The sequence below is a fragment of the Pimephales promelas genome, chromosome 5, assembly GCF_988280905.1.
Source record: "Pimephales promelas chromosome 5, fPimPro1.hap1.1, whole genome shotgun sequence".
In the NCBI taxonomy this organism is placed as follows: domain Eukaryota; kingdom Metazoa; phylum Chordata; class Actinopteri; order Cypriniformes; family Leuciscidae; genus Pimephales; species Pimephales promelas.
Window position 1 is genome coordinate 9,220,286 of NC_142773.1, and position 576,716 is coordinate 9,797,001.

The 576,716-nt window shown below is 40.5% G+C and overlaps 6 protein-coding genes, 2 long non-coding RNA genes and 5 pseudogenes across 10 annotated transcripts in view; 7 read left to right on the plus strand and 6 right to left on the minus strand.

Annotated features, from left to right (window-relative positions):
• Positions 1 to 2,692, minus strand: part of LOC148981362 (uncharacterized) — a 2,724-nt gene extending 32 nt beyond the window's left edge. The window contains exon 1 of the mRNA XM_089131675.1: positions 1 to 2,692. This exon is cut by the window's left edge and continues 32 nt beyond it. Coding sequence (XP_088987801.1) covers positions 1 to 2,692 — 2,692 coding nt within the window.
• A 4,445-nt stretch (positions 2,693 to 7,137) lies between these two features.
• LOC148981363 (uncharacterized) lies at positions 7,138 to 9,330 on the plus strand. The gene is made up of 4 exons (XM_089130951.1): positions 7,138 to 7,277; positions 7,382 to 7,529; positions 7,677 to 7,797; positions 8,817 to 9,330. The coding sequence occupies exons 2-4, from the start codon at positions 7,392 to 7,394 to the stop codon at positions 9,104 to 9,106; spliced, it is 549 nt and encodes a 182-aa protein (XP_088987077.1). The 5' UTR covers positions 7,138 to 7,277; positions 7,382 to 7,391; the 3' UTR covers positions 9,107 to 9,330.
• A 21-nt stretch (positions 9,331 to 9,351) lies between these two features.
• LOC148981364 (uncharacterized) lies at positions 9,352 to 17,231 on the minus strand (annotated as a pseudogene).
• A 48,026-nt stretch (positions 17,232 to 65,257) lies between these two features.
• Positions 65,258 to 414,486, minus strand: LOC120492842 (uncharacterized). 2 transcript variants are annotated; one of them, XM_089130946.1, is made up of 7 exons: positions 414,133 to 414,486; positions 354,548 to 354,721; positions 90,659 to 90,832; positions 89,609 to 89,782; positions 76,815 to 76,988; positions 76,417 to 76,578; positions 65,258 to 66,151 (listed from the first exon to the last, which is right to left on the minus strand). In XM_089130946.1, exons 2-7 carry the CDS (start codon positions 354,703 to 354,705, stop codon positions 66,145 to 66,147), a joined length of 849 nt encoding a protein of 282 aa, XP_088987072.1. In that variant the 5' UTR covers positions 354,706 to 354,721; positions 414,133 to 414,486; the 3' UTR covers positions 65,258 to 66,144. The 2 variants fall into 2 exon arrangements, with proteins under 2 accessions (XP_088987072.1, XP_088987073.1); XM_089130947.1 differs by lacking the exons at positions 354,548 to 354,721; positions 414,133 to 414,486 and adding an exon at positions 108,435 to 108,627.
• On the plus strand, positions 111,388 to 112,611 carry LOC148981365 (uncharacterized; annotated as a pseudogene). Its single transcript, XR_016168478.1, has 5 exons — positions 111,388 to 111,469; positions 111,559 to 111,782; positions 111,899 to 112,078; positions 112,260 to 112,390; positions 112,477 to 112,611. The product of XR_016168478.1 is annotated as an uncharacterized LOC148981365 (transcript).
• On the plus strand, positions 235,094 to 238,865 carry LOC148981366 (uncharacterized). Its single transcript, XR_016168479.1, has 5 exons — positions 235,094 to 235,332; positions 235,433 to 235,489; positions 236,547 to 236,620; positions 237,953 to 238,028; positions 238,505 to 238,865. It is a non-coding gene; the product is annotated as an uncharacterized LOC148981366 (long non-coding RNA).
• On the minus strand, positions 314,035 to 327,764 carry LOC148981367 (uncharacterized; annotated as a pseudogene).
• On the minus strand, positions 328,276 to 349,956 carry LOC148981368 (uncharacterized; annotated as a pseudogene).
• LOC148981369 (E3 SUMO-protein ligase ZBED1-like) lies at positions 375,368 to 376,202 on the plus strand. The gene has a single exon (XM_089130948.1). The coding sequence runs from the start codon at positions 375,459 to 375,461 to the stop codon at positions 376,176 to 376,178; it is 720 nt and encodes a 239-aa protein (XP_088987074.1). The 5' UTR covers positions 375,368 to 375,458; the 3' UTR covers positions 376,179 to 376,202.
• On the plus strand, positions 388,953 to 390,822 carry LOC120490728 (E3 SUMO-protein ligase ZBED1-like). Its single transcript, XM_089130945.1, has one exon. The coding sequence runs from the start codon at positions 389,132 to 389,134 to the stop codon at positions 390,212 to 390,214; it is 1,083 nt and encodes a 360-aa protein (XP_088987071.1). The 5' UTR covers positions 388,953 to 389,131; the 3' UTR covers positions 390,215 to 390,822.
• LOC148981370 (uncharacterized) lies at positions 394,206 to 413,898 on the plus strand (annotated as a pseudogene).
• A 48,520-nt stretch (positions 414,487 to 463,006) lies between the features above and the next one.
• LOC120464267 (uncharacterized) lies at positions 463,007 to 464,992 on the plus strand. Its single transcript, XR_005618658.2, has 4 exons — positions 463,007 to 463,078; positions 463,234 to 463,329; positions 463,627 to 463,695; positions 464,867 to 464,992. It is a non-coding gene; the product is annotated as an uncharacterized LOC120464267 (long non-coding RNA).
• A 13,531-nt stretch (positions 464,993 to 478,523) lies between these two features.
• LOC120461134 (NLR family CARD domain-containing protein 3) lies at positions 478,524 to 512,280 on the minus strand. The gene is made up of 8 exons (XM_039649274.2): positions 512,183 to 512,280; positions 511,633 to 511,740; positions 487,535 to 487,639; positions 487,274 to 487,358; positions 486,821 to 487,016; positions 484,896 to 486,726; positions 480,862 to 481,032; positions 478,524 to 478,701 (listed from the first exon to the last, which is right to left on the minus strand). Exons 1-8 carry the CDS (start codon positions 512,239 to 512,241, stop codon positions 478,524 to 478,526), a joined length of 2,733 nt encoding a protein of 910 aa, XP_039505208.2. The 5' UTR covers positions 512,242 to 512,280.
• Between the last annotated feature and the right edge of the window lie 64,436 nt (positions 512,281 to 576,716).

The window sequence follows — 576,716 nt, forward strand, 5'->3', positions numbered from 1 at the left end:
AAGATTCTTGAAAGAGTTCCTGGAGTCTTTGTTTACCATATAACTCTAAATCAGCAGCGGTGGGATAGCATGGTTTCAAGTTACAGACGTGAGTAACTCGAACATCTTCGCCTGTAGATTCCAAAACTATCTGATAATTAAGGGGACCCATTTGCTGGAGTACACGATATGGACCTTTCCACTTGGGTGCCAATTTAGCACTGAAACTGTGTTGAGCACTGGATTGGGGAAAGTTCCTTAACCAGACACGATCCTGTTCCTTGAACAGAACTTCTCGTCTGTTTTTATTGTAGTTTCGAAGTTGGCGTTTCTTCGCTCGTATGCAATTCTCTTTAGCTCTTTCCTTCAGCTGAGTTATGTGGGTTACAACATCGTAAGATGGATCAGATGGTGAGAGGTTGTTTCTTTGACACTGAAGCAGTTTGTCCATCGGACCTTGTAGCTTCCGGCCCATTTGTAATTCAGCTGGTGACATTCCAATACTCTCTTGGACGGCAGAGTTGACAGCGAACCGAAACTCAGGTATGTATTGGTCCCATTTCCTGTGGTTTTCCTCCAGGTAAGAAGCAATCATACATTTTAGGGTGCGGTTCACTCTCTCAGTCATGTTGGTCTGTGGATGGTACGCTGTTGTCAACTTCTGTGCAATGTTCCACTCTGAACACAGTTCCCTGAACAGTGATGAGATGAACTGGGCTCCTCGATCAGATACGATGAAGTCTGGCACTCCCCAACGGGTAAGAATTTCTTTCCGGAGAATCAGAGCAATGGTTTGTGCATTGGCTTTACGCATTGGGAACATTTCCACCCATCTAGAGAAATAGTCTACACAGACTAGAAGATATTCATGCCGATGTGGCCTGCTGCTGGGCAATGGTCCCATAATGTCCACTCCCAACATCTCCATGGGTCGTGTGACAGTGATAGGTTGTAACTTGCCTGCCGGTTTTCGATTATCATATTTGTAGGTTTGACACTTCTTACAACTTTTAACAAAGTTCTTGACATCGGTCCACATTTTTGGCCAGAAAACAACATCCTGTAGACGTTTGTAAGTTTTGAAGATACCCCCATGTCCACTCAAAGGATATGAATGGTAATGCTGGAGAATTTCAGGAATAAGGCTTTTAGGTAAGTACATTCGATACTGGACTTGTCCTTTACCCAGTTGAGTCTTGAGATACAACTTGTCTTCCACAATCTCAAATTGTTCAGGTGTATCGTGCTTGTTCTCTGCTATGCTTTTGAAAATCTTTTGAATTTCAAGATCCTTATGTTGTTCTTCCCATAGGTCCATTGCAGTAAGTGGGAAGTCAACTTCCTTCTGTAGGCTGGTGAACACATTGCATGCAGCTAAGTTGGCGATTCGGGATAGGGCATCAGGCGCTGCATTTAATTTTCCTTTTCTGTATTCTATGACAAAGTCAAATTTCTGTAACCTCAGGGCCCATCGAATGAGACGACCTGTGGTTTTCGTTGAGGACATTACCCACTGAAGGGCAGAGTGATCAGTCACTACTGTGAACATCCTGTACTCAAGGTAATGTTGCCACTTCTCTAACGCCCAGATGACTGCCAGACACTCTTTCTCTGTGACTGAGTAGTTCGTTTCTGCTGGGTTTAAACTCCTGCTTGCGTAAGCAATGACTTCTTCCAATCCTTGTTCTTTTCTTTGAGTTAACACAGCTCCTAAGCCTGTGTCACTAGCGTCTGTGTACACAGTGAAAGGATGCTGCAGATTAGGATGACTCAGGATGGGAGGTGAGGACAAACATATCTTGAGCTGTTCGAATGCCTGTTGACATTGATCGGACCAATGAAATTTCTTACCCTTTTTTTTAAGAGCATTAATGGGTTCTGCAATTTGTGAGAAATTTGCCACAAATCGATGGTACCATCCGGCTAATCCAAGAAACCGTTGTACCTCTTTGAGGTTGGTAGGTACTGGATAAGACCGTATGGCCTCAACTTTGCTTGGGTCCGCCGTAATCCCTTGCGTACTCACAACATGGCCGAGGAACGAAATTTCTTGGAGGCAAAATTTACTCTTTTTTAGGTTGACAGTCAATCCCGCTTCGTGTAGCCTGTGAAAGACAGTCTGTAGGTCTTGTAGATGCTGAGTTAGGTTGGATGAATAAATGATTATATCGTCTATGTAGACAAAACACAGTTTTCCTCGCAAATTTCCCAACACCGTCTCCATCAACCTTTGGAAGGTCGCTGGGGCATTTCTAAGGCCAAAAGGCATAACGTTAAATTGGAAGAGTCCTAATGGAGTGATGAAAGCAGTTTTGTGCTTACTTGAGGGGTCCATAGCCACTTGCCAGTAGCCACTATTGAGGTCTACTGTGGAAAAAATGGCTGCCCCTGAAAGTGATTCAAGGATCTCTGCAATGTTTGGCATAGGGTAAGCATCTTTTTCGGTTATGGCATTTAGCTTCCTGTAATCAACACAGAATCTCATGCTTCCGTCCTTCTTGGGAACAAGAACGACCGGAGAGGCCCACCCTGAGTGTGAAGGTTCTACAATACCAGTCTTGAGCATTTCTTCCAGTTGTTCCTTTACCAAAGCTTGTTTGGCAGGAGACATGCGGTAAGGTTTCTGTTTAACGGGTACTTGTTGACTGGTGTAGATGAAATGTTGCAGAACATTAGTTCGACCAAGTTGAAGTGTGCATACTGAAGTGTTCATCTCTAGGAGTTCCTGTAACTGGCGTTTACCATTTGGAGGTAGATGAGCACTATTCACAGCATTTCCAATCAGACTTAAGTCAGTGTTCTCCAACGATGGCAACACCAGTGTGGGTTGAGGAGGTATGGCACTTAATAAGAACAAACTCCGCAGCCTTATGTTTTTTTGTCATGGTGAGCCATTTGAAGGAACATTGGCATTTCCAGGTTGAAATGAATATCGTTCTCCTGGATTTGATTTGAAAAAGTACTGTCGGTCAATGACGTTGATTTGCATGCCACTGAAAAATATGAAGTCCAAACCCAAAACTAAGGAATAAGCGAGGGCTTTGGAAGGCAAAACAGCAATGGGTAAAGTGAAAGAAAAATCATGTAGATCAATTTGATGATGTATCCATCCTAAAGGTACTTCGGCTTCACCATTTGCCAGATACAGAGGTCCTAAAGTCCAAGGTTGCAATTTCTCATGTGAGGTAAATTCTCTACATACATTTTCATGCACCATAGTATAACTTGCTCCTGTGTCTACAATAGCTTTTCCTGCCCAACCACCAATGCAGACAGGTACTACTAACTGTGGTGGAATGATTGGTGGAGGTGGGGAAGGTAAGTTTGTGGTTGCTTGCTTCTTAGGTAAGTTTGTAGCAGTTACAGCATTACTGGTTGGTTGATTTCCATGTTTGTGGGATTGAAATGTCCTTTTATTTCCCGGTAGGTGCTGTGGATTCTCAGAAGGGGATGAATAATGAGGACAGTTTCCCGGGGCGTGATATCCTTTACACCTCCAACATCGTACAGATGATTTATCAGTAGTTCTGTTGGTGGATTTTTGTGTCACATCTGGAAAGGATGGTTTACTCACATGAGTTCCATATTGCTGTTGTTGCTCGTAGTCCTTCTCCAGTTGATGACCCAACTTTACAAGTTCTTCCACTGTAGTAACACGGCTACGTAACTGGCTGGCCAGGTGAGGTTTTATGTTTTTGAGAATCAGTTTAACCACCTCGGATTCTGTTAAGGTTGGTTTCCACCGTTTACACAGGGCTCGATATGTGAATGCAAAATCTCGAATTGTCTCTTTTTCTCCTTGTGTTCGAGTACGAACACGTTCCGCTAATTCATCCTCATAATCTTCTGATAAAAAAGCAGAAAGAAATGCAGTTTCAAATTCCTCCCAAGTGGTTATAGAAGATCTGGCAACCTCCCACCAGTCTCGTGCTGTGCCATGTAGAACTGTGCGAAAAGTTGCTAAAATGTCAATGGTGGCAAGAGGGTGCAATGCAAGGAAGTCTTGACATCGTGCTAGGTATAGTAGTGGGTCTGTGTCATCAGATGATCTACCAAAAGTAGGAAAGGTCAGTCTTAAATGGTCACTTTTAATGGCAGGAGTAAGTAAAGGTGCAGGACTTGTTGGTTGAGCAGGTATGGTAGGTGGATTGATTGTAGAGGAGGACTCCCCTTGGCTTCCTCCATCTTCCTTAATTGTTTTCAAATGTTTCATTTCAAGTTGAAGTTCAGTGACCTTCTTGTCCAGTTCATTCAATTTGACATTACCTCTGGTAACTTCTGCAGAGAGTTGCTCGTGATTTTTTTGAAAAAGTCGCTGGGTAGCTTTGATGTCCTGCTGTAACTCCTTTTGTAGTTGTTCCATCATAAAGCGGAATTCAGTACTCATGGTAGCTTCAGTTTTTTGTAGTTTCTCTGTAAGTAGGACTTGCATGGCTTTAATTAATTTATCAGTCTCAGTTTCTTCTTGTTGTTTTTGTGCAGTTAAAGTGGTGAAGAGTTGTTGATGGTTGGAATCCATTTTTGAAGTCAACACATCCAGTTGCCCACCAGTGTGAGAAAACAATTGTTTCAGTTCATGGGTAAGTTCACTCACAGTCTTTTCTTGTTTTCTTTGGCCTTCAATTAGACAATCCCAATTCCCTTGTAGTTGGGTGGTGAGATGATGCATTTCTCTCCCAGGTGTGGGAAAGAAACCAGGTAGGGAACCAGGTAAGCCATGTTGTATTTCTGGAGAAGAGGTTTCAGATGGGGTGCACATTTGCATAGGATTGTGTTCCTGCTCCCAGGATTGCCCTTGCACCCGAAGGTTGTCAGCAGGTGGTGTATAAGCAAAACGAACATTCCCTCCCTGTGGAGTTTTGTGAGGCAATGTAGGTGTGGAGAAGAACATGGAAGTGCTTGGCGGTCGAGGTTGACTGAAACGTTGCACATTTTGCTGTCCCCCTAATGGTCCACTTGGAGTAGGGATATCCAGAGGAGGATCAATATCCACCATAATGGATGGAGAGGGTGATTTTGTGGCCATATGCATAATATATTTATCAGTCAATGTATTAAAAGTTGAATAAAGTTACGGTCTTTCAATGTGTGTGATGTATATGCAGGTCACACAAAATACACAGTTATCATGTGAAAAAAAAAATTCACTATTCAATTTTCAATGTACCACACAGCAATTACATAGGCCTAGAAAGCCTTTACATTGTCAAGCATGTGGGGGAAAAAATATATATATATAAAAAGATAAGACCAAAACAAAAATAAATCAGTTGGGAAGAAGAAAAAAAAAATGTTTCTCACTAACTAATTACAGTAAGTCATTACCCCATCTTCCACAGAATAGTGTCACACAATTTCTCACAAAAAAAAAATATTCAAGTTCACATGCAGAAAAGTCAATTAATATACCCTCCAAATCTAAAGATATTGGAGTCAAACTATCAAAAAAACTGTCCCTGTTTGGGCGCCACTTATGTAACGGTGGCCCACCCTTGCCAAAGGAGTTTTTAACTTTGAAATTAATTAGTTCGGGCGCCAGGTAGGTTTAAGCCTACCACATTTAATGATTTAGCCAGATAGCTCAAAAACCACCAATTACACACAAAACCCCAAGGTAATAATCAATCCTAAAAAAAACATTCCACCAAAGCGATTCAAAGTAAATGTTTATATTTATCTTTTACCAAAACAACCAGAAAAATAAACATTTCACACACATTTCACAATGGATGACAGCTGTTTGGGGTAACGCACTCGCGTTTAAACCGCGATTTCAAGTCCACAAATGCAAATTAGTATCGCACGACCACACTCATTTACATTTAAATGCAGATCGTGATATAATCACGTAACAAAATAACAACAAAACAAAAGCGCTCACTCTGAGCGTGGATTGAATGGTCTCGTATATATGTGGGTGTGTGTGCGTAGTCCTGTGCAAGTGTATGGGTGTGTGAGTTAAGTTCGTCGGTCACTGTCAGGAAAGCACAACACCTCAGTAATGTATTGCAGGCTTAGTTTGATGCGAGTACCTGAGACGATAGGCTTTGGGGACGATCACCGAGTTGCAGTTGGTATCCGAAAGTTTCCAAAGATGCACGGCACGAAACCCACTTTGCTTGTTCACTCTCTCATCCAACGTGGAAACGACGCCGCTGCAGACGCTCCATGCTCCGAGTCTAACACACCCGTGCAGTTCACTTCCACACGATTCCTTAATATCCAGAGTCAAGTGTGAACGAAGAGAACTGGAACCTGTGACTGCTGACTGTTCCACTGCTGCTTTCTCGTTTACCGACCTTCCTCCATTCCTTTTCCGCTTCCTTTTTATACTCACTGCGTCATCCTCGCCCTGTCTCCTGATTGGTTAATCATATTTCATTCATAAAAAAGTGCGGGTTCGCCCCGAAATCGTCACAAAGTAGCTACATATAAATGCACTGAATTAAATATTTTTACTTCACATAAACAGTATTATATTTTCACAGTTGCTTTTTTTCCTAGTTCAGAGTCCCTTCAAACAAGGAGCCCTGATATAATGAAGCCACAAAATGAAGAGATGTCATGGTACTTTCATTTAAAAAAGTAACATTAATATTGTTAAGTAAAAATGTATAACTTCTGTATCATGCGGTCTAAACCATTCCATGCTGAATATTTAAAAGATTTAACAGTTAAATATAAAAACAATTTACAGTGAGGAGGATGTCCTACTATGGCTAGCTGCTCAAGTTGACGCCTCCAAGGAATTCAGCATCTGTGTGTCCAGAATGAACCTTGTGGAACGAGCTCTGTTACTTTGGAGGCGACAAAAGATCAGCTCTCCAGTCAATACTTTAAAGATTACTTTCTTAGGAGAGGCTGGAGTTGACACAGGTGCTCTAAGAAAAGAATTCCTGACAGGTCAGAATTTTTATATTTTTTTACTTGGTAACATATCTTAAGCGCTACACCAAAAAACATTTGATTTCTTGTTGATTTGTTATGGTTAGATATCTATTTTTTATATATATAGAACTGATTGTTGGCATAGAGACCAGACTCTTTGAAGGAGAGGAGGGCAAAGGCAAAATGCGTTTACGATGCTGAGTTTTCACGACTGATTAAAATAGTATCTGAAAAACAAATTGTCTTAGGTTATTTCTATTGCCACGTAATTTTTTTTTGAAGTGTAACACTTAGATTTTCCTTTACTTAAAGATCGAGGAGGCCTCAGACTTGTCATCTTACTGTGAACAGATTGTCAACTGTGGCTACACGGGGCCTATAAATGAGGACAACAAGGAGAATATAACAAGGTTTAACTCTGCAATATTTTTAAATGTGTTTATTTTATGTATCTTCCACAGAAAATACAATGGTTAAACATTAACACTGAAATTTTTGTTTTATTTCTTTGAAGAGCTATTGTAATGCATGCTGCTGCTCGGAGAACACTCATGCTTCAGCAGCTCCGTGAAGGTTTACAGCTTTACCGTTTAATTGACACTATGGAGAAGAACAGGGAAGTGTGCCGCAGCCTCTTTGTTATGCAAGGTGGTAATGATAAGGTAAAGTGATAGGATTTTCAAAACATTCTAGTTCTATTTTGCATAACTGGTTTAAGAGATGTTACAGCAGTAATCCTTAAATAATTTTTTCTTTGTATATTGTATGATGTTGTTTATATAATGATTGTCATTTTTGTTGTGTTTCAGGTGGACTCTCATTACATTGTATCCCATCTTGTTCCACAAATGAGTGAAAGTGGCACTCTAAAACATACCAAAGAGGTTCAAATACTGAATCACTTCCAGGATTTTCTGATGGAGCTTGAAGGTAAGTTTGTTCATTTCAGGTGTTTCACATGCAGATATGTATTATATTTCTACAATGGTGAAACATTATTAGTAAAAATATGGCTGATAACTAATTGATCAGATCGTTACTTGTCTTCAGTGTCACATGACCCTTTAGAAATCATTCTAATATGCAGATTTGATGCTTAAAAAAATTTCAGATTATTGTTAGAAAAAGTTAACTGTCACGATGCAGGAGGAGGCAGACAAGGGGTTGGATCCAAATGCAGTGATTTATTAATAACAGTGAAAACTAAAAGGACAAAATACAAACAAAGGAAATACCCACGATGGGGAAACAAACCGCAAACACGGAAAACATCAACGGTAGCACAGGCAGGATAAACATGAGGAAGAGCACGGAAACAGGCGTCCACAAACATCAACGATCGACAAGGGAATGGAGAACAAACAGGGTTTAAATACACTGGAGACATGATGATGACAAACTACAATCAGGTGAGCACAATGACACAGGGCTGGCAGTGATGAGTGCTGGGGATCATGGGAAATGTAGTTTTAACACGAAGACAGTGAAACACGGGGCGGACAACAAGGGATCATTACATTAACATTAACATAGCTTAACATTATTGTGGAAGTAGTTATGTTTTTCATGATTCTTTGAAGAATAGAACGTTAATTTATTTATGCATTTATTACATAGGACTCTTTTGTAACATTATAAATGTTTTCTTAATTCAATTTATTGAATCCTTAATGAATACAATTATTCATTTGTCTTTTTATAATCTTACCAAAAATGTTTTAATGGTATCATTGTTTCCACACAAATGCTGCAAAAACTGATTTCAACATTGATACGTTTTTGAGCATCATATTAGAGTGATTTCTGAAGGATCATATGACACCGAAGACTGAAGTAATGATGCTGAACATTCCGCTTTGATCACATAAATAAATTACAAATGGTACAATTTATAAATGTTGTGATGATATAAATGGTTATTTAAAACATTGTATATTTTACTGCCCTAGATGGAGATGCTCAGGATGAGGCAGCACTCTCTGTCCCACAGGTGATGCAGTGGCTGACTGGTCAAGCGCATAGGCACCTGCTTCTGTCAGAGAGAGAGGCCTTTAAAATTACTGTTCAGTTTGACCACACTTGTATGCAACGACTGCCAAGCCACACACTTTGCTATCCAATCATCAGTGCATGCACCCAAACCATTAGATTTCCCACTGCACATCTGTCAAATTGTGATGAATTTAAAGAAATAATGAAAACAGCTGTGCAACATGGAGGTTGCTTTTTTAGGGTGTAGAAAATTAACTGAAATGTCCACATAGAATTTCTCTCAATAGGTTTAATTTCATCTTTAAAATTCAGACAATGAGAGACAATGTTCAACGTGTTAATAACTTTACATGCTTCTGAATGGTTAAATGTTTTACAGCATTGTATAAAATTAATTAAATGTTTTAATGGCAATTAACTGATTTTTTTTTAAAGTTAAAATTCTGACAGAACTGCATCTGTACTTGAGTGTTTTACTTAAACATTTAAATGTTAAATAGAGCACAATCTTTGGATGATAGCAAGTGTCTGGATATAAAGCTCCCTGTCATTCAATGGTGATGTCAAGGGATTAATCAATCCATGCAGAACAGCAAGTTTTTGGTCAGAAAAAGGGCAATGGATCTCTGGCACCACCACACCATCCTCTAAGTCAGTATCAGGAGTTTCCTCTCGAAAAAGTTGCTCCACCACCTGGAAAAACAAACCATTGTTATGTAAAAATTATTTTGTTTGATAAACTGGTTAATTATCTTATCCCAAAGAAGCTATATCGAAGTAAATTAATAGTTCACCCAGGAGGAAAATCCTGACATTTATTTGCCTAAATGTATTTTAGGCCTTATTTATACCAGGCATTGAAATGAGTCACGATTGCAGGGGTTCTCGACTCTGGTCCTCGAGATCCACTTTTGTGCAGAGTTTAGCTCTAAACTTAATCAAATACACAAGGTTGTGGCTAAACTTTCGGAAAGTAGATCTCGAGGGCCAGAGTTGAGAGCCCTCTGGCTATGTCAAGATAATAGTGCCAAAATGGAAAAGCATTAATTATTCAGCTATCTGAAAAAATAAAAACATTTACATTACATTTCATGTAATTACATTTCATGTCAAGTCGCTTCATTAAATTAAGGTTAAACCACTGGAGTCACATGTAAGGACATGATTTCCGGGGCTTGAAAGTGGTAGTTACATGTAGAGTATCAATGGAGGGACAGTCATTAAAGGGTTATTCACCCAAAAATGAAAATTCTATCATCGTTTACTCACCCTCAAGTTGTTCCAAACCTCTATGTGTGTTTGGAACAACTTGAGGGTGAGTAAACGATGATAGAATTTTCATTTTTGGGTGAACTAACCCTTTAAAAAGATAATTTCTGTTCTAAAGATGGATGAAAGTTACGGGTTTGAAAGCGACATGAACATTTACATTTTCAATTGAAATACCTTTTAAGGTTGAGCAAATGAAAACAGAATTAGCATTTTTGGATGTGTAATCTTTTTAACTTTGCATAGATGCTTAAAGGAACACTCCGACTTTTTGGGACTTTAGCCTATTCACCTTACCCCCCAGAGTTAGATAAGTCCATACATACCTTTTTCATCTCCGTGCGTGCTATAAGTCTGTTTGACGCACCCACCGCTAGCCTAGCTTAGCACAAAGACTGGATGTGAATGGTTGCAGCTTTCATACTAATCCAAATGAGTGACAAAATAACGCAAACGTTTTCCTATTTACATGTTGTGGTTTGTATAGTCACAGAGTGTGCAAATATCAAGGCCATATGAGACACAGACATCTTTTGACCGTATAAATACTATATTTTCTGAAGGGGAAGCACTGCTACTTGGGCAGAGTGATAACAATCACCTGAGACGCACCGTGACAAGGAGCAGAGAGTTCGCTTCGCTCAGCGTTGGAATAAAGAGTCAGCAATTACTAACGTTAGATAGAAAAGCATAGTTTATCATGGGTGTTTGCTTTATGAGCTGTGACAATAAACAGGGGAGACCAGGTAATACAGTACCATGTTTCATTGATTTCCAACCAAAAACGCACCCAGATTTATAAATATCACATGAATAAATAATTATTATTACAGGAATCAATATATTTTAAATGCAATTTATTAGCTGAACCAAATGTATTCAACAGAAGACTATATAATATACAGTATTGCATTACCATAGGATAGAATAAGGGGAAAGTAATAGCACAAATTGTTTTTGCACAATGAACTCACAGCCTATCGTACCCTTTTGCACGCTCAAGTTCGTTATTTCCATGGTTATTTCAAATTTAGGCTACTAGGCGCGCCGCGCGCAGGGTGCAAGTTCAACGCGGTGAACGCGCTCGTTTTTTTTTCCCAAGCGCGTCCGCACCGCATCAAGATAAAAACATATTCATACCCTAATCATATAATAGTGTCACTAACGTTACATTAGCTCTGGCTAAAGGCACTGTTACAGTAGGTCATCTAAAAACATAACGGAACACAGCCGCAGGTGATCCACTTGTCCTGTAACGTTACGTGCTATCGATGGGATGGCCGTATCATTCAGCACATTATGGTCCGTGTGGCAAATTCCATTTTTTCAAAATAGTCGTCCTCATTGAAATGTACCGAGCAAACATAATGTCCCTTGATAATCTTAGGTGTGTTTGGATAAATATCCAGAGTAAGTTAGCCATTTCTTCATCCAGTCAGCGTTTTTAGTTGGAATTCTGTGAAACATGGTATTACCTCCCCTGTTTACAGTCGCAGCTATTTACAATAGAGCGAAAACCCATGACTCTAAACTACGCTTTTACTATTTATAAATTGCTGACTCTATTACCCAAACACCGAGCGAACTCTCCGCTCCTCACCACGGCGTGTCTCCGGTGATGCGGTATGTACGCCGTCAAAGTAGCAGTGCTTCGCCTTCAGAGAATAGTTCCCAGGTTTTATACGGTTAAAAGATGTCTGTGTCTCATTTGACTTTGTTATTTGTACATTCTGTGACTATACAAATCACAACATGTAAATAGGAAAACGTTTGCGTTATTTTGCCACTCATTTGGATCAGTATGAAAGCTGCAACCAGTCACATCGAGTCTTTGTGCTAAGCTAGGCTAGCGGTGGGTGCGTCAAACAGACTTATAGCACGCACGGAGATGAAAAAGGTATGTATGGACTTATCTAACTCTGGGGGGTAAGGTGAATAGGCTAAAGTCCCAAAAAGTCGGAGTGTTCCTTTAAAGCATACCTCTATATCTGGCTCATCCACTGGTGTCTGTAACATTCCGATGTACCAAAGCTGTTCTGGTGAAAGATTTCCCTCTGTTCTGATCGGATGGTTGTTCCAGCTCCTCGTGAAGCCCTTTAGGTCCGATTTCAACCGTGGAAGAATTGCATAGTGCACACAAAAGAGGTGCAGCTCATCGGATAGATCAAGCACTCTCTCTTCTTCCATTGTATGCAGGACTTCATAATATTTACAAGAGATGGCTGACCAAACATCACACCACAGACGCTCAATTCTAAAATAAAAAGACACATAAGTATGCACAAATCATAGCTTACAAAAAAGTAAAGAAAATGCAAATATTTATCATATTGCTGCATTACAAAGTTCAGGTTTCAAAGATACGTCATGGTGTGACCTCTAAACTGAATTGAAAGAACACCAATTTTAAAGCTGCACATGCAGCAATTTGAGAAAATTCTTTCCATGTGATTACATTTTCAGTCTCCCACAACTGAATGTATATAAATAGAAGTCAATATAACAAACAGTGTACCACCCCTTTAATCAGGGGAGATTTAAAAAATAAATTTGCTCATTGTTAGTAAGTTTCAAAATTAGACTCGAGTGGTTTCTGCTGAGATTAAATTAGAGATGTTTGTTTGTGGCATCATGTGTAAGGCAAGTGACTGTGCCCCACAAGAAATAAAGAGCATGTGATACAACTCTTAATGATTTGATTTGTACCTTTGATTGTGCACGCTTTTTCCAGAAATGAAACTGCCTCGGCCCGTTCCTCGTACTGAAACATGCAACGAGCGATGTCCACATTTTCAACTCCCTGGTCACCACGTACTCTGCAAAAGATTTAGACAACATACATGCATGCATGCATGCATGCATGGTGTTATTGATTTACAATTTTTTTTTACAAGTTCCTGTAATTGTATACTTATTGTCAAACACATAGATGATTTTAGCCCAGATTATCACTTTCAGTTTTGTGGAGACTGCTGACAAAAGCCTGAAATCTGAAGCAGATCAGGGCCCGCTCATGTGAGCGACAATCACTAAGTGCCAATTATCAAAGAGGCGATCTGACAAAAGATTTGAAGAGGTCTCATTCATAAGTTCAAACACTGATAAATCATCATGACTAACATGTCATGTAGTAAAGATAATTTTTACCTCGGCGGCCACCCATGTTTGTGGACACCCTCCAAAAAAATGAGAAAGCAGTCGATGCTTTGTTGTTTGCAGCAGCATCAAGATACAGGATCTAAAATAAAAACGATTTTAATATTTTATAATAGAACATTTACTTTTGAGACCAATTTGTCGTGACAACTCTGGCAACTATTATAACCTTTTGAGTTTAAAAACAGACCATATACAAAGTTTGTCAAACAGTACCTTCCTTGAGAATCCATCAATCCCACCAAATATCACAATGTTGAAACTAAACACAAATACAGACACAACTATGCTGTTTATTGTAAGTCATTTGTTTTGTGTACATATGGTACATGCATCACTGTGTGAAGACAGCAATATTTTTTGTAGGTGTGTGCATGCAAGTGAAATTTACAGTTCAAATACTCACGTGATTAGTTTATGGTTGGTATCCACATGAACTAGGGACAATGGAGCAGGAACAGAATAACTTCTACAAGCTACAAAACCAAGCTGGAGCATTCTGGCCAAAATTCCAGCTCCATCGACCCGTCGCATACTGGCCTTCAACCTGTGCCATTGTATGCGGTGCCCTCTAGCCAAAAGCTCCCCTTTTACTAGCCTGTAACCAGCATGGGGCATTCTTCTTTTTATTTCTCTCACCACACGATCAAGTTCATTATCCAATATGCTCGAATAACAGCCTCTGACAGAGAGGGACTGCTCCTTCAGTATTCTATTCATTGTTTTTCTTGAAACACCACAGAGCTGTGCAAGAGTTTCTACAGGAAGAGCAGTAGTGAGAAGTTCTTTAAGGTCATCCCTGCTGATTTCCAAACGTGGGCGTCCCACGTTTGCCCAGGTGTAAGTTACAATTTCTGACGGATTTCCTGAAGGGTCTTCCGAATTCAGAGATATATTAACTACGTTGATTAACTCCTGTAGACCACTAATTAAATTATCTGGGATGTTAACGTGAGTTGATGCATTAATAGCCAAAGCAAGTTCTTGCTAAGCAACATCCAGGAGGTATTCCAAATCTATAGCTTCATTCCGACAAATCAAGTTAAACTTGGTTAGCATACGCTGTAAGATATCTTCTTGCACTTGTTCCTGCAGGTATAAACAATGCCTGGTTAGCTTACTTATCAAAGTAACTAACGTTACATAATTCCATGCCGATCTTGGCAAGTTTAGCAGGGTAACGCTGTATTAAAAAACTTAACTTACCCAAGTTCGTTATTTTATGCATTCGAATAACATGAATGTATGCCTACCTGGAGAAGTGACATTTCTCTTTGGCCCTAAAAAATAATATCAAAAGAAAATAAGATTCTATTTTTTTATGGACAATAACAAAGATAGAATAATTTACTTAACGGTTAACAACACTGTTATTAAATACAAAAGAAGATGATTTAGATGATTCGAGAAAAACATATTTTAAGAAGTAACATTACCAGGGCTGCGTTTCACAAAAGCACGGTAAACATAACTTACAACCAGCCATCAATCAATGTGTTTTACGATTGTTACCTCGCAATGATTAAGAAACGCAGCCCAGTTCATTAATGAACGATCTAAACAAAGACATAACTTGGATTGAGCAGAAAAAACTTCTAGATTTGTCTATGGATTTGATATTAAACTTAACGTTACCTCGGGCTGCCTCGAATGCCCTGCAGTTGAGGATGTTGATGACGCTCCGTGCCGCTCCTGGTTATTACTCATCTCGGTTTTATTAATATTGATCGATGATGTGCTTCAGACGTTAGGCAGTTTTTCAAGTAATCCCTCGAAGCTTGACAACTGTTGTCCCAGGTGAATGGAGTTTCCTTTCTTGTGAGTTTAAAAAGTGACTCAGCTTTTTGAGCATAATTTGGAATGAACCGTCTGTAACAGCTTGTGAGGCCGAGAAATCCTCTCACTCGTTTCACGTCTGTCGGCGTTCTGAACTCTGTGACCGCCTCCACTTTCCTCAGATCAGGAGAAATACCATCCTGAGTGACCTTGTATCCTAGGAAGATGAGCTAACTCAAGCAGAACTGACACTTATTTAGCTTGAGAGTAAGACCAGCTGACTCAAGTCTAGAAAGGACTTCCCGGAGGTCTTGCAAGTGTTGTTCAAAGGTTGGGGACACGACGACAATATCATCTAAATACACTGCACAGCACTTGTATACCAATCCAGCAAGGACATTGTTCATTACTCTCTGAAAAGTGGCTGGTGCGTTACTAAGCCCAAAAGGAAGGACTTTGAATTGAAAAAGGCCACAGTGTGATGCAAATGCTGTCTTTGGCCTTGACTGTTTCTCTACCGACACCTGCCAGTACCCTCGAGCCAAATCAAGTGTAGTAAGAAATTTTCCACGAGCCAGGAAATCCAATGATTCGTCGACTCTGGGCAGGGGGTGCGAATCCTTCCGTGTTAGTTGATTAAGGCCTCTGTAGTCTACGCAAAACCTGTGGTCTCCACATGGCTTCTTGACAATTACCACAGGCGCAGCCCATGGACTGGAAGATGGTTCAATGATGTCTTCTTCCAGCATCATCTGAATCTGATCTTCAATGATTTGATATTTAGCTGGTGAGCTCCGGTACGGTGGGAGGTGAACTGGTTTTGCGCCACCCGTGTTGATTTCGTGCTCCCCCAATGAAGTGTGCCCCAAGTATAACTATAACTATCTGTTGCACGTCCTCCCATCCACATCGTTACTTAACAAGCAAAGTAAAAATAATATAAAAGTCGGCATCAAACAGAAATTACACACATGGGGTGTTCGAGGCACACAGCATATATCACATAGAATACCAATAATGCCGACTCTCTAACAGGAGCGCGCAGCTCTTCAAGAGGCCACACCCTATTTCCACCCGTCACAGATTTTTAAAGGGGTCACACCATATTTCTACTCGTTACAATCTCTTCAAATAATTTATCTCCATCCTCTTTATATTTTTCACAATACATGATAACATGCTCTACTGTTTCTTCCTCTCCACACCATTCACAAAGTCCTGTTGGATGCTTGGATATTAATTTCCGTGTTTTATTAAGTCCTATTCTAAGTCTTGATATTATGTTTTCCTCCCTTCTACTTCCACCCGAGAACCTCTTTTTCCCCACTTTTGGTTGAATTTCATACATACTTCTTCCCTTAATTCCTGTTTCCCACATTCGTTGCCATCTTTGTTTTATTTGATATTTAATTATTGCTTTAATTTCATCTCTACTATATGCTATATCCATTTCTATTCTGTCCTCTTGCAATGCTTGTTTAGCCATTTTATCTGCTGCCTCATTCCCTTTTACCCCAACATGAGCGGGTGCCCACATGAACTTTACTCTCACTCTTTTCCGCTGTAACATATATAATTCTTGTGCTATCTCTACTACCACATCCTGTCTTGTATTTGACTGTTGTGCTTCAATGCACATAAGAGCAGAACTAGAGTCTGAACATACAACCACATCCTTCAATCCTGCCTCATTTATCCATCTCAATGCCATCATTATTGCAACTAATTCCCCTGTGAAAACTGATAGACTATTTGATATTCTTATTTTCCTGGATATCTGTAGTTTTGGAACAACAAAACATGCTCATTGTCTGGATTTTTTGATGCATCCGTAAATACCTGTACTTTATGTCCATAAGTTAACCATAAGGAGTCCCTTACCTGGATTGCCTCTCTTTCACTCTGACCTTCTTTCTGCCTGATTTCTAATATTTTTAAATCAACTTCTGGCTGTGGCATTATCCACAAAGGGACAGCTGGTATCACCACTCTTGGAGTAATTTTTAGCTCTTTAATACCCAACTCTTTTACTAAATCACCAATCTAGTGATGGGAAGTCCGGTTCTTTTCCGCGAACCGGTTCTTTCGGACAGTTCGTTTTAATGAACCGGTTCAAAAAACCGGTTCACCAGTTCTTTTACGTCATCACGTAATGACGTCAATTCTATCATCCCGGCGGATAAAAATACTTCAAATTAAAGGCATTTGTAATCACAACTTCAGTTAAATAATAGTACTCATCGCCATAATCATATTGGATAAGTTTCTTACATTTACATTTTGAAAACGAACCCTGCTGCAGCCTAGGCGATGTGCTAACGTGGATGTTTTACATGTTTTAAATATATAAAATGCATAAATGGTCTTCATCATTTTATTTGTTATTAAATAAACTTATATTTAGCCGATTCGCCCTCTCATTTAAGTCCTGGGTTCACCCGTACTACTGCGTGCTCATGTATCAGCACAGGATCAGCCGGCCGAAAGAAAGTTCTGTTCAGAGACGGTGCTATCACGCATGCGCAGTATCTCCAGCTCATCGGTTCACCGTATCGAACGTGTCCGAAAGAAACAGTTCTCGGTTCTGTACTAGTGATTCAAGAACTGCAACAACCAGTTCTCGACTCGAGAACCATAGCATAGCTCTGTGCTGAGCTGAAACCTGAATATACAGTCGACAAAACTAAAAAATAGATGCATGTCTGTCTCCAATATAGACTTCTGTAGCCTATACAGTATATATACATCATGTGTATAATGTGTTAACATAACGTATTAAACATATATGTTTAATTCGTTATGTTAACACATAAACATTTACTAAGCAGTGCACCAAACCTTGGCAAGAGTTTACATCAATGATTTATATTGTTACTTAGAAATTAAATGAGCTGTTCCTGAAAATATTATTTTAGTATAATAATAAATGTTTAGTAGTTTGACAGTTTTAGAATCCAATCATTGTTTCCAATCGTTAAAATAAAACAGTGATACAGTAATGTGATAAACATGTTTCCAAAATGTTTTATTTTGTTACACTTACTGATGTTCAACTAAAGACATGGAAACGTACATTTCGTCCCTCAGAAAAAAATGCACGCATGCTCAGCTCATCAACTCATCAGTTCTCAGTATGTCGAACGTGTCCGAAAGAAACAGTTCTCGGTTCTGTACTGGTGGTTTTTCGACCGCTGTACCTGTATGTTCGGCAGTACACGCATGCGCAGTATCAGCTGCTCGTGCTCATCACTTCTCTCAGCACCAGCATATGTCTCCGTTCAGTGAACTTTTTGAGTTACTGAATAAAATGTACTAATGGATATTGGTTTATTTCGATTCGGAGGGACTGTCAGGCATGTCTGAAAGTGAGTAACCTTAGTAACTTGTGGTTTAGCGCTGACGCAAGACGCGAACTGTTTCGAACGATTCAGTCCGATTTAGTGTACTGGTTCGACCGGTTCACTAAAAAGAACCGGTTCAAAAGAACGATTCGTTCACGAACCGGCCATCACTACACCAATCACCCATCCAAAACTATCACACTTCTTTTTCCCATACTCCCAGCACTGCTCTAGTACCCTTAAAGTAGGATGAGATTCATCCTGTCCCATAAGATTTGCCCAGTATACTGCATTTAACTGTTGTCTTCTTAACTTGAGAGGCATATCTCCTACAGTACCTCCACCTGCAGCGCTGAAACAGGAGAAGATGGGTACGCTCCATAACAAATCCTTAATGCTTTTGCTTGAATTCCCTCTAATTTGTCCAAGTGAGTTTTTGCTGCTGATCCATATACTACGCTTCCATAATCACTTACTGATCTAATTAACGTTACATAAATGGTTTTCAGTGCCAGCCTATCTGCCAGACACACATCTCATTATATTCAACACTCTTTTACACTTTTGCTCTATCTTCTCAATATGCTCTTTCCATGTGAGTCTACTGTCGAACCAGATTCCAAGAAATCTTATTTTGGATACCAGTTCTAGACTGATGTTGTACAATTTTAATTTTATTTCATCGTCAATCCTTTTATTCGTGAAAAACATAACCTGAGTTTTTTCCACTGAAGATTTAAATCCCCACTTTAGTGACCATTCCTCCACTTCTTTTAATGCATTTAGCATTTTCCTCACAACATAGTTTATATTCCCCCCTCTGAACCATAGAGCTCCATCATCTGCAAACAAAGATCTGCAAATATTTTTATCCACCCTCTTAAATACATCATTTATCATGATTATAAAAAGCAATGGACTAATGACACTCCCCTGAGGAGTACCATTCTCTAAAATACGGTGATATGCACTCTCCCACTCTTACTTTAATTGATCGATCTTCCAGAAATTCTTTGATCCAATTAGATCCTTCCTCTTTTCCAGTTTCAGTAACAACCCTTCTCTCCAAACCATGTCATTCGCCTTTTCAATATCAAAAACACAGCTATCACAATCTCTTTATTACTCAATGCCTTTCTTATATCTGTCTCTAAGCAAACTACTGCATGGGTCCATTGTCCCACTGGGTCATCACAAGTGAATACTTGTATAAAGCAATACTTAATTAAAGAAGCTGCACAATGTCATTCACACAAACATTAAGCACCATCATGGTAACACACATGAAATTAAAAAAATGCAATAAACATTAATTTAACAACATTAAATGTAACATATAACCCTAAGGTACATAACTGATTAGAAAAAAAAAACAATAAAACTATGAGGAACCATAGTTATTTCAACAAAAATACATAAAATGTCACAGGGAATTGTGGGAATGTCAATTTATGGTTTTTCACTGTAAATTATACAATGATTTGTTCTTTTTCACTTTCAAAAACTGTAAATTTAACGGTATTTTACTGTAAAATTATATCACCGTTATTTACCGTATAAAGTACGGAAACTTTCTGTTTACCAATTAACAGTTTTGCACTGTAGCATTTTTACAGTATTTTACCGTTAAAATCACGGTTATTTTTTACAGTGTTCCCTTCTGTCTTTCACTGTCGGATTTCTTTTTTGAACATCTCTTCTCTAACTTTCTTTCTCTCTTCACACAGGTTAAGAGTTAACCTTAATAAACTCATCTCGAAACATTTTTGCCTTCTCTTAACCTGTTAACTGTCACCCCCCCTTTTTTGAATAGACATGAAAATGCACATTTCGAACTTAAATGGTTGTAATTCAAGAATGCTTTGGAATATAGACATATGATTGGTCTTGTTTTAAAGAAGACATTTGGCAGATTTTTGTAGAAGTGAAATAAATTAAGAAAGTGAAACAGAAAAAAAGTTATAGAGGTTTGAGTTTATGGAAATGTACAATGCAAAAATATTAATTATTCATATTTTACATAAAATATATATTTTCGAAACCTGGGCTACTCTAAAATGGCAGAAAAATCAAAGCCAAAAATCTGAACAAGTTGTGTTTCAAATTTTAGGTTGATATCTCAAAAAATGAGCTTTCAGTAAGATTTTGTTTGAGCGCAGTACCAAACTTTTTCACTAGGGCACAATCAGACTCCATTACTGCCCATATAAGGGCGCCTGCATTTCCATTCGTGTTTTGAGTGATATGAACCATTATTTTCACAATTTTCATACAATTTCTGAAGTAGAGATCCTATTCAGAAGTAGCATGGGAAGTTTGGCAGATTTTGATATGAATTGAACCTCTAAGAAACACATACAAAGAACACGCATGTAAGTCATAGATAGCTGCCACGTCACAAATGGTGAATTTATTATTTTATTCTTGATATTTCAAACTTTTCAGACCTTTTTTTTCCCAAAATAATTGAATGGATTCTATCTTTTGAACTTTTGGCATGAAAACAAACTGAGGTATCTACAATTTTTTCATGATTTTTCATGTTTAATGTTATTTTAAAATAAAGGTCTGAACACGCCTTATGAGTATGAAAATATTCTTGTTTTATATTTATAAATTATGGCTCCTCTGTAATATATTTTGAAAATCAGTCACCAAATATGGAAACTAGAGATTGTAAGCTTTCAAATGATATATAGTTTGTCAATATTATTTAAGGTATTTACTAAGATATTATTGTTTTAAAAATATAGTGGCAAACGTCCCACCTGTGGGACGGTGACAGTTAAGTGGTTAATCTGTTACTGCCACCTCCTCTACCATTTTGAGTACTGGTAATTCAAATTCCTTACTTATTCCTCTCATTTTCTTCAATCATATTCCATATCTCTTCTACTGGAGTACTTCGCCCTATTTCATTACAAAATGATCTCCAATACTCCCTTTTTGTCTTTCTTACCATTCTCCTTACTACTGCTTGAGTCACTTTATACTTAACTACATTTTGGAAATTATGTGTTCTTTTCAATTTCCTAAATGCTTTCCTTTTATTTCTTATAGCTTCATTACATTCTTCATTCCACCAAGGAACTATTTTCGATTTCCTAAATCCTTTATCCTTTGGAATACATTTCTCTGCCGCCCCTTTAATTATTGCAATTATCCTATTATTTAATGCATCAATGCTTTGTCCTTCTGTTCTATTCTTACTTTAGTTTTGCTGTTCTTCGTGTGTTTTCCAGGAGGGTTTGGAACAGCTGAACAGTGTCACAGCAACACCTACTGCACTGGAGCGGGATATTACCACACATATCTTTAAATCCTGTTTAAAACCTGTTTCTGGACTATTATCTAAGATGCTGGATATTGTAAATGACTGACATCTTGAGGTTTGTATTTATTATACATTTAATCCTTTTGTTTTATATTAGGACACAAATTATTCATGATTCAACAATAGAGCTGGAGATATGGCCAAAAATATCATCATAATTTGTTTGTTCACAATTAAACTTCACAGAGTAAGCTACCTTTTAATTTAGGGCCCAACATTGTTTTATTTTTTCCATAAAGTGTGTGTGTGTGTGTGTGTGTGTGTGTGTGTGTGTGTGTGTGTGTGTGTGTGTGTGTGTGTGTGTGTGTGTGTGTGTGTGTGTGTGTGTGTGTGAGAGAGAGAGAGAGAGAGAGAGAGAGAGAGAGTGAGTGTGTGTGTGTGTGTGAGTGCAAAATTGAGTTTTGTGTTTCTACCCCTCCCTTTCTCTTGCAATTCTTAAATGAAATATAACAAAGGAAAATATTAACCATAAATGCTGTTTATATTGCTTTTAATTGTGATAAAATAAACTGTTGAGTAGGTCCACAGACCCACAAACACTGGCTGATTAACAAAAATAACCAACAAAGCACTACACACACTTTTTTTGTCTACTAAAATATAACATCTGATGCATTGTGTAGCCTATTTGCTGTGGCAGATATAAATGATTTGAATGACTGTGTTAGGTCATCCTTGCATAAACCTACCAAAAAAAAAAAAATTCAAAAAACACCATTTAGTAGGCTTATGTTTGTAAGCTATTTGCTTTATGAGGACACTAATGTCCTCATAAACCATGTTTACATTATAATACCCATGTCATTATACAGATTTGTTTCCTCATAAACCATAAGGGTGGGGGCTGGGGGGTGTTGAAACGTGTTCTATTTTTCACAGAAAATTAGCCAAGGCCAATTAGTCTGAGGTTGAAAAATAATTAACCTTATCGTTGTTCTTTTGATAAAAAAAAAATGGTAAAAGTACAATTTTTTTAAGTGTCACGAAAGTGGCAACATGTTTTTACGTGTGGGCAACGTAGCTGCGAGAGGTCGCTGATTGACAAGTGGGTTGCCCTATCACAGAGGCACAGAGATCAGCAGATTGACAACTGAGGGTGTCCGCTCTATTCGACCGCCACCATCATACTGTACACCCTCAAAGGTAGGTAATGAATACTGATATTAACATGCTTACGGAACCTGAATAATAAAGTTCGTTAGCGCTGTCTAAACCATCTTTCGTTAATTATTATATGTATCACCATTAATTTATAGGAATGCGTTTAATGACATAGGGGTTTACCCAGCTTCAAGCCACCGCATTTAAGGTTAGCTGCAGTTGGCGGCAATGTGCTAACCGAGGTCAGAATTATAAATTGAAAAGTGTATTTACTCCAATTAAATCAGAAATCAACTATGGAGTATGGGTTATTGTTGCATAGACTATGTAGTAGTTCTGTGCGATATGGACTAAAAGTCACATATCGATATTTTTTTTCCGTGATCGTATAATTTCATACGTCTATCATTAATGGCCCGCGGTAAATCGCACTCCCATCACTTACTCATACTTCAAATCCCACAATGCACTGCAACAGCTGACACACAGCATAGACACACAGCCCCACATAGCAACATTATTTCGGCCCAGATCCGGCCCACATCTGGCACTTGTGGCATGCAGATCTGGCCCACATGCAGCAAAGAATGACGGCCCTTGGGTGGCCCACACCTGTTTGCCAGATCTGGGCCACAAGCAGGCCATAGCAATGCCACATGTCAGCCAAGAGCAAAGAAATAAAACAGAACTGGACTTTATCTGAGCCACAAAATCTGTGTAGCTATATTAAACATGGAGTCACCTCAACCTTAATAAGCCTGTTAACAAGCAGAATCACTGAAGGAAAGAAGATAATGGAAAAAGAGACAAGCAGAGCAACTACAACTGACTTTAGACACAGTCTTAGATAAAATAACCTGAAAAGAAAAGAAGACATTAAATCTGTGAAGATCTCAGCAGAGGAGGGTTGAACAACTCCACAAACAGCATTACCAGCTTCACTTATTACTAACCAGACTGACTTTATTTCTGTCATTCTTCTACAGAAGATTTTATTGAGAATTAACAGAGGTTTAACTCCTTCATTTGAAGTCACCATAACATCAGAATCTCTTGTAAAATGGGCCACGAAATCGATGCAAATTGCGGAATTCGATTGGTGGTGAAGGTTTCAAGCGTGTTCCGTCTTTCCCATGGCAAAGTGATGTTAATTAAATGCAATACATTTAATCTTATGTATTAAGTCGTTTCATCGGACTCCATAAAATGAAAAGGGTTTATCAATGATATCTGTGCATCATTAAATACGCGTTAATGTTTGACTATTCCTTCTAACTCAGCCCATGATGTTGTGTCTTCTTCTCAGCTCATGTAGCTATATGTTGGGTAAAGTTCTTTGTTCTTTGAAAAATGTAATGGTTTGCAGTGATTATCTTGTGGAATTGTAATAATACATTTACCATTTGACATAATAAATTGTTATATTTGGCTATTCTAACAGACTTTGACTTTATTTTCATTAGAGTTAAAAGGAATAGTCAAAGCATTAACATATTAAATGATGCACAGATATCATTGATAAACCTTTTTATTTTATGGAGTCAGATGAAACGAGTTAATACATATGATTAAATATGTTGCATTTAATTAAACATTACTTTGCCATGGAAAAGACGGAACACGCATGAAACCTTCACCACGAATCGAATTCCGCTATTTGGGTCGATTTCGTGGCCCTTTTTACACTCTGAAGGAGAAAATCGTAATTGGTTACCATTATGGAGATCAGTGTTTGCTTTAGTTGGGCTCTTCTATTAAATCCAAATGACCAAATCAATTACAAAAAACATTTAAAAATATTTGAGATAGGCACATGCAGACATCAAGAATTAGCGTATGAATCTCAACAATGGTGACAAAAAGATTAACTCTGAACATGAGCTCATTATTTATTCATACAGCAATGCATGATGGGAGCCATGAATGAGGTTTGATTGGTGGCGTTCAGATTTAGGGCTGGGCGATATATCACACGATATTGTTATGCGTGTTTAATCAGTAAAGCCGGTTCCTTGATTAGTAGAAAATCACCTTCTGCTTTCAGATGGAGCGGCATTCACTACAAAGAGCCGTAACTTACTGACAAGCTGAGCCAAATCGCGTTAATATCGAGGACATATCGCCAACAATAATTAATGTGATATGGCTCAGCTTGTCAGTGAACTACGGCTCTTCGTTACACAACAAAATCTCCCGTGTTAAACACACCTGGGAGTGTATATGAGTCCACACTCAAGAGTGTTAAAGTTAATGAAATAATTAAGTGATTAAATGAGTGATGATTGAGCGTTATTGAAGACACCTAAAGCAGAATCACAAGAAAAAAATCTAAAATTTTAAGCCACCATTATGGAGATGAGTGTTTGCTTTAGTTGGGCTCTTGACCCTTATAATACAAATTTTATATTTTAATTTACTGTTGCATCTGAGTTATATCTATTAGATGAACAAAAATAAACAATGTTGAACAAAAAAATAATGTTGGTCATAAAATGAACATCATCATTTGAAATTTATGTCTATAATTTATTCTGTTGGTTAGTGTATGACTTAGATTCTGCAAAAATGATCAGAATGTTAAACATAATAGACAGATTTTTCAAAAGTTCTTAAAAAAAACCTTTCCTTTAGGCACACACAGACCTCAAGATTCGGTCAATGCTTCTCAACAACGGTGACGAGTAGAATATTCAAGTAGGAAAAGTAAATTACATAGACAATTCGATCGTAATTTATTCAAACTGCAATGCATGATGGGAGACATTAATGAGTTGTGATTGGTGGCAACATGTCACCACGATTGAGATAGACGGGCTGATTATTGATATCTGTGTTTCTAAATAAAGATGATAGTGATTAATCAGAATAATTTTAATTAAACATCTTTTGTTATAAGAAAAATACAGATATGCAATTAAATCACAAAACTGTAGCTAACAAGTGAAAGCAAATCATCTGATTAGATTTCATTTTTCAGATAAAGCATGATGTCAAAACATAACCAATACTGTTAGATCACAGAGCTATTTGTTCATTTGACTGCTATTAATCAATAACGTCAGACAAACAAAATTTAGAGTGGACGTAAAAGTGTCAAGAGCCCAACTAAAGCAAACACTGATCTCCATAACGGTGACTTACAATTTGTGATTTTGTCCTTCAGCAATTCTGCTTGTGATCATCAGGTGTCTTCAATAATGCTCAATCATCACTAAATTAATCACTTAATTATCTCATTAACTTTAACACTCTTGAGTCTTAATTTAACACTCATATCTGCATCATATCTTCCATCTGAAAGCAGGTGAAGGTGATTTACTACTAATCAAGGAACCGGCTTTACTGATTAGATGCGCATAACAATATCGTGCGATATATTACCCAGCCCTGTCCAGAATACATTGCAAAATGCTTCTTAAATTTAAGTTTTAAGAAATTATTAGGATTACATTGTAAAAGTTAAGAATATTATGATTTTCAAGGAGAGTATTGTAACTAAAACACAATAAAGTAAAGTTAACTCAGAAATCTGGCTCTGAACAGGTCAATTAAATTATCATAAAATAGTGACAATGTTAAACAGCAAACACCATCAAATCACCTTTTCACTTTGTTCATTTGGCTGTTATAACAGAAGTACAATAGATGAACAAATACTAAAATTAATGAATTAAGGCTCAAGAGCCCAACAAAGCAAACACTAATCTCCATAATGGTAACTGTGAGCAGACAATGTAGCCCGACTACGCCACCCAATTGAAGAGCTGGGACTAGGGTTGGGCGATATATCGCACGATATTGTTATGCGCATCTAATCAGTAAAGCCGGTTCCTTGATTAGCAGTAAATCACCTTCACATGCTTTCAAATGGACGATAGGAGTGTTAAAGTTAATGAGATAATTAAGTGATTAATTTAGTGATGATTGAGCATTATTGAAGACACCTGATGATCACAAGCAGAATCGCTGAAGGACAAAATCACAAATTGTAAGCCACCGTTATGGAGATCAGTGTTTGCTTTAGGTGGGCTCTTGACACTTATACTTTCACTTTAAATTTTGTGTGTCTGCTTTATTATTGATTAATAGCAGTCAAATAAGACATCGTTGATCTTATAGTGTTGGTTATGTTTTGACATAATCATGCTGTGATCTGTAAAATGAAACTTTTCAGATGATTTGGCTTAACTTGTTAGCAAGATTTTAGTGATTGTACAGCATATCTGTATTTTTTTTCTTTTAATATAAATTTATTAATAAATATTATTCTGCTTATTATACTTTCATGCTTATTTAGAAACACAGAGATCAATAATCAGTCTGTCTATCTCAACTGTGGTGGCGAAATTAATCCTTGTTGCCACCAATCACAACTCATTAATGGCTCCCATCATGCATTGCGGTTTGAATATATTATGATCTGAATTGTCTATGTAATTTACTTTTCCTACTTGAATATTCTACTCGTCACCGTTGTTGAGAAGCATTGACTGAATCTTGAGGTCTGTGTGTGCCTAAAGGAAAGGTTTTTTTCTTTTAAGCAACTTTTGAGAAAACTGTCTATTATATTTAACATTCTGGACATTTATTCAGAATCTAAGTCATACACTAAGCAACAGAATAAATTATATGTTATACATTTTATAAATAAACTTTACTATAAATGTTGTGTATATATATATATATATATTATATTTATATATATAATTACATAAATTTCAAATGACAAACGTCATTATATGACCAAAATCATTTTATTATTGTTTATTTTTGTTCATCTGATAGATATAACTCAGATGCAACAGCAAATTAAAGTATAAAGTTAATAATCTAAGGGTCAAGAGCCCAACTAAAGCAAACACTCATCTCCATAACGGTGGCTTAAAATTTGAGATTTTTTCCATGTGATTCTGCTTTAGGTGTTTTCAATAATGCTCAATCATCACTCATTTAATCACTTAATTATCTCATTAACTTTAACACTCTTGAGTGTGGACTCATATACACTCCCAGGTGTGTTAGTTTAACACGGGAGGTTTTGTCGTGACGAAGAGCCGTAGTTCACTGACCAGCTGAGCCATATCGCATTAAATATCGATATCGATATGTCCTCGATATTAACGCGATTTGGCTCAGCTTGTCAGTGATCTACGGCTCTTTGTAGTGAATGCCGCTCCATCTGAAAGCAGGTGAAGGTGATTTACTGCTAATCAAGGAACCGGCTTTACTGATTAGATGCGCATAACAATATCGTGCGATATATCGCCCAACCCTAGCTGGGACTCTATTAATTTAAACACCCTGGCTTTCAAGTTCTTTTAGTTTGGTGGGAGCAACACAACAGGATTACCCGGACAGCAGTTTGAATAGAAATGTTTTTATTACAACCTTGTTTCAATAATAAAAAGAAAAGGCACACCGTGCACTCTCAATTGACTTTAAAAAGCTGGACAACGCAACGGGAAGATACAGTTCGCTGGAAGTCCATAAGCACACAGTCCGCGAGCGTCCCTCTAACCAAGTCCGTCTGGCACCATACAGCAGCCCACCTGTCACAGCAGCCCACCTGTCACTCACTCACGCGCATCAGCACATCACTCACACAACAGAAAAAAAAGAGCCGCCAGTATATCCACAGTAAGGAAACACAGCATAAACACCACAGACACCACGATAGGAATAATATTAATCGTGCACACTCAATTAAATCACTACAATTCGTGAATACGCATTAAACAATAGTGGTAAAACTACAGCAATACTGGAACACTTTAGTTTAGTTGCGGCGTGGATATTAATTCCGGACGAGGCAAGGCATATAATTTAACAGGACGTCACTCACCAATAAACTGGGAGTAGACGCATCTAGCTCCCAGTCTTGTTGGACAATGCTCAATTCAGCGCGACCAACAGCGACCCCAGCAGAGAGAGACAGCAGTCCAGAACGGCCGAGAGCAGAGGAAATCCAGCACAGCAGAGGCAGACGAACTCCAGCACGGCAGGGAAGAGCCAAATCCAGCAAGCGAAGACAGAGGAAATCCAGTCCAGCAAAGAACGGACGAATCCAGCGCAGCAGAGAATAGAGGAGATCCAGCACAGTAGAGACAGACGGAATCAACAGCCGGACCGTCACTTCAACGCGGGCAGACAATGGTTCATACTACAGTCAGGAGAATAAAACAAATAAAAGCAATCGCGACTACGTCTGGTCATAAAAGAATGTGGCGAACAGGGCTGCACAACAGAGTTCACGGGTCACAGGCTCACTGTTTGTCAGTTTCTTCGCCTTTTTAAAGCGTCTGTAATTCGACATGGCAATTACCAACAGCTGTCCATCTAATCAGCTGTGATCTAGGCTTCCAAGAACTACGGGGGCGTTACCCCACACCCTAAATAATGATCAAGTATCACAAAAAGAAAACATGCATAATAAAACAAAGATCACAAAAGAAAATCAAATCAAAAAAAGAAAACAAACATGCCAAATACACAAACAAAATAAAATAGACCATAGTCTCTCCATATGACATAACCAATTATGATTTTCTCCTTCAGAGATTCTGATGTTATGCTGACTTCAAATGAAGGAGTTAAACCTCTGTTAATTCTCAATAAAATCTTCTGTAGAAGTCTGAAAAAAAAATAAGGTCAGTCTGGTTAGTAATAAGTGAAGCTGGCAATGCTGTTCGTGGAGTTGTTCAACCCTCCTCTGCTGAGATCTTCAGATTTAATGTCTTCTTTTCTCTTCAGGTGATTTCATCTAAGACTGTGTCTAAAGTCAGTTGTAGTTGCTCTGCTTGTCTCTTTTTCCATTATCTTCTTTCCTTCAGTGATTCTGCTTGTTAACAGGCTTATTAAGGTTGAGGTGACTCCATGTTTAATATACACAGATTTTGTGGCTCAGATAAAGTCCAGTTCTGGTTTATTTCTTTGCTCTTGGCTGACATGTGGCATTGCTATGGCCTGCTTGTGGCCCAGATCTAGCAAACAGGTGTGGGCCACCCAAGGGCCGTCATTCTTTGCTGCATGTGGGCCAGATCCGCATGCCACAAGTGCCGACATCTAGGCCGAAACAATGTTGCTATGTGGGCCTAGGCCATAAAAACCGAATGGGCAGGAAGTGAGGAAATATCATCGTTAAGCAGGACGGATATGGTTATGGTTATGGTTGATGCAGCAATGCAAAGTCCAGTTCACAGTTATTTTAAACATGAGATATTGTTTACTGTCCATTGGAAGGAGGGGGGTGGGTGGGGGGTTGTAGGGAGATAGAGGGAAGGACATTCATTAAGCAGCCTTACTGCGTAAGGATACAGGCTGTTAGCCAGTCTGGATTTTCTGGCACCAATAGACCTGTACCTTCTTCCTGACGGCAGCAGATGGAACAGGTGATGGGCCGGGTGATCCTGGTCCCGCAGGATTCTCTTCACTCTCTTCAAACAACGGCTATCATAGATGTTACTGATATTCGGGAGAGTGGTCCCAATGATTTTCCCAGCTATATTTACCACTCGTTGGAGTGCCTGCTGATGGGCCTTAGTGCAGCTGGAATACCACACTAAGAATCCATATGTCAAAACACTGCTGATGGCACAGTTGTAGAAGTTGACCATAAGCTGTTTAGGGATCCTGGCATTCCTCAGTTGCCTCAGATAGTAAAGGCGTTGCTGAGCCTTTCCTATCACGGAGGTGATGTTGGTTCCCCAGGACAGGTCCTCAGTCACGTTACTCCCAGAAATTTGAAAAATGGCACCCTCTCCACCACTTCATTCCCAATAAAGAGAGGAGAGTGATTGGGTCTACATTTGCGGTAATCCACGATGATCTCCTTAGTCTTTTTAATGTTCAAAGACAGGTTATTCTTGACACACCATGACGCTAGATGTTGCACTTCAGTCCGATAATCCGCCTCATTGTTGTTGTTAATGAGTCCCAGCACTGTTGTATCATCTGCAAATTTAACAATGAGGTTGGAGCAGAGAGAAGCAGAGCAGTCATGTGTGAAAAGAGTATAGAGCGAGGGCTAAGCACACACCCTTGGGGGGCCCCGGTGTTGATTGATAGGGTGGGGGACAAGTGCTTGCCTACTCTAACCCTCTGTGTTCGATCTGTCAGAAAGTCCACAATCCAATTGCACAGCGAGTTGTCGAAGCCAAGGTGGTGCAGTTTGGCTCGGAGTTTAAACGGCCGGATTGTATTAAAGGCAGAGCTAAAGTCGACAAATAGGAGTCTTGCGTAGGTGTTCTTGTGCTCAAGATGTTCCAGTAACATGTGGAGCACAATGGCAATGGCATCCTCAGTCGACCGATTCCGCCTATATGCAAATTGGTGTGGATCAAGTGATGATGGTATTGCACTTTTAATGTGAGTAATGACCAGCCTCTCAAGACACTTAGCAGGAATGGAAGTGAGTGCTACCGGTCTATAGTCATTTAAAAGACTGGCATTTGACTGCTTGGGTACTGGGAGTATTGTGGCTGCTTTAAAGCAGGCAGGAACCCATGAAGTGGACAGCGAAGTGTTATAAATTTCAGTGAAGACGTCAGTTAACTCCGCAGCACAGTCTCTCAGCACACGGCCCAGCACACCGTCTGGTCCGGCTGCCTTCCTGATGTTAATGTTGCAGAGAGCCCGTCTTACTTCATGGTTGCTCAGGACTGGTGCACGGTCAGTAGACGGGAGGGGGGGCAGCACTGGGTCAGTGTTTTCCCTGTCATAATGGGCATAAAAGAGATTAAAATCCTCAGCTGAGATATGATCAGCAGAGGGAGATGTTGATTTACTCTTATAATCCGTGATGGCTCTAATGCCCTCCCAAACCTGCCTGGGATTTGCAGAGTTATCAAAACAGGCTTCAATACGCCTCCGGTGTTGTTGTTTGGCAGTGTTGATTCCTTTCCTTAATGCAGCCCTGGCTTTGCTGTATGAGTCATAAACTTTAGAACCCAGCGCTCTATTTCTAGCCCGGATCAGTTGTTCAACTTCGTGTGTGATCCAAGGTTTCCTGTTGAGATACACACGGAAATGTTTCCAAGATGTAACATTGTCCACACAGAAGTTAATGTAACAAAGGACAGTGGAGGTGTATTCATCCAGTGACTCACGAGTGTCCATACCCTGCCCCTTGAAAACATCCCAATCTGTGTGGTGGAAACAGTCCTGTAACATAGGAATAGCGTCCTCTGAGAACATTCTCACTGTCTTGGTTGTGATCCCAGTGCTCTTGATCTTGGGTGTGTACCGTGAGTGTAGCAGCAGAGAGAGATGGTCTGACAGACCCAGGTGGGGGTAGGCCTGGGCCCTGTATGCTTCTGCTACATTAGTATACACCTGGTACAGCGTTTTATCTCCTCTCGTAGCACATTTCACATTGCGATGGAATTTGTGAAGAACAGTTTTTAAGTCAGCATGATTAAAATCCCCAGCGGCGACAAAAACACTGTCCGGGTATGCTACCAAGCTTTTATTAATGCTGTTGGAAACCTAGCTTTGCATTAGCATCCGGTGGAATGTAAACAGCACAGATATAAACAGCAGTAAATTTCCTCGGAAGATAAAACGGTCTGCACTTCAGCAGCATAAATTCCACCTCCGGACTGCATAGTCTGTTCATAACGGTGACATTTGTGCACCAGGAATTGTTAATATAGATACACAGTCCCCCGCCGACCTTCTTACCAGAGTCTGCGGTCCTGTCGGCTCGGTAGGTGGTGCGCCCCGCTAGCTCGATAGCAGTATCCGGAGTGGTGCTGTTCAGCCAAGTTTCAGTAAAAATCATGCAACAACAGTTATAAATAGTCCTCTTTGCTGCTATATGCAACCGGATCTCATCCATCTTGTTACATATCGACCGGGCGTTTGAGAGGAAGATTGTAGGAAGTGGTGGTTTAAACGGATTAGCCTTCAGCCTAGTCCATACGCCCGCTCGCTTACCCCTCTTCTGTTGCCGCTCACAGCGCCTCCTTCGTCGGCCTGCTCCTGCGGGGAGCCCGGTAGATGGTCTGGTGATCTCGAGGGGAATGAAGTGCTCGGTAAACAGGTGTTGTTCTCCAGTATTCAGGTTCAGAAGTTCAGTGCGGCTGTACTGAAATGCCGCTATACTTAAAATTTGCGACGTAATACACAGTAACACCAAGATTTGCGTTGGTTTTATGCACAGCTGCACTACTTCCTGAACTTAAGCCAGCTCCTTGTTTCCTGTCTGACATTATTGTCCTCCTTCTCAATGGTGCTGTACATTGTCTCCCTCTTCGAGAGCTTTCGACTAATGTACAGCACCGGCCGTTCCTCACCCTCCGTCTCCTGGGTCAAGACGGCGCCCAGCCCCCTGTCCGATGCGTCGGTCTGCAGGGAAAAGGGGAGAGAAAAGTTAGGAGCCTGTAACAGCGGGCCACCACACAGGGCTGCCTTTATCTGGGTAAAAGCCTGCTGACACTGCTCCGTCCACTGAACGGTATGGCGCCTCCTTTTTAGTTAAATCAGTCAGCGGGCTAGCAAGGTCCGAATAATTATGTACAAACCTTCTGTAATATCCTGCTAGCCCCAGGAACTGTCTAACCTCCTTTTTGGTCTTAGGTCTCGGACAGGTCGCAATTGCTGCCGTCTTGTCAATTTGGGGACGCACCTGTCCATGACCCAAGTGAAAGCCAAGATACCTAACTTCCACGCGCCCAATTGCACACTTCTTTGGGTTGGCCGTGAGCCCAGCCGCTCGCAGCGTTCTGAGGACAGCTCGCAGGTGCTGCATATGCCGCTGCCAGTCGTTACTATAGATGATAATATCATCCAAGTATGCCGCGGCATATGCAGCATGCGGCCGGAGGATTCTGTCCATCAGACGCTGAAAGGTAGCCGGTGCCCCGAACAAACAGAAAGGAAGGGTAACAAATTGGTGTAATCCGAACGGCGTCGTGAAAGCAGTTTTTTCTTTAGACATTGGAGATAAGGGGATCTGCCAATAGCCCTTCGTTAAATCCAGTGTCGAATAAAAACGAGCAGTGCCGAGCCGATCCAGCAATTCGTCCACCCGCGGCATTGGATATGCATCGAATTTCGATACAGCATTCACCTTGCGATAATCCACACAGAACCGTACAGAGCCGTCCGTTTTAGGCACTAAAACTATCGGGCTCGCCCAGTCACTGTTGGATTCTTCTATTACTCCCATATCCAGCATAGCTTCCAATTCATCCTGTACCACTTTCTTTTTATGTTCAGTTCATCTATACGGCCGGCTGCGCACTACCACACCCGGGTCGGTCTCAACATGGTGCTGTATGAGGTTCGTCCGACCAGGAAGGGGCGAGAACACATCAGCAAACTCTGTTTGCAAATTTTGAATGTCAGCGATCTGGGACGGTGAGAGGTGATCCCCGCAAATGGCCAGAGTAGCGGATCGAGGCTTTATATTCGCCTCTGGCCCGAGATCCTCCTCCCCACTCACTACCGTCGCCAGCATCGCCGACTCCGCCTCACTCCACTTCTTTAGGAGGTTGAGGTGATAAATCTGATGTGTCCCGTCCCTGTCTGATCGAAGAACCTCATAGTTGAGATCCCCAATTCGCCGTGTGACCACAAAGGGCCCTTGCCACTTGGCGAGTAATTTAGAGCTGGATGTGGGAAGCAATACAAGCACTCTATCTCCCGGTGCAAATTTGCGTAGTTTAGCCCCCCTGTTGTACAGCCGACTTTCCTTGTCCTGAGCCTGTAACAAATTCTCCATAGAGAGCCGCCCCAACGTGTGGAGTTTTGTTCTCAGGTCCAGGACATACTGAATTTCGTTCTTGCTATTCGAAGGTCCGTCCTCCCAAGCCTCTCTAAGGACATCCAGTACCCCGCGGGGCTGGCGCCCATAGAGCAACTCAAAAGGGGAAAACCCCGTGGAGGCTTGGGGGACCTCCCGTACAGCGAACAAGAGGGGTTCTAGCCACCTATCCCAATTTTTGCCGTCTTCCTGCACGAATTTACGAATCATGGATTTCAATGTGCGATTAAACCGTTCCACCAAGCCATCTGTTTGTGGGTGATAGAAGCTGGTACGAATCGATTTAATGCCCAATAATTCGTATAATTCGCGGATAGTGCGTGACATAAACGCCGTGCCCTGATCGGTGAGAATCTCTTTCGAGGATCCCTACCCAGGAGATTAATTGAAACAGTGCACTCGCGACGCTTTTAGCGGAAATGTTGCGGAGCGGCACTGCTTCGGGGTATCGCGTTGCATAATCCACCAGGACTAATGCAAAGCGATGCCCCCGTGCAGATCGTTCTAATGGCCCGATGAGGTCCATGCCAATTCTCTCGAAGGGGACCTCTATTAAAGGAAGGGGGCACAATGGTGCTTTTCGGTTGGCCGGGGGATTTACCAACTGACATTCGCGACAAGAGGCGCACCACCTGCGCACGTTCTCGTTAATGCCTGGCCAAAAAAATCGGGTCATTATACGATTTAGTGTAGCTGCTTGCCCCAAATGCCCAGCCATTGGATTAGAGTGAGCCGCCTGGAAAAGCATTTCCCGGCGGCTCTTTGGAACTAACAACTGAGTTGTATCTTGCTTTGAATGTGGGTCCTGGGTCACCCGATACAACCTATCCTTGATCACAGCAAAATATGGATAGGAGAGCGGCTGGTTTGGGTGGACAGCCTGCCCGTCGATCATTTGGACCTGATCAAACGCATTTTGTAGCGTGTCATCCCGGGACTGCTCTAGAGGAAAATCATCGCGCTCTGAAAAAATTAATTCTTCAGACGCGCTCCGTTCCTCCGGAGCAGGACCCGAGGTCCCCGGGACAGCCTCCCCAGCCTGCACCGACGCTCCCCCCTCCTGCTTCTTATACTCCCCCGGAGCACCCGTGCACAAAAACGTCAATAAGGATTTAAACCCCGGCCAATTAGTCCCCAAAATCAACGAGTGCTGGAGGTGCTGGTTAACTGCCACCTCAACTCTATGCTTTTGGCCCCGAAATTGAATTGTGACTGGCACCAAGGGATAACCCACTATTTCCCCGTGCACACACCGCACCCTAACCATGCGGCTCTTATCCAATGCCGACGCATGGATCAGGCTTTGGTGAATGGAGGTCTGGTTACAACCTGAATTCACCAAAGCCTGATAATTACCCCCCTTTACACTTACTGGAATCTGGTATAACCCAGCTTGATCGAGGGCGGCCCGCGGCTCGTCGGGGACCCTGATCAGCGTCCCGATCTCCATCATTGGACACCGATCAATGAAATGCCCGGGGTCCCCACACCGCCAGCAGGCCGGCCCAGGCTTTCCCACCACCCCGGTGGTGGGAAGCGGGTCAGGTAACGGGCGTGAGGAGAGTGCGGGCCCGGGGCCCAGGGCCCTCTGCGGCGCTGGAGGAGGGAGAGGTTTCCCGAGGCAGCGTACGCGTCCTCCAGCTCTGGTCCTGGCCCGGTCCAGTTCTCCATCTTGGAGCAGGTCTCGGTGGGATTCCGCCTCGGGACCTGGGAACAGGAACAGGACGAGAGAGAGGGAGAGGGGGAGAGAGAGAGAGAGAGAGAAGAGGGTTCGCCGACCCCCAGGCACGCCACCATCTGGTCCTCTGCCAACTGGATGGCCTTGTCCAGCGACGTCGGGCGGTGGCACTGGACCAATTGGGCAGTCTTCTTCGGGAGTCGAGTCACGAACTGCTCCAGCACCACCTGCTCCACGACTCCCTCGACGTCGCGGCCCTCGGTCACCAGCCATTTGCGGCACGCGTCCCGGAGCTGTTGCGCGAAGGCGAAGGGTCGGCCGGACTCGCCGAGCTCCAGTGACCGGAACCGGCGCCAACTTTGTTCCGGGGTCCGGCCGACCCGCTGGAGAATGGCACGCTTCAGGTCTTCAAAGACCAGGAGGTTCTGGACTGGCAGCTGTTGAGCGGCGATCTGGGCTTTTCCCTGATAACAGCGGGATCAACCGCATGGGCCAGTCCCCTGATGGCCATTTTCCGGCCTTGGCCTTCCTCTCAAAGAGGTCCAGGAACGCCTCCGGGTCATCCTGGGGACCCATCTTGTGGAGAGGCATGACTGCGGCCGCGGTAGGGTCTCGAACCTCCCGGTCCAACCAGCTCCGGAACTGCTCGCGGTCCTCCTTCTGGCCCTGGAGGAGCGCCTCGAACCGGCGCTGTTGCTGCTCCTCCATCTTGAGCAATGCCTTCTGATGTTGTTGGTGGAGGCCCGCGAGCGCGTGGATGACCTCCGCAAATGGGGTTGGCATGGACTGTCTGGCGGCGGCTTCCCCTTCCATCCCGGGTTTCGGCACCAGTGTGATAATGCTCAGGTTCTGGGTGAAGTGTGGGTGATGGAAGGAGACACAGGGCCGGCGATATCTGGGGCTCGTGCACTTTTATTTTTACTCTCCCCACAGCGCACTCGGCGCTCACAATAACATAACTCAGGAACAAACCATCAACAGAAAGTAGATAGGCACATAAAACTCTTCCCACAGCCACAGCTTCGCTTTTGGCTCCGTCTCAGTAAATGGGCGATTTGTGTCGCGTCTTGTCGGTCCGTGCACGAGCTCCCAGTCTCTCTCAATCGTGCTGTCTGCCCGGGCTGCTTATATGCGGTGATTGCGGTCTCCTCACGCCAATTACTGCAATCACAGACAGGTGTTCGTCATTTGAACTTGACCCGCTTACTCACCGCCTGGCTCCGCCCCCGCTCTCCCGCTGCAGATCTCGCCAAACCACGCACCCCTCGCCATAAATAGTAAGTGTGTTCGATTATTTAAAATCTTACTTCAGTCAACATAAAAATAAATGTGGCACAGACACACCAATTGCAGTTGGGAATTGTCTTGGTAGCGCTGCCACAGGGCAAACCACAGTGGACCAAAACTAGCTATTCACCTGTTCATCAAATTTGGTCTTTGCTTTATCCAATAGGTTTTTCTGTAACACTTTATAATAATAGTCTGTCAGTCATTAATAAGTAACTATGCAGGAAGTAATGCAGGACTAATGAATATTACTACATTAACACTTTCTACTACTGTTAACTAATATAGAAACAAGCTTAACTAATCAGTAAGTAATATCAAATTTAGGAGAGAGTTCATTATTAAGTAATCAATAATTACTCAATGAGATAGCCTTAGCCTCATAATTAACTGTTAACTAACTGACTAATTATAAAGAACATTATCGTGTGCCTGAGACATGATCAGTCATATGTTTTACTCTGAATGTACTCATAAAATGCATCACTAATTACTCAAGTGTTACCTAGTCACTATGCAGGAACTACTAGTGATCTGGACCATTATTTTAAAGTGAAAAACATATTTTTTCTAGTTTAAAATAATGGTCCAGATCAATAGTAGTCCTTGAAGAGCGACTAGGTAACACTTGAGTAATTAGTGATGCATTTTATGACCATGTTGAGAGTAAAAAAAGACAATTTCTAACGTATCAGACACGTTAATGTTGTGATTATTGATTTAATTAGTTATTTATAATTTGTCATAATTACCTATTAGTTCTTAATTATCTCATTAAGTAATTATAGATTACCTAATAATGAACTCTCTCCTAAATTTGATATTACTTACTGATAAGTTAAGATTGTCTCTATATTAGTTAATAGTAGCTGAAGTGTTAATGTAGTAATACTCATTAGTCCTGCATTACTTCCTGCATAGTTACTTATTATTGATGGATCATTATTATAAAGTGTTACTGATTTTTCTTTTAGAGCTGCAACAATTATTTAATATTTGAGATTGTTTTACAATTAATCGCCAACAATTTTGATAATTGTTTAATAAAAAATGCTCTGCTTTCAGAGTCTTACATTAGAATATGTGTGTGTGTGTGTGTGTGTATATATATATATATATATTCATACATCATCTTTTAGATTATGAAAATAACTGTTGTTTGCAGACTTAGTTTCTTAGTTTGAGCCACATAGGTCACTGATTGTCTGCCATACATAGCAAAAGAGTCAACAGCAAGATGCATTGCTCAATTCAATTTCGATGCATTGCTCAATTCAACTTCAAAAAACTATGAACACATATCTCCACTTCACATAGGGTAATGAGATCCTACAATTTGCATCAGAGTACAAAATCAGCCTTGCCTCAGTTTGATAGAGAGCATAGAGTCCATAGGGCAGCATGTATAGACAGAAGAATACAAAAGACAAATATCGAATCCACTGTGAGACACCAATATGTCCTTGAGCAAGACACTTAACCCTTAGTTTCTCCAGAGGTGTGTGACCTCTGACATATATAGCAATTGTAAGTCACTTTGGATAAAAAGCATCAGCTAAATGAATAAATGATCAATTCACTCCTCTTTTTTCATCTACTATTCTTCTCTCTTGTTCAGTCCACCCCTGTCCTCTTTACTCTACTCTCCTCATTCTACTCTTCCCTTCTGTTCAATCCTCCACTCCTTTTTACAGTCCTTTCCAATCATCTGCTGACTTCTCTTCTCGTTACCTTTTCCTCCACAGCAAACCCAATAAGATCAGAACCAAATCTGCCAATGGAAAATATTGTGCATTCGGGTGCAAGAAATCTAGATGTTTGACACTACTAGGTAACTAGATTTTGACAAATCACTCACTCTATACTGTACAGTATTATATACAAAAAACAAACTATGCATACTATATAGTATGTTTACATTTTACTGAACATTTGTATTGTTCAGTATTGTGTACAATCTGATATCCAATATAGCTATATATTGTTTTTTTGTGTCCGTGTGGCCATTCGTGCACAAGCTAACTAGCTAAACTTTCTAAATCTGAATGTAACAACTAGCCATGTAGCTAATTGCTAATGGCAGCTAACGTTTAATGTAGCCTTTAGTTATCCTTACTAGCCTACTATCTGTCTGACATGAAAAACACTTCAAGGACCACACCAGGCTTCATACAAGTTTATTTCCAATGATTCCTCGCTCCAAACGTATCCCTGTAGCAGCATTTATTCTCATATCTATTTCTTTACCTAACAAGTCCAGTTGAAATTTTGGCAATTTCTCAACTTCCGGTTAAAGCTTATTGAACATATAGTACACATACCTCTATAAGAGAATAATATCCTAAGCATTTAAAAAAAAGTAAGTCTCTACTCTCTATACCTGTGAGGAGTAATGCCGTTTAAAGAAACCACCGACATTAGCTAAAACGGCTAAAGCTAGCTAAGTAAACTAGTAGAGAATGAATGCTGCTGCTACAGGGATATGTTTGGGATGAGGAATCATCAGAAATATTATTGTTTGAAGACTGGTGTGGTCCTTTCAGTTAATTACAATTACAGTATCCATATTACCATTCTTTTCCCAAAACTCTGGGGCAGACCTACCGGTATATTAGTCACTATCACTTACCACAGACAATGATGAGCAGCTTCGAAGTCTGTTGGTAACCGTTGGTAACCATTGGTTGGTTGTTCCAAACTCATAAAAATTACTAAGATCATGTGTGTGTGTGTGTGTGTGTGTGTGTGTGTGTGTGTGTGTGTGTGTGTGTGTTTGTAAGTGAGCCATGATGCTAAATATCCAGCATGTTTTTAAGAATTTTGAGAGTAGTCTAAAATTCTATTGAAATTCTGAGCCTGTTGATCGCCAACTAGTAGTGAAATCATCACAGATCCATTGATTTTGTTTGGATTTTTATAATTTTTTCTGTGTAATGAGTATAGTGTTTGGTGAAAAGAATGGCATATTGCCTGATGTCATAACTTAAGGGAATAGTTGATTGCCAATGAAGTAAAGATGAAAATAGTGGAAAATAAGTGAAAAAACGCCTGTTTTTTTGCATTAAATTGATGCGAAATCATGTAGAAATGTGTTTTAAGAATTATTTTTTCAGTGGATGTTGTCTGCACATGTGTTCTGTGTATCTGGAATGCATTTATTGAGAACCTACCCAACCCACTAAGAATTTGATGAAAAAAATAATTTTTCACATTTTTCTGATAAAAAATAAAGGGTGCTTACACTAAAATGCCCACAATTTTTTTTCGCGATATTTCCGGCAGAGCAGACCCTCCAATTATTTGTTCTTAGGGTCAAAGTTAACAGAAAAAACACAAATAAAAAGTATTGCAGACCATGTCAGGTTCAACCCATTTTTGAGACTTTGGCTCCCTGACTAAAATGTACTGGATGTTTCCTTATGGAGCACAGTCACTGCTTGAAAAAGGGGACATTTGTTCTTATTACAGGAGGTAAATAATTTCCTCTTTTTGTACCATTTGTACAGGTTGTACTAACCAGTTGTCCACCACCAGTCCTCCCATCCAGCCCACCACCAGTCCTCCCATCCAGTCCACCACCAGTCCTCCCATCCAGCCCACCACCAGACCTCCCATCCGGCCCACCACCAGTCCTCCCATCCGGCTCACCACCAGTCCTCCCATCCAGCCCACCACCAGTGCTCCCATCCAGCCCACCACCAGTGCTCCCATCCAGCCCACCACCAGTTCTCCCATCCAGCTCACCACCAGTGCTCCCATCCAGCCCACCACCAGTCCTCCCATCCAGCCCACCACCAGTCCTCCCATCCAGCCCACCACCAGTCCTCCCATCCAGCTCACCACCAGTGCTCCCATCCAGCCCACCACCAGTCCTCCCATCCAGCCCACCACCAGTCCTCCCATCCAGCTCACCACCAGTGCTCCCATCCAGCCCACCACCAGTGCTCCCATCCAGCTCACCACCAGTGCTCCCATCCAGCCCACCACCAGTCCTCCCATCCAGCCCACCACCAGTGCTCCCATCCAGCTCACCACCAGTGCTCCCATCCAGCCCACCACCAGTGCTCCCATCCAGCCCACCACCAGTGCTCCCATCCAGCTCACCACCAGTGCTCCCATCCAGCCCACCACCAGTGCTCCCATCCAGCTCACCACCAGTGCTCCCATCCAGCTCACCATCAGTCCTCCCATCCAGCTCACCACCAGTGATCCCATCCAGCTCACCACCAGTCCTCCCATCCAGCTCACCATCAGTCCTCCCATCCAGCCCACCACCAGTGCTCCCATCCAGCTCACCACCAGTCCTCCCATCCAGCTCACCATCAGTCCTCCCATCCAGCCCACCACCAGTGCTCCCATCCAGCCCACCACCAGTGCTCCCATCCAGCTCACCACCAGTCCTCCCATCCAGCCCACCACCAGTCCTCCCATCCAGCCCACCACCAGTGCTCCCATCCAGCTCACCACCAGTCCTCCCATCTAGCTCACCATCAGTCCTCCCATCCAGCCCACCACCAGTCCTCCCATCCGGCTCACCACCAGTCCTCCCATCCAGCCCACCACCAGTCCTCCCATCCAGCTCACCACCAGTGCTCCCATCCAGCCCACCACCAGTGCTCCCATCCAGCCCACCACCAGTGCTCCCATCCAGCCCACCACCAGTGCTCCCATCCAGCCCACCACCAGTCCTCCCATCCAGCTCACCACCAGTGCTCCCATCCAGCCCACCACAGAACCACCTCAGCAGAAACGCAGTAAGTTCTGCTGATATTTTCACGATATTTCCGGCAGAGCAGACCCTCCAATTATTTGTTCTTAGGGTCAAAGTTAACAGAAAAAACACAAATAAAAAGTATTGCAGAGCATGTCAGGTTCAACCCATTTTTGAGACTTTGGCTCCCTGACTAAAATGTACTGGATGTTTCCTTATGGAGCACAGTCACTGCTTGAAAAAGGGGACATTTGTTCTTATTACAGGAGGTAAATAATTTCCTCTTTTTGTACCATTTGTACAGGTTGTACTAACCAGTTGTCCACCACCAGTCCTCCCATCCAGCCCACCACCAGTCCTCCCATCCAGTCCACCACCAGTCCTCCCATCCAGCCCACCACCAGACCTCCCATCCGGCCCACCACCAGTCCTCCCATCCGGCTCACCACCAGTCCTCCCATCCAGCCCACCACCAGTGCTCCCATCCAGCCCACCACCAGTGCTCCCATCCAGCCCACCACCAGTTCTCCCATCCAGCTCACCACCAGTGCTCCCATCCAGCCCACCACCAGCCCTCCCATCCAGCCCACCACCAGTCCTCCCATCCAGCCCACCACCAGTCCTCCCATCCAGCTCACCACCAGTGCTCCCATCCAGCCCACCACCAGTCCTCCCATCCAGCCCACCACCAGTCCTCCCATCCAGCTCACCACCAGTGCTCCCATCCAGCCCACCACCAGTGCTCCCATCCAGCTCACCACCAGTGCTCCCATCCAGCCCACCACCAGTCCTCCCATCCAGCCCACCACCAGTGCTCCCATCCAGCTCACCACCAGTGCTCCCATCCAGCCCACCACCAGTGCTCCCATCCAGCCCACCACCAGTGCTCCCATCCAGCTCACCACCAGTGCTCCCATCCAGCCCACCACCAGTGCTCCCATCCAGCTCACCACCAGTCCTCCCATCTAGCTCACCATCAGTCCTCCCATCCAGCCCACCACCAGTCCTCCCATCCGGCTCACCACCAGTCCTCCCATCCAGCCCACCACCAGTCCTCCCATCCAGCTCACCACCAGTCCTCCCATCCAGCCCACCACCAGTGCTCCCATCCAGCCCACCACCAGTGCTCCCATCCAGCCCACCACCAGTGCTCCCATCCAGCCCACCACCAGTCCTCCCATCCAGCTCACCACCAGTGCTCCCATCCAGCCCACCACAGAACCACCTCAGCAGAAACGCAGTAAGTTCCCATTCAGGGAACTTCGAGCTGCGTGTAAACGCCGTGGGAACGCCTCTGCGTGACGAGTCATGAAGCACGTATGAAATCTGTCCAATGGCGAGACGGAACGTCATAGGCGGGGTGACGTATCGACCAGGAAACTATAAAGCATCCCCGAAACACAAGCGCAACAGCTTCTGAGTCTTCACAAGCGCTCTATGTATGAATTTTGTCTGTCTGTCTAATATTGTATATTTATATATATTGATATGGCGAGCAAACAACAGCAGAAAGTGTGTTCATCCCTGCCCTCGCTTCATCACGGGTGGGGATACACACGATCTGTGTGTTGTTTGTTTGGGAGTGCAGCATGCTCAGTCGGCTCTCGAGGGGGCCGGCTGTGAGCACTGCGAGTGTCTGCCCATGAAGACACTTCGCTCCCGCCGGGCACTCTTCGAGGAGAGTGGTTCGGTGCGCGCTCCCCGCGGCTCGGGTCCCGCTGCTGCCGAGGCACAGCGAAGGCTTGCGTCGTGGGGATCGCAGATGGATCTATCAGCGGGGATTGAGACGGGCCCCGCCCTTTCTCTGCCCTTACCTGGTAGATCCAGTGCCTCAGTTCTCGCTGCGGGGGTCCGCGTTGCGGTTTTTCCTGCCCGGGCTGAGGCGCCATCACTTCAATTATCCAGTTCTGAGGAGCTGGATGTTGAAAGTGTGGATGCAGAGTCTATGGACTCAGTGGAGAGCGAGGGAAGCTCGTTTGCCATCCCAGTCTCCCGCGAATGTAGTAAAAAAAAAAAAATAAATAAAAAAAAAAAAAAAAAAAAATGGAGGTTTTTGACTCGGGCTGTGGAAAAATTAACCTTTGAATGGCCAGTTGAGAAACAAGAGTCGAGAGAGTAAAATGGATGAGAGATTTTTAATATCACACTCACTACCTCCATGCCGGTGTTTGCCACTTCTTCCCCGATCTACACACCGAGGTGTGTAGATCGTGGAACAAACCAGTGTCAGCTAGAATTTTGACACACCAGACCTCTATGTATGCTAATATTGCTGGGTCTAGGAGATATGAGTGAGGGGGAGGTCGTCGGCACTGACGTGATTAATGAGATACTGCGTCAGGCGGCAGATATTTCTCTCCGTGCCACCAAGGAGACGGCCAGATCAGTTGGCCGCTCTATGGCAGCCCTGGTGGCCACGGAGAGGCATCTGTGGCTAAATCTGGCTAATATGAAGGAGAAAGATAAAGCGTTTCTCCTGGATGCGCCGCTGTCGACCGAAAAAAACAGGCAGCGGCGCTCCAGAAATGTCTCCCCCTCCGTACTCATCCTTCGGGGGCTGCTGGGCGAGAGCAGCCCCGCCCGTCGAGAGAGCGTCGCGTCTCGGGCTCCTCCCCAGCAAAACTGGGCTGAGACGCGGCGTTCTCAGGCGAGGTCTTCCCGGGATAGAACCGATCTGAGGACGGTTATTGTCGCCAGGAAGGCTTCGTCGAAGAAGTCCTGACGCCACTGGTGTCAGGCTACTGAGGGTGGTCCCCACCGTGAGACAGAGGTGTTCGCCGCTGAATCCGGCGCCCGCTCTCTCTCGGTGCCCTCAGGGGGTCGTTCTGCCAACCCTGCCTGTAATGGGGGGTGCAGACGGTCCCAGCGAGCGATTTCCCGAGGGACGCTCGTTTGCTCCGAGGAGCGATACAGAACGGTCGTTAAACCCTGCCTGTGCACGGTCACAGGGCGCTGTTTCTGTTTTTAAAAACTACTCCAGAGGCCAGTCTCGAGAGACTGGTACCCTTAGTAGAATTTCTGGTAGAATGGGGAAGTCTTCCAAATATATCTCGTTGGGTCCTGCAGACTATCGAACGCGGGTACACGATCCAGTTCAGGTCGCGTCCACCTCGTTTCCGGGGGGTTTTGCCCACAGTGGTGACCCCCGAGCAGGCTCTGGTTATGGAACAAGAAGTGAAAGCTCTGCTACTGAAGGGGGCGATAGAACGAGTTCTTCCTCCCGACAGAGAGCTGGGGTATTACAGCCGGTACTTCATTGTTCCAAAGAAGGATGGGCGGCTGCGTCCGATTTTAGACCTGCGCCTCTTAAATCGGTCAGTAGGGAAGCTCAAGTTCTAAATGCTGACTCTCAAGCAGATCGTGTCACAGATCAGGTCCGAGGACTGGTTTGTCACGATAGACCTAAAAAAAGACGCGTACTTCCATATCTCCATCCTTCCGCAACATCGGAAGTTCCTGAGGTTCGCTTTTTGGGGCGAAGCGTACCAATATCGGGTCCTTCCATTCGGCCTAGCGTTATCTCCTCGAACCTTCACGAAATGCATGGACGCGGCCTTGGCCCGCTGCGTCTCCAGGGCATTCGCATTTTAAATTACATCGACGATTGGTTGATTCTGGCTCAATCGGAGCATCAGGCGATTCGGCATCGAGATGCCGTCCTCGCCCACATCAGAAGGTTGGGGTTGAGACTCAACGCTAAGAAGAGTGTGCTTTCGCCAGTTCAGCGGACCACTTTTCTAGGCGTGGTATGGGATTCGACGACGATGAAGGCACGTCTGTCGCCGGCTTGTATAGCCTCGATTATCTCGACTGTCAAGCAAGTGAAGCTAGGCCAGTCACTCACTGTAAAGGAATTCCAGAGAATTCTGGGTCTGATGGCAGCAGCATCCAACGTGTTACCGTGCGGCCTGCTGTACATGAGACCACTACAGTGGTGGCTCAGGACCAAGGGGTTCTCCCCGAGGGGAAAGCCGCTCCGCAAGATCAAGGTCACGCGACGTGGTCTCCGTGCCCTGGCTATGTGGAAAGAACCTTGGTTCCTGTCCCTGGGACCTGCGCTGGGAGCCCCGTGTCGCCGGGTAACGGTGACGGCGGATGCCTCTCTCACGGGCTGGGGAGCGATCATGAGTGGTCGCTCGGCCCGCGGGTTGTGGCAAGACCATCATCTCCGATGGCATATAAATTGTCTAGAGATGATGGCGGTGTTTCAGGCTCTGAAACACTTTCTCCCAGACCTCAGAGATCATCATGTTCTTGTCCGGTCAGACAACATGTCTGTGGTCTCTTACATAAACCACCAGGGGGGTCTGCAGGGACCCGTTCTGCTGAACCTGCCTGTGAGGGTGGGCGCAGACGGTCCTAGCGAGTGGTTTCCCGAGGGAAGCTCGTTTGCTCCGAGGAGCGATACAGAACAGTCGTTAAACCCTGCCTGTGCGCGGTCACAGGGCACTGTTTCTGTCTCTATAATTACTCCAGAGGCCAGTCTCGAGAGACTGGTACCCTTAGTGGAATTTCTGGCAGAATGGGAAAGTCTTCCAAATATATCTCGATGGGTCCTGCAGACTATCGAACGCGGGTACGCGATCCAGTTCAGGTCACGTCCGCCTCGTTTTCCGGGGATTTTGCCTACAGTGGTATCCCCCGAGCAGGCTCTGGTCATGGAACAAGAGGTGAAAGCTCTGTTACTGAAGGGGGCGATAGAACGAGTTCTTCCCCCCGACAGAGAGTTGGGGTATTACAGCCGTTACTTCATTGTTCCAAAGAAGCTAACGATATACGCCTCCCTCACGGGCTGGGGGCGATCATGAGTGGTCGCTCAGCCCGGGGTCTGTGGACTTTCTCCCAGACCTGAGGGGTCACCATGTTCTTGTCCGGTCAGACAGCACATCGGGGGTCTTTTTATAGACCATCAAGGGGGTCTGCGCTCATGTCCATTATTCAGGCTAGCGCCAGATCCTTCTGTGGGCCCAGGGGAAGCTTCTTCTTTGGCGATTATATATCCCAGGATATTTAAATCGGGGAGCAGACATCCTGTCGAGGCAGGGGCCGAGGCCCGGGGAGTGGAGACTCCACCCCGAGGTGGTGGAGCTCCTATGGAGTCATTTCGGTCATACCGAGGTAGGCCTATTTGAATCCAGGGACTGAGACACTGCATGCTGTGGTTTCTCTGTATCCACCAGCCCCTCTGGGGTTGGATGCGATGGTACAGGAGTGGCCGAGGTCACCCCTGTACGCATTTCCCCCGATTGCTCTGCTCCCAGAAGTTCTGGAGAGGGTTCACCGAGTCGGGGTCTTTCTACTGTTAGTAGCCCCGCGTTGGCCGGCCCGAGTATGCCGCCCAGATCTATGGAGGTTGTGGCTTGGCCTCTGAGGGGGCCCAGCTCATGGAATCGGGTCTCTCGACTGAGGTCGTGGAGACCATCCTCCAATCCAGAGCTCCGTCCACGAGGAGATTATATGCCTTGAGGTGGCAATGTTTCACCTCTTGGTGGGGAGAACACCAGTTGGACCCAGTTAACTGCCTGGTGTGGCGGTGCTGGAATTCCTTTGGAGCATTTCTCCACAGGGTTATCCCACTCCACACTAAAGGTGTATGTGGTGGCCTATCTGCTTACCACGTCCCTTTGAGTGGAGCTTTTCACGGGAGATACCCATTGGTAATTCTTTTTCTTCGTGGTATTGTGAGGTCAGACCAAGAGAAACTAATCTGCTCTGCCCTCTGAGGGCTCTAGATGCTTATGTCCACAGAGCTGCCCTGTGGAGAAAGCCTGAACAGTTATCTGTTTGTTTTGGACCTCCGAAGAAAGGTTGTCCCGCATCTGAGCAGAGGTTGAGTAAGTGAGTGGTCGAGGCCATCTCATTTGCATATGAGTCCGCTGGTCAGCCTTCTCCTTTGGCTGTCTGGGCTCACTCAACCAGGGGTATGGTAGCTCCGCTCCAGGGGCGCAGGTGCTTTCGTCTAAATATGTGCCTGATTTCATACAACGGACACCTGCTCGCATGGCGGCGTTGGTATTAGCGTTCCCACGGCGTTTACACGCAGCTCGAAGTTCCCTGAATGGGAACGTCTCTGGTTACGTATGTAACCCTAGTTCCCTGAAGGAAACGAGACGCTGCGTGTCTATGCCATACTCCCAGCATGCCCGTGAGCGCTTGCTTCAGTCCTATCAGAAGCTGTTGCGCTTGTGTTTCGGGGATGCTTTATAGTTTCCTGGTCGATACGTCACCCCGCCTATGACGTTCCGTCTCGCCATTGGACAGATTTCATACGTGCTTCATGACTCGTCACGCAGAGGCGTTCCCACGGCGTTTACACGCAGCGTCTCGTTCCCTTCAGGGAACTAGGGTTACATACGTAACCAGAGACGTTCTGCTGATATTTTCAAATAGCATATAAATCATGATTCAATTGCTAGTCGTGTATAAGAATAAATATATTATTTTTCATATATTTAATCAGGATATATGTGATAACCATGTTAAACAATTAATATGTCTCTCCTTCTTAAACTGAAATAATACTGTAAATGAAGAAATGTATTTAAATGTGGAAAAAAAATACAAGTGACTGATTAGTGTGAGGTGACTTCTGAGGTGTTATACAAGTAACTACTGTAATATATAGGTCTGGATAACTTGCCTTTCAAATATTACTAAAGGGAAATATAACGTTTAAAAATTCTAACAGGATGATTGACAGATTTTGAAGCAAAAGCTTTTAGCAAGTGAATTTCTAAGGTGGTATCGGCCACAATGTGCAACCAGAACAGTTTCAATCTATGCAGGAACTGATGATGATGGAGAGCACTGTTGCACATCCAAAGTCTACTGCAGGTGTTTGGTGCCTCATTCTTAGCTGTATAGAATTCACTTCAGTCTAAATTTGGCCCCTGAGGATCATACAAACCCCTATTCCAGTGAAGTTCCTATATTCAATGAATATACAACGAAGACAAGATGTTTAATGTTCAAACTGAAAAGCTTTATTGTTTGTTTGCAAAGATACACTCATTTTGAATGTCATGGTGCATGGGTATGCCATGGACACTAACACACCCCCATGGCTTTTGAACTTAGCACTGAAAACAATCTGGGAGGTCCTTTTCCTTTTTATCCGAGGAACACGACGTCGATGATTTCCATAAACTATTTTAAATGTGTACAGCACTCATAGTACTTAGCGACAAACTGTGTTAACTGACAATTGTTTTCCAAGGTGTTCCTGAGCTCATGTTACAGTAATATCCTTTATAGTTGTGATTCCCAGCATCACATAGCATCCCCAGAAGACTCAGTCATTCACAACCAAGGATGACTTGCTTGTGAATGAATCCTGGGATGCCCCTTTAATGCCCAATCATGACACTCACATGTTTTTAATGAACCTGTTCACCTGTGGAATGTTCCAAACATTCCCAGTCTAGATCCTGTCCCTGTTCTGGTAATATAGGTTGAAAATGATTTGAAAATCGTTGTATTATGTTTTTATTTTTGTTTTACAGTTGACCCAGCTTAATTGGATTTGGGTTTGTAAAACCTATTGAATCAGATTGACAGAATCTTCATACTTAGTAAATCATTTTGTGAGACCCTGTGCCATGTGAATTGAAGCATTATCAGTCTTGAAGACACATCTTCCATCAATATTAAAATTACAGGACAAAGGTGATATGTGTAGGAGGAACTACATTCGTTGTTTTTCCCCTCATCTTCCAGACTTTTCCTTGAATTGATCACCTGTTTGTACATCTTTCTATAACCCTTAGTAGAGTGAATAAGTGACCATACAGCATATGGTTGAACAGTGTCCATGTATTTCAATGAGTACCCTGGCCTGCAAATATCTTTCCAATTGTAATGTGACATTATATATTTGTTATTGGAATAAAGGTATTTAGACCAGTATTCATTGTAATAACAGCTCTTCACAGATAAATTTCCTTAATCTCAACAGATGTCTGCAAACAACAGAAAGAAGCAGAAGAATTCTGCAGCCTCAGACATGTCTAAAAGGAAGAAACTGAGGGGGATACAATCAGCCAAAGGTTATTAAGCTTTAGTAGTTTTACATCTCACCATTTCAAATCAGACTTCAAATACAGTGATTCTTTTGCCTTAGCCAGATATACTTCACTTCCAGCCAGGTCATAAATATATCATGTGTAGCCTGTCAAATTTTTTTTATATATATTGATGATGTATGAGGTCAAACTCATTTACTTTTTTTCCCCAGGTCCTTTTTTTTTTAGATTGTATCCATGGAATCCTAGAAAAGGAGCCTTACTACCCAGTGAAGAGGGTGATCCCCATCCTTCTTGAAGTCACGTGATTCAACCAAAACGTTTCAGTTTCACATTATTCTGGCAAGATCTAACATCTAAGCAACAACGAGCAAGTGAGTGATTATGTACATTCACTGAGTGGATATTATAAAAATAAAATATATATTTCTTGCTAGAAATGTAATCAAAACTTATTTTTATGCAGAAACTAACTAAAAATATGGCGATAGCAGCGTCCATGGCAACTAAAATCTTTCAGTTTCACATTATTCTGTCGAGATCTGAAAAATATTCGCAACAACGAGCAAGCCAGTGATTATGTACATTGACTGAGTGAATATTATGAAAATAAAATATATATTTCTCGCTAGAAATGTAATCAAACCTTATTTTTATGCAGAAACTAAGTCAAAATATGCAGAAAGCAGCCTGTTATAGCAACCAAAACGTTTCAGTTTCACATTATTCTGGCGAGATCTGAAAGATATTCGCATTAACGAGCAAGGTGATTATGTACACTCACTGAGTGGATATTATGAAAATAAAATATATATTTCTCGCTAGAAATGTAATCAAAACTTATTTTTATGCAGAAACTAAGTCAAAATATGCAGATAGCAGTGTCCATGTTGAAGCAACCAAAACGTTTCAGTTTCACATTATTCTGGCGAGATCTGAAAAATATTTGCAATAACGAGCAAACAGGTGATTATGTACATTAACTGAGTGAATATTATGAAAATAAAATATATATTTCTCGCTAGAAATGTAATCAAAACTTATTTTTATGCAGAAACTAAGTCAAAATATGCAGATAGCAGCGTCCATGTTATAGCAACCAAAACGTTTCAGTTCTCTTACGAGAGGTTCTCTCGTATTGCGTAAGCTAGCTTACGCTACGGGAAAGATTCATCTTTGCTGAGAAGTTGAAGCCAAAAAATGATTCCATAATTTTGTAATCATTGTCAACGCAGTCTCTTCTGAGGCAGACCATGAGCGGGCTAACTAGCGGCTCATTGGTTCGCTCAGAGAGAATGCACGAACCTATGGGAGAGCAGCGCTGAGTCCGCGGCCAATGAGCGGACGGCGCTCGCTCACTACGTCACAGCCCGCCAAAAGGGGCGTGGCTACAGTGTATAAAGGTAGCTCTCCCAGGCTAGTTCGTCGATTCTTTTTCATTCAGCGAGCTACACGCATCCGCTGTCCTGGGAAGAAGCCGCCGTCGTCGAGAAGGCACCTTCTAGCGAGCTCCGGAGTCTGAGGAAGCCGGCCGTCTGCCACCTTCAGCCGCCCAGCAAGCTAGCGCCATCCAACGCGTATCCTTTTATTCCATTTCACTAAAAGAGCCGAGCGTCTTTTTAAAGATGCCTCGAATTTCCTGCGGCTCATGCCGCTCTTCACTCGAGGAAGGAGACCGCCACCCCATCTGCGTTCTCTGTCTCGGAGTGGATCACACAGAGCTCGCCCTCGCCAACGGAGGATGCGACCACTGCGAGGACCTGCCTCTGTCCTCCCTGCGGGCACGACTGCAGGCGGTCAAAACCGCTCCCGCGCCGCCTCTCACTTCGCCGCGGAAGAAGAAACGCCGCTCCCAGAGGCCGCCGGAGCCCCCTGCGGATCCATGCGGGCCGCTGCCGCCGCCCACCGACCGCTCTCCCTCTCCGCCCCAGCCGGACATACAGTTGCCGCCGAGTGGCCGCTCTGTCGCCTCCGACGACACCGCAGATGAGAAGGACTCCTGTTCGCTGCACGCTTCTGACAGCGAGGATTGGTCGTCGATCGGCTCATCGACGAGAGAGTCTGCGGGGACCCGCGCCGGCATCGAGGAGGAACTAACGCGCCTCCTTTCACAGGCCGTCAACCGCCTGGGTCTCGAGTGGTCTCCTCCCCCCCAGCAACCACCGAACCGCATGGATGGGAAGTTCCTGCACCGGCGCCCGGCCCCCGCCTGCAGCCGGGCTGCACCATTCCTGCCTGAGCTACACAACGAGCTCACGAAATCCTGGAATGCCCCTCTTTCGGCTCGTAACCGCTCCGATGTGTTCGCTTTGCTGCGCTCAGTGGACGGAGCCGCCGAGAAGGGTTATACTGCCATGCTGCCCGTCGAGGACTCGGTCGCCGCTCATCTTTGCCCGCCCTCTGCTAGATGGCGCTCTTCCCCTACGCTTCCTTCTAAAGCGTGCAGAGCGACCTCTAACTTTCATGCCCGCGCCTATGCTGCCGCCGGACAGGCCGCTTCAGCGCTGCATTCCATGTCAGTCCTCCAAGTGCTCCAGAGCGACATCTTGTGCGAGATGGCGAACAGCGGTAGGAACCCGCCCATCCTCTCGGATCTGAGAAGCGCTACGGATCTTTCCCTTCGCGCCACTCAAGCCGCCGCACAAGCCCTGGGAAAAAGCATGGCCGCCCTCTGTGTCGCTGAGAGACACTTGTGGCTTACGCTTACCGACATGGGAGATTCAGAACGCGCCGTGTTCCTCAACGCGCCTTTCTCTCCGACCGGTCTCTTCGGATCTGCCGTCACGGGCATCGTTGACCGCTTCTCCGAGGTACAGAAAGCGACTCAGGCCATGAACTTGTTCCTGCCCCGCCGTGCTAGCTCTTCGGCAGGCCGCTCTCACGAGCCACCTGCCAAAACCCCACATCAGCGCCCGCCTCAGCAAGCTCAGCAGCCCCAGCGTAGACAGGGCGGACGCCCTCGCTCTCGCTCTGACAGCCACCGCAGACAGCCTCCTCCCCAGGGGCCTCGACCCAAGATCGCGCTGAAGCCCGATCAACAGAAGTCTGCCTAGCACAGCTGAGAAAAAGGCGGCTCTCTCCCGCTGCGGCCGGACCGCCGTCAAAGCTTCGCCCACTGTTAGTCCCCGTCTCATCGCCGACTACAGTAGAGTTCACCGCCACAATCAAGCAGGTTTCCCTGCCCGCTTGCGAGCGACTAAAAGCCGTTTTCACGGCTACCCAGAGAGTTCACAAAAAGAGCATAAAAGCTTCAAGTGTAAAAAATGTGCCCACAAGCATGTGCTCACGTATACACACAAGCACCCTATGCCCCGGGTCTCACACAGAGCCCATTCTCACGGAGCGAGCACTATCCGCTCCAGTAGCAGAGAACATAAACACGCCCACGAGCCCGTGCGCGTGTCCCCCTTCTGCCAGCTCTGTCACACGGCCCATAAACTCCTCTCTGATTGTAAGTCCCGTTGCCAACCACATTATAAGCGCGCCCATACCCAGTGTCCAGCCCGCTATGTGCAGCAATCAGGGCGAAATCGCCATTCAACCGCTAGCCGCATGCTGCGAAGCGTGGGAAGCCATCCCCGGCATCTCCCCGTGGGTTTTAAGCATAATAAAGAATGGCTATCGATTACAGTTTCGTCGCCGCCCGCCACGCTCGCGCGTGCGGCTCGAATCCACTGTCAGCCCGGCTGCTATGAACACGCTTCGCTCAGAAATAGCCAAGCTACTGCAGAAGGGCGCTATAGAGAGAGTCCCGCCATCTATGACCGAGTCGGGGTTTAACGGCCGTTATTTTCTGGTTCCCAAGAAAGACGGCGGCCTCAGGCCGATCTTAGATCTCAGGGCTTTGAACAAAGCGCTCATGAAGAGACCGTTCAAAATGCTCACAGTCAAGAAACTCCTCGCGCACCTCCGCCAGGGGGACTGGTTCATCTCTCTAGACCTGAAAGACGCCTATTTTCAGATCCAGATAAACCCTCATCACAGGCCATTCCTACGTTTCGCCTTCGAGGGTCTAGTTTACCAGTATGCCGTTCTCCCGTTCGGCCTATCCTTAGCACCCCGTACGTTCACGAAGTGCATGGATACAGCGCTCGCTCCCCTGCGAAGTCAGGGGCTGCGCATTCTAAATTATCTGGACGACTGGCTGATTCTAGCAGATTCCCAGACGGAGCTTCTGTCGCACCGCACAGTTCTCCTCAACCATCTGGAAGCGCTGGGACTCTCTGTCAACTGGACAAAGAGCTCTCTCCAGCCCAGTCAAACTATTTCATTCCTTGGAATAGATTTGAACTCTATCACAATGACGGCTCGCTTATCCACACAGCGCGCGCGCCGTGTTCAGCGCCTAGCCGCCTCCTTTCAGATGGGTACCCACACATCCCTGAAATCTTTTCAGAGGATGCTGGGTTATATGGCCTCAGCCTCCGCTGTGCTACAGCTGGGTCTTCTGCACATGCGCCCCCTTCAACTCTGGTTAAAGAGCCGCGTATCCCACCGCGAGTGGACTACGGGGCGCCAGATGATCAAGATTACTCAGACATGTATCACTGCACTGCAGCCATGGTCAGTAATCGAGTGGTTTCAGAGGGGCGTTACCATGGGTACTTTTTCTCGCCGGAAAGTCATCTCGACAGACGCATCCAACTCGGGTTGGGGTGCGGTTTGCGAGGGCTCACCGGCCGCCGGCCAGTGGTCGAGCCACGAGAGTTCCCTACACATAAACTGTCTGGAAATGATCGCGGTCGAGAACGCGCTGCTGTTTTTCCTGTTTTTCATACATGGTCACCACGTCCTGATTCGCTCAGACAATATGGCCGTGGTATCATACATCAACCGTCAGGGCGGCGTCAGATCCAAGAATCTCTTTCATCTGACACGCCGCATCCTGTTGTGGTCCCAGAGTCACCTGCTCTCGCTCAGAGCGACGCACGTACCGGGCCATCTGAACGACGGTCCAGACATGCTGTCCAGGAACCTAGTCTCCCCCGGAGAATGGTCCCTGCACACTCAAACAGTCCAAACGCTGTGGCGCCTATTCGGCAGAGCGGAGATAGATCTTTTCGCGTCAGAAGAGAACGCTCACTGCCCAATATTCTTTTCAAAGAGCGAGGATGCGTTAGCCCAGGATTGGCCCCGCCGCCCGCTCTATGCTTTTCCCCCGATTTCTCTGCTACCGCAGGTCATTCAGAGAATCAGGGACTCACGCCACTCGGTGCTCCTCATAGCCCCGCGCTGGGAGAATCAGATTTGGTTCCCGGAGCTTACGCGGCTGTCACAGACAGCCCCGTGGCCCATTCCAATCAGAGCAGATCTCCTCACTCAAGACTCAAGCCCGCGGCTCGATCTGGCATCCCCATCCACAGCGCTGGGCGCTTCATGCATGGGTGACCAACGACTACGCGTCGAATTGCCAGAAGGGGTTCTGAACACGGTCAAACACGCCAGAGCGGATTCTACCAGAAAGCTTTATGCTGCTAAATGGTCTGTGTTCTCCAAATGGTGCACCGACAAAAATTTGGACCCACGGACGTGCGAGGTTTCGTCTTTGCTCGTGTTCCTTCAGGAGATGCTGGATAAGGGCAGGTCCCCATCCACTCTTAAGGTTTATGTGGCAGCCGTCGCGGCGTTCGTTGAACCCCGGCGCGCCCAGTCTCTGGGCAAAGACGAGCTAATCATCCGTTTCCTCGGGGGAGCCAGAAGGATGAACCCCCCTCGCCCCCCTACGGTGCCGGTCTGGGATCTTTCTATAGTTCTAGAAGCTCTGAAAGCCCCGCCGTTTGAACCACTCGAGTCCGTGGAGCTAAAATACCTCTCGCTAAAAACCGTTATTCTGACGGCACTCGCCTCAGTAAAACGAGTGGGGGACATTAACGCGCTGTCTTCGAGCGCCGCGTGCCTGGAGTTTGGACCGAATGACTCCATAGTCATTCTGAAACCTAGACACGGTTATGTTCCAAAAAGGAGTTGGTACCCCTTTCAGGGCGCAAGTGATCTCTCTATCGGCGCTGCCTGCATCCGATAGCGAACGTGACGCTGATCGCCTCTGCCCGGTTCGGGCTCTCAGAGTGTACACTACACGCGTTGCCGCGTTCAGACGCTCAGAGCAGCTGTTTGTGTCGTTCGGTGGCCGCACCAAGGGATTAGCCGCCTCGAAACAGACTCTATCCAGGTGGATAGTAGACGCGATTGCCTCTGCTTATGCCGCTAAAGACCTGCCTTGCCCTCTGGGCATCAGGGCTCATTCCACCAGAGGCATGGCCTCATCGTGGGCATGGTCCTGCGGAATTTCCATTCGTGACATTTGTGTGGCTGCGGGATGGGCCTCCCCCTCCACTTTTGTCAGATTTTATAACTTGGAAGTTCCAGCCTTACAGGCTAAAATTCTGGCGGTCTAGTACTCACAGCTCTCCTATAGAAAGCCGCACTATCGGGAGTTCCATCACAACCGGCTCACCCCTTGTGTTCCCCTATGTGCTTATGCATTATACGTCACGGCCCGCTCCGCCGGCCGCCTTAGGGCGTTTTGCACTAGATGATAACGGCCGCTATGCTGGCCGCCTTATTATCTTCATCCACTTAAAGATTCCCCCGGTGTTTCCCCCCTGGGATGCTTAGTGGTTACTTAGCGCGCACGGCGTTGACCAGGTGTTCCCGTAGCGTAAGCTAGCTTACGCAATACGAGAGAACCTCTCGTAAGAGAACGAATCGGTTACCTAACGTAACCTCGGTTCTCTCTAGATGAGGGAACGAGTATTGCGTTCCCGGCCGTGCTTGCGCCACCAGCGTTTCGCTTCATGCTGACAGAATCGACGAACTAGCCTGGGAGAGCTACCTTTATACACTGTAGCCACGCCCCTTTTGGCGGGCTGTGACGCAGTGAACGAGCGCCGTCCGCTCATTGGCCGCGGACTCAGCGCCGCTCTCCCGTTCGTGCATTCTCTCTGAGCGAACCAATGAGCCGCTAGCTAGCCCGCTCATGGTCTGCCTCAGAAGAGACTGCGTTGACAATGATTACAAAATTATGGAATAATTTTTTGGATTCAACTTCTCAGCAAAGATGAATCTTTCCCGTAGCGTAAGCTAGCTTACGCAATACTCGTTCCCTCATCTAGAGAGAACCGAGGTTACGTTAGGTAACCGATTCGTTTCACATTATTCTGGCGAGATCTGAAAAATATTTGCAGTAACGAGCAAACAGGTGATTATGTACACTCACTGAGTGGATATTATGAAAATAAAATATATTTCTCGCTAGAAATGTAATCAAAACTTGTTTTTTATGCAGAAACCAACTGAAAATATAGTTTTTTTCACTAAACATGAAATAAATGTCCGCCATGTTTTTCGTTCTCACAGCCGTAATCTTGAAAGTCACGTGACTCTGACGGAAAACAATAGGAGATAAGCAAAAAAAATGTAACAGTCATACAATTTAAGGGCCATTATTGTAACCCCTCTACGTTTTGCACTTTGGACCAACGTAGTCAGGGTACATTTTTATATGAGACTGGGTTGCTTTACTACCAGCTCAGATTGGGTGTCTGCTCCTTCTTCAACGTTAGGTAAGCTGTCTCGTGCTAAGTAATGTGTTATGATGGCGTGCGGTATAGTGTCGCTAAGTTATTAATGTGTTGCTTCCTGTACCCCAGCCGGTTGCCGGGATTGATGGTTGCGGTAAACAGCAGCCTATGGGAATTGTTTATGAAGTATTGTCCTCCTGTGGTAAGTGTTATGAAAGCCGGAAAATTGTAGTGAGAAGAACACTAGTAACGTCTCGCTTCCCTTTAGGGTGTTTGTAAAGTGCGGGGTCTCCTCTTTCGTCCTCCGGACGGGTTTCCGTCACGATCTCTCTCCATGTCCGCAGGGTTTTGTTGGAATCTGAGCCCCGCTCGATGAACTGCAGTGTTCGTGCTGCTTTCTCTATTGCTGTGACTCGGCGTGGGTCAACCTGCCCGTTGTCGGGATTCTACCGTCTACTTTCTGTTTACTTTTAGAGGGACTGAGAAAATCACAATTTGAGTGATAGTTGGACGCGCACTAGTGTGCGCGGGTGTGTATGTGTGTAACAGCCTCAACTTCTGTTATTTTTTCTATAGGCTCACCGTGTGTGTCTGTGATTTATTTAGTTTCATTCTTGTATGTGGTTGTGTGCGTGTGTGTGTGTATGTGTGTGAGATAGAGTTACGTTTGTTTGGTGTAATTCTCTTTTCGTTTAATTACGTGTGTTTTTTTGTTTTATTGAAGATCAGCTGGTCTTTTGTGACCTTGATCATGAATGTTTGATCAAACATGTTGTATGTTTTGTTAATGCTTATTTTTAGGGTTGTGTTAAACCCAGCTGTTTGTTTTGTTTTTCCCCAGGGACTGAGGTGCTTTGGCGGAAGGACCTCCTCTGCAAGGTGGTGCTGCTGTGGGGTGACACTTTTGAAGTGCCAGTGTGTGATTTACATGCACGGTGACGTGTGGTGTGTGTATGAGATCGTGCTTTTGGAAAAGCCTATAGTGGTACTTCCGCCTGTAGCCCCAGCTTGGGTGGGTTGTTTCTTTCTTTTCTTGGGTTTGCCTTGGGTAAGAAACAGTTTTCTTGAAGTCCTTCCCCCCTTGTGGGTGGGGGATTGGGTTGTAGGAGCCATCATTGATGCACCCTGAGATCTATTCTTTTTCAATGATATCATGTTTGCCTGTGCTGAGTGCCTTTGCTTTTACAACAATGAAGCGATGTTTTTTTTTTTTAAATTTTGTACACCAATAAAATATTTCTTTTGTAATTTGATTGTTCTTGCGTCTCTGACCTTCCTGACACCCACGAACCTGTGTGGCTTAGTGCAATATTGGGTATATTCCCTGTTTGAGTCAGGGTGGCTTAGTCGACTGTCACAATTCTCTATTCTTCTAAATTATTTATTAGAATCCCAGAAGCTGATAGGATTGCCACAGTTAGTCTTTCTTGTTTTCTTGTTGTGCAGTTTGGACAAAACCAAGGTGAAATTCCAGCTACATCCTAAAAGGAGTAGTTCACTTTTAAAAAAAACGTTTGCTGTTAAAGGTTCTCAAAGCGATCCTGGGTGTTGTTGACGTTCGAATATTTTCAAACAAATCGGAGGCTAGCTAGACCCTCCCTCCTCCGCATCTCATCTCCTCCCCCTCCCTTCCGTGCTTCCTGAAATAATTGTGAACGTGCATAGTTCTAGCTAATTATATCCTTGTGTGGGTTTGGCGAACATAAGCGTCAATTTAGAAGAAAAAAAAACAATTTAACGTTACCCACCTGTCAAGCAAAAACAGAGCAACCTGAATGTCGGGCTGGAAGCCCTTCTGCCGCCGGAGTTCTCGCCATCGTTCAAAAGCTTTGCTACCGATGTAAATTCGGAACTTCGCACGTTCTTTATCCGACTCCTTCTTCTTTTTAATTTGTTCTTCAGAACGACGTCTCTTTGGTCGTGTGTCGGCCATTTTTCAAACTTCCCTCTCCTTGCTTCGCTCTCCTTCACACACACACACACACACCCTTCATGTGCACGCGCACTAACCCCCCAGACCCCACTCAAATACTTCTTGCCAGTGATTGGCTGGAACACTGTTTGTTAGGTTTCGTGGTCTGGGTGAGACATGATTGTTTTTGTTGATGTTTGTGGAGCCTGTGGTGTCTACAGAGACTGCGTTTTTTTACAGTGTGTTTAGGGGTCAGGCAGCTAGCCGATAGTGAGGAGACGTTTATGTGACAAAAAATGTTTTGGCCCCACATCGCTCAGAGAACCTTTAATTTACTCACCCCCATGTCATCCAAGATGTCCATGTCTTTCTTTCTTCATTCGAAAAGAAATTAAGGTTTTTGATGAAAACATTCCAGGATTTTTCTCCATATAATGGACTTTACTGGTAACCAAACGGTTCAAGGTCCAAAAGACATTTCTTCAAGAGTTTCATTGCAAACTCTTCAAAGGGCTTTAAACGACACCAGACGACGAATAGTCTTATCAAGCGAAAAGATCAGTCAATTAAAATAAATAACCAAGTTTAAGTTTTATAAGCTCAAACGCTCGTCTTGCTCTGTTCTGTGATGCACGTTCACAAGTCTCCTGTTCAAACTCGTTCATCAAAATGAACAAATCTTTTTCCGAATCAATTCGTTCATTACGTTCGTTGAATGAACCAAATGACTCGGACAAAGATTCATTCGCCCCTTTAGGTTCACACATAGGCACCCCCCCATCCCCCCCAGATTTCATCATGAGTCATTCTGTACACACCACTGTTTTTTTTTTTAAAGCTCAAGCTCAATTTATCCGTTCTGCTGCTGCGCTGGCTACACGCTTCTCTTTTCATAACACTTGAACAACTGTAATCGTTTGGTGATCGTTGTTTTGGTAAACCACGTAAAGCTTTTTCACGTTAGGACTTAAAGCCCATGAGAAACGTGGGAAGTCAACAGCCGCTCCGCTGCCCTGCTGAAACGCTTACCCTCTGATGGTCTTCGGGGTCTGTTAGACCCCAAATAAATTTTGCTTGAATTAAAAAAAATGTTCTCTTTTTCCAAATGGTATGAAACTTGCTACGGCTCTCAACACTGTCAAGATCTACAAAAAAAATTTAAAATGGAATTCTATCTGTTTTTATGTAGGCGTGACAAAAATAGTCACACTCGTGGTCTTCGGGGTCCATTGGACCCCAAAAAATACCATTTAATTTTGTAACAGAACAATAGGTTTTTTTGTATACAAATATTATTTTACTGTTTATTAATGTTTTTACTCAACATTTGTGCAGTTTTTGGAGGATTTATGATATCTTTTAAATATCTATAAATTAATAAATAAATATTTATTTATCATTGGACTCAAAATAGACACAATTCATTATCAAAATCAGAAATAACGCAGAACACAGACAGAAATGACAGAAATTAAGTGGCACACTTCCAACAATGCAAAAAACATCCACAATCCAAAATTATCATGCTCACACACATGCACACACACACAAACACACACATATAGAGGAATACAATATACAGGAATACATACAGACTATAAAAACTATTCGCTTATCATTTGTAAAATAAAATACTCTAAAATGCAGAACCACCGGAAAAATAAATTGGTAACACTAAGACACATTGAAAATGTGCACACACACACACAGGAATACATTTGTAAGGCTATAAAAAAAATAAAAGAGATGAGACCATCTGTTCTATTGTTCCAAACTATTGTTCCTAGTTATTCGATTTTCTACCCAATTTACTTTTTTTTTTTCAAATATTTTATTTTTACTGCTTTATTTGCTAATTTGTTATTGCTTTTCAGTTGAAATAAATGATCAAATCTTAAGACTCCAACATTTCTCTTTGTAACATGTTCAGGTTTGATTCTAATCATAATGTAACATTATTGAAAAACTGTTGTTTTTTCAGTACAAAAACAAATGCTAAACTTTGACAAAAAGTATTTTATTTTTGTTAAAAGTGTGATTTTACAATATTTAGATATGAATCCAACTGAATCCAACTTTAGAAACTATATCTTTCAGTAATTCAAATAGTTAATAGGCCTAGTGGAGCTCTATAGCCCAGTCATTCCCAAAGTCGGGGTCCCGACCCACACGTGGGTCGCGGGAGATTTTGTCTGGGTCGCCAAGTCGAGCACTATTTTTCAGTGTGTTGTAGGCTACTCTCTAGATATGGGCTATTCAATTGGCGGCCCGCGGGCCAAGTGCAGCCCGCCAATCATCTCCATACGGCCGAGGGCACCCCAACCTCCCTCTCCTCCTATTTTCTGGTGGTGCCGCGCGGCTAAATTTGGTTAGATATGCGCGTGGACGCAGTGGTGCGTGCAGCTGGATGACTATACACACGCACTGTGTGTGTACCATGAGCACTCCGACTGACCTGAGAGAAAAGTTTACAGTCCGAATATTTCAGCAGTTTTTATGTGTGTCCCGTATTTCTGTCGACTGAACCAGCGATAATAATCATTCGTTGGTTTGATTATTTCCTTTCCATGAATTGGCCATTGGCCAAACACGCGTGCATAACGGTCTGAAACGATTCGGATTTTTTTCACCTGAAGCGGTTTCTCGGTAAGTAACAACAAATAGAGAACAAAATAGCGCTGGTTTCAGTCGTTTCACTAGTTTACTTTGAACTAGGCAGCACGGCCCAGTGGACAACGGAACGCAAAGCTTAAAGGAGTTGCGTTTACTCCCGGTCCCGGACACTATTATTAAACAACGTTGCGCGACATCCTTGCGTCGGACACGTACTCCTCTCTCTTACAAACCACACATCACTCAATGATTTTAACTAGTTTTAAATCGGATGAAACAGTCTTAACATTCCCAACACTATACTGATGAGAAAAATAGAAGAAACATGAATAAAGTTAGAAGACTAAATGCCCTAATCACCCCCCTTACAAACATTTACCATGTAATAGCCTGAATGTAATAATTTACCATGGTTTGGGCATAAATGTGGAATATTTATATTGAATGCTATGTTATAGTCATTTATATTGCCTTAGATTTATTAGGGGGGTAGAGGAATATGTATTTAATCGTGTGTGTAGTTTTTTTTTTTTGTGCCTGTTTAGGCATTTTTATGCAGTGGTAGTGAGCCATGCATGGTTACAAAGTCTCAGTGTCAGAATATTTTAATTTAAGCCTATAATAATTATTATAGTAAATTATGTACACTGTAACTATGAGAATATGAAAACAATGAGATGCCCTGTCAACTTTTCCTTTCTCATTTCACCTCTGCATATTGTCAACAACAGGTTAAACAAAAAAAGTGCTTTGTCAAATATCTGTATCTCTTTTAAATAGTTAACTGGAAGCTTAAAAAATGACCTTAAAAAAATGGTCATACATATTTTGTTAATGCATAAATTCTCTTCGTGATATATGAACTATATGGGCCTAATGTTTTTTGGGTCACAAGGATTTATCGACTTTAAAATGTGGGTCGCCAGAAAAAAAGTTTGGGAAACACTGCATAGCCATCTAGTGGAGCTCTATAGCCATCTAGTGGATAAAGTGACTTATTACAAATTTTAACCTGTTTTTTCCAAAAATTAGGCAAAAATCTTACATTCAACCTTGTAAAATTATCCATGGTATCCCCAGGAATGAAAGTTAGAAATCTGGGTCTTTTATAAAGTTTATTTAACATAAAATGCTGTTTTTTTGTAAAAATCCTATTTAAATAAATATTTATTTATTTATTTATAGAAATAAATAAAAAAATCATAAATCCTCCAAAAACTACACAAATGTTGAGTAAAAACATTAATAAACAGAGTAAAATTATATTTGTTAAAAAAAAAATACTATTCTGTTACAAAATTAAATATTATTGTCTGGGGTCCAATAGACCCCGAAGACCAGAATTGTTACTTTTTTTGAAGACCATCAGAGAAGGGTACATATCATGCTTTTAAATCATTCATTTTTACATATAAATCATACCGTTGTGGTCTATATAAAACATAACTGCAAAGCTTGGGTCTGAATTCCTCATTATTATAGCTCCACAGGCCCCTTTTCTACCCCTTTTCTGATGTGCATCTTTGAGCGACCCGTTTCAATGCGGCCCCTTTAAATAAAAAGGAGATGCGTCATACCCCGCCCGCTCTCCAGGTCGATGAGTTCACGGTCGGTTCAACTCCCCACGTTCGGCCATTATTGTAGTTTGATTAGAGATATACGATTATATACGATACCTTCAAAGAACATTTTTATTCACACTTTAATAAAATGTCAACAACAGAAGACTTGTCCATCAAGCCTTACATCGAGCCAGAGCGAGCGAGTTGATAAAGACTACGAGGAACCTGCAGAACAATATGAGTTAACTGTTTTGTGTTATTAGTGAAAGTCGACTATTTTTCTTGTTAAAACAAGCACACTGACAAGATAAATGACTACGGTCTAATCTTACCACAAAAAAAATCTGTATTGATAATATGATGCGTTTAGAAAAGCATCAGAAAAGCAGCTAAATGACCATTGATGAAACTCAAGAACAATAATACTGCAGACGTGTAACGTTACTTCAAAACAGAAACAAAGAAAGACAAAGGTACTGCTAAACCATGACCACCGTGTGTTTTAAGAAAGTAAAGTACTTTATTTTTATTAACGATATTTACAGCTTATCGAAATGCTCTGTTCGTCGTCTCCAAAGATAGAAGGAATTTACCTCTCATTCAGAGGAAGTCGATCCGCAAACCCTTCTGTATAACGTTACTGGCGGAGGTTGTTGAAGTGGGAATCCTTGAAGTGCTTCAGGTCACTAACGTACATCCAACAACCGAACATTTTGACTTGCCCTCTCGTAACTTCTGCATCATTGAGCTCGGACTACAAAATCGGAGCGAGAAATAATAATGGCGGATTGCTCGAAGTGTTGGGCCGGTAGTCAATGTCTTTATTTGGCAGTTCCGCTGCAAATACGGTGACGCACTTGCTCAAAAAACGTCATAGACAACAGAAAAATCTGAACAGGTTAAAAAATATGAACAAAACAGAATATAAAGATATAAACGAAGCACCTCAAGAGAATAATTTCATCTTTTCTGTACTTATAAACACTCCAAATATACAACAAAATGCATTTAAGGGCTAAAAAAGTGGATTTTGCATGATATGTCCCCTTTAATGTCAGATAACGTCCATAATAATTGGACTTTGTGTTCGATTTTTTTGTCTGTTTTCAGTTTGATTTATTCACCGTTTTCAGTGGTTATGAGGAGCATGAGAGAGAAATTTGGTAATCATTGTTTAGGTACATTAAACCACAACATGTTATATTGTTAACATGGTAGGCTACTTAGCAGAATAGTGGGTCATATATGTCTAATGCTTTTTAAAAACCTAAGGCTTATTTCTTCATAAAACGAGTCAGACATCATCACATTTTTGTATATATTTTTATTTATTTACATTAGTAATCTACAAAACATCATCTTTCAAAACATGACCTGCATGCGTGAAAGAGACAAAAAAATAAAATAAAATAAATGAATGTGTCTCTGTCCCAGCACATTTCAGACCACACTGACGCCCATGGGTTCACATTCAGATTCACAGTGATTACTGACCCTCATCTTTGACAAAACTGGCCCTGATTTGTTTTAAGATAACTGGGCCACATTTGCTGCAACATTTGTGGGTCATATTTGGTTTACACCCAGATTAGTCATTGTCGATTGTGCCACATTTTTGCCATAGGTGGCCCACATTTGGTTTGTGATATTTGGGCCATATTCATTATTTATCATATGAGCCACTTTAGGCCCACATTCAGATTACACATTGCCATGAGTGCCGCATCTTTGCCTAAAAAGGTCCATATGTGATTAAAAAAAATATATAAATCAATAACAATAAACATATTCTGTGTATAAAATGTTAGAGAGAGAGAGATACTGTAAATGTTTAAAAGTTACATGTAATCTCTATATCTTTTGAAACATTTATGTCTTCACTTTGATAGTGAAGATTTCTGCTGACACTCATCTGAGCTTCTTCCTCTGTTCCACCTTTAATTACAACTAAACCATCATTTGGCTGAATAATAAACCAACCTTAATCATTCAATATCACATGTTTCTAATACATATGCTAACACACACGCTGCTTTATTTAATAGCTTTATTTAACCTGTATGAAACACTGCTTTATTTAACCTGTATGAAACACATTTACACATGTATTTCTCCTCATAGACAGCAGTGAGACTCTTCTGTGGATCACCTGATGGTTTCTGCTCCTCTCATCTCTGTCTCACAGATTTAAACCTTGATGGAAATCCACTGACAATTTGGTGACTGATTTTCATCTACATTCAAATACTGCAAAGTGGAACAGAAGAGAAAACAATCAGTGGAAAAAAGTGCTTTTTTTTCTTTAGTAAAAGTAAGTTAAATTGAATTCCTTTAATCAAATGAATTACTGACTTTACATGATCTTGGATAGATATTTGTGTTTTTAAATATAATAGATGAAAAGCCTGAATCATGTTCATATGTGTGTCTGTGTGACTCCTATTGAGTCTCTGTAAAAGATAAACTAATGAGTGTACGGCGTATGGAATAAACCACAGCGAGCAAATACTAATGTTATTTTGAGTTAAACACAAACCTTTAGTTAAAGCCGTTTGTCCTCTAGTTTAAACATGTTTGTAGGCTCTTAGTAAATAACTGAGAGTAAAGTAAGTGTAGAGTAGTGTGACGTGTTGCTTGTCACAGTAAAAACACACTAGAGACAGAGGCATTGCTCATGTGAGCTGGACGCTGTGAGCTGAAGCTGGAACTGCACTGATTTTAGCAGGAGTGCAGCGTTTCCTACAATCTGACCAAGTCTGTTTCACACTCAAATGATTCACTTCTACTGACACAGTTCATAAAGCAGGTGTTGATGTATAAAGCTGTGACAGTGAGCTTTTCTTCTCTTTCAACATTTCAATAACTTCACATTTTGTTCTTACACCCTTTATTGCAACAAATCTTAAAGTCCCTGTAAAGTCAATTCTACAAAAAAGTTCTAAACACATTATAAATGTTGCATATGTATTGCTAAAACATATTACAAAGACTGTGAAAGTACTGAAATGTGCAGTTAGACGGATTTTACGGATTGTTTGGGCGGGGCTAAAACAGGGCTTGATGACGCACTGGAGCCCATGAGCTCCTGGACACCCCCCTATTTGATGACGCACAGAGTCTGATATCTCCCCTAACACACAATAACACTCCATGAGCACATTCGCATTCACCGCTCAATCGCGAGTGACTGTCAGTACTATTAGTTACTACATCTAAGCCTACAGTTCCCTTTCGTAGTCACTTCGAGTTACGTCAGAAGTGACGGAGATTGGGGGTTTCGCATAGAAAGCCAATCCTCTTCGAGTATTTAACAACGAGCCAATGGCATGAAATGCCTTGGGGCTGCGGAATTTGCATAGCGTATCTCCGCCCCACGCAGTGGGTATAAAAGGAGGAAGTGAACGCAACCGCAGTATGTTTTCGCTTCGGAGCCAAGAGATTTCTTCACTCCTTAAGCCATTCTCACTGATTCAAGACTCTTCGAGACGAGCGTCCTCTTCAGTGTTGGTGTGACGGCGGTACCCAGCGAGACTCTGCATTGCCTGCGATCTGAGCAGTGGTCTGCCAGACTTTGCGCTTCTCCCTGGTCGCCTCAGCGCTGAAAGAGTGAATTTCCTCCTCTCTAAGTGAAAGAGCTGCACGCGGCACGTCTTTTTAAAGACGACTCGCCCGTGTTCTTCTGGGTGCGATCGTTTCATGTCATTTTCTGATGGTCGCGATCGCTGCTCTGTGTGCCTGGGCTTTCAGCATGCAGTAGCAGCGTTCGTGGATGACTCATGTTCCTTCTGAATGGGAACATGAGCATCTCTACACTGTGATCTAGACTCAATGATCTGAAAGTGAGAGTCCCTGTGTCCGTTACTCGTTCTGCTTCTTAAAATAGAAGCTCTTCGACTCGCGGACAGGGTGATATGACGGTGAATGTGTGACACACCCCCGACGCTAGTTCCTCGGGTCACACCCACCGCTCCAGTGTTAGAGCCAGTGAGCGCTGTATCGCTTCAGACGTCTGCCTCTTTGCAGATACCGTCTGTTTCGTTCAGCGCTCCAGAGAATGATGCGATGACGATCGCAGCATCACAAGGCCGGCTTGACTCCTCGGGAAGTGAGGATGCGGCCGCCTTGCCTCCTTCGGGAGCGTCAACGTCGCCGTGTCTGATCCCGCGATGACGGCCATGCTATCTCGGGCCTCCGTGAGCATCGGGTGGGGGTGGAACTCCGCCCTATCCCGATCTCTCGCGGCTGGATAATTGGTTTTTGGGTAACGCTGCCGCCTTACGGCCACGGCCAACCCCGAGTTGCATGCGGAACTGACACGCACTGACAAGAAAAGAGCGTGCTTCAGTTTCCCGCCTTTTCTCCCCTTGGCGACGCGGTTGCCTGTGGGTACGCTGGGACCCCCCCGGTGGAACGTTCTGTTGCGATGCAGCTGCGTCCGCAGGGCGCGTCCACCCGCGGTGCTCTCAGATGCCCGTCCAAAGCCTATGGGTTCTCGTCGTCTATGGCGGTGCGATCCTGTAGAGCGGCGGGACAGGCAGCCTCCGCCCTGCATATGATGAGCACCTGCTAGCTGCTCAGGAATGTGCACGAGGAGGGGACGGACCAAGCGAGCTGCGAGCCTGCCGCCTACCTTGCTCTCAAAAGGGTCACGGAAGCAGGGGGTCTCGCCCCCTTGGTCAGGTGATGCCCACCGCTGTGGTCCAGGAGTATCATCTAAATGTTTCGGCGGTGCGGTCCAGGACTTTGCCCAGCACTTCTCGACGGCCTAGGAGCGGACGGAGGCGGGTTTACACTTCTGCCCCGACGGCCAGCTGCTCCCTCCACCCAGCAGTCGGCTCAGACGCCTCCGCCCGCTCGCCGCCGAGGACGCCCCCCTGCGGCTCCCTTCCCTCCCACGCGGCCCCAGCAGCAGCCTTCAGCCGGTTCGCGTCGTGGAGGAGGCCACAGGTAAGCGTCTCAGCCCCCTCAGGCCGCGTGCCCTGCTAACGCCAGGCGAAGCGATTTCCCTGAGACGGGCTGCTCAGTGATAGTGTCATGGTTTTTCTCAGGAGGCGGTAGCAGGGCCCCTCCTTCCCCCAGTGGAGGGCCGGTGGAGAATATTTTGTTCTAGCTAGCTCCTCGCGGCTCACCCAAGAGTGAGCAGCGCCTTGAGCTGGTTGAAGAAAAAACCGACACTATCATTGAGCACACAGACTGGAATGAGCGCGCACGACGTCCAGTGCGTCGCCCCGCTCATTCCTCTCTGTCTCTGAGGGTGCGGATGGGAGCTTGTGTCGTCCCTCGACTACACCACTCCCCTCCCCCTCTATCGCCAGACCCCCGGCAGAACAGACCCCCGTGGAACGCTGGTCCTTCCCTGGTCTCTTCTGTCGGGGAACGGGGCTCGACTGTGCATCCGCACAGGGTAACTCCTGTGTGCATGCCGGTCTCCCTGTACCGCTGCCCCTTCGGGGGGACGTCTGTGGTTCACATGACTCCGCTGGTTCAGTCTTGGGAGCCTGGCTAGAGCTCCTCGACCTGTCCCGCTGCGTCATCAGAATGATCAGATTCGGCTACGCGACTCAGTTCGCGAGGTCTCCTCCCCGTTTCAGGGGAGTTCGCTCCACGGTGGTCGGTGGCTATGCCCCGGTCATGAGAGCGAAGATTGCGACCCTGCTGGCGAAGGGTGCAATCGAGACAGTCCCTCCAGCCGAGGTGAGGTCCGGGTTTACAGCCCATACTTCACTGTCCCCAAGAAGACCGGTGGGTTACGACCGATCCTGGATCTGCGCATTTTGAGCCACCGTTCAAAATGCTCACAGCCCAACGCATTTTCGAATGCGTTTGGCTTCAGGATTGGTTTGCAGCGATCGACCTGAAGGACGCGTACTTTCATGTCTCCATTTTGCCTCGACACAGACCGTTCTTGGTTTGCCTCGAGGCCAGGCATCAGTACACGGGTCTCCCTTTCGGGTTAGCTCTGTCGCCTTGCGTCTTCATGAAGATTGTCGAGGCAGCCCTTGTTCCCCTTTGCGAACACGGGGTTCGCATCCTGAAATATCTCGACGACTGGCTGATACTGGCACACTCTCGAGAACAGGGTTGCGAACACAGAGACCTGGTGCTCCGGCACCTAGCCCGTCTGGGCCTTCGGGTCAACCGGGAAAAGAGCAAACTTTGCCCCGTGCAGAAGATCTCTTTTCTCGGCGTGGAGATTGACTCGGTCGCCATGTCCGCGCAGCTCACGAGCGAGCGCGCGCACTCACTGCTGAATTGTCTTCGACAGTTCGAGGGCAAGAGTGCGGTTCCACTGAACTGTTTCAGAGGCTCCTGGGGAATATGGCATCCGCGGCCGCGGCAACGCCGCTCGGTTTGCTTCATATGAGACCGCTTCAGCTGTGGCTTCGCGATCGAGTCCCGAGGTGGGCATGGCATCGCGGCTCGCTCCGAGTTCCAGTGACTCCAGCGTGCCGCCGAACCTTCTTCCCGTGGTCGAACCTCAGCTTTTTACGGACCGGTGTCCCTCTTCAGCGAGTTTCCAGGCATCTCGTTGTCTCCACGGATGCATCTACCATGGGTTGGGGTGCCATGTGCAATGGGCATGCAGCCGCGGGCACATCAATTGCCTCGAGCTGCTGGCAGTACGCCTGGCCCTGCACCGCTTTCAAGCGTTGCTCAGGGGTCAACATGTACTTGTCCGTTCAGACAACACCACTGCAGTAGCGTACATCAACCACCAGGGGGGTCTACGCTCACGCCGGTTGTCGCAGCTCGCCCGCCACCTCTTGTTATGGAGTCAGAAGCACCTGAGGTCCCTTCGTGCAGTATACATTCCAGGAGACCGGAACCTGGCAGCCTACGAGCTGTCACGGGTCCGCCCTATCTCCAGCGAATGGCGACTCCATCCCCAGACGGTCCAGCTGATTTGGGACCAGTTCGGGGAGGCACAGATAGATCTGTTCGCCTCCCGGGACTCATCCCACTGCACCCAGTTTTATTCCCTGTCCGAGGGTACGCTCGGCACAGATGCACTGGCGCCAGGGTATGTGAGCGGAGTGGAGCGGCAACAATTTCCCCTCCACGCTCCAAGCATTATATAATCACTCCGCTCCAGCTCCGCTCCGGGTTCACCATTTACCACTCCCGCTCCACTCCTCGCTCACTGATATCAGAAACACCGCTCCGTGTTCGCTCCCCAAGGAAATTCCGAATAAAGTATTTAAGTATGCTTTAAAATCTCACAAAATGTCTCCTCATCATAATAGATACATAGGCATAGTAAATAAATAAAAAACAACGTTAGGAGAATAGTTGCAATGTTGTTTATTGGATTTGGATAGTGTGCAAACTTTTCCTATGACATGCTATGCTTATTACAGGTTATCAGCATTATAAATTAAATATCATTGCTGCTTTTTGCAGAGCACATTTTGTTTGGAAAGAAGAAAATAACTACGTTTTCATCAGTTATTTATCTACGGGTCGCTACATTTCTCACAGATTCATGCTCATTTAAAATCAAATACTGACAGATAGCCGACTGTATGATTACATTTGTTTGAATGCCATGCATTAGTGAGAAAGCGATTGCGTTGGTGAATAAGTGTTACCTGTTTAAAATGTGCTTTCACCCCGCCCGATCCAGCGCCCCATCTCATGAAAGTCCGTAGGCTATCTATATTTTATTTCTCGTGGGCATAGCCTACGATACGCACTTAATGGCAAGAACGCACTTCACACCCATCCTAACCAAGGGGTTTAGTGTGCGTCATTTGCACGCACAAACAATTTTTTGGCATATAATAATAGGCACGAGAAATAAAATGTGTGCTATAGATTCGCACTTTCATGAGATCGTGGTGCCCGCTCATATTCAGTACAGGCTTGATAACTATAACCTCCCCGCAGCCACTCATGTCCATCGGCGTCATCATGACCCTCACATTTTTTTCTGATTTGAGTGATCCATCTGTATCATGCTAGCGTAATGTGTTTAACACGTGAATCCTTACTAAAAATGCAGTTCTATAATGAGCCGTTGGCATGAATTGTCCTCGTGATAGAGCGGTAGTGGAGCGCGCTCGGAGCGAGTGAAAACCACGACGCTCCGACTTTTAAAAAATCCGCTCCGCGCTCCATTCAAAATCATGCCGCTCCACTCCTCGCTCCGCTCCCACTCCACTCCGCTCACATACTCTGACTGGCGCACAGCTGGCCGCGGGGCCCACGCAAGTATGTGTTTCCCCAGTGAGCCTTCTTGCACGGGTGTTGTGCAAGATCAAGGAGGACGAGGAGCAGGTCTTGCTGGTAGCCCCCTATTGGCCCACCAAGACATGGTTCTCCGAACTCATGCTCCTCGCGACAGCACCTCCTTGGCCTATTCCTCTGAGACAAGATCTACTCACTCAGAGACGGGGCACTCTGTGGCACCCTCGTCTCGATCTCTGGAGGCTGCACGTGTGGCTCCTGGACGGGACGAGGCAGGTTTGAGTTCGCTGCCACCTGCGGTGGCGGCAACCATCACTTCCGCTAGAGCGTCGTCCACGAGACACCTTACGCGTTGAAGTGGAACCTTTTCGTCAGCTGCTGCTCTTCTCGCGGAGAAGACCCCCGGAGGTGTTCGATCAGTGTCGTGCTTTCCTTCCTGCAGGAAGGGTTGGAGCGCAGGCTGTCGCCCTCCACCCTTAAGGTTTACGTTGCGGCCATTGCCGCCTCTCATGACGCAGAAGAAGGTAAGTCCATCGGAAAGCACGACCTGGTCATCAGGTTCCTGAGGGGAGCGAGGAGGCTTAATCCGCCTCCCTCCCCTCATGCCCTCTGGGGTACTCTCAGTAGTTCTAAGTGCTCTGCAGAGGTCTCCCCTGGAGCCTTTTCAATCGGTAGAGTTTTGGTCCTGTCCTATGTTGACAGCACTCCTGGTTGGATTGGCCTCCATCAAGAGGGTGGGGGACCTGCACGCATTCTCCGTTGACGAAGCGTGCCTGGAGTTCGGGCCGGCTTACTCTCACGTGATCCTGAGACCCCGGCCTGGATACGTGCCCAAGGTTCCCACCACTCCCTTCCGGGACCAGGTGGTGAACCTGCCAGCGCTGCCCCTGGAGGAGGCAGACCCAGCCTTGGCACTGCTCTGTCCGGTACGTGCTCTCAGCACCTACGTCGACAGAACGCGGTGTTTCAGGACCTCAGACCAGCTCTTTGTCTGTCATGGGGAGAGCCAGAAGGGAAGGGCTCTCTCAAAGCAACGGCTGTCTCACTGGATTGTGGACGCCATTGCTTTGTCTTGCCAGCAGCAAGGCCGTCCGTGCCCCCTTGGTGTGACGGGCCATTCCACTCGGAGTGTGGCCTCCTCTTGGGCTCTAGCGCACGGCGCCTCGCTAACAGACATTGCAGAGCTGCAGGCTGGGCGACACCCACCACCTTCGCCAGATTCTATAATCTGCGAATTGAGCCGGTGTCCTCTCACGTACTCGCTTCCGCCAGTACTGGACCCGCTTAGGTGTCTTCGCTTGCTCGTCATTCCACTCCTCGGACTGGATAAGTGCGATATCTCCTCAGTGTCTTCCATTGAAGCCTTGAGTCCTCCAGCACCGACGATGCGGGCACCACTGCTGTTGCTCTGGATGCTGGCTAGGTGCCTCCATGTGCACGGTTCCCTATGGTAACTGTCTCATGTGTATTATCCACTGTAAGCCTCTCTGAGCATGTGTCTTCCCTTGGCAAGCCATCTGCCACCCCTGGAGTTAAATTCTAGTAGCCACCTGCGGTTGGTGCTCCAGTGACCTCCATATGTAGTCCCTATGAGGCCATATGTGTATTGTAAGTCCTCCTTCGGTAGGCATCTGGTAGCATGTCCCTCCCGGGATATGTTTCCCAGTGTACCTTGGTATTCCTGTGTCAAAGTAGGATCCCTGGTTAAGCTATGTCAGGGGTCCAGACTTCCGCAGGGCACTGGAAGACAGCTTAAAGATGGCGTGATGGCACAGACCCCCAATCTCCGTCACTTCTGACGTAACTCGAAGTGACTACGAAAGGGAACGTCTCGGTTACGGATGTAACCCTCGTTCCCTGAGTAGGGAACGGAGACGTTACGTCTCCCTGCCACTTCTGCTGTACCGCTGGGTAGATGCCGGAGTTCAGCCTTGGCTCCTCAGCGAAGACATACTGCGGTTGCGTTCACTTCCTCCTTTTATACCCATACGCTATGCAAATTCCGCAGCCCCAAGGCATTTCATGCCATTGGCTCGTTGTTAAATACTCGAAGAGGATTGGCTTTCTATGCGAAACCCCCAATCTCCGTCACTTCTGACGTAACGTCTCCGTTCCCTACTCAGGGAACGAGGGTTGCATCCGTAACCGAGACGTTTTTTAGCTAGCTATGCCTTCAACACAGAAATGCATTGGCTACTACCTGAATGCGATCATGTACAAAACAGATCGGTATCTTCATTGAAATTCCCTAAAAACTATCACATCAAGAAGAGGTTTTTAGAGAGTCAAACTTTAGGAAGAGCTGAGGATGACTGCCAACACCCGCCTCTGTAGTGATCATTTTACACGGGATCGTTTTATAAACTTTCCTCAGAGACAACTGGGATTCACTGATAATACGCTGTTAATAGTGAACGGGGCCCAAACGATTTCAGCGCGATCTCTCTCCCGCCTCACCGTTCATTCTCCCGTCCCGAAAGCAGTGGTGGAAAGAGTACTGACAAATTGTACTTAAGTAAAAGTATTGCTACTTAAGTAAAAATGTACTTGAGTACAAGTAGAAGTAGTGAAATATAATATGACTCATGTAAGAGTAAATAAGTAGTTTGCTTAAAAACGAAAATGGGGAGATGATAGCGAAATGGAGCGCTAAACACTCTCATGTCATCTGTTTCATTCATACTGAAGGCCCAGTACTGATGCATAGAAGTATTAAACTTACACATTTCAGGAAATGCCTTATATGCATATAGTAACTTGCAAATAGTGATGTTTTGACTGATGAAACATGAAGACAAACACATTATAGCTATAATATATCTGAGTTTATCAAACTGTCAGGTATTTTCAAAAGAATGATGTATGACTTTAAAGGGATAGTTCACCCGAAAATTAAAATTAGCCCACGATTTACTCTCCCTCAAGTCATCGTAGAAGATATGACTTTCTGCTTTCAGTCGAATACAATCAGTTATATTAAAAAATGGTCTAGCTCTTCCAAACTTTATAATGGCAGTGAATGACCGGAGAAAATTTGAAGCCCAAAAAAAGTGCATCCATCCATGATAAAAGTGCTCCACATATAGACGACTAGCTTCCTCTGTTGTCAAGAGCAATTTTTTATGACTAATTTTGAAAAATAAGTGTAGGTAAGATCATTTGAATGTTTTGATTTGAATCATTCATAATTGAAAGCAAAGAAGGTTAATTGAGGTCTGATAAAAAAAGGTATGAAAAACAATAAAACAGTATGAATAAAAAATTCCCAGTAAAAAAAATAAATAAAAATAAGTGGGGTATGGTTAACATGTTAAATTAAATTATCTTTTTTTCGCTGTAGCCCCTATGGTTGTAGCCTACCGAAAATGTGCTGGGAGCCCACTGTTGCTAATAGGAACAAACTACACTTTTACATGCATCTGATTGACAGATTAATCATGCGATCTTATTTCACTGTTTTTTTTCAGCTTTGTACAAAGTTTGCTTCGTATATTTAGTTTAAATGTATTGTTAAACAGGGAGAGCTTTACCATTAATCGAACTGTGTGCGCATGTATTTTAGACACTTACATTATTCTTGCTCCGTCCATTGCAAACCGCGTCCATGTTATGAGCCGAGCTTTGGACTGGAGGTTTTGATTGGTTTTGCACCCGAGTCAGACCTGTCTGTTATTGGCTGAAGGGCTTCAGATCTGTCTGTTATTGGCTGAAGCGCAGGGCTCCACCGCAGTAGTTTGAAAATTGTCTGTCAAATGTCAGCTTGCCCTGTTGCTCCGTCGGCACCTTTGTCAAAGTACTTTGTACTTTTTATGAAATATAAATGTAGAAAAAGTTGAATACTTTATTTTTATTTTACTCAAGTAAGAGTAAAAGTACCACAATTTAATTATACCCAAGAAAGTAGAAAAAATGAAAAAAATCTACTCAAGTACTGTAACGAAAGTATTTGAAAGTATAATTAGTTACTTTCCACCACTGCCCGAAAGGAGTATCAGATATCACCGTCGACAGCTTTCCCGCGAGTGGGCGTGGTTTCCATGCAGCCAGCAGACATGCCCCCAGCGTTTGAGAACAGAGATAACTGCTCATTTTTTCAAGATTTTGATAGCTTATTTTATGTACTTGCCGGCTTTTTTTATCATTCAAATTTGGCTGGGTTATATTCAAATAATATCACATTTTTCTGTGGTGTGACAAACTCAGAACACATAATTAATTTTGACAGGGACTTTAATGATAATTTCCTTTCACGAATGTTTGAAAGTATTGTTCACATATCAGAGGTAAATGAAGATCTCTTTAAAATCTCAGTGATGTTTCCTTACCTCAGGACACAGTTTGAGTCTCGTAGCTCGTCTCTGAGCCGCTGCTTTGAGTCTCCGATCTCATTGACACTCAGATCAAGCTCTTTTAAAAACTGCAGTGCTTTTGAGTTCGTCAAAGACTGAGTTAAAGAAGAAACATCTGTGATGCCAGAGTACTGTAGACTAGAGAGACACAAACAGAGGAAGAGAGATTATCTTACAAACAAATCATGAATGTGAAGAATTTTACACAGATATAATGTGAACTCAGACTCACTGTCAGATATTGAGAATAAAGTGTTTTAGTTTAATAAACCCAGAAAGTGCACTGCTATAACCACTGAAACATAAGCCCTGCTGTCTTTAAATAAATAAACTTCAGTCACACTGTAATTGCTGTACAGTATAATGACACTAACTGTAGTTTCTCCAGCTTGAATTGTGGGTTCATCAGTAGATCACTGAGGTTCTTCACTCCAGAGTCTCCTAGTTTATTCACGCTCAGGACCAGATCTCTCAGGTGTGATGGGTTTGATTTCAGAGCTGAAGTCAGGATGAGACTCTGTGTCTCTGTAATACTGCAATCACTCAGACTGAAGACAGAGAAATAACAATAGTTCACTTCTATGATGATCATCTTATTGAAAAGCTACAGCAGCATTTAGTTTCCAATAGATGCTTCCATCAGACGCGTTGCCATGGTGATGAGCTGGCCCAAAGTTAACTTCCGTTCTGTTCGTTTATTAATGTTTACTGGATAATATGGCATTGACTACAAATGCAGTGAAAGTTAAGGTGATGAGCAGGTTGTTGAGCTGTGGGGTGCAACCTGACCTAGGGAGCAAACGCAATTTTTAAAAATAAAAATGTCAAGGTTTCCTATGAGGAAGACGGCGGTATTAAAATAGTCTAGCTATGTTTATCTGAGTGATAACCGGTACAGTGTTTCCCATACATTTATTAGTGGCAGCCCACCACATTATCAGCGCTGACCGCCACATATTGATTTCCGTGTTTTTAACAATTTAAGATGGGAAAAGTTGTAATTGACTGCAGGGTTGCATGCAGCGTATATTCGCACGCTCTCTCTCTCTCTCTCTCTCTCTATCTCTATCTTGCGTAGAAACGGGTGTATATTTTGGTGTAAGATTATGCTTACACTCCTCTCACCGCCTGATTTATGAAGATGTGCGTACCTTTGAAATCCAGGTGTATACAATGCCTGCCCTTGATAAATCCCGCGTCCGAAAACGATCGTCATTAGAATAACACACCCCTAAATATTCAAGTCTCCGCTCCCCCCACGCCCTTATTTTACGCCATGGACACACGGAAGACGGCAAAGAAGAGAAACTTCTCCGACGTGGAGCCGAAATGACCTATCACAATGCATTATTTTACAGCACGTCTTTTGAAATTAGCATTCAATTTCGAATCACGTCACATGTATAATAGTGATGATGATGATGTGATGTGAAGTACCATTCATTCACATTAATAATTGCATGACAATTTGTAATAGTATTCTTCTTATTATTATGATTTGCATTAATGATGCTTATTGTTATTTAGAAGAAGGATGTTGTTATTATTATTTCTATTATTATTATCATTTAAAAGAAGAAGAATGTATTTTTTATTATTTTGTCAGTCTGAATTATTTTTTGGTCATTGAAAGCTTTTCATTAGGCTACTGAACCCAGTCCGTGCGCACCTGCCGGGGATAATCCTGAAACGTCAGGGTAAAGCGGGCTCGCAACTGAAGGAATACATGCTTACAAATCAATGCTTTGGTAAGTCACACAAATTAAACATTGAAGTCCACGTTACACAAAAATAAATACTGAAGTTTATAATTTCTATGCTGTTTTTTTGTTTGTTTGTTTGTTTTACAGTGGGTAATAATATATCATATCTTTTAGTTTGTCAGTGCGTTTTGTGGTGTTAGGAATTTTTCTGCACATTTCCTCACTAACTCAAAACGTGCGTACACCACCTCCTGAGTGGGTGTAGGATTCGAGCGTGCCGTACGCCCACATCCATATTGATAAATCTCAAACTCTCCGTGGTTTTGAGTGTACGCAAGGTGTACGCTGGAAATGTGGTGTACGCACTTTTGATAAATGAGGGCCATTGACAGCGGACCAGTCTGTGTATTGAATAGTTAGTATCATAAACAGCGCTGCACAGATCCATCCAACATGCTGTCAATGTGGAGACCCACCTTAAAAAAAGGTTAGCAAGCATGTAAGAAGCCTAGCTAATAAGGAGAGCTATGTTAACCTTATCAAACCCCGCCGTTGCGCTTGCCACAGTTTTTTTAACACTGCGGTAAATCAGACACGTCGGTAGAAAAACATCTTGTCTCCAATTTTTGTTCAACGGGTCTGGTAGTGTCACATTTCAGTTTGGCCTGGTAACATATATTTTCTTTGACTGGCAAGAAATACCAGCTACTAAGGTTATTTACTTGTTATGGATTGTCTGCGCAAGTCTGCCGGAAGTTAAGTTTGGGCCAGATTAATTAATGCACATGCGCAGTACCGTTTGTTTATGTTGTCACTGCTGAAAGTGTCTATAGTCTGTTTTAAAACCTAGTCACACTAGTTCTGTGCGCTGGAAGACACCGTTTCTTCTCTTCCATTTCTAACTATTTATTTGACATCTCTCTTCTTTATTATCTGTTGAAAAGGCATATTTCTGCGTGTACACAGTCAGTACGTTGTATCAAATGTTGGGAATTAAACAACTACTATCTACACTCTAAAAAGTTTTATATGATTTACTACATTTTTTTGGTGAAAAATTTTACAAAAATATTGATTCAATTTTAAAGCAGTGAAATAAATTACAATACACTGTATAAACTAACTAGATAAAAGCTGACCTGCATCTACAGTCCCCCACCTAGAGTCCCGCATTCTCAGACCCCTCGTTTTTCGAGACAGCGCCTCCTATTAAATTGTATCGGATAAACATGTGAAGAACATGTGAAGAACTTAAGTCGAAACGTGAGTATCGTCAATTTTATTTAGCGAATCGTAGGCTACTCATTTGATTTCTTTATCAAACTACTTTATAGCTCATCGATACAACATATCAATAGTCCATTTAATATTTGTAAAGATAGTTTGTAACAAAATTTACAGCCGTTAATGTATGTTTTTTCGCCCTTTTCCCATGGAAATATTTTGATAGCTAACGTTAGCCTTTAAAGGGATAGTTTACTTTTAAATTTATTTTTGGTGTGTTTTATCTTACCTCAAGGGCATCCAAGTGAAGGAATACAAAATTATTAAATGTTTCATAAAGGTTTAACAGTATTTTTAACTGAAAAATCTATACAGTGTTTACCATTTTGAAGCCAATAAGATTAAGCCAAGCATTCCAGGTGTCACACATTAGCTTTTGTCTTTATGCGCTTCCTGGCCATTAAGTTCAAGATTAAGCTTTGCTTTTGTAATGGTAAAAGTGTGACCACGCTGGTCAGACTGATTAGATTAGCGTCTCTGGTAATCTGCTGAATCATTTACATTTGCTTTGTTTCAAGAGACTCCTCCTCAATTGAACTCCTCCAGATTAGCATCTCAAGGCACAGAAAACGTCTCAGCTATGGATGGATGTAACCCTCGTTCCCGACGTTGGAATGACGGAGAATGGGGGTTTCGCATAGAAAGCCAATCCTCTTCGAGTATTTAAAAACGAGCCAATGGCATGAAAATGCCTTGGGTCTGCGGAATTTGCATAGCGTATCTCCGCCCCACCCCGTGGGTATAAAAGGAGGAAGTGAACGCAAACGCAGTATGTCTTCGCTGAGGAGCCGAGACTGAACTCAGGCGTCTACCCAGCGGTACAGCAGAAGTGGCAGGGAGACGTAACGTCTCCGTTCCCTACTCAGGGAACGAGGGTTACATCCGTAACCGAGACGTTCCCTTTCGTAGTCACACCGAGTTACGGCGGAATGACGGAGAATGGGGGTCCGTGCCATCACGCCATCTTCACAGCTGTCTTCCAGTGCCCTGCGAAAGTCTGGACTCCTAACAACTTAGCTTATAACCAGGAGTCCTACTTTAACACAGGAATACCAAGGTACACTGGGAAGCATATCCCGGGAGGAATATGCCGCAGTATGCCTACCGTAGGGAGGACTTAAGAATACACATATGGTCCAAGGGAACTTCATATGGGAAAACACTGGAGTACCAACCTAAGGGTGGCTAGAAGCTTAACTCCAGGAGTGGCAGATGGCTTGCCAAGGGAAGACACATGCTCAGACAGGCTTACAGTGGATAATACACATGTGACAGTTACCAGAGGGAACCGTGCACACGGAGGCACCTAGCCGGCATCCAGAGCGACAGCAGTGGTGCCCGCAACGTCGGTGCTGGAGGACTCAGGGCTTCAACGGAAGACTCAACTGAGGAATATCGCACTTATCCAGTCTGAGGAGTGGAATGGCGAGCAAGCGAAGACACCTGAGCGGGTCCAGTACTGGCGGAAGCGAGTACGTGAGAGGACACCGGCTCAATTCGCAGATTATAGAATCTTGCGAAGGTGTTTGGTGTCACCCAGCCTGCAGCTCTGCATATGTCTGTTAGCGAGTCGCCATGCGCTAAAGGCCAAGAGGAAGCCTTTAAAACTACTGAGAGGTCCCAAGAGGGCACGAGGGGAGGGCGAGGAGGATTCAGTCTCCTTGCTCCCCTCAGGAACCTGATGACCAGGTCGTGCTTTCCCACAGACTTACCTTCCACTGCATCATGAGACGTGGCAATGGCCGCGACGTAAACCTTAAGGGTGGAGGGCGAAAGCCTACGCTCCAACCCTTCTTGCAGGAAGGAAAGCACGACACCGATCGGACATCTCCGGGGGTCTTCTCCACGGGAAGAGCACCAGTTGACGAAGAGGTTCCACTTCAACGCGTAGAGGTGTCTCGTGGACGACACTCTAGCGGAAGTGATGGTTGCCGCCACCGCAGGTGGCAGCGAACTCAAACCTGCCTCGTTCCATCCAGGAGCCACACGTGTAGCCTCCAGAGCTCGGGACGAGGGTGCCACAGGGTGCCCCGTCTCTGAGAGAGTAGGTCTTTCCTCAGAGGAATAGGCCAAGGAGGTGCTGTCGCGAGGAGCATCAGTTCGGAGAACCACGTCTTGGTGGGCCAATAAGGGGCTACCAACAAGACCTGCTCCTCGTCCTCCTTGATCTTGCACAACACCCGTCCAAGAAGGCTCACTGGGGGAAACGCATACTTGCGTGGGCCCCGCGGCCAGCTGTGCGCCAGTGCGTCTGTGCCGAGCGTGCCCTCAGACAGGAAATAAAACTGGGCGCAGTGGGATGAGTCCCGAGAGGCGAACAGGTCTATCTGTACCTCCCCGAACTGGTCCCAATCAGCTGGACCGTCTGGGGATGGAGTCGCCATTCGCCGGAGATAGGGCGGACCCGTGACAGCTCGTCGGCTGCCAGGTTCCGGTCTCCTGGAATGTAAACTGCACGAAGGGACCTTCTGACTCCATAGCAGGAGGTGGCGGGCGAGCTGCGACAACCGACGTGAGCGTAGACCACCCTGGTGGTTGATGTACGCTACTGTAGCGGTATTGTCTGAATGGACAAGTACGTGTTGACCCCTGAGCAGTGCTCGAAAGCGGTGCAGGGCCAGGTGTACTGCCAGCAGCTCGAGGTAATTGATGTGCATGAGGCGCTGGGGTCCTGTCCAGGAACTCGCGGCTGCATGACCATTGCACATGGCTCCCCAACCCGTGGTAGAGGCATCCGTGGAGACAACGACATGCCTGAAACTCGCAGAAGAGGGACCCCGGCCCGTAGAAAGCTGAGGTTCGACCACGGGAAGAAGGTCTGACTGCAAGCCGGAGTCACTGGAACTCTGAGCGAGCCATGATGCCATGCCCACCTCGGGACTCGATCGCGAAGCCACAGCTGACGCGGTCTCATATGAAGCAGTCCGAGTGGCGTCGCTGCGGCTGTGGATGCCATATGCCCCAGGAGCCTCTGAAAAAGTTTCAGTGGAACCGCACTCTTGCCCTCGAACTGTCGAAGACAAGTCAGCAGTGAGTGCGCGTGCTTGCTCGTGAGCTGCGCGGACATGGCGACCGAGTCTATCTCCATACTGAGAAAAGAGATCCTCTGCACGGGGCAAAGTTTGCTCCTCTCCCGGTTGACCCGAAGGCCCAGACGGGCTAGGTGCCAGAGCACCAGGTCTCTGTGTTCGCAAACCTGTTCTCGAGAGTGTGCCAGAATCAGCCAATCGTCGAGATAATTCAGGATGCGAATCCCGTGTTCGCGAAGGGGAACAAGGGCTGCCTCGACGGTCTTCTTAAAGACGTGAGGTGACAGAACTAAGCCGAATAGGAGAACCGTGTGCTGATATGCCTCTCCCTCGAGCACAACCGAAGAAACGGTCTGTGTCGAGGTTAGATGGAGACATGAAAGTACACGTCCTTCAGGTCCATGGCTGCAAACCAATCCTGAGGCCGAACGCACTCGAAAATTAGTTTGGCCATGAGCATTTTGACCGGCAGAGCACGGTTCAAAACACGAGATCTAGGATCGGTCGTAACCCACCAGTCTTCTTGGGGACCATGAAGTAAGGCTGTGAAACCCAGACCTCATCTCGGCTGGAGGGACAGTTTCGATTGCACCCTTCGCCAGCAGGGCGGCAATCTCCGCTCTCATGATCGGGGCATAGCCACCGACCACCGTAAGCAAACTCCCCGGAGCGGGGAGGAGATTGTGCGCACTGAGTCGCATAGCCGAGTCTGATCGTTCGGGCGACCCAGCGGGACAGACGCGGAGGTGCTACCCCCCCCCCCCCCCGCGGGTGCACAATTGAGCTCCGCGCCCCGACAGAGGAGACCAGGGAAGGACCAGCGTTCCACGGGGGTCTGCTCTGCCGGGGGCTAGGCGATAGAGGGGGATGGGAGCGCGTGGTCCAGGGACGACACACACTCCCATCCGCACCCTCAGAGACAGAGGAGAATGAGAATGGCGAGGCACGGGGCCGTTGCGCACTTTCACCTTGCTCTGTGTGCTCGAAGATGGAATGCAGCTCTTTGAAGAAAAGATTCTCCCCCAGCATTCCGCCGGTGGAAGGAGTGGGCCTGCGACCACTCCCTGAAGAACTGCAAACCATACCCGAGCTGCCCGTAACGGGAGCGACGCAGCGGGGCTGGTACGGGCAGGGGCGCTTACCTACGACCACCTCACGGCACGGGCCGGTGCTGCTGGGACCGGACGGGAGGGGGCAGAAGTCGCAGGAGGGCGCATTCGGAGGCAAGCGGACTGAAGCATCTGAGCCGGCGGCTAGTAGCAGCAGAACCCGCAAAGTCAGATAAGCTAAAGTCCGCCCTTGGGCGGCCGAGAACTGTTGGGCAGCGTTCTCGACCGCGCCGCCAAAGAGGCCAGCCTGGGATATGGGAATGTTGAGGAACTGGTTCACTCAGCCTCATGCACATCGACCAGGTTAAGCCAAAAATGTCTGACCACACGAGTGGACATCACCTGACTCAGGGAGCATGCGGTCACCTTCTTCACTCGTAGAGCAAGGTCGGTGACGGCAGGCAGCTCAAGGATGAGCTCTGAATCAGCCCTACCCTCGTGCATGTCACTGAACACCCATTTGAGAATGACAATAACATACAGTGAGGTGGCAGCCTGCCCCGCAGCTCTTTAGGTCCCTGCCACCGGAGTAGACAAGAACCTACAGGCATTGGAGGGGTGCCTAGGGCTGCCCCACCAGGTGGAGGCACTGTGGGGACACCTAAGTGTTGCCAGAGAACACTCCACAGGGGGGAACCCCAGTGCATCCTAGACTGCTGCCTCTACAAGGGCAGAGAAGGCGGAAAAGGCCGCTGAGTGATCGTGAAAAGTCAAAGGAGACTTCCACGATCTCACGGCCTCTTCATGCACATCCGGGAAGAAAGGATTTAGGTTCGCCACCCCCAAAAACCAATCATCAGCCTTAAGTGCTTGGGATATAGCAGAATTTTCCACACAAACCCGATACTCGTGGCAGCCCGGGAAGCATAGCTGTGAGCCCTGAATCAAGCTCGCTATGCTAGCACATCCGAGGACAGCAGCACAGACGAGCCATCTCCAGAGGACTCCAGCTCAGATGCGGCGATAAACATGATTTCATCAGCTGGGGGACCGAATGAGAACGCGAGTCCGCAAACGGCCCTGCCCACCCCGCCCACGGCCCCAAACACGTCAAACAGCGCTTGCGCCCATCATCTGATTCTATCAGAATACCGCATTCAGGAATACACGGGCAGATCGTCTTCAAAAAGATGCATCTTTAAAAAGACGTGTGCGTGCACACTCTTTCAGTGAGAGGAGAAACTCTGCGGATGTTGAAGCGACCAGGGAGAGACACACACACTGGCAGACCACTGCTCAGATCGCAGGCAATGTGAAACTCGCTGGGTACCGCCGTCACACCAACACCAGAGAGTTCGCTTGTCTCGAAGAGGTGAGTCACCATAGTAAACTCAGATTGTGTGGCTTGTGGAGTGAAGAAGTTCTCTTGGCTCCGAAGCGAAAACATACTGCGGTTGCATTCACTTCCTCCTTTTATACCCACGGGGTGGGGCGGAGATACGCTATGCACATTCCGCAGACCCAAGGCATTTTCATGCCATTGGCTCGTTTTTAAATACTCGAAGAGGATTGGCTTTCTATGCGAAACCCCCATTCTCCGTCATTCCGACGTAACTCGGAGTGACTACAAAAGGGAACTGCTATGCTGATGAACTGAGGTGCCTGTTGAATCATATACATTTACTTTTGTTTCAGTTTCTCCCCCCTCAATGTAAACTCCTCCCCTCTAAATGTATAAATTGTAAGGGAATATTCTCCCTTAGTTAGACTATCTTTGAGATGACTACAGCGACGCAATAAAGAACTTCTGCATGAAAGATACCTCAAAAGTTTCCTGGTCTGTTGCATGGAAGAAAATAAAACTTCACTACAGATGGTGCCGTGACCCGGATAGAGAAATCTTACCTGAATCAAGAACTGCAACAAAAGATTTCAACAGAGAAATCTTACCTGAGTTCCAGATCAAGATCCACAAAGCGGACTGAGTTCCAGAACAAGAACAAAAAGAACTTTTTTGACTGAGGTCCAGACTGAATCTTTTCATACAAGCAACGATTCGGTGAGTTTTCACTCTATTCAAAGAACCAGACCAGTACCAAATTTGTGCCTCTGCGCCATCAGAGAAAGAGTTATCAGACATCTGTAGTGTTTGAGTAACTCAAGTTATCCTTTAAAAGTTGTCTTTTAAAGATGAAAGATATCCTCTGTTGTCAGGCAGGGAAGACTGACATTAAAATGTTAATATTTTTCTGGGATCCTCTGAATAAGTCAGGGAAGTTTTGTTTAACGGAATAGTGCCTCTATGTTGCTAGAGAAGATATCCTCTAAACTTAGGGAAGATTAACATTACATGTTAATATTGGTGATAACCTCTGTTCACAGAGAAGGATTAGCATTTTTGTGCTAGTTATTGTGGTCGTATCCTCTAAAAGTTAGGAAGGTGAAAGATCCTTTCCATTTTCTTTCAAAGAAGATTAGCGTAATATGCTAATAGTTTGTGTTGTTTTTTGTTTGGTGTTACCCTCTAAAAATGTATTTTAGAGATGAAAGTTTGATCCTCTGTACAAGCAGGGAAGATTAGCATAAAGTGCTAGTAATATTGGGGATTTTCGTTTGCTCTGCCAAAGAAGGTTTTACAACAGTCGATCTGTGTAAACAAGTGTGGCATCTGTTGATCAGAGAAAGTTTTAGTTAGTTGTTTTGTGTGGTAACAAAGAAACTCACAAAATGGTTGTGACGAATGCTAGCTTGGTTCCTACAACTGAGAAAAGTGGCCTTGCCACTCCATTGTGGTCAGATAGCGAATTTAAGTCATTGTTAGGAGAACACATTGACTCCATAGTGACTCAGTCAGTCAGATTGAATTTGACAAAGAAATTTGGCAGTCACCCAGAAAAAAGTCTGGTCTATTGAAGATTGTAAAAAGGTGCTAGGAGCAAGTATTTGCAAGAACAATGTGAAAGCCATTATCTGTTGTCACAAAGAATTCAGTTTATCCATTGCACAAGAACAAGCTAGGTGTATTGCTAAGTTAAATGAACAGAACAAACAATTGCAGACTCAATTGTCCTGTTTCAAGACAAAGGTGGGCCATAACCAGGCCTCAACCACCTGTAACACTGAAGACCAACAGTCAGATGAAACTTTTCCTGACTTGCAAGCATTGTTTGAAAGAGATGTAGACATCCCATCAGTAACAGATAAGCATGTAAATTCAGTGAAGATATGTGCTGCTAGAAAAAGACAGCAGGGAATTGAACAGTCAGAAAGTGTTCATTCCAGTGCTTCTGTTGTTCAAATCCAAACTGGTGCTACAATGCCTGGACCTAAAGACATTGAGCGACTGTCCCAGGGCTTACCCCCAGCACGTACACAGTTCACTGAATTTAGAAGAGCTTTGATCAGCAAAATGCGTCTCTACGACATGTCGTTAACAGAAGTCACACAGTTAATGTCTCAAATTCTAACTGAATCTAAATTCAACAGTTTTGAGTCTGCTGTTACTTCTGAACTGCAACTTGCCAGAAAAGATGAATTGAGAGAAGGTGTTCTGAAAATCCTAAAGAATATCTTAGGACCCAAATTAGATTGGTCTAGAATTACTAACTGTGTACAAAAGAAAGAAGAAACTGTGAATGAATATACTGAGAGGTTGTCAGTCAGCTGTAACGTACAGTGGAATAGTGGATGATTCTGAAAGTGTACTCAATGACAAAGGACCGCTGGTCCGCATCTGGTCAGATGGCCTTATAGCTGACTACAGAAGAGGTTTGCCATTTTTGGATCTGACTTGGTCTCACAGAACTCTTAGAAGTAACCTGGACAGGTTAACTGCTTGGGAAAGAGATATTAATGTTAAGGCAAGAGTACAAATTGCAGCAGCCTCTTTTAAGGTCATTCACAGAGAACCCACAGAAACGTAAATTTCCTAAGAGAGAGGGCAGGTGTTATTACTGTGGTCAGCCAGGACATTGGAGCAGAGAGTGTAGAAAAAGCAGAAAGAACTTTAGAGAAGGCAACCTTTTTGCCCAACTTTTCAGTTTGATTGCTACTCTGAAGCCGCAATTCCCCACGTCTTTAAACGGGTGTGGCAGCTTGTTGACGTGTTAACCATTTGGACTGTGAGTGTCTAATTTCCCCAGTAACTTACAACAGAGATAAAAGACTTATGTTTGTTAACGGAACAAAAGGAAAGTGACTGTCTCAGCTTTTCCTTTGGGGACTGCTTTAAGTAAATTCACAGCCTTAAATGTTATTCTACAGCACAGGCCTTTCATCGATAATAGTGTTAGGTCAGACTGTAAATGCCCACAGGCAGTATTAGCACTAATGAATGAAGCAAAAGTCAATTTTGTCACCTTTTCCCATTGGGGAAATTAGTTTAACTACCCTCACCCATTCTCACGTATGATGTCTACAACGACTGATGTTTTGTTAGAGGATGAAGGAAAAACAACTCATGATTGGTTTACGCAGATCAAAGTACACAAGTCACAGGACAGGTTAAGCCATTAGAGCCTAAGTGGCATGTGCCCCTAAGTGGCATGTGCCCATCGGCAGTATTGTGTCAAGGAAGAAAAAGCTTGGTATCATGTGTCACATTGAAAAGTGTTCTGTCACATTGCAAAGTATTCTGCAAAGTTCTGCCACTGACAGAGGTAGGATAGGACAAGAACCGGTGAGGAACCCAAGGGAAGAACCGAAATGCCATATGCGTCGGGGGTCACCCCTTGGGCGAAGATTCGCTCATAGGCCTTCCCCATCCATTTAGTCTAATCCTCACCTCACTGTGTTCTTTAGGTGTCAAGAATTAAGGAATAGGGAAAGAGGGAACACTAGCAGACTCAGTGTTTACTCAGCAGGATACAACCCGTGTCTTTGAAGAAATACTGCTCTCTTGTTTTCTTTTTCCTCTGTGCAGATACCACTCGATGGCTGTCCCGAGACTCATACGCAAAGACGACTTCACCTGCGTATGAAGACACCACTTCCACAAACCGCTCGTTTCGTGTCTTAGGCCATCAATGTGTACTTACATACGAGTCAGTTCACAAACAGTTCATACAGTTCAGAAGTTCACTGAACTTCATACAGTTCAGCTCACTCAGCACGTCGTTCGTGGTTTGACTTGTCGTGACTGTTTTCCAAGATGGCGCCGCCTGTATACTGTGCAGGTGTTATACGATCTTCTGAACAGCAGGAGGCGCTGTCTCGAAAAACGAGCGGTCTGAGAGCGCGGGACTCTGTGTTCGGGTGTTATACGATCTTCTGAACAGAAGGAGGCGCTGTCTCAAAAAATGATTCTTCATATAATAAACATAACATAGCATAGGCTAACACGCTCTCACACGTTTTTTTTTCAGCATTTTTGGGAGAAGTCCAATTTACATATGCGGTTTCAACAACCAGATGCATTTACATGTGTCCAGTTTCGTCTGGAAAGCGGCCCAGACCTCCTCATGAAGTGGTTTGAGCGATCGGATTTAAGTCCGTCTCGAATGCGTTTCGGAGGGCATTTAGCTTACACCTGGTATTTTCACAATCGGATAGCAATCAAAAACACAGAAACACATGAAGTGGCCAGATGTAGCTAAACAGCCCGCTGTTTACATCGTCATTTAGGATGAAAAAAAAACAAAAAACTATAAATTCACACCTGCACATTAGTGATGGATCCAAGCAATATAAAATAATATTCCAATTAATTGCGGGTGAATTAGAGATGCATTAATATGTTTAAATAAATATATGAAAAAAAAATAATGTTTGAATGATTTTAAAAGAGACTGCTCTCATTTCCCGCTAAAACAGTGAGCGTGCGTCATGCTTTTACTACTTTGGTTTTCAACAATATAGCACAAAGTTAGTCAAGTATTTCCAAACACTTTATGTACCAATGCTGCTTTCTTGCTGCAATGACCCTCTGTGCTCTTCATCTGTTGTCGTCTGCAACGCGGCCATATAGTATCAAAATTAGCACAATCATATAGTGTCACATGATCAACGCGACTAGTCGACGTCAAGCTTAAAGCGTCACAGCATTGCATTAAGGTCGACTAGTCGGTTCAACCCCTAAATTACTGTATAGTATAATGACACTAACTGTAGTTTCTCCAGCTTGAATTGTGGGTTCATCAGTAGATCACTGAGGTTTTTCACTCCAGAGTCTCCTAGATTATTCCCGCTCAGGTCCAGCTCTCTCAGGTGTGACGGGTTTGATTTCAGAGCTGAAGTCACATCAGAACAACCTTCATCTGTCACATAACACCAGCTTAACCTACATTAGCAGAGAGAGAGAGAGAGAGAGAGAGAGAGAGAGAGAGAGAGAGAGAGTTTGACTTTTAACTCCCTTTTATTTAAAGCAATTTAGGGTTTAAGACAAACATTTTATGCAAAAATACATTACAAACAACAGCCATTTTACCAGTTAAAAACTAAGCTTCCATACTCACTCACATTCACCAATGCCTCTCTCACACCCCATCTCCATTCAAACATAGCAACATTATCAGTGTATTTATAATATGTATACTCAATGGTCATCCGAGATTCTATTAAAGACCTAAACATAGCTTCCATATCAACTTCTTTTCCTGTATTTTTACACTGGTGGGATTTCAAAATGGCTAACTTAGCTTGGCCAATTAAAAAATTGGCAAGAACACATTGTTGTTGCCATGACTTTCTATATTGATACCCTAATATAAACAAGGTTTTATTATATAAAAACCCTAATTTTGTGATCAACTTTTCGAGTATTGAAAATAAAGGACCAAGCCTTGGACATTCAAAAAACATATGAAAAACAGTATAATGAGCATTACAGAAGGGACATGACAGAACAATCTTATTGAACTTTGATTCCAAACTATTTGAGGCTAAAGCACAATGGAGTACTCTCCACTGAAGATCTCCACATTGCAATGTACACAATCAGTACATTGTATCAGATGCTGGGAATTAAAAAAAATTACAAACTACACTTTATTAACTACATAAAAAACTGTGAAAAGATAAAGAACTAGAAAAAAGATGTGAGCAATAGGGAAACCCAGAAAGTGCACTGCTATAACAATTAAACATAAGCCCTGCTGTCTTCAAATAAATAAACTTCAGTCACACTGTAATTGCTGTACAGCATAATGACACTAACTGTAGTTTCTCCAGCTTGAATTGTGGGTTCATCAGTAGATCACTGAGGTTTTTCACTCCAGAGTCTCCTAGATTATTCTCGCTCAGGTCCAGATCTCTCAGGTGTGACGGGTTTGATTTCAGAGCTGAAGTCACATCAGAACAACCTTCATCTGTCATATAACAGTATGTTAACCTATATTAGCAGAGAGAGAGAGAGAGAGAGAGAGAGAGAGAGAGAGAGAGAGAGATAATGAAGAAAATAAGAGACTTTATTCTGTAAAGTCACCTCATCTTCATCAGCAAATAAAACAGAGGAAGAGAGATCTTCATCTTCATTTCATCAGATCACAAAATACTAAAGTGAAAATGTTTGCAGAAATGTATTGTAAAATTAGACTCTGTGAGATATTGCGTATAAATATATACTGATATATTGAGTGAATAAATTAATATTGAGTGTTTTAGTTTAAACTTTTGATTCTTGTATGCATGTATATACATACAATATCTGAGGTAGAAGTGTGCCTTCGGAGCGTGTGATTGGCTGAATGTGCGGTTGAAGGGTGTGCTTTCAGAGTGTGTGATTGACTGAATGTGAGGTGGAAGCGTGTCTTCGGTGCGTGTGATTGGCTGAATTTGAGGTAGAAGTGTGCTTTCGGAACGTGTGATTGGCTGAATGTGAGGTGGAAGTGTATGGAAGTAAAATAATGTCTAATTTTTTTTAAACAATAAGCATGTTGAATTGCACCAATTCAAAAAATAAAAGCATTGCGTTAACCCTGCTTGCATTTTAATCCATCGTATTTTTAAGGCTTACATTTTTATAGGCTGAAATTGAACATGGTTGAATATTTAAGCTGTGAATATTTCAATTAAAACATTTTCATGATTAAAAATTCAATAATCCATATTCACCTTTCATATTTCACTTCCAAAATTTTCAAACTGTTTAAAAATACAACCTATAATATTCAACAGGCAATTTTCGGTCCATTTTATTTCGCCTTGAAAATTCGCTTCCACAAATTCAGTGGTTCAAATTCGAGAGTAAATTCAACGGTGACATCCAGAAACGTCTCGGTTACGGATGTAACCCTCGTTCCCTGAGTAGGGAACGGAGACGTTACGTCAGAAGTGACGGAGATTGGGGGTTTCGCATAGAAAGCCAATGCTCTTCGAGTATTTAATCACGAGCCAATGGCATGCAATGCCTTGGGGCTGCGGAATTTTGCATAGCGTACTCCGCCCTACTCCGTGAGTATAAAAGGAGGAAGTGAACGCAACCGCAGTATGTCTTCGCTGAGGAGCCAAGACTGAACTCAGGCGTCTACCCAGCGGTACAGCAGAAGTGGCAGGGAGACGTAACGTCTCCGTTCCCTACTCAGGGAACGAGGGTTACATCCGTAACCGAGACGTTCCCTTTCGTAGTCACTTCGAGTTACGTCAGAAGTGACAGAGATTGGGGGTCAATGCCATCACGCCATCTTACAGCTGTCTTCCAGTGCCCTGCGAAAGTCTAGACCCCTGACCCTAGGTATCACCAGGGATCCTACTTTGACACAGGAATACCAAGGTACACTGGGAAACATATCCCGGGAGGGACATGCTACCAGATGCCTACCGTAGGGAGGACTTAAGAATACACATATGGCCGCATAGGGACGCATATGGAGATCACTGGAGCACCAACCGCAGGTGGTTACTAGAATTTAACTCCAGGGGTGGCAGATGGCTTGCCAAGGGAAGACACATGCTCAGAGAGGCTTACAGTGGATAATACTTATGGGACAGTTACCATAAGGAACCGTGCACATGGAGGCACCTAGCCGGCATCCAGAGCGACAGCAGTGGTGCCCGCATCATGGGTGCTGGAGGACTCAAGGCTTCAACGGAAGACTACTGAGGAATATCGCACTAATCCAGTCCGAGGAGTGGAATGGCGAGCAAGCGAAGACACCTAAGCGGGTCCAGTACTGGCGGAAGCGAGTATGTGAGAGGACACCGGCTCAATTCGCAGATTATAGAATCTCGCGAAGGTGTTTGGTGTCGCCCAGCCTGCAGCTCTGCAATGTCTGTTAGCGAGGCGCCATGCGCTAGAGCCCAAGAGGAGGCCACACTCCGAGTGGAATGGGCCGTCACACCAAGGGGGCACGGACGGCCTTGCTGCTGGCAAGACAAAGCAATGGCGTCCACTATTCAGTGAGACAGCCGTTGCTTTGAGAGAGCACTTCCCTTCTGGCTCCCCCCATGACAGACAAGAGCTGGTCTGAGGTCCTGAACACCGCGTTCTGTCGACGTAGGTGCGGAGTGCACGTACCGGAGAGAGCAGTGCCAAGGCTGGGTCTGCCTCCTCCAGGGGCAGCGCTTGCAGGTTCACCACCTGGTCCCGTAAGGGAGTGGTGGGAACCTTGGGCACATATCCAGGCCAGGGTCTCAAGATCACGTGAGAGAAAGCCGGCCCGAAACTCCAGGCACGCTTCGTCAACGGAGAATGCGTGCAGGTCCCCCACCCTCTTAAGGAGGCCAATGCAACCAGGAGTGCTGTCCCCATAGGACAGAACTTAACTCTACCGATTGTAAAGGCTCAAGGGGAGGCCTCTGCAGAGCACTTATATCTACTGAGAGGTCCCAAGAGGGCACGAGGGGAGGGTGAGGCGGATTTCGCCTCCACGATCCCCTCAGGAACCTGGTGACCAGGTCATGCTTCCCATATACTCACCTTTCACTGCATCATGAGACGTGGCAATGGCCGCGACATGAACCCTAAGGGTGGAGGGTGACAGCCTACGCTCCAACCCTTCTAGCAGGAAGGAAAGCACGTCACTGATCGAACATCTCCGGGGGTCTTCTCCGCGAGAAGAGCACCAATTGACGAAGAGGTTACACTTCAACGCGTAAAGGTGTCTCGAGGACGACGCTCTAGCGGAAGTGATGGTTGCCGCCACCGCAGTTGGCAACGAACTCAAACCTGCCCCGTCCCGTCCAGGAGCCACACGTGTAGCCTCCAAGACCGGGATGAGGGTGCCATAGAGTGCCTCGTCTCTGAGTGAGTAGATCTTGCCTCAGAGGAATAGGCCAAGGAGGTGCTGTCGCGAGGAACATGAGTTCGGAGAACCACGTCTTGGTGGGCCAATAGGGGCTACCAGCAAGACCTGCTCCTCGTCCTCCTTGATCTTGCACAACACCCGTGCAAGAAGGCTCACTGGGGAAAATGCATACTTGCGTGGGCCCCGCGGCCAGCTGAGCGCCAGTGCATCTGTGCCGAGCGTGCCCTTGGACAGGGAATAAAACTGGGCGCAGTGGGGTGAGACCCGGGAGGCGAGCAGAAGTATCTGTGCCTCCCCGAACTGGTCCCAATCAGCTGGGCCGACTGGGGATGGAGTCGCCATTCGCTGGAGATAAGGCGGACCCGTGACCGCTCGACGGCCGCCAGGTTCCGGTCTCCTGGAATGTACACTGCACGAAGGGACCTCAGGTGCTTCTGACTCCATATCAGGAGGTGGCGGGCGAGCTGCGACAACCGGCGTGAGCGTAGACCATCCCGGTGGTGGATGTACGCTACTGCAGCGGTGTTGTCTGGAGGGACAAGTACGTGTTGACCCCTGAGCAGTGCTCGAAAGCGGTGCAGGGCCAGCGTACTGCCAGCAGCTCGAGGCAATTGATGTGCATGAGGCGCTGGGGTCCTGTCCAGGAACCCGCGGCTGCATGCCCATTGCACATGGCACGCCAACCCGTGGTAGAAGCATCCGTGGAGACAACGAGATGCCTGGAAACTCGCTGAAGAGGGCACCGGCCCGTAAAAAGCTGAGGTTCGACCACGGGGAAGGTTTGGCGGCACGCTGGAGTCACTGGAACTCGGAGCGAGCCGCGATGCCATGCCCACCTCGGGACTCGATCGCGAAGCCTCAGCTGAAGCGGTCTCATATGAAGCAACCCGAGCGGTGTTGCTCCATATGCCCCAGGAGCCTCTGAAAAGTTTCAGTTGAATCGCACTCTTGCCCTCGAACTGTCGAAGACAAGTCAGCAGTGAGTGTGCACGCTCGTTCGCGAGCTGCGCGGACATGGCGACCGAGTCTATCTCCATGCCGAGAAAAGAGATCCTCTGCACGGGGCAAAGTTTGCTCTTTTCCCGGTTGACCCAAAGGCCCAGACGGGTTAGGTGCCGGAGCACCAGGTCTCTGTGTTCGCAACCCTGTTCTCGAGAGTGTGCCAGTACCAGCCAGTCGTCGAGATAGTTCAGGATGCGAACCCCGAAGGAGGGGCCCTGCTACCGCCTCCTGAGAAAAACCATGACACTATCACCGAGCAGCCCGTCTCAGGAACATCGCTTCGCCTGGCGTTAGCGGGGCACGCGGCCTGAGGGGGCTGTGACGCTTACCTGTGGCCTCCTCCACGACGTGAACTGGCTGAAGGCTGCTGCTGGGGCCGCAGGTGGGCGTCCTCGGTGGTGAGCAAGCGGAGGCGTCTGAGCCGACAGCTGGGTGGAGGTAGCAGCTGGCCGTCGGGGCAAAAGTGTAAACCCGCCTCCGTCTGCTCCTAGGCGGTCGAGAACTGCTGGGCGAAGTCCCGGACCGCACCGCTGAAACATTTATCTTTGTATGATGCTCCTGGACCACAGTAGTGGACATCACCTGACCAAGGGAGCGGGCGGCCGCTTCCGTCGCCCGTTTGAGAGCGAGGTCGGCGGCAGGCTCGCAGCTTGCTTGGTCTGTCCCCTCCTCGTGCACATTCCTGAGCAGGTGCTCATCATATGCAGGGCGGAGGCTGCCTGTCCCGCCGCTCTACCGGATCGCGCCGCCATAGACGACGAGAACCCATAGGCTTTGGATGGGCATCTGGGAGCACCGCGGGAGGACGCGCCCTGCGGACGCAGCTGCATCGCACAGAGCGTTCCACCGGGGGAGTCCCAGCGTACCCACAGGCAACCGCGTCGCCGAGGGGAGGAAAGCCGGGGAAACTGAAGCACGCACTCGGGGCTTTTTTTTTTTTTTTTCAAGCGCGTATCAGTTCCGCATGCAATTCGGGGAAAAAGGAAACTGGGGTTGGCCGTGGCCTTAAGGCGGCAGCGTTACCCAAGAACCAATTATCCAGCCGCGAGAGATCGGGACAGGGCGGAGTTCCACCCCCACCCGATGCTCACGGAGGCCCGAGATAGCATGGCCGTCCCCGCGGGATCAGACACAGCGACGTTGACGCTCCTGAGGGAGGCAACGCAGCCGCATCCTCACTTCCCGAGGAGTCAAGCCGCCTTGTGATGCTGCGATCGTCATCGCATCATCCTCTGGAGCGCTGAACGAAACAGACGGTACCTGCAAAGAGGCAGACGTCTGAAGCGATACAGCGCTCACTGGCTCTAACACTGGAGCGGTGGGTGTGGCCCGAGGAACTAGCGTCGGGGGTTGTGCCACACGTTCACCGTCATATCACCCTATCCGCGAGTCGAAGAGCTTCTATTTTTAGAAGCAGAACGAGTAACGGACACGGGGACTCTCACTTTATCAGATCAGTGGCCCTCATTTATCAAAAGTGCGTACACCACATTTCCAGCGTACACATTGCGTACACTCAAAACCACGGTGAGTTTGAGATTTATCAATATGGACGTTGGCCTACGGCACGCTCGAATCCTACACCAGCTCAGGAGGTGGTGTATGCACGTTTCAGACTGACAAAATAATAAAAAATACAAAATAATTCAGACTGACAAAATAATAAAAAATACATTCTTCTTCTTTTAAATGATGATAATAATAGAAATAATAATGACGGCATCCTTCTTCTAAATAACAATAAGCATCATTAATGCAAATCATAATAATAAGAAGAATACTATTACAAATTGTCATGCAATTATTAATGTGAATGAATGGTACTTCACATCACATCATCATCATCACTATAATACATGTGACGTGATTCGAAATTGAATGCTAATTTCAAAAGACGTGCTGTAAAATAATGCATTGTGATAGGTCATTTCGTCTCCACGTCGGAGAAGTTTCTCTTCTTTGCCGTCTTCCGTGTGTCCCAGTGGCGCCTCCAGAAATTTTTCGTAGGGGTGGCCAGATGGGGCCAGATAAAATCTTGGGGTGGCACACCAAAACTACAGTATAAACCATAATTTCAGAATTGTTTTCTACTGTTGTAATAAACCAGCCTGTAGAAAACTATCAGAAAGACTTAAGGAAACTCCTACTGATATACTTTGGTTTATTGTGTAATATTTAATGTTACTAATGATATTAGTAGGGCCCAACTAATATATATTACATTGTATATAATGATATATATTATATGATATAAGGGTCCTTGCCCCACAGCAAATTTCCAGATACTTACATAATTGTGATGAATTTAATCATGTTTAAGTTATTAGTTTGCAGTGTAAGATTACAGTTAACACCTTTAAATATTACATAAATGTATTATGAATTTTTAATACACTTAATGAGTGTATACATCAGCAGCAAAAAGTAATTCTTGAAAAAATCTGCACAGTAATTTTATAAAATCTAAATATGTTAATAAAAAAAATTACTATTAGTTCTCTTTTAAAATTCAATCAGGCAATCATGTCACAATTTTATATTTATATATTAATGTCAAGAATTCAGAAGTGCATAGCCTAAACTACAAATAAATTATATACAATTAAATTATGCTTATTTAAAATGTATTGAGCAGGCTAGGTATAACAAAATATATTGGCTTTTAATAATATTTCAGTGCGCAAATGATTACATGAAAAACAGCGAGCACACAGCGTGTATGCGCATCGCGGGTGCAGAATGATGTGCTCAAAGCAACATGGAGTCACAGTGTGCAGCAGCACTGCGCTTCATAAGTGTGCATTTAAAAGCTCATGTCACAAATCGAAGAAATGTTGAGCGCACAAAATAATCCTAGTGCGATTTGTTCCTTTGTTTCACAGTTATTGTGCGTTTGATGCCGATTCATAATCCTTGTGATATGTATGTGTGATCTAACAGAACACGGTAGTGAGTCGTTTAAAAACAGCAACAAACTCCAAGAAAATAAAGTAATTTTATGCGAATATACAGACTTTTATCTACAGATCATGCATTTATAATGTCAATATATCATATTGGAGAGAGTCAGAGGTGTGGACTCGAGTCATGTGACTTGGACTCGAGTCAGACTCGAGTCATGAATTTGATGACTTCAGACTCGACTTGACAAAATGTACAAAGACTTGCAACTCGACTTGGACTTTAACATCAATGACTCGTGACTTCACTTGGACTTGCGCCTTTTGACTCGAGAAGACTTGCTACTTCCCATGAAAACTGGGGAAAAAATTTTTCACACGGCCGCGCCCGCGTTTATCTGCATCTGTGAAAAAAATGCGCGCCGTCACCTGTATGCATGCAGAGAGAACGCGGCAACGCGCGCTGCCTGCACGACATCCAATCACTGTAGTCCCATGTTTTTTTTGATTCGACAGCAAGACAACCTATGAAGCGCAACAAGCACCAACGCGCCAGTTGGCAAAATGATACCGAAGGTAGTTTCTTTTGGCTATAAAAATTACGAGCTAGTCGACAAAAAAACGAGTTGCAATTTGCAAAACATGCGGGTCGAAGATTACAGACGGAGCTGCCACTACGTCCAACTTTGTTCGACACCTGAAGTTGCACAAAGAAAGGTAAGTTTTGAATGAATGATAAGCACTGCTTATCATTCATTCAAAACTTACCATAGGATGTACCGTACTAGCTAGCTGCTGCATATATTTACTCTAGCCTATCAACGAGACAGTAAACGCACGTCTCTCTTGCTGGTTCATGCTTACAAAAATAGGTATTTTTGAACCCGGATTATATGAGGTAGATGAGTGTAGCACACTCAGATGGAAAACCTTGCCAACATCATGTCAACGTCCGTTTTAAAGGACAATTTCTACCTTGCTGCTAGACGGATAAACACAAATGTATATCTCAGTCTCTCCAATACACAGGGGCGTAGAATTAATTTAGTAGGGACGCTAGGGACGTGTCCCTACCAATATCCAGTGACACTGATATATCCCTAGCAATAATTTCGATCAAAACTCAAAATTTATTTATAAATTGATTAGGGCTGGGCAAAAAAATATATTTTTCGATTTCGATTAATCGTTTTTTAAAATGTGGTCGATTCAAAATTGATTCTCAACGGCCACGAATCTATTTTTTTCCATATTGAGGACTCGCGGCGGTGCTGCGTCTTCTCTCTCTGCACTTGGCAAGCGCTACTGCAGGTACACACTTGAAATCGGGCCAGCATTGCACCGGTAACTATCGTTTATCATTGGATTACCAGTTTAAACATTCAAGCAATGTTAAACCATCCCCAGCTCGCGCACTCTCAGAGATGTCTTTCACTGCGCGCACATATAAAGCCTAAATCCGCCTCACAAACAGCTCGCCAGAAACAAAAGTGTTATCCCTGGATTATATCGCTTTAACAGTTAAAAGCAAAATTATGTCAAAACTGTCTTGGTGAGTAACCTTGTTTTACATTGGATTACTTTATACTTAATACTTTAAACTACCCTAAAATGTTTCTTTATTTGTGTCTATTTTTTTTGTTGTATTTATTTGTGCTACTTTTTCAATTTAATTCAAAGATTGAAATCAAGCTTCCATGTGCATCTTGCATCAAAATCCTGTCCATTCGTTGTATGCATTTAGGCTAGTGTACCTAAAATAAAGAGTTTTACAGGGTGTGGCTCTTACTGCTACTGTATTTGATTAATGTCGTATAAATAAATAGAAATCTTACAGACATACATGATTTGTATACATTTTCTGTGGTAAGAGGACTTGAAATGACTCGAAACTAAAATGGTAGGACTTTGGACTCGACTTGAGACTTGTTGGCTTTGACTTTTGACTCGACTCGGGACTTGCCTCATCTTTGACTCGACTTGACTCGGGACTCGAGGGCAAAGACTTGAGACTTACTTGTGACTTGCGTAACAATGACTTTGTCCCACCTCTGGAGAGAGTTTTACCGTGCATCCAAGAGGCGCGCGTGCTGTTTGAATATGAATGGAGAATGATGACAGCCGCAGAGGAGGGAAAACGAGTTTATACTTTAATGATGTAAATATACTTCTGTCCCTCACATTAAGCTATGGAATGACTTCAGATGACTTTGTCACCCAAACTGACGTGAAAAAAGCGGGAGGCGCCGAAAAGCGCGCTGTTTGCATCCCTGCCTGTCCAAACGTGGCAAAAACACACCTAAAAAGCTGCTGTAACAGTATACCATTTGGCACTTAAAAAGCACGTCACGACACATAATTCCCCGTCTTCTTTTACTTAAGAATATTTTTGACTTATTTATAAAATGCATAACTGATGCTACAAAAATTAATACTGGCCATTGGGGTGGCCAATGGGGTGGCCAGGAGTCGGCCAGGGGTGGCCATGGCCACCCCTGGCCACCCCCTGGTGGCGCCATTGGTGTGTCCATGGCGTAAAATAAGGGCGTGGGGGGAGCGGAGACTTGAATATTTAGGGGCGTGTTATTCTAATGACGATCGCTTTCGGCCGCGGGATTTATCAAGGGCAGGCATTGCGTACACCTGGATTTCAAAGGTACGCACATCTTCATAAATCAGGCGGTGAGAGGAGTGTAAGTATAATCTTACACCAAAATATACACCCGTTTCTACGCAAGATTAATAAATGAGGGCCATTGAGTCTAGATCACAGTGTAGAGATGCTCACGCTCCCATTCAAAAGGAACATGAGTCATCCACGAACGCTGCTACTGCATGCTGAAAGCCCAGGCACACAGAGCAGCGATCGCGATCATCAGAAAATGACGCGAAACGATCGCACCCAGAAGAACACGGGCGAGTCGTCTTTAAAAAGACGTGCCGCGTGCAGCTCTTTCACATAGAGAGGAGGAAATTCACTCTTTCAGTGCTGAGGCGACCAGGGAGAAGCGCAAAGTCTGGCAGACCACTGCTCAGATCGCAGGCAATGCAGAGTCTCGCTGGGTACCGCCGTCACACCAACACTGAAGAGGACGCTCGTCTCGAAGAGTCTTGAATCAGTGAGAGTGGCTTGAGGAGTGAAGAAATCTCTTGGCTCCGAAGCGAAAACATACTGCGGTTGCGTTCACTTCCTCCTTTTATACCCACTGCGTGGGGCGGAGATACGCTTTGCAAAATTCCGCAGCCCCAAGGCATTGCATGCCATTAGCTCGTGATTAAATACTCGAAGAGGATTGGCTTTCTATTAGTGTTGTCACGGTACCAAAATTTCAGTATTCGGTACCGATACCAGTTAAAATTCACGGTTCTCGGTACCAATTTCGGTACCAAAGCTTAGTTTAAATTTACATATATTTAAGTGTTTATCACGGTTACAAGTATGGAAACTGTACATTCGTATTATAAACACTTTAGAAAAAGATTAGATAAAATGACCTAAAATAAACAATAGTATACACTAACACATTTTTAAAGTTGTTTGTAAAGTTTTAATCCATTATTTATTTAATGCACAATGAATTAAGTGAACAAACATGAACAATCAGGTGTTTGTAATAAATAACATTTTCAAACATTAATTAATGTTGTAAAAATATATTGTTCACTCATTGTGTTGATAACTAAGTAATGTTTATGAATGGTATCTTTGTAGCATTACCATAAAACATGTTTTATTTGACTTGACTGTCCTTTTATTAATCTAAAACTGCATTCATATTTAATTTTAAAAAGGCTTTTTAAACCTGCTGAGTTATAAAGGCAAGAATACGCCTAGAACTGGCATTGACATTAAATGATAATACTAATACCAGTACTCTGGTGTCGGGTGGATACTACTGTGCTCATGTACTCGTAAAACTACCCCGAAAGCACTTTAGGGGCCGTTCACATGTCGCGCGTGTTTTTTAATGATATTTTTGCGCGTGCTTATTCTTTCCAAAGCGCTTGCTCTCACGCGGCGTCTGTCGTTGCTATGCAACGCCAACGAGTTTTTATTAGGAGCGCGCTTGAATCACGCCTATATTTGAAATTGCGAATTTGCATGTAATCGGCCTCTTATGGCAACGTGACATTAGCCTAATCCAAAATATTTCCATATGTGGCTCTTTCCTCCTTTCGTTTCAACAAGTGGATTCAGAGAGAGAGAGCCATATCAGCGTTATGAAGAGGACGCAACTGTGCACGTTTCAGACAGCGCGTCTAGAACAGAACTGGATTAACCTGGTACTCGGTACCTAGAAAAGCTGGTACCGTAACATTTTTTTTTTTTTAGTACCGACTTGGTACCGAAGTACCGAGTTTTTTGACAACACTACTTTCTATGCAAAACCCCCAATCTCCGTCACTTCTGACGTAACTCGAAGTGACTACGAAAGGGAACTGCAGGAAAAGCAGTAGATTACTGAGCATACTCTCTATCTGCTGTTAGACGGCTTTACCAGCAGGGGGTGCATGCGCATGTTGAAAAGCACCAAAGCAACAGGAGAGGCCTTCACAAAACGTCATTTGCTGAAATGGACAGAGCGATGAGTACGAGTTATAATTTATATGTGTGTGGAAAAGATTGATTAAGACATAAAACACACGAGCCTTTACTCAAGTGTCTTATGAGACTTATTTTTACCCCCGTGCAAAGTAAGGTGATTTGTCCACTGCAAAACTAAATTCTCTCGCCGTTGGCATTGATAGTAAAACAACTGTTATAGGGCCAATCCCAATTCTACCCCTTACCCCTTCACTTTCCCCTTCCCCTCCGTTTTGCGCGTCCACGTGAAGGGGTAGGGCTGTCCCAATTCTCTTTTGGTTGGAGGGGGAGGGCTAGGGTGAAGGGCCAGATAGCCCTTCAAACGAAGATTTTTCGGGAGCACAATTCAAACGAAGGGGTATGAGAAGTGTCACTGCTAACCCAGGCTGGCTGCCCAAGCGACAAAGGAGACCCATACATTTAAGTATTTGTGGCTTTAATAAGTATTATAACGACAAATAATGATTTGCTTTATGTTACATTCAATATTGTGTTCATATTTACGGTCAGTTTCTTCACAGAAACGTTTGTAAAAAAATCGCTAAAATTACTGTAGTTTGCTAACGATAGTCCCGCAACATATTTTCGTCGTCTCCGTTGTTTCCTGCGAACTTCACAAGATGCAAGAAAATAGCTGTAACCCACGTGACTGAGATAACTGCAGCTGTCGACGGGATCTTGGAAGTTGTGATAAACATCGGCGCATATCCTGTGACGTAAGCGCTAGCGACGAGTTATAATGACGTTTAACGGAGGCGTAGTGGTGTCCCATTTCTTAGGGGAATATTTTCACCCCTACGCATTGCCACTCTGTTTCAAGGGTCAAGGGGAAGGCAAAGGGGTAGGGCTAGGGGAAAGGGAAGGGGTAAGGGGTAGAATTGGGATTGGCCCATACACTGAGACAGAGTGAATTGTTTGTTATAGTCACTATGACTGTAGACTTGGAATTAAAGCCTCTTGTGTTTCCCCGTTATTATTCAATTTACGGGACCGGACACCAGTTATCTTGCCAAGAAAGTTTTATTATATATTATATATATGTCAGGAGAGAAACTTCAAGATGTTGTGTTCATGCCAGGTATATGCGTTTCTCCATGTTTCTCTACCCTCTCACCCGGTCATGCCTACATGTTTCTCTAAGAGTGGTACAATGTGACATTGAGTTTTATACATCGCACAGTCTTACAGCTTCCTTGTAAGGTAACAAACATGTTGCTCTGAGCTTCTCAACTTAGAACGTATATGTCATACGTACGCGACTTTCCTTGTTGTCTACATCTGTGATACACTTGCATCAGTGGAAACATTTATGCTGAGTGAACATGTTACATTGCACACATACCTCTCTATGCAATATATAGCTTTCCCCTTACATATGTTCCTTTCATGCATTTAACTCATGCTTTTTGAAACTCCATAGGATAATACAGTGATCATGAAAACTAATAAAGAATAATAATACAGATACATAATATTTAAAATAATGTAATAATATTAAAAGATGAAATTTTAGTCTTCAATGACCGAATACTAAATTTCATTTTTTTTTAAATATTATAATATGGGGGGTATAATATGAAGCCATACTATAGTATATTATTATTAGCTAATGGGAGGCAATAATATTTTTGACTCATGGCTGAAGTTAAGTTTCTCCAGCTCTCCCCAGGTTGCCAAAAAATGCATCTCAAAATGCATCAGATTGATGCTTTAAAATATGGAATATTTAAAATTTTCTTACAGGGGAGCATGCCCCCGAACCCCCCTAGAGGGGTAATATCCTTCTCACATTTTTTACCCCTGACCGGTTTTCATGCCTGCACTCTCTCACACTAACACACTCTCACACACTCTCTCTCACACACACACACACACACACACACACACACACACACACACACACACACACACACACACACACACACACACACACACTAACACACTCTCTCACACACTCACACACACTAACGATTATCTTTGCCTCTTATCCTGCGATTGTCATACAGTATTGTAAAAATATGGAAGCAAATGAGAGACATAACTATTTGAAATTTAACAGCCACCGAATACTTTTACTAGTTTTGAATACTAGTTTTGAAAACTAGTTTTGTATTAAATTTTATTTTGAAAAACATTTGTCTGAATTTATTTGTTCAGAATTCACCCCTTTGAAATTATTTTACTTTGGAAACCATGCGTCTGAATTTATTTCGAATTTACCATGCGTTTACCATGCGTTTCGAATTTACCTCTGAAATTTAAAGGTGCAATGTGCAATTTCAAAAAGTTGAGTATCTATTACAGTTTTTCTCGATTGTTTACACACATTTCCTGCAAGTATGCCTCATACTCTCAGAACTCTGCACACAAATCTAAAAACACACACACAACTGGCAAAACCCCTCAATTCTAGTGCAAAATGAAACTTAACATTCAAAACAATGTTATATATTCTCTGTAATGTCTGTTGATATTCCTTACAGGCATTTAGAATACTTAGAAGACAACGACAACACGTGAGTTCTCTCTGTGTCCAGTTTATTCACAGGTTAGCTTAACAACAACAACGGACCCTCAAGGCGGGCTTGACTCCTCGGGAAGTGACGATGCGGCTGCGTTGCCTCCCTCGGGAGCGTCAACGTCGCCGTATCCGATCGTCTCCCTGCCACTTCTGCTGTATCGCTGGGTAGACGCCGGAGTTCAGCCTTGGCTCCTCAGCGAAGACATACTGCGGTTGCGTTCACTTCCTCCTTTTATACCCACTGCGTGGGGCGGAGATACGCTATGCAAATTCCGCAGCCCCAAGGCATTTTCATGCCATTGGCTCGTGAAGGGGTGGTCAAAATCCCTTGCCTCTTCAGTATATATTTCATAATATCATTTTGAATGATTATGTATTTCTTTTATAAAATCAATAATTAAGTATATTCATTGTTACTTAATCATTTATCGACATATAAATTTATTCTTTGTGCTTTTGCTTGTGAAATAATATTCTAAATGCATGCTGATGTAAGTCACCAGCTTCTTTTAGGTGCACAAGGCCATTTGTCTCTTTCTCTGGTCTCAGGAGAAAGGTTTATGGATCCTAAAGGCGTCGTGAACACATATGTCCAACACATATGATACTTCTCTGTACAGATGGTCAAGCTATATTGAGCATTGCTTTATTGAACTTTAATTGTTATATTAAACTGTATTCTTTCTATTATATTTGCTTTCTGAGAAGCAAATGTTATCTGTTTTTCTCCCAAACGAGTGAATGTTTTACCATTATGTTTTGGTACACTTAACTGATAATAAGCCGCTCAGACTCTCTTCAGCCTTGATGGGAGCTCCTATTTGCTAGTGTCCTAGGTGAATGCAGTAACAGTGAAAATAATAGGGAAATGGGGATTTGGTTTATGTTTGAGTGTTAAAACATAAAGGGGTCATTGAAGCCAACAGTTTAAGGCACCATTTCTTTGTTGAAGTCTTACTCCAGTTAGACTAAAGTTTAGTGCTAGTCTTCTTGGTTGCAGGTTAAGCAACCACTGCCATTATTGGAGGTTGAATGAGTTGTTGTTCTGGACACACTGGCGCCAGCAACCCAAATCTGTGACCTGGAAGGTCATGACGTGCCTCATCGATGGAGATATGTTTCGTCTATCTGTATATGTGTGGAAAACTACCGTGTTTATCTATTTCTTAGAGAATCATTCAACGTGTAAGCAATGACGTAGCTTAGACCTTGAAAACAGTATAACTGCTGTGATTGTTGTAACTGTAAGGAGGCGGCCTACGAACTCCTGAGTGAGTCTTGAAGCTGACTTCTGCTGATGAAATTGGAAACTATGTTCAGTAAAACTTTCTTTAATTTTTTATAATTCTGACTCCGGGTCTTCATTCTTCATATCTGGTTCTGGGTCCTTTAACTGTTAACCCCTAACACTCGTTTTTAAATACTCGAAGAGGATTGGCTTTCTATGCGAAACCCCCATTCTCCCCCATAACGTCTCCGTTCCCTACTCAGGGAACGAGGGTTACATCCGTAACCGAGACGTTCTCTGCATAGAGAACGAGATGCTCCTCTGGTGGGAAAATGCATGGGACTCACTCATCCGACGTTCTCTGCATAGAGAACGAGATGCTCCTCTGGTGGGAAAATGCATGGGACTCACTCATCCACAGCCGTTCGTTGGTCTGGTTGGTTGTAGTGCTATCCTATTGCGTGCAGAGGGATTTTGAAAGACAACCGTTTATCCCGCCCCTAGGATTGAGGCATACCAAAAGTGAGTTCCCAGACCTAACATCTACATTTCCACCACAGTTGAGTAAAAAAATAAATAATCTGTAAGTCATAATTAATTAAAAACTTTCTCATAATTTTGACTTAGTTTCTCATTATATTGAGAAAGTTTCTCAAAATAATGACTTAGTATCTCTTAATAATGAGTAATTTTCTCAATTCCATGCTCTGCAAAACAGTCGTTTTCATCAAAGTCAGTGTGATTGTAACAGATACAGAAAGTGTATTGTTGAAACTTATGTATTGTTTATTATAATTCACACAAAATGGTTTATTTTCATATATATCTGTTATACTTGCCTGAGAAATGAGTGTTTTTCCCCTTTAATTGTTGTGATATAATCATGAGCCTACACAATTTCCTGTTTTGTCTCCTCCTCTTCCTCTTGGCATTGTTAATGCACTGAAGAGGTGAGTTATTTATGGCTCCAGTCAATCTTTATTAATCTTTATTTTAATTGTTGATTTTGAGTCAATATCTTTACTCCAAATCATGCGTATTAAGTTATTGTATTTATCTGTGTGGTTATTTTGATAATTTTACCCCATTTAAGTTATATTTTTGACTTTGGTCTATATGTGTGCTGAAGAAGCACATGATGAATGTACATCTCATTTGTTTTAGAGAGCAATAAGAGCGATTTACTCAGACTTCTGTCTGTTTTGTATATCAGTAAATAAAGTGAAACCGCCACCTGTTGTCCTGTGTCTGTCTTCACAATTCTTCAATTCAGTCAATTCGTTCATTTCGTTCGTTGAATGAACCAAATGACACGGAAAAAGATTTGTTAATTTTGATAAACGAGTTCGAACAGGAGAGTCACGAACGCGGATCACAAAATAGAGCAAGGCAACCATTTGAGCTTATAAAACTTAAACTTTGCAATTTTATTTTTTTAATGATCGATCGTTTCGCTTGTTAAGACCCTTATTCATCATCTGGAATCGTTTAAAGCCCTTTGAACAGTTTGCACTGAAAGTGTCTTTTGGACCATGAACCGTTTGGTTCCCATTGAAGTCCATTATATGGAGAAAAATCCTGGAATGTTTTCAACAAAAACCTTAATATTCGACTGAAGAAAGAAAGACATGGACATCTTGGATGACATGGGGGTGAGTAAATTATCAGCAAACGTTTTTTTTAAAAAGTGAACTACTCCTTTAAAGTCTTGTGCTGTTTTATAAAGGCACAAAGCCATATCATGGTTTCGATTTTAGTTTGTTGGCAAAATATAGCACTAGAGACCTTTATGTTAGGGTATACATTTTACATCTCATATGTCTTGGGAAAAGGGTGAAGAGAGTTCAGAAAAAGGCGGTTTCGAACTCAGGTCGAGAGCATCAAAAGCTTCAAGCCCTACGACCTGCGCCACCGTAGCTATTTCGTGACAAACTTCTTTTTGCTAAAAAGACAGACACTTAGTGCAAATATACGCTCTGTTATCTAAAAAGTAAAAAAAAAAATTCTTCCCCTCGCTTGGGCCCCAAGTGCGCATGGCCAACTTGCAATAAATAAATTTGATCAGATCGGCCCTCGCGGCCTCGAAACACTACCGGCCAACAGGGGAAACTCCCGACTCTCCCGATTGCCACTCCGCCCCTGGTGCCCAGGGCCCCTTAGATGTCATGGGCCCCTGAGGAAAGAGCCCAGTTGCACTAATGGTTAATCCAGCCCTGGTGGTCTGTGAGTGGTGTGTGCATCTGGCTCCTCCTAAACGGACATCCTTTACTGTTTTGATCTGACAATCTTTGGTGGTTGCCACAGGGTATTAATTAGCCCTAAGAGCATAATAATCCTTTATACACAACAACAATAAAATAGCACAATGACAGGATTGATATGGTATACCCACGTTGTAACAAATAGATAAAAGATCTTTTTCACAAAAGTTATCTTGAGCTTTTGCCTCCGGCATCGTCCTGTCAGTCATCGCACCTCACTCTAGTCATGTGACTCCTGTGGCTCAACTTACCTCAGTATCTCCAATTTACACTTTATATTCTTCAGTCCAGTGCAGAGCAGCTTCACTCCTGAATCCTGCAGCTTATTATTCTTCATGTTCAGCTCTTTCAGATTGGTATCTGATCCAAGAACTGCAGCCAGAGCTGAACAGCTTTTGTCTGTTAAGTTACAATCATTTAACCTACAATAAAGTCACAACACAGAATTAGATTGAACACATACAATAAATTTTCTATATACTAATATTAATGAAATTTTCCACTTATTTTTTACATAAAAAGCATATACAGCTGAGTTAAACTAACATTTACCTTTAAAAAATACAATTTCCTCAACAATAGTGTTTTTTAATCAAATTCAAATTTCCAAGACAAATTGAAGCATGTTTGAAAAAATATTTGTGTAAAGCTCTTATATCTATAGGATATGTTCTCTATTTATGTCACCCGATAGAGTTTAGGTTCTTGCCAGTGTTGCCTCTGTCTTTCTTAATTGGGGACACTTAATATTAGGGGTGTGCACAAAAATTGATTCACATTTGTATCGAAATTCAAGCTTTACCGATTGAAAATCGATTAATAGAATTCCAAAAAAAGATTCATATATATATATATATATATATATATATATATTATATATTAGGCATAACATTTTTTTTAAAAAAGTTTGGTTACGGTTGGATGTCAGTTGAGGTCATGGGATGGTGGGTTTTTTTTTTTTTTTCTCCAGTGGCAGCAAGGGATAGAAAGGAAATTATTTTTTATTTTATTTTTTATTTACTTTACAGTAGCAATGGATAGGCTACTCTGTTTTTTCAATAACATAGCCTACCTGTACATGTACTCTACCACCTTGTGTGTCCCAGCATGTTACACACACAAGCTTATTTTAAATGTGTGCGCGGGGGCAAACCGGGCTGCCTTATTGTAAAGTGTTATCGATTAGTTATACACCGAATCAGACGTCTCGTGAGTTCAGTGTAGGAAAGATTAGTTGCTTTAACCATTCATTAAAATGAATCGGTTCAAATGAGTCAGTTTGCGAATTGGACGTGTCATTATCGGATGTGTGCGCGTTGTGATATTATCCCGGCAGTTAGGACATCCCACAAGATTTGTGTCATCACAGAAAACATTTCATCACTGGATATTTTTTTCGTTTATTTAAAGTGTGGTTTATATGTCAGCTGAATGTGTGGAACGCTTTTCAGAGAAGATAAGGCAACGTATATGTTATGTGGATGGCTGATGAACCCAATAGCAGACAGCAGATGATGTGCAAAGGGTTTATTTGTGACAAACAGGAAAAATAAAACCCACGAGGGGGCAAAACAAGGCAGGGTAGAACACACCAGACTAAGACTTGAAACTAAGACAGGAACAAACCCAGATAGCAAAAAATATCCGCACGGCTTCTTTTTGCCGCCGGCCTGACGCTGTCGGCTATAGGTGCGTCCTGCTGGCGGCGATGAAAGGTTTGCCGCCGAATACGTCACTGACGGTCACTCCCATTTTTTGCGAGATGCCGCCGGCGAATAGCTGGCGGGCCGCCTGCTTAATTTTCACTGGCGGTTGCCTCCGTCTCATGGACCGCGGCCGGCTGGTGGCAAACCGCTTTGAAATACAAGGATTTCAACACTCAAAATCGACCAGCCATGGCTTACTATTTGCTCCATGGGTTTAGGCTATAACAGATTCTTGACTCTTGATTCCATAAGGTCTAGGAAATTACGTTTAAATTAAATAGGCTATGTAAAATATATGTAATTATTTTATGCAGGTAAAAAATATTTATATTTCTTTGATTGATGCACATTTGAGACACCAATTAACCAAAAATAATTTGTCAATAAAACTTATTTGGCAATAAATATCTTTCTGATTAGGTTTTACAAAATATATTTAATTCGTGGTATGAACAATTTAGAAGATATTTTATTATTATTTTATTATTTATTTTAAAGGCAATTAAAAAATAGAATCATTTAGATTGTGAATGTTAATTCACTATTTTGTGCGTAGAAAATCTATAGCTAAAACAAATATGTTCTAGCTATAATTTTGCTATTCACAAAATAGCAAAATAGTGAATTAACATTCACAATCTAAATGTTTATATTTTTACAAGACTGTGAACTGTGAAGTACTGAATTGACAGTTTTGCTGTGTTCATGTTTTTTTTTTTTTTTTTTTTTTTTGGTAAACGGGGGCTCGATTACACACTGAAGCCACTGAGCCCCTAACAATATGACAATCAGTTTGCCGCAGTAAGAACCTTTCTTTTACGATCTATGGTTAGAACACAGCATGAAGTTACAAACTCGTGTACAGTAGGTGGCGGTATGCACTTAAAAGTTGGTTGCAATCCGACAATAATCAAGAGAAGAAGAAGATTGCCGAAGTAGAAGTTACTCAGCCCACAGTTTGCTTGCTAGCAAAGTCATCGACTACCGTCGTATAAGTAAGTATATGTTTCCTTTTTTTGTAACGCAATATTATGTTTACATTGGTTTTATTTTATCTTTTTAAAATATGCTAACTTAGTCATCTTTGTTCTTGCAGTACGCTGCTAGTCCTGTTGCTAGAGTGGCTAACGTTCGCAGCTAACACATGCTGTTTTGCCTTCGTTAGGACACGTTGCTAGTAGTAGAAATGTAATTAGCTACTTACAGTAGTTAGCCAAAGCTTTACATCTAGATGGACTAAGTATAACTTGTATATAGGTTGTGTAAATTATTTTGTTTGTCCGAACTAGTATTTTGCTAGTTCAGTTCACAATGTAGCTAGCACGCTATTGGTTAATATTGGTTCTCTTTGATCACTGCAGCAAGCTTTATGGAAAAGAACGTGACATACAACATGCCTGGATTGGATTGGTGCACCAAGAAGCCAAAAAGTATGGTGTCCTTGATAACATATCATGCTTCCCATTTGAAAACTTCCTTGGCATGGGTGTCTTAATAAACAATAGACAGTCATCGCTCAGTTATTGGCCCTTGGACTCCCCTGTCACCTCTTGTACAGCATGAGGTTTTCTGCTATGAAGGTATAGTCTAGGCATATGTCTTAGTGTCCATCGTTTTAACAGTATTGACAACAGTGCCTTTAGATGTATTTTTTTTTTTTTTTTTGCAGATTTACAGAGACTCCAGAATGAAAAACAAACCCTAAGGGAAAGCAATGCACCAGCAGGTGAGAATATGCACTCTTTCTTAAATTTAACTTTTTTGTGTGTGATGTAGGTCCAAAATTACCATATGCCTTTCATTTTGTCGCGTCAGATGACAGCGGCTCACTTCAAGAGCAGGTGAAGCAAGTTGGAATAATGTTGAAGATGTTTGCTCACACTGGGCAATCAGGTACAACTTGCAAACAACTTAAGCATTGGTTGTTGGTTTAATTCCCAATGGGGCCCATTAGTAGTTGAGGGACCCGGACTGACTACTTTATTCTTTTATTCTGGGAACCCCTGTAGGTGCAGACGTCTTGGAGAGTTTGGGCGATGTTGTGCGCAGCATGGACAACAAAATGGACTATGCTGCATCATTTTGAGTTATCCCTACCAGGGGATCTGTTACTCCCACTAGACACCCAGGAAGATTTGGCGTTACTTGACAACAGTATGAGGCAGGATAAAGAGCTCCATGTACAATTTGTAAGTGTTCTGATTTCGTTTATATCGCAATAGTGAAAAAAAAAGTGTTGTTTTTTTTCTTTCTAAAAAGTAAAATTAAGATTGTACACAGCATATTCTACAGTATGAATGCACACCCTGTTACATTTTAAACTTATGAGAAGCTTCAGATAAATGTAATTTGTTACACTTTTTTTTACAGGGACCTAAAGACAACCGTGTGGCGAATGCTTCAGAGTATCTTCTCTAATCACCTTTCCATCAATATAACCTGGTCTGTTGTAGGTGATAAAGCATGTTTTAGAGACATGTTCCTGAAGACCATTGTTCAAAGTAAGTTGGATATTTTTTTTATATTTAAGTAGATGTGTATGACTTTATGCCTTTCAAATGGAATGACAGATCTTTATTTTCTACAGGAGCCATCCGAAAGAACCCGGCGACCCAGGATGCCACTGATGAGGCGATCCAGGTTAACGTTACACATCACCTGAAAGGCGCATCTGACCGTGCAGGTGGAAAAAGGCACCGCTGAGTGGGACCCACAGCCGACCCCTTAAAGGACAACTCCGGCGCAAAATGAACCTTTGGTCTAATTGCACATTGCTACCTAGTCAACCGTTATCTGAGATTTGTTTTCATGATTGCCGAATGTAAATAGTTTTATCTCTAAAAACAGTTTAGCCTATAGTGCTAGTATAATGCTAGTATATAGGGCATAGAGTAATGACAAGTAAAAATCGCTTGTTATTACCACTAACAAGGCTCAAAATAGCCCCATACTAAAACGACAGCATAACAAAGGTCCCTACATTCAAACCGAAGCATTGAGAACTTTGTCAGTGTCCATACAGTTTAATAAGAAGATATTTTATACACACAGTCAACTTCGCGAATACAGGAAGAAGCCATCTTTGAAAATTAGTCTCTACCAGTCGATCTACGAACGCCGATCCATGTGCGCTGAAATGTGCAGAATCTCATATGGTCCGTTGTTTTCGGAAGAAGCACAAACACGAACCGTTTTTTTCTCTTCAATATGTACACGTAGCCTACTGTTCGCGCTCACATTATCACCTTATTCACATCTCACCGGTGGACATGGATCGGCGTTCTTAGATCTTAGTTCTTTTCTTAGATCTGTCTAGCCCCCCTGCCACACCCAGGTACCATCTTCAGCCCGGCTCTGATGGCTGTGGGATCTGACCTGTGTGCAAAGTTTCAAGAGTTTTCAAACCCGTTAAGGGCCCCAAAAGCCGCTAAGAGTCTCAAAATCATCAAAAAATAATAATTTTAAAGTTTGATGCGTTGCCACGGCAACAGTATCAAAGATATCAAGAATCCATTCACAGGTCTTCATCTGCTATGTATTTACATTATACAGATTAAGTTTGAAGCAAATCGGGTAAAAATAAGAGGGTGATTTCAAAGCATTTTGAAAGTGACACACTTCCTGCTGCCAGTTGGTGGCGCTATAACTTTGACTCACAATATTCACATCCATGTGATCATCCTCTTACAGCAAACAAACTGCTGAAGTTTCATCAAGATCAGTTAATGTATGCTGAAGTTCTGACACACTTCCTGTTTCACGATTATCGCCATAAGTTCGTTTCCTCGCCACGGCCAAACCGTTCGAGATATCAAAAATCCCCTCGCAAACTTTCATCCTCAATGCCTTGACTTCATGCTGACCGAGTTTCGTGCCGTGTGTTTGAATTCTCTAGGAGGAGTACTTCAAATTCCATTGCGAGTGTTTTATGAACAACCCTAAATAACCGACTTCCTGTTGGGCTGGGGTAAAAAGTAATAGTTTGAGGTATATATGAACGATGAGATCAACATGTGTACCGAGTTTCATATTATTACATGCAAGCGTGTTTGAGTTATGGACCAAGTTTTCGGACCCCGTTCCAGGGGGCGCTGTCTAGCCCCCCTGCCACGCCCGGGTACCATATTCAGCACGGCCCTGATGGCCGCGGATTCTGACCCGTGTGCAAAGTTTCAAGAGTTTTTGAGCATGTTAAGGGCCCCAAAAGTGCCCAAATAGTCGTATAAATAATAATAATAATAATAAATATAGCTGCGAGCAGCGATGGCGGGCCCAAGCCGGTGGCACCGCAACCCCGGTTCCTTTAGTTACCTAAATGCACCCGGGTGGCGGTGCCGAAGGCTTTGGCCCTTTTATGATTAAATGTTAAAACGGCTTGCCATACTCTGTCATTTCGACTAGTCACAATTATGTTACAGATATCTTAAATGATAATACAAACTATCCAAAATGTAATTACGAATAGACAGAAAGACGTTGTTGATATCTACAATGTTAATTCCGGACAGGCAAACTTAGCTTTTAAATGTTAAAAGGGCTTGCCATACAGGGACGTAGGCTCAGAGAGAGGCTCACCATATTCAAACCAAAATATCTGACTTCCTCTTGGTCCGAGATAATGACTATGTATTAGAAAGTTGTCCGGCTTGAGGAGTACAATGTATATAGCGATTTTTGTAACTGTAGATAAAACTAACAACCCCACTTTTGTCAAAAGGTGGTGCTATTTAGTCCTTGCACTATGCCCGTTTCTGAAACTTTGCACATGTCTACTGGCTAATAAATGTGATGTATCTTTTGAGTTTCAAGCAATTTCAATTTCAATTTCAATTTGACTGTTGAAAAGAAGTGCGCCGATTAGATACTCAGGATCGGTATCGGCTCTGACACTGCCATCTTTGACGAGGCTGATTCAAATTCTATATTGTGCATATATATACTATTCTATGTTAGGCACAAAGGCACAAAAACTTTCTAAAGTACCATAAAGTTTTTGTGTACTGTATTATTAGTGTTCTGAAGCTATTATGTGATATAGAAATTAATATTTAAGTCATTAAATTCAAGAACACAAACTTTTCCCTCTCTGCGCCTGTCAGTCATTCTCCATTCAGCATTCAAACAGCACGTCACATTCGGTTACAGTCAATGATGAAACGATCTTCAAGATGATTGAATGTTAATCCTATTATACTGAATCTTTAAGATAAAGGTCTAAAGGTCTATATTTTCGAATGAAGAAACTTTTTCTTGCTGGACTTTATTGCTGTAACTTAACCGTGTTACTTTCTACCGGGTGTCGGACGCTGTCGGTTAGATCACAACACTAGAGTCAGAGCACTATAATTGTTCTTCACGCACACAGTAACTGAAATTTAAAACCTTTAAAGGAAAAGGCTCAATAAACTATTGCATAGATAGATAATGTATAATACACTGTTCATAAATATGTATTTCCTTTGTGCTTTGAACTTTTCAATACGGACTCACTGCGCTGTAACTTCATGTGGCTTCAAGCACATCATTCTCCGCTCGGGATGCACATAAGTGCTTTGTGCTGCACCGTATTGGAGCCGTAATATCATAATGCAGTGACGTAATGACAGATTATTAATTGCCTTTCAATTATATGTTGCTGCGTCATTAAACATCTGTCCTATGCATTTCAAACATTTATAGCAGCCATGGCTGTATTCTTGTATGATTTTTGTTATCTTGTTTTTCATGAATGTATTTTTCAAAAATAAGAGCAATGTGTATTATCTATTATTAATATAGTTTATAATAGCATTTTTGTCATAGATTATGACAAAGTAATCATATGATCCACCAGCGAGGAACCAGCAGAACAGAGTGAACATTCTTTCTGTGTAGTTCAATCCTACTTAATAGGAATTTATTTAAAATGCTCGCTCTACTCCACACCATTAATGTCCTGTGCGGACATCCGTATTTTGACTTTCGGTTTTAAGTAAGCGATTTAAAAGCTCCCAAGTCCCAGCGGAGTCACACGTTGATTAACCGGTGGGAATACACAATAGGCCTACCTGATATTGAACACAAGAGGGCAGTATAGCACTACATATGACTCAGATTATTATTTTTTTCTGAATTTTACAACAATTCTGGCTGTTTTTGAACGTAAACATAATTCTTAAATGAAAAAAAGGAAAAATTGGGGAAGTTATAATATTTGTATAATTTAATTTAGAAACAAATGATGTATAATTACATTTTTAGAAGATATGAGGCTTTTAGTGTTTACTTTTTTGACATTACTTTAATCTTTTGCCATAGTTGCACATGTCTACTGGCTAATAAATGTGATGTATCTGTTGAGTTTCAAGCAATTTCAAGCATGCTAAGAGTCCCAAAAGCATCAAAAAAGAATGTTAAAGTTTGTTTCTTTGCCACGGCAACAGTATCAAAGATATCAAAAATTCATTCACAGGTCTACATCTGCCATGTATTTACATTATACAGATGAAGTTTGAAGCAAATCGGTTAAAAATAAGAGAGTGATTTCAAAGCATTTTGAAAGTGACACACTTCCTGCTGCCAGTTGGTGGCGCTATAACTTTGACTCACAATAGTCACATCCATGTGATCGGTCTCTTACAGCGAAAACACTGCTGAAGTTTCATCAAGATCAGTTAATGTATGCTGAAGTTATAACACACATCCTGTTTCATGTTTCTCGCCATAATTTCGTTTCCTCGCCACGGCCAAGCCGTTCGAGATATCAAAAATCCCGTGGCACTTTTTCATCCTTAATGTCTTGACTTCACGCTGATCGAGTTTCGGCGAATTTGGTTCAGTGCTCTAGGAGCAATAATTTAAATTCCATTGCATGTGTTTTAAACACAACCCTAAATAGCCAACTTCCTGTTGGGCTGGGGTAAAAAGTAAGAGTGTGAAGTATATATGAAACGATGAGATCTATATGTGTACCAAGTTTCATATTATTACATACAAGTGTGTTTGATTTATGGACCAAATTTTCAGACCAAGTTTATTGACCAAGTTAATCTGATTAATAAACTAATTATATAAAACTATTGTCAATTCACTACAATTAAACTGGTTATATGCCTTTACTTATAAAAAATAAAAATAAAAACTTAATTAAAAAATACCAGGCTTGAGAAATGTATTTTCTTTATGCAGGTCATACACACAGCAGTGAAATGGTTAAGCCCCCTCCCCCTGCACACACACACACACACACACACACACACACACACAGACAGCCAGCCAGCCAGCCAGCCAAAGACACAGAGACACAGAGACATGTAGGCTCAGAGTGGCCATATTCAAACAAAAATATCTGACTTTCTGTGGGTCCTAGCTAATAAGTGTCAATTAGAAAGTTGTCCGGCTCGAGGAGTACAATATACATACCAATTTTTGTAACTCTAGTTAAAACTAACCACCCCACTTTTGTCAAAAGGTGGCGCTACTGAGCCCTCACCACGCCCGTTTCTGCAACTTTGCACATGTCTACTGGCTAATAAATGTTATGTGTCTGTCGAGTTTCATGCAATTTGAAGCATGCTAAGGGTCTCAAAAGCATCCTAAAAGCATCCTAAAAGAAGGGTAAAGTTTGATGCGTTGCCACGGCAACAGTATCAAAGATATCAAGAATCCATTCACAGGTCTACATCTGCCGTATGTTTACATTATACAGATGAAGTTTGAAGCAAATCGGGTAAAAATAAAAGGGTGATTTCAAAGCATTTTGAAAGTGACACACTTCCTGCTGCCAGTTGGTGGCGCTATAACTTTTACTCACAATAGTCACATCCATGTGATCGTCCTCTTACAGCGAGCACACTGCTGAAGTTTCATCAAGATCAGTTAATGTATGCTGAAGTTATAACACACTTCCTGTTTCACGTTTCTCGCCATGATTTCGTTTCCTCGCCACGGACAAACCGTTCGAGATATCAAAAATCCCCTCGCAAACTTTCATCCTCAATGTCTTGACTTCACGCTGACCGAGTTTCGTCGAATGTGGATCAAAGCTCTAGGAGGAGTATTTCAAATACCATTGCGAGCGTTTTACAAACAAACCTCAATAGCCAACTTCCTGTTGGGCTGGGGTAAAAAGTAAGAGCGCGAGGTATAGATGAAACGATGAGATCAACATGTGTACCGAGTTTCATATTATTACATGCAAGCGTGTTTGAGTTATGGACCGAGTGTTCGGACCCCGTTCCAGGGGGCGCTGACGAGCCCCCCTGCCACGCCCAGGTACCAGCTTCAGCCCGGCTCTGATGGCCGCGGGTTCTGACCCGTGTGCAAAGTTTCAAGAGTTTTCGAGCACGTTAAGGGCCCCAAAAGTGCCCAAAAGGTAGTAAAATAATAATTATTATAATAATAGAGAAGAAAAATAATCGCAAGGAAAACAATAGGGCCTTCGCCCTTTCAGGGCTTGGGCCCTAAATATAGCTGCGAGCAGCGATTGCGGGCCCAAGCCGGTGGCACCGCCTGCTTTGGCCCTTTATCGCTGCTCACAGCTATGTTTATATTTAATATAAAGCCGGTGGCACCGCCACCTTGGTGCCTTAAGTGTTATTCTGTACGACGTGCAAAAACGTAACCCCCGCTTCGACTGTCGAAAAAAAGTGTATCGTAGAGCTTGCATCAATGCGGACTCGATGCGCTGTGCGCTGTAACTCCATGTGGCTTTAAGCGCATCATTCTCCACTCGGGATGCGCATAAGCGTTTTGTGCCACACTGTACTGAGCCTTTCATATCATAATACAGTGACGCAATGACAGATTATTAATTGCCTTTCTTGTTCTGTTCTATCTATTATATGTAGATAATAGATAGGACAGAGCACTAAAAACCTCAAACAAAGCACTAAAAACTTAAGCTGTTTGCTGTGTAGTCTGAGAATGAGCTGTTTGATTTGCACCCTCTTCCTCTTCACTGTCCTCCATAAAAACCAGCTATTCAGGTCCATGTTGTTCTAGAAAGTTTGTATGTTGCTGCCTCATTTAACATCTCTGCTATACATTTAAAACATATATCAATTTTATAGCAGCCATGGCTATATCTAAAATAATGTATCTTTTTGATTTTTGTTATCTTGTTTTTCATGAATGTATTTTACAACAATACAAAGAGCAATGTGTATTTTCCACTAATATAGTTTGTAATGGCTTTTTTGTCATAGATTATGATCATATACTTTTTGGATTTGTTATTTATCTTTATAATGAAGTTGTCTGTATTAAGTAGATTGTGTTTAACACACACAAGAGTGATTTATTAGTTCAACACATAGTTATAGAAATTCTACTTTATCTAAAAAAAACCCCGCACTTTATATATTTACACACACACACACACACACACACACACACACACATACATAAATACGTGTAAATAACAATGCAAAAAGAAAAATCAAATGTGTTTTTAGTCAGAGTATTATTTTATACAGAAACAAATATTTGTAATTCAGATAAGAATGAAGTTAGTGTTTTAAAATCTTAAGGAAAACAAATATATTGAAATGTAGCACATGAATTTTAAATTCATTCAGCTTCAATTACAAATACAATCTTACTTTTATTTAAAGCACACTATACATTTAAAAGATGGGGGTTATATGCCTATTTTGTCATTTAAAAAAAATACAAAATTGTTATGCAAAAAGACAAGGACTTAGAGACAAGGACTTGTAGGAAAAATCGCAACCAGCCACACACACACACACATAAACACAGACAACAGCCCTCCCCTCCCCACACAGACACACACACCCACACCCACACACACACACAGAGAGAGAGAGAGAGAGAGAGAGAGAGAGAATCGCAGGGGAAATAAATCCATTCAAACTACAATATCTGACGTTCTGTTGCTCAGAGCGAATGACTTTAAATTGGAAAGTTGGTCGGCTTGACGAGAACAATATATGTGGCAAGTTTTGTAACTGTAGGTAAAATGAGCAAAGTTATAACACACTTTGTGTCCTTTTTCAGTCATAAAATTCATTTCCTCGCCACGGCCAGACCGTACGAGATATCAAAAATCCGTCCGGAATTGAGCATCCTCAATGTCTTGACTTCATGCACACCGAGTTTGGTTGTGATTGGTAAACACATGCGTTGTAATTTGATGTATTTCTCCTAGGACAACTATTCAAACAACCCATAATTCCCAACTTCCATTTGAATTGTCATAAAACTTAGAGCACGAAAGTTGTTTGGCCTGATGTGATCTATAATTGTACTGAGTTTCATATTAATTCATGCAAGTGGGTTTGATTTATGGACAAATGTTCGAATCCCAGTCCAGGGGGCGCTGTCGAGCCGCCCTGCCACGCCCGATGACCAGCTTCAGCCCGGCCCTGATGGCCATGGGTTCTGACCCGTGTGCAAAGTTTCAAGAGTTTTAGAGGATGTTAAGGCCCCCGAAAATGCCAGAGAAGTCGCACACAGCAAATAAAGGGTTAAAATTAACCTGAGAGGCGCCCCTCCTCTCACTCACACAGAGAGACACTGAGAGACTGGCAAAATTCTAAGATTTTCTCTACATTCAAACAAAGATATCTGACTTTCTGTGGGTCCTAGCTAATGAGTGTCAATTAGAAAGTTGTCCGGCTCGAGGAGTACAATATACATACCGATTTTTGTAACTCTAGTTAAAACTAACAACCCCACTTTTGTCAAAAGGTGGCGCTACTGAGCCCTCAACACGCCCGTTTCTGAAACTTTGCACGTGTCTACTGGCTAATAAATGTGATGTGTCTGTCGAGTTTCATGCGATTTGAAGCATGCTAAGGGTCTCAAAAGCATCCTAAAAGAATGGTAAAGTTTGATGCGTTGCCACGGCAACAGTTTAAAAGATATCAAGAATCCATTCACAGGTCTACATCTGCCGTATGTTTACATTATACAGATGAAGTTTGAAGCAAATCGGGTAAAAATAAAAGGGTGATTTCAAAGCATTTTGAAAGTGACACACTTCCTGCTGCCAGTTGGTGGCGCTATAACTTTGACTCACAATAGTCACATCCATGTGATCGTCCTCTTACAGCGAACACACTGCTGAAGTTTCATCAAGATCAGTTAATGTATGCTGAAGTTATAACACACTTCCTGTTTCACGTTTCTCGCCATGATTTCGTTTCCTCGCCACGGACAAACCGTTCGAGATATAAAAAATCCCCTCGCAAACTTTCATCCTCAATGTCTTGACTTCACACTGACCGAGTTTCGTCGAATTTGGATCAAAGCTCTAGGAGGAGTATATGACATTCCATTGCGAGCGTTTTACAAACAAACCTCAATAGCCGACTTCCTGTTGGGCTGGGGTAAAAAGTAAGAGTGTGAGGTATAGATGAAACGATGAGATCAACATGCGTACTGAGTTTCATATTATTACATACAAGCGTGTTTGAGTTATGGACCAAGTGTTCGGACCCCGTTCCAGGGGGCGCTGACGAGCCGCCCTACCACACCCGGGTACCAGCTTCAGCCCGGCTCTGATGGCCGCGGGTTCTGACCCGTGTGCAAAGTTTCAAGAGTTTTCGAGCACGTTAAGGGCCCCAAAAGTGCCCAAAAGGTAGTAAAATAATAATAAATATAGCTGCGAGCAGCGATTGCGGGCCCAAGCCGGTGGCACCGCAACCCCGATGCCTTTAGTTACCTAAAGGCACCGGGATGGTGGTACCGCCGGCTTTGGCCCTTTATCGCTGCTCACAGCTATATTTATATTTAATATAAAGCCGGTGGCACCGCCACCTTGGTGCCTTTAGGGTTATTCTGTATGACGTGCAAAAACGTAACCCCCACTTTGACTGTCGAAAAGAAGTGTATTGTAGAGCTTGCATCAATGCGGACTCGATGCGCTGTGCGCTGTAACTCCATGTGGCTTTAAGCGCATCATTCTCCACTCGGGATGCGCATAAGCGTTTTGTGCCACACTGTACTGAGCCTTTCATATCATAATGCAATGACAGATTATTAATTGCCTTTCTTGTTCTGTTCTATCTATTATGTGTTGATAAAAGATAGGACAGAGCACTAAAAACATCAAACAAAGCACTAAAAACTTAAGCTGTTTGCTGTGTAGTCTGAGAATGAGCTGTTTGATTTGCACCCTCTTCCTATTCACTGTCCTCCATAAAAACCAGCTATTCAGGTCCATGTTGTTCTAGAAAGTTTGTATGTTGCTGCCTCATTTAACATCTCTGCTATACATTTAAAATAATTATCTAAAATAATTTATCTTTTTGATTTTTGTTATCTTGTTTTTCATGAATGTATTTTACAACAATACAAAGAGCAATGTGTATTTACCACTAATATACAGTAGTTTGTAATGGCTTTTTTTGTCATAGATTATAATCATATATTTTTTTTGGATTTGTTATTTATCTTTATAATAAAGTTGTCTGTATTAAGTAGATTGTGTTTAACACACAGTGATTTATCAGTTCAACACATAGTTATAGAAATTCTACTTTATCTAAAAAAACCTGCACTTTATACACACACACACACACACACACACACACACACACACATACATACAGTGCCCTCCACAATTATTGGCACCCCTGTTTAAGATGTGGTCGAGGACTTTTAAAAATTCTCCCTTTTTTTAAACAACATAGAATCCAAATGCAAAAAAAGAGAAAAATCCAACCTTTTATTTAAGTACATTACTTTGGTGGTAAAAAAAAAATTAAAATTTAAAAAAATAAAAACTTCAAATCATGTGTCCCACAATTATTGGCACCCCTGATGTTAATACTTTGTACAACCCCCTTTTGCCAACAAGACAGCACTTAATCTCCTCCTATAACATTTCACAAGATTGGAGAACACAGAGAGAGGGATCTTTGACCATTCTTCTTTGCAAAATCTTTCTAGATCATCCAGTATCCTGGGCCCTCTCTTGTGCACTCTCCTCTTTAGCTCACCCCACTGGTTTTCGATTGGATTGAGGTCTGGGGACTGAGATGGCCATGGGAGGACCTTGAGTTTGTGACTGAACCATTTTTGTGTAGATTTTGCCACACGTTTTGGATCATTATCCTGCTGAAAGACCCAATGACGACCCATCTTCAGCTTTCTGGCAGAGGCCATCAGGTTTTTATTTAAAATGTCCTGGTAGTTCAAAGCGTTCATAATGCCATGCACCCTAACAAGGTTCCCAGGGCCTTTGGAAGAGAAACAGGCCCACAGCATCACAGATCCTCCACCATACTTCACGGTGGGCATGAGGTACTTTTCGGCATACACATCTTTTGTTTTACACCAGATCCACTTAGAGTGTTTGTTGCCAAAAAGCTCAATCTTAGTCTCATCCGACCAAAGCACACGATCCCAGATGAAGTCCCAGTGCCGCTTGGCAAACTCCAGACGTTTACGTTTGTCAGTGTTAGTGAGAAAAGGCTTTTTCCTAGCATGCCTCCCAAACATCTTGTTGGCATGTAGAGAGCGTCTGATGGTTGTTTTGGAGATTTTGTGACCCCAAGATGCCACTATTTGATGCAATTCTGTGACAGTGAGCTTAGGACTTTTTTTTACTTTTCTTAGCATCCTCCTCACAGTGTGTTGTGGCAAGATAAACTTGGGACCTCTTTCAGCCTTGTTTGTCACTGTTCCTGTTGTTTTAAACTTCTTAATGATTCCTCTAACTTTAGATATGGGCAATATAAGGTGAGTGGCTATTTTCTTGTAGCCATTGCCTGACTTATAAAGGTCATCACACACATCTGCCTTACTTGAATGGTGTGTTCTCTTGTCTTTGCCATGTTGACAAATGGGTAAGAGAATTAGGCCTCTGTGTCATGTCATATTTATACTCATATTTATCAATTATGAATTACTAATTAAAAGTTCCTAGATATCCTGACCAACATTAGCAACTACAGAAAATATATATTTTTTTAAAAATCAATTACATTTTTCAGCGGAATTGTTAGGGGTGCCAATAATTGTGGGACACAGGATTTGAAGTTTTTATTTTTCTAAATTTTTACATTTTTTTTTACCACCAAAGTAATGTACTTGAATAAAAGGTTGGATTTTTCTCTTTTTTTTGCATTTGGGTTCTATGTTGTTTAAAAAAAAGGGAGAATTTTCAAAAGTCCTCAACCACATCTTAAACAGGGGTGCCAATAAAAATACAAAAAGAAACATCAAATGTGTTTTTAGTCAGAGTATTATTTTATACAGAAACAAATATTTGTAATTCAGAAAAGAATGAAGTTAGTGTTTTAAAATCTTAAGGAAAACAAATATATTGAAATATAGCACAAGAATTTTAAATTCATTCAGCTTCAATTACAGATACAATCTTACTTTTATTTAAAGCAAACTATACATTTAAAAGATGGGGGTTATATGCCTATATTTTGTCATTTAAAAAAAATACAAAATTGTTATGCAAAAAGACAAGGACTTAGAGACAAGGACTTATAGGAAAAATCACAGCCAGCCACACTGTGTGGTTCAAACATACATAAACACAGACAACAGCCCTCCCCTCCCCCCCACACACACACACATGCACACACACACACACACACACACACAAACACAGACAACAGCCCTCCCCTCCCCACACAGACACACACACCCACACAGAGAGAGAGAGAGAGAGAGAGAGAGAGAGAGTGAATCGCAGGGGAAATAAATCCATTCAAACTACAATATCTGACTTTCTGTTGCTCAGAGCGAATGACTTTAAATTGGAAAGTTGATCGGCTTGACGAGAACAATATACGTGGAAAGTTTTGTAACTGTAGGTAAAATGAGCAAAGTTATAACACACTTTATGTGTCCTTTTTTAGTCATAAAATTAATTTCCTCGTCACGGCCAGGCCGTTCGAGATATCAAAAATCCGTCCGGAATTGAGCATCCTCAATGTCTTGACTTCATGCACACCGAGTTTGGTTGTGATTGGTAAACACATGCGTTGTAATTTGATGTATTTCTCCTGGGAGAATTATTCAAACAACCCATAATTCCCAACTTCCTTCTTAAAACTTAGAGCACGAAAGTTGTTTGGCCTGATGTGATCTTTAATTGTACCGAGTTTCATATTAATTCATGCAAGTGTGTTTGATTTATGGAAAAATTTTCGAATCCCAGTCCAGGGGGCGCTGTCGAGCCGCCCTGCCACGCCCGGTTACCAGCTTCGGCCCGGCCCTGATGGCCATGGATTCTGACCCGTGTGCAAAGTTTCAAGAGTTTTAGAGGATGTTAAGGCCCCCGAAAATGCCAGAGAAGTTGCACAAAGCAAATAAAGGGTTAAAATTAACCTGACAGGCGCCCCTCCTCTCACTCACACAGAGGGACACTGAGAGACTGGCAAAATTCTGAGATTTTCTCTACATTCAAACAAACATATCTGACTTTCTGTGGGTCCTAGCTAATGAGTGTCAATTAGAAAGTTGTCCGGCTCGAGGAGTACAATATACATACTGATTTTTGTAACTGTAGATAAAACTAACAACCCCACTTTTGTCAAAAGGTGGCGCTACTGAGCCCTCACCACACCCGTTTCTGAAACGTTGCACATGTCTACTGGCTAATAAATGTGATGTGTCTGTCGAGTTTCATGCAATTTGAAGCATGCTAAGAGTCTCAAAAGCATCCTAAAAGAATGGTAAAGTTTGATGCGTTGCCACGGCAACAGTTTCAAAGATATCAAGAATCCATTTACAGGTCTTCATCTGCCATGTATTTGCATTATACAGATGAAGTTTGAAGCAAATCGAGTTAAAATTAGAGGGTGATTTCAAAGCATTTTGAAAATGACACACTTCCTGCTGCCAGTTGGTGGCGCTATAACTTTGACTCACAATAGTCACATCCATGTGATCGTCCTCTTACAGCGAACACACTGCTGAAGTTTCATCAAGATCGGTTGATGTGTGCTGAAGTTATGATACACTTCCTGTTTCACGTTTCTCGCCATAATTTTGTTTCCTCGCCACGGCCAAACCGTTCGAGATATCAAAAATCCCCTCGCAAACTTTCATCCTCAATGTCTTGACTTCACGCTGACCGAGTTTCGTCGAATTTGGATCAAAGCTCTAGGAGGAGTATTAAAAATTCCATTGCGAGTGTTTTACGAACAACCCTAAATAGCCGACTTCCTGTTGGGCTGGGGTAAAAAGTAAAAGCGCGAGGTATAGATGAAACGATGAGATCAACATGTGTACCGAGTTTCATATTATTACATGCAAGCGTGTTTGATTTATGGACCAAGTGTTCGGACCCCGTTCCAGGGGGCGCTGTCGAGCCCCCCTGCCACGCCCGGGTACCAGCTTCAGCCCGGCCCTGATGGCCGCGGGTTCTGACCCGTGTGCAAAGTTTCAAGAGTTTTCGAGCATGTTAAGGGCCCCAAAAGTGCCCGAATAGTCGTTAGAAAAAAAAAAAAAAAAAAAAAAAAAATATAGCTGCGAGCAGCGATGGCGGGCCCAAGCCGGAGGCACCGCAACCCCGGTTCCTTTAGTTACCTAAAGGCACCCGGGTGGCGGTGGCGAAGGCTTTGGCCCTTTCATGATTAAATGTTAAAACGGCTTGCCATACTCTGTCATTTCGACTAGTCACAGTTATGTTACAGATATCTTAAATGATAATACAAACTATCCAAAGTGTAACGACTAGACAGAAAGACGTTGTTGATATCTACAATGTTAATTCCGGACAGGCAAACTTAGCTTTTAAATGTTAAAAGGGCTTGCCATACAGGGACGTAGGCTCAGAGAGAGGCTCACCATATTCAGACCAAAACATCTGACTTCCTCTTGGTCCGAGCTAATGACTATGTATTAGAAAGTTGTCCGGCTTGAGGAGTACAATGTATATAGCGATTTTTGTAACTGTAGATAAAACTAACAACCCCACTTTTAAGTATATATATGGTGCCTTTAGTGTTATTCTGCACGACGTGCAAAAACTTAACCCCCGCTTTTTTAAGTATATATATATATATATATATATATATATATATATATATATATATATATAAAGAGGGTTATTCTGCACGACGTGCAAAAACTTAACCTCCGCATTGACTGTCGAAGAGAAGTGTGCAGAAGAGCTTGCATCAGTGAGGGCTTTGCAAAATATATATACATACAAACACACACACACACACATATAAATGAGGTTAGTGTTTTACAATATTAAGGAAAGCAAATGTATTGAAATATAGCACATTAATTTTAAATTCATTCAGCTTCAATTACCAATTTGTAGTTTACCAATTTATCTTACTTTTATTTAAAGCAAACTATACATTTAAAAGATTAGGGTTATATGCATATTTTGTCATTTAAAAAAATACAAAATTGTTATGCAAAAAGATAAGGACTTGCAGAAAAAATCTACAGTCAGCCACACACACACACACACACACATAAACGCAGACACCAGCAACCCCCCCCCTCCCTCTTCCCCACACAGACACTGATAGAGACAAGATACACATCCAAACTGCAATATCTGACTTTCTTTTGGTCTGAGCTTCTTACTGTTAATTAGAAAGTTGATCGGCTTGACAAGAACAATATACGTGGCATGTTTTGTAACTGTAGGTAAAACGAGCAAAGTTAACACATTTTATGTGTCCTTTTTTAGTCATAAAATTATTTTCCTCGCCACGGCCAAACCGTTCGAGATATCAAAAATCCGTCCGGAATTGAGCATCCTCAATGTCTTGACTTCATGCACACCGAGTATGGTGGTGATTGGTAAACACATGCGTTGTAATTTGATGTATTTCTCCTAGGAGATTTATTCAAACAACACATAATTTCCAACTTCCATTTGAACTGTCTTAAAACTTAGAGCAGAGATGGGCGCAGGTCACGCAAGTCTCAAGTAAGTCTCAAGTCTTAACCGTCAAGTCTCAAGTAAGTCCCAAGTATTTTTTTTTTGGGGGGGGGGGGGGGGGGCAAGTCAAGTCAAGTCACAGGCTATGTCAAGTCAAGTCAAGTCTTGTAGTAGGTTAAGTCAAGTGCAAGTCAAGTCACCTTATTATTTTAATTTTACACGCAGAATCTGATCTTAATAAAATGAAAAGACAAGATAAGTATTTGCCAGTAAATTACAATAATTTGCATTGTAAATACTCATGTTCAGTAAAATACACCATGGAATCAAACAAAATTGTAACTTCATAAAATTATTTATTTTTCACTTCTGCCAACAGTGTGTTTGAAATGTTTTAAATTTTCAACATTGAGTCCATAAAACAAATAACAGCTTAACATCCTACAGACTCTCTGAACACCTTCCTCTCTCTCAAACACAGTTTACAAACAATATTAAACTTTGTTACATTTCTCCTCTCTCTCTCTCTCTCTCTCTCTCTCTCTCTCGCTCTCTCTCTCTCTCTCTCTCACACACACAGTGGCGGTTCTAGACCATTTCAACTGGGGGGGGGCAAGCTGGGGCCAGTTGTACTGTTAGAGGGGCCAGTTACATTTAGACCTTATCATTTTCTGCACTGCACTGAAGGCATAAATAAGCAAAATACCATGTTTATAATTATCCAACAATTTGCATTTCCATTATATTTTTACATTTGCATTACATATATCAGTCTGTATTTGAATTTCCATTTTATTTTTTTACATTGAATATACAGTATGTATATATATGTATATATATAATTTTTACAAATTAATCTACGATTTTTGTGGGGGGTTTTTTTTGCAAAAAGATCAGCAAATTATCCTCTAAACTGGCCTTTTTAGGGGGCTTTCCTCTCAGGGTGAATGAGATTTTTTATAATTGTTTTTTTCCTGACATCTTTGAAAGACAGAAGCAATAATTAATGCATCCTTGGCCAGGATATAATTATAAAATATGACATGATTTTAAAAGTGACCTATAAAATCGACTATGCAATACACTTTAATTTATCTAGTGCTAATAAAATTATTAAGCCTATTTGGAGAGAGAGATGTTTTAAAATCGACTATGCATTACACTTTAATTTATCTAGTGCTAATAAAATTATTAAGCCTATTTGGAGAGAGAGATGTTTATAATGTGACAATATGTCAGTCATCGTGATTCGTGTAATAAGATGACTAGGCCTAGACTACTTGTTCTGAGCAGTTGTTGTCAGTGAACAGGCTGTAAAACTTTTGTCTAAGTTACAGACTGATACTAATTAAATGGGAAACGAATCGATTACCTAACGTAACCTCGGTTCTCTCTAGATGAGGGAACGAGCATTGCGTAAGCTAGCTTACGCTACGGGAAAGATTCATCTTACATCAGTCAAGTTGTCATAGTTTTTGTCAAACAAGTTGTGAATTTGTTGTAACATTAAAACAGGAGATCATGACTTACTCCGTGCTCCAAGTGATGTTCGGAGCTCCAGTGATTAGTTTCATCTGTTGGACGGGTGAAGAAACTTTCGGAAGATGTTGTAACAGAATCATATGAACAATTCCAGGATATGCTTTTTTTCATTGGTTGTTGCGTTAAATTTTACCCAGATACAATAGTGCCCTTTTCTGATTGGCTATTAAGTAGCACTTCTCTTTTTTTGATTGGCTGATGCGTAGCAGGGTCGACTGCTGAACTCCAGACGAGACGCGCTTGATTCTCACGTGAGAGCGGCGCGGCCAGAGAAATTGCGTATATTAAATATATTATTAATAGTTTTTCCGCATGAGAAATACAATGTGTGACGGGAGTGTGAGACAAAAGACTGAAACGAGTGACTGTCATGCTCAATGCGTGACACACTATAAAAAAAATATTTCACACTGACTCCACATTTAGGGGGGCCACAAGGGGGTCCAAGCTTGTTGTCGCAGGGGCACTGGCCCCCCCAGGCCCCCGCCTAGAACCGCCACTGCTCACACACACACACACTTTCTCTCTCTCTCAAGAAGCAAAAACATGACTGCTAAAGGTTTTATCAGCGATGGCGGGGTAACATCACTTAACATCACGAGTGATATTCCCTTAGGCCACGCCCCCTTGTCTCCCCAAAGTATTATAAGCAATCATGCGCATCCCGTGTGCAGAATGATGCACTTGAAGCAACACCAAGTCACAGCACGCAACGCTTCACATTAAAAAAAGAACATAGCGAAGGGATGGTATCTATAATCTATGCTTAGTAGGGCTGCACGATTTGGGAAAATGTCATATTGCCATTATTGAGCCAATATTGCAATTGCGATTTGCGACTCCGATATAATAAAATGGTTTCATGAGTCCAACTTGCTTGGTTCTAAAGTAAAATGCACACACAGATTAATGTTTATTTCTCAACTCAAACTAAAAACAACAACAACAATAAATGATTGATAACACCTATAATGATCAATAAACCATCAACCAAACCAACATTACAGTGATTCCATCAATTGAAAGCCATCAACTTTTTAAAAAATTATTTGGCTTAAAAAAAATATATAACAGCTTTTAAATTAAGTGAACTTCAAACAATCCCCACATAAACCCATAATAAAAAACATATTTACCTGTGCCCTTCCTGTCTTAACAGGTACAGAAATTGAATAAAGTTATCAAACAGTCTGCGCTGCCTGAATCATAAATTATATATATAATAATCCTTATTAAAGCTACAAAAGTTCTTTACTCAAGATCAGTGAGTAATTTTCTAATTTCCCTTTGTTCTTTTAACTTTACTGAAAGAACGCTTTATTCGCTGCTGGCCCTTTAAGAGCACCCGTTGCCGAGACGCGGATCTCACACGCGCCTCATAGCACAACTCTTTTAATCCATAGACTTTTCTTGTGTTATGAAGATACTAGACAAAACCACATTTTGGCATAATTGTGTGTGCTATTGTTCGTTCAAGCTCGAAAGAGAACTGTTTATTCTGGGCTGGCACACGGTCAGTGCATGCGCATTATGCGAGTCTCATCTATTCTAATCTAGGGCACTCACAGGCAGCTTTTCACTTCTTGTCGTGCAAAATGCGAAAAGGCATTTGAACCAATAAGAGGGGGATCTTGTAACACTAGTCAAAGGATGACAAAAAAGAAGAGATGCTGCGCTAATAGCCCTACTTTGTTTATTTCATATAAAATCGCGGCATTTTGCGTTATATAATTGCATAGGTTTGAGATCGCTATTACGACTGCGATATAATTAATCGTGCAGCACTAATGCTTAGTGTATTCTAAAGGGCAATAAACTCCACACTCCAGCAAGATAGTCATTTTATGCAAATCATAGACCTTTATGCCTTATCTACAAATAAAGTATAATATTGGGAACATTGATCTTGAAGAGAGTGTCGTCGTGTTACTGTCGCAACCGAACGCGACGCGCTGTGAGAAGCTGATGCATGGAGAATGACTGAGGCGAGATGACTTTCCGTTAACTTTAACTTAGAGACTAAAATATTAATTTTACCACACATTAAGCTATTGAATGACTTTAGAAGTCTTGGAATATAGTGTGAAAACTTGATTGTGCTTTACAGTTTTTTTATGCCTTTAGTGGGGCTTAACAAAATAACACAATATGCAGAATGTCGGACGTCACTTATAGGCTAAACTGTTTTTATAGATAAAACTATTTACATTCGGCAGTCATGAAAACAAATCTCAGATAACGGTTGACTAGGTAACAATGTGTAATTTTGCGCCGGAGTTCTCCTTTAACTTACATTAGCTAGCTAACTACGAACGAGCTAACCAGATAACATTAACAAATTGACAAGCACTTACTGGGCAGAATGACGGACGAAATTGGAGGTTGTCATCTGACTGTCCGCGATCTTAACGTTGCATGTCTTGCAAAGCGCTGTTCTTTTGCCATCTTGTTGTAAGAAATTCTTGAATCCGAAAGCGACCCTCGGTATCCCTCCGGCTGACTTGTTGATGTGATCTGATGTAAGTGGGCGTGGTGTGCGCGTAAGGTATGAGAGGGCATGACTGATGATCTCTGATCCAGTCATGACAGCGCTATTCTCAGCCTGCGCTCCAGCTGGATCAACTTTATTTTTTTTACATAATTTATATATTTTATATTCAAACTGAAAACATGATGTGATTAACACTCAAGTCATATTATTACATGCAAGTGTGTTTGATTTATGGACCAAATTTTCAGATCAAGTTTATGGACCAAGTTAATTTAATTAATAAACTAATTATATAAAACTATTAATGCACTACAATTAAACTGGTTATATGCCTTTACTTATAAAAAATAAAAAACTTATTTAAAAAAATACCAGGCTTAAGGCATTTATTTTTTATGCAGGCCATACACACAGGAGTGAAATGGTTAAGACCCCTCCCCCTACAAACACACACACATAAACAGACAGGCAAAGACAGAGATGTAGGCTCACATTGAGCAAGACCACATTCAAACAAACATATCTGACTTTCTGTGGGTCCTAGCTAATGAGTGTCAATTAGAAAGTTGTCCGGCTCGAGGAGTACAATATACATACCGATTTTTGTAACTGTAGATAAAACTAACAACCCCACTTTTGTCAAAAGGTGGCGCTACTGAGCCCTCACCACGCCCGTTTCTGAAACTTTGCACGTGTCTACTGGCTAATAAATGTGATGTGTCTGTCGAGTTTCATGCAATTTCAAGCATGCTAAGGGTCTCAAAAGCATCCTAAAAGAATGGTAACGTTTGATGCGTCGCCACGGCAACAGTTTCAAAGATATCAAGAATCCATTCACAGGTCTACATCTGCCGTATGTTTACATTATACAGATGACGTTTGAAGCAAATCGGGTAAAAATAAAAGGGTGATTTCAAAGCATTTTGAAAGTGACACACTTCCTGCTGCCAGTTGGTGGCGCTATAACTTTGACTCACAATAGTCACATCCATGTGATTGTCCTCTTACAGCGAACACACTGCTGAAGTTTCATCAAGATCAGTTAATGTATGCTGAAGTTATAACACACTTCCTGGTTCACGTTTCTCGTCATGATTTCGTTTCCTCGCCACGGCCAAACCGTTCGAGATATCAAAAATCCCCTCGCAAACTTTCATCCTCAATGTCTTGACTTCATGCTGACCGAGTTTTGTCGAATTTGGATCAAAGCTCTAGGAGGAGTATTTAACATTCCATTGCGAGCGTTTTACAAACAAACCTCAATTGCCGACTTCCTGTTGGGCTGGGGTAAAAAGTAAGAGCGCGAGGTATAGATGAAACGATGAGATCAACATGTGCACCGAGTTTCATATTATTATATACAAACGTGTTTGAGTTATGGACCAAGTGTTCGGACCCCGTTCCAGGGGGCGCTGATGAGCCGCCCTGCCACGCCCGGGTACCAGCTTCAGCCCGGCTCTGATGGCCGCGGGTTCTGACCCGTGTGCAAAGTTTAAAGAGTTTTCGAGCACGTTAAGGGCCCCAAAAATGCCCAAAAGGTTACAAAATAATAATAATAAATAATCCTTAGGAAAACAATAGGGCCTTCGCCCTCCTTTCAGGGCTTGGGCCCTAATAATCGGAAGGAAAACAATAGGGCCTTCGCCCTTTCAGGGCTTGGGCCCTAATAATTATAAATATAGCTGCGAGCAGCGATGAAGGGCCCAAGCCGGTGGCACCGCAACCCCGGTTCCTTAGTTACCTAAAAGCACCAGGGTGGCCATGCCACTGGCTTTGGCCCTTCATCGCGGATCACAGCTATATATATATATACAGTATATATATATACTGTATATACATATATATATGAAGCCGGTGGCACCGCCACCCTGGTGCCTTTAGATTTATTGTGCACGACATGCAAAATGTAACCCTGCTTTGACTGATGCAAGCTCTTCAGCACAGTTTATAGTAAGAAAGAATATAGTAAGAAAGAAAAGTAAGCTGTTACTCTGAGATGGTTTGGGAAACAAACATTCATCATGTCGCATTGGTTTTAGTTACTTGTCCTCGAACAGAGCCCTAATCTGTTTATATTTCAGTTACACATTCTACATTGATTAAAAAAGAAAAATCAAATGTGTTTTTAATTCATACAGAAATAAAATATTTATAATTCAGCTGAGAATAAAGTTAGTTCAAATTTTAAGAAAAAACAAATATGATCTGAAATATAGCACATTCATTTTTAAATTCATTCAGGTTCAATTACCAAAAATACAATCTTAATTTAATTTAAAGCAAATAATAAATCTAAAATATATGGGTTATATGCATATTTTGTAAAAAAAGAAAAAAAAAAGAAAGAAAGATATACATCCAAAAACACAAGGCCTTAAACTTTAACAAGGGTGCAACTCTTATCACTACAACAAACATAGTCACACACACAAGTCAAGTCACTTACATTTTAGATGCAATATTGACTTTTTAGATGCAATATTGACTTTTTTCTGTTTCAGCAGAGAAAATAGTTAAACAAAGATCACAGCGACCCATCGCGCATCTCAAAGCAATGTGTTTTCTCATTACTGAATGATTCAGCATTTTGAATCCATGACTCGTTCATTAAGACGGTCATCTGGCGACACCTTATGGTGATTTAGGGTTATGTTTAAAAGTATCGTTCTTTACAGCGATTTTTAATTGACTCCTGTTAAACCAATCTCGTAACATTATTGTGTAACCGATTTAATTTGATCAGCCTTACCTAGGGTAACAGCCCTATAGTGTCTTATTATTCTAAATTATTGAATTTATTGATCAAATTTACTAATGAAAAATGAAGCATACATTTATTAAGACTAGGCTGCCCTGCAGATATTAGGCTACAATATGCAGATTTAAATATACCATTTATCAAATAATCTGTTTATTTTTAGGTTACACATTACATTGTTTAAAAAATAAAAATCAAATGTGACCCGCTCTGGCGAAATGAGTCGGAAGTTGCAACCTTCCATTTTAAGATATGGGCCGATTATATGGAAAAACCATGAAATAACAAAAAAATATATATATTTTTTTTTTTGCTAATTTCAAAGAACAGACATTCAAAAATAATCTCACAGGGTTTCGTAGTCGAGATAATTGAGTAAAGGTATTTAAATAACGATTAAAGTTGTCAAAGCTTTAAATTCGCTGAAATAAACATTGCTCTTCTCAACTCCCCTCGTCACCTCTGAGCATTTCCCGGGTATCCCCTGAAACGTTGAACTCACTGGAGGCTTCTAACCTAAACTGCATGAGTATATTTATCTGCAAGAAGAATATAGCCTATGTAAGGCTGTAACGATCGCGACACTCAGATCCACGAACCTGTGTCGCGGTGTGAGAAGACAGAATCACGACACCGACACGTCCCTTCAACTTCCGAAGTTATCCTTCACGTCCAGACCCAATGCTAGCTACAACATCTTTAAATTACTATTAGTATTATTTGAAGTTAACATTATAAAATACGTAGACTTACACCACAAAACTTAAATTATTACTAAATTTTTTAAAATTGGGCAATTTCAGCATTATGGAGGAGATCCGATTCCCAGATAATTAAATATTTTAATAAATTGGCCTATGTGAACCACACTGCACAAACCAAAAGTAATACTCACCGGATGAAGAAGGGTTGACTCTCTCCAGAACATAAAATCTTTATTTTATTTTCCGTGTTCGCATTTATGAGGAAAAACAATCCGAACGTGACCGTTCTCTGGAAGCAGCACTAAAACTTTCACATAGCTTAAACATGCAAGCACAAAGCCTTTCTTTAAAGTAAATTTCGTTTTAAAATAATTATCTTAATTTAAATCAATGTTTCATCAACCAATTACTAGGATTTAATAATAAGAAATAAATTGCAGACAATAGGCTAGGCCTAATCACGACGCTGAGACGCGCGGCACGTGAACTGAAGCTTGTCTCATGAACCGAAAGTCAGCGTATAAGGTATCCTCACAGACATATATATTGAAATGTCTACTTTTAAAGACAACCATTCAAAATGAAAGAAGACAGACTGCTCTCTGCTTATGTGGGCTAATCCGTATGAAAACTGAATTTCTCTCTGACTCCTCTTCAATCTTTCTGATTTTAGAACATTTTTGTAAAAGTGACTTTTTAATTATTTATTTCAAAAAAATTAAAAATAAGTTGAGTTTCAGCCTCGTTAAATTGCATTTATATATGTTAATCTATTTGGTCAAATTAAGCTATATAAAATAAATAGTTTATCCCTTAAAATGCTATGGATTTTGAAAGATATCAAAAAAAAAAAAAAACGGGCAAAAAAAATTTTAAAAGCGATTTTCTTAGGTTTTCAATTGGAAAAAAAAGGGCAGACGACCAGAATTCAAATCTGTATATCTTTACAACCATTCAAGGTATGACCAAGGTATCATTTGAAAGCTTACAGTGTCCTCTTTTCATTAATATCAAAATCTCAATTTTTAAATTTGGGTCACTGTGACTAATTTTGCTGGATCAGGTCGGTCACAAATGTGTTTTTTATTGTAGCATTATTTTATACAGAAATACATTATAATTATATATAATATACAAAATATAACCGTGGGCGCGATTAAACAGTGTTACAATAAAACTCAACATTGTGTTTTTTAAAAATAAATTCAAATAATACAAATCCCGAAATTGCGCTAATTTTAAAATTAAACTAAAACTCATGGCTGCACAAGCATTCATAACTGTGCGCGCCAACAGCGAGGAACCAGCAGAACAGAGTGAACGTTCATTCTGTTTAGTTCAATCCTACTTAATAGGAATTTATTTAAAATGCTTGCTCTACTCCACAACATTAATGTCTTGTGCGGATATCTGTATTTTGACTTTCAGTTTTAAGTAAGCGATTTAAAAGTTCCCGAGTCCCAGCGGAGTCACACGTTGATTAACCGGTGGGAATATACACAATAGGCCTAACTGATATTGAACACAAGAGGGCAGTATAGCACTACGTATGACTCAGATTATTTTTTCTTCTTCTGAATTTTACAACCTGGCTGTTTTTGAACGTAAACATAATTCTTAAATGAAAAAAGGGAAAAACTGCTTTAATTATAATATTTCTATAATTTAATTTAGAAACAAATGATGTATAATTACATTTTTAGAAGATATGAGGCTTTTAGTGTTTACTTTTTTGACATTACTTTAATCTTTTGCCAAAGTTGCACATGCCTACTGGCTAATAAATGTAATGTATCTGTCGAGCTATCTGTATCTATCTGTTTCAAGCAATTTCAAGCATGCTAAGAGTCCCAAAAGTATCAAAAAAGAATGTTAAAGTTTGATTTGTTGCCACAGCAACAGTATCAAAGATATCAAGAATCCATTCACAGGTCTACATCTGCTGTATTTTTACATTATACAGATGAAGTTTGAAGCAAATCGGTTAAAAATAAGAGGGTGATATCAAAGCATTTTGAAAGTGACACACTTCCTGCTGCCAGTTGGTGGCGCTATAACTTTGACTCACAATAGTCACATCCATGTAATCAGCCTCTTACAGTGAACACACTGCTGAAGTTTCATCAAGATCAGTTAATGTATGCTGAAGTTATAACACACTTCCTGTTTCACGTTTCTCGCCATAATTTTGTTTCCTCGCCACGGCCAAACCGTTCGAGATATCAAAAATCCCCTCGCAAACTTTCATCCTCAATGCCTTGACTTCATGCTGACCGAGTTTCGTGCCGTGTGTTTGAATTCTCTAGGAGGAGTATTGCACATTCCACTGCGAGCGTTTTACAAACAAACCTCAATAGCCGACTTCCTGTTTGGCTGGGGTAAAAAGTAAGAGCGTGAGGTATAGATGAAACGATGAGATCAACATGTGTACCGAGTTTCATATTATTACATGCAAGCGTGTTTGATTTATGGACCAAGTGTTCGGACCCCGTTCCACGGGGCGCTGTCTAGCCCCCCTGCCACACCCAGGTACCATCTTCAGCCCGGCTCTGATGGCTGTGGGATCTGACCTGTGTGCAAAGTTTCAAGAGTTTTCAAACCCGTTAAGGGCCCCAAAAGCCGCTAAGAGTCTCAAAATCATAAAAAAAAGAATTTTAAAGTTTGATGCGTTGCCACGGCAACAGTATCAAAGATATCAAGAATCCATTCACAGGTCTTCATCTGCTATGTATTTACATTATACAGATTAAGTTTGAAGCACATCGGGTAAAAATAAAAGGGTGAGTTCAAAGCATTTTGAAAGTGACACACTTCCTGCTACCAGTTGGTGGCGCTATAACTTTGACTCACAATAGTCACATCCATGTGATCGTCCTCTTACAGCGAACACACTGCTGAAGTTTCATCAAGATCAGTTAATGTATGCTGAAGTTATAACACACTTCCTGTTTCACGTTTCTCGCCATAATTTCGTTTCCTCGCCACGGCCAAACCGTTCGAGATATCAAAAATCCCCTCGCAAACTTTCATCGTCAATGCCTTGACTTCATGCTGACCGAGTTTCGTGCCGTGTGTTTGAATTCTCTAGGAGTAGTACTTCAAATTCCATTGCGAGTGTTTTATGAACAACCCTAAATAACCGACTTCCTGTTGGGCTGGGGTAAAAAGTAATAGTATGAGGTATATATGAACGATGAGATCAACATGTGTACCGAGTTTCATATTATTACATACAAGCGTGTTTGAGTTATGGACCAAGTTTTCGGACCCCGTTCCAGGGGGCGCTGTCTAGTCCCCCTGCCACGCCCGGATACCATCTTCAGCCCGGCCCTGATGGCCGCGGGTTCTGACCCGTGTGCTAAGTTTCAAGAGTTTTTGAGCATGTTTAGGGCCCCAAAAGTGCCCGAATAGTCGTATAAATAATAATAATAATAATAATAATAATAATAATAATAATAATAATAATAATAATAATAATAATCCTAAGGAAAACAATAGGGCCTTCGCCCTTTCAGGGCTTGGGCCCTAAATATAGCTACGAGCAGCAATGGCGGGCCCAAGCCGGTGGCACCGCAACCCCGGTTCCTTTAGTTACCTAAATGCACCCTGGTGGCGGTGCCGAAGGCTTTGGCCCTTTTATGATTAAATGTTAAAACGGCTTGCCATACTCTGTCATTTCGACTAGTCACAATTATGTTACAGATATCTTAAATGATAATACAAACTATCCAAAATGTAATTACGAATAGACAGAAAGACGTTGTTGATATCTACAATGTTAATTCCGGACAGGCAAACTTAGCTTTTAAATGTTAAAAGGGCTTGCCATACAGGGACGTAGGCTCAGAGAGAGGCTCACCATATTCAAACCAAAATATCTGACTTCCTCTTGGTCCGAGCTAATGACTATGTATTAGAAAGTTGTCCGGCTTGAGAAGTACAATGTATATAGCGATTTTTGTAACTGTAGATAAAACTAACAACCCCACTTTTGTTAAAAGGTGGCACTATTTAGTCCTTGCACTATGCCCGTTTCTGAAACTTTGCACATGTCTACTGGCTAATAAATGTGATGTATCTGTTGAGTTTCAAGCAATTTCAATTTCAATTTCAATTTGACTGTTGAAAAGAAGTGCGCCGATTAGATACTCAGGATCGGTATCGGCTCTGACACTGCCATCTTTGACGAGGCTGATTTAAATTCTATATTGTGCATATATACTATTCTATGTTAGGCACAAAGGCACAAAAACTTTCTAAAGTACCATAAAGTGTTTGTGTACTGTATTATTAGTGTTCTGAAGCTATTATGTGATATAGAAATTAATATTTAAGTCATTAAATTCAAGAACACAAACTTTTCCCTCTCTGCGCCTGTCAGTCATTCTCCATTCAGCATTCAAACAGCACGTCACATTCGGTTACAGTCAATGATGAAACGATCTTCAAGATGATTGAATGTTAATCCTATTATACTGGATCTTTAAGATAAAGGTCTAAAGGTCTATATTTTCGAATGAAGAAACTTTTTCTTGCTGGACTTTATTGCTGTAACTTAACCGTGTTACTTTCTACCGGGTGTCGGACGCTGTCGGTTAGATCACAACACTAGAGTCAGAGCACTATAATTGTTCTTCACGCACACAGTAACTGAAATTTAAAACCTTTAAAAGAAAAGGCTCAATAAACTATTGCATAGATAGATAATGTATAATACACTGTTCATAAATATGTATTTCCTTTGTGCTTTGAACTTTTCAATACGGACTCACTGCGCTGTAACTTCATGTGGCTTCAAGCACATCATTCTCCGCTCGGGATGCACATAAGTGCTTTGTGCTGCACCGTATTGGAGCCGTAATATCATAATGCAGTGACGTAATGACAGATTATTAATTGCCTTTCAATTATATGTTGCTGCGTCATTAAACATCTGCCCTATGCATTTCAAACATTTATAGCAGCCATGGCTATATTTTTTTATGATTTTTGTTATCTTGTTTTTCATGAATGTATTTTTCAAAAATAAGAGCAATGTGTATTATCTATTATTAATATGGTTTATAATAGCATTTTTGTCATAGATTATGACAAAGTAATCATATGATCCACCAGCGAGGAACCAGCAGAACAGAGTGAACATTCTTTCTGTTTAGTTCAATCCTACTTAATAGGAATTTATTTAAAATGCTCGCTCTACTCCACACCATTAATGTCCTGTGCGGACATCCGTATTTTGACTTTCGGTTTTAAGTAAGCGATTTAAAAGCTCCCAAGTCCCAGCGGAGTCACACGTTGATTAACCGGTGGGAATATACACAATAAGCCTACCTGATATTGAACACAAGAGGGCAGTATAGCACTACGTATGACTCAGATTATTATTTTTTTATGAATTTTACAACAATTCTGGCTGTTTTTGAACGTAAACATAATTCTTAAATGAAAAAAAGGAAAAATTGGGGAAGTTATAATATTTGTATAATATAATTTAGAAACAATTGTATAATTACATTTTTAGAAGATATGAGGCTTTTAGTGTTTACTTTATTGACATTACTTTAATCTTTTGCCATAGTTGCACATGTCTACTGGCTAATAAATGTGATGTATCTGTTGAGTTTCAAGCAATTTCAAGCATGCTAAGAGTCCCAAAAGCATCAAAAAAGAATGTTAAAGTTTGATTCGTTGCCACGGCAACAGTATCAAAGATATCAAAAATTCATTCACAGGTCTACATCTGCCGTGTATTTACATTATACAGATGAAGTTTGAAGCAAATCGGTTAAAAATAAGAGAGTGGTTTCAAAGCATTTTGAAAGTGACACACTTCCTGCTGCCAGTTGGTGGCGCTATAATTTTGACTCACAATAGTCACATCCATGTGATCGGTCTCTTACAGCGAAAACACTGCTGAAGTTTCATCAAGATCAGTTAATGTATGCTGAAGTTATAACACACATCCTGTTTCATGTTTCTCGCCATAATTTCGTTTCCTCGCCACGGCCAAACCGTTCGAGATATAAAAAATCCCTTGGCACCTTTTCATCCTTAATGTCTTGACTTCACGCTGATCGAGTTTTGTCGAATTTGGTTCAGTGCTCTAGGAGCAATACTTTAAATTCCATTGCATGTGTTTTAAACACAACGCTAAATAGCCGTCTTCCTGTTGGGCTGGGGTAAAAAGTAAGAGTGTGAAGTAGGCTATATATGAAACGATGAGATCTATATGTGTACCAAGTTTCATATTATTACATGCAAGTGTGTTTGATTTATGGACCAAATTTTCAGACCAAGTTTATTGACCAAGTTAATCTGATTAATAAACTAATTATATAAAACTATTGTCAATGCACTACAATTAAACTAGTTATATGTCTTTACTTATAAAAAATAAAAATAAAAACTTATTTAAAAAATACCAGGCTTGAGAAATGTATTTTCTTTATGCAGGCCATACACACAGCAGTGAAATGGTTAAGCCCCCTCCCCCTGCACACTCACACACACACAGACAGGCAAAGACAGAGATGTAGGCTCAGATTGAGCAAGACCACATTCAAACAAACATATCTGACTTTCTGTGGGTCCTAGCTAATAAGTGTAAATTAGAAAGTTGTCCGGCTCGAGGAGTACAATATACATACCAATTTTTGTAACTCTAGTTAAAACTAACAACCCCACTTTTGTCAAAAGGTGGCGCTACTGAGCCCTCACCACGCCCGTTTCTGAAACTTTGCACATGTCTACTGGCTAATAAATGTGATGTGTCTGTCGAGTTTCATGCATTTTGAAGCATGCTAAGGGTCTCAAAAGCATCCTAAAAGCATCCTAAAAGAAGGGTAAAGTTTGATGCGTTGCCACGGCAACAGTTTCAAAGATATCAAGAATCCATTCACAGGTCTTCATCTGCCGTATGTTCACATTATACATATGAAGTTTGAAGCAAATCGGGTAAAAATAAAAGGGTGATATCTAAGCATTTTGAAAGTGACACACTTCCTGCTGCCAGTTGGTGGCGCTATAACTTTGACTCACAATAGTCACATCCATGTGATCGTCCTCTTACAGCGAACACACTGCTGAAGTTTCATCAAGATCAGTTAATGTATGCTGAAGTTATAACACACTTCCTGTTTCACGTTTCTCGCCATGATTTCGTTTCCTCGCCACGAACAAACCGTTCGAGATATAAAAAATCCCCTCGCAAACTTTCATCCTCAATGTCTTGACTTCACGCTGACCGAGTTTCGTCGAATTTGGATCAAAGCTCTAGGAGGAGTATTTGACATTCCATTGCGAGCGTTTTACAAACAAACCTCAATAGCCGACTTCCTGTCGGGCTGGGGTAAAAAGTAAGAGCGCGAGGTATAGATGAAACGATGAGATCAACATGTGTACAGAGTATTATATTATTACATACAAGCGTGTTTGAGTTATGGACCAAGTGTTCGGACCCCGTTCCAGGGGGCGCTGACGAGCAGCCCTGCCACGCCCGGGTACCAGCTTCAGCCCGGCTCTGATGGCCGCGGGTTCTGACCCGTGTGCAAAGTTTCAAGAGTTTTCGAGCACGTTAAGGGCCCCAAAAGTGCCCAAAAGGTAGTAAAATAATAATAATACTAAAGAAAAATAATCGCAAGGAAAACAATAGGGCCTTCGCCCTTTCAGGGCTTGGGCCCTAAATATAGCTGCGAGCAGCGATGGCGGGCCCAAGCCGGAGGCACCGCAACCCCGGTTCCTTTAGTTACCTAAAGGCACCCGGGTGGCGGTGCCGAAGGCTTTGGCCCTTTCATGATTAAATGTTAAAACGGCTTGCCATACTCTGTCATTTCGACTAGTCACAATTATGTTACAGATATCTTAAATGATAATACAAACTATCCAAAGTGTAACGACTAGACAGAAAGACTTTGTTGATATCTACAATGTTATTTCCGGACAGGCAAACTTAGCTTTTAAATGTTAAAAGGGCTTGCCATACAGGGACGTAGGCTCAGAGAGAGGCTCACCATATTCAGACCAAAATATCTGACTTCCTCTTGGTCCGAGCTAATGACTATGTATTAGAAAGTTGTACGGCTTGAGGAGTACAATGTATATACCGATTTTTGTAACTGTAGATAAAACTAACAACCCCACTTTTAAGTATATATATGGTGCCTTTAGTGTTATTCTGCACGACGTGCAAAAACTTAACCCCCGCTTTTTTAAGTATATATATATATATATATATATATATATATATATAAAGAGGGTTATTCTGCACGACGTGCAAAAACTTAACCTCCGCATTGACTGTCGAAGAGAAGTGTGCAGAAGAGCTTGCATCAGTGAGGGCTTTGCAAAATATATATACATACAAACACACACACACACACATATAAATGAGGTTAGTGTTTTACAATATTAAGGAAAGCAAATGTATTGAAATATAGCACATTAATTTTAAATTCATTCAGCTTCAATTACCAATTTGTAGTTTACCAATTTATCTTACTTTTATTTAAAGCAAACTATACATTTAAAAGATTAGGGTTATATGCATATTTTGTCATTTAAAAAAATACAAAATTGTTATGCAAAAAGATAAGGACTTGCAGAAAAAATCTACAGTCAGCCACACACACACACACATAAACGCAGACACCAGCAACCCCCCTCCCTCTTCCCCATACAGACACTGATAGAGACAAGATACACATCCAAACTGCAATATCTGACTTTCTTTTGGTCTGAGCTTCTTACTGTTAATTAGAAAGTTGATCGGCTTGACAAAAACAATATACGTGGCATGTTTTGTAACTGTAGGTAAAACGAGCAAAGTTAACACATTTTATGTGTCCTTTTTTAGTCATAAAATTATTTTCCTCGCCACGGCCAAACCGTTCGAGATATCAAAAATCCGTCCGGAATTGAGCATCCTCAATGTCTTGACTTCATGCACACCGAGTATGGTGGTGATTGGTAAACACATGCGTTGTAATTTGATGTATTTCTCCTAGGAGATTTATTCAAACAACACATAATTCCCAACTTCCATTTGAACTGTCTTAAAACTTAGAGCAGAGATGGGCGCAGATCACGCAAGTCTCAAGTAAGTCTCAAGTCTTAACCGTCAAGTCTCAAGTAAGTCCCAAGTATTTTTTTTGGGGGGGGGCAAGTCAAGTCAAGTCACAGGCTATGTCAAGTCAAGTCAAGTCTTGTAGTAGGTTAAGTCAAGTGCAAGTCAAGTCACCTTATTATTTTAATTTTACATGCAGAATCTGATCTTAATAAAATGAAAAGACAAGATAAGTATTTGCCAGTAAATTACAATAATTTGCATTGTAAATACTCATGTTCAGTAAAATACACCATGGAATCAAACAAAATTGTAACTTCATAAAATTATTTATTTTTCACTTCTGCCAACAGTGTGTTTGAAATGTTTTAAATTTTCAACATTGAGTCCATAAAACAAATAACAGCTTAACATCCTACAGACTCTCTGAACACCTTCCTCTCTCTCAAACACAGTTTACGAACAATATTAAACTTTGTTACATTTCTCCTCTCTCTCTCTCTCTCTCTCTCTCTCTCTCTCTCTCTCACACACACAGTGGCGGTTCTAGACCATTTCAACTGGGGGGGCCAAGCTGGGGCCAGTTGTACTGTTAGAGGGGCCAGTTACATTTAGACCTTATCATTTTCTGCACTGCACTGAATGCATAAATAAGCAAAATACCATGTTTATAATTATCCAACAATTTGCATTTCCATTATATTTTTACATTTGCATTACATATATCAGTCTGTATTTGAATTTCCATTTTATTTTTTTACATTGAATATACAGTATGTATATATATATATATATATATAATTTTTTACAAATTAATCTACGATTTTTGTGGGTTTTTTTTTTTTTTTTTTGCAAAAAGATCAGCAAATTATCCTCTAAACTGGCCTTTTTAGGGGGCTTTCCTCTCAGGGTGAATGAGCTTTTTTATAATTGTTTTTTTCCTGACATCTTTGAAAGACAGAAGCAATAATTAATGCATCCTTGGCCAGGATATAATTATAAAATATGACATGATTTTAAAAGTGACCTATAATATCGACTATGCAATACACTTTAATTTATCTAGTGCTAATAAAATTATTAAGCCTATTTGGAGAGAGAGATGTTTTAATATCGACTATGCATTACACTTTAATTTATCTAGTGCTAATAAAATTATTAAGCCTATTTGGAGAGAGAGATGTTTATAATGTGACAATATGTCAGTCTTTGTGATTCGTGTAATAAGATGACTAGGCCTAGACTACTTGTTCTGAGCAGGTGTTGTCAGTGAACAGGCTGTAAAACTGTTGTCTAAGTTACAGACTGATACTAATTAAATGGGAAACGAATCGATTACCTAACGTAACCTCGGTTCTCTCTAGATGAGGGAACGAGCATTGCGTAAGCTAGCTTACGCTACGGGAAAGATTCATCTTACATCAGTCAAGTTGTCATAGTTTTTGTCAAACAAGTTGTGAATTTGTTGTAACATTAAAACAGGAGATCATGACTTACTCCGTGCTCCAAGTGATGTTCGGAGCTCCAGTGATTAGTTTCATCTGTGGGACGGGTGAAGAAACTTTCGGAAGATGTTGTAACAGAATCATATGAACAATTCCAGGATATGCTTTTTTTCATTGGTTGTTGCGTTAAATTTTACCCAGATACAATAGTGCCCTTTTCTGATTGGCTATTAAGTAGCACTTCTCTTTTTTTGATTGGCTGATGCGTAGCAGGGTCGACTGCTGAACTCCAGGCGAGACGCGCTTGATTCTCACGTGAGAGCGGCGCGGCCAGAGAAATTGCGTATATTAAATATATTATTAATAGTTTTTCCGCATGAGAAATACAATGTGTGAAGGGAGTGTGAGACAAAAGACTGAAACGAGTGACTGTCATGCTCAATGCGTGACACACTATAAAAAAAATATTTCACACTGACTCCACATTTAGGGGGGCCACAAGGGGGTCCAAGCTTGTTGTCGCAGGGGCACTGGCCCCCCCAGGCCCCCGCCTAGAACCGCCACTGCTCACACACACACACACACACACACACACTTTCTCTCTCTCTCAAGAAGCAAAAACATGACTGCTAAAGGTTGTATCAGCGATGCCGGGGTAACATCACTTAACATCACGAGTGATATTCCCTTAGGCCACGCCCCCTTGTCTCCCCAAAGTATTATAAGCAATCATGCGCATCCCGTGTGCAGAATGATGCACTTGAAGCAACACCAAGTCACAGCACGCAACGCTTCACATTGAAAAGAACATAGCGAAGGGATGGTATCTATAATCTATGCTTAGTAGGGCTGCACGATTTGGGAAAATGTCATATTGCCATTATTGAGCCAATATTGCAATTGCGATTTGCGACTCCGATATAATAAAATGGTTTCATGAGTCCAACTTGCTTGGTTCTAAAGTAAAATGCACACACAGATTAATGTTTATTTCTCAACTCAAACTAAAAACAACAACAACAACAATAAATGATTGATAACACCTATAATGATCAATAAACCATCAACCAAACCAACATTACAGTGATTCCATCAATTGAAAGCCATCAACTTTTTAAAAAATTATTAGGCTTAAAAAAATATATAACAGCTTTTAAATTAAGTGAACTTCAAACAATCCCCACATAAACCCATAATAAAAAACATATTTACCTGTGCCCTTCCTGTCTTAACAGGTACAGAAATTGAATAAAGTTATCAAACAGTCTGCGCTGCCTGAATCATAAATTATATATATATAATAATCCTTATTAAAGCTACAAAAGTTCTTTACTCAAGATCAGTGAGTAATTTTCTAATTTCCCTTTGTTCTTTTAACTTTACTGAAAGAACGCTTTATTCGCTGCTGGCCCTTTAAGAGCACCCGTTGCCGAGACGCGGATCTCACACGCGCCTCATAGCACAACCCTTTAATCCATAGACTTTTCTTATGTTATGAAGATACTAGACAAAACCACATTTTGGCATAATTGTGTGTGCTATTGTTCGTTCAAGCTCGAAAGAGAACTGTTTATTCTGGGCTGGCACACGGTCAGTGCATGCGCATTATGCGAGTCTCATCTATTCTAATCTAGGGCACTCACAGGCAGCTTTTCACTTCTTGTCGTGCAAAATGCGAAAAGGCATTTGAACCAATAAGAGGGGGATCTTGTAACACTAGTCAAAGGATGACAAAAAAGAAGAGATGCTGCGCTAATAGCCCTACTTTGTTTATTTCATATAAAATCGCGGCATTTTGCGTTATATAATTGCATAGGTTTGAGATCGCTATTACGACTGCGATATAATTAATCGTGCAGCACTAATGCTTAGTGTATTCTAAAGGGCAATAAACTCCACTCCAGCAAGATAGTCATTTTATGCAAATCATAGACCTTTATGCCTTATCTACAAATAAAGTATAATATTGGGAACATTGATCTTGAAGAGAGTGTCGTCGTGTTACTGTCGCAACCGAACGCGACGCGCTAATGCTGATGCATGGAGAATGACTGAGGCGAGATGACTTTCCGTTAACTTTAACTTAGAGACTAAAATATTAATTTTACCACACATTAAGCTATTGAATGACTTTAGAAGTCTTGGAATATAGTGTGAAAACTTGATTGTGCTTTACAGTTTTTTATGCCTTTAGTGGGGCTTAACAAAATAACACAATATGCAGAATGTCGGACGTCACTTATAGGCTAAACTGTTTTTATAGATAAAACTATTTACATTCGGCAGTCATGAAAACAAATCTCAGATAACGGTTGACTAGGTAACAATGTGTAATTTTGCGCCGGAGTTCTCCTTTAACTTACATTAGCTAGCTAACTACGAACGAGCTAACCAGATAACATTAACAAATTGACAAGCACTTACGGGCAGAATGGCTCTTCAAATGACGGACGAAATTGGAGGTTGTCATCTGACTGTCCGCGATCTTAACGTTGCATGTCTTGCAAAGCGCTGTTCTTTTGCCATCTTGTTGTAAGAAATTCTTAAATCCGAAAGCGACCCTCGGTATCCCTCCGGCTGACATGTTGATGTGATCTGATGTAAGTGGGCGTGGTGTGCGTAAGGTATGAGAGGGCATGACTGATGATCTCTGATCCAGTCATGACAGCGCTATTCTCAGCCTGCGCTCCAGCTGGATCAACTTTATTTTTTTTACATAATTTATATATTTTATATTCAAACTGAAAACATGATGTGATTAACACTCAAGTCATATTATTACATGCAAGTGTGTTTGATTTATGGACCAAATTTTCAGATCAAGTTTATGGACCAAGTTAATTTAATTAATAAACTAATTATATAAAACTATTAATGCACTACAATTAAACTGGTTATATGCCTTTACTTATAAAAAATAAAAAACTTATTTAAAAAAATACCAGGCTTAAGGCATTTATTTTTTATGCAGGCCATACACACAGGAGTGAAATGGTTAAGACCCCTCCCCCTACAAACACACACACATACACAGACAGGCAAAGACAGCAGGCTCAGATTGAGCAAGACCACATTCAAACAAACATATCTGACTTTCTGTGGGTCCTAGCTAATGAGTGTCAATTAGAAAGTTGTCCGGCTCGAGGAGTACAATATACATACCGATTTTTGTAACTGTAGATAAAACTAACAACCCCACTTTTGTCAAAAGGTGGCGCTACTGAGCCCTCACCACGCCCGTTTCTGAAACTTTGCACATGTCTACTGGCTAATAAATGTGATGTGTCTGTCGAGTTTCATGCAATTTCAAGCATGCTAAGGGTCTCAAAAGCATCCTAAAAGAATGGTAACGTTTGATGCGTCGCCACGGCAACAGTTTCAAAGATATCAAGAATCCATTCACAGGTCTACATCTGCTGTATGTTTACATTATACAGATGACGTTTGAAGCAAATCGGGTAAAAATAAAAGGGTGATATCAAAGCATTTTGAAAGTGACACACTTCCTGCTGCCAGTTGGTGGCGCTATAACTTTGACTCACAATAGTCACATCCATGTGATCGTCCTCTTACAGCGAACACACTGCTGAAGTTTCATCAAGATCAGTTAATGTATGCTGAAGTTATAACACACTTCCTGGTTCACGTTTCTCGTCATGATTTCGTTTCCTCGCCACGGCCAAACCGTTCGAGATATCAAAAATCCCCTCGCACTTCCTGTTGGGCTGGGGTAAAAAGTAAAAGCGCGAGGTATAGATGAAACTATGAGATCAACATGTGCACCGAGTTTCATATTATTATATACAAACGTGTTTGAGTTATGGACCAAGTGTTTGGACCCCGTTCCAGGGGGCGCTGACGAGCCGCCCTGCCACGCCCGGGTACCAGCTTCAGCCCGGCTCTGATGGCCGCGGGTTCTGACCCATGTGCAAAGTTTCAAGAGTTTTCGAGCACGTTAAGGGCCCCAAAAATGCCCAAAAGGTTACAAAATAATAATAATAAAATATAGCTGCGAGCAGCGATGGCGGGCCCAAGCCGGTGGCACCGCAACCCCGGTTCCTTTAGTTACCTAAAGGCACCGGGGTGGCGGTGTCGCAGGCTTTAGCCCTTTCATGATTAAATGAAATGTTAAAACAGCTTGCCATACTCTATCTGTCGTTTCGACTAGTCACAATTACATTACAGATATCTTAAATGATAATACAAACTATTCAAAATGTAATTAAGACTAGTCACTTTTGTCAAAAGGTGGCGTGTTGATATCTACAATGTTAATTCCGGATAGGCAAACTTAGCTTTTAAATGTTAAAAGGGCTTGCCATATAGGGACGTACAGTAGGCTCAGAGAGAGGCTCACCATATTCAAACCAAAATATCTGACTTCCTCTTGATCCAAACTAATGACTATGAATTAGAAAGTTGTCCGGCTTGAGGAGTAAAATGTATATACCGATTTTTGTAACTGTAGATAAAACTAACAACGCCACTTTTGTCAAAAGGTGGCGCTATTTAGTCCCTGCACCATGCCCGTTTCTGAAACTTTGCACATGTCTACTGGCTAATAAATGTGATGTGATGTGTCTGATTTTCATGCAATTTCAAGCATGCTAAGAGTCTCAAAAGCATCCTAAAATAATTTCAAAGTTTGATGCGTTGCCACGGCAACAGTATCAGATATATCAAAAATCCATTCTCAGGTCTTCATCTGCCATGTATTTACATTATACAGATGAAGTTTGAAGCAAATCGGGTCAAAATAAAAGGATGATTTTAAAGCATTTGGAAAGTGACACACTTCCTGCTGCCAGTTGGTGGCGCTATAACTTTGACTCACAATAGTCACATCCATGTGATCGGACTCTTACAGCGAACACACTGCTGAAGTTTCATCAAGATCAGTTAATGTATGCTGAAGTTATAACACACTTCCTGTTTCACGTTTCTCGCCATAATTTTATTTCCTCGCCACGGCCAAACCGTTCGAAATATCAAAAATCCCCTCGCAAAATTTCATCCTCAGTTTCTTGACTTCATGCTGACCGAGTTTCGTGCCGTGTGTTTGAATTCTCTAGGAGGAGTATTGCAAATTCCATTGTGTGTTTTATGAACAACCCTAAATAACCGACTTCATGTCTAGCTGGGGTAAAAGTAAGAGTGTGAGGTATATAGGAAACGATGACATCAACATGTGTACCGAGTTTCATATTATTACATGCAAGCGTGTTTGATTTAAGGACCAAGTTTTTGGACCCCCTTCCAGGGGGCGCTGTCTAGCCCCCCTGCCACGCCCAGGTACCATCTTCAGCCCGGGCCTGATGGCTGTGGGATCTGACCTGTATGCAAAGTTTCAAGAGTTTTCAAACCCGTTAAGGGCCCCAAAAGTCGCTAAGAGTCTCAAAATCATCAAAAAAAAGAATTTTAAAGTTTGATGCATTGCCACGGCAACAGTATCAAAGATATCAAGAATCCATTCACAGGTCTTCATCTGCTATGTATTTACATTATACAGATGAAGTTTGAGGCAAATCGGGTCAAAATAAAAGGGTGAGTTCAAAGCATTTTGAAAGCGACACACTTCCTGCTACCAGTTGGTGGCGCTATAACTTTGACTCACAATAGTCACATCCATGTGATCGTCCTCTTACAGCGAACAAACTGCTGAAGTTTCATCAAGATCAGTTAATGTATGCTGAAGTTATGACACACTTCCTGTTTCACGTTTATCGCCATAATTTTGTTTCCTCGCCACGGCCAAACCGTTCGAGATATCAAAAATCCCCTCGCGAACTTTCATCCTCAATGCCTTGACTTCATGCTGACCGAGTTTCGTGCCGTGTGTTTGAATTCTCTAGGAGGAGTATTGCAAATTCCATTGCGAGTGTTTTATGAACAACCCTAAATAACCGACTTCCTGTTGGGCTGGGGTAAAAAGTAATAGTATGAGGTATATATGAACGATGAGATCTATATGTGCACCGAGTTTCATATTATTACATGCAAGCATGTTTGATTTATGGACCAAGTTTTCGGACCCCGTTCCAGGGGGCGCTGTCTAGCCCCCCTGCCACGCCCGGGTACCATCTTCAGCCCGGCCCTGATGGCCGCGGTTTCTGACCCGTGTGCAAAGTTTCAAGAGTTTTTGAGCATGTTAAGGGCCCCAAAAGTGCCCGGATAGTCGTATAAATAATAATAATAATAATAAATATAGCTGCGAGCAGCGATGGCGGGCCCAAGCCGGTGGCACCGCAATCCCGGCTCCTTTAGTTACCTAAAGGCACCGGGGTGGCGGTGCCAAAGGCTTTGGCCCTTTCATGATTAAATGTTAAAACGGCTTGCCATAGTCTGTCATTTTGACTAGTCACAATTATGTTACAGATATCTTAAATGATAATACAAACTATCCAAAATGTAATTACGACTAGACAGAAAGACATTGTTGATATCTACAATGTTAATTTCCGGATAGGCAAACTTAGCTTTTAAATGTTAAAAGGGCTTGCCATACACGGACGTAGGCTCAGAGAGAGTCTCACCATATTCAAACCAAAATATCTGACTTCCTCTTGGTCTGAGCTAATGACTATGAATTAGAAAGTTGTCTGGCTTGAGGAGTACAATGTATATAACGATTTTTGTAACTGTAGATAAAAATAACAACCCCACTTTTGTCAAAAGGTGGCGCTATTTAGTCCCTGCACCATGCCCGTTTCTGAAACTTTGCACATGTCTACTGGCTAATAAATGTGATGTGTCTGTTGAGTTTCATGCAATTTCAAGCATGCTAAGAGTCTCAAAAGCATCCTAAAATAATTTCAAAGTTTGAAGCTTTGCCACGGCAACAGTTTAAAAGATATCAAGAATCCATTCACAGGTCTACATCTACCGTATGTTTACATTATAGAGATGAAGTTTTTCATCTGTTTTTCATCATTATACAGATTAAGTTTTTCATCTGTTTACATTATACAGATGAAGTTTTTCATTCATATTATTACATTCAAGTGTGTTTGATTTATGGACCAAGTGTTCGGACCCCGTTCCAGGGGGCGCTGTCTAGCCCCCCTGCCACACCCAGGTACCATCTTCAGCCCGGCTCTGATGGCTGTGGGATCTGACCTGTGTGCAAAGTTTCAAGAGTTTTCAAACCCGTTAAGGGCCCCAAAAGCCGCTAAGAGTCTCAAAATCATCAAAAAAAAAGAATTTTAAAGTTTGATGCGTTGCCACGGCAACAGTATCAAAGATATCAAGAATCCATTCACAGGTCTTCATCTGCTATGTATTTACATTATACAGATTAAGTTTGAAGCAAATCGGGTAAAAATAAGAGGGTGATTTCAAAGCATTTTGAAAGTGACACACTTCCTGCTGCCAGTTGGTGGCGCTATAACTTTGACTCACAATATTCACATCCATGTGATCGTCCTCTTACAGCAAACAAACTGCTGAAGTTTCATCAAGATCAGTTAATGTATGCTGAAGTTCTGACACACTTCCTGTTTCACGATTCTCGCCATAATTTCGTTTCCTCGCCACGGCCAAACCGTTCGAGATATCAAAAATCCCCTCGCAAACTTTCATCCTCAATGTCTTGACTTCTTGCACACCGAGTTTGGTTGTGATTGGTAAACACATGCGTTGTAATTTGATGTATTTCTCCTAGGACAACTATTCAAACAACCCATAATTCTCAACTTCCATTTTAATTGTCGTAAAACTTAGAGCACGAAAGTTGTTTGGCCTGATGTGATCTATAATTGTACCGAGTTTCATATTAATTCACGCAAGTGTGTTTGATTTATGGACAAATGTTTGAATCCCAGTCCAGGGGGCGCTGTCGAGCCGCCCTGCCACGCCCGATGACCAGCTTCAGCCCGGCCCTGATGGCCATGGGTTCTGACCCGTGTGCAAAGTTTCAAGAGTTTTAGAGGATGTTAAGGTCCCCGAAAATGCCAGAGAAGTCGCACACAGCAAATAAAGGGTTAAAATAAACCTGACAGGCGCCCCTCCTCTCACTCACACAGAGAGACACTGAGAGACTGGCAAAATTCTAAGATTTTCTCTACATTCAAACAAAGATATCTGACTTTCTGTGGGTCCTAGCTAATGAGTGTCAATTAGAAAGTTGTCCGGCTCGAGGAGTACAATATACATACAGATTTTTGTAACTCTAGTTAAAACCAACAACCCCACTTTTGTCAAAAGGTGGCGCTACTGAGCCCTCACCACGCCCGTTTCTGAAACTTTGCACATGTCTACTGGCTAATAAATGTGATGTGTCTGTCGAGTTTCATGCGATTTGAAGCATGCTAAGGGTCTCAAAAGCATCCAAAAGAATGGTAAAGTTTGATGCGTTGCCACGGCAACAGTTTAAAAGATATCAAGAATCCATTCACAGGTCTACATCTGCCGTATATTTACATTATACAGATTAAGTTTAAAGCAAATCGGGTAAAAATTAAAGGGTGATTTCAAAGCATTTTGAAAGTGACACACTTCCTGCTGCCAGTTGGTGGCGCTATAACTTTGACTCACAATAGTCACATCCATGTGATCGTCCTCTTACAGCGAACACACTGCTGAAGTTTCATCAAGATCAGTTAATGTATGCTGAAGTTATAACACACTTCCTGTTTCACGTTTCTCGCCATAATTTCATTTCCTCGCCACGGCCAAACCGTTCGAGATATCAAAAATCCCCTCGCAAACTTTCATCCTCAATGCCTTGACTTCATGCTGACCGAGTTTCGTGCCGTGTGTTTGAATTCTCTAGGAGGAGTATTGCACATTCCATTGCGAGCGTTTTACAAACAAACCTCAATAGCCGACTTCCTGTTGGGCTGGGGTAAAAAGTAAGAGTGTGAGGTATAGATGAAACGATGAGATCAACATGTGTACCGAGTTTCATATTATTACATTCAAGCGTGTTTGATTTATGGACCAAGTGTTTGGACCCCGTTCCAGGGGGCGCTGTCTAGCCCCCCTGCCACACCCAGGTACCATCTTCAGCCCGGCTCTGATGGCTGTGGGATCTGACCTGTGTGCAAAGTTTCAAGAGTTTTCAAACCCGTTAAGGGCCCCAAAAGCCGCTAAGAGTCTCAAAATCATCAAAAAAAAGAATTTTAAAGTTTGATGCGTTGCCACGGCAACAGTATCAAAGATATCAAGAATCCATTCACAGGTCTTCATCTGCTATGTATTTGCATTATACAGATGAAGTTTGAAGCAAATCGAGTTAAAATTAGAGGGTGATTTCAAAGCATTTTGAAAATGACACACTTCCTGCTGCCAGTTGGTGGCGCTATAACTTTGACTCACAATAGTCACATCCATGTGATCGTCCTCTTACAGCGAACACACTGCTGAAGTTTCATCAAGATCGGTTGATGTGTGCTGAAGTTATGATACACTTCCTGTTTCACGTTTCTCGCCATAATTTTGTTTCCTCGCCACGGCCAAACCGTTCGAGATATCAAAAATCCCCTCGCAAACTTTCATCCTCAATGTCTTGACTTCACGCTGACCGAGTTTCGTCGAATTTGGATCAAAGCTCTAGGAGGAGTATTAAAAATTCCATTGCGAGTGTTTTACGAACAACCCTAAATAGCCGACTTCCTGTTGGGCTGGGGTAAAAAGTAAAAGCACGAGGTATAGATGAAACGATGAGATCAACATGTGTACCGAGTTTCATATTATTACATGCAAGTGTGTTTGATTTATGGACCAAGTGTTCGGACCCCGTTCCAGGGGGCGCTGTCTAGCCCCCCTGCCACGCCCGGGTACCATCTTCAGCCCGGCCCTGATGGCCGCGGGTTCTGACCCGTGTGCAAAGTTTCAAGAGTTTTTGAGCATGTTAAGGGCCCCAAAAGTGCCCGAATAGTCGTATAAATAATAATAATAATAATAATAATCCTAAGGAAAACAATAGGGCCTTCGCCCTTTCAGGGCTTGGGCCCTAATAATAAATATAGCTGCGAGCAGCGATGGCGGGCCCAAGCCGGTGGCACCGCAACCCCGGCTCCTTTAGTTACCTAAAGGCACCGGGGTGGCGGTGCCGAAGGCTTTGGCCCTTTCATGATTAAATATTAAAACGGCTTGCCATAGTCTGTCATTTCGACTAGTCACAATTATGTTACAGATATCTTAAATGATAATACAAACTATCCAAAATGTAATTACGACTAGACAGAAAGACATTGTTGATATCTACAATGTTAATTTCCGGATAGGCAAACTTAGCTTTTAAATGTTAAAAGGGTCTGCCATACACGGACGTAGGCTCAGAGAGAGTCTCACCATATTCAAACCAAAATATCTGACTTCCTCTTGGTCTGAGCTAATGACTATGAATTAGAAAGTTGTCTGGCTTGAGGAGTACAATGTATATAACGATTTTTGTAACTGTAGATAAAAATAACAACCCCACTTTTGTCAAAAGGTGGCGCTATTTAGTCCCTGCACCATGCCCGTTTCTGAAACTTTGCACATGTCTACTGGCTAATAAATGTGGTGTCTGTTGAGTTTCATGCAATTTCAAGCATGCTAAGAGTCTCAAAAGCATCCTAAAATAATTTCAAAGTTTGAAGCTTTGCCACGGCAACAGTTTAAAAGATATCAAGAATCCATTCACAGGTCTACATCTACCGTATGTTTACATTATACAGATGAAGTTTTTCATCTGTTTTTCATCATTATACAGATGAAGTTTTTCATCTGTTTACATTATACAGATGAAGTTTTTCATTCATATTATTACATGCAAGCGTGTTTGATTTATGGACCAAGTTTTCGGACCCCGTTCCAGGGGGCGCTGTCTAGCCCCCCTGCCACGCCTAGGTACCATCTTCAGCCCGGGCCTGATGGCTGTGGGATATGACCTGTGTGCAAAGTTTCAAGAGTTTTCAAACCCGTTAAGGGCCTCAAAAGCCATTAAGAGTCTCAAAATCATCAAAAAAAAAAGAATTTTAAAGTTTGATGCGTTGCCACGGCAACAGTATCAAAGATATCAAGAATCCATTCACAGGTCTTCATCTGCCATTCATTTACATTATACAGATGAAGTTTGAAGCAAATCGGGTAAAAATAAGAGGTTGATTTCAAAGCATTTTGAAAGTGACACACTTCCTGCTGCCAGTTGGTGGCGCTATAACTTTGACTCGAAATAGTCACATCCATGTGATCGTCCTCTTACAGCAAACACACTGATGAAGTTTCATCAAGATATGTTAATGTATGCTGAAGTTATAACACACTTCCTGTTTCACGTTTCTCGCCATAATTTCGTTTCCTCGCCACGGCCAAACCGTTTGAGATATCAAAAATCCCCTCACAAACTTTTATCCTCAATGTCTTGACTTCTTGCACACCGAGTTTGGTTGTGATTGGTAAACACATGCGTTGTAATTTGATGTATTTCTCCTAGGACAACTATTCAAACAACCCATAATTCTCAACTTCCATTTTAATTGTCGTAAAACTTAGAGCACGAAAGTTGTTTGGCCTGATGTGATCTATAATTGTACCGAGTTTCATATTAATTCACGCAAGTGTGTTTGATTTATGGACAAATGTTCGAATCCCAGTCCAGGGGGCGCTGTCGAGCCGCCCTGCCACGCCCGATGACCAGCTTCAGCCCGGCCCTGATGGCCATGGGTTCTGACCCGTGTGCAAAGTTTCAAGAGTTTTAGAGGATGTTAAGGCCCCCGAAAATGCCAGAGAAGTCGCACACAGCAAATAAAGGGTTAAAATTAACCTGACAGGCGCCCCTCCTCTCACTCACACAGAGAGACACTGAGAGACTGGCAAAATTCTAAGATTTTCTCTACATTCAAACAAAGATATCTGACTTTCTGTGGGTCCTAGCTAATGAGTGTCAATTAGAAAGTTGTCCGGCTCGAGGAGTACAATACACATACCGATTTGTAACTCTAGTTAAAACTAACAACCCCACTTTTGTCAAAAGGTGGTGCTACTGAGCCCTCACCACGCCCGTTTCTGAAACTTTGCACGTCTACTGGCTAATAAATGTGATGTGTCTGTCGAGTTTCATGCGATTTGAAGCATGCTAAGGGTCTCAAAAGCATCCTAAAAGAATGGTAAAGTTTGATGCGTTGCCACGGCAACAGTTTAAAAGATATCAAGAATCCATTCACAGGTCTACATCTGCCGTATATTTACATTATACAGATTAAGTTTGAAGCAAATCGGGTAAAAATAAAAGGGTGATTTCAAAGCATTTTGAAAGTGACACACTTCCTGCTGCCAGTTGGTGGCGCTATAACTTTGACTCACAATAGTCACATCCATGTGATCGTCCTCTTACAGCGAACACACTGCTGAAGTTTCATCAAGATCAGTTAATGTATGCTGAAGTTATAACACACTTCCTGTTTCACGTTTCTCGCCATAATTTCGTTTCCTCGCCACGGCCAAACCGTTCGAGATATCAAAAATCCCCTCGCAAACTTTCATCCTCAATGCCTTGACTTCATGCTGACCGAGTTTCGTGCCGTGTGTTTGAATTCTCTAGGAGGAGTCTTGCACATTCCATTGCGAGCGTTTTACAAACAAACCTCAATAGCCGACTTCCTGTTGGGCTGGGGTAAAAAGTAAGAGTGTGAGGTATAGATGAAACGATGAGATCAACATGTGTACCGAGTTTCATATTATTACATTCAAGCGTGTTTGATTTATGGACCAAGTGTTCGGACCCCGTTCCAGGGGGTGCTGTCTAGCCCCCCTGCCACACCCAGGTACCATCTTCTGCCCGGCTCTGATGGCTTTGGGATCTGACCTGTGTGCAAAGTTTCAAGAGTTTTCAAACCCGTTAAGGGCCCCAAAAGCCGCTAAGAGTCTCAAAATCATCAAAAAAAAGAATTTTAAAGTTTGATGCGTTGCCACGGCAACAGTATCAAAGATATCAAGAATCCATTCACAGGTCTTCATCTGCTATGTATTTACATTATACAGATTAAGTTTGAAGCAAATCGGGTAAAAATAAGAGGGTGATTTCAAAGCATTTTGAAAGTGACACACTTCCTGCTGCCAGTTGGTGGCGCTATAACTTTGACTCACAATAGTCACAGCCATGTGATCGTCCTCTTACAGCAAACAAACTGCTGAAGTTTCATCAAGATCAGTTAATGTATGCTGAAGTTCTGACACACTTCCTGTTTCACGATTCTCGCCATAATTTCGTTTCCTCGCCACGGCCTAACCGTTCGAGATATCAAAAATCCCCTCGCAAACTTTCATCCTCAATGCCTTGACTTCATGCTGACCGAGTTTCGTGCCGTGTGTTTGAATTCTCTAGGAGGAGTACTTCAAATTCCATTGCGAGTGTTTTATGAACAACCCTAAATAACCGACTTCCTGTTGGGCTGGGGTAAAAAGTAATAGTTTGAGGTATATATGAACGATGAGATCAACATGTGCACCGAGTTTCATATTATTACATGCAAGCGTGTTTGATTTATGGACCAAGTTTTCGGACCCCGTTCCAGGGGGCGCTGTCTAGCCCCCCTGCCACGCCCGGGTACCATCTTCAGCCCGGCCCTGATGGCCGCGGATTCTGACCCGTGTGCAAAGTTTCAAGAGTTTTTGAGCATGTTAAGGGCCCCAAAAGTGCCCGAATAGTCGTATAAATAATAATAATAATAATAAATATAGCTGCGAGCAGCGATGGCGGGCCCAAGCCGGAGGCACCGCAACCCCGGTTCCTTTAGTTACCTAAAGGCACCCGGGTGGTGGTGCCGAAGGCTTTGGCCCTTTCATGATTAAATGTTAAAACGGCTTGCCATACTCTGTCATTTCGACTAGTCACAATTATGTTACAGATATCTTAAATGATAATACAAACTATCCAAAGTGTAACGACTAGACAGAAAGACGTTGTTGATATCTACAATGTTAATTCCGGATAGGCAAACTTAGCTTTTAAATGTTAAAAGGGCTTGCCATACAGGGACGTAGGCTCAGAGAGAGGCTCACCATATTCAGACCAAAATATCTGACTTCCTCTTGGTCCGAGCTAATGACTATGTATTAGAAAGTTGTACGGCTTGAGGAGTACAATGTATATACCGATTTTTGTAACTGTAGATAAAACTAACAACCCCACTTTTAAGTATATATATGGTGCCTTTAGTGTTATTCTGCACGACGTGCAAAAACTTAACCCCCGCTTTTTTAAGTATATATATATATATATATATATATATAAAGAGGGTTATTCTGCACGACGTGCAAAAACTTAACCTCCGCATTGACTGTCGAAGAGAAGTGTGCAGAAGAGCTTGCATCAGTGAGGGCTTTGCAAAATATACATACAAACACACACACACACACATATAAATGAGGTTAGTGTTTTACAATATTAAGGAAAGCAAATGTATTGAAATATAGCACATTAATTTTAAATTCATTCAGCTTCAATTACCAATTTGTAGTTTACCAATTTATCTTACTTTTATTTAAAGCAAACTATACATTTAAAAGATTAGGGTTATATGCATATTTTGTCATTTAAAAAAATACAAAATTGTTATGCAAAAAGATAAGGACTTGCAGAAAAAATCTACAGTCAGCCACACACACACACACACACACACACACACACACACACACACACACACACACACACACACACACACACACATAAACGCAGACACCAGCAACCCCCCCCTCCCTCTTCCCCACACAGACACTGATAGAGACAAGATACACATCCAAACTGCAATATCTGACTTTCTTTTGGTCTGAGCTTCTTACTGTTAATTAGAAAGTTGATCGGCTTGACAAGAACAATATACGTGACATGTTTTGTAACTGTAGGTAAAACGAGCAAAGTTAACACATTTTATGTGTCCTTTTTTAGTCATAAAATTATTTTCCTCGCCACGGCCAAACCGTTCGAGATATCAAACATCCGTCCGGAATTGAGCATCCTCAATGTCTTGACTTCATGCACACCGAGTATGGTGGTGATTGGTAGACACATGCGTTGTAATTTGATGTATTTCTCCTAGGAGATTTATTCAAACAACACATAATTCCCAACTTCCATTTGAACTGTCTTAAAACTTAGAGCAGAGATGGGCGCAGGTCACGCAAGTCTCAAGTAAGTCTCAAGTCTTAACCGTCAAGTCTCAAGTAAGTCCCAAGTATTTTTTTTGGGGGGGGGCAAGTCAAGTCAAGTCACAGGCTATGTCAAGTCAAGTCAAGTCTTGTAGTAGGTTAAGTCAAGTGCAAGTCAAGTCACCTTATTATTTTAATTTTACATGCATAATCTGATCTTAATAAAATGAAAAGACAAGATAAGTATTTGCCAGTAAATTACAATAATTTGCATTGTAAATACTCATGTTCAGTAAAATACACCATGGAATCAAACAAAATTGTAACTTCATAAAATTATTTATTTTTCACTTCTGCCAACAGTGTGTTTGAAATGTTTTAAATTTTCAACATTGAGTCCATAAAACAAATAACAGCTTAACATCCTACAGACTCTCTGAACACCTTCCTCTCTCTCAAACACAGTTTACAAACAATATTAAACTTTGTTACATTTCTCCTCTCTCTCTCTCTCTCTCTCTCTCTCTCTCTCTCTCTCTCTCTCTCTCTCTCTCTCTCTCTCTCTCTCTCTCTCACACACACAGTGGCGGTTCTAGACCATTTCAACTGGGGGGGCCAAGCTGGGGCCAGTTGTACTGTTAGAGGGGCCAGTTACATTTAGACCTTATCATTTTCTGCACTGCACTGAATGCATAAATAAGCAAAATACCATGTTTATAATTATCCAACAATTTGCATTTCCATTATATTTTTACATTTGCATTACATATATCAGTCTGTATTTGAATTTCCATTTTATTTTTTTACATTGAATATACAGTATGTATGTATATATATATATATATATATATATATAATTTTTACAAATTAATCTACGATTTTTGTGGGTTTTTTTTTTTTTTTTTTTTTGCAAAAAGATCAGCAAATTATCCTCTAAACTGGCCTTTTTAGGGGGCTTTCCTCTCAGGGTGAATGAGCTTTTTTATAATTGTTTTTTTCCTGACATCTTTGAAAGACAGAAGCAATAATTAATGCATCCTTGGCCAGGATATAATTATAAAATATGACATGATTTTAAAAGTGACCTATAAAATAGACTATGCAATACACTTTAATTTATCTAGTGCTAATAAAATTTTTACGCCTATTTGGAGAGAGAGATGTTTATAATGTGACAATATGTCAGTCATCGTGATTCGTGTAATAAGATGACTAGGCCTAGACTACTTGTTCTGAGCAGGTGTTGTCAGTGAACAGGCTGTAAAACTGTTGTCTAAGTTACAGACTGATACTAATTAAATGGGAAACGAATCGATTACCTAACGTAACCTCGGTTCTCTCTAGATGAGGGAACGAGCATTGCGTAAGCTAGCTTACGCTACGGGAAAGATTAATCTTACATCAGTCAAGTTGTCATAGTTTTTGTCAAACAAGTTGTGAATTTGTTGTAACATTAAAACAGGAGATCATGACTTACTCCGTGCTCCAAGTGATGTTCGGAGCTCCAGTGATTAGTTTCATCTGTGGGACGGGTGAAGAAACTTTCGGAAGATGTTGTAACAGAATCATATGAACAATTCCAGGATATGCTTTTTTTCATTGGTTGTTGCGTTAAATTTTACCCAGATACAATAGTGCCCTTTTCTGATTGGCTATTAAGTAGCACTTCTCTTTTTTTGATTGGCTGATGCGTAGCAGGGTCGACTGCTGAACTCCAGGCGAGACGCGCTTGATTCTCACGTGAGAGCGGCGCGGCCAGAGAAATTGCGTATATTAAATATATTATTAATAGTTTTTCCGCATGAGAAATACAATGTGTGACGGGAGTGTGAGACAAAAGACTGAAACGAGTGACTGTCATGCTCAATGCGTGACACACTATAAAAAAATATTTCACACTGACTCCACATTTAGGGGGGCCACAAGGGGGTCCAAGCTTGTTGTCGCAGGGGCACTGGCCCCCCCAGGCCCCCGCCTAGAACCGCCACTGCTCACACACACACACACACACACACACACACACACTTTCTCTCTCTCTCAAGAAGCAAAAACATGACTGCTAAAGGTTGTATCAGCGATGGCGGGGTAACATCACTTAACATCACGAGTGATATTCCCTTAGGCCACGCCCCCTTGTCTCCCCAAAGTATTATAAGCAATCATGCGCATCCCGTGTGCAGAATGATGCACTTGAAGCAACACCAAGTCACAGCACGCAACGCTTCACATTGAAAAGAACATAGCGAAGGGATGGTATCTATAATCTATGCTTAGTAGGGCTGCACGATTTGGGAAAATGTCATATTGCCATTATTGAGCCAATATTGCAATTGCGATTTGCGACTCCGATATAATAAAATGGTTTCATGAGTCCAACTTGCTTGGTTCTAAAGTAAAATGCACAAACAGATTAATGTTTATTTCTCAACTCAAACTAAAAACAACAACAACAATAAATGATTGATAACACCTATAATGATCAATAAACCATCAACCAAACCAACATTACAGTGATTCCATCAATTGAAAGCCATCAACTTTTAAAAAAAATTATTAGGCTTAAAAAAAATATATAACAGCTTTTAAATTAAGTGAACTTCAAACAATCCCCACATAAACCCATAATAAAAAACATATTTACCTGTGCCCTTCCTGTCTTAACAGGTACAGAAATTGAATAAAGTTATCAAACAGTCTGCGCTGCCTGAATCATAAATTATATATATAATAATCCTTATTAAAGCTACAAAAGTTCTTTACTCAAGATCAGTGAGTAATTTTCTAATTTCCCTTTGTTCTTTTAACTTTACTGAAAGAACGCTTTATTCGCTGCTGGCCCTTTAAGAGCACCCTTTGCCGAGACGCGGATCTCACACGCGCCTCATAGCACAACTCTTTTCATCCATACATAGACTTTTCTTATGTTATGAAGATACTAGACAAAACCACATTTTGGCATAATTGTGTGTGCTATTGTTCGTTCAAGCTCGAAAGAGAACTGTTTATTCTGGGCTGGCACACGGTCAGTGCATGCGCATTATGCGAGTCTCATCTATTCTAATCTAGGGCACTCACAGGCAGCTTTTCACTTCTTGTCGTGCAAAATGCGAAAAGGCATTTGAACCAATAAGAGGGGGATCTTGTAACACTAGTCAAAGGATGACAAAAAAGAAGAGATGCTGCGCTAATAGCCCTACTTTGTTTATTTCATATAAAATCGCGGCATTTTGCGTTATATAATTGCATAGGTTTGAGATCGCTATTACGACTGCGATATAATTAATCGTGCAGCACTAATGCTTAGTGTATTCTAAAGGGCAATAAACTCCACTCCAGCAAGATAGTCATTTTATGCAAATCATAGACCTTTATGCCTTATCTACAAATAAAGTATAATATTGGGAACATTGATCTTGAAGAGAGTGTCGTCGTGTTACTGTCGCAACCGAACGCGACGCGCTAATGCTGATGCATGGAGAATGACTGAGGCGAGATGACTTTCCGTTAACTTTAACTTAGAGACTAAAATATTAATTTTACCACACATTAAGCTATTGAATGACTTTAGAAGTCTTGGAATATAGTGTGAAAACTTGATTGTGCTTTACAGTTTTTTATGCCTTTAGTGGGGCTTAACAAAATAACACAATATGCAGAATGTCGGACGTCACTTATAGGCTAAACTGTTTTTTATAGATAAAACTATTTACATTCGGCAGTCATGAAAACAAATCTCAGATAACGGTTGACTAGTGTATAAAATCCCTGTCGAACTCTTAATTTGAATTAATCTGTGACATCGCTTGTGGGCGGAGTCGGGACATGTACAAACTAGTTCATATCTGCGGCTGTAACGAGACATCGTTGTTTGTTTGGATGTGTGTGCGTTCTTGATAACGTAAGTTTCCAATAGTGAATGTGTATGTGTATAAGTAGACGCATGTATGTTTATTTCAATGCTATATTGTTGTTTGTGGTTATTTATGCACATGCTAGTTTAAGGAGAGTTTCGATTAACAGACATGCACAAATATACGGTCTCACTCGGTGTTTATTGCAAATGCATATATTAACCATGCTGATCTTGATCGCTGAAATATATGTGTGATGTTATTTAGTATTCTATTTACAGTTTGAGAGTGTTGTTCTAAGTAATTTATCACTAGTAGGCCCATTTGAATTGGTTTAGCACCAAATCTTGTGACCCTGTTCTATTACTGGAGCAAGAGCTCCGCCTAGTGGTCATTTGTTTACTTACATTTAATACTGCAATTCCCAAAGTTAATATTGCTTTATTATGGCAATATACCAGCATTGTAGTTAAATATTTTATGTTTATTTGATTTATTCATTGTTATTCATTTATTTCAGAAACCACACTCATGAACCTACATGTAAACGAACTACTTGTGGAGTTATTGGAATAAATCAATGCTTGGGAACTGAAGCTGTCATGAACTTATTTGCTTACAAACCTTCTGATCGAGGTTGAGGATGATATGTTGAAAAACCAGTCCGTTAATGTACATACATCTTTAACAAAGTGGTCCTTCGAGCCGGAGATAACATCTTATCCTCATGGCAGTATCTCGGGATTATATTGAAGAACATCAAAGTCTCCGTCCTTCCCGGATCCGACGAATTCCTGGACATCTGGAGGACTTTGTTCTTACTTCCCAACCAAGGCAGCTTGTTCCACCCCCATTGCAAGAGGATTTACGCCATATGCAGATTAGTGAGACCTTTCCTGATCTAGATGCGGACTATCGAACTTCTACTCCTGATAGACTTTTGACTGAGCAGTACCCTGAGGCAACAAGGTTACGTAGAGTGGAGGAGTGTGTATGGAATGTTCAAGAACAAATCAGGGAACTACAAAGCACATTACAAATGTCTCTTGAGCAAGGCAAAGGTTCACCACGCATGCATCAGGATTTGCTTTACTCTCATGCTGCAGGTGCTGGACATCAAAGGTCAGTCCCTCACCCAGGCTGTCAGCAGCAATCCATCCAGCAACGTAGTGCCAGCTTGCCTTTTCTCTATGCAGACACTAAACCAAGTCCACAAAGCCCTTATAATCTTGGAATATCAAGGTACTTTTCTCAAAAGATACCGGCACACTCATCAACCACAGTATTACCTCAGTCACACAGTCAATCTCCAGTTCACCTGCCATCAGGGTCATTACCTCAGGCTCAAAAGCCCTTGTCTCGTCCAGCATCCGTCCCGGTTACTGAGCGTCATGTAGCACCACATGTGCCACGTCCAGGGTCTGCACCAGCAGGTATGATACATCAGTCAAATGTTAATCAACAACCTGGTGATCTTCAGCAGACATTCCAGCCACAAGTTCAGTTGTTCGGACAACAAAGCGTACCTCCAATGATATCCATGTCTACGGTGTACCGAACTGTAACCGATAACCAGTCAGTTTATTCACTTCCTATGACCTCTGTGCAGAGCAATACTGTAAATCCCAATTATGTGCAACCACAGATTACACAGTCATTACCAGCATTTGCTCCCTCACAGACTCCGATGTTTCAGTACTCAGAACCTCCCCCACGGCAATCTGTGTATTACTCAGATCCATACACACAGGGCTATCGGCCTAACAGACCCCCAGACACACGACTTCAGCAACAGCCATACTCTGCACCGTTATCTTCTACTGTACACCCAGCAGTTCAAGTTCCAAGCATGGTGGATATGGCTATCGCATCCGCTTATGGAATTCCTAAGCCTAAGCTCATTAATTTCACCACGGGGAAGGAGAGTGATTTCGCTCTGTTAAAAAAGGGACTTGATGGCATTCTCGGCCCACATCTTCATTTGACAGAGGACTATAAATTTCAAGTGTTACTTGACCATCTCAAATTGCCAGCTGCCTTTCAAATAGCAAAGAGATACATGTATGATCCCATGCCTTATACTCGAGCCATGCAAGCTTTGCAGCATCGCTATGGGCAGCCCCGACAACTGGTACAGGGAGAAATTGCTAACATTCTCCATACACCTCCACTGAGATCAGGGGATGCTCAAGGCTTTGAGGACTTTGCTTTATCAGTTAACACTTTGGTTGGTCTCCTCAATACTTTGGAAGGGTCTTCCAAGACTGAACTTATGTGTGGTTCACATGTCGATAGATTGCTCACCAAGCTGACATCATCTCATAGAGATAGCTTCGTTGAATACTGCATGGCAAAGGGCATTCTCCAGAATGGCACTGACAGAACCTATACGCTTCCTGAGTTCGCAGAATGGCTAGAGAAAAAATCACAAGCGCTTCAGATATCAAGGAGAGCAGCTGAGATCTACAGTTCAGATAAACCTCGCTCTGAAAATAGAGAACAAAAACCTTCAAAGCCACCAAAGGTACAATCCACAATTTACTATGGCATGGATCATGCCAACGAGAAGCCTTCTGCCTCCTCTACATCATCTCTCCAGACAAAGGTAAAGAAACGTGAGAGCTTTAAGCCGTACTGCCCCTTCTGCAAATGTCAACAGCATTACCTCAATTCCTGTCCTGAATTTGACAAATTAAGTGTTGCACAAATAACAACATGGATAAAGGACAGCAACAAATGCTGGAGGTGTGGTAGAGGACATGAGCCTTCACAATGCACCCTGAAAAAGCCATGTTCCAAGTGCGGTGAACAACATTTGTCAGTTCTCCATGACGTCGCATCCAACATCAATAAGAGCATCCTTACTGTGAATACAGTACCCCGCACAATTTACCTTGATCAAGTTACTCATTCTGGTCGAGTCATGTTGAAAGTGGTTCAAGTCAAACTCCATAGCAAAGGGAGAATAATGGACACGTATGCCATTCTAGATGACGGGTCTGAAAGGACCATAATTCTTCCCACAGCAGTGCATTACCTTGATCTGGATAAGTCAGATGAGTCACTTTCCCTCAGAACAATTAGACAAGAGGTAGTAGAGATCCAAGGCGCATCAGTCTCATTTGAAGTGTCTGCCTCTGTGAATCCGAGCATTCGTCACAAGATACACACTGCCTTTACATCACAAGAGCTGAACATTGCCAAGCAATCCTGCCCTATAGAGACTCTAAAGCACAAGTTTGCACATCTGAGAGATGTTCCTATTCTACCGTTCAAAGAGGTACAGCCCATGCTCCTTATCGGTTCTGATTACCCGCAACTCATCACACCGATAACTCCAGTACTAATGGGCCCATTAGGCAGTCCTGTGGCAGTTAATACACATTTGGGCTGGGCCATCCAGGGTCCAACTACATTCCTGGACCAACCATTGGATACTACCTGTTTGAACATCTCGCTGTTACATGCTCCTACACAAGATCTGTCTCATCATGTCGAAAAGTTATGGCAAGTAGACATACTTCCCTTTCAGCCCATGAAAGACATCACACGATCCAAGCAAGATAGAGATGCTCTTCAGATGCTGGAAACAAGAACGAAGAGAGTAGAAGTAGATGGAGTCTCTCGCTACGCAACTCCTCTTCTTCGCAAAGGTAGTGCAAAGGTCTTGCATGCAGGTCCCGAATCAGTCATGGCTCTTTTAAGGGCCACTGAACGCCGTTTGAACCAAAACTCAGAGCTAGCAGACATCTACAATAATGAAATCCACAAACTGGAGCAAGCAGGATATGCAATAAAAATCACTCCTGAAGAGGCTAAAGGTACGAAGGAGTCATGGTTTATTCCCCATCACCTTGTGCAACACAACAATAAAGCTAGGGTTGTGTTCAACTGTTCTTATCAGTTCCGCCAAGCTTCACTGAATGATCAGTTACTTCCAGGACCTACATTGGGTTCATCTTTATTGGGAGTTCTCCTCAGATTCCGACAATATCCTGTGGCCATCAGTGGTGACATTCGTTCAATGTTTCACCAAGTGCGCCTACTTCCAGAGGATCAGCCATTGCTGCGCTTCTTGTGGAGAGATATGGAAAAGGAGAGGAGTCCTGACATCTATGAGTGGCGAGTTCTGCCATTTGGAACCACATCTAGTCCATGTTGTGCAATCTATGCCCTACAGCGTCATGCCCTGGACCACCGCGACAGCAATGAAGAGGTAGCAGAATCAGTATTGAAATCCTTCTATGTGGATAACTGTTTGCAGTCCCTTCCCACAACCTATGAAGCCAAACAGCTAATAGACAAAATGAGAGCTGTATTATCAGCTGGGGGATTTGAAATAAGACAATGGGCCAGCAACTACCCAGAGGTAATTGCTCATCTACCAACTGAGGCACGATCGGAAAGCTGTGAGTTATGGTTGACCGTAGACAAGACAGACCCACAAGAATCGACACTCGGGCTCTCTTGGCACTGTCTTTCTGACAAGCTTGGCTATCGAAACCGGCCACTATCAACAGAGGAGCCTACCATGCGCAATATTTATAGAGTGCTGGCTTCACAATATGACCCTCTTGGGTACATTTTGCCTTATACCACCCGGGCAAAAATCCTTGTTCAAGCTCTTTGGATAAATAAAAGAGGCTGGGATGACTGCATTGAAAATGAGATGCTCAACAAATGGCAGGAGTGGACCAATGAACTGCAGTATCTTCCTTTGGTAAACATTCCGAGGTGCTATTTCCCAATTTGTCCAGAACCTGACAACGACAAGATAGAGCTACACATATTCTGTGATGCCTCTGAACGGGCTTACGGTTCAGTGGCATATCTGCGTCTACAGAACAAGGAGGGAGGAATTCATACCTCATTTGTTATGGCCAGATCCCGTGTTGCACCAAAAAAGCAGCTATCAATACCCAGACTGGAACTGTGTGGTGCCCTTACCGGAGCCCAACTGGCTAAACTCCTATCAACCGAAATTACTCTACCCATTCATAACACTGTTCTCTGGACAGACTCCACCACAGTTCTCACTTGGATCAAATCTGAATCCTGTCAGTACAAGGTGTTCGTCGGCACGCGGATTGCTGAAATACAGGAGTTGACCAGTTCAGAGAACTGGAGATATGTGAACTCCGAACTAAACCCTGCTGATGATATTACAAGAGGGAAATCTCTTAAAGATCTATCTCATGTTTGTCAGTGGACTCAGGGCCCTCGGTTCCTACAAGAGTCAACAGAAACTTGGCCAACACAGCCTTTCTTACACTCATCAGATGAGAATGAGCTAAGAAAGTCCTTTTTCTGTGCTCATGTTGCTGTATCTCAATCCTCCCTACCCGATCCAGAGCAACACGCAACATGGGCAGACTTAGTCCAAGCTACCTACCAGTCTGTACATGGGACAGTCGCACCCGCTATGTCAGCTTCACAGCGCATTGATACTGAACTGCTTCTTCTGAGACAAGCCCAGCAGGATAGTTTCCCTGATGAAGTCCATGCACTGCAGAATGCTAAAGTTATACGCGCCAACAGTAGGTTAAGTACTCTGTCACCTGAATATGATCAAACCATGGGATTAATTCGGGTAGGAGGTCGCCTTCGCAAAGCTGAGAAACTTGAGATTGATACTTTACATCCTATTGTACTGGCACCTGATCACCCCATCACCAAACTCATAATACAAGATTACGACAACCGACTACTTCATCCTGGTCCTGAACGTGTTTTCGCAGAGGTACGAAGAACTTACTGGATAATCCGAGGCAGGCAAGCTATAAAGAAATATCAACACCAATGCCGAGACTGCAGGCAATGGCGTAGTAACCCAGTTAACCCCAAAATGGCTGATCTTCCTGCTGCTCGTCTACGGTTATACCAACCTCCTTTCTGGTCAACTGGAGTTGATTGCTTCGGACCATTTACGGTGAAGATAGGCAGAAGACATGAAAAACGCTGGGGAATAATTTTCAAGTGTCTGACTACGAGGTGTATCCACTTAGACCTTTTGCATCATATGGACACCGACTCCTTTCTTATGGCGTTACGTCGTTTCATTGCACGACGAGGCAAACCCTTTGAATTAATATCAGACCAGGGCACAAATTTCAGAGGTGGAAATCGAGAACTCCAAGAAAGTTTCTCTGCACTTGAGCCAGCAATCAAAGAGAAACTAAGTGAACAGAGTATTTCATTTCAGTTTAATCCTCCATATGCACCTCATTTCGGTGGAGCCTGGGAGCGTGAAATTCGCTCCGTGAAATCCTGTCTTCAAGTAGTACTCAAAGACCAGATTGTATCTGACGAAGTACTGTTAACTGTTTTGATTGAAGTGGAGGGAATACTAAATTCTAAACCACTTGGTTATGTATCATCGGAGATATCAGATGCAGACCCAGTTACTCCAAATCTCTTGCTCATGGGGCGGCGGGATGCCTCCCTCCCTCAAGTGGTTTATGGCACAAGAGAATTGCTCGGAAAGAGAAAATGGCGACATAGTCAAGTCATAGCTGACCAGTTCTGGAAACAGTTCATTCAGAATTACTTGCCAAGTCTACAACCCCGTGCGAAGTGGCTGAAATCTACACCAAATATATCGGTGGGGCAAGTAGTTATGGTTATGGACTCTCAACTGCCTAGAGCCCTCTGGCCAGTAGGCAAAGTAAACCAAGTTGTTCCCAGCAGTGATGGAACAATAAGAGTGGCGGAAGTAACTGTTGGCAACCGCGTTTACAGTCGCCCTGTGTCTAAGCTTATAGTGCTACCAGAGATGCCCACGGATACCAACGGCACATAACTTCAAAGAACAGGGATCCTTATTTGATTTCTAATTTGCTGCACAAATTAGGGGGCGGCTGTATAAAATCCCTGTCGAACTCTTAATTTGAATTAATCTGTGACATCGCTTGTGGGCGGAGTCGGGACATGTACAAACTAGTTCATATCTGCGGCTGTAACGAGACATCGTTGTTTGTTTGGATGTGTGTGCGTTCTTGATAACGTAAGTTTCCAATAGTGAATGTGTATGTGTATAAGTAGACGCATGTATGTTTATTTCAATGCTATATTGTTGTTTGTGGTTATTTATGCACATGCTAGTTTAAGGAGAGTTTCGATTAACAGACATGCACAAATATACGGTCTCACTCGGTGTTTATTGCAAATGCATATATTAACCATGCTGATCTTGATCGCTGAAATATATGTGTGATGTTATTTAGTATTCTATTTACAGTTTGAGAGTGTTGTTCTAAGTAATTTATCACTAGTAGGCCCATTTGAATTGGTTTAGCACCAAATCTTGTGACCCTGTTCTATTACTGGAGCAAGAGCTCCGCCTAGTGGTCATTTGTTTACTTACATTTAATACTGCAATTCCCAAAGTTAATATTGCTTTATTATGGCAATATACCAGCATTGTAGTTAAATATTTTATGTTTATTTGATTTATTCATTGTTATTCATTTATTTCAGAAACCACACTCATGAACCTACATGTAAACGAACTACTTGTGGAGTTATTGGAATAAATCAATGCTTGGGAACTGAAGCTGTCATGAACTTATTTGCTTACAAACCTTCTGATCGAGGTTGAGGATGATATGTTGAAAAACCAGTCCGTTAATGTACATACATCTTTAACAACTAGGTAACAAATGTGTAATTTTGCGCCGGAGTTCTCCTTTAACTTACATTAGCTAGCTAACTACGAACGAGCTAACCAGATAACATTAACAAATTGACAAGCACTTACGGGCAGAATGGCTCTTCAAATGACGGACGAAATTGGAGGTTGTCATCTGACTGTCCGCGATCTTAACGTTGCATGTCTTGCAAAGCGCTGTTCTTTTGCCATCTTGTTGTAAGAAATTCTTGAATCCAAAAGCGACGACGACCCTCGTTATCCCTCCGGCTGACATGTTGATGTGATCTGATGTAAGTGGGCGTGGTGTGCGCGTAAGGTATGAGAAGGCATGACTGATGATCTCTGATCCAGTCATGACAGCGCTATTCTCAGCCTGCGCTCCAGCTGGATCAACTTTATTTTTTTTTTACATAATTTATATATTTTATATTCAAACTGAAAACATGATGTGATTAACACTCAAGTCATATTATTACATGCAAGTGTGTTTGATTTATGGACCAAATTTTCAGATCAAGTTTATGGACCAAGTTAATTTAATTAATAAACTAATTATATAAAACTATTAATGCACTACAATTAAACTGGTTATATGCCTTTACTTATAAAAAATAAAAAACTTATTTAAAAAAATACCAGGCTTAAGGCATTTATTTTTTATGCAGGCCATACACACAGGAGTGAAATGGTTAAGACCCCTCCCCCTACAAACACACACACATACACAGACAGGCAAAGACAGCATGCTCAGATTGAGCAAGACCACATTCAAACAAACATATCTGACTTTCTGTGGGTCCTAGCTAATGAGTGTCAATTAGAAAGTTGTCCGACTCGAGGAGTACAATATACATACCGATTTTTGTAACTGTAGATAAAACTAACAACCCCACTTTTGTCAAAAGGTGGCGCTACTGAGCCCTCACCACGCCCGTTTCTGAAACTTTGCACATGTCTACTGGCTAATAAATGTGATGTGTCTGTCGAGTTTCATGCAATTTCAAGTATGCTAAGGGTCTCAAAAGCATCCTAAAAGAATGGTAACGTTTGATGCGTCGCCACGGCAACAGTTTCAAAGATATCAAGAATCCATTCACAGGTCTACATCTGCCGTATGTTTACATTATACAGATGACGTTTGAAGCAAATCGGGTAAAAATAAAAGGGTGATATCAAAGCATTTTGAAAGTGACACACTTCCTGCTGCCAGTTGGTGGCGCTATAACTTTGACTCACAATAGTCACATCCATGTGATCGTCCTCTTACAGCGAACACACTGCTGAAGTTTCATCAAGATCAGTTAATGTATGCTGAAGTTATAACACACTTCCTGGTTCATGTTTCTCGCCATGATTTCGTTTCCTTGCCACGGCCAAACCGTTCGAGATATCAAAAATCCCCTCGCAAACTTTCATCCTCAATGTCTTGACTTCATGCTGACCGAGTTTTGTCGAATTTGGATCAAAGCTCTAGGAGGAGTATTTAACATTCCATTGCGAGCGTTTTACAAACAAACCTCAATAGCCGACTTCCTGTTGGGCTGGGGTAAAAAGTAAAAGCGCGAGGTATAGATGAAACTATGAGATCAACATGTGCACAGAGTTTCATATTATTACATACAAACGTGTTTGAGTTATGGACCAAGTGTTCGTACCCCGTTCCAGGGGGCGCTGACGAGCCGCCCTGCCACGCCCGGGTACCAGCTTCAGCCCGGCTCTGATGGCCGCGGGTTCTGACCCATGTGCAAAGTTTCAAGAGTTTTCGAGCACGTTAAGGGCCCCAAAAATGCCCAAAAGGTTACAAAATAATAAATATAGCTGCGAGCAGCGATGGCGGGCCCAAGCCGGAGGCACCGCAACCCCGGTTCCTTTAGTTACCTAAAGGCACCCGGGTGGCGGTGCCGAAGGCTTTGGCCCTTTCATGATTAAATGTTAAAGCGGCTTGCCATACTCTGTCATTTCGACTAGTCACAATTATGTTACAGATATCTTAAATGATAATACAAACTATCCAAAGTGTAACGACTAGACAGAAAGATGTTGTTGATATCTACAATGTTAATTCCGGACAGGCAAACTTAGCTTTTAAATGTTAAAAGGGCTTGCCATACAGGGACGTAGGCTCAGAGAGAGGCTCACCATATTCAGACCAAAATATCTGACTTCCTCTTGGTCCGAGCTAATGACTATGTATTAGAAAGTTGTACGGCTTGAGGAGTACAATGTATATACCGATTTTTGTAACTGTAGATAAAACTAACAACCAATGTAGTAGCACTTCTCTTTTTTTGATTGGCTGATGCGTAGCAGGGTCGACTGCTGAACTCCAGGCGAGACGCGCTTGATTCTCACGTGAGAGCGGCGCGGCCAGAGAAATTGCGTATATTAAATATATTATTAATAGTTTTTCCGCATGAGAAATACAATGTGTGACGGGAGTGTGAGACAAAAGACTGAAACGAGTGACTGTCATGCTCAATGCGTGACACACTATAAAAAAAATATTTCACACTGACTCCACATTTAGGGGGCCACAAGGGGGTCCAAGCTTGTTGTCGCAGGGGCACTGGCCCCCCCAGGCCCCCGCCTAGAACCGCCATTGCTCACACACACACACACACACACACACACACACACACACACACACACACACACACACACACACTTTCTCTCTCTCTCAAGAAGCAAAAACATGACTGCTAAAGGTTGTATCAGCGATGGCGGGGTAACATCACTTAACATCACGAGTGCTATTCCCTTAGGCCACGCCCCCTTGTCTCCCCAAAGTATTATAAGCAATCATGCGTATCCCGTGTGCAGAATGATGCACTTGAAGCAACACCAAGTCACAGCACGCAACGCTTCACATTGAAAAGAACATAGCGAAGGGATGGTATCTATAATCTATGCTTAGTAGGGCTGCACGATTTGGGAAAATGTCATATTGCCATTATTGAGCCAATATTGCAATTGCGATTTGCGACTCCGATATAATAAAATGGTTTCATGAGTCCAACTTGCTTGGTTCTAAAGTAAAATGCACACACAGATTAATGTTTATTTCTCAACTCAAACTAAAAACAACAACAACAATAAATGATTGATAACACCTATAATGATCAATAAACCATCAACCAAACCAACATTACAGTGATTCCATCAATTGAAAGCCATCAACTTTTTAAAAAATTATTACGCTTAAAAAATATATATAACAGCTTTTAAATTAAGTGAACTTCAAACAATCCCCACATAAACCCATAATAAAAAACATATTTACCTGTGCCCTTCCTGTCTTAACAGGTACAGAAATTGAATAAAGTTATCAAACAGTCTGCGCTGCCTGAATCATAAATTATATATATAATAATCCTTATTAAAGCTACAAAAGTTCTTTACTCAAGATCAGTGAGTAATTTTCTAATTTCCCTTTGTTCTTTTAACTTTACTGAAAGAACGCTTTATTCGCTGCTGGCCCTTTAAGAGCACCCGTTGCCGAGACGCGGATCTCACACGCGCCTCATAGCACAACTCTTTTCATCCATAGACTTTTATGTTATGAAGATACTAGACAAAACCACATTTTGGCATAATTGTGTGTGCTATTGTTCGTTCAAGCTCGAAAGAGAACTGTTTATTCTGGGCTGGCACACGGTCAGTGCATGCGCATTATGCGAGTCTCATCTATTCTAATCTAGGGCACTCACAGGCAGCTTTTCACTTCTTGTCGTGCAAAATGCGAAAAGGCATTTGAACCAATAAGAGGGGGATCTTGTAACACTAGTCAAAGGATGACAAAAAAGAAGAGATGCTGCGCTAATAGCCCTACTTTGTTTATTTCATATAAAATCGCGGCATTTTGCGTTATATAATTGCATAGGTTTGAGATCGCTATTACGACTGCGATATAATTAATCGTGCAGCACTAATGCTTAGTGTATTCTAAAGGGCAATAAACTCCACTCCAGCAAGATAGTCATTTTATGCAAATCATAGACCTTTATGCCTTATCTACAAATAAAGTATAATATTGGGAACATTGATCTTGAAGAGAGTGTCGTCGTGTTACTGTCGCAACCGAACGCGACGCGCTAATGCTGATGCATGGAGAATGACTGAGGCGAGATGACTTTCCGTTAACTTTAACTTAGAGACTAAAATATTAATTTTACCACACATTAAGCTATTGAATGACTTTAGAAGTCTTGGAATATAGTGTGAAAACTTGATTGTGCTTTACAGTTTTTTATGCCTTTAGTGGGGCTTAACAAAATAACACAATATGCAGAATGTCGGACGTCACTTATAGGCTAAACTGTTTTTATAGATAAAACTATTTACATTCGGCAGTCATGAAAACAAATCTCAGATAACGGTTGACTAGGTAACAATGTGTAATTTTGCGCCGGAGTTCTCCTTTAACTTACATTAGCTAGCTAACTACGAACGAGCTAACCAGATAACATTAACAAATTGACAAGCACTTACTGGGCACAGTGGGCAGAATGGCTCTTCAAATGACGGACGAAATTGGAGGTTGTCATCTGACTGTCCGCGATCTTAACGTTGCATGTCTTGCAAAGCGCTGTTCTTTTGCCATCTTGTTGTAAGAAATTCTTGAATCCAAAAGCGACGACGACCCTCGTTATCCCTCCGGCTGACATGTTGATGTGATCTGATGTAAGTGGGCGTGGTGTGCGCGTAAGGTATGAGAGGGCATGACTGATGATCTCGTGATCCAGTCATGACAGCGCTATTCTCAGCCTGCGCTCCAGCTGGATCAACTTTATTTTTTTTACATAATTTATATATTTTATATTCAAACTGAAAACATGATGTGATTAACACTCAAGTCATATTATTACATGCAAGTGTGTTTGATTTATGGACCAAATTTTCAGATCAAGTTTATGGACCAAGTTAATTTAATTAATAAACTAATTATATAAAACTATTAATGCACTACAATTAAACTGGTTATATGCCTTTACTTATAAAAAATAAAAAACTTATTTAAAAAAATACCAGGCTTAAGGCATTTATTTTTTATGCAGGCCATACACACAGGAGTGAAATGGTTAAGACCCCTCCCCCTACAAACACACACACATACACAGACAGGCAAAGACAGAGATGTAGGCTCAGATTAAGCAAGACCACATTCAAACAAACATATCTGACTTTCTGTGGGTCCTAGCTAATGAGTGTCAATTAGAAAGTTGTCCGGCTCGAGGAGTACAATATACATACCGATTTTTGTAACTGTAGATAAAACTAACAACCCTACTTTTGTCAAAAGGTGGCGCTACTGAGCCCTCACCACGCCCGTTTCTGAAACATTGCACGTGTCTACTGGCTAATAAATGTGATGTGTCTGTTGAGTTTCATGCATTTTGAAGCATGCTAAGGGTCTCAAAAGCATCCTAAAAGCATCCTAAAAGAAGGGTAAAGTTTGATGCGTCGCCACGGCAACAGTTTCAAAGATATCAAGAATCCATTCACAGGTCTACATCTGCCGTATGTTTACATTATACATATGAAGTTTGAAGCAAATCGGGTAAAAATAAAAGGGTGATATCAAAGCATTTTGAAAGTGACACACTTCCTGCTGCCAGTTGGTGGCGCTATAACTTTGACTCACAATAGTCACATCCATGTGATCGTCCTCTTACAGTGAACACACTGCTGAAGTTTCATCAAGATCAGTTAATGTATGCTGAAGTTATAACAAACTTCCTGTTTCACGTTTCTCGCCATGATTTCGTTTCCTCGCCACGGCCAAACCGTTCGAGATATCAAAAATCCCCACACAAGCTTTCATCCTCAATGTCTTCACTTTACGCTGACCGAGTATCGTCGAATTTGGATCAAAGCTCTAGGAGGAGTATTTCAAATAACATTGCGAGCGTTTTACAAACAAACCTCAATAGCCGACTTCCTGTTGGGCTGGGGTAAAAAGTAAAAGCGCGAGGTATAGATGAAACGATGAGATCAACATGCGTACCGAGTTTCATATTATTACATGCAAGCGTGTTTGAGTTATGGACCAAGTGTTCGGACCCCATTCCAGGGGGCGCTGACGAGCCCCCCTGCCACGCCCGGGTACCATCTTCAGCCCGGCTCTGATGGCCGCGGGTTCTGACCCGTGTGCAAAGTTTCAAGAGTTTTCGAGCATGTTAAGGGCCCCAAAAGTGCCCGAATAGTCGTAAGAAAAATAATAATAATAATAATAATAATAATAAATATAGCTGCGAGCAGCGATTGCGGGCCCAAGCCGGTGGCACCGCAACCCCGATGCCTTTAGTTACCTAAAGGCACCGGGATGGTGGTACCGCCGGCTTTGGCCCTTTATCGCTGCTCACAGCTATATTTATATTTAATATAAAGCCGGTGGCACCGCCACCTTGGTGCCTTTAGGGTTATTCTGTATGACGTGCAAAAACGTAACCCCCACTTTGACTGTCGAAAAGAAGTGTATTGTAGAGTAGGGTTGCCGTGGTGAGAAAAATTTCCCACCGGTTAATCGACGTGTGACAACACCGGTAATCCCGGTGTCACCGTGGAGGGCAGGGCGGGGGGGTTAAATAGCTTTTAAATGCGTGCGCGTTATACTTTCACTTTCGAAATAAGCGTCAATTGCTTGAATGGACAAAAAAAACAACAACTCGCTGATAATAAAACTTTTATTTATAGACTTTTATTAGCATAACGAACGAATAAAAATAACCCCATGCATAGGCTGAAAAAAGTGAAAATCGGCAAAATGTGGGCCCAAACAAATAAGAACCATAAAACGTTTATTAACGAATAAGAAAATAAAATAGGCCTAAATAAATTACACAAAGTTTAAATGAGATAAAACCAATTAAAAAGAGACGAATATAAAATAAAAACTTCAAAACGGACCTTAGCCTACATAAATGACATACTTTCACTTTCGAAATAAGCGTCAATTGCAATTCAGCGTCAATTGCTAGAATGGACAAAAAAAAAAAAAAAAAAAAAAAAAAAAAAACAACTCGCTGACAATAAACTTTTATTTAGACAGCACTTTTATTAGAATAATAAACGAATAAAATATAGACAGAACTTTTATTAGCATAACGAACGAATAAAAATAACCCATAGGCTGAAAAAAGTGAAAATCGGCAAACTGTGGGACCAAAAAAATAAAACGTTTATTAACGAATAAGAAAACAAAATAGGCCTAAATAAATTAAACAAAGTTTAAATAAGATAAAACCAAATAAAAAGAGACGAATATAAAATAAAAACTTTAAAAAGGACCTTAGCCTACATAAATGACAGCACTCTAAAAAAAAGTAAAACACTATAAATTGGCATTTATTAACATTAATATATATTGGCCAAAATATTGCCAAACAGGCGCTTTTGCATTGCGTTTTGACACCAAATCTTCCGCCATTATCTTGCTTTTCTGTAATTTGACTCGTTCTCGTCTCCACACGTGCTAAATGGAATCCTGATGCTTGCTGATCTGTGACGTGACGGCACGCGTTGCGCAGTTCATTTTTAATTATAATGCTCTCTTCAGAACTAAATAATTGAAAATTATTATTTTTAATTAATTCAAATAAATATTTTAGCAAAAACGAATACTTTAAAAAAAAAAGTCAAGACATCGCGGTGTCACGGTGGGAAAGTGATGTCACCGGTGATGGGGCTTAAAACCGGTAACACCGTCAACACCGTCTATCGCGGCAAGCCTATTGTAGAGCTTGCATCAATGCGGACTCGATGCGCTGTGCGCTGTAACTCCATGTGGCTTTAAGCGCATCATTCTCCACTCGGGATGCGCATAAGCGTTTTGTGCCACACTGTACTGAGCCTTTCATATCATAATGCAATGACAGATTATTAATTGCCTTTCTTGTTCTGTTCTATCTATTATATGTAGATAATAGATAGGACAGAGCACTAAAAACCTCAAACAAAGCACTAAAAACTTAAGCTGTTTGCTGTGTAGTCTGAGAATGAGCTGTTTGATTTGCACCCTCTTCCTATTCACTGTCCTCCATAAAAAACAGCTATTCAGGTCCATGTTGTTCTAGAAAGTTTGTATGTTGCTGCCTCATTTAACATCTCTGCTATACATTTAAAATAATTATCTAAAATAATTTATCTTTTTGATTTTTGTTATCTTGTTTTTCATGAATGTATTTTACAACAATACAAAGAGCAATGTGTATTTACCACTAATATAGTTTGTAATGGCTTTTTTTGTCATAGATTATAATCATATATTTTTTGGATTTGTTATTTATCTTTATAATGAAGTTGTCTGTATTAAGTAGATTGTGTTTAACACACAGTGATTTATCAGTTCAACACATAGTTATAGAAATTCTACTTTATCTAAAAAAACCTGCACTTTATACACACACACACACACACACACACATACATAAATACATGCAAATAAAAATACAAAAAGAAACATCAAATGTGTTTTTAGTCAGAGTATTATTTTATACAGAAACAAATATTTGTAATTCAGAAAAGAATGAAGTTAGTGTTTTAAAATCTTAAGGAAAACAAATATATTGAAATATAGCACAAGAATTTTTAATTCATTCAGCTTCAATTACAAATACAATCTTACTTTTATTTAAAGCAAACTATACATTTAAAAGATGGGGGTTATATGCCTATTTTGTCATTTAAAAAAAAATACAAAATTGTTATGCAAAAAGACAAGGACTTAGAGACAAGGACTTATAGGAAAAATCGCAGCCAGCCACACTGTGTGGTTCAAACATACATAAACACAGACAACAGCCCTCCCCTCCCCCCACACACACACACACATATGCACACACACACACACAAACACAGACAACAGCCCTCCCCTCCCCACACAGACACACACACCCACACAGAGAGAGAGAGAGAGAGAGAGAGAGAGAGTGAATCGCAGGGAAATAAATCCATTCAAACTACAATATCTGACTTTCTGTTGCTCAGAGCGAATGACTTTAAATTGGAAAGTTGATCGACTTGACGAGAACAACATACGTGGAAAGTTTTGTAACTGTAGGTAAAATGAGCAAAGTTATAACACACTTTATGTGTCCTTTTTTAGTCATAAAATTCATTTCCTCGTCACGGCCAGACCGTTCGAGATATCAAAAAACCGTCCGGAATTGAGCATCCTCAATGTCTTGACTTCATGCACACCGAGTTTGGTTGTGATTGGTAAACACATGCGTTGTAATTTGATGTATTTCTCCTAGGAGAATTATTCAAACAACCCATAATTCCCAACTTCCTTCTTAAAACTTAGAGCACGAAAGTTGTTTGGCCTGATGTGATCTTTAATTGTACCGAGTTTCATATTAATTCATGCAAGTGTGTTTGATTTATGGACAAATTTTCGAATCCCAGTCCAGGGGGCGCTGTCGAGCCGCCCTGCCACACCCGGTTACCAGCTTCTGCCCGGCCCTGATGGCCATGGGTTCTGACCCGTGTGCAAAGTTTCAAGAGTTTTAGAGGATGTTAAGGCCCCCGAAAATGCCAGAGAAGTCGCACACAGCAAATAAAGGGTTAAAATTAACCTGACAGGCGCCCCTCCTCTCACTCACACAGAGAGACACTGAGAGACTGGCAAAATTCTGAGATTTTCTCTACATTCAAACAAACATATCTGACTTTCTGTGGGTCCTAGCTAATGAGTGTCAATTAGAAAGTTGTCCGGCTCGAGGAGTACAATATACATACCGATTTTTGTAACTGTAGATAAAACTAACAACCCTACTTTTGTCAAAAGGTGGCGCTACTGAGCCCTCACCACGCCCGTTTCTGAAACATTGCACGTGTCTACTGGCTAATAAATGTGATGTGTCTGTCGAGTTTCATGCATTTTGAAGCATGCTAAGGGTCTCAAAAGCATCCTAAAAGCATCCTAAAAGAAGGGTAAAGTTTGATGCGTCGCCACGGCAACAGTTTCAAAGATATCAAGAATCCATTCACAGGTCTACATCTGCCGTATGTTTACATTATACATATGAAGTTTGAAGCAAATCGGGTAAAAATAAAAGGGTGATATCAAAGCATTTTGAAAGTGACACACTTCCTGCTGCCAGTTGGTGGCGCTATAACTTTGACTCACAATAGTCACATCCATGTGATCGTCCTCTTACAGCGAACATACTGCTGAAGTTTCATCAAGATCAGTTAATGTATGCTGAAGTTATAACAAACTTCCTGTTTCACGTTTCTCGCCATGATTTCGTTTCCTCGCCACGGCCAAACCGTTCGAGATATCAAAAATCCCCACACAAGCTTTCATCCTCAATGTCTTCACTTTACGCTGACCGAGTATCGTCGAATTTGGATCAAAGCTCTAGGAGGAGTATTTCAAATAACATTGCGAGCGTTTTACAAACAAACCTCAATAGCCGACTTCCTGTTGGGCTGGGGTAAAAAGTAAAAGCGCGAGGTATAGATGAAATGATGAGATCAACATGCTTACCGAGTTTCATATTATTACATGCAAGCGTGTTTGAGTTATGGACCAAGTGTTCGGACCCCATTCCAGGGGGCGCTGACGAGCCCCCCTGCCACGCCCGGGTACCATCTTCAGCCCGGCTCTGATGGCCGCGGGTTCTGACCCGTGTGCAAAGTTTCAAGAGTTTTCGAGCATGTTAAGGGCCCCAAAAGTGCCCGAATAGTCGTAAGAAAAATAATAATAATAATAATAATAATAGAAAAGAATAATCCTAAGGAAAACAATAGGGCCTTCGCCCTTTCAGGGCTTGGGCCCTAATAATAGAAAAGAATAATCCTAAGGAAAACAATAGGGCCTTCGCCCTTTCAGGGCTTGGGCCCTAATAATAAATAATCCTTAGGAAAACAATAGGGCCTTCGCCCTTTCAGGGCTTGGGCCCTAATAATCCTTAGGAAAACAATAGGGCCTTCGCCCTTTCAGGGCTTGGGCCCTAATAATAATCCTAAGGAAAACAATAGGGCCTTCGCCCTTTTAGGGCTTGGGCCCTAATAATCCTTAGGAAAACAATAGGGCCTTCGCCCTTTCAGGGCTTGGGCCCTAATAATAATAAAGAAAAATAATCCCAAGGAAAACAATAGGGCCTTCGCCCTTTCAGGGCTTGGGCCCTAACTAAAGAAAAAGAAAAAATATAGCTGCGAGCAGCGATGAAGGGCCCAAGCCGGTGGCACCGCAACCCCGGTTCCTTAGTTACCTAAAAGCACCAGGGTGGCCATGCCACTGGCTTTGGCCCTTCATCGCGGATCACAGCTATATATATATATTTATATATATACTGTATATATACATATATATATGAAGCCGGTGGCACCGCCACCCTGGTGCCTTTAGGTTTATTGTGCACGACATGCAAAATGTAACCCTGCTTTGACTGATGCAAGCTCTACAGCACAGTTTATAGTAAGAAAGAATATAGTAAGAAAGAAAAGTAAGCTGTTACTCAGATGGTTTGGGAAACAAACATTCATCATGTCGCATTGGTTTTAGTTACTTGTCCTCGAACAGAGCCCTAAGCTGTTTATATTTCAGTTACACATTCTACATTGATTAAAAAAGAAAAATCAAATGTGTTTTTAATTCATACAGAAATAAAATATTTATAATTCAGCTGAGAATAAAGTTAGTTCAAATTTTAAGAAAAACAAATATATGATCTGAAATATAGCACATTCATTTTTAAATTCATTCAGGTTCAATTACCAAAAATAGAATCTTAATTTAATTTAAAACAAATAATAAATCTAAAATATATGGGTTATATGCATATTTTGTAAAAAAAGAAAAAAAAAGAAAGAAAGATATATATCCAAAAACACAAGGCCTTAAACTTTAACAAGGATGCAACTCTTATCACTACAACAAACATAGTCACACACACAAGTCAAGTCACTTACATTTTAGATGCAATATTGACTTTTTAGATGCAATATTGACTTTTTTCTGTTTCAGCAGAGAAAATAGTTAAACAAAGATCACAGCGACCCATCGCGCATCTCAAAGCAATGTGTTTTCTCATTACTGAATGATTCAGCATTTTGAATCCATGACTCGTTCATTAAGACGGTCATCTGGCGACACCTTATGGTGATTTAGGGTTATGTTTAAAAGTATCGTTCTTTACAGCGATTTTTAATTGACTCCTGTTAAACCAATCTCGTAACATTATTGTGTAACCGATTTAATTTGATCAGCCTTACCTAGGGTAACAGCCCTATAGTGTCTTATTATTCTAAATTATTGAATTTATTGATCAAATTTACTAATGAAAAATGAAGCATACATTTATTAAGACTAGGCTGCCCTGCAGATATTAGGCTACAATATGGAGATTTAAATATATCATTTATCAAATAATCTGTTTATTTTTAGGTTACACATTACATTGTTTAAAAAATAAAAATCAAATGTGACCCGCTCTGGCGAAATGAGTCGGAAGTTGCAACCTTCCATTTTAAGATATGGGCCGATTATGTGGAAAAACCATGAAATAACAAAAAAAAAATATATATTTTTTTTGCTAATTTCAAAGAACAGACATTCAAAAATAATCTCACAGGGTTTCGTAGTCGAGATAATTGAGTAAAGGTATTTAAATAACGATTAAAGTTGTCAAAGCTTTAAATTCGCTGAAATAAACATTGCTCTTCTCAACTCCCCTCGTCACCTCTGAGCATTTCCCGGGTATCCCCTGAAACGTTGAACTCACTGGAGGCTTCTAACCTAAACTGCGTGAGTATATTTATCTGCAAGAAGAATATAGCCTATGTAAGGCTGTAACGATCGCGACACTCAGATCCACGAACCTGTGTCGCGGTGTGAGAAGACAGAATCACGACACCGACACGTCCCTTCAACTCCCGAAGTTATCCTTCACGTCCAGACCCAATGCTAGCTACAACATCTTTAAATTACTATTAGTATTATTTGAAGTTAACATTAGCCTATAAAATACGTAGACTTACACCACAAAACTTAAATTATTACTAATTTTTTTTTAAATTGGGCAATTTCAGCATCCAATTCCTAGATAATTAAATATTTTAATAAATTGGCCTATGTGAACCACACTGCACAAACCAAAAGTAATACTCACCGGATGAAGAAGGGTTGACTCTCTCCAGAACATAAAATCTTTATTTTATTTTCCGTGTTCGCATTTATGAGGAAAAACAATCCGAACGTGACCGTTCTCTGGAAGCAGCACTAAAACTTTCACATAGCTTAAACATGCAAGCACAAAGCCTTTCTTTAAAGTAAATTTCGTTTTAAAATAATTATCTTAATTTAAATCAATGTTTCATCAACCAATTACTAGGATTTAATAATAAGAAATAAATTGCAGACAATAGGCTAGGCCTAATCACGACGCGGAGACGCGCGGCACGTGAACTGAAGCTTGTCTCATGAACCGAAAGTCAGCGTATAAGGTATCCTCACAGACATATATATTGAAATGTCTACTTTTAAACACAACCATTCAAAATGAAAGAAAACAGACTGCTCTCTGCTTATGTGGGCTAATCCGTATGAAAACAGAATTTCTCTCTGACTCCTCTTTAATCTTTCTGATTTTAGAACATTTTTGTAAAAGTGACTTTTTAATTATTTATTTCAAAAAAATTAAAAATAAGTTGAGTTTCAGCCTCGTTAAATTGCATTTATATGTTAATCTATTTGGTCAAATTAAGCTATATAAAATAAATAGTTTATCCCTTAAAATGCTATGGATTTTGAAAGATATCAAAAAAAAAAAAAAAAAAAACGGGCAAAAAAACTTTAAAAGCGATTTTCTTAGGTTTTCAATTGGAAAAAAAGGGCAGACGACCAGAATTCAAATCTGTATATTGTTACAACCATTCAAGGTATGACCAAGGTATCATTTGAAAGCTTACAGTGTCCTCTTTCCATTAATATCAAAATCTCAATTTTTAAATTTGGGTCACTGTGACTAATTTTGCTGGATCAGTTCGGTCACAAATGTGTTTTTTATTGTAGTATTATTTTATACAGAAATACATTATAATTATATATAATATACAAAATATAACCGTGGGCGCGATTAAACAGTGTTACAATAAAACTCAACATTGTGTTTTTTAAAAATAAATTCAAATAATACAAATCCCGAAATTGCGCTAATTTTAAAATTAAACTAAAACTCATGGCTGCACAAGCATTCATAACTGTGCGCGCCAACAGCGAGGAACCAGCAGAACAGAGTGAACGTTCATTCTGTTTAGTTCAATCCTACTTAATAGGAATTTATTTAAAATGCTCGCTCTACTCCACAACATTAATGTCTTGTGCGGATATCTGTATTTTGACTTTCGGTTTTAAGTAAGCGATTTAAAAGTTCCCGAGTCCCAGCGGAGTCACACGTTGATTAACCGGTGGGAATATACACAATAGGCCTACCTGATATTGAACACAAGAGGGCAGTATAGCACTACGTATGACTCAGATTATTTTTTCTTCTTCTGAATTTTAAAACCATTCTGGCTGTTTTTGAACGTAAACATAATTCTTAAATGAAAAAAGGGAAAAAATGGTTTAATTATAATATTTGTATAATTTAATTTAGAAACAAATGATGTATAATTACATTTTTAGAAGATATGAGGCTTTTAGTGTTTACGGTTTACTTTTTTGACATTACTTTAATCTTTTGCCAAAGTTGCACATGCCTACTGGCTAATAAATGTGATGTATCTGTCGAGCTATCTGTATCTATCTGTTTCAAGCAATTTCAAGCATGCTAAGAGTCCCAAAAGTATCAAAAAAGAATGTTAAAGTTTGATTTGTTGCCACAGCAACAGTATCAAAGATATCAAGAATCCATTCACAGGTCTACATCTGCTGTATTTTTACATTATACAGATGAAGTTTGAAGCAAATCGGTTAAAAATAAGAGGGTGATATCAAAGCAGTTTGAAAGTGACACACTTCCTGCTGCCAGTTGGTGGCGCTATAACTCTGACTCACAATAGTCACATCCACGTGATCGTCCTCTTACAGCGAACACACTGCTGAAGTTTCATCAAGATCAGTTAATCTATGCTGAAGTTATAACACACTTCCTGTTTCACGTTTCTCGCCATAATTTTGTTTCCTCGCCACGGCCAAACCGTTCGAGATATCAAAAATCCCCTCGCAAACTTTCATCCTCAATGCCTTGACTTCATGCTGACCGAGTTTCGTGCCGTGTGTTTGAATTCTCTAGGAGGAGTATTGCACATTCCATTGCGAGCGTTTTACAAACAAACCTCAATAGCCGACTTCCTGTTTGGCTGGGGTAAAAAGTAAGAGCGTGAGGTATAGATGAAACGATGAGATCAACATGTGTACCGAGTTTCATATTATTACATGCAAGCGTGTTTGATTTATGGACCAAGTGTTCGGACCCCGTTCCAGGGGGCGCTATCTAGCCCCCCTGCCACACCCAGGTACCATCTTCAGCCCGGCTCTGATGGCTGTGGGATCTGACCTGTGTGCAAAGTTTCAAGAGTTTTCAAACCCGTTAAGGGCCCCAAAAGCCGCTAAGAGTCTCAAAATCATAAAAAAAAAGAATTTTAAAGTTTGATGCGTTGCCACGGCAACAGTATCAAAGATATCAAGAATCCATTCACAGGTCTTCTTCTGCTATGTATTTACATTATACAGATTAAGTTTGAAGCACATCGGGTAAAAATAAAAGGGTGAGTTCAAAGCATTTTGAAAGTGACACACTTCCTGCTACCAGTTGGTGGCGCTATAACTCTAACTCACAATAGTCACATCCATGTGATCGTCCTCTTACAGCGAACATACTGCTGAAGTTTCATCAAGATCAGTTAATGTATGCTGAAGTTATAACACACTTCCTGTTTCACGTTTCTCGCCATAATTTCGTTTCCTCGCCATGGCCAAACCGTTCGAGATATCAAAAATCCCCTCGCAAACTTTCATCGTCAATGCCTTGACTTCATGCTGACCGAGTTTCGTGCCGTGTGTTTGAATTCTCTAGGAGTAGTACTTCAAATTCCATTGCGAGTGTTTTATGAACAACCCTAAGTAACCGACTTCCTGTTGGGCTGGGGTAAAAAGTAATAGTATGAGGTATATATGAACGATGAGATCTATATGTGCACCGAGTTTCATATTATTACATGCAAGCGTGTTTGATTTATGGACCAAGTTTTCGGACCCCGTTCCAGGGGGCGCTGTCTAGCCCCCCTGCCACGCCCGGGTACCATCTTCAGCCCGGCCCTGTTGGCCGCGGGTTCTGACCCGTGTGCTAAGTTTCAAGAGTTTTTGAGCATGTTAAGGGCCCCAAAAGTGCCCGAATAGTCGTATAAATAATAATAATAATAATAATAATAATAAATATAGCTGCGAGCAGCGATGGCGGGCCCAAGCCGGTGGCACCGCAACCCCGGTTCCTTTAGTTACCTAAATGCACCCGGGTGGCGGTGCCGAAGGCTTTGGCCCTTTTATGATTAAATGTTAAAACGGCTTGCCATACTCTGTCATTTCGACTAGTCACAATTATGTTACAGATATCTTAAATGATAATACAAACTATCCAAAATGTAATTACGAATAGACAGAAAGACGTTGTTGATATCTACAATGTTAATTCCGGACAGGCAAACTTAGCTTTTAAATGTTAAAAGGGCTTGCCATACAGGGACGTAGGCTCAGAGAGAGGCTCACCATATTCAAACCAAAATATCTGACTTCCTCTTGGTCCGAGCTAATGACTATGTATTAGAAAGTTGTCCGGCTTGAGGAGTACAATGTATATAGCGATTTTTGTAACTGTAGATAAAACTAACAACCCCACTTTTGTCAAAAGGTGGCGCTATTTAGTCCTTGCACTATGCCCGTTTCTGAAACTTTGCACATGTCTACTGGCTAATAAATGTGATGTATCTGTTGAGTTTCAAGCAATTTCAATTTCAATTTTAATTTGACTGTTGAAAAGAAGTGCGCCGATTAGATACTCAGGATCGGTATCGGCTCTGACACTGCCATCTTTGACGAGGCTGATTCAAATTCTATATTGTGCATATATACTATTCTATGTTAGGCACAAAGGCACAAAAACTTTCTAAAGTACCATAAAGTTTTTGTGTACTGTATTATTAGTGTTCTGAAGCTATTATGTGATATAGAAATTAATATTTAAGTCATTAAATTCAAGAACACAAACTTTTCCCTCTCTGCGCCTGTCAGTCATTCTCCATTCAGCATTCAAACAGCACGTCACATTCGGTTACAGTCAATGATGAAACGATCTTCAAGATGATTGAATGTTAATCCTATTATACTGGATCTTTAAGATAAAGGTCTAAAGGTCTATATTTTCGAATGAAGAAACTTTTTCTTGCTGGACTGTAACTTAACCGTGTTACTTTCTACCGGGTGTCGGACGCTGTCGGTTAGATCACAACACTAGAGTCAGAGCACTATAATTGTTCTTCACGCACACAGTAACTGAAATTTAAAACCTTTAAAAGAAAAGGCTCAATAAACTATTGCATAGATAGATAATGTATAATACACTGTTCATAAATATGTATTTCCTTTGTGCTTTGAACTTTTCAATACGGACTCACTGCGCTGTAACTTCATGTGGCTTCAAGCACATCATTCTCCGCTCGGGATGCACATAAGTGCTTTGTGCTGCACCGTATTGGAGCCTTAATATCATAATGCAGTGACGTAATGACAGATTATTAATTGCCTTTCAATTATATGTTGCTGCGTCATTAAACATCTGTCCTATGCATTTCAAACATTTATAGCAGCCATGGCTATATTTTTTTATGATTTTTGTTATCTTGTTTTTCATGAATGTATTTTTCAAAAATAAGAGCAATGTGTATTATCTATTATTAATATGGTTTATAATAGCATTTTTGTCATAGATTATGACAAAGTAATCATATGATCCACCAGCGAGGAACCAGCAGAACAGAGTGAACATTCTTTCTGTTTAGTTCAATCCTACTTAATAGGAATTTATTTAAAATGCTCGCTCTACTCCACACCATTAATGTCTTGTGCGGACATCCGTATTTCGACTTTCGGTTTTAAGTAAGCGATTTAAAAGCTCCCAAGTCCCAGCGGAGTCACACGTTGATTAACCGGTGGGAATATACACAATAGGCCTACCTGATATTGAACACAAGAGGGCAGTATAGCACTACGTATGACTCAGATTATTATTTTTTTATGAATTTTACAACAATTCTGGCTGTTTTTGAACGTAAACATAATTCTTAAATGAAAAAAGGAAAAATTGGGGAAGTTATAATATTTGTATAATTTAATTTAGAAACAAATGATGTATAATTACATTTTTAGAAGATATGAGGCTTTTAGTGTTTACTTTTTTGACATTACTTTAATCTTTTGCCATAGTTGCACATGTCTACTGGCTAATAAATGTGATGTATCTGTTGAGTTTCAAGCAATTTCAAGCATGCTAAGAGTCCCAAAAGCATCAAAAAAGAATGTTAAAGTTTGATTCGTTGCCACGGCAACAGTATCAAAGATATCAAAAATTCATTCACAGGTCTACATCTGCCGTGTATTTACATTATACAGATGAAGTTTGAAGCAAATCGGTTAAAAATAAGAGAGTGGTTTCAAAGCATTTTGAAAGTGACACACTTCCTGCTGCCAGTTGGTGGCGCTATAATTTTGACTCACAATAGTCACATCCATGTGATCGGTCTCTTACAGCGAAAACACTGCTGAAGTTTCATCAAGATCAGTTAATGTATGCTGAAGTTATAACACACATCCTGTTTCATGTTTTTCGCCATAATTTTGTTTCCTCGCCACGGCCAAACCGTTCGAGATATAAAAAATCCCTTGGCACCTTTTCATCCTTAATGTCTTGACTTCACGCTGATCGAGTTTTGTCGAATTTGGTTCAGTGCTCTAGGAGCAATACTTTAAATTCCATTGCATGTGTTTTAAACACAACCCTAAATAGCCGTCTTCCTGTTGGGCTGGGGTAAAAAGTAAGAGTGTGAAGTAGGCTATATATGAAACGATGAGATCTATATGTGTACCAAGTTTCATATTATTACATGCAAGTGTGTTTGATTTATGGACCAAATTTTCAGACCAAGTTTATTGACCAAGTTAATCTGATTAATAAACTAATTATATAAAACTATTGTCAATGCACTACAATTAAACTAGTTATATGTCTTTACTTATAAAAAACAAAAATAAAAACTTATTTAAAAAATACCAGGCTTGAGAAATGTATTTTCTTTATGCAGGTCATACACACAGCAGTGAAATGGTTAAGCCCCCTCCCCCTGCACACACACACACACAGGCACACACACACACACAGACAGCCAAAGACAGCCAAAGACAGCCAAAGACACAGAGACATGTAGGCTCAGAGTGACCATATTCAAACAAAAATATCTGAGTTTCTGTGGGTCCTAGCTAATAAGTGTAAATTAGAAAGTTGTCCGGCTCGAGGAGTACAATATACATACCAATTTTTGTAACTCTAGTTAAAACTAACAACCCCACTTTTGTCAAAAGGTGGCGCTACTGAGCCCTCACCACGCCCGTTTCTGAAACTTTGCACATGACTACTGGCTAATAAATGTGATGTGTCTGTCGAGTTTCATGCATTTTGAAGCATGCTAAGGGTCTCAAAAGCATCCTAAAAGCATCCTAAAAGAAGGGTAAAGTTTGATGGGTCGCCACGGCAACAGTTTCAAAGATATCAAGAATCCATTCACAGGTCTACATCTGCCGTATGTTTACATTATACATATGAAGTTTGAAGCAAATCGGGTAAAAATAAAAGGGTGATATCAAAGCATTTTGAAAGTGACACACTTCCTGCTGCCAGTTGGTGGCGCTATAACTTTGACTCACAATAGTCACATCCATGTGATCGTCCTCTTACAGCGAACACACTGCTGAAGTTTCATCAAGATCGGTTGATGTGTGCTGAAGTTATGATACACTTCCTGTTTCACGTTTCTCGCCATGATTTTGTTTCCTCGCCACGGCCAAACCGTTCGAGATATCAAAAATCCCCTCGCAAACTTTCATCCTCAATGTCTTGACTTCACGCTGACCGAGTTTCGTCGAATTTGGATCAAAGCTCTAGGAGGAGTATTAAAAATTCCATTGCGAGTGTTTTACGAACAACCCTAAATAGCCGACTTCCTGTTGGGCTGGGGTAAAAAGTAAAAGCACGAGGTATAGATGAAACGATGAGATCAACATGTGTACCGAGTTTCATATTATTACATGCAAGCGTGTTTGATTTATGGACCAAGTGTTCGGACCCCGTTCCAGGGGGCGCTGTCTAGCCCCCCTGCCACGCCCGGGTACCATCTTCAGCCCGGCCCTGATGGCCGCGGGTTCTGACCCGTGTGCAAAGTTTCAAGAGTTTTTGAGCATGTTAAGGGCCCCAAAAGTGCCCGAATAGTCGTATAAATAATAATAATAATAATAATCGTTAGGAAAACAATAGGGCCTTCGCCCTTTCAGGGCTTGGGCCCTAATAAATATAGCTGCGAGCAGCGATTGCGGGCCCAAGCCGGTGGCAACGCAACCCCGGTGCCTTTAGTTACCTAAACCCCACTTTTGTCAAACCCCGAGTTGCTTCAAACGGCACTGGGGTGGCGGTACCGCCAGCTTTGGCCCTTCATCGCTGCTCGCAGCTATATATATATATATAAAGCCGGTGGCACCGCCACCTTGGTGCCTTTAGGGTTATTCTGCATGCCGTGCAAAAATGTAGCCCCCGCTTTGACTGAGAATGAGGTTAGTGTTTTAAAATTTTTAGGAAAACAAATACATTGAAATATAGCACATGAATTTTAAACTCTTTCAGCTTCAATTACAAATACAATCTTACTTTTATTTAAAGAAAACTATACATTTAAAAGATGGGGGTTATATGCATATTTTGTCATTTAAAAAATACAAAATTGTTATGCTAACAGACAAGGACTTAGAGACAAGGACTTGCAGGAAAAATCACAGCCAACCACACACACACACACACACATATAAACACAGACAACAGCCCTCCCCTCCCCACACACGCACACGCACACACACACACACACACAAAGACACCAGCAACCCCCCCCCCCTCCCCACACAGACACTGATAGAGACAAGATACACATCCAAAACTACAATATCTGACTTTCTTTTGGTCTGAGCTTCTTACTGTTAATTAGAAAGTTGATCGGCTTGACAAGAACAATATACGTGGCAAGTTTTGTAACTGTAGGTAAAACGAGCAAAGTTATAACACATTTTATGTGTCCTTTTTCAGTCATAAAATTCATTTCCTCGCCACGGCCAAACCGTTCGAGAAATCAAACATCCTTATTAAAGTCACCTTATTATTTTAATTTTACATGCAGAATCTGATCTTAATAAAATGAAAAGACAAAATAAGTATTTGCCAGTAAATTACAATAATTTGCATTGTAAATACTCATGTTCAGTAAAATACACCATGGAATCAAACAAAATTGTAACTTCATAAAATTATTTATTTTTCACTTCTGCCAACAGTGTGTTTGAAATGTTTTAAATTTTCAACATTGAGTCCAAAAAAACAAATAACAGCTTAACATCCTACAGACTCTCTGAACACCTTCCTCTCTCTCAAACACAGTTTACAAACAATATTAAACTTTGTTACATTTCTCCTCTCTCTCTCTCTCTCTCTCTCTCTCTCTCTCTCTCTCTCTCTATCTCTCTCTCTCTCACACACACACACAGTGGCGGTTCTAGACCATTTCAACTGGGGGGGCCAAGCTGGGGCCAGTTGTACTGTTAGAGGGGCCAGTTACATTTAGACCTTATCATTTTCTGCACTGCACTGAAGGCATAAATAAGCAAAATACCATGTTTATAATTATCCAACAATTTGCATTTCCATTATATTTTTACATTTGCATTACATATATCAGTCTGTATTTGAATTTCCATTTTATTTTTTTACATTGAATATACAGTATGTATATATATATATATATATATATATATATATATATATATATATATATATATATATATCATTTTTACAAATTAATCTACGATTTTTGTGGGTTTTTTTTTTTTTTTTTTTTTTTGCAAAAAGATCAGCAAATTATCCTCTAAACTGGACTTTTTAGGGGGCTTTCCTCTCAGGGTGAATGAGCTTTTTTATAATTGTTTTTTTCCTGACATCTTTGAAAGACAGAAGCAATAATTAATGCATCCTTGGCCAGGATATAATTATAAAATATGACATGATTTTAAAAGTGACCTATAAAATCGACTATGCAATACACTTTAATTTATCTAGTGCTAATACAATTATTAAGCCTATTTGGAGAGAGAGATGTTTTAAAATCGACTATGCATTACACTTTAATTTATCTAGTGCTAATAAAATTATTAAGCCTATTTGGAGAGAGAGATGTTTATAATGTGACAATATGTCAGTCATCGTGATTCGTGTAATAAGATGACTAGGCCTAGACTACTTGTTCTGAGCAGGTGTTGTCAGTGAACAGGCTGTAAAACTGTTGTCTAAGTTACAGACTGATACAAATTAAATGGGAAACGAATCGATTACCTAACGTAACCTCGGTTCTCTCTAGATGAGGGAACGAGCATTGCGTAAGCTAGCTTACGCTACGGGAAAGATTCATCTTACATCAGTCAAGTTGTCATAGTTTTTGTCAAACAAGTTGTGAATTTGTTGTAACATTAAAACAGGAGATCATGACTTACTCCGTGCTCCAAGTGATGTTCGGAGCTCCAGTGATTAGTTTCATCTGTGGGACGGGTGAAGAAACTTTCGGAAGATGTTGTAACAGAATCATATGAACAATTCCAGGATATGCTTTTTTTCATTGGTTGTTGCGTTAAATTTTACCCAGATACAATAGTGCCCTTTTCTGATTGGCTATTAAGTAGCACTTCTCTTTTTTTGATTGGCTGATGCGTAGCAGGGTCGACTGCTGAACTCCAGGCGAGACGCGCTTGATTCTCACGTGAGAGCGGCGCGGCCAGAGAAATTGCGTATATTAAATATATTATTAATAGTTTTTCCGCATGAGAAATACAATGTGTGACGGGAGTGTGAGACAAAAGACTGAAACGAGTGACTGTCATGCTCAATGCGTGACACACTATAAAAAAAATATTTCACACTGACTCCACATTTAGGGGGGCCACAAGGGGGTCCAAGCTTGTTGTCGCAGGGGCACTGGCCCCCCCCAGGCCCCCGCCTAGAACCGCCACTGCTCACACACACACACACACACACACACTTTCTCTCTCTCTCAATAAGCAAAAACATGACTGCTAAAGGTTGTATCAGCGATGGCGGGGTAACATCACTTAACATCACGAGTGATATTCCCTTAGGCCACGCCCCCTTGTCTCCCCAAAGTATTATAAGCAATCATGCGCATCCCGTGTGCAGAATGATGCACTTGAAGCAACACCAAGTCACAGCACGCAACGCTTCACATTGAAAAGAACATAGCGAAGGGATGGTATCTATAATCTATGCTTAGTAGGGCTGCACGATTTGGGAAAATGTCATATTGCCATTATTGAGCCAATATTGCAATTGCGATTTGCGACTCCGATATAATAAAATGGTTTTATGAGTCCAACTTGCTTGGTTCTAAAGTAAAATGCACACACAGATTAATGTTTATTTCTCAACTCAAACTAAAAACAACAACAACAATAAATGATTAATAAAACCTATAATGATCAATAAACCATCAACCAAACCAACATTACAGTGATTCCATTAATTGAAAGCCATCAACTTTTTAAAAAATTATTAGGCTTAAAAAAATATATAACCGCTTTTAAATTAAGTGAACTTCAAACAATCCCCACATAAACCCATAATAAAAAACATATTTACCTGTGCCCTTCCTGTCTTAACAGGTACAGAAATTGAATAAAGTTATCAAACAGTCTGCGCTGCCTGAATCATAAATTATATATATAATAATCCTTATTAAAGCTACAAAAGTTCTTTACTCAAGATCAGTGAGTAATTTTCTAATTTCCCTTTGTTCTTTTAACTTTACTGAAAGAACGCTTTATTCGCTGCTGGCCCTTTAAGAGCACCCGTTGCCGAGACGCGGATCTCACACGCGCCTCATAGCACAACTCTTTTCATCCATAGACTGTTCTTATGTTATGAAGATACTAGACAAAACCACATTTTGGCATAATTGTGTGTGCTATTGTTCGTTCAAGCTCGAAAGAGAACTGTTTATTCTGGGCTGGCACACGGTCAGTGCATGCGCATTATGCGAGTCTCATCTATTCTAATCTAGGGCACTCACAGGCAGCTTTTCACTTCTTGTCGTGCAAAATGCGAAAAGGCATTTGAACCAATAAGAGGGGGATCTTGTAACACTAGTCAAAGGATGACAAAAAAGAAGAGATGCTGCGCTAATAGCCCTACTTTGTTTATTTCATATAAAATCGCGGCATTTTGCGTTTGTAACCCAGGTGTTTTCTGCCTTGTTTCCTCCTTCTCGCGGCTCCGCACTGCGTGCGCATTGTCGCGTGACTTCGTGTCAGTATCGCGAGATTTGATCTGGAGTTGCGTCATTTTCCTTTAAATATGGCCGCGCGCTGTTTAGTGTGTGTGTATGTGAGCCGCGAGTGAGTCGCGAGTGTTGAGCTGCTACAGATGCCTCTACTATTCAGTTGACTGCTGTTTGAGTGACTTAATGATACAGGAACTGGCCAGGTTCCGTGTATGGATGGCGAGCCGCTAGGCCCGAACTGATTCTGTGGAGTTTATCCATCTACCGGTGTGGTAGGAGGCGCTGCAGCTGCTTAATTGAAACATCTGCACACACCTTTGGACATTTTTACATCTGCACACACTTTCAGACCATATTTATTGAACTGATTTCATGGTCCATTCCATCATGGACTCAAGTGACTCCTGTTTTACAGATTGTGTGTTGTAACTGCTGTGGCTTCAAGTACTGCCCATTGAGTAGAGTGCTGATTGTTGTATGCTCATTAATAACTTTGAACTGAATACTACCTAGGTGCACATGTAAATATTGTATTGTTGTCTATTGTTAATTGTCTATATTTATGTAATACAATTCACAACTGCACTGCAGCAATGAGTTTGTGTGTTCATTGAACTTCACCCTTTTCCTCTTTGAGCCGAACCAAGATTTTCTGATACTGGTCTACTATTGATATATCTATAATTGCAGCATTTATACATGCTACATATTGTGGCGAGCCAGCCAGGAGGAAGGGGTGAGTTTAATGTACAACTGGGTTGTTGATTTGGGTTTATAGCAGTTCAGTGAAAAAAAATGGATGTGTTTTTGAAACGTGGTATCAAATTACCAAATGCTGTACTGTTGGATGGTATAACAGAATCAGAAAGTAATGAAGTCATTGAGTTTCTAAGTAAATATGGGTCAGTCAATAAGATTGAGACAATATCTGGAACCGAGTCCGAGTATGATGGTGCACTTGTTGTCGAATTTACTAGTGGTGCAGCTTTGGAAGCGCTACGTCCCATTTTGCCATACACCTGGGTTTCAGTTAAACAGATACATACATGTTGTATTATGGAGCTATCTTCTGTTTGTACAGATAGCTTAGCTCGAGCTAAAACTATGTTGTATTTGTCTGATTTGCAGAATTTAGCCAAATTAACTGGGGTGGATTACACGGAAGTGCTCAAGTCAATGATGTCTCAGATTGGATTTTCGGTCTCCAAGCTTCACCCTGCACCTCTTGTGCACACTGCTACTTCTGGGTCAGTCGCTGAAGACCCCAATGATCCTTCTGATTCTGTGCAGGCTGGGATGAGGCCTTCAATTCCTAACATTGACGTCCATCCACCTGACATCCAGCGCCACATAGTAGAGCACATTGTAAAGAGTGAGGAGAGTGCAGCACATCACCAGAGGATCAGGGTTTTCTCAGGTCGCCTTCCCAGACCTACACATGAGGCTGACTATGACACCTGGCGGTCAGGAGTAGAACTGTTGTTGAAAGATCCATCTGTGTCCGATCTCCATCGCTCTAGGAGGATAGTGGAGAGCCTCCTTCCTCCAGCAGCAGATATGGTCAAGCAATTGAGTTCCAGCACACTGCCAATAGTGTATTTAGACACTCTTGACTCTGCATATGCTACCGTTCAGGATGGGGATGAACTGTTTGCTAGATTCATGGACACATTTCAGGATGCTGGTGAGAAACCATCTGCTTACCTCCAACGGCTCCAGGTTGCCCTGAATTCTGCCATGCAAAGGGGAGGAGTTATAAAGTCTGACATAAATCGGCATTTATTGAACCAGTTCTGTCGTGGATGCTGGGACAATTCTCTGATTGCTGAGCTCCAGCTAAAGCAAAAGAAGACTTGTCCACCCACTTTTTCTGAGCTGCTGCTGCTATTGCGTACTGAAGAGGATAGAGAGGCAGCAAAAGCATATCGAATGAAGCAGTATCTGGGGTCTACACGGCAGAAAGCTACAGCTCATGTCCAGTCTGCTCGCGTTAACTCTGAAGATGGTTACTGCTTTGGTTAATATCACCCAGAAATTGGCTCAACAACTAACTGACATCCAGCGACAGTTAGCCATGCTAACAGCCAGCCAGTCAACGCCCAGTGCTATCCCCAAGACTCCCACCTACAGTAAACCGCCTGTCAGGGCCACCAATCAGCAGCCTCATCGATCGACACCTACTCAGGCCAAACCTGGTTATTGTTTCCGGTGTGGTGAGGATGGCCACATCCGTCCCCAGTGTGAGAATGAACCAAATTCTGCTCTGGTTGCTCGTAAAAGGAAACAGTTCACTAGCAACCAACAAACTGCTTCCAATTCTGTCCATTTAAACTGAGTCCGGTTCCTGTTGTGGGACAGACAGGGGCCAGAGGGGACCAAATCCGTCCCAAGAAAGAAAAAAAGAAGATTGTCAAGTGTGCAGAGATATCACAGCCTAAGATAAAGAATGCAAATATACAGCTTCCAAGGGGCCTGGTGGGTTCAAAATGTTCTACAGTCGTTCAGGTTGCTGGACAGAACTATCATTGCCTTTTGGATACTGGCTCACGGGTCACCACGATTCCAGTCTCTTTTTACAACCAGAGTCTCAGCAATCACCCTGTGATGCCACTTTACAACTTACTCCAGGTAGAGGGTGCAGCTGGTCAGTTAGTGCCATATCTGGGGTATGTAGAAATGACCATAGGCTTTCACAAAGAATTCTTGGGAGAAGAATTTGATGTACCGACCCTTGCCTTGGTCGTACCTGATGGCCATCCTGAGGGTTCTTCAGTTGTGCTTATCGGCATGAATACTCTGGAGCCTTTATATGAACAATACATTAGGAGTGACATCTCTAATTTTCAACCCAGGACCCAAGGGTACTGTGCCGTCTTAAAGCTCCTGCAACTGAAGCACCAACAAAATCAGGTGGGTCGAGCAGGAACCGTGAAGTTGTTGAGTCAGACACCAGTCCTGATTCCCTCTGGTCAGACCATTGTTCTAGAGGGATCGGCCAGGATAGACAGTCCAACTACAGTTCAGTGGGCTGTGATTGAACATCCCAGATCATCTCTTCCTGGTGGGCTATGTGTCCAGAGTTGTCTTATCACATTTCCAACTCATGCTCCCTACAAGGTTCCTGTTCTTGTTACGAACGAGTCTGAACAAGGTGTTCTTATTCCACCAATGACTGTAATTGCTGATATTGGTACATCACCTACGATCCTGGGCCAGCACACCGTAAACACTTCTCCAGTCCAAGGATATCCCCAAAGAAGCACTTTGGAGTTAAATTTTGGAGAATCGCCTATCCCATCTGAATGGAAGGAGCGAGTAACTTTCAAGCTCAATCAAATGCCTGAAGTGTTTTCTTATCACGACCTTGATTTCGGCTGTACGGACCAGGTAAAACATCATATTAAGCTCCACGATGAAACCGCTTTCAAGCATCGAGCTAGACCTATTCATCCCCGGGATCTTGAAGCTGTTCGGAGCCACTTACGGGATCTGCTTGAAGCCGACATCATCCGGGAGTCAGAGTCACCATTTGCTTCCCCAATTGTGGTGGTCCGGAAACGGAATGGCGACGTTAGGTTGTGTATTGATTATCGAAAATTAAATTTACAAACAGTGAAAGACGCCTATGCCCTGCCAAACCTTGAAGAGTCGTTTTCAGCATTAACAGGCTCCAGATGGTTCACTGTTTTGGATCTTAAGTCTGGATATTATCAGATTCAAATGAGTGAAGCTGACAAGGCTAAAACCGCATTCGTCACACCATTGGGGTTCTGGGAATGGAATCGGATGCCACAAGGCGTCACGAATGCTCCAAGTACATTCCAGAGACTTATGGAGAAGTGTATGGGGGATTTAAATCTCAAGGAAGCTCTTGTATTTCTGGATGACATCATTATCTTCTCCGACACTTTAGAGGAACATGAGAAACGCCTACTCAGAGTACTTAACCGCCTGAAGGAATTTGGCTTGAAACTGTCCCCTGAAAAATGCAAATTTTTCCAGTCTAGTGTACGTTACCTTGGACATGTCGTGTCTGAGAAGGGCGTTGAAACAGACCCTGAAAAAATTTCTGCCCTCAAATCCTGGCCAGTTCCCCGAAATCTTAAAGAGCTACGGTCTTTTCTAGGGTTTGCAGGATACTATCGGAGGTTCATTAAGGATTATGCCACCATAGTAAAACCTCTCAATGGCCTTACTAGAGGCTATGCACCCATCTGTCGATCTATCAAAAATAAAAGTCCTGCTGAAAAGTTCTTGGACCCGAAGCAGTCCTTTGGGGAGAGGTGGACGTCTGATTGTCAAGTTGCTTTTGACACAGTAATTTCTAAGCTTACATCTGCTCCTGTCCTTGGGTTTGCCAATCCGAAGTTGCCCTATATCCTTCACACAGATGCCAGTATACTCGGATTGGGAGCCGTTCTATACCAAGAACAGAATGATCAACTCCGGGTTATCGCCTATGCTAGCCGAGGCCTATCTCAGAGTGAATCTCGATATCCGGCACACAAACTTGAGTTTCTGGCTTTAAAATGGAGTGTCACAGAGAAATTCCATGATTACCTCTATGGTGCTGACTTTACAGTTGTTACGGATAACAATCCACTTACATACGTATTGACCTCAGCAAAATTGGATGCCACAAGCCATCGATGGCTAGCTGCACTGTCTACGTATTCCTTTAAGATGCAGTACCGTGCTGGTAAACACAACTTTGATGCCGATGCCCTGTCCAGACGTTATCATGGAGAAGTCCCAGATAGGGCTACAAGCTGTGAAGAATGGGAACTTGTGAATCACCTTGCAGAGCAACTGTGTGGCCCCGGTGAAGTTGCAGAAATTTCCCCTGACATTGTGGCTGCTATTTGTCAGAGCAGTCTTATTAGATCCTGCTGTTCTGCTGACTACAATCAACTTGATGTGACTTTAGTTGAGTCTCTTTCAATCCATGCTAATATTATTCCTGACTGTTTTGCAGAGGAAGAGTCACATGGCCTTCCTGTTATTTCCCCTCTGACACACACTGATCTGAAAGAAGAGCAGCGTGCCGATCCAGCAATTCGAGAAGTCATTTACCAACTTGAGACAGGAGAAAAGGTTTCTTCCACGGTTCGCGAGGAACTTCCTGAGCTTCCATTGTTGTTAAGGGAGTGGAATCGGTTACAGCTGGAAGATGGAGTTTTATACAGAAGAAGACAGGACGAAGATAAACTTGTCCTTCAGCTTGTTCTGCCCCCAGTGTTGCGTCCTACCATCCTGAAGAGTCTCCATAGTGACATGGGACACATGGGCATAGAGCGAACCTTGGATTTGGTCCGGCAGCGGTTCTTCTGGCCAAAAATGGCCGCTAATGTCGAGAACTTCATTAAAACCTGCGGTCGGTGTGTAAGACGTAAGACTTTTCCTGAAAAGGCGGCTCCGTTGGTAAATATTCAAACCAGTCGCCCTTTGGAATTAGTGTGTATGGATTTTCTATCCCTTGAGCCGGACAGTAGCAACACGAAGAACATCTTGGTACTTACTGATCACTTCACCAAATTTGCAGTCGCCATTCCAACTGCTAACCAGAAGGCCAAAACTGTGGCGAGGTGTCTGTGGAATGACTTCATGGTTTGCTATGGTTTTCCAGAACGGTTGCATTCTGACCAAGGGCCAGACTTTGAGTCTAAGCTGATTAAAGAGCTCTGCGATGTAGCTGGTATTAAGAAAACTCGGACCACTCCATACCATCCCAGGGGCAACCCTGTTGAGCGCTTTAACCGGACGCTGTTAAACATGCTGGGTACTCTCGAGCGTAAACAGAAGACTAAGTGGAGAGAGTATGTTAAACTTCTTGTCCATGCGTATAACTGTACGCGGAATGAAGTGACAGGGTTCACACCTTATGAAATCCTGTTTGGACGATCACCTCGGCTCCCGGTTGACTTGGCTTTCGGGTTACCAGTCCGTGATTCTCCATCTCCTTCGCACTCCCAGTATGTGAAAGATTTAAGATCACGTCTCGAGGAGAGCTACAAGCTTACATGCCAGAATGCTCAGAAGTCAGCTAAAAGGAACAAAAGTCGGTTCGATCAGAGAGTAAAACCTGCAAGCTTAGATGTTGGTGACAGAGTCCTTGTTCGGAATGTTAGAATTCGAGGGAAACACAAGCTCGAAGACAAGTGGGAACAAGAAGTGTATGTGGTTGTGGACCGTGCCGGGGATCTTCCAGTTTACGTCGTAAGACCAGAGAACAAGGGAGGACCTAACCGTACGCTTCATCGTGATCTTCTCTTGCCCTGTGGCTTCCTATCGGCTTCTGTCACAGAGGATTTTCCAGAAGATCTTCCTGCTAAAAAACCCCATACTCGTAGCCAGAGTCACAACCGCATTGACCAAGTTGACATCTTTCAGGATGAGGATACAGAGGATGCTGATCTTTCCATCTTTAGGAGTCCTCCTCAGTTTCCAATGAAGTTTAGTGTGGAAAGAGTGAGTGGATGTGTATACGAACCAATGACTGATGACATAGTGGGGTTGGAATTACCGACTGCCTCAAGTGATGGTGATTCTGTTCCACTTTTTCCACATAGTCCTGTAGCAACCTCATTTGAAAATCACTTACCTGAAGTTGAAGAATCTTTCCCAATCACTGGTGAAGCTTCATCTACGTCCAGCTGTGGGGTAGAAGCCCCTGTGAGAGAGGCTGAAGTAAGAGAACTTGGAAATCCTGTACTTGACCCAATAAGCGATCATGTTACCAGAGAGATGGAGTTACCTGAGGGAGAAGGATTGGGATTTCTCATGGGAGAGACACCTATCAATGTGCCTGAAGCTGAAGTGCTTTTGGATCCTGAGGGTGAGGCTTGTGAGCCGGTCCAATCTGAGGCATCTGAGGGTTCTGCTACTGCCCCAAATGAAATAGTGGTATCTGACGTAGTACCTAGACGTTCAGGTCGGCAGCGTCAACCCATTCAACGTCTTCAATATGCAGTGTTGGGTAACCCATTAATTTCAGTTGTTCAAACTCTTTTCCAGAGCTTGTCTAATGTTTATACAGAGGCCTTAAGTCAAGCTGCTGCAGCAGACTCTGTCCCTAAACTGTAATGTTTTTGCAGTCCTTATGCAACGGGGACGTGCATGATTTGAGGGGGGAGGGTGTAACCCAGGTGTTTTCTGCCTTGTTTCCTCCTTCTCGCGGCTCCGCACTGCGTGCGCATTGTCGCGAGACTTCGTGTCAGTATCGCGAGATTTGATCCGGAGTTGCGTCATTTTCCTTTAAATATGGCCGCGCGCTGTTTAGTGTGTGTGTATGTGAGCCGCGAGTGAGTCGCGAGTGTTGAGCTGCTGCAGATGCCTCTACTATTCAGTTGACTGCTGTTTGAGTGACTTAATGATACAGGAACTGGCCAGGTTCCGTGTGTGGATGGCGAGCCGCTAGGCCCGAACTGATTCTGTGGAGTTTATCCATCTACCGGTGTGGTAGGAGGCGCTGCAGCTGCTTAATTGAAACATCTGCACACACCTTTGGACATTTTTACATCTGCACACACTTTCAGACCATATTTATTGAACTGATTTCATGGTCCATTCCATCATGGACTCAAGTGACTCCTGTTTTACAGATTGTGTGTTGTAACTGCTGTGGCTTCAAGTACTGCCCATTGAGTAGAGTGCTGATTGTTGTATGCTCATTAATAACTTTGAACTGAATACTACCTAGGTGCACATGTAAATATTGTATTGTTGTCTATTGTTAATTGTCTATATTTATGTAATACAATTCACAACTGCACTTCAGCAATGAGTTTGTGTGTTCATTGAACTTCACCCTTTTCCTCTTTGAGCCGAACCAAGATTTTCTGATACTGGTCTACTATTGATATATCTATAATTGCAGCATTTATACATGCTACACGTTATATAATTGCATAGGTTTGAGATCGCTATTACGACTGCGATATAATTAATCGTGCAGCACTAATGCTTAGTGTATTCTAAAGGGCAATAAACTCCACTCCAGCAAGATAGTCATTTTATGCAAATCATAGACATTTATGCCTTATCTACAAATAAAGTATAATATTGGGAACATTGATCTTGAAGAGAGTGTCGTCGTGTTACTGTCGCAACCGAACGCAACGCGCTGTGTGAATGCTGATGCATGGAGAATGACTGAGGCGAGATGACTTTCCGTTAACTTTAACTTAGAGACTAAAATATTAATTTTACCACACATTAAGCTATTGAATGACTTTAGAAGTCTTGGAATATAGTGTGAAAACTTGATTGTGCTTTACAGTTTTTTATGCCTTTAGTGGGGCTTAACAAAATAACACAATATGCAGAATGTCGGACGTCACTTATAGGCTAAACTGTTTTTATAGATAAAACTATTTACATTCGGCAGTCATGAAAACAAATCTCAGATAACGGTTGACTAGGTAACAATGTGTAATTTTGCCCTGGAGTTCTCCTTTAACTAACATTAGCTTGCTAACTACGAACGAGCTAACCAGATAACATTAACAAATTGACAAGCACTTACTGGGCAGAATATGGCTCTTCAAATGACGGACGAAATTGGAGGTTGTCATCTGACTGTCCGCGATCTTAACGTTGCATGTCTTGCAAAGCGCTGTTCTTTTGCCATCTTGTTGTAAGAAATTCTTGAATCCAAAAGCGACGACGACCCTCGTTATCCCTCCGGCTGACATGTTGATGTGATCTGATGTAAGTGGGCGTGGTGTGCGCGTAAGGTATGAGAAGGCATGACTGATGATCTCTGATCCAGTCATGACAGCGCTATTCTCAGCCTGCGCTCCAGCTGGATCAACTTTATTTTTTTTTTACATAATTTATATATTTTATATTCAAACTGAAAACATGATGTGATTAACACTCAAGTCATATTATTACATGCAAGTGTGTTTGATTTATGGACCAAATTTTCAGATCAAGTTTATGGACCAAGTTAATTTAATTAATAAACTAATTATATAAAACTATTAATGCACTACAATTAAACTGGTTATATGCCTTTACTTATAAAAAATAAAAAACTTATTTAAAAAAATACCAGGCTTAAGGCATTTATTTTTTATGCAGGCCATACACACAGGAGTGAAATGGTTAAGACCCCTCCCCCTACAAACACACACACATACACAGACAGGCAAAGACAGCAGGCTCAGATTGAGCAAGACCACATTCAAACAAACATATCTGACTTTCTGTGGGTCCTAGCTAATGAGTGTCAATTAGAAAGTTGTCCGGCTCGAGGAGTACAATATACATACCGATTTTTGTAACTGTAGATAAAACTAACAACCCCACTTTTGTCAAAAGGTGGCGCTACTGAGCCCTCACCACGCCCGTTTCTGAAACTTTGCACGTGTCTACTGGCTAATAAATGTGATGTGTCTGTCGAGTTTCATGCAATTTCAAGCATGCTAAGGGTCTCAAAAGCATCCTAAAAGAATGGTAACGTTTGATGCGTCGCCACGGCAACAGTTTCAAAGATATCAAGAATCCATTCACAGGTCTACATCTGCCGTATGTTTACATTATACAGATGACGTTTGAAGCAAATCGGGTAAAAATAAAAGGGTGATATCAAAGCATTTTGAAAGTGACACACTTCCTGCTGCCAGTTGGTGGCGCTATAACTTTGACTCACAATAGTCACATCCATGTGATCGTCCTCTTACAGCGAACACACTGCTGAAGTTTCATCAAGATCAGTTAATGTATGCTGAAGTTATAACACACTTCCTGGTTCACGTTTCTCGCCATGATTTCGTTTCCTCGCCACGGCCAAACCGTTCGAGATATCAAAAATCCCCATGCAAACTTTCATCCTCAATGTCTTGACTTCATGCTGACCGAGTTTTGTCGAATTTGGATCAAAGCTCTAGGAGGAGTATTTAACATTCCATTGCGAGCGTTTTACAAACAAACCTCAATAGCCGACTTCCTGTTGGGCTGGGGTAAAAAGTAAAAGCGCGAGGTATAGATGAAACTATGAGATCAACATGTGCACAGAGTTTCATATTATTACATACAAACGTGTTTGAGTTATGGACCAAGTGTTCGTACCCCGTTCCAGGGGGCGCTGACGAGCCGCCCTGCCACGCCCGGGTACCAGCTTCAGCCCGGCTCTGATGGCCGCGGGTTCTGACCCATGTGCAAAGTTTCAAGAGTTTTCGAGCACGTTAAGGGCCCCAAAAATGCCCAAAAGGTTACAAAATAATAATAATAAATAATCCTTAGGAAAACAATAGGGCCTTCGCCCTTTCAGGGCTTGGGCCCTAATAATCCTTAGGAAAACAATAGGGCCTTCGCCCTTTCAGGGCTTGGGCCCTAATAATAATCCTAAGGAAAACAATAGGGCCTTCGCCCTTTCAGGGCTTGGGCCCTAAATATAGCTGCGAGCAGCGATGAAGGGCCCAAGCCGGTGGCACCGCAACCCCGGTTCCTTAGTTACCTAAAAGCACCAGGGTGGCCATGCCACTGGCTTTGGCCCTTCATCGCGGATCACAGCTATATATATATATATATATATATATATATATATACTGTATATATATATATATATATATATATATACTGTATATATACATATATATATGAAGCCGGTGGCACCGCCACCCTGGTGCCTTTAGGTTTATTGTGCACGACATGCAAAATGTAACCCTGCTTTGACTGATGCAAGCTCTACAGCACAGTTTATAGTAAGAAAGAATATAGTAAGAAAGAAAAGTAAGCTGTTACTCAGATGGTTTGGGAAACAAACATTCATCATGTCGCATTGGTTTTAGTTACTTGTCCTCGAACAGAGCCCTAATCTGTTTATATTTCAGTTACACATTCTACATTGATTAAAAAAGAAAAATCAAATGTGTTTTTAATTCATACAGAAATAAAATATTTATAATTCAGCTGAGAATAAAGTTAGTTCAAATTTTAAGAAAAACAAATATATGATCTGAAATATAGCACATTCATTTTTAAATTCATTCAGGTTCAATTACCAAAAATACAATCTTAATTTAATTTAAAACAAATAATAAATCTAAAATATATGGGTTATATGCATATTTTGTAAAAAAAGAAAAAAAAAAGAAAGAAAGATATATATCCAAAAACACAAGGCCTTAAACTTTAACAAGGATGCAACTCTTATCACTACAACAAACATAGTCACACACACAAGTCAAGTCACTTACATTTTAGATGCAATATTGACTTTTTAGATGCAATATTGACTTTTTTCTGTTTCAGCAGAGAAAATAGTTAAACAAAGACCACAGCGACCCATCGCGCATCTCAAAGCAATGTGTTTTCTCATTACTGAATGATTCAGCATTTTGAATCCATGACTCGTTCATTAAGACGGTCATCTGGCGACACCTTATGGTGATTTAGGGTTATGTTTAAAAGTATCGTTCTTTACAGCGATTTTTAATTGACTCCTGTTAAACCAATCTCGTAACATTATTGTGTAACCGATTTAATTTGATCAGCCTTACCTAGGGTAACAGCCCTATAGTGTCTTATTATTCTAAATTATTGAATTTATTGATCAAATTTACTAATGAAAAATGAAGCATACATTTATTAAGACTAGGCTGCCCTGCAGATATTAGGCTACAATATGGAGATTTAAATATATCATTTATCAAATAATCTGTTTATTTTTAGGTTACACATTACATTGTTTAAAAAATAAAAATCAAATGTGACCCGCTCTGGCGAAATGAGTCGGAAGTTGCAACCTTCCATTTTAAGATATGGGCCGATTATGTGGAAAAACCATGAAATAACAAAAAAAAATATATATATATTTTTTTTGCTAATTTCAAAGAACAGACATTCAAAAATAATCTCACAGGGTTTCGTAGTCGAGATAATTGAGTAAAGGTATTTAAATAACGATTAAAGTTGTCAAAGCTTTAAATTCGCTGAAATAAACATTGCTCTTCTCAACTCCCCTCGTCACCTCTGAGCATTTCCCGGGTATCCCCTGAAACGTTGAACTCACTGGAGGCTTCTAACCTAAACTGCGTGAGTATATTTATCTGCAAGAAGAATATAGCCTATGTAAGGCTGTAACGATCGCGACACTCAGATCCACGAACCTGTGTCGCGGTGTGAGAAGACAGAATCACGACACCGACACGTCCCTTCAACTCCCGAAGTTATCCTTCACGTCCAGACCCAATGCTAGCTACAACATCTTTAAATTACTATTAGTATTATTTGAAGTTAACATTAGCCTATAAAATACGTAGACTTACACCACAAAACTTAAATTATTACTAATTTTTTTTTAAATTGGGCAATTTCAGCATCCAATTCCCAGATAATTAAATATTTTAATAAATTGGCCTATGTGAACCACACTGCACAAACCAAAAGTAATACTCACCGGATGAAGAAGGGTTGACTCTCTCCAGAACATAAAATCTTTATTTTATTTTCCGTGTTCGCATTTATGAGGAAAAACAATCCGAACATGACCGTTCTCTGGAAGCAGCACTAAAACTTTCACATAGCTTAAACATGCAAGCACAAAGCCTTTCTTTAAAGTAAATTTCGTTTTAAAATAATTATCTTAATTTAAATCAATGTTTCATCAACCAATTACTAGGATTTAATAATAAGAAATAAATTGCAGACAATAGGCTAGGCCTAATCACGACGCGGAGACGCGCGGCACGTGAACTGAAGCTTGTCTCATGAACCGAAAGTCAGCGTATAAGGTATCCTCACAGACATATATATTGAAATGTCTACTTTTAAACACAACCATTCAAAATGAAAGAAAACAGACTGCTCTCTGCTTATGTGGGCTAATCCGTATGAAAACTGAATTTCTCTCTGACTCCTCTTTAATCTTTCTGATTTTAGAACATTTTTGTAAAAGTGACTTTTTAATTATTTATTTCAAAAAAATTAAAATAAGTTGAGTTTCAGCCTCGTTAAATTGCATTTATATGTTAATCTATTTGGTCAAATTAAGCTATATAAAATAAATAGTTTATCCCTTAAAATGCTATGGATTTTGAAAGATATCAAAAAAAAAAAAAAAAAAAAACGGGCAAAAAAACTTTAAAAGCGATTTTCTTAGGTTTTCAATTGGAAAAAAAGGGCAGACGACCAGAATTCAAATCTGTATATCGTTACAACCATTCAAGGTATGACCAAGGTATCATTTGAAAGCTTACAGTGTCCTCTTTCCATTAATATCAAAATCTCAATTTTTAAATTTGGGTCACTGTGACTAATTTTGCTGGATCAGTTCGGTCACAAATGTGTTTTTTATTGTAGTATTATTTTATACAGAAATACATTATAATTATATATAATATACAAAATATAACCGTGGGCGCGATTAAACAGTGTTACAATAAAACTCAACATTGTGTTTTTTAAAAATAAATTCAAATAATACAAATCCCGAAATTGCGCTAATTTTAAAATTAAACTAAAACTCATGGCTGCACAAGCATTCATAACTGTGCGCGCCAACAGCGAGGAACCAGCAGAACAGAGTGAACGTTCATTCTGTTTAGTTCAATCCTACTTAATAGGAATTTATTTAAAATGCTCGCTCTACTCCACAACATTAATGTCTTGTGCGGATATCTGTATTTTGACTTTCGGTTTTAAGTAAGCGATTTAAAAGTTCCCGAGTCCCAGCGGAGTCACACGTTGATTAACCGGTGGGAATATACACAATAGGCCTACCTGATATTGAACACAAGAGGGCAGTATAACACTACGTATGACTCAGATTATTTTTTCTTCTTCTGAATTTTAAAACCATTCTGGCTGTTTTTGAACGTAAACATAATTCTTAAATGAAAAAAGGGAAAAACTGGTTTAATTATAATATTTGTATAATTTAATTTAGAAACAAATGATGTATAATTACATTTTTAGAAGATATGAGGCTTTTAGTGTTTACTGTTTACTTTTTTGACATTACTTTAATCTTTTGCCAAAGTTGCACATGCCTACTGGCTAATAAATGTGATGTATCTGTCGAGCTATCTGTATCTATCTGTTTCAAGCAATTTCAAGCATGCTAAGAGTCCCAAAAGTATCAAAAAAGAATGTTAAAGTTTGATTTGTTGCCACAGCAACAGTATCAAAGATATCAAGAATCCATTCACAGGTCTACATCTGCTGTATTTTTACATTATACAGATGAAGTTTGAAGCAAATCGGTTAAAAATAAGAGGGTGATATCAAAGCAGTTTGAAAGTGACACACTTCCTGCTGCCAGTTGGTGGCGCTATAACTCTGACTCACAATAGTCACATCCACGTGATCGTCCTCTTACAGCGAACACACTGCTGAAGTTTCATCAAGATCAGTTAATCTATGCTGAAGTTATAACACACTTCCTGTTTCACGTTTCTCGCCATAATTTTGTTTCCTCGCCACAGCCAAACCGTTCGAGATATCAAAAATCCCCTCGCAAACTGTCATCCTCAATGCCTTGACTTCATGCTGACCGAGTTTCGTGCCGTGTGTTTGAATTCTCTAGGAGGAGTATTGCACATTCCATTGCGAGCGTTTTACAAACAAACCTCAATAGCCGACTTCCTGTTTGGCTGGGGTAAAAAGTAAGAGCGTGAGGTATAGATGAAACGATGAGATCAACATGTGTACCGAGTTTCATATTATTACATGCAAGCGTGTTTGATTTATGGACCAAGTGTTCGGACCCCGTTCCAGGGGGCGCTGTCTAGCCCCCCTGCCACACCCAGGTACCATCTTCAGCCCGGCTCTGATGGCTGTGGGATCTGACCTGTGTGCAAAGTTTCAAGAGTTTTCAAACCCGTTAAGGGCCCCAAAAGCCGCTAAGAGTCTCAAAATCATAAAAAAAAAGAATTTTAAAGTTTGATGCGTTGCCACGGCAACAGTATCAAAGATATCAAGAATCCATTCACAGGTCTTCTTCTGCTATGTATTTACATTATACAGATTAAGTTTGAAGCACATCGGGTAAAAATAAAAGGGTGAGTTCAAAGCATTTTGAAAGTGACACACTTCCTGCTACCAGTTGGTGGCGCTATAACTCTGACTCACAATAGTCACATCCATGTGATCGTCCTCTTACAGCGAACATACTGCTGAAGTTTCATCAAGATCAGTTAATGTATGCTGAAGTTATAACACACTTCCTGTTTCACGTTTCTCGCCATAATTTCGTTTCCTCGCCATGGCCAAACCGTTCGAGATATCAAAAATCCCCTCGCAAACTTTCATCGTCAATGCCTTGACTTCATGCTGACCGAGTTTCGTGCCGTGTGTTTGAATTCTCTAGGAGTAGTACTTCAAATTCCATTGCGAGTGTTTTATGAACAACCCTAAGTAACCGACTTCCTGTTGGGCTGGGGTAAAAAGTAATAGTATGAGGTATATATGAACGATGAGATCAACATGTGTACCGAGTTTCATATTATTACATGCAAGCGTGTTTGATTTATGGACCAAGTTTTCGGACCCCGTTCCAGGGGGCGCTGTCTAGCCCCCCTGCCACGCCCGGGTACCATCTTCAGCCCGGCCCTGATGGCCGCGGGTTCTGACCCGTGTGCTAAGTTTCAAGAGTTTTTGAGCATGTTAAGGGCCCCAAAAGTGCCCGAATAGTCGTATAAATAATAATAATAATAATAAATATAGCTGCGAGCAGCGATGAAGGGCCCAAGCCGGTGGCACCGCAACCCCGGTTCCTTAGTTACCTAAAAGCACCAGGGTGGCCATGCCACTGGCTTTGGCCCTTCATCGCGGATCACAGCTATATATATATATATATATATATATATATATATATATATATATATATATATATATATATATATATATACTGTATATATATATATATATATACTGTATATATACATATATATATATGAAGCCGGTGGCACCGCCACCCTGGTGCCTTTAGGTTTATTGTGCACGACATGCAAAATGTAACCCTGCTTTGACTGATGCAAGCTCTACAGCACAGTTTATAGTAAGAAAGAATATAGTAAGAAAGAAAAGTAAGCTGTTACTCAGATGGTTTGGGAAACAAACATTCATCATGTCACATTGGTTTTAGTTACTTGTCCTCGAACAGAGCCCTAATCTGTTTATATTTCAGTTACACATTCTACGTTGATTAAAAAAGAAAAATCAAATGTGTTTTTAATTCATACAGAAATAAAATATTTATAATTCAGCTGAGAATAAAGTTAGTTCAAATTTTAAGAAAAACAAATATATGATCTGAAATATAGCACATTAATTTTTAAATTCATTCAGGTTCAATTACCAAAAATACATTCTTAATTTAATTTAAAACAAATAATAAATCTAAAATATATGGGTTATATGCATATTTTGTAAAAAAAGAAAAAAAAAAGAAAGAAAGATATATATCCAAAAACACAAGGCCTTAAACTTTAACAAGGATGCAACTCTTATCACTACAACAAACATAGTCACACACACAAGTCAAGTCACTTACATTTTAGATGCAATATTGACTTTTTAGATGCAATATTGACTTTTTTCTGTTTCAGCAGAGAAAATAGTTAAACAAAGATCACAGCGACCCATCGCGCATCTCAAAGCAATGTGTTTTCTCATTACTGAATGATTCAGCATTTTGAATCCATGACTCGTTCATTAAGACGGTCATCTGGCGACACCTTATGGTGATTTAGGGTTATGTTTAAAAGTATCGTTCTTTACAGCGATTTTTAATTGACTCCTGTTAAACCAATCTCGTAACATTATTGTGTAACCGATTTAATTTGATCAGCCTTACCTAGGGTAACAGCCCTATAGTGTCTTATTATTCTAAATTATTGAATTTATTGATCAAATTTACAAATGAAAAATGAAGCATACATTTATTAAGACTAGGCTGCCCTGCAGATATTAGGCTACAATATGGAGATTTAAATATATCATTTATCAAATAATCTGTTTATTTTTAGGTTACACATTACATTGTTTAAAAAATAAAAATCAAATGTGACCCGCTCTGGCGAAATGAGTCGGAAGTTGCAACCTTCCATTTTAAGATATGGGCCGATTATGTGGAAAAACCATGAAATAACAAAAAAATATATATATATTTTTTTTTTTTGCTAATTTCAAAGAACAGACATTCAAAAATAATCTCACAGGGTTTCGTAGTCGAGATAATTGAGTAAAGGTATTTAAATAACGATTAAAGTTGTCAAAGCTTTAAATTCGCTGAAATAAACATTGCTCTTCTCAACTCCCCTCGTCACCTCTGAGCATTTCCCGGGTATCCCCTGAAACGTTGAACTCACTGGAGGCTTCTAACCTAAACTGCGTGAGTATATTTATCTGCAAGAAGAATATAGCCTATGTAAGGCTGTAACGATCGCGACACTCAGATCCACGAACCTGTGTCGCGGTGTGAGAAGACAGAATCACGACACCGACATGTCCCTTCAACTCCCGAAGTTATCCTTCACGTCCAGACCCAATGCTAGCTACAACATCTTTAAATTACTATTAGTATTATTTGAAGTTAACATTAGCCTATAAAATACGTAGACTTACACCACAAAACTTAAATTATTACTAATTTTTTTTTTTTTAAATTGGGCAATTTCAGCATCCAATTCCCAGATAATTAAATATTTTAATAAATTGGCCTATGTGAACCACACTGCACAAACCAAAAGTAATACTCACCGGATGAAGAAGGGTTGACTCTCTCCAGAACATAAAATCTTTATTTTATTTTCCGTGTTCGCATTTATGAGGAAAAACAATCCGAACGTGACCGTTCTCTGGAAGCAGCACTAAAACTTTCACATAGCTTAAACATGCAAGCACAAAGCCTTTCTTTAAAGTAAATTTCGTTTTAAAATAATTATCTTAATTTAAATCAATGTTTCATCAACCAATTACTAGGATTTAATAATAAGAAATAAATTGCAGACAATAGGCTAGGCCTAATCACGACGCGGAGACGCGCGGCACGTGAACTGACAGCCCATTCTCACACCCAAGGCGTCACTTAACTGACGCCTTGGGAAGCATTTGGACATGCTTCAATATCTGACGCTTTAGGCGCCCTTTAGCGTCAGTAAGATGACGCCCTAGGATCGCGTGTACCCTACCCCCACCCCACACCTAAACCTAACCGCGTCCTCTAACAGACGCTTTCCTTTAGCGTCAGTTAGATGACGCCGTAGGATCGCGTCATGTAAGTGACGCTAAAGGGCGCCTAAAACGTCAAATATTGAAGCATGGTCAAAGGTGACGCCTTGGGGTGAGAATGCGTTGGAACTGAAGCTTGTCTCATGAACCGAAAGTCAGCGTATAAGGTATCCTCACAGACATATATATTGAAATGTCTACTTTTAAACACAACCATTCAAAATGAAAGAAAACAGACTGCTCTCTGCTTATGTGGGCTAATCCGTATGAAAACTGAATTTCTCTCTGACTCCTCTTTAATCTTTCTGATTTTAGAACATTTTTGTAAAAGTGACTTTTTAATTATTTATTTCAAAAAAAATAAAAATAAGTTGAGTTTCAGCCTCGTTAAATTGCATTTATATGTTAATCTATTTGGTCAAATTAAGCTATATAAAATAAATAGTTTATCCCTTAAAATGCTATGGATTTTGAAAGATATCAAAAAAAAAAAAAAAAAAAAACGGGCAAAAAAACTTTAAAAGCGATTTTCTTAGGTTTTCAATTGGAAAAAAAGGGCAGACGACCAGAATTAAAATCTGTATATCGTTACAACCATTCAAGGTATGACCAAGGTATCATTTGAAAGCTTACAGTGTCCTCTTTCCATTAATATCAAAATCTCAATTTTTAAATTTGGGTCACTGTGACTAATTTTGCTGGATCAGTTCGGTCACAAATGTGTTTTTTATTGTAGTATTATTTTATACAGAAATACATTATAATTATATATAATATACAAAATATAACCGTGGGCGCGATTAAACAGTGTTACAATAAAACTCAACATTGTGTTTTTTAAAAATAAATTCAAATAATACAAATCCCGAAATTGCGCTAATTTTAAAATTAAACTAAAACTCATGGCTGCACAAGCATTCATAACTGTGCGCGCCAACAGCGAGGAACCAGCAGAACAGAGTGAACGTTCATTCTGTTTAGTTCAATCCTACTTAATAGGAATTTATTTAAAATGCTCGCTCTACTCCACAACATTAATGTCTTGTGCGGATATCTGTATTTTGACTTTCGGTTTTAAGTAAGCGATTTAAAAGTTCCCGAGTCCCAGCGGAGTCACACGTTGATTAACCGGTGGGAATATACACAATAGGCCTACCTGATATTGAACACAAGAGGGCAGTATAGCACTACGTATGACTCAGATTATTTTTTCTTCTTCTGAATTTTAAAACCATTATGGCTGTTTTTGAACGTAAACATAATTCTTAAATGAAAAAAGGGAAAAACTGGTTTAATTATAATATTTGTATAATTTAATTTAGAAACAAATAATGTATAATTACATTTTTAGAAGATATGAGGCTTTTAGTGTTTACTGTTTACTTTTTTGACATTACTTTAATCTTTTGCCAAAGTTGCACATGCCTACTGGCTAATAAATGTGATGTATCTGTCGAGCTATCTGTATCTATCTGTTTCAAGCAATTTCAAGCATGCTAAGAGTCCCAAAAGTATCAAAAAAGAATGTTAAAGTTTGATTTGTTGCCACAGCAACAGTATCAAAGATATCAAGAATCCATTCACAGGTCTACATCTGCTGTATTTTTACATTATACAGATGAAGTTTGAAGCAAATCGGTTAAAAATAAGAGGGTGATATCAAAGCAGTTTGAAAGTGACACACTTCCTGCTGCCAGTTGGTGGCGCTATAACTCTGACTCACAATAGTCACATCCACGTGATCGTCCTCTTACAGCGAACACACTGCTGAAGTTTCATCAAGATCAGTTAATCTATGCTGAAGTTATGACACACTTCCTGTTTCACGTTTCTCGCCATAATTTTGTTTCCTCGCCACGGCCAAACCGTTCGAGATATCAAAAATCCCCTCGCAAACTTTCATCCTCAATGCCTTGACTTCATGCTGACCGAGTTTCGTGCCGTGTGTTTGAATTCTCTAGGAGGAGTATTGCACATTCCATTGCGAGCGTTTTACAAACAAACCTCAATAGCCGACTTCCTGTTTGGCTGGGGTAAAAAGTAAGAGCGTGAGGTATAGATGAAACGATGAGATCAACATGTGTACCGAGTTTCATATTATTACATGCAAGCGTGTTTGATTTATGGACCAAGTGTTCGGACCCCGTTCCAGGGGGCGCTGTCTAGCCCCCCTGCCACACCCAGGTACCATCTTCAGCCCGGCTCTGATGGCTGTGGGATCTGACCTGTGTGCAAAGTTTCAAGAGTTTTCAAACCCGTTAAGGGCCCCAAAAGCCGCTAAGAGTCTCAAAATCATAAAAAAAAGAATTTTAAAGTTTGATGCGTTGCCACGGCAACAGTATCAAAGATATCAAGAATCCATTCACAGGTCTTCTTCTGCTATGTATTTACATTATACAGATTAAGTTTGAAGCACATCGGGAAAAAATAAAAGGGTGAGTTCAAAGCATTTTGAAAGTGACACACTTCCTGCTACCAGTTGGTGGCGCTATAACTCTGACTCACAATAGTCACATCCATGTGATCGTCCTCTTACAGCGAACACACTGCTGAAGTTTCATCAAGATCAGTTAATGTATGCTGAAGTTATAACACACTTCCTGTTTCACGTTTCTCGCCATAATTTCGTTTCCTCGCCATGGCCAAACCGTTCGAGATATCAAAAATCCCCTCGCAAACTTTCATCGTCAATGCCTTGACTTCATGCTGACCGAGTTTCGTGCCGTGTGTTTGAATTCTCTAGGAGTAGTACTTCAAATTCCATTGCGAGTGTTTTATGAACAACCCTAAGTAACCGACTTCCTGTTGGGCTGGGGTAAAAAGTAATAGTATGAGGTATATATGAACGATGAGATCTATATGTGCACCGAGTTTCATATTATTACATGCAAGCGTGTTTGATTTATGGACCAAGTTTTCGGACCCCGTTCCAGGGGGCGCTGTCTAGCCCCCCTGCCACGCCCGGGTACCATCTTCAGCCCGGCCCTGATGGCCGCGGGTTCTGACCCGTGTGCTAAGTTTCAAGAGTTTTTGAGCATGTTAAGGGCCCCAAAAGTGCCCGAATAGTCGTATAAATAATAATAATAATAATAATAATAATAATAATAATCCTAAGGAAAACAATAGGGCCTTCGCCCTTTCAGGGCTTGGGCCCTAAATATAGCTGCGAGCAGCGATGAAGGGCCCAAGCCGGTGGCACCGCAACCCCGGTTCCTTAGTTACCTAAAAGCACCAGGGTGGCCATGCCACTGGCTTTGGCCCTTCATCGCGGATCACAGCTATATATATATATATATATATATATATATATATATATATATACACTGTATATATACTGTATATATACATATATATATGAAGCCGGTGGCACCGCCACCCTGGTGCCTTTAGGTTTATTGTGCACGACATGCAAAATGTAACCCTGCTTTGACTGATGCAAGCTCTACAGCACAGTTTATAGTAAGAAAGAATATAGTAAGAAAGAAAAGTAAGCTGTTACTCTGAGATGGTTTGGGAAACAAACATTCATCATGTCGCATTGGTTTTAGTTACTTGTCCTCAAACAGAGCCCTACTCTGTTTATATTTCAGTTACACATTCTACATTGATTAAAAAAGAAAAATCAAATGTGTTTTTAATTGATACAGAAATAAAATATTTATAATTCAGCTGAGAATAAAGTTAGTTCAAATTTTAAGAAAAACAAATATATGATCTGAAATATAGCACATTCATTTTTAAATTCATTCAGGTTCAATTACCAAAAATACAATCTTAATTTAATTTAAAGCAAATAATAAATCTAAAATATATGGGTTATATGCATATTTTGTAAAAAAAGAAAAAAAAAGAAAGAAAGATATATATCCAAAAACACAAGGCCTTAAACTTTAACAAGGGTGCAACTCTTTTCACTACAACAAACATAGTCACACACACAAGTCAAGTCACTTACATTTTATATGCAATATTGACTTTTTAGATGCAATATTGACTTTTTTCTGTTTCAGCAGAGAAAATAGTTAAACAAAGATCACAGCGACCCATCGCGCATCTCAAAGCAATGTGTTTTCTCATTACTGAATGATTCAGCATTTTGAATCCATGACTCGTTCATTAAGACGGTCATCTGGCGACACCTTATGGTGATTTAGGGTTATGTTTAAAAGTATCGTTCTTTACAGCGATTTTTAATTGACTCCTGTTAAACCAATCTCGTAACATTATTGTGTAACCGATTTAATTTGATCAGCCTTACCTAGGGTAACAGCCCTATAGTGTCTTATTATTCTAAATTATTGAATTTATTGATCAAATTTACTAATGAAAAATGAAGCATACATTTATTAAGACTAGGCTGCCCTGCAGATATTAGGCTACAATATGCAGATTTAAATATACCATTTATCAAATAATCTGTTTATTTTTAGGTTACACATTACATTGTTTAAAAAATAAAAATCAAATGTGACCCGCTCTGGCGAAATGAGTCGGAAGTTGCAACCTTCCATTTTAAGATATGGGCCGATTATGTGGAAAAACCATGAAATAACAAAAAAAAAAAAAAAAAAATTTCAAAGAACAGACATTCAAAAATAATCTCACAGGGTTTCGTAGTCGAGATAATTGAGTAAAGGTATTTAAATAACGATTAAAGTTGTCAAAGCTTTAAATTCGCTGAAATAAACATTGCTCTTCTCAACTCCCTTCGTCACCTCTGAGCATTTCCTATCCCCTGAAACGTTGAACTCACTGGAGGCTTCTAACCTAAACTGCGTGAGTATATTTATCTGCAAGAAGAATATAGCCTATGTAAGGCTGTAACGATCGCGACACTCAGATCCACGGACCTGTGTCGCGGTGTGAGAAGACAGAATCACGACACCGACACGTCCCTTCAACTCCCGAAGTTATCCTTCACGTCCAGACCCAATGCTAGCTACAACATCTTTAAATTACTAGGCTATTAGTATTATTTGAAGTTAACATTATAAAATACGTAGACTTACACAACAAAACTTAAATTATTACTAATTTTTTTTTTAAATTGGGCAATTTCAGCATTATGGAGGAGATCCAATTCCCAGATAATTAAATATTTTAATAAATTGGCCTATGTGAACCACACTGCACAAACCAAAAGTAATACTCACCCGATGAAGAAGGGTTGACTCTCTCCAGAACATAAAATCTTTATTTTATTTTCCGTGTTCGCATTTATGAGGAAAAACAATCCGAACGTGACCGTTCTGCAGCACTAAAACTTTCACATAGCTTAAACATGCAAGCACAAAGCCTTTCTTTAAAGTAAATTTCGTTTTAAAATAATTATCTTAATTTAAATCAATGTTTCATCAACCAATTACTAGGATTTAATAATAAGAAATAAATTGCAGACAATAGGCTAGGCCTAATCACGACGCGGAGACGCGCGGCACGTGAACTGAAGCTTGTCTCATGAACCGAAAGTCAGCGTATAAGGTATCCTCACAGACATATATATTGAAATGTCTACTTTTAAACACAACCATTCAAAATGAAAGAAAACAGACTGCTCTCTGCTTATGTGGGCTAATCCGTATGAAAACTGAATTTCTCTCTGACTCCTCTTTAATCTTTCTGATTTTAGAACATTTTTGTAAAAGTGACTTTTTAATTATTTATTTCAAAAAAATTAAAAATAAGTTGAGTTTCAGCCTCGTTAAATTGCATTTATATATGTTAATCTATTTGGTCAAATTAAGCTATATAAAATAAATAGTTTATCCCTTAAAATGCTATGGATTTTGAAAGATATCAAAAAAAAAAAAAAAAAAAAACGGGCAAAAAAACTTTAAAAGCGATTTTCTTAGGTTTTCAATTGGAAAAAAAAAGGGCAGACGACCAGAATTCAAATCTGTATATCGTTACAACCATTCAAGGTATGACCAAGGTATCATTTGAAAGCTTACAGTGTCCTCTTTCCATTAATATCAAAATCTCAATTTTTAAATTTGGGTCACTGTGACTAATTTTGCTGGATCAGGTCGGTCACAAATGTGTTTTTTATTGTAGTATTATTTTATACAGAAATACATTATAATTATATATAATATACAAAATATAACCGTGGGCGCGATTAAACAGTGTTACAATAAAACTCAACATTGTGTTTTTTAAAAATAAATTCAAATAATACAAATCCCGAAATTGCGCTAATTTTAAAATTAAACTAAAACTCATGGCTGCACAAGCATTCATAACTGTGCGCGCCAACAGCGAGGAACCAGCAGAACAGAGTGAACGTTCATTCTGTTTAGTTCAATCCTACTTAATAGGAATTTATTTAAAATGCTTGCTCTACTCCACAACATTAATGTCTTGTGCGGATATCTGTATTTTGACTTTCGGTTTTAAGTAAGCGATTTAAAAGTTCCCGAGTCCCAGCGGAGTCACACGTTGATTAACCGGTGGGAATATACACAATAGGCCTACCTGATATTGAACACAAGAGGGCAGTATAGCACTACGTATGACTCAGATTATTTTTTCTTCTTCTGAATTTTAAAACCATTCTGGCTGTTTTTGAACGTAAACATAATTCTTAAATGAAAAAAGGGAAAAACTGGTTTAATTATAATATTTGTATAATTTAATTTAGAAACAAATGATGTATAATTACATTTTTAGAAGATATGAGGCTTTTAGTGTTTACTGTTTACTTTTTTGACATTACTTTAATCTTTTGCCAAAGTTGCACATGCCTACTGGCTAATAAATGTGATGTATCTGTCGAGCTATCTGTATCTATCTGTTTCAAGCAATTTCAAGCATGCTAAGAGTCCCAAAAGTATCAAAAAAGAATGTTAAAGTTTGATTTGTTGCCACAGCAACAGTATCAAAGATATCAAGAATCCATTCACAGGTCTACATCTGCTGTATTTTTACATTATACAGATGAAGTTTGAAGCAAATCGGTTAAAAATAAGAGGGTGATATCAAAGCATTTTGAAAGTGACACACTTCCTGCTGCCAGTTGGTGGCGCTATAACTCTGACTCACAATAGTCACATCCATGTAATCAGCCTCTTACAGTGAACACACTGCTGAAGTTTCATCAAGATCAGTTAATGTATGCTGAAGTTATAACACACTTCCTGTTTCACGTTTCTCGCCATAATTTTGTTTCCTCGCCACGGCCAAACCGTTCGAGATATCAAAAATCCCCTCGCAAACTTTCATCCTCAATGCCTTGACTTCATGCTGACCGAGTTTCGTGCCGTGTGTTTGAATTCTCTAGGAGGAGTATTGCACATTCCATTGCGAGCGTTTTACAAACAAACCTCAATAGCCGACTTCCTGTTTGGCTGGGGTAAAAAGTAAGAGCGTGAGGTATAGATGAAACGATGAGATCAACATGTGTACCGAGTTTCTTATTATTACATGCAAGCGTGTTTGATTTATGGACCAAGTGTTCGGACCCCGTTCCAGGGGGCGCTGTCTAGCCCCCCTGCCACACCCAGGTACCATCTTCAGCCCGGCTCTGATGGCTGTGGGATCTGACCTGTGTGCAAAGTTTCAAGAGTTTTCAAACCCGTTAAGGGCCCCAAAAGCCGCTAAGAGTCTCAAAATCATAAAAAAAAAGAATTTTAAAGTTTGATGCGTTGCCACGGCAACAGTATCAAAGATATCAAGAATCCATTCACAGGTCTTCATCTGCTATGTATTTACATTATACAGATTAAGTTTGAAGCACATCGGGTAAAAATAAAAGGGTGAGTTCAAAGCATTTTGAAAGTGACACACTTCCTGCTGCCAGTTGGTGGCGCTATAACTCTGACTCACAATAGTCACATCCATGTGATCGTCCTCTTACAGCGAACATACTGCTGAAGTTTCATCAAGATCAGTTAATGTATGCTGAAGTTATAACACACTTCCTGTTTCACGTTTCTCGCCATAATTTCGTTTCCTCGCCATGGCCAAACCGTTCGAGATATCAAAAATCCCCTCGCAAACTTTCATCGTCAATGCCTTGACTTCATGCTGACCGAGTTTCGTGCCGTGAGTTTGAATTCTCTAGGAGTAGTACTTCAAATTCCATTGCGAGTGTTTTATGAACAACCCTAAATAACCGACTTCCTGTTGGGCTGGGGTAAAAAGTAATAGTATGAGGTATATATGAACGATGAGATCTATATGTGCACCGAGTTTCATATTATTACATGCAAGCGTGTTTGATTTATGGACCAAGTTTTCGGACCCCGTTCCAGGGGGCGCTGTCTAGCCCCCCTGCCACGCCCGGGTACCATCTTCAGCCCGGCCCTGATGGCCGCGGGTTCTGACCCGTGTGCTAAGTTTCAAGAGTTTTTGAGCATGTTAAGGGCCCCAAAAGTGCCCGAATAGTCGTATAAATAATAATAATAATAATAATAATAATAATAAATATAGCTGCGAGCAGCGATGAAGGGCCCAAGCCGGTGGCACCGCAACCCCGGTTCCTCAGTTACCTAAAAGCACCAGGGTGGCCATGCCACTGGCTTTGGCCCTTCATCGCGGATCACAGCTATATATATATATATATATATATACTGTATATATACATATATATATGAAGCCGGTGGCACCGCCACCCTGGTGCCTTTAGGTTTATTGTGCACGACATGCAAAATGTAACCCTGCTTTGACTGATGCAAGCTCTACAGCACAGTTTATAGTAAGAAAGAATATAGTAAGAAAGAAAAGTAAGCTGTTACTCTGAGATGGTTTGGGAAACAAACATTCATCATGTCGCATTGGTTTTAGTTACTTGTCCTCGAACAGAGCCCTAATCTGTTTATATTTCAGTTACACATTCTACATTGATTAAAAAAGAAAAATCAAATGTGTTTTTAATTCATACAGAAATAAAATATTTATAATTCAGCTGAGAATAAAGTTAGTTCAAATTTTAAGAAAAACAAATATATGATCTGAAATATAGCACATTCATTTTTAAATTCATTCAGGTTCAATTACCAAAAATACAATCTTAATTTAATTTAAAGCAAATAATAAATCTAAAATATATGGGTTATATGCATATTTTGTAAAAAAAGAAAAAAAAAGAAAGAAAGATATATATCCAAAAACACAAGGCCTTAAACTTTAACAAGGGTGCAACTCTTATCACTACAACAAACATAGTCACACACACAAGTCAAGTCACTTACATTTTATATGCAATATTGACTTTTTAGATGCAATATTGACTTTTTTCTGTTTCAGCAGAGAAAATAGTTAAACAAAGATCACAGCGACCCATCGCGCATCTCAAAGCAATGTGTTTTCTCATTACTGAATGATTCAGCATTTTGAATCCATGACTCGTTCATTAAGACGGTCATCTGGCGACACCTTATGGTGATTTAGGGTTATGTTTAAAAGTATCGTTCTTTACAGCGATTTTTAATTGACTCCTGTTAAACCAATCTCGTAACATTATTGTGTAACCGATTTAATTTGATCAGCCTTACCTAGGGTAACAGCCCTATAGTGTCTTATTATTCTAAATTATTGAATTTATTGATCAAATTTACTAATGAAAAATGAAGCATACATTTATTAAGACTAGGCTGCCCTGCAGATATTAGGCTACAATATGCAGATTTAAATATACCATTTATCAAATAATCTGTTTATTTTTAGGTTACACATTACATTGTTTAAAAAATAAAAATCAAATGACCCGCTCTGGCGAAATGAGTCGGAAAAGCAACCTTCCATTTTAAGATATGGGCCGATTATGTGGAAAAACCATGAAATAACAAAAAAAAAAAAAAATTTTTTTGCTAATTTCAAAGAACAGACATTCAAAAATAATCTCACAGGGTTTCGTAGTCGAGATAATTGAGTAAAGGTATTTAAATAACGATTAAAGTTGTCAAAGCTTTAAATTCGCTGAAATAAACATTGCTCTTCTCAACTCCCCTCGTCACCTCTGAGCATTTCCCGGGTATCCCCTGAAACGTTGAACTCACTGGAGGCTTCTAACCTAAACTGCATGAGTATATTTATCTGCAAGAAGAATATAGCCTATGTAAGGCTGTAACGATCGCGACACTCAGATCCACGAACCTGTGTCGCGGTGTGAGAAGACAGAATCACGACACCGACACGTCCCTTCAACTCCCGAAGTTATCCTTCACGTCCAGACCCAATGCTAGCTACAACATCTTTAAATTACTATTAGTATTATTTGAAGTTAACATTATAAAATACGTAGACTTACACCACAAAACTTAAATTATTACTAATTTTTTTTTTAAATTGGGCAATTTCAGCATTATGGAGGAGATCCAATTCCCAGATAATTAAATATTTTAATAAATTGGCCTATGTGAACCACACTGCACAAACCAAAAGTAATACTCACCCGATGAAGAAGGGTTGACTCTCTCCAGAACATAAAATCTTTATTTTATTTTCCGTGTTCGCATTTATGAGGAAAAACAATCCGAACGTGACCGTTCTCTGGAAGCAGCACTAAAACTTTCACATAGCTTAAACATGCAAGCACAAAGCCTTTCTTTAAAGTAAATTTCGTTTTAAAATAATTATCTTAATTTAAATCAATGTTTCATCAACCAATTACTAGGATTTAATAATAAGAAATAAATTGCAGACAATAGGCTAGGCCTAATCACGACGCGGAGACGCGCGGCACGTGAACTGAAGCTTGTCTCATGAACCGAAAGTCAGCGTATAAGGTATCCTCACAGACATATATATATTGAAATGTCTACTTTTAAACACAACCATTCAAAATGAAAGAAAACAGACTGCTCTCTGCTTATGTGGGCTAATCCGTATGAAAACTGAATTTCTCTCTGACTCCTCTTTAATCTTTCTGATTTTAGAACATTTTTGTAAAAGTGACTTTTTAATTATTTATTTCAAAAAAATTAAAAATAAGTTGAGTTTCAGCCTCGTTAAATTGCATTTATATATGTTAATCTATTTGGTCAAATTAAGCTATATAAAATAAATAGTTTATCCCTTAAAATGCTATGGATTTTGAAAGATATAAAAAAAAAAAAAAAAAAAAACGGGCAAAAAAACTTTAAAAGCGATTTTCTTAGGTTTTCAATTGGAAAAAAAGGGCAGACGACCAGAATTCAAATCTGTATATCGTTACAACCATTCAAGGTATGACCAAGGTATCATTTGAAAGCTTACAGTGCCCTCTTTCCATTAATATAAAAATCTCAATTTTTAAATTTGGGTCACTGTGACTAATTTTGCTGGATCAGGTCGGTCACAAATGTGTTATTGTAGTATTATTTTATACAGAAATACATTATAATTATATATAATATACAAAATATAACCGTGGGCGCGATTAAACAGTGTTACAATAAAACTCAACATTGTGTTTTTTAAAAATAAATTCAAATAATACAAATCCCAAAATTGCGCTAATTTTAAAATTAAACTAAAACTCATGGCTGCACAAGCATTCATAACTGTGCGCGCCAACAGCGAGGAACCAGCAGAACAGAGTGAACGTTCATTCTGTTTAGTTACTTAATAGGAATTTATTTAAAATGCTTACTCTACTCCACAACATTAATGTCTTGTGCGGATATCTGTATTTTGACTTTCGGTTTTAAGTAAGCGATTTAAAAGTTCCCGAGTCCCAGCGGAGTCACACGTTGATTAACCGGTGGGAATATACACAATAGGCCTACCTGATATTGAACACAAGAGGGCAGTATAGCACTACGTATGACTCAGATTATTTTTTCTTCTTCTGAATTTTAAAACCATTCTGGCTGTTTTTGAACGTAAACATAATTCTTAAATGAAAAAAGGGAAAAACTGGTTTAATTATAATATTTGTATAATTTAATTTAGAAACAAATGATGTATAATTACATTTTTAGAAGATATGAGGCTTTTAGTGTTTACTGTTTACTTTTTTGACATTACTTTAATCTTTTGCCAAAGTTGCACATGCCTACTGGCTAATAAATGTGATGTATCTGTCGAGCTATCTGTATCTATCTGTTTCAAGCAATTTCAAGCATGCTAAGAGTCCCAAAAGTATCAAAAAAGAATGTTAAAGTTTGATTTGTTGCCACAGCAACAGTATCAAAGATATCAAGAATCCATTCACAGGTCTACATCTGCTGTATTTTTACATTATACAGATGAAGTTTGAAGCAAATCGGTTAAAAATAAGAGGGTGATATCAAAGCATTTTGAAAGTGACACACTTCCTGCTGCCAGTTGGTGGCGCTATAACTTTGACTCACAATAGTCACATCCATGTAATCAGCCTCTTACAGTGAACACACTGCTGAAGTTTCATCAAGATCAGTTAATGTATGCTGAAGTTATAACACACTTCCTGTTTCACGTTTCTCGCCATAATTTTGTTTCCTCGCCACGGCCAAACCGTTCGAGATATCAAAAATCCCCTCGCAAACTTTCATCCTCAATGCCTTGACTTCATGCTGACCGAGTTTCGTGCCGTGTGTTTGAATTCTCTAGGAGGAGTATTGCACATTCCATTGCGAGCGTTTTACAAACAAACCTCAATAGCCGACTTCCTGTTTGGCTGGGGTAAAAAGTAAGAGCGTGAGGTATAGATGAAACGATGAGATCAACATGTGTACCGAGTTTCATATTATTACATGCAAGCGTGTTTGATTTATGGACCAAGTGTTCGGACCCCGTTCCAGGGGGCGCTGTCTAGCCCCCCTGCCACACCCAGGTACCATCTTCAGCCCGGCTCTGATGGCTGTGGGATCGGACCTGTGTGCAAAGTTTCAAGAGTTTTCAAACCCGTTAAGGGCCCCAAAAGCCGCTAAGAGTCTCAAAATCATTAAAAAAAAGAATTTTAAAGTTTGATGCGTTGCCACGGCAACAGTATCAAAGATATCAAGAATCCATTCACAGGTCTTCATCTGCTATGTGTTTACATTATACAGATTAAGTTTGAAGCACATCGGGTAAAAATAAAAGGGTGAGTTCAAAGCATTTTGAAAGTGACACACTTCCTGCTGCCAGTTGGTGGCGCTATAACTCTGACTCACAATAGTCACATCCATGTGATCGTCCTCTTACAGCGAACATACTGCTGAAGTTTCATCAAGATCCGTTAATGTATGCTGAAGTTATAACACACTTCCTGTTTCACGTTTCTCGCCATAATTTCGTTTCCTCGCCATGGCCAAACCGTTCGAGATATCAAAAATCCCCTCGCAAACTTTCATCCTCAATGCCTTGACTTCATGCTGACCGAGTTTCGTGCCGTGAGTTTGAATTCTCTAGGAGTAGTACTTCAAATTCCATTGCGAGTGTTTTATGAACAACCCTAAATAACCGACTTCCTGTTGGGCTGGGGTAAAAAGTAATAGTATGAGGTATATATGAACGATGAGATCTATATGTGCACCGAGTTTCATATTATTACATGCAAGCGTGTTTGATTTATGGACCAAGTTTTCGGACCCCGTTCCAGGGGGCGCTGTCTAGCCCCCCTGCCACGCCCGGGTACCATCTTCAGCCCGGCCCTGATGGCCGCGGGTTCTGACCCGTGTGCTAAGTTTCAAGAGTTTTTGAGCATGTTAAGGGCCCCAAAAGTGCCCGAATAGTCGTATAAATAATAATAATAATAATAATAATAATAATAATCCTAAGGAAAACAATAGGGCCTTCGCCCTTTCAGGGCTTGGGCCCTAATAATCCTAAGGAAAACAATAGGGCCTTCGCCCTTTCAGGGCTTGGGCCCTAAATATAGCTGCGAGCAGCGATGGCGGGCCCAAGCCGGTGGCACCGCAACCCCGGTTCCTTTAGTTACCTAAATGCACCCGGGTGGCGGTGCCGAAGGCTTTGGCCGTTTTATGATTAAATGTTAAAACGGCTTGCCATACTCTGTCATTTCGACTAGTCACAATTATGTTACAGATATCTTAAATGATAATACAAACTATGCAAAATGTAATTACGAATAGACAGAAAGACGTTGTTGATATCTACAATGTTAATTCCGGATAGGCAAACTTAGCTTTTAAATGTTAAAATGGCTTGCCATACAGGGACGTAGGCTCAGAGAGAGGCTCACCATATTCAAACCAAAATATCTGACTTCCTCTTGGTCCGAGCTAATGACTATGTATTAGAAAGTTGTCCGGCTTGAGGAGTACAATGTATATAGCGATTTTTGTAACTGTAGATAAAACTAACAACCCCACTTTTGTCAAAAGGTGGCGCTATTTAGTCCTTGCACTATGCCCGTTTCTGAAACTTTGCATATGTCTACTGGCTAATAAATGTGATGTATCTGTTGAGTTTCAAGCAATTTCAATTTCAATTTCAATTTGACTGTTGAAAAGAAGTGCGCCGATTAGATACTCAGGATCGGTATCGGCTCTGACACTGCCATCTTTGACGAGACTGATTCAAATTCTATATTGTGCATATATACTATTCTATGTTAGGCACAAAGGCACAAAAACTTTCTAAAGTACCATAAAGTTTTGTGTACTGTATTATTAGTGTTCTGAAGCTATTATGTGATATAGAAATTAATATTTAAGTCATTAAATTCAAGAACACAAACTTTTCCCTCTCTGCGCCTGTCAGTCATTCTCCATTCAGCATTCAAACAGCACGTCACATTCGGTTACAGTCAATGATGAAACGATCTTCAAGATGATTGAATGTTAATCCTATTATACTGGATCTTTAAGATAAAGGTCTAAAGGTCTATATTTTCGAATGAAGAAACTTTTTCTTGCTGGACTTTATTGCTGTAACTTAACCGTGTTACTTTCTACCGGGTGTCGGACGCTGTTGGTTAGATCACAACACTAGAGTCAGAGCACTATAATTGTTCTTCACGCACACAGTAACTGAAATTTAAAACCTTTAAAAGAAAAGGCTCAATAAACTATTGCATAGATAGATAATGTATAATACACTGTTCATAAATATGTATTTCCTTTGTGCTTTGAACTTTTCAATACGGACTCAATGCGCTGTAACTTCATGTGGCTTCAAGCACATCATTCTCCGCTCGGGATGCACATAAGTGCTTTGTGCTGCACCGTATTAGAGCCGTAATATCATAATGCAGTGACGTAATGACAGATTATTAATTGCCTTTCAATTACATGTTGCTGCGTCATTAAACATCTGTCCTATGCATTTCAAACATTTATAGCAGCCATGGCTATATTTTTTATGATTTTTGTTATCTTGTTTTTCATGAATGTATTTTTCAAAAATAAGAGCAATGTGTTTTATCTATTATTAATATGGTTTATAATAGCATTTTTGTCATAGATTATGACAAAGTAATCATATGATCCACCAGCGAGGAACCAGCAGAACAGAGTGAACATTCTTTCAGTTTAGTTCAATCCTATTTAATAGGAATTTATTTAAAATGCTCGCTCTACTCCACACCATTAATGTCTTGTGCGGACATCCGTATTTCGACTTTCGGTTTTAAGTAAGCGATTTAAAAGCTCCCAAGTCCCAGCGGAGTCACACGTTGATTAACCGGTGGGAATATACACAATAGGCCTACCTGATATTGAACACAAGAGGGCAGTATAGCACTACGTATGACTCAGATTATTATTTTTTTATGAATTTTACAACAATTCTGGCTGTTTTTGAACGTAAACATAATTCTTAAATGAAAAAAAGGAAAAATTGGGGAAGTTATAATATTTGTATAATTTAATTTAGAAACAAATGATGTATAATTACATTTTTAGAAGATATGAGGCTTTTAGTGTTTACTTTTTTGACATTACTTTAATCTTTTGCCATAGTTGCACATGTCTACTGGCTAATAAATGTGATGTATCTGTTGAGTTTCAAGCAATTTCAAGCATTCTAAGGGTCTCAAAAGCATCCTAAAAGAATGGTAAAGTTTGATGCATCGCCACGGCAACAGTTTCAAAGATATCAAGAATCCATTCACAGGTCTACATCTGCCGTATGTTTACATTATACAGATGAAGTTTGAAGCAAATCGGGTAAAAATAAAAGGGTGATATCAAAGCATTTTGAAAGTGACACACTTCCTGCTGCCAGTTGGTGGCGCTATAACTTTGACTCACAATAGTCACATCCATGTGATCGTTCTCTTACAGCGAACACACTGCTGAAGTTTCATCAAGATCAGTTAATGTATGCTGAAGTTATAACACACTTCCTGTTTCACGTTTCTCGCCATAATTTCGTTTCCTTGCCACGGCCAAACCGTTCGAGATATCAAAAATCCCCTCGCAAACTTTCATCCTCAATGCCTTGACTTCATGCTGACCGAGTTTCGTGCCGTGTGTTTGAATTCTCTAGGAGGAGTATTGCACATTCCATTGCGAGCGTTTTACAAACAAACCTCAATAGCCGACTTCCTGTTGGGCTGGGGTAAAAAGTAAGAGTGTGAGGTATAGATGAAACGATGAGATCAACATGTGTACCGAGTTTCATATTATTACATTCAAGCGTGTTTGATTTATGGACCAAGTGTTCGGACCCCGTTCCAGGGGGCGCTGTCTAGCCCCCCTGCCACACCCAGGTACCATCTTCAGCCCGGCTCTGATGGCTGTGGGATCTGACCCGTGTGCAAAGTTTCAAGAGTTTTCAAACCCGTTAAGGGCCCCAAAAGCCGCTAAGAGTCTCAAAATCATAAAAAAAAGAATTTTAAAGTTTGATGCGTTGCCACGGCAACAGTATCAAAGACATCAAGAATCCATTCACAGGTCTTCATCTGCTATGTATTTACATTATACAGATTAAGTTTGAAGCAAATCGGGTAAAAATAAGAGGGTGATTTCAAAGCATTTTGAAAGTGACACACTTCCTGCTGCCAGTTGGTGGCGCTATAACTTTGACTCACAATATTCACATCCATGTGATCGTCCTCTTACAGCAAACAAACTGCTGAAGTTTCATCAAGATCAGTTAATGTATGCTGAAGTTCTGACACACTTCCTGTTTCACGATTCTCGCCATAATTTCGTTTCCTCGCCACGGCCAAACCGTTTGAGATATCAAAAATCCCCTCGCAAACTTTCATCCTCAATGCCTTGACTTCATGCTGACCGAGTTTCGTGCCGTGTGTTTGAATTCTCTAGGAGGAGTACTTCAAATTCCATTGCGAGTGTTTTATGAACAACCCTAAATAACCGACTTCCTGTTGGGCTGGGGTAAAAAGTAATAGTTTGAGGTATATATGAACGATGAGATCAACATGTGCACCGAGTTTCATATTATTACATGCAAGCGTGTTTGATTTATGGACCAAGTTTTCGGACCCCGTTCCAGGGGGCGCTGTCTAGCCCCCCTGCCACGCCCGGGTACCATCTTCAGCCCGGCCCTAATGGCCGCGGATTCTGACCCGTGTGCAAAGTTTCAAGAGTTTTTGAGCATGTTAAGGGCCCCAAAAGTGCCCAAATAGTCGTATAAATAATAATAATAAATATAGCTGCGAGCAGCGATGGCGGGCCCAAGCCGGAGGCACCGCAACCCCGGTTCCTTTAGTTACCTAAAGGCACCCGGGTGGCGGTGCCGAAGGCTTTGGCCCTTTCATGATTAAATGTTAAAACGGCTTGCCATACTCTGTCATTTCGACTAGTCACAATTATGTTACAGATATCTTAAATGATAATACAAACTATCCAAAGTGTAACGACTAGACAGAAAGACGTTGTTGATATCTACAATGTTAATTCCGGACAGGCAAACTTAGCTTTTAAATGTTAAAAGGGCTTGCCATACAGGGACGTAGGCTCAGAGAGAGGCTCACCATATTCAGACCAAAATATCTGACTTCCTCTTGGTCCGAGCTAATGACTATGTATTAGAAAGTTGTACGGCTTGAGGAGTACAATGTATATACCGATTTTTGTAACTGTAGATAAAACTAACAACCAATGTAGTAGCACTTCTCTTTTTTTGATTGGCTGATGCGTAGCAGGGTCGACTGCTGAACTCCAGGCGAGACGCGCTTGATTCTCACGTGAGAGCGGCGCGGCCAGAGAAATTGCGTATATTAAATATATTATTAATAGTTTTTCCGCATGAGAAATACAATGTGTGACGGGAGTGTGAGACAAAAGACTGAAACGAGTGACTGTCATGCTCAATGCGTGACACACTATAAAAAAAATATTTCACACTGACTCCACATTTAGGGGGGCCACAAGGGGGTCCAAGCTTGTTGTCGCAGGGGCACTGGCCCCCCCAGGCCCCCGCCTAGAACTGCCACTGCTCACACACACACACACACACACACACTTTCTCTCTCTCTCAAGAAGCAAAAACATGACTGCTAAAGGTTGTATCAGCGATGGCGGGGTAACATCACTTAACATCACGAGTGATATTCCCTTAGGCCACGCCCCCTTGTCTCCCCAAAGTATTATAAGCAATCATGCGCATCCCGTGTGCAGAATGATGCACTTGAAGCAACACCAAGTCACAGCACGCAACGCTTCACATTGAAAAGAACATAGCGAAGGGATGGTATCTATAATCTATGCTTAGTAGGGCTGCACGATTTGGGAAAATGTCATATTGCCATTATTGAGCCAATATTGCAATTGCGATTTGCGACTCCGATATAATAAAATGGTTTCATGAGTCCAACTTGCTTGGTTCTAAAGTAAAATGCACACACAGATTAATGTTTATTTCTCAACTCAAACTAAAAACAACAACAACAATAAATGATTGATAACACCTATAATGATCAATAAACCATCAACCAAACCAACATTACAGTGATTCCATCAATTGAAAGCCATCAACTTTTTAAAAAATTATTAGGCTTAAAAAAAATATATAACAGCTTTTAAATTAAGTGAACTTCAAACAATCCCCACATAAACCCATAATAAAAAACATATTTACCTGTGCCCTTCCTGTCTTAACAGGTACAGAAATTGAATAAAGTTATCAAACAGTCTGCGCTGCCTGAATCATAAATTATATATATAATAATCCTTATTAAAGCTACAGAAGTTCTTTACTCAAGATCAGTGAGTAATTTTCTAATTTCCCTTTGTTCTTTTAACTTTACTGAAAGAACGCTTTATTCGCTGCTGGCCCTTTAAGAGCACCCGTTGCCGAGACGCGGATCTCACACGCGCCTCATAGCACAACTCACAACTCTCACATTTTGGCATAATTGTGTGTGCTATTGTTCGTTCAAGCTCGAAAGAGAACTGTTTATTCTGGGCTGGCACACGGTCAGTGCATGCGCATTATGCGAGTCTCATCTATTCTAATCTACCCTTACGAAAATTAACCATGGTTTTTTTGTAGTAACTATGGTTTTTTTGTAGTAACCATGGTTTAACTATGGTTTTTGTAGTAAAACCATAGTAACTACAAAATGAACCATAGTTTAACTATGGTTTTTGTAGTAAAACCATAGTAACTACAAAATGAACCATAGTTTAACTATGGTTTTTGTAGTAAAACCATAGTAACTACAAAATGAACCATAGTTTAACTATAGTTTTTGTAGTAAAACCATAGTAACTACAAAATGAACCATAGTTTAACTATGGTTTTTGTAGTAAAACCATAGTAACTACAAAATGAACCATAGTATAACTATGGTTTTTACAGTAAAACCATAGTAACTACAATCAAACCATGGTTTTTACTACAATAACCTTGGTTTAACCATGGTTTTTGTAGTTAAACCATAGTAACTATAAAATGAACCTTGATTTTTGTAGTAAAACCATAGTAACCATAAAATGAACCATGGTTTTTGTAGTAAAACCATGAAAATGTTTTTTATACAGTAACCATTATATATAATATAGTTTTGTATAAGAAAACCATAGAATAATCTTAAGGTCATAAATAATTGTATTATTATAGTTATATAGTACGTGTGTGTGTGTATATATATATATATATATATATATATATATATATATATATATATATATATATATATATATATATATAAAAACCATTCTTCATTTTGTAGTTGGTAAAAAAAAAACTATAGAAGTGAATGGGCCATAGAGCTATGAGTTTTAAAATCATGATTTAAAATCATGTTATAACTCTAGATGTTTATTTAATTGCTAGCTGCGTGCCTTTGCCGTGTATGGTAATGCGCGTGCGCGTAAACATTCGAGCCGCATTCAAAGACAGGAGCGCGCGCGTCGCGTGATCAGATGGAAACGAGCTCTATGGAAACGAGGAACGTCATCGACAACGGACAAACAGCAAAACCGTCTCTGGCTTGTTTTCACTGCTTTCAGGTAAGTTTAGTTAACAAAATCACACAAATAATAGATACAAACGTTCCTGACACCCTTCTTACGTGTAATTAATACGCTCTGTTGAATATTTACTTTATAGAAATGGGTTTGTGTCTTCGTAAAAAGTCCGTTAGCATCTCAACCGTTTTCAGAAGAGGTGAGTTACGTTACACTGAACTCTTGTTTTAGCTATAACTTATAAGTTTAGGGTTTTAACCACATCTTTGTGTTGATAACAGTTTTTGATAGTTTTGTTTTGCTGGTATTTGTCAATGGGTGATTGGAAGTAAGCTAATTTATTTAACCTAAAATAATTCACTGTACTGTTAATCAGTGACGTCAGGAGGGACAGAAAAAAAACCCTCCACATGCAGGGTGTCAAACTCAGTGCCTGGAGGACCACAGGCCTATAGAGTTTAGTTCCAACCCTGCTTCAACACACACACACACACACTTGCAGTTTTCAAATGAGCCTGAAGGACTTGATTAGCTGATCAGGTGTGCTTAATTAGGGTTGAAGCTAAACTCTGCAGGGTTGTGGCCCTCCAGAAACTGAGTTTGACACCCCTGCTCCACAACAAAGGGGGAATTATTGTTAAATTGTTATTCCAGATGATTATTTCACAATATATATTACCTTAAGATGTGTATTTAAATATATATGTGTATATATATATATATATATATATATATATATGTGTATATATGTGTAGATATATATCCTTCCTTGTAGGGGTGTAACGGTACACAAAAATCACGGTTCGGTACGTACCTCGGTTTTAAAGTCACGGTTCGGTACGTTTTCGATACAGAAAAAAGAAAGAAATGCCAGAGAAATTTCCTATTTGTTTAAAGAAAAAATATTTTTAAATAATTGTGGGTTTTCCTAGATCTTGAAACTTTCAGGTTTATAAATGGGGCTCATCTTTGATAAACGATCTGTGAAGCACATAACGAGTAGCGCAGTTTCGTTCTGCTTTCATTACGCTTGCCATTTGATGTTGTGTTGGCCGCGTCAGCAAGAATTTTGCCGGCAGGAAAAATGGTCCAAGCAATCGTTCGGTTTGTATGCATTCCGAACCGGAAGCCTCGAACCGAAACGGTTCAATACGAATACATGTACCGTTACACCCCTACTTCCTTGTAATACACCCTATGTTCTATTGCAAATCCTTTGTAACATTGTTGGCTCTGTGACACATTGCATGTTCTAGTCTAGAAGATCATCATGCTGCAGTCCGGCTGCACCCCCTGTCCAAGACAATCTCCACGGCTATGAACTCGATTAGTAAGCAAAACCTCAAACATACAGTGCACTACTGTTCAAAAGTTGGGGTCTGTAAGATTTATGCTTTTGAATGAAGTCTCACACTTTAAATTTTTTTTCATTGAGACTGTTCTTGAGAAACCTGTGGGATAAATTATCGGCGGCAAATGTTATAATGGTCATAGTTATAATAATAATTAATTTAACTATTATGATAACAGCATATCATGGTCATTGGTATATTTTATTTTATTTCTCTTGGTGTGTTTTTAATTATGTTGGCCAATGAGACAGACACCATACTGTTCAATGCAAAGATATTTTTTACTGATAAATACTGAAATTCTTTAAAGGGATAGTTCACTTTGAAATTAATTTTTGATATGTTTTAGCTTACCTCAAGGGCATCCAAGATGTAGATGTCTTTGTTTCCACAGTATTTTCAATTTTGACATTTTTCGGTCAAACCATTCTTGTCTATCAGTCATATAATGCAGGTCTATGGAGCCCACCTCAAAGAGCATGCACAGAGAAGTCCAACTTAAACATGATTGAATGACTCGTAAATGTAAGTACACACTGATGGCCTAAGACACTGTTCGTTTTCTCACACAAACCGCTCGTTTTGTATTTATATAGTTTTTACCTTGTGTATCCACAGCCAGGTCCAAGTGATCTGAATCAGTTATCCAATGTCCAACCGAACCGAACTGAACCATGTCCAACGTTCTGCTGGAAGTGATCGCTTGCGAGTCGACGTCACTCATTGTTTACACTGAGATTTCGGATGTTTTACCTTTCACTAAACATATTTAGATATGTACATGAAATCGAAATGGAAGACGATTTCGGTATATCTAAATATGTTTAGATCTTCACAGTGAAAGGTAAAACATCCAAAATCTTTGTGTAAACAATGAGTGACCTACACGCGCAGGTGATCACTTCCGGCGGAACGTTGGACATGGTTCAGTTCAGTTGGACATTGCTCAGCTAATTCAGATCACTTGGACATGGCTGTTATATAAATACTGTTTGTTTTCTCTCACAAACCGCTCGTTTCGTGTCTTAGGCCATCAGTGTGTACTTACATTTACGAGTCATTTAATCATGTTTAATTTGGACTTCTCTGTGCATGCTCTTTGAGGTGGTGACCATAGACCTCCATTATATGACTGACATACTAGAACGGTTTGACCGAAAAATGTCAAAATTGAAACTACTGTGGAAACAAAGACACCTACATCTTGGATGCACTTCAGGTAAGTTAAAACATATCAAAAATTAATTTCAAAGTGAACTATCCCTTTAATTCAGGGGATCTTAAAGTTATGGCTATGCTCTTGTTACCAGATGAGATATAGTCGTTTGGCCCTGTGATTCTTCAGGACAAGATCTTGATGACATCCACACTCAGTACATGATGAAGGTGAGTTTCACAAAAGCTGCCACTATCACAAACCAAGAGACAGAACACAACAGACCTTCATCTATATGAACTCACCCATATGTAAGGATGGGTAAAAGCCGCGTTGTCAAGCCACGTTCACGCGAATATTTATTCGGGTTCAAATAAATATGGCTGGGCAAGATAAATGCAAGTCTTCCTCTGTGTCGAAATCCTTAGACATCCTTAGAACGAAGATTGTTTTGTTTGCAGTGTGCGTCTCCCTCAGACTGTAAACTAAGCTCGGGTGCAACAGACACGTCAGCAGCGTCTTACGTCAGCAGCGGCACTAAACACAGATTGACAATAGAACCGGAAGACAATATAATGCTGAATAAAGTCATAGTTTTTGTTTTTTTTGGACCAAAATGTATTTTTGGCCAGATAGTGCAACTGACCAATAGCAGTTGAGTATTCCAGCTTGTATGTTAATGTGGTGTGTATTCTTCTCATTTTAGCTCCTGCGTCCATTTGGGCTGAAGGTCGAGACAGAACCAACCCAAAGCTGGACTGTAACCTACTGTCATATGACAGACTTCATACTGACAACTACTGGCGTGGATCTGGCATCACATGTTTTTCAACAAAACCTTTTTCACCTAGAATTTAAAGTGTGGATTAGTCATCCCCCATCCCTCCATGTCTTCATCTCTTGTGAGTGGATATCATTTAAAACATTCTTAAAAGAACTCCTCAATTTCTTCTGAATTTATAGTATTTATTGTTTTTGTCAAGTAATATTGCTGTAATCCTGTTAATGAATGTACAGTATAAATTGCAATCACGCTTGTGTTGGACAGGTGTGGTTCACAGGTTATAGAAATTTTAGAGGAGGTAGATGCTGTGTATTTAAAGGTGTTCTAAGTCATGTTTATTTGTACTATCTTATTTTTGTATATAAATCATTATTACAGTGGAACAAATTGCTATTTTTTTATTTGTAAATTAGAAACTGATTTTTTTTTTACCATTGTACAGCACCACTTTATCACCAATAATGTTTTATAACTTTGTAGTCAAATTATTGTTTTATGTCACATGTGAGAACAAATGCAAGTTTATATTTTCTTTCAGATGTAATTTTTGTAATAAAGTCTGTATCATAGAATGATAACTTCTTTCTGTTGTTATTTTGTAGGTGTTTGTTGTAATTGAATGGCTTAAATGTAATTCAAGATAATTTAGTAAAACTGCAGTTTTGCTGTAGTATTACTACAATATTACTGTAGTAGAACCATGGTATCAAAACCATGGTTTTTAAAAATACCAGTTACTACAGTCATGGTTACTATGGTTTTACTGTAGTATTACTACAATTTTACTGTAGTAAAACCATGGTATCAAAACCATGGTTTTTACCAGTTACTACAGCCATGGTTACTATGGTTTTACTGTAGTATTACTACAATATTACTGTAGTAAAACCATGGTATCAAAACCATGGTTTTTAAAAACCATGGTTCGCACCAAAATACCACGGTTACTACGGTCATAGTTAACTACAGTTTTACTATAGTAAAACCATGGTTAATTTTCGTAAGGGTAGGGCACTCACAGGCAGCTTTTCACTTCTTGTCGTGCAAAATGCGAAAAGGCATTTGAACCAATAAGAGGGGGATCTTGTAACACTAGTCAAAGGATGACAAAAAAGAAGAGATGCTGCGCTAATAGCCCTACTTTGTTTATTTCATATAAAATCGCGGCATTTTGCGTTATATAATTGCATAGGTTTGAGATCGCTATTACGACTGCGATATAATTAATCGTGCAGCACTAATGCTTAGTGTATTCTAAAGGGCAATAAACTCCACTCCAGCAAGATAGTCATTTTATGCAAATCATAGACCTTTATGCCTTATCTACAAATAAAGTATAATATTGGGAACATTGATCTTGAAGAGAGTGTCGTCGTGTTACTGTCGCAACCGAACGCGACGCGCTAATGCTGATGCATGGAGAATGACTGAGGCGAGATGACTTCCGTTAACTTTAACTTAGAGACTAAAATATTAATTTTACCACACATTAAGCTATTGAATGACTTTAGAAGTCTTGGAATATAGTGTGAAAACTTGATTGTGCTTTACAGTTTTTTATGCCTTTAGTGGGGTTTAACAAAATAACACAATATGCAGAATGTCGGACGTCACTTATAGGCTAAACTGTTTTTATAGATAAAACTATTTACATTCGGCAGTCATGAAAACAAATCTCAGATAACGGTTGACTAGGTAACAATGTGTAATTTTGCGCCGGAGTTCTCCTTTAACTTACATTAGCTAGCTAACTACGAACGAGCTAACCAGATAACATTAACAAATTGACAAGCACTTACGGGCAGAATGGCTCTTCAAATGACGGACGAAATTGGAGGTTGTCATCTGACTGTCCGCGATCTTAACGTTGCATGTCTTGCAAAGCGCTGTTCTTTTGCTATCTTGTTGTAAGAAATTCTTAAATCCGAAAGCGACCCTCGGTATCTATGAAGGTAGATTTGTGTCTTTATTATTCAATCAAAAAAAATGTTGCTTCAATCAAAAAAAATATTTTCAATTAAAAAAACCTTCACTTCAATAAAAAAAAAAACTTTTCAATCAAATAAAAAAAGTATTTGAATCCAAAAATATATTTGAGACTCAAAAAAATACATTTGAACACTGCTTTTCTTTGATTGAAAATGTTTTCTTTGATATAAGTCCGGTTTTTTTTGTTTAAAGCAACCTTTTTAATTAAAGTAACATTGTTTTTTGATTGGACCATATAATGGGTAGGACATTTGTGTCTTTATCATTCAATCAAAAAAGAAGTTGCTTCAAACAAACAAACAACAGAATCAATACAAAAGTCACTTCAATGAAAAGATAAACATTTTCAAATATAGAAAATCATTTTTGAATGCAAATAAAATATTTGAGACTCCAAAAATTGCATTTGAACACCTTTTGTTTTAATTGAAAATGTTCTCTTTGATTGAAGTAATCTTTTTTGTGTTTGGGCCATACATGGGTAGGACATTTGTGTCTTAATCATTCAATTCCAAAAAAGTTGTTTCAATCAAAAAAAAAATATTTTCAATCAAAGAAAAAACTTTTCAAAAGCAAAAAAAAAAAATTATTTACCTCGTGTATAAAAAAAGTATTGAAGAGAATGTGTGTTTTCGTTGTTTTTGTTTTTTATTTGCAGTGAAAAAAATTTAGAATTTCAAATTGTTTTGATTGAATCCTTTTTTTTTTTGAAGTGCAAAAAGTTTTGAAGTTCAAACTTTTTTTTGATTGAATCATTTTGACACAAACGTTCCGCAGTGGGCGGGTGCTTCTCTGTTGGTCAGACATGTTTGATTGACAAGTGTCTACACCAACGACATCTTTCTGACAAAGAAGTCATGTTCGCCACTCGCCAGCAAGTTTTTACCCCTACAGGATATTATCTATTTATCATTTGATCTTGTGGCTCTAAGCATCGCGCCAGCCACACCAGCCACACGATCTCACTGTTTACTATCAGAAACTCCGATTAATACACGAGAGCACACAGACAGTGTTATCCTGCTCTTGTGTACGGGCGTCAGTTTGGTTTGGTTTGAAATGTGCTGGGGGACGGAGAGACGTATTCGGAAGAGCATTTTCAAAAGTGCTGGGTACAATGACGCATTCATTATTTTTTTTCTCTTTCGAGTAGGCGCCGCGAGATGTTTCAAAAGTGGTGGGTACAAAATCGACCCTGGCAAAAAGTGGTGGGGACATGCATACATATTTATGGGGACATGTCCCACCCGTCCCCCTCCCCCTCCCGACCTGCCACAAGATCTCTCATTGTTTACGTGAACCAGACACTCTGAGAGCATATAAAGTGCAATCCATCTCTTATTTACTTTTTTTTACATATTATCTTATATTTTATTCGCTCTTTTGCCCGTATTGGAGCGCATCTCGTGGCTCTTAAGCGTCGGGCCAGCCACAAGATCTCTCACTTTTCTCATAGCTACCAGACACTCCGATTGATGCACGAAAACACAGAGACAACGCAACCCTGCACTTATTTAGGCTACCCTTTTGTCATCTTATCTTATACTTTATTAGCTCGTTTGTCCCATAATGGAGCACGTTTCGTGGTGCGCCAGTCACAAGATTTCGCAATATTTCTCATAGTTGCGTGATTCTCCGATTGACATTCTGAAGGAGAATGATTTTGACCACTCCATTAAGTTTTTTTTTTTTAATAAAGCCTTTCTTTAAAGTGAATTTCGTTTTTAATAAATTGCATCTTGATTTTAATCAATGTTTGATCAACCAATTCCCAGGATTTAATAAATAAGAAGCAAAGCAAACATAGGCATAGCAATAAAATCATGAACTTTTTGCTTTGCACGTTTCTCAAAGACATGATAAATAGGCTACATCTAGAAAGGTAGAAATGTCTAGCCTAATTTTAAACAAAACAATTCAAAACGAAAATAAATAGATTATTCTACTCTCAGATTATATTTAATGAAATGAGCATTTCTCTCGGCGCGTTCACTACTGCGAAGATGGCTCCAATACGGGCAAAAAGAGCAAATAAAATATAAGAAAAAATTACAAAAAGGTAAATAAGAGATGGATTGGACTTTATTTGCTCTCATCTGAGTGTCTCATGTAAACAGTGAGAGATCTTGTGGCAGGCGCGACGCTAGGTGACGCGCACGCTCCATTATGGACAAAAAGAGCAAATCAAATATAAAATAAGATGACAAAAAAGATACTTAAGAGCAGGATTGCACTGTCTGTTTTCACATGTGCATCAATCGGAGTGTCTGATGGGTGTAATAAGAGATCTTGTGGCTGGTATATGGCTGGCGATGCTTAGAGCCACGACCCGTTCGCATAAAAAGAGCGAATAAAATATAAGATCAGACGATAAATGGGTAAATGAGATCTGTATTGCACTATGTGTGCTTTCGTGTAGCTACCATTAGGTGTAAATAGAGAGAGATCGTGTGGCTGGTGTGGCCGGCGCGACGCTTAATAGAGCCATGCGAGCGCACTCCCATACGCATAAAAAGAGCAAATAAAATATAATATAAGATGACAAAAAGGTAAATAAGAGATGGATTGCACGTTATTATACGCGCTCCAATACGGGCAAAAAGAACGAATAAAATATATGATCAGATGATAAATGTGTAAATAAGATCTGTATTGTACTGTATGTGTGCTCTCGTGTAGGCCTACCATTAGGAGTGTCTGATAGGTGTAAACAGTGAGAAATCTTGTGGCTAGGCAGGTGAAAAGCGTTTGGTTAATGGTGAATATTGACCTATTGTGCGTACCGTTCTGTCGGGGAATATGCGCTGCATTTACTGTAAATATTGTGTAAGTTCGAGTGGCAGGCGCTATATAATGCAGTGCATATAAGGCACATATATCCGTGGCCGGTCGAGTAGCAGATCCCCCTGCCAGGCAAAGATTTTATCCCCTCTAAAAAAGCTGCTGGCGAGTGGCGAACATGACTTCTTTGTCAGAAAGATGTCGTTGGTGTAGACACTTGTCAATCAAACATGTCTGACCAACAGAGAAGCACCCGCCCACTGCGGAACGTTTGTGTCAAAATGATTCAATCAAAAAAAAGTTTGAACTTCAAAACTTTTTGCACTTCAAAAAAAAAAAAAAAGGATTCAATCAAAACAATTTGAAATTCTAAATTTTTTTCACTTCAAATAAAAAACAAAAACAACGAAAACACACATTCTCTTCAATACTTTTTTTATACACGAGGTAAATAATTTTTTTTTGCTTTTGAAAAGTTTTTTCTTTGATTGAAAATATTTTTTTTTGATTGAAACAACTTTTTTGGAATTGAATGATTAAGACACAAATGTCCTACCCATGTATGGCCCAAACACAAAAAAGATTACTTCAATCAAAGAGAACATTTTCAATTAAAACAAAAGGTGTTCAAATGCAATTTTTGGAGTCTCAAATATTTTATTTGCATTCAAAAATGATTTTCTATATTTGAAAATGTTTATCTTTTCATTGAAGTGACTTTTGTATTGATTCTGTTGTTTGTTTGTTTGAAGCAACTTCTTTTTTGATTGAATGATAAAGACACAAATGTCCTACCCATTATATGGTCCAATCAAAAAACAATGTTACTTTAATTAAAAAGGTTGCTTTAAACAAAAAAAACCGGACTTCTATCAAAGAAAACATTTTCAATCAAAGAAAAGCAGTGTTCAAATGTATTTTTTTGAGTCTCAAATATATTTTTGGATTCAAATACTTTTTTTCTTTGATTGAAAAGTTTTTTTTTCATTGAAGTGAAGGTTTTTTTAATTGAAAATATTTTTTTTGATTGAAGCAACATTTTTTTTGATTGAATAATAAAGACACAAATCTACCTTCATAGGTATCCCTCCGGCTGACATGTTGATGTGATCTGATGTAAGTGGGCGTGGTGTGCGCGTAAGGTATGAGAAGGCATGACTGATGATCTCTGATCCAGTCATGACAGCGCTATTCTCAGCCTGCGCTCCAGCTGGATCAACTTTATTTTTTTTACATAATTTATATATTTTATATTCAAACTGAAAACATGATGTGATTAACACTCAAGTCATATTATTACATAAGTGTGTTTGATTTATGGACCAAATTTTCAGATCAAGTTTATGGACCAAGTTAATTTAATTAATAAACTAATTATATAAAACTATTAATGCACTACAATTAAACTGGTTATATGCCTTTACTTATAAAAAATACCAGGCTTAAGGCATTTATTTTTTATGCAGGCCATACACACAGGAGTGAAATGGTTAAGACCCCTCCCCCTACAAACACACACACATACACAGACAGGCAAAGACAGAGATGTAGGCTCAGATTGAGCAAGACCACATTCAAACAAACATATCTGACTTTCTGTGGGTCCTAGCTAATGAGTGTCAATTAGAAAGTTGTCCGGCTCGAGGAGTACAATATATATACCGATTTTTGTAACTGTAGATAAAACTAACAACCCCACTTTTGTCAAAAGGTGGTGCTACTGAGCCCTCACCACGCCCGTTTCTGAAACTTTGCACGTGTCTACTGGCTAATAAATGTGATGTGTCTGTCGAGTTTCATGCATTTTGAAGCATGCTAAGGGTCTCAAAAGCATCCTAAAAGCATCCTAAAAGAAGGGTAAAGTTTGATGCGTCGCCACGGCAACAGTTTCAAAGATATCAAGAATCCATTCACAGGTCTACATCTGCCGTATGTTTACATTATACATATGAAGTTTGAAGCAAATCGGGTAAAAATAAAAGGGTGATATCAAAGCATTTTGAAAGTGACACACTTCCTGCTGCCAGTTGGTGGCGCTATAACTTTGACTCACAATAGTCACATCCATGTGATCGTCCTCTTACAGCGAACATACTGCTGAAGTTTCATCAAGATCAGTTAATGTATGCTGAAGTTATAACAAACTTCCTGTTTCACGTTTCTCGCTATGATTTCGTTTCCTCGCCACGGCCAAACCGTTCGAGATATCAAAAATCCCCACACAAGCTTTCATCCTCAATGTCTTGACTTCACGCTGACCGAGTATCGTCGAATTTGGATCAAAGCTCTAGGAGGAGTATTTCAAATACCATTGCGAGCATTTTACAAACAAACCTCAATAGCTGACTTCCTGTTGGGCTGGGGTAAAAAGTAAAAGCGCGAGGTATAGATGAAACGATGAGATCAACATGCGTACCGAGTTTCATATTATTACATGCAAGCGTGTTTGAGTTATGGACCAAGTGTTCGGACCCCATTCCAGGGGGCGCTGACGAGCCCCCCTGCCACGCCCGGGTACCATCTTCAGCCCGGCTCTGATGGCCGCGGGTTCTGACCCGTGTGCAAAGTTTCAAGAGTTTTCGAGCATGTTAAGGGCCCCAAAAGTGCCCGAATAGTCGTAAGAAAAATAATAATAATAATAATAGAAAAGAATAATCCTAAGGAAAACAATAGGGCCTTCGCCCTTTCAGGGCTTGGGCCCTAATAATAATCGTTAGGAAAACAATAGGGCCTTCGCCCTTTCAGGGCTTGGGCCCTAAATATAGCTGCGAGCAGCGATTGCGGGCCCAAGCCGGTGGCACCGCAACCCTGATGCCTTTAGTTACCTAAAGGCACCGGGATGGTGGTACCGCCGGCTTTGGCCCTTTATCGCTGCTCACAGCTATATTTATATTTAATATAAAGCCGGTGGCACCGCCACCTTGGTGCCTTTAGGGTTATTCTGTATGACGTGCAAAAACGTAACCCCCACTTTGACTGTCGAAAAGAAGTGTATTGTAGAGCTTGCATCAATGCGGACTCGATGCGCTGTGCGCTGTAACTCCATGTGGCTTTAAGCGCATCATTCTCCACTCGGGATGCGCATACGCGTTTTGTGCCACACTGTACTGAGCCTTTTATATCATAATGCAATGACAGATTATTAATTGCCTTTCTTGTTCTGTTCTATCTATTATGTGTTGATAAAAGATAGGACAGAGCACTAAAAACCTCAAACAAAGCACTAAAAACTTAAGCTGTTTGCTGTGTAGTCTGAGAATGAGCTGTTTGATTTGCACCCTCTTCCTCTTCACTGTCCTCCATAAAAACCAGCTATCCAGGTCCAGGTCCATGTTGTTCTAGAAAGTTTGTACGTTGCTGCCTCATTTAACATCTCTGCTATACATTTAAAACATGTTGTCTCAATTTTATAGCAGCCATGGCTCTATCTAAAATAATTTATCTTTTTGATTTTTGTTATCTTGTTTTTCATGAATGTATTTTACAACAATACAAAGAGCAATGTGTATTTACCACTAATATAGTTTGTAATGGCTTTTTTTGTCATAGATTATAATCATATATTTTTTTGGATTTGTTATTTATCTTTATAATGAAGTTGTCTGTATTAAGTAGATTGTGTTTAACACACACAAGAGTGGCACCAAACACAGCTCTAAAAAAAACTTGACACAATCCATCATTCAGCCATCCGTTTTGCCACTAATGCACCCTATCACACTCATCACTGCGACCTGTATAAACTGGTGGGTTGGCCCTCCCTTCATAGCCGGCGGCTCCATCATTGGTTTCTCTTCATATATAAGACAATTCTGGGCAAGGCACCTCTCTATTTGTCATCCCTATTTCATGCCGCTTATAAAACCCATCACACAAGATCAAGTAATTTGATTAAATTTAGTATCCCCCCTACTTCTACTACCTTTGGACATAATGCCTTCCGCTTTGCATCAGTACACGACTGGAACATACTACAAAATACCCTGAAACTTACATCTCTGATCCCAATCTCCACCTTTAAGCAAAACCTCGAAAATTACATAGTTGACTCTTGTTCCTGCTGACAATCATGAACCATATTTACACACTTATTTAAGCACTCTATTCGTTTTCTTTTTCCTCTTTGTTGTCTTTTTTATTTTTATTTAGCTGCTTGTTCTAAGTGTTATGTGTTTGACTATGTATAGCTGTACATTATGTTCTTATTTTTTCCTGTAGCCTCTTGGCCAGGTCATGTTTGTAAATGAGAAGTGGTTCTCAAACATTTTACCTGGATAAATAAAGGTTAAAAAAAAAGAAAAAAAAAAGAGTGATTTATCAGTTCAACACATAGTTATAGAAATTCTACTTTATCTCAAAAAACCTGCACTTTATACACACACACACACACATACATAAATACATGTAAATAAAAATACAAAAAGAAACATCAAATGTGTTTTTAGTCAGAGTATTATTTTATACAGAAACAAATATTTGTAATTCAGAAAAGAATGAAGTTAGTGTTTTAAAATCTTAAGGAAAACAAATATATTGAAATATAGCACAAGAATTTTAAATTCATTCAGCTTCAATTACAAATACAATCTTACTTTTATTTAAAGCAAACTATACATTTAAAAGATGGGGGTTATATGCCTATTTTGTCATTTAAAAAAAATACAAAATTGTTATGCAAAAAGACAAGGACTTAAGGCCAATTTATACTTCTGCGTCGAGGGTACGCCGAAGTGTACGGCGTTGGCTTCGCACGTAGGCGACGCCGTTGTGAGCATTTATACTTCTGCGTTCAGGTATTGGTTGCTCTGCAGTACTGCTCCGAAACGCTAGGAGGCGGCGGAGGGTTTTAATGTTCCACTGTGTTTAGATTCCTCGCGGCTAGGTTACTACAAGCAACAGCGACTGAAAGAGAGTGGATCATGTTGGAGTTGGAGCTTATTGGGGTGAAAAAACAGTTCATTTTAGTGAAATTACTAAAACTGAAAAGCAGAAATGAGAGAAGACGTCGGAGGAGATGGTACGTGTGGAAATGCGTGAGAAGGTACGTGCGGAAATGCGTATGAGGAAATACGACGCTACCAAGCCGACCAATCACCGATCTTGCGGTCCGCGTCGTCGCGACGTGTAGTTACATTTTTGAAGAGGTGCGCGTCAGGCAACGCGGAAGGGTACGCGGTATGGGACGCGTCTGTGCGTATGCTACGCCGTACCTACTGCGCGCACCCTACGCAGAAGTATAAATTGGCCTTTAGAGACAAGGACTTATAGGAAAAATCGCAGCCAGCCACAGTGTGTGGTTCAAACATACATAAACACAGACAACAGCCCTCCCCTCCCCCCACACACACACGCACATGCACACACACACACACACACACACACACACAAACACAGACAACAGCCCTCCCCTCCCCACACAGACACACACACCCACACACACAGAGAGAGAGAGAGAGAGAGAGAGAGAGAGAGAGAGAGTGAATCGCAGGGGAAATAAATCCATTCAAACTACAATATCTGACTTTCTGTTGCTCAGAGCGAATGACTTTAAATTGGAAAGTTGATCGGCTTGACGAGAACAATATACGTGGAAAGTTTTGTAACTGTAGGTAAAATGAGCAAAGTTATAACACACTTTATGTCCTTTTTTAGTCATAAAATTCATTTCCTCGTCACGGCCAGACCGTTCGAGATATCAAAAATCCGTCCGGAATTGAGCATCCTCAATGTCTTGACTTCATGCACACCGAGTTTGGTTGTGATTGGTAAACACATGCGTTGTAATTTGATGTATTTCTCCTAGGAGAATTATTCAAACAACCCATAATTCCCAACTTCCTTCTTAAAACTTAGAGCACGAAAGTTGTTTGGCCTGATGTGATCTTTAATTGTACCGAGTTTCATATTAATTCATGCAAGTGTGTTTGATTTATGGACAAATTTTCGAATCCCAGTCCAGGGGGCGCTGTCGAGCCGCCCTGCCACGCCCGGTTACCAGCTTCAGCCCGGCCCTGATGGCCATGGGTTCTGACCCGTGTGCAAAGTTTCAAGAGTTTTAGAGGATGTTAAGGCCCCCAAAAATGCCAGAGAAGTTGCACACAGCAAATAAAGGGTTAAAATTAACCTGACAGGCGCCCCTCCTCTCACTCACACAGAGGGACACTGAGAGACTGGCAAAATTCTGAGATTTTCTCTACATTCAAACAAACATATCTGACTTTCTGTGGGTCCTAGCTAATGAGTGTCAATTAGAAAGTTGTCCGGCTCGAGGAGTACAATATACATACTGATTTTTGTAACTGTAGATAAAACTAACAACCCCACTTTTGTCAAAAGGTGGCGCTACTGAGCCCTCACCACACCCGTTTCTGAAACGTTGCACATGTCTACTGGCTAATAAATGTGATGTGTCTGTCGAGTTTCATGCAATTTGAAGCATGCTAAGAGTCTCAAAAGCATCCTAAAAGAATGGTAAAGTTTGATGCGTTGCCACGGTAACAGTTTCAAAGATATCAAGAATCCATTCACAGGTCTACATCTGCCGTATGTTTACAATATACAGATGAAGTTTGAAGCAAATCGGGTAAAAATAAAAGGGTGATATCAAAGCATTTTGAAAATGACACACTTCCTGCTACCAGTTGGTGGCGCTATAACTTTGACTCGCAATAGTCACATCCATGTGATCGTCCTCTTACAGCGAACACACTGCTGAAGTTTCATCAAGATCGGTTGATGTGTGCTGAAGTTATGATACACTTCCTGTTTCACGTTTCTCGCCATAATTTTGTTTCCTCGCCACGGCCAAACCGTTCCAGATATCAAAAATCCCCTCGCAAACTTTCATCCTCAATGTCTTGACTTCACGCTGACCGAGTTTCGTCGAATTTGGATCAAAGCTCTAGGAGGAGTATTAAAAATTCCATTGCGAGTGTTTTACGAACAACCCTAAATAGCCGACTTCCTGTTGGGCTGGGGTAAAAAATAAAAGCGCGAGGTATAGATGAAATGATGAGATCAACATGTGTACCGAGTTTCATATTATTACATGCAAGCGTGTTTGATTTATGGACCAAGTGTTCGGACCCCGTTCCAGGGGGCGCTGTCGAGCCCCCCTGCCACGCCCGGGTACCAGCTTCAGCCCGGCTCTGATGGCCGCGGGTTCTGACCCGTGTGCAAAGTTTCAAGAGTTTTCGAGCATGTTAAGGGCCCCAAAAGTGCCCGAATAGTCGTTAGAAAAATAAAAGAAAAAATATAGCTGCGAGCAGCGATGAAGGGCCCAAGCCGGTGGCACCGCAACCCCGGTTCCTTAGTTACCTAAAAGCACCAGGGTGGCCATGCCACTGGCTTTGGCCCTTCATCGCGGATCACAGCTATATATATATATATATATATATACTGTATATATACATATATATATATGAAGCCGGTGGCACCGCCACCCTGGTGCCTTTAGGTTTATTGTGCAGGACATGCAAAATGTAACCCTGCTTTGACTGATACAAGCTCTACAGCACAGTTTATAGTAAGAAAGAATATAGTAAGAAAGAAAAGTAAGCTGTTACTCTGAGATGGTTTGGGAAACAAACATTCATCATGTCGCATTGGTTTTAGTTACTTGTCCTCGAACAGAGCCCTAATCTGTTTATATTTCAGTTACACATTCTACATTGATTAAAAAAGAAAAATCAAATGTGTTTTTAATTCATACAGAAATAAAATATTTATAATTCAGCTGAGAATAAAGTTAGTTCAAATTTTAAGAAAAACAAATATATGATCTGAAATATAGCACATTCATTTTTAAATTCATTCAGGTTCAATTACCAAAAATACAATCTTAATTTAATTTAAAGCAAATAATAAATCTAAAATATATGGGTTATATGCATATTTTGTAAAAAAAGAAAAAAAAAGAAAGAAAGATATATATCCAAAAACACAAGGCCTTAAACTTTAACAAGGGTGCAACTCTTATCACTACAACAAACATAGTCACACACACAAGTCAAGTCACTTACATTTTAGATGCAATATTGACTTTTTAGATGCAATATTGACTTTTTTCTGTTTCAGCAGAGAAAATAGTTAAACAAAGATCACAGCGACCCATCGCGCATCTCAAAGCAATGTGTTTTCTCATTACTGAATGATTCAGCATTTTGAATCCATGACTCGTTCATTAAGACGGTCATCTGGCGACACCTTATGGTGATTTAGGGTTATGTTTAAAAGTATCGTTTTTTACAGCGATTTTTAATTGACTCCTGTTGAACCAATCTCGTAACATTATTGTGTAACCGATTTAATTTGATCAGCCTTACCTAGGGTAACAGCCCTATAGTGTCTTATTATTCTAAATTATTGAATTTATTGATCAAATTTACTAATGAAAAATGAAGCATACATTTATTAAGACTAGGCTGCCCTGCAGATATTAGGCTACAATATGCAGATTTAAATATACTATTTATCAAATAATCTGTTTATTTTTAGGTTACACATTACATTGTTTAAAAAATAAAAATCAAATGTGACCCGCTCTGGCGAAATGAGTCGGAAGTTGCAACCTTCCATTTTAAGATGTGGGCCGATTATGTGGAAAAACCATGAAATAAAAAAAAAATATATATATATATTTTTTGCTAATTTCAAAGAACAGACATTCAAAAATAATCTCACAGGGTTTCATAGTCGAGATAATTGAGTAAAGGTATTTAAATAACGATTAAAGTTGTCAAAGCTTTAAATTCGCTGAAATAAAAAACATTGCTCTTCTCAACTCCCCTCGTCACCTCTGAGCATTTCCCGGGTATCCCCTGAAACGTTGAACTCACTGGATGCTTCTAACCTAAACTGCGTGAGTATATTTATCTGCAAGAAGAATATAGCGTATGTAAGGCTGCAACGATCGCGACACTCAGATCCACGAACCTGTGTCGCGGTGTGAGAAGACAGAATCACGACACCGACACTTCAACTCCCGAAGTTATCCTTCACGTCCAGACCCAATGCTAGCTACAACATCTTTAAATTACTATTAGTATTATTTGAAGTTAACATTATAAAATACGTAGACTTACACCACAAAACTTAAATTATTACTAATTTTTTTAAAATTGGGCAATTTCAGCATTATGGAGGAGATCCAATTCCCAGATAATTAAATATTTTAATAAATTGGCCTATGTGAACCACCTGCACAAACCAAAAGTAATACTCACCGGATGAAGAAGGGTTGACTCTCTCCAGAACATAAAATCTTTATTTTTTTTTCCGTGTTCGCATTTATGAGGAAAAACAATCCGAACGTGACCGTTCTCTGGAAGCAGCACTAAAACTTTCACATAGCTTAAACATGCAAGCACAAAGCCTTTCTTTAAAGTAAATTTCGTTTTAAAATAATTATCTTAATTTAAATCAATGTTTCATCAACCAATTACTAGGATTTAATAATAAGAAAAAAAAATTCAAGACAATAGGCTAGGCCTAATCACGCGGAGACGCGCGGCACGTGAACTGAAGCTTGTCTCATGAACCGAAAGTCAGCGTATAAGGTATCCTCACAGACATATATATTGAAATGTCTAGCCTACTTTTAAACACAACCATTCAAAATGAAAGAAAACAGACTGCTCTCTGCTTATGTGGGCTAATCCGTATGAAAACTGAATTTCTCTCTGACTCCTCCTCAATCTTTCTGATTTTAGAACATTTTTGTAAAAGTGATTTTTTAATTATTTATTTCAAAAAAATTAAAAATAAGTTGAGTTTCAGCCTCGTTAAATTGCATTTATATATGTTAATCCATTTGGTCAAATTAAGCTATATAAAATAAATAGTTTATCCCTTAAAATGCTATGGATTTTGAAAGATATCAAAAAAAAAAAAAAAAAAAAAAAACGGGCATAAAAACTTTAAAAGCGATTTTCTTAGGTTTTCAATTGGAAAAAAAGGGCAGACGACCAGAATTCAAATCTGTATATCTTTACAACCATTCAAGGTATGACCAAGGTATCATTTGAAAGCTTACAGTGTCCTCTTTCCATTAATATCAAAATCTCAATTTTTAAATTTGGGTCACTGTGACTAATTTTGCTGGATCAGGTCGGTCACAAATGTGTTTTTTATTGTAGTATTATTTTATACAGAAATACATTATAATTATATATAATATACAAAATATAACCGTGGGCGCGATTAAACAGTGTTACAATAAAACTCAACATTGTGTTTTTTAAAAATAAATTCAAATAATACAAATCCCGAAATTGCGCTAATTTTAAAATTAAACTAAAACTCATGGCTGCACAAGCATTCATAACTGTGCGCGCCAACAGCGAGTAACCAGCAGAACAGAGTAAACGTTCATTCTGTTTAGTTCAATCCTACTTAATAGGAATTTATTTAAAATGCTTGCTCTACTCCACAACATTAATGTCTTGTGCGGATATCTGTATTTTGACTTTCGGTTTTAAGTAAGCGATTTAAAAGTTCCCGAGTCCCAGCGGAGTCACACGTTGATTAACCGGTGGGAATATACACAATAGGCCTAACTGATATTGAACACAAGAGGGCAGTATAGCACTACGTATGACTCAGATTATTTTTTCTTCTTCTGAAGTTTACAACCATTATGGCTGTTTTTGAACGTAAACATAATTCTTAAATGAAAAAAGGGAAAAACTGGTTTAATTATAATATTTGTATAATTTAATTTAGAAACAAATGATGTATAATTACATTTTTAGAAGATATGAGGCTTTTAGTGTTTACTGTTTACTTTTTTGACATTACTTTAATCTTTTGCCAAAGTTGCACATGCCTACTGGCTAATAAATGTGATGTATCTGTCGAGCTATCTGTATCTATCTGTTTCAAGCAATTTCAAGCATGCTAAGAGTCCCAAAAGTATCAAAAAAGAATGTTAAAGTTTGATTTGTTGCCACAGCAACAGTATCAAAGATATCAAGAATCCATTCACAGGTCTACATCTGCTGTATTTTTACATTATACAGATGAAGTTTGAAGCAAATCGGTTAAAAATAAGAGGGTGATATCAAAGCATTTTGAAAGTAACACACTTCCTGCTGCCAGTTGGTGGCGCTATAAATTTGACTCACAATAGTCACATCCATGTAATCAGCCTCTTACAGTGAACACACTGCTGAAGTTTCATCAAGATCAGTTAATGTATGCTGAAGTTATAACACACTACCTGTTTCACGTTTCTCGCCATAATTTTGTTTCCTTGCCACGGCCAAACCGTTCGAGATATTAAAAATCCCCTCGCAAACTTTCATCCTCAATGCCTTGACTTCATGCTGACCGAGTTTCGTGCCGTGTGTTTGAATTCTCTAGGAGGAGTATTGCACATTCCATTGCGAGCGTTTTACAAACAAACCTCAATAGCCGACTTCCTGTTTGGCTGGGGTAAAAAGTAAGAGCGTGAGGTATAGATGAAACGATGAGATCAACATGTGTACCGAGTTTCATATTATTACATGCAAGCGTGTTTGATTTATGGACCAAGTGTTCGGACCCCGTTCCAGGGGGCGCTGTCTAGCCCCCCTGCCACACCCAGGTACCATCTTCAGCCCGGCTCTGATGGCTGTGGGATCTGACCTGTGTGCAAAGTTTCAAGAGTTTTCAAACCCGTTAAGGGCCCCAAAAGCCGCTAAGAGTCTCAAAATCATAAAAAAAAAGAATTTTAAAGTTTGATGCGTTGCCTCGGCAACAGTATCAAAGATATCAAGAATCCATTCACAGGTCTTCATCTGCTATGTATTTACATTATACAGATTAAGTTTGAAGCACATCGGGTAAAAATAAAAGGGTGAGTTCAAAGCATTTTGAAAGTGACACACTTCCTGCTACCAGTTGGTGGCGCTATAACTTTGACTCACAATAGTCACATCCATGTGATCGTCCTCTTACAGCGAACACACTGCTGAAGTTTCATCAAGATCAGTTAATGTATGCTGAAGTTATAACACACTTCCTGTTTCACGTTTCTCGCCATAATTTCGTTTCCTCGCCATGGCCAAACCGTTCGAGATATCAAAAATCCCCTCGCAATCTTTCATCCTCAATGCCTTGACTTCATGCTGACCGAGTTTCGTGCCGTGTGTTTGAATTCTCTAGGAGTAGTACTTCAAATTCCATTGCGAGTGTTTTATGAACAACCCTAAATAACCGACTTCCTGTTGGGCTGGGGTAAAAAGTAATAGTATGAGGTATATATGAACGATGAGATCAACATGTGTACCGAGTTTCATATTATTACATACAAGCGTGTTTGAGTTATGGACCAAGTTTTCGGACCCCGTTCCAGGGGGCGCTGTCTAGTCCCCCTGCCACGCCCGGGTACCATCTTCAGCCCGGCCCTGATGGCCGCGGGTTCTGACCCGTGTGCTAAGTTTCAAGAGTTTTTGAGCATGTTAAGGGCCCCAAAAGTGCCCGAATAGTCGTATAAATAATAATAATAATAATAATAATAATAAATATAGCTGCGAGCAGCGATGAAGGGCCCAAGCCGGTGGCACCGCAACCCCGGTTCCTTAGTTACCTAAAAGCACCAGGGTGGCCATGCCACTGGCTTTGGCCCTTCATCGCGGATCACAGCTCTATATATATATATATATATATATATATATATATATATACTGTATATATATATATATATGAAGCCGGTGGCACCGCCACCCTGGTGCCTTTAGGTTTATTGTGCACGACATGCAAAATGTAACCCTGCTTTGACTGATGCAAGCTCTACAGCACAGTTTACAGTAAGAAAGAATATAGTAAGAAAGAAAAGTAAGCTGTTACTCTGAGATGGTTTGGGAAACAAACATTCATCATGTCGCATTGGTTTTAGTTACTTGTCCTCGAACAGAGCCCTAATCTGTTTATATTTCAGTTACACATTCTACATTGATTAAAAAAGAAAAATCAAATGTGTTTTTAATTCATACAGAAATAAAATATTTATAATTCAGCTGAGAATAAAGTTAGTTCAAATTTTAAGAAAAACAAATATATGATCTGAAATATAGCACATTCATTTTTAAATTCATTCAGGTTCAATTACCAAAAATACAATCTTAATTTAATTTAAAGCAAATAATAAATCTAAAATATATGGGTTATATGCATATTTTGTAAAAAAAGAAAAAAAAAGAAAGAAAGATATATATCCAAAAACACAAGGCCTTAAACTTTAACAAGGGTGCAACTCTTATCACTACAACAAACATAGTCACACACACAAGTCAAGTCACTTACATTTTAGATGCAATATTGACTTTTTAGATGCAATATTGACTTTTTTCTGTTTCAGCAGAGAAAATAGTTAAACAAAGATCACAGCGACCCATCGCGCATCTCAAAGCAATGTGTTTTCTCATTACTGAATGATTCAGCATTTTGAATCCATGACTGGTTCATTAAGACGGTCATCTGGCGACACCTTATGGTGATTTAGGGTTATGTTTAAAAGTATCGTTCTTTACAGCGATTTTTAATTGACTCCTGTTAAACCAATCTCGTAACATTATTGTGTAACCGATTTAATTTGATCAGCCTTACCTAGGGTAACAGCCCTATAGTGTCTTATTATTCTAAATTATTGAATTTATTGATTAAATTTACTAATGAAAAATGAAGCATACATTTATTAAGACTAGGCTGCCCTGCAGATATTAGGCTACAATATGCAGATTTAAATATACCATTTATCAAATAATCTGTTTATTTTTAGGTTACACATTACATTGTTTAAAAAATAAAAATCAAATGTGACCCGCTCTGGCGAAATGAGTCGGAAGTTGCAACCTTCCATTTTAAGATATGGGCCGATTATGTGGAAAAACCATGAAATAACAAAAAAAAAAAAATATATATATATATATATATATATATATATTTTTTTTTGCTAATTTCAAAGAACAGACATTCAAAAATAATCTCACAGGGTTTCCTAGTCGAGATAATTGAGTAAAGGTATTTAAATAACGATTAAAGTTGTCAAAGCTTTAAATTCGCTGAAATAAACATTGCTCTTCTCAACTCCCCTCGTCACCTCTGAGCATTTCCCGGGTATCCCCTGAAACGTTGAACTCACTGGAGGCTTCTAACCTAAACTGCGTGAGTATATTTATCTGCAAGAAGAATATAGCCTATGTAAGGCTGTAACGATCGCGACACTCAGATCCACGAACCTGTGTCGCGGTGTGAGAAGACAGAATCACGACACCGACACGTCCCTTCAACTCCCGAAGTTATCCTTCACGTCCAGACCCAATGCTAGCTACAACATCTTTAAATTACTATTAGTATTATTTGAAGTTAACATTATAAAATACGTAGACTTACACCACAAAACTTAAATTATTACTAATTTTTTTTAAAATTGGGCAATTTCAGCATTATGGAGGAGATCTAATTCCCAGATAATTAAATATTTTAATAAATTAGCCTATGTGAACCACACTGCACAAACCAAAAGTAATACTCACCGGATGAAGAAGGGTTGACTCTCTCCAGAACATAAAATCTTTATTTTATTTTCCGTGTTCGCATTTATGAGGGAAAACAATCCGAACGTGACCGTTCTCTGGAAGCAGCACTAAAACTTTCACATAGCTTAAACATGCAAGCACAAAGCCTTTCTTTAAAGTAAATTTCGTTTTAAAATAATTATCTTAATTTAAATCAATGTTTCATCAACCAATTACTAGGATTTAATAATAAGAAATAAATTGCAGACAATAGGCTAGGCCTAATCACGACGCGGAGACGCACGGCACGTGAACTGAAGCTTGTCTCATGAACCGAAAGTCAGCGTATAAGGTATCCTCACAGACATATATATATTGAAATGTCTACTTTTAAACACAACCATTCAAAATGAAAGAAAACAGACTGCTCTCTGCTTATGTGGGCTAATCCGTATGAAAACTGAATTTCTCTCTGACTCCTCTTTAATCTTTCTGATTTTAGAACATTTTTGTAAAAGTGACTTTTTAATTATTTATTTCAAAAAAATTAAAAATAAGTTGAGTTTCAGCCTCGTTAAATTGCATTTATATATGTTAATCTATTTGGTCAAATTAAGCTATATAAAATAAATAGTTTATCCCTTAAAATGCTATGGATTTTGAAAGATATCAAAAAAAAAAAAAAAAAAAACGGGCAAAAAAACTTTAAAAGCGATTTTCTTAGGTTTTCAATTGGAAAAAAAAGGGCAGACGACCAGAATTCAAATCTGTATATCGTTACAACCATTCAAGGTATGACCAAGGTATCATTTGAAAGCTTACAGTGTCCTCTTTCCATTAATATCAAAATCTCAATTTTTAAATTTTGGTCACTGTGACTAATTTTGCTGGATCAGGTCGGTCACAAATGTGTTTTTTATTGTAGTATTATTTTATACAGAAATACATTATAATTATATATAATATACAAAATATAACCGTGGGCGCGATTAAACAGTGTTACAATAAAACTCAACATTGTGTTTTTTAAAAATAAATTCAAATAATACAAATCCCGAAATTGCGCTAATTTTAAAATTAAACTAAAACTCATGGCTGCACAAGCATTCATAACTGTGCGCGCCAACAGCGAGGAACCAGCAGAACAGAGTGAACGTTCATTCTGTTTAGTTACTTAATAGGAATTTATTTAAAATGCTTGCTCTACTCCACAACATTAATGTCTTGTGCGGATATCTGTATTTTGACTTTCGGTTTTAAGTAAGCGATTTAAAAGTTCCCGAGTCCCAGCGGAGTCACACGTTGATTAACCGGTGGGAATATACACAATAGGCCTACCTGATATTGAACACAAGAGGGCAGTATAGCACTACGTATGACTCAGATTATTTTTTCTTCTTCTGAATTTTAAAACCATTCTGGCTGTTTTTGAACGTAAACATAATTCTTAAATGAAAAAATGAAAAACTGGTTTAATTATAATATTTGTATAATTTAATTTAGAAACAAATGATGTATAATTACATTTTTAGAAGATATGAGGCTTTTAGTGTTTACTGTTTACTTTTTTGACATTACTTTAATCTTTTGCCAAAGTTGCACATGCCTACTGGCTAATAAATGTGATGTATCTGTCGAGCTATCTGTATCTATCTGTTTCAAGCAATTTCAAGCATGCTAAGAGTCCCAAAAGTATCAAAAAAGAATGTTAAAGTTTGATTTGTTGCCACAGCAACAGTATCAAAGATATCAAGAATCCATTCACAGGTCTACATCTGCTGTATTTTTACATTATACAGATGAAGTTTGAAGCAAATCGGTTAAAAATAAGAGGGTGATATCAAAGCATTTTGAAAGTGACACACTTCCTGCTGCCAGTTGGTGGCGCTATAACTTTGACTCACAATAGTCACATCCATGTAATCAGCCTCTTACAGTGAACACACTGCTGAAGTTTCATCAAGATCAGTTAATGTATGCTGAAGTTATAACACACTTCCTGTTTCACGTTTCTCGCCATAATTTTGTTTCCTCGCCACGGCCAAACCGTTCGAGATATCAAAAATCCCCTCGCAAACTTTCATCCTCAATGCCTTGACTTCATGCTGACCTAGTTTCGTGCCGTGTGTTTGAATTTTCTAGGAGGAGTATTGCACATTCCATTGCGAGCGTTTTACAAACAAACCTCAATAGCCGACTTCCTGTTTGGCTGGGGTAAAAAGTAAGAGCGTGAGGTATAGATGAAACGATGAGATCAACATGTGTACCGAGTTTCATATTATTACATGCAAGCGTGTTTGATTTATGGACCAAGTGTTCGGACCCCGTTCCAGGGGGCGCTGTCTAGCCCCCCTGCCACACCCAGGTACCATCTTCAGCCCGGCTCTGATGGCTGTGGGATCTGACCTGTGTGCAAAGTTTCAAGAGTTTTCAAACCCGTTAAGGGCCCCAAAAGCCGCTAAGAGTCTCAAAATCATAAAAAAAAAGAATTTTAAAGTTTGATGCGTTGCCACGGCAACAGTATCAAAGATATCAAGAATCCATTCACAGGTCTTCATCTGCTATGTATTTACATTATACAGATTAAGTTTGAAGCACATCGGGTAAAAATAAAAGGGTGAGTTCAAAGCATTTTGAAAGTGACACACTTCCTGCTGCCAGTTGGTGGCGCTATAACTCTGACTCACAATAGTCACATCCATGTGATCGTCCTCTTACAGCGAACATACTGCTGAAGTTTCATCAAGATCAGTTAATGTATGCTGAAGTTATAACACACTTCCTGTTTCACGTTTCTCGCCATAATTTCGTTTCCTCGCCATGGCCAAACCGTTCGAGATATCAAAAATCCCCTCGCAAACTTTCATCGTCAATGCCTTGACTTCATGCTGACCGAGTTTCGTGCCGTGAGTTTGAATTCTCTAGGAGTAGTACTTCAAATTCCATTGCGAGTGTTTTATGAACAACCCTAAATAACCGACTTCCTGTTGGGCTGGGGTAAAAAGTAATAGTTTGAGGTATATATGAACGATGAGATCTATATGTGCACCGAGTTTCATATTATTACATGCAAGCGTGTTTGATTTATGGACCAAGTTTTCGGACCCCGTTCCAGGGGGCGCTGTCTAGCCCCCCTGCCACGCCCGGGTACCATCTTCAGCCCGGCCCTGATGGCCGCGGGTTCTGACCCGTGTGCTAAGTTTCAAGAGTTTTTGAGCATGTTAAGGGCCCCAAAAGTGCCCGAATAGTCGTATAAATAATAATAATAATAATAATAATAATAAATATAGCTGCGAGCAGCGATGGCGGGCCCAAGCCGGTGGCACCGCCACCCCGGTTCCTTTAGTTACCTAAATGCACCCGGGTGGCGGTGCCGAAGGCTTTGGCCCTTTTATGATTAAATGTTAAAACGGCTTGCCATACTCTGTCATTTCGACTAGTCACAATTATGTTACAGATGTCTTAAATGATAATACAAACTATCCAAAATGTAATTACGAATAGACAGAAAGACGTTGTTGATATCTACAATGTTAATTCCGGACAGGCAAACTTAGCTTTTAAATGTTAAAAGGGCTTGCCATACAGGGACGTAGGCTCAGAGAGAGGCTCACCATATTCAAACCAAAATATCTGACTTCCTCTTGGTCCGAGCTAATGACTATGTATTAGAAAGTTGTCCGGCTTGAGGAGTACAATGTATATAGCGATTTTTGTAACTGTAGATAAAACTAACAACCCCACTTTTGTCAAAAGGTGGCGCTATTTAGTCCTTGCACTATGCCCGTTTCTGAAACTTTGCACATGTCTACTGGCTAATAAATGTGATGTATCTGTTGAGTTTCATGCAATTTCAATTTCAATTTCAATTTGACTGTTGAAAAGAAGTGCGCCGATTAGATACTCAGGATCGGTATCGGCTCTGACACTGCCATCTTTGACGAGGCTGATTCAAATTCTATATTGTGCATATATACTATTCTATGTTAGGCACAAAGGCACAAAAACTTTCTAAAGTACCATAAAGTTTTTGTGTACTGTATTATTAGTGTTCTGAAGCTATTATGTGATATAGAAATTAATATTTAAGTCATTAAATTCAAGAACACAAACTTTTCCCTCTCTGCGCCTGTCAGTCATTCACCATTCAGCATTCAAACAGCACGTCACATTCGGTTACAGTCAATGATGAAACGATCTTCAAGATGATTGAATGTTAATCCTATTATACTGGATCTTTAAGATAAAGGTCTAAAGGTCTATATTTTCGAATGAAGAAACTTTTTCTTGCTGGACTTTATTGCTGTAACTTAACCGTGTTACTTTCTACCGGGTGTCGGACGCTGTCGGTTAGATCACAACACTAGAGTCAGAGCACTATAATTGTTCTTCACGCACACAGTAACTGAAATTTAAAACCTTTAAAAGAAAAGGCTCAATAAACTATTGCATAGATAGATAATGTATAATACACTGTTCATAAATATGTATTTCCTTTGTGCTTTGAACTTTTCAATACGGACTCACTGCGCTGTAACTTCATGTGGCTTCAAGCACATCATTCTCCGCTCGGGATGCACATAAGTGCTTTGTGCTGCACCGTATTGGAGCCGTAATATCATAATGCAGTGATGTAATGACAGATTATTAATTGCCTTTCAATTATATGTTGCTGCGTCATTAAACATCTGTCCTATGCATTTCAAACATTTATAGCATCCATGGCTATATTTTTTTATGATTTTTGTTATCTTGTTTTTCATGAATGTATTTTTCAAAAATAAGAGCAATGTGTATTATCTATTATTAATATGGTTTATAATAGCATTTTTGTCATAGATTATGACAAAGTAATCATATGATCCACCAGCGAGGAACCAGCAGAACAGAGTGAACATTCATTCTGTTTAGTTCAATCCTACTTAATAGGAATTTATTTAAAATGCTCGCTCTACTCCACACCATTAATGTCTTGTGCGGACATCCGTATTTCGACTTTCGGTTTTAAGTAAGCGATTTAAAAGCTCCCAAGTCCCAGCGGAGTCACACGTTGATTAACCGGTGGGAATATACACAATAGGCCTACCTGATATTGAACACAAGAGGGCAGTATAGCACTACGTATGACTCAGATTATTATTTTTTTATGAATTTTACAACAATTCTGGCTGTTTTTGAACGTTAACATAATTCTTAAATGAAAAAAAGGAAAAATTGGGGAAGTTATAATATTTGTATAATTTAATTTAGAAACAAATGATGTATAATTACATTTTTAGAAGATTTGAGGCTTTTAGTGTTTACTTTTTTGACATTACTTTAATCTTTTGCCATAGTTGCACATGTCTACTGGCTAATAAATGTGATGTATCTGTTGAGTTTCAAGCAATTTCAAGCATGCTAAGAGTCCCAAAAGCATCAAAAAAGAATGTTAAAGTTTGATTCGTTGCCACGGCAACAGTATCAAAGATATCAAAAATTCATTCACAGGTCTACATCTGCCGTATGTTTACATTATACAGATGAAGTTTGAAGCAAATCGGTTAAAAATAAGAGAGTGGTTTCAAAGCATTTTGAAAGTGACACACTTCCTGCTGCCAGTTGGTGGCGCTATAATTTTGACTCACAATAGTCACATCCATGTGATCGGTCTCTTACAGCGAAAACACTGCTGAAGTTTCATCAAGATCAGTTAATGTATGCTGAAGTTATAACACACATCCTGTTTCATGTTTTTCGCCATAATTTCGTTTCCTCGCCACGGCCAAACCGTTCGAGATATAAAAAATCCCTTGGCACCTTTTCATCCTTAATGTCTTGACTTCACGCTGATCGAGTTTTGTCGAATTTGGTTCAGTGCTCTAGGAGCAATACTTTAAATTCCATTGCATGTGTTTTAAACACAACCCTAAATAGCCGACTTCCTGTTGGGCTGGGGTAAAAAGTAAGAGTGTGAAGTAGGCTATATATGAAACGATGAGATCTATATGTGTACCAAGTTTCATATTATTACATGCAAGTGTGTTTGATTTATGGACCAAATTTTCAGACCAAGTTTATTGACCAAGTTAATCTGATTAATAAACTAATTATATAAAACTATTGTCAATGCACTACAATTAAACTAGTTATATGTCTTTACTTATAAAAAATAAAAATAAAAACTTATTTAAAAAATACCAGGCTTGAGAAATGTATTTTCTTTATGCAGGCCATACACACAGCAGTGAAATGGTTAAGCCCCCTCCCCCTGCACACTCACACACACAGAGACAGGCAAAGACAGAGATGTAGGCTCAGATTAAGCAAGACCACATTCAAACAAACACATCTGACTTTCTGTGGGTCCTAGCTAATAAGTTTAAATTAGAAAGTTGTCCGGCTCGAGGAGTACAATATACATACCAATTTTTGTAACTCTAGTTAAAACTAACAACCCCACTTTTGTCAAAAGGTGGCGCTACTGAGCCCTCACCACGCCCGTTTCTGAAACTTTGCACATGTCTACTGGCTAATAAATGTGATGTGTCTGTCGAGTTTCATGCATTTTGAAGCATGCTAAGGGTCTCAAAAGCATCCTAAAAGCATCCTAAAAGAAGGGTAAAGTTTGATGCGTCGCCACGGCAACAGTTTAAAAGATATCAAGAATCCATTCACAGGTCTACATCTGCCGTATGTTTACATTATACATATGAAGTTTGAAGCAAATCGGGTAAAAATAAAAGGGTGATATCAAAGCATTTTGAAAGTGACACACTTCCTGCTGCCAGTTGGTGGCGCTATAACTTTGACTCACAATAGTCACATCCATGTGATCGTCCTCTTACAGCGAACACACTGCTGAAGTTTCATCAAGATCAGTTAATGTATGCTGAAGTTATAACACACTTCCTGTTTCACGTTTCTCGCCATGATTTCGTTTCCTCGCCACGGACAAACCGTTCGAGATATAAAAAATCCCCTCGCAAACTTTCATCCTCAATGTCTTGACTTCACGCTGACCGAGTTTCGTCGAATTTGGATCAAAGCTCTAGGAGGAGTATTTGACATTCCATTGCGAGCGTTTTACAAACAAACCTCAATAGCCGACTTCCTGTTGGGCTGGGGTAAAAAGTAAGAGTGTGAGGTATAGATGAAACGATGAGATCAACATGTGTACCGAGTTTCATATTATTACATGCAAGCGTGTTTGAGTTATGGACCAAGTGTTCGGACCCCGTTCCAGGTGGCGCTGACGAGCCGCCCTACCACGCCCGGGTACCAGCTTCAGCCCGGCTCTGATGGCCGCGGGTTCTGACCCGTGTGCAAAGTTTCAAGAGTTTTCGAGCACGTTAAGGGCCCCAAAAGTGCCCAAAAGGTAGTAAAATAATAATTATTATAATAATAATAGTGAAGAAAAATAATCCCAAGGAAAACAATAGGGCCTTCGCCCTTTCAGGGCTTGGGCCCTAAATATAGCTGCGAGCAGCGATGGCGGGCCCAAGCCGGTGGCACCGCAACCCCGGTTCCTTTAGTTACCTAAAGGCACCCAGGTGGCGGTGCCGAAGGCTTTGGCCCTTTCATGATTAAATGTTAAAACGGTTTGCCATACTCTCTATCATTTCGACTAGTCACAATTATGTTACAGATATCTTAAATGATAATACAAACTATCCAAAATGTAATTACGAATAGACAGAAAGACGTTGATGATATCTACAATGTTAATTCCGGACAGGCAAACTTAGCTTTTAAATGTTAAAAGGGCTTGCCATACAGGGACGCAGGCTCAGAGAGAGGCTCACCATATTCAAACCAAAATATCTGACTTCCTCTTGGTCCGAGCTAATGACTATGTATTAGAAAGTTGTCCGGCTTGAGGAGTACAATGTAGTGTTGTCACGGTACCAAAATTTCAGTATTCGGTACCGATACCAGTTAAAATTCACGGTTCTCGGTACCAATTTCGGTACCAAAGCTTAGTTTAAATTTACATATATTTAAGTGTTTATCACGGTTACAAGTATGGAAACTGTACATTTGTATTATAAACACTTTAGAAAAAGATTAGATAAAATGACCTAAAATAAACAATATTATACACTAACACATTTTTAAAGTTGTTTGTAAAGTTTTAATCCATTATTTATTTAATGCACAATGAATTAAGTGAACAAACATTAACAATCAGGTGTTTGTAATAAATAACATTTTCAAACATTAATTAATGTTGTAAAAATATATTGTTCACTCAATGCGTTGATAACCAAGTAATGTTTATGAATGGTATCTTTGTAGCATTACCATAAAACATGTTTTATTTGACTTGACTGTCCTTTTATTAATCTAAAACTGAATTCATATTTAATTTTAAAAAGGCTTTTTAAACCTGCTGAGTTATAAAGGCAAGAATACGCCTAGAACTGGCACTGACATTAAATGACAATACTAATACCATAGTACTCTGGTGTCGGGTAGATACTACTGTGCTCATGTACTCGTAAAACTACCCCGAAAGCACTTTAGAGGACGTTCACATGTCGCGCGTGTTTTTTAATTATATTTTTGCGCGTGCTTATTCTTTCCAAAGCGCTTGCTCTCACGCGGCGTCTGTCGTTGCTATGCAACGCCAACGAGTTTTTATTAGGAGCGCGCTTGAATCACGCCTATATTTGAAATTGCGAATTTGCATGTAATCGGCCTCTTATGGCAACGTGACATTATTAGCCTAATCCAAAATATTTCCATATGTGGCTCTTTCCTCCTTTCGTTTCAACAAGTGGATTCAGAGAGAGAGAGAGCCATATCAGCGTTAAAGAGGACGCAACTGTGCACGTTTCAGACATCGCGTCTAGAACAGAACTGGACGAACCTGGTATTCGGTACCTAGAAAAGCTGGTACCGTAAAATTTTTTTTTTTTAGTACCGACTTGGTACCGAAGTACCGAGTTTTTTGACAACACTAGTACAATGTATATAGCGATTTTTGTAACTGTAGATAAAACTAACAACCCCACTTTTGTCAAAAGGTGGCGCTATTTAGTCCTTTCACTATGCCCGTATCTGAAACTTTGCACATGTCTACTGGCTAATAAATGTGATGTATCTGTTGAGTTTCAAGCAATTTCAATTTCAATTTCAATTTGACTGTTGAAAAGAAGTGCGCCGATTAGATACTCAGGATCGGTATCGGCTCTGACACTGCCATCTTTGACGAGGCTGATTCAAATTCTATATTGTGCATATATACTGTTCTATGTTAGGCACAAAGGCACAAAAACTTTCTAAAGTACCATAAAGTTTTTGTGTACTGTATTATTAGTGTTCTGAAGCTATTATGTGATATAGAAATTAATATTTAAGTCATTAAATTCAAGAACACAAACTTTTCCCTCTCTGCGCCTGTCAGTCATTCTCCATTCAGCATTCAAACAACACGTCACATTCGGTTACAGTCAATGATGAAACGATCTTCAAGATGATTCAATGTTAATCCTATTATACTGGGTCTTTAAGATAAAGGTCTAAAGGTCTATATTTTCGAATGAAGAAACTTTTTCTTGCTGGACTTTATTGCTGTAACTTAATCGTGTTACTTTCTACCGGGTGTCAGACGCTGTCGGTTAGATCACAACACTAGAGTCAGAGCACTATAATTGTTCTTCACGCACACAGTAACTGAAATTTAAAACCTTTAAAAGAAAAGGCTCAATAAACTATTGCATAGATATATAATGTATAATACACTGTTCATAAATATGTATTTCCTTTGTGCTTTGAACTTTTCAATACGGACTCAATGCGCTGTAACTTCATGTGGCTTCAAGCACATCATTCTCCGCTCGGGATGCACATAAGTGCTTTGTGCTGCACCGTATTAGAGCCGTAATATCATAATGCAGTGACGTAATGACAGATTATTAATTGCCTTTCAATTATATGTTGCTGCGTCATTAAACATCTGTCCTATGCATTTCAAACATTTATAGCAGCCATGGCTATATCTTTTTATGATTTTTGTTATCTTGTTTTTCATGAATGTATTTTTTAAAAATAAGAGCAATGTGTATTATCTATTATTAATATAGTTTATAATAGCATTTTTGTCAAAGATTATGACAAAGTAATCATATGATCCACCAGCGAGGAACCAGCAGAACAGAGTGAACATTCTTTCTGTTTAGTTCAATCCTACTTAATAGGAATTTATTTAAAATGCTTGCTCTACTCCACACCATTAATGTCTTGTGCGGACATCCGTATTTTGACTTTTGGTTTTAAGTAAGCGATTTAAAAGCTCCCAAGTCCCAGCGGAGTCACACGTTGATTAACCGGTGGGAATATACACAATAGGCCTACCTGATATTGAACACAAGAGGGCAGTATAGCACTACGTATGACTCAGATTATTATTTTTTTCTGAATTTTACAACAATTCTGGCTGTTTTTGAACGTAAACATAATTCTTAAATGAAAAAAGGGAAAAATTGGGGAAGTTATAATATTTGTATAATTTAATTTAGAAACAAATTATGTATAATTACATTTTTAGAAGATATGAGGCTTTTAGTGTTTACTTTTTTCACATTACTTTAATCTTTTGCCATAGTTGCACATGTCTACTGGCTAATAAATGTGATGTATCTGTTGAGTTTCAAGCAATTTCAAGCATGCTAAGAGTCCCAAAAGCATCAAAAAAGAATGTTAAAGTTTGTTTCGTTGCCACGGCAACAGTATCAAAGATATCAAAAATTCATTCACAGGTCTACATCTGCCGTGTATTTACATTATACAGATGAAGTTTGAAGCAAATCGGTTAAAAATAAGAGAGTGATTTCAAAGCATTTTGAAAGTGACACACTTCCTGCTGCCAGTTGGTGGCGCTATAACTTTGACTCACAATAGTCACATCCATGTGATCGGTCTCTTACAGCGAAAACACTGCTGAAGTTTCATCAAGATCAGTTAATGTATGCTGAAGTTATAACACACATCCTGTTTCATGTTTCTCGCCATAATTTTGTTTCCTCGCCACGGCCAAACCGTTCGAGGTATCAAAAATCCCGTGGCACTTTTTCATCCTTAATGTCTTGACTTCACACTGATCGAGTTTCGTCGAATTTGGTTCAGTGCTCTAGGAGCAATACTTGAAATTCCATTGCATGTGTTTTAAACACAACCCTAAATAGCCATCTTCCTGTTGGGCTGGGGTAAAAAGTAAGAGTGTGAAGTAGGCTATATATGAAACGATGAGATCTATATGTGTACCAAGTTTCATATTATTACATGCAAGTGTGTTTGATTTATGGACCAAATTTTCAGACCAAGTTTATTGACCAAGTTAATCTGATTAATAAACTAATTATATAAAACTATTGTCAATGCACTACAATTAAACTAGTTATATGCCTTTACTTATAAAAAATAAAAATAAAAACTTATTTAAAAAATACCAGGCTTGAGAAATGTATTTTCTTTATGCAGGTCATACAGCAGTGAAATGGTTAAGCCCCCTCCCCCTGCACACTCACACACACACACACAGACAGCCAAAGACAAAGAGACATGTAGGCTCAGAGTGACCATATTCAAACAAAAATATCTGAGTTTCTGTGGGTCCTAGCTAATAAGTGTAAATTAGAAAGTTGTCCGGCTCGAGGAGTACAATATACATACCAATTTTTGTAACTCTAGTTAAAACTAACAACCCCACTTTTGTCAAAAGGTGGCGCTACTGAGCCCTCACCACGCCCGTTTCTGAAACTTTGCACATGTCTACTGGCTAATAAATGTGATGTGTCTGTCGAGTTTCATGCATTTTGAAGCATGCTAAGGGTCTCAAAAGCATCCTAAAAGCATCCTAAAAGAAGAGTAAAGTTTGATGCGTCGCCACGGCAACAGTTTCAAAGATATCAAGAATCCATTCACAGGTCTACATCTGCCGTATGTTTACATTATACAGATGAAGTTTGAAGCAAATCGGGTAAAAATAAAAGGGTGATATCAAAGCATTTTGAAAGTGACACACTTCCTGCTGCCAGTTGGTGGCGCTATAACTTTGACTCACAATAGTCACATCCATGTGATCGTCCTCTTACAGCGAACACACTGCTGAAGTTTCATCAAGATCAGTTAATGTATGCTGAAGTTATAACACACTTCCTGTTTCACGTTTCTCGCCATGATTTCGTTTCCTCGCCACGGACAAACCGTTCGAGATATAAAAAATCCCCTCGCAAACTTTCATCCTCAATGTCTTGACTTCACGCTGACCGAGTTTCGTGCCGTGTGTTCGAATTCTCTAGGAGGACTATTGCAAATTCCATTGCGAGTGTTTTATGAACAACCCTAAATAACCGACTTCCTGTTGGGCTGGGGTAAAAAGTAATAGTATGAGGTATATATGAACGATGAGATCAACATGTGTACCGAGTTTCATATTATTACATACAAGCGTGTTTGAGTTATGGACCAAGTTTTCGGACCCCGTTCCAGGGGGCGCTGTCTAGCCCCCCTGCCACGCCCGGGTACCATCTTCAGCCCGGCCCTGATGGCCGCGGGTTCTGACCCGTGTGCAAAGTTTCAAGAGTTTTTGAGCATGTTAAGGGCCCCAAAAGTGCCCGAATAGTCGTATAAATAATAATAATAATAATAATAATAAATATAGCTGCGAGCAGCGATGGCGGGCCCAAGCCGGTGGCACCGCAACCCTGGTTCCTTTAGTTACCTAAAGGCACCGGGGTGGCGGTGTCGCAGGCTTTGGCCCTTTCATGATTAAATGATTAAATGTTAAAACAGCTTGCCATACTCTATCTGTCATTTCGACTACTCACAATTACATTACAGATATCTATTAAATGATAATACAAACTATCCAAAATGAAATTACGACTAGTCAGAAAGACGTTGATATCTACAATGCTAGTTCCGGATAGGCAAACTTAGCTTTTAAATGTTGAAAGGGCTTGCCATACAGGGACGTAGGCTCAGAGAGAGGCTCACCATATTCAATCCAAAATATCTGACTTCCCCTTGGTCCGAGCTAATGACTATGAATTAGAAAGTTGTCCGGCTTGAGGAGTAAAATCTATATACCGATTTTTGTAACTGTAGATAAAACTAACAACCCCACTTTTGTCATAAGGTGGCGCTATTTAGTCCCTGCACCATGCCCGTTTCTGAAACTTTGCACATGTCTACTGGCTAATAAATGTGTCTGTTGAGTTTCATGCATTTTGAAGCATGCTAAGGGTCTCAAAAGCATCCTAAAAGCATCCTAAAAGAAGGGTAAAGTTTGATGCGTTGCCACGGCAACAGTTTAAAAGATATCAAGAATCCATTCACAGGTCTACATCTGCCGTATGTTTACATTATACAGATGAAGTTTGAAGCAAATCGGGTAAAAATAAAAGGGTGAGTTCAAAGCATTTTGAAAGTTACACATTTCCTGCTACCAGTTGGTGGCGCTATAACTTTGACTCACAATAGTCACATCCATGTGATCGTCCTCTTACAGCGAACATACTGCTGAAGTTTCATCAAGATCAGTTAATGTATGCTGAAGTTATAATACACTTCCTGTTTCACATTTCTCGCCATAATTTCGTTTCCTCGCCATGGCCAAACCGTTCGAGATATCAAAAATCCCCTCGCAAACTTTCATCCTCAATGCCTTGACTTCATGCTGACCGAGTTTCCTGCCGTGTGTTTGAATTCTCTAGGAGGAGTATTGCACATTCCATTGCGAGCGTTTTACAAACAAACCTCAATAGCCGACTTCCTGTTGGGCTGGGGTAAAAGTAAGAGTGTGAGGTAGAGATGAAATGATGAGATCAACATGTGTACCGAGTTTCATATTATTACATGCAAGCGTGTTTGATTTATGGACCAAGTTTTCGGACCCCGTTCCAGGGGGCGCTGTCTAGCCCCCCTGCCACACCCAGGTACCATCTTCAGCCCGGCTCTGAGGGCTGTGGGATATGACCTGTGTGCAAAGTTTCAAGAGTTTTCAAACCCGTTAAGGGCCCCAAAAGCCGCTAAGAGTCTCAAAATCATCAAAAAAAAAGAATTTTAAAGTTTGATGCGTTGCCACAGCAACAGTATCAAAGATATCAAGAATCCATTCACAGGTCTTCATCTGCTATGTGTTTACATTATACAGATTAAGTTTGAAGCAAATCGGGTAAAAATAAGAGGGTGATTTCAAAGCATTTTGAAAGTGACACAGTTCCTGCTGCCAGTTGGTGGCGCTATAACTTTGACTCACAATAGTCACATCCATGTGATCGTCCTCTTACAGAGAACAAACTGCTGAAGTTTCATCAAGATCAGTTAATGTATGCTGAAGTTATGACACACTTCCTGTTTCACGATTCTCGCCATTATTTCATTTCCTCGCCACGGCCAAACCGTTCGAGATATCAAAAATCCCCACACAAACTTTCATCCTCAATGTCTTGACTTCACGCTGACTGAGTTTCGTGCCGTGTGTTTGAATTCTCTAGGAGGAGTATTGCACATTCCATTGCGAGTGTTTTATGAACAACTCTAAATAACCGACTTCCTGTTGGGCTGGGGTAAAAAGTAATAGTTTGAGGTATATATGAACGATGAGATCTATATGTGCACCGAGTTTCATATTATTACATGCAAGCGTGTTTGATTTATGGACCAAGTTTTCGGACCCCGTTCCAGGGGGCGCTGTCTAGCCCCCCTGCCACGCCCGGGTACCATCTTCAGCCCGGCCCTGATGGCCGCGGATTCTGACCCGTGTGCAAAGTTTCAAGAGTTTTTGAGCATGTTAAGGGCCCCAAAAGTGCCCGAATAGTCGTATAAATAATAATAATAATAATAAATATAGCTGCGAGCAGCGATTGCGGGCCCAAGCCGGTGGCACCGCAACCCCGATGCCTTTAGTTACCCAAAGGCACCGGGATGGTGGTACCGCCTGTTTTGGCCCTTTATCGCTGCTCACAGCTATATTTATATTTAATATAAAGCCGGTGGCACTGCCACCTTGGTGCCTTTAGGGTTATTCTGTACGACGTGTAAAAACATAACCCCCGCTTTGACTATCAAAAAGAAGTGTATTGTAGAGTTTGCATCAATGCAGACTCGATGCGCTGTGCGCTGTAACTCCATGTGGCTTTAAGCGCATCATTCTCCACTCGGGATGCGCATAAGCGGTTTGTGCCACACTGTACTGAGCCTTTCATATCATAATGCAGTGACGCAATGACAGATTATTAATTGCCTTTCTTGTTCTGTTCCATCTATTATATGTTGATAATAGATAGGACAGAGCACTAAAAACCTCAAACAAAGCACTAAAAACTTAAGCTGTTTGCTGTGTAGTCTGAGAATGAGCTGTTTGATTTGCACCCTCTTCCTCTTCACTGTCCTCCATAAAAACCAGCTATCCAGGTCCATGTTGTTCTAGAAAGTTTGTATGTTGCTGCCTCAATTAACATCTCTGCTATACATTTAAAACATGGCTATATCTAAAATAATTTATCTTTTTGATTTTTTTTATCTTGTTTTTCATGAATATTTTACAACAATACAAAGAGCAATGTGTATTTTCCATTAATATAGTTTGTAATGGCTTTTGTTGTCATAGATTATAATCATATATTTTTTGGATTAGTTATTTATCTTTATAATGAAGTTGTCTGTATTAAGTAGATTGTGTTTAACACACACAAGAGTGATTTTATTAGTTCAACACATAGTTATAGAAATTCTACTTCATCTAAAAAAAACCCTGCACTTTATACACACACACACGCACACACACACACACACACACACACACGCACACACGCACACACACACACACACACACACACACACACACACAAATACATGTAAATAAAAATACAAAAAAAAAAACATCATATGTGTTTTTAGTCAGAGTATTATTTTATACAGAAACAAATATTTGTAATTCAGATAAGAATGAAGTTAGTGTTTTAAAATCTTAAGGAAAACAAATATATTGAAATATAACACATGCATTTTTAATTAATTCAACTTCAATTACAAATACAATCTTACTTTTATTTAAAGCAAACTATACATTTAAAAGATGGGGGTTATATGCCTATTTTGTCATTTAAAAATATTGTTATGCAAAATTGTTATGCAAAAAGACAAGGACTTAGAGACAAGGACTTGTAGGAAAAATCGCAGCCAGCCACACACACACACATAAACACAGACAACAGCCCTCCCCTCCCCACACAGACACACACCCACACACACACACACACACACAGAGAGAGAGAGAGAGAGAGAGAGAGAGAGAGAGAGAGAGAGAGAATCGCAGGGGAATTAAATCCATTCAAACTACAATATCTGACTTTCTGTTGCTCAGAGCGAATGACTTTAAATTGGAAAGTTGATCGGCTTGACGAGAACAATATACGTGGCAAGTTTTGTAAGTGTAGGTAAAATGAGCAAAGTTATAACACACTTTATGTGTCCTTTTTTAGTCATAAAATTCATTTCCTCGCCACGGCCAGACCGTTCGAGATATCAAAAATCCGTCCGGAATTGAGCATCCTCAATGTCTTGACTTCATGCACACCGAGTTTGGTTGTGATTGGTAAACACATGCGTTGTAATTTGATGTATTTCTCCTAGGACAATTATTCAAACAACCCATAATTCATAATTCATAAATAACTTCCATTTGAACTGTCATAAAACTTAGAGCACGAAAGTTGTTTGGCCTGATGTGATCTATAATTGTACCGAGTTTCATATTAATTCATGCAAGTGTGTTTGATTTATGGACAAATGTTCGAATCCCAGTCCAGGGGGCGCTGTCGAGCCGCCCTGCCACGCCCGGTTACCAGCTTCAGCCCGGCCCTGATTGCCATGGGTTCTGACCCGTGTGCAAAGTTTCAAGAGTTTTCGAGGATGTTAAGGCCCCCGAAAATGCCAGAGAAGTCGCACACAGCAAATAAAGGGTTAAAATTAACCTGACAGGCGCCCCTCCTCTCACTCACACAGAGGGACACTGAGAGACTGGCAAAATTCTGAGATTTTCTCTACATTCAAACAAACATATCTGACTTTCTGTGGGTCCTAGCTAATGAGTGTCAATTAGAAAGTTGTCCGGCTCGAGGAGTACAATATACATACCGATTTTTGTAACTGTAGATAAAACTAACAACCCCACTTTTGTCAAAAGGTGGCGCTACTGAGCCCTCACCACGCCCGTTTCTGAAACTTTGCACGTGTCTACTGGCTAATAAATGTGATGTGTCTGTCGAGTTTCATGCATTTTGAAGCATGCTAAGGGTCTCAAAAGTATCCTAAAAGCATCCTAAAAGAAGGGTAAAGTTTGATGCGTCGCCACGGCAACAGTTTCAAAGATATCAAGAATCCATTCACAGGTCTACATCTGCCGTATGTTTACATTATACATATGAAGTTTGAAGCAAATCGGGTAAAAATAAAAGGGTGATATCAAAGCATTTTGAAAGTGACACACTTCCTGCTGCCAGTTGGTGGCGCTATAACTTTGACTCACAATAGTCACATCCATGTGATCGTCCTCTTACAGCGAACACACTGCTGAAGTTTCATCAAGATCGGTTGATGTGTGCTGAAGTTATGATACACTTCCTGTTTCACGTTTCTCGCCATTATTTTGTTTCCTCGCCACGGCCAAACCGTTCGAGATATCAAAAATCCCCTCGCAAACTTTCATCCTCAATGTCTTGACTTCACGCTGACCGAGTTTCGTCGAATTTGGATCAAAGCTCTAGGAGGAGTATTAAAAATTCCATTGCGAGTGTTTTACGAACAACCCTAAATAGCCGACTTCCTGTTGGGCTGGGGTAAAAAGTAAAAGCACGAGATATAGATGAAACGATGAGATCAACATGTGTACCGAGTTTCATATTATTACATGCAAGCGTGTTTGATTTATGGACCAAGTGTTCGGACCCCGTTCCAGGGGGCGCTGTCTAGCCCCCCTGCCACGCCCGGGTACCATCTTCAGCCCGGCCCTGATGGCCGCGGGTTCTGACCCGTGTGCAAAGTTTCAAGAGTTTTTGAGCATGTTAAGGGCCCCAAAAGTGCCCGAATAGTCGTATAAATAATAATAATAAATATAGCTGCGAGCAGCGATGGCGGGCCCAAGCCGGTGGCACCGCAACCCCGGTTCCTTTAGTTACCTAAAGGCACCCGGGTGGCGGTGCCGAAGGCTTTGGCCCTTTCATGATTAAATGTTAAAACGGCTTGCCATACTCTGTCATTTCGACTAGTCAAAATTATGTTACAGATATCTTAAATGATAATACAAACTATCCAAAATGTAATTACGAATAGACAGAAAGACGTTGTTGATATCTACAATGTTAATTCCGGATAGGCAAACTTAGCTTTTAAATGTTAAAAGGGCTTGCCATACAGGGATGTAGGCTCAGAGAGAGGCTCACCATATTCAAACCAAAATATCTGACTTCCTCTTGGTCCGAGCTAATGACTATGTAATAGAAAGTTGTCCGGCTTGAGGAGTAAAATGTATATACCGATTTTTGTAACTGTAGATAAAACTAACAACCCCACTTTTGTCAAAAGGTGGCGCTATTTAGTCCTTGCACCATGCCCGTTTCTGAAACTTTGCACGTCTACTGGCTAATAAATGTGATGTATCTGTTGAGTTTCAAGCAATTTCAATTTCAATTTGACTGTTGAAAAGAAGTGCGCCGATTAGATACTCAGGATCGGTATCGGCTCTGACACTGCCATCTTTGACGAGGCTGATTCAAATTCTATATTGTGCATATACTATTCTATGTAAGGCACAAAGGCACAAAAACTTTCTAAAGTACCATAAAGTTTTTGTGTACTGTATTATAAGTGTTCTGAAGCTATTATGTGATATAGAAATTAATATTTAAGTCATTAAATTCAAGAACACGTAAACTTTTCCCTCTCTGCGCCTGTCAGTCATTCTCCATTCAGCATTCAAACAGCACGTCGCATTCGGTTACAGTCAATGATGAAACGATCTTCAAGATGATTCAATGTTAATCCTATTATACTGGGTCTTTAAGATAAAGGTCTAAAGGTCTATATTTTCGAATGAAGAAACTTTTTCTTGCTGGACTTTATTGCTGTAACTTAATCGTGTTACTTTCTACCGGGTGTCAGACGCTGTCGGTTAGATCACAACACTAGAGTCAGACAACTATAATTGTTCTTCACGCACACAGTAACTGAAATTTAAAACCTTTAAAAGAAAAGGCTCAATAAACTATTGCATAGATATATAATGTATAATACACTGTTCATAAATATGTATTTCCTTTGTGCTTTGAACTTTTCAATACGGACTCAATGCGCTGTAACTTCATGTGGCTTCAAGCACATCATTCTCCGCTCGGGATGCACATAAGTGCTTTGTGCTGCACCGTATTAGAGCCGTAATATCATAATGCAGTGACGTAATGACAGATTATTAATTGCCTTTCAATTATATGTTGCTGCGTCATTAAACATCTGTCCTATGCATTTCAAACATTTATAGCAGCCATGGCTATATCTTTTTATGATTTTTGTTATCTTGTTTTTCATGAATGTATTTTTTAAAAATAAGAGCAATGTGTATTATCTATTATTAATGCCTGTCCCTGAACACCAGTGTAGTTTTGTAGTCGATCCAAGAGTATTTTATGATCTATAGTGTCGATCAAGATCAAGTAGAACTAGTATTGAAATACAGCCTTGGTCAGAAGCTAAAAGTAAATCATTTGTAATTTTAACTAGTGCAGCTTCTGTACTATGATGCGGTCTGAATCTTGACTGGAATTTTTCATAGATATCACTTTCTTGCAAAAAAGAGCAAAAAAGAATATAATAGCATTTTTGTCATAGATTATGACAAAGTAATCATATGATCCACCAGCGAGGAACCAGCAGAACAGAGTGAACATTCTTTCTGTTTAGTTCAATCCTACTTAATAGGAATTTATTTAAAATGCTCGCTCTACTCCACACCATTAATGTCTTGTGCGGACATCCGTATTTTGACTTTCGGTTTTAAGTAAGCGATTTAAAAGCTCCCAAGTCCCAGCGGAGTCACACGTTGATTAACCGGTGGGAATATACACAATAGGCTTACCTGATATTGAACACAAGAGGGCAGTATAGCACTACGTATGACTCAGATTATTATTTTTTTCTGAATTTTACAACAATTCTGGCTGTTTTTGAACGTAAACATAATTCTTAAATGAAAAAAGGGAAAAATTGGGGAAGTTATAATATTTGTATAATTTAATTTAGAAACAAATGATGTATAATTACATTTTTAGAAGATATGAGGCTTTTAGTGTTTACTTTTTTCACATTACTTTAATCTTTTGCCATAGTTGCACATGTCTACTGGCTAATAAATGTGATGTATCTGTTGAGTTTCAAGCAATTTCAAGCATGCTAAGAGTCCCAAAAGCATCAAAAAAGAATGTTAAAGTTTGTTTCGTTGCCACGGCAACAGTATCAAAGATATCAAAAATTCATTCACAGGTCTACATCTGCCGTGTATTTACATTATACAGATGAAGTTTGAAGCAAATCGGTTAAAAATAAGAGAGTGATTTCAAAGCATTTTGAAAACACTGCTGAAGTTTCATCAAGATCAGTTAATGTATGCTGAAGTTATAACACACATCCTGTTTCATGTTTCTCGCCATGATTTCGTTTCCTCGCCACGGCCAAACCGTTCGAGGTATCAAAAATCCTGTGGCACTTTTTCATCCTTAATGTCTTGACTTCACGCTGATCGAGTTTCGTCGAATTTGGTTCAGTGCTCTAGGAGCAATAATTTAAATTCCATTGCATGTGTTTTAAACACAACCCTAAATAGCCGACTTCCTGTTGGGCTGGGGTAAAAAGTAAGAGTGTGAAGTATATATGAAACGATGAGATCTATATGTGTACCAAGTTTCATATTATTACATGCAAGTGTGTTTGATTTATGGACCAAATTTTCAGACCAAGTTTATTGACCAAGTTAATCTGATTAATAAACTAATTATATAAAACTATTGTCAATTCACTACAATTAAACTAGTTATATGCCTTTACTTATAAAAAATAAAAATAAAAACTTATTTAAAAAATACCAGGCTTGAGAAATGTATTTTCTTTATGCAGGTCATACACACAGCAGTGAAATGGTTAAGCCCCCTCCCCCTGCACACACACACACACACACACAGACAGCCAGCCAGTCAGTCAGCCAGCCAGCCAAAGACACAGAGACACAGACACATGTAGGCTCAGAGTGGCCATATTCAAACAAAAATATCTGACTTTCTGTGGGTCCTAGCTAATAAGTGTCAATTAGAAAGTTGTCCGGCTCGAGGAGTACAATATACATACCAATTTTTGTAACTCTAGTTAAAACTAACAACCCCACTTTTGTCAAAAGGTGGCGCTACTGAGCCCTCACCACGCCCGTTTCTGAAACTTTGCACATGTCTACTGGCTAATAAATGTGATGTGTCTGTCGAGTTTCATGCATTTTGAAGCATGCTAAGGGTCTCAAAAGCATCCAAAAAGCATCCTAAAAGAAGGGTAAAGTTTGATGCGTCGCCACGGCAACAGTTTCAAAGATATTAAGAATCCATTCACAGGTCTACATCTGCCGTATGTTTACATTATACATATGAAGTTTGAAGCAAATCGGGTAAAAATAAAAGGGTGATATCAAAGCATTTTGAAAGTGACACACTTCCTGCTGCCAGTTGGTGGCGCTATAACTTTGACTCACAATAGTCACATCCATGTGATCGTCCTCTTACAGCGAACACACTGCTGAAGTTTCATCAAGATCAGTTAATGTATGCTGAAGTTATAACACACTTCCTGTTTCACGTTTCTCGCCATGATTTCGTTTCCTCGCCACGGACAAACCGTTCGAGATATAAAAAATCCCCTCGCAAACTTTCATCCTCAATGTCTTGACTTCACGCTGACAGAGTTTCGTCGAATTTGGATCAAAGCTCTAGGAGGAGTATATGACATTCCATTGCGAGCGTTTTACAAACAAACCTCAATAGCCGACTTCCTGTTGGGCTGGGGTAAAAAGTAAGAGTGTGAGGTATAGATGAAACGATGAGATCAACATGTGTACCGAGTTTCATATTATTACATACAAGCGTGTTTGAGTTATGGACCAAGTGTTCGGACCCCGTTCCAGGGGGCGCTGACGAGCCGCCCTACCACGCCCGGGTACCAGCTTCAGCCCGGCTCTGATGGCCGCGGGTTCTGACCCGTGTGCAAAGTTTCAAGAGTTTTCGAGCATGTTAAGGGCCCCAAAAGTGCCCAAAAGGTAGTAAAATAATAATTATTATAATAAATATAGCTGCGAGCAGCGATTGCGGGCCCAAGCCGGTGGCACCGCAACCCCGATGCCTTTAGTTACCCAAAGGCACCGGGATGGTGGTACCGCCAGCTTTGGCCCTTTATTGCTGCTCACAGCTATATTTATATTTAATGTAAAGCCGATGGCACCGCCACCTTGGTGCCTTTAGGGTTATTCTGTACGACGTGTAAAAACGTAACCCCCGCTTTGACTATCAAAAAGAAGTGTATTGTAGAGCTTGCATCAATGCAGACTCGATGCGCTGTGCGCTGTAACTCTATGTGGCTTTAAGCGCATCATTCTCCACTCGGGATGCGCATAAGCGTTTTGTGCCACACTGTACTGAGCCTTTCATATCATAATGCAATGACAGATTATTAATTGCCTTTCTTGTTCTGTTCCATCTATTATATGTTGATAATAGATAGGACAGAGCACTAAAAACCTCAAACAAAGCACTAAAAACTTAAGCTGTTTGCTGTGTAGTCTGAGAGTGAGCTGTTTGATTTGCACCCTCTTCCTCTTCACTGTCCTCCATAAAAACCAGCTATTTAGGTCCATGTTGTTCTAGAAAGTTTGTACGTTGCTGCCTCAATTAACATCTCTGCTATACATTTAAAACATGTCTATATCTAAAATAATTTATCTTTTTGATTTTTGTTATCTTGTTTTTCATGAATATTTTACAACAATACAAAGAGCAATGTGTATTTTCCACTAATATAGTTTGTAATGGCTTTTTTTGTCATAGATTATAATCATATATTTTTTGGATTTGTTATTTATCTTTATAATGAAGTTGTCTGTATTAAGTAGATTGTGTTTAACACACACAAGAGTGATTTATTAGTTCAACACATAGTTATAGAAATTCTACTTTATCTAAATAAAACCCTGCACTTTATACACACACACACACACACACACACACACACACACACAAATACATGTAAATAAAAATACAAAAAAAAAACATCAAATGTGTTTTTAGTCAGAGTATTATTTTATACAGAAACAAATATTTGTAATTCAGATAAGAATGAAGTTAGTGTTTTAAAATCTTAAGGAAAACAAATATATTGAAATATAGCACATGAATTTTAAATTCATTCAACTTCAATTACAAATACAATCTTACTTTTATTTAAAGAAAACTATACATTTAAAAGATGGGGGTTATATGCCTATTTTGTCATTTAAAAATATTGTTATGCAAAATTGTTATGCAAAAAGACAAGGACTTAGAGACAAGGACTTGTAGGAAAAATCGCAGCCAGCCACACACACACACATAAACACAGACAACAGCCCTCCCCTCCCCACACAGACACACACACACACCCACCCACCCACACACACACACACACACACACAGACACACAGAGAGAGAGAGAGAGAGAGAGAGAGAGAGAGAGAGAGAGAGAGAGAGAGAGAGAGAGAGAATCGCAGGGGAAATAAATCCATTCAAACTACAATATCTGACTTTCTGTTGCTCGGAGCGAATTACTTTAAATTGGAAAGTTGATCGGCTTGACGAGAACAATATACGTGGTAAGTTTTGTAACTGTAGGTAAATTGAGCAAAGTTATAACACACTTTATGTGTCCTTTTTTAGTCATAAAATTCATTTCCTCGCTACGGCCAGACCGTTCGAGATAACAAAAATCCGTCCGGAATTGAGCATCCTCAATGTCTTGACTTCATGCACACCGAGTTTGGTTGTGATTGGTAAACACATGCGTTGTAATTTGATGTATTTCTCCTAGGACAATTATTCAAACAACCCATAATTCATAATTCATAAATAACTTCCATTTGAACTGTCATAAAACTTAGAGCACGAAAGTTGTTTGGCCTGATGTGATCTATAATTGTACCGAGTTTCATATTAATTCATGCAAGTGTGTTTGATTTATGGACAAATGTTCGAATCCCAGTCCAGGGGGCGCTGTCGAGCCGCCCTGCCACGCCCGGTTACCAGCTTTAGCCCGGCCCTGATGGCCATGGGTTCTGACCCGTGTGCAAAGTTTCAAGAGTTTTCGAGGATGTTAAGGCCCCCGAAAATGCCAGAGAAGTCGCACACAGCAAATAAAGGGTTAAAATTAACCTGACAGGCGCCCCTCCTCTCACTCACACAGAGGGACACTGAGAGACTGGCAAAATTCTGAGATTTTCTCTACATTCAAACAAACATATCTGACTTTCTGTGGGTCCTAGCTAATGAGTGTCAATTAGAAAGTTGTCCGGCTCGAGGAGTACAATATACATACCAATTTTTGTAACTCTAGTTAAAACTAACAACCCCACTTTTGTCAAAAGGTGGCGCTACTGAGCCCTCACCACGCCCGTTTCTGAAACTTTGCACATGTCTACTGGCTAATAAATGTGTTGTGTCTGTCGAGTTTCATACAATTTGAAGCATGCTAAGGGTCTCAAAAGCATCCTAAAAGCATCCTAAAAGAAGGGTAAAGTTTGATGCGTCGCCACGGCAACAGTTTCAAAGATCCACAGCTATCGCGGATCACAGCTATATATATATATATATATATATATATATATATATATATATATATATATATATATATATATACTGTATATATACATATGAAGCCGGTGGCACCGCCACCCTGGTGCCTTTAGGTTTATTGTGCACGACATGCAAAATGTAACCCTGCTTTGACTGATGCAAGCTCTACAGCACAGTTTATAGTAAGAAAGAATATAGTAAGAAAGAAAAGTAAGCTGTTACTCTGAGATGGTTTGGGAAACAAACATTCATCATGTCGCATTGGTTTTAGTTACTTGTCCTCGAACAGAGCCCTAATCTGTTTATATTTCAGTTACACATTCTACATTGATTAAAAAAGAAAAATCAAATGTGTTTTTAATTCATACAGAAATAAAATATTTATAATTCAGCTGAGAATAAAGTTAGTTCAAATTTTAAGAAAAACAAATATATGATCTGAAATATAGCACATTCATTTTTAAATTCATTCAGGTTCAATTACCAAAAATACAATCTTAATTTAATTTAAAGCAAATAATAAATCTAAAATATATGGGTTATATGCATATTTTGTAAAAAAAGAAAAAAAAAAGAAAGAAAGATATATATCCAAAAACACAAGGCCTTAAACTTTAACAAGGGTGCAACTCTTATCACTACAACAAACATAGTCACACACACAAGTCAAGTCACTTACATTTTATATGCAATATTGACTTTTTAGATGCAATATTGACTTTTTTCTGTTTCAGCAGAGAAAATAGTTAAACAAAGATCACAGCGACCCATCGCGCATCTCAAAGCAATGTGTTTTCTCATTACTGAATGATTCAGCATTTTGAATCAATGACTCGTTCATTAAGACGGTCATCTGGCGACACCTTATGGTGATTTAGGGTTATGTTTAAAAGTATCGTTCTTTACAGCGATTTTTAATTGACTCCTGTTAAACCAATCTCGTAACATTATTGTGTAACCGATTTAATTTGATCAGCCTTACCTAGGGTAACAGCCCTATAGTGTCTTATTATTCTAAATTATTGAATTTATTGATCAAATTTACTAATGAAAAATGAAGCATACATTTATTAAGACTAGGCTGCCCTGCAGATATTAGGCTACAATATGCAGATTTAAATATACCATTTATCAAATAATCTGTTTATTTTTAGGTTACACATTACATTGTTTAAAAAATAAAAATCAAATGTGACCCGCTCTGGCGAAATGAGTCGGAAGTTTCAACCTTCCATTTTAAGATATGGGCCGATTATGTGGAAAAACCATGAAATAACAAAAAAAAAAAAAAAAAAAAATTTCAAAATTTCAAAGAACAGACATTCAAAAATAATCTCACAGGGTTTCGTAGTCGAGATAATTGAGTAAAGGTATTTAAATAACGATTAAAGTTGTCAAAGCTTTAAATTCGCTGAAATAAACATTGCTCTTCTCAACTCCCCTCGTCACCTCTGAGCATTTCCCGGGTATCCCCTGAAACGTTGAACTCACTGGAGGCTTCTAACCTAAACTGCGTGAGTATATTTATCTGCAAGAAGAATATAGCCTATGTAAGGCTGTAACGATCGCGACACTCAGATCCACGAACCTGTGTCGCGGTGTGAGAAGACAGAATCACGACACCAACACGTCCCTTCAACTCCCGAAGTTATCCTTCACGTCCAGACCCAATGCTAGCTACAACATCTTTAAATTACTATTATTCGATTATTCGAAGTTAACATTATAAAATACGTAGACTTACACCACAAAACTTAAATTATTACTATTTTTTTTTTAAAATTGGGCAATTTCAGCAGATAATTAAATATTTTAATAAATTGGCCTATGTGAACCACACTGCACAAACCAAAAGTAATACTCACCCGATGAAGAAGGGTTGACTCTCTCCAGAACATAAAATCTTTATTTTATTTTCCGTGTTCGCATTTATGAGGAAAAACAATCCGAACGTGACCGTTCTCTGGAAGCAGCACTAAAACTTTCACATAGCTTAAACATGCAAGCACAAAGCCTTTCTTTAAAGTAAATTTCGTTTTAAAATAATTATCTTAATTTAAATCAATGTTTCATCAACCAATTACTAGGATTTAATAATAAGAAATAAATTGCAGACAATAGGCTAGGCCTAATCACGACGCGGAGACGCGCGGCACGTGAACTGAAGCTTGTCTCATGAACCGAAAGTCAGCGTATAAGGTATCCTCACAGACATATATATTGAAATGTCTACTTTTAAAGACAACCATTCAAAATGAAAGAAAACAGACTGCTCTCAGCTTATGTGGGCTAATCCGTATGAAAACTGAATTTCTCTCTGACTCCTCTTTAATCTTTCTGATTTTAGAACATTTTTGTAAAAGTGACTTTTTAATTATTTATTTCAAAAAAATTAAAAATAAGTTGAGTTTCAGCCTCGTTAAATTGCATTTATATATGTTAATCTATTTGGTCAAATTAAGCTATATAAAATAAATAGTTTATCCCTTAAAATGCTATGGATTTTGAAAGATATCAAAAAAAAAAAAAAAAAAAAAAAAAAACGGGCAAAAAAACTTTAAAAGCGATTTTCTTAGGTTTTCAATTGGAAAAAAAAGGGCAGACGACCAGAATTCAAATCTGTATATCGTTACAACCATTCAAGGTATGACCAAGGTATCATTTGAAAGCTTACAGTGTCCTCTTTCCATTAATATCAAAATCTCAATTTTTAAATTTGGGTCACTGTGACTAATTTTGCTGGATCAGGTCGGTCACAAATGTGTTTTTTATTGTAGTATTATTTTATACAGAAATACATTATAATTATATATAATATACAAAATATAACCGTGGGCGCGATTAAACAGTGTTACAATAAAACTCAACATTGTGTTTTTTAAAAATAAATTCAAATAATACAAATCCCGAAATTGCGCTAATTTTAAAATTAAACTAAAACTCATGGCTGCACAAGCATTCATAACTGTGCGCGCCAACAGCGAGGAACCAGCAGAACAGAGTGAACGTTCATTCTGTTTAGTTACTTAATAGGAATTTATTTAAAATGCTTGCTCTACTCCACAACATTAATGTCTTGTGCGGATATCTGTATTTTGACTTTCGGTTTTAAGTAAGCGATTTAAAAGTTCCCGAGTCCCAGCGGAGTCACACGTTGATTAACCGGTGGGAATATACACAATAGGCCTACCTGATATTGAACACAAGAGGGCAGTATAGCACTACGTATGACTCAGATTATTTTTTCTTCTTCTGAATTTTAAAACCATTCTGGCTGTTTTTGAACGTAAACATAATTCTTAAATGAAAAAAGGGAAAAACTGGTTTAATTATAATATTTGTATAATTTAATTCAGAAACAAATGATGTATAATTACATTTTTAGAAGATATGAGGCTTTTAGTGTTTACTGTTTACTTTTTTGACATTACTTTAATCTTTTGCCAAAGTTGCACATGCCTACTGGCTAATAAATGTGATGTATCTGTCGAGCTATCTGTATCTATCTGTTTCAAGCAATTTCAAGCATGCTAAGAGTCCCAAAAGTATCAAAAAAGAATGTTAAAGTTTGATTTGTTGCCACAGCAACAGTATCAAAGATATCAAGAATCCATTCACAGGTCTACATCTGCTGTATTTTTACATTATACAGATGAAGTTTGAAGCAAATCGGTTAAAAATAAGAGGGTGATATCAAAGCATTTTGAAAGTGACACACTTCCTGCTGCCAGTTGGTGGTGCTATAACTTTGACTCACAATAGTCACATCCATGTAATCAGCCTCTTACAGTGAACACACTGCGGAAGTTTCATCAAGATCAGTTAATGTATGCTGAAGTTATAACACACTTCCTGTTTCACGTTTCTCGCCATAATTTTGTTTCCTCGCCACGGCCAAACCGTTCGAGATATCAAAAATCCCCTCGCAAACTTTCATCCTCAATGCCTTGACTTCATGCTGACCGAGTTTCGTGCCGTGTGTTTGAATTTTCTAGGAGGAGTATTGCACATTCCATTGCGAGCGTTTTACAAACAAACCTCAATAGCCGACTTCCTGTTTGGCTGGGGTAAAAAGTAAGAGCGTGAGGTATAGATGAAACGATGAGATCAACATGTGTACCGAGTTTCATATTATTACATGCAAGCGTGTTTGATTTATGGACCAAGTGTTCGGACCCCGTTCCAGGGGGCGCTGTCTAGCCCCCCTGCCACACCCAGGTACCATCTTCAGCCCGGCTCTGATAACTGTGGGATCTGACCTGTGTGCAAAGTTTCAAGAGTTTTCAAACCCGTTAAGGGCCCCAAAAGCCGCTAAGAGTCTCAAAATCATAAAAAAAAAGATTTTTAAAGTTTGATGCGTTGCCACGGCAACAGTATCAAAGATATCAAGAATCCATTCACAGGTCTTCATCTGCTATGTATTTACATTATACAGATTAAGTTTGAAGCACATCGGGTAAAAATAAAAGGGTGAGTTCAAAGCATTTTGAAAGTGACACACTTCCTGCTGCCAGTTGGTGGCGCTATAACTCTGACTCACAATAGTCACATCCATGTGATCGTCCTCTTACAGCGAACATACTGCTGAAGTTTCATCAAGATCAGTTAATGTATGCTGAAGTTATAACACACTTCCTGTTTCACGTTTCTCGCCATAATTTCGTTTCCTCGCCATGGCCAAACCGTTCGAGATATCAAAAATCCCCTCGCAAACTTTCATCGTCAATGCCTTGACTTCATGCTGACCGAGTTTCGTGCCGTGAGTTTGAATTCTCTAGGAGTAGTACTTCAAATTCCATTGCGAGTGTTTTATGAACAACCCTAAATAACCGACTTCCTGTTGGGCTGGGGTAAAAAGTAATAGTTTGAGGTATATATGAACGATGAGATCTATATGTGCACCGAGTTTCATATTATTACATGCAAGCGTGTTTGATTTATGGACCAAGTTTTCGGACCCCGTTCCAGGGGGCGCTGTCTAGCCCCCCTGCCACGCCCGGGTACCATCTTCAGCCCGGCCCTGATGGCCGCGGGTTCTGACCCGTGTGCTAAGTTTCAAGAGTTTTTGAGCATGTTAAGGGCCCCAAAAGTGCCCGAATAGTCGTATAAATAATAATAATAATAATAATAATAATAATAATCCTAAGGAAAACAATAGGGCCTTCGCCCTTTCAGGGCTTGGGCCCTAATAATCCTTAGGAAAACAATAGGGCCTTCGCCCTTTCAGGGCTTGGGCCCTAATAATCCTAAGGAAAACAATAGGGCCTTCGCCCTTTCAGGGCTTGGGCCCTAAAAAATAAATAAAAAATATAGCTGCGAGCAGCGATGGCGGGCCCAAGCCGGTGGCACCGCAACCCCGGTTCCTTTAGTTACCTAAAGGCACCCGGGTGGCGGTGCCGAAGGCTTTGGCCCTTTCATGATTAAATGTTAAAACGGCTTGCCATACTCTGTCATTTCGACTAGTCAAAATTATGTTACAGATATCTTAAATGATAATACAAACTATCCAAAATGTAATTACGACTAGACAGAAAGATGTTGTTGATATCTACAATGTTAATTCCGGATAGGCAAACTTAGCTTTGAAATGTTAAAAGGGCTTGCCATACAGGGACGTAGGCTCAGAGAGAGGCTCACCATATTCAAACCAAAATATCTGACTTCCTCTTGGTCCGAGCTAATGACTATGTAATAGAAAGTTGTCCGGCTTGAGGAGTAAAATGTATATACCGATTTTTGTAACTGTAGATAAAACTAACAACCCCACTTTTGTCAAAAGGTGGCGCTATTTAGTCCTTGCACCATGCCCGTTTCTGAAACTTTGCACGTCTACTGGCTAATAAATGTGATGTATCTGTTGAGTTTCAAGCAATTTCAATTTCAATTTGACTGTTGAAAAGAAGTGCGCCGATTAGATACTCAGGATCGGTATCGGCTCTGACACTGCCATCTTTGACGAGGCTGATTCAAATTCTATATTGTGCATATACTATTCTATGTAAGGCACAAAGGCACAAAAACTTTCTAAAGTACCATAAAGTTTTTGTGTACTGTATTATAAGTGTTCTGAAGCTATTATGTGATATAGAAATTAATATTTAAGTCATTAAATTCAAGAACACGTAAACTTTTCCCTCTCTGCGCCTGTCAGTCATTCTCCATTCAGCATTCAAACAGCACGTCGCATTCGGTTACAGTCAATGATGAAACGATCTTCAAGATGATTCAATGTTAATCCTATTATACTGGGTCTTTAAGATAAAGGTCTAAAGGTCTATATTTTCGAATGAAGAAACTTTTTCTTGCTGGACTTTATTGCTGTAACTTAATCGTGTTACTTTCTACCGGGTGTCAGACGCTGTCGGTTAGATCACAACACTAGAGTCAGAGCACTATAATTGTTCTTCACGCACACAGTAACTGAAATTTAAAACCTTTAAAAGAAAAGGCTCAATAAACTATTGCATAGATATATAATGTATAATACACTGTTCATAAATATGTATTTCCTTTGTGCTTTGAACTTTTCAATACGGACTCAATGCGCTGTAACTTCATGTGGCTTCAAGCACATCATTCTCCGCTCGGGATGCACATAAGTGCTTTGTGCTGCACCGTATTAGAGCCGTAATATCATAATGCAGTGACGTAATGACAGATTATTAATTGCCTTTCAATTATATGTTGCTGCGTCATTAAACATCTGTCCTATGCATTTCAAACATTTATAGCAGCCATGGCTATATCTTTTTATGATTTTTGTTATCTTGTTTTTCATGAATGTATTTTTTAAAAATAAGAGCAATGTGTATTATCTATTATTAATATAGTTTATAATAGCATTTTTGTCAAAGATTATGACAAAGTAATCATATGATCCACCAGCGAGGAACCAGCAGAACAGAGTGAACATTCTTTCTGTTTAGTTCAATCCTACTTAATAGGAATTTATTTAAAATGCTTGCTCTACTCCACACCATTAATGTCTTGTGCGGACATCCGTATTTTGACTTTTGGTTTTAAGTAAGCGATTTAAAAGCTCCCAAGTCCCAACGGAGTCACACGTTGATTAACCGGTGGGAATATACACAATAGGCCTACCTGATATTGAACACAAGAGGGCAGTATAGCACTACGTATGACTCAGATTATTATTTTTTTCTGAATTTTACAACAATTCTGGCTGTTTTTGAACGTAAACATAATTCTTAAATGAAAAAAGGGAAAAATTGGGGAAGTTATAATATTTGTATAATTTAATTTAGAAACAAATTATGTATAATTACATTTTTAGAAGATATGAGGCTTTTAGTGTTTACTTTTTTCACATTACTTTAATCTTTTGCCATAGTTGCACATGTCTACTGGCTAATAAATGTGATGTATCTGTTGAGTTTCAAGCAATTTCAAGCATGCTAAGAGTCCCAAAAGCATCAAAAAAGAATGTTAAAGTTTGTTTCGTTGCCACGGCAACAGTATCAAAGATATCAAAAATTCATTCACAGGTCTACATCTGCCGTGTATTTACATTATACAGATGAAGTTTGAAGCAAATCGGTTAAAAATAAGAGAGTGATTTCAAAGCATTTTGAAAGTGACACACTTCCTGCTGCCAGTTGGTGGCGCTATAACTTTGACTCACAATAGTCACATCCATGTGATCGGTCTCTTACAGCGAAAACACTGCTGAAGTTTCATCAAGATCAGTTAATGTATGCTGAAGTTATAACACACATCCTGTTTCATGTTTCTCGCCATAATTTTGTTTCCTCGCCACGGCCAAACCGTTCGAGGTATCAAAAATCCCGTGGCACTTTTTCATCCTTAATGTCTTGACTTCACACTGATCGAGTTTCGTCGAATTTGGTTCAGTGCTCTAGGAGCAATACTTGAAATTCCATTGCATGTGTTTTAAACACAACCCTAAATAGCCATCTTCCTGTTGGGCTGGGGTAAAAAGTAAGAGTGTGAAGTAGGCTATATATGAAACGATGAGATCTATATGTGTACCAAGTTTCATATTATTACATGCAAGTGTGTTTGATTTATGGACCAAATTTTCAGACCAAGTTTATTGACCAAGTTAATCTGATTAATAAACTAATTATATAAAACTATTGTCAATGCACTACAATTAAACTAGTTATATGCCTTTACTTATAAAAAATAAAAATAAAAACTTATTTAAAAAATACCAGGCTTGAGAAATGTATTTTCTTTATGCAGGTCATACAGCAGTGAAATGGTTAAGCCCCCTCCCCCTGCACACTCACACACACACACACAGACAGCCAAAGACAAAGAGACATGTAGGCTCAGAGTGACCATATTCAAACAAAAATATCTGAGTTTCTGTGGGTCCTAGCTAATAAGTGTAAATTAGAAAGTTGTCCGGCTCGAGGAGTACAATATACATACCAATTTTTGTAACTCTAGTTAAAACTAACAACCCCACTTTTGTCAAAAGGTGGCGCTACTGAGCCCTCACCACGCCCGTTTCTGAAACTTTGCACATGTCTACTGGCTAATAAATGTGATGTGTCTGTCGAGTTTCATGCATTTTGAAGCATGCTAAGGGTCTCAAAAGCATCCTAAAAGCATCCTAAAAGAAGAGTAAAGTTTGATGCGTCGCCACGGCAACAGTTTCAAAGATATCAAGAATCCATTCACAGGTCTACATCTGCCGTATGTTTACATTATACAGATGAAGTTTGAAGCAAATCGGGTAAAAATAAAAGGGTGATATCAAAGCATTTTGAAAGTGACACACTTCCTGCTGCCAGTTGGTGGCGCTATAACTTTGACTCACAATAGTCACATCCATGTGATCGTCCTCTTACAGCGAACACACTGCTGAAGTTTCATCAAGATCAGTTAATGTATGCTGAAGTTATAACACACTTCCTGTTTTACGTTTCTCGCCATGATTTCGTTTCCTCGCCACGGACAAACCGTTCGAGATATAAAAAATCCCCTCGCAAACTTTCATCCTCAATGTCTTGACTTCACGCTGACCGAGTTTCGTGCCGTGTGTTCGAATTCTCTAGGAGGAGTATTGCAAATTCCATTGCGAGTGTTTTATGAACAACCCTAAATAACCGACTTCCTGTTGGGCTGGGGTAAAAAGTAATAGTATGAGGTATATATGAACGATGAGATCAACATGTGTACCGAGTTTCATATTATTACATACAAGCGTGTTTGAGTTATGGACCAAGTTTTCGGACCCCGTTCCAGGGGGCGCTGTCTAGCCCCCCTGCCACGCCCGGGTACCATCTTCAGCCCGGCCCTGATGGCCGCGGGTTCTGACCCGTGTGCAAAGTTTCAAGAGTTTTTGAGCATGTTAAGGGCCCCAAAAGTGCCCGAATAGTCGTATAAATAATAATAATAATAATAATAATAATAATCCTAAGGAAAACAATAGGGCCTTCGCCCTTTCAGGGCTTGGGCCCTAAAAAATAAATAAAAAATATAGCTGCGAGCAGCGATTGCGGGCCCAAGCCGGTGGCACCGCAACCCCGATGCCTTTAGTTACCCAAAGGCACCGGGATGGTGGTACCGCCGGCTTTGGCCCTTTATCGCTGCTCACAGCTATATTTATATTTAATATAAAGCCGGTGGCACAGCCACCTTGGTGCCTTTAGGGTTATTCTGTACGACGTGTAAAAACGTAACCCCCGCTTTGACTATCAAAAAGAAGTGTATTGTAGAGCTTGCATCAATGCGGACTCGATGCGCTGTGCGCTGTAACTCCATGTGGCTTTAAGCGCATCATTCTCCACTAGGGATGCGCATAAGCGTTTTGTGCCACACTGTACTGAGCCTTTCATATCATAATGCAGTGACGCAATGACAGATTATTAATTGCCTTTCTTGTTCTGTTCCATCTATTATATGTTGATAATAGATAGGACAGAGAACTAAAAACCTCAAACAAAGCACTAAAAACTTAAGCTGTTTGCTGTGTAGTCTGAGAATGAGCTGTTTGATTTGCACCCTCTTCCTCTTCACTGTCCTCCATAAAAACCAGCTATCCAGGTCCATGTTGTTCTAGAAAGTTTGTATGTTGCTGCCTCAATTAACATCTCTGCTATACATTTAAAACATGGCTATATCTAAAATAATTTATCTTTTTCATTTTTGTTATCTTGTTTTTCATGAATATTTTACAACAATACAAAGAGCAATGTGTATTTTCCATTAATATAGTTTGTAATGGCTTTTTTTGTCATAGATTATAATCATATATTTTTTGGATTTGTTATTTATCTTTATAATGAAGTTGTCTGTATTAAGTAGATTGTGTTTAACACACACAAGAGTGATTTATTAGTTCAACACATAGTTATAGAAATTCTACTTTATCTAAAAAAAACCCTTCACTTTATACACACGCACACGCACACACACACACACACACACACACACACACACACACACACACACACACACACACAAATACATGTAAATAAAAATACAAAAAAAAAACATCAAATGTGTTTTTAGTCAGAGTATTATTTTATACAGAAACAAATATTTGTAATTCAGATAAGAATGAAGTTAGTGTTTTAAAATCTTAAGGAAAACAAATATATTGAAATATAGCACATGAATTTTAAATTTATTCAACTTCAATTACAAATACAATCTTACTTTTATTTAAAGCAAACTATACATTTAAAAGATGGGGGTTATATGCCTATTTTGTCATTTAAAAATATTGTTATGCAAAATTGTTATGCAAAAAGACAAGGACTTAGAGACAAGGACTTGTAGGAAAAATCGCAGCCAGCCACACACACACACATAAACACAGACAACAGCCCTCCCCTCCCCACACAGACACACACACCCACACACCCCCACACACACACACAGAGAGAGAGAGAGAGAGAGAGAGAAAATCGCAGGGGAAATAAATCCATTCAAACTACAATATCTGACTTTCTGTTGCTCAGAGCGAATGACTTTAAATTGGAAAGTTGATCGGCTTGACGAGAACAATATACGTGGTAAGTTTTGTAACTGTAGGTAAATTGAGCAAAGTTATAACACACTTTATGTGTCCTTTTTTGTCATAAAATTCATTTCCTCGCCACGGCCAGACCGTTCGAGATATCAAAAATCCGTCCGGAATTGAGCATCCGCAATGTCTTGACTTCATGCACACCGAGTTTGGTTGTGATTGGTAAACACATGCGTTGTAATTTGATGTATTTCTCCTAGGACAATTATTCAAACAACCCATAATTCATTATTCATAAATAACTTCCATTTGAACTGTCATAAAACTTAGAGCACGAAAGTTGTTTGGCCTGATGTGATCTATAATTGTACCGAGTTTCATATTAATTCATGCAAGTGTGTTTGATTTATGGACAAATGTTCGAATCGCAGTCCAGGGGGCGCTGTCGAGCCGCCCTGCCACGCCCGGTTACCAGCTTCAGCCCGGCCCTGATGGCCATGGGTTCTGACCCGTGTGCAAAGTTTCAAGAGTTTTTGAGGATGTTAAGGCCCCCGAAAATGCCGGAGAAGTCGCACACAGCAAATAAAGGGTTAAAATTAACCTGACAGGCGCCCCTCCTCTCACTCACACAGAGAGACACTGAGACACTGGCAAAATTCTGAGATTTTCTCCACATTCATACAAACATATCTGACTTTTTGTGGGTCCTAGCTAATGAGTGTCAATTAGAAAGTTGTCCGGCTCGAGGAGTACAATATACATACCGATTTTTGTAACTGTAGATAAAACCAACAACCCCACTTTTGTCAAAAGGTGGCGATACTGAGCCCTCACCACGCCCGTTTCTGAAACTTTGCACATGTCTACTGGCTAATAAATGTGATGTGTCTGTCGAGTTTCATGCAATTTAAAGCATGCTAAGAGTCTCAAAAGCATCCTAAAAGAACGGTAAAGTTTGATGCGTTGCCACGGCAACACTTTCAAAGATATCAAGAATCCATTCACAGGTCTACATCTGCTGTATGTTTACATTATACAGATGAAGTTTGAAGCAAATCGTTTAAAAATAAGAGGGTGATATCAAAGCATTTTGAAAGTGACACACTTCTTGCTGCCAGTTGGTGGCGCTAAAACTTTGACTCACAATAGTCACATCCATGTAATCAGCCTCTTACAGTGAACACACTGCTGAAGTTTCATCAAGATCAGTTAATGTATGCTGAAGTTATAACACACTTCCTGTTTCACGTTTCTCGCCATAATTTTGTTTCCTCGCCACGGCCAAACCGTTCGAGATATCAAAAATCCCCTCGCAAACTTTCATCCTCAATGCCTTGACTTCATGCTGACCGAGTTTCGTGCCGTGTGTTTGAATTCTCTAGGAGGAGTATTGCACATTCCATTGCGAGCGTTTTACAAACAAACCTATATAGCCGACTTCCTGTTGGGCTGGGGTAAAAAGTAAGAGTGTGAGGTATAGATGAAACGATGAGATCAACATGTGTACCGAGTTTCATATTATTACATGCAAGCGTGTTTGATTTATGGACCAAGATTTCGGACTCTGTTCCAGGGGGCGCTGTCTAGCCCCCCTGCCACACCCAGGTACCATCTTCAGCCCGGCTCTGATGGCTGTGGGATCTGACCTGTGTGCAAAGTTTCAAGAGTTTTCAAACCCGTTAAGGGCCCCAAAAGCCGCTAAGAGTCTCAAAATCATCAAAAAAAGAATTTTAAAGTTTGATGGGTTGCCACGGCAACAGTATCAAAGATATCAAGAATCCATTCACAGGTCTTCATCTGCTATGTATTTACATTATACAGATTAAGTTTGAAGCAAATCGGGTAAAAATAAGAGGGTGATTTTAAAGCATTTTGAAAGTGACACACTTCCTGCTGCCAGTTGGTGGCGCTATAACTTTGACTCACAATAGTCACATCCATGTGATCGTCCTCTTACAGCGAACAAACTGCTGAAGTTTCATCAAGATCAGTTAATGTATGCTGAAGTTCTGACACACTTCCTGTTTCACGATTCTCGCCATAATTTCGTTTCCTCGCCACGGCCAAACCGTTCGAGATATCAAAAATCCCCTCGCAAACTTTCATCCTCAATGTCTTGACTTCACGCTGACCGAGTTTCGTGCCGTGTGTTTGAATTCTCTAGGAGGAGTACTTCAATTTCCATTGCGAGTGTTTTATGAACAACCCTAAATAACCGACTTCCTGTTGGGCTGGGGTAAAAAGTAATAGTTTGAGGTATATATGAACGATGAGATCTATATGTGGACCGAGTTTCATATTATTACATGCAAGCGTGTTTGATTTATGGACCAAGTTTTCGGACCCCGTTCCAGGGGGCGCTGTCTAGCCACCCTGCCACGCCCGGGTACCATCTTCAGCCCGGCCCTGATGGCCGCGGATTCTGACCCGTGTGCAAAGTTTCAAGAGTTTTTGAGCATGTTAAGGGCCCCAAAAGTGCCCGAATAGTCGTATAAATAATAATAATAAATATAGCTGCGAGCAGCGATGAAGGGCCCAAGCCGGTGGCACCGCAACCCCGGTTCCTTAGTTACCTAAAAGCACCAGGGTGGCCATGCCACTGGCTTTGGCCCTTCATCGCGGATCACAGCTATATATATATATATATATATATATATATATATATATACTGTATATATATATATATATATATATATATACTGTATATATACATATATATATGAAGCCGGTGGCACCGCCACCCTGGTGCCTTTAGGTTTATTGTGCACGACATGCAAAATGTAACCCTGCTTTGACTGATGCAAGCTCTACAGCACAGTTTATAGTAAGAAAGAATATAGTAAGAAAGAAAAGTAAGCTGTTACTCAGATGGTTTGGGAAACAAACATTCATCATGTCACATTGGTTTTAGTTACTTGTCCTCGAACAGAGCCCTAATCTGTTTATATTTCAGTTACACATTCTACGTTGATTAAAAAAGAAAAATCAAATGTGTTTTTAATTCATACAGAAATAAAATATTTATAATTCAGCTGAGAATAAAGTTAGTTCAAATTTTAAGAAAAACAAATATATGATCTGAAATATAGCACATTCATTTTTAAATTCATTCAGGTTCAATTACCAAAAATACATTCTTAATTTAATTTAAAACAAATAATAAATCTAAAATATATGGGTTATATGCATATTTTGTAAAAAAAGAAAAAAAAAAGAAAGAAAGATATATATCCAAAAACACAAGGCCTTAAACTTTAACAAGGATGCAACTCTTATCACTACAACAAACATAGTCACACACACAAGTCAAGTCACTTACATTTTAGATGCAATATTGACTTTTTAGATGCAATATTGACTTTTTTCTGTTTCAGCAGAGAAAATAGTTAAACAAAGATCACAGCGACCCATCGCGCATCTCAAAGCAATGTGTTTTCTCATTACTGAATGATTCAGCATTTTGAATCCATGACTCGTTCATTAAGACGGTCATCTGGCGACACCTTATGGTGATTTAGGGTTATGTTTAAAAGTATCGTTCTTTACAGCGATTTTTAATTGACTCCTGTTAAACCAATCTCGTAACATTATTGTGTAACCGATTTAATTTGATCAGCCTTACCTAGGGTAACAGCCCTATAGTGTCTTATTATTCTAAATTATTGAATTTATTGATCAAATTTACAAATGAAAAATGAAGCATACATTTATTAAGACTAGGCTGCCCTGCAGATATTAGGCTACAATATGGAGATTTAAATATATCATTTATCAAATAATCTGTTTATTTTTAGGTTACACATTACATTGTTTAAAAAATAAAAATCAAATGTGACCCGCTCTGGCGAAATGAGTCGGAAGTTGCAACCTTCCATTTTAAGATATGGGCCGATTATGTGGAAAAACCATGAAATAACAAAAAAAAATATATATATTTTTTTTTTTTGCTAATTTCAAAGAACAGACATTCAAAAATAATCTCACAGGGTTTCGTAGTCGAGATAATTGAGTAAAGGTATTTAAATAACGATTAAAGTTGTCAAAGCTTTAAATTCGCTGAAATAAACATTGCTCTTCTCAACTCCCCTCGTCACCTCTGAGCATTTCCCGGGTATCCCCTGAAACGTTGAACTCACTGGAGGCTTCTAACCTAAACTGCGTGAGTATATTTATCTGCAAGAAGAATATAGCCTATGTAAGGCTGTAACGATCGCGACACTCAGATCCACGAACCTGTGTCGCGGTGTGAGAAGACAGAATCACGACACCGACACGTCCCTTCAACTCCCGAAGTTATCCTTCACGTCCAGACCCAATGCTAGCTACAACATCTTTAAATTACTATTAGTATTATTTGAAGTTAACATTAGCCTATAAAATACGTAGACTTACACCACAAAACTTAAATTATTACTAATTTTTTTTTTTTTAAATTGGGCAATTTCAGCATCCAATTCCCAGATAATTAAATATTTTAATAAATTGGCCTATGTGAACCACACTGCACAAACCAAAAGTAATACTCACCGGATGAAGAAGGGTTGACTCTCTCCAGAACATAAAATCTTTATTTTATTTTCCGTGTTCGCATTTATGAGGAAAAACAATCCGAACGTGACCGTTCTCTGGAAGCAGCACTAAAACTTTCACATAGCTTAAACATGCAAGCACAAAGCCTTTCTTTAAAGTAAATTTCGTTTTAAAATAATTATCTTAATTTAAATCAATGTTTCATCAACCAATTACTAGGATTTAATAATAAGAAATAAATTGCAGACAATAGGCTAGGCCTAATCACGACGCGGAGACGCGCGGCACGTGAACTGAAGCTTGTCTCATGAACCGAAAGTCAGCGTATAAGGTATCCTCACAGACATATATATTGAAATGTCTACTTTTAAACACAACCATTCAAAATGAAAGAAAACAGACTGCTCTCTGCTTATGTGGGCTAATCCGTATGAAAACAGAATTTCTCTCTGACTCCTCTTTAATCTTTCTGATTTTAGAACATTTTTGTAAAAGTGACTTTTTAATTATTTATTTCAAAAAAAATAAAAATAAGTTGAGTTTCAGCCTCGTTAAATTGCATTTATATGTTAATCTATTTGGTCAAATTAAGCTATATAAAATAAATAGTTTATCCCTTAAAATGCTATGGATTTTGAAAGATATCAAAAAAAAAAAAAAAAAAACGGGCAAAAAAACTTTAAAAGCGATTTTCTTAGGTTTTCAATTGGAAAAAAAGGGCAGACGACCAGAATTAAAATCTGTATATCGTTACAACCATTCAAGGTATGACCAAGGTATCATTTGAAAGCTTACAGTGTCCTCTTTCCATTAATATCAAAATCTCAATTTTTAAATTTGGGTCACTGTGACTAATTTTGCTGGATCAGTTCGGTCACAAATGTGTTTTTTATTGTAGTATTATTTTATACAGAAATACATTATAATTATATATAATATACAAAATATAACCGTGGGCGCGATTAAACAGTGTTACAATAAAACTCAACATTGTGTTTTTTAAAAATAAATTCAAATAATACAAATCCCGAAATTGCGCTAATTTTAAAATTAAACTAAAACTCATGGCTGCACAAGCATTCATAACTGTGCGCGCCAACAGCGAGGAACCAGCAGAACAGAGTGAACGTTCATTCTGTTTAGTTCAATCCTACTTAATAGGAATTTATTTAAAATGCTCGCTCTACTCCACAACATTAATGTCTTGTGCGGATATCTGTATTTTGACTTTCGGTTTTAAGTAAGCGATTTAAAAGTTCCCGAGTCCCAGCGGAGTCACACGTTGATTAACCGGTGGGAATATACACAATAGGCCTACCTGATATTGAACACAAGAGGGCAGTATAGCACTACGTATGACTCAGATTATTTTTTCTTCTTCTGAATTTTAAAACCATTATGGCTGTTTTTGAACGTAAACATAATTCTTAAATGAAAAAAGGGAAAAACTGGTTTAATTATAATATTTGTATAATTTAATTTAGAAACAAATAATGTATAATTACATTTTTAGAAGATATGAGGCTTTTAGTGTTTACTGTTTACTTTTTTGACATTACTTTAATCTTTTGCCAAAGTTGCACATGCCTACTGGCTAATAAATGTGATGTATCTGTCGAGCTATCTGTATCTATCTGTTTCAAGCAATTTCAAGCATGCTAAGAGTCCCAAAAGTATCAAAAAAGAATGTTAAAGTTTGATTTGTTGCCACAGCAACAGTATCAAAGATATCAAGAATCCATTCACAGGTCTACATCTGCTGTATTTTTACATTATACAGATGAAGTTTGAAGCAAATCGGTTAAAAATAAGAGGGTGATATCAAAGCAGTTTGAAAGTGACACACTTCCTGCTGCCAGTTGGTGGCGCTATAACTCTGACTCACAATAGTCACATCCACGTGATCGTCCTCTTACAGCGAACACACTGCTGAAGTTTCATCAAGATCAGTTAATCTATGCTGAAGTTATGACACACTTCCTGTTTCACGTTTCTCGCCATAATTTTGTTTCCTCGCCACGGCCAAACCGTTCGAGATATCAAAAATCCCCTCGCAAACTTTCATCCTCAATGCCTTGACTTCATGCTGACCGAGTTTCGTGCCGTGTGTTTGAATTCTCTAGGAGGAGTATTGCACATTCCATTGCGAGCGTTTTACAAACAAACCTCAATAGCCGACTTCCTGTTTGGCTGGGGTAAAAAGTAAGAGCGTGAGGTATAGATGAAACGATGAGATCAACATGTGTACCGAGTTTCATATTATTACATGCAAGCGTGTTTGATTTATGGACCAAGTGTTCGGACCCCGTTCCAGGGGGCGCTGTCTAGCCCCCCTGCCACACCCAGGTACCATCTTCAGCCCGGCTCTGATGGCTGTGGGATCTGACCTGTGTGCAAAGTTTCAAGAGTTTTCAAACCCGTTAAGGGCCCCAAAAGCCGCTAAGAGTCTCAAAATCATAAAAAAAAGAATTTTAAAGTTTGATGCGTTGCCACGGCAACAGTATCAAAGATATCAAGAATCCATTCACAGGTCTTCTTCTGCTATGTATTTACATTATACAGATTAAGTTTGAAGCACATCGGGAAAAAATAAAAGGGTGAGTTCAAAGCATTTTGAAAGTGACACACTTCCTGCTACCAGTTGGTGGCGCTATAACTCTGACTCACAATAGTCACATCCATGTGATCGTCCTCTTACAGCGAACACACTGCTGAAGTTTCATCAAGATCAGTTAATGTATGCTGAAGTTATAACACACTTCCTGTTTCACGTTTCTCGCCATAATTTCGTTTCCTCGCCATGGCCAAACCGTTCGAGATATCAAAAATCCCCTCGCAAACTTTCATCGTCAATGCCTTGACTTCATGCTGACCGAGTTTCGTGCCGTGTGTTTGAATTCTCTAGGAGTAGTACTTCAAATTCCATTGCGAGTGTTTTATGAACAACCCTAAGTAACCGACTTCCTGTTGGGCTGGGGTAAAAAGTAATAGTATGAGGTATATATGAACGATGAGATCTATATGTGCACCGAGTTTCATATTATTACATGCAAGCGTGTTTGATTTATGGACCAAGTTTTCGGACCCCGTTCCAGGGGGCGCTGTCTAGCCCCCCTGCCACGCCCGGGTACCATCTTCAGCCCGGCCCTGATGGCCGCGGGTTCTGACCCGTGTGCTAAGTTTCAAGAGTTTTTGAGCATGTTAAGGGCCCCAAAAGTGCCCGAATAGTCGTATAAATAATAATAATAATAATAATAATAATAATAATAATAATAATCCTAAGGAAAACAATAGGGCCTTCGCCCTTTCAGGGCTTGGGCCCTAAATATAGCTGCGAGCAGCGATGGCGGGCCCAAGCCGGTGGCACCGCAACCCCGGTTCCTTTAGTTACCTAAAGGCACCCGGGTGGCGGTGCCGAAGGCTTTGGCCCTTTCATGATTAAATGTTAAAACGGCTTGCCATACTCTGTCATTTCGACTAGTCAAAATTATGTTACAGATATCTTAAATGATAATACAAACTATCCAAAATGTAATTACGACTAGACAGAAAGATGTTGTTGATATCTACAATGTTAATTCCGGATAGGCAAACTTAGCTTTGAAATGTTAAAAGGGCTTGCCATACAGGGACGTAGGCTCAGAGAGAGGCTCACCATATTCAAACCAAAATATCTGACTTCCTCTTGGTCCGAGCTAATGACTATGTAATAGAAAGTTGTCCGGCTTGAGGAGTAAAATGTATATACCGATTTTTGTAACTGTAGATAAAACTAACAACCCCACTTTTGTCAAAAGGTGGCGCTATTTAGTCCTTGCACCATGCCCGTTTCTGAAACTTTGCACGTCTACTGGCTAATAAATGTGATGTATCTGTTGAGTTTCAAGCAATTTCAATTTCAATTTGACTGTTGAAAAGAAGTGCGCCGATTAGATACTCAGGATCGGTATCGGCTCTGACACTGCCATCTTTGACGAGGCTGATTCAAATTCTATATTGTGCATATACTATTCTATGTAAGGCACAAAGGCACAAAAACTTTCTAAAGTACCATAAAGTTTTTGTGTACTGTATTATAAGTGTTCTGAAGCTATTATGTGATATAGAAATTAATATTTAAGTCATTAAATTCAAGAACACGTAAACTTTTCCCTCTCTGCGCCTGTCAGTCATTCTCCATTCAGCATTCAAACAGCACGTCGCATTCGGTTACAGTCAATAATGAAACGATCTTCAAGATGATTCAATGTTAATCCTATTATACTGGGTCTTTAAGATAAAGGTCTAAAGGTCTATATTTTCGAATGAAGAAACTTTTTCTTGCTGGACTTTATTGCTGTAACTTAATCGTGTTACTTTCTACCGGGTGTCAGACGCTGTCGGTTAGATCACAACACTAGAGTCAGAGCACTATAATTGTTCTTCACGCACACAGTAACTGAAATTTAAAACCTTTAAAAGAAAAGGCTCAATAAACTATTGCATAGATATATAATGTATAATACACTGTTCATAAATATGTATTTCCTTTGTGCTTTGAACTTTTCAATACGGACTCAATGCGCTGTAACTTCATGTGGCTTCAAGCACATCATTCTCCGCTCGGGATGCACATAAGTGCTTTGTGCTGCACCGTATTAGAGCCGTAATATCATAATGCAGTGACGTAATGACAGATTATTAATTGCCTTTCAATTATATGTTGCTGCGTCATTAAACATCTGTCCTATGCATTTCAAACATTTATAGCAGCCATGGCTATATCTTTTTATGATTTTTGTTATCTTGTTTTTCATGAATGTATTTTTTAAAAATAAGAGCAATGTGTATTATCTATTATTAATATAGTTTATAATAGCATTTTTGTCAAAGATTATGACAAAGTAATCATATGATCCACCAGCGAGGAACCAGCAGAACAGAGTGAACATTCTTTCTGTTTAGTTCAATCCTACTTAATAGGAATTTATTTAAAATGCTTGCTCTACTCCACACCATTAATGTCTTGTGCGGACATCCGTATTTTGACTTTTGGTTTTAAGTAAGCGATTTAAAAGCTCCCAAGTCCCAGCGGAGTCACACGTTGATTAACCGGTGGGAATATACACAATAGGCCTACCTGATATTGAACACAAGAGGGCAGTATAGCACTACGTATGACTCAGATTATTATTTTTTTCTGAATTTTACAACAATTCTGGCTGTTTTTGAACGTAAACATAATTCTTAAATGAAAAAAGGGAAAAATTGGGGAAGTTATAATATTTGTATAATTTAATTTAGAAACAAATTATGTATAATTACATTTTTAGAAGATATGAGGCTTTTAGTGTTTACTTTTTTCACATTACTTTAATCTTTTGCCATAGTTGCACATGTCTACTGGCTAATAAATGTGATGTATCTGTTGAGTTTCAAGCAATTTCAAGCATGCTAAGAGTCCCAAAAGCATCAAAAAAGAATGTTAAAGTTTGTTTCGTTGCCACGGCAACAGTATCAAAGATATCAAAAATTCATTCACAGGTCTACATCTGCCGTGTATTTACATTATACAGATGAAGTTTGAAGCAAATCGGTTAAAAATAAGAGAGTGATTTCAAAGCATTTTGAAAGTGACACACTTCCTGCTGCCAGTTGGTGGCGCTATAACTTTGACTCACAATAGTCACATCCATGTGATCGGTCTCTTACAGCGAAAACACTGCTGAAGTTTCATCAAGATCAGTTAATGTATGCTGAAGTTATAACACACATCCTGTTTCATGTTTCTCGCCATAATTTTGTTTCCTCGCCACGGCCAAACCGTTCGAGGTATCAAAAATCCCGTGGCACTTTTTCATCCTTAATGTCTTGACTTCACACTGATCGAGTTTCGTCGAATTTGGTTCAGTGCTCTAGGAGCAATAATTTAAATTCCATTGCATGTGTTTTAAACACAACCCTAAATAGCCGACTTCCTGTTGGGCTGGGGTAAAAAGTAAGAGTGTGAAGTATATATGAAACGATGAGATCTATATGTGTACCAAGTTTCATATTATTACATGCAAGTGTGTTTGATTTATGGACCAAATTTTCAGACCAAGTTTATTGACCAAGTTAATCTGATTAATAAACTAATTATATAAAACTATTGTCAATTCACTACAATTAAACTAGTTATATGCCTTTACTTATAAAAAATAAAAATAAAAACTTATTTAAAAAATACCAGGCTTGAGAAATGTATTTTCTTTATGCAGGTCATACACACTGCAGTGAAATGGTTAAGCCCCCTCCCCCTGCGCACACACACACACACACACACAGACAGCCAGCCAGTCAGCCAGCCAGCCAAAGACACAGAGACACAGAGACATGTAGGCTCAGAGTGGCCATATTCAAACAAAAATATCTGACTTTCTGTGGGTCCTAGCTAATAAGTGTCAATTAGAAAGTTGTCCGGCTCGAGGATTACAATATACATACCAATTTTTGTAACTCTAGTTAAAACTAACAACCCCACTTTTGTCAAAAGGTGGCGCTACTGAGCCCTCACCACGCCCGTTTCTGAAACTTTGCACATGTCTACTGGCTAATAAATGTGATGTGTCTGTCGAGTTTCATGCAATTTGAAGCATGCTAACGGTCTCAAAAGCATCCAAAAAGCATCCTAAAAGAAGGGTAAAGTTTGATGCGTCGCCACGGCAACAGTTTCAAAGATATCAAGAATCCATTCACAGGTCTACATCTGCCGTATGTTTACATTATACATATGAAGTTTGAAGCAAATCGGGTAAAAATAAAAGGGTGATATCAAAGCATTTTGAAAGTGACACACTTCCTGCTGCCAGTTGGTGGCGCTATAACTTTGACTCACAATAGTCACATCCATGTGATCGTCCTCTTACAGCGAACACACTGCTGAAGTTTCATCAAGATCAGTTAATGTATGCTGAAGTTATAACACACTTCCTGTTTCACGTTTCTCGCCATAATTTCGTTTCCTCGCCACGGACAAACCGTTCGAGATATAAAAAATCCCCTCGCAAACTTTCATCCTCAATGTCTTGACTTCACGCTGACCGAGTTTCGTCGAATTTGGATCAAAGCTCTAGGAGGAGTATATGACATTCCATTGCGAGCGTTTTACAAACAAACCTCAATAGCCGACTTCCTGTTGGGCTGGGGTAAAAAGTAAGAGTGTGAGGTATAGATGAAACGATGAGATCAACATGTGTACCGAGTTTCATATTATTACATACAAGCGTGTTTGAGTTATGGACCAAGTGTTCGGACCCCGTTCCAGGGGGCGCTGACGAGCCGGGTACCAGCTTCAGCCCGGCTCTGATGGCCGCGGGTTCTGACCCATGTGCAAAGTTTCAAGAGTTTTCGAGCACGTTAAGGGCCCCAAAAGTGCCCAAAAGGTAGTAAAATAATAATTATTATAATAATAATAATAATAGTAAAGAAAAAATATAGCTGCGAGCAGCGATGGCGGGCCCAAGCCGGTGGCACCGCAACCCCGGTTCCTTTAGTTACCTAAATGCACCCGGGTGGCGGTGCCGAAGGCTTTGGCCCTTTTATGATTAAATGTTAAAACGGCTTGCCATACTCTGTCATTTCGACTAGTCACAATTATGTTACAGATATCTTAAATTATAATACAAACTATCCAAAATGTAATTACGAATAGACAGAAAGACGTTGTTGATATCTACAATGTTAATTCCGGATAGGCAAACTTAGCTTTTAAATGTTAAAAGGGCTTGCCATACAGGGACGTAGGCTCAGAGAGAGGCTCACCATATTCAAACCAAAATATCTGACTTCCTCTTGGTCCGAGCTAATGACTATGTATTAGAAAGTTGTCCGGCTTGAGGAGTACAATGTATATAGCGATTTTTGTAACTGTAGATAAAACTAACAACCCCACTTTTGTCAAAAGGTGGCGCTATTTAGTCCTTGCACTATGCCCGTTTCTGAAACTTTGCACATGTCTACTGGCTAATAAATGTGATGTATCTGTTGAGTTTCAAGCAATTTCAATTTCAATTTCAATTTGACTGTTGAAAAGAAGTGCGCCGATTAGATACTCAGGATCGGTATCGGCTCTGACACTGCCATCTTTGACGAGGCTGATTCAAATTCTATATTGTGCATATACTATTCTATGTTAGGCACAAAGGCACAAAAACTTTCTAAAGTACCATAAAGTTTTTGTGTACTGTATTATTAGTGTTCTGAAGCTATTATGTGATATAGAAATTAATATTTAAGTCATTAAATTCAAGAACACAAACTTTTCCCTCTCTGCGCCTGTCAGTCATTCTCCATTCAGCATTCAAACAGCACGTCACATTCGGTTACAGTCAATGACGAAACGATCTTCAAGATGATTGAATGTTAATCCTATTATACTGGATCTTTAAGATAAAGGTCTAAAGGTCTATATTTTCGAATGAAGAAACTTTTTCTTGCTGGACTGTAACTTAACCGTGTTACTTTCTACCGGGTGTCGGACGCTGTTGGTTAGATTACAACACTAGAGTCAGAGCACTATAATTGTTCTTCACGCACACAGTAACTGAAATTTAAAACCTTTAAAAGAAAAGGCTCAATAAACTATTGCATAGATAGATAATGTATAATACACTGTTCATAAATATGTATTTCCTTTGTGCTTTGAACTTTTCAATACGGACTCACTGCGCTGTAACTTCATGTGGCTTCAAGCACATCATTCTCCGCTCGGGATGCACATAAGTGCTTTGTGCTGCACCGTATTGGAGCCGTAATATCATAATGCAGTGACGTAATGACAGATTATTAATTGCCTTTCAATTATATGTTGCTGCGTCATTAAACATCTGTCCTATGCATTTCAAACATTTATAGCAGCCATGGCTATATCTTTTTATGATTTTTGTTATCTTGTTTTTCATGAATGTATTTTTCAAAAATAAGAGCAATGTGTATTATCTATTATTAATATGGTTTATAATAGCATTTTTGTCATAGATTATGACAAAGTAATCATATGATCCACCAGCGAGGAACCAGCAGAACAGAGTGAACATTCTTTCTGTTTAGTTCAATCCTACTTAATAGGAATTTATTTAAAATGCTCGCTCTACTCCACACCATTAATTTCTTGTGCGGACATCCGTATTTCGACTTTCGGTTTTAAGTAAGCGATTTAAAAGCTTCCAAGTCCCAGCGGAGTCACACGTTGATTAACCGGTGGGAATATACACAATAGGCCTACCTGATATTGAACACAAGAGGGCAGTATAGCACTACGTATGACTCAGATTATTATTTTTTTATGAATTTTACAACAATTCTGGCTGTTTTTGAACGTAAACATAATTCTTAAATGAAAAAAAGGAAAAATTGGGGAAGTTATAATATTTGTATAATTTAATTTAGAAACAAATGATGTATAATTACATTTTTAGAAGATATGAGGCTTTTAGTGTTTACTTTTTTGACATTACTTTAATCTTTTGCCATAGTTGCACATGTCTACTGGCTAATAAATGTGATGTATCTGTTGAGTTTCAAGCAATTTCAAGCATGCTAAGAGTCCCAAAAGCATCAAAAAAGAATGTTAAAGTTTGATTCGTTGCCACGGCAACAGTATCAAAGATATCAAAAATTCATTCACAGGTCTACATCTGCCGTGTATTTACATTATACAGATGAAGTTTGAAGCAAATTGGTTAAAAATAAGAGAGTGGTTTCAAAGCATTTTGAAAGTGACACACTTCCTGCTGCCAGTTGGTGGCGCTATAATTTTGACTCACAATAGTCACATCCATGTGATCGGTCTCTTACAGCGAAAACACTGCTGAAGTTTCATCAAGATCAGTTAATGTATGCTGAAGTTATAACACACATCCTGTTTCATGTTTCTCGCCATAATTTCGTTTCCTCGCCACGGCCAAACCGTTCGAGATATAAAAAATCCCTTGGCACCTTTTCATCCTTAATGTCTTGACTTCACGCTGATCGAGTTTTGTCGAATTTGGTTCAGTGCTCTAGGAGCAATACTTGAAATTCCATTGCATGTGTTTTAAACACAACCCTAAATAGCCATCTTCCTGTTGGGCTGGGGTAAAAAGTAAGAGTGTGAAGTAGGCTATATATGAAACGATGAGATCTATATGTGTACCAAGTTTCATATTATTACATGCAAGTGTGTTTGATTTATGGACCAAATTTTCAGACCAAGTTTATTTACCAAGTTAATCTGATTAATAAACTAATTATATAAAACTATTGTCAATGCACTACAATTAAACTAGTTATATGTCTTTACTTATAAAAAATAAAAATAAAAACTTATTTAAAAAATACCAGGCTTGAGAAATGTATTTTCTTTATGCAGGTCATACACACAGCAGTGAAATGGTTAAGCCCCCTCCCCCTGCACACACACACTCAGACAGATACACACACACATAGACAGCCAAAGACACAGAGACACAGAGACATGTAGGCTCAGAGTGACCATATTCAAACAAAAATATCTGAGTTTCTGTGGGTCCTAGCTAATAAGTGTAAATTAGAAAGTTGTCCGGCTCGAGGAGTACAATATACATACCAATTTTTGTAACTCTAGTTAAAACTAACAACCCCACTTTTGTCAAAAGGTGGCGCTACTGAGCCCTCACCACGCCCGTTTCTGAAACTTTGCACATGTCTACTGGCTAATAAATGTGATGTGTCTGTCGAGTTTCATGCATTTTGAAGCATGCTAAGGGTCTCAAAAGCATCCTAAAAGCATCCTAAAAGAAGGGTAAAGTTTGATGCGTCGCCACGGCAACAGTTTCAAAGATATCAAGAATCCATTCACAGGTCTACCTCTGCCGTATGTTTACATTATACATATGAAGTTTGAAGCAAATCGGGTAAAAATAAAAGGGTGATATCAAAGCATTTTGAAAGTGACACACTTCCTGCTGCCAGTTGGTGGCGCTATAACTTTGACTCACAATAGTCACATCCATGTGATCGTCCTCTTACAGCGAACACACTGCTGAAGTTTCATCAAGATCAGTTAATGTATGCTGAAGTTATAACACACTTCCTGTTTCACGTTTCTCGCCATGATTTCGTTTCCTCGCCACGGACAAACCATTCGAGATATCAAAAATCCCCTCGCAAACTTTCATCCTCAATGTCTTGACTTCACGCTGACCGAGTTTCGTCGAATTTGGATCAAAGCTCTAGGAGGAGTATTTGACATTCCATTGCGAGCGTTTTACAAACAAACCTCAATAGCTGACTTCCTGTTGGGCTGGGGTAAAAAGTAAGAGTGTGAGGTATAGATGAAACGATGAGATCAACATGTGTACCGAGTTTCATATTATTACATACAAGCGTTTTTGAGTTATGGACCAAGTGTTCGGACCCCGTTCCAGGGGGCGCTGACGAGCCGCCCTACCACACCCGGGTACCATCTTCAGCCCGGCTCTGATGGCCGCGGGTTCTGACCCGTGTGCAAAGTTTCAAGAGTTTTCGAGCACGTTAAGGGCCCCAAAAGTGCCCAAAAGGTAGTAAAATAATAATAATACTAAAGAAAAATAATCGCAAGGAAAACAATAGGGCCTTCGCCCTTTCAGGGCTTGGGCCCTAATAATCCCAAGGAAAACAATAGGGCCTTCGCCCTTTCAGGGCTTGGGCCCTAATAATCGGAAGGAAAACAATAGGGCCTTCGCCCTTTCAGGGCTTGGGCCCTAATAATCCTAAGGAAAACAATAGGGCCTTCGCCCTTTCAGGGCTTGGGCCCTAATAATCCCAAGGAAAACAATAGGGCCTTCGCCCTTTCAGGGCTTGGGCCCTAATAATCGTTAGGAAAACAATAGGGCCTTCGCCCTTTCAGGGCTTGGGCCCTAATAATAGTAAAGAAAAATAATCCCAAGGAAAACAATAGGGCCTTCGCCCTTTCAGGGCTTGGGCCCTAATAAAGGGTCCCCGTACGAGCCACCAATATGTAACGCTCAGCCTAATTAAGGCAGGATACACCACAAAATATACGGTTTAAACCCTCTATAAATTCTTTAAATGAAATTGTTCTATTTACTCATACCATAAAGAAAACAGCAAACAAGATGTTATAATACCTCAAAGTGTATTAAACACAAAGCACCAACAATCAACATCTACAAACTATGAAATAAGTCCAGTGAGTGTGTGAGTGTTCCAATCCAGTGTAAGTGTATGTGTTGAATCGGGCTCACCGGTAAGCCTTTTAAAGTCCGTGCACTTGACGAGGAACAGCGCTGTCCTGTGATGCGATCTCCAGGGTAAAATAATCCAAGTATATTTCCACAAAGAGTTCAACAATCACAGTCAATGACAATCCAAGGAGTAGTGCGATCGATCGCTAGTCCCAAAAGAGCAATGTTTACGTTGCTCCCGAACGCCGCTTTCCCGGCTCTTTTAAACGGAAGTAAAAGTCATTAACCCAGCTGATCAGACTGACGTCACGGGGATTCCCTGGAGCTCCGCGACGGAACTCTCGCGGTAAAAACCAGGAACACAATAGGCTTGTTTGAGATGAGCAAATTCTGCGCAGAATCGATCACCGGTGATCAGCGCGAGATGCATGCCGGTTAGAAATGTGTCCGAGAACGGTCCGCCTGGCTCTGATGTCATGCCGACGTATGTCAAAAAACTCTCGCGAGCGCAAGGCGGAAGGGTCGGATTCTGCAGTCGCGCGCAGTTGCTCTCCACCGACTGCGCTGATCAAAAGCATGATGGGAAACAACTTGCTGACGACACAGCTTAATGCTCATTGGTTTAAACAACAGTGATGAAGGTAAATTCAATATTCATTAAGCTAAATTCTCCAAATCAAGGCCATGTTTTATTTATTTATTTTTTTCAAATTGAAACTGATCTATATTGTGAATCTCTTAAACGGGTTAAAAATAAGAAAGCTATAGTCAGTAACTCAAATATACTAGGCCTACTCTAAAATGTTCAAGTGAAAAATAGCTCTCATTTTATAGATGATGAAGTTTGTAAGTCTGTCTATTTAAGCTAAGCTTATTTTGATTGATTTATTTATTTTATTATTAATTTTATTCTGATGTTTATGCATTTGTCGCTGTATAATAGGCCTATTTGTTTCACGAATTGTGGTGCTTGTAGGTAGGCTATGTTTGTAACTTGCATTCTAATAAAAAAGTAAAATAAATAAAAATAAAAGAACAACAGATGAATTGTTCTCTTTTAAAATGTTTGATTTTAAAACTGATATCATGTTTTATGTGTATACATATGGGTGAATAAACTCTCTGACAGTGCCATATGGGTTATATTTCATTTTTGTTAAAACAATAGGCTATATAAAAACACGTCTGTATTAAAGAAAAAAAAGATTGATAAACCATAGGCTATTTGGAATGTAATTAAATAACAAGTACTTTGGGTTTTATTTACATTATATTTATTTTTATATAAAAGCAACAGAACTTAAATCACATCCAGTTTATTAGCAACACGTGCACGAGCGTGAATCCCGTTAATCCCGCGATATCCGCCTTTGATCTCACAGGTGTCTGATTCACTGCGAGAACCCTAGATCTGTCCGGCTTGATTGCGCTTTTTTCACTCCTCCCCTCACTGCAGCCGCCTACTCTCGACTACATTGCAGGCGAGGCGAGGCGCATCTCAAACAAGCCTAATGCAGGCGAGGCGAGGCGCATCTCAAACAAGCCTAATGACACGAAAAAGACGTCACATCGACGTCACGTTGCGCAGTGGGTTATATTTCATCCCATTCTGTATAAACGTTGCTAAGCCTCCTCCTCTGCCATATTCTCTGTCATTTCTTATTACATTATATCCATTTATTATGAAATCCAATTGCGGTTTTAACCATGTGTCCTGTATACATATTAAATTAGGTTTCTCAAAAGTTGAATGCTTTTGTTTGTGGATTGAAAAATAAATTTGCAAGCTGGATCAAGTTTATGGATTTCTGTGCATGTAATTAAAGGTGCAATATGTAACTCTTTTTTTTTAACAGGAAAAGAGGAGATGACAGGAGAAGTAAAGTTTGGAACAGAAATGAAAGATCACCCCAACAAGATTGATCACCAGGTAAATTGTTAACGTGTCAAAGTTACCAATAGATAGATAGTTTAAAAAACTGATTTAACAGATTTAGCCATTTGCTTTTATATAAACAACATTTACTGAAGATATTTCTTAAGGAATACGAATGTCAAGTATACACTGGCTGATTAGACTGATTTTGGACCTGAACTTATACTGCATACAATACTGATTTCCTATTTAACCCATCGAATTTGATTCAGTGGCTCATTAGAGGCTCTTTGACTTCAAACATACATACAAACTCATAAAAAGTAAAAAAAAAAAATAACAGTGCATTTAAAAATAAAAAGTTGATTTGTACCCATTTTTGTTAGACCACAAATATTGTGACTCACGAAAGCAAATTGTCCTGGAAGGTCTCCCATGTTTCTCTGTGAAGATTTCTCAGCACTTTTTAAAACAAGTCTGGTGAGTTTCATTACTTAAAAAGATATACAACATATTGCCACATTACCATTGCCACATGATTTTTTGTGTTAACAGCTAACAGATTGTTTTAATGATTCATTGGTTTTTGATTCAACGTGATTAGGGTCTATGATTAGTTTTTATACTTTTACTGTAGGTGAAATAGCTTATTGAGGGCAGTACTATATTGAAAAACTAACAATTGTTATTTGTGTGTATTAAAATACATTTTCTATATAAAATTATACACATCTTGCAGTTTCTGGAAGTGGGATGCAAACTTATGGGCACATTGTATAGGATTACGGTACTTTATGGTTCCTTAAAGGGTTTGTTCACCCAAAAATGAAAATGGTGTCATTAATGACTCTCCCTCATGTTGGCCCAAGCCCGTCAGACCTCCGTTCATCTCAGAACACAGTTTAAGATATTTACGATTTAGTCTGAGAGCTTTCTGTCCCTCTATTGAAAATGTGTGTACGCGGTATACTGTCCTTGTCCAGAAAGGAAATAAAACATCTTCAAAGTAGTCCATGTGACATCAGTGGGTTAGTTACAATGTGTTGAAGCATCGAAAATACATTTTGGTCCAAAAATAACAAAAATTACGACTTTATTGAGCATTGTATTGTCTTGCGGTTCTGTTGTGGATCAGCGTTCAGTGACGCTGCTAATGTATATTTTTTTGTTGTTTTCAAGTGATATTGATTTATTCTTTATTATTAGGACAAGACTCCAGAGGACCAGAGAAGGCGTGGATCCTTGTGTCATCTGAAGATGATGTTGTGTTGGAGGAAGTGACTGTTTTGAGAGATGCTCCAGACTTGCAGTCTGCACTTGCAAACCTGTTGGGTCTTCTTTTTGCCTTGGACTTTGAATACCCAAAAGAACTGAAAGACACTTTGAGAAGGTGTTCATGGAGAGTTCGGCTCATTGCTCTGCTACGGTACAGTCCCTAAAATCTTAGAAAGTTTTTACTGTGACGGTGCATTTGTGAACTTGAGGCTGTGATAAACATTGTGCCACTGCTTGTGCACAAACGTTAACTTGCACTTATAAATAGAAAGATGCTCATTTTGTAACATGATTGAACATTTAATGTATTTAGGATTACTTGATTGTGATAACACTTTGAATGTTAAAGGGATAGTTCACTTTGAAATTAATTGTTGGTATGTTTTAGATTACCTCAAGGGCATCCAAGATGTACAGTAGGTGTCTTTGTTTCTGCAGTTGTTTAATTTGGACTCTGTGCATGCTCTTTAAGGTGGTGACCATAGACTTTAGGCATTATATGGCTGACAGACAAGAACGGTTTGACCTAAAAATATCACATTTTAAACTACTGCTCTACAAGGATGAGCAACTGGTCTTCTGCTGAGGCCAGAGTCTGCATTGAAGATTACCTTGATCAGATCAACACATATGACAGAAGAACCAGAACAGAAGTGTAGAAACTGCTCAGCATTTCTGACATAACGTTGCAGATGATTGAATACGATCTGTCCTGAGATCTGAGAGAGAATTACCTGTGATGTTTGAAGTCGCTGTGACACTTTTGTGCTTCTTTGTGTCATAGAGAGACAGGAGACTTTCCTGGTCTGGGACATTCAGCAGTGCAAATGGCATGGTTTTGGAGAAGCATCTATTATATATTTGGGCTCTTGAAGAATTGATTGTTTGTGTGGCAACTTTCATGGTGTTTGTTGGAGGGATGCAATGAGAGCCCATTCTTGTGAAGAGGTCGAGCAAATCCTCTTCATCACTTCATTCCTCCAGTGTGTCTTGACCAGCCTTTGCAACCGCAGATCGTTCAGTCGAAGAGAGGGAGTTGTGGAAAGATGACATCAGGACATCATCACTGACTGAGTCAATGCTAAAATGAAAGCACTGGAAAGCGTCACTGGCAGAACACCGAGGTCAAGTCATCCTTTCACCAGATCCTTCAACTGACTCCCATTCAGCGTCAGAGAAGTCTGGTCTCAATCTAGGACACACTCATCTTCCCCTTCACACTGTTCAAGGAACTGATCCCAGAATGCAGTGTGAACTTCTCCTGACACTCCAGCATCATCTACAGCATCTCATTTACACACTTCATCTTCAGAGTAGATTGAATTATAACACAGCCAAAAGATCTTCCACAACCTTTATCCTGTGTATTAAAGCACATGATGTGAATCTGCTGAGTTTCCAGATCAAATAGTTGGAGAAAGATGGTTTCTTGAATGTGACGCAAATCTTCTGGAGCTGAAGGGATTTCCCATCCAGAAAAAGGGGGAAACCATTCAGAACTATTATTTGTAATATTCAATTATTATTTATAATATTTATATTGTAAAATTTTCAAACAATTATTTCAGTTAATCTGAACAAGATTTTATTTTGTGTCACTGTAAAGTGAGACATTTATATATAATTACAAAAAATACAAAGTAATCAACTTTTAAAGTAAACAGTATCAAAATTATAATTACGCTTGTTCTCAAAGGCTTTGGCACAAAACAGACTTAACACTCTCTAAACTGTAATTATAATTGTCATAACTGTTTTGCTGGACCGTCAGATCTCTACAGTTTATTGCATCTCTGCAAATGTTGTTACTCACCCAAAACATCGCTTTGGCTCAATTCTCAAAATAGACTTTTTCCCCCTCAAAACAATAAGTTGTCTTGTTCATCAAAAGTGATAATTGGTCACATTTATCGAGTAATTTTCTGTGTGCTCAAAGCGCTCTACATGGAAGAGGGGAATCACCTCAAACACACCGATGTGCATCATCACCTGAGTTCAGCTTTACAGAGACAATAGCAGATTACAGGAACACAGATTATGTTGGATTTACAGCAGCGCTAGAATAAAGTTATTGTCCAGTTAAAGTTAGTATTGATTGATCATTAGTTATTAACTTAGGGGGCGCTAACACGACACCGTTATAACAGAAAACCGGCCGCTCATTTGCATAAAAACAGTGTCTGGTGTCTCTAGAATAAACCTTACATTCATTAAAAAACTAAAACATGTAAAAAGTGTTTTTATCATTATGTGAGCCACACTGGTCAAAATGTTCAGATGTTTTTTTATTTGTAATAAAAAATGAATAACTGAAAATAAATATTTTATTATATACAGTATATACTTCTATCTATTTGTTATTGCCATGTCAGTTTTGTAAAGGCCACGACGGTTCCAACTCCAGTGAAGTTCACTTCATTTATTACAATTTATTAGAATTTAGTTTCAAAACTTTAGCTCTACGCTTAAACTGAATTTAGATTGTGTTCCTTATTAGAAAATAATCCTAAATATTGATTATGACTTAATTTAGATCTTTAATTATTCTGAGTGTCCAATACTTTCAGTTATTAATTGATTCTGGACCCAATGCCACATGGAGATCCCGTCAGCCTGATTGTGGATCTCATGGACACACACTTGTCAGTTCTGGCTTTAGTCAGTGTGAAGCAGGGTTGGCTAACACCTCTTGAGTTGGTCGCCGACTGCTCACTCGTACAGAAAAGTGTGTTTCATTTAGACACTTCCGTACAACTTGCTAAATCAGTGACAGAAATCAAAAGCTCTTCAGATTCAGACGTGCCAACCATACATGCGCCGTTCATACATCGCCTTTAGTTGACCGATCCTCACTAAGATCTGTGTAGATCACCAGCCTCCTATAATCTAATACAATAATGACTCACAATAAATCAAGATGCAACATTTATTTTTCAGATCAAATTGTTCAGAAGTTGTGAAGAGTTTGACAGTTTCATTGAGAATCAACTCATCAGTTTTGATCAACAAGCCGTGAGCATTTATTTATTATCTCTTTTACACACATGCTAAAACACACGCAGATTGATTAAATCAATACAAAATTCAAATCTCATATGAACATGAAACTAATTGTTTAAAAATATGAACCTTTTGTTGTGAGGAAAAAAGTCCCATTTGAGCCGAAACGATTGAGAAAAACTGTTAAATCTTTTGATCATTTATTTTAGTTCGTTTTGGAGCATTTTAGTTTGGTTTCAAGTTTAACAAATGTTTTCCTTTACTATATAACTGAAATAACTGGAAATAACTGGCTTAAAACCATTGTTTCCTGAAAATACTAACATGCCTGAGATTTCTTCTACAATACTGTATATAATAACAGATACTCATGTACTTTCTGTGAACAACGGGACACTGGAGTTGATAATCGAGTAATGACTGAAGATATATTTCCCTGACACAGTCCAGTCTCCATTCTTCATAATTGCACAGAATGAAAAATTGAATTTACATTAAATCTGTTCCAGTAAAACATGCCTATATGGTTTATTCAGTAATACTTTACAATAAGATTCACTAGTTAACATTAGTTAATGTATTTACTAACATGAACTAACAATGAACAATACATTTACAGTATTTATGAATCTGTGTTAATGTTAGTTCATATAAATCCAGCTGTTCGTTGTTTGTTTATGTTTTTCACAGTGCATTAACTAATGTTAACTAATACAACCTTTAAGTTTAATAGTGTATTAGTACATTTTGAAATGAATATTGGCTAATATTGTTAATTCTTAGGTAATGTTAACTAACTAATGTTAACTAATGAACTTTATTATAAAGTGTTACCGTTTGTTCTTGTATATTGTGTGTATGATCTATAGAGTATTTGTATGATTGTGTAATATACACACAATAAATCTAAACAAAAGTAAAATCTTATATAAATCTGCAGTTGTGTGTGTTTTGCAGTGTCAGTGCAGGTATATGAGGACTGATGATCTATTATGTAAAGGGCTTCACATGACATGAACATGTTGAGTCTCTTACCAGCGGCGCAGGATTACTGGAGAGTGGCGACGCCACAGTTTCAGCTTCATTCAGCTCTGCGTTCTGGAGGACACACACACACACACACGCGCAAAACATACAAGTGACACACACTGTTACAAACACATAAAGTGTCACTGTAGATAATGTAACAGTTATCTAGTGAAGAGTGAGAAGCACAAAGCGGGACATCGTATGTATTGAGACTTTATTTTCTATTATAATGAGGATATACATTATAGTTTTAATGTTATTTTATAACTCCCGTTTAATGCTTTTAGTCAGAATATTTCCTTTTTCCACATCTATACTGCGACATTTGGTGTATTAGGAGCACATTTACCAGTGTGATGTTCTCGTTCAGATGTCATCACGATTGTTCCCTTTCGTAGTCACTTCGAGTTACGTCAGAAGTGACGGAGATTGGGGGTTTCGCATAGAAAGCCAATCCTCTTCGAGTATTTAAAAACGAGCCAATGGCATGCAATGCCTTGGGGCTGCGGAAATTTGCATAGCGTACTCCGCCCTTCTCCGTGAGTATAAAAGGAGGAAGTGAACGCAACCGCAGTATGTTTTCGCTTCGGAGCCAAGAGAACCTCTTCACTCCTGAAAGCCATTCTCATATGGGATTAAAATCCTGCCATGATTCAAAACTGAAAATAAAGTTCTGAAAGGTTGAAACTAAATGTTCAAAACTTCAAAATCTTACAAAAAAATGTTTTGCAAGATCGAAAAATAAGATTTGCAAGCTTGCAAAATATAAAAACATTAAAAAAAATATCTGCAAACATTATGTTGTTTTTGAGATTTCCTTCTTCAGAACTTCAACATTTTTTTACGATGTTGCGCAAACAAATTTTCAGAGTTTCAAATTTGTCAGTGTTCTCCCACTGTATTAGTTTGTTTTCCAGATTTAAAACCATGCAAATGGTGATCTGAAAACTGGTGTGCGAATGAGTGAAAAACAGGTTTGTAACTCTGAAAACATAGTTTTGCAGGCTTGAAAAGTGATTAAAAAAATAAAATCTCTGCAAACATAATTTTATTTTTGAGTTTTCCCTCTTCACAAGTGCAACACTCTTTTTTTACGGTGTTGCACATTAATTTTTTCAGAGTTTCAAATTTGTCAGCGTTCTCCCACTGTATTTACTTTGTTTTCCAGATTTGAAACCTTGTAAATGTTGATCTGAAAACTGGTGTGCGAATAGGTGAAAAAAGTTATGAAACTCTGAAAACTGAGGGTCGACAGGGCGAAACTTATTACTTTACATTACATTTGCAGCATATTTTTCAGAGCTGAGTTTACACAACACCCACTTCGCGGAGATACGCCCTCACAGTTGCGAGCTTGCGACTCGCGTGATTTGTGGCAGCGTTGTCACGCAGCTCTACTCCAAAACTCTGAAACTCAGACTGAGCGCAAATGAAGCATCGCAACCTCGAAACTTAAAAAAAGCCTGGTGGGCGGGCCTTCTGCTCTTGCCCAATGCTTCGCTGTCTGCTGACGTACAGTCCAATCACAATTCGTAATTTACTGGAAACATCAGACATGGGATTGACCGACTGCTCCGCCAATGACGAAAGCGCACAGGATACGCAATAAGGATGCACGGCTCTCTGGTCAGAAGCCCAAACAAACCAAAGGTGCGACGAGACAGCGGGGTTTACCACAGAGCTCGCGCCGCGCTGACATGTCATCTGCGCGGTTCAATGGTCCGAGCCGCGCGGCCGATTCGTCAACGCATCAGACGTGTTTCCTAGCAACACTCAATGGTCAGCGCGGCGCGAACAATCCTCACCAGCGCTGCGCTGACCGATTTAAACAGCAGTGCAAACCATACATAGCCTAGGGCCTACATGCAAATAAATGTACAATAAAGAAACCCCTCCTTCCTTACAAAAAATTGGTTCTCTGCTGAAGTTTAGAAGTTTTTCCTACAGAAGACAAAGAATAAGAAAGACAAGATGAAATGCATATTTCTTATATTTATTATCTTTAATAGTGTTAGTAAAGAGTAGTGCTGCGGAAAAAGTGTCCCTCCCAAATTGAATACACAGTAGGCTATGTGTGAACTTGGATGCACACACACACACACACTATCTATCTATCTATCTATCTATCTATCTATCTATCTATCTATCTATCTATCTATCTATCTATCTATCTATCTATCTGTCTGTCTGTCTGTCTGTCTGTCTGTCTGTCTGTCTGTACATACATACATACATACATACATACATATATATATATATATATATATATATATATATATATATATATATATATATATATATATATATATATATATATATATAAGCATAAAAAGCTTAAAGTGATACTACAAATGATGGCTGAATGCAAAAACTTACTACAATAATAATAAAATACATTACCTGAACATAAACTGTCTGATATAATTACCAGAAGGTTAGCGTGCTCCTCAAGACGACTACGATATTGAAAGAAGTTTCTGCTTTGTGCAGCTCTTGTAGCAGGTCTTCAAAATATCGACGCACAGCACTACTCTTTACTAACACTATTAAAGATAATAAATATAAGAAATATGCATTTCATCTTGTCTTTCTTATTCTTTGTCTTCTGTAGGAAAAACTTCTAAACTTCAGCAGAGAACCAATTTTTTGTAAGGAAGGAGGGGTTTCTTTATTGTACATTTATTTGCATGTAGGCCCTAGGCTATGTATGGTTTGCACTGCTGTTTAAATCGGTCAGCGCAGCGCTGGTGAGGATTGTTCGCGCCGCGCTGACCATTGAGTGTTGCTAGGAAACACGTCTGATGCGTTGACGAATCGGCCGCGCGGCTCGGACCATTGAACCGCGCAGATGACATGTCAGCGCGGCGCGAGCTCTGTGGTAAACCCCGCTGTCTCGTCGCACCTTTGGTTTGTTTGGGCTTCTGACCAGAGAGCCGTGCATCCTTATTGCGTATCCTGTGCGCTTTCGTCATTGGCGGAGCAGTCGGTCAATCCCATGTCTGATGTTTCCAGTAAATTACGAATTGTGATTGGACTGTACGTCAGCAGACAGCGAAGCATTGGGCAAGAGCAGAAGGCCCGCCCACCAGGCTTTTTTTAAGTTTCGAGGTTGCGATGCTTCATTTGCGCTCAGTCTGAGTTTCAGAGTTTTGGAGTAGAGCTGCGTGACAACGCTGCCACAAATCACGCGAGTCGCAAGCTCGCAACTGTGAGGGCGTATCTCCGCGAAGTGGGTGTTGTGTAAACTCAGCTCTGAAAAATATGCTGCAAATGTAATGTAAAGTAATAAGTTTCGCCCTGTCGACCCTCAGTTTTCAGAGTTTCATAACTTTTTTCACCTATTCGCACACCAGTTTTCAGATCAACATTTACAAGGTTTCAAATCTGGAAAACAAAGTAAATACAGTGGGAGAACGCTGACAAATTTGAAACTCTGAAAAAATTAATGTGCAACACCGTAAAAAAAGAGTGTTGCACTTGTGAAGAGGGAAAACTCAAAAATAAAATTATGTTTGCAGAGATTTTATTTTTTTAATCACTTTTCAAGCCTGCAAAACTATGTTTTCAGAGTTACAAACCTGTTTTTCACTCATTCGCACACCAGTTTTCAGATCACCATTTGCATGGTTTTAAATCTGGAAAACAAACTAATACAGTGGGAGAACACTGACAAATTTGAAACTCTGAAAATTTGTTTGCGCAACATCGTAAAAAAATGTTGAAGTTCTGAAGAAGGAAATCTCAAAAACAACATAATGTTTGCAGATATTTTTTTTAATGTTTTTATATTTTGCAAGCTTGCAAATCTTATTTTTCGATCTTGCAAAACATTTTTTTGTAAGATTTTGAAGTTTTGAACATTTACTTTCAACCTTTCAGAACTTTATTTTCAGTTTTGAATCATGGCAGGATTTTAATCCCATATTCTCACTGTTCAAGACTCTTCGAGACGAGCGTCCTCTTCAGTGTTGGTGTGACGGCGGTACCCAGCGAGATTCTGCATCGCCTGCGATCTGAGCAGTGGTCTGCCAGACTTTGCACTTCTCCCTGGTAGCCTCAGCGCTGAAAGAGTGAATTTCCTCCTCTCATTGAAAGAGCTGCACGTGGCACGTCTTTTTAAAGATGGTTCGCCCGTGTTCTTCTGGGTGTGGTAGATTTCTATCGTCATCTGATGGTCACGAGCGCTGCTTTGTATGCCTGGGCATTCAGCATGCAGCAGCAGCGTTCGTGGATGACTCATGTTCTTTCTGTGGGAACATGACCATCTCTTCACTGAGGTCGAGGCTCAATGATCTCACTAGAGTGAGAGCCCCTGTCCCCCCTACTCGATCGGCTTCCTTCACGGAAGGGGGCCCGTCGACCCGGGGATCCGGTTTATCGGTGACGGTGTGGGATAAAGCCCCGACGATTCCTCGGGCCACACCTCCCGCCTCAGTGCGAGAGCCAGCGAGCGTTAGCTCGATTCAGTCGGCTGCTTCTTCGGCGGCGCCGGCTGCTTCGGGCAGCGCTCCAGATGATGATGCGATGTCTATCACAGCATCACTAGGCGGGCTAGAGTCCTCGGGAGATGAGGATGCCGCTGCGTTGCCTCCTTCGGGAGTAACAGCGTTGTCCGCGCCGGATCCCGAGCTGACGGCCATGCTGTCTCGAGCCGCTGGGAGTATCGGGCTAGAATGGAACCCTCCGTCCTGCCCCGATCTCTCACGGATGGATGATTGGTTTTTGGACAAAGCTGCCGCCGCAAGGCCACGGCCAACTCCAATACCTTTCTTCCCCGAGCTGCATGTGGAGTTATCGCGCTCTTGGGGGGCTCCCCTGTCCACTCGAGAGCGCGATCTCTCCCCCGCCTTTCCCCCCCTCGATGGTGGGGCCGCCCGTGGGTGCACTGGGATGCCCCCGGTGGAGCGCTCTGTTGCGATGCAGCTGTGTCCACAGAGCGCCTCCTCCCGTGGTCCTCCTAAGCACCCATCCAAAGCCTGTGGGTTCTCGTCTGCTATGGCGGCGCGTTCCTATACAGCGGCGGGACAGGCGGCCTCCGCTTTGCACGCGATGAGCACTTTGCAGGTCTTCCAAGCGAAGATGCTCAGAGACATGCACGAGGGCGGGACTGATCCAACGGCATTTAAAGATTTGCGGTCCGCCACTGACCTTGCTCTCCGGGCGACGAAAGTGGCCGCTCGCGCCGTTGGTCAGGTGATGGCCACCAGTGTGGTCCAGGAGCGCCATCTCTGGCTCAACCTGGCAGACGTTCGGAGCGCTGAGCGGACTCGTCTGCTCGACGCTCCACTCTCCCAGGTTGGCCTTTTCGGCGGTGCAGTCGAGGACTTCGCCCAGCAGTTCTCCACTGCCCAGAAGCAGACGGAGGCAATTAAACACATTCTGCCCCGGCGACCAGCCGCCGAGGACGCCCACCTGCGGCTCCCCTCCCTCCCGCCCGGCCCCAGCAGCAGCCTTCACCCGGGCCACGGCGTGGAGGAGGCCGCAGGCAGGCGTCGCAGCCCCCTCAGGCCGCATGCCCCGCTAAACGCCAGGCTAAGCGACGATCCTGACACGGGCTGCTCAGTGACGAAGTCGAGTCTTTCCCAGGAGGCGGTAGCAGGCCCCCTCCTTCCCCCGGGGGCCGGGGGAGAATCTTTTGTTCTCAGCTCCCCGCTGCTCACCCACGGGTGGGCAGCACCCTGAGTTGGTTAAAGAAAGACTTGACATCATCACTGAGCCCACAGACTGGAGTGGGTGCGCTCGACGTCCCAGTGCGTCAGCCCACACACTCCTCTCTGTCTCTGAGGGCGCGGAAGGGTGCGTGTGTCGTCCCCGGGCTACGCCAATCCCTTCCCCCTCTATCGCCAGACCCCCGGCAGAACAGACCCCCGTGGAACGCTCTGCTTTCCCTGGTCCCTTCTGTCGGGGAGCGGGCTTCGACGGTGCATCCGGGCGGGGTAACTCCTGCGCGCATGCCGGTCGACCCGCCTCGCTGCCCCTCCGGGGGGACGTCTGTGGTCCTGGGCTGTCCCGCTGGGTCATCAGAACAATCAGATTCGGCTACGCGATTCAGTTCGCACGGTCTCCTCCCCGTTTCGGGGGAGTTCGCTCCACGATGGTCGGTGGCAATACCCCGGTCATGAGAGCGGAGATTGCGACCCTGCTGGCGAAGGGTGCAATCGAGACGGTCCCTCCAGCCGAGATGAGGTCCGGGTTTTACAGCCCCTACTTCATTGTCCCCAAAAAGACCGGTGGGTTACGACCGATCCTGGACCTGCGCATTTTGAACCGTTCTCTCCATCGACTACCGTTCAAAATGCTCACAGCCAAACGCATTCTCGAATGTGTTCGGTTTCAGGATTGGTTTGCAGCGATCGACCTGAAGGACGCGTACTTCCATGTCTCCATTTTGCCTCGACACAGACCGTTTCTTCGGTTTGCTTTCGAGGGCCAGGCATATCAGTACACGGTTCTCCCATTCGGGTTAGCTCTGTCCCCTCGCGTCTTCACGAAGATCGTCGAGGCAGCCCTTGTTCCCCTTCGCGAGCACGGGGTTCGCATCCTGAACTATCTCGACGACTGGCTGATACTAGCACACTCTCGAGCTCAGGTTTGCGAACACAGAGACCTGGTGCTCCGGCACCTAGCCCGTCTGGGCCTTCGGGTCAACCGGGAAAAGAGCAAACTTTGCCCCGTGCAGAGGATCTCTTTTCTCGGCATGGAGATAGACTCGGTCGCCATGTCCGCGCAGCTCACGAACGAGCGCGCACACTCACTGCTGACTTGTCTTCGACAATTCGAGGGCAAGAGTGCGGTTCCACTGAAACTATTTTCAGTGGACTGAAACCACTGAAACCATTCCTGGAGACCGGAACCTGGCAGCCGACGAGCTGTCACGGGTCCGTCCCATCTCCGGCGAATGGCGACTCCATCCCCAGTCGGTCCAGCTGATTTGGGACCAGTTCGGGGAGGCACAGATAGATCTGTTCGCCTCTCGGGACTCGTCCCACTGCGCCCAGTTTTATTCCCTGACCGGGGTACGCTCGGCTCAGATGCGCTGGCGCACAGCTGGCCACGGGGCCCACGCAAGTATGCGTTTCCCCCAGTGAGCCTCCTTGCACGGGTGTTGTGCAAGATCAAGGAGGACGAGGAGCAGGTCTTGCTGGTAGCCCCCTACTGGCCCACCAAGACGTGGTTCTCCGAACTCATGCTCCTCGCGACAGCACCTCCTTGGCCTATTCCTCTGAGACAGGACCTACTCTCTCAGAGACGGGGCACTCTGTGGCACCCTCGTCCCGATCTTTGGAGGCTGCACGTGTGGCTCCTGGACGGGACGAGGCAGGTTTGAGTTCGCCGCCACCTGCGGTGGCAGCAACCATCACTTCCGCAAGAGCGTCGTCCACGAGACACCTTTATGCGCTGAAGTGGAACCTCTTCGTCAATTGGTGTTCTTCTCGCGGAGAAGACCCCCGGAGTTGTTCGATCGCGGTCGTGCTTTCCTTCCTGCAAGAAGGGTTGGAGCGCAGGCTGTCGCCCTCCACCCTTAAGGTTTACGTCGCGGCCATTGCCGCTTGTAAAAAGGGCCACGAAATCGACCCAAATCGCGGAATTCGATTCGTGGTGAAGGTTTCAAGCGTGTTCCGTCTTTTCCATGGCAAAGTGAATTTTAGTTAAATGCAACACATTTAATCTTATGTATTAACTCGTTTCATCTGACTCCATAAAATGAAAAGGGTTTATCAATGATATCTGTGCATCATTAAATATGTTAATGCTTGACTATTACTTTTAACTTAATGAAAATAAAGTAAAAGTCTGTTAGAATAGCCAAATATAACAATTTATTATGTCAGGTAAATGTATCATTACAATTCCACAAGATAATCAGAGCAAACCATCAAATGTTTTAGAACAAAGAACTTTACCCAACATATTAGGCGACATGAGCTGAGCCTCGAAGAGACACAACATCATGGGCTGATCTGAATACAGAAAGGCAGCCATGAACTCTTGTGCATTTTCCTTAAATAGAGCCAAACCTTACCTGATCTAATCACCAAATTTACCTGATCCAATCACCAAACTACAATGGACTGAAACCCCCACCATGTTTACTGGGGGAAGGAGAGTTTGCATTCAGGCAAAAGGTAGAATGTGATTAACTCAAAGACACACCCTTTTGTGTGCAAGATATTTCTATATTCTTAAAAACCTTATTACCTTTTCTTTAACTTCTTTGGAAATGAGACATTATTACCAGTCACCCTGAGACTTTTGAAATGATTCTAAACAGTCCTTTAAGATTATCACATTCACATTAAAAACACATATTCTTGTGTGAGCTTCCTCTGCAAGAGTGTGTGTGTGTGTGTGTTGTTCAAGCAAGGTCCTCTTGTCTCCAGAAGACACTGGTCACTTATTATATATCAACCAGTTCCAGTTTTCTAGTCTTACACGCTTCTCATGAAGCAGTGGAAGGTAAGTCCTTAGGGAAGCACGACCTGGTCATCAGGTTCCTGAGGGGAGCAAAGAGGCTGCATCCGCCTCGTCCTCCCCTCGTACCCTCTTGGGACCTCTCAGTAGTTTTAAGTGCTCTGCAGAGGCATCCCTTTGAGCCTTTGCAATCGGTAGAGTTAAAGTTTCTGTCCATGAAGACAGCACTCCTGGTTGCATTGGCCTCCATCAAGAGGGTGGGGGACCTGCACGCATTCTCCGTTGACGAAGCGTGCCTGGAGTTCGGGCCGGCTTACTCTCACGTAATCCTGAGACCCCGGCCTGGATATGTGCCCAAGGTTCCCACCACTCCCTTCCGGGACCAGGTGGTGAACCTGCAAGCGCTGCCCCTGGAGGAGGCAGACCCAGCCTTGGCACTGCTCTGTCCGGTACGTGCTCTCCGCACCTATGTCGATAGAACTGTTTCAGGACCTCAGACCAGCTCTTTGTCTGTCATGGGGGGAGCCAGAAGGGAAGGGCTCTCTGAAAGCAACGGCTGTCTCACTGGTTAGTGGACGCCATTGCTTTGTCTTACCAGCAGCAAGGCCGTCCGTGCCCCCTTGGTGTGACGGCCCATTCCACTCGGAGTGTGGCCTCCTCTTGGGCTCTAGCGCACGGCGCCTCGCTAACAGACATCTGCAGAGCTGCAGGCTGGGCGACACCCAACACCTTCGCCAGATTCTATAATCTGCGAATTGAGCCAGTGTCCTCTCACGTACTCGTTTCGGCCAGTTCTGGACCCGCTCAGGTGTCTTCGCTTGCTCGCCACTCCACTCCCCGGACTGGATAGGTGCGATATTTCCTCAGTTCTTCCATTGAAGTCTTGAGTCCTCCAGCACCGACGATGCGGGCACCACTGCTGTTGCTCTGGATGCTGGCTAGGTGCCTCCATGCGTACGGTTCCCCATGGTAACCGTCTCATGTGTATTGTCCAATGTAAGCCTCTCTGAGCATGTGTCTTCCCTTGGCAAGCCATCTGCCACCCCTGGAGTTGAAATTTTAGCAGCCACCTGCGTTTGGTGCTCCAGTGTCTCCATATGCGTTCCTATGTGGCCATATGAGTATTCTTAAGTCCTCCCTTCGGTAGGCATCTGGTAGCATGTCCCTCCCGGGATATGTTTCCCAGTGTACCTTGGTAATCCTGTGTCAAAGTAGGATCCCTAAAAAAAAAAAAAAAAAAAAAAAAGAGAGGAGGGGTCCAGACTTTCGCAGGGCACTGGAAGACAGCTTGAAGATGGCGTGATGGCACAGACCCCCAATCTCCGTCACTTCTGACGTAACTCGAAGTGACTACGAAAGGGAACGTCTCGGTTACGTATGTAACCCTCGTTCCCTGGAACGGAGACGTTACGTCTCCCTGCCACTTCTGCTGTATCGCTGGGTAGACGCCGAGTTCATTCTTGGCTCCTCAGCGAAGACATACTGCGGTTGCGTTCACTTCCTCCTTTTATACTCACGGAGTAGGGCGGAGTACGCTATGCAAATTTCCGCATCCCCAAGGCATTGCATGCCATTGGCTCGTTTTTAAATACTCGAAGAGGATTGGCTTTCTATGCGAAACCCCCAATCTCCGTCACTTCTGACGTAACGTCTCCGTTCCCTACTCAGGGAACGAGGGTTACATACGTAACCGAGACGTTTGATCTTCATCTGTTTGTCCAAGTTCATCACCTTCATCATTCACTCACCTGTGTCTTCCTCATCTTCATCTCCAAGGGTTTCTAATGTGTTGATGTGTAGTGGAGGAATCTGATTGAATTCCTGCCTCGTTGTTCATCACAGAGCTCATGTGAATGCTGTGGACTCTTCTGCACACTTCTCCTCGTCACTCGAGGTGTGTGTGAGTGTGTGAGACTGTGTGTGTTCTTCTGGGAACATTTGCTGATGAACGGGAGCTGTGTGAAGTGCGGTATCTCGACTCTCATGGTCTCTAAAGTCAAACCGCTCTGAGGAACATCCTCCATTCCTCTAGTTCTCTGAAGAACAGGCAATAACATTACATGATGAACTCAGCGATTCAGCTAAATCAGTGATATTAACAGACACTCAGCTAAATTAACCACATTTACAACAATTCAGTCACTGTATTTAAACATGTGTGATTTTACTAAACTTGGTGTCTCTTTTAGATAAAAGTCCGTCATCAATAAATGTGTGATTGAATCCTGTGAATCACTGTCTCATCCATGCGATAACAGTTTAGCAGCCGGTCTCTCAGTATCACTGTCTAATAATCAAGTGTTGAGTGTTCATTATATTCCTCTTTTCTCCATCAGATAAAGATTCTCCGTCTGTGACACACACCTCCTGTTTAGTGCAAATGTCAAATCTCAACATCTTCAGTTTGGTTTGTTCATAAAGATATCCAACAGTGATATTTAAGGGAATTTGGTTTCTTTTAACATCACAAACAGGAAAAGTGTAGTTTCTGGACCTTTTGGTGACTGTCCATTTGGGAAAAAAGGTTCTTTCCCATTTCCATGATTTGTAAAACAGTTTTTTTCTTATTTTCATCCATCACGTCTAGTGCCGCCACCATTACCGCTCCTCACTTGTTGGTCTCCATTATGGCAGAAGTGAAGACATCCAATTTCAATTCTTCTGGAGGTTTTTTTCCTGCAGATTCATTTTTGTGTCTTTCCAATAAATGTTTTTCCTTAGGGAGAGTTTTTCCTTTGATCCCAGTTTCCTTGCTTCAGTTTTTTTTCTAAAATTGTGTAACAGATTCTTGATCCGAATAGGCCATTGTTTGTTGACAGAAGGAGAGGACAGCCAGTCGGTCACCATATGAATTAATATACTTTTCCATTTGCTCATCAGTCATGACAGAGAGCACAGACTTGTCAATCTGAAAGTGCAGAGAAGATCTAATTTTATAGACTGGTTCTTGAAAAAAAATACACTCATAAATGCACTCATGAACTTATAATATGTTAACACAGTCTAGATTTATTCATTTATTTTTTACAGCAAGTCACATCTTTATCTACACGCTGTCCTGGGTCTAAAATGGGGCTCAATATGAACATTCAGGGTATAATTAATCTAACTAGCCACTGGTAATTACAGTCGAGTGAATATGTTGGACTCACCCCTGCAGACTCTACAACATATTTAGTATGTAACAAATAAGAGCGATCACAAACATTGTATTTAGTACTGCCCTGATAAAGCTATTTCACATGACATATGTTTACATCTATTCCACATACAGAATAACAATGCCTAATAATGAATGAATTTGAACAAAATATAAACTGAATTATACCAGTGAAAGGGTTCATAAGTTCACATCATCTTGGTGACTTTAATATGTTGATGATCAATGCCTGTTTGTATGCTCTGTAATAGTTGTAGGTATCACACCTCTACTTGTGATACTTTAGGACTGTCACTAAAAGCACTCTCCTGCCCTCACGAACACACAAAAATACAGTCACTGATCATGTAGAAAGTCAGCCATCACCAGAGGAATGCACATTTTTTATCATGCTCATTTGTCTCATTTAAAGGAGTAGTTCACTTTTAAAAAATACCTTTGCTGATAATTTACTCACCTCAATGTCATCCAAGATGTCCATGTCTTTCTTTCTTCAGTTTAAAAGAAATTAAGTTTTTTGATGAAAACATTCCAGGATTTTTCTCCATATAATTGACTTCAATGGGAACCAAACGGTTCAAGGTCAAAAAGACACTTTCAGTACAAACTGCAAACTGTTCAAAGGGCTTTAAACGATTCCGGACGATGAAGGGTCAAGCGAAACGATCGCTCATTTAAAATAATAATAATAATAATAGAGTTTAAGTTTTATAAGCTCAAATGGTCACCACCACCATGTCAATGGTTCTCTTACGAGAGGTTCTCTCGTATTGCGTAAGCTAGCTTACGCTACGGGAAAGATTCATCTTTGCTGAGAAGTTGAAGCCAAAAAATTATTCCATAATTTTGTAATCATTGTCAACGCAGTCTCTCTGAGGCAGACCGTGAGTGGGGCTAGCTAGCAGCTCATTGGTTCGCTCAGAGAGAATGCACGAACCTATGGGAGAGCGCCGCTGAGCCCGCGGCCAATGAGCGGACGGCGCTCGCTCATTGCGTCAGAGCCCGCAGAAGGGGGCGTGGCTACAGTGTATAAAACTGGCTCTCCCAGGCTCGGTAGACGATTTTCATCATTTCAGCGAGCTACACGCATCCGCTGTTCTGGGAAGAAGCCGCCGTCGTCGAAAAGGCAACCTTCTAGCGAGCTCCGGAGACTGAGGAAGCCGGCCGTCTGCCACCTTCAGCCGTCCTGCAAGCTAGCGCCGTCCGACGCCGTATCCTTTTTACCATATTCCATTCACAAAAGAGCTCGAGCGTCTTTTTCAAGATGCCTTGCTTTTCCTGCGGTTCATGCCGCTCCCCACTCGAGGAAGGAGACCGCCACCCCATCTGCGCTCTCTGTCTCGGAGTGGAACACGCAGAGCTCGCCCTCGGCAACGGAGGATGCGACCACTGCGAAGACCTGCCTCTGTCCTCCCTGCGGGCACGACTGCAGGCGGTCAAGACTGCTCCCGCGCCGCCTCTCACTTCGCCGCGGAAGAATAAACGCCGCTCCCAGAGGCCGCCGGAGCCCCCTGCGGATCCATGCGGGCCGCCGCTGCCGCCCACCGACCGCTCTCCCTCTCCGCCCCAGCCGGACATACCGTTGCCGCCGAGTGGCCGCTCTGTCGCCTCCGACGACACCGCGGAAGAGAAGGACTCTTGTTCGCTGCACGCTTCGGACAGCGAAGACTGGTCGTCGATTAGCTCTTCGACGAGAGAGTCTGCGGGGACCCGCGCCGGCATTGAAGAGGAATTGCTGCGCCTCCTCTCACAGGCCGTCGACCGCCTGGGACTCGAGTGGTCGCCTCCCCCCGAGCAACCACCGAATCGCATGGACGGAAAATTCCTGCACCGGTGCCCGGCCCCCGCCTGCAGCCGGGCTGCTCCATTTCTGCCTGGGCTACACAGCGAGCTCACTAAGTGCTGGAATGCCCCCCTTTCGGCTCGTAATCGCTCCGACATGTCCGCCTCGCTGCGCTCGGTGGACGGAGCCGCCGAGAGGGGATATACTGCTATGCCGCCCGTTGAGGACTTGGTCGCCGCTCACCTCTGCCCGCCCTCCGCCAGATGGCGTTCTTCCCCTACGCTTCCTTCAAAAGCGTGCAGAGCGACCTCCACTTTCCATGCTCGCTCTCGCTCTGACAGCCACCACGGACAGCCTCCTCCCCGGGGGCCTCGACCCAAGATCACGCTGAAGCCTGATCAGCAAAAGTCTGCCTAGCACAGCTGAGAAAAGACGGCCTCCTCCCGCTGCGGCCGGACCGCCGTCGAAGTTTCGTCCTCTGCTAGTCCCCGAAGCCTCGCCGACTACAGTAGTGTTTACCGCCACAAAAAAGCCGGTTCCCATGCCAGCTTGCGAGCGACAAAAAGCCGTTTTCACGGCCACTCAGAGATTTCACAAAAAGAGCGTAAAAGCCTCAAGTGTAAAAAATGTGCCCACAAGCATGTGTTCACGCATACACACAAGCACAATATGCCCCGTGTCTCCCACAGAGCCCATTCTCTCAGAGTGGCCACTGACGCTCTAGTAGCAGAAAACATAAACACGCCCACGAGCCCGTGCGCGTGTCCCCCCTCTGCTCGCTCTGTCTCACGGCCCATAAACTCCTCTCTGAGTGTAAGTCCCGTTGCCACACACACTCTAAGCGCGCCCACACACAGTGTCCAGCCCGCTATGTGCAGCAATCAGGGCGAAATCGCCATTCAATCGCTAGCCGCATGCTGCGAAGCGTGGGAAGCCATCCCCGGCATCTCCCCGTGGGTTTTAAGCATCATAAAGAATGGCTATCGATTACAGTTTCGTCGCCGCCCGCCCCGCTCGCGCGTTCGGCTCGAATCCGCTGTCAGCCCAGCTGCGATGAACACGCTCAGAGATAGCGAAGCTGCTGCAGAAGGGCGCAATAGAGAGAGTTCCGCCATCTATGACCGAGTCGGGGTTTTACGGGCGTTATTTTCTTGTTCCCAAGAAAGACGGTGGCCTCAGGCCGATCTTAGATCTCAGGGTTTTGAACAAAGCGCTCATGAAGAGACCGTTCAATATGCTCACAGTCAGAAAACTCCTCGCGCACGTCCGCCAGGGGGACTGGTTCATCTCTCTAGACCTGAAAGACGCCTATATTCAGATCCAGATAAACCCTCATCACAGGCCATTCCTACGTTTCGCCTTCGAGGGTCTAGTTTACCAATATGCCGTCCTCCCGTTCGGCCTATCCTTAGCACCCCGTACGTTCACGCATCCAACACGGGTTGGGGTGCGGTCTGCGAGGGCTCACCGGCCGCCGGCCAGTGGTCGAGCCAGGAGAGTTCCCTACACATAAACTGTCTGGAAATGATCGCGGTTGAGAACGCGCTGCTGTCTTTCCTCCCACGCATACACGGTCACCACGTCCTGATTCGCTCAGACAATATGGCCGTGGTGTCATACATCAACCGTCAGGGCGGGGTCAGATCCAAGAATCTCTTTCATCTGACGCGCCGCATCCTATTGTGGTCCCAGAGTCACCTGCTCTCGCTCAGAGCGACGCACGTACCGGACCACCTGAACGACGGTCCAGACATGCTGTCCAGGAACCTGGTCTCCCCCGGAGAATGGTCCCTGCACACTCAAACAGTTCAAACATTGTGGCGCCTATTCGGCAGAGCAGAGATAGATCTTTTCGCGTCAGAAGAGAATGCTCACTGCCCGATATTCTTTTCAAAGAGCGAGGACGCGTTAGCCCAGGATTGGCCCCGCCGCCCGCTCTATGCTTTTCCCCCGATTTCTCTGCTTCCGCAGGTCATTCAGAGAATCAGGGACACACGCCACTCGGTGCTCCTCATAGTCCCGCGCTGGGAGAATCAGATTTGGTTCCCGGAGCTCACGCTGCTGTCACGGACAGCCCCGTGGCCCATTCCAATCAGAGCAGATCTCCTCACTCAAGCTCGCGGCTCGATCTGGCATCCCCATCCACAGCGCTGGGCGCTTCATGCATGGGTGACCAACGACTACTCGTCGATTTGCCAGAAGGAGTTCTGAACACAATCAAACATGCCAGAGCGGAATCTACTAGAAAGCTTTATGCTGCAAAATGGTCTGTGTTCTCCAGATGGTGCACCGACAAAAACTTGGACCCACGGACGTGCGAGGTTTCGTCTTTGCTCGTGTTCCTTCAGGAGATGTTGGATAAGGGCAGGTCCCCATCCACTCTAAAGGTTTACGTGGCAGCCATCGCGGCGTTCATTGAACCCCGGCGCGCCCAGTCGTTGGGCAAAGACGAGCTAATCATCCGCTTCCTCAGGGGAGCCAGAAGGATGAAACCCCCTCGCCCCCCCACGGTGCCGGTCTGGGATCTTTCTATAGTTCTAGAAGCTTTGAAAGCCCCACTGTTTGAACCACTCGAGTCCGTGGAGCTAAAATACCTCTCGCTAAAAACAGTTTTTCTGACTGCCCTCGCCTCAGTAAAATGCGTGGGGGACATTCACGTGCTGTCTTCTAGCGCCGCGTGCCTTGAGTTTGGACCTAATGACTCCTTTGTCATTCTGAAACCTAGACACGGTTATGTTCCAAAAGCGATTGGTACTCCCTTCAGGGCGCAAGTGATCTGTCTATCGGCGCTGCCTGCATCCGATAGTGAACGTGACACTGATCGCCTCTGCCCGGTCCGGGCTCTGAGAGTGTACACTACACGCGCTGCTGCGTTCAGACGCTCGGAGCAGCTGTTTGTGTCGTTCGGCGGCCGCACCAAGGGTCTAGCCGCCTCTAAACAGACACTGTCTAGGTGGATAGTGGATGCTATTGCTTCTGCTTACGCCTCAAAAGACCTGCCTTGCCCGCTGGGCGTCAGGGCTCATTCCACCAGAGGCATGGCCTCATCGTGGGCATGGTCCTGCGGAATTTCCATTCATGACATTTGTGTGGCTGCGGGATGGGCCTCCCCCTCCACTTTTATCAGATTCTATAAATTGGAAGTTCCCGCCTTACAGGCTAAATTACTGGCGGTCTAGTACTATACAGCTCTCCTATAAGAATCTGCACTATTGGGAGTCCTATCACAACCGGTTCGCCCCTTGTGCTTCCCCCTATGTGCTTATGCGTATACGTTCACGGCCCGCTATGCCGGCCGCCTTAAGGGCGTTTTGCATTAGATGATAACGGCCGCTATGCTGGCCACCTTATTGTCTTCTTCCACCTTAAGACTCCCCCGGTGTTTTTCCCCCTGGGATGCTTAGTGGTTACATAGCGCGCACGGCGTTGACCAGATGTTCCCTTAGCGTAAGCTAGCTTACGCAATATGAAAGAACCTCTCGTAAGAGAACGAATCGGTTACCTAACGTAACCTCGGTTCTCTCTAGATGAGGGAACGAGTATTGCGTTCCCGGCCGTGCTTGCACCATCAGTGTTTCGCTTCATGCTGAAAGAAATCGTCTACCGAGCCTGGGAGAGCCAGTTTTATACACTGTAGCCACGCCCCCTTCGGCAGGCTCTGACGCAATGAGCGAGCGCCGTCCGCTCATTGGCCGCGGGCTCAGCGCCGCTCTCCCATAGGTTCGTGCATTCTCTCTGAGCGAACCAATGAGCTGCTAGCTAGCCCCGCTCACGGTCTGCCTCAGAGAGACTGCGTTGACAATGATTACAAAATTATGGAATAATTTTTTGGCTTCAACTTCTCAGCAAAGATGAATCTTTCCCGTAGCGTAAGCTAGCTTACGCAATACTCGTTCCCTCATCTAGAGAGAACCGAGGTTACGTTAGGTAACCGATTCGTTTTCCACCATCAATTCTCCAAACAACAATCCTCCTCTGCCTTTCCTGTGTGGATGATTTGACTCACTCTACAGGTTTGTGGAAGTTTAATTAAGTCCATTCACTAACATTTATATAAGCCTATAGCCTAGTCACATAATCATATATTCTTTCTGACACATAAACACCATAGAAACCATAACATAATTAGACCAACATTTACTTGCATCAAGCACAACTCTGTTGGTATTTTTATCATTTTTATTAATATAATTATTACATTTAATTTATTGCCACACTTTAATATGTGAATTATTATCAGAAATCTTAAGGATGAAGGATAAAACAACAGCTCTGCGCGCGCTGCTCCAGCCCATTGGCTGCTCATAAACACGGCTGCTGTAACTTTAAACTGCCACAAGATGGCGCTGTTTTACATTTACATTTAGTCATTTAGCAGATGCTTTTATCCAAAGCGACTTCCAACTGAGGACTAAAGCAAGCGAGTCATCGTGAAGAGGCAAAAACAACGCCAGAAGTGCTAAAATACAAAGTTCAGGCATTGCTCAGAGTAGCAGAAGACACATTAAAGGAAAGAGAAAGAATGATTTTTATTATTTTTGCTCCATTCCGGACTTTTCGACACTCTTGATGTTTTATTTTTTTATTTTTATTTTTTATTTCAGATCACATTCGTTACAATTTTCCGAAAAAAAAGAGAAAGAGATTGACCTTGTAATACATAAATCATTTAGTTACAGTTCACAATTTCATAAAGAATAAACATATATATATATATGTTTATTCTTTATGAAATTGTGAACTGTATATATACTGTATATATATATATATATATATATGTAACTATATAACTATACTATATATATACATAGCCAATAGATTTGAAACAAATATCATATGAAAAACAAATAATCTATATAAAAATTATAAACAACATAATATCAGACAGTAAATATCAGTTAAATTAATTATAAAGTTAAATAAGGTAAATATTACATACAATCTGATGCTGATTTACCATCTAATCCAGAAATACAGTCTATATCATTTAAATCAAGTTTAAAAACATTCATAAATTTCGATTAATGAAAAAAGAATATTCCAAGCAAAATTAATAAGTTGATTATTGTACAGAGGAGTTTGAGTCAGAAAAGTGAAAGATGTCAAAACTATCCACAAGTTTCCGAGGGGCGCTCCTGTAAAAAATAAAGTGGGTGAAACTTCCGGTGACGCGGCGGAAGTAGCATTCCAATGGTATTTTGTGTGTTAGTTAGCGAAGAGGCTAGCTGTTTTTCAGAGAGATTTATTTTACTATTTAAAGACGCAAATCTTTATAGGAGATGTCGTTACGGAGCTCAGGGACAACATGTGCTGTTCGCGGTTGTATGTATAGCCGGACTAAACTAATTTAGTGGCTTAAACGGGATTGTTTTGAACATAAGCTGAAAACGAAATCAGAGTGTTCCTGACAGAGCCCGTCTCTGATCCTGCCAACCACTGTAGTTTCCATCATCTCCCAAAAGACGACGAATCTTCCTGTGTACATTTGTTTAAATTCTTAATGTTCTATAAACTCTATCAGCATGTGATTGGCTGTTCGCTACTGATGTTACACCTAAACTCAGGATCAAAGCCTGTGTTGACAGAATACCAAATGTGTCAGTTAATGTATTCAAGCAGCACATTCATTTATAATTTTGAATAAACTCCAAAGCACAATGACTAAGTGTGTATTTTTTATTTTAATTGTTTGTCAGCTCGCACAACTGTCTGTCACCATGCCTTGAGTATTGATTATTAACTCTTTCCCCGCCAGCGTTTTAAAAAAAAGTTGCCAGCCACCGCCAGGGTTTTTGACGATTTTCGCTAAATTTGAATGGCCCGCTGAATATTTTCTTCCATGAATATATGAAGATGATATATATAAAAATAAAGATCTGAGCCTCTGCTTTTAGGCAAAAAAAACGTTTTTATTTTATCTTCATCTGTTCTTTTTTTATTGCCTCTTGAACAGAGGTAGGTTTTGTCAAAAACACAACATTTTGGACAAAAAACTGAGAAAAAGGTATTTTTATCAAACAAGTGCATTTAAAAGCAGAATACATTCAGATGTTGTTTCCTTCATATATAAAACTTTCCAAAATAAATTAAAAACATAAAATAAATGTAAAATATATCAAATTTCCCAGGATGTAAGGGAAATGTAACTTTTGCAATAAAACTTCTGCCTCTGCCTCTCTGTGTTCTACCTGTGAATAATGAATAATTGGAATTACAAAAAAACAGGCCTAGACACACACACACACACACACACACACACACACACACACACACACACACACAAATACATATTACAATGTGGTAAATGTGCACAAAGAGAGAAATAATTTGACAATTACACCTTCATATTTAGACAGCCACACATAAATGCCTGCACACACACATACTATAGTGTCATAATATTATACGATCTATCTGCGGCACGTCCATGGCTAGCATGAACATGTGCATCTCTCTCACTGACTACTTCGTCCCGATCAGATTCAGAATGATCAAATAAAGAGTGACCGGACCCGAGTCCATTAACCTCCAGTACTTCAGCCATATACCTCTGCATTGTCTGTCTGATACATTCTCACTACTCCACTGTTTGAGACGATTGCGATCTGTTTCTCTGATCAAAGAGTTGCGCAATCATTCAGGACATGCGCGCGGGTCTTCCTTACCGTATACCACCTAAAACACGGATACCCGGAAAATTCCGTGTTTGGCGCAGATGCGTTTTTTCATTAAACACGGAAAATTCCGTGTTTGGCGGGGAAAGAGTTAATAATGTTACTGCGGAGGGTAAAGGTACTGTTATTTCCCCCTTTTGAATTTCGTTGAGGTTGTGTTCCCACATCGTTAGCTAGTTTGGATCGCTATAACTTGAATGACTGTCAACTGTTGAATGAACGAGTGTCAAGCATGTCAAATCGCGCTTTGTTTACTTCCAACCGGAAGTCGCGCCCACTTTTGACGCAAGGCCTCATGGGGCGTAGGAAACTTGTGGATATAAATGTAAGTTTAAGGCAAAGTGTCAATTAATAAAACATTGTATATCATTCCCCAGAGAAGAGCATGTGAACAGCTGTAGAACAAAAGCTGCATTTCTCGTCTACAGTCGGGATACATTTCCAAATAATCTTGTTACAGGGGTATATAGTGCTGAAGAATTTTAAATGATATTTCTTTTACTTTGTAATTATAAATCTATGTGGGTTACTTCATGCTCTATTCCCATTAATATTTCCATACAAGGGACCATTTGTACCTGGAGGCAGGGATAGATTTCACACATAAAAGCTTTTTATTACTTTGTTGTTGATTTTTCTGTCTAGAAAAGATAGACTATTTATTGAAACACGTGCTGGAGACTAATACATTAATTTGATCAAATCTGTCCATCTCTAAGTAGGGCGATGATCCCATGGGGTTTAGCTCTGGATACAATATCAAACTCTTTTCTTGCAGGATGGACATTAAGTTCATCATGAGTTAAAATTTTATTTGAGTTATTTAATAATTGGGATACCAGTAGAATATTATGTTTAAAGCAGTTTTCCAAAGATAAAGTTTGGATCAATGTTCCAGAAACTGTTTGGATTTTCCACAAATCTTTTAATCCAGTTGATTTTTAATATCTCATTGAAAAGTGAGAAGTCAATGACCGATAAACCCGCCTCCTCAATTTTATTAGTCAAGAAGTTTTTCCTGATTTTATGAGGCTTCTTCCTCCATATAAAGTTATATAATAGTTTGTCTAGATTGGCACATTGTAACTTATGAATTTCTATTGATGTAAATAAATCTGCAGCTCGTGAGAGACCTTCTGCTTTAGAAAGAAGAACCTGCCATACGTAGATATATCTCTTGATCCAAGAGTCAAACTTTAATGAATATAGTCATGTAGTAAAGAGATATTACTCTGTCATCAACTTTTGATTAGGACTGATTTTATTCCATTATAAGTTACTAAATTCTTTATATTGATGCCACATATTTGACCCGAATGCTTATTTTTAAGAGAAAACTGCTCACATTTTGAAAGATTTAGATTCAAGCCTGAGCTTTCAGAAAATTGGCTTACAACATTTAGTGCAACTCCTATTTGGGATTCATTTTTTAGAAACAGGGTCGTGTCATCAGCCAGCGGTCAGATTTGTATTTCTCTTTCATTTAATGTAATTCCTTTGAATGAACTCTTGTGAATTAAATGACAGAGTTTGAGCTTCAATCCCCAATAGAAGAGGCGAGGTGGGGCAGTCTTGGCGGAGACCTTTGTGTGTGTGAAATCTAGATGAGTTTCCATTAGCCGATCTAACACAACTGTTTCCTCATGTACAGAGTTTATACAGCATTAATACAATTCTTACCAAAAGTAAAACAGTTTAAAGTGTCAATAATAAACTTGTGGCTTACCATGTCAAAGGCTTTTTGAAAGTCTAAGAATAAAATAAGGTGTTGTTCATCATCTAGAAAGTCTTTGTATCCAATCAGATCCAAAACTAAGAGCATGTTATTGGTTATGTGACGATCTTTCATGAAACCAGATCGGCATTCATCATTTAAAGTGTGTAATTTAGATTTGAGACGTTTTGCTAAGATAGATGCTAGAATCCGATTCGTGACCTTATAAAAGCTCCTTTTGCTTTGTTCTCATACAAAATGTCTAGTTGGTTTTGTAAGTCTAATGTGGCATTATTATCTATGGCTCAAATGCTCTTTTTCAGCAAGTTTGTTAATATTTTTGATTAGAGTGTGTATGTTACACTTTTCTTTGTGTGTGCCAATATCTTGCCATAAACCGAGCAGACGCCTCTAATTTTATTTTAAGAAGTTTATATCCATGATGTCCCAAAATGATTCCCTATTCTAGCCGCCTCCCACTGTTCTGAGATCAGGAGATCTATTTTCATTTTTAGCTCTTCATGAGATAGTAGAGAATGATTTAATTTCCAGTAACCGCTAGAGAATCTCCCTCTTGGTTCCTTGCTGATCTGAATATCTAAAGAAATGTCCTTATGGTGTGTGAGAACAGCAGCAGAAACAGTGCATGACTCAATGGAGGGTCTAAATCCGCCGAGATCAGCCAGAAATCTCTCCTGGACTGCAGCGTGTGCGAACTATTGCTCCAAGTGTGTGTTTTCAACAATGTGTGTTTTTCTCTCTCAAAGAGAAGCACAAGGTCAGAGTTTACAACAAAGTCCTTGTGTGGCTCCGTAGGAAACATCTTAAAGGATCTCCACATCCTCTATGAAGGCTCGGGTTCCTCTGAAAAAAGCTGGCTTTCCTTGTTTCCTCACTTCTTCGATGCGGGGCCACAGCCTTTCTCGGGTCTTCTTGTCAGCCAGAGTGAGATCTCGCTGAAAGTGTGGTTTCGTGCATTCTTCCAGAAGTCATCCCTCGCTGTGCGGAAGGCAAAGAGGATAATCACGGAGCGAGGGTGTGTGTTGCCGGCTTGACTCATCTATTGGTTAGGGCCTATTTGCTGACAGATGTTGATCACCTTTCTTTTGACATGTTCCTCCTTTCCTCTGGTAGCCCATACAGCCGGAGCCCATCTCCACCTGTCTCTTTCAGTCTCAGTGAGACGAATTTCCATGTTTTTTATAGTTTTTCATGACTGTTGCAAAGCTCAGATAACTTTTTGTTTTCATTTTTCAAAGCTTCAATTTCGACGAAGGCAAAATTAAGGGAGGTTTTCAGCTCTTTGATGCCTGACTTCTACAAACCCAATTCCATAAAAGTTGGGACACTGTACAAATTGTGAATAAAAACAGAATGCAATGATGTGGAAGTTTCAAATTTCAATATTATATTTAGAATACAACATAGATGACATATCAAATGTTTAAACTGAGAAAATGCATAATTTTAAGGGAAAAATAAGTTGATTTTAAATTTCATGGCATCAACACATCTCAAAAAAGTTGGGACAAGGCCATTTTTACCACTGTGTGGCATCCCCTCTTCTTTTAATAACAGTCTGCAAACGTCTGGGGACTGAGGAGACAAGTTGCTCAAGTTTAGGAATAGGAATGTTGTCCCATTCTTGTCTAATAAAGGCTTCTAGCTGCTCAACTGTCTTAGGTCTTCTTTGTTGCATCTTCCTCTTTATGATGCGCCAAATGTTTTCTATGGGTGAAAGATCTGGGGCCTCATGTATAAACGTTGCGTACGCACAAAATGGGCATAGAAATATGCGTACGCATTTTTCCACACGCACATCGGGATTTATAAAAAATAAACTTGGCGTAAATAAGTGCGCACCGTAAGGATGCTCTTGACCGTGCGTACGCACTCTTTTAGAAGAGTATGGGTTTTGGCGACACCGATGGTGAGCTGGAGTCAAATGTCTTTTTGCTCACTATTAGACAGAGAGTCTAAAGAAAATTATACATCTACAGAAAGATAATACAAATATAATTTCACAAACCTATCATCACTTGAAGCAAACATCCATCCCTTCTTAAATGACCGCGCCTGCACGCGCGTTGGGCCGTTTGGTGAAACTGACGCATATAGCCTATAATCTAACGGCAGATGGAGTAAAACCGTAAATCTTCATTATGAGTCCAAATCATAAATACAGTCCATATTCACAATAACAGTTTAAATAAATAAGAGAATGGTTTAAACTATGTTTTACTTTTGATATAAACATTTAGATTAAATATGCCATTCTCATTAATGGAGTTAAACTCTTAAACTACATGAAATCATTACTGAGAAGTTACAATATATATATACACTCACCGACCACTTTATTAGGTACCCCATGCTAGTAACGGGTTGGACCCCCTTTTGCCTTCAGAACTGCCTCAATTCTTCGTGGCATAGATTCAACAAGGTGCTGGAAGCATTCCTCAGGGAGTTTGGTCCATATTGACATGATGGCATCACACAGTTGCCGCAGATTTGTCGGCTGCACATCCATGATGCGAATCTCCCGTTTCACCACATCCCAAAGATGCTCTATTGGATTGAGATCTGGTGACTGTGGAGGCCATTTGAGTACAGCGAACTCATTGTCATGTTCAAGAAACCAGTCTGAGATGATTCCAGCTTTATGACATGGCGCATTATCCTGCTGAAAGTAGCCATCGGAAGTTGGGTACATTGTGGTCATAAAGGGATGGACATGGTCAGCAACAATACTCAGGTAGGCTGTGGCGTTGCAACGATGCTCAATTGGTACCAAGGGGCCCAAAGAGTGGCAAGAAAATATTCCCCACACCATGACACCACCACCGCCAGCCTGAACCGTTGATACAAGGTAGGATGGATCCATGCTTTCATGTTGTAGACGCCAAATTCTGACCCTACCATCCGAATGTCGCAGCAGAAATCGAGACTCATCAGACCAGGCAACGTTTTTCCAATCTTCTATTGTCCAATTTCGATGAGCTTGTGCAAATTGTAGCCTCAGTTTCCTGTTCTTAGCTGAAAGGAGTGGCACCCGGTGTGGTCTTCTGCTGCTGTAGCCCATCTGCCTCAAAGTTCGACGTACTGTGCGTTCAGAGATGCTCTTCTGCCCACCTTGGTTGTAACGGGTGGTTATTTGAGTCACTGTTGCCCTTCTATCAGCTCGAACCAGTCTGGCCATTCTCCTCTGACCTCTGACATCAACAAGGCATTTCCGCCCCCACAGAACTGCCGCTCACTGGATGTTTTTTCTTTTTCGGACCATTCTCTGTAAACCCTAGAGATGGTTGTGCGTGAAAATCCCAGTATATTAGCAGTTTCTGAAATACTCAGACCAGCCCTTCTGGCACCAACAATCATGCCACGTTCAAAGTCACTCAAATCCCCTTTCTTCCCCATACTGATGCTCGGTTTGAACTGCAGGAGATTGTTTTGACCATGTCTACATGCCTAAATGCACTGAGTTGCCGCCATGTGATTGGCTGCTTAGAAATTAAGTGTTAACGAGCAGTTGGACAGGTGTACCTAAGAAAGTGGCCGGTGAGTGTATATATATATATATATATATTAGGGATGGGGCCGATCCGATCCAGTATCGGTATCGGGACCGATACCAGCATAATTCACGTATCGGATTTTTCCGATCCAACCTGCGGAGAAATCCGATATTTATGATCCATGTCTGCGCTTTAACGTTGTCTGCTGAAATGACTCCAAAAGTGATTCCCGCCGGGCCTGCTAGTCTGCTATAGCTGGCTGCAAACTGTGGAATGGATACCCTGAACGGAGGTGCAGCTCAATCAGTGACTGTAAAACATAGGGCTCAATGAGACACACCCCCGCTCAGGAAATCCATTCCGCAGTTTGCAGCCAGCTAGCAGGATAGCACTGGCCTAACATGTTCGCTGTGTGGAAATCATATGGTGGAACTGGAAACACCGCTGCAGTGCAGAGCAAGACAGCAAAGTGCAATGTTTGCAAAGCCGTATTAGTTAAACTATTTGATGCATGTTTGCAATTGGCAGTCCAGAAGAGAAAGAGAGAGATCTCTCACGCGGTGCAACAGCAAGCACAACATGACAGCCCGGCGTAATGAGTGACGACAGAGGAAACGTAGCCTGGTTACACTTTAGATCTGTGATATTAGTCTGATTTCCAAATATTAAAGAATATATTGAGGTAAAAAAAAACATTAAAAACAATAGCCGCATTCTGTCTAGCCAACTTCCTTCCCATCGCGGCGGTGCGCTGTCATTCCTCCCTAAAACTCAAACTTTAAGACAGAATCAGCACGATCGATGATTGTAGTAAAATGCAGTCTCTGCTGCACTCTTAAAATGGATGTGTTAAAAACAACACAACCTGTGTTATATCTTAACACATCTGTGTGTTTAGTTAAGGACAACACATTTTGTGTTACTTTTAACTCAACCAGTGTGTTATTGTTCTTAACACAGGGAGTGTGATTTCACTAAGTTTGCACTTTGAATTAGATTAAAATGTAGCAACTGACAAAATATTGTGTGTAAATAAGTTTTATTTACACTGGTGCACTCTTATAAAATGATTTTGTAAATAACACAACCTGTAAAAAGAGATGTTAAAAATGACACATGCTGTGTAGATTTTAACACATAAAGTGTGTGTGCTTAGGGACAACACATTTTGTGTAGATTTTAACACATGTTGTGTAGATTTTAACACATGTAGTGTGTGTGCTCAGGGACAACACATTTTGTGTAGATTTTAACACATGTTGTGTAGATTTTAACACGTTTTGTAGATTTTAACACATTTAGTGTGTTTGCTCAAGGACAACACATGTTGTGTCAAATTTAACACACAACCTGTGTTGTTTCTTTACACATCTCTGTGTTTATAAGGATTACACATTTTGTGTTACGTTTAACACAACTAATGTGTTAGACAGCAGCAGTGTGTTGTTGAAACCTTTTACACACTAATGTGTTATAGTAACACAACTTGTGTCAGATATGCGTCACATGTGACTGTAGTCGGAGAGTATTTGCCAGAGTTACTTCCCGTGTGCTTACAAAAGTGTTTGGATGAACACTGACACGTATTGGTAACTTGTGTTTATGTAGTCCAGTGATGTTTAATAGAGTTTGTTTGAACATTTGGATGTTTTAAACATCATTAATCTACATAGACAAGCTCTTATTGAGAATTAACAGAGGTTTGATGTTTCATTTCAGTTTTATTTCAAGTCACCAGAATCGTGATTAATGGCTCCTTTATTTGGGCTCTTGACTCTTGTTTTAGTGTTTCTCTGGCTGCTGTAACTGTATTTTAATCAAATACATCTGTTATGGTGACAGAAAATATGATCAGAAGGTTCTTGATGATGTCATAATCAGCAAGTTATGATCAAGTTTTTGAGTATATGGATGGTGTGCTTTATTTTAATGATGTATTGTTAGTTTTGAAGGTTTTGTGAAACTACATCCAGCTATCCAGAAGTGCAGAATGACAAAAAAAAGTTTAAAGCTACAGCAGAAACCAGTCAAACACAGATATCAAGAATCAGCGTATGGATCTCAATAATGGTGACAAACGAAACGTTTCATGCCGCAATGCATGCTGGGACTTATGGATGAGCTTTGTACTAGAGACATGAAGCTTTGCCACCATTGTTGAGAGTCATATGCTGATTCTTGATGTCTGTTTTTGACTAGTTTCTGCTGCAGCTTTAAACGTTCTCTAAACATATTTTTTAAAGAATTATAGTATAAGGTAGCACCATAATATCATTTAAACACTGAGTATCTGTAATCAAATATAAGTGATCAAATATAAGTTATCTCTTAAACATTAAACTTCTCTTGCTATGTTAAAAAACATCATGTTGAAAAATGATCATTTAATGATCTTTTTCCTCAAGATAATTTCAACTGTTTCAGATGTGCAATATAAATACACAGAAACAGCAAACAGAGAAACAAATGGTAAAGAGTGAAGGGTCAAGAGCCTAAATAAAGCTGCCACTAATCACGATTCTGGTGACTTCAAAACAAACATTCAATGAATCGTCAACACAAAACCTGGTAATTCTCAATAAGTGTTTCTGTAGACGTCTGGCAGAAATAAATTGTTTGTTATAATAAATTAGTTATTAATAACAAGTGAAATCAGCATTTGAAAAAAAAAACATTGAAACCGAGGCATGATGTGATTGGCTGCCAAAAACACTCATTAATCTGAAGTTTTTTATGAATTAAGATTTTATTTATTTATTGTAATGTATTGTTTCATTTATTTTAGAGCTTGTTATGGGATACCATAGAAAATATACTACCTCTAATTAGGTTCTTAAACACAAACTTCCCTCCACCCATTAAAATTCTATCCAGTTACATTTTAACACACATTGTGTGTTAAAAACTACACAACTTGTGTCAAAATACCATCAACACATGATGTGTGTTGTTTTTTAACACATCTCTTTTTAGAGTGTGTTACTAAATTGCGTCACACTTTTAATAATAAAAAGAGCTATTAAAAGCACAAAATTTGCGCAAGAGATGTTGTTCCCAGTGCGGCGCGCTCCGAAACAGACCGCAACAAGACAAGCAAATTATAATCTGGGCTTCATATGCGCGTCTAAACGATCAAATGTAGCCTGCACAAAAATGTCAAACCGACCGACTTGGAGATTAACACTTAAACAATTTATTATGTCTAAAATGAACGTAGTTATGGAAATATTTGGGAGAAAATATGGTGCATCAGTAGACTATGAAATCTGAACTCGTTCTTAAAGGGGCAGCAGTATAAATGTGACGATTGCGATTACTGAGAATCAAACAACCAAAGGCAAAGAGAAAATCACTCACAGCTCTTGAATGAATTACTTCAGCTTTAATAAGCATAAATCTATCTATGATAAACTTTGCAGTGCTATTTTACTTTTGATTACTTTATTATAATTCTTTTTAAGACCATACCTGAACAATGTTTGTAGACCTTCCTGAAATTAAAGCACTGTGTAGGCCTGTATAATGTGTATCTTTGTTTAATTGTCTATCTATTGTTTAATATATATATATATATATATATATATTAGGGCTGGGTAAAAATATCGATTCATCAATGCATTGCAATTTTTTGCTTCTCAATTCAATATCGATTCATCAAATCCTATGAATCGATTCAGCCATCCAGGCCAGTGGCGGCGCTGTGGGCTACACTCAGCGTTGTACAAGTCGCGCTTTAGCCCTTAGCAAAACAGCGCGATGACGGACAGCAGCTTCACTCCGTTCAAGCCTGATTCAAGCCTGCACCGCCAACATTAAAAGCCGACGTTTAGGCTCATTTTGGATTCCACTGTAAGCCGGGAACTATGGAAGCTTGTTTCCGCCACAAAATGGAAAATAAAAAAGGTAATTGCGACTTTTTATCTCACAATTCTGACTTTTTTTTTCTCACAATTGGGAGTTTACCTCTCGCAATTCTGACTTTATTTCTCAGAATTGCAAGATATAAAGTCAGAATTGCGAGATATAAAGTCGCAATTGGGTGTTATAAAGTCAGAAATGCGAGATATAAAGTCACAATTGTGTGATATAAAGTCGCAATTGGGTGTTATAAAGTCAGAATTGCGAGATATAAAGTCACAATTGCGTGATATAAAGTCGCAATTGGGTGTTATAAAGTCAGAAATGCATGATATAAAGTCAGAAATGTGTGATATAAAGTCAGAATTGCGTGATATAAAGTCAGAAATGCATGATATAAAGTCAGAAATGCATGATATAAAGTCAGAATTGCGTGATATAAAGTCAGAAATGCATGATATAAAGTCTATGAGATATAAACTTCTGAGAGGGAAAAAGGTTAGTATTTTTTCCCCCTTAGAATTGGCCTGTGTGATCAGCTATTAAGTGTTATTGTTTACAAAATTATAATTAGAATATAAAATTGCACTTTTTTGAGTATGCACATTTTGTGCTTCTGTTTACATTTCTTTTATAACTTGAATGTATAAGAAGAAAGAAATATACTTTCTACTACTTAGTTACTTGCACTTTAGAGGTGTTGTTAAAGCACTGTACAGTGCTCGTCACAGTTCTGTTTGAATTCAACACATACAATATTGTAAATTTGTATTCTGCTGAATAAACCATGACAGGAAACAAACATGCTGGGGTCAATTTGTTCTTGAACATTGGCAAAACTGCGCACATTACTTAAAAATATACTCAGGCACTTAATTACTTGTGTATTTACTTATTATTGAATCGATATCGAAGCTAATAAGTCAATATTGAATCGAATCGAAATCGAATCGAAGCCTCAAGAATTGAAATCGAATCGAATTGTGAAATACCTAACAATACCCAGCCCTAATATATATATATATATATATATATATATATATATATTGACATACATACATATGTATCATCCTTGCCTGTAGAGAGGAGTTTATTTCAGCATTATATAAAATCAACAATAATGATAAATACTATTAAAGCAAACACAGCTCTGGTATCGGAAAAGTATCGGTATCGGCCGATATCCAAAGTCAGGTATCGGGATCGGATCGGAAGTGAAAAAATGTGGATCGGTGCATCCCTAATATATATATATATTCAATAAATAGAAATAGACCTTTTTGTTGTGGATGCATTGCTTTTGAACACTTTTCTTCTGCCATGCTGTGTTTTGATGTTTTAACTAGAGATTGTCTGAGAAAACTGTTTAGTGCAAATAATGCACAACCATGTCTATCTCTTCCCTTAAAACCTCTTCCATTATCCATTAAAATAGAAATCAATAAAAATACTATTTGGCCAGTGGAAAAGATTGAGAAAAACTTTCTCTGAAATGTATTTAACACTATTTGATTTATTCATTCAAAAACAAGGCAAGGATATAGGCTACTAAAAAAAATGTTTGTAATAATGTGACGGCACATCCGCATTTCATATTTTCCTAACGTCTTGTACCGTTAAACTTGGTATCACGTGGATGAATAATCATATGCAAATGATATGCAGATGAGGATATGCATAGTAAAACTAGGCGTTGTAATCTCCAAATATGGTTATTTCGGGGAGGAGACGCACGTGCGCATAATCTCCCGCTGACTGGGTTTTATAAAGTGAATTCTGCGCAGGTTCTGGCGTACGAACGGTTTTATAAATCTGAAAACTTTTGTGCGTACGCAAATTCTGCCTTATGTGCGTACGCACACTTTAAGGATGAAATCTACGCAAAGTTTTATGCATGAGGCCCCTGGACTGCAGGCTGGCCATTTCAGTACCCGGATCCTTCTTCTACGCAGCCATGATGTTGTAATTGATGCAGTATGTGGTTTGGCATTGTCTTGTTGGAAAATACAAGGTCTTCCCTGAAAGAGACGATGTCTGGATGGGAGCATATGTTGTTCTAGAACTTGGATATACCTTTCAGCATTGATGGTGCCTTTCCAGATGTGTAAGTTGCCCATGCCACACGCACTCATGCAACCCCATACCATCAGAGATGCAGGCTTCTGAACTGAGCGCTAATAACAACTTGGGTTGTCCTTGTCCTCTTTAGTCCGGATGACATGGCGTCCCAGTTTTCCAAAAAGAACTCCAAATTTTGATTCGTCTGACCACAGAACAGTTTCCCACTTTGCTAGAGTCCACTTTAAATGAGCCTTGGCCCAGAGAAAACGCCTGCGCTTCTGGTTCCCGTTTAGATATGGATTCTTTTTTGACCTATAGAGTTTTAGCCGGCAACGGTGAATGGCACGGTGGATTGTGTTCACTGACAATGTTTTCTGGAAGTATTCTTGAGCCCATGTTGTGATTTCCATTACAGTAGCATTCCTGTGTGTGATGCAGCGCCGTCTAAGGGCCCGAAGATCACGGGCATTCAGTATGGTTTTCCGGCCTTGACCCTTATGCACAGAGATTGTTCCAGATTCTCTGAATCTTTGGATGATATTATGCACTGTTGATGATGATAACTTCAAACTCTTTGCAATTTTTCTCTGAGAAACTCCTTTCTGATATTGCTCCACTATTTTTTGCCTCAGCATTGGGGGAATTGGTGATCCTCTGCCCATCTTGACTTCTGAGAGACACTGCCACTCTGAGAGGCTCTTTTTATACCCATTCATGTTGCCAATTGACCTAATAAGTTGCAAATTGGTCCTCCAGCTGTTCCTTATATGTACATTTAACTTTTCTGGCCTCTTATTGCTACCTGTCCCAACTTTTTTGGAATTTGTAGCTCTCATGAAATCCAAAAGGAGCCAATATTTGGCATGGCAATTCAAAATGTCTCACTTTCAACATTTGATATGTCATCTATGTTGTATTATAAATATAATATTGAAATTTGAAACTTCCACATCATTGCATTCTGTTTTTATTCACAATTTGTACAGTGTCCCAACTTTTATGGAATTGGGTTTGTAGTCTCTTACCATCAGTTCCAGGTTATCCGCTCTCTGGTTAACTGCAGCCTGAATGACAGCCTGAAGATCCTCTAAAGACAAGTCGCTCCTTTCTTTCCTTTGTACTTTTAAGGCAGGGCTGGACGAGGGGCGACCAACCGGAGCAACAACCTCAGAGTCCGTGGAGAAGTAATCGGTCATTTTTCCACCGTTGTTTTCTTTTTGGTTAGCTTCAGCGCTTGAACTCTGCCTTTACATTCTGTTTTTGTTCAGACATAATATGGTGTAACAACGTCACCGACAACAGTAAAGTAGTTACACCATCGTTAAAAGCAAAGTTGGGAGGCCAGAAGAAAAAGTTGGCGCTGCTCCGCCTTTACCGGAAGTCTCGACACTCTTGATGCTTCGAATCTTTTCCCGAAACATTCAGGGGAAAGCCTCAGTGCTTCACGAGGCTTCATTTCCCCATCCCTACAGTACAAACACACACACACGTTGCTTACTGTGCCATAAGGCTTACATCCTGGTTACCCAGTGCTGACTGTGCCATTCATTTGCCAAATGTTGTCCAACTATTTTGCAATTGTAATGAAGCTGTTGTTATAGGAAAGAGGAGGCGGGAACCGGTGAACATTGAACACTTTTATTAAAAAAAAAAAAAAAAAACATCTACAAGTATAAGCCAGCAGCCCCTGGCGGACGACAGAAACAGAACATAACACAAGTTCAGGCCTGTTCTTCTCTCAATCTCCACTGTCTCCTCCTTTTATGCTTCTGCTTCTCCGTGAGAGATACAAGAGATACTGTGGCAGGAGTAATTTGGCTGAATAATAAACCAACATTAAGCACATGTTTCTAATACACATGCTAACACACACGCTGCTTTATTTAATAGTGAAGTCTGAGTCTCTTCCACCTGTATGAAACACATTTACACATGTATTTCTCCTCATAGACAGCAGTGAGACTCTTCTGTGGATCACCTGATGGTTTCTGCTCCTCTCATCTCCGTTTCACAGATTTAAACTATGTAAAATGTCTTCTAATCTTGGTAAATAGATCATCATCATCTGCTCTGTAAAGTGGAACAGAAGAGAAAACAATCATTGTTCAGTGGAACAAAGTACAAAATATTATATTTCAATTACTGTTTTTTGAGTAAAAATAAGTTAAATTCCTGTAATCCATCGCCATATTTTGAAAAGTTTGGATCAATGAGCATTAAATAAAAGTCCATAACTGTCTTCTGTTCAAAATTTATATAATGAGCGAGTTCATCATGAATCATCATGTTTGTCTTATCCTAAACCACTATGATCCACCTATAATAGGCGTTTACATTGGGACTATTTTACACTGGTTCGGGTCGCTGCCGCTGCGGAGTAGCCCAGTACCTGCGTAACTTGTCATAGACGTACACAGAGAGAAGTAGATCCGGCTACATCGTTCTTCCGAAAGATGCATTATTCTGTTAATAAACATTTATTATCACTCGCTATTGCGCCAAAAGCGTAAAAAATAAAGCCTCACAAATAACTTACAAGTATTGAGGCCCGAGAGAGCAGTCATTTAGTAATAGGTTACATTCTTTCATTTTTACCAATACACCACTGTGAATATTTTTGTTTTTGCATTTCAAATAGGGCCAATATATAGTCTTCTCCTAGGCTTATGTTTTTAAATTACAAAGGGCCTACCGATGTTTTTGTTTTTCAATATTATAGGCAATTATTTGTGCATAAACATATATGGTTATAGTAAACATAATGTTTGTTTGAAAACCACATATTTTGTCATCTTTGCTGCAAGCTTACAAGAGCTTAATATTTGATGATAATATCATTAAATGTAAAGGGGGGCCCTAAAATATTTTCTTGGGAAAAAGGGGGTCTCTGACAAGAAAAGGTTGGGTACCACTGTTGTAATCAGGTAAATTCTTGACTTTACATGATCTTGCTAGTCTGGGTTTCCCCATGCTGCCTTCCTGCAGAGCGATTTTAGTCTGGATACCATGGCCAGATTTTCGCCTCATTTAGGGAACCAATCACAGAACGAAGAGGGAGCAGCAAGACGATGACGACATCTATGCCACACACCGAAGCAGTTTGTTTATGTCTTCAACATGGCAGCAGACGCAAAGCTACCTTTTGATGCAGCCTTAGATATTGTTTCAGTAGTTTAGAATGCAAGTTTATTTAGAAAAAAGAGCAGCTTTTAGCATTAAACTTTGCGAGACCCCAGTCGTTATTGTTGTCTCGCCATTAATCGCCCTAATGGAGGACCAGTACAGGAGGCGATCAACCTTAGAATATCTGCCGCTCAGTTGTGTCCTGAGAAAGAAACTGCGATTAAGAATTGTCGATACCAACTTCTGTTCGGCAGTCCCGAGGCCTGGATGAGCGCAAAGTGGCAAGACATGTTAGCCACGGAGTTGTATAGTACCAACCTGCTAGGCATCATCTTCAACGAAGTCCATTTAACTTATAAATGGTAAGTGGTATTCATTAAAGGGGTGATGAACTGAGAAATCAAATTTTCCTTGAGCTTTTGACATCTAAGAGGTCATCATATTATAAGAATATCCTGTAAGTTTCAGAACTGAAAACGTCCTTGTTAGTCCAATAAAAGCTTTTATTGACACAGCCTCTAAAAACGACTCGTTTTTAAAAGTGGGGAACTATGACGACAAAGAGGATAAAACACCACCCCCACAGAAGATGATCAACGCCTGATTCACCACGGCAGGTTTAGCCCCGCCCACCGATTCGCGCATTACACACATAAGTATCATACATGTACATGCTTACCTCGTGATGACAAACTGGATCACTACGGAGCAATACAGAATATTGTGCAGTGCCTGGTTGTGGAAGAAGACAGTCGCTGCATAAGCTTCCTGTGGATTCCAATAGGACTGCATGGATAAAATTTATTTTTAATGACGTTCCAGCTGATGAGGTAAAACATCGTCGTCTGTTCGCTTCATTTCACTGAGGATTGTCTTATTTTGTCAACAAGACTGGATTTGCAGACCGATTAAGAGTAAAGAACGGTGCTGTGCCGTCTATACGGACTCTGGGTTGAACATCTATGGGCGAATCCGGTTGCCATTTGACAACATAGGACGTTTTCCCCCACGTACACCGACGGGTGAGTGAAACTCATTATAATATGCAAAACTGTTCTCCACTGCAGCAGTGGGTGTTTACTTCCAAGTCTTCAGTGCGACACGCCCATAAAAACCGACTGTTTTTAGGTAGGCTCACAACCAGGGTACAAAATAGCCTATTACTTGTTCATTTTGATGTTTTTGAATGCAAAAACCAAGCGAACGTTATAAGTTGACCTCAGACAACAATATAATAACATTTAAAAAGCCAGTTCATGACCCCTTTAATATCATATTGTCATTATGCCTGTAGACTACCTACTGTGGTTGTCACAGTGCCACTAAGTTGTGTGGCTTTTCAATATCAATATACAGCTACCGCTTTAGTAGTAATTTAGAAAAAATTTAGTAATTTTTTTAAACTTGTGAAATACAAGCGCAAACAATTTCCAGTGCAAATAACAACTTCAACATCTATGTTAAACTGAACTTAATACTTGTGTTTTTCTAATTGAAAATATTGGCTCTGAGCTACGTACAGGCGCATTTGATAAGACATTCTTAGCACCCAATAAACGGCGCCAAGTCTCAACGAGAATTGGGTCTGGCGTTAGCCAGGCTATGATCTTGCAGAGATATTTGTGTTTTTAAATATAATAGATTTAAACCTGAATCATGTTCATATGTGTGTCTGTGTGTGTCGGTGCGACTCCTATTGAGTCTCTGTAAAGGAGAAACTAATGAGTGTACGGCGTATGGAATAAACCACAGCGAGCAAATACTAATGTTATTTTGAGTTAAACACAAACCTTTAGTTAAAGCCGTTTGTCCTCTAGTTTAAACATGTTTGTAGGCTCTTAGTAAATAACTGAGAGTAAAGTAAGTGTAGAGTAGTGTGACGTGTTGCTTGTCACAGTAAAAACACACTAGAGACAGAGACATTGCTCATGTGAGCTGGACGCTGTGAGCTGAAGCTGGAACTGCACTGATTTTAGCAGGAGTGCAGCGTTTCCTACAATCTGACCAAGTCTGTTTCACACTCAAATGATTCACTTCTACTGACACAGTTCATAAAGCAGGTGTTGATGTATAAAGCTGTGACAGTGAGCTTTTCTTCTCTTTCCTCCTTTGTGTTCAACATTTCAATAACTTCACATTTTGTTCTCACACAAACCCTTTGTTGCAACAAATCTTATTGATAATTTCCTTTTACGAATGTTTGAAAGGTTTGTTCACATATCAGAGGTATATGAAGATCTCTTAAATATCTCAGTGATGTTTCCTCACCTCAGGACACAGTTTGAGTCTCGTAGCTCGTCTCTGAGCCGCTGCTTTGAGTCTCCGATCTTATTGTCTCTCAGCTCAAGCTCTTTTAAAAACTGCAGTGCTTTTGAGTTCGTCAAAGACTGAGTTAAAGAAGAAACATCTGTAATGTCACAGCACCGTAGACTAGAGAGACACAGACAGAAAAAGAGAGATTATCTTACAAACAAATCATGAATGTGAAGAATTTTACAGATATAATGTGAACTCAGACTCACTGTCAGATATTGAGAATAAAGTGTTTTAGTTTAATAAACCCAGAAAGTGCACTGCTATAACCAATGAAAAATAAGCCCTGCTGTCTTCAAATAAATAAACTTCAGTCACACTGTAATTGCTGTACAGTATAATGACACTAACTGTAGTTTCTCCAGCTTGAATTGTGGGTTCATCAGTAGATCACTGAGGTTTTTTACTCCTGAGTCTCCTAGATTATTCACGCTCAGGTCCAGCTCTCTCAGGTGTGACAGGTTTGATTTCAGAGCTGAAGTCACATCAGAACAACCTTTATCTGTCATATCACACCAGCTTAACCTACATTAGCAGAGAGAGAGAGAGAGAGAGAGAGAGAGAGAGAGCACACCTCATAACCTCAATCACAGATATACAAATCGGAAAAAATAACATTTGGTTAAAAATCCAAAAAGACATTGTCTCCACAGACCGTCATATATTCTTGTGTGCTATGTACATTCCCCCAGCCGAGTCCCCCTATTATAATGAAGAAACCTTCTCCATCCTGCAGGAGGAGATCAGCCATTACCAAACTAAAGGGAGTGTGTTAATATGTGGCGATCTAAATGCCAGAACTGGAAATGAACCAGACTTTGTTAAGGGAAACAAATATGTCACAAACACCAGCCTCCATCTGCCCTCATACCACCTAAGACACAATTATGACAAATTAACAAACAAAAGTGGGAAAATCTTACTAGAGCTGTGTCGATCACTGGGCCTGTATATAGTGAACGGTCGTATACGGTAGGGATGCACCGATACCACTTTTTTGGAAAACGAGTACGAGTACGAGTACTTGCATTTCAGTACTCGCCGATACCGATACCGAGTACTTAATAAAAAAAAAAAAAACATGATTTAAATATTTTTATATACGGGTTTTTAGGTCCTTGATTAAATTACTTGGGTAACACTTTATTTCGATAGTCCACTTTACTAACTATAAGTAACTTTTCAATTACATGTCAACTAACTGTCATTAGAGTATTAGTAGACTAGAGTATTAGTACGATCAGCTTAATATCTGATAACACTTTATTTATTTGGTCCCCCAACAGACATTCAACTGACTATAAGTAACTTGGCGACTACAAGTAAACTTATTCTCCTAATCCAAAGCCATTCACTTTGAAATTGTTCCACACCAGTGATGCACGGGTTGATCCAAAATGAGCGGGTGCCTGCGCCGCGGTCACCCGCGGTTACCCGCAGTTACGGGTCATCCAAAAAATATTTTTAATGATATTCGGGTCGCGGTCGGTCAGGTCGTTTGGAAAAAAATGCCAATTAAACCTTTGTATTTATATAGTACTAGATAGAATTTTCTATGAAATATATAGGCCGAATTTATTTATTGGCTGAATAACTGGCACGAAGATGACACACAAGCTCAGTCTAAACAGTTCTCAGTTCTGTACTGGTGTGATCCGAGAATATGGAGCGAAGTATGTGCCTAAACCTCACACACAAACAAAACGTGTTTTACTCACACCCAATGATTCACAAACAAACTCAGTGTGGTTTGTAAATACAAAACATCACTCACAAACTAATGCATATTGTTCTGCAAATAAAAAACGTACCTATCAAACAAATACAGTATGTTTTACATATACATAGAAACGTATTTCTTCAATGACCAAAATATCCTGCAAGTACAAACTAAAATCTTTGAAAGTACAAAACAAAATTCTACACGTACAAAACAAAATTCTACAAGTACAAAGCAAAATTCTACAAGTACAAAGCAAAATTCTACAAGTACAAAACAAAATTCTACAAGTACAAAACAGAATTCTACAACTACAAAACAGAATTCTACAAGTACGAAAAACTGTCACGTGACTTTTGGCACTATTTTTCCGCGTCCAGGCAGAATCAGATTTTCTCACAAATACAGTGGAACAACTTCCTCTTCTAGAACAGTAGATGGCGCTAAGATAAGGGATCAATTTGCTCGCCTTTGCCCATGGGAAAATGAGCGGTGAACAGGTGTGTTTCTGTCCAACTTTATCTATAATTAACCTTATTGAGGTTTTGGAAAATGTTTATTATATAGACAGAAATCCACATTAGCACTTAGTAGTAACGTACTCCACTCTAGGATAAGGGAATCTAAGCTGAAAGCTGCCATCATGTTGCTTTTACTTTTTGTAAAAATGTTTCATTTACTGAATGACTCTATTTCTTTCGTTCTCCATAAATTAATGAGAACATTTCATTTAATTGAAAGGGTCCCACTTATTCATTAATTGTGTTGGAATTCAGTCAGCGTAACTGTTAATGTAATAAAATAATGAATGAACAAATCAAACAATATACAGTTGTTTCTTCCCTGTGATGTATTGTCCAAATTATTATTTTGGACAGACAAATGAAACCCTCCTTTCAATTAAATTAAATGTTTTCATTATTAAGAACAAAACGAAAGTAATAGATTCGTTCAGTGTATGTATACATAATCACTACTTTAGTCATTTCACACGCGTCTTGTAGGCTAGATTATTAATCCTGGCGCGTTCACGGCGAAGATCGCGAGTCAGCATTGTCAACTTCATGTTTTCAGCCGACACACTGACAAAGATACACTTGTTTATTAATAAACAATTAAAATATCTTCTTGCTATATTTTACATAGCCTATTCATAATCTTTTGCCGGTTCTTTGTGACACCTTTAAGGTGCTTTATTGGCAGTGCCACCCTACATGTTACACGCGTCACCACCGCATCACCGCACCCACCAGAATAGCCCAGTTTAGTAAACAGAATTAGATGGCCACAATTCTTACACTTCTAAAAGGCAATTCAATGCGGATGTAATCCCTCAGATTGAGTAGCTAATGTAATGGAATACGTTACAAATGACATTTTGGGGCATTTATTCTGTAACGAAATACGTTTTCCCAACACTGCCTACTACAGCTGAGGAAAGTGAGCGGTGAACGGTGTGTTTCTGTATTACTTTATATAATTAACCTTATTGAGGTTTTCTTTTGCAAAATGTTAATTATTTCTTGACAAAAATCCATATTACCGCTATTAGCACTTCACTCTCTCTAGGGGAATCTAGGCTGAAATCTATGTCATATGTTGCTTTAAAAAATAATATTAGGCTAATAATCTACATAAGACGCGTGTGAAATGACTAAATTAGTGATTATGTTCACTGAACGAATCTATTACTTTCGTTCTCCATACATTAATGAGACCATTTAATTTAATTGAAAGGAGGGTTTCATTTGTCTGTCCAAAATAATAATTTGGACAATACATCACAGGGAAGAAACAACTGTATATTGTTTGATTTGTTCATTCATTATTTTATTACATTAACAGTTACGCTGACTGAATTCCAACAAAATTAATGAATAAGTGGGACCCTTTCAATTAAATGAAATGTTCTCATTAATTTATGGAGAACGAAAGAAATAGAGTCATTCAGTAAATGAAACATTTTTACAAAAAGTAAAAGCAACATGATGGCAGCTTTCAGCTTAGATTCCCTTATCCTAGAGTGGAGTACGTTACTACTAAGTGCTAATGTGGATTTCTGTCTATATAATAAACATTTTCCAAAACCTCAATAAGGTTAATTATAGATAAAGTTGGACAGAAACACACCTGTTCACCGCTCATTTTCCCATGGGCAAAGGCGAGCAAATTGATCCCTTATCTTAGCGCCATCTACTGTTCTAGAAGAGGAAGTTGTTCCACTGTATTTGTGAGAAAATCTGATTCTGCCTGGACGCGGAAAAATAGTGCCAAAAGTCACGTGACAGTTTTTCGTACTTGTAGAATTCTGTTTTGTAGTTGTAGAATTCTGTTTTGTACTTGTAGAATTTTGTTTTGTACTTGTAGAATTTTGCTTTGTACTTGTAGAATTTTGCTTTGTACTTGTAGAATTTTGTTTTGTACGTGTAGAATTTTGCTTTGTACTTGTAGAATTTTGCTTTGTACTTGTAGAATTTTGTTTTGTACTTGTAGAATTTTGCTTTGTACTTGTAGAATTTTGCTTTGTACTTGTAGAATTTTGTTTTGTACTTGTAGAATTTTGCTTTGTACTTGTAGAATTTTGCTTTGTACTTGTAGAATTTTGTTTTGTACGTGTAGAATTTTGTTTTGTACTTTCAAAGATTTTAGTTTGTACTTGCAGGATATTTTGGTCATTGAAGAAATACGTTTCTATGTATATGTAAAACATACTGTATTTGTTTGATAGGTACGTTTTTTATTTGCAGAACAATATGCATTAGTTTGTGAGTGATGTTTTGTATTTACAAACCACACTGAGTTTGTTTGTGAATCATTGGGTGTGAGTAAAACACGTTTTGTTTGTGTGTGAGGTTTAGGCACATACTTCGCTCCATACGAGAACCGCTGTACCTCTGCGTTCGTTACTATACGCGGATGCGCAGTATCAGCAGTATCAACAACATGTCTCAGTTCAGTGAACTGTTAGAGTTACTGGAGTAAAATATAATTCGGGATATTGGTTTATTTCAACTCGGAGGGACTGTCAGGCATGTCTGAAAGTGAGTAACTGAAGTAACTTGTGGATCAGCACTGACGCAAGACGTGAACTGATGCGAATGATTCAGTTCGATTTAGCGTACTGGTTCGACCGGTTCATTAAAAAGAACCGATTCGTTCACGAACCGGCCATGTCTATGATCAGTCTGCAGAGAGATGGAGGCGGCAAGAGAAAAGGTGATAGAAAGAGTAAGTGTGGGAGACATTTACCGAAATAATGAAAGATGATGACCAAAGTGCTGCCTTTGTTATATGTAGGCTACGTCTTCTTGCGATGCTGTGTTGTTACACGTTTATGGCCCAATGACGCTACGATGAGCATGTACTACTTTTAAAAAATACGGTCAGGATTCAGGAAGAGGGTCGGGTACAATATTTTCTTACTTTTTTTGCGGTCCGAGTAGCGGGCGGGTAGTTGAAAACGTTGGTAGTGTGCGGGTTGTTTATACATTGACCCGCGCATCACTGTTCCACACGGCTGACATGTCTCCCCATCTCCCCGCTCTGAGCTGCAGCCGGAGCCTGGGGGTGGGCACTCGGCGCCTGTGATTAACCCATTTCTCAGAACATGGTATCGGTCCCCGGTATCGGGGGACTTTTAACGAGTACGAGTACTTTAGAAAATGTGGTATCGAGGCCGATACCAGATACCGGTATCGGTATCGGTGCATCCCTAGTATACGGGGAGACTCTTTTGGGTCCTACACCTTTAACTCTTTCTTGGGCAACAGTACTGTAGACTACTTCATTACAGACATTGACCCAGTGCATCTCAGGGCATTCACAGTCAGTCCTCAAACACCTCTGTCAGACCACAGTAAAATTACACTATATATAAGACAAACTCGTCCCAATGAATCACACCGACAGCCCTCCCACTTACTGAAGCTGTAACCACCCTACAAGTGGACAAAGAACAGCACAGAAAATTATCAAAATGCACTAGAAAGTAAAACGATCAACTTATTATTAGACAAATTCATAACAAACACATATTCACAAAATAAATTAGGCATAAATCTGGCACTAAGTGACATTTCCAAAATATTCCACCAATCAGCATCCAAATGCAATTTGAAAAATAAATCATCAAAAAGGAAAACAAAAAACAACAAAGAAATGTGGTTTGACAGCGAGTGCAAAAATATCCGATCAACTGTACGCAATCTTTCAAATCAAAAACACAGAGATCCTGACAATGAAGAACTCCGCCATCAGTATCACGAAACCCTTAGACTGTACAAACAAACTCTTAGAGTCAAAAAGGAACAGCACACAGAACAATTATTTCAAGTAATAGAAGAGTCAATACACACCAGTAACTTCTGGAACAACTGGAACTCGCTCTATAGACCACAACAGGAAGAATTGGTCATTCAAAATGGGGACATTTGGAGGACACACTTTGAAAATCTGTACAAAACAACTGAAACAAATCCTGCTCGAAATGAATTAAAAACCAAATTAGAAATCCTGAAAGAAAAAATTTAAGACAATCAGAACCCCCTAGATTTCCCAATCACAATAAAAGAGCTTACAGAGAGACTACATGCTTTAAAACCAAACAAGGCATGTGGCATAGATGGGATATTAAATGAAATGATCAAATACACCAACGAAAAATTCAGAACTGCAATTGTCAAATTATTCAACATTATTTTGAGAGTAGGATATTTCCCCGACACCTGGAACCAAGGCCTAATAACACCAATATTTAAACAAGGAGACAAATATGAGCCAAACAACTACAGAGGCATATGTGTCAATAGCAACCTGGGGAAAATATTCTGTTCGATTATTAATATTAATGTATTAATATTAATAAGACTGCAAACATTTCTCAAAACCCACAAAATTCTGGACAAAAGTCAAATTGGATTTCTGCCCAAACACAGAACATCTGACCACATTTACACACTTCACACGATCATTGATAAACATGTATACCAAAATAAATCCAAAATCTTCGCCTGCTTTATTGACTTTGAGAAGGCTTTCGATTCGATCTGGCACGAAGGACTCTTCCTAAAACTACTGGAAAATGGGATTGGAGGGAAAACATTTGATTTGATCAACACCATGTATAAAAACAACACGTGCTGTAAAAATAGGGAATAAACGAACAGAATTTTTCTCCCAACAAAGAGGAGTCAGACAAGGTTGCCCATTGAGCCCCACTCTATTTAACATATATATAAACGAACTAGCCAAAGCATTAAATAATTCCACTGCCCCCGGCCCAACCCTGACCCAATCAGAAGTTAAATGTCTCCTCTTTGCAGATGATTTAGTCCTTCTGTCTAAAACACAAGAGGGACTACAGCAGCTCCTCAACGTCGTAGAGACATTCAGCCAAACGTGGGCTCTCAAAATTAACTTTACAAAAACTAAAGTGATGATCTTTCAAAATAGATCCAGGTGTAGGGAAAATAAATACATATTCAGAGCAGGAAACCAAGTCCTCCAACACACCCATGACTACACATATCTGGGTCTGAAACTGAGTTCAACAGGGAACTTTAATCTGGCTGTGAATGAGCTGAAGGCAAAGGCAATGAGAGTCTTCTACATGATTAAAAATACAATTAGACATGAAATTCCAATTCGAACCTGGCTAAAAATCCTAAAAGCAATAATTGAACCCATTGCTCTTTATGGCAGCGAGATATGGGGACCTCTAAAAACTCAAGAGTTCTCAAAATGGGAAAAAGAAGAAATTGAAACTCTGCATACCCAAATTTGCAAAAACATCCTAAAAGTGAACAGAGCGACACCAAACAACTCATGCAGAGCTGAATTAGGACAATACCCCCTGTTGATCAGCATCCAGAAAAGAGCTATAAAGTTCTACCAGCATCTAAAGCACAGCGACCCGAGCTCATACTAGGCCGAAGCCCTGCGGTGTCAGGAGCAGAACCGGCCCCGGAGCGCACTCTCACAGCTGATGCTCAAACTACAGCCTGACCCGCACAGCACTGTCTGCTGGCCCAACCAAATTATACAACTACAAAAACTAAATTACATTAACTATTGGAAAGATGCTACTAAATCACAAAAGAAGATGGAACTCTATTTAAACCTCAAAAGAGATTATAAACCAGCAGAATACCTGAGCTGTGTGAAAGAGCATAAAGTGAGAAAGACCCTGACCAGATACAGGCTGAGTGACCACAGTCTGGCCGTAGAGAGAGGACGGCACCGGCAGAGATGGCAGCCGCGAGAGCTTAGACTGTGTTCACTGTGCTCTCAGAGAGAGGTGGAGACAGAAGAACACTTCCTCATTCACTGTGATCATTATCACAGCATTAGATCAGACTATTTCTCTAGATTCCAACAACTAGATCCAAATTTTATGGCATTGCCAAATTCAGAAAAATTAATTCATATTTTGGGAGAAAACTCCAGCTCAATCACAACAGCAGCAGACTATGTAACAGCCTGTCACAAACTACGAGAGTCAGCCAGTGGACAAAACTAAAGTCAGAATGTTGGTTAAAAAAAAAAAAAAAAAAAAAAAAAAACGTGTTTTTTTTGTTTGTTTGTTTATTTATTTATTTTGTTTGTTTGTTTTCTGATATATATGCATGTATTTGTTTACTAATTCATTTACTGATTATTTGTTCATTGCCTATGTAATGGCCAATGCTTTGGCAATACTGTATAAGTCATGCCAATAAAGCTAATTTGAATTTGAATTTGAGAGAGAGAGAGAGAGAGAGAGAGAGAGAGAGAGAGAGAGAGAGACTTTTTTGACTTTTAGGGTCTCTTTTATTTTACAAAATTATAATCCTTCATATATAAAATTAAATTACACTCTAAAAGTTTTTCCCTTTAAAACCAGAAGGGAACGACCATGTACCATAGACATAATCAACAATACACCATAGGAAGAAAACAACAACTATTTTTCCACCTTGGATATTAACTTGCAGATTACCATCAATGTCTACTTCACACACACAATGACTAATTCCCCATTTGCATTTAAACATCTCAAGATTGTTAACTAGCTTATAATAAGCATACTCTATTTTAATACGTGTTTATCAATCCCTTCACAATTGATAAAACATCAGTTGACCCTGTGTCATTTAATTTTCCTTTACGGGACAACCATATTGCCATTTTTACCTTTCCAAATAAGAAGTTTATTAAAACATGTACGTCTTTATTGCTTCTACTGTATCTCGGCCCATAAACAAAGACCATTGGGGTAAAAACCATGCCCAACGTTTGGCACCACCTCTCTAATTCAGCAAAAAGCCTCTGCAATCTCCCACAATTAAAAAACAAATGGAAAATTGTTTCTTGCTCTCCACAAAAAGGGCAACCCTCCCCTACCTGTGGATCAAGGTGTGCTCTGTGTCTGTTTGTGGCTGTTATCCCATGCATAGTCCTCCACTGAAGATCTCCAGTCCTCTTCTCAGTAGGAGGCTTGTACAGGGACCTCCAGCTACCTTTAGACTCCTTTACATTGTCCAACGTTTGAAGGTATAAAACTTTCACACACAGTACATAAAGAGCTTTTTTCCCAACATTACGTAAAAGTCCAAGTTGGGGTGTCTCAAAAGACAGCAGTCCACCCTCAGATTTAGTCCATAATCCAGTGTCTGCAGAAATAGACAATTCTGGGAAGGAAAAAAAAATCTTCATCATGTGTTTCTAGAGAAAGTCTGTAATCCACTGGTAGAGCTTCACTTAACTGAGTCAGTATGTTCTGAGCGAGCCGAGTTGATCTTATGCCCAGTTTTCCAGCCAAAACGTCAGCAGATATCCATCCTTCCTCAGATAAAAATTGTCCAATTTTTAAAAAATGTGCCGTTTTTAAAGTATTTCTCAGAGATATTGACTTTAAAATATTCAAGTCCACTGCAGGATTGAAAAGAATCGGTTCTTCTTTTAGCCACATTCTTTGCACACCGTTTTGCTCTCGAGAAATTCTGCAAACTGTCCAAGATGTTAAAATAGACCTGTAGAAAGCTGTTAATCCAGACAGGTCTATCTTGTTGATGTCCATGAGGAATAAATGCCGGTCTAGTCCCATATTCCCAGCTCTCCTCAATAGGGTACAGGCGATACCAGCCCAGCTCACATCTTCCCCATACAGAAATTTTTTCACCGTTTGGAGTCTGAAGGCTTTGACTCTTGATCTTATGTCTACTATAGTCCTTGTCCTCCTTCTTGTATCGGTAGATACAGCACCGATGCCTTCAACCAGTGTTGCCCCGACCAGAAGAAATCAACCAGGCACTTTTGTAGTCTTCGTACTAAATCCTCCGGAGGTTCTAGAATCCTCATTCTGTGCCACAAAGATGCTGCAGCCAAATTGTTACAGACAAGCACTCTTCCCCTGTAGGACAGCTGGGGCAGCACCCATTTCCAGTGAGACAACCTCACACACACTTTTTCCAATAAACCCTCCCAATTTTTCTTCCTAAAGTCTTCTGTCCCCAAGAAGACCCCTAAATATTTAAAACCTGCCCTCCCCCATTTTAAATCACCCGGGAGTGATGGAGTTTGAGGTTCCTGACCACACCACAGAGCATCGCTTTTGCCCCAATTGACCTTTGCTGAACATGCTTTATTATAACACACTAATGCCTTTTTTAACACTTTGACATCATTTTGATCTCTAATTAAAACCGTGACATCATCTGCATAAGCAGAAAGTTTGATTTGTTGGTGAAAAAAAGCATCAACATTCAACCCTTTTAACTCTCTTCTCAGTCTGCACAACAGAGGCTCTATTGCTATACTATAAAGAAGGCCAGACAGAGGACAACCTTGCCTAATTCCCCGCTGTACTTTTATCGGAAAACTAAGGCCACCAGCTATTTTGACCATACATGTTGCTTCAGTATATAACATTTTTACTTTAGAAATAAAACTGTCCCCAAAACCAAAAGCTTTTAATGTCTCAAAAAGAAAAATATGATCAACCCTATCAAAGGCCTTTTCCTGGTCTAAGGACAAAAACCCAACATTAGTGCCAGTTTGGATTGCAAAATCAATAACATCCCGCACCAAATGTAGATTATCAGATATACATCTATTTTTAACACAATAAGACTGATCTTTATGGACAATTTCATGCAGTACACCATTTAACCTGTTTGCTAGAACTTTAGAGTATATTTTATAATCCGAGCACAACATAGCCACCCGTCTCCAGTTCTTCAATAGTGTCAAATCTCCTTTTTTTGGGAGCAGCATTAAAACTGCTCTCTGACAACTTGTAGGAAGAATTCCTTTACTTAGGCAATTTTGAAGTACTTCAAGAAAATCTTTCCCAATAATGTTCCAAAAAGTCTTATAAAAATCAGCCGGTAAACCATCCAATCCTGGCGCACGGCCTGAAGATAGTCCCATGACAGCGGTGGTCAGTTCCTCAAAATTAAGTTCAGTTTCTAGGGAAAGTCTATTTCCTTGAGTAATCTTAGGAAGATCTTGTAACAGTTCATTCCTGCATTGTTCCTCTGTATTTTCAACAGCATAGAGTTCAGAATAAAAATCAACAGCAATTCCTCTCATATCCTCTGGGTCTGCGCTGTCATGTCCATTAGTGTCTTTTAAACAGAAAATTCATTTCTCTATCCCAGCTTTACGCTCCAAATTGAAGAAGAAAGTTGTAGGACCATCCACATCTCTTATTGCAGTGAACCTACTCCTCACAAGCACTCCTTTAACCTTTTCATTAAGAATTGAACTAAGTTCTTTTTTTTTCCCTCCCACAATTCTTTCAAAATTAAAGGTTCACTTTCAATCATGTCTTTTTCAATCTCCATAATTTCTTTTTCTAGCCCATCTATTGTATTTTTTAAAACTAATGAAGAGTGAGATGTATATTGCTGACAAAAATGTCTTATGTGCACCTTTCCAACTTCCCACCATTGAGTAATGTCTTCATAATTATTCTTCTCTCTTTTCCAGGTCTCCCAAAAATCTGTAAAATATTCACAGAACTTTATATCTTCTAACAATTTGACTTGAAAATGCCAGTAGCAGCTTTTACGATTTGTTATTTCCAACGAGCATTCAGCTGTGATGAGTTTATGATCAGAAAGTGATGTTGGCATTATAGCAGTTTTTAAAATTCTATTTCTCATATTATGTGATACATAAATCCTATCTAACCGTGCAGCAAAAACTCTATTATTGATGACTTTCACCCATGTGTACTGCTGAGTTGTAGGGTTATATTCTCTCCACACATCTGAGAAATGCAAACTTTTAATGATACTGTCTAAACAGAAAGATGATTGTGCATGCTGTTCTTCCCCATTTCTGTCTAGAGTAAAGTTTAGGGTACAATTCCAGTCACCGCCCATATTTTTTTAAAAAGCTGTACTCTATCGGCTCCTATATTTGGTGCATATATGTTAACAAACAAGAACACGAGATTACTAATTTCAGCCCTTACAATTAAACATCTTCCTGGTTGTAATTCTTTTTTTGAAATTATTTTTGCTTTTATCCGAGGAGAAAATAACACTGCCACTCCAGCACTTAAATTTGTACCATGACTAAGAGCTTTCTCTCCTTTCCACCATACATCCCAGTCAACTTCATTACTTTGGTCACTGTGAGTTTCTTGCAAGAATACAACACTTAATTTTTTGGTAAAAATTAATTCTGATAAAACATTATTTTTTCTCCCATCCCTCATTCCATTAACATTTAGGGATCCCACCTGCATGCCCTTCATAGGGAAAATAGAGAAAAAAGATAACAGGAAAGGTAGAGAAGAGCGTTATTCAACAACATGATTTCTTATGCGTTTCCCCTCGTTAGTCCTCCCTTTCCTTTCTTTTTACCTTTTTCTTTTCTTATCAAGGTTATAAGTTTCTTAAGGCGAAACCTCTTTTGCTGTGAGAGCTCCTCATAACTGCACGCTTTCCTGGCCTTCATCACAGAAACGACTAATTTTTCAGTGTCCGGGAAAAAAATCCTCTGTTTCTACTCCTGATTTTCCTTTTGTTACATCAAGAAAAGAATTAATTTGTTCAACAGTGTACAAGTCTCTTTCATCTATTTTGTCTAACCACTCCTCACTATCTTTCACTTCATCCTCAGTACACTGAGACAAGTTATCCACTTCCTCATCCATTTTTTCCTCTGAAACTCCAACCTGTGAATCATCATTAACCTCACGTTCCTGTTCAACACAACTTTGTTCCTCATTGTCATCCATTACATCAATGGTTTCTTTCTCATCTGGAGCAGCACTGCATCCAGGTTGCACATTCTCTTCGTTAATCTCAATCACTTCGTTCTGTTCGTTCACCTCCTCAGTTACCCCTTCATCCTTCTTTTCATTTCCTTTTCTATCATTACTCTGATGATCTGCTTTTTTTATTCCATCTTGAGCCTCGGATATTTTTTGTTCGTTTTTTTTCGGGCATACGCCGCGTTTATGCCCAACTTCTCCGCAGTCAAAACATTTCCAGTTCTCTGCGCATGCATAAACCATGTATGAATTCTCTCCATGGTTTACACGAAAAGACACCTCTAAATTACGTTCCGGCGAACTCAAAAACATATAAACCTGTCTTCTGAAGGAAAGCACATGTTTTAATGCAGCGTTTTTACAGCCCAGTGAAATAAGTTTCATAGGGCTTGCAATTTTTCCGAATCTCTGCAATTCCTTCATTATCACATCATTGGAGATAAACGTCGGGATGTTTGATATTATGATTTTCGTCGCCGGGGCAGATAGGGGGGTTACTGTAACAAAAGTTCCTTTCACCCATATTCCACTCACGGTCAATTTGTTGATCAACATATCCGTTTTTAAAAACACAACCACTGCTTTGTTCATACGCGAAGCCGAGATGATATTCTCAAACCCTACCTGCTCTCCGACGACTAGGAGCAGTTCCTCCACTGTCACCCCAGGATCTGGTACACACCTGCACCCATTCCGAAGCGACAGGCCTTGCGTTGCCTGAATGGGAATAGACGCCATTTCGGCGTCTCAATGTTACGAACAAACAATATGTTTGTTTTTTTTTTATATATATATATACACTCAACACTTTTTTTGTCTTTCAACTACCGGGGGGAAAGAAAATTAGGAAACCATTAGTATTACAAAGAGAAACCACTTTTCCCGCACTCAGCGTGCTCAGCTCTCACACACAACACTCACACCAGAAGGAGAGAGAGAGAGAGAGAGAGAGAGAGAGAGAGAGAATTTGAATTTAAATACACCTTTATTTAAAACAATAAGGTGTTCACAATAATATTACAATCTCACAAACAAGAACAAATACAATATTCATGCTAAACTGAGAAACATTTTAAAAACCAAGCATTAAATCATCATTATCATCTACTGTGCAAAGGACCTCATTAATCCCCCAAATGTACATGAAAGTTTCTACACCATTTACCATTTTATAATAGGCGTGCTCAATTCTAAGCCGAGCCGCCACCAAGCCTTTGAAAATCATCAACACATCCATAGAACCCTGTCACAACACCTTATTCTTTCTGGATTTCCATATAGCAAGTTTTGCAGTGCCAGACAAAAAATTAAGTAAAATCAACTGACTTTTCCTTTTTTCTGTATACCTTAGACCATAAACATTTCATTGGAAAAAGCTTCACCAATTTCAATGAACCGTTGAGACAAAAATAAAAACAAATCGTTTAGCCGAGCACACTGTACAAATAGATGAAAAAACGTTTCAACCTCTTTACAGAAGGGACAGCCCACCCCTACCAAAGGATCAATGTGCACCATGTATCTGTTTGTGGCTATCGCGCCATGAACGATCCTCCATTGAAGGTCTCCCGTTCTTTTGTCAATGGGGCGTTTGTATAAGGACCGCCAGCAGCCTCTAGGGGGGGGGGGGGGGGGGAGTTCCAAAAAAATCAGTCCATTTATTTGAAGCAAATCCATGCAAGCATCCAGATGCCTTCACCCAGGAGATATAGAGGGCCTTTTTCCCCACTTCCTCAAAAACTCCAAGCTGAGGGGTTTCAAGAGACAAAATACAATTTATCATCTTGCAATTCTCCCACGGCAATAGTCACATTCAGAGAAGGAAAAACATAAGGAACCCCCCTTCTTCATTGATCAGCTGCAACATCGTCATTTATAAAAATATTGTAGTCCGCATGCAAAGACTTTAAAATTCCAGTTGTAACTTGTTTTAGCAGCCTCAGAGATCTCACTCCAGTCATTTCACTCAGTTCCTCTAAGCTCTTTGTCAAAATATGTCCCAGCTTTGTGCAACCTGCAGCAGTAAAACATGCACGCAAACTGGGTCCAGACACAAGTCTTGGTGGTAAAAAGTCATTAAGAAAAAGTGGCTCTTCAAAAAGCCATAATCCAGCATGTGTATTCGGTGTCCGTGAAATGGTAAACACTGTCCATGCCTCCAGAACTGACTTATAAAACACAGTCAATTTCACACGGTCCTCATTCTGGAGCTCCATTAGGAACAGATGTTTGTCCAATCCCATGCCTCTCACCCTCCTGAGAAGAGCACAAGCCGTATTTTGCCGTGACGCATCCGTGTCGTACAACAGTCTCTGAGTGGCTTGCAACCGGAAAGCCATGATTCTTGCTCTGATATCTATCAATCCTTGACCTCCCTCTTGAAGCGGAAGGTATAGAGCAGCAGCACGAATCCAGTGTTGTCCAGACCAAAAAAATTCAATAAGTTGCCTTTGAATTTCCTCAATAAGTCCCACAGGCGGCTGTAGCACAGTAATTTTATGCCACAGGGTAGAAGCAACCAAATTATTGGTCACTAAAATCCTCCCCCTATAGGACAACTGCGGCAGCAACCATTTCCATTTAGACAACTTGCTGCACACTTTCTCCACTAGCCCCTCCCAATTTTTCTTTTGATAATCATTTGACCCCAAATATACTCCCAATAATTTAAGTCCCTCTCTGCCCCACTTTAGGTCTCCGGGTAACTTTGGGAGACTCTCAAACTCCCCTTTGCCAGCCCAAAAAGCTTCACTTTTTGCCCAATTCACTTTAGCTGATGAAGCTTTCTCATAAAGACTACAGTAAGTGCCTCAGATAGACAATTAATATCTCCAGAATTGTTTACAAAAACTGTAATATCATCAGCATAGGCAGATAGATAGATTCTTGTGTCTAAAGAAAGACCAGGCACATTGAAACCTGACAGTCTATCTCGAAGTTTAAAAAGCAGCGGGTCAATTGCTAAACTATATAGTTGACCAGACAATGGACAGCCTTGCCTAATACCCCTTAAATTGGGAATTGGCCTACTCAAAGTGCCCCCTATCTTAACCATACATGATGCACCATTATATAATAACTGTATCAAATTTAAAAACGTTTCACCAAAACCAAAAGCCTTCAATACATTAAAAAGATAGTTATGATCCACACAGTCAAAAGCCTTTTCTTGATCCAAGGCAATTAACCCAACATTCACATCGAAACCATAACAAATATCCACAATGTCTCGGACTAAAAACAAATTATCCATAATGGACCGTTTTGGAATGCAGTATGACTGGTCCTTATGTACTACCAAACCCAAACAATGTTTTAATCTATTTGCCAGACATTTTGAGAAGATTTTATATTCTGTTGTAAGAAGGGCAAAAGGACGCCAGTTCTTTAAAAGGGCTAAATCACCCTTCTTTGGTAACAGTGATAAAACCGCATATTGCAGTCCCTCCAGGATTTCGCGATGTCGCGATCGCAACTATTAACGCAACTACAACAAATCCACGTGAATTCAGTGCGCCTTGCAATTTTGAAAAATCACCGCAACTTTTCTGCAACTTTGACGAATCATCGCGCCGCGGTCTCCTGCAAAGCGTCGTCATACGTCAGCAAACTCACTTGTTTTGTTCAGAAGACGCAGCAGATGTGGACTGCTAACGTCTCACATTTAGGCTACCTACAAAAATAACAGAAAAGGCCAATGTTGCCAACTTAGTCTTTGTCGCTATATTTAGTGATATAAAAAAGCGACTAGAGACAAATCTAGCGGCTTTTTGGACAAACCTCAGTAACCAAATGTTGCCAGCACAATCCTGCGAGCGCGAGGTTTGCTTTCTCCCTGCCGTCACACCTCTCTCTGCATCCCTGTTCAGTGAACGGCTGCAGTAGAGGAGCAGCACGGCAGCTGACAGACGCGATTGAGCAGTGTTGTTTCCACGGACTTATCACTTATCTGCTTCTCTTTTGTTTTTTATTTAAAGAATTGAGTTTGACCATTTTATTTTCCTTTCTTTTCTTGTGTTTATCACTTGTAATAGGCTACTCACCATCACAGTGCATTAGTTCACCCAGTTCCCGAACTCTCTCAATTCAGAAAATTTTACACATAAAAAATAGCTAGCCGACTCGTATTGTCTGACAAAAAAAAATTAAGCTTTATTGGATATGCAGCTATATTATATTATAGCTATATTAAAATACATTATCAAACATTTGGTTTTTCCACCATTTAACTTTAGTGGCTATTCCTAAAACTGTATTTTGCACTTTATTAGTATTGGCATCTTTCAACATAAATGCTGCTTAATGTTTGTGAGGTTCTGCACATTGACTTTTTTGCAGGTGCAGATCTTGTTTTTTTTTTTTTTAAAAAGTTAGTTTGTTAGGTTTTGCTGCGTCTTTAAATCGTTTGTTTTGCCTTTTATGGTTACTAATGGTTAGTTAGTTTGTTCGTGTGTTACAAAGTGTGTGACTTTGTCTCTTAAGTCAATTCTGGACTACAATATAGCAGATGCAGATGATGAACACTGTTTTCTGTGGGACATAATAAGTCCCCTTGGGGTGGACTTTGGACTTTTCTCTCTTAGTAAACCTATAACATGCACAAAAAATATAACAACACAATAAAGGAAAGGGGAAAAGCCAAAAAGCATAATATGGGCATTTTAAGTAAAAATCTATCTATCTTTGCCGTTTTAACCTATAAAAACATGCAGAAGAACATCGCAACTTTTATCGCAACTTTTTAAAAAAGCGGCCGCAACATCAGGCATTTTAGGCCGCAACAATCACAAAAAAGGCCCGCGAAATCCTGGAGGGACTGATATTGGCAGGAAGTTGGTAGAACACCTTCTCTAATAGATTCACATAAAACATCATAATAATCGTGCCCAATGCAGTTCCAAAACCTTTTATAAAAATCTGCTGGTAGTCCATCTATTTCAGGGGATCGTCCTGAATTAAAGGGTTAGTTCACCCAAAAATGAAAATTAAGTCATTAATTACTCACCCCCATGCTGTACCAACCCCGTAAGACCTTCGTTCGTCTTCGGAACACAAATGAAGATATTTTTGATTAAATTTGAGAGCTGTATAACTACCACATTGGCTCCTAAGGGACTGCCTCTTGACGGCCCAAAAAGTCAATGAAGAAAATGTTTAAATATCCCAAGTGACTACCGTGGCTCAACTATATGTTTATCAAGCGACGCAAATACTTTTTGTGCGAAAAAACAAACAAAAATAATGAGTTCATTCGACTATTTCTTTTCTTCCTTGTAGGCCAGAACGAGACTTCCTTATAGATTTCCACGACGCATGCGCGAGAATTGCGATCTGAAGTAGTGTAAGCTGGTGTAAGCAGATCGCAAATCTCGCGCATGCGTCGTGGAAATCTAAGGAGTCTCGTTCTGGCCTACAAGGAAGAAAAGAAATAGTCGAATAAACTCGTTATTTTTGTTTGTTTTTTCGCACAAAAAGTATTCGCGTCGCTTGATAAACATATAGTTGAGCCACGGTAGTCACTTGGGATATTTAAACATTTTCTTCATTGACTTTTTGGGCCGTCAAGAGGCAGTCCCTTAGGAGCCAATGTGGTAGTTATACAGCTCTCAAATTTAATCAAAAATATCTTCATTTGTGTTCCGAAGACGAACGAATGTCTTACGGGGTTGGTACAGCATGGGGGTGAGTAATTAATGACTTAATTTTCATTTTTGGGTGAACTAACCCTTTAAGTTGTCCCACAGCAGCAGTAACTTCCCTAAAAGTTATACCATCATCCAGGACAGTTTTTGAACCGGAGTCCAGTTGAGGAAGACCTTGAAGAAGCTGTGTCATACAGTCACTACTTTCACAGTTCTCTGCAGCATAAAGTCTTCAATAGAACTCCACAGCATGGGTTCTCACTTCTACAGTCTTATACGTTATCCGCCCATCAGGGAGTTTAAGACATGGCATTTGTTTTTGTTGAGCTGCCTTATATTCCAGGTTAAAGAAAAAAGAAGTTGGGGCATCCATTTCTGCTAATGACATGAAACGAGACCTTATCAAGGCTCCTTTAACCTTCTCATTTAAGACTAGACCGAGCTCTCTCTTTTTCATTTGCAAATTAATATACAATGTAGAATTGTGTGCATCAACCAACTGTAATTCCATTAAATTAATTTGCTTTTCAAGTGTTTTAATCACATTCTTTATACTACTACAGTTCGCTGTATACTGCTGACAGAAATTTTTTATTTTAGTCTTGCCAACATCCCACCACCGTTTCAAGTTCTCAAAAGAACTCTTTTCCTTTTTCCACTCATCCCAAAAGAAAACAAAATTTTCACAAAACATAGCATCCTGCAGCAATTTTACATTAAAGTGCCAATAAACAGATTTTCTAGGTCTATTTGACATGTTCATTGTCATAATAATTAAATGATGATCAGAAAAACCCACGGGACAAATGCAACACTCAATTACTCTACTGTTAAAAGCTTTTGACACATAGAATCTATCTAGTCTTGCAGCACTGACTCGATTATTAAAAGCCTTAATCCATGTATACTGCCTATCATTTGGGTGTTTAATTCTCCACATATCCAAGAGCTGGAAATCTTGAATTAGTTTTGACAATGCACTTGAGGACTGTATGTGAGGTTCCTCGGTGTTACGATCTATAGTAAAATTAATAGTGCAATTCTAATCTCCACCAATAACAACACATCCTTCACTAAAACACTTTTTAAGACTTTCACTAAGTATATCCAAAAAATGCAGACGCTCTTGTCCCACAGTTGGTGCATAAATATTTATCAGAAAAACCAGCATCTCTTGAACTTGAGCTTTAGCCACCAACAATCGGCCCTTTACTGGTTCCTCTATGCTTATAATATCTGCCTTTATTTTAAAAAATACCTACACCTCTACTTAAATTTGTACCATGACTGAGTATTTTATGCCCTTTTCACCACAAATTCCACTCAACTTCATTCATCAAATCACTATGAGTTTCTTGGAGAAAAACGATATCAAGCTTTTTTTGCTCAGTTATTTCATAGACTGTAGCACGCTTTACACTATCTCTCCCACCATTAATATTTAAAGAGCCTATCCTCAAAGCCTCCATATATAAAATTAAGATGGGAAATAAAGAACAAAGCATGATAGAAAAGCAAACAAAAGACACCGTGTAATACATAGGGATGGGACGAAATATTGTTTGACGAAATATCGCGATACAAAACGTGACGAAACGCATCGAAGTCAAAAAAATGTATCGCGAAATAAAGATAGATGCATGATTTGCGTAGTATATAAATAATTTTGTGTATTATATGTGTGTGTGTATGTATATGGGGTAGAGATACAGTCTATGGTGGCAGGAAGCAGGATAAAACTAAATGAAAAAAAAAAATTATATCCGGAACTGCGGCACGTCATCACGTCGAGACAACGCATGTTGCAACAACACTGCAGTCTACAGCGAGCTAACAAATATCAGCATTAGCACCAACTGCCTTGCCCCCAAACAGCCGACCATGGAGTCAAATGAGGTCGAAATTGAGGACGCTCCGCCTGGATACAAGTCATATGTCTGGCAGTATTTTGGCTTTCTCATTAAAAAAGACAAAGACGGCAATAGAGTAACTGACAAGACTAAGACTGTGTGTAAGCTATGCAATGCTGTCATTCCGTACACCACATCCAACACTTCAAACATGAACCACCACCTTCAACGTCACCATAAAAATGTGAAGACGGCCCCGGAGAAAACGAACCTACCGAAGGGACAGCTGACCATGAAACAAGCGCTGACACCAACTCTACCTCAGTCAAGTCCGCGTGCAAAACAGATAACCAGGCTCATTGGCGAATTCATAGCGGACTATATGGCTCCATTTAACATGGTAGAGAACAGAAAATTCATCCAAATGTTCAAAGTGCTGGAGCCTAAGTTTAAGATGCCATGTCGAGTACATTTTTCAGAGAAGGTAATCCCGGAAATTTACAATGAAACCAAACAAAGCGTGAAAGAGTGTCTAAAAAATGCCGACTGTGTCGCCCTGACCACCGACAGCTGGACCTCGCGTGCAACGCAGAGTTATGTTACCATCACGGCAGAAGTCATCAACGAGAAATGGGAGAAAAAAAGCTTTGTGTTGCAAACTCGTGAGCTGAGTTAAAGTCACACTGGTGTTAACATAGCTCACGTGTTGAGAAATGCACTGAGTGAGTGGGAGCTAACAAGGCCACAAACAACCATTGCTTGTGTTACAGACAACGCAAGCAATATGGACATTGCTGTGAGAGAGAGCGGTCTCCACCCTCACATCAAGTGCTTAGCGCATGTTGTGAATCTGGCCAGTAAGCGAGGCTTGGCTGTATCCCGCGTCGCGCGCCTTCTTGGTCGTGTGCGAAGAATAGTTACGTTCTTTCACAAGAGCACCACGGCCACCGCCGTCCTGACCAACAAGCAAACCCAGTTAGAGCTGCCTCGGCATAAACTCATTACCGATGTCCAGACCAGGTGGAATAGCACATACGATATGCTGGCGCGCGACCTGGAGCAACAAGCAGCTGTCTCAGCAGCGCTGAGCTGCCCAGGAATCCGAAGAAATGCGAGAGAAATTGACACTCTGGATAACGCTGATATATCAGACGTCGAGGACATAGTGAAACTGCTTAAGCCACTAAAGACAGCCACAACAGTTGTCTGTGATGAAAAAGAGCCTACTGTTTCACTAATAATGCCACTGAAGTTCATGATCGAGCAAAGCATGTCACCAGACGAAAATGACACACAGACCATCGCCAACATGAAAAGCGCTATTCTACTCGACATCTCGGACCGGTACTCTGGGGACTGTAATGACATGCTGCAGGAGTGCACTGCGCTTGACCCACGTTTCCGAAGCCTGTCCAATCTGAATGATGAACAACGCGAGTCCGTCTATGCCCGAATACGTGAAAAAGCTTCAGCACTTCATGAGCAGCGCAACCAGGTAGGCTAACTTTTATTGAAAAAAAAAAATAAATGAGGTGCCCTGCGCACGTGTGTAACTCTGTATGTGTAGGCCAGAGCCCGAAAACTTATTTCTCCATATATTTTTTTTTGTTTTGTTTTTTTTATTAGTCGATTAGAGAGAGAGAGACTGTGTGTGTGTGTGTGTGTGTGTGTGTGTGTGTGTGTGTGTGTGTGTGTGTGTGCGTGCGTGTGTGTCTGTGAGAGAGGGAGGGAGTAAAGGATTGAAAGACAGAAATGTTTGAGCTAGTTTTATTTTATTTTTTCAGACCAGTGATATAGATGAAAGAACCACTAGGGCCAGTGCTTCAACATCAGGGGCAGCAGCAGAGCAGGCCAGGGTCATGGTTGAGGAAGCACAGGGAGCAGAGCAGAGCCAGGAAGAGCCAGTGGAAGGAGAAAGGCAGATGCAGGACGTGACACAGCCACCCCCACCAAAAAAGACAGCGTTAGAAGATCTCCTTGGGAGCTCCTACACTACTGTTGTTGAGACAGTGCAGTCCAGCAGAGGGATTGAAATGGAGATACTCTCCTACAGAAATGGGATTCCTATCCCGCTCAACAGTAGTCCACTTGAGTGGTGGAAAGTTAATGCATATGCTTACCCCATACTTGCCCCCCTTGCAAAAGCCTACCTTTGCATTCCTGCTACATCAGTGCCCAGTGAGCGCGTCTTTTCCACAGCAGGAGACATTGTGTCCGCTCAAAGATCACTGATTACACCAGAACATGTTTATATGTTAGTTTTTTTGAAGAAGAACCAGTCCTAAGATAACTTAACCTACTGTAGGATTAGAGCAGCACTAAGGGAGTGTTCTTGTTTGTGTTTGGCCAGTTAGGCCTTGTGTTTCCCTGTTTGCAGCTGAAACAAAAATAAAAAAGTTGTTGTTATACAGTAATATTTTTTTCTCTTGTTTTCCTTTTTTGATATCGTATCGTGACGTATCGTATCGTGACCCTGACATATCGAGGTGCATCGTATCGTGAGTTTAAGTGTATCGTCCCATCCCTAGTAATACATGGTTTACATTTTTTTTTTTTTACTTTTTTCTCTTACTCATTGCTTTACCTTTTCTGATAGTGGTAAGAAGCTTTTTCAAACGAAAACGCTTCTTCTCACAAAGTTCATCAATTCCAACATTCTTCTGATAAAAAGTAACAGAGTGAACAAACTTGTCTACATCGGAGAAGAAATCATTTATGTTGATTTGTTTACCATACGTTTCATCCAAAAACCTGTTTATTTCTTCCAGACTATATCGAACCTCTATTGAAACCTCCTGAAAAAACTGTCTGAGATACATTAAATACACTTCCCTGTGAACTACTATAATTTTCACACATAGAAACTTGTGATTCAGTATCATCAGACTGCTCCTCCTCTATTTCCTCATTTTTCAAGATGTTAGAAAGCGATTTAATTCCATCATTTGCACTTTCCCCTGTTTTAGCATCACTGGTACTAGCCACTTCTTTATTACCATCAGAGACTAGATCAGTTATGCTGATCCCTGGGGCTACAAAAGCTTCAGCACCCTCATTTCCCGTGTCAACAACAGCCGATAACACAGCATCTGTACTCGCATCACTCACCTCAACTGGTGGAACAACCTCATCTTGGGCTGCATCAACGCTATTGGTTTCGCCCTCGTTTTCTGCACCTGTTTTCTTATGAGGACACATCAGGCGTTTGTGTCCGATGTCTCCACACTCGAAACATCTTATGCTGCCGGTAGTTGCATACACCATATATAATCTTCCCTCGTGTTTCACGCGAAAATTAATATCCAGTGTATTCTCAGGTGATTCCAGCACCATGTAAACGTACCGTCTGAAAGACGCAACATGCTTCAGAGCCAGATGTTTACATCCAAGCGCAACAGTTTTAAAGGGACCAACAACTTTTCCAAAACGCGTTAACTCACGTTGCAAAACGTCATTGGATACTGAAGTAGAACCTGTAATTGAAGATGTGAAATTCTCCAACAAATGTCCTAAATTGCCTTCCCTTGAGAATTTATATATAACACAAAGGACTGATAAATATGAAATGTTTATGGACGATCTTTTAGTTGCCCAGCTCCAGAAGAAACACGCCAAAGTCCTGCACAAAGCAAAGAAGAGGGAAAAAAGGAAGAAGTCGTCGATCGTTGACCTTGCAACACGACCTGATCTACCAGAGCAGGAAAATGATAACAACCGTTCGGGAAATGGAGCAACTGAATAAACGACTGATGCATGTTGTAAAGAAGTTTGTGTTAATGAGTCAACTTAAGTGTCCCAGATGTGAAATGTTAGACGTGCAGGAGAAGGTCGCATCTCTGTAGAGATGCCACTTTGCTCTGCCGTCTAGAGTGTTATTTTTAGTTTGCATTTTACTTTCCTTTACCGCAGTTATTGCATAAGGTACGCAGGTGTCACAACTGTGACCTTTTAGCCTAGGTAAGGTACCGCTTTTTAGGAGGCCATTGTGAGGCCAGAGGCAGGATGGGGTTTTCACACCTGCAGGTATAGCATCTAGCCCATGTGTGTAGAGCCTTAGAAGATTATCAGCTTCTTTTCCTTTTGCTCAATAGCCAGTGCAAATGTTTCCCGCTCTTGTATACCTTATAAGGAATTATTGCTGATTTAGGACTGCCTCCCCTAATGCTTAGAGACGGCCCCAATTTAAGTCATATAAAATATTATGTTTCCTGTTCTTCGGGGCCGCAACTTTTCGAGGTGAAGACTATGTACGCTTTTCTTTTAATTTTTCTGTTTTTGAATTTATTGTCTTTGTAACATTCTGAAGATTTTTGAGTAAAACGAAACCATATGTTTGGTGATTCGAAAACCTTTTTGAACTCTGGCTCAGAGTGATTTTTTCCTAACAAATATCTTTATATGAATTGAGATATTTTTATACTAAGCAAAGAGCCTTATGACACGAGCCCAGGACTGAGCGGGGACGGACACCGCCGAGGGTCTTATTCCGCCTCTCTACGTCAAGGACCATCAGGTAAGAACACGATGGGATGTAATTTTTAGTACATGTAAATGATAGGGGGAAGGTGGATAAGGATTACAGCGGTATAGAAACACAACAATACGAAAGGCGGGATATTTTAAATTGTTACCTTTGTTGTCGATATATACATTGGAGAAAGTTGCACAAAAGCTTCTTTAACAGTAAGGCCACTTACTATCAAACGATTCACTAAATTTTGATCCTTCAAAAAACCGACAACAGCCTGATTCATCCGTGACGCAGATAAAATGTTCTCATGACCAATTTGATCGCCAACCGCAATTAACACATCCTCCACTGTGGCATTATCCTCAGGAACACACCTGAAGCCATTACGGAGTGATAATGGTGATGGCGTCTCATCAAGAGACGCCATCCTGCCACACAACGACCACTATATTTACAATTCGTTTCCTAAACCATGTATTTTCTGAAAGGAAAAAGAACATGTAAATAAAAAAGCAAGAAAGTTCTCACCCTCACACAGCAGCTCTCACCACCACCACCACTATCCCCAACTCCCCGCATGCAACACACACAGAGAGAGAGAGAGACTTTAGACTTTTACAACTCTTTATTAAAACATGTCCTAAAACACTAAAGAACAATGTATTTCACCCATGTAGACATGCTGCTACAATCAGCAAATACGGAAAGAGAAAAAAATTAATAAATAATAAAAAAGGAAAAGAACAAATAAAATAAAAAAATTCTTAAGAATGACCATTAGACATCACCAATTAAACACTATAGTTTCGTCTTCACATAATGACAATAAAGCACCATTCACACACCATTTAGACTCAAAATCAAGTAAGTTTTTGGTGATTTGATAAAATTTGTGTTCCAGTCTGATTCTTGATTCAACCAGGGCAGTGAACATCTTCAACACGCTCATATCTCTCCCCTCAGCAGCCATTCTGCAAGTCTTCCAAATGGCTAATTTAGCTTGACCAACTGCGAAATTTGCTAAGGTACACTGTTCTCTGTGTGTTTTTGAATACTTGCATCCATAAATAAAAATTGTCTTGTTAAAACAAAACCCTAGGCTTCCAAGTATTCTTTCGAGTAAGGTGAACAGTGACACTAGCCTGGGACATTCAACAAAAACATGGAACACAGTCTCTGGTTTAGAACAGAAATTTCAGGATGATAAAACAGCCATATTGAACTTGGAAACAAAACAATTTGTGGGTAACACACAGTGCAATATTTCTCCACTGCAAGTCCCCAGATCGTTTTGGAAGAGGACCTTTATACAACAGTCTCCAAGAGGGATCAAGATCATCAGAATTCATAAAATACTCTCTCCATTTTGTATCACATCTCTGATTGATGTTCCCAAAATAGTCAGTCTTTACACATATCTGATAAAACTAGGGATGCACCGAATATTCGGCCGCCGAAAATTTTCGGCCGAAAATGGCCCAAAAGTGCATTTTCGGTTTTCGGCCGAAAGACTTTTATCACCGAAACAATACGGCCGAAATGTTGTGATGACGCAAACAGAAACCGCGACCTGCACGTGCTTGTCTGAAGCAACATGTCTGCGGTGTGGACGTATTTCAGTGTATCTGAACCCGCGATGAGACGGAAACCTTGTTTATCCACCTATAAACAATGCGTGCCGCCATGACGACGACTCCGGTTCCGAGCGGGTCAAGAGCGGTGCGCGCGCTGTCTGTGGAGACACGCGCTGCGGAGGCAGGCGAAAGTATAAACAAGGCAGCGCGAGTCTCCACAGACAGCGCGCGCACCGCTCTGCGCTCGGAACCCGCTCGGAACCGGAGTCGTCGTCATGGCGGCACGCATTGTTTAGAGCAGGAAACAATTAAAAATTATAAATTAGACTCGCGCTGCGGAGGCAGGCGAAAGTAAACAAGGCAGCGCGAGTCTCCACAAACAGCGCGCGCACCGCTCCAAACGGTCGAGGCGTTTATACTTGACACGCTCTCCGTTGTAACTGTTTCTATTCCTTGAAACGACAGGGGACGACTCAAGTAACTGTCCTCTAACCATCAGGAATCGGTGAGAAGAAGACAGATAAATACATGACAATGTTTATTTTTTAGTATTCCACCACCAATACAAAAATAATCATGTAAAACCCAGTAAACCCTGAGATTATTACTTGTGACATTACAAAAAAAATATGTATATGGGAACATGTATAGAACTAAATTAATGCTCTCTTAAATATTTTCTACATTCACTAAAAATGTTTCATTAAGTTTAATGTACATTTGTATTAAACATGGACCATTGTTCATTTAAAAAGGCTTTTTATATTGTATGCTAAATTTTTTAAAATGTAACTAATTTAGACATGCAAACTGGGTGTTAATGTGATGAGAAGTTTGCGCTCGGCTTTGTTTTTGAGAGAACGTTTCATTTTAAAACCTTTCTGCAGGCCAGTAGATTATTATTTAGTGCACACATGAGTGGGGTCAAGTTAAACATTTTAGTTTGAATTTTATTTTATACTGTGCATTGTGCTAAATATATATTTGCATAATTTGTAATTGATTTATTCTTTGAAAATGTTATATTAATTTATGCAATTGCAATGCCTTGATTTTAGTTAAGTTTGTACACAGTCATAGCCATAAATGCAATGATACTAATAATTGGCATAATTTCTTTCGGTGTTTCGGTTTTCGGCCTTGGTTTCCTCTTTTTCGGTTTTCGGTTTCGGCCAAGAATTTTCATTTCGGTGCATCCCTAGATAAAACTCTCTTTTTCCAACAGCCTGAAAATCTAGCTCCTGCAGCCCCTTAAATTTCAGTAACTTCCCCTCTTGGTCATCCACTGTACAAACCCTTGAAGACACAAGTAATTTAGGGAAAGAACATTGCATCGAATCACCAGACAGGAAACAATTTACAAAATTTAGAAATTCGGGGGGGAAATCAGATGTACAACTGTGGTCAAACCCTTCTCTATAAATGTTTTAACAATGGTATTAGACATGCAAACATTGTCACCAAGAAAAGAGTTATAAAACAGTGGCTCGCTCATTCAGGCCAAAATGATCATTCTCTCTTTCAAACTCCTTAAAAACAGTCCAGGAATTTAAAACTGAAGCATAAAATCTTTCATCAGATCGGCCTATAATGTCTCTATTATACAAAGACATCAAAAACAATTGTTTGTCAAATGAAAACCCGCCAAAAGTTCTAAGCAAAGCCAGGCCAAATGACACCCATGATGTTGTGTGCTCTTTAGAATAAAGCAAAATCTGAGCAGCTTTCAGCCTCATAGCTTTAACTTTAGCAGTCACATCAATTAAACCTTGACCTCCTTCACTAACTGGCAAATAAAGAACTGCAGGGGGGAGCCAATGGTGACCGTCCCAAAAAAAAAAAATCGACAAAAATTTTCTGCAAACGTTGCAAGAGAAACTTTGGTGGATCAAGTACATAAACGATGCCACAACATATGCAGCTAGATTATTAACTATAAGTACTCTACCCCTGTATGACAAACTAGGGAGAATCCATCTCCACCTTTGTAGACGGCCAGACACTTTATCAAATACGCCTTCCCAATTTTTCTCCATATATTGATCTGTCCCCATAAAAACCCCAAGCACTTTGAACCCTTCCAAGCTCCAAGAACAGAGCTGAGGAAGTACTGGAGGGCCTCCGTTCTCCCAGTTGCCTAGCAAAAATGAAGCACTTTTCCGCCAATTTATTCTTGAGGAAGATGCTCTTTGATATACATCCAGAGATGCTATCAAATTCTTAACATCCTCGTCTGACCTTATTACCACTGTAACATCGTCAGCATAAGCACTTAATCTAGCCGTTACTAAATCTGTGTTATAAGGACACAGTATAGAGATCCCACTTAACTGACGTCTCAACACTGTCAAAAGTGGTTCAATAACAATAGCATATAAAATACCTGATAGACCGCACCCTTGACGTATCCCTCTACCAACTAAAAATGATCTTAAAAGGGTGCCATTTACTTTTAATATGCTATAAACATCTGTGTACAGCAGCTTCACATAAGAAATGAATGATGAACCAAAACCAAAGGCATTAAGACTTTTAAAAAGAAAGCCATGATCAACTCGATAGAAGGCTTTCTCTTGGTCCAAAGATACCAAACCTACATCGAGTTTGCACTTTAGCAAAAGTAATCAAGTCACGAACCAAAAAAAGATTGTCAAAAATAGATCGATTCGGAATACAATAAGCTTGATCTACATGAATCACTGAAGATATACAACATTTAAGTCTATTAGTCAAAGCTTTGGAAAATATTTTGTAATCCACTCCAAGCAATGACACAGGGCGCCAATTTTTAATGTCTCCAAGATCACCTTTCTTTGGCAGTAAAGTAATCACGGCCCTCCGAAGGCTCACAGGTAATGTGCCTCTTTCCAGACACTCCAAGAAGACAGAAAACAAGTCCTTTCCGATCACCGTCCAAAACTGTTTGTAAAATTCTGCATTCAATCCATCGAGTCCTGGAACTTTGCCCAAAGAGAGTTCCTGAACAGCTGCAGTCAGTTCGGCAAAAGTCAAGGGTTGATCAAGTCTAGATTTCTCCTCTTCCGTAAGTTGAGGTAAATCTTTAAGAAGAATATCAGCCATTTCCTCATCACAGGGTTCAGCCTTGTAAAGATCCTCATAAAAAGACAAAGCGTGTGACATGATTCCACGTTCATCAGTCACTTTTCCTCCCCCTGGAAGTTTTAAATGACATAAAATCTTCTTATTTACAGTCTTCTTCTCCAGATTAAAAAAGAATGATGTCGAAGCGTCCATATTGTTAGAGTTGGTAAACCTTGCTCGTACAAGTGTCTCTTGGGCCCTTTCTTCTAAAAGATTCCGTAAGAGAAAAGTTTTCCGTTCAAGGATTTCAGCAGTGTCCACTTCATCCGCTTTATCATCAGTATAAAGGATGTCTTGTTCAAGCTGTTTCACTGTATTTTCCAAAATGCTTCCATCATAGGCAGCATAGTTTTGACAAAAAAGTTTAATTTGTGTTTTGCCAATGTCCCACCATTGACTTAGGGACTTATATAGCATTTTACTCTCTCTCCACATCTCCCAAAAAAAGGTGAAAGAGTGTGCAAAGTTGTGATCTTGCAACAGTCTACTGTTAAACTTCCAAAGAGAGTGTTTAAAAGTGCTCTGTGCAGAAGAAACTTCAACAGACATGTATTGGTGATCCGATAAGGCAGTGGGCATAATACAACTTTTAAAGAACCTACCCCTAACACTTTTCTGTACGTAGATTCTGTCAAGTCTGGCTCCATTTTAAGTCATATTAGCGTTTACTTTCAACCAAGTATATTGTTTAGTCTGAGGGAAAGCTTCTCTCCAAACATCTACAAGACCATGATATGTTAACACAGTTTTAAGTTCTTCTGATGACTGCTTATGTGGTTCTTCATGGTTCCTGTCTAAGGTATGATTTATGGTGCAATTAAAATCCCCAGCCAGAACAACCATTCTATCCTGCAAAACATCACTTAAAGCGGTTTTCAGTTTTTTAAAGAAACGAATTCGCTCTGAACCAATGTTTGGAGCGTACACATTAAATAGCGAAAAATTGAGTCCGAGAACCGTTATATCAACCCACAACATTCGACCAGGAACCAATTCAAAAACACTCACAGGATGCTCCTTATAGTCTGGCCCAAAGAGAATCGCAACCCCTGCGCTAACACTAGAACCATGACTTAAAATAACTTGCCCCTTCCAATCACTCTGCCATTGTACTTGATTATTTAAATCTGTATGAGTCTCTTGAAGAAAAACTATACTACCCCTCTTCATCATAATATAGTCAAAAAGTCTAAATCTTTTAACAGCATCACGACACCCATTAATATTTAAAGTACCAAATCTCATGGATGCCATAAGGAAAAATAAAGAGAGATACCCCCACAAATACATACTAGCCATATCACTTTTTGCCGGATAAATTCAGTATACCTCTTACAGTACAAAGGATCTTTTTAAGGCGGTACCGTTTTGGTCTGTCGAGCTCATCAAAAGTTGCCTTCCGCATAGCTACAGTACAAGACATCAGGAAAAGTTTCAAATCCGGAAAGTGCGATTCAATACTGGGCTTGCGAAGCCCCTTTGTATTGTCAAGGAAGGTATTTATCTGCTGTAAAGAGTAAAGTTTCGTCCTACCTGAAATATTCTCCATGTCCATCATATCGTTCCCATCGTATAGTTCATCGTCATCCTTCTCGTTCTCGAAGTCCACTTCTTGCGAAACATAATCTCCTTGACTCTGATCAATCGATTCATCAGTGCTTGTTTTAACATCACTTACTTCGGGTTGTATTTGTTGTTCATTCTCAATTGATTCATCCTCATGATCCGAACTCAACTCTGGCTGCGTGACAAAGGCTTTAACATCAGCTACCTGGGCAACCTGAGCTATCTCTACGGCACTATTGTTGGAATTAGTCGACAGGAAACTTTCCCCGTTTTCCTCGAGCGAGTCATTCGGCGCCGGCATCGGCACTGTCTCTGTGACGGCTTGAGGGAGAAGTAACGGCGCAGCGTCCGCAACGTCAGAACCCCGCGCCCCACCAACAACCATATTTTCGGGCAAAACTTCATTAACGCTATTTTTATCACGATTCGGGCAAGTCTGTCGAACGTGTCCGAATTCGCCACAAATAAAGCATTTCATGGACTCGGAACTTATAAAAATAGTGTAATCCTTCCCTTCAATGGTTAGTTTCGCCGACAAGTTCAAAGGATCGCTCTGAGAATTCAAAATCATGAAAACCTGGCGCCGAAAAGACATCACATGCTTAAGTTGTGGATTTTTGCATCCAAGCGTGATCATCTTAATGGGACTCACTAATTTACCATATCTCAAAAGTATTTCCTCTAGCTTCTCATTTTTGACAAATGGAGGTACGTTTGACAGAACAATCTTTTTTGATGGACTCGACAGATGCAAAACGGGCACAAACATTTCATTTATTGTTAATCCGCTCTCTATTAGGTCATTAACCATTTGGCTTTGACTCAAAAAAATGACTATGGCCTTATTCATGCGAGAGGCAGACCTGATGTTAACGCCGCCGACTGCAGCACTCACGCAACCAGGCAATCCTCCACTGACACAGACGCATCAGGCATGCATTTACAACCATGTCTAATAGTCAGTTGCGAGAAATCGCCCACATTAGTCCCCATTTCCCCCACTCGCTGACCGAAGTCAGCCAAGAAAATCCTACCACTTAAACTAAATTCAAGGAAAGGAAAAAAGGAAAAGAAAAAAATTAAAAAAACAAACAAACTCCAGGTCAAACAAACCCTCACCCCCACGCCAAACTCCGTTCACTCGCTCCCAGCATGCAACAGAGAGAGAGAGAGAGAGATTTAACAATACTTTATTATTAACATAAAAACGTTCACAACATATTCAATCAAAAAAATAAAACAAATTAAAAGTTCAGAACCAACCGTCCCTCATTAATTTCACACAAGACATTATTAAAACACCAAATATCATCAAAACGCCCCTCATTTTTTATGAGATTATAATATACAAACTCAATATTTAACCTTCCAGCAACAAGGTTCTTGAACTAGGGGTGTGCGATATATATCGTTTGCGATAATATCGTGATTGTTGTTTAAACGATATCCAAAATCATATTATCGAGTATGTCACTCATGTTCAGAAACCAATCAAAACGCTGCATCAATTGTTCACGAATTGACGGCGCGCAAGGGTGCACACGTGACACACGTGCATTCAGAGCGTGCGGTGCTTGACAGAAGTTAAAATGAGCAAAGAAACTGGGAGAGAAGAAGATATTCAAACACCAGCAAACTCACAATCCACGCTAGATTTAATTCCTAGACGTGGTTCGTCATCACTAGCATGGAGGTGGTTTGGTTTTGAAAGGTCAGATGTTAGTCAAAAGACGCCGATCTGCAAAATGTGCCGAAAATCGGTAATAGTAAAAAGCAGCTCGACGACCAATCTTTTTCATCATCTTCGAACTACCCACCGCACTGAATATGAGAATTATGAAAAGCTTCGCGAGTCATCCGAAGACGACGCGCCTGCAGCTGACAGGGTAAAACCAAAAAAACACACGCAACAAACGTTGGCCGATTCATTTACCAAGAAAGTTCCTTACGACAGAAAAAGCGACAGATGGCAAGATATAACAAACGCGGTCACCAATTACATTGCCAGAGACATGGTGCCAATTCAAGCGGTTGAGAGAGATGGTTTTAAACAGCTTTTAAAGACGTTAGATCCAAGATACACACTGCCTGGACGAAAATACTTCAGTGAAACAGCGCTACCTAAATTGTATGAATCATGTCGCCAAACTCTTGCGCATGAACTGCAGAAGGTTTTACATTTTGCCACAACAACCGATTTGTGGACAAGCAGAACGTCAGAGCCATACCTCTCCCTTACGGCACATTTCATTGATGAAACTTGGCAACTCCAAAGCTACTGTCTGCAGACATCGTACTTTCCGGATGACCACACAGGCGACATAATTGCTCAAGGTCTAAAGGATGCGCTGGCATCATGGTCGTTGCCCGAAGATCGCATGGTTTGCATGACAACAGACAGCGGGGCTAACGTTGTCAGTGCACTGCGGATTAACAACTGGCAGCGGCTTCCTTGTTTTGGCCACAGGCTTCATATTGCCATTGGTAAGCAATTTTGGTGGTTCTATGAAATAAAATTTGCATAAAACAGAATTGTATTTTTTGGAATTATTAGAAATACAAATAAGAATAAAATAAGCAATGCTGTTTTAAAACTGTAATATAGCCAAATAAAATGACAGGAATATAAAAAATAAAAAGAATAAAATAAAAGTTTATATATATATATATATATATATATATATATACACATATATACATATACATATATACATATACATATACATACATACACACTACCGGTCAAAAGTTTCAGATCGGTAAGATTTTTTTATGTTTTTAAAAGAAGTCTCTTCTGCTCACAAAGGCTGCAATTATTTGATAAAAAATACAAAAAAACAGTAATATTTTGAAATATTATTACAATTTAAAACAGCGGTTTTCTATGTGAATATATAGTGAAGTGTAATTTATTCCTGTGATCAAAGCTGAATTTACAGCATCATTACTCCAGTCTTCAGTGTCACATGATCCTTGAAAAATCATTCTAATATGATGATTTGATGCTCAAGAAACATTTATGATTATTATCAGTGTTGAAAACAGTTTTTTACATTTTTATTTCATGATGCTATGATGAATAGAAACTAAAAAAGAACAGCATTTATCTGAAATCTAAAGCTTTTGTAACATTCAACTCTACCCTTCAAAAGTTTGGGGTCAGTAAGAATTTAAATTTTATTTTTGGAAGAAAGAAATATAATCAATACTTTTATTCATCACGGATGAGTTAAACTGATCAAAAGTTACAGTAAAGACATTTATAATGTTAGAAAACAAAGATTCTATTTTAAATAAACACTGTTCTTTTGAACTTTCTATTCATCAAAGAATTTTGAAAAAAAAATTACACAACTGTTTTCAACATTGAAAATAATAATTAATGTTTTTTGAGCATCAAATCATCATATTAGAATGATTTCTGAAGGATCATGAAGAATCACTGAAGACTGGAGTAATGATGATAAATTCAGCTTTGATCACAGGAATAAATTACACTTCACTATATATATTTACATAGAAATCCGCTGTTTTAAATTGTAATAATATTTCACAATATTACTGTTTTTTTTTTGTTGTTGTATTTTTTATCAAATAATTGCAGCCTTGGTGAGCAGAAGAGACTTCTTTTAAAAACATGAAAAATCTTACCGATCTGAAACTTTTGACCGGTAGTGTATATAAACAGTAATATAAAATAATATAAAGTATCATTCATACCTTCACACTTTGAATGTTCAATGGATGTTTTATTTTAAATGTTTTCCAGAGAGGAGCATGCGGGACCCTAGAATAGACAGAGCCATTGGAGTTTGCAAGAAAATGGTCGCTGCTTTTTCCAGCAGCTGGAAAAAGAAAAAAGCTCTTGCTGATGCACAAGAGCAGCTTAAGCTTCCTCAACACAAACTGATCACAGAGTCACCAACAAGATGGGGCTCAAGACAGCGCATGATTGAGAGGTTTCTTGAGCAAGAAAAAGCCATTCGTCATGTTTTAACTGCAGACAAAAAGCACAGGCACCTTGTGCCAACATGGCAAGATGTTGAGGTGCTGGAGGCAGTAAGCAAAGCACTTGGACCTCTGCTAGAATTTACTGACGCTCTGTCAGGTGAGCAACTTGTAACAGTTTCTTACTTAAAACCTGTGTTGTCCTTGTTCAACACTGAAGTTCTGGCGGTGAAGTCTGATGACACAGAGCTTACCAAAAAAATCAAACAAACCATTTTGGAGTACCTGAACACAAAGTACTCTGAAGACTATGTGGAAGAGTTGTTGAGTTTGGCATCCACACTTGACCCACGGTTCAAAAACCGCTATAACAATGATGGCAGGATCAAAACCATTGAGACAGCAGTGACTGCAGAACTCGTAGCTATGGTGACAGAGGAAGACAGCCCTACCCCAGGCCCATCAACTGCTGCTCAGGCTACAACAGTGGAACCTGAAGCAGGTGACGCCTCTGAGCCAGCAAAAAAGACCAAAAAGTCTTTTGGCAGTTATTTCAAGAAACCACAGGAATTCAGAGGCGAGTCTCTGCACATTGCTATAGAAAAGGAGATCCAGAGCTACTTAATGATACCAGAGGTGGACAGTGATGTAAACCCACTTGACTGGTGGAAAACACAAGAAATAAATTTCCCCAGACTTGGGAAACTAGCAAAAAAGTACCTATGCATCCCTGCCTCAAGCAGCCCTTCTGAGAGGGCTTTCAGCACAGGAGGAAATATTGTTACATGTCACCGTGCAGCTCTCAAGCCAGATGCTGTGGACAGGCTGGTGTTTATCACACAACTTGAAACGCATGTAGATCCAAAGAAACCCAGTTAATGGCAAAAAATTGTTCAAGCTGCTGAAAGCCTGTTTCCTCTGTTCAAGTGACTTTTACATTATAAAGGCTATTTTACCTTTTAGTCTTTAAATCAGTATATTTTTTTCTTTAGTGCAAGATTTGACAAATCTGAAGGGTTTCTAATTTTACAGCTGTTACAGCCGTTTACTTTTTGTGCAATATTGGACAGAACTTTAAGTCAGTAATTTAATTGAGAGAATAAATGGGCTAGTTTTTTGTATTTTTGACTATAGCACATTTTACAGAAGGGAGTAATTTGTTTACAAAGATTTTCTAGTGATGTTTTTGACATAAGTTTGCATTAGATACTTTTATTAATGTCATATTTGCTTGCATTCTGCACAGTTCACCTTATAGCAGAGCAGTGATTTGTGTTGTTTCTACTTGAATGCTTCAGTTTTAAATAAATACTTTTTTCAACAATGTTTCAATTAGTAATATATCAATATATTGACAATGTAAAACGGAGCTAGTAAAAAAAGACATTTAAAAACACATTTTTGAATAATGCAAAATATCGTCTGATTATCGTTATCGGCAAAATCCCCAAAAATATCGAGATATCATTTTTTGTCAATATCGCACACCCCTATCTTGAACATTAATTCAGCATCAGTACTAAGAAGATTCAGCCCTTCGTTCTTTCTCGTCTTCCAAATTGCTAATTTTGCCGTTCCGATCAAGTAATTTAACAAACATGCTTTCCTTCTGATTAAGAATCTGTACATCACACCCCCAATAAATACTTCTTCTAAGAATTTTTCATTAAATGCTTGAAACCATCTATCAAGGAGATTAAAAAGACCTTTCAGCCTATTACATCTTAAAAACAAATGTTCCAAATTTTCTACCATCCCACAAAACCTACACTGTCCCCCCCATTGCTGGATTCAAGTGCGCCACGTGTCTGTCCGTAGCTATCGCCCCGTGGATAAGCCTCCACTGCAGATCAGCGGTAAGCCTCTCTATGGGAGGCTTATACAGGGCTCTTCACCTGTCCCTCACGAGGAAGTCCGGCTTCAACAAACCTGGCCACTTGGAGATTTTTTGTCCTTTAAGAGAGTCCTGGTGTAAAACTTTAACTGTGGAGATATATATTGCTTTTTTCGATGCAGACACAAAATAATGCAGCTGCGAGGTTTTAAAAGATAGAATTGACCCCACATCTTCATCTTCATTTTCTGTCTTTACAAGATGAGCGATTTTAATTCCTGGGAGTTCCTGTTCATTCGTCATGTCCATCAAAGTTTCTCTCCCAATGTACTTTCTGTAACTACTTGGTAAGGTATTGACAATCTCCTCCATCAACTTTTGTGTCAAACGTGAGGATCTCAAGCCAGTCAATCCTTTAAGTTCCTCCAACGACTTCCATCCATCTCTATTCAAGAGGTGTCCCAGCTTGACAATTCCATTTCTCTGCAAGCATGAACTTACAGAAGACAAAAGTCTTGTTTGAGTCATTGGATTAAAAAATAAAGGTTTCTCTAGGACCCAGTTCCCAGGTTCATTAACCTCTCTTTCAAATTTAAAAACAGTTCTCCATGAATGCAAAAGTGTCCGGTAAAAATGCGAAAGCTCAGACATGTTTATCCTCTCCAGGTTCATTAAAAAGAAATGCTTGTCTAATCCAAGACCCCCAGCTTTTTGAAGAAATGCCTTCGCAGTCTGAGACCAAACCAAGTCCTTATGGTAGATAAATCTCTGTGCTGCTAGGATTCTGAAGGCACAGATTCTGCTCCTCACGTCCACCAGACCTTGGCCTCCTTCTTGAACTGGAAGGTAAAGTGCTGCTGCGCGAATCCAGTGTTCTCCACTCCAGAAGAAATTCACAAAGGTCCTTTGTATCCTGCAGATCAACTCATCAGGTGGCTCCAGTACCATGAGTCTATGCCACAAGATAGATGCAGTCAGGTTGTTTACCACCAGAACTCTTCCTCTGTACGACAATTGTGGTAATAGACATTTCCATTTAGACAACCTAGCATTCACTTTTTCCAGCATTCCCTCCCAATTCTTCCCTTTAAATGTTGCATTTCCTAAAAAAACACCTAAAATTTTCAACCCTTCCCTTACCCACAGCAATCCACCCGGTAATTTTGGAGGTCCCAACACTCCCCACTGGCCAATAATAAGCCCTTCACTTTTCCCCCATTTTTGCTGAAGATGCCCTCTCATATTTTTGAATAATTTCCGTTAAAATATCAACATCATTTTGACTTGTGATAAAGACTGTGATATCGTCCGCATAAGCAGACAATGACAACCTACTACCATTAATACCAGGAAGTAAAACTCCATTCAGTTCTCTCCTTATCCTACACAACAATGGCTCAATAGCGAGACTGTACAATTGTCCAGAAAGAGGGCAACCCTGCCTAATACCCCTTGATATCGGTATTGGTGCACTTAGTCCTCCACCAGCTTTAACCATCACAAAAACATTTGAATATAACAACTTAATATAAGATATAAAATTATCTCCAAATCCAAATTGTTTTAAAACTTTAAGAAGATACACACGGTCAACCCGATCGAATGCTTTCTCTTGGTCCAAACAAAGAATACCCAGGTTTAAATTGTTAAATTGGTTAAAATCAATTACATCCCTTAATAAAAATAGATTATCCATAATTGACCTTTTGGGAATACAATGTCAGATCATTTCGAATCAGTAACTCCAAATAACATTTTAACTTATTTGCTAGACACTTTGACAGTATTTTGTAGTCCAAACACAATAGAGAAACTGGTCTCCAATTCTTTAAAAGACCTAGATTTCCTTTTTTGGGAAGCAAAGACAGTACAGCTCTCCGGCAGCTTACAGGAAGAGTTCCACTTCTGATGCTTTGAATTAGTACTTCATACAGATCTTGTCCTAAAATATTCCAAAAAGCTTGGTAAAACTCAACTGGCAGTCCATCAATTCCCAGAGAACGTCCTCTTGATAACTGTTTCATTGCTTCTGTAATCTCCTGAAAAGTTATTTGACTGTCCAGTGATCTTCTCCCCTCATCTTCCATCTGAGGTAAATCACTCAGCAAATCAGAAGCACTCTCAACATCACAGCTCTCAGCATCATACAGTTTTTTGTAAAAGTCAACAGCCAGCTTCTTCATTTCCACCGGATCTGACGTTATAGTCCCATCAGGCCATTGAAGATGATATAATTGTTTTTGTTGGGAGCTTTTTTTTCAAGGTTGAAAAAGAATGAAGTAGGAGCGTCCATGTCTTTAATAGAACAGATTCTCGCCCTTACGATTGCTCCTTTCACTTGTTCCTGTAATAACGAGCCAAGTCAGTCCCTCCAGGATTTCGTGGGCCTTTTTTGTGATTGTTGCGGCCTAAAATGCCTGATGTTGCGGCCGCTTTTTTAAAAAGTTGCGATAAAAGTTGTGATGTTCTTCTGCATGTTTTTATAGGTTAAAACGGCAAAGATAGATAGATTTTTACTTAAAATGCCCATATTATGCTTTTTGGCTTTTCCCCTTTCCTTTATTGTGTTGTTATATTTTTTTATGCATGTTATAGGTTTACTAAGAGAGAAAAGTCCAAAGTCCACCCTAAAGGGACTTATTATGTCCCACAGAAAACACTGTTCATCATCTGCTCTATTCTGCCCTACAAAGCAAAAAGGCAGTAACTGCATTTTTGGTCAAAAATGAGTTATTATCATTTTCATGACATTCAAGGCATCCTTTGTTATGTGACATAACATCTTATCTCAAATGTGTCATTTTGGAGAAAAATGTGAGTCGTTTGTACAGTAACTGCAAAAAGCCCTAATGAAACAAAGCAAGAGTACAGTAACATCCATTACTGTATTATTGCTATGTTTTACCAAACAAAAAATAACCGTATTGCTGCGCAGTTGTAGTTACTGTTGCCATGGTGAACACGCAGCTGATTTTACGGCATCCTCACAGGACTGTTTTAACATTTACTTATAACTTTACACAAATTTTGTTTGAGATGGCACAAAGCCGGGGAAAGAAGATGGTCGAACTGGCGTTGAAGAGAAAATACCAGAAGAATGGTAAGTAACAGTGACAGATTAAACATTTAGAGGCTAGGCTATCACAATATAAATGTCAGCCGCCAGGACGGGACATCCTCTCAGCGGTCCATTCAGATAGCGTTATGCTAAGACAGGCGATGTTTTAAATAGCTTTGCTTACCTGCCCCTGACTGATCCTCCCTGCTCCTAAGCAGTAACTTTCATTGCCGATGCATGTCAACGTGTTATTGTTCAGGTCACAAAGTTATAATCCATCCCGCGGTGAAAAAAGAATCAATAACAAGAAAAGCAATCGGCTAAGCCATTAACGTTACATCCAAGCAGTCCGCTTGATCTTCTTCTCTCTTATCAGCCTACATGAACGGCGTCTTCTTTTTTCATAGGCTAATCATTTACGGCGTTGTTGTCCAGCAGGAGAATAAATACAGCTATCAGTGTGACAGTTATTCTTTAACTTAGCGTTACGTGACAGGTGTCTGTTCAACTTAAAACACACTCTCTTCGCGGCCACTGTTTAGATAAGTTAGCGAGTAGTGGGCAATACTGACATCTTTCTCTTTACTGTTGTAAGCATCCATGCTTTCAACAAAAACAAACTTTTGCAGAGCGAGCCGGCAGGTATTTAAGCCCCCCATAGCGCTTAGACTCAAACACATTGGTTCCTGTTCCTAAGCATTTATTTATTGCACAGTTTCTTCTTCTGAATATAAAAGTATGCATTTAATTTGGAACCCGCTTAATTATATTAACCTATAAAAATGTGTTTCTCTGCATGACTGCAAGCTTTTATCCTAATGTAACTTATGATGCCAGGCTGCATTTTTGTGTGTTGTTGGCTTTCCTTTCTTAATTTTCATTAAGGGTGCAAAATTATTAATGTACTGTGTTAGCCTAATTCATGCATTATTTTGCCATGGACCTAATTGAAGTTCTTTCTTGTACAATTAAATATTATAATATACAGACATTAATATACATGTATTGATCAGAGTGAAGATATTGTCCTGTAGGTCCATATAATAATAATAATAATATTAATAATAATAATAATTTGTTGCAGTACACAGACAGACAGACACAAACAGATGTGGATTTACATTCATGCCACTATTTTTTTTCTCTTTTTCATTTAAGATGCACATGTTGGTATTCCATCAAAGAGGCAGCAAGTCCTGCCCGCTGCTGAAGAAATGGAGTTGACTATCCTGAACACTTTAGATACCACCAGCATGGACAGTTTATATAATGATATTACAGACATTATAGATTATGTCTCATCCCCTACAATGACACTGACTAAAGTGGTATTTGGAGACCCAGGGGAACAAGTTCAAGAGGCACAGCCAGAGCCCCAGCCAGAGCCACAGCCACAGCCAGAGCCACAGCCACAGCCAGAGCCACAGCCAGAGCCACAGCCACGGCCACAGCCAGAGCCACAGCCAGGGCCACAGCCAGAGCCCCAGCCACAGCCAGGGCCACAGCCAGAGCCCCAGACCGAGCCACAGCCAGGGCCACAGCCTGATGTGGAATCACGTCGACCACCAATGAGAGAGCCATGTGGTGCCAAATGTCGAAAAAGGTGTACAGACCATATTTCAGAGGAAAGACGAAGGGAGATATGGAGTCAATACTGGGAGATGACCTACACAGAAAGACGATCATGGATGTTTTACTCAGTTATCCCAATGCCAACCAAAAGAGCAACAACCGGCCCAGAAAGTCGCCGTGGCCGCTCATTCATCTACCGGCTGCAAAACCTGAAAGGAGAGCCAAGACAAGTCTGCAAAATGTTTTTCCTGTCATCATTGGGCTATCATCCTAAAAATGACAGTCTAGTCATTAGCATGATGGGGAAGTCGAACACCAGGCCACTGGTTCCATCCAAGGACCAGAGAGGCAGGCAGGCTGCAGTCAACAAGATGGACGTGAAGACCCTTGATGACCACATTGAATCCTTCCATCCTTGTGTGAGCCATTACAGACGGGAGCATGCCCCAAATCGACGGTACCTGCCAAGTGACATCACAATAAAGATGATGCATTCAGACTACCTGGATAAAGGAAACGCCTGCTCCTATGAAATGAAGCATACAGGAAGATTTTAAAAGACAAAAAAATCAGCTTTGCCAAACTTGGGGAGGAGCAATGTGAGGACTGTTTGGAACATGCTGAACATGTGAACTGCCACAAAGGGGAGACTGAAAGCTCAGATTGCCCAGAGTGCCAAAGGTGGAACAAACATAAGCAGTCTGCCCTAGAGAGCCGCCAAAGCTACCAGGCAGATGCAGCCTCTCTGGCCGGAGTCGGACATGACATCAGTTCGAAGCGTGGACCTCCAGAAGGTGATAATGCTGCCACGCATGCCAGGAGTGAAGTCATCTGTATTTACTCGTCGCATAGTTGCATACCACGAAACATTTGCCTCAGTGGGGAAAAACAAAACAAAAAAAAACACCATCTCTGTATTGTGGCACGAGGGAATGGCTGGGCGAAGTGCAGCGGAAATTACATCAGCATACACAACTGCATTGGAGAAGGAGCGGGATGTACGCCACACCATATTCTGGGTGGACAACTGCAGTGCACAGAATAAGAACTGGTGCCATCTATCCTCACTCATCACTCTTGTGAACAGTGACACCATTTCACAGGAGGACATCACATTAAAGTTTTTTGAGAGGGGACATACGTTCATGAGCGCAGACAGTTTCCACCATGGTGTCGAGCAGCAAATGAGGAGCCGTCCAGGTGGTGTGGTCTACGACTTCGAGGACTTTGTGAGTGTTGTGGCAAGCTCCAACTCCAGGAAGGTGGATGTTGTCAAATTGGAGAATGCCAATGTGCTAGATTGGAGGGATGGCCACTCCATCGTCAAGGTCAAGAAAGCGCGAGCACCAAAGCTTAGAGATATGGCGGAGATTCAGGTGCGGCGTGGCTCCAAGAACCTCTTTTACAAACTATCCCATACAGAGAATGAATTTAAGGAATTGGACTTCCTCATGAAGAAATTCTCGCTGAAGGTGCCCACTGTTTTGAGACCACAGAATAGAGGGGTTGAGGAGGTCAAGAAGAGAGACATCATCAGTAATCTTTGTCCTCTCATGCCACCAAACAGGAGGGTGTTCTGGTATTCCCTGCCTGTGAGCAATGTTGTGTGTAATGAGGAGTAATAACCATATGAAATGTGGTGTTCATCAATTATTATTTTTATTATATATAAAATAATAATTGTATAATAATAATTTATCTATCTTTATTTATCTATAATCTACAATCTATTAATAAATGTATGTTTACTAATTGGAAATATCTGTCCCATGTATTCATTTCATTCAGTATTTTCTGTTTATAAATCTACTTAAACAGAGACTGCACCATATAAAATCATCAACTTGTTTATCTTAGTTATCATCATAAGAGTTTGAAAAGCCTTAGAAACACTCAGAAAAACTGATTTTGTTTTACTCTGTTGAACTGGGGCCCGTTTCAATAAGGAGGTTCAACCAACTCTGAGTTAAAGCTTGAACTCTGAGTTGACTTACCCTGAGATGGGAAACTCTGAGTTTTCGGTTACAGAACAGCTGAAATGAGTTAGTTGAATCAACTCTGAGTTGACTGACTCTGAGTTAAGCGCGTGCACCACAACTATAAAAAGCCATTATCAATGGAGCGCAGATATTATGAGTCACCATGGCAACAGCCAGACAAAAAAAGAGGTGTTGGGTGTAATTAATTACCAAGTAATCTAAATATTGTAATTTAATTAAAGGGATTACTCTTAATTCTTCTGTAATTTAAAATAAAATATGATGCAATTACATTAAATAGGCCTACTGCATAAACTATAGACCAATTCAGTATAAAACAATAGTGGATTTAACATACATTTTTAAAAGGTATATATTTTTATGTAACCTTCTCCCTCTACACACTTTGATCAATTCAAGAATAATTCATGCAATTGTATATTGTTAATTTGAAAGCATTAAAAGTGCAGTTTCTTGTCTCTTCTCCTTGTATTAATCAAGTGGTTGAGGTTGATATAGGATTTAGTAATATGTAGACCAATACTTTCTAGAGATAGTAATTGTTACATTAATCTAACCACACCGTTGAAGATGTCATTTGTTGTTAATAATTCATAATCATAACTATTTTAGAGTAACTTACTGTTATAATATCAGAGGTGAAACTGGAAGAATGTTATTCAACCTAAAGTAGGCTTCTATTACTTTGATAATTTTTTACTTAAGTAAAAGTAAAAATACCAGTCTAAGTAAAAAGTAGTTAATTTAAAACATGAGTAAAAGTTGCTGAGTAACTTGTTTAACAGCAGGGGTGGGGTGGGGGACTCCCCCATGTGGGGTTGTAACGTATGAGAGTTTCACAGTATGAGAACCGTCTCAGAAAATATCACGGTTTATGGTATTAAACAATTATTAAATATATAAACTGCATTATTAAATTACAGTTATTATTGTCATCAGTTAAAATGACAGTTAAATAAATTAAACATTAGTTCAATAAAACGATCAACTTACTTCAATAATTGATTATGAATAAGATTAACATCTTATTTTTTTATCATTAATAACTTATTAAATTATGTTAGTTCTATTAAATTTTTTTAAATGATTTAATAGAAATATATGATCAAAAACAGTGGTAATCACAAAAGTTTAGCAAACGTTTTAATCCTTTTATTTTCTGGTAAAGTGCTGCAAAACAGATTTAGTCAATTAAACCATGGACAAACAATATATATATATTCCTTAAAGAATGTGTAAATACATTTTAGTGTTGGTGTTTAAACAGCACTTACTCTTAAAAAAGGGGAGGAGACCACAAGAAACTCTGGGTTTACTGAAGAAAACCTGCTCCCGACCAGGTTAGGTTCACAGAGTAAGTTACCATGGTAACTGACTCTAAGTATAAGTTACCTCTCTTTCAGAAACGGGCTTGACTTACTCTGCTTTCTCGGGTTTGATATACCCCCCTTTCTGAAACGGAAAACCCAGAGTTTCCCTCAGTTCAGGGTTAACATACTCAGAGTTTTCACTTAACCTCCTTTCTGAAACAGGCCCCTGGAGTTTAATTTGCATATTATTGCTCCAAAGAAAAGTTCTTTTGCAGTGCTTTAACATTAATGTGATTTGTAGGTATAGCAGATCCTACATTACAGATACAGAAACACCCCCAGACACACATTAATCTAATTCACATAATAATGTGGTCCTATTCAAAATAAGTTGTCCCCATTTGGGCCTTGATACAGCTTAGCAATGTCGTTTCAGCACCAGAACAGCTTCCGGGTCGAAAATATTGACCTAAAATGGTTCAATTAGTTTGGGTTTGCTATATCCATGATCATAAAAACAAATGTTTACAATTATTTCAAATACAGTGTATCTAACACACCCAAAGCCCAAGTTGTGGCAAAACTGTTTTTTTTAGAATCTGTAGATACTGTCTTTTTCCTTGTGTATGGAGCCACGTTTTTGGAAAGTAATACAAAGCAAGAATACAGTAACTGCAAAATAGGGGTAAAATATCAAATTAAATATGAGATTGATATGTACAAAGAATAAGTTCATTTAGAGTAAAAAAAAACAGCCACATGTCCAATAATCTACCTACAACTACTTGGGCTGGATGACAGGATAACTTTAAAGTCATTTTTCTCAGTTCTGCACTCAGCGTAGTTACTGCCTTTTTGCTTTGTAGGGCAGTATTGTAGTCCAGAATTGACTTAAGAGACAAAGTCACACACTTTATAACACACGAACAAACTAACTAACCATTAGTAACCATAAAATGCAAAACAAACGATTTAAAGACACAGCAAAACCTAACAAACTAAGCTTCTTCTTTTTTTTAAACAAGATCTGCACCTGCAAAAAAGTCAATGTGCAGAACCTCACAAACATTAAGCAGCATTTATGTTGAAAGATGCCAATACTAATAAAGTGCAAAATACAGTTTTAGGAATAGCCACTAAAGTTAAATGGTGGAAAAAACAAATGTTTGATAATGTATTTTAATATAGCTAATATAATATAATATAGCCGCATATCCAATAAAGCTGTTCTCATTTGCTTAATTTTTTTTTGTCAGACAATAGAACGAGTCGGCTAGCTATTTTTTATGTGTAAAATTTTCTGAATTGAGAGAGTTCGGGAACTGAGTGAACTAATGCACTGTGGTAGTGAGTAGCCTATTACAAGTGATAAACACAAGAAAAGAAAGGAAAATAAAATGGCCAAACTCAATTCTTTAAATATAAAACAAAAGAGAAGCAGATAAGTGATAAGTCCGTGGAAACAACACTGCTCATTCGCGTCTGTCAGCTGCCGTGCTGCTCCTCTACTGCAGCCGTTCGCAGAGAGAGGTGTGACGGCAGGGAGAAAGCAAACCTCGCGCTCGCAGGATTGTGCTGGCAACATTTGTCCAAAAAGCCGCTAGATTTGTCTCTAGTCGCTTTTTTTATATCACTAAATATAGCGACAAAGACTAAGTTGGCAACATTGGTCTTTTCTGTTATTTTTGTAGGTAGCCTAAATGTGAGACGTTGGCAGTCCACATCTGCTGCGTCTTCTGAACAAACCAAGTGAGTTTGCTGACGTATGACGACGCTTTGCAGGAGACCGCGGCGCGATGATTCGACAAAGTTGCAGAAAAGTTGCGGTGATTTTTCAAAATTGCAAGGCGCACTGAATTCACGTGGATTTGTTGAAGTTGCGTTAATAGTTGCGATCGCGACATTGCGAAATCCTGGAGGGCAGGGCCGGCTTTGCCGACAGGCGACACAGGCGGCCGCCTGGGGCGCCATCTGCTGGACGGGGCGCAAATTGCAGAATTGAAAAAAAAAAAGTTAATCAAATGTATGTATCGTATGATGAAAGCTGCACACACGCTGTACACTTTTACTGTGCATTGTCCACACACTGCTTGTTTTTGTACATTTATTTTACAAGATTATACAATCCTAAAAAACGACTGAGTCACTCTGACAAGCAGCTGTCAAACTCACGCGCGTTGCTCAGCAACCGAGAGTGGCGCGAAAACATCTGACAGCAGGTTTTAGCGCTTTAGTTTCCTCGGTGTGTTCCACGCGGTTCCGTGCCGTCGGCTCAAAATAGTCCTCGTCGGCTTTGTTTCGCCCGATTCGACATGTTGACAAGGGGATGCGCGCGTATATTCAAAACGGTAAGCATGCGCTGCTTTGTTTACGATATGTGTAACGTTATCTGCGGCGGCAGCGTCGGTTTTCCTTTTTGAATGACGAATATAGACTAATATATCTGCAGAAATAAAAAGTTGGCTCATTGCACGCAAACGCAGAACGCACATTATAGCTGACAGTCACCTGTTCTCTTTCAGTCATGGTTCAAGTGCAGCTTTTTACCCCGACAAGAGGCGACATCGGCTTTCATCAGCACTAGTTCGTCGGCATTATACCTTCGTTTCCTGTTTACACTTCTGGGCTTCGGGGTATATATGACCCCAACAATTTATTGAGTAATTGTACAAAAAATATACATTTTTAATCATACAAATATTATATTTTTTTGTTTACTTCTCATCTATTCATTAATGCTGTTTTTGGAGATATACATTTTTATCCATTTACCACACAATTCCTCAACTACACCATTAGCTTGCATATGAAATATTATTGTTTATGATACATTGCATTTATGCTCTAGTGCTAGGCCTTCATTTCTGTGTAAAAATTTTCAGATTTATGCCGGATTTATATATATATATATATATATATATAGGGGGGGGGGGGGCACTCTCGCCTTGGGCACCAAATAACCTAGAGCCGACTGCCAAGTTCTTTCTTTTTCTTATTTAACAGCTCAGTCTGCTCAGGTTCATTGTTATTAAAAAAAGTACTTTCCATTTTTTGAATGTCTTTCTCCAAGCTTTTTACTGCAAACTTCACTCTTGCTGTATTATGTGAACTATAATTTTGACAAAATATTCTTACTTGTACTTGCCAACATCCCACCACTGTCACATGTTTTCAAAAGAATCTTTCTGCATTTTCCATTTATTCCAGAATAATTTAAAACTATCACAAAATAAAGCATCTTCTAATAACTTAACATTAAAGTGGCAAAAATAATTTGGCTTTGTAGTTGCCTTCATGTTTAAATCAAATAAAACCAAGTGGTGATCTGAAAACCCAACAGGTAAAATAGCAGTATTCATCACCTTATTATTCCATCCTTTATCAATATAAAATCTGTCAAGTCTTGCCCCACTTATCCTATTCTCCAATGTTTTGACCCATGTATATTGTCTGATTAATATATTTCTTTTCCTCCAAATATCAATCAAATTAAGCTCTTTTATAATTTTTAATAATACCACACTAGACTCATAATGAGGTTCCTCCCCATTCCTATCAATTGTATAATCGACCGTACAATTCCAGTCCCCTCAAATGATAACACACACTTGATCTCCAATTTTTTGAACAGCATTTTTTAGTTTCATAAAAACCTCCACCCGCTCAGGCCCAATATTTGGTGCATAAACATTTATAAGCACAAACACAGTTCCCTTAAATTCTATATGAATTAATAATACTCTTCCCTTTACAACTTCATCTACGTCTAAAACATTCACATTTATATTTTTTGAGAACAAAATGGCTAGACCAGAACTCAAATTCGTCCCATGGCTTAGCACACATTTCCCTTCCCACCATCTATCCCATTCCGACTCATTATCTGTATTGGAATGTGTCTCTTGTAAAAAAAATAATATCCACCTTCTTTTTAATTCTACATAATTCTGACACCATTGACATCTTATTTCCATCCCTCCCCCCATTTATATTTAAGGAGCCTGCTCTCAAAAACTCCATAAAAAGGGAAAGATGTAAAAGGGACAAGAATAGAGTGAGAAAATAGATAGCCAACACACTGTAAAAAATTTACTGTAAAATTTACAGTAACTTACTGGCAACGATTAGCCAGTAAGTTACTGTGAATACTCTTTACAGTAAGGGTACTGTACTTCCATTTACAGTATTTTATGTTTATACTGTGAATTCAAAAACAATTAAATACTGTGATTTTAGTTGTATTTACAGTAACTTACTGGCTAATCGTTGCCAGTAAGTTACTGTGAATACGTTTTACAGTAAGGGTAGTGTACTTTTCACAGTATTTTATGTAAACACTGTGAAATCAAAAACATTGAAATATTATGATTTTGGTTGTATTTACAGCATTGATTGTTTTACTGTAGAAGAAAATTTCAATTTAATTTACATACAAAAAACGTTAAGCACTGTTTTTTATGTATTGTATGCAACACAGTACTATAAACAGTAGATAACGGTTAAGCACTGTAAATTCAGTTTCTCACTGTACAATTTAAATACTATATCACTATCATTTAATATTAGCCATCATTAAAAGAAACACCCATTTTTCTAAAACATTGCAATCAACTGCAGACAATAAGAAAATTGTTAACAGTTATTTATTTAAAAAGATTTGGTGAACAGAAATGACAAAACAGGTACAACAAAGGGATAATGGACATTGGACAACATTATACCATCCAAAGTTAATGCACGTTCTATGCAAGTAATGTGGCCACAACACCCAGCGGAGTGTTAACTTTAGATAGTCTAATGGCGTGAAGTCTATTATCATGCTTATTCTACTGTTGCTAAATTCAAAGGAACACTCCGACTTTTTGGGACTTTAGCTTTTTCACCGTATCCCCCAGAGTTAGATAAATCCTTACATACCTTTTTCATCTCCATGCGTGCTGTAACTCTGTCTGACACACCCACCGCTAGCCTATAGCTTAGCACAAAGACTGGATGTAAATGGTTCCAGCTAGCATACTAATCCCAATAAGTGACAAAATAACGCAAACATTTTCCTATTTATGTTGTGATTTGTCTAAATCAGAGTGTACAAATAACAAGGTCATATGAGACACAGCCATCTTTTAACCGTAAATTGGGAACTATATTTTCAGAAGGCGAAGCACTGCTACTTGAGCGGAGTGATAACCGCAGCACCTGAGACGCACCGTGGAGAGGAGCAGAGAGTTCGTTCAGAGTTGGATTAATAGAGTCAGCAATTACTAGATAGTGAAAGCATAGTTTACAATCATGGGTGTTCGCTGTATTGTAAAGAGCTGCGACAATAAATGGGAGACCAGGTAATGCCATGTTTCATAGAATTCCAAACAAAAATGCATCCTGACTAATAAATATCACAGGTCAGCATTTTTGTTTGGAATTCTAAGAAACATCATGTCATTACCTGGTCTCCCATTTATTGTCGCAGCTCTTTACAATACAGCGAACACTCATGATTGTAAACTATGCTTTCACTATCTAGTAATTGCTGACTCTATTATTCCAACTCTGAACGAACTCTCTGCTCCTCTCCATGGCACGTCTCGGGTGCTGCGGTTATCACTCCGCCCAAGTAGCATGCTTCGCCTTCTGAGAATATAGTTCCCAATATTTATACGGTAAAGATGGCTGTGTCACATATGACCTTGTTTTTTGTACACTCTGTGACTATACAAATCACAACATGTAAATAGGAAAATGTTTGCGTTATTTTGTCACTTATTGGGATTAGTATGCTAGTTGGAGCCATTTAGACCCAGTCTTTGTGCTAAGCTAGGCTAGCGGTGGGTGTGTCAGACAGAGTTACAGCATGCACGAGATATATCTAACTCTGGGCGATACAGTGAATAGGCTAAAGTCCCAACAAGTTGTCGTGTTCCTTTAATTTACGACTGAAGAAAATTTTACAAAACGTTTTTTTAAAGTTACAGAGCAAATTGTTATTAGTTCATTCAATAGTTCTGTATGACAGGTTGCTATGACGGAACAATAGGCTAATACAAATTGATACAACGAGCCTATTTCATTACAAGATTTGTAAAGTTACAGAGCAAACTGTTACTAGTTCATTCACTAGTTCCGTATGACTAGTTGCTATAATGGAACAATAATGCAAATTGATACAATACAGTCAAAAAATTTAACTACTTTGAAGTTGTGCAAATAACTGATTACCCCATTCTAAAGAGCAATAAATAACATTATGGCAATATTGAAATAAAATAAAACATTGAACATTAAAAAAATATATATTTAACATTTGCATGAACATTTAAAACAGAAAGGAAAATAAACTTCCCCTGCCACTTGGCAAAGGTCTATGGCCTCTTGCATGCCTTGACCTTGGAGACAGAGAATCCTATTTGGAGCCCTGAAATTAAAGAAGAAAACACATTAAATCGACTGAATGGTTTCGAAAACGGTAAAACTCAACTGTTTAACTCTGGGAGAGTTGTAGAGCCAATAAAAAACAAAAGTGGAGTGTTCCTTTAACAAATACAACTTATTTAAATAATTTAGGCTACTAGTAAATGGTGAAATTAACATTTAGAAAGTTTAATAAATGCTGTAGAAGTGCAGTTTATTAATAGTTAATGTTAACTAATGTAGTTAACTAGAGTTTAATAAATGGAACCATATTGTAAAGTGTTACCAATTTGTTATACACCGATTCAGACGTCTCGTGACAGATCAGTTATTTTAACTAGAGCCCGACTGATAAAGGATTTTGAAGGCCGATACCGATACAAATATTTGTTGGTTTTAAAATCCGATATTCCTATATATCGGCCGATATATATATATATATATATATATATATATTTAGAAACACGCAACAAAACATAACAGATTACCCTAACATTAGTTATTAGTAGTTATTTATGAGTTTTAACTAGTATAGATGGTATAGCATGGTAAACGTGCGTGCCAGTGATGCAGAATTGACCACGCATGGTCAAGATCAACCTCTTGAAAGCAGATGGACTCTAAAACAGTGGGCATCGCAATTCAACAGCCATACTGACACCTGTTAGCATTGCAAACCCGCTCTTCGCCCCAAACCACCACCGGCTGTTCTACATAGCAACGTAACTTACATGGTGTTGACGAGACGGGAATATGATGGCAGACATCGTGAACAATGTTTGAACACGTGAACACAGTGCAGATTGTCAACATAACATTAGACATTGTCTTTTTGTCTAATAACTGTACCTAACATTAGTCGTCCGCGGTCAAAACACTGTGGTGTAAACAGTTTGATGTTGGGATATTCACTGCCCAAAGCCTATTAACTAAAGCCAACCAACCCCGTTACGTCACATGTTAGAATACTGCGCAATGGCGGCACCCTGGTGGCGAAAGATATAAAGTTTTTTCTTTTTTTCTTTTATATGTTTACATTTGTCATGTGTCTTATATAATTGTTGATTATAGTGGAAATCCATCTAGTAAATCATGTAAACTTGATTGACTGCTTAATTTCCCCTTTAAAGGATTAGTTCTTAAAGGAGAACTCCAGTGCAAAATGAACCTTTGGTCTAATAACATATTGGTACCTAGTCGACCATTCTCTGAGATTTGTTTTTATGATAATCGAATGTAAAGAGTTTTATCTCTAAAAACTGTTTAGTGTATAAAGTTAGTATATGGGGGCATTGACTAAGTAAAAAGAAATCGCTAGTTAATACCACTAACAAGGCTCAAAATAGCCCCACACTAACATAGTAATTATAGTAATAGTAATTATTACTATTACTATTAATTATTAATTATAAGGAAATTTACATTTTGAGGTAAACTAATCCTTTAGGTTTAAAATAAAAATGTTTAAATGTAATATATTTTTCTCATGGTCCTTATTTTAAATAGGTCATAAAAATATCAATAATTGTCGATATCAACCAATATGAAACACTTACAGTATATCGTGATACAGTTTTCAGACATATCGCCCAGCCCTATTTAGGGCCCTATGATTTCCGCGATAACGAAATCGCGGAATTGGCCAATTAACGCGGAATCTAGTGTTAACGCGGAATTTCGTAGATTTTTGCATATTTGGTTTGAAATTCTGTTTTTGTGTGGGGGAAGAACGTATGTCTGGTGAAAATGCAGACCGGGGGAAGCAAATCTGGGCGACTCAACCCCCCAACCCGTCATTTCAGCTCCAATGACGAAATCAAAACAATGAAAGCATGGCGAAGCGGCTCTCCTTTCGTCGACTAAAAGTTAAGAAACTCAACGCTATAAGCCTTCAGTGCCGAGCAGTTCGCACGTGACTTATGCAGTGTTTCCCACACTTAATTCGCCGCCACATACTGCGTTTCGGTTTTTAACACTATTTAAAACACGCAGCGTATTCATTCAGTTGTATTTCCCCGCTCTCCCTCCGTCTCTCTCTCACTCACGCGTCTCTCACACACACACACACACACACACAACGTGCACACCACGTCTGTCTGAGGCGCCGGACTGGACAAAGGCGAAGCGAACTCCATGAGAGACAGAGTGTGACTTTATTTAAACTTATAAACTAATATAATTTATATTACTGGACAGTTTAAAGCTCATAACCATATTTTGTTGTTACTTGAAGAGTGCAGTGTTATGTTGCATCATGCAGTATTTGTCCTGAAAAGGCTACTGAGTAATTGTCTGTATTACCTCAATAAATTTAAGGTCATTCCTAATTTATTTTTATTTTTTTAATACATTTTTATCATTAACTTTAAAAGCATACTATTTTTTACAACTAAAATAACAGTCAAGGGTAAAAAAAACCCCAATTCCCTAAAATTAAAACGGAAAAAACGAAATTTGGGAAAAAATAAAACGGAATTTGGGAAAAAATAAAATGGATTTCATAGGGCCCTACCTATTACATTACATTTTAAAGGGAGAAGATGATTTTGAACAGCTTTTCAATTGTCAATGTGCTTTTACATTGCAATCAAATTATTTAATATAAAAATACCTCTGATCAAACTCCAGCGCTGTGCTGGCTTCCACCGGTTGAATACGTAACAGGCGAAGAGAGCGGCCAAGCCAGTGGTGAAGTCCACCATGTGAGCACCAGGTGGGGTTACGACCCTCCCCTTGATCGACAGCATCCATTTTTTTGCAGTCTCTCCTTAGTAAAGACAAGAGTCATCACAAAAATTATATTTCATAGCGATACATTCAATAAAAGATTTTTTCCACATAAATTATTGTAAAAACAGGGCAGGGAGCATACATATCTTCGAAGCAGTGGATTAAAGGATTGATTAGTTCACCTCAAAATGAAAATCTCCTAATAATTTACTCACCCTAATGCCATCCAAGATATCCATGTCTTTCTTTCCTCAGTGGAAGAGAAATTAAGTTTGAGGAAAACATTTCTTGATTTTTCTTTGGATAATGGGCTTCAATTGTAAACAACGTTTTAAAGTCCAAATGAATGCAGTTTCAAAGGTCTTTGAAGTACTTCAACGCACTATACAGGTTCCCAGCTGAGGATTAGGGTCTTATCTAGCGAAATGATCAGTCATTTTCTGAAAAAAAAATTATAATTTATATACTTTTTATCTACAATTGTTGGACTACTGGAGCCCATTATTCAAAGAAAAATCTAGAAATGTTTTCCTACAAAAATGTCATTTCTCTTTCATTGAGGAAGGAAAGAAAGACATGGATATTTTGTAAATTATTCGGAAACTTTTATTTTGAGGTGAACTAATCCTTTAAATAGCAGTTACTGGTTTGGTGATAGAAAAACAATGAGTGATACAGGCATAGCAAGCAATCTGAAATGGTAATCACGACATTATAGGTGGCTACTAAAAATAAGAGAGTAACTTACTCCACATAACTTAAGATTTTGAAGTGACTGCTGACTAGTGCAGAGAATGGCACCACACAAACTCTGCATTCACTAGTGTTTTCCAGAAACGTTGCTTTGCTTGTGCATAAAGTTATACATTAAGGATTTGTTAACAGTGAATGTGAAACTTACCAAGCATGACAATCCTTGGAGTGATAGGAAGGAGACAGCTGGGCCTCTACATCTGAGGGAGTGGTAACGTTAGTCTCCTATGCCAGCAAAGATAAAGAGTCACTCGAAAGAAGGTAACTAACTAGGATAGAAAAAGCTTTATAAAAATTGTTGATAAGAAAGCAATGAGCCTTTTTTTCTCTTTAGGTTTGTGCATGTTTACTCATAAAAAAACTAAGTAACTTACCACAATAACTTTATCAATTACCACTCTAAGTTACATCAATTTTCTCTTAATTAAAACATTGTTCACACAGTGGACAACAGTGACTTTAACTGTTAAGTTACCCAGCATTTAACCAATAATTGAGATAGACGTTAGCACCATGTTAGTTAACTTAACGTTATTATTGTGAGGTGAGGTCTATTAAGGAAAAAATGCTCAACCACCAATAACATAAACCTGACACAAACAAACCTGTATTTACTTGAACAATTGGAGGCTTGTCAACCTGCATTATGTTGGGGGTGTAAAATGGTACGTAAAGTTAACGTTACTTAACTTACTGATTTTCTGGAAGTCCCGAATCCCCATTAGCAGTTGGTGAAGGATCCGCGATCCCAAGATGGAAACTCCGGCTGAGGCAACGGGTGGGGAAAAATATTCTCCTGGCTAGCTAGCTACCGATAACTAGGTAAACTGTTGACTAACTAATACTAATAACGTTTTAAGGCTGTAAAAACATCTCCGTCGGCGCTCTCACGGAAACGTTTTCGCTGAATTCCTCTCAGGCAAAAAGTGAAAGATATCAACACAAAGACGAAAACAAAATAAATAACGTTACAACCACAAGACAAAGCCGTCTATAAAGAAACGCACATTTGAATAATACTAGACTTATTAACGGAGCTTAACGTTAAAGGCTGTTACGAAAACGTAAATTCGACAATTAACTTAGCTTTTCTGTCACTGACGACGAAACAGAAATTCAAATGCTTCTTTCGCGCTTTTTTCTAACAGACTCGGCTTTGACTGCCTAAACCCCGCCCACTCTGACGGCGTTTTGATTTCACCTTGCAGCTCAGAAACAGCTCTGGAAACTTGCACATTTATCTCTCCTGCTTTCGAAAAAAAAAAATATATATAACACTGATTTTTGTAAAATAAAAATCCCATGTTACGTATTTATGTTAACCAGGCAGCCCCAATTTTGGAAAGTAATGCACATGACATAACCTACACATAATAAAAAGGTTTCTTCATTCTGAATAGTGTATATATATATATATATATATATATATATATATATATATATATATATATAAAATGGAATAGAAAGCTCATGCAGCAGGTGCATCAGAGTACAAGTTCACAAGGGTTACAAAGAAAGATATGATAAAAAAAAGGAAAATTACAGTAGTTTACTTTACTATTTACAGTACTTTAGTGGCTGTATTGTGATTTTTTACAGTAATGCTTTGACTACTGTGATTTTCACTGTAATGCTTGAACTACTGTGATTTTTAAGGTCTTACTGTAAACTTTACAATATTCTACTGTAAAAATCTTTTACAGTATTGTTACTGTGACATCTACAGTAAATAACTGTAGATTTCACAGGCATTTTTTACAGTGCACCCTGTGTGTTTTAATCATTTTGTAAGGCGTTTGCTTTGCTCTTTCTTAACTTCGTTAGGATCTTTCTTAACCGAAATCTTTTCTGCTTACTAAGATCATCAAGACTAACGTTTGTTTGCAACAAAGTCACTGACGCTATAAATTTCCCTATGTCTGGGAAGAAATCTTTGACTTCCACAGTCTTTCCAAAAGTCGCATCTAAAAAGTTATTAATTTCTTCAAGTGTATATGAAGAGTTCAGATGCAAAAGCCTCTAAGTGCCATTTGAAATTTTCTTCTTTAATGATGATTTTTATCAAACTTGTATATTTAAGTTCAGTAATTTCACTTAAATAACAATTAATATGTAATTATCATTGCAGTTTAAGTGAAATTACTGAACTTAAATATACAAGCTTGATAAAAATTATCATTCTAGAAGAAAATTTCAAATGGCACTTAGAGGCTTTTGCATCTGAACTCTTCATACACTCTAAAAAGAGATGTGTTAAAAAACAACACACATCATGTGTTGATGGTATTTTGACACAAGTTTAACACAATGTGTGTTAAAATGTAACTGGATAGAATTTTAATGGGTGGAGGGAAGTTTGTGTTTATGAACCTAATTAGAGGTAGTATATTTTATATGGTATCCCATAACATGCTCTAAAATAAATGAAACAATACATTACAATAAATAAATAAAATCTTAATTCATAAAAAAAACTTCAGATTAATGAGTGTTTTTGGCAGCCAATCACATCATGCATCGGTTTCAATGTTTTTTTCAAATGCTGATTTCACTTGTTATTAATAACTAATTTATTATAACAAAAAATTTATTTCTGTCAGACGTCTACAGAAACACTTATTGAGAATTACCAGGTTTTGTGTTGATGATTCATTGAATGTTTGTTTTGATGTCACCAGAATCGTGATTAGTGGCAGCTTTATTTGGGCTCTTGACCCTTCACTCTTTACCATTTGTTTCTCTGTTTGCTGTTTCTGTGTATTTATATTGCACATCTGAAACAGTTGAAATTATCTTGAGGAAAAAGATCATTAAATGTTCATTTTTCAACATGATGTTTTTTAACATAGCAAGAGAAGTTTAATGTTTAAGAGATAACTTATATATGATCACTTATATTTGATAACAGATATTCAGTGTTTAAATTATATTATGGTGTACGCTACCTTATGCTATAATTCTTTAAAAAATATGTTTAGAGACAGTTTAAAGCTGCAGCAGAAACTAGTCAAATACAGACATCAAGAATCAGCATATAACTCTCAACAATGGTGGCAAAGCTTCATGTCTCTAGTATAAAGCTCATCTATAAGTCCCAGCATGCATTGCGGCATGGAACTTTTCGTTTGTCACCATTATTGAGATCCATACGCTGATTCTTGATATCTGTGTTTGACTGGTTTCTGCTGTAGCTTTAAACTTTTTTTTGTCATTCTGCACTTTTTAATTGCTGGATGTAGTTTCACAAAATCTTCAGAACTAACAATACATCATTAAAATAAAGCACACCATCCATACACTCAAAAACTTGATCATAACTTGCTGATTATGACATCATTAAGAACCATCTGATCATATTTTCTCGCAACATAACAGATGTATTTGATTAAAATACAGTTACAGCAGCCAGAGAAACACTAAAACAAGAGTAAAGGGTCAAGAGCCCAAATAAAGGAGCCATTAATCACGATTCTGGTGACTTGAAATAAAACTGAAATGAAACATCAAACCTCTGTTAATTCTCAATAAGAGCTTGTCTATGTAGATTAATGATGTTTAAAACATCCAAATGTTCAAACAAACATATTAAACATCACTGGACTACATAAACACAAGTTACCAATACGTGTCAGTGTTCATCCAAACACTTTTGTAAGCACACGGGAAGTAACTTTGGCAAATACTCTCCGACTACAGTCACATGTGACGCATATCTGACACAAGTTGTGTTACTATAACACATTAGTGTGTAAAAGGTTTCAACAACACACTGCTGCCGTCTAACACATTAGTTGTGTTAAACGTAACAACAAAATGTGTAATCCTTATAAACACAGAGATGTGTAAAGAAACAACACAGGTTGTGTGTTAAATTTGACACAACATGTGTTGTCCTTGAGCAAACACACTACATGTGTTAAAATCTACAAAACGTGTTAAAATCTACACAACATGTGTTAAAATCTACACAAAATGTGTTGTCACTGAGCACACACACTACATGTGTTAAAATCTACACAACATGTGTTAAAATCTACACAAAATGTGTTGTCCCTGAGCACACACACTACATGTGTTAAAATCTCACAGCATGTGTCATTTTTAACATCTCTTTTTACAGGTTGTGTTATTTACAAAATCATTTTATAAGAGTGCACCAGTGTAAATAAAACTTATTTACACGCAATATTTTGTCAGTTGCTACATTTTAATCTAATTCAAAGTGCAAACTTAGTGAAATCACACTCCCTGTGTTAAGAACAATAACACACTGGTTGAGTTAAAAGTAACACAAAATGTGTTGTCCTTAACTAGACACACAGGTGTGTTAAGATATAACACAGGTTGTGTTGTTTTTAACACATCCATTTTAAGAGTGTATGTATCCTCCATGATTTGTGAACCAATATCTGACATTTCAGAGAAATTATCATCATCTCCCATTTCAGAATCATTGCACATGTCAACACTTCTAGATACTTCAGAATCATCAGTTTGAACAATTTCAACATTAATTTTTCCTTTGTTAACATCCTCAGTCATCATTACACTACTTTCTCCTATTTCAGACACCTCTTCTTGTCCAATAGAAATCTCGTTTTCATCAACACCATTTTTCTGAAATTTACTTTCAATCAAAACAGCATTAACATCGTTCCTTTCCACTGTAATCGGAGTTGGCACTCTCTCATCATTTGTCTCATCAGTATATGGACATCTTCCTTGTCTCTCTGAACATCCTCACCAACAACACGCTGTTCAGCTTCAGCTACCTCCTCCTGCCTATCCTGGGCCTTATGAGGGCACGCCATCCGCTTATGGCCAATATCCCCACACTCAAAGCATTCCATGCTACCAGTATTGGCATAAACTATACGTTTTTCCCTCGTGGGCAACTCTAAATTATACATCCAGCTCCGGCTGATTCAAAAACAAACACTTGCCTCCTAAAAAACGTGCTTCAAAGCTTCGTTTCTGCATCTCAGTGGAATAGTTCTAATCCCACTTGCCAACTTCCCATATCTTGCTAACGCTCTTTCAATTTCATCATTCTGAATGAAAGGAGGAACGTTAGACACGGTGATACGGATCGTTGGCTTTACCAGCGGTGAAACGGTAAGAAAATCTCCACTTACCACTATTCCTTCACTTATCAGCCGATTTGCCAGTTCTTCCTCCTTTACAAACACCACTACCGCCTTATTCATCCTCGACGCCGAAGAAATGTTTTCGTATCCGATTAGTTCTCCAACCACCAGCAACACATCCTCCACCGTCACGCCTTGAGCAGGCACACGCCGTGACGGAGCGACACAGGTGACACCACCACCTCCGCAGCCGCGGGGCGAGATGCCATCTCGGTGCCGACACAAAAGTTTCCAAAGAAACAAAAACTTTGTTTCCTTAGTCAAAACGTATTCCTCGTCTAATACATTTTAATTTAAGTGCATGTAGAAAAAATAGAATACGAAAAAAAGGACTCCCGCACTCCCCGACACCCTCACACTGTACCCAAACACTCCCAGCGTGCACCGGAAATGAGAGAGAGAGAGAGAGAGAGAGAGAGAGAGAGAGAGAGAGAGAGAGAGAGAGAGAGAGAGAGACTTTGACTTTTAACCCACTTTATTACAAATAATCCAGGGTTAATTAAACCTTACATAGGTTTTTTTTTTTAAAGAATTATTTAAAATACAAACATATAATAATAAATATCACAAAAACAAACAAACAGCATAGTTAAATATAGATTTTCAAAGCACCATCAAAATCAGATTCACATATATGCACTGGTTTACTCCCCAAATAAGATTGAAAGTCTCCAGATCTTTAACCAAGTCATAATATGCATATTCCACCTTTAATCTAGTTTTAATTAATCCTTTTAAAATTGACATTACATCAGTTGACCCTGCATTATTTATTTTGCTTTTTCGTGAAATCCAAATTCCCATTTTTGCTTGCCCAAACAAAAAATTTAGCAAAACATGGATCTGTTTTCTGTTTCTATTATATTTTGGTCCATAGATAAATAACATAGGTGAAAACACTTCTCCCAAAACTATACACCATTCTTCCAATTTAGAAAACAAAGGCACAAGCCTTCCACATTGGAAAAATAAATGAAAGACAGTTTCAGTAATCCCACAAAAAGGACACCCCTCCTCAACCTGGGGATCGAGGTGTGCTCTGTATCTGTTTGTAGCTATTAACCCATGCACAACTCTCCACTGCAGGTCTCCAGACCTTTTTTCGATGGGAGGCTTGTACAAGGCCCTCCAGCATCCCTTCGGGGAAGAGCCTGATCCAAAAAACTCTTGCCATTTTGAGTCTTTAACTCCTCCCAAAGAGGGAGAGTGTGAAACTTTTACACAGGTGACATACAGTGCTTTCTTCTCAGTTTTACTAAAACAGTCCAATACAGGTATCTTGAAGGTCAACAAAGACCCCTCCTTTTCTTCAAAAATACCCGCAGCCGGAATTATTCTAAGTTCAGGAAAAGTTATCACCATGTCTTCATTAGTTGCTTCCACACTGCATTTAAGTTCCGTCGGTAGGCTCTCAAGAATTTCATTTAACAGTCTTTGTGTCCAACGAGTTGATCTTACTCCAATCTTGGAAGCTAACATTTCAGGAGACATCCATCCATCTGAAGTTATCAAATGTCCAATCTTTACAACTCCTGCAGCTTTTAGAAGATTCCTCGTCGATGGCGATTTTAAAATCACTGAGTCCACTTTAGAATTGTGCATCAGAGGTTCCTCCCTTGACCAGTGACCTCCCTCATCCATTGCATCTCTTGAGATGTTAAAAGTCCTCCAGGCTTTGAACACTGAGTGGTAAAAGGAAGTTAGTCCAGTCAAATCAACATTTTGAATATCCAGGAGAAACAAGTGTTTATCCAGCCCCATCCCTCCTGCTCTTCTAAGGAGGGCACCAGCTACTCCAGACCAGCTAACATCCACTCCGTAAAGATATCTTTTTACTGTCTGTAGTCTGAAAGTCTTAATTCTGCTTTTTATGTCCACCAGTCCTTGTCCACCTTCTTGTCTGGGCAGAAACAAAACTGATGCTTTTATCCAGTGGTTACCGGACCAAAAAAAGTCTGTTAAGCATTTTTGAATTTTCCCAACCAGATCTTCAGGAGGATCCAGAATGTTCATTTTGTGCCATAACGTTGAGGCTACAAGGTTGTTGCAGACCAGGGCTCTTCCCCTATAGGATAACTGTGGTAGCAACCAACGCCAGCAAGACAACCGAGCACACACCTTCTCCACCAGGCCCTCCCAATTCTGTCTCTTGTAATCCTCCTTTCCCAAAAACACCCCCAAATATTTTAACCCAGATTTTCCCCATTTTTGATTACTTGGGAGAGCTGGAGTGTTGTGGTCTAAACCACACCACAAAGCATCACTTTTTTCCCAGTTAACTTTTGCAGATGAAGCTTTACCATAACTTAATAAAATCTCTTTTAAAACCTGAACATCTTTAACATCCCTTAAAACAACAGTGATATCATCAGCGTAAGCTGAAACCTTTACATACTCATCAACAAGATCACCTTTCACCTTCAAACCCATTAGACTCTCTCTTAATTTACATAGAAGAGGTTCTATAGCCAAACTATAAAGCTGACCAGAAAGTGGGCATCCCTGTCTGATACCCCTCTGCACCTTAACAGGGACACTCAAACCTCCTGCTATCTTTACCATACATACTAGGGCTGGGCGATATATCGCACGATATTGTTATGCGCGTCTAATCAGTAAAGCCGGTTCCTTGATTAGTTGTAAATCACCTTCACGTGCTTTCAAATGGACGATATGAGAGTTAAATTAACCCTCAAGAGTGTTAAAGTTAATGAGATAATTTAGTGATTAATTTAGTGATGATTGAGCATTATTAAAGACACCTGATGATAACAAGCAGAATCGCTGAAGGACAAAATCACAAATTCTAAGTCACCGTTATGGAGATCAGTGTCTGCTTTAGTTGGGCTCTTGACACTTTTACTTTCACTTTAAATTGTGTTTGTTTGCTGCTATTGATTTATTGCAGTCAAATAAGACATCTGTGGTCTGATAGTGTTGATTATGTTATGACATAATCATGCTTGATCTAAAAAATAAGTTCTATTCAGGTGATTTGCTTCAATTTGTTAACAACAGTTTTGTGGTTGTATTGCATATCTGTATTTTTCTTATAACTTAAAATTTTTAATATATATTCTGATCAAATCACTGTCATCTTTATTTAGAAACACAGATATCAATAATCAGCCTGTGTATCTCAATTGTGGTGACAAAATTAATCCTTGTTGCCACCAATCACAACTCATTAATGGCTCCCATCATGCATTGCGGTTTGAATAAATTATGATCTGAATTGTCTATGTAATTTACGTTTCCTACTTGAATATTCTACTCGTCACCGTTGTTGAGAAGCATTGACTGAATCTTGAGGTCTGTGTGTGCCTAAAGGAAAGTTTTTTTTTGTTTGTTTTTTTTAACAACTTTTGAGAAAACAGTCAATTATATTTAACATTCTGGACATTTATGCAGAATCTCAGTTATATACTAACCAACAGCATAAATTATAGACATAAATATCAAATGATGAATGTCACTATATGATCAACATTATTTTATTATTGTATATTTTTGTTCATCTGACAGATATAACTCAGATGCAAAAGCAAATTAAAATATTAAATTTATATTAAGGGTCAAGAGCCCAACTAAAGCAAACACTCATCTCCATAACGGTGGCTTAAAATTTTAGATTTTTTTCTTGTGATTCTGCTTTAGGTGTCTTCAATAATGCTCAATCATCACTCATTTAATGACTTAATTATCTCATTAACTTTAACACTCTTGAGTGTGGACTTATATACACTCCCAGGTGTGTTAATTTAACACGGGAGATTTTGTCGTGACGAAGAGCCGTAGTTAACTGACCAGCTGAGCCATATCGCATTAAATATCGCTGGCGATACGTCCTCGATATTAACGCGATATGGCTCAGCTTGTCAGTGATCTACGGCTCTTTGTAGTAAATGCCGCTCCATCTGAAAGCAGGTGAAGGTGATTTACTGCTAATCAAGGAACCGGCTTTACTGATTAGATACGCATAACAATATCGTGCGATATATCGCCCAGCCCTAATACATACTGCATTATTGTACAACAACTTTATCATTTTCCTAAATTTCTCTCCAAACCCAAAAGCTTCTAATACTTTAAAAAGATATTGATGATCGACACGATCAAAAGCTTTTTCCTGATCGAGCGACAATATTCCTACATCAATATTATAACACATTGCATAATCAATAACATCACGTACCAAGTGTAAATTGTCAGCAATACATCTATCTTTTATACAGTATGATTGATCTTTGTGTATTATTTTAAACAATATTTTGTTCAATCTATTGGCAAGGCACTTTGACAAAATTTTATAATCAGTGCAAAGAATTGCCAAAGGTCTCCAGTTCTTAAGTATGGTAAGATCACCTTTTTTTGGAAGCAATGTTAAAACAGCCCGTTGGCAGCTCTTGGGTAGAAAGCCAGTACGATCACATTCCTTAAGCACATCAAATAAATCAGATCCAACTATTGTCCAGAAATGTTTATAAAATTCACCAGGAAGTCCATCTATACCAGGGGTACGACCCAACGAAAGACCTGTTACAGCATCACTTAATTCCTCAAAAGTTAATCCAGACTCCAATGCTTGTTTATCTTCTTCATTTAGCCGAGGAAGATCTTGTAAAAATCCATTTTGTATCGGGATGTCTATATCCTCAGGTGAGTATAAATGTGAATAAAAATTCACTGCTAGTCTGCGCATTTCCAAAGGGTCAGATGTACATTGTCCATTGTCATCCTTCAGGTTATGCATTTGGTTAACTTGTACACTCTTGCGTTGTAGATTGAAAAAAAAAGAGGTGGGACTGTCCATATCCTTTATAGATAAGAATCTATTTCTCACAAGAGCTCCTTTAACATTTTCATTTAAAATGGAGCTTAATTTTATTTTCTTCTCAGACCACTCATGCACATTGGGAGAAAGATCACCCATCATGTTTTTCTCAATGGCAAGGATTTTGCTTTCAAGTTGTTCCAGAGATTGTTTCAAACTAAAATTAGAGCAAGATGTATACTGCTGACAAAAATCCCTTATGTGAGCTTTACCAATTTCCCACCAAAGAATAACATTTTCAAATCTTGTTTTTTCTTTTCTCCATGTCTCCCAAAAGTGCTTAAAAGAATCACAAAAGCTCTTATCTTGTAGCAACTTGACATTAAAATGCCAGTAAACACTTCTATTTTTCTTAGAGTTCAAGTTACAATCAATAGTGATTAATTTGTGATCAGTGAAGGATGTGGGGACAATAGATGTATTAAAAATTCTACTTTTCATACTGTTTGATATGTACAGTCTATCTAGTCTTGCTGCTGAAATCCTCCCGTCACTAACCTTTACCCACGTATATTGCTTAACAGAAGGATTATTTTCTCTCCATATATCAGTGAGATTAGATGTTTTAATGACATTAGCAAGTAATGTAGATGACTGAAAATGAGGTTCCTCTCCATTTCTATCAATCAAAGCATTAATTGTACAATTCCAATCCCCAGCTAAAATAGTAAAAAAATTACCCTTCTGCTTTCCTAAAAAACCTTTTAATTTATCAAAAAGAATTATTCTCTCAGCTCCTATGTTAGGTGCATATACACTTATAAACATAAAAACAAGACCATTTAAATCAACTTTAACTGCTAAAACTCTTCCTGGTTCAATTTCACTTTTTTCCAAAATTTTGGCTTTTATAGAAGGTGAGAAAAGAATGGCAGTTCCTGCACTCAGATTAGTACCATGTGTGAGCACACACTCATTCTTCCACCACAATCGCCAGTCAACCTCATTGTTTGCATCACTATGAGTCTCTTGTAAGAAAATAACATCTAATTTCTTTAGCTTGATAAAATTAATCACTGTATCAGCTTTACTCTTATCCCTCATTCCGTTGACATTTAAGGATCCCACACGTAGGGTTTCCATGAGAAAGAAGAAGATTAGAAAAAAACCAATCAGACAGAGATGTGTATTAGCCATAGCGATTAGGTATATTTCCCCCTTTTCCCCTTCCCTGTCTTAAACCTTTTCCTAATTTCAGTTATATGTTTCTTTAACCTAAAACGTTTCTGTTGTGACAACTCATCAGTACTGCAATTTTTCCTTGCCCATGTTACAGATGAGATAAACTTTTCCAGATCTGGGAAAAAATCACTCACTTCTATACTTTTACCTTTTGTCTCATCCAGAAAATAATTGATTTGTGCCACAGTGTACAGATCTTCTGTATCTATTTTTGACGTTTCTGACCCTTCAGACCAGTGTCCATCATCTTTCATACTGTCATCTGTACACTGAGATAGCCCATCTAACTCACCCACCGAGCATTTCTCAGCCCTTTCTATCGCAGTCTGTGTTACAAACTCATTTTCTTTTACTTCTTCAACATCATCATTTATGACAAGCGCAGAACTACATTCAGCCTTCTCACTTCTCTCCACATCCATACCATCATCGCTTTTACTCACCTCTTTGTGCCCGTGTACCTCCTCCAACGGCCTTTTGTTTGGTTTCTCAGATACTCGTTCATCCTGTGTTTTTTCCGTATTATCCTCAACATCACTGGTATCATTGTGATGCACTAATCCGTTTTCAGTAAGATCAACAGGCAGCTGCTGCTCAACATCCGCTTTTTTTTGGGGACAGGTGAAACGTTTGTGGCCTATATTTCCACATTCAAAGCACTTTAGGTTATCTGTACTTGCATACAGCATATATGATCCATCCTCATGACTCACACGAAACGAGATCTCTAATGTGCGCTCTGTTGAGGTCAGAAACATTAACACCTGTCTCCTAAAAGACAAAACGTGTTTGAGGTCAGCATTTTTACATCCCAATGGAATGTTCCTTACAGGACTTGCGACTTTACCATATCGGGATAACTCTTTAACAATCGCGTCATTTGAGACAAACGGCGGTACGTTGGAAACAGTGACTTTAGTTGCCGGAGCCGTTAAAGGAGTAACGGGCACAAAGGTTTCCTTAATCCATAATCCATTCTCACTCGCTTGATTAACTAACTGTTCAGTTTTTAAAAACACAATAACGGCTTTGTTCATACGCGATGCTGAGAGAATATTTTCAAAACCTATAATTCCTCCCACCACCACGAGAACATCCTCCACACTCACGCCAATATCAGGCACACACCTGCAACCATTACGCATCGACAGGTGTGAGACTCCCTGCCTAACCTCAGAGGCCATACCGACACGCGACAAAAGCCGCGAGCGGCTTTAAAACTCTGCAACCTCAAACCAAAGAAAAAGTAAAGACCATAGTGGGAAGAAGAAAATAGGAAAATACTTTCAAATTTGTCAAAGTCCACGCTCGCTCTACACACTACGCTCACTCGCCCTACCACACTCGCACATGCGCAAAGAGAGAGAGAGAGAGAGAGAGAGAGAGAGAGAGAGAGAGAGAGAGAGAGAGAGAGAGAGCGAGAGAGAGAGACTTTGACTTTTAAACGTCTATTTATTTACAAAAGAAATTTAAAAAAACATTACATTTTTTTTTCATATCAACAAATTTTTCAGAGTTACAGTAGATCTGAATAATCTGAGGTTAGGATTTAATTTTTTTTTTTTTTCCTTTAAAAACTTTTTCAAAGCACAGATACACTTAAACATACAATTTCAAACAGCCATCTTCATCAACATCACAAATGCATTGATTTATTCCCCATTTATATCTAAACATTTCCATGTCTCTGACCAATTTATAGAAAGTAAATTCAATTTGAATGCGAGATTTTAATAAACCCTTAAAAATGGACACCACATCCGTTGATGCATCGCCACTCAACAGCTTTTTCCGTGACAACCATATAGCCATTTTTGCTTGCCCAAATAAAAAATTAATCAAAACATGAACTTCCTTCTTATTACTTCTATATTTTGGTCCATAAATGAAAAAAACTGGTGTAAAAACTTCCCCTAGAGTATTACACCACTCGTCCAAAATATTAAAAAGTACTTGAAGCCTATCACATTCTAAAAACAAATGAAAAACTGTTTCCTCCTCTCCACATTGAGGACAACCCCTCCCTGCCTGTGGATCAAAGTGTGCTCTGTGTCTGTTCGTAGCTATAATCCCGTGTACAATTCTCCACTGCAGATCTCCAGATCGCTTCTCAAGGGGTGGTTTGTACACGGACCGCCAGCTACCTTTAGGGGAAGCGCCCAGCCCAAACACCTCTTGCCATTTTGACTCTTTGACACTCTCCAGGGATTTGAGGTGACGTATTTTAACACACAGGTTGTAGATATCTTTCTTTCCAGCATCTCGAAACAGAGCCATCTGTGGCGTCTTAAAAGATAGCAAGCAACCCTGCTTCTCTTCCCATGTCCCTGTCTCAGCAGAGACACTCAACTCTGGAAACTCACATGTGTCCACCTCCTCTTCAAAGGCTTCCAGTGCAAGTCTGTAGTCCAGTGGCAGAGACTCTAAAATCTGACCTAGCACTTTCTGTGCCAATCTGATTGACCTTAGTCCCAGTTTACAAGCCAAACTTTCAGCAGTTATCCATTCTTGTCTTTCTCTTAAATGTCCAATCTTTACAATTCTTGCTTTCCACATGGCTTTTCTGATGGTGTCTGATTTAGAAATGTCCAAATCTAATTCACGATTAAAAAATAGCGGCTCTTCTGTCAGCCATAATTTCTGTGTCCCATTTGCACTCCGTGAACAACTAAGGAGTGTCCATGATCTTAAAATTGATCTATAAAAAGGGCTCAGTCCAGAAAGGTCCAGTTTGTTAATTTCCATAAGGAAAAGGTGACGATCTAGGCCCATTTCCCCTCCTCTCCTCATGAGGGCGCAGGCGACTCCAGCCCAGCTCACCTCTTCTCCATAAAGCAGTCTCTGTGCCGTCTGGATTCTGAAGGCCTTGATTTTTGACGAAACATCGATCAGCCCCTGGCCTCCTTCATGTCTAGGCAGATAGAGAACCTCCGCCTTCAACCAGTGATGTCCTGTCCAGAAAAACTCCACCAGTCGCCGCTGAATTTCTCTCACCAGCTCTTCGGGAGGTTCAAGTACAGCCATTCTATGCCATAAAGAAGATGCAGCCAAGTTGTTACAAACCAGTACCCTCCCCCTGTAGGATAGCTGGGGTAGCAACCATTTCCATTTAGACAACCGAGCACACACTTTCTCCACTAGGCCCTCCCAGTTTTTTCTTTTATACTCTTCTGTACCTATAAAAACCCCCAAATATTTAAAACCTGCTCTTCCCCACTGTAAGCCACCAGGAAGTACCGGACCTTTAAGATGTTTTCCACACCACAATGCCTCACATTTACCCCAATTTACAACCGCTGACGAGGCTCTACCATAACACTCTAAGGCCCCCTTAAGCTTCTGAATGTCATTTTGCTCCCGTATTATAACAGTGACGTCATCAGCGTAAGCAGAAAGTTTGATATTAGAGAGCACATTTTCAACCTTTAGACCCATTAACTCTTTCCTCAACTTACACAGAAAAGGTTCGATTACAATACTGTACAGTTGACCTGAGAGAGGACAGCCCTGTCTGATACCTCTTTCTACACCTATTGGGATACTCAAGCCACCAGCCATTTTAATCATGCATTTTGCCTCAGTATATAAAATTTTAATTTTTGAAATAAAACCAACCCCAAAACCAAAAGCCTTCAACGTTTCAAAGAGAAAAACATGGTCAACCCTGTCGAAAGCCTTTTCTTGATCCAAAGATAACAATCCCACATTATCATCACTGCAATCAGTAAAATCAAAAACATCTCTTATCAGGTGAAGATCAAAAAGTTCAGAGAGAGAGAGAGAGAGAGAGAGAGATTTAAGACACCTTTATTAACTAACTACACAACATTAAAAAAATATATAAACACTACATTAGCAAGAAATCAAGAAATCACCTTGACCTACTCAAATTCTTCAATAAAGTGCAATGTGTCATTTTCAATCCAGCACAACATTCTTTGTACACTCCACATATCTTCAAAGTTTTCCAATTTTTTCATATGAGAATAAAAAATAAAATCATGTTTTATCCTTGCTTTTATGAGCCCCTTAAACAACAATACAACATTTGTAGGCCTACTATTGCCAGCAATTTCATGTTTCCTACTAATATAAACTGCCATTTTGGCTTGACCCAGAATAAAGTTTAACAACCGTCCTTTCTTCTTCTTTTTTTTACAATATTTAAAACCAAAAATAAACACAATCATTGTAAACACTTCATTAACATTAGTAAATAAAATCTCAATAAACCAAATAAAGGTCTTAGTCTCTCACAATGCATAAAACAATGAAAAATGGTTTCTCTTGCCCCACAAAAAGGACAACTATCTTGCACATTCGGATTCAACAATGAGATAAAAGCATTTATAGCAACAATTCCATGTAAAATTCGCCATTGAAGATCACCCACATGTTTAGTCAATGGTGGTTTGTAACAAGAGCCCCAGAAAGGTTTGACATCAGAATCAACACTTAAATGGTCTCTCCATGGTGTATCCATACATTTTAACTTCTCATTATTTATCACCTTCACACAGACATTATATAAACTCTTTCCTCCTATTGTGTCGAACATTATATCTCTCACATGCTCTGAGGTTGACAAAACATTTTCATTTTCTATAACACTTTTGGATATCACCATACGCGGAAAATTGTCTGTTTTATCAGGAAGAGCTTGACTTGACAAAAAGTTCAGAGAGAGAGAGAAAGAGAGAGAGAGAGAGAGAGAGTCATAGAGAGAGAGAGAGAGTCATAGAGAGAGAGAGAGAGGGGGAGAGAGAGAGAGAGAGAGAGAATGAAGAAAATAAGAGACTCTTTATTCTGTAAAGTCTCATCATCTTCATCAGCAAATAAAACAGACAGACAAAGAGAGATCTTCATCTTTATTTCACCAGATCACAAAATACTAAGGTGAAAATGTTTATACAAATATAATGTTAATGTGTTTTAGTTTAAACAGTTGAAGTGATTTTAAGCATTTTGATTCTATGTGAATGTGACTGACCTCAATCTCTCCAGTTTACAGTGTGAATCCTTCAGTACGGCACATAACTGCTTCACTCCAGAGTCTCCTAGTTTATTCACGCTCAGGTCCAGCTCTCTCAGGTGTGACGGGTTTGATTTCAGAGCTGAAGTCAGGATGAGACTCTGTTTCTCTGTAATACTGCAATAACTCAGACTGAAGACAGAGAAATAACAATAGTTTACATCTATGATGATCATCTTATTAAAGAGCTACAGCAGCATTTAGTTTCCAATAGTCTGTTTTAAAACCCAGTCACACTAGTTCTGTGCGCTGGAGGACACTGACTACGTTTACATGCAGCAAATAACCCGTTCAATACCGGTATATTGGCAATAACCCGGTTGCGAACGGCCATTTAAACACCGGCAAAAACCCGAATATGCTCATATCCCGGATTTTAAAAAACGGGATATTATACCTGGGGTACCCCTTTTCTAACCCGAATTTTTGGTCATGTAAACGCGTATCGGCATATCCCCATAGTGATTTGTGTTCTGCGCATGTTCTATTCGCAAGGAATCTTGGTCTTTTGAGTAGAGAAACTTCTCAGCGCATACAAAAATCCACGTACAGTATACCGAAAGTAAACATGGCGAGACGCAGGACAGCATACTTCGAGCGAGGTCAGTAACGTTACCAGCATCAAAGCGCAAACAAAGGTGATCGCTATCTGCCCCGAACTATTCATTATCCGCATGCTGCTGTTGTTGTTGTCTTTGGATACAGGAAGAAGAATCGGAAATGACGCATATTGTGTCTTAAGGTTGTCTGTACGTCCAGACGCTAACCGCGCGTCGCCATTTACATCAGGAGAAACGAATCGGTTACCTAACGTAACCTCGGTTCTCTCTAGATGAGGGAACGAGTATTGCGTAAGCTAGCTTACGCTACGGGAAAGATTCATCTTTGCTGAGAAGTTGAAGCCAAAAAATTATTCCATAATTTTGTAATCATTGTCAACGCAGTCTCTTCTGAGGCAGACCATGAGCAGGCTAGCTAGCGGCTCATTGGTTCGCTCAGAGAGAATGCACGAACCTATGGGAGAGCGGCGCTGAGTCCGCGCCCAATGAGCGGACGGCGCTCGCTCACTGCGTCACAGCCCGCCAAAAGGGGCGTGGCTACAGTGTATAAAGGTAGCTCTCCCAGCTAGTTCGTCGATTCTGTAGCATGAAGCGAAACGCTAGTGGCGCAAGCACGGCCGGGAACGCAATACTCGTTCCCTCATCTAGAGAGAACCGAGGTTACGTTAGGTAACCGATTCGTTCTCTTACGAGAGGTTCTCTCGTATTGCGTAAGCTAGCTTACGCTACGGGAACACCTGGTCAACGCCGTGCGCGCTAAGTAACCACTAAGCATCCCAGGGGGAAAACACCGGGGGAATCTTTAAGTGGATGAAGATAATAAGGCGGCCAGCATAGCGGCCGTTATCATCTAGTGCAAAACGCCCTAAGGTGGCCGGCGAAGCGGGCCGTGATGTGTAATGCATAAGCACATAGGGGAACACAAGGGGTGAGCCGGTTGTGATGGAACTCCCGATAGTGCGGCTTTCTATAGGAGAGCTGTGAGTACTAGACCGCCAGAATTTTAGCCTGTAAGGCTGGAACTTCCAAGTTATAAAATCTGACAAAAGTGGAGGGGGAGGCCCATCCCGCAGCCACACAAATGTCGTGAATGGAGATTCCGCAGGACCATGCCCACGATGAGGCCATGCCTCTGGTGGAATGAGCCCTGATGCCCAAAGGGCAAGGCAGGTCTTTAGCGGCATAAGCAGAGGCAATCGCGTCTACTATCCACCTGGATAGAGTCTGTTTCGAGGCGGCTAATCCCTTGGTGCGGCCACCGAACGACACAAACAGCTGCTCTGAGCGTCTGAACGCGGCAACGCGTGTAGTGTACACTCTGAGAGCCCGAACCGGGCAGAGGCGGTCAGCGTCACGTTCGCTATCGGATGCAGGCAGCGCCGATAGAGAGATCACTTGCGCCCTGAAAGGGGTACCAATCGCTTTTGGAACATAACCGTGTCTAGGTTTCAGAATGACTATGGAGTCATTTGGTCCAAACTCCAGGCACGCGGCGCTCGAAGACAGCGCGTGAATGTCCCCCACTCGTTTTACTGAGGCGAGTGCCGTCAGAAGAACGGTTTTTAGCGAGAGGTATTTTAGCTCCACGGACTCAAGTGGTTCAAACGGTGGGGCTTTCAGGGCTTCTAGAACTATAGAAAGATCCCAGACCGGCACCGTAGGGGGGCGAGGGGGGTTCATCCTTCTGGCTCCCCTGAGGAAGCGGATGATAAGCTCGTCTTTGCCCAGAGACTGGGCGCGCCGGGGTTCAACGAACGCCGCGACGGCTGCCACGTAAACCTTAAGAGTGGATGGGGACCTACCCTTATCCAGCATCTCCTGAAGGAACACGAGCAAAGACGAAACCTCGCACGTCCGTGGGTCCAAATTTTTGTCGGTGCACCATTTGGAGAACACAGACCATTTTGCAGCATAGAGCTTTCTGGTAGAATCCGCACTGGCTGTTTGATCGTGTTCAGAACCCCTTCTGGCAATTCGACGCGTAGTCGTTGGTCACCCATGCATGAAGCAGCCAGTGCTGTGGATGGGGATGCCAGATCGAGCCGCGGGCTTGAGTGAGGAGATCTGCTCTGATTGGAATGGGCCACGGGGCTGTCTGTGACAGCCGCGTAAGCTCCGGGAACCAAATCTGATTCTCCCAGCGCGGGGCTATGAGGAGCACCGAGTGGCATGAGTCCCTGATTCTCTGAATGACCTGCGGTAGCAGAGAAATCGGGGGAAAAGCATAGAGCGGGCGGCGGGGCCAATCCTGGGCTAGCGCGTCCTCGCTCTTTGAGAAGAATATTGGGCAGTGAGCGTTCTCTTCTGACGCGAAAAGATCTATCTCCGCTCTGCCGAATAGGCGCCACAGCGTTTGGACTGTTTGAGTGTGCAGGGACCATTCTCCGGGGGAGACCAGGTTCCTGGACAGCATGTCTGGACCGTAGTTCAGATGGCCCGGTACGTGCGTCGCTCTGAGCGAGAGCAGGTGACTCTGGGACCACAATAGGATGCGGCGTGTCAGATGAAAGAGATTCTTGGATCTGACGCCGCCCTGACGGTTGATGTATGATACCACGGCCATATTGTCGGAGCGAATCAGGACGTGGTGACCGTGTATGCGCGGGAGGAAAAACAGCAGCGCGTTCTCGACCGCGATCATTTCCAGACAGTTTATGTGTAGAGAACTCTCGTGGCTCGACCACTGGCCGGCGGCCGGTGAGCCCTCGCAAACCGCACCCCAACCCGAGTTGGATGCGTCTGTCGAGATGACTTTCCGGCGAGAAAAAGTCCCCATGGTAACGCCCCTCTGAAACCACTCGCTTACTGACCATGGCTGCAGTGCAGTGATACATGTCTGAGTGATCTTGATCATCTGGCGGCCCGTCGTCCACTCGTGGTGGGATACGCGGCTCTTTAACCAGAGTTGAAGGGGGCGCATGTGCAGAAGACCCAGCTGTAGCACAGCGGAGGCTGAAGCCATATAACCCAGCATCCTCTGAAACAATTTCAGGGATGTATGGGTACCCATCTGAAAAGAGGCGGCTAGGCGCTGAACACGGCGCGCGCGCTGTGTGGATAAGCGAGCCGTCATAGTGACAGAGTTCAAATCTATTCCAAGGAACGAAATAGTTTGACTGGGCTGGAGAGAGCTCTTTGTCCAGTTGACAGAGAGTCCCAGCGCTTCCAGATGGTTGAGGAGAACTGTGCGGTGCGACAGAAGCTCCGTCTGGGAATCTGCTAGAATCAGCCAGTCGTCCAGATAATTCAGTATGCGCAGCCCCTGACTTCGCAGGGGGGCGAGCGCTGTATCCATGCACTTCGTGAATGTACGGGGTGCTAAGGATAGGCCGAACGGGAGAACGGCATACTGGTAAACTTGACCCTCGAAGGCGAAACGTAGGAATGGCCTGTGATGAGGGTTTATCTGGATCTGAAAATAGGCGTCTTTCAGGTCTAGAGAGATGAACCAGTCCCCCTGGCGGACGTGCGCGAGGAGTTTCTTGACTGTGAGCATTTTGAACGGTCTCTTCATGAGCGCTTTGTTCAAAGCCCTGAGATCTAAGATCGGCCTGAGGCCGCCGTCTTTCTTGGGAACCAGAAAATAACGGCCGTAAAACCCCGACTCGGTCATAGATGGCGGGACTCTCTCTATAGCGCCCTTCTGCAGTAGCTTGGCTATTTCTAAGCGAAGCGTGTTCATAGCAGCCGGGCTGACAGTGGATTCGAGCCGCACGCGCGAGCGTGGCGGGCGGCGACGAAACTGTAATCGATAGCCATTCTTTATTATGCTTTATTATGCTATTATGCGGGGATGGCTTCCCACGCTTCGTAGCATGCGGCTAGCGGCTGAATGGCGATTTCGCCCTGATTGCTGCACATAGCGGGCTGGACACTGGGTGTGGACGCGCTTATAATGTGGAAGGCAACGGGACTTACACTCAGAGAGGAGTTTATGGGCCGTGTGACAGAGCGGGCAGAGGGGGGACACGCGCACGGGCTCGTGGGCGTGCTTATGTTCTCTGCTACTGGAGCGGATAGAGCTCACTCCGTGAGAATGGGCTCTGTGAGAGACCCTGGGCATATGGTGCTTGTGTGTGTAAGTGAGCACATGCTTGTGGGCACATTTTTTACACTTGAGGCTTTTATGCTCTTTTTGTGAACTCTCTGGGTAGCCGTGAAAACGGATTTTAGTCGCTCGCAAGCGGGCAGGGAAACCGGCTTGATTGTGGCGTTGAACACTACTGTAGTCGGCGGTGAGACGGGGACTAACAGAGGGCGAAGCTTTGACGGCGGTCCGGCCGCAGCGGGAGAGAGCCGTCTTTTTCTCAGCTGTGCTAGGCAGACTTCTGCTGATCGGGCTTCAGCGCGATCTTGGGTCGAGGCCCCCGAGGAGGAGGCTGTCTGCGGCGGCTTTCAGAGCGAGAGCGAGGGCGGCCGCCCTGTCTACGCTGGGGCTGCTGAGCTTGCTGAGGCGGGCGCTGCTGTGGGGTTCTGGCAGGTGGCTCCTGAGAGCGGCCTGCCGAAGAGCTAGAGCGGCGGGGCAGGAACAAATTCATGGCCTGAGTCGCTTTCTGTACCTCGGAGAAGCGGTCAACGATGCCCGTGACGGCAGATCCGAAGAGCCCGGTAGGAGATATAGGCGCGTTGAGGAACACGACGCGTTCTGAAGCTCCCCGGTGAGCGTGAGCCACAAGTGTCTCTCAGCGACAACGAGGGCGGCCATGCATTTCCCCAGGGCTTGTGTGGCGGCTTTAGTGGCGCGAAGGGAAAGATCCGTAGCGCTTCTCAGATCCGAAAGGATGGGCGGGTTCCTACCGCTGTTCGCCATCTCGCACAAGATGTCGCTCTGGAGCACCTGGAGGACTGACATGGAATGCAGCGCTGAGGCGGCCTGTCCGGCGGCAGCATAGGCGCGGGCATGGAAGTTGGAGGTCGCTCTGCACGCTTTTGAAGGAAGCGTATGAGAAGAACGCCATCTGGCAGAGGGCGGGCAAAGATGAGCGGCGACCGAGTCCTCGACGGGCGGCATGGCAGTATAACCCTTCTCGGCGGCTCCGTCCACTGAGCGCAGCGAAGCGGACACATCGGAGCGGTTACGAGCCGAAAGAGGGGCATTGCAGGATTTAGTGAGCTCGTTGTGAAGCTCAGGCAGGAATGGTGCAGCCCGGCTGCAGGTGGGGGCCGGGCGCCGGTGCAGGAACTTCCCATCCATGCGGTTCGGTGGTTGCTCGGGGGGAGGAGACCACTCGAGACCCAGGCGGTTGACGGCCTGCGAAAGGAGGCGCGTTAGTTCCTCCTCGATGCCGGCGCGGGTCCCCGCAGACTCTCTCGTCGATGAGCCGATCGACGACCAATCCTCGCTGTCAGAAGCGTGCAGCGAACGAGAGTCCTTCTCATCCGCGGTGTCGTCGGAGGGGACAGAGCGGCCACTCGGCGGCAACTGTAAGTCCGGCAGGGGCGGAGAGGGAGAGCGGTCGGTGGGTGGCGGCGGCGGCCCACATGGATCCTCAGGGGGCTCCGGCGGCCTCTGGGAGCGGCGTTTCTTCTTCCGCGGCGAAGTGAGAGGCGGCGCGGGAGCGGTTTTGACTGCCTGCAGTCGAGCCCGCAGGGAAGACAGAGGCAGGTCCTCGCAGTGGTCGCATCCTCCGTTGGCGAGGGCGAGCTCTGCGTGTTCTACTCCGAGACAGAGAACGCAGATGGGGTGGCGGTCTCCTTCCTCGAGTGAAGAGCGGCATGAGCCGCAGGAAATTCGAGGCATCTTGAAAAAGACGCTCGTGCTCTTTTAGGAATAATGGAATAAAGGATACGCGTCGGATGGCGCTAGCTTGCTGGGCGGCTGAAGGTGGCAGACGGCCGGCTTCCTCAGACTCCGGAGCTCGCTAGAAGGTGCCCTCTCGACGACGGCGGCTTCTTCCCAGGACAGCGGATGCGTGTAGCTCGCTGAATGAAAAAGAATCGACGAACTAGCTGGGAGAGCTACCTTTATACACTGTAGCCACGCCCCTTTTGGCGGGCTGTGACGCAGTGAGCGAGCGCCGTCCGCTCATTGGGCGCGGACTCAGCGCCGCTCTCCCATAGGTTCGTGCATTCTCTCTGAGCGAACCAATGAGCCGCTAGCTAGCCCGCTCATGGTCTGCCTCAGAAGAAACTGCGTTGACAATGATTACAAAATTATGGAATAATTTTTTGGCTTCAACTTCTCAGCAAAGATGAATCTTTCCCGTAGCGTAAGCTAGCTTACGCAATACGAGAGAACCTCTCGTAAGAGAACTCTCTCTGCTCACGCATGTAAATGGGTTATTCCTAATGTTTCAGAAACCCGAATAATGACCTTAACCCGACCATAACCCGAAAATTGGCTGCATGTAAACGTAGTCACTGTTTCTTCTCTTTAATTTTTAACTATTTATTTGACGTCTCTCTTCTTTATTCTCTGTTGAAAATTAAGATTTCTGCATGTACAGTAAAATGACACTAACTATAGTTTCTCCAGCTTGAATTGTGGGTTCATCAGTAGATCACTGAGGTTTTTCACTCCAGAGTTTCCTAGATTATTCCTGCTCAGGTCCAGCTCTCTCAGGTGTGACGGGTTTGATTTCAGAGCTGAAGTCACATCAGAACAACCTTCATCTGTCATATAACAGTATCTTAACCTACATTAGCAGAGAGAGAGAGAGAGAGAGAGAGAGAGAGAGAGAGAGAGAGAGAATGAAGAAAATAAGAGACTCTTTATTCTGTAAAGTCACATCATCTTTATCAGCAAATAAAGCAGACAGAGGAAGAGAGATCAGGGATGCACCGATACTGAGCTCATGTACTCATACTCATAAAAATGCTCTGATACCAGCAACCGATACCAGTTAGTGTGTGTACAGACGAAGAAACACTGACAACAGAGAGTATAATGTGATAAAGAAGGCTGTCTATGAAGTAAACGTATCTAATTAGTGGAATATTAAAGGAAATATAGTAAGGCCTATATAGCTGTGGTGCGCAAGCTTATCCAGCGCACCACTTTTCGTTGTAGTTCAGTCGCATATCAATGGCAAAGAAAGTAAAACGAGGTATGTAGAATACTATTAACTTTCACTGATGAGAGAAAGATACTAAATTCTATATGTGAGTAAAACATGAACTGTTACCTGGTTTATGTATAGCGAGTGGTTCTCTACATTATTACAGGACGTTTGGGGGTCAAGAAGTTTCATGAACACAAACATCCAAAGCGTGCGCCCCGAAAACCAGCGTCTCAGACTGCGAATAATGAACTAAATTCTCTTACACGTCTTGTGCTTGTATGGACAAATTCACACAACATTATGTAAAAACGCCCTTCTTGGCGAGTATCCTCTAGTAAACAAAGTGGGTTATACCTCAAGTGAACGTATATTCTGATGGGGAATTATCACTGCTCTTGACTAATATAGCCTACCTTATAACTTTACAAAAAGTCTATATTTAATTTATACAGTAATGAATATGCAGTGTTATTTCACATTTCATTACTTTATTCAAATTTCTGTACCTGAAAACTACTGTTAGATCTACCAGAAAAACTCTCAAAACACTGTTTATTTCATTTGTATCCTTTCTTTGCTATATTGCATTTATTTGTGCTATTTGTAATTTGATTATTTCTTTTTTTTTTTTTATTGACTGCTTACTTTTTTAAATAATGTTTTAAATTCACATTAATAAAGCTGGTAGTTTTTGTTGTAGTTAGTGATGTCACGGTACCAACATTTCAGTAATCGGTACCAATACCAGTAAAGATCCACGGTTCACTGTATCAACTTCAGTACCAAAGCTTAATTTAGATTACATTTACATATATTAAAGTGTATATCACAATTACAAAGATGGAAACTGTAGTATTAAAAAACGCTTTACAATAATAAGATAACATTAGATAAAATAAACAAATAACAATAGTTATATTCTGTAGCAATTATTCTCATTTTTAAAATCAAACATTTTTATCTATTAACATTATTTAAAGGTGCCATATGGGATAATTGAGGTAAAAATATCCAAAAAATGAGCTACACAAATAAAAAGAATGAGAAGAAATAAGTGCAATGATGTCATTAAAACCTAAACCTAAATTAGTATGCTAAATTTCTAGCCCCGGCCCGGCAGGTGTTGTAATACCAGTTTCGGCCATGGGAGGCGGTATGCGGGCGGGCAACATAACCACCAGCCAATCTGCAATAGACGAGTAACTCGCGCGGCTTGTGTGTACTTGGACCTGATGTCAGTCGTGTGGAAAATACAGCCCACTACTAGATTTTAGTTCAGGGAAGAGTTAAAAAATGATTGGTCGATATTATGCATGAGGAATACATTTTGTTAAGTGAATTTGTGAGAGTTGGCAGCTCTGAAAGGCGCTAGCTTGGTCCACATCAGGGAATGCTGACTGTCAAATTAATTCAAAACTAATGATACAAATGTAACATGAACAAAACAAATACCATAAACTAGAAATAACTTTAATAGCCTGGGCTTTAATTTTCCCATATCGCCGAAATGCACCGGCTTGTCTATGAGACAGCCTTTATAATTTAGTATTGAGATGTTGTTCATTTAGTCTCTGATCTGTAAAAATCTCCAAATGCTCCACGTGAAACTGCGGTCTTCCAACCTTTTACTATCGTGTCAATTGATTTGATAAATATGCGGTAGGGAGACAGAGCAACACAGCGCTCGCCCGTGTTGTTTGAAGACATGAGTGCGCGCGGCCGCGGAGGTATTTTTCTGGAGGTATACTGCCCCCATCTGGTATGGAATATGGTGTATGATTTGATTTTTTATCCCAGAGGGCACCTTTAACGCACAATGAATTAAGTGAACAAACAGGAACAATCATGTGTTTGTATTAAATAACACTCACAAACATATCGCGTTTTTTCCCTGTGTAAATTCGTTATTTATTTTTTTTATTTATTTATTTATTTTTTATTTTTTTTATTTAACAGTCAGACATACATACAAACAAACCAACATAGTGCAGTAGTGAGCAAACTTGTAAATCCATGATTCCAGCAGTGGCAAGAGTGATTTAAGTGTTTGATCGTGTAAATTCGTTATTTCAACTGTAGGCACGCAGAAAGCGGGCTCATAATAGAAGCAGCGCGGCACGCTCGTTCTTCCAGGCCCGTCTATGCCGCGGTGAGATGAAAACATCTCAACAGGTTATGTGACAAAAACCAACCAATCAGCTTCAAGTGGATTCAGCTTCAAGTGGATTCAAACACTGAGACATTCGCCATGTCTCAGTGTTTTATGAAGAGGACGCAACTTCACCTTTCGGACAGCGCATCGAGAACCGGATTATCCCGGTACCAAAGAACAGAGTCTTTTGACAACACTAGTTGTAGTATCAAAATGGAAATAAAGAATTGATATTTCACTGGTGTCTAGGGCTGCATGATTTGGGGAAAATCTAATTTTGTGACTATGGGCTATGTTCACAAGCATAGATTCGAACTTCCGCTTTTGTCAGAAGTCGGCATGTCAGTTTCCGGTTTACGACTGTTCATCCTCATCCGCTATAAACAAACAAGATGAGTGCTGCTGTTGTACGAAACAAAGAGTTGTTAAACACATCTACATCTAAGAACTGTGGGTGGATCTATCATCTAATGCCCGTTTCACACACACCCCGTTTGCAGTGCAGGAACGGGTGCTATAGTGCTTCTACATTAGTGCTTGTTTGTTTAAGCAGATGCGGATGAACAGTCGTAAACCGGAAACTGACATGCCAACTTCTGACAAAATCGAAAGTTCGAAACTACACTTGTGCACATAGCCTATTGAGGTCAATAATGCGATTGCTATATAATAAACAGATGGTTTCAGAGTGAACTTGCTTGGTTCTCGAAGAAAATGCACATGATTGTGTTGATGCTTTTTTTGTTTTTATATTAAATAATGATTGACATCTTTGCATAACTGCAAAACTTATTCTTGTCTCACAATAATATAAAATAAATAGAACAATAAATAAGAGCATTTTTAGGCTCGTGAAAATAAGATATTTTGAACATTCGGTCCAGACAAGCAGGGACATTCAAGAATTTATGATGAAACATTTGCTTTATAAACTCAGTCTGTGGGTCATTTTTGTATTGTGATTGTCAAAACTTTTGGTAACTAAACAGAATTTTGTAAAGTTTAGTAACAATATGTTACAATGTTTCCATGGTACAATGACTGGTAGGCTACTGTTGTCATTATTGCTTGATCTTGTGTTTTGATTCTGATCTTGATTCAATATCGATGCATTTGGATAAATATTAGGTACAGTAGATGCATGTTAATTGTTCTCAAGAAAAGAAAATCTCACCTAATGCTGTAAACATACAGAGAGCCGAGTCAGCTGGTATTATTATTAAAGGTGCCATGTGTAAGAATTGATGTAAAAATATCCCAAAAATGAGCTACACGCATCAAAAGACTGAGAAGAAATAAGGGCGATGATGTCATTAAAAATGACAAGCTGTAGTGCTGCAGAGATATTAACCTGAATTAGCATGCTAAATTACTAGCCACGGCCAGACAGGTGTTCAGGTGTTAAATTCTGCTTAGGGCACCCAAAAGCCTCGGGCCGGCTCTGGATATTAGTTATATTTTAAAACTGCCAGTTATTGTAGCCTACCACTCAGGGAATAGGCATTTACAGGGCTGGACTGGGACAAAAAATTGGGCAGTGCATTTTGGCCCAGACTGGCCCACTACATTATATGAACGTAAACACGACTGAACTGTGTACGCCCTTGAATATGTATACATAAAAATATGTGTGGTAGTCAATGGCGAGAGACAACTTATCTTTTTATTCCATCTGAACTGTGCCCTGAATTACATATGATGTTTGTCAATTGAAAATATATTTCTGAAAGTCAAAAACGTCGCAGTTTGTCATAAAACAGAAGAGGAACATTTAGTTTTATGACAATCGCTCAATGAACTACATCTCCCGGGAAGCAAAACAACAAGCAAGATCCGTTTCTCGTGTGTGTGCAGTCTGGTACAAAACACCCACGACGGCGTAATGTTACGATTATAACGTAAGACTATAGAAACAATGACAGACATTAGCCTCAGTAAAGTTAGCTTCATTCATTGAGAGAAAATGTGCGCCTTTGGGGTTTGTAGTCTTTGTAGTTACGTATTTTCACAGTACTTTCACACTCGACTAACATCAAACGGCGACTTTCTTTACTTTAAAATGTATCTTTTAAATTGACAAACATCATATGTGTAATTCAGGGCACAATTCAAACGAGATCAAAATATTTGTTGTCTCTCGCCATTGATTACCATTTAATATTTTTCCGAAATAAGGTCCCATGGTGGTCGACCAGAAGGGTCTCTATAATTCTGGTAAAATGCGTAATCATCAAATATGCAGATGTGGAAATAATGCGTAACTGAGTAAAGGGTTCTCTTACGAGAGGTTCTCTCGTATTGCGTAAGCTAGTTTACGCTACGGGAAAGATTCATCTTTGCTGAGAAGTTGAAGCCAAAAAATTATTCCATAATTTTGTAATCATTGTCAACGCAGTCTCTCTGAGGCAGACTATGAGCGGGCTAGCTAGCAGCTCATTGGTTCGCTCAGAGAGAATGCACGAACCTATGGGAGAGCGGCGCTGAGCCCGCGGCCAATGAGCGGACGGCGCTCGCTCATTGCGTCAGAGCCCGCCGAAAGGGGCGTGGCTACAGTGTATAAAAGTAGCTCTCCCAGGCTCATTCGTTGATTCTTCATCATTCAGCGAGCTACACGCATCCGCTGTCCTGGGAAGAAGCCGCCGTCGTCGAGAAGGCTTTCTCTAGTGAGCTCCGGAGTCTGAGGAAGCCGGCCGTCTGCCACCTTCAGCCGCCCAGCAAGCTAGCGCCATCCGACGCCGTATCCTTTTCGCTATATTCCATTTCACAAAAGAGCTCGAGCGTCTTTTTCAAGATGCCTCGAATTTCCTGCGGCTCATGCCGCTCTTCACTCGAGGAAGGAGACCACCACCCCATCTGCACTCTCTGTCTCGGAGTGGAACACGCAGAGCTCGCCCTCGCCAACGGAGGATGCGACCACTGCGAGGACCTGCCTCTGTCCTCCCTGCGGGCACGACTGCAGGCGGTCAAAACCGCTCCCGCGCCGCCTCTCACTTCGCCGCGGAAGAAAAAACGCCGCTCCCAGAGGCCGCCGGAGCCCCCTGCGGATCCATGCGGGCCGCCGCCGTCGCCCACCGACCGCTCTCCCTCTCCGCCCCAGCCGGACATACAGTTGCCGCCGAATGGCCGCTCTGTCGCCTCCGACGACATCGCGGATGAGAAGGACTCCTGTTCGCTGCACGCTTCTGACAGCGAGGACTGGTCGTCGATTGGCTCTTCAACGAGAGAGTCTGCGGGGACCCGCGCCGGCATCGAAGAGGAACTATTGCGTCTCCTCTCACAGGCCGTCGACCGCCTGGGTCTCGAGTGGTCTCCTCCCCCCGAGCAACCACCGAACCGTATGGATGGAAAATTCCTGCACCGGCGCCTGGCCCCCGTCTGCAGCCGGGCTGCACCATTCCTGCCTGAGCTGCAGAACGAGCTCAGTAAGTCCTGAAATGCCCCTCTTTCGGCTCGAAACCGCTCCGACGTGTCCGCCTCGCTGCGCTCAGTGGACGGAGCCGCCGAGAAGGGTTATACTGCCATGCCGCCCGTCGAGGACCTGGTCGCCGCTCATCTTTGCCCGCCCTCTGCTAGATGGCGTTCTTCCCCTACGCTTCCTTCAAAAGCGTGCAGAGCGACCTCTACCTTTCATGCTCGCGCCTATGCTGCCGCCGGACAGGCCGCTTCAGCGCTGCATTCAATGTCAGTCCTCCAAGTGCTTTAGAGCGACATCTTGTGCGAAATGGCGAACAGCGGTAGGAACCCGCCCACCCTCTCGGATCTGAGAAGCGCTATGGACCTTTCCCTTCGCGCCACTAAAGCCTCCGCACAAGCCCTGGGGAGATGCATGGCCGCCCTCGGTGTCGCTGAGAGACACTTGTGGCTCACGCTTACCGACATGGGAGATTCAGAACGCGCCGTGTTCCTCAACGCGCCTATCTCTCCGACCGGCCTCTTCGGATCTGCCGTCACGGGCATCGTTGACCGCTTCTCCGAGGTACAGAAAGCGACCCAGGCCATGAACTTGTTCCTACCCCGCCGCACTAGCTCTTCGACAGGCCGCTCTCACGAGCCCCCTGCCAGAACCCCACATCAGCGCCCGCCTCAGCAAGCTCAGCAGCCCCAGCATAGACAGGGCGGCCGCCCTCGCTCTCGCTCTGACAGCCGCCGCAGACAGCCTCCCCCCCGGGGGCCTCGACCCAAGATCACGCTGAAGCCTGATCAGCAAAAGTCTGCCTAGCACAGCTGAGAAAAAGACGGCCCTCTCCCGCTGCGGCCGGACCGCCGTCAAAGCTTCGCCCTCTGTTAGTCCCCGACTCCTCGCCGACTACAGTAGAGTTCACCGCCACAAACAAGCCGGTCTCCCTGCCCGCTTGCGAGCGACAAAAAGCCGTTTTCACGGCTACCCAGAGAGTTCACAAAAAGAGCATAAAAGCCTCAAGTGTAAAAAATGTGCCCACAAGCATGTGTTCACTTATACACACAAGCACCATATGCCCCGGGTCTCCCAAAGAGCCCATTCTCACGGAGCAGTCACTAACCGCTCTAGTAGCAGAGAACATAAACACGCCCACGAGCCCATGCACGTGTCCCCCCTCTGCTCGCTCTGTCACACGGCCCATAAACTCCTCTCTGAGTGTAAGTCCCGTTGCCACACACAATTTAAGCGCGCCCACACGCAGTGTCCAGCCCGCTATGTGCAGCAACCAGAGCGAAATCGCGGGAAGCCATCCCCGGCATCTCCCCGTGGGTTTTAAGCATCATAAAGAATGGCTATCGATTACAGTTTCGTCGCCGCCCGCCACGCTCGCGCGTTCGGCTCGAATCCGCTGTCAGCCCGGCTGCGATGAACACGCTCCGCTCAGAAATAGCCAAGCTGCTGCAGAAGGGCGCAATAGAGAGAGTCCCGCCATCTATGACCGAGTCGGGGTTCTACGGACCCAAGAAAGACGCCGTCCTCAGGCCGATCTTAGATCTCAGGGTGTTGAACAAAGCGCTCATGAAGAGACCGTTCAAAATGCTCACAGTCAAGAAACTCCTCGCGCACTTCCGCCAGGGGGACTGGTTCATCTCTCTAGACCTGAAAGACGCCTATTTTCAGATCCAGATAAACCCTCAATACAGGCCATTCCTACGTTTCGCCTTCGAGGGTCAGGTTTACCAATATGCCGTTCTCCCGTTCGGCCTATCCTTAGCACCCCGTACGTTCACGAAGTGCATGGATACAGCGCTCGCTCCCCTGCGGAGTCAGGGGCTGCGCATTCTAAACTATCTGGACGACTGGCTGATTCTAGCACATTCCCAGACGGAGCTTCTGTCGCACCGCGCAGTTCTCCTCAACCATCTGAAAGCGCTGGGACTCTCTGTCAACTGGACAAAGAGCTCTCTCCAGCCCAGTCAAACTATTTCATTTCTTGGAATAGATTTGAACTCTATCACGATGAGGACTCGCTTATCCACACAGCGCGCGCGCCGTGTTCAGCGTCTAGCCGCCTCTTTTCGGATGGGTACCCACACATCCCTGAAATCTTTTCAGAGGATGCTGGGTTATATGGCCTCAGCCTCCGCTGTGCTACAGCTGGGTCTTCTGCACATGCGCCCCCTTCAACTCTGGTTAAAGAGCCGCGTATCCCACCGCGAGTGGACTACGGGCCGCCAGATTATCAAGATTACTCAGACATGTATCACTGCACTGCAGCCATGGTCAGTAATCGAGTGGTTTCAGAGGGGCGTTACCATGGGGACTTTTTCTCGCCGAAAGGTCATCTCGACAGACGCATCCAACTCGGGTTGGGGTGCAGTCTGCGAGGGCTCACCGGCTGCCGGCCAGTGGTCGAGCCAGGAGAGTTCCCTACGCATAAACTGTCTGGAAATGATCGCGGTCGAGAACGCGCAGCTGTTTTTCCTCCCGCGCATACACGGTCACCACGTCCTGATTCGCTCAGACAATACGGCCGTGGTATCTTACATCAACCGTCAGGGCGGGGTCAGATCCAAGAATCTCTTTCATCTGACGCGCCGCATCCTATTGTGGTCCCAGAGTCACCTGCTCTCGCTCAGAGCGACGCACGTACCGGGCCATCTGAACAACGGTCCAGACATGCTGTCCAGGAACCTTGTCTCCCCCAGAGAATGGTCCCTGCACACTCAAACAGTCCAAACATTGTGGCGCCTATTCGGCAGAGCGGAGTTAGATCTTTTCGCGTCAGAAGAGAACGCTCACTGCCCGATATTCTTTTCAAAGAGCGAGGACGCGTTAGCCCAGGATCGGCCCCGCCGCCCGCTCTATGCTTTTCCCCCGATTTCTCTACTACCGCAGGTCATTCAGAGAATCAGGGATTCACGCAACTCGGTGCTCCTCATAGCCCCGCGCTGGGAGAATCAGATTTGGTTCCCGGAGCTTACGCAGCTGTCACAGACAGCCCCGTGGCCCATTCCAATCAGAGCAGATCTCCTCACTCAAGCCCGCGGCTCGATCTGGCATCCCCATCCACAGCGCTGGGCGCTTCATGCACGGGTGACCAATGACTACGCGTCGATTTGCCAGAAGGGGTTCTGAACACGATCAAACATGCCAGAGCGGAATCTACCAGAAAGCTCTATGCTGCAAAATGGTCTGTGTTCTCTAGATGGTGCACCGACAAAAACTTGGAGGTTTCGTCTTTGCTCGTGTTCCTTCAGGAGATGCTGGATAAAGGCAGGTCCCCATCCACTCTAAAGGTTTACGTGGCAGCCGTCACGGCGTTCGTTGAACCCCGGCGCGCCCAGTCTCTGGGCAAAGACGAGCTAATCATCCGCTTCCTCAGGGGAGCCAGAAGGATGAACCCCCCTCGCCCCCCCCACGGTGCCGGTCTGGGATCTTTCTATAGTCCTAGAAGCTTTAAAAGCCCCACCGTTGAACCACTCGAGTCCGTGGAACTAAAATACCTCTCACTAAAAACCGTTTTTCTGACTGCACTCGCCTCAGTAAAACGTGTGGGGGACATTCACGCGCTGTCTTCAAGCGTCGCGTGCCTTGAGTTTGGACCTAATGACTCCATTGTCATTTTGAAACCTAGACACGGTTATGTTCCGAAAGCGATTGGTACCCCCTTCAGGGCGCAAGTGATCTCTCTATCGGCGCTGCCTGCATCTGATAGCGAACGTGACGCTGATCGCCTCTGCCCGGTCCGGGCTCTCAGAGTGTACACTACACGTGTCGCTGCGTTCAGACGCTCGGAGCAGCTGTTTGTGTCGTTCGGCGGCCGCACCAAGGGGTTAGCCACCTCGAAACAGACACTATCCAGGTGGATAGTAGATGCGATTGCCTCTGCTTATGCCTCAAAAGACCTGCCTTGCCCACTGGGCGTCAGGGCTCATTCCACCAGAGGCATGGCCTCATCGTGGGCATGGTCCTGCGGAATTTCCATTCACGACATTTGTGTGGCTGCAGGATGGGCCTCCCCCTTCACTTTTGTCAGATTCTATAACTTGGAATTTCCCGCCTTACAGGCTAAAATTCTGGCGGTCTAGTACTATACAGCTCTCCTATAGGAAGCCGCACTATTGGGAGTCCTATCACAACCGGCTAACCCCTTGTGTTCCCCTATGTGCTTATGCATTATACGTTCACGGCCCGCTACGCCGGCCGCCTTTAGGGCGTTTTGCACTAGATGATAACGGCCGCTGTGCTGGCCGCCTTATTGTCTTCGTCCACTTTAAGATCCCCCCAGTGTTTTTCCCCCTGGGATGCTTAGTGGTTACATAGCGCGCACGGCGTTGACCAGATGCCAATTATGCCAAATTACGTTTTTTATTACAATGATAAAATTGTACAGTTGCCTAATCAGATAAGGTCAGGTTTGCCGATGTGCGTTTTATTTAGGACAATTATTTATTTTTGTCAGCAACCGATGCTGGATATTTAACAGTTAATAGATAGATAAAAAAACACACATAAACATGTGAGCAATAGGGAAACCCAGAACGTGCACTACTATAACCAATGAAACATAAGCCCTGCTGTCTTCAAATAAATAAACTTTAAACTTTATAACGTAATTGCTGTACAGTATAATGACACTAACTGTAATTTCTCCAGCTTGAATTGTGGGTTCATCAGTAGATCACTGAGGTTTTTCACTCGTGTGTTTCCTAGTTTATTCCCGCTCAGGTCCAGCTCTCTCAGGTGTGACGGGTTTGATTTCAGAGCTGAAGTCACATCAGAACAATCTTCATCTGTCATAACACAGAAGCTTAACCTACATTAGCAGAGAGAGAGAGAGAGAGAGAGAGAGAGAGAGAGAGAAAGAGAGAGAGAATGACTCAGATCTATCCAGCAGACTTTTGCTGATGAATAAACAGTGATATCCAGGTTCAGAAACATGGAGAAAGACATTTAAATATACTAATAACATTGTAACAATACAAAGGTTGAAATTGTTAATGTATTTATGTTTACACATTCATTTCAAATTATTTTTAAAGGGACATGAATCCCCAAAACACATTTTTTGAGATGTGAACAGAGACCGTATTTTCCGGACTATAAGTCACATCCGTCAAGAAAATGCTTCATGAAGTCACATATACATAAAGACATCAACATATATAAGTCGCACTGGACTATAAGTTGCATTTATTTAGAAATGTTTTTTTCTAATATAACTATTTTTTAATATAATCATCAGCTAACATTAGTAATAAAGTAAAGTAATATTATAACTAAATGAGCAATACTCACGTCAGTGTGTTGAGTTGACAGTGTTTATCCTGCAGTAGAGGAGCGATCTGATTCACTCGTGTGCCTCTTAGTTCATGTTCACTTAGATTCAGCTTTCTCTGGAGTAACGGGTTTACACCCTTAACTCTATTCACATACTGACAGGCTTCCTCTGCAGCAGGACTCAAAAATCTGCAGAACAGTCAATTCAGTTTACTTTAATTATTGTTCTAAAGACAAGCTTTGGTAAGTTATTTAGATGTCTTTTTTTCTTTGAATATTTAAATATACAAATAAATATAAATTTTAAAGAAAATAGAGCGACACTCAGTCCTAAAGCAAACTCATAAGAATAGAAACGTCTCACGAGCAGAGGGGCAAAAGCTCACTAGATCATGGTTTTCAGTATGAATACAGAGTGTGAAATTAAGATCTTTCTGGCCTTTAAGCAGGAGAAGTGAGAAACGTCAGCACAGACAAAACTGGCTTGTAAAACTGAATGTTTGTGGACATCTGGAGACTCATAGACCTGCAACTCATAGAGATGCAGTGAATCTGGGCTTGATGGAAAACTATTGTGTTCAGAAAACTATTTCACTTAAAGGTTATCTAGAATTGTTTATGGGACGTGTGCACAAAAATAAAATTGTGCTTGTTAATTATCAAGGTACACTGTAGAATAGCAGCACAAAAAAAATCTGATCTTTTACTCACATCTGATACTGATCAGAATTTGTTGCATAAATATAAACATAAAAATCTGCAAGAGATCTGATTTTTCCGTATCCGATCTGAGACGCTTCCAAATGTGGATTTAAATCAGATACATTATCCGATATCTGGACATCCGACCTCCGTCAACACACACATATCCGATTCTCCTTTGAATTCCAAGCCACCACTAGGCGAGGACGACACGTTTATTCACAAAGATTGCTTTTTTTTTTTTGAATTATGAGTCGACGCATGCATGCATTTGCTTACAGCTTTTTACAGTGGTGGAAACTATATTTATCTTTGTAAAGAAATAGCGCAAACACAGAAATATTCAGGAGCTGATGTTCAACCTCTGCCCGTGACTTTTATAAATAAAACAGCTTTGCTACTGGAAGCTACATTACAGGTACTTCTAAAAAAAAAATAGCACATTGTGATAAAGTTCATTATTTTCCATAATGTAGGCCTAATGAAAAAAAATTAAACTTTCATATATTTTAGATTCATTGCACACCAACTGAAATATTTCAGGTCTTTTATTGTTTTAATACTGATGATTTTGGCTTACAGCTCATGAAAACGTCTCTGGTTACGTATGTAACCTTAGTTCCCTGAAGGGAACGAGACGCTGCGTGTAACCGCAATGGGGAACGCCCCTGCGTGAAGAGTCATGAAGCACGTATGAAATCAGTCCAATGGCGAGACGGAACGTCATAGGCGGGGTGACGTATCGACCAGGAAACTATAAAGCACCCTAAAAACACAAGCGCAACAGCTTCTGATAAGACTGAAGCAAGTGCTCACGGGCATGCTGGGAGTATGGCATGGACACGCAGCGTCTCGTTCCCTTCAGGGAACTAAGGTTACATACGTAACCAGAGACGTTCCCATTCAGGGAACTTCGAGCTGCGTGTAACCGCAATGGGAACGCTAATACCAACGCCGCCATGCGAGCAGGTGTCCGTTGTATGAAATCAGGCACACATTTAGACGAAAGCACCTGCGCCCCTGGAGCGGAGCTACCATACCCCTGGTTGAGTGAGCCCAGACAGCCAAAGGAGAAGGCTGACCGGCGGACTCATATGCAAGTGAGATGGCCTCAACCACTCACTTACTCAACCTCTGCCTAGATGCGGGACAACCTTTCTTCGGAGGTCCAAAACAAACAGACAACTGTTCAGACTTTCTCCACAGGGCAGCTCTGTGGACATAAGCATCAAGAGCCCTCACAGGGCAGAGCAGATTAGTTTCTCTTGGTCTGACCTCACAATACCACGAAGAAAAAGAATTACCAATGGGTATCTCCCGTGAAAAGCTCCACTCAAAGGGACGTGGTAAGCAGATAGGCCACCACATACACCTTTAGTGTGGAGTGGGATAACCCTGTGGAGAAACGCTCCTGAAGGAATTCCAGCACCGCCACACCGGGCAGTTAACTGGGTCCAACTGGTGTTCTCCACACCAAGAGGTGAACCATTTCCACCTCAAGGCATATAATCTCCTCGTGGACGGAGCTCTGGATTGGAGGATGGTCTCCACGACCTCAGTCGAGAGACCTGATTCTATGAGCTGGGCCCCCTCAGAGGCCAAGCCACAACCTCCATAGATCTGAGCGGGGGTGAAGTATCAACCCGCATCCATACTCGGGCCGGCCAACACGGGGCTACTAACAGTAGAAAGACCCCGTCTCGGTGAACCCTCTCCAGAACTCCTGGGAGCAGAGCAATCGGGGGAAATGCGTACAGGGGTGACCTCGGCCACTCCTGTTCCATCGCATCCAACCCCAGAGGGGCTGGTGGATACAGAGAAACCACAGCATGCAGTGTCTCTGTCCCTGGATTCAAATAGGTCTACCTCGGTATGACCGAAATGACTCCATAGGAGCTCCACCACCTCGGAGTCTCCACTCCCCGGGCCTCGGCCCCTGCCTCGACAGGATGTCTGCTCCCCGATTTAAATATCCTAGGATATATAATCGCCAAAGAAAGAAGCTTCCCCTGGGCCCACAGAAGGATCTGGCGCTAGCCTGAATAATGGACATGAGCGCAGACCCCCTTGATGGTTTATAAAAAGACCACCGATGTGCTGTCTGACCGGACAAGAAAATGGTGACCCCTCAGGTCTGGGAGAAAGTCCACAGACCCCGGGCCGAGCGACCACTCATGATCGCCCCCAGCCCGTGAGGGAGGCGTCCATCGTTAGCTTCTTTGGAACAATGAAGTAACGGCTGTAATACCCCAACTCTCTGTCGGGGGGGGGGAAGAACTCGTTCTATCGCCCCCTTCAGTAACAGAGCTTTCACCTCTTGTTCCATGACCAGAGCCTGCTCGGGGGATACCACTGTAGGCAAAATCCCCCGAAAACGAGGCGGACGTGACCTGAACTGGATCGCGTACCCGCGTTCGATAGTCTGCAGGACCCATCGAGATATATTTGGAAGACTTTCCCATTCTGCCAGAAATTCTACTAAGGGTACCAGTCTCTCGAGACTGGCCTCTGGAGTAATTTTAGAGACAGAAACAGCGCCCTGTGACCGCGCACAGGCAGGGTTTAACGACTGTTCTGTATCGCTCCTCGGAGCAAACGAGCTTCCCTCGGGAAACCGCTCGCTAGGACCGTCTGCGCCCACCCTCACAGGCAGGTTCAGCAGAACGGGTCCCTGAGGGAGCACAGGTCCCAGGGACAGGAACCAAGGTTCTTTCCACATATTCAGGGCACGGAGACAACGTCGCGTGACCCTGATCTTGCGGAGCGGGTTTCCCCTCGGGGAGAACCCCTTGGTCCTGAGCCACCACTGCAGTGGTCTCATGTACAACAGGCCGCACGGTAACACGTTGGACGCTGCTGCCATCAGACCCAGAATTTGATATTCTTTACAGTGAGCGACTGGCCTAACTTTGCTTGCTTGACAGCTGAGAGAATTGAAGCTATACGAGCAGGCGACAGATGTGCCTGCATCGTCTTCGAATCCCAAACCACACCCAGAAAAGTGGTCCTCAGTACTGGAGAAAGCACACTCTTCTTGGCGTTGAGTCTCAACCCCAACCTTCTGATATGGGCGAGAACGACATCTCGATGCCGCACCGCCTGAAGCTCCAAATGAGCCAGGATCAACCAAACGTCGATATAGTTTAAATGCGAATGTGCATTTCGTGAAGGCCTGAGGAGACAGCTAGGCCGAACGGAAGAACCCGATATTGGTGCGCTTCGCCCCCGAAAGCGACCCTCAGGAACTTCCGGAGTTGTGGAAGGATGGAAAAGTAGAAGTATGCATCTTTTAGATCTATCGTGACAAACCAGTCCTCGGACCTGATTTGTGACACAATCTGCTCGAGAGTGTAGCAGTTTGAATCTGAGCTCCTACAGAGCGATTTAATAGGTGCAGATCTAAAACTGGACGTAACCCCCCCCATCCTACTTTGGAACGATGAAAAACCGGCTGTAATAACCCCTGTTTCTGTCGGGAGGAAGAACTCATTCTATCGCCCCCTTCAGTAACAGATTTTTCACCTCTTGTTCCATAACCAGAGCCTGCTTGGAGCCCACCACAGTGGGTAAAACCCCCGAAAGCGAGGCGGACGTGACTTGAACTGGGTCGCGTACCGTACTCGATAGTCTGCAGGACCCATTGAGATATATTTGGAAGACTCTTTCACTCCACCAAAAATTTCACTAAGGGTACCAGTCTCTCGAGACTGGCCTCTGGAGATGTTTGAATAACAGACACAGTGCCCTGTAATGGCGCCCTGGCAGGGAACAACTGGCCTGAATATTCTATATCGCTTCCTCTGAGCGAGCAAGCGTCCCTCGGGAAATACTCGCTGGGACCGTCTACGCCCCGATACGTAGGCGGGGTTGGCAGAACGGGCCCCTGAGGGCACAGAGAGAGAGCGGGCACCGTATCCAGCGGTGAACACCTCTCTCGCGCGGTGGCCAACCTCAGCTTTTTTTTTTTTTTTTTTTTCTAAGCGAGCGTCCCTCGGGAAACACTCGCTGGGAACGTCTACGCCCCACCTTACAGGCAGGGTTGGCAGAACGAGCCCCTGAGGGCACAGAGAGAGAGCGGGCACCGTATTCAGCGGTGAACACCTCTCTCTCGCGGTGGGAACCACCCTCAGCCTTTTTTTTTTTTTTTTTTTCTAAGCGAGCGTCCCTCGGGAAACACTCGCTGGGACCGTCTACGCCCCACCTTACAGGCAGGGTTGGCAGAACGAGCCCCTGAGGGCATCGAGAGAGAGCGGGCGCCGTATTCAGCGGCAAACACCCCTCTCTTGCGGTGGGGACCACCCTCAGCATCCTGACGCCAATAACCGTCCTCAGATCGGTTTTGTCCCGGGAATATCTCGCCTGAGAGCGCCGCGTCTCGGCCCAGTTTTGCTGGGGAGGAGCGCGAGACGCGACACTCTCCTTCTGCTGCGCCCGACGGGCGGGGCTGCTCTTAATATCTAAGTGGCTTGGTGGGCAACGCCGGTGTTTTAAAAGACAATGCCGTATCAGGAGAAAGATGGCTCGCCAAAACTTCCTCCATCCTCGGCATCGCATGTCTCTTAGACTCCGCGATATTAGAATACATTGATGTCTGATGCGTCAGAATTCTCGCTGACACCGGTCTATTCCACGATCTATACACCTCAGTGTGCAGATCGGGAAAGAAGGGCGAACACCGGCGTGGAGGTAGAGAGTGAGACGGTAAAAATCTCTCGCCTAATTTGCTCTTCACTCTAGACTCTTGTTTTTCAACTGGCCATTCAATATTTAATTTTTCTACAGCCCGAGTCACAACCTCCATAAGCTCTTCACTCGCGGGAGACTGGGATGGCGAGTCCCTGATCTCCACTGAGTCAAAAGCCTCCATATCCACTTTCAACATCCACACTTTCAACATCCAGTTCCTCGGAACTGGATAGCTAAAGTAATGGAGCCTCAGCCCGGGCAGGAGAAACCGCAGCGCGGACCCCCGCACCGAGATCTGAAGCGCTGGATTTATCAGGTAAGGGCAGAGAAAAGGCAGAGCCCGTCTCCATCCCCGCTGATAGATCCATTTGCGATCCCCACGACGCAAGCCTTCGCTGTGCCTCGGCAGCAGCGGGACCCGAACCGCGGGAAACGCGCACCGAACCACTCTCCTCGAAGAGTGCCCGGCGGGAGCGGAGCGTCTTTATGGGCAGACGCTCGCAATGCTCACAGCCAGCCCCCTCGAGAGCTGACTGTGCATGCTCCACTCCCATACAGACAACACACAGATCGTGTGTATCCCCACCCGTGATGTAGCGAGGGCAGGGATGCACACACTTTCTGAACTGCTGCTGTTTGCTCGCCATAATACATTTTCACAATACTTTTTGGACAGACAAAAGGATTTTCATACATAGAGCGCTTGCTGAAGACTCAGAAGCTGTTGCACTTGTGTTTTTAGGGTGCTTTATAGTTTCCTGGTCGATACGTCACCCCGCCTATGACGTTCCGTCTCGCCATTGGACTGATTTCATACGTGCTTCATGACTCTTCACGCAGGGGCGTTCCCCATTGCGGTTACACGCAGCTCGAAGTTCCCTGAATGGGAACCCAAAATTCCTATCTCAAAAATATTTCATATTTAATCCGGCCAGTGTTTTTAATACAAAAAAAGTCAACCTTCAAATAATTATGTTCAGTTATGCACTCAATACTTGGTCGGGAATCCTTTTTCAGAAATGACTGCTTCAATGCGGTGTGGCATGGAGGCAATCAGCCTGTGGCACTGCTGAGGTGTTATGGGGCCCAGGATGCTTCGATAGCGGCCTTAAGCTCATCCAGAGTGTTTGGTCTTGCGTCTCTCAACTTTCTCTTCACAATATCCCACAGATTCTCTATGGGGTTCAGGTCAGGAGAGTTGGCAGGCCAATTGAGCACAGTAATACCATGGTCAGTGAACCATTTACCAGTGGTTTTGGCACAATGAGCAGATGCCAGATCATGCTGAAAAATGAAATCTTCATCTCCATAAAGCTTTTCAGCAGATGGAAGCATGAAGTGCTCCAAAATCTCCTGATAGCTAGCTGGATTGACCCTGCCCTTGATAAAACACAGTGGACCAACACCAGCACCCCAGACCATCACTGACTGTGGGTACTTGACACTGGACTTCAGGCATGTTGGCATTTCCTTCTCCCCAGTCTTCCTCTAGACTCTGGCACCTTGATTTCCGAATGACATGCAACCACTGAGTAACAGTCCATTGCTGCTTCTCTGTAGCCCAGGTCAGGCGCTTCTGCCGCTGTTTCTGCTTCAAAAGTGGCTTGACCTGGGGATTGCGGCACCTGTAGCCCATTTCCTGCACACGCCTGTGCACGGTTGCTCTGGATGTTTCTACTCCAGACTCAGTCCACTGCTTCCGCAGGTCCCCCAAGCTCTGGAATCGGTCCTTCTCCAAAATCTTCCTCAGGGTCCGGTCACCTTTTCTCGTTGTGCAGCGTTTTTTGCCACACTTTTTCCTTCCCACAGACTTCCCACTGAGGTGCCTTGATACAACACTCTGGGAACAGCCTATTTGTTCAGAAATGTCTTTCTGTGTCTTAAGGCCTGTTCACACCGGGACGAATTTCGCGGGCGATATTCGTCGACGTTTAACGCCTCGTGACTAAACAATGGGTGCCAATGTGAGTGTGCACACCGGCGCGAAAAACGGCACGCGCAAAAGCGTCATTTTTAAAAAAACACCTCGGGTTCGTTTTTTTGTTTGACGCGCTGCATCAAAAACTATCCGGCCAACAAGATTGGCCGTTTTGCTCACGTGTCCTTCTGAAGTTACAGTAAAACACAACTTGGGGGTGCTCAAACACAAAACGGTCTTGCCGAGCAAACATATGGCGAAGAAGATATAGCCTATGGCAAGATACCTATGGGCAAGATGAATGTTGAGCTGCTGGTCACGGAGCATAACGAGCTATATGATAATATTTATATAAGTATTTCTGTAATAAAAGTAGGGTGACCAACAGTCCTGTTTTCCCGGGACATGTGTAAAACGGTCACTTTGTGCTTTATAGAAATCTGAGTTGAGATGAGAACTGCACATAGTGTGCGTAGTGTCAGTTAGATTTTGACAAGTGAGGAGAGGAGATAGACAACCGCTCTGCCAACTCTTTGTATTCTTTCTTTTATTTTTCTATTGTGACCAGAGTTGGATGTTTGTTTGTGTTTTTTTTTCTCGCTCGATCCCCATGTATGAGGACGAGTGTACGCTTGAGTGGTTTTATTAAACGCGGGGAAATACGACAACTCTCGTCTCTCGTGCATCTGTTCATCCGACAAATAGTGCTATGTTTTTTTCTCTGGGCAACATCTCAACTTTGCGTTACACATGTCCTGTTTCCACGTCCTGTCCTGGCCGTCCTGGCTGTTTTTAAATGATGTAACTGTTAAATGTCCTGGTTTTCAAAAAAACTGCTGGGAAAGATCAGTTCTACAGCAAAATATAGATGGGCAAACAAGGTGGATGAGGAAGAAAAACAGGATAAAGAGGATGAAAACTAAAGATATAAATAGATTTTTTTTTTCTTTTCGTTTTTGTAAGTTTGTGAGAGCTATTTTTTGTTACATTTGGAGGCATTTCTTTTAGTTATTTATTATTTATTTATTTTTCTAATACAGAAGACATTATTTCTATCATTATTTCAATCATTATTTTTTAATCTGTCATAATAAAACATGTTGAGACATGAATATGATCACCCTAGTATAGTATTCTATTATTATTTCTGTTTAACAATAAGCGCCATCTAAAGTCAGGGAATGAATTTGCACGCTCACTCAGCTCATCGTCAGCGAAAAACGCTTAGGTGTGAACACAAAAAACGCGTTGAAAAATGCTGAAGAATAACGCGCGCTGATATTCGTCCCGGTGTGTTCGGGCCTTTACCCTCTTGCTTGAGGGTGTCAATGATGGCCTTCTGGACAGCAGTCAGGTCGGCAGTCTTACCCATGATTGCGGTTTTGAGTAATGAAACAGGCTGGGAGTTTTTAAAAGCCTCAGGAATCGTTTGAAGGTGTTTAGAGTTAATTAGTTGTTTCAGATGATTAGGTTAATAGTTCGTTTAGAGAACCTTTTCATGATATGCTAATTTTTTGAGATAGGAATTTTGGGTTTTCATGAGCTGTATGCCAAAATCATCAGTATTAAAACAATAAAACACTTGAAATACTTCAGTTGGTGTGCAATGAATCTAAAATATATGAAAGTTTAATTTTTATCATTACATTATGGAAAATAATGAACTTTATCACAATATGCAAATTTTTTTAGAAGGACCTGTATATTTCTCAGCAATGAGGTGATAACTTCACTGTAATTAAACCAACAAGCTTCAGTATTAGGTTACTCTCTCTCTCTCTCTCTCTCTCTACTGAACTGTGAAGTACTGAAATGTGGAGTTAGACCGTTAAACAGTTTTTCACCATTGCTATTTTACAGATTTTTTGGGCGGGGCTAAAACAGGGCTCGATGACTTTCGTGGACACACCCCTACTTGATGACGCACTGATCTCTCCCCTATCCAGGGGTGTAAAGTAACGAATTACAAATACTCACGTTACTGTAATTAAGTAGTTTTTTTCAGAAATTGTACTTTTTTGAGTAAGTTTAAAATTGTGTAATTTTACTTTTACTTGAGTATATTTTTAGTGATGTATCGGTACTTTTTCTCTGCTATTTTTCTTCTGTTTGTGGCCGTTACTCGTTACTTGTTTTAATTTTATTTTTATCCATCAACGTGATTGGATCGAGTAATCGGTCTCGTGACTGTCATCAATTCAAATTAAGCATAAAAAACGTCCTCGGGTTACAACTGTAACCCTTGTTCCCTGAGAAGGGAACGAGAACTGCGTCCAAGTGACACTTTGGGGGAACGCCCCTCAGCGTAGCGTCTCTGAAGCATGAATGAAACTAAGCCAATCTCCAATTGGATCAACGTGATGACGTGATGTGTGACGACACATAGGCGGAAGCATATATAAGGAACCGGCACACACAACATGTCAGCTTCTGTGATGAAGCAAGCGCTCCCAGGCAGGGGAAGGCGTGGCCACGAGACGCAGTTCTCGTTCCCTTCTCAGGGAACAAGGGTTACAGTCGTAACCCGAGGACGTTCCCTATCGAGGGAACTCAAACTGCGTCCAAGTGACACTTTGGGGGAACGAGTACCCACTACGCCACATTGCGCCCTGCCTGTCCTGGTGTGAAGCTGCTCACAGGCACACTCAGGACGCGAGCACAAGAGAGCCGGGTGTCGACGGAATGTCTAAGCTGTAAAACCTAATGAAGGTATGTGGGGTAGCCCATCCAGCTGCATCGCAGACTTCCTGGATGGGGGCCCCTGCGAGAAGGGCCCTAGAGGATGCTATGCCTCTAGTGGAATGGGCCCTCACAGCCAAAGGTGAAGGCATACCGCGCACCTGATAAGCTGTGGAAATCGCATTGACAATCCAGTTGCTGATGGTTTGTTTTGAGGCCGGAAACCCCTTTTTGGGCGACCCGAAACATACCAGCAACTGGTCCGCCTTCCGCCATGAAGAGGACCTCTGAATATATATCCCTAGTGCTCTGACAGGGCAGAGCCTATGAAGTCTCTCCTCATCCGCCATCAGGTGAGGTGGGGGATGAAATGCCTGCAGAACCGTAGGCCGTGCCACATTAGATGGCACCTTAGGCAGATAGCCAGGCCTAGGGTGAAGGATGGCCTTAATGTTGCCTGGAGCAAACTCCAGGCACTCGTTAGATATGGAGAGCGCCTGAAGATCTCCCACCCTCCTCAGAGAAGTGATGGCCAACAGAAAAGCGACCTTCAGCGTTAGGTTCTTGGCCTCAGCCGACTCCAGTGGCTCGAAGGGGGCCTCAGCCAATCCTTCTAGAACTACTGCCAGGTCCCAAGAGGGAACCCTGGTACGAGCCGAAGGTCTCATCTAGTGTTGTCAAAAAACTCGGTACTTCGGTACCAAGTCGGTACTAAAAAAAAAAAATGTTACGGTACCAGCTTTTCTAGGTACCGAATACCAGGTTTCAATTCTAGACGCGCTGTCTGAAAGGTGCACAGTTGCGTCCTCTTCATAACGCTGATATGTCTCTCTCTCTCTGAATCCACTTGTTGACACGAAAGGAGGAAAGAGCCACATATGGAAATATTTTATATAAGAGGTATAAGAGAAATATAAGAGGCCGATTACATGCAAATTCGCAATTTCAAATATAGGCGCGAGGCAAGCGCGCTCATAATAAAAACTCGTTGCATAGCAACGACAGACGCCGCGTGAGAGCAAGCGCTTTGGAAAGAATAAGCACGCACAAAAATATAATAAAAAAAACATGCGCGATATGTGAACGGCCTCTAAAGTGGTTTCGGGGTAGTTTTATTAATACATGAGCACAGTAGTATCCAACCAACACCAGAGTACTGGCAGAACGGGAGAAACACCGGTGCACAGATCTTCTAAGAGCAAATTTATTAAAGGTGCAACAATTGACTAACGTTTCGATGTACAACTACATCTTCATCAGAGTCCTTGGAGAAAATGAGTAATGAAGCCCTTAATAAGGATCATCAACAGGTGTGATTATACGTAAAGGGGGCGTGACTCGCCCAGGGCGCACTCATCCAAGCCAAGGTGCCACACTCAGACAATCATTAAAAAATCATCAAAAAAAAACAACAACAAAAAAAACAACATGTATGAAAAGTAAAAATAAGAAACATGTATGGAATCCACATAGTATCAAGGGAACATCTACAACTCACAAAACCACAAACATTTTTTGTTCACAGAAATTACAAAAAGCATGATAAGTTTAATTCTTCATTTAAACCAAAAGGTTCAAGAGTGTTGAGCGTATGTATCCAGAACGCTTCCCTGCATAGAAGTTTATTAATAATATCACCACCTCTGCATGGGGGAGAAATTTTCTCAATTCCCCAAAACTTCAAAGATGCAGGGGAACCATGATTGGCCTGCTTATAATGCCTTGCCATGGCATAAGTTAAGTTCTGAGTGCGAATTGCTGTTTTGTGCTCAGCTATTCTTAGTTTCAATTGACGTTTTGTTTGACCAATGTACACCAGTCCGCAGGGACACTTTAGCATGTATATTACGTGAGTGCTGTTACAATTAATAAATGAAGAAATAAAATATTTCTTACCAGTACGTGGATGTGAAAAATCTTTGGTGTTGGTCGAATTGGAGCATTGCGCACAGTTGCCACATTTGTAAAAGCCTAAAGGTGGGCTAGAGAGCCAGGTGGTACTGGTATTGGAGCCCGCGTTGGTATTAGTATCGACGCATCCCTATTTATGTCATTTAATGTCAGTGCCAGATCTAGGCGTATTCTTGCCTTTATAACTCAGCAGTTTTAAAAAGCCTTTTCAAAATTAAATATGAATGCAGTTTTAGATTAAATAAAAGTACAGTCAAATCAAATAAAACATGTTTTTTCTCCTGTAGCCTATAGTTTGGTAATGCTACAATAAGATACCATTTATCAACATTAGCTACTTCACATCAACACATTGAGTGAACAATATATTTTTACAACATTAATTAATGTTTGTAAATGTTATTTAATAGAAACACTTGATTGTTCATGTTTGTTCACTTCATTCATTGTGCATTAAATAAATGTTAACGGATTAGAACTTTACAAACAACTTTAAAAATGTGTTAGTGCATACTATTGTTTATTTTAGGTCATTTTATCTAATTTTTTTCTAAAGTGTTTATAATACAAATGTACAGTTTCCATACTTGTAACCGTGATAAACACTTAAATATATGTAAATTTAAACTAAGCTTTGGTACCGAAATTGGTACCGAGAACCGTGAATTTTTACTGGTATTGGTACCGAATACTGAAATTTTGGTACCGTGACAACACTAGTCTCATCCTCCAAGCTCCACGGAGGAAACGTACGATCAATTGGTGTCTCCCCAGAGACCCATCACCCAACGGAGCATGGAAAGCCGCAATGGCAGCCACGTACACCTTGAGCGTGGACGGGGTAAGACCAGAGGAGAAGCGATCTTGGAGGAACTCCAGCACTGAAGCCACTGGGCAGTTAACTGGGTCAACCTCACGCCTCCTACACCAATCAATAAACACATTCCACTTTAAACCATACAGTTTCCTCGTGGAGGGAGCTCTAGAGCTGAGTATGGTCTCCACTACTCCAGCTGACAGGCCGGCCTCTAGGTACTGTGCCCCCTCAGGGGCCAGACTTACAGTTTCCATAACTCCGGCCGAGGGTGAAATATTGAGCCCCCCGCCTGTGTCAGCAGGTCCCTCCTGAGGGGAATCTCCCACGGAGGGCCGTCTAGGAGCAATATTATGTCCGAGAACCATACTCGGGCCGGCCACAACGGGGCTACCAACAGTAGACTGATCCCGTCGCGACGGACCCTTTCCAGAACTCCTGGGAGCAGAGCGATCGGGGGAAATGCATACAGACGCAGCCTCGGCCACGTCTGCACCATAGCATCCAGCCCCAGTGGGGCTGGAGGGGTGAGGGAAAACCACAGCGGACAGTGGGTCGTCTCTCGAGACGCAAACAGGTCCACTTCCACAGGGCCGAAGCTCTGACATATTGACTCCACCACCTCGGGGTGAAGTCTCCAATCCCCGGGCCTCAGCCCCTGTCTCGACAGGACGTCTGCTCCCTGATTTAGACTTCCCGGGATGTATGTTGCTCTCAGAGACAACAGTTTCCCCTGGGACCACAGGAGGATCTGATGCGCCAGTCTGCATAGAGGGCGAGACCTCAAGCCCCCCTGATGGTTTATATAGGCCACCACTGACATGCTGTCTGACCTCACGAGGACGTGATGACCTCTGAGGTCCGGCAGGAAGCTCCTCAGAGCCCGGGAGACCGCCAACATTTCCAGGCAGTTTATGTGCCAGGAGGAATGATGGTCCCGCCATAGGCCTGTCGTGAAGCGGCCGTCCATGACCGCGCCCCAGCCCGTGAGGGAAGCGTCTGTCGAAACGGTTTTCCGGCGACATGCGCTCCCAACACTGGACCTTGGGACAAGAACCAAGCTTTCTTCCACATAACCAGAGAACGAAGGCATCTGCGCATAACTCTGATTGTGCGGAACGGGTTTCCCCTCGGGGAGAACCCCTTGGTTTTTAACCACCACTGGAGGGCCCTCATGTGCAGCAGGCCAAATGGAATGATGTTGGACGCTGCTGCCATGAGTCCCAGCACTCTCTGGAAATGCTTGACAGTGACGGCTTGGCCTAGCTTTATCCCAGCCACTGTGGCCAGAATGGACTCGACTCGCGCAGGCGACAATCGTGCCTGCATTACGACCGAATCCCATACCACTCCCAGGAACGTAGTCCTTTGGGCTGGTATCAACACGCTCTTCTTCGTGTTTAGTCTCAACCCCAGTTTCTGGATGTGGGCAAGAACAACATCTCGATGCTGAACCGCCAGCTCTTGAGACTGGGCCAGAATCAGCCAGTCGTCTATATAGTTGAGCACCCTGATGCCCTGGAGCCTCAGAGGTGCTAGAGCTACATCCATACATTTGGTGAATGTGCGGGGAGAGAGAGCTAGGCCGAATGGAAGTACCCGATATTGGTACGCTTCGCCCCCGAAAGCGAACCTCAGGAACTTCCTGTGGGATGGAAGGATGGATATATGAAAGTATGCGTCCTTCAGATCTATCGTGACGAACCAATCCTCGGATTGGATCTGACTCACGATCATGGGAATAGTGAGCATCTTGAACCTGAATCTCCTCAGAGAGCGGTTCAGATATCTGAGATCTATGATCGGACGCAACCCCCCATCTTTTTTGGGAACTATAAAGTAGCGGCTGTAAAACCCGGACTCCCTGTCTAGTGGAGGAATATGCTCTATGGCCCCCTTTGCCAGCAGGGAGTTTACTTCCTGTTCCAATACCCGACCCTGCGTCGGGTTGACTACAGTCCAGACCACCCCGTTGAATCTGGGTGGGTGGAACCCGAACTGCAGCCTGTACCCGTATTGTATCGTGCGCAGCGCCCACGGGGAAATATTCGCTAGATTTTTCCATGCATCGAAATATTTCGCCAAGGGAACCAGGCTCTCGAGCCTGGTTTCGGGTATTAATCGGGATTCGTTCTCGACCGCCTGAAACGAATCTCCGGCAGGACTGGACTGAAAACGATTCTCGATGGGCGAACGCAATCGCTGCCCGTCCGCAGGCTCGTGGGGCGGACAAAGCAGCTTGCGATCGCTGGAAACCGATGCGTCCCGAAACGTACTTGACGGCGGGAGAACAACATCGATTTCCTGCGGGCTCCGCGAGGGAGACGACCTCAGTCGCTCCATCACGGGTGGGGCCGCCCGCAGAGATCCTAGCACTGCTAGGACCTCTTAGATGTTTTCTTAGCCTGCAGGACGGCCCTCAGGTCGCCCTGCTTGGCTTGCGGCTTAGATTGAGAGCGCCGTCTATGCCCCCAAGCTCCTTGAGGGGGGGCTCTAGACGCGACGCTCTCTCTCTGAACCTGCCTGTAGGTGGAGGAGCTGGTACCTGGCTGAGGCTGCGACTGCCCACTGGGGGCAGACTTCCTGGATACTGAGCGACGAGGGAGAAATTGTTTGAAGGCCGCTGATTGATTTTTCGCCTCCTGAAACCTGTCGACAACGGTATTAACAGCGTCGCCGAACAGGCCAGAAGGCGAAATCGGGGCATCAAGGAGGAAAGCCCTGTCTTTCTCCCTGATGCCCGTCAGATTTAACCATAAATGTCTCTCCGAGACCACCATTGCCGCCATGGAGCGACCGACAGCGCGGGCCGTCTCTTTGGTGACTCGGAGAGACAAATCAGCGACCTTCCTCAACTCCGCCACATCCTCCGGAGTTGGTCCCTCGCCCTCATCAATATCCTTAAGAAGGTCGGCCTGGTACGCTTGGAGAAGCGCCATGGTGTGAAGACTCGCACCAGCCCGACCCGCAGCCATATATGCCCTGCCTACCAGTGAAGATGTTTCTCTGCATGGCTTGGTGGGCAGCACCGGGGCTTTAAAGGATGATGCCGACTCAGGTGATAAATAATTAGCCAAAGGCTGTTCAACCCGCGGCATCATCCCATAACCATTCTCTCGTGCCCCCATGATATTACTATATTTTAATAGAGTGGGATTGGAAACACGAGAAGAATGGGGTTTCTTCCACGATTTACACACCTCAGTATGCAAATCGGGAAAAAACGGTAAGCCCCGATGATGAGGTTGTTCCCTGTGCTGCAGGAAGCGCTCATCTAATTTGCTTTTAACTTGCACTTCCTGCTTTTCTTGTGGCCAATCGATCTTTAAATGAGCCACTGCACGGGAAACAACCTCTACCAGCTCCTCATATGCGGGGACACGGGGTGGCGAGTCATCCCCGAAGTCCCCGCCCCCTTCGATGCTGAGCACGTCCACCTCCTCGGAAGCAGACAGCTCAAGCATCGGATCCTCGACTCGCGCAGAAGAAGCCGCCGAGCGGGCTTCTGCGCGAGGCTCGAGGGCATCGGAACTGTCCGATGAATCCCGAGAAGGTGCCTCAGCAGCCTCGGGATCCCCAGACAGATCCATTTGCGAGCCCCATGAAGAGCGTCGCCGCGCCGCCTCGGCGGACGCGGGTCCCGCACCACGGGGCTCACGAGGCTGACCCTCTTCATTGAAAAGGGCCAGCCGGGAACGCAGCACGCGGAGCGGTAAAGCCTCACAATGCTCGCAAGCAGCTCCCTCGAGAGCTGCCTGCGCGTGCTGCATTCCCAGAAAATGTGTACACAGTTGGTGTGTGTCCCCGCCCGTGATGTAGCGAGGTCAAGGGTGCACACACCGCCTGAAATTCACACTCGCCATTATTTAGATTTTAGGGAGATATACTTGCTTAGACAGACAAACAATAAATAAGACTGACAGTCACAGAGAGCGCTTAGCTGAAGAACAGAAAGCTGACATGTTGTGTGTGCCGGTTCCTTATATATGCTTCCGCCTATGTGTCGTCACACATCACGTCATCACGTTGATCCAATCGGAGATTGGCTTAGTTTCATTCATGCTTCAGAGACGCTACGCTGAGGGGCGTTCCCCCAAAGTGTCACTTGGACGCAGTTTGAGTTCCCTCGATAGGGAACTTTAACCGCCTATTCCTGCTGTTACTCGTGACTGCTGTGGAAGTGCATACATCACGCATCAATTCAATCCAGATATCAGCGTCTTCCTCTAATATGCTAAGGTACATTTCACATTTCTGCCTAATATGATATTTACCAAGCTGGCATATGACCGACCTTCAACGTTGAAATATGGTTGAAATAATGTATAATATATCTACCTTATAAATTATTATTATGATCATTATTAGCATAATGATATTCCGAAAATACAACCTTTTAATAGATATGTTAAAATATAATTATTATCATTATAGACAACTCTCCAATAATTTCAACCTCAAGAGCAGAAACATTTTGCTTTATGTGATTTTGTGTGGATTTACAAGTTTGCTTACCCAACCATGCTTTATTGTTTTTTTTTAAATCATACACTGTCATGAAAACACCATTTGACAAATTAATTAAATAAATACAGACTGCAAATAAAACTAAATACACTATACACATTTTACGTCACCACGCTGAAACTACTGTTATTGGTTGTTTCACCGGTTTACTTTGATCATGATTGGTTAATCTTTCTGTCTTCCAGGAAACTGGCCAATGACAAAATGCGCGCCTATTTTAGGTTTGAAAATACGTCCGTTACCGTTTGAGTCGGTGACGGTGATGAACAGCTGCTCTGCTGATTATTACAGTTTTTCTCGATTGCTTAAACACATTTCTTGAAACTATGCCTCTTATTCTCAAAACAGTAAACACAAATCCATAACGTCTCACTCAGTTTCCCAAACAACCTATTTTCAGGTCAAAATGAAACTCTACATTCAAAACCATTCACTCTTGCTGAAAAAATAAACTTTGCCCTCAGACAGGACACACAAGCCCTCAAAATAACACACACTACAACATAGTCTAACACACTGGTCTAATAAATTCAAAACAACATTTCCAAAACTGGTAAGTTATGTTACTTGTGGTTCCCCTCCTCACAAACTTTTTCACATGACAAAAGACACAACCAATGGATACATTGGCACATTTTTATTCATTCATGTACTACACAGTACCACAAAAAAAAAAAAAAAAAAAAAAAAAGATTATTCCACCTCAGCCTCCTGCCTTTGGTCTGGGTCAAGCCAATCACATCCACATCACAGGCTATATTAGCCCTAGCCCGGCAGCAGAGGTAAAATTCTTTTGCCTGACTCACCCCTGTTTTCCTGTTTTTCTCCCTGAAATTTCTGATGATGGAGGCGAAGGTGAAGTGACTCAAATTAGGCTGTACTCGTTGTCCAGCCTCCCTCATAGTCATGCCATGGACAAGGACATGATCAACTCAAGTGGCTCTAATTTCATCTGAGACTGCTTGTCTCCTCCTGCTTCACCACCATCTCTTCTACCTCATCCTTCACCACGTCCCCCTCTTCCTCCTCCTCTCCCTCCTTCACCATGTCCTCTTCCTCCTCCTCTCCCTCCTTTACCATGTCCTCTTCCTCCTCCTTCACCATGTCCTCTTCCTCCTCCTTCACCACATCCTCCTCTTCCTCTTCACCATATCCTCTTCCTCCTCCTTCACCATGTCCTCTTCCTCCTCCTTCACTACGTCCTCCTCTTCCTCTTCTTCCTCCTCTTCCTCCTCCTTCACCACGTCCTCTTCCTCCTCCTTCACCACGTCCTCCTCTTCCTCTTCTTCCTCCTCCTTCACCATATCCTCTTCCTCCTCCTTCACCACGTCCTCCTCTTCCTCTTCTTCCTCCTCCTTCACCATATCCTCTTCCTCCTCCTTCATCACGTCCTCCTCTTCCTCTTCTTCCTCCTCCTTCACAATATCCTCCTCCTTCATCACGTCCTCCTCTTCCTCCTCCTTCACCACGTCCTCCTCTTCCTCTTCTTCCTCGTCTTTCTCCTCCTTCACCATATCCTCTTCCGCTTCCTCCACGTCCTCTTCCTTCATTTCTTTGTGGATCCATTGTTCCAAAACTCAGATGAACTGACTCTGGCACTTTTAGGCATCTTGAAAGTTCTGATTGATGTGTGTTAAATTGTGACTCTCAGTGTTTTCATCTGGGTAATTGTGTGCTAAGTGAGCTGAAACTATGCTGACTTGAGTGAACAATATTGAATGCTAGTGCTTTCTAAATGACCACATGGTCTAGGCAATGAGAAATTAAGGGATTTGTGTGTAGAGTTTTGCAGTGATTGTTCAACAATTCTGATTCATGTGTCAAAACAGGGAATAGTGTTTATAGTTTAGGGAAATGGGTGTGCTTTTTGATAAATGGCATTATGGTTTTGAAATTTTAGTTCAAAAGCCTGGTTATAGTGTTTAAGCAATTGAGAAAAACTGTAATTCCCCGGTCGGACACGGATTATTTAATAAATTTTTGGTAAATTCTTATTTTGAGCGAATTTGAGTTGTGATATGTCAATGAAGGACAAAAGCTGGAATGTGAACAGAGGAAGGGGTCGTAACGTTACGTGGTCTATAAAAATACTGGCGAAATCACTTCAGGTAAGACGACATTTTTCATTATTTAACCTCTTAGAACACTGATAACTGCCAATGATTATATTTGTTTATATTTTTTAGGTCAAGCATTGGAATACGATTTTTTCGGGGAGAGAACACCCAAATAGAGACAAATCCACCAACTACAGTAAGTTGTTTTTGTTTTGTTTCTTGTCAATTTTACACACTCTTTTGAAAACCTACACTGGGATTAATAAAGTATGATTCTCATCATCAAAGAAAGACATTTACTGATAGAAAGTCTAAGTAACTTTTTGTACTTTTGTCTTTCTTCCTATGAAGTGCCGCAGTGAAAGGTCATGTCACCTACCTTCATCAGTCCTGGAAAACAGTAAGGGAAAGACCCTCAGACATGTCATAACAGGATAAAGGCTGCAGGTAACATTATATTATGGCTTAATTTTGATGTACCAGTTGGCTTTTTTGTGTGCTTCCCTTTCTACGATATACATTTTTCTGATGGGATTGCCATGCTTTAAATGTGCGTTTACATTTTAATCATGTAATAACTAACAGTCTCAAAGATGACAGTACTCTGTTCATGTTGTGTGAATGTGTTATAATGGCAAACGTTTGTAGTATTAAATACATTTTAAGATTGTTTATGGAATGGTAAAAAAAAAATCCTGCTTTTTTAGGGCTTTTCATTGAATCATTTCTTGTTTCCCCTTCCAGACTCACCAAGGATCCAGATGATTACTGGCAATTTGGTGGAGGATTTTTCTTTAGCTGCTATCACTTCAGGTATGCATTCATCAACCTTTTATGATATGATTTTACTCAATTTAATAAAAATGTACACTACCGTTCAAAAGTTTGGGGTCAATATGATTTTTTTTTATATATATATATAAAATAGAAATACTTTTCTTCAGAAAGGACACATTAAATTGATCAAAAGTGACCGTAAAGACATTTATAGTAATGCAAAATATCTATTTTTTTTTAATTAATTGCTTTTCTCTTGAACTTTCAACGAATCCTGAAAAATGAATCACGGTTTAAAGGGATAGTTCACTTTGAAATTAATTTTTGATATGTTTTATCTTACCTCAAGGGCATCCAAGATGGTGTCTTTGTTTCAACAGTATTTTCAATTTTGACATTTTTAGGTCAAACCGTTCTTGTCTGTCAGTCGTGTAATAGAGATTTATGGGGCCCACCTCAAAGAGCATGCACAGAGAAGTCCAAATTAAATTTTCTCACACAAACCGCTCTTTTCGTGTCTTAGGCCATCATTGTGTACTTACATTTACGAGTCATTAAATCATGTTTAATTTGGACTTCTCTGTGCATGCTCTTTGAGGTGGTGACCATAGACCTCCATTATATGACTGAAAGACAAGAACGGTTTGACCTAAAAATGTCAAAATTGAAAATTAAGAGTTCAGATGCAAAAGCCTCTAAATGCCATTTGAAATTTTCTTCTAAAATGACCATTTTTATCAAACTTGTATATTTAAGTTCAGTAATTTCACTTAAATGACAATTAATAGGTAATCTTCATTGCCATTAAAGTGAAATTAGTGAACTTAAATATACAAGCTTGATAAAAATGATCATTTTAGAAGAAAATTTCAAATGGCACTTAGAGGCTTTTGCATCTGAACTCTTCAAATGCTGTGGAAACAAAGACAACTACATCTTGGATGCCCTTAAGGTAAGCTAAAACATATCAAAAATTAATTTTAAAGTGACCTTTAATATTAAGCAGCAATCAATTCCACCTTGGGGCTCTGAAGAACTGCTTGTGAAGTTTGATATTGTACATTTATATCTGAATACATAACGTGTTTTAGAATGGATAGTGTTAAATACTTTTTCAACTCGACTGTTATTGAACAGTAAAGTGAAAATCTTGTAAATTATTTTGTATTCAGTTTTAACTGTTTTTGCTTTTATTTATGGGCTACAGGATCGTACAGAGAGCAGACAAGAAGTGAAGAGGGAAAAAGAGGAAGCGATGGCATCAGAACGGACCTCGAGCTGGGACTCTACTAGAGCAATGCACAAGACTGTCGCATTTTATTTAGATGCTAAGTTTTTTTCTAGTGTTACTGTACATTTTAAATATTAAATGTATTTCATCTAAGTTTTACTTGAAAAACTGTCTTTTAAGTATTCCATTCAGATTTGTACTTTACTTTACTTTGAAAACACTGCAAGTTAAAGTTTTCAGATGTAGAAAGTATTTTTAGACTTTTTTGTTTTGTTTTCCAAAATAAAACTTGTTTTACAATCCTGAGCATGTGCTATCTCTTTATTAAATGTGTTTGTAATTAAGCCATTGCTGTCAGTCATTTGACATTAATAATTTTTTTAGTGTAGGCTACAGAATATACAGTTAATCACTAAATCAGTTAGCATTGTCATGATCGTGTTCCAAATTCAAACTACGTTGTAATATGTATAATTGTATTCTCCCATGTTGAAAGGTAAGACTGAAACAACGTCATGATAGCAACGTTTCAATTTGCAAAACCGAAGCATAATTAAATGTTGGTTTAACTTTGACATACAACCTTTACTCACCCATATTGAAAGGAGAGACCATGAAACAACGTCGCGACATCAACAGTGAAACAACATTCATGATGTCAAAGGTGAAACAACGTTGCAAAATCAACGTTGATTAGATTTGCAAAATCGAAACATAATCCAATGTTGATCCAACCTTGGTCCCTGACGTTGTTTCACCGGTGAATCAACGTTAAAATGCCAGCTGGGTATATAGACTGGCCTGTCTTCTACATGGCCTATTTGGTCTGAGGTTGGGGGAATTGCGAGACGAGTTCACAATGCGGTGAATTCCCGCTCCCATTTACTTCATAATCACATTTTAGAGAGACGCGCGTCACGATCTGTGCACTGCCGCGTCGCGCTCGCCATGCCGCCAGATTCAGAATCAGTGCATGTCGTTAACTTGAACTGCATTTCTTAATAAGAAATTAGCACAGCTCGTTAATAAACAAAGTTTTTTGATTGATCCATTATACGATCCGTCTTCATTTGGCAAGTGCACTTCCGCAAGACTTCCGCAAAAACATTGTTCATGTTGTACTTTTTTTTTTGTGGATGCTGCTGATAAAACAGCTTCGCCGAGACTTCAGAGACAAAGTGTGTTTGTTTGTTTCTTTTGTAAAAGTTTCCTGGATATAACTTCCCTATTCAATGCACAATTTTCCTTACAAATTATATTATCAGCATTACAATGTGAGTAAATGTAGCCGTGTAAAATGTAAGGGATGCCACCCTTCTAGAACAATGTGCATTTACGTTTAAATTTTAACATATTTAATAGCATGGAATTAAAGTAATTAGTGTTAGCTCACTATCTTAGCCTTTTTCAGTGCATTAGTTGAGGTAATATGATAATATTAGTGATTCTCATTTATCAAAACACTAACATTGGTACCGTTTTGGAGAGAAATTGGGTATTTTTAATCTCTCTATTTAACCCATCTCTTGGTGTGTGATGCTGTACTATCATATGAGTTTCTAAAGGTTTTTGAATTCTTTGCAGAGTTATGAATATTGATATTTTATGTGCAACAATAGCATGCTCAGGCCCAGTGGTTTTTCGCCTAATTTTAAATGCCCCCCCCCCCAATAATATGATTTAAATGGTGATGAGTGTACTGATTTGATGCATTTTAAAAAGATTGATGATAGATATTCTTTAATCTCTCTTACAAACAACAAAATATAATGTGAATTACAGTATGTGCATTTTTTTTTCATTTATAAATTGTAGTGCACAGTGTTTATTATAAGGGGTAGAATCCGCACCTCAGTACTCACTACTCTTGAGTACTTTTAAAAAAGCTACTTTTTTACTCTTACTCAAGTAGTTTTTTGGACAAGTACTTTTTACTCTACTCACACTACATTTTTTGGAATGTAATGGTACTTTTACTTGAGTATGTTTTTTCAGTACTCTTTCCACCACTGCCCCTAACAATAGAGCACATTCGCCGCTCAATCGAGAGTTACTGTCAGTACTATTAGTTACTACAGCCTACAGTTTTCTAGCTAGCTATGCCTTCGACACGGAAATGCATAGGCTACTACCTGGATGCGATCAAGTACAAAACAGATTGGTGTCTTTATTTAAATTTCCTTAAAACGATCACATCAAGAAGAGGTGGATTAATTTTGTGTAGAGCCAACCTTGATGAAGAGCTGAGGATCACCGCCAACACCCGCCACCCGTAGTGATCATTTTACACAGGATCGTTTTATAAACTTTCCTCAGAGACAACTGGGATTCACTGATAATCCGCTGTTACTGGTGAACGGGGCCGAGCCGACTATCTCCCGCCTCAGCGTTCATCGTCCTGTCCCGAAAGCAGTATCAGCTAATATCACCATAGACAAGCTTTCCCGCTAGTGGGCGTGGTTTCAGAGCAGCTAGTGGACATGCCCCCCCGCGTTTGAGAACAGAGATAACTGCTCATTTTTTCAAGATTTCGATAGCTTATTTTATGTACTTGCCGGCTTTTTTTATCATTCAAATTTGGCTGGGTGGCTAATAACACATTTTTCTGTGGTGTGACAAACTCAGAACACATACATAATTTTGACTTTACAGGGACTTTAAAAATATATATTACATTATTCCACTCAAGAATTCTAGATTTAAGCAATAGATAAACGAAAATCTTTGCCCGACTATAAATCTATTCTGTCAGATTTTGCATTGTAAAATATTAATGAGTCATGACAGCTGTTATCTCATCCATGCTGGCAAATTATCACGACCACCTGACATGAATTATATAAATAATTTGAATAGCGCGGCCATTGAAAACAAGAGTCTACCATGTGCATTGTAAAACAATCACGAAAATCATTTTGGGTGGGAATTAGTGTAAAAACAGTAGGGGTGTGCGAGACTAAAACATGACGATATTTCCCGTTGTGTGAAGCTGACTCACGATATCGCCATGACTGACATGGGGGTGAGTTACAATATTCCACCACTGTGCACTCACATTCGCCTAAACTATCATTTTGCTGTTTTTATAATAAATAATAATTGTTGTGGGGAATTTTAATCTCACATGTATTAATTGTTCTCCCTTATCAAGAGTGGAGCTAGGCACCAGAGGACCGGCCGGGTCAGGGGTCTTCTTAGACTGGGAGGGGTTGAGGGGGTTAGTAAATCTAACCTGGCATCATGCATCCTATAACTTTGTGGAAATTTACAGAGAAGGCTCGGCTTGCAGTAAATAACCTTAGGGAGGGCTATTTAGTCTTCACCCCGGCCTGTGTTCTGGGCGTCACTCCACTTCGCAGTAATCTGTGTTGGTGACTGAGCCTTATTGTTCTTGCAAGAATAATAAACCTTTTCCTTTATTAATTTGACTCAGAGTGTCTCTTACGAAGTGATGTCTGTTTATTGAATTTTTGCCTTAACAATTGGTGTCAGAAGTGAGATTCCTTGGAAGTGCCTTCTGGACCTGAGAGCGGACGGTGTTTGGCCACCTGGACTGAGCAGTTCCAGCTCTACCTCGTAAGCTTGAGAGAGAGGGGCCGACCGCTATCAGGCCCAGGAGAGGCTCCACTGGAATCAAAAAAGAACCCGAGGCACAGAGAAAAGACATCCTGGTAAGACACAGCTAAATTCATTTTATATTGGGTATATAATTGAGAGGAACTGTACTGGCTGGGGTCTATTTCGGTGGTTGCGAATAAGAGAGTAGTCCAAGATTAATTGAGACCAGAGGCGTAGCAAGCTTTTGAAAAGTGTGGGGGATGGATGTGTCATTTAAATTTGGGCATGTTACGTAGACCCCTGTCCCTCTAGGGGGGTTCGGGGGCATGCTCCCCCGCAAGAAAATTTGGTACATTTTAAGGTTAAATGCATCAATTTGGTCTAAATTGTATTGTAATCAAAATTACAATACTTTTGTCCTAATTTCTTCACTTGTAAGAAATAAACCCTTGAGCTTTTATTTAGGAGAAAACACAGAACACCATGCTGATCGTGTGAGCAAAGAGCGCGTTTTTTTTTTTTTTTTTTTTCAAATCACGCAGCATTACAAACAGAATGCCTAACGCAAGTCTTGTACTTTTTATCCAAAAATACGAAATGTAATAATGAAAACACTGGACATGTCAATAAAACATAAACATAACATCTTCCCAAACACATATCAAGCTTATTTAAAAACCTCGAAAGCATAAACACTCATTCAAAGTACCTGGAAAAGGGAGATGTAAACAACCATAAGTTCCCGCCTCCTCAGCACGAGCTGACCGATACATCTAACACATCAAGAGAGGCGGGACTTAAGGCAGAACAGCCAATCATCAGCCGGACACACTCAAAGCCGGTGTCATGTTTGAGAGGAGACAGCCGCAGCGAGCGTGCGCACACACACACACACACACACACACTGAGCGCCAGAGAAACGGAGGAGCGACTGTAGGAAGGCGTTTGTGTAAAACTGCGGAAAAACGGCAGAAAAAGTGCGGGTGTTGAACACTCTCACCGAGAAAAGTGTGGGTGTTAAAACACCCACATCCCCCACGGTTGCGACGCCCCTGATTGAGACCTGTTGTCAGGTCAAGAAATTTCATATGGACACTGAGTTTTCGTAAAATCTGAAATTAATTGACATTTGTCAGATCAGAGATTTCGCTCAGATTACGGTCCAAAATCACTTGAGAGCTGAAAGCAGGTCAAGAGATTTCAGGTGGACTTTAATCTGTGGGGTAATTGAGATCGTGCAGCGGGTCAAAAGATTTCCAGTAGATAAAGCGCTGGTAGTGCACCTTGACCGATCTTGGGTTAAGAGATCGGATCTGTTGGAGACGTCCGACAGATTATTAGACGCGTCGGAGGGAAAATCCACGGGGGAAATAGAAACAGCCAGTATGGGGAAATCTCAGAGCAAGCTTGCCAGATATGATACACCGGTGTTTTGGTCAAATGAGAAAACATTATGGGCAGAAATGTGTGGATATAGAAAATTGATAAAGTATCATGATTTTCCCAGTGAGGGAACACTGAGCGCTACCAGGTGAAGAAATCATAGGGCAGCGAAAAGCAAACAGGCTGTTGTGGCTGCGTTCATCATGAATGTAAAAATGTAAAGACGGCTATGTCCAAAGATTCTGGAAATCAGTAAGGTTGATTGACATTGAAATAAGATATTGTTTTATAAAAGGAAAGTTTGGGTCGGGAATAATTTCCCTAGCAAATGATTAAAGTTAAACTGAAACTTTGTGAAAACAACTTAGAAATATTTTGAGCATTTCGATGCAGCTTTTGAAAATTAATGTTCTGTCAATAATAATCGAGAAGATTATGATTGGGCTATTGTGATTAAATCCGCCACTGGCGGACTGTAAAAGAATACAGAGAACTGCTTATCAGTGGCTCTGTGTGCATTCCTGAATGGGACACACTGCTTCAAGAGTGTTCAGTTTTAATTGTGGTCAGGAGGATCATTTAACGCGATCATTTAACCGTAAATGCCCACAGAGAATGTGTTTTAAAATGATAACAGACAACACATTTCTGGTATTAATGTGGGTTTGGAAGTAGATCCGTGTTTAAATGACGACATTAACATTTTTCGTCTGAGAAATAAGAAATAAAAACAATTGGTCAAAGTTAGTGTGAATCCTAATTGGAGATTGATAAACTCCAAGAGAAAACTTAAGTCAAATATGAAAAGTTATTGAGAACTAGAAACATGATTTATATGTACGATCAAATAAGCAGAAGCAGCTAAATGCTGATTAAACAAACAACTTGAGAAGTTGACTATGAAAGAACTAGAAGCTGATGTTTTTCTTTCAAAAAGATATGTTTGTTTTTGGCTGTAATGAAACAGTTTGCTTATCTGAATCTGATGTGTACTGTGGCTGCAAAACTGCCAGTGCAACAGAGACTCAATCTGAGAGGAAATTAGTAATGCCTTAATTCCCTGATGTGGGCAAAAGACAAATTTAAATAACATGTTTATTTGAAACCGTATGTAATTTCTGGCAAAGATGCCTTAAGTTGGAATAGAGTTAAAAGATGAGATAAAGTTTGATGTTAGACGTTTATGAGAGTGCAGTACCAGTCCTGAATACCTCACAGTCTCTCTCTCATTCAATGTCAGCTAAAGATGTTATCTAAGCCTGTGTCATTAGTGATAATAAGCTATTTGTATTAAAACAGTGTTTCAGTTGAAGATCATAGACACAGAGATGTTAAGAGAAATCATTGCCATTCAGAGGCAATTTGTATTTTAAATGTTTTAAAAGTAAAACTGAAGGACTTTAAAGAAGTCATTAAAATAATATAGACGAAACGAAGGTACATCTTTGACTAGGTTATTTGTGAACCAGTAACATCTTTGTCTGAAGATCTTAGTCCCCACCATGAAACGGGGGCGGGGCCGATGGCTCCGCCTACAGATGAAGTGCACTGAATGTACGGTTGTGATCTAAATCCACTGAGTAGCTATTTGCTGCTTTTAAGATGGTTAATGTGTAAGGATTTTGGCCAGGCGAATTTCTGAAACACACACGCACACACAAACCTTTCACTTCCCCCACACATCGGAATGTGTGGAATGTTTTTGAACAAAGAGAAGGACTTTTGGTGTTTAAAAACATTCAACAAAATGTTTTCAATGGTTTTTATGTATATGTGTCTTCCCCATGTCACAGTGAAATAACTTTGTTTGGTCACAGTTTAAATAGGAATTAAAAATACCTTCGTCATGCATTTGAAACATAAGTGTATATTCCTTTGATATAACATAATGTTCCTTGATATCTCTAGAATGCTTATTGAATGAAACACTCGAATATGCATAGAGATGTAAAGTAAAGTGTATTTTTAATTCGTTTTACTGCCAATGAAGATCAAATTGTTATTGCAAAACCCTCATCGAACACACCCCCTTCCACGAGAAGCGCGCGCTGAGGAACAAAGGACCATAAAAGAAGGCTTCCCGCGTGCAACATCCACTCTCCGATTGGCTCAAGCCAACAGGAAGGGGATGGATTTCTCCAAGGTGATAAATGTGAGAACGCAGGTCCGCCCTCGCTCTCTTCCGAACTCTCCAACGCTCCTTCAACATGTAAACCTCACGGGATTCTGATCCAACCATGGATCATTTCCTTTGTTCGTCTAAAAGTTTCGTCTTTTCCTCAAATGGACTACAAAGTTCGTCTCACAGGAAAGGAAGTGGACTTTGCCGAACTATTTCCTCGGGTAACGTCACCTCAAAGAACTTCAGCCTTTCAAACACTGGCGCTAAACGCCGACGAACGCCACGTGACTCCCCACGGAACAAAGCAGCCATGAACGAGCCGGGACGGGCCGCGCAAACACGCCGCGGCCGCGCTTCACGTGACGCACGCGCGCAGGACAGGCGCAACTCCCGCCGACACGTGGCCCGAACGGGCCGAGCAACGAGACCGAGACACAGACCGAATGTGCCCTGCAAGTATACCTTCTTTTAGAGCTTCTAAGAAGCATTAAGAAAGTGTTTTCGTGGCGTTCAGAAAGGTTAACTGACTGTTTTGTGGCAACGTAACCCACTCTCTCTCACTTGCTCTACAACTCACTCTATCTCACTCTCTCTCTCTCTCTCCAACTCACTCAACTTACGCGCATCCATTGTCTAAACGCTCTGCGTCGTCTTAGTTTGTGTTTAATGTTTGTAAATACATGTATCATTGTAACGTAGTGAATGCTTAAGTAGTAACTTTATTAAATACAAAATATGCTTACCTTGACTGATTGTCTTGCTCATAATACGGGTCAATGAAATGTCAATCTAAAGCTACACGCTTTACAGAACTATAAATACCTGCGAGGGTATTTGGTTATAGAGCAGGGAAGGCAGATTCTAGTGGCCACAGAATTTGTTTTCACAAGCTATATAACTTAATTGAGCTAATTGATTTTGCCTGTCTTGTAAAACGTGGTCCTTGCAATCAATAACAATTAATTTGTGGTTGATTGCGGGGATGCACATGTATGCATATGGGTAAAATTAATAAATTAACATGTAAGACCGGTCTGATCCAAATCTGTATGAATAATTATTAATTATCGATTATTAATTATGATATGCAAATTCCCCCCCTGATCAGACCCGCCTTGTGTCTTTACAAATGGATTTAAGTGACTGAATACTGTTGTTACAGTCTCCCTGTGTTACAACTATTAGGCAATCCGAATGGCCCTGGTGACTCTCGAATATTTTTCCTAAGCTCCAGAAACAACAGATTTTGTTGAAGAAAACAGTTTTGAGAAAATGGTGGTTACCATGTGTGCACGAGTGGTCATCTCGATGACGGGTAAGACCTTCTTTGGCCAAATAGGAGGCAACCTAAGGCAGGGGGATCACGCAGACACTGGGCATCTCCTGATGGAGGTGTTTATGTGAGGTTGGGTATGAGAGTGGACGGGTGTCTGCGAGGCCAACAGCATCCTGTATCGTTAGAGGGGATGGAGCTGTGAGGAGTCACGGCAGTCTGCCCCAGGAACGTAAGTCCCTCTATCCCACTCACCAGAAACCGCATTCACTGCATGGCTTGTTTCTCATTGTGACAAGCTCAATGTATGCCAGGGGACCACACCCTGATGGAGATTATAGAAAAGAGCTAAGAGGAATTGGGCTTTCAGGGTTCAGTCAGGGCCATGAAGTGATTCCCATTAGTTGTTGTGGAGACAGCAATAAAACTTTTGGATGTCGGTTGCCTTATGGGCAAGGAAAATTATAGTGTTGATTTAGAACTAATATGTCTAACATAATTTTGACTCCTAAAGGTCGTTAGACATGGTGGTGACTAAAGATGAAGACAGCTATTATAGATTTAAGAAGAGTCTAGATAACAAAGGTGAATGGTCAAAGGATATTGTAATGAGTTTAAATGTTGTCTAAGTTACAGTCTTAGGAGGCTGTTGAAAAGATTATTTTGTTATAGTGAGAGAGACTTGAGTGGAGGAAGGGAACTGTGTCTGTCTTTCTGTTATTGGCCTGCTAAAGCAAAATAATGATAATTAACCAAAACAACCAGCTGACCTTGTTAAATTCGAATGAATAATGAACAGACATGCTTTGAAAGATGGTTTAGAAACCATGTAAAATTAGGTAAAGGTTTCAAGAAAATGTAAAGTTTAAAATCTTATTCGAAAGATTTGAATATGAAAATATGCAGTTCATAGTCAGGTATGAGTGTGTGTGTGTGTGTGTTTAATAGTGAAAGCATTTTATGCTTTTGTGAGTTTTATCATCACAGATGGGCCAAGGCAAATGACAAACTTTAAAGGAAAATTCTGACGAGCTTTAAGTTGATTGGTCATCAAGCTCTGTCTAGTAGTAATAGTTTTGTCATTCATGATGTAGTTGTAAATTGGAATTGTGAATTTGTTGACGGACGTCTGTCAGGGGTTGAGATCACCGAAAAGGGTGTAGATTTGACGGCAACAACAAAGAAAAATGGCTAAGTTAATATCGAATTATTAAGAGAGTCCTTAACAATTATGAACTGAGGGGGACATGTTTGACTGACATAGACTAAGTCTGTACAGCACGACCTGACCTGATAGAAACAATTGATGACTTTGGAAATGTTTGTAGATAACTGACTTGAGAGACCAAACAACAGGCCTGAAAAGCAGGATTCGCTGTGAGACTCAGGGCCGTTGCCCTTCAAAAAAACTTCGATAAGAAGGTGAGATTGGGCCTTTAAGTAATATTTTTGTTTCAGAGGCAGAGAAAGATGTCTGGGCGAAAATTGGTTGAAGGATGCTGTTTGGGTTAGTGTTGATTGGAGAATTAGATTAATTTGAATTGATACATGAGCTGGGTCATGCATCAAAAGGGGGATGGTAACAATTGCCAAATATGGGTTTACTGAGGGGTTCAAATTTGCTGAAAGCCATTGCACAGGAGGGGCAATGTTGCTGTCTATAAGTGGGCTGCACACGCTGATAACACAATTTCAGGACTGTTTCAACAGGAGACGCCAGGGCAGAGGCAGCAGCGAAGGCCATGGCAGCACAGCAGACAAAAGAAACTACGTGTACTTCACTATCTGAAACCTCGCCATTTGTTTTTCTCTACAGATCATGCAGACTTCACATGAACAGAATGTGTCTAATAAAATAATGGCTAGGGATGAATTTGGCTAACTACCCTGGCCTGGGTTATTAGTGTGACGGAACGGTGTCACATCTGCACAGCGCATAACTAAGATTTTCCTTTTACAGAATCTCAGGATGGATTGCAGCAAACAGAACTGATTCTGTTTCAAATTTATAAACGTTATGTTGAGGACATGAGCAATATGAGTTGAATGTTTCCCAGAGGAAAAAGGAAAAAGATCCAGTGATAATGTTTCAGGTTATTGATTCCACAGGTCACATTAAAAGGGGAAGACCGGCCAGACCAGCAGATGAGTTAATAGATGTTGTCACTAACAAGAATAGTTAAGGTCTCTATTCACAGGTGAAAGCAGGCAAGAAATGGTTCACTCCAGTGGGGGTGCGGTCGTGAATTAAGGGAAACCTTGAAAGGATCAGAGAATGTGACAACTGGGTCCAAGCCTCTCACCTTAAGACAACACCAGCAGGCCTCAACCATACAATAGAGCATAAAGTGAGGGGTCAAAGGCTAGTGCTAGTAACAGCCTCCCTCCCGACGTGGGAAGACCATTGCGACGGCACGCAAAGTGTCACCCTGGTGAACATGGAACGTCCATGGGGCGAACGAGATGATCAACACACCTGGAGGAACCACCTGCTAACTGATGGTTTAAGTTTAACAGGAGAATCTGTTTCTGTGATGATTTTGGTTGAATCAAACTAAGTATTGATTTGATTGGTGCAAATATAGGAAATGTATTGATCGATGTGTCTGTACTAGAGATATTAGAGTTCATTTTGAACAACTAATTTGGTTACAGGAAAGGATAAAATTATAAGGGCATTCAATAGGGCTTACTAAATTGAATTAGAAGTCTTGTTTTAACATTGCAGACTACAGTGGCAACATAACTGGTGGATTGAACACATGAGACAGGTGGTAAAGGAGCCTGAACATGCTAATGGGGCATGGGTTGGGTGGTTCATGTCTATGTGGGGAGGATGGGTGTACTGGATAATCCAGACGGTACTGCCAATTGTAGCGATAGGACTGCTGCATTTTGGTGTATTTTAATATCATATTGGAACAATTATGGGGTTTTGTTGGTTGTTTTTCTTGCTAATCTATAACCTATTTCTTATATATTTGGAGTGACTGAGGGTCTGATTTTTATCAGGAGTGCAATAACAGTGATTATTCATTTAGCCCGGCTTCAAATAAAATGCTTTACTTGCTTGCTAGACAATTAATGGAGCTTTACTCCGCAAAACAGCCTTAAGCTTTCTTCTTTTACAAATACTATTTTTTCAACAGATGTTTAAGCAGAGTGATCATTTATGCGAAAATGAATTGAAGGGTATAAATGTGATGTTGGGCTTAAAATTTGTCTTTGTTTATTATTATGATTATGGGTAACCTAATGATAAACAGGGGGGAATTGTTGTGGGGAATTTTAATCTCACATGTATTAATTGTTCTCCCTTATCAAGAGTGGAGCTAGGCACCAGAGGACCGGCCGGGTCAGGGGTCATCTTAGACTGGGAGGGGTTGAGGGGGTTAGTAAATCTAACCTGGCATCATGCATCCTATAACTTTGTGGAAATTTACAGAGAAGGCTCGGCTTGCAGTAAATAACCTTGGGGAGGGCTATTTAGTCTTCACCCCGGCCTGTGTTCTGGGCGTCACTCCACTTCGCAGTAATCTGTGTTGGTGACTGAGCCTTATTGTTCTTGCAAGAATAATAAACCTTTTCCTTTATTAATTTGACTCAGAGTGTCTCTTACGAAGTGATGTCTGTTTATTGAATTTTTGCCTTAACAATAATAACCATCATAAACTAATGTAAAAGTCTGCTCTGCTCATCCATTACGAGTTGCCGTTGCAATGAGTGCAGCACGAATCACAGTTAACTGATCGCGTGACGATGGCGGAGGATTCATTGCGCAACACAGACTAAATGTATGATAAATGTATTATCTTGTATAATGCACGCTCAGCATCACTGCACCCTTTACACAGAGTACGCTTGATCCCCAATTTGAAAGTAAAGCGGCGCCGCGCGTCCTGTGAAACATTGTCTTGTCGGTCTTGCGCACCCAACTTGTCATTTTTGCCGCGCTCGTGCGGACGCGTCGAGTATGCTTCTCCGTGTCAGCGCTCACTCTGATCAGTAAAGTTGCACAGACATCTCCCAATCATCTCCTGCACTCGGCCTCCGAAGCACTAACTCCCCCTCTGTTTCCCTCATAAGCTGATATTAGAGTATTTAAACATTCTCTATGGGGTTTTTTTAATGACACTGTCTCTTTCTCTCTCACATATGTAGGCTAGTTATAAACTCTTTAGACTTTTAATGATTAGTGCTTTATTTTTAAAGTTTGAGGTAAGAATCGTGTAATTTTGGGGATGGAATACGAAAAAGACAAGGGAGGATCTGTTTCTGAACTTATAATCGGAACACAAGAACAATAGAGACAAACACACCAGCCTTGTTTCTCTTTACCATTTCCGAACTCGCCGCATTAATGCTATAACTGCCGGTGCAAAATAAAACAGCAATTTCAAAACAATTATAAAGAGTCTGTGAGTTTACTTTGATTATGGTTGCACTTGCACTTATTGTTTGCACTTCAGACTTCAATGAGTTCAGTAGGGCCTCAGCCCCACACAGCCTCAATCAGAAGGTCTGGAAGCTCTTCAATGTACAGTACGGTCTAAAGAGACTCAACTGTGAAATCAAACAAGAGAAACGCCAGCCAATAAAAACCTTTTACACTGCTTGTACAGTATATTGTTTTCTTTAAATGCATTTTATAATTCATACTCATAAAGTAAACCTGAAATTACATGCATTACTGCATTATTAGTTAAAAGATTGCAAAATGCACCTGCATACAATTTTTCCAGTCATGAATTTTGTCATTGAGGATTTCTGAAAAATTTTGCAAAAATCTCGTCTCGTCATCGTGAACCCAATCTCGTGTCCGGTCTCGTCTCGTGAGATAAGCGTCTCGTCCCACCCCTAAAAAACAGATATCGTACACTATCCAAAGTTAATGTAAACCAATGATCTCAAACTCAATTCCTGGAGGGCCACAGCTCTGCACAGTCTAGCTCCAACCAGCTCCAACTCACACCTGTAAGGAAGTTTCTAGTAATCCTGAAGACCTTGATTAGCTCAATGGATCTGGATCAGGTGTGTTTGATTAGGGTTGGGGCAAAACTATGCAGAGCTGTGGCCCTCGAGGAACTGAGTTTGAGATCACTGATGTAAACAGACGGGCCAGAAAAATCGGATATAGTCAAATGATCGAATCTGTCCATTAAGACTAGAAGTGTAAATGCAGCCTTTGACCTGTAGCTTGTAGCACATCTACATGTCTTGACGGTTATCATTATATTTGTTATGAATATTTAGCCTGCAATGCATATAGCAAATTTAATTCATTATTTGGTCCCCTCTCACCTCAGTGTCTTCAGTTGACAGTCTGGATCCTGCAGTAAATCATTGAGCTGCTTCACTCCTGATTCTCCAGGATCATTTCCTATGAGATCCAGCTCTATCAGGTGTGAAGGGTTTGATCTCAGAGCTGAAGCCAGAGCTTTATAACCTTCTTCTGTCACACTGCAGTTGGAGAGTCTAGAACAGAGAGGAAAACATTCAGCTGATTAATCAGTTAAACCCAGTGATGTAGTGGTGCCTGGAGAAGTGGGTATACTCTTAATGTATGTCCCCAAGACTTGAGTGCAAGACATTAGAATATAAAATTTAATGAATGCAATAGAACATATAGAATCACTAGTATTTTTGCATATCAGGGTCATATGTAGGGTTTTCAAAATACGTAGGTATATATAGATATTCGACCTAGGTATTATAGTATTTTATTTCTAGGGGGGTTGGGGGACATGGCCCACTGAGAAAATTTTGATTTTCCTGATCTCATTTTAAGGTGGTTTGATGGCCAAAAAATGGACAACTGTAGCTTTAAAAGCATAATTATTTGATCAGATACTACCTTTTCTTTAATAAATTAATCAATGTTTTTGGACTAATCTGTTCATTTAATTAATGGTTCAATTGCTCACTCATAAAAACAGTCACTTGTTGCTGCCTTCTGGCAAACACTGACAAGCGGAGTGATACAAACAGTGAAAAGTTGAACACATTCGAGGAAACATTATACAAATATATTTATACAATAATAATGGCAATATATTTAATAGGGTGCTTGTGTTGTTAAATTGACCTCATAATTTCCACTGTCTTTGATCAAACTGATTATTTCTGTCGGCCATTTAAAACTTCTATCAGAAAACGGCCGTATATTTTAGCTACTTGCATCTTATCTTGCACTGTATGACCGTTAACTGAAGTGAAGCGTCGTGTTGGGATTAGCGGTCGGCTCGTGCTTCTGTGAACAAAAATCCTGCATTCTTTGATTTGTCTCACAAACATTTGGACATTGACGAGCGGGTGTTTGAGTGCTTAAGCAGATCAGATATCACTTATTAGTTATCGTCACGATGGGAGAATATTGCAGCAAAAAAAATTAGTATATATTAGGGGTACGATGACTGGGTGTTTTTTATTCACGAGATTGGATAGGATTGGACTAAATGATGCGCATCAGAGGGGATTTAGATATGGGTATACGCAATGCCGACTGAAAAAGAAGAAGTTTTGTTCTTTGCACAAATGCATTGAAAGTTAGTTTCAAAACTGACAACTGAATATGGAGGAAAACAAAAGGTACAAAAACTTCAATATGTTAGACATCAACATCAGTTTTTAGATATCAATTATCTAAAACTTTACAGTTCTGAAAGTCTTTGATCTGAATGATCCACAACACATCACCTGAAAATGAGAAAATTAAAGTATGAGAATAGCTTAATTTATTTGTCTGCTGGAAGCTAGATAATTTAGCCGACAAAGTTTTAAATATGGATACTTTAACACTCCAGAGCCGCGTGGAGCACTTTAATCATGGATAAATGCACTTTGATGGACTTTAAAAAATATACAGCCAATCACTGTCATTATAAAGCTTGGAAGAGCCAGGACATTTTTAACAGAAATCTCGATTGTATTTGTCTGAAAGAAGAATGTCATATTCACCTAGGATGACTTGAGTTTGAGTAAATCATGAGCTAATTATAATTTTTGGGTGAACTATCCCTTTAAGCACCAGTGCAGATGTTACCAATTATACCACATATTTTACAAGAAAATATATTTGTCAATGGACCTGTAGCTCTTACTCTGATCTTTAATCTTAGATATGTCCTTTTCTTGGGACAAAATTATTGCTTAATATCACATCAAATTTTACTCAATGAAAAAACACAACAACAATAAAATAGCACAATGATACAATAACACAATAACTCGCTTATATCAAAAACATCAAACTTTTATCAACCGAACAAATAGGAATAATGCCATGATATACCCCCATTGTAATACTAATAAATGAAAGATCTTTCGATTTTCCCATTAATTTAAAACAAATGCTAAGTTTGTAGTTCATTATTATTAATTATATCAATAAAAAAATTGATCAACAATAAAATAGTACAATGACAAATTCGCTTATATTAAACATGGGCCTTATAATAAAAAAATAAGAATAAGGATGATATGGTATACCCACGTTTTAATAAATAAATAAAAGATCTTTGAATTTTAGAACAAATGCTGAGTTTGTGGTTCATTATTATTTTGAAAAAAAAAATGCTTCATCATCTCAGTCATTGCACCTCACTCTAGTCATGTTATTCCTGTGGCTCAACTTACCTCAGTATCTCCAATTTACACTTTATATTCTTCAGTCCAGTGCAGAGCAGCTTCACTCCTGAATCCTGCAGATTATTATTGTTCAAGTTCAGCTCTTTCAGATTGGTGTCTGATCCAAGAACTGCAGCCAGAGCTGAACAGCTTTTGTTTGTTAAGTTACAATCATTTAACCTACAAGAGAAATTAATCACATCACATAATTAGATGGAACACATACATTTTTTTAAAATGTTAATATGTGTAACAAATATTAAATTTATATTCCATTACGATGCAATGTCTCATTACCTATTCAGAGAACTAGGGTTACGCACGTAACCGAGACGTTCCCTTTCAAGAGAACTCAAGCTGCGTCAAACGCTAATACCCACGTCACCATAAGAACAATTGTGGATTCGTGTGAAATCAAGGCGCACATTCGGACGAAAGCAACAGCGCCCCTGGAGTGGAGCTCTGTAGATATAAGCATCTAAGACCCTCACAGGGCAGAAGAGATTAAGTTTCTCTTGGTCCAACGTCAGAAATGGAGGAGGATAGAAGACCTACAGAACTATAGGGCTAACAACATTAGTAGGAACCTAAGGAACGTATCCGGGCCTAGGGTGGAGAAAAGCTTCACCATATTAGGCGAAAATTCCAGACATGGGCGAGAAACCGAGAGAGTTTGAATATCTCCAATTCTTTTAAGAGAAAGAGAGTCGTTATTGTAACATACTTCTCAGGAACTTCTTTAATGGGCTCGAAGAGAGCTAGGAAGAGACCTTCTAGTACAATAGCCAAATCCCAAGACGGTACCCTCGTGCGAACTGCTGGCCTTAACCTCAGAGTGCCACGGAGAAAGTCTGTTATAAGTGCATTCAAAAAAATGATGTGTTGGCTTTACTTAACTTTTTCATGTAAACAGGTTCCACCGGTTCCACATAACTTTGTTTTGTTAAACAAACAGAATTTGTTCATGTAACTTCAACATCATGGAAGTCATTTTAAGCCATCCAATCAAACTCTGAGCTGAGTGTTAAAGTTAATGAGACAATTAAGTGAATAACTGAGTGAGGATTGAGCATTATTGAAGACACCTGATGATCACAAGCAGAATCACTGAAGGAGAAAAATCACAAATTTTAAGCCACCGTTATGGAGATCAGTGTCTGCTTTAGTTGGGCTCTTGACCCCTATATTATTACCTTTAGATTCTGTTTGGCTGTATATGAGTTATAACAGCCAGATGATCACATAGAAAGGGTGGAGCTGGGGGATTGAACTGCCAAACTTCTGTTTTGTAGTCAAACTGCATGAACCACTGTTAAATTTACCTTATGGATCATAACAGCACTGCTGTTGTAAAACATACAATTTTAGCCTTTTCAATGAAATTCAAATGATCAAATCAATAAACAAAAAAAATTTCTGGGTGCATTCTGGGTGCCTCCAATCAAAATTCATTCATGGCTCCCATCATGCATTGCTGCATGAATAAATAATGAGCTTAAGACACCTAAAGCAGAATCACAAGGAAAAAAATCTAAAATTTTAAGCCACCGTAATTGAGATCAGTGTTTGCTTTAGTTGGGCTCTTCACCCTTATATTATTAACTTTATATTTTAATTTGCTGTTGCATCTGAGTAATACCTGCCAGATGAACAAAGATAAACAATTATAAAATGATTTTGGACATATAATGACATTCATCTTTTGAAATTTATGTCTGTAATTCATTCTGTTGGTTAGTGTATAACTGAAATTCTGCATAAATATCCAGAATGTTCTCAAAAGTTTTTTTTTTTTTTTTTTTTTTTACAAAAAAAATGCTTCTGTAAGGCACACACAGACCTCAAGATTCAGTCAATGCTTCTCAACAACGGTGACAAGTAGAATATTCAATTAGGAAAAGTAAATTACATAGCCAATTCAGATCATAATTTATTCAAACCGCAATGCATGATGGGAGACATTAATGAGTTGTGATTGGTGGCAAGAAGGACTATTAATGTCACCACGATTGAGATAGAGAGGCTGATTATTGATATCTGTTTCTACATAAAGATTAAGTGATTTGATCAGAATAGTTTTATTAAATATTTTATGTTATAAGAAAATACAGATATGTTGTATAATCACTAAACTGTTGCTAACAAGTTAATCCTAACCATCAGAATTACGAATTTTCAGTTCACAGCATGATTATGTCAAAACATAACCAACACTATCAGATCACAGTTTTCTTTGTTCATTTGACTGTTATAAATCAATAACAGCAGCCAAACAAAGTTTAAAGTAAAAGTAAAAGTGTCAAGAGCCCAACTAAAGCAGACACTGATCTCCATAACGGTGACTTACAATTTGTGATTTTTCTCCTTCAGTGATTCTGCTTGTGATCATCAGGTGTCTTCAATAATGCTCAATCATCACTCAATTATTCACTTAATTGTCTCATTAACTTTAACACTCAGCTCAGAGTTTGATTGGATGGCTTAAAATGACTTCCATGATGTTGAAGTTACATGAACAAATTATGTTTGTTTAACAAAACAAAGTTATGTGGAACCGGTGGAACCTGTTTACATGAAAAAGTTAAGTAAAGCCAACACATCATTTTTTTGAGTGTGGGTGCCTCCCCAGAGAAACTCCACTTAAAGGGACGTGGTAAGCAGCTAGTGCCGCCATGTACACCTTTATTGTGGAGGGGGATAGCTCTGTGGAAAAGCACTCCTGCAGGAACTCCAGCACTGCACCCACTGGGCAGTTAACTGGTGTTCTCCACACCATGAAGTGAAAAGTTTCCACTTCAAGGCATGCAACTTCCTTGTAGATGGAGCTCTGGAGTGGAGGATGGTCTCAACAACCTCAGTTGAGAGACCTGAACTCATGAGCTGGGCTCCCTCAGAGTTTCTACAGCTCTGGGCGAGGGTGAAGAATCATATCACTCGCCTGAGAGAGTAGGTCCCTCCTGATCAGAATATCCAGAGGAGAGAAACCATACTCGGGTCGGCCAGTACAGGGCTCCCAACAACAGACTAACACCGTCCCAACGGACCCTTTCCAGAACACACTGGAGCAGAACGATCGGAGTAATGCGTACAGACGTAACCTTGGCCACCCCTGCACTATAGGGTTCGACCCCAGTGGGGCTGGTTGGCTGAGGGAGAACCACAGTGGACATTGTGATGTCTAGCTGGAAACAGGTCCACCTCAGCATGACCGAATCACTTCCACCGGAGCTCCACCACCTCGGGGTAGAGTCTCCATTCCCCGGGCCTCTGTCCTTTAGTATGCTTCCTTTAGATCTATCGTGACAAACCAGTCCTCAGATCTAATTGGGGCGGCATTGGCTCAGTGGTTCATGTTGCTTGTCTACAAACCGGAAAGGTTGTTGGTTCAATCCCTGGTTACACCTGCCTTGCCCCGTCCCTTTCTTTGTGTGGGGGAGCGCGAGACGCGTCATACTGTTTCTGCTGTGCCCAGTGTGAGGAGCATGACGCCGGTCGGGACTGCTCCCGGCCAGCAGTCCCAGGGACATGAACCCGTAGTGGGAGGAATTTCTGGAATGCCGCTGCCTGATTTTTTTTCTTCCTGGAACCTATCGTTGATGGAATTAACTGAGTCACCAAATAGGCCAGCAGGGAAAAGCCCGCTGTCACATCCATATGCGAACCCTATGACTCAAGCCACCGCTCTGGGTTGACAGAAGTGGGACCCGAGACGCGGGGAGCGTGAACCGAACCACTCTCCTCAAAGAGTGATCGGTGGGAGTAGAGGGTTCTTAGTGGAAAATGATCGCAATGCTCACAATAAGCCCCATCGAGAGCTGACTGGGCATGTTGCACTCCCAAACAAACAACATATAGTTGGTGTGTATCCCCAAACATGAGAAATCGAGTGCAGGGAAATAGTATATATTTCAAAACTATTATTTTATATGTCAGGCTTTACAGGGATGGTTCATGTTTATGATGGGGAATCACTATAGAGTAATAAAGATAATTGCATTTTTCAGATGAGAGTAAAACATGACAAAATACATTAAAAGACTTACAGAGCTCTTCTGGAGGTTTTGATGACTGCCGATAATGTAATGAGACACTCGTCTGATTTCTTGAATTTCTGAAGCTCAAACTCCTCCAGCTCTTCCTCTGATGTCAACAACACAAAGACTAAAGCAGACCACTGGGCAGGTGAAAGGTCACCAGATGAGAGACTTCCTTTGCTAAGGTGGGTCTGAATCTCATTCACCAGAGTTTGGTCGTTCAGTTCATTCAGACAGTAGAACAGATTGATGGATCTCTCTGCAGGAAGATTATCTTCTAATTTCTGCTTGATGTACTGAATTATCTCCTTGTTGCTCTGGTTAGTGTCGTCTCGCTGTGTCAACAGACCTCGTAAGAGTCGTCGATTGGACTGGAGTGACATACCGAGGAAGAATCGAAGGAAAAGGTCCAGGTGTCCATTGTCACTCTCCAGCGCCTTGTCCACTGCAGTCTTGAGAAAATCAATCATGGTTTCATTTCTGTTTTCCTGTTCTGTAGACTCATGATCAAACACACTTGTCTTGTTGATGTCTAGAAACAGATGTGCATAAAGGGCTGCAATAAACTCTTGAATGCTCAAGTGAACAAAGCAGTACATGGTACCAAGAACGATCCCTGTTTCCTCCTTAAAGATCTGGGTACACATGCCTGAGTACACTGATGCCTTATAGACGTCAAGACCACAGGCTTCCAGGTCTGAGTCATAGAAGATCAGGTTGTTTCTTTCCAGCTGTTGAAATGCCAGTTTCCCCAGTGAAAGGATGGCATCTTTATCCCAGGAAACATCTGGTGTGTATTCTCCATCATATTTCTGGCGGCTCTGCTGGATCTGAAAGCGGAGAAAGTGTGTGTACATTTGTGTCAGAGTCTTGGGAGTGTCTTCAGTGTTTGATTCCTGCAGTGTTTTAGAGATCTCATCAGCCTGAGTGTTTCTCACATCATTATTTCTCTTCTCCTCCAGAATGTTCTGGAGAACAGTGGCTGAAATCCAGCAGAAGACTGGGATGTGGCACATGATAAAGAGACTCTTTGATTGTTTAACATGATCTATGATTGTGTTGGCTTGAATATCATCCTTGAATCTTTTTTTGAAGTACTCTTGCTTTTGTGCGTCGCTGAATCCTCGTATCTCTGTCAGCCGGTCGATACAGTCAGCAGGAATCTTACTGGCAGCTGCTGGTCTGCTGGTGATCCAGACGAGAGCAGAAGGAAGCAGATTTCCCTTCATGAGGTTCGTTAGGAGAACATCCAGAGAGGCTGGTGACGAAACATCACGCCACGTCTCATTATAATCAAACTTCAGAGGAAGGCGACATTCGTCCAGTCCATCAAGGATGAACAGCACTTTGAACTGATTCCTTCTTGTAAGGTTCAGTCCTTTTGTTTCTGGGAAAAACTGAGTTATAAGGTCCATCAAACTGAGTTTTTCTTTCTCCTTTAAGTTCATCTCTCTAAATGGAAGAGGAAATATGAAGCTGATATCTTGATTTTCTTTTCCTTCAGCCCAGTCCAGAACAAACTTTTGCACTGAGACTGATTTCCCGATGCCAGCGACTCCTTTTGTCAGTACAGTTCGGACCTCCTCGTATTGTTCAGACGCTTCAAACAAATGTGTGCATTCAACCTGTATCTCTTCTGCTTCATGACGTCTGGAAGCAACTTCAATCTGTCTCACCTCATGTTCAGTATTGACCTGTTCACTGCCACCCTGAGTGATGTAGAGATCTGTGTAGATGTTATTCAGGAGTGTGGAGTCACCTTGCTTCGCCATTCCTTCAAACACACATTGATACTTCTTCTTTAGGCCACATTTCAGCTGATGAATGAAGAAAAGCTCATCTAAACACAGGAACAGAAAATAGATAGTTTTAGTCTTCATTTTCTCTCCTACATTTATAAGAGACAATCAGACAGATGATCATGAGTCTCTTGCCTTCTAGAGCATCAGCAGCTTCATCTTGCTTCATCTCTCTCAGGTAATGTAGTGTGAGATCAAGAGCTGCTGATTTGATACTGGATCTGTTTTCATTAAAGTCCTTCACAAAGTGTTGTGTGTTCTCATGTTGTAGTATTTTCTTTAACTTCTTCAGTTCATTCTTCAGAAATGTGATTATTTTCCTCTCAAGATCCTACAAACAAAGTAAGAGAAAAGACAGAATAACACAATAAGCCACATTCTACATTTTGTAAACACTATTTATTAATAATTATAACTTATGTACATAAAAAATCCAGTTAAAAGACTAACATGTTAACCAAGTTGTGCTAAAATGTGTTTAAAACGAAAAAAAAGGAGATGAAGACAAATTTATTAAATTTCTTTGTTCAATAACATACTTCTTTTTTTAGATATTTATTAAACATTTATAAAAATGTGTTTTCTTACCTGGAAGATCCCAAGAAGATTGTCTTTGAAATTCTTGTGTTTCCTGTGAGTCTGAAGGTCTGAGACTAATGTCTTATATTGAAGCCTGTAATCACATTAGTAAATTAAAATACTAACTGATATTTTACAGAAAGAGAAATGAGCATTAGCTGTGAATACTCTGACAAATATTTGATCTAAACTTGTTTCATGATTGGTATTCACTGATACAACTTTTAAACACAGTCAACACGTGACAAAATAATCAGCAATAAAAAATACCTTTTATTAGATGATGGTGTTTTCTCACTGAAGTCTGGTACATCATCTTTAGACCGATCACTCTTCAGAGACACAGAGCTGGACACATGTGAGCCTGATCTTACACTGATGACACAAAAATTGAACAGTTGAAAATTTTTAATGTTGCAAATAGTAAATAAATGCAGCCTTCTTTTTCATTATTTCAATTTGTTCATTAGCGAAATACCGTTCGGTATTTATGGAAAGGGCTAATGGAGGAAAATAAGAGAGGGTCATGTCTTTTTATTCTTTGTTGAGGGGAGGGTGATCCAACATTTTTTAGTCTAGGGAGAGGGTCACCCAATTTCTGCATTCATGAAAACAGCAACATTTCAAAGTGGCTTGTTTGGTGGATATTTTTTCCATGTAGCTCTCTCGGTCTCGGCCCCTCATTGCTATCAGATGGGTCTTCCCCAACAAAACTCCAGTTTGCCACTGTTTGACAGTGCGCGCGCGCCTCAGAAAAAGTGCATTAGAACAGAACGCCAATGAAATGTTTACCCAGCAAAGCTTTAAAGGGCATATTGCAGGTTAGAGGACCCAACGAGTCAATGCATAGAAAAACAATGTAGGAACTAGATTTTCTTTAAAACATACTTATAAATACGCTACAGAAGCTTCTGGAGTCGTTTTTGTGAGAATTTTTTACTTCCGCGTCTGAAAATGGGCGTGGCGGGCGTGACGCAATGAGCGGGAGACTGGGGAGAGCGGTCGATTCACACAACAGGAAAACAATGGATCGCAATGACATTTCAGACGCTGAGGAAATACTCATATGACTGATCAAGCCATAAAGTTATGAGCCTGCTATGCTAAAGAGAGCAGGGACAGGCCAGGATAATGTCAGACAGAACGGTCAGAGACAAATTGAGTTGTGGTGTGAGGAGAACTAGTGGAGAACAGGACAGGTGTCTTTAGGTGAGAGACGTGCTTATAGATATACACACAACGATATACACTGTGCTCACGATACTGTACATATTATTATGATCCTATAACAGGCCAGCAGACATTAGTATGTTTAGGTTAGATTTATACTATTAAATGTACAAAAACTTTACTAGAGTATATTTCTATTTTACTAAAAGCACTCAGGTAAAATTTTAATACATATTTTTCACCTGGGTTATAAAACAGAAAATTAAAGATTTGAATATTTAAACAACCAATTTTGTTTTTCAATTACAAATTGCCTCTATTTAGGGCATGACATGACTAAGTTACCTATATATGAAAGAATGAAAGAATATGAAAGAAAAGAGACATTGTAGAAATGTTTATTGGTGATTGTTGTAAAGAACAGCTTTGGATTTGAGCGAGACAGAGACCAGAGACTACAGAACAGTGTGAGAGTGTGATGTTAACTCCTGTCCTGTCTTTAATAAAACTGCAGAATCCCCCTGAAGAGCCTGGTGTTGGTGATTCATTTGTGGTGCTGAGTGAAATCCGCTACAAATTTGGTGCCGTGACCCGGATTTCAAGAGATCAGCCATCGCAGATCGCCGGGAGAACTCTCCGCTGACATCACCTTTACGAAGAACCTTGGGGAGCAGATAAGCAGTTAAACTTAAACATGGACCGTTACAGTTACACACACACCAGATCACACGAAGAATTGCAAGATGCAGATACTGACCATCTGAATGTTACCCCTGTGAATGTTGTCCCAAGTTACCAAGGGTTTCAACTGGGATGGGGCAGGGGTCATTATTGAATAGTATGTTAGAGCATGACATGATTGCTACCCCAGTGCACCCACCCACTAAGAACACAAGTCAGTCAGGTGTAAAAAGTGACTCCCAGGGTGCTGTAGGAGGTGACCAACCGAACCAGTGGCAGACTATGGCAGACCTAATGAAGCAGTTAGGCAGTGAAATAGGTAACCAGATTGCAGCTAGCTTGTCATCTGCAGGGCAGAATACCCAGAGAGAAAATGCCCAACAGTCTTCAGCTCAGCCACCTGACTGGTCAAAGCTCAACTTAGTCATTAAGCATCAGGATATCAAAGAACCTCCAACATTCAGAGCTGACAAAACTGACAGATGCACTGTAGGTGAATGGGAGGAGTTAATGCAGACATATTTGAACAAGAAGGGATTCAATGTGTCGGAACAAGGCCAGGAAATCCTTGATAGGCTGATGGGCCGTACTAAAGATGTTGTGAGGACCAGCATACGTAACAACCCCCTGATTAATTTGAGTAAAGACCCAGATGTTATCTTCTCTATTCTGAGACAACACTTTGGGGATGCGATTTCCTCGACTACCCCTTTGAGGGATTTCTACGAGACCTTACCCAGACGATCAGAAAGTTGGTTAGATTACTGGATCAGACTTAATAAGGCTGTAGACCTCGCTGACGAGTGCTTACAGAGGAGGGGAAAGAGAGTAGAAGACCCTGGTCATGAAGTTACGATGATGTTCGTTAGGCACTGCCCGGAACCTGCATTGTATACGGCCTTGCGGAGTAAACCACTGGAGAGTTGGACTGCTGGGGAGGTTCAAGCATTGATAGACAGCCATCATAGAGATAAGCAGTCAGCCAGTGTTGAGAGAACATTACAAGCTATAGAAAAGCCCTCTGGTGCTTGGTGTATGACACAGCAGCAAGCTTCTGCCAGTAGTCAGTCCAGTGGTCTTGATCCAGATCTTCTTGGTAGAGCGGTCTCCCTATTAGAACAGATTTTCATTTCACAAAAGGGGAAAGAGCCAAAAGCAGTCCAAGTTTAAGCTTCGTCTGGAGGGCCAACTGCGTATTCAGCTTCTTGTGGAGTTTGTAAGGCCCTTGATCACACGACAAAGATGCACTGTTTCAAAGAAGGATTGTGTTTCAGGTGCTATGAGACTGGACACAGAGGTTTTGAATGCCCCAAAAGAAAACCAGTCAAGCGAGAAACAACCAGGATGTCTTCTGATTCCGAGCGGCCTTTAAACTAGAAAGCCCACACTTTGAGGGGAACCGTGTGGGTGACAGCCAACCAAAATCCCCAGAGAATTCTGATAATGTTCAGACCGAAATTGATGACAGTATGACTCAAAAGATAAGCAATAAGGGTGAAGCAAGTACCTTTGAGAATAGTTGGTCACATTTTGTTCCAGAGTCAATCTATACAAAAGTGAATGATGAAGATGATCTTTTCCGTGCACCCGCATTAGTCGAGGGAAAAGTAGAACTCTTAGCCCTTGTAGACAGTGGATCTGTAACCTGTACCCTGAGTGAATCAGCTGAGCTCATACTTCAGGATCACAGTCTTATTTGTGATAAGTCGAGAAAACCCACAAAGAAAGTGCTGACTGGATGTGGAGGTAACCAAACAAAGCCAAAATGTGAATATGAGCTAAATGTGGATTTGCTTAGATGCAAGATGACTGTGAACTTTTTAGTTGTTCCAGGTCAAGAGGATGACATGATAGTAGGCTCTAATGTTTTAAGACACGTGACTCAGCAGGTTAAGAATACAAAGTGGTATTGGGAGAAAATTTCACAGCCTGTTAAAGGAAACAGTAATGACCCTCTTCTCAGTCTACTCTCTAATGTCGACCGTTGGCACAGAGACAGGATGCCGAAAAGAGTTGGCACTGTATTGTTAAGACAGTGTGTGACACTGGAGCCACAACACGAGCATATAGTCTGGGGAAGGTTGAAAGAAGAAGTTCCATTGTCTGTCGGGAGTACTGTGATGGTAGATTCCTCAACTTCTAAATCTTCACCGCGGAACATCATGATTGCTCGTAGTGTGTGTCCATTATGGGCTGATAAGTGGATTCCTGTAAAGGTGATAAACATGTTGGACCGACCGGTGGTGTTACGTCGGAACGCAAAGATTGCTCAGGTACATCCATGTCTTGCTCTTGAAGAGTTGGAGTTTATTAAGCACATGAGTTGTGAATCAAGAGAGGTCCTTCAAAATGTTGTTCAGGTCCACAAACCTAATGAAGAAGACAAGATGTTGCCAACAGACTGTGAAGCTGAGTTACGAGAGATAGGACTGACACAGATTGATATCGATTCCTGTGAAGTGGATGACTTCTGGAAAAGGAAACTGGCAGACCTCATTGTACGGTATGAGAGCATATTCTCCCGTGACAAGTTAGACTGTGGAGAAGTCAAGAATATTGTCCATAAGATACACCTGAAAGATGAGAAACCGTTCCGACTGCCTTATAGAAGGGTTCCACCGGCACACTACCACACGTTGAGGCAGACCTTGGATGAAATAGAGGCACGTGGTATCATCCGAAAGTCCAATAGCGAGTGGGCCTCACCTCTAGTCCTGGTCTGGAAGCCCTCAGGAGAATTGCGGATATGCACAGACTTCAGGTGGCTTAACCAAAGAACGGAGAAGGACGCATATCCACTGCCTCACCAAGCTGACGCTCTAGCATCCTTGGGAAATAACTGTTATTTCAGCACCATGGATTTAACATCTGGATTCTATAATATCCCAATCCATGAAGAGGATCGCAAGTATACAGCATGCACCACGCCAGTAGGTCTCTATGAGTACAACCGGATGGCTCAGGGATTATGTAACAGCCCCGCGACGTTCTCTCGAATGATGACAGCGATATTTGGAGACCAGAATTATCTGTCTCTCCTTTGCTACCTAGATGACTTACTGGTGTTTGGGAAGACTGAGGAGGAGTCACTCGACCGCCTTGAGATGGTATTTTCTCGGCTAAGAGAGCACAACCTTAAATTGTCCCAAAAGAAATGTTATTTCATGAGGAAGACTGTAAAGTTTCTAGGTCATATTGTATCCGAGGAGGGTATCGCAACTGACCCAGCAAAGATATCTGCAATCAGTGAGTTCAGGGTGGTGGATTTAATGGAGGAAGATGGGAAGACTCCATCACCAATGAAGATCAGATCTTTCCTTGGGATGGCAAACTATTATTCCCACTTCATAGAGGGCCTTTCAGCATTAGCCAAACCACTGTTTAAGCTGACCGCTGGGCAGAAGATCAGGAAAAAAGGTGGGAAAGATCGTTCCAGTTTTCCTAAACCCAAACGTTTGAGCCCTGAAGATTGGACTGCGGAATGTGACCTTGCAGTGGAAAAGATCAAACAGTCGCTCACAGACACCGCTATTCTAGCACATCCAGACTTTAAGAGGCCATTCCTCTTGTCAACCGACGCATCTATGGATGGGTTGGGTGCAGTTTTGAGTCAGATACCGGAGGGAGAGAAGAAGCCCAGACCAGTAGCCTTCGCGAGCAAGACCCTGTCGAGGGCTCAGTCCCGTTATCCTGCTCATAGATTAGAGTTTTATGCTCTGAAGTGGGCAGTTTGCGAGAAGTTTGCTCACTGGTTGAAAGGGACTAAGTTCACAGTACTAACGGATAACAATCCTTTGACATATATCATGTCTAAGCCTAAGTTAGATGCCTGTGAACAAAGGTGGGTATCCAAGCTGGCCCCCTTTGACTTTGACTTAAAATACATACCTGGAACCCAGAACATTCCTGCTGATTTGTTGAGTCGACGTCCCTTTGCCAGAACTCTGGAAGTTTCTGAAGCCTTGGCGAGTAAAGCTCATCATGTAACCTCTGAATTGGTTCAAGAAGCTTTTCGATTGTCTGTAAATGTACTCCATCAAAATTCTGAGGATAGTGTTCAGAGTGTCTGAGTTGGGAGTTTGAGCCAGATTGGAAGTGAAGGCGTGAAAGCTATTTTTGAGTCCTGTCTAGATTGGGAATCCAGCAGACCTGTCCGTGGTGTTCAGCTGACCCGTTGTCCCGGCAGTTTGGCTCACGGAGGAGTGGATACACTCCCAGTCTTTTCGGTGGAGGATATCCAGAGAAAACAGAGAGCTGACCCCACCATCGCCCGTGTGATATCCTTTGTTGACAGAAGAAGGAGACCATCACGAAGAGAGAGGGATAGTGAGTCTGCTCTTGTATTGAGACTGCTGAAACACTGGGAAAAGTTGGAAGTCAAGGATAATGTTCTTTACCGCAGATCCAAGGATAGGATGGGAAAAATCAGACACCAGCTTGTTCTTCCTCATTCTCTGAGAGCAGCTGCCTTGAGAGGGACTCATGATGATGCTGGTCATCAGGGACAAAGTAGGACTCTCCATCTGGTGCGTCAGAGATTCTTTTGGTCCGGTATGGATTCAGACGTCAAAAGATATGTCTATCACTGTAAGCGCTGTGTAGTTGGGAAGACCCAGGAGCCTGAGGCTAGAGCACCTCTTGAATCTATCAAGACAAGTGTGCCACTGGAACTTGTATGTATAGATATCTGGTCTGCAGAAGGGAGACATGGGGAAAACGTTGATGTTCTTGTGATAACGGACCATTTTACGAAGTTAGCCCATGCTTTCGCTTGCCCAAACCAGACAGCTAAAGTTTTGGCTCAGAAGCTGTGGAATCAGTTTTTCTGCATATATGGTTTTCCGCAAAGGATACACTCAGACAAAGGGGCCAACTTTGAGAGTAAATTGATTGCTGAGTTGCTGTTGGTGTCCGGGGTCCGTAAGTCCCATACGACTCCTTACCACCCAATGGGAAATGGGCAGAGAGATTCAACCGCACACTTGGAAACATGATTCGCTCCTTACCCCCTCGATTGAAAGAGAGGTGGCCTCAGATGATACAGACACTTACATTTTCCTACAACTGTACCACTCATGAGACGACAGGATTTGCACCGTTCTACTTGATGTTTGGTAGGGTGCCCAGGTTGCCTGTAGATGTCATGTTTGGGAGTGCCTTGAGGAACGAGTATGTAGAGACATACGATGAGTATGTGGAGACTCTTCAGAAGGATCTTGGAGAAGCGATGAGGATTGCTCAAAAGAACGCCACAGTAGCGCAAAAAAGGCAAGCAAAGGAGTACAATAAAAAATCCAAAGGTGTTTCCTTGGAAGTTGGAGATCGTGTCTTTCTGGTGAATAAAAAAGAGAAGGGAAAAAGGAAGTTAGCGGATGTGTGGGACTCAGTGGTTCATGTGGTGACATGGAAGGACCCAACGTTACACATCTACAGAGTTGAAGATCCAACCACAAAGAAGAGTAAAGTGGTTCACCGTAACTTCCTCTTACCTGTAAATTTTCTGCCCTTGGAGGAACCAGAAGTTGAGTCCACGATGTTCTCCACAATCTCTGAGGAAGGAATAAGTGAGACAAAAGACCAAGAGGATAGATCTCTGTTGAGTTCTGAAAAGGAATCAAGGAGTTGCAGGATAGCTGCTTGGGTTTTGCAAGGCCAGAACACAAGATCGTCTCAGCCTGTTGGAATGCATTCTGTTCAAGAACAGGGTATTCGGCAAGTCACAAAAGTTCATACTCAAGTTTCAACGGATCACATGAGTCATGGTTGTTCTTCGAGTACTGATGATGAGAGCAGATCCAGTGAATCGTCTAGTGACTGTGATACAGATTACGTCAAAGGAAATGAGAAGAGTGCAGATGATTTGAGTATTGCATCCGAGTCAGATCCTATCAGGGAGGGCATTCATGAAGAAGATGGACCAGGAGGGTCAGTGAACAGTCACAGTCTTCGAGCAGAACCAGTTACCATATCTGGGGAATGTAGCTTTGATAACAGATCTGATCATTACTCAAAGTTTCAAGGCCCAAGTAATAGATCTGGAGTCACAATGAAAGCTTCCCAAAGAAAAGTAATAGGGTCAGACAATACTCCAAAAGCAAATGAAGAAACTGTGAGAACTAGGTCAGGCAGGTTAGTGAAACCAGTGAAAAGACTACTTGAGTGTATGAGCATGATAATAGCGGAGTCAAGTCAAAGAGATCCAGTGGCAGAATTGTTGAGAGTTCTTTCTAGTTTTGTGGGGAGTTAGATTATACTGTACAAATTTGTTTTCTTTTTGAGAAGTGATTGGAATTGTGTAGAAGAAAAACTTTAAAGAGGATTTGAGAAGTACTTCATTGAGGAATGTATGGTCATATGTATAAGGGCATATTTCCCCCAAGCAAAATGTTTTGCTATTCGGTTGAATGACTAAAGTCTGGGTATTCCTCTTTAAGGGAAATTATCTCACCTACGGCCTTAAAGTTTGCTGAAATTTAGGAGGGGAGAGTGTAGTGTTTGAATTTTGAATTCCAGCAAACTTTTAATTTATTTCTGTAGTATTTTTTTTGTTTCTTTGCATATATTGTTGTTCATTTTCTGTATAAAATATGGGAAAAAATTAGTTTTTTTGTTTTAAAATAATGTAACGAGTTTTGTAGCTAAGTGACGTCATTTCCACTTGTGTCTTCCAATCGCGTCTCGCTCAAAGTTCAGAACAGCTTTGGATTTGAGCGAGACAGGTAGGTGTAAATGAGCTCCGAAGTAAAGTGTCAATATATAATACATTAAGTTGAAATTTTGATCAATACCAGTGGATGACATGTTTAAATGCTTAGATAGGTCATGTAATATGTTTGGATGTCGTTATTTTTGTGTATAATTCAAGTTTTGTGTTAATGAGGCCTTATGCGTCGTTTCAAATTGCCGCCCGCGTGCTATTTTGAACGGTGGGTTTCTATAGTTGTATAAATCTTAAAATATAGTTAAAAAGGGTGGATTATGATTCTATAATATCATGCAGTTATCCATATCAATGTATATCGTCTTTATTCGTCGGAAAAAAATGTGTATTTGTAGTTAATTGTGTCATTGATCTAGTGATGGCAGATGCAGTTATGGTATTAATGGGGGCAGGGTTTTATTTTCTATCTTTTCGCACTTCTCACAGAGACCAGAGACTACAGAACAGTGTGAGAGTGTGATGTTAACTCCTGTCCTGTCTTTAATAAAACTGCAGGTATGACATATTGTAACAAATAATTACCACTATACGATCGGATGTTACTGTGATGTTGGATTGAGCCTATTTTCATATATTTGCAAAGTATTAAGTAATATATATATATACATATATAAATAAGAGTATTTTATTATATATATATATTTATTATATCAATTATCTGACTCAGTGTTTAATATGTGTTCCCTTTCGAAGGGAACTCAACAATACGTCGAATGACGCAATGGGGAACGCCTCAGGCGTGACAGGTGTCTGAAATCAAATATCAACTCACAGTAATCAGGTTGACCGGCGACAGCCCGTGCATCATCAGCTTGAATGATGAGCGCGTCAATCTGGATGTATAAGAAGGGCGCCTTGAAACCGTGACAACATCTTTTCGTCTTCAGGGACTGTTTGTCTGTTTGATAGTATCAACGATTAAGCGCGCAGAGACGTGGAGAAACACTTTGCGCGAGTGTGCCGACTTGTGTCCAGATATTTGACACTGGAGGATTCACACGATCTGTGCGTGTTCTGCCTGAGAGAAGAGCATTCGCGGGAAGCTCTCGAGGGAGTTTTTTGCGCGAACTGAGAGTTTTCCTTTCAGAACTCTCTGCTCTCGTCTGACCCACTTCTCGAGGGAAGTGGGCGCGGCATCTGAACCCCGCGGTTCCGGTTCCCGCTCGGGCTGAGGCTCAGTGGTGGTTGAGCTCGTGGAGCTTTCAGACGGAGCTGGCAGATTATCGGGAGAGGGGCGTTAACCTCGCGGATGATCTACCAGCTGACGAGGGTAAGTTACAGATTAATGTTGAACATTTAAGAAGAGAGAAAATGAGCACTCTCTCTCTTTGGTGAATCTGTAACTGTTCTCTTCGGGCAGGGCAGGAGTTGGCAGTAATGTATATATATATATATATATATATATATATATATATAGAAAAGGATGTCAGTTTGGTTGAGACCGAACCATTTCAGCCCTCCTGCCCAGTGTACGCTGAGCTGGTTGACATTATGGGGCGCGCCACAGACAGATTGCAGTTGCAGTGGAGGCGCGTCTGGGAGGAACCCGCTCATGGTATTTTGGATGGCTGGTTCCTCCCCACCCATAAGCCACCAGCCCGGATGAGCCTTCCATTCCTTTCTGATCTCCACGCTGGGATTGAGAGGGTATGGAAGAATCCGTTCTCCTCACGTCTCTATCTGCATCAGCGGGCTAGTTTCGCTGCTGTGGAGGGAGCCGTGGAGCACGGATATGTGTCGATGCCGCCAGTGGACGAGACGTTGGCTAACTATCTCGTCTCTGGTTGGTCCTCTTCACTAAGAGCTCTGACCCTGTCATCCAAGCTGCTCAAGACATCTTCATGCTTGAATGACAGAGCGTACACGGCAGCAGGTCAGGCAGGTGCGGTTCTGCACGCCCTTGTGGTCCTCAGGCCTACCAGACTGATCTGCTGCGGGACTCCGGGCCACCAAGCAATCTGCTGTTCCGTCAGTGCTATGGTGGCCACGGAGAGACATCTGTGGGAGCTCCCACATACTGTGGTTGCCGGGTTACAGGCCTCACTAGGCCTTCCTGGTTATGAGCTCCCACTGATTGTGGTCGCCAGGTTACAGGCCTCACCAGGCCTTCCTGGTTATGAGCTCCCACATGCTGTGGTCGCTGGGTTACAGGCTTCACCAGGCCTTCCTGGTTATGAGCTCCCACATACTGTGGTCGCCAGGTTAAAGGCCTCACCAGGCCTTCCTGGTTATGAGCTCCCACACATTGTGGTCGCCAGGTTACAGGCCTCACCAGGCCTTCCTGGTTATGAGCTCCCACGTACTGTGGTCGCCAGGTTACAGGCCTCACCAGGCCTTCCTGGTTATGAGCTCCCACATGCTGTGGTCGCTGGGTTACAGGCTTCACCAGGCCTTCCTGGTTATGAGCTCCCATATACTGTGGTCGCCAGGTTACAAGCCTCACCAGGCCTTCCTGGTTATGAGCTCCCACATACTGTGGTCGCCAGGTTACAGGCCTCAATAGGCCTTCCTGGTTATGAGCTCCCACACATTGTGGTCGCTACGTTACAGGCCTCAAAGGGGCCTTCCTGGTTATAGTTCCCACATACTGTGGTTGCCGGGTTACAGGCCTCACCAGGCCTTCCTGGTTATGAGCTCCCACTTATTGTGGTCGCCAGGTTACAGGCCTCACCAGGCCTTCCTGGTTATGAGCTCCCACTTATTGTGGTCGGCAGGTTACAGGCCTCACCAGGCCTTCCTGGTTGTGAGCTCCCACATGCTGTGGTCGCTGGGTTACAGGCTTCACCAGGCCTTCCTGGTTATGAGCTCCCACATACTGTGGTCACCAGGATACGAGCTCTCACATACTGTGGTCGCCAGGTTAAAGGCCTCACCAGGCCTTCCTGGTTATGAGCTCCCACACATTGTGGTCGCCAGGTTACAGGCCTCACCAGGCCTTCCTGGTTATGAGCTCCCACATACTGTGGTCGCCAGGTTACAGGCCTCACCAGGCCTTCCTGGTTATGAGCTCCCACACATTGTGGTCGCCAGGTTACAGGCTTCACCAGGCCTTCCTGGTTATGAGTTCCCACATACTGTGGTAGTCAGTTTACAGGCCTCACCCAGCCTTCCTGAATGTGGGCTCCCACATGCTGCGGTAGCCAGAATACAGCCTCACCACCTTTCCTGAGCACTTTGCTCCCACTCTGTGGTCACCAGGCTTCAGGCTTCATTGGCCTTCCTGGTTATGAGTTGTCACATATCAGGTTGCAGGCTTCACCAGGCCTTCCTGAATGTGAAACCCCCACTTTTCGTGGTCGCTAAGTTGTAGTGGTGAGTCTTCACATGTCAGGCTGCAGGCCTCAGCGGCCTTCCTGAATGTGAGCTCCCCATGCATTGGGACTATCGGGTGTTAGGCCTTGTCAGGCCTTCCTGATTATGGGTTCCCACTTGTTGTGGCTGCCAGGTTACAGGCCTCAAGTTCGGCCTTCCTGAATTCAGAGTGAAGTACACAAACCCATACTTCACCTATTATTGTGGTAAGTCACCCGACGAGATGTCTTGTGCACTTTTTAAAATCCATTCCTTATGGTGAGGGTCACGCGCGGTATGCTTCGGTCCCTTCTTATGTGGCTCAGACCCCGGTCTTTCCTCGGGTCCCACTTTAAGAGTTCTTAAGAGCTAACTTCTCGAAGTAGCTCCCACTTGGTGTGGTTTTTCAGGTACACCAGGCTGGGTCTCCCTGACCTTCCTGAGTACGAGCTGCCACCGGATGTGGTCGCCAGGTTACAGGCCTTACCAGGCCTTCCTGGTCACGAGCTCCCACACACTGTGGTCGTCAGGTTACAGGCCTCACTAGGCCTTCCTGGTTATGAGCTCCCACATACTGTGGTCGCCAGGTTACGAGCTCCCGCATACTGTGGTCGCCAGGTTACAGGCCTTACCAGGCCTTCCTGGCCATGAGCTCCCACACACTGTGGTCGCCAGGTTACAGGCCTCAACGGGCCTTCCTGAATTCAGAGTGAAGTACACAAACCCATACTTCACCTATTATTGTGCTAAGTCACCCGACGAGATGTCTTGTGCACTTTTTAAAATCCATTTCTTATGGTGAGGGTCACGCGCAGTATGCTTCGGTCCCTTCTTATGTGGTTTAGACTCCGGTTCTTCACTTTGGGTCCCACTCTAGATGTGTCTTTGTCGCAATACATTACGACAGGCACTTCCCTTGTTCAAGCTATCTCCCACAACTGGTGGTTTTAGGTCTCATTAGACCTGTTTCGAGGTAGCCCCATATTGTGGGTCTGTCAGGTTTCTAGCCTCTGGCTTTCCTGAAGGATGAGCTTCCACATGCTGTGGTCGTTGGGTTTCAGGCCGCACAGTGTACGGCCTTCCTGACATGAGCCCTCATGTTTCAGAGCTCCCCACACAGGGGGTCATCAGGTCTTAGGTCTCATTGACCTTCCTGATTTTAATCCCTCTCTTACTTCCTCAGTGCTCAAAGCGAGCACTGGGTGGAAACTCGTGGATTGAGTGTACGATTCCCGTTGTTTTGAGGTTGAGTCACACTCTCCGGAGGATCCCGTCTCTGTGATCCGAAACTTGATGGTTTCTGCCAGCTTCGCGGGCCTTCAGTTTTTGGATGCCTTTCCTAGGCAATTTCCAGAGGCTCTGTCTTGGACGGACAGGCTATGGCCAGACTGTGTGTCTTAGTACAGATCACCAGGCCAGCCTGGGGGCATTTCAGGAGGAGTGTTCTCCTGAATAGTGACTGGCTGGGGGTCCCTTTGGCCCCCTAGCCACACTCCCTAGAAGGGACCCCTTCTATTTTGAAGTTGTGGTCCTAAAGCCTTTGAGCTGGCCCCGATTTACCCACGTTATTACGTTCTGGTTTTTCTTGGTTCATTAGCTTGGGCTATGACCGGTAGGGAGTGCTGTCACTGACAGCCCGATGTAACATAGGGTGAGTGGTTTCAGTGTTCCTTGGAATTACTGGTTCGGACAGTTGTCACTGCCTTTTCGGCATGCACTCCCCTCAGCATGGCGGAGTGGGTATTTCGTTCCCCATTGCGTCATTCGACGTATTGTTGAGTTCCCTTCGAAAGGGAACGTCTCAGGTTACGACTGTAACCTATGTTCCCTGAGAACAGGGAACGAGACAATACGTCTCGTTGCCATGCCTCGGGGCCTGCCTGCAACAGTCCCTTCAGACGATAGGATGTTGTCACGGTTTCAAGGCGCCCTTCTTATACATCCAGATTGACGCGCTCATCATTCAAGCTGATGATGCACGGGCTGTCGCCGGTCAACCTGATTACTGTGAGTTGATATTTGATTTCAGACACCTGTCACGCCTGAGGCGTTCCCCATTGCGTCATTCGACGTATTGTCTCGTTCCCTGTTCTCAGGGAACATAGGTTACAGTCGTAACCTGAGACGTTTTATGTAATTTGTAATGCATGCTGTGAAAAGAAATGAAAGAAAAGAGACATTGTAGAAATGTTTATTGGTGATTGTTGTAAAGAACAGCTTTGGATTTGAGCGAGACAGAGACCAGAGACTACAGAACAGTGTGAGAGTGTGATGTTAACTCCTGTCCTGTCTTTAATAAAACTGCAGAATCCCCCTGAAGAGCCTGGTGTTGGTGATTCATTTGTGGTGCTGAGTGAAATCCGCTACATCATGTTGATCGCCGGGATGATAATCATTTGATCTGAAGTGAACGCTACACACGACCGCGTTTTCCGAAGCCGATGCGGAAGAGAAATCCCGTCTCTTCACCTGCACAAACCGCACCAGGAACGAAAGATATAGGCTATAGCACCGTCCCTTTTCTTGTAATGGAAACTTGTGGACTCGACCTTGAAGTACTGACAGGCCTGAGTTTATGCAACCTCCACAAACACAATAATTTACCATGACGATGATAAATTAAAATACAAAAAGTACCGAAAGCACACTGACTGACGACCACGCTCACTGAATACCAGCCTATACTCTTCACTGAGCCGAGGCTGAGGCTCCCTGATATTACGTCAAATGACGCGATGCTGAAAAAAAAAGCTGTTTTTACTGGCAGTCCAAGAAACGCTCACTTTATCTACTAAATTAGTGCCCTAATGTTGTTTTAAAACATTTTAAATCCTGCATTAACTTTTCATATGGTATTTTCATGCAAGATTATCTATTCATTTCGATTTTTTTTTTACCTGCAATATGCTCTTTAAAGCACGAGCAAATAATGAGCTTTTGTGATTGTGAATAAGTGCAGTGTCCTGTGAGTGTATCAGAACAATGTAATAATGAGTAAATCTACTGAAATTGCCACCATAACAGTGGAGTGTGATGTGTCAGACGTAGGGCTACCACATTTTTAAATTACTATTAGTATTATTTGAAGTTAAAATAATAAAATATACACAAAGGCTTTCTTTAAAGTGAATTTCGTTTTTTTATTAATTGTATCTTAATTGTAATCAATTTTTACATCAACCAATTGCCTGGATATAATAAATAAGTAAATAGTAGAAAATAGGTCATCACAAAACGGAGGTGCCGGCACGTGAACTGGACTCTCGTCTCAAATGAACTGAAACTCAGAGTATAGCTTAAGGTAGGCTACTGCCTCACAGACCTGATAAATATGTAGAAAGCGTGACATGTCTACTTTTTAACAGAACAATTCAAAACGAAAGAAAACAGACTATAGACGGCTCTCTTCTTATGTATCCTATTTCTTTCTGGCGCGTTCACTACTAGCGAAGATCGAAAGTCAACATCGTCAACTCTTTATATTTGCAGGCGACACTAACAAAGACTTGTTTATTGATAAACAATTAAAATGTCTCCTTGCTATATTTAATATATTCATAATCATTACTTTTGCCGTTTCTTTATGGCAGATTTTAGATAGGCTATTTTATTTGCAGCGCCACCCTTACATGTTACATGAATGCCTCACCACTGCATCCCCAGACAGCAAACTGACATTGAATCAACGTGGAAACGACGTCTCTCATGACATTGAAACAACGTTGATTTGCTCATCGAATTAACGTTGAACCAACGTCAGACGCGGCATTCTTCAAAGCTAAATGAAATCGAAAATTGGTTTGCTTTCATAACGTTGAAACAACGCGTTGATTTCAAGTTGATTTTCCGTTAGTTTTGAAAGAATGACGCATCTGACGTTGGTTCAACGTTAATTCGATGAGCAAAACAATGTCAGATCAACGTTGTTTCGATGTCATATTTGCACGTTGATTCAATGTCAGTCTGCTATCTGGGTCAGTACTGAAAATATGTTTTTTTTTTGTTGTTTTTTTTCAATCGTAAAGCGAACCGAATTGTAGGTCTGGTCTTTCGTTACAGCCCTAGTAAGATGAGAAAGCGGGAGTTTAGTCGTTTGTCATGGTCGTAAAAAACAATGGATATCTGCACATCTTTTAAGCGCAAACCAGGCAGAAGTAATCAATAAATTATCGGGGAGAGTCATGCCTTTTTTCACAATCATTTTGGAGGGTCATAGAAAAAAATATTGCTGGTGAAGGGAGGGTCAAGTGTTTTTTGACTACAGATTTCAAATCTCCTCCGTTGGCCCCTTAAATAAAAAACGAACAGTCCCTTAACTATAGTTGGATGGATGCAGTGCTTTAAGTGGGCTGGTACGCGTTGGTACTCAATAACTCCACTTCCAAATATAGCTCTTGAGCGTACCGCCACCTCTCCGTGCGCCCAGAACGTGCTTTTAGCATACCGGTACACTCATTTGCACATCTGTTTTATAGTATGGAGGTTAAGCCCAAAAAATAGGCCTTTGACTACAAGTCATGATGCAAAGGTCTCCTTTGGTATGGAAGTACCTTAGGGTCATACAAATAAATTTATCCTAAGACACAAGTGAGATCACACTTTGTATCAGAAATAAACATGTTTTTTTCAAAAATGGCCGCCAATGCTCCGAAAATACTCTAGAGCCCATATCTTTCTGTTGAAGATTCAAAATCTCTTCATTTAATGTTGTTTTTAGTACTATTATTATTTTGTATTAATATTCATAATATGTATCTGTTTTATTACATGTATACACACATTATTATTTGTAATCTTTGCATCTTGTGATTATAATGTTTTGAAGATGTGGGAGAGAGAGAGACTTTAGGAGACTTTGGGATAAGTTAAACTGTATGAGAGAATGTATGTTGGAGTGAGACAGAAAGTTTATGTAGTGTATAGTTTCCATCAGGGATGGATATACATTCCATAGTAAATGGAAACCATATGTTCTTGTGGTAAGGTATGTGTTACTATGGTGATGCAGTTTTTTTTCTTGGTCAGTGGTATAAAGACTGAGACCCTTTGTTCAAAAAGTAGGAAGAGATGGTAACGATGCAGAATGAAGACCTCTGTTTCTCTTCCTCCTATGTCTTATAAATATTATAAATAAATTTGAGAGATCTATTGGCAAAATCACTGGTGTCTCTTTTCATGGGGAAAGGAAAAGAAGTTTTTTAGATCTACACTGTCATGGTTGGTTAACCATGATCCATTCATGTGTGTGTGTGTGTCTGCACTGATTATCATCACCTGGACTGATTAGCTGATTATTACCTCATGATCATTGTTACATCTGTTAGTCATTAGTTCTGTCTATTTAAGCCTTTCCTGTTGGGTTGTTAACTGTCGGATCATTGTCATTGTTACCTGGTTCTTTGGCATGTCTTGATTTCTTGTCATTCTGGATATCTGTTTAATAAATCTAAGTTTGTTACTTGCACTTGCATCCTGATCATTACGTGACACTTTCCTTCTGTTATCGCTATAATGACAAATTTAGTGTCAAAGTGTACATTTTTGGGGTCAAGGAATCCAATGAAATTGGTTTCAAATTAAAAAAAAAATAATAATTTTCCCCACACAATGACAATTGGTGGTAAATATGCACATTTCACATAAAAATTATGTCATCAGTGTGACTTTACATATCTTTTCATTCAAAAACTTTAATTTTGTATTTAAGCAGTGCAGCTACTTTTGTACATTACATTTGTCCTAAGTAGCATGAGATTTCGACCTGTCAGGAGTAGCCTATAGCAAATCAGTTCCTGCAACAACACATCCCATCTTCACCAGGAGCTGTGACAGCTGTTGAAGGTCAGAGGTGACAGGTTAACACTTTAAGGTTCGTATGACTTTCTTGTTAAATAGAAAAATGTTTTTAATGTTAGATAACTAATAACTAGCCAGATTGACTATGGGAAAAAAAAAACCTTAGAGGGAAAACCTCTTCTCGAGAATACTGAAGGCAAAAATGATCCTTATAATTTTTATTCATTCAAATGCATTTGCTGCAGCTAGCAGACCTAGGCGAGGCAGCTTGCGCGCCTATTGGATGCTCTGCAGTAGATCCCTGTGCTGGACTGTTTTCTTCATCCTGCCCGCCAAATTTCTGACCATTACCGCCCGCTCCCGCAACGTATGTGCTCCACTCCCACCCGCTCCCGCAATATGACTCCACAGACTGTAGAGGTTTGAAAGGGGCACCCTTCATGGCCTTAAAGACCAAGGAAAAGTCTCATATGGGAACCGGGGGGGGGGGGGGGGATGATGAGGAGGGTTCATCCTTCTTGCTCCCCTGAGGAAGCGGACTACAAGTTCGTTCCTACCCAGTGACTGGCCATGCGAATGTTTGAAAAGCGCAGCAATAACCGCCACATATATCTACCCTTATCCAAGGAACTCCTGTAGGAAGGAGAGAACCTCCGATAATTCACAATCTTGTGGATCAGGGTTGCGAGCTGAGCACCAACTTGAGAACACTGACCACTTGGAAGCATAAAGCCCTCTAGTCGGGGAGACTGATGGGTACCCGTTGATGGCCCACACATGCAGAGCCCAAAGCTCGGGTCGTGGGTGCCAAATCGCCCCCACAGCCTGTGAGAGGAGATCTCTCCTCAACGGGACAGGCCATGGAGCCAAGCTCTGAAGCTGCACCAGCTCCGGAAACCAAACTTGGTTCGGCCAGAATGGTGGTACTAGAAACACAGAGGAACCATTCTCCCTGATACGCTTGATTACCTGTGGTAACAGCATGATCACAGGGAAAGCATAGAGAGGGCAGCTGGGCCAGTGATGGGCCAGCACGTCCTTGTTCTTTGTGAAGCATATTGGACACTGAGCGTTGTCTTGAGACACAAAGAGGCCGACTTCTGCTGTACCAAAGGTGTCCCACAACAGCTGAACTGTCTGAGGGTGGAAAGACCATTCCCCTGGGGGAACGTTGTCCTAGGACAGCTTGTCTGGACCCACATTCAGATGGCCTGGCACACGCGCCGCTCTCAACGAGAGTAGGTTGCGCTGAACATATACAAGCAGGCGCTCTGCCAGTGCATGAAGGTTCCGTGATCTCAGACTGCCCTGGTACATGGTACAAGGACATGGTAGCCCTATAGAGGGGGAAGAAAGAACCGCAAGGCGTTCTCAACCGCCTTCATCTCTAGACAGTTTCTGTGCAAGCTCTTTTCTTGGCTTGACCACGGGCCAAAAATCAGTCTGCCCTTGTAGAGGGCGCCCCAGCCTGAATTGGAGGCATCTGTCGAAACCACTTTCAGTTTCGAGATTACACCCAGGTTTACACCTGTCTGATACCAGTCGACCGTCTCACAGGGCTCCAGAGCTGTGATACAGTTCTGAGTTACCTTGAGACATAAAAATCATATTTCATATGTTACAAGAACAGCCTTTTTCCACCTTAGAAACATTGCTAAGCTACGTAACATGCTATATATTTCTGATGCAGAAAAATTAGTTCATGCATTCATGACCTCGAGACTAGATTACTGTAATGCTTTATTAGCCGGTTGTCCTGCATCCTCAATAAACAAGCTACAGTTAGTACAAAATGCAGCTGCTAGAGTTCTTACTAGGTCAAGAAAATATGATCATATAACACTGATTTTATCATCTCTACACTGGTTACCTATTAAGTTCCGCATCAACTACAAAATACTACTACTGACCTATAAAGCCCTAAATGGTTTAGCTCCTATGTACTTAACGGACCTTCTTTCGCCCTACAATCCACCGCGTTTCTTAAGATCACTAAATTCAAGGCTTCTTGTCATTCCTAGGATATCGAAGTCCACTAAAGGAGGGAGGGCGTTCTCGCATTTAGCTCCAAAACTCTGGAATAGCCTTCCAGATACGGTCCGAGGCTCTGACTCGCTGACACAGTTTAAAACTAGATTAAAGACGCATCTCTTTAGTCAAGCATTCACATAATGCTTTCCTTTTAGTCCTCTGTTATGCCATACAGAACCGTTTGCCACTGAAACGCATTTCCGCGACAGTGGGGCTCGACAGCCTTAGTCAAACGGGTTGGCGCGTATGGTTGGGTTGCGGAGAGTTCAGGTTACGGAGAGTTTGTGAGATAGTGGTTTTCTAACACCGACTCCCGTATAATGGAAATCATTATGAACATCAGCTATGCTAATTATTTCCCATCTGCCTTTCTGCTGTTATCTCGGGACACTTGTCCCGAGAAAAATGGCGTTCGTCAGGTCCAGTTTTGTGTCCAGCCTCTCACGGGGATTTCGGATGCCCCAACGCCTGCGATGAGAGGACCAACGCCTGTGAAGAGACGACTCAACGCCGGCGATATGTTATGGCCCCGTTTTATACATAAACAATTTATATTTATTATTTATATATAAACAATATGAATGTAAGCCAGAGGAGAACTGGCCCCCGACTGAGCCTGGGTTCTCCCAAGGTTTTTTCTCCATCCAATCTGATGGAGTTTTAGTTCCTTGCCACTGTCGCATTGCTTTTGGCTTGCTTTTGGCTTGCTCAGTTGGGGTTATTTAGTGTTTAGCAATATTATTGATCTGTGTTGTACTACTTTCATGTTATCACTGTGAAGCTGCTTTGATACAATCTGTATTGTGAAAAGCGCTATATAAATAAATGTGACTTGACTTGACATAAACGACCGGATGCCCGTGCTCGACGCGGGACCCACGTCTTCAGCTAGTGCTGTAAAGGCTGTAAAGGCGAAGCAGAAATTATTAAAGGGCACCTATTATGCCCCTTTTTACTAGATGTAATATTGGTCTCTGGTGTCCCTAGAATGTATTTGTGAAGTTTCAGCTCAAAATACCCCACAGTTAATTTATTATAACCATTTGAAAATGTCATTTTGGGGCCTGCTTAAAAATGACCTGTTTCGGAGGTATACGGCTTTAAATGCAAATGAGCTGCATATCCCCGCCCTGCCTTTGGATGAGGGCGTAACTTGATACCTATGGCAGTCGGTAAGCAGAAGGGCTTTTTGAATGTCATTCAGCGTACGTTTGAATCGGAATATATAAATAGCATGAAGAGACTCCGGCAGAATAAACATAAATGAGAATGGACCAGTACGTCTCGGTATGGTTATTTGATACATTTATGTACTTTAGCGTTGTAATCGCGTTCCCTTTGAAATGATGGGCATGTGCAACACACACACACAGACACACATAAACACTAATGCTGGCGCAATTTTTTTGAAATTACATACACATACTGTGATAAAGTTTGCTACGTACAAGCAAAATTACATTTAATGCGAGGGACGGGGACCTGTGGCGTCATGTTTACTTCATACAGGTGCTTCTGTGGCAAATGTGAGGAGATGGCTAACATACAGAACAACAACATATATGCAGTTTTTAATACAATATCTTTAAATATATATAAACGTGTGGTTACACACTATACAAACAAGGTTTAAACTATATAGCCTACACAGACATCCTACAACGACAACAACTTTAGACGCATTTGTTGTTGAATTGGCTGACATTGACTGAAAAGACTATTTGCTCAAAAATCATAAAACACACTTACTGTTACTGGATGTGACGGTGGATCGCAAACAGATGACGATCCACAGTTGAGGATTAACTTTTAAGCTACAACAACAGGATTAACCCAAGAGTCCACGACAGAACACTTATGTTTCCAAGAGACATAACAACAGGTAATGGAGGATGATGTGTACAGATCACCGAGGGCGGGGTCTAGGCCACAGCCACACTGTCAATCAACCCCCGTCTGCCGTTCTACGTCACAAAGACCTGGATCTCAGAACAGCTCGTTCTGAGGCAGTGCATATGATTTATTGAGATTGTAAAAAAAAAACACTGGGTGGATTTTTATCATTCTAAGGTGGTTTTGCTCACACACTGCCAACACACATTTATGTTCAAACACCATGTAAAAGTGAATTTTCCATAATAGGTGCCCTTTAAAGGGATAGTTCACTTTGAAATTAATTTTTGATATGTTTTATCTTACCTCAAGTGCATCCAAGATGTAGGTGTTTTTATTTCCGCAGTAGTTTCATTTTTTTATATTTTTTTAGGTCAAACCGTTTGTGTCTATCAGTCATTTAATGGAGGTCTATGGGGTCCACCTCAAAGAGCATTCACAGAGAAGTCCTATTTAAACATGATTCAATGACTCATAAATGACAAGAAACGAGCGGTTTGTGTGAGAAAACGAACAGTATTTATATTGTTTTTACCTCTTGTTACCACAGCCGCAAAGCGCCTGCGCCCTCAGATCACTTGGACGTGGCTGTGGTTACAAGAGGTAAAACGATATAAATACTGTTCGTTTTCTCACACAAACCACTCTTTTTGTGTCTTAGGCCATCAATGTGTACTTACATTTACGAGTAATTTAATCATGTTTAATTTGGACTTCTCTGTGCTTGCTCTTTGAGTTGGACCCCATAGACCTCCATTATATGACTGATTGACTCAAATGGTTTGACCTAAAAATATCAAAATTGAAACTACTGTGGAAACAAAGATACCTATCTCTTGGATGCCCTTGAGGTAAGCCTAAACATATCAAAAATTAATTTCAAAGTGAACTATCCCTTTAAGTTGTGAATGGACTGTGTGTTTGGCATGCTTTTTTGATAAAAAATTGCATACTTCACCTCCAATTGTCATGGTAAGGACAACATTATTATATTCTAGTCTTGGAACCTACTTTATTGGACTCCTTGACCACAAAAATGTACACGTTGATACCAAATTTGTCATTATAGCTATAACAGAAGCAAAGAAATGGGCCTTTCAGAGCGCCCTTAAATGCACACTTCCTAATTCGTCCAACCGAGAGCAGAGACTACATTACCCATACACCCTTGAGTTTTACAATTGAAGAGAGCATGCGTTGCTTTTGCCCGTAGCTACGTTTACACGCACACAATCGGAATGAAATCAATACGATTGATGAACCTGAACAATGTGTTTCATGAAAAATAAAGAAAGAAATCGCATTGATGTGCGCGTTTATATGTCACAAGTTTTAAATCGGATCTGATTTTCCCCGCTGTTCGCGCATAAATAATCTCCTCTGTTGGTTCTTTATTTGTTTTCAGCAGCAGACGTAATATTAATTCATCTCTGGTCATAATTTAGAGCATATTAACCGTTTTGCCGTACTGATCACGCAGTAAAAATGCCCCTCCCTGCGGCCAAAGTCTGGATGAGAATCCAAAACATGCACTGGTGGGAGGTTGTCCTGCTTCACTTCACTTCACATACGCGCGAGTAAAATTAGAATTTTAGAATGATGGGAAACTTATTAATATGACACTTTTTTCAACAGGAAAAACCATAGCCAGTAAAAAACAACCAGGTCGTTCCGCTCGTCATCCATCATTGTGTTTATTTAGCGTCATTGCACATTCGCAGTCCTTTCAGTTCAGTACATTTTACATTACATTTATTTATTTAGCTGACGCTTTTATCCAAAGCGACTTAAAATTGCTATATAAGTCAGAGGTCGCACGCCTCTGGAGCAACTAGGGGTTAAGTGTCTTGCTCAGGGACACATTGGTGTCTCACAGTAGAGTCGAACCCGGGACTCTCACACCAAAAGCATGTGTCTTATCCACTGCACCATCACCACCCCAGTTTCGATTTTCAATCCAATCAAGTGTTTATATGTTCTCGATCGAATTACAAAAGGGGTAAACCACCCCTTTCAATTTGATCGAAATTTCATTCGGATTGAGCTCAATCGGATCGATTAAGATGAAGGTTTTTCAGTCCGATCTAGCCGTCAATGAATCTGATTATTTGTGTCAACCATGGTGTCAATTCAATGTGGCCCGGAGAGGGTGTGTGTGTGTGAAACAAGTTAAGAAATTAACCATAGCAAGACTCATGTTTATGTTCTACTGTTCTAATTAGTTATTATGTTATTCAGTGATTCTTGGGAATTTGGATAAAACAGGTTTTAATATAATATAATATTATGTTTCATAATTTATTTTATGTACATGTACATGTGTACATTTGTTCAAAATGTTTTCAATACCCTTTTGCACATTTTATTTATTTTGTTTAGTAGCTCATTCTAGCTCAAGAAAATCCACAATTAAATTATTTTTTACAACAGACGATATATAACAGTCATCTGTTGACTGCTGTATATAAACCCCTTGAATATAGTTGTTGTTACCTCAGGGGAGGAGGGGAGTCAGCAAAAAATAAATAAATACAATAAAAATAAAATAATAAATAATAATAATAGAGTACCGGCACCTCTTTTGGGCCACTTAAAGCACTGGATGGATAAACATGTTAAGTTGCATGATTTATTTTCCATTGTGAATTTATGCCTCTTTGTGTCTGCCTGTGTAACTGTGTTACTGAAGTGAGTTTTTATAAATCCCCTTACACAGTAAAGTTCAATCTCACACACCACTGTGGACAAATATAACCCTATAATGTAATGTAAACACACAAAATACCTTTCATTAGATGATGGTGTTTTCTCACTGAAGTTTGGTGGAAGTCCTTCTTTAGACTGATCACTCTTCAGAGACACAGAGCTGGACACATGTGAGCCTGATCTTACACTGATGACACAAAGAACAGAGAGAGAGAGAAAACACTTTAGTAAAGGAGGATCAACTGTGTCTGAAACACATCTGTGTCTTCATCTTATCCTCCACAGAAACACACACACTCACACTTTAAGAGTATAATTTTATTACACTTATAATTTAGTGTATAGTGTGTTTTCTAATGTCTGTAAATACTTGTATAATCTAAATACTAAAGTCATTAATTTGGATTAATTCAGCGTCTAGAAGGTTATTAACTCATTATTAACTGTGATATTTTCCCATACAGCAAACAGGGCTTTATAGACAATGTCAATTTAATTTAAGAAATTAAAACTGAAGTTGGTCAAAGCATTTGCAAATATAGAGCAATGCTTAAAGTTGTGTTATTGACAGGGAAACACAAAGTCCAATGGAGTTTAAAGTGAGAGTGTGAAAACAGACGCAGTCTCACCTGTGTTTCTCTGAGAGACTCATCTGAGAGAGAGAGTCCTTTCCTCTTTCCTCTGACATACTGCAGATAAACTGACCCTGAAAACTGATCAGAAAACACTCAATCCTTCAGCATCATCTGCAAATCACAACATTTACACACATCAACAACATCTCATTGAAGAATAAAGACTTATCATCAACAGCAGCAACAGCAAAAACAATCAATCAAATAAAGTGAGTTTCAAACAAATATATTGCCATGTAAAATGACCGAATACTCTTAATCATTTCTGATTGTTTAATCATGAGTTTAACGGACTCTAAATATGAATTCATTGGGGACAGAAATGTACTTTTCTGGAAAACTGAACCCAATTTGATTCTCTATTACAGTATAATATCATTTTATAATCATATTTACCCAATCTTTGTTAATCGTTGAATCGTTGTCAAAGTTCACAATGATGGTTGATTTCATTACTTTCAAATCAACCCGGTCTCATCCCAAGACGTCATATAACTGAAGTTTTGGGACGTCTTTTGACCATACGTCAATATTCGCCTTTTTAGGGCCCCCTTAAACGTCGGTAGATGAGGTTATGGGATCCTAACTCTACCCCAGACCTAAACCTAACCCTAAACCTAACCCGTCACCTAACTGACGTTAAAGGTAAAGCGTCAGCTGTATGACGGCCCAGGATCGCCATCTACCGACGTTTAAGGGGGCCCTAAAAAGGCGGATATTGACGTATGGTCAAAAGACGTCCCAAAACATATGACTTTTTGGGATGAGACTGTGTTGTTCAAATGATCCTAAAATAACTGATTGAGTAAAAGTAACCAGAATTATAATAGGCATACTGTATAACTACTTAATGATTATCAGTGTTGGTAAGTTACTCTAAAAAAGTAACTAATTACTAGTTACTAATTACCTCTTCAACAGTGTAATTAGATTACTGTATTAATTACTCTCTCTAAAAAGTATTTAATTACTTTTAATTACTAATTACTTTCAAAATCCCATATCAATCTCAACCAGCTGAATAATAGAAGGATAGACATGAATGTGTTTTAATTCTTTTAAATAAATACTATAAAATTGCATGAATTATCCTTAAACTGACCAAGGTGGAGAAGGTTACATTATAAAAACATACTTTTTAACATCAGACAATACATTTTGATGTTAAACCCACTATTGTTTTATGTCTGATCTCATGACATTTCACACTTTTTTCATACATATTTTACAATAATTCATACGAATTTGTACGAGTGCGGTCGTACAATTTAGACACCTCATAAAACGCACACGAATCGCTGTATTGATCCATACACAGTTTTACCTCAATTACATCAGAAGTAACTGTAATTAAATTACTGATAAATGAAGAGTAATCCCTTACTTTACATTTTCAAGGGAAAAGTAATTAAATTACAGTAACTAATTACTTAGTAATTAGTTACACCCAACACTGATGATTATAATGATTTATTTATTTTTTACATTAAACAACATTATACAGTATTATACAAATATAATAATGTTATTAATATTGTTAATTATAATATTGATGCAATTATACATAATACAATATTTAGAATGAAATTATTCATTTATTTATTAAAAGCTCGAAAAGCTTTCAAGGTATTAACACACTACCCATTCAAGTGTAATTTTAAGTAACACTGTTTATATGTGACCCTGGACCACAAAACCAGTTACATGGGTCAATTTATACATCATATGAAAGCTGAATAAATAAGCTATAAATATGTATGGTTTGTTAGGATAGGACAATATTTGATAGAGATACGACTAATATCTGGAATCTGAGGTTGCAAAAAAAAAAAGAGAGAGAAATTGAGAAAATCTCTTTTAAAGTTGTGCTTTTATGTTCACGATTGTCCTGCATTCACTCAAAAAAGAAACATCTATATTTTTGACCAATACAATGTATTGTTGGCTATTGCCACTGTTGCGACTCGTGACTGGTTTTGTGATCGAGGGTCATTTATGTGTTTTATAACAGCGCCTCACATTTTAAACGTCCACAAATGTTCTGCAAAACACAGTAATTTCAACACATCTAACTAAATATAAAAATATGCAGAATACACATAAAAAGCTTATAATGTAAAATAACAAGCCCATTTATGGATATTAAGAGTCATCTTCAAGTACAAACGTAACATTTGAACATTTGAAGTTTAAAAAGTTGTAATTTTTGTATAAACAACTTGTGAAAATGAAAATATGAACGGTAAATGCAATTTTATAAAATATTTGTTAAATAGTTGTATTTATAATTTATTTATGTTATATTATTCTTGTAATGTGTTTTAGTAAAGTCATCATTTTATAACATTGTTTTGAACTGCTTGTTATGGATAATTAACTATTTCATTGTGCAATTTTCATTTTTTTTTTTTTTTTTTTGCCTGTGCGGTGAATTGTATTAAAACCAAAACATAAATCCTAATAATAAAACTAAATCATAATCATTATAGATGTTAATAATAATATTGGGAACCCACAACAATTAACAAAACAAAAACGTAAAAAAAATTTATTGACCCCGTTTCTTTAGAAAATAGCGTATGACCTATAGCCACTTTCTGCATTAAGAGCAAATGCTGCAACTGAACAAAGTCCAAAGAGTTAGTTAATAACTAGCGTGTAGTTCCTCTGCCTCAAGTGGACTTTCTGTTCAATTTAAGAAAGAACTTGTTTGTCTCAAGACTTTTTCTCGCCCTGTGTTGTAGTGTGTGATTATAAGAATACTGTCTGAACAGGGTATTCACGTGAAACACAATACTATATGCTGATTAAATAGGTAATGTAATCTAAACATAATACGATACACAAACGTTGTCTGGATTGCCTCCAGAAGATCACTTCTGAAGATGACGCAGTTATAGACTAATAGAATGAACCAGTAACAGCTAAAAACTCAAATTCTCACACTAAAGACAAGAAACGAGATGTTAGAATCATAAAAGCATAAGATATAACAAACACACTTCTCTTGAACACACACACAATAAAGGAAACTCTATAGCGAGCAGTTGACTGTTGATTATTAAGTTTTTAAATGTATCATTTAAAAATCTAGTGTTTGATCATGTCTAAAATACTTATTCAAATGCAAAATCTAAAAATAAGTACGGTAAGCAGTTATGAGCTGCAATACTCTTTCGAGTAACTAGACTAGTAGAGACATGTTTATTTATTAAAGAGCCATGCAGGCACCTGTGTAAACCATGGCATTACAAATGGAAATTATCTTTTTTTGGCAACAAAATTACTCTAATTTGCCTCATTTTAAACCCTTTTCTCCATGTGAGTATCTAATAGTACACATATTGTAATATAAATCTTTTTTTTTTTTAATAGAAAAAATATGATTTTAAGTTGTTTCTCAGCTGTTTAATTTGTCATCACAAGTCATCGCCGTTGCCACTGGTAGGCAACAATTCGATACACACACACAACTAATCACAGTTGTTATATATGAATTGAAATATTGAGTTTAATAACAGCAGATTGTTTTTGATTGACGTTAGGCTTCATCTGTCTGTCTACTGTAAATGTCTGCTTCAAAAATACAATCGATTTCACATCACAAAAACAACAGCCTAACAAGAAAAAAAATGGAGACTATATTCAAAAACTTCTTTTTAAATTTGTTTTCCATAAACCTTTAGTTGAGTAGCAAATAAAGAACAGCCTTCTGTAACTTCACATTTAAATCTCTCTTAATATACAATATGAAGTTCCTAATAATAAATAATGACTGTAATGGAGAATGTAATAAACTTACTTGCAGTCTTGTACACTAGGAAGAGAATTTATCAGTATTTTAAACTCAGTAATGCTTGTTGTGAGTCCGCGCGCGTCGTTCTCAGAATCTCTTGCTGGTCTCGATGGATTGTGGATTAAACACATAAATGGCCACAAAAATTAATTTTTGGGAAGCATTGTGCAAAATTGACATCTGTAGACATGTTTCCTGGATCAAAGATCAGATCAGATCCAGTGAACAACAGGTTTAGGCTATACAATAAATGCTAGATGTCTTACAGCGGAGTCTCTAACGTCATCACTGGCGGCCATCTTGTCACAGGCAAGCTTTTTGGCGGGCTCTGTGGTGCCTGATGTAAGGTGAGTGATCTGCACGAACACAAAAAACTCTTATCTTGCTGAAATCTATCACAGCTACTTGAGCACAATCGAGCCTAGAAAACGTCCCAACCCTGAAGAAGTTAAAATAAACGTGTAATTTTTCTATTTTTTTTAATTATAATAGTAATATTCATATTAAAAAAGTGTTAGTTTTAGTAAAAGAGTTTTAGTAGCCTGTATATTGATTTAACATAAATAACATACATACCTTGTATGTGTATATTTATTGCACCCATCTTTTTTATTCAATGTTATTTTCATTTGGAAGTCCATGGTTATAATTATTCATAAGCATTTAGTGTCATAACTACATCTCTGACGTTTATAACAAGCCAAATCGTTTCAAAAATCGGTAGAAAATTGAGCAAGTTATGGTTATTTAGAAAGTAGATGCACCATTAAAACGCGTTATGAGCTGACTGTGGCAAGATGGCCGCCAGCTGCGGATGTCGACCCCCATTGGCCAGCAGAGCAGACGAGACATCTAGCCTTTATTATGTATATCTATGGGTTTAAGTGTGGACAGGTGTTCCTTTAGTTTTGCTGTTCTTCGTGTGTTTTACAGGAGGGTTTGGAACAGCTGAACAGTGTCACACTGACACCTACTGCACTGAAGCGGGATATTATACCACATATATCTCTAAATCCTGTTTAAAACCTCTTGAATAGACATTTCAACAGTGCATCTGCTATATTACCCTGTTTCTGGACTATTATCTAAGATGGTGGATATTGTAAATGACTGACATCCTGAGGTTTTTATTTATTATACATTCAATCCTTTTGTTTTGTATTAGGACACAAATGATTCATGACTCAATAATAGAGCTGGGAGATATGGCCAAAAATATCATCATAATTTGTTTGTTCACAATTAAACTCCACAGAGTAAGCCGCCTTTTAATTTAGGGTTCTTTTTTTCCCCTAAAGTGTGTTTTTTAATATATTTTCTGGATTCTATGTTTTATGATTTAATAAAAATGTATTCTTTTCAAATGTAATCAGTGTCAGTGTGTATTCAGTGTGTGACTCTGAAGAGGAGCTGAAGATAAAGATCATGTGGATTGTCCTCATACAGTGAGACTGCAGATGCTGGTGTGTGTGTGTGTGTGTGCAGATGCTGAAAACGTACTCAGTTACTAAAGCAACCTCGGAAGCTTAAAGCTTAAAATGTAAAACGCATTTTGCAGCGACACAGCTCGCACAGTGAGTGTCTGGCTATCTCATTGCGTCAACTGCACATCCAATGGCGCGAGCGGCTCCAACGTGTAAGCCAATGAGCTATCATTACGTCAGACAGTTTTTAATAGGTAGCCTAAATCTTCTAGAAATATTTTTGAGTATTTTATTTTATTTCATTTGTCTACTCAAGTTCTTTTAAGACTCACTAGACTGCTTATTCTGTGCATTTTGGGCACTTTTTGTGTGAAATCATATTTCTTTTTGTCCATCAAGTATGCTTTCACTTTAATTGAGCGTAAGCAGTGCAGAAAAAACAGATTGACTCTGTGCACGAGAAAAATGCTAACTTCCGCCTTGAGGGCGGATGTTGGGTACTTCGGTTCCGGTTGCCGTTGTTTACATCCTACATCAGTGGACCGGCTATCTAAAGCTTAGCTATCTAAATATATTTGTCTAAAACTATGTTCGTTTGTACATTGTCAAGTCAACCAACACAGTTTTCACTCATATTTGGGTGGAGCCAGGCGCTGCTGCATTGTGAAAAGTACGTTAAACGATATTTCACATTTTGTCACCGCACCCAAGCAGTCGCTTTACAGAGTGGAGCGTTGCGTATCCATGACAACTAGAAGGAAGTTTTTAGGCTACTAATTATTTATTATATTATACCCTTTAACCAGGAGAAGCCCCTGGGTTTAGAACCTATTTTGAAAGGGAGACCTGTTTAGAAATATGTGTGAACAGCCTAATATGTCTTAAACAGCCTAACTTGATAACGAACGAACCAACGTCGGATACCTTTACTCCCTGTACGACATGTACAGTATAGTGGTTGTCAACACTGATCTATATGACATTCTATATAGATAGTGGTTGTCAACAACATAGCCTCTGAACATCATAAACAAAACAATGGCCAACACAAACTGTTCTGGAAAATGCACTTTCTAACGCATGATTTCGCATTTTATAATGTATAGAGAGATATAACAGTTACCAAATCGCATAGCTTGAGCACGTAGCATGGCAACATTAATGTCCGAGTGATACCACGTGTACCGCGTATGTACACGCCGTCAAATGTCCGAGCGAAACAAAACAAAATGTAGATCTACATCTGGGGAGCGATATTTATTTTTTCCTAGGATGGTAGGAGTGACGGGTAGGTTGGGGTTGAGGTAGGTCATATGCTATATATATATATATATATATATATATACACTGTGTATATTATATATATATATATATATATATATATATATATATATATACATATATACAATAATAACGTTAAGTCAACGGTATTCATAAACACGCTGAAAAGAGATTATGCGTGTTGATAGCATGCCAAAAATACGTGATACGTGTCATACATACGCAATTTCATGAGATCAGTCTGAGCATGATGTTGTTGTGACTTAACGTTCCCTTCAAAATGATGCAAATACTGAGAAATGTAATATTTAAACCCCTTCTCTCTTGCTCTGGGGAGCTGGAGGAAAATCATTAGCCAGTCGATGAACATAATCGACTGTAATATTCGGCAAATGTTCAAGACATCTGGAGAAACATACATCCTCTACGTCGTCCATCAGGCTACCGGAAACTAGACACCCCATATGGGTTTCGCAGCCGGAACTAGCATATGCTAACGTGCACATAGTCCATTGGACACCGAAAACCTCATTTCACTGCCGCTCACGCGCCGCTCACGCTTCCGGTGTGAATGCACTAATTGATTAACATGCACACCGACAAAAATACACGCCACTCACGCATGCGGTGTGAAACGGCCATTAGATACACGCCATCGTGTGCACATAAATCTCTGAACCGTATTCTTCCTTGTCTAATTTTTGTCGGCCTACATCTGGTATAATTGAAACGATTGGCTATGAGCTACGAACAGGTGCATTTGATTATTAGCACCTAATAAACGGCTCTGAGCGTTCGTAAACCACGCCTCAAATACGAGAAAATGAATGAATCTCAATGAGACTTGGGTCTGATGTTAGCCAGGCTACCCGAACCCAGTCCAAGTCCAAAATCTGGTTTGAGCAAAGGAGTGGTAGGGTTACAGGATCTTCCTTCAGAGCAGACACAAAGACAGATGTCAGAAAGCCTGCAGTGTCTCTGATAAGACAAATATGCCACCCAAAGACACATAGATCACCAGTGAGGCTACCAGGTGTTTGTTCATGAGCACAGAAGGGTTAGTGTAAAATGTGTGTAACTGCTCCTGTGTATAAAATTGTCATGTCCAGATGGTGTACAATCAAGTGAATGTGATGTATGTACAAGAACAGGGAGGGTAAATCCAGGAAGTCCTATTCTGAAAAAGCAGGAGTGTAAAACCATGTAGTATCATTTTGAAAGAGCAGGGAGGAGGCATTACTATTGTCCAAAACTAATGTTATTGTTGATCCTTCAGATGGGGATGTCAGCACAAGGAATTGGCAAGAAAATACTATGAAATGCAGCATCGCCTCTCACACACGGATGTCTTGATTCAGGATTTCACCCCTGCACTCATTTATTGGGGCCTCACCTGATGGATATGTGTCCTGCAGCCGCTGGGGTTCAGGTGTCATAGAAATGAAGTGCCCATTTTCTGTAAAGGACCTTTCTGTTAATGAGGCAGCAAATTCTGTTGCACACTTTTGCCTTGACAAAGACGTGCAAGGATAAGTTAGACTGCATACTATTATCAAGTGCAGATTCAGCTATTTGTTACTGACAAACCATATTGTGATTTCATTCAGTGGACTGAAGAGGAAGTACTTCACCTTTTGTTGAACATGTCACTCCTGATTGGGCTTGTGACTTCTTTAAAAAATGTATCATTCCAGAGATGCTAGACAAGTGTTTTTCTGCACCAAAACCAGCAGCATTTGCTGATCATAGTCAACAACAGTGGCGCTACTGCAGTGAGACAGACGCAGGGAACATGTTGGTCTGTGCATCAGCTTTTTGTTCAGTTAAAAAGTTTCACCAAACCTTCCTTGGCATGAAAAGGGTCCCAAAACAGTGGGTATGTCCCAGCTGCCGAAAAGTAATCAATGCCCCAAAAAGAAAAAAAAACCTTGGTGAGGAGACTGTGAAATGCGTAAATAGTAATAGCTGATGCTGTACTCTCTTATTTATGAATAATCAGTTGTTAAACCAATATTGTTCTCTTCCCCAAACAAGGATATGAAACATGGGTATGTCCGTCATAACAAACACACCAGAACAAATATCTGCTTGGGTGGAGCTCAGTTAGAACGGGTGGATGTGCAGCTCGATCTGGAAACAGACTGTGATCGCATCCGAATAGCGAGTGATCAAAATGATCAAAAGTAATGAGAGTCACAAAGGTTTAATTAGAAGTTAATTTAATTATTTATTTAGAGGTAATGTCACAACAAGGAAGCAAGAAGTGAGAGTCAAAAAGGTTTATTTCCTTGTTGAGCGCATCTGTAGCCAGTCACATCAGTTCTTTTTACTGTACATCCCCATCACTGGAACCACAAATTCAGACGTATTTGTAAGCACAACATAAGCTCACAATCTTGTCAAGTTAGGTCACGTCATTTTCTCTGTCTATGTCCGAAAATCTTATAGGGACAGTGCTTTGCAAGACTGTACTTTTGACGGAGATCTCCTATTACTCTTTTTCATGTGTGTGTATCCTAAGAGAGGCTAGACATCTGGTGTTCTCCAAGTCAACAGGATCTAACTGCTTCTTTCCACGAGTAAATGCTGGAATCTTTCCTTCAGCTTGGGATCTCTGAATGGACTCTTTAACCAGGAAACCTCTGTCTGCTAAAACTACGTCTCCTGGGAGCAAATGAGATATAAAGTTTCTTTGTTCTGTGATGAACTTGTCACGTGTGCGACCGACCTCCCCATCCAGTGGAGATGAAACGAATTGAGGGCAAATTTGATTAAATATTTCATTGTGTGGTGTGATTTATATGATGAGTAACAATGAGCACTGGCTAGCAATCTACTGGGTTTCTCTAGAAATATTTCCAAACAATCTACAGTGAGGAAAATAAGTATTTGAACACCCTGCTATTTTGCTAAGTTCTCCCACTTAGAAATCATGGAGGGGTCTAAAATTGTCATCGTAGATGCATGTCCACTGTGAGAGACATAATCTAAAAAACAAACAATATATGATTTTTTTAAACTATTTATTGATATGATAAAACCATTTTTCTGATTGCCTTGTCATCAGTCAAACGGGTGGGGGATTTAAACGCCATTTACATCTGTTGGCGCTGGGATCTGAGACTTTGGGATCTGAGACTTTACATTATGAGATCCGCCCCATTCAGGCGCTCTTAGTAGCTTTTCGTTTCATATGGAGGTCGCACCAAAGGTCTCGCTGCCTCGAAACAAAGCCTGTCTAGGTGGATAATAGATGCAATAGCAGCCGCTTACACGGCAAAAGGTCTGCAGTGCCCTCTGGGCATCAGGGCTCACTCCACGAGAATTTCATTGAGATTTTCATTGAATTCCATGACAATTTCCATTCACGACATATGTGTGACAGCTGGCTGGTCCTCCCCGTCCACCTTTGTCAGGTTTTATAACCTGGAAGTTCCCACCTTCCCACATAGCAAATTTTTTCTGGCCCTGCTCCGGCCCACACAATCACTTTTCCCTCGGCCCAAGTACCGCAAAGAATGGCAGCCCTGAAGTGGCCCAGAACTGGATTAAAGACAAGGGTCACACATGGACCTTAACTGTGACCGTGTACTGTTAACTGTGTAACATGAACCGAATCTCAGCCAGTTAATCACCCTTAACTGGCCCTGAACTGGGCCAAAACAAGTTTTATTATTGGTACTGATTCTCAGCCATAAGTTCCAAAACATTCCAGCATTTTTCTCCATATGCACACAATCTTTTTCCGAGTCAATTTGTTTGTTTCGTTCATTGAATGAACCAAATGACTCGGAAAAAGATTCGTTCATTTTGATGAATGAGTTCGAACAAGAGAGTCACAAACGTGCGTCACAGAACAGAGCAAGGCGAGCATTTGAGCTTATAAAACTAAAACTTTGTTATTTGTTAATTAAATGAGCGATCGTTTCGCTTGATAAGACCCTTATTCATCGTCTGAAATCGTTTAAAGCCCTTTGAACAGTTTGCAGTTTTTACTGAAATAAACGTTGACTGTGTCTTTTGGACCTTGAAGTTTTCATCCAAATCCACATTTCAAGTTTGAGACATTCACACAGAGTTAATTTTAGACATTTAATATCCCAAAATCTAGAAAAAAAAGTTCACCTTCAGGTCTGAGCTGGTCTGGCAAGCACATTTACAGTCATGTAGAGCCAACATCTGGAGAGGCATCTCTGCAAAACAGTCCTTGGGCATCAAACCAAACTCTGGAGCGTTTGCTGGGAGTGGTGAGAGGTCCAACACATCCTGAAGAGGCATTATGTAAAGAGTGCCTTTCCCACTACCTGAAACTTTCCGGAGAATAGCACCAGTGTAGCCCTCAGCCTCCAAGGGGATAGCGGACATTTTTTTCCTCCCATTTCCACCTGGTAAAATTTAACATGATTGAAAAAAAAATGGATATGTGGAATAACAAATAATATAGCATTTGTATGCTGTTCCATAAATTAGAAGTTTGAAGTGCTCAAGATGAGAGGGGTGGCACATCACAACCAATGTGTAGCTCTCACCTGGATGAGCGCTCACCACACATCAGCTCTAGTGACGAGGTGAAGGAGAGGTAATGAGGGAGTTGAGGACCCAGATGTGTGTTACCATTCTCTGTTGCTTACCTATTTTACCTAATTGAAGTGTCAATTTATGTATTGTACATTACCTCCTGCTTTGTAAAGCAGCCACCGGTCCTGCAGCTCAACTATTTTTGGGTAGATGGCCTGCAATAGCTTTGACAACTACATCATAAATAAAATATTATTTAGACAGCGATTTAATTTAGTTAAACAGTGAGGACATTTTCAATGTCACACTGAAGACAGTGTCAAGTCAAGTCAAGTCACATTTATTTATATAGCTCTTTTCACAATACAGATTGTATCAAAGCAGCTTCACAGTGATAACATGAAAGTAGTACAACACAGATCAATAATATTGCTAAACACTAAATATCCCCAACTGAGCAAGCCAAAAGCAAGGCGACAGTGGCAAGGAACCAAAACTCCATCAGATTGGATGGAGAAAAAACCTTGGGAGAACCCAGGCTCAGTCGGGGGCCAGTTCTCCTCTGGCTTACATTCATATTGTTTATATATAAATATTAAATATAAATTTAATATTTACTATTTTTAATATTTAATATTTTAATTAACTTTAATATTTAATATTTTAATATTTTAATATAAACAGTGTCCACATTAAAGGGACAAATGATATTTTCTACTACACAACTGTGATCACTTCTGCATACCTCTACATGTTCCAAGATTAAAGCTACAATACCTAAGATTTAGATGCCGCTAGAGGGCGCTACATTCAAAACAACAACAACGGCTTTGCTTGATGACGACGTGGAGGAACGCGGAATGATGGGAACTGTTGTTTTCAACTCCACCGTGGATAAATCAGTCAGACGGGAATCGAAAATTAGTTGTCATGGATGAGGTAAAGTTCGATTTCTATAAACGTTGCGTTTAATGACATGCTTGTTTTTCCTTAAACTGAAATAACCGCAAGAAAAGTCAGGTTTGAAAGTAAATTAGTTATCACAGATGTTACTGTACGAGTCACTGGACGAAGCTATGGTGGAGAGGGTTTGAAGGGGCAGGTCTCTTGCAAGGAGTTGACGTGGCTGGTCCTTCTTTTTGGTAACTTTATAAAAATAAAAAAAACAATTTAATGTACATTTGACACATCTTTTCATGTCGTGTAAGTATTCAACCACAGCTACAGTTCCACAAAATTAACGTTAAGGGGGTCGCACACCGGACGAGAAGCTCAGCGCCGTGCCACATCTTCAAAATTCGAACACATTATTATCTGTAAGTGTACACATACCGGCGGCGCCATTCGGCGTCTGTCCGTCGCGCCCCGCAACGTCTCAGGACCGTGTTCAAAATCCTGCTGCGCCACAGAGCGCCATTTACATAGTTTTATATATATATATAAAAATAATTATTTTTGTTTAAAATCATTGCTAATGGATCCTGACTTTGCCCTATGCTGCAATATGCATTTAGTTTAGCAGTGATTTACAGAAATCAGCTGCTTGAATGACAATTGCTGATGTTATTAGATTTATCAGGTGAGATTCTCAATTCATTCAGTGAACGGATGCTCTGAGGTAAAGTTTTCAGAATGCAGACTCAGCAACGATTGTATTTAATTGTACAGTACAATCATAACATAGAACAGACATTATCTTCATTTCCTGTCATTAAACATAACAATATTGCTGGCCATACACTGATGAGAAGGTGCGCGTCCGGTGTTCGATAATGTTACTGTGGAGTTGTCCTAAACGTGGCGCGACGCTTCTCATCCAGTGTGTGACCCCCTTTACAGCCAACAGTTCACATTCCGAGAATAAATGAAAAGAATAATTGTGCTCCATTCCACAACAAATGCGCGAAACAAGCTGACGTTTGTTGCTTGATAGACGCTAACGCACAACTACAACTACCGCATTTGTCCAGGACTACACGTAGTACGAGAGGAAACCGAGGTAAGCGGATATGATGCGATTGACTGGCGACTCCCAGCTCACCCCTGCTCATACGCCCCGTTTCCTTGGTTAAAATCTCAATTTTCTCGCGATTTAAACATTGTTTGAAACATTTGGAATGTTGTAAGTTATCATCTTAACTAAATATAGAACACTGGCCTTGTGATTTTGGGATATTTTAATGCAAAAATCTTAGGTATTCCACCTTTAATTTCATCATTCAAGATGGCAGTGCGATAGGTAAATTAAAATTCACTTTGGGTTTTCTGTATAGGCTAAAGTCCTGTTTCTATTTGGCTTCACGTAAATGCTTAATTGCTGGTCTTTTTTGTCACAGATTGATTATGGAGACACTATCTACAGGTTTGCCTCTCTGTCCACTCTGTCCAAACTTGACCCCCTCTATCATTCAGCTCTCAGATTTTTCATTAACTGTAGTTTTAGGACACATCATTGTATATTGTACAAATTGGTAGGATGGTCATCTCTTCATTTGCGCAGGCTCGAAATTTTTATTATTTCAAAGCCGTTATAATCTCAGGTCACATAATTGGCTTCAGTTCAAAGTGCCTGCTATCAGAACAGAGGCTGGAAAGCTAAGCCTGTTTTATGACCCTTGGTCTTGGAATGATTTGCAGACCAAACTTAAACTACAACCCCTCATTTCTCTAAATGACTTTAAACATAGAATAAAGGAGGTGGTCACTATTAATTGCAGTTGCTATGCCAATTCTATTACCACTTAACTTTTTATTAAACCTATGATTTAATACTGTTGGTTTCTGTGAATAGTAGTATGTAGAGCATTATGCTTGTATGTTTTATCCTAATATATATATATATATATATATATATATGATGTATATAGAGAGAGATCAGATCAGATTCATAACGTTTATGAAAACATAAATGCAGTTAATTAAAATGAATTAAAGCAACACCAAGGAACTTTTCCTCTGCAGTCGCCCTACAGGTCGGAAGTGGAATTGTCCATTGGGGTCTGAGGTGGTGTAGCAAAATAATCATCAGGCTTCTGATGCAACTTTCCTTCGGAGATAAAGGTTAAATTCACAGTCTGGTCAGATACTGCATATGGCAGAAGCTCACAGGGGAAAGGCATATTGGGCAGCCACTCCTGAGGGTGGTTAGGATAATTTTGGCATGAGGCTATTTGGATTGAACGTTTAAATTGTTTTGTGTAGGTTTTATACAATCATCGTCAGTGTAACCATTGCCTGGAAAGAAAAAAAAAAATTCCCACGCCAAAACCCGTCACCTAGACTGGTTTCTCAATGGTACTATAACCAATAAGTTAATTCAAAAGCATAGATTTAATTTTCTAATAATAACAATTAGTGTTCTAAATAAATATATGGTGGTAAATTAACTAATTGGTTCTAGAACCAACAAGATGTCTGATGGGAGGTCTGTGTCTGTCAGACTTCCTGCGGCCTGGATGAATTGGCCATTTCACTCTGGCTGCCCTGTCGCTGTTCTTGAGGAATTATTGATGAAATCAGGGCAAGTAGTTGCCTTGCCCTCTCCTGTGTATTTAACTGGAAAGGGATTTTAGTTTATATGTACAAACATATTTAAAACAACTATCTTGTACTTAAATGTAAGTTTACATGAAATTATAGTGAAATACTAAATCATTCATTTTCAATGGCTTACCTGTGGTCGGTTTTCCATGCTCTGATTTAAAAGAAAAAAATAATTACCAGTACAGGCTCACACATATTTGTGGGTTGCTATTGTAAGTGTTAGTCCTAGACCTGCAATTTACCTTGTCAGCTCTAGACCTCGGCTAGATGGTAAACATATCTGGAGCCCTGTGTAGCTGAGTTTGCAAGCTAACCGTGTAGTGCAACAACCATATTACAAAGACCATTTTAAACACATCTAGGTCACACTTTCAAACCGTATATCAATCACTGTCTAACTAGTTAGCTTAAGAGTTGCCACCTTCCATGCATACTAACGTTAGGTGAAAGTTGTGCAGGAGGTTGTACATGATGAAGAAGCAGTTAAGGCCATTGCACACCGAGCACGAAATATTCGTATGCGTATTTTCGTGTTCGTCAGCTTAAAAATTCGTCACGCATAGAAACCTTGCACACCGAGTCCGTTGCGTATTTCTTAAACCTTTGCGGGAAAAAACGCAAAAATACCAAATGGATTCGTCAAGCAGTGAGGATGATTTTTGCCCTCTCTCTTATTGAAAAGGGAAGAAAGAGAAAATATTACGTCCATCCAATCCTGAAATTGCGCCGAGAGGAAGGAGAGTTCCTTATCAAGGAGTTGCGAATTTATCCTGAGCGATTCAAAATTTACCTCAGAATGTCAGTGGGACAGTTCGATGCTTTGCTAGCGATTCTGGAGCCACATATTAAAAACAAGACCACCAATTTCCGTGAACCAATCGATTCTGAACGGAGACTGGCAGTGTGTCTGAAATGGACCAGGTATGGACACACACACACACACGGACAAACACACACCCGCGCGCGGCCCGTTGGAAGCGCTGGGCAGACAGAACAGCTAGGCTGTTATTGTGTATTGTGCCCAAATACATTAGTTATCGAATAAGCTGCTCAATCACACCTTATTCGATCCTAAATTTCAATCTGATTGAAAGGGGAGGTTTATTAATTTCATAATCCAATATAGAGAAGAGAACATAAACACTTGATCGAATTGAAAACCGAAACTGAAAGCACGGCGCATATGTGCAATGATTTGAGGACGAGCTCCCCCGGCCCTGAATTGTCAAAAGACCTCTCAAAATGCTGGCTCTGGATGCGAAAAACGCAGAAAATCGAACCCGATCCGATTAATTTTATGACGGACGAAAGTTTCGGAGGCGGTGTGCAAGCGTGACTGACATAACGTGAGGTCGAATTTTTTTTTTAACGTGCGAAAATTTCGGATGCGAATTTCGGACTCGGTGTGCAATGGCCTTTACTCTTCAGGTGCTTTGAGGCTAGCTAGAGCAAAGGTAGAAACTAGCTCAATACACACTAAATAAGGAGTGAAACTATCTAAATCAAAAAATATATTTGGCATTTCATTTAAAAATAGTGTAAACCAGGTGAGTTTGCAAGTTTACCTAGAATGATCGTTAATTAGCGATTAGCTTTACTAGCTATTTAGCAAGATAATAATATAATACACATTCATGTAATCAGCTCAAAGTTTGCTTAAAGGTGCGCATATTCTCCCGTCAAGTTTTTTATAGATCACTAGCTTTACGTGGAAACTGGCGTACGTACGTTTCCAGACCCGTTTAGTGCGTATGCACGCTTTATAAATGAAGCGTGCATACCTCTTGCCTTTGACACATTTTTGGTTTGTTGAAAACATGTACATTTGTTTCAGACACTATTTTCACCACTTTAATATCTCACATGAACGGTTTACTTTACACTTTTTGTAAACAATAACAAATTGTTAATTTCATATAGTTATTGTACAGATTTTAACTTTTGTGTTACTTAGATTCTGTGCATGGAAAACTGTGACTTGGCAAAGACCAGTTTTGTAATGACTGTTGTAATGTAGAGAAGTCATTGCACCTGTAATGGCAAAAGAAATTGTTAAATGACAAATGTCAATACAGTGCTGTAGACTGCTCTTACAATTCATTATAAATGTACACTTCACAGTACTCACAGGACAGCAACAACAGTATCATCTGGGTACTCTTTTGTTGGGTTAGGACAATCATGCCCATTACATATTGTCATTTGGTCTGATGTACGTCGTCAAGATGGGAACATTTCCATGGAAAAATTTAGATGTTTCTCGAAGCCAAGATATTTTTTCCCTGGGGCCACTGTTGAAGCATGAAATGCGGATTGACCTTCAATAATAGCTTGAAGCATTTGTCATGGACCTGCTTACTCTCAATTTCACCTAAGAGTGAAGGTCTGGACTTCATTGCTAAGAAAATGAAGTACAGCAGGTTATCAACTGTGCAGCTGTTAGCCAATTCTATAGTTTTTTTCTTTTTTTTTCCTATTTGGCCCTTCCCGCACCAGGGAGAGGAAGTGTAGATGCTTTCCATGAATGCATTTGTTGGTGGGTTTGTGGTATATTGCCTTCTTTTTCTGTGTGCCTTTCTGCCATTTCTCCTCTTGACTAAGAGGTAGTTTGATTTTGCTGTCATTTGTTTCTTTCTCATTTACTGTGTTTTGCTGAATTGCATAAACGGTGAGACCACGCATTCTACCACAAATAAATTCCTGGTCTTCTGTGGAGTTTGTTCTTCAGCACGATGCACTTTGTTGTTCGAAAGCAGTTCTCAACCTGTGCATTAGTGATTTTGACGAAAAAACCTGTTTTTCTATACTGCCGCTCGTACCAAGAGCGTGGTGAGCTGAAACCTGTGCACGTCACGAAGTGCGGAACATCCAATAGGAAAATTCAACTGCAGTAGCCACCGTTCAACCTGAAGAGGGCAGCACTAAGACGTTTTTACACCATATAGTGTAGAAATAAAACACTTTATACACAAATGTCAAAAAAGCTACTCGTGTCAATGACTGGTATTAATAAAGATCAATTCTTACAGATCATTAATTAAAATAAGTTGATTTAGGGTTTACTTACTCTTTAATGTTTTATTGTCAAAGTGAACACATGAAATTCATCAGTATCTGTAAAATTCACCTATAAATGAGAACTTCACAGAACTTCAGCTTTGATCGCTTCGGTAAACTCGTCATAAACGGGGCGTTAACATACACGCTTACTTGCATTTTATGGTTGTCAGCTTTGTTGCATTACATTTACTTCACCAGGAGATGGTGCTGCAATTCTGAATGAAGCTTCGAGTAATGAACCATTTTCGACACAATTGTATGAGAAAGCAATAATGCTTCGAAACGCTTCATTTGGCCATCACTAATCGTCAGCCAGGCAAAGGGTCAAAATCCACACAACACAGTCCAAAATCAAGAAACAAACCAGACAAGAACTCCAAAGTGCAGTTCACATGAACCAAGGACTCTGACAATCACAGAAACAAACAGGGCATATAATCACACAGACACTAACAAGGTGACGGGAAACAGCTGTGTGCAATAATCAATGAGTGACAAACAGGATGATGGGAAATGTAGTCTGAGTGAAGGAAACCGTGGTGGAAAAGACCTCTGGTGGAAACGCAGGGAAACACAAACGAGACACTGTGACAGATTTTACACAAGACTGAATTATATAAAGGTCAAATAAGAGATTATTTTTGCTGATTGAATGATACTTTAGATGTTGTATGATCATGTTTTGTGACATTTTAGATCTCAATCTAATGATCCATCAAACATATTAATTTGTGCTTTAAGTTTGAACTTTCTCTTTAATTTTTTTAATTTATTTTTTTTATTTATCCTTTAATTAACCAGGTAAAAACCCATTGAGATTAAAAATCTCTTTTGCAAGGGAGACATGGCCAAGATAGGCAGCAAAATTACATCACATCATTACATACGTACAAAGACACACAACTAAAAGCCGATTATGCACTTACAAATGAAATCTCAACGAAAACATTGACATGTGAGGGAGTCCAACTCAAAACTTCTCACTCTCAAGTTAAAAACACTTAAATAAATCAATTTACTAAGTTTTAAGTTGTTCTGCAGTAAATTCCACGTAGAGGGAGCAGAATAAACAACCCACTGAGCAAAATGATGTCCAAAAGACGTCTTTTCAACGTCTTTGTCACAAAAGTCGGACATTGAAAAGACGTCCACTGAGGGGCCGGAATGAAAGTTTTTATAACGTCTTTTTTTGACGTGTTCTGGACGTCTGAAAAATATGTTAATGGATCCTTCGTACAAGGTTAAAAACTAGTTCAAATGTGGCCATTTTCAACATTATTTATGGTCTCATTTAGACAATTTATACTGTTTCTTGACCAAATAAACACTCTCAGGATGCATTAAATTAACTCAAGTTTATTTCAATGTTTACATGTTACATGTTCCTTACATTGTTTAGATGGTGATATTTATTTTATTTTGAGTCACCATTGTGGTGATCAGTGTTTGCTTTAGTTGGGCTCTTGGTCCCATTAATTCGTATTCTAGCTTTTCTTTGGCTGTTGTAACTGTGTGTTTGAATAACACCATTGTTGTGACAGAGAAAGCCAAGAAAATTGACTCTCATCAGCTCCTTGTTGTTGTTGTTGTTGATGATGGTGATGATGATGAAATCAACATAAAGGCATTTAACGTTGTGTTTAGACTTTTGTGTTTGTATCTAGAGTTTATAACCACCAATGTTGTGGAACTGCATTAGTAGCATGAAAGTTGGACAAAAAGCAAATTTACACAATGTTTTGAGAAAATCTACCATAGAGTCACACACAAACATGAAGATTTTGCATATGATTCACAAAAATGGTGACAATAAATAAAAAAATGCTTCATGCTGCAATGCATGCTGGGTAGCTTTCATAGTACAAAACATCCTCGATTCCCAGGCTTTTTTGTTTTGGTTGTCACCGTCGTTGAGAATCATATGCAAAATCTTGATATCTTGTGTGTGACTATCTGATTCACTTTCTTAAAACATATTATACACAGTGGTCATTATAAAGTTACTGGTCCAAATAATGCAGTTCTAAAAGGTGAATAATTATTTCAGATATAAAAACAGAAGTTTAGATGTTGTTTAATGCTTGCATTGCGTTGATTTTGTCATCATCAACATGCAGCTGAAGACAGATGATCTTTTATTTTCTTGGCTTTCTCTGCACAATCAATGGTGTTATGCAAACAGTTACAACAGCCAAAGAAAAGCTAAAGTAAGAAGAATTGTGACCAAGAGCCCAACTAACGCAAACACTCATCACCACAATGGTGACTTAAAATGAAACAAATATCACCATCTAAACCACATCTAAACAATGTAAATATCCATGAGTTTTAATTTAATGCATCCCGAGAGTGTTTATTTGGTCCAGAAACAGTATAAATTGTCTAAATGAGGCCATAAGTTATGTTGAAAACATGTCCACAATGGCCACATTTGAACTAGTTTTTAATCTTGTCCGAAGGACCCATTAACGTCTATACCGGACGTCCAGAACACGTCACAAAAAGACGTCATAAAAACTTTCATTCCGGCCCCTCAGTGGACGTCTTTTCAACGTCCGACTTTTGTGACAAAGACGTTTAAAAGACGTCTTTTGGACATCACTTTGCTCAGTGGGAAGGGTTGTTACTGAAACTGGAAAAGAGGGAAAATGTATAATTGGATCAAAGAATTTCTGGAAGATCGATCAATTAAAGTAAGAGTGGGAGAGTGAATATCATCAAAAGGTATGTTAGAGAATGGTACTCCTCAGGGGAGTGTCATTAGTCCATTGCTTTTTATAATCATGATAAATGATGTATTTAAGAGGGTGGATAAAAATATTTGCAGATCTTTGTTTGCAGATGATGGAGCTCTATGGTTCAGAGGGGGGATATAAAGTATGTTGTGAGGAAAATGCAAAATGCATTGAAAGAAGTGGAGGAATGATCACTAAAGTGGGGATTTACATTTTCAGTGGAAAAAACTCAGGTTATGTTTTTCACAAATAAAAGGATTGACGATGAAATAAAATTAAAGTTGTATAACATCAGTCTAGAACGGGTATCCAAAATAAGGTTTCTTGGAATCTGGTTCGACAGTATAGACTCACATGGAAAGAGCATATTGAGAAGATAGAGCAAAAGTGTAAAAGAGTGTTGAATATAATGAGATGTGTGTCTGGCAGATAGGCTGGCACTGAAAACCATTTATGTAACGTTAATTAGATCAGTAATTGATTATGGAAGCGTAGTATATGGATCAGCAGCAAAAACTCACTTGGACAAATTAGAGCGAATTCAAGCAAAAGCATTAAGGATTTGTTGTGGAGCGTACCCATCTTCTCCTGTTTCAGCGCTGCAGGTAGAGGTACTGTAGGAGATATGCCTCTCAAGTTAAGAAGACAACAGTTAAATGCAGTATACTGGGCAAATCTTATGGGGCAGGATGAATCTCATCCTACTTTAAGGGTACTAGAGCAGTGCTGGGAGTATGGGAAAAAGAAGTGTGATAGTTTTGGATGGGTGATTGGTGATTTAGTAAAAGAGTTGGGTATTAAAGAGCTAAAAATTACTCCAAGAGTGGTGATACCAGCTGTCCCTTTGTGGATAATGCCACAGCCAGAAGTTGATTTAAAAATATTAGAAATCAGGCAGAAAGAAGGTCAGAGTGAAAGAGAGGCAATCCAGGTAAGGGACTCCTTATGGTTAAATTATGGACATAAAGTACAGGTATTTACGGATGCATCAAAAAATCCAGACAATGAGCATCTTTTGTTGTTCCAAAACTACAGATATCCAAGAAAATAAGAATATCAAATATTCTATCAGTTTTCACAGGGAATTAGTTGCAATAATGATGGCATTGAGATGGATAAATGAGGCAGGATTGAAGGATGTGGTTGTATGTTCAGACTCTAGTTCTGCTCTTATGTGCATTGAAGCACAACAGTCCAATACAAGACAGGATAGAGATAGCACAAGAATTATATATGTTACAGCGGAAAAGAGTGAGAGTAAAATTCATGTGGGCACCGGCTCATGTTGGGGTAAAAGGGAACGAGGCAGCAGATAAAATGGCTAAACAAGCATTGCAAGAGGACAGAATAGAAATGGATATAGCATATAGTAGAGATGAAATTAAAGCAATAATTAAATATCAAATAAAACAAAGATGGCAACGAATGTGGGAAACAGGAATTAAGGGAAGAAGTATGTATGCAATTCAACCAAAAGTGGGGAAAAAGAGGTTCTCGGGTGGAAGTAGAAGGGAGGAAAACATAATATCAAGACTTAGAACAGGACATACAGGACTTAATAAAACACTGAAATTAATATCCAAGCATCCAACAGGACTTTGTGAATGGTGTGGAGAGGAAGAAACAGTAGAGCATGTTATCATGTATTGTGAAAAATATAAAGAGGATGGAGATAAATTATTTGAAGAGATTGTAACGAGTAGAAATATGGTGTGACCCCTTTAAGAATCTGTGACGGGTGTAAATAGGGTGTGGCCCCTTGAAGAGCTGCGCGCTCCTGTTAGAGAGTCGGCATTATTGGTATTCTATGTGATATATGCCGTGTGCCTCGAACACCCCATGTGTGTAATTTCTGTTTGATGCCGACTTTTATATTATTTTTACTTTGCTTGTTAAGTAACGATGTGGATGGGAGGACGTGCAACAGATAGTTATAGTTATACTTGGGGCACACTTAATTGGGGGAGCACGAAATCAACACGGGTGGCGCAAAACCAGTTCACCTCCCACCGTACCGGAGCTCACCAGCTAAATATCAAATCATTGAAGATCAGATTCAGATGATGCTGGAAGAAGACATCATTGAACCATCTTCCAGTCCATGGGCTGCGCCTGTGGTAATTGTCAAGAAGCCATGTGGAGACCACAGGTTTTGCGTAGACTACAGAGGCCTTAATCAACTAACACGGAAGGATTCGCACCCCCTGCCCAGAGTCGACGAATCATTGGATTTCCTGGCTCGTGGAAAATTTCTTACTACACTTGATTTGGCTCGAGGGTACTGGCAGGTGTCGGTAGAGAAACAGTCAAGGCCAAATACAGCATTTGCATCACACTGTGGCCTTTTTCAATTCAAAGTCCTTCCTTTTGGGCTTAGTAACGCACCAGCCACTTTTCAGAGAGTAATAAACAATGTCCTTGCTGGATTGGTATACAAGTGCTGTGCAGTGTATTTAGATGATATTGTCGTCGTGTCCCCAACCTTTGAACAACACTTGCAAGACCTCCGGAAAGTCCTTTCTAGACTTGAGTCAGCTGGTCTTACTCTCAAGCTAAATAAGTGTCAGTTCTGCTTGAGTGAGCTCATCTTCCTAGGATACAAGGTTACTCAGGATGGTATTTCTCCTGATCCGAGGAAAGTGGAGGCGGTCACAGAGTTCAGAACGCCGACAGACGTGAAACGAGTGAGAGGATTTCTTTGCCTCACAAGCTATTACAGACGGTTCATTCCAAATTATGCTCAAAAAGCTGAGTCACTTTTTAAACTCACAAGAAAGGAAACTCCATTCACCTGGGACAACAGTTGTCAAGCTTCGAGGGATTACTTGAAAAACTGCCTAACGTCTGAACCCATTCTGTGCCTTCCGGATTTCACACGCCCATTCTCCATCCACACTGACGCTTGTGACTTGGGCCTTGGTGCGGCCTTGATGCAGAAGGATGACATGGGGCGAGATGTGGTGGTAGCTTTCGGGAGCAGGACGTTGCACAAAGCGGAAAGACCCTACTCAACACCTGAGAAGGAGTGTTTGGGAGTGATTTGGGCTCTGGAACATTTCAGATCGAGGGCCTTCAAGTAACCATTTATACAGACCACAACAGCCTGAGGTGGCTAATGAACCGTCCCAACCCCTCTGGACGACTGGCGAGATGGTCCTTGCGCCTACAAGATTTTGATTTTAATATTGTCCACAGGCCAGGAGTTCAGAATAAAGTTCCAGACGCTCTATCACGCAACCCACTGCTGCATTGTGAGGGCCCTATTGACATTCTTCCTCCGCATGCAGTCATCGCTGGGTTGGATCTGCGCAGTCTCTCCTCAGTCCCGATAACAGACAGAGAACAGTTGACGCAGTTACAAAAAGGCGACCCAGTGGTTGGCAATCTTCTTCGAAACCTTGAAATGGGCGGTACGGACGAAGAACATGTCATCCATGATGGTCTGCTCTATTTCAAGGACCCTAAGATAACCTGCAGTTTCCACCCAATGAAGCAGCTTAAGTTATATGTCCCAACAGTAATTCGATCCACTGTACTCAGATATTTTCATGACCATCCTACAGCTGGACACCTGGGGGTGACAAAAACGCTGGTCAGGCTGAAACAAAGGTTCTTTTGGCCCAAAATGGGGACAGATGTGAAAAGACACGTTATATCTTGTCCTGTGTGCCAGTTGACGAAAACGAGCCAAAGAAAACCAGCAGGGCTGATGATTCCGATCAGGCCAATGAAACCCTGGGAATACACAGGAGTGGATTTTGTTGGTCCGCTTCCACGTACTCAGAGTGGCAATGAACATCTGATTGTCTTTGTTGATTACTTTTCGAAATGGGTGGAAGTGTGTGCAGTGCGGTCAGCGACAGCTCAAGTGGCAGTGAGCAAGTTTTTGAGTGAGATATTTGCTCGACATGGTGCACCAACCTACCTCATATCGGATCGTGGGACACCGTTTGTGAGCAGTCTTTTTGAGCATGTGCTTGGGGTCCTTGGTACTGAACACCGGCTGACAACTGCGTACCACCCACAAACGAACGCCACTGAGAGGATAATCCGCACACTTAAGACTGCCATACGTGCTTACGTGGAGGACAAGCACACTTCGTGGGATAAATATCTTCCACAGCTCTGTTTTGCTCTTCGAACTGCTTGCCATGAGAGCACGGGTGATTCGCCGGCAATGTTGTTATATGGCCGTGAGTTGGACACGCCACTTGACTTGATAACACAGCCAAATTCTGCGGGAGTAGATGATCCTGGGGTACCCTATCCTGAGAGTTTGAGATGTTCCCTGCAGGATGCTCACGATCATGCCAGAGCTGCTCTAAGTGCAAGCCATTCAAAAAAGAAGCGCTATTATGACAAGAAGCGACGCTCTGTTTCCTATGCTGTGGATGACTTGGTCAGGGTTAAAACCCACCCCGAATCTGATGCTGGTGCAAACTTTACAGCCAAGTTAGCCCCAGTTTATGCCGGACCATTTCGCATCTCTAAGAAACTTTCAAGTGTTAATTACAGACTTGCGAACGTGGACACTGGAGAAGATGCTGGCGTGTTTCATGTAGTAAATCTCCAGCCTTTTCATTCATGGGACACGGCCGTGCCCACAACAAGTTCCTATGCTGATGTTGAGATATCACTACCTTTGGGTGAGGACTTTGATTATCAAACAGGCAGTGAGGAGTCGGGTAATGCTGACCAGAGTGTTGGTATTGACTACTCAAACGAATCTTTGAATCGACACTCAGATGAAAATTCGCCGGAACGTTGTACTGGACACTCACTTGACCTTACTCCTGAGATTATTGACGGGGTGGGGGTTTCTGACTCTCATGACTTGACATCTGAAGCAGTTACTGCAGAACCCGCAAATCAGGGTCTGAGTCGTTATGCGCTGAGACCGAGAAGAGTCCCTAGAGTTACTTCTGACTGGACGGTGAATAAGTGGACTAATCCCTACCATGTTAAAAGGTTTGACTTAGATTAAGGATGACAGGCTGCATTAGACTGTTGTTCCAGAGTGTTAATTGTTATTGTTCCTGTGTGTTCGGGGGTCTCATGGAAGGAAAATTGAGCGTTTCATTTTTGGGTCGTGATCAGACTTTTCTCATGTGTTACTGAACTAAAGTAAACTGTGCTAACATATATGTTTGTACTGTTTGTACTTTATCTATCCCTATGTCTTGTTAACTTTTTAAATCAGTCATGTATGAGTGGTTGTTAAGTAGAAGTCTTCCTTTGCTGTGTACGGCTGAGGACAGCCTTTTTTTGGCCGGGGGAAATTTGTAACGAGTAGAAATATGGTGTGACCCCTTTAAGAATCTGTGACGGGTGGAAATAGGGTGTGGCCCCTTGAAGAGCTGCGCGCTCCTGTTAGAGAGTCGGCATTATTGGTATTCTATGTGATATATGCCGTGTGCCTCGAACACCCCATGTGTGTAATTTCTGTTTGATGCCGACTTTTATATTATTTTTACTTTGCTTGTTAAGTAACGATGTGGATGGGAGGACGTGCAACAGATAGTTATATGCACGAGTTCGATGTGGAATAAAGCACGAGTTTTGAGATGCATATCGACTCCGTGAATCTGTCTGGCCTCCGCACGTAATATCTTCAGTCGTGAGTTATCCATCTCCTTCTTCCTGAAGCAGCGCGTTACAAGATTCAGAGAAAAGAAGAAACGAACATAACTTTGAGAATATTATTAAAACCAGAACAGGAAAATGATAATAGAGAAGCATTATTTAGATATTTGAAAAATACAGGATTAATTGACAGGATTTGAAAGGTTTTTTTTTTTTTTTTAAGCCAGAGGAGCTGACTGAGCGCTGGCTATGTTTATATAGTGGGTAAGAATGGGAAATGGGGCTTGAAGTCTCAGGATCACGGTAGGTGGCGGTAATGCACGAAATCGATGCGACTCCCAATAAAAGGAAGAAGAAGAAGAAGAAGAAGAAGAAGAAGAAGAAGAAGAAGAAGAAGAAAACTAAAGGAAACGCAAACGCTAGATAAGCAAAGCAAAAAGAAATTATTGGAGGGAATTTTGTGAAAGTATTGGTGAAGACATTGAAATTAACAAAATATGGGTGATGATCAGAAAGATGAGTGGAATTCAGAGAGTTAGCAGCATACCAGTTTTAACAGATAAAGAAAAATCGGTGGTTTTAGATAAAGAAAAAAAAAGTTGAAGTATTAGCACAAACATTTATGTAGGTGCATAGTAATGATAATATTCCAGAGGAAATGAGAAGATATAGGAGAAGACGCATGATAGAATATCCTAAAATCTTAGAAAAAAGAGGGTATTTGGGTAGTGTAATAGAGGCAGAGTTTACAATGTATGAAATGAAGAGAGCACTCTCAGGGGTAAGAAAAACTTCTCCAGGTAAGGATGAAATTTGTGTAGGGTTGATTAAAAATTTATCAGAAACATCATTAAAGATAATCCTAGGATTATTTAATAAAGTATGGGATACAGGGAAGCTTCCTTCTGATTGGAAACATGGAGTCATAGTGCCAATTGCTAAGCCAGGGAAAGACAAAGATATACCAAGCAGTTACAGACCAATAGCATTGACATCAAACCTATGTAAACTATGGAGAGAATGGTAATGTCATTGTCAAGGTTAGTATATTTTATTGAGAAAAAGGGGTTATTTTCACAATCACAGAGTGGTTTTAGGAAGGGACGCAGTACTATGGATTCTGTTATAAGTCTGGAGGCAGAAATAAGGAAGGCTCAAGTAAATAAAGAGGTTGTAGTTGGAGTGTTCTTTGATATAGAAAAAGCATACGATATGTTATGGAAAGAGGGTTTGTTAATGAAACTTGACAGAATGGGAATTACTGGAAGGATAAAGGATTTCTTATTGAATAGGACAATACAAGTAAGAATAGGGAAAACATATTCACAAATATATTCTGTAGAAAATGGAACTCCCCAAGGTAGTGTATGTAGTCCAATACTTTTTAACATTATGATTAATGATATGTATACACAAATTGACACTGGAATAGGGAGGTCACTGTACGCAGATGATGGTGTACTATGGAAAAGGGGTAGAAATGAAAAATTTGTTGTAAAAAGTATGCAGGGGGCAGTGAATAAGGTAGAAGAATGGGCAAATGAATGGGGTTTCCGGTTCTCAATTGCAAAAACGCAGGTAATTTGTTTCACAAAAAGGAGAAAAAACAGAGTAAGCATAAAAATGTATGGTCAGGAATTGGAACAAGTTAAAATATTAAGATTTTTAGGTATGTGGATGGACTCTAAATTAACATTTGGTATTCACATTCAAAAATTAATTGATAAATGTAAAAAGGGAATAAATGTAATGAGGTGCTTGGCTGGGGTTGAGTGGGGAGCGAGTAGACAGTCTCTAAAAAGAATATATAGCACATTAATAAGACCCACAATAGATTATGGTAGTCTGATATACTGCTCAGCGTCAGATACATGGCTGAAAAAGATTGAGGTTATACAGACTCAAGCTCTAAGGATCAGTTGTGGAGCATTTAGGACATCTCCAGTACCAGCTATCCAAGTGGAGATGGAAGATATGCCTCTTGAATTAAGAAGAAGAAAGTTAAGAATGAGATACTGGATAAATGTAAAAGGACATGATAAAAGACATCCAGTTAAAAAGTTACTGGAAAACTGTTGGGAATATAATTATGGAAATGTAAACAGTTTTGGATGGGTAGCAAATAAGGAGGCACAGGAAATGGGTTTAACAGAGATAGATGTAGCCCCTTCTAATACCATCTATACCTCCATGGTTATACCCTATGCCAGAAATAAACCTATTAATTCATAAAGAGATACACAAAAATGAATCAAATTTGCCATTAAAAGGTATAGTTCAACAACACATTAATCAAATGTATAACAACATGATAAAAATACTTACAGACGGATCAAAAGATCCAATAACAGGTAGAGCCGCTGCAGCAGTATATATCCCTCAGCGCAGTGTTAAAATGTCAAAAAGAGTAACAGATCATTTATCTGTTTTCACTACAGAATTGATAGCTATATCATTACAATGATTACAATGGATTGAAGAAAGGCAGCCAAATAGTAGTGTGATATGTTCAGACTCACAATCAGCTCTGCAAAGTCTAGAGAGTGGAACTTCTGCAACAAGACAAGATATCTTAAATGAAATATTGCAGAAGTTATTTAACATAAAACACTTAGGCGTAAGAGTGAGTTTTCTATGGGTGCCAGCACATGTCGGAGTAAAGGGGAACGAGGAAGTTGATAAACTGGCAAAGGAGTCGTTGAAAGATTGTGAGATCAAAATCAGAGTAAAGATGAGTAAAGCAGAAACTAAGGGACTGATTGGGACTGAAGTGAAAAAGATGTGGCAGAGGATATGGGACAATGAATTAAGAGGAAGACACTTGTATAGTATACAAAGTAAGGTGGGGGTGGAAAGAGCAAACGTTAAAAACAGGAAAAAGGATGTAATTATGACAAGACTGCGAATTGGACATACAGCGCTGAATCAAAGTTTACATAGAATAGGAAAACATGAAAATGGTAGTTGCGATAAATGTGGACATCCAGAAACAGTAAAACATTACTAGAATGTCTAGCATACAGCAGAGAAAGGCGTGAATTAATTAATTCGTTAAAGGATAGGGGTGTAAGAAATTATACACTTAAGGAATTGTTAGAAGGAACAGAGTATACAATACACGAAAAAGTATTCAAATTTTTAAATGACACAGAACTAGTAAGAAAGATATAGTTTAGATATAAGTTTTTTTTTTTTTTTTTTATAAATTCAAGTGTATTCTATCAAGTAGTGCTCCATACTCCAATCCAGTAGGTGGCGGACAATGCACCTTGAAGTTGGTTTGCCAACCGCCATTTAAACAACAGAAGAAGAAGAAGAAGTTGCGCAGTGAGCTACAGACGAGGTTAACGCGCACATGTGTCGGTGATGTCATCTTCTGTTTTTTCTTTATTGTTACTTAATTTTTCATGACGAGGACATTGGAAGCTAAATAATAGTCTATTGAAACATAAAGATTTTTGCGACCAAATTAAGAATTTAATTATTAAATATTGGCAACAAGCTTCTTTGACTCAAATTTATGGGAAATTATGGGAACAGACAAAATTTGAAATAAGGAAGTTCACAATTATGTATGGAAAATCTGTTAAAAAAAAGAAAAAAGAAAATGAAAACAAAATAATTAATGAAATAATTTCCCTCACTTGTAAAAATAACATAAATATGTCAAGCACTGAAATATTAAAGCTTGCTACATTGCAGAATGAGCTGGATAACATTTATGAAGAAAAAGCTAGGGGTGCTTTTGTTCGGTCTAGACAAAAATGGATGGAAGCAGGAGAAAAAAATACTAAATATTTCTTTGGTTTAGAAAAAAGAAATAGAGATATAACTTCTGTAAATAAATTAATAATAAATGGACATCCTACACTGTAAAAAATTTCTTGTCAAATTAACAGTAACTTACTGGCAACAATTATCCAGTACTTGCTGTATTTCATTTAACAGTAAAATTACCGTAACACTAACTAGTACTGTTAAGCATACTGCAAATTAAATAACATTATTTTACTGTAATTTCTTACCATATTGAAGTACAGAATTACACTGTTAATTTTTAATAATACTGTATAGTATGAAATGTTATTGTATTTATTTTATAGTGCTACTGTGTAACCTGTAGAAAATCTGTAGAAATATTATTTTAACTGTTAATGGGAAATAGAAAAAAGAACAATTGAAGCTTTAACTGCACAAGGTTTATTGTGTATTTTCAAACACATTAGTACATTTACATAATATACATTTAAATACATTAATACAATTAAATACATTAATAATAAAAATGTAATATAATACAATAAAAATCATGCATGACAATCATGAACAATTATGCATAAATACATGCAAAAATTATCATGAACAGGTAAAATAGAAAAGATTAAAGGGGTGCTATCTGATCAATCTATTAGAAAGATAGTTCATAACAACTCATCCACCCACTCCCTGCTGGGGTAAAACAGCTTAAACTAGTCTAAGATTGTCTATTGGTTTGAGATAGACTGTCTAACTGGTCAGTTGCTGATTTTAAAGGGTTTTTGGCTGCTTTCTATCTAAGGGACCAGATTTGCAGGGCTGGGAGACACATATAAACTTATAAACTATAAAAGCTTTGACGAGTAAACCACCAATCCAGATGAGTATAACAAAATGACAAGTTATCCAGTGTCCTTTAAAAAAAAAATAAAATAAACACAAAACAACCTCATCATGCACATGTGCCATGAAAAACTTGCATTACGGTATCAATAATTATTTATATGCAGACTTATGTTCTAACTTTTGCAATAGGAAGTTTTCTATCCAAGCGTTTATGCAATTAAACCTTAAACTGTACTGTAACGTTTATTTTCACACAACAATTCTAAACAACTTGCAGATAGACAAAATTCACAGATGGATAAAAATCCGTTTAAAATGTTCTCAGTGGGTCAGTACTGGACCAAGGTATAGTAGTAGTAGTTAGATAAATAGAATAATTAAATTAGATTAGATTTACAATTCATCGGTCGTCAAGATGGATAGGGGTCTTCTTAACATGCACAGCTCACACCTGTGGAAAAGGAGAACAGACAAGACAGTTAAAATATAGTACGTTTTTGTTGTTGTTTTGGCTAAACAGCAAAAACAGACAAAATGATGTCTAAAGTGTAATTCACTTAATACTAAAATCTTGTTTGTTGGACTGTTGTTTAAAATCAATTCATTTACGATCACGTGAAAACGTAGGCTAAATCTTGCTTGTGTGATACTAAGTTACATGACTTAAAAAAAGATTGACAAGGCATCGTTCCCTTCAAATGAGTACATGTCAGTTTACACATAGTAAAAAAAAAAAAAAAATGATATTATAGCCGACAATACTGTAGTATATGCAGTGAATGGTTCCTACCGGAACACCCCCAGGCAGTTTGTGTAGTTGGTATGACCCGGGTTTTTTTTTGTTGTTGTTGATTCTAAGTTCGCTAGTAAAGTGTTCAACACCAGGCTAACTCCGTCGTGTATGTGTCGTTAATGATAACCAAAGATTAACAAAGACCACAACAAATACTGTAAATGTCACACATAGCTTTGTATTTTGGACAAAAATACAACTTGGGCGCTTTCCGCGGTCCAACTTTATCACTGAGGTAACGTTATAATGGCAGAACGCCAGGTCAGGATTTACACGAAAATAAGCGTGAAAAAATCAATAAGAGGAATCGGCACTTTAATTTTATAACAATAAATCCGAATCCTAACCTTGGATTTCAGGATACATTTATCGATTAGCAATTCCTAACCCCTGTAAGTCATAAAATAATGAACGTGCAGGCGCTTCCACCGACTTAACGTGGTAAATAACAAAATGATTAGACCATTTTGACCGTATAAGAGGTTACATATGAAATATATGTTAATAAAATCACATTTAATCAAGTAAGGCTATCAACATAAAAGAAATCCGCGTCTGACTTATACAGACGTTATCGAACATTCCGCGGCCACTTCTTTCTAACGGTAATCTGTTAACTCTATGGTTTGCATAAAAATATGAATTACTAACCAGATGTATGGCGAAAACGTTGCCGACCGACAGCGACGCGATGCACGGCCTGCGTGTTCTTACAGAGGGAAGGGAACTGAAGAGTTCTTCATAAAATGGCAGCTTGTTGTGGTTATTTTTCGCGGTCATTTCGTACTAATGTATTTGAATTTACAGTAACATCCCAAATGGCTACATTGAAGAGTAGCCTATCATATACATATTATATTAAAATGTCTAGAATATATTAAATTGAATATAGAAATCGTGGTCAGCTATTCTAAATAACTTTAAAGTTATTATTAGCTAGAATCCGTTTGCATACACATTATAAGAATTATTACTTACCAGATGAAGAAGTTGCAGGTCGGCAGAAAAGACAGCAGCACCACTGACACGACAGAGAAACTCTTCCAAAGTCAAATATGCTCTCATGCACACCCCACTGACATAAATTATGTCATAAATTATGACTGTTAATGGTCAACCAGTGCTACATTTTTATTTTAAATGTAAGAATAACATTAGTAGGCTAGCAATTTTACCCGTGGAACTGTGTGTGGTGTTTTTCGCGGTCAATTGCACTGTATTTAGATTACAGTAACCGATAATTTCCCAGAATGCATTGCAATTCTACAGTAACATACTGTCAACTGTGTGCACAGTACATAACTGTTGAAAAAACAATTTAATACTGTCAAAACAACTAAATCTACTGTAACTTACTGTACATAGATTATACAGTAAGAAACTGTTGAGAAAAACAGTATAATCCTGTGAAAACAACAGAAATCATTTACAGTGTAATGAAAATCCCAAAGATATTTTTTGTTTTGTTAGTCAATTTTACAATAAATTGTATAGTCCAAGTAGTCAGCTAAATGATGCAGATTGTTTTCTCAGTAATTTATCAACCAGTATTAATAAGATTACGTCAGAGTATAAGAATTCATGCGATAAAGAATTGAACATAGAGGAAATTATAAATTGTATAAATAGTCTTAAAGAAAATAAATCTCCTGGGAATGATGGCTTGACAGGGGAGTTTTATAAACATTTTTGTAATGACCTTGCACCCTTTTTAATTGCAGTTTTTAAAGAAGCGCTTGATTTGGGAGAAATGCCCGCATCACTAAAACAAGGGGTAATTACACTTATACCCAAGCCCAATAAAGATAGATTAGTCTTAGAAAATTGGAGACCAATTAGTTTATTAAATAATGATACTAAAAATTTTTCTTTAATTTTTGCAAAAAGACTTAAGAAACATCTTAATACAATAATTGATGAAGAGCTGTCCGGTTTTTTGAAAGGTTGTTACATTGGAAATAATATTAGACTAATTTTAGATTTAATTGATTATAGACACCTCATCCCAGATGATTCTTTTATATTATTTATTGATTTCTATAAAGCGTTTGATACTGTTGAACACTCATTTATGTTTAAAGTTATTGATTTTTTTGGTTTTGGTAATTTTTTTCAAAATGCAATCCGTACGCTGTATAAAGGTTCGAATAGTTCAGTCCAGCTATCTCACGGTACCTGTCAGAGATTTGATATGGGCCGTGGGATAAGACAGGGATGTCATATCACCTTTTCTCTTCACATTGGTTACTCAGGTCATGGCTGCTCATATAAAAAAAGCAAGTTTTCAAGGAATATCAGTGTTTGGAAAAGAGATTAAACTTAGCCAATTGGCGGATGATACCACAATTTTTCTCAAAAACAGTGACGAATTAGATGAAGTTATTAATTGTATAGAAACATTTTCTGGAATCTCTGGTTTAAAGATGAATAAGAATAAATCTACTTTATTCTCTCTTAAAGATTGTGCACTTAAAGAAATTTGTGGGATACCAATAAGAGATAATACCACATACCTTGGGATAATGGTATGTAAAGATTTGAATCAAAGAAGCCGGCTAAATTTTGAACCTATTATTGAGAAAATTAAAAACAGATTCAATTTGTGGCTTATGCGAGATCTTTCCCTAAACGGACGTATTCTACTTTCGAAAGCAGAAGGGATCTCAAGGTCTGTCTATATATCTATGTCAGCAGATGTTCCAAATAATGTTCTCAAGGAATTAGATAAGAACCTTTATGATTTTATTTGGAGGAAGAAAATACACTATTTACGGAAAGAAATTCTTAATAATAATAGAGACTTTGGTGGTCTTGAAGTTTTAAATTATACAGATTTAAATAATGTGTTTAAAATAAAATGGATAATCGAATTTATTAAAAATAAAGATAGTATATGGAATGTTTTCCCAAATTACATATTTAACTCTTTAGGTGGCATTAATTTTCTATTAAAGTGTAATTTCTCAGTAGATAAAATCCCTGTTAAATTGGCAAACTTTCATAAGCAGGCACTGCTGGCTTGGCAATTAATATACAAACACAATTTTTCACCGCATCGATACTTCATATGGAACAACAAAGATATCTTGTACAAAAAAAAGTCAATCTTTAATCAGACATGGTACGACAATGGAATTCTTAATGTTAATCAGTTGCTTAATGAACAAGGTTTACTTTTAACATATCCTGAATTTCTCAATAAATTCATGATTCCTGTGAGGCCAAAAGAATATGCAATTGTTTTAGATGCAATCCCTGGCAGAGTAATTTCACTTTTACGAAATCCTGGATTATGCCCTATAGATCGTCAAATCAGTTCTTGTTTTGACACAATATTTATTGGGGATATTAATATATTAATAGATAAATGCAGTAACAAATATATTAGAAATACTTTAAAAACAAACGTTTTGCCTTGCTCAACAGGTTTTTGGTCATCTAAATTTGAAAATATTAATTGGAAAAGAGTTTGGTCTATAACTAGTAAGTTTTGTATTAATAATAAAATTAGAGAGGTTTCATATAAAATTGTACACAGAATTTACCCTGTCAAGGAATTACTTTCTGAACGTTTCCATTTGAATATTGAAAACTTGTGCGAATTTTGTGGCAATGCCAATGAATCTGTAACTCATCTTTTTTTTAATTGTATTTATTCAAAAATATTTTGGTTGGATGTTTCAAATTTCATTTCTAAGTTGTTTGAAACATGTCTACGAATTGAGCTTTTTGATGTTGTATTTTTTTTTTTGTACAGGACAATGTTGACTCCAAAAGTACCATGTGCTTCCTTATACAACTTCATATTACTTGGAAAATATCACATTCATGTGAAAAAATGGGCTAAAGCTAAGCCAAGCTTTGAACACTTTATGAAAGAGATTAAACTATATGGTAATTCATTAGATAAAATTAAGAACAAAAAAGCAAGAAAGACCTATGAAGTATTTTGTAACTTTAAATTATTGTAACTTTACCCCGGGCATGATTTTTTCTCCTTTTTTTTTTCTCCTTTATTTTCTATTTGTTGTGAGCTGTATTGTCATGTAAATCTCTTTGTATATTCTATGTTGCAATAAAAAAAAATAAAAAAAACTACTGCAGTGGAAACGCAAAGCGAACCGAACTGTTCCGCGCCGAGTCGAAGCATACTGAGCCGAACCGTACCGTACCATGCAGTGGAAAAGCGCCATAAATGGATTCGGTGATCTTTACTTCCCTCTAGTGGAAGCGATCGCAACTGCACCCCATGCGCTCAACACGTGAGGGGCTCAGAGCAGGAACTAGACTCTAAGCGCGTCTAAAGACGACACAGAGGCTAAACACGATTTAACTGTAGGACTAAAGAAAGTAATAACTGAAATATAGCACTCCAAAATACAGTAAAAGCAGAAATAGGGTAAAGGAAACAATCTCCAGTCTAATATGTCTTATAACAGTTAATAATAATCAAGTCACGATCGACTGCGTTTCCCTAAAACAAAAGAAACCCTGAGAAGTGTTCAGTCACGGGTTCAGCTGGTTTGTCTTGTTACGTGACATTAATGACACCGATCTATTTAATCTGGAGCTCAAAGTGAAGCCAAACTTCTTTAACCACTATTTGTCATTTGTAAGTTTGTATTTTCATCTCTGAAATGTTCAAAATTTTCTTCTGTACAGAAATAATGATCATCATATAACAGGTATTAAATATGGATATTTTTCACACAAACACATCGCTTCACCTCAGAAGGCATTTATTAAACCCCCGGAGCCATCAGGAGCACTTTGATGATGGATAAATGTACTTTTATTATGGATAGATGCACTTTTATGATGGACAAATGCACTTTTATGATGGACAGATGCACTTTTATGATGGATAGATGCACTTTTATGATGGACAGATGCACTTTTATGATGGATAGATGCACTATTATGATGGACAGATGCACTTTTATGATGGACAGATGCACTTTTATGATGGACAGATGCACTTTTATGATGGATAGATGCACTATTATGATGGATAGATGCACTATTATGATGGACAGATGCACTTTTATGATGGACTGAGGCACTTTTATGATGGATATAGATGCACTTTTATGATGGACTGAGGCACTTTTATGATGGATATAGATGCACTTTTATGATGGACTGAGGCACTTTTATGATGGACAGATGCACTTTTATGATGGACAGATGCAGTTTTATTATGATAGATGCACTTTTATGATGATAGATGCACTTTTATGATGGACAGATGCACTTTTATGATGGACAGAGGCAGTTTTATGATAATATAAAATCACTCTTGCCACTGCTGGAATTATGGATTTACAAGAGTGCTCACTACTATGTTGGTTTGTGTGTATGTCTGACTGTTAAATTAAAAAAAAAAAAAAGAATTAGAACTATTATTAAAATGTCAAAAAAGTGCATCTGTCCATCATAAAAGTGCATCTATCCATCAAATAAATGCATCTATTCACCATAAAAGTGCATCTGTCCATCATAAGAGTGCATCTGTCCATCATAAAAGTGCATCTATCCATCATAAAAGTGCATCTATCATCATAAAACTGCATCTGTCCATCATAAAAGTGCATCTGTCCATCATAAAAGTGCATCTGTCCATCATAAAAGTGCCTCAGTCCATCATAAAAGTGCATCTGTCCATCATAAAAGTGCATCTGTCCATCATAATAGTGCATCTATCCATCATAAAAGTGCATCTGTCCATCATAAAAGTGCATTTGTCCATCATAATAGTGCATCTATTCACAATAAAAGTACATTTATCCATCATAAAAGTGCATCTATCCACAATAAAAGTGCATCTATCCATAATAAAAGTACATTTATCCATCATCAAAGTGCTCCTGATGGCTCCGGGGGTTTAATAAATGCCTTCTGAAGTGAAGCGATGTGTTTGTGTGAAAAATATCCATATTTAATACCTGTTATATGATGATCATTATTTCTGTACAGAAGAAAATTTTGAACATTTCAGAGATGAAAATACAAACTTACAAATGACAAATAGTGGTTAAAGAAGTTTGGCTTCACTTTGAGCTCCAGATTAAATAGATCGGTGTCATTAATGTCACGTAACAAGACAAACCAGCTGAACCCGTGACTGAACACTTCTCAGGGTTTCTTTTGTTTTAGGGAAACGCAGTCGATCGTGACTTGATTATTATTAACTGTCATTTGATTGTTTAAAGCACATTTTTGGACTAATGGATGAACTTAAACAGGTTTTGTACTCTCAGTGTGGAAGGTGTTGGCTGTTGAGTTGATCAATACATATTTCATAACCTTTCATTTCCATCATACTTTCAGTTAGTAACAGACAATGGAACATTATTCATTTATGTATCATTGCCATTAAAAAAAAAACAAGTAAAGTGAAATAGGAATAGTATGTGGTACTGACAAATGCTAGTACAGTTCGCTTACACAAGAGTTCTAGTAACTAAAAAAGAACTCTAGAGAGTACTTGATCATTTACTTCATTGAAATGACAGTGTTTTCATTAACCAATGTTCTGCGAACTTATCGCGATAAGTCATTCCAAAAATCATGGTGACAGATGTAGTTACTGTAGGTTTATGAATATCTCAGCCACTGCACTGGCCATTGACATGTGACATGCTTGGAAAATCAAAATCAGAATAAGTATCAGAAAGAGCTTTATTGCCAAGTGTGCTTGCACACACAAGGAATTTGTTTTGGTGCTGAGGTTTTTAGGGCATATACAAATACAACAAGAAACATGGTAATACAAATTATAATAAAAAAATAAAATATAAAAAATATGAGAATAAAAGTATCACATTGGGTTTAGTCAGAATAAACATTTTCAGATTTACAGCTTATGAGCATATTTGTGTTTTAAATATTATAAACTAGAAAAAAAAGTTTGATGACACAAACTTTAAGTTGGCTTGAGAAAGCCGGACCAGAGCGTTTGAAGGATCTTGAAGTTTGAATGAAGTTTTAAAGATGGAATTAGAAAGAAAGAAAAAAAGAAAGAAAGAAAGAAAGAAAGAAAGAAAGAAAGAAAGATGGATAGATTAGTTAGAAAGATAGATTAGTTAGAAAGATAGATAGATAGATAGATGTTATTGGCAAGAAGCTAACATGATTAGCATGTAGCTAGCTTGATGCTAATATGATTAGCATGTAGTTAAAATGATTAGCATGTTGTTAACGTGATTACCATGTAGCTAGCATCATGCTAACATGATTAGCATGTTGCTAGCATCATGCTAGCATGTTTTTAGCAAGAAGCTAGCATGATTAGCATGTAGCTAGCATCATAATAGCATGATTAGCATGTTGCTAGCATCATGCTAGCATGTTTTAGCAAGAAGCTAGCATGATTAGCATGTAGCTAGCATCATAATAGCATGATTAGCATGTTGCTAGCATCATGCTAGCATTATTAGCATGTTGCTAGCATCATGCTAGCATGTTTTTAGCAAGAAGCTAGCATGACTAACATGTAGCTAGCATCATGATAGCATGATTAGCATGTAGCTAGCATCATAATAACATGATTAGCATGTTGCTAGCATCATGCTAGCATGTTTTTAGCAAGAAGCTAGCATGATTAGCATGTAGCTAGCATCATGCTAGCATGATTAGCATGTTGCTAGCAAGAAGCTAACATGATTAGCATGTAGCTAACATCATGCTAACATGATTAGCATGTTGTTAGCATCATGCTAGCATGTTTTTAGCAAGAAGCTAGCATGATTAGCATGTAGCTAGCATCATGCTAGCATGATTGGCATGTTGCTAGTATCTTGCTAACATGTTTTTAGCAAGAAGCTAGCATGATTAGCATGTAGCTAGCATCATGCTAGCATGTTTTTAGCAAGAAGCTAACATGATTAGCATAAAGCTAGCATGATTAACATGTTATTAGCATCAAGAAAGAAAGAAAGAAAGAAAGAAAGAAAGAAAAATATTTGTTTGAAAGAAAGAAAGAGAGATGGAATTGTTAGAAAGAAAGAAAGAAAGAAAGAAAGAAAGAAAGAAAGAAAGAAAGAAAGAAAGAAAGAAAGATGGAATTGTTAGAAAGAAAGAAAGAAAGAAAGAAAGAAAGAAAGAAAGAAAGAAATAATTGTTAGAAAGAAAGATGCAAAGATTAGGTAGAAAGAAAGAATGATAGATTTGTTAGAAAGAAAGATGGATAGATTAGGTAGAAAGAAAGATGGATAGATTAGTTAGAAAGAAAGATGGATAGATTTGTTAGAAAGAAAGATGGATAGATTTGTTAGAAAGAAAGATGGATAGATTTGTTAGAAAGAAAGATGGATAGATTAGTTAGAAAGAAAGATGGATAGATTAGTTAGGTAGAAAGAAAGATGGATAGATTAGTTAGAAAGAAAGATGGATAGATTAGGTAGAAAGAAAGATGGATAGATTTGTTAGAAAGAAAGATGGATAGATTAGTTAGAAAGAAAGATGGATAGATTAGTTAGAAAGAAAGATGGATAGATTAGTTAGAAAGAAAGATGGATAGATTAGTTAGAAAGAAAGATGGATAGATTAGTTAGGTAGAAAGAAAGATGGATAGATTAGTTAGAAAGAAAGATGGATAGATTTGTTAGAAAGAAAGATGGATAGATTTGTTAGAAAGAAAGATGGACAGATTAGTTAGTTAGAAAGATGGATAGATTAGGTAGAAAGAAAGAAAGAAAGATTAGGTAGAAAGAAAGAATGATAGATTTGTCAGAAAGAAAGATGGATAGATTAGGTAGAAAGAAAGATGGATAGATTAGTTAGAAAGAAAGATGGATAGATTTGTTAGAAAGAAAGATGGATAGATTTGTTAGAAAGAAAGATGGATAGATTTGTTAGAAAGAAAGATGGATAGATTAGTTAGAAAGAAAGATGGATAGATTAGGTAGAAAGAAAGATGGATAGATTAGTTAGAAAGAAAGATGGATAGATTAGTTAGAAAGAAAGATGGATAGATTTGTTAGAAAGAAAGATGGATAGATTAGGTAGAAAGAAAGATGGATAGATTAGTTAGAAAGAAAGATGGATAGATTAGTTAGAAAGAAAGATGGATAGATTAGTTAGAAAGAAAGATGGATAGATTAGTTAGAAAGAAAGATGGATAGATTAGTTAGAAAGAAAGATGGATAGATTTGTTAGAAAGAAAGATGGATAGATTTGTTAGAAAGAAAGATGGATAGATTTGTTAGAAAGAAAGATGGATAGATTTGTTAGAAAGAAAGATGGATAGATTTGTTAGAAAGAAAGATGGATAGATTAGGTAGAAAGAAAGATGGATAGATTTGTTAGAAAGAAAGATGGATAGATTAGTTAGAAAGAAAGATGGATAGATTAGTTAGAAAGAAAGATGGATAGATTAGTTAGGTAGAAAGAAAGATGGATAGATTAGTTAGAAAGAAAGATGGATAGATTTGTTAGAAAGAAAGATGGATAGATTTGTTAGAAAGAAAGATGGACAGATTAGTTAGTTAGAAAGATGGATAGATTAGGTAGAAAGAAAGAAAGAAAGATTAGGTAGAAAGAAAGAATGATAGATTTGTCAGAAAGAAAGATGGATAGATTAGGTAGAAAGAAAGATGGATAGATTAGTTAGAAAGAAAGATGGATAGATTTGTTAGAAAGAAAGATGGATAGATTTGTTAGAAAGAAAGATGGATAGATTAGTTAGGTAGAAAGAAAGATGGATAGATTAGTTAGGTAGAAAGAAAGATGGATAGATTAGTTAGAAAGAAAGATGGATAGATTAGTTAGAAAGAAAGATGGATAGATTAGTTAGAAAGAAAGATGGATAGATTTGTTAGAAAGAAAGATGGATAGATTAGTTAGAAAGAAAGATGGATAGATTAGTTAGGTAGAAAGAAAGATGGATAGATTAGTTAGGTAGAAAGAAAGATGGATAGATTAGGTAGAAAGAAAGATGGATAGATTTGTTAGAAAGAAAGATGGATAGATTAGTTAGGTAGAAAGAAAGATGGATAGATTAGTTAGAAATAAAGATGGATAGATTAGTTAGAAAGAAAGATGGATAGATTTGTTAGAAAGAAAGATGGATAGATTTGTTAGAAAGAAAGATGGATAGATTAGGTAGAAAGAAAGATGGATAGATTTGTTAGAAAGAAAGATGGATAGATTAGTTAGGTAGAAAGAAAGATGGATAGATTTGTTAGAAAGAAAGATAGATAGATAGATAGATAGATAGATAGATAGATAGATAGATAGATAGATAGATAGATAGATAGATAGTTCATTAGTTCATATAGAATGGTAGTTTAATTGAGTCTAGGGCTTCAGGGAATTTAGATTTGAGTTTTTGTTGTACGCTATTGGGCCACCGTAGTCTTGGCTCAATTTGACCATGCTGCAATGAAAGTCAATGGGATTTTTATGATTTTTAATATTAATTTTTAAAAAATCTGAAAGTCGAATCAGTCTAAAAAGATATAGCAACTCGAGTCAGAACAGTCTGAAGGTCTGACCCGAGTTTGGAGTTTGTAGAGTTAAAGCTCTAGGAGGAGTAGCAGTCAGAAAATTTTGAGTAAGAAGAATAATAACTAGAAAAAAAAGTTTGATGACACAAACTTTAAGTTGGCTTGAGAAAGCCAGACCAGAGCGTTTGAAGAATCTTGAAGTTTGAATGAAGTTTTAAAGATGGAATTAGAAAGAAAGAAAGAAAGAAAGAAAGAAAGAAAGAAAGAAAGAAAGAAAGAAAGAAAGAAAGAAAGAAAGAAAGAAAGATGGATAGATTAGTTAGAAAGATAGATTAGTAAGAAAGAAAGATAGATAGATAGATAGATAGATAGATAGATAGATAGATAGATAGATAGATAGATAGATAGATAGATGGATAGAGAGATAGATAGATAGATAGATAGATAGATAGATAGATAGATAGATAGATAGATAGATAGATAGAAAGATAGATAGATAGATGTTTTTGGCAAGAAGCTAACATGATTAGCATGTAGCTAGCTTGATGCTAATATGATTAGCATGTAGTTAAGATGATTAGCATGTTGTTAGAATCATAATAGCATGATTAGCACGTTGCTAGCATGTTTTTAACAAGAAGCTAGCATGACTAGCATGTAGCTAGCTTAATGCTAGCATGATTAGCATGTTACTAGCATCATTCTAAATTGTTTTAGCAAGAAGCTAACATGATCAGCATGTAGCTAACATTATAATAGCATGATTAGCATGTTGCTAGCATCATGCTAACATGTTTTTAACAAGAAGCTAGCATGACTAGCATGTAGCTAGCATCATACTAGCATGATTAGCATGTTGCTAGCATCATGCTAGCATGTTTTAGCAAGAAGCTAACATGATTAGCATGTAGCTAGCATCATAATAGCATGATTAGCATGTTGCTAGCATCATGCTAGCATGTTTTAGCAAGAAGCTAGCATGATTAGCATGTAGCTAGCATCATAATAGCATGATTAGCATGTTGCTAGCATCATGCTAACATGTTTTTAGCAAGAAGCTAGCATGACTAGCATGTAGCTAGCATCATGCTAGCATGATTAGCATGTTGCTAGCATCATGCTAGCATGTTTTAGCAAGAAGCTAGCATGATTAGCATGTAGCTAGCATCATAATAGCATGATTAGCATGTTGCTAGCATCATGCTAGCATGTTTTAGCAAGAAGCTAACATGATTAGCATGTAGCTAGCATCATAATAGCATGATTAGCATGTTGCTAGCATCATGCTAGCATGTTTTAGCAAGAAGCTAGCATGATTAGCATGTAGCTAGCATCATAATAGCATGATTAGCATGTTGCTAGCATCATGCTAACATGTTTTTAGCAAGAAGCTAGCATGACTAGCATGTAGCTAGCATCATGCTAGCATGATTAGCATGTTGCTAGCATCATGCTAGCATGTTTTAGCAAGAAGCTAGCATGATTAGCATGTAGCTAGCATCATAATAGCATGATTAGCATGTTGCTAGCATCATGCTAGCATGTTTTTAGCAAGAAGCTAACATGATTAGCATGTAGCTAGCATCATGCTAGCATGATTAGCATGTTGTTAGCAAGAAGCTAACATGATTAGCATGTAGCTATCATCATGTTAGCATGATTAGCATGTTGCTAGCATCATGCTAGCATGTTTTTAGCAAGACGCTAGCATGATTAGCATGTAGCTAGCATCATGCTAGCATGATTAGCATGTTGCTAGCATCATGCTAGCATGTTTTTAGCAAGAAGCTAGCATGATTAGCATGTAGCTAGCATCATGCTAGCATGATTAGCATGTAGCTAGCATCAAAATAACATGATTAGCATGTAGCTAGCATCATGCTAGCATGTTTTTAGCAAGAAGCTAGCATGATTAGCATGTAGCTAGCATCATGCTAGCATGATTAGCATGTTGCTAGCATCATGCTAGCATGTTTTTAGCAAGAAGCTAGCATGATTAGCATGTAGCTAGCATCATGAAAGATGTTAGAAAGATGGATAGATTTGTTAGAAAGAAAGATGGATGGATTAGTTAAGTAGAAAGAATGATGGATAGATTAGTTAGGTAGAAAGAAAGATGGATAGACTAGTTAGAAAGAAAGATGGATAGATTTGTTAGAAAGAAAGATGGATAGATTAGTTAGGTAGAAAGAAAGATGGATAGATTTGTTAGAAAGAAAGATGGATAGATTTGTTAGAAAGAAAGATGGATAGATTTGTTAGAAAGAAAGATGGATAGATTAGTTAGGTAGAAAGAAAGATGGATAGATTTGATAGAAAGAAAGATGGATAGATTAGTTAGTTAGAAAGAAAGATGGATAGATTTGTTAGAAAGAAAGATGGATAGATTTGTTAGAAAGACAGATGGATAGATTTGTTAGAAAGAAAGATGGATAGATTAGTAAGAAAGAAAGATGGATAGATTAGTTGGGTAGAAAGAAAGATGGATAGATTAGTAAGAAAGAAAGATGGATAGATTAGTTGGGTAGAAAGAAAGATGGATAGATTTGTTAGAAAGAAAGATGGATAGATTAGTTAGGTAGAAAGAAAGATGGATAGATTAGTTAGAAAGAAAGATGGATAGATTTGTTAGAAAGAAAGATGGATAGATTTGTTAGGTAGAAAGAAAGATGGATAGATTTGTTAGAAAGAAAGATGGATAGATTTGTTAGAAAGAAAGATGGATAGATTAGTTAGGTAGAAAGAAAGATGGATAGATTAGTTAGAAAGAAAGATGGATAGATTTGTTAGGTAGAAAGAAAGATGGATAGATTTGTTAGAAAGAAAGATGGATAGATTTGTTAGAAAGAAAGATGGATAGATCAGTTAGAAAGAAAGATGGATAGATTTGCTAGAAAGAAAGAAAGATGGATAGATCAGTTAGAAAGAAAGATGGATAGATTAGTTAGAAAGAAAGAAAGATGGATAGATTAGTTAGAAAGAAAGATGGATAGATTTGCTAGAAAGAAAGATGGATAGATTAGTTAGAAAGAAAGATGGATAGATTTGCTAGAAAGAAATATGGATAGATTAGTTAGAAAGAAAGATGGATAGATTAGTTAGAAAGAAAGATGGATAGATTTGTTAGAAAGAAAGATGGATAGATTAGTTAGAAAGAAAGATGGATAGATTAGTTAGAAAGAAAGATGGATAGATTTGTTAGGTAGAAAGAAAGATGGATAGATTAGTTAGAAAGAAAGACGGATAGATTTGTTAGAAAGAAAGATGGATAGATTTGTTAGAAAGAAAGAAGAATAGATTTGTTAGAAAGAAAGAAAGATTGATAGATTTGTTAGAAAGAAAGAAAGATGGATAGATTAGTTAGAAAGAAAGATGGATAGATTAGGTAGAAAGAAAGATGGATAGATTTGTTAGAAAGAAAGATGGATAGATTTGTTAGAAAGAAAGATGGATAGATTTGTTAAGTAGAAAGAAAGATGGATAGATTAGTTAGAAAGAAAGATGGATAGATTTGTTAGGTAGAAAGAAAGATGGATAGATTAGTTAGAAAGAAAGATGGATAGATTTGTTAGGTAGAAAGAAAGATGGATAGATTTGATAGAAAGAAAGATGGATAGATTTGTTAGAAAGAAAGATGGATAGATTTGTTAGAAAGAAAGATGGATAGATTAGTTAGAAAGAAAGAAAGATGGATAGATTTGTTAGAAAGATAGATAGATTTGTTAGAAAGAAAGATGGATAGATTAGTTAGAAAGAAAGATGGATAGATTTGTTAGAAAGAAAGATGGATAGATTTGCTAGAAAGAAAGAACGATAGATTAGTTAGAAAGAAAGATGGATAGATTTGTTAGAAAGAAAGATGGATAGATTTGTTAGAAAGAAAGATGGATAGATTAGTTAGATAGATAGATAGATAGATAGATAGATAGATAGATAGATAGATAGATAGATAGATAGATAGATAGATAGATAGATAGATAGATAGATAGATAGATCATAAGTACATATAGAATTGTAGTTTAATTGAGTCTAGGGCTTCAGGGAATTTAGATTTGAGTTTTTGTTGTACGCTATTGGGCCACCGTAGTCTTGGCTCAATTTGACCATGCTGCAATGAAAGTCAATGGGATTTTTATGATTTTTAATATTAATTTTTAAGAAATCTGAAAGTCGAATCAGTCTAAAAAGATATAGCACACTAAGTCAGAACAGTCTGAAGGTCTGACCCGAGTTTGGAGTTTGTAGAGTTAAAGCTCTAGGAGGAGTTAGAGTCAGAAAATTTTGAGTAAGAAGAATAATAATAACTAGAAAAAAAAGTTTGATGACAAACTTTAAGTTGGCTTGAGAAAGCCGGACCAGAGCGTTTGAAGTTTTGAATGAAGTTTTAAAGATAGATTAGAAAGAAAGAAAGAAAGAAAGAAAGAAAGAAAGAAAGAAAGAAAGAAAGAAAGAAAGATGGATAGATTAGTTAGAAAGAAAGATAGATAGATAGATAGATAGATAGATAGATAGATAGATAGATAGATAGATAGATAGATAGATGTTTTTGGCAAGAAGCTAACATGATTAGCATGTAGCTAGCTTGATGCTAATTTGATTAGCATGTAGTTAAGATGATTAGCATGTTGTTAACATGATTAGCATGTAGCTAGCATCATAATAGCATGATTAGCATGTTGCTAGCATCAAGCTAACGTGTTTTTATCAAGAAGCTAGCATGACTAGCATGTAGCTAGCATCATGCTTACATGATTAGCATTTTGCTAGCATCATGCTAGCATGTTTTAGCAAGAAGCTAGAATGATTAGCATGTAGCTAGCATCATGCTAGCATGATTAGCATGTTGCTAGCATCATGTTAGCATGTTTTTAGCAAGAAGCTAGCATGATTAGCATGTAGCTAGCATCATGCTACCATGATTAGCATGTAGCTAGCATCATAATAACATTATTAGCATGTTGTTAGCATCATGCTAACATGTTTTTAGCAAGAAGCTAACATCATTAGCATGTAGCTAGCATCAAGCTAGCGTGATTAGCATGTTTTTAGCAAGAAGCTAGCATGACTAGCATGTAGCTAACATCATAATAGCATGATTAGCATGTTGCTAGCATCATGCTAGCATGTTTTTAGTAAGAAGCTAGCATGATTAGCATGTAGCTAACATCATAATAGCATGATTAGCATGTTGCTAGCATTATGCTAGCATATTTTTAGCAAGAAGCTAACATGATTAGCATGTAGCTAGCATCAAGCTAGCATGATTAGCATGTTTTTAGCAAGAAGCTAACATGATTAGCATGTAGCTAACATCATAATAGCATGATTAGCATGTTGCTAGCATCATGCTAACATGTTTTTAGGAAGAAGCTAGCATGATTAGCATGTAGCTAGCATCATGCTAGCATGATTAGCATGTTGCTAGCAAGAAGCTAGCATGATTAACATGTAGCTAGCATCATGCTAGCATGATTAGCATGTAGCTAGCATCATAATAACATGATTAGCATGTTGCTAGCATCATGCTAGCATGTTTTTAGCAAGAAGCTAGCAGGATTAGCATGTAGCTAGCATCATGCTAGCATGATTAGCATGTAGCTAGCATCATAATAACATGATTAGCATGTTGCTAGCATCATGCTAGCATGTTTTTAGCAAGAAGCTAGCATGATTAGCATGTAGCTAGCATCATGCTAGCATGTTTTTAGCAAGAAGCTAGCATGATTAGCATGTAGCTAGCATCATGCTAGCATGATTAGCATGTAGCTAGCATCATGCTAGCATGATTAGCATGTAGCTAGCATCATGCTAGCATGTTTTTAACAAGAAGCTAACATAATTAGCAGAAAGCTAGCAAGATTAGCATGTTATTAGCATCAAGAAAGAAAGAAAGAACGAAAGAGAAAGAAAGAATTTTTAGAAAGAAAGATGGATAGATTAGTTAGAAAGAAAGATGGATAGATTAGTTAGGTAGAAAGAAAGATGGATAGATTAGGTAGAAAGAAAGATGTATAGATTAGGTAGAAAGAAAGATGGATAGATTTGTTAGAAAGAAAGATGGATAGATTAGGTAGAAGGAAAGATGGATAGATTTGTTAGAAAGAAAGATGGATAGATTAGTTAGAAAGAAAGATGGATAGAATTGTTAGAAAGAAAGATGGATAGATTTGTTAGAAAGAAAGATGGATAGATTTGCTAGAAAGAAAGATGGATAGATTTGTTAGAAAGAAAGATGGATAGATTAGTTTGAAAGAAAGAAGGAAAGATTAGTTAGAAAGAAAGATGGATAGATTAGTTCGAAAGAAAGATGGATAGATTTGTTAGAAAGAAAGATGGATAGATTTGTTAGAAAGAAAGATGGATAGATTAGGTAGGTAGAAAGAAAGAACGATAGATTAGTTAGAAAGAAAGAACGATAGATTTGTTAGAAAGAAAGAATGATAGATTAGTTAAAAAGAAAGATGGATAGATTAGTTAGAAAGAAAGATGGATAGATTTGTTAGAAAGAAAGATGGATAGATTTGCTAGAAAGAAAGATGGATAGATTTGTTAGAAAGAAAGATGGATAGATTAGTTTGAAAGAAAGAAGGAAAGATTAGTTAGAAAGAAAGATGGATAGATTAGTTAGAAAGAAAGATGGATAGATTTGTTAGAAAGAAAGATGGATAGATTTGTTAGAAAGAAAGATGGATAGATTAGGTAGAAAGAAAGATGGATAGATTTGTTAGAAAGAAAGATGGATAGATTTGTTAGAAAGAAAGATGGATAGATTTGTTAGAAAGAAAGATGGATAGATTAGGTAGAAAGAAAGATGGATAGATTAGTTAGAAAGAAAGATGGATAGATTTGTTAGAAAGAAAGATGGATAGATTAGTTAGAAAGAAAGATGGATAGATTAGTTAGAAAGAAAGATGGATAGATTTGTTAGAAAGAAAGATGGATAGATTTGTTAGAAAGAAAGATGGATAGATTAGGTAGAAAGAAAGATGGATAGATTAGTTAGAAAGAAAGATGGATAGATTAGGTAGAAAGAAAGATGGATAGATTAGGTAGAAAGAAAGATGGATAGATTAGTTAGAAAGAAAGATGGATAGATTTGTTAGAAAGAAAGATGGATAGATTAGTTAGAAAGAAAGATGGATAGATTAGTTAGAAAGAAAGATGGATAGATTTGTTAGAAAGAAAGATGGATAGATTTGTTAGAAAGAAAGATGGATAGATTAGGTAGAAAGAAAGATGGATAGATTTGTTAGAAAGAAAGATGGATAGATTTGTTAGAAAGAAAGATGGATAGATTAGGTAGAAAGAAAGATGGATAGATTAGTTAGAAAGAAAGATGGATAGATTTGTTAGAAAGAAAGATGGATAGATTTGTTAGAAAGAAAGATGGATAGATTAGGTAGAAAGAAAGATGGATAGATTAGTTAGAAAGAAAGATGGATAGATTTGTTAGAAAGAAAGATGGATAGATTAGTAAGAAAGAAAGATGGATAGATTTGTTCGAAAGAAAGATGGATAGATTAGTTAGAAAGAAAGATGGATAGATTAGGTAGAAAGAAAGATGGATAGATTAGTTAGAAAGAAAGATGGATAGATTTGTTAGAAAGAAAGATGGATAGATTAGGTAGAAAGAAAGATGGATAGATTTGTTAGAAAGAAAGATGGATAGATTTGTTAGAAAGAAAGATGGATAGATTAGGTAGAAAGAAAGATGGATAGATTAGTTAGAAAGAAAGATGGATAGATTTGTTAGAAAGAAAGATGGATAGATTTGTTAGAAAGAAAGATGGATAGATTAGGTAGAAAGAAAGATGGATAGATTAGTTAGAAAGAAAGATGGATAGATTTGTTAGAAAGAAAGATGGATAGATTAGTAAGAAAGAAAGATGGATAGATTTGTTCGAAAGAAAGATGGATAGATTAGTTAGAAAGAAAGATGGATAGATTTGTTAGAAAGAAAGATGGATAGATTAGTAAGAAAGAAAGATGGATAGATTTGTTCGAAAGAAAGATGGATAGATTAGTTAGAAAGAAAGATGGATAGATTAGGTAGAAAGAAAGATGGATAGATTAGTTAGAAAGAAAGATGGATAGATTTGTTAGAAAGAAAGATGGATAGATTAGGTAGAAAGAAAGATGGATAGATTTGTTAGAAAGAAAGATGGATAGATTTGTTAGAAAGAAAGATGGATAGATTAGGTAGAAAGAAAGATGGATAGATTAGTTAGAAAGAAAGATGGATAGATTTGTTAGAAAGAAAGATGGATAGATTTGTTAGAAAGAAAGATGGATAGATTAGGTAGAAAGAAAGATGGATAGATTAGTTAGAAAGAAAGATGGATAGATTTGTTAGAAAGAAAGATGGATAGATTAGTAAGAAAGAAAGATGGATAGATTTGTTCGAAAGAAAGATGGATAGATTAGTTAGAAAGAAAGATGGATAGATTAGGTAGAAAGAAAGATGGATAGATTAGTTAGAAAGAAAGATGGATAGATTTGTTAGAAAGAAAGATGGATAGATTAGGTAGAAAGAAAGATGGATAGATTTGTTAGAAAGAAAGATGGATAGATTTGTTAGAAAGAAAGATAGATAGATAGATAGATAGATAGATAGATAGATAGATAGATAGATAGATAGATAGATAGATAGATAGATAGATAGATAGATAGATAGATAGATAGATAGATAGATAGATCATTAGTACATATAGAATGGTAGTTTAATTGAGTCTAGGGCTTCAGGGAATTTAGATTTGAGTTTTTGTTGTACGCTATTGGGCCACCGTAGTCTTGGCTCAATTTGACCATGCTGCAATGAAAGTCAATGGGATTTTTATGATTTTTAATATTAATTTTTAAGAATTCTGAAAGTCGAATCAGTCTAAAAAGATATAGCACACTAAGTCAGAACATTCTGAAGGTCTGACCCGAGTTTGGAGTTTGTAGAGTTAAAGCTCTAGGAGGAGTTAGAGTCAGAAAATTTTGAGTAAGAAGAATAATAATAACTAGAATGTACATTTCCAGAGGAAAATGTGAAGTGGTGCTTGCAGTGGCAAAACTCACCACCCGGTTGCTAGGGTGTTCTGGCTGGTTGCTAGGGTGGTTGCTAGGTGGTTGCTAGGGTGTTGCTAGGTGGTTGCTAGGGTGTTCTGTGTGGTTGCTAGGGTGTTGCTAGGTGGTTGCTAGGGTGTTCTGGGTGGTTGCTATGGTGTTGCTAAGCGGTTGCTAGGGTGTTCTGAGTGGTTGCTAGGGTGTTGCTAGGTGGTTGCTAGGGTATTCTGGGTGGTTGCTAGGGTGTTATGGGTGGTTGCTATGGTGTTGTTAGGCAGTTGCTAGGGTATTCTGGGTGGTTGCTAGGGTGTTCTTGGTGGTTGCTAGGGTGTTCTGGGTGGTTGCTATGGTGTTGTTAGGTGGTTGCTAGGGTATTCTGGGTGGTTGCTAGGGTGTTGCTAACGTGTTCTGGGTGGTTGCTAGGTGGTTGCTAGGGTGTTGCTAGGAGGTTGCTTGGATGTTCTGGTATAGGTGGTTGGTAGTTGTCACAGATGGTTACTATGAAATTTGTAGCATTTTCTTGGCATGATTTAACACTTAGCTAATCAATATTAGCATGTAGCTATTCACTGCTAGCATGTGTAGCATGTAGCAAGTCATGTTTGCTAGCATGAGTAAAAAGAGCCAACCCCCATCTCTATACGATGTTTTGATGCAGAGATGTAGGTCTTACAAAATGGTTGCTAGGGTACTCTGTTTGGTTGCTAGGGAGTGGCTTGGCAGCTGCCAATCATGAAGCTCCAAAGTCAATGTGAATGTATAAACCAACCCCCATCTCTATACGATGTTTTGATGCAGAGATATAGGTCTTGCAAAATGGTTGCTGGGTACTCTGTTTGGTTGCTAGGGAGTGGCTTGGCAGCTGCCAATCATGAATCTCCAAAGGCTGCTTGTCAGTATGAATGATATAATACAACTCCCATGCCTCTATGACATTCAGAATGGAAGATATCCCTCTTTGGATTTTGGTTGCTAAGGTGCTCTACAATGGTTGCTAGGGCGTTGCCAGTAAGTATTGAGGTGATTCAGGATTGGCTGTTTGCTGGCCCAAGTCAAACGAGCCCACCCTCATGTTTCTATGACACTTCTATCCGGAGATATCCCTTTGATCTCTTTCAATGGAAGTCTATGGTACTTGTTGCTAAGGTGCTCTATATGGTTGCTAGGGCGTGGCTTAATAGCTTCACAATGATCCTGAGAGACTGATTGGTCATCTGAGTAAAATGAGCCCGCCCCCTTGTCTCTATGACACTGTGATCCAGAGCTATGTTCAATACAAAATCCCTATGCAATTTACCATAGTAGGAAAAACACATGCATTTGATGGGACGTCCTTCACCATAGTAAGTCAATGGGGAAACTTTGGGCAGCTCCTGCCCCCCAGGGGTGCAACTTTTACCCCATTGTGTGGTATGTTCTTAAAGAGCCTGCCAGCCTCTTCAAATGTGGCAAATCTCACGTTTGTCCGAAATCCTTGTTTGGAGCTACGAGTCGTCAAAGTTTGTCTCAATGTTAAGTCTATGGGATTTTTTGGAAATTTGTTCGCCCCTGGGTCGAACACCGTACCCCCGATCTCTGATAAAAGTGATAGGACACTTCTCCTCAATAGGCCGCACGATTTGATGCCTCATTCATGGGTCTGTGACAAAAACTGTGGACGTAGGAGTGCTCCAAACTTTTTCCTGGAATAGTAAAATGCTATACTAGAAAATTTTCAATGGGAAAAATTTGGGGAGCTCCTGCCCCCAAGGGGTGCAACTTTTACCCCATTGTGAGGTATTTTCTTACAGAGCCTGTCACCCTCTTCAAATGTGGTAAATCACAGGTTTCTGCGAAATCCGATCTCAGAGCTATGACTCGTCAAAGTTTGTCGTAATGTTAAGTCTATGGGATTTTTTTTGGCCGTTTTTCGCCCCTGAGGCGACCATCGTACCCCCGATTGCTTAGAAAAGTCATAGCACACCTCTCCTAAATAAGCCGGTCGATTTGACACCTCACCCATGGGTCTGTGACAAAATCTGCGGGAGGAGTAGCGAACCAAAAAGTGGCCAGAATAATAAGAAGAAGAAGAAGAATAATAAATAACATGGGGGTCTATGGGGGAATATTTGGGCAGCTCCTGCCCCCCAGGGGTGCAACTTTTACCCCATTGTGAGGTATGTTCTTACAGAGCCTGTCAGCCTCTTCAAATGTGGTAAATCGCAGGCTTCTGTGAAATCCTCGCTCGGAGCTATGAGTCGTCAAAGTTTGTCGCAATGTTAAGTCTATGGGATTTTTGGGAAATTTGTTCGCCCTTCGGGCGAACATCGTACCCCCGATCGCTTAGAAAAGTCATAGCACACCATTCCCGAATATTCCGCACGTTTTGAGACCTCATTCATGGGTGTGTGACAAAAACTGCGGGAGGAGTAGCGTGCCAAACTTTTGGGCCGACTCAAAAAACACAATAGTAATAGTGTTGCCTTGCTTTCAGCAAGCACCACTAACTAGATTAAAAAGTTCGTCGAGACAAACTTTAAGTTGGCTTGTGAAAGTTTGGAACAGAAAGTTTGAAGAAGTTTAAAGTAGTTTGAAGAAGTTTAAAGTAGTTTGAAGTTTAAATTAGTCTAAAGTTTAAATTAAGTTTAACTTAGTTTAAAGATAGATAGATAGATAGATAGATAGATAGATAGATAGATAGATAGATAGATAGATAGATAGATAGATAGATAGATAGATAGATAGATAGATAGATAGATAGATAGATAGAGTTAGAGAGATAGATAGATAGAGTTAGAAAGAGACAGATGGAGTTAGAGAGATAGATAGATAGATAGATAGATAGATAGATAGATAGATAGATAGATAGATAGATAGATAGATAGATAGATAGATAGATAGAGTTAGAGAGATAGATAGAGTTAGAAAGAGACAGATGGAGTTAGAGAGATAGATAGATAGATAGATAGATAGATAGATAGATAGATAGATAGATAGATAGATAGATAGATAGATAGATAGATAGATAGATAGATAGATAGATAGATAGATAGATAGATAGATGCTAGGGTATTCTGGGTGGTTGCTATGGTGTTGCTAGGTGGTTGTTAGGGTGTTCTTGGTGGTTGCTAGGGTGTTGCTAGGCAGTTGCTAGGGTGTTCTGGGTGGTTGCTATGGTGTTGCTAGGCGGTTGCTAGGGTGTTCTGGGAGGTTGCTATGGTGTTGCTAGGCGGTTGCTAGGGTGTTCTGGGTGGTTGCTAGGGTGTTGCTAGGCAGTTGCTAGGGTGTTTTGGGTGGTTGCTATGGTGTTGCTAGGTGGTTGTTAGGGTGTTTTTGGTGGTTGCTAGGGTGTTGCTAGGCGGTTGCTAGGGTGTTCTGGGTGGTTGCTATGGTGTTGCTAGGCGGTTGCTAGGGTGTTCTGAGAGGTTGCTATGGTGTTGCTAGGCGGTTGCTAGGGTGTTCTGGGTGGTTGCTAGGGTGTTGCTAGGCAGTTGCTAGGGTGTTCTGGGTGGTTGCTATGGTGTTGCTAGGCGGTTGCTAGGGTGTCCTGGGTGGTTGCTATGGTATTGCTACTTGGTTGGTAGTGTTCACATATGGTTACTATAAAGTATCCATATTAGCATTTAGCTATTCACAGCTAGCATGTTTAGCATATTGAAAGTCCTGTGTGCTAGCATGAGTCAAAAGACCCAACCCCCATCGCGATACAATTTTCTGATTTTGAGATATAGCTGTTAAAAAATGGTTGCTAGGGTACTCTGTTTGGTTGCTAGGGATTGGCTTGACAGCTGCCAATCATGAAACTCCAAAGGCTGCTTGTCAGTATGAATGATTTAAACCGATCCCCATCTCTATGTTGTTCTGATGCAGAGATATAAATCTTGCTTAATGGTTGCTAGGGTACTCTGTTTAGTTGCTAGGGAGTGGCTTGTCAGCTGCCAGTGATGAATCTCCAAATGCTGCTTGTCACTATGAATGATATAAATCAACTCTCATGACTCTGTGACATTCAGAGTGGAAGATATCCCTCTTTAAAATTTGGTTGCTAAGGTGCTCGTTAATTGTTGCTAGGGCGTGGCCAGAAATTGTTGAGGTGATTCATGGTTGGCTGTTTGCTACCCATAGTCAAATGAGACCACCCTCATGTTTCTATGACACTTCTATCCGGAGATATCCCTTCAATCTCTTTCAATGGAAGTCTATGGGACTTGTTGCTAAGGTGCTCTAAATGGTTGCTAGGGCGTGGCTTGATAGCTTCACAATGATCCTGAGAGACTGATTGGTCGTCTGAGTAAAATGAGCCCGCCCCCTTGTCTCTATGACACTGTGATCCAGAGCTATGTTCAATATAAAACCCTAATGCAATGTGTACACCATAATAAGTCTATGGGGCAATTTTGGGCAGCTCCTGCCCCCCAGGGGTGCAACTATTCCCCCACTGTGAGGTATTTTCTTACAGAGCCTGTCAGCCTCTTCAAATGTGGTACATTACAAGTTTCTGAGAAATCAGCAATATTTAGTATTGCACGAGGCCTGCGGCCTCGTGCCTATGGCCTACGGTTGCTAGGGTGCTGTAACTGGTTGCTATGGTGTGAATTTAGAGTTTATGAGTTTAGATTTTAGGTTAGGTTTAATTGAGTAAGTGTCCAGAGTTTATTCATTTATGAGTTTAATAGTTTTATGAGAGTTTATAAGAGTATGAGTTTATGAATTTAGAGTTTATGAGTTTAGAGTTTATAAGTTTAAATGAGTCTTAGAGAGTTCAAGTTTAGAGTTTATTAATTTAGTTTGAGTTTAAGAGTTTAAGATTAGATAGATAAGTGTCATAGATAGATGAGTTCATTAGTTTGAATGAGTTTCAATGGCTCATATAGTGTATAGAATGACAGTTTGATTGAGTCTGGGGCTTCAAGGTATTTAGATTTGAATTTTTGACAGTTGGGCAGTTTGAATTTCTCAATGGGAGTCAATGGGAGTTTTTTCCGACTTTGATCGTCATTTTTAGGAGAACCGTAAGTCCGATCAGTTAGAAAAGATATAGCACACCGAGTCAGAACAGTTTGAGTGTCCGTGCCGAGTTTGGAGTATGTGGAGTTAAAGCTCTAGGAGGAGATAGAGTTGCAAATTTTTGAGTAAGAAGAATAATAATAACTAGAAAAAAAAGTTTGATGACAAACTTTAAGTTGGCTTGAGAAAGCCGGACCAGAGCGTTTGAAGTTTTGAAGTTTGAATGAAGTTTTAAAGATAGATTAGAAAGAAAGAAAGAAAGAAAGAAAGAAAGAAAGATGGATAGATTAGTTAGAAAGAAATATAGATAGATAGATAGATAGATAGATAGATAGATAGATAGATAGATAGATAGATAGATAGATAGATAGATAGATAGATAGATAGATAGATAGATAGATAGATGTTTTTGGCAAGAAGCTAACATGATTATTATGTAGCTAGCTTGATACTAATTTGATTAGCATGTAGTTAAGATGATTAACATGTTGTTAGCATGATTAGCATGTAGCTAGCATCATAATAGCATGATTAGCATGTTGCTAGCATCATGCTAACGTGTTTTTATCAAGAAGCTAGCATGACTAGCATGTAGCTAGCATCATGCTAACATGATTAGCATGTTGCTAGCATCATGCTAGCATGTTTTAGCAAGAAGCTAGAATGATTAGCATGTAGCTAGCATCATGCTAACATGATTAGCATGTTGCTAGCATCATGTTAACATGTTTTTAGCAAGAAGCTAGCATGATTAGCATGTAGCTAGCATCATGCTACCATGATTAGCATGTAGCTAGCATCATAATAACATTATTAGCATGTTGTTAGCATCATGCTAACATGTTTTTAGCAAGAAGCTAACATCATTAGCATGTAGCTAGCATCAAGCTAGCATGATTAGCATGTTTTTAGCAAGAAGCTAGCATTACTAGCATGTAGCTAACATCATAATAGCATGATTAGCATGTTGCTAGCATCATGCTAACATGTTTTTAGGAAGAAGCTAGCATGATTAGCATGTAGCTAGCATCATGCTAGCAAGAAGCTAGCATGATTAACATGTAGCTAGCATCATGCTAGCATGATTAGCATGTAGCTAGCATCATAATAACATGATTAGCATGTTGCTAGCATCATGCTAGCATGTTTTTAGCAAGAAGCTAGCATGATTAGCATGTAGCTAGCATCATGCTACCATGATTGGCATGTAGCTAGCATCATAATAACATTATTAGCATGTTGTTAGCATCATGCTAACATGTTTTTAGCAAGAAGCTAACATCATTAGCATGTAGCTAGCATCAAGCTAGCATGATAAGCATGTTTTTAACAAGAAGCTAGCATGACTAGCATGTAGCTAACATCATAATAGCATGATTAGCATGTTGCTAGCATCATGCTAACATGTTTTTAGCAAGAAGCTAACATGATTAGCATGTAGCTAACATCATAATAGCATGATTAGCATGTTGCTAGCATTATGCTAGCATGTTTTTAACAAGAAGCTAACATGATTAGCATGTAGCTAGCATCAAGCTAGCATGATTAGCATGTTTTTAGCAAGAAGCTAGCATGACTAGCATGTAGCTAACATCATAATAGCATGATTAGCATGTTGCTAGCATCATGCTAACATGTTTTTAGGAAGAAGCTAGCATGATTAGCATGTAGCTAGCATCATAATAACATGATTAGCATGTTGCTAGCATCATGCTAGCATGTTTTTAGCAAGAAGCTAGCAGGATTAGCATGTAGCTAGCATCATGCTAGCATGATTAGCATGTAGCTAGCATCATAATAACATGATTAGCATGTTGCTAGCATCATGCTAGCATGTTTTTAGCAAGAAGCTAGCATGATTAGCATGTAGCTAGCATCATGCTAGCATGATTAGCATGTAGCTAGCATCATGCTAGCATGTTTTTAGCAAGAAGCTAGCATGATTAGCATGTAGCTAGCATCATGCTAGCATGATTAGCATGTAGCTAGCATCATGCTAGCATGTTTTTAACAAGAAGCTAACATGATTAGCAGAAAGCTAGCATGATTAGCATGTTATTAGCATCAAGAAAGAAAGAAAGAACGAAAGAGAAAGAAAGAATTTTTAGAAAGAAAGATGGATAGATTTGTTAGAAAGAAAGCTGGATAGATTAGTTAGAAAGAAAGATGGATAGATTTGTTAGAAAGAAAGAAAGAAAGAAAGAAAGAAAGAAAGAAAGAAAGAAAGAAAGAAAGAAAGAAAGAAAGAAAGAGAAAGAAAGTATTGTTAGAAAGAAAGATGGATAGATTACTTGGGTAGAAATAAAGAACGATAGATTTGTTAGAAAGATGGATAGATTAGTTAGAAAGAAAGATGGATAGATTTGTTAGAAAGAAAGATGGATAGAATTGTTAGAAAGAAAGATGGATAGATTAGTTAGGTAGAAAGAAAGAACGATAGATTTGTTAGAAAGAAAGAACGATAGATTATTTAGAAAGAAAGATGTATAGATTAGTTAGAAAGAAAGATGGATAGATTAGTTAGAAAGAAAGATGGATAGATTAGTTAGAAAGAAAGATGGATAGATTAGTAAGAAAGAAAGATGGATAGATTAGTTAGAAAGAAAGATGGATAGATTTGTTAGAAAGAAAGATGGATAGATTAGTTAGAAAGAAAGATGGATAGATTAGTTAGAAAGAAAGATGGATAGATTTGTTAGAAAGAAAGATGGATAGATTAGTTAGAAAGAAAGATGGATAGATTAGTTAGAAAGAAAGATGGATAGATTAGTTAGAAAAAAAGATGGATAGATTTGATAGAAAGAAAGATGGATAGATTTGTTAGAAAGAAAGATGGATAGATTAGTTAGAAAAAAAGATGGATAGATTTGATAGAAAGAAAGATGGATAGATTTGTTAGAAAGAAAGATGGATAGATTAGGTAGAAAGAAAGATGGATAGATTTGTTAGAAAGAAAGATGGATAGATTAGGTAGAAAGAAAGATGGATAGATTAGGTAGAAAGAAAGATGGATAGATTTGTTAGAAAGAAAGATGGATAGATTAGTTAGAAAGAAAGATGGATAGATTTGTTAGAAAGAAAGATGGATAGATTAGTTGGTTAGAAAGAAAGATGGATAGATTAGTTAGGTAGAAAGAAAGATGGATAGATTAGGTAGAAAGAAAGATGGATAGATTTGTTAGAAAGAAAGATGGATAGATTAGTTAGGTAGAAAGAAAGATGGATAGATTAGTTAGGTAGAAAGAAAGATGGATAGATTAGGTAGAAAGAAAGATGGATAGATTAGTTAGAAAAAAAGATGGATAGATTAGTTAGGTAGAAAGAAAGATGGATAGATTAGTTAGGTAGAAAGAAAGATGGATAGATTAGGTAGAAAGAAAGATGGATAGATTTGTTAGAAAGAAAGATGGATAGATTAGTTAGGTAGAAAGAAAGATGGATAGATTAGGTAGAAAGAAAGATGGATAGATTAGGTAGAAAGAAAGATGGATAGATTAGTTAGAAAGAAAGATGGATAGATTAGGTAGAAAGAAAGATGGATAGATTTGTTAGAAAGAAAGATGGATAGATTTGTTAGAAAGAAAGATGGATAGATTTGTTAGAAAGAAAGATGGATAGATTTGTTAGAAAGAAAGATGGATAGATTTGTTAGAAAGAAAGATGGATAGATTTGTTAGAAAGAAAGATGGATAGATTTGTTAGAAAGAAAGATGGATAGATTAGGTAGAAAGAAAGATGGATAGATTTGTTAGAAAGAAAGATGGATAGATTAGGTAGAAAGAAAGATGGATAGATTTGTTAGAAAGAAAGATGGATAGATTTGTTAGAAAGAAAGATGGATAGATTTGTTAGAAAGAAAGATGGATAGATTTGTTAGAAAGAAAGATGGATAGATTTGTTAGAAAGAAAGATGGATAGATTAGTTAGGTAGAAAGAAAGATGGATAGATTAGTTAGAAAGAAAGAAAGAAAGAAAGAAAGATAGATAGATAGATAGATAGATAGATAGATAGATAGATAGATAGATAGATAGATAGATAGATAGATAGATAGATAGATAGATAGATAGATAGATAGTTCATTAGTTCATATAGAATGGTAGTTTAATTGAGTCTAGGGCTTCAGGGAATTTAGATTTGAGTTTTTGTTGTACGCTATTGGGCCACCGTAGTCTTGGCTCAATTTGACCATGCTGCAATGAAAGTCAATGGGATTTTTATGATTTTTAATATTAATTTTTAAGAAATCTGAAAGTCGAATCAGTCTAAAAAGATATAGCAACTCGAGTCAGAACAGTCTGAAGGTCTGACCCGAGTTTGGAGTTTGTAGAGTTAAAGCTCTAGGAGGAGTAGCAGTCAGAAAATTTTGAGTAAGAAGAATAATAATAATAATAAGTTTAAATAGGATTTCAGTAAGTTGGCTTTCTCAAGCCAACTTAATAATAATAAGTTTAAATAGCATTTCAGTAAGTTGGCTTTCCCAAGCCAACTTAACTAGATTAAAAAGTTCGTCGAGACAAACTTTAAGTTGGCTTGTGAAAGTTTGGAACAGAAAGTTTGAAGAAGTTTAAAGTAGTTTGAAGTTTAAATTAGTCTAAAGTTTAAATTAAGTTTAACTTAGTTTAAAGATAGATAGATAGATAGATAGATAGATAGATAGATAGATAGATAGATAGATAGATAGATAGATAGATAGATAGATAGATAGATAGAGTTACTATTGTGGTTGCTATGGTGTTGCTAGGCAGTTGCTAGGGTGTTCTTGGTGGTTGCTAGGGTGTTGCTAGGCGGTTGCTAGGGTGTTCTGGGTGGTTGCTATGGTGTTGCTAGGCAGTTGCTAGGGTATTCTGGGTGGTTGCTATGGTGTTGCTAGGTGGTTGCTAGGTGGTTGCTAGGGTGTTCTGGGTGGTTGCTATGGTGTTGCTAGGCGGTTGCTAGGGTGTTCTGGGTGGTTGCTATGGTGTTGTTAGGCAGTTGCTAGGGTGTTCTTGGTGGTTGCTAGGGTGTTGCTAGGCAGTTGCTAAGGTGTTCTTGGTGGTTGCTAGGGTGTTGGTAGGTGGTTGCTAGGGTGTTCTGGGTGGTTGCTATGGTGTTGCTAGGCAGTTGCTAGGGTTATCTGGTGGTTGCTAGGGTGTTGCTAGGTAGTTGCTAAGGTGTTCTGGATGGTTGCTATGGTGTTGCTAGGTGGTTGCTAGGGTATTCTGGGTGGTTGCTATGGTGTTGCTAGGTGGTTGCTAGGGTGTCCTGGGTGGTTGCTATGGTATTGCTACTTGGTTGATAGTGTTCACATATGGTTACTATAAAGTATCCATATTAGCATTTAGCTATTCACAGCTAGCATGTTTAGCATATTGAAAGTCCTGTGTGCTAGCATGAGTCAAAAGACCCAACCCCCATCGCGATACAATGTTCTGATGCTGAGATATAGCTGTTAAAAAATGGTTGCTAGGGTCCTCTCTTTGGTTGCTAGGGATTGACTTGACAGCTGCCAATCATGAAACTCCAAAGGCTGCTTGTCAGTATGAATGATTTAAACCAACCCCCATCTCTATACATTGTTCTGATGCAGAGATATAAATCTTGCTTAATGGTTGCTAGGGTACTCTGTTTAGTTGCTAGGGAGTGGCTTGGCAGCTGCCAGCGATGAATCTCCAAAGGCTGCTTGTCACTATAAATCAACTCTCATGACTCTGTGACATTCAGAATGGAAGATATCCCTCTTTAAAATTTGGTTGCTAAGGTGCTCGTTAATTGTTGCTAGGGCGTGGCCAGAAATTGATGAGGTGATTCATGGTTGGCACTTTGCTACCCGGAGTCAAACGAGACCACCCACATATTTCTATGACACTTCTATCCGGAGATATCCCTTCAATCTATTTCAATGGAAGTCTATTGGAGTTGTTGCTAAGGTGCTCTAAATGGTTGCTAGGGCGTGGCTTGATAGCTACACAATGATCCTGAGAGACTGATTGGTCGTATGAGTAAAATGAGCCCGCCCCTTTGTCTCTATGACACTGTGATCCAGAGCTATGTTCAATATAAAACCCTAATGCAATGTGTAGGACGGCCCATTTCATGTAAGTCAATGGGGCAATTTTGGGCAGCTCCTGCCCCCTAGGGGTGCAACTATTCCCCCACTGTGAGGTATTTTCTTACAGAGCCTGTCAGCCTCTTCAAATGTGGTACATTACAAGTTTCTGAGAAATCAGCAATATTTAGTATTGCACGAGGCCTGCGGCCTCGTGCCTATGGCCTACGGTTGCTAGGGTGCTGTAACTGGTTGCTATGGTGTGAATTTAGAGTTTATGAGTTTAGAGTTTATAAGTTTAATTGAGTAAGTGTCCAGAGTTTATTCATTTATGAGTTTAATAGTTTTATGAGAGTTTATAAGAGTATGAGTTTATGAATTTAGAGTTTATGAGTTTAGAGTTTATAAGTTTAAATGAGTCTTAGAGAGTTTAAGTTTAGAGTTTATTAATTTAGTTTGAGTTTAAGAGTTTAAGATTAGATAGATAAGTGTCATAGATAGATGAGTTCATTAGTTTAAATGAGTTTCAATGGCTCATATAGTGTATAGAATGACAGTTTGATTGAGTCTGGGGCTTCAAGGTATTTAGATTTGAATTTTTGACAGTTGGGCAGTTTGAATTTCTCAATGGAAGTCAATGGGAGTTTTTTCCGACTTTGATCGTCATTTTTAGGAAAACCGTAAGTCCGATCAGTTAGAAAAGATATAGCACACCGAGTCAGATCAGTTTGAGTGTCCGTGCCGAGTTTGGAGTATGTGGAGTTAAAGCTCTAGGAGGAGATAGAGTTGCAAATTTTTGAGTAAGAAGAAGAAGAACTAGATTAAAAAGTTCGTCGAGACAAACTTTAAGTTGGCTTGTGAAAGTTTGGAACAGAAAGTTTGAAGAAGTTTAAAGTAGTTTGAAGTTTAAATTAGTCTAAAGTTTAAATTAAGTTTAACTTAGTTTAAAGATAGATAGATAGATAGATAGATAGATAGATAGATAGATAGATAGATAGATAGATAGATAGATAGAGTTACTATTGTGGTTGCTATGGTGTTGCTAGGCAGTTGCTAGGGTGTTCTTGGTGGTTGCTAGGGTGTTGCTAGGCGGTTGCTAGGGTGTTCTGGGTGGTTGCTATGGTGTTGCTAGGCAGTTGCTAGGGTATTCTGGGTGGTTGCTATGGTGTTGCTAGGTGGTTGCTAGGTGGTTGCTAGGGTGTTCTGGGTGGTTGCTATGGTGTTGCTAGGCGGTTGCTAGGGTGTTCTGGGTGGTTGCTATGGTGTTGTTAGGCAGTTGCTAGGGTGTTCTTGGTGGTTGCTAGGGTGTTGCTAGGCAGTTGCTAAGGTGTTCTTGGTGGTTGCTAGGGTGTTGGTAGGTGGTTGCTAGGGTGTTCTGGGTGGTTGCTATGGTGTTGCTAGGCAGTTGCTAGGGTTATCTGGTGGTTGCTAGGGTGTTGCTAGGTAGTTGCTAAGGTGTTCTGGATGGTTGCTATGGTGTTGCTAGGTGGTTGCTAGGGTATTCTGGGTGGTTGCTATGGTGTTGCTAGGTGGTTGCTAGGGTGTCCTGGGTGGTTGCTATGGTATTGCTACTTGGTTGATAGTGTTCACATATGGTTACTATAAAGTATCCATATTAGCATTTAGCTATTCACAGCTAGCATGTTTAGCATATTGAAAGTCCTGTGTGCTAGCATGAGTCAAAAGACCCAACCCCCATCGCGATACAATGTTCTGATGCTGAGATATAGCTGTTAAAAAATGGTTGCTAGGGTCCTCTCTTTGGTTGCTAGGGATTGACTTGACAGCTGCCAATCATGAAACTCCAAAGGCTGCTTGTCAGTATGAATGATTTAAACCAACCCCCATCTCTATACATTGTTCTGATGCAGAGATATAAATCTTGCTTAATGGTTGCTAGGGTACTCTGTTTAGTTGCTAGGGAGTGGCTTGGCAGCTGCCAGCGATGAATCTCCAAAGGCTGCTTGTCACTATAAATCAACTCTCATGACTCTGTGACATTCAGAATGGAAGATATCCCTCTTTAAAATTTGGTTGCTAAGGTGCTCGTTAATTGTTGCTAGGGCGTGGCCAGAAATTGATGAGGTGATTCATGGTTGGCACTTTGCTACCCGGAGTCAAACGAGACCACCCACATATTTCTATGACACTTCTATCCGGAGATATCCCTTCAATCTATTTCAATGGAAGTCTATTGGAGTTGTTGCTAAGGTGCTCTAAATGGTTGCTAGGGCGTGGCTTGATAGCTACACAATGATCCTGAGAGACTGATTGGTCGTATGAGTAAAATGAGCCCGCCCCTTTGTCTCTATGACACTGTGATCCAGAGCTATGTTCAATATAAAACCCTAATGCAATGTGTAGGACGGCCCATTTCATGTAAGTCAATGGGGCAATTTTGGGCAGCTCCTGCCCCCTAGGGGTGCAACTATTCCCCCACTGTGAGGTATTTTCTTACAGAGCCTGTCAGCCTCTTCAAATGTGGTACATTACAAGTTTCTGAGAAATCAGCAATATTTAGTATTGCACGAGGCCTGCGGCCTCGTGCCTATGGCCTACGGTTGCTAGGGTGCTGTAACTGGTTGCTATGGTGTGAATTTAGAGTTTATGAGTTTAGAGTTTATAAGTTTAATTGAGTAAGTGTCCAGAGTTTATTCATTTATGAGTTTAATAGTTTTATGA

Excerpts from the sequence above, each read along its gene's own strand:
- LOC148981363 (XM_089130951.1), top strand. The coding sequence starts at position 7,392 with ATGCATGCTGCTGCTCGGAGAACACTCATGCTTCAGCAGCTCCGTGAA. Across the intron at positions 7,530-7,676 it reads TGCAAGGTGGTAATGATAAG|GTGGACTCTCATTACATTGT; the intron begins GTAAAGTGATAG and ends GTTGTGTTTCAG. Across the intron at positions 7,798-8,816 it reads TTTTCTGATGGAGCTTGAAG|ATGGAGATGCTCAGGATGAG; the intron begins GTAAGTTTGTTC and ends TTACTGCCCTAG.
- LOC120492842 (XM_089130946.1), bottom strand. The coding sequence starts at position 354,705 with ATGACAGATAAAGGTTGTTCTGATGTGACTTCAGCTCTGAAATCAAAC. Across the intron at positions 89,783-90,658 it reads TTCAAGCTGGAGAAACTACA|GTTAAGCTGGTGTTATGTGA; the intron begins GTTAGTGTCATT and ends CTGCTAATGTAG. Across the intron at positions 76,579-76,814 it reads TTCAAGCTGGAGAAACTACA|TCTACAGTACTCTGGCATCA; the intron begins GTTAGTGTCATT and ends GTGTCTCTCTAG.
- LOC148981369 (XM_089130948.1), top strand. The coding sequence starts at position 375,459 with ATGGACATTGCTGTGAGAGAGAGCGGTCTCCACCCTCACATCAAGTGC.
- LOC120490728 (XM_089130945.1), top strand. The coding sequence starts at position 389,132 with ATGTTTTATTTTAAATGTTTTCCAGAGAGGAGCATGCGGGACCCTAGA.
- LOC120461134 (XM_039649274.2), bottom strand. The coding sequence starts at position 512,241 with ATGTCAGAGGAAAGAGGAAAGGACTCTCTCTCTCAGATGAGTCTCTCA. Across the intron at positions 487,640-511,632 it reads ACACCATCATCTAATGAAAG|TGTAAGATCAGGCTCACATG; the intron begins GTATTTTGTGTG and ends TTGTGTCATCAG. Across the intron at positions 487,359-487,534 it reads ACACCATCATCTAATAAAAG|GCTTCAATATAAGACATTAG; the intron begins GTATTTTTTATT and ends ATGTGATTACAG.